This window comes from Toxorhynchites rutilus, chromosome 2, assembly GCF_029784135.1.
Source record: "Toxorhynchites rutilus septentrionalis strain SRP chromosome 2, ASM2978413v1, whole genome shotgun sequence".
NCBI lineage: Eukaryota > Metazoa > Arthropoda > Insecta > Diptera > Culicidae > Toxorhynchites > Toxorhynchites rutilus.
This window is the reverse complement of record NC_073745.1, coordinates 295,556,198-296,132,913: the sequence shown is the minus strand read 5'-3', so window position 1 is coordinate 296,132,913 and position 576,716 is coordinate 295,556,198. Positions and strand designations below refer to the sequence as shown.

Here is a 576,716-nt window from a genome sequence, read left to right as displayed (position 1 = left end):
TTGCCCACCCTTGTCTGGCGCTTCCAACTAATAAGGCAATGGGCGATGAAATTAATGATCAGCACTCACCATTGGCAGAGATTCTAAGCCGTTTCATTCAACCTTTCACGATTGCGTTTTGTTTTCACACCGAGGAGGCTTGGACGCCTGTTCTACACAAGCATAAAGTTTGGTTGTTATTTGTTTACGCTTGATTTTACGGGTCGTGTTTATAGATTGATTCCAATGCTTTTTGCTTCACTCTGATTATGTAATCGTTCTTAAATATTTGTGGGAATAATTCAGTCGCGTTTCTTATAATGCCAATCCGTCCTGGGAAAATACTTAAATGGTGAGGGTACCTTTGCATAATTTTTACATTGCTTAATTTCTGCGTTTGCTGGTAACAATCCAAATTTGAAATGGAAGATCTTAGCTTGATATCAAGGCTAAGTGCTACTCCTATTTAAATGTTTTACATTTTAAATGTTTTACATTTTAAATGTTTTACATTTTAAATGTTTTACATTTTAAATGTAAGGACTGTATCGTTAATTACGGATACGCCTCAGAGTTGATGGCTGTTTATTTTTTTCATGTTGTTGACACATCAAGTGTTCATACACCGTCGTTAAATGCTCGTATTTTCTGTAAGTACAACAATGACGTAAAACGTAAATCCACCAACAACCGAATCGAAACATAAATATCAATGAGAAAATTAGACAGATGGAATGAGTGTCCATGCGGCCCGGAAAGCTATCAAGCATCCAGGCCAATATTGAAAACAAAGATTTTCAGGCAAATGGTATTGTGCAAACAAATGTGGAGCTTCATTCGGTATAGTTCAAAGTGTTAGAGAACGTAACTCGCTGAAGACATATAGGAATTAAAAATGTCCCAAACGCGGTAAAATTCAGACAAAGTGCGATGTACAAATTATGTAACGCAAAAAAATTGAATTTTGGACTATCTCCCCCCTAACATAACGCTATTCATATATCTAACCCACAGTAAGTAACGGAACCACCCTCCCTCCCCCTTTTAGCGTTACGTAATTTGTGCACGACGCCCAAGCTTCGCAGACAATTATACTTTTTTAATAAACCATTGAATAATTGTGTAATGTCAATCATTATCTAAGCACGCTAAGTTCCACTTTGCGCTCTTCAAGCTGTACCGATCAAAACGAGCAACTAAAGTAGCAGCAGAGTAAAATATTAATATGAGGGGCTCAGAATGAAAGGGGTGTAAGTGATTTGATCGATTTCTCTTCATCACCTTTTTTCTTTAGGTAATAACTCAACTGCAAAAACGTTCCAATTCAAGTTTGCTATAGAACCAGATAGATGAGGTTCTAACCTATCTTTCACATTGTCAAATACAGCTGGGAATGTGTTTGCAGCTAAGTTATGACCAAAAGAGAGAATCGATCTAGAGAAATCGATGATGTCATTTACGCCCCTTTCATTTTGAGCCGCTCATATATCAATACCACTGCGAAAAAACATAGCAAACCATCGTGCATCATTCTATCCAAGAAAAAAGGGGAAAAGAACAATACATATCAGCCGTCAATTTCTATTATGTTACCGTTTTGACCGGAAGAGCATTTTCTTTTGCTTCAGAATGCACTCTCAGAATACACAGAAAAAAAGAAGAAGAGAAATATTAACTAGGCGAGAATAAAAGTCATTCCGTTTCCAGATCAATTCTAGTCTCGCTTTAGCCAGCGAGCAGCCAATATTGACCCTTAGAGGCTTTGTGCAATTTTGATTTTTTTTAAATTTCGTTTTCAGACCTGAGCGGGGGGCTCGATGAAAAGATACATCGCATTGGTTTTTCATTCCGTCAGGTGGAAAGTGTTTGTGTAGAATCACATTGTATCACACGTACGAAATTGTTATTTTTAGATAATGATGGTGGAACGAATATATAAAATTGCCTGTGGCCACAGTGTGTATCAATTTGGCCACGTAGAATATAACTCGAAAGCTGATGATTTCGATTCCGAAAATACTAGTGATGAAACGGATAGTAGTTTGGCCGGATACTGGATTTCCGGCGTCCTTCGAGGTCCAGTTGCTGGATTTCCGGCTCTTTGTTTGCGAATACTAAACTGGGAAAAATTGTATGCATAAAGCAAATAAGAGATTACGTTTTAGGAAGAAATGAACACATTCTTACGAGGTTTTTTACGTGAATTTTCCAATTAACGCGGTTTTTTATGCGGATTTTCCAATTAACGCGGCTTTTTTACGCGGATTTTTACGCTGTTCCCGCTAAAAAAAACTTAGCAATATTACATCTCTCCCTCGTATATGACGGAAATTAGTGATTATGATGGAACTCAGTGCTTATGATGGAAATTAGCGCCGCACCCTATCACGATTCTCACGCGGGTTTTTAGGTGACCTGTTTTTTCACGCGGATTTTCAAATGAACGTGGTTTTTTACGTGGATTTTTGAATTAAAATGGGTATTGCGCGGATTTTACAATCAACGCGGTTAATTACCCCAGGTCTTTAAAATGCATTGAAACATCCCAATCAAACTCCCGGAGTATCTGGCGAGTCACTTCATCTTTTGGCCAATTCTGGACGTTTCTGGTCAATAGCTAGCTTCAAACGATCCAGTTGTTGACAATAGAGATCTGAATTTGGTGTATTGCATTAAAAAAATTAAACGAATTTTAAAAAACAACTTAAAAATATATGTTTTTTAAAATAAAATAAAATAAATTGTACGTATTTAGCCGTTACATTATCGGCCCCATAAACACCATTCACAATTTCAGCGCTTGCATTTTCGGCTTTATAAAGGAAAAAGTGTAAAATGTACCGAGTGTTCCCTTTGTTGACTTCCATTGTTAACACAACTGTAACTCACAACTGAATGGAACAAACAAAAAAACAGCAAAAGATTTTTTAGGGTAACATGTCACCTTTACAACAAGCATAAACTTGGAATGCTACGATCGATATAACGCGAGATATTGATGGATTACTTTTCCCCAACCTAATGTATAGATTATCGAAAAAAAAAGATAGCATGCAAGTCATGCAAAATAATCTTTTAATTCGTATTACTTCCTCTTATTCAATGGAACAAACGTTCCTAGAGGAACTTCGCCTTCTGAATGAAATATGTCTTGCTTTATTGTTCCAGTACTTTGTTCAAATTTCAATGTTACATAGCACGTCTTGAATGTATTCTTAGTTGCCAGCTTTAGGATACGTAATCACAGTGCAAGTGGTGAAATTTGTTGATTCAAAATCCTTCAGTTTCCATTAAACCGAGTCCGAAACCCCCGAAAATCGATATTCACTCAACAACGGAATCCATATTTTTATCTCATGTGTTTTATTACTATTATTTGTTCACGACAAAAATCAAAAGAGAAATCTTGATGAAAGGTAAGTTATTTTATGTTCGTATCTTTTTTGTGCTGGTCACTGTAAGCAAATAATTTACCTGGTGTACTAAAACGAAGGAAATAAATAATCGGTTCATGTCCATGCTATGAGCGAAACAAGACGAACCCAATGTTGTCAGCAGAGATGCCAGATCTGATCTCGTGTAATTCTGTTCGAATTTTCGAATTATTCATTTTTCTTGCAATGAATCGAATAAAACGTCATACTTTGCGTTCCAATTTCAAACAATATGCTTCCATGTAAAATGGGTCTGTATACGAATATTAGTTTGAACATTTTTTTTATTTCATTTTACATTTTATTTCTCTGGTTGAATATATCGTATTAACCATCGTTGATTGAAAAGATCGTTTGAATTGACCTGCAGAATGATTTTGGAAACTCTAGGATTCTTCATCATCTTCAAGATTCAGGATATGTTCCGCTTCTAATGGGCTTGATATTGCCCTAGGTATTCGCATTGTTAAAATTAACTGAACTGTAGTCTGAACTATATATCAGACTAAGAATAAGCTGGAATTTGAACAAAATTTCAATGTAATTTATCTAATATCTTTTTTTTCCAAAATTGAATTCGGATAAAAATATAACTGTATACAATTTGAGGAAACTTCTATTAACTTTCTATTATTTTTCGTATCTTCCTTTAAACAGTTAACAATTGTCTTATTGGCAGTTCATCTTGGTGCTGGGTCCTGGTCCTCTAACAGTTGGACTTTTCAGGTTGGCGTCGAAAATTGTCCCAATGTTGCGACTTCACTTTCTCTTGCTGCACCAGTCGTGAAGCCACCCGGCTGATTGATGCGATTTTTCCTGCTTTATCGCGTGCGCTGGTCTCTATTCGGACAGTTGACTTTTTTACCAGAAGTTCATGAAAAATATATTGTATTGGCTTTTAAAACCTTATAATAGCAAGTGTAATTAACATGTGATCTGAACTAGATCTAACTGAACTACCTTGTCCCTTCAGGTTTTATAAGAGGTTATGTTTATTTTATATGGAATACCACATGATGTTGGCTGTATAAATATAGAGTTTTTCTTGAATTCAGTTAACTAAACTGCTCGTTAGTTTTTGGAAACGGGTTTTCAATTTGCACAGACTGCTTCCAGAAACAGGACATAACTCGTTCTGACAGTATCTCCGACGAAACAGAATGCAATGGTGTGAACCATGTCTTCGTTTCCGCTATCCCCTGTAATATCATCGAAAAATCGTAAGGCCTTCTACACATTAGGCAACCGCAGCCCGATGTATGTTGGCAATGTCAATCGTATCGCCAACTCAGCTCTGCACATTGATGCAACTCAAACTTGATGTAATCGTTAACTTTTCATCTGTGATCTTAAACTGCATAATCGCTGGCAGAGATGCCATTTTTAACTGCTATAGAAAATTTTATGAAGAACGAACTACAGGAAGTGTTTTGAAATGAAGTGAAAAAAAAACGTATTTTCAGTAAGATTTTTCTTAGCTCGAACAAAAAGAAAAAAAAAACAACACTAACAAATTTTGCAAATTTCATCAATTGAAAGTATGTGCGACTTTTGAAAACTCTGCAAGGAAATCAAAATGGGTAGATTTCAAATAAAATTTGCACAATCACAGAAAAATCTGCTCATCTGGCATTTCTGAATGCATTTTTTTTTCTAAATAAACACATTTTATTAGGTTTTTACACCAATTTTCCAACTATCGCGGTTTTTGATGCGAATTTTCCAATTAATGCGATTTTTTTTATGCGGATTTCCCGCTGTTCCCGCATAAAAAAACTTAGCAATATCACATCTCTCCCTCGCATATGACGGAAATTGGTGTTTATGATGGAACTTAGTGCTTATGATGGAAATTAGCGCCGCACCCTATCACGATTCTCACGTGGATTTTTTAGTTTTTAGTTAGCGGATTTTCTAATGAACGTGGTTTTTACGCTGATTTTTGAATTAAAATGAGTATTACGCGGATTTTCCAATCAACGCGGTACAGATGAGCAGATTTTTCTGTTAACGTGTTACAGCTCATATAAATCTGAATTTTACGGAATTATGTATTATGTACCAAATTGATCATGATGATTAGGTTTTATATAAATTTCATTAACTAGAATCGAACACAAATGGTTTTTCACGTACGTTTATTTAGTCTCAAGACCTCTGAGGCATACGTAAGAATCGCAATCCACGACGGAGATTTATTCAAAATCAACTCTGATCACAAACGCTGTATTACCTATCACATTAAAGTGACACACCAATAATTTTTTTTTTTTTAAATTCAATATTGATTTTTTCATAATTCGCTACTATTAAGCGTTTTGTTTCTTCGTGTAAATGTCCAGTACGTATTAATACCAGCCGCTACTACTAGCACATTCACATAATATGCTATTAAATAAAAATTCACATAATAAAAGAAGGGTCAGTGCTTCAATTATTTAGTCTCCTAGGATGAAGTTACCTGAAAAAAGTGGACAATGTGTGATCCATTAATATTTGCTAAACGAGCTAAATGTGACATATTTACCTAGCCTAGCTCAGAACAATAGACAGCAGTAATCTCAGCGAACTTCGGAAAAGCACTTCCAACGGAAACCGTGCTCGGCGTACAAGGTCTTGGGTTCAGCATTTTTTTACTTTTGTACACCCACTTCAGCAGTAGCAGTCTCCCCGTACGATATTCGGGAGGATTTGCCTTTGCGTTTGTGTTTCTGTGAACTGTACCGATTTTGTAAATACTGTTTTTTATTACCACTGACAAATATTGAAACTGAACGAACGCAGAAATCCAAACGTCAAATGCAATTGAACGAAAAAGTTACCGACAAATATCGCACGCGATTTGACATGCTAGGTTGAATCGAAAAAGTTGGTCCGACCTGAGTTGATAGTTGCCAAGTGTGTATGCTTCCATTGCATCATTGGTCCAGGAGGTGCATTTAAGTGGAAATTAGCATCTAGAGCTCCACAGATATTCTCTAGACAAAAACTGTCTTCGACAAAGTTGTTATATATGATAGAGCGCTTATTTTGATGTTGTCAAAAATAGGGTTACCAACATTTACGATGAAATAAAAATTCTAATTTTCTTATCTTTATTGATAGAGGTAAATATAGTTCTACAATGTTATAGCCCCAGTTATTTAAGAAAACTTTTTTGGGCAATTTTTTGTTCTATCTCTTGAAATAACCGATATAGCGCTTTGTTTCTAGGTTGCGTTAGGGTCACCATAAAAAAAACTGTTTTTTTGCTCTAGATTTTATATTGCTAATTTTACATGGAAACTGTCTCCAGAAGACTTTTACAGCTTACTTAGATAAACATTTTGCCATGCAGAACTTGTCAATATCACAACTCTACTCAAAGTTATTGATATTTCTTCCCGAAAAATACGCTCTATTCATTCGCTTGTCATTCTTTTTGGGACAAACATATAAAATGTTCGTTGACGGCATCTGGAAGAGCATACTTTACTCTACATAATGAGGGATTTCCAAAACCATATTATTTTTTTTATTTGAGTAAACTAAAATTGAAATCCTTAATTTTTGGAGCAGCATTAAGATATTGACAAGTTCTGTACCGCAAAATGTTGGTCATGATAACCTCTAACAGTAGTCTCAAGACCATTTTGAAATATGGAAGTTAGAGAAAAAAAAACTCGTTTTTTCATGCTGATCCTAACGCAGAAAGCGCTATAAACAACTTTATAAAAGATCTATATTCTCTAGACAAAAACTGTTTTTAACAAAGTTGTTACATATGATAGGACGCTCATTTTCGTGTTATCAAAAATAGGGTGACCAAAATTTTCGATGAAATAAAAAATCTAACTTTCTTACCTTTAAAGATAGAGGCAAATATAGTTCGACAATATTGTCGCCTCAATTATTTTAAGCAGATTTTTAGAACAAAGTTTTATTCTATCCTTTGAAATATCCGATATTGCGCTTTTTATTCTGGGTTTCATTAGGGTGACCAAGAAAAAATGGGTTTTTTGCTCCAACTTCTATATTTCAAATCCTACATCAAATTTGTCCTGGAACGACTTTCAGAGCTTATCAAGACAAATATTTTACGATGCAGAACTTGTCAATACCTTAATTCTACTCGAAGTTATTCATGGTTTTTCATCTACAAACTCATGATTTCAATTTTAGTTTACTCAAATACAGAAAAAAAACATAGTTTTGAAAATCCCACATTACTACACATCACATATTACATTGTAGAGTAAAGTATGCTTTTTCGAATGTCGTCAACGAAAATTTTATATGTTTGTCCCAAAAAGAATGACAAGCGAATGAAGAGAGCGTATTTTTAGGGTAGAAATATCAATAACTTTGAGTAGAGTTGCGATATTGACAAGTCTTGCATCGCAAAATGTTTGTCTTAGTAAGTTCTAAAAGTCTTCTGGAGACAGTTTGCATGTAAAATTTTCAATATAAAAGTTAGAGCCAAAAAAACGTTTTTTATTGGTGACCCTAACGTAACTTAAAAAAAGCGCTATATCGGTTATTTCAAGAGATACAGAAAAACTTTATTCTACAAATTTGCTTAAAATAACTGAGGCTAAAACATTGTAGTACTATGCTCAGCTCTATCTATAAAGATAAGAAAGATAGATTTTTTATTTCATCGATAATTTTGGTCACCCTATTTTTGACAACATCAAAATAAGCGCTCTATCATATGTAACAACTATGTCTAGCACAATTTTTGTCTAGAGAATAACTGTGGAGCTCTGAATGCTAATTTCCACTTAAATGCATTTCCTGGACCATTGTGCATTGGATTACACGTGCTCTCAACTTTTTTCGATATTCGTTAAGTTGGTTTCTAACCTAGGTTGCCTAGTGTGTAGATGGCTTAAATTGCGAAAATCAGAAACAGATGACACAGTCGATGAATAAGCGTTAGGTGTGTCTCAACAACTTATTTGCTTCCAACAAAATTAGATTATATTTCTGTTCTGAAGAAATCAAAACAACATGGACTAAATAGAAGAAATCGTATGAATTGTACAACATTCTCTCGATTTTCCTACGGCTCCGCACTTCCGTAAAAACCAAACCAAACAAATTACTAGATTTACGGATTTCTACTAGAATTGGCATCTCTGATTGTCAGGTCTCGTCTCAACAACAAAAAACAAATTCGGAAACGAGCCTCAATACCAACCGCCCATTCAATTTGTGTACTAAACTGTACTAAAAGCTCAAATCGCGTCACTTACCACAGTTTAATTGTTTATATTTTGACGCTGAAACTGCCACTGCTGTCAATTCTAATACATAATCTCTCACACAACACAAAAACGGCATAATGAATAAGAGTGCGAGAGCAAGAGCGAGAACAAGAGTGGCAAATTCTAATCTCTCTCTTGCTCATCAACAGCATCGCGGCCGCATCATCTCTTCTAGCAACAGCACACGGTCAATACAAATCGGGTCCTCAGTCGAGTCGTGAATAACACTGAATAACGGTGTCGTGTGCGTGTTTTCTCTTCGCGCAGAGCGTTCTTCTGTTCCATAATATTCCCACATATAAGAAACACATCCAATACACAGCCTAGTGAAGAAGGGTGAAGAAGAGTCCGTATCACCGCATCCGCACAGTTGTAGAGTGCTCGTTTTAAGTTTTTCGCAATTGTTTGGTGCGTTCTGGTAGGCAAATTGGGTGCCAAAGTGTAGTGCAATAGGGAAGCGATGAGTGGCATGTGAAGTTTCCAGCGGATAGTGAAGGATTGACTGTGAAAACGCGATTTGATTGTGCAGATGGATTCATTTTTCTCCCTCTGGAAAGGAAGGAAGGAAGATTTTTCGATTTGCTGGTGTATATATGGCAGAGTCTGATTGGCGGTGCCTGCTGCGTGTTCTATGCTCTTCGGCTCCTCGGATCTGCGACTGTGTTGGTGAGACGAGGGCAGAGTTGACAGACGACTGTGTATTCCTTGGCCAAAACGATAATGATTGAGCATTTTCCTAGTAAAGATGTTATTGTCTCGAATCGCTATGTGCAATCGATGCCAATGAATCATTGACTACATATTAATGAACGCGCTCCGCTGAATGGATTCCGTGGGGGAGTCAGAAAATCGCCAGACGGTCTATTCATCTGGGAGGGACGGAGGACATTTTCTTGGGGATAGTTTTCTATATTCCCTTTTCATTCACATCTACACCAAAGTAAAGCATGTCGTGATGGGGTGGAGGACATCGCTGAACGGGGCGGGATGAAGCACAACGGGGCTCTGTGTATTCCTGGCTGGGACCTATGCTGGTGTGAGTGGTGTGTGACTCAATTACGCCAACTAAAGCCAGCAGCATACACGGGGACAAGGATTACTATGGGCAGAGGAAGAAAGGAGAAAAGGTCTCTGTCTCGCAGGATGTGCAACGATGGGTATTACAGGAATCCTCCATGGTTCCGGATGTGAAGAGCATGTATCTCCCGGAGCATCGTAATAATGATTAAAACACATTGCTTCATCCCACAAACTTCTAAAGCGCTGCACTATTCAACGTGAGCATGCAAAACCGGCGATAGCCAACACCCTTAAAAACGAATGGAGTGCATATGCTGCTCTGCTGCTGGTGCTGGTGCTGGTCCGTCCGTCAGCACTGTTTTGGGAATGGAAAAAATCAAGGTTACGAATTTCTTTTTCCTTCGATCGAAAAATTGCATCGCGTTCACATTGTCTGGGACGGATTCTGTCGTGTCACATAACTAATAAAAGAAAAAAGTGCACTTGTGATCTACATTGATCAGAAGAAGAAAATATTCAATCACGGGAATTAACAGAGTCGAGAGTTTGAAAGGTTCACGAAACACAATATCCTCATTCAACATATCGATTACATTCGAAAATTACCCCAGCGTGATGGATTCCGCGACCAATTAACCAAAAAAAAACAGACCGATATAAATAACCAAAAATTAGGGTATTAGCAATGCCGCATAAACGACGGTCTGTTGCATATCAAACATGAATCGTTCGAATAATGAAATATAATAAAATTGGAAGGGGAATGGATGGTGAAGCCTCTCGCTTTTTTTTTTCGTGGCGAAATTTGGATCATGTATTTCCGCCTCTAGGGTTCTGCTGCTGCGGTTGAGCTTGACCTTGAGCTTAGACTTCGAAGCACTGTATAGTTCATAGTTATACGCTTGGGCTGATCTTAAAACCATGACCAAAGATGAATTTGCACAAAAAGCTATTGGGGAAAAGCTTGAGGGAAGCTATCCTTACTTATTGTAGGAGTTTTCATGATTTCAAATAGCCTTTTGTAGTTTCCTCCACTTTTCAATGCTTCCATACGTTATCGAAACAACCAATTTGTTTCTTAATATGGGAGCTACATAGAAAAAGATTATCATGCCGTATTGAACCCTTAAAACGTAAAAGGCTTTTCTCAGTATATTCTGTGCAACTTTCCCAGAACAACTAATTACCTCTTTTTCAACAAATCCAGAAAATTATTACATATTACAGATTGCAAAATTTTCGAAAAATATTAGATTTTTGGAAAAATTAAAGAAAACCACGTTTTTTTGAAAAAAATACTACGATCTATAGCTTTTTTTTGAAAGCTGCGAGCTCCTTTCCAAAAGTCGATAGCTTTAAAATACATACGAGATTTTTTTTAAATACTAAGAGCTTTTCGGAAAAATATTATGAGCTGTTTTTGGGGAACAACTAAGAGCTTTTGACGTAGAGCTACGTCTTTCATTAAGGGTGAAAAATCAGAAAACAGGTCACGTTTTTATGAAATAAAGTTACGTTAATAACTATTTTTGTCGTGAACGGATTCTGGCGATTTACATACCAAGCGAATCGGAAATTCCCTGAGATTTGTTTGATATGCTATACAATCCCATTTCCTCATACATTTGTTCTGTCCATTTGTGTGCTTTCCCGAACAGAGCTGTCAATAACGAACAACTTATCGATGAGCAACGAAGGGGAAATCGTAAGATGTAAAGTCTCCGTGAACAAAGGAAAAGAAGAAGAACAAAAGGGAATATTTGCCTATTAAACAATGGATCTTGCCGAGACAAACTTCATTCTTCGTGAGGACACCGACTGGACAACACCGTTGCTGGGCGAGCTGGACGGCGAGGGATCGAATGGTTTTCTCAAGGCAATGGCGGTGGAGGAATAATATGAGGAAAGAGTAGAGTTTTCCTAGGGTCTTTTTGAAGGCTAGAGACGAATGAACTGAAGAAGTCTCTTTAATTCAACAAGGAAAGGAAGGAAAGGCAAACCTTCAGTATCGTTCTAGATACGAAACAATGAACATGCTTGTTCTTGCTTGTTTTGCGCCATCACATGTCTTCGTTTCGGACTGAGCTGCGGACGCGACGAAATTACTCATTCGCTGATGTCTCTGGCATTGCAATCATTGCATAGAACTGACGCCATTGCATTGATGTTTTGAGTTACACATTTGTGTGGGGAATCATCAAGCTAAGCTATCGTCTGCTCACCAAGAAAATAAATGTTCTGGAATGTTGTCAGTGAGATTTGGATTTTTTTTTAGCAGACTTATCTCACTTCTTAACTAGGCGAACCTAGCCAGAATTTTCACCTGCCCCCGGGCTTCTGAATGCCAAAGGGGGACTAGGCTTTGCGGAATGCACGTATCTGCATGCTCGTGCTGTTTCAGTCCTGACCGAGAAATTGTCGGACAATCGCGCAGGTGCTAAGGATGACCGACTTTTGGATGCCGGCCAATTCCTTCTCCATGTTCAACACCTTTAGCGCTTCCAGAAGTGTCTTCGGGACAATTCCAGTTCCAGAGAGAACGACTGGAACAATTCTTGGGACCTCCCTTAGCCCCCACAGTTCCACGGCCAATGGTCGGTACTTGCAGATTTTGCGACCGTGGGTCTCCTCCAGATTCTGGTTCAGTGGAATAGCGACATCGATGATGGTGACTTTGCGGTCGCTCTTGTCGTAAACCATTATATCTGGGCGGTTGTGGTGGATCGAGAGGTCGGTCAGAACAGTGCGATCCCAGTACAGCTTGAAACGGTCATTTTCCAGGACAGGTGCAGGCAGGTACCGGTAGTTTGGTACGTTGTCTTCCAGTAGAGCACATTGGAGCGCCAGTTGTCGATGAACAATACGGGCCACGTTGTTGTGGCGCTCGGTGTAGGCTGCGTTGGCCAAAACGGGACAGCCTCCCATAATGTGCTCTATGTTTTCACCTGGTTGATGGCACATCCGGCAAATGTCATCAACGTCTTGATGCCAGACGTACCGCATGCAGTTTCTCGTCGGCATTATCCTGTCCTGGATGGCTATCATGTCGGCTTCTACTACTGAAGAGAGTTCGCCACGCGTTAGCCACAGATTAGATGCGGCCTTGTCGACGTGTGGCCGGTCCAGTTGATGGGGGTGGGCACCATGCACTGCCTTCTGCTTCCAAGCTGCAATCTTCTCCTCCACTGTCTGCAGATTGCAGTTGAGTTGGTACTCCGCTTGCGCCAAGTGCAGAGCGCTGTATCCTCTGTCGGCGGCGCAGACAGCCCAGTATAGCGCGTTTTGGTTGGCGCGTTCTGCGAAGTACTCACGCAGTTGTCGTACCTGGGCAACACACAATGCAGATATGTCGACTATTCCAAGTCCCCCTTCTTTGCGTGGCAGTGAAACTCTCCAGTGCCGATTGAGGATGGTGCATTCCGGCCTCTTTAAATGCTTTCCTCATCCTCCTCTCAAGGTCCTCTAGGTCAGTTTTGCTCCATTTGACTACACCAAAACTGAAGGTCAGCAGGGGAACCGCGAATGTGTTGATCGCGCGTACCTTGTTCCCCGCGTTGAGGAAAGTCCTCAGGACACAGTTCACTCGACTCAAGAACTTGTCTCGCAGCTCCGTCTTGATGTCGGAGTGGCGAATCCCGGTGAGCTGTCGGAATCCAAGATATTTATAGGATTCGCCACGAACCATGTCTCTTATAAACTCGCCGTCATAGACCTCGTAACCTCCGGATTCGGTAAGCTGCCCTTTCAGCAGATGGACACAGCGGCACTTGTCGAGGCCGAACTCCATGCAGATGTCCCTGCTTATGTCTTCGACAACCCGGATAGCTACACCTAGACGCTGACGTGAATCAGCGTAGACCTTGAGATCATCCATGTAAAAGGTATGGGTCACTTCTTCGTGGGCGCCGTCGCCATACCTTATTTTATAGCCATGACCGTTTCTATTGAGCGTCCTACTAAGGGGGTTCAATGCCAGACAAAACCAAAGCGGGCTGAAAGATTTTATTTTTTATCTTTATTTTATTTTTTATTTTATTTTGGAGTGAGGGAAAAGCCCATTTAAGTGTGGCTTATTCAAACATTTTTTCTTAAATGGGCATAAAACCTCCTCTCTTGAAGCATCAACAGATTATATAATCCTGATGACACAACTTACATCTAACATCAATATATCTTATTCTACTTAATGATAACCTAGACTAAACCAACGGGACACAATATACTAATTCGCATGACGGTAGGAAAACTCTCGCAAAACAGAGATAAGTGTGTGTATATTTAGTTGCTTCAAGCCATCGATGTATGAATATTTGTATGCGTACGTGCGTGCTTCATAACCCGTACGTAAAAATAGTGCATCTTCGCTACGCTGAAACCCCATTTGTAATGATAAATATGAACAAGGTGGGGAGATAGCGGGAGGGAATTATTTACGCTAGGATATTAGTAATGAATCTCTGCTGAGGCAAATATTCAGCCTTTTTTCAAACTGTTTTTTCTCTGTTTTCCGTCATAAAGGCGTTGGTGCCTCTGACATTGCATTGAACTGACGCTATGGTGAAGCAGGTGTTAAGGTTGTGCACCAAGAAATTATTTGGAGAATACCAAGTTATTCAATAAATTATAATAAGTCATTAATTTATTTGAGTTTGCACGCGATAGAGTTTATTTCGCTTATTCAGTCACCAAGAAAGTGAATGTCGTTCTGGAATTTTGTATGTGATTTGGTTTCGCTTGCCAGTAGCAAAACTTTCTCCACTAAGGATGACAGCTGCGCCTATCTCGAGCATGCATTGTTCTTCGAGCACAAAAATGAATCATCAAACAATTATCGTCAAATGATTCTACAACAAAAAAAAACATTTCAGGGCGACCAAACTGGTATTATGGTTGTTTCAAAATTTTCGTAGCATTATAAAACAAAGCCGCAGTTATAAAAAAGCGACTTGAATCAAACTACAGCGTAGTTCTACGTCAACAATGCGGTCGTATCTTGAACACAACCTCCTATAATTTTTTTGAATTTTGAAAAGTGCTACAAACCGGATAAGCCAGATATCCGTTTCATCTCTAGTATCAATGTTTGTTTTATAGTTTGTATGTTTGATTTACTTTATCTCCAAATGGAAATTCTTCTGAATTTTGTTCTTGAAACATGTTCAAAGTTATGCTAAAACTTCAAAAAATGCCATAATAATACCAAGTGGAAAGACCGCCCAAGAATATCAGGTTGAAGGCATGCGTATTTCATAAGGGAAATTGTCGTGGACTGTAATACAAAACAATCCGTACATTGATTTTCCACAAGCTACTTTTTATCAAAAAATTAAATTGGGATCCAAAATGAAAACTACCAATGCTACCCCATTTTACGGTACTTATTTGTTTGAAAACTTACTAGAAACATTTATTCGAAATAATTTATACTCCAAAACATACTTTTGTACTGTTTATTTTTACATCTTAAAAAGTTACGTTATATCGAGGTAAAAGTTACGTTATATCGAGGTTGCCTTATATCGAGGTATGACTGTATAACGTTTTATCTTAGGACTAACCGTTCTCGAGATATAACCATTTCTTTATAGTGAAAATAATGTTAGTGAAATTTCTATACGATGTCGGAATCTTAAAGCCTAGTTTATACGGTGCGATTAAACATACGAGTCGGCCTAGTCAGTTACTGCAGTATAGCTACTCACACCGTGTGAACACATCATGCCGGTAGTGATCCCCGATTTTTGAATCGTTCATCAACTAATCGATTCATCGTCGCACTGAGCGAAATAATAAGTTAGCCTAATATTTCTCATTTGCCAGAAATTGTTTCCCGTTTTAATTACTTGTAATTGAATATTCGAACCGATGTAACTACCTTTGTCATTGAAGTTGCTAGTGGTGCTGCGATAAATAGTAATAGGGCGTATAAAACATAAGCTAAGCATTGTGTAACAAACTTTAGTCTAAATAATGTTAACTCCTATTGAAACTTATGAATTAAAGTTAACTTTTCCATCAAAAATGCATTTTATACAATAGAATAACACGATCTTTTAGAGTTTGTGAAAAAAAATTCTATTTTACAATTATTTACAATACATACTATATACATTTACCGCACAGCTCCGCAAGAAGGTGCGAATACGGTGAAAAATGTTCGATTTTACGTTGAACTGTTTCGGTGTCTTTCTTTGTGCAGTAGATACTAAAACCATACAGCGTAAACCGCCATTTTTCAGTGTGTTAGAATGCTAATTTGATGCGAAGAAGTTAATTTTCATTCATGATTTTAATATTAAAAACTTAATATATCATAATTTATATAATCTACATAATATATCATAATATCAGAGCAGTGCTGGGTCTCTAAATTCCAAATAAACTAAAAATGCCCAAAGGCCTAAAAAATAGTAATATAAAGTAATATTTCTTTCAAAATTTCGAAATGCCTGAAAATATATATAATTTTTTTTTGTACCGCGAAAAACACTCTAAAAATTCTGAAAAAAAATCATATACCTAAAATAGACGTAGGAAGAAATTTGAATGCAAACTAGAGTAGTACTGAATCTCAGAATAAAAAAAAAAGAAATTTAATTTAAAATTAAAATGAAAATTAATTTATTTTTTTTTCAATATTTGATTTTTTGATAAACAAATAGTTTGAAGATATTTATCGATACATCTTAGTAAGATGTACTTTCAGTATGTTTTTCCATATTTTTGTCTCAAAGCTATTGAGAATGGCGTGAACAAAACGAGAAGGTGAATTTTTCACCATAGATCCTATAGTGTACCATATAAGGACTCAAATATATGGTACTACTGCCAAAATGTTTTATTTAGGACTCAATATTTTCCATACAGCTGGTGATTTGGTTTAAGGGCACATTTTACTCCCCCAGACCCCTTTGGAAATATAAAAAATATGTTTTTGTACCGCGCAACACTGGAAAAAAACTGAAAAAAATTACACATATCTAGAAAAGCCGTATGAACACATTTAAATATGAATTAGAGTAGTACTGAATCTCTAAATCCCAAAAAAAAATCAAATTTCTATATTGTTTTAGTAGTACAATTTTCGATAAAATTTTTTTTGATAATTTTTCTTGATACACCGTAGCAAGATGCACATTCAGCATTTTTTTTTAAATTTTTATCTTGAAGCTTTTGAGGATGGCGTGAAATAAACGAAAAAGTACGTTTTTCACTATAGATCTTACGTCAAACCACATAGGAGTTCGAATAAACCGCCAAATTTCTTATTTAATATCCTATACAATATTTGCCATACAGCTGGTGATTTGATTTGGGGGCACTTTTTATTCCCTTACCCGGCCAGGCCCTTTCCGGTGATTTTTCGGTTTTCAAAAAAACTTAAATTTTAACGTCTGCGGCACTAATAAATGAAGTTCGAATGAGGTAATGTTTTGCATAGAGCATATTATCGTGCGAATCAACATTTCGCAGCAGGTTCCGAATAAAAAATCGAGATAACTCTTTTTATTGGCACCCAAAACCATATGTTTCGTCTCGTAGTTCGAGAGTGTCGGTTTTTGACAAAAAAAATAATCGAGATGACACTAGATATCGACGTTTCATGTAATTTTAAGACATTTGGCATCAATTTTTTTTTTTCGAAAATCCCTATTTCCTTTACTCCCATCCCCTTTGGGTGATTTTTCGATTTTCGAGAGACTCAAACTTTGACCGCTTTGCGCCACTCTCCGATTGAGCTGATATGTTGCATAGGGTGTTTTTTTCGAGGTGGTGAATATTTTGTATAGGGTAACTTTTTGTAATTTTCATACCCGTGGTTCAGGTCAGACCATTTAGGTGTTCTCAAAACGTAAACAGACAGACAAAAAATCACTAAAATCATAATCATCTTACAAACAAATTTTGAGAAGAATCTTCTGAGAATAACATCAATTTCACATGAATTATAATAAGTTTCTAATTCGTATGTCATTTTTAGTACGCAATCAATTCAAATAACCCATTCGGAGTGTTTTCGGCCAAGCTACGCCATGTTGTAGTTTGTATCTCTTTCTACGCAGAGGATACGGCTCATTTTGGCTCTTCAAATCACTCATACTGCTTGTAATCTGCGTCTACTATTCGTACGATCACTCCTCATAAGTTCTTGACAGGGTTTTGATTTGGTAAGCAAGCTGACCAGTCTAGAATCTGAAGCCCCTATTGATTAAATAATGCCATAACTCTCCGGATTTTGTTAATTGATGCCAAATTACCCACTTATCACGGTGTATTTGATGCAAAAACAGAAGTAAATGATTCTGTTCGTTCAATATTGATTTACTCCCGAAGCTGAATGAAATTGTCTCTCTGATGAGCATTGTTTACATGTCGTTATATATTGATTCCACCGAACGATACAAATTATGCAATTAATTAAACACACATCGGGCGTTCAACTTTGTGATCGTTCCCAATCGAGCATTCGCCTGGCTTTGAGCTAAATTATTACATTATACAATTATTGAAAAATTGTCTCAATTGCGATGGCTCACCCAATATGCGAGAAATGCTGGCAATAAAACGAAAACATGGTTTTTAATGGCATTTTCAAAATGAAATTTGTTTATAACGCTAACTTTACTATCATGGTTTGCGAAGCGAAAATAGATTGCAACAACAGATCAGATGATCTTTGATTTGCGCTACATATAAAGGTCCAAAGACAACAACATTCCTCGCGAAGTTTGGCCTTGAAAAAACGCACTCAACAAACAAGTTTGGAACGTCGGACCGAGCGAAAAAAAACTCCCCTCGCTTCTCTGCACTATATGCTCCGATACCTAAAAACATACCACCCTCTCTAGAGTGTGTGTGTCCGGTAGATCAAAATTGAGCATTCTTAATGACACCCCGAAAAGCATACTCCAGTCCTGAAGAACGACGATTGTTAGCCCTCGGTAAACCCCGGTTTCGCTTTGTGTAATCAATAGCAGCAGCAGCAGCAGAACCGAGTGTAGTGGAGTGTGAGGCATGGACTAAACAACACCGCTATATGGTTCAGAAGTGTGCGACGATGCCCACACGAAGTGTACCCAAGCGGAGCGAAAGTCCCTTCCAAAAGCTGTGTTTATTATTTCGTTAGGAAAATTCACTTCCTTGCCACACTTCTCGACCATTAACAATAAGGGGGAGCGCACGCCAGTGAATATACCCTGGTTGTGTGTCGGTGGTGGGTTCTGGTGACCGCCGGTGACCGCACGACAAGCACAGGACTCGAAGGAGGAGAAAGGTGGTTGTGAATGTTTTCCGCTGTCGACGTGTCGCGCGCGTTTCGTTGTGACGTTTCAACAAAAGATGTTTGTAGCGACGCACACATACACACACACACGCGCACACACACGCACACAAAACGCTCTGACGGATGCCGGACGAGAAGTGAAACCGAAATCCAGTTTAAATTAATCAATCATCTTGTTTCGTTGCCTTCGCCGCTTTTGCTGATAACGTGTGCGATTCGATATGCTGACTCTGGCTGTTTACTCGTATTTTTTTTCGGACCCATATTACGAGATTGGCGGTTACGGCAAAACTTTCACACGGAATGAATCGAACAAAAATTCATCAAAACACTTTCAGCGATTGTAAGCGCACGATGATTGGTAGCGCGAAAGACGTTGTTTCTCTCGAAGTCTTTCCGACATCCACGAATCTGTGGATGATGAGAAAAAGACGCCCGACGAGCCCCAAGAGCAGGTAATTTTCTCTTCGAGAGGTAAACTCCTATTGCGCTGGGTTAATCTAATTCATATTTGCAGCGCTGTGAAAATTCCACCACCAAAGCACGAAACTATTAGTTGTTCTGCGATTGTGTGTTTCTGTTTCTCCTTCTACATTTGCAGAAAGCGTCGGATATCAACATGAGTAGAATCTCGGAAAAGAATAATTAATGAGGATGGCAATCAGTGATGCAACTAATTTGTGACGCAACGAAATTATGGGATTCTGAATAAGAGAGAGAGAGAGAAAGGCAAAGAGGAAACCTGAAACGTTTGCATGTTTACGATTTATGTTGCCACGTGGTGATGGAAATTGCTCGATTATAGTTATTTCCGGGCGCATAAATTAAATAATGGCTATAGAATGGCAATATACTAGTTGTAAAAATTTCTATGACTGTTCAACGGAGAATATAAACGATTGAAAACAACATTTTTATTAGAAAAAGTTGACACTTGTCATCGATTGGACTTCGCCAATAACGGCTACAGTGATACAAACTCGAAATCGTAAACCTCCATGCAGGTCTCTTTTCTCTTCTTTCGAAAGTCTAAAACAATCTTTCGGAACATTCTATTTAGATAAAGTCATAGTGTATGACACTATGACTTTATCTAAATTTCTTTATCTGCGTTTCACAACTATAGAACCACTCATTTCTTCTGAGTTTTCAGAGTTATGTGAGGAGTCGGTTGAATTGAAGTATATAGTGTAAGATATAACAACTATCTTCATTTAAAAGACTGGCTATTTGAACTTCATTGTTGTGTTCAGACACGATACATTCAAAAAACAAAAAATCCAGTGTTTCACAACTATAGAACCAGATCGAAAAACTCTCACTCCTTTACAAAATAAACGTCAATTTCACATGAATTACAATAAGAATAAAATTCTTAGGTCATCTTTAGTTCTCAATCAGTTCAAATAATCCATTCGGGGTGGTTTTGACCAAGCTGTGCCATGTTGTAGTGTGTATCTCGTTCTACGCAGAAGAACTGCTCGTTTAAGCACTTCAAATCACTCATACTGCTTGTAATCTTCAACTACAATTCGTACAACCACTCCTCATAAGATCTTGATAGGTTTTCGATCTGGTAAACAAGCTGACCAGTCCAGAATCTGAAGCCCTTATTCATCAAACCAAACCACTACAACATGGCACAGCTTGGTCAAAACCACCCCGAATGGATTATTTGAACTGATTGAGAACTAAAGATGACCTACGAACTTGATTCTTATTATAATTCATGTGAAATTGACGTTTATTTTGTAAAGGAGTGAGAGTTTCTCGATCTGGTTCTATAGTTATGAAACACTGGAATTTTTGTTTTTTTTAATGTATCGTACCTGAACACAACAATGAAGTTCAAATAGCCAGTCTTTTAAATGTAGATAGTTGTTATATCTTACACTATATACTTCAATTCAACCGACCTCTTACATATCTCTGGAAACTCAGAAGAAATGAGTAGTACTATAGTTGTGAAACGCAGTGTATGAGAGTGAAACAAGCTTGCTTTCTGTTTCCAGAATAACTCATACTAGGGTGACCATCTGTCCTGATTTAGTAGGACATGTCCTGATTTTAAGGTCTATTTGGGGCGTCCTGATTTATTTTTCACAATCTAGCCCTTGTCCTGATTCTTATAGGAAATTCAATTTTGTTGCAGAATCAGAATTTTTTTCAGTGTATTATGTTTTTAGTAAAACCTTTTTTATTGAAGACTAAAGTTTTGTGAGCATATACAAAGTAGCAGTTGGATCTTCTTCAAGAACCTTTAACTATTTTCATTTAGAGATTTTGTTTCGCTGGTCACGTTGATGTTTTTGTGTTTTGGCTCGATATTCCAAGTTATTGCGTCAGAAGTATCCCTTTTTCACAAAAGAACTTAAGGATTATGAGACCAACGTTGCATATGTGATTCATAAGTGTCGGTGGCTCATAGCGGTATCCAGATTTAGGCATTTTGTTGATACAGAATTTTTAAATTAAAAATTGTAAGGGTTTGCATCTAGGACACGACCGCATATTTTTTACGTAGAACTACGCAATTATATTATACAATTCACTTGTTTACCACTTCGAATACTATTTTAGAATGCATCGAAATTTTTGTAATAGATAATGTTTTTCGTTACAAATAAACTTGATGAACGTCCTTTTACGTTTGATATGATGCATAGGACTACCAAACTATGTGAACGGAAGAATTGTCAAACGATCATTGTGTTTTACATTTCTCTCTGAAATTATTGCACATCTCATGTTTACGTAGTTCTCGAACCGCGAAAGTTCATTCGCCTCTAGTATCTGAAATTACGATTTTCCTAGGCTTCTCAGTTTAAAGTACGTTTTAGGGAAACATATTCTGGTCTGCACAACGACAAGCGAGTACAAAAGTACTCAACACCAAAAATACCCTCGACTTGCATGTATTTGCGAAACAGATTCCCCCAGGCACATTGATTTTGAAGTCCGTGTTAGGGAAACACAGCTCGGTGGGAACAAAGATACCCCCGGCATATTTGCAGAGCGGATTTCCACAGGTACGTCGATTTGAAGTCTGTGTTGGGGGAACCGTAAATCGGGTCAATCAATACTGGGCAGTTAGGGCGTTTAAATAACGCTTGACATTTTACAGTTATTCAATTGTTCATCTCATGAAAAATAATATTTTATTAATTGTGATAGACGCGTAGAAATATTTCCTATCAATTGATGCTAACATTTTTCCGATCTGTTAAGAAATGTTCGAGTTATATGCATTCGAAATACGAGTAGGGTTAGCACACAAATCGGCAGAACAAATGTATGAGAAAAAAGGAAGTTCTTCCAGTTTACATGAACTTAAACCGTTTAGAGATTAGCGCATTGTAATGTATAGCATATCAAACAAATCTTAGAGAATTTCCGATTCGATTGTTATGCAAATCATGAGAATTTGTTCACAGTGAAAATAGTTATTAACGTTAACTTTATTTCATAAAAACGTGACCTGTTTTCTGATTTGGTACCCTTTCTGAAAGACGTAGTTCTACGTCAAAAATATGATGAGGAAAAGCATATCCCAACATCGAAACATTGCCGGAATACTCGATTGGCACCCACTTCCAAATCCATGTTGAACTATGTGGTGCAGAAATCCAGTCGCCCAGAAAATTTGGGTTGCAGAAGGAGCTCTTGCGTTTCATACCCGTGGCTTGTACTTTGGTACCGTCATCCGGGGGCAAATGGATCACTGGGGTGAAATTGATAATTTTTTGAAATTTATTTAATTTTGAAAGTATTAGTATTATTTGAAGAAATTTCAAACTTTTTTATATGACACGTTCAATAATCATCTGTGGGTGCTTTTCGTCAGTGGTTGTCATCAAATCGCTTCTACTTTGAAGGCTCATTTCGTTTCATTTGAGAACCCTTCAAAGTATTATCGGAATCGGTCCACGGGTTCCGGAGATACGGCGGAAACAAGTTCTAGGACCATACATTCCAGAACCCAAAACAACACATTGTGGGTATCAAATTTCAGGTTTTTTTTCAAAAATAGCATATTTGTAATTGTGATGAATTCAAGACTATATTACATCATTGACGTAACCCATATATGTTCCGGATCAGGTTTCCGTAGATGTGACCACTTTATGGCTAGAACCAAATCGCATCATGCGACATATCAAACTTCATGATTCGTCAAAAATAGCTAATTGGTGACATTTTTAGGGGTTTTGACAACATTAGAATACCGATCTCAAAGTGATCTTCAACTCAAACTTTGAATCGAGATATGAGAAAGGCACTACATCTTTAGGTGGATTAAATCAGATTTGGTTTCCTTAAACTCTTTAATTATAATTTATATTACCACTAGCTGTACCCTGTCACGCTTTGCTGTGGCACATTGAGGCATGATTGAGTTGAATTTTCCTTTTTTTTTTATTATTTTTCGAGTTTTTGACGCGTACACAACCGAACAGAACATTTTTGTATATATAGAGATAGATGAGGGAAATCGACAAATTTTAAATCATTCCGAAACATAATTTCAGTTCACGATTTTGTCAAATACTTGGAAAAAGATGTTTCCATCACATAGAACTCATATTTGATACGAAATGGTCGATTTTCATAAGAAGCTTTATTTCAGAAACGTACTATGGCCATATAAAAGATCATTTTTCTCCAATTTTTCAAATTTTTTATGCCTTAACAACATTCCTCGGAGTAAGATGTATATTGTGTTCAACTTTGAGCTCAATCGGTTCCGCACTTTTCGAGTTTTTGACGCGTACACAAACGAACACAATATTTTTATATACAGTGGAGCCCCGATTATTCGCGGTATAGTCGGGTTAGCTCACCGCGGATCACGAAAATCGCGGATAACACAACAAATGACTAAAAATGAGGTGCAAACACAAAAAAAAAACAGATATTTCAGTATGAAAACAATGTTTTATCAATATAGGAATCATTGAACTATCCATCTGTAAGGTCGTGTACACCAGTAGTCAAATAAGTGTGAAAGTCATGACCAAAACAGAAGAACAAAAACCTACTACTCATTGTCAAATTTAGGGTAGGTTCATAGAATTACTATCGAACTCGCTTTCGCGGATAAACCGCACCGCGGATCATCCGCTCGCGGATAATGGGGGTTCTACTGTATATAGAGATAGGTAAAGAAATCAGTGATTTTCCAAAATAACGTTCAAGGAAATTTGTCAACAAAACATAGCATGACGTTTTATAACCTTTTTAAAAATAATTGGGTATAGATTAAACAAAATATTTCGGAAAGATTTTATTTGTTCTAAAAATCACGATCAATCTCCCCCTCTTCGATTTATCGCCCAAGAAATATGTTGAATAAATAAATTTCACGTGTTTTTATTTATTTCTAACTCAAAGAATCATAATGGTTTGGTCATAATCGTAACTGTGACAGGTGTCCTGATTTTCAACTCCGACCAGATGATATCTCTAACTCATACTCATATTCGTACAGTGGTTGAAATTTCAACTCGATTTCGAAGGCGTTGATCTTTTTTAAAATTCCATCTTTAGTATGGTAACCCTTGTTCATTGCAACTGTCTTTAGCTGACATTCACTGGGATTCGCGGTTTTTTTTCTGTGTATTTGGATGGAGTATTCATCCATTGTTTCTTCAAGTGGTTTTCGAAATCGTTGTTTTTATAAATATGATGGTTCTCAAACTTTCCGACTCAGAATACTTCCATTGCTTTTGTTAGGATTGATGTCGGGAGATTGTAGGAAGTATCAGAAACTTTTGAGCATTCATAATGTAACCATGTGCAAACGTTATGTACCTTGTGCTTTGGGTCATTGCCTTGGTAAAATTTGAATCGTTGATTCAATCTGAATTTGTTGACGCTTTGCTTCATATTTTCCTTCGGGATGTTCAAGTGTTCATTCTGATTCATTACACCATTGAATAAAAAAAAGTTTGTAATGTACCGAACAGGAACAACTATGATGCCCGAGAACAGAGAAAAAAAAACGTTTGTCAGAAAAACAAATCAGTAACTTCAATTCAGATAGCAAACCTTTTCACTGTCATATGACACTATGACTTTATCTAAATAGAATGTTCCGAAGGTTTGTTTTCGACATTCAGAAGATGGGAAAAGAGATTACGATTTCGAGTTTATATCACTGTATGTGAGTTTTAACACGAATTCAATATTATCCCGAAAGCCCTTCTTCGTTCCAAAGACTATTTACCACCAGGTGATCATAAAGACTTTGTTTAGCTTCAGACAAAGTTAAATCTAACGGAGAAAAACTGAGAATCGTCGTCCCACGTTGCTGAGAGGTCTTATCAGTTAAGAAAAAAAATATGACAGTTGGCCTGGCAAAACTATTTTTTTGGCGAAGACTGGCAAAAAATATTATTGTCTCGCCAAAAAGTAGTTTGGTTTGGTTTGACCCCATTTATGCCAAGCGTTCGAAATATCGAACAACAACTTCGATCATTTTTCATGTCTTTGGAAAGCAAACATATGGTAAGCCAAAAATAGTCAATGTTTTGGCTACGGAGACCCCCGACTATGAAATTATTATTGGTGAAAACAAACATAAAATTTGGGAACGAAACTCATTAGTACAAATATTCGGATTCAGAGGCGCAAACGATTCGCAATGAATTAAAAGTCATTTGAGCAGATTGTCAAATTGATTGCTTGCTGTCTTGAGTGCAACTGAGATACTGAACTTATTAAACATCCAAGTAGTTTATCAGTATATCTTACCAAAATTACATCTCCAACACAATTTCCCAACGAAATAATCTAACAATTATGCTATGCAGCATCTTTCGCAGATCGGCAACAGAAAATCTGAATCGAATCGGTTGCGTGGTGACAATAAGCGATAGTGATAGCAACCGCAGCGGAATAAATTTCCACCTTCAGTTTTCAACCGAAGAACACAGCTCTCACCGCTGGAAAATACTTTCTTCATATTCAGCTTGAAATGTGCTGAATTTTGACGCCATTTTGAACGTGTATACAAAATTAGAATTCACGAAAATTAAATGATCGGTCGGAAAAAGGGGTCAATTAGCTCGACAACAATCCTAAATTCACACAAGCGAATCCCACACGTTTCATTATTTCGGATATTACTCCAGAATGCGTCCAACTTCTGACGCAGGACAACATCCGACCGCAAATATTAGATAGTGATGTACACAGTTCTGGTAGTTATTACTAGCGCATCTGGTATTTTGATCTTGGTTTTGAAATTTCTCGGTGACATTCAGTCAGCATACACAGGAATTTGCCTAAAATGTTTTTTTATGGAAAACAGGACGCAATAATGTGTTTTTCGATTTGCGATTCTGCACTGCTTTGATTCGGAAAACCATCTGCATCAATTATTTGAAGAATGGTGACTAAGCTACATTGCGCACAACGATGGCTTACGAAAATTCCGAACACGGCTCGAACATTAGCAGAAATTCGAAAGGTGCTAGGAGTTACTAGAGCAACTGTTTCCAACCACTTCCACGCCATGGGAAACATCCACGACTGTAAACGTTTTTTTTTGTATTTTCGAGCCAATTTTCGAAATTAGGAAACATGTGATAGTCGTTGTGGGCTACTTCTGGAAGGGCTTGGAGCACAGCCATATCCGAGTTAGCCTAGGAATGTTAGCCTATTCTCTTTTCTTTTCCGGCGTTCCCTTCCGGTCTATTGATTGACAATAATTTTATATTAGCGGAGAATTGAACCGACACAATACAGAGTCTACCATTTTGCCGTTTTCAATTTTCAGGATTGGTTCTGGATTGTAGGCAGTATGTACCTCGCGCCTTTCAAGTAGATTTTTTTCTGAGAAGGATTCCCTAACAAACTTCGGATCTGCTCCGCAGTTGCTGGGTGTCTTTTAGTATTAAGCTTAGACCTTTCTTGAGAAAGGCGTTTCCATTTGTGGAATGAAAGAAGGCAATCATTTAAAAGTGAGGTATCCGCCATCATAAAAAATGCAATCAATTACCAAAAACTTTGAAATGAATCCTAAACCAACACGAACTGTCCCCAAATGAGTATTCGTTTTGTTTTTCTATCAATTTCTGATTGAAATTACAGTATTATTTGGTATTGGTGGCTAATGTCATTCATTGCTCAAAGAGAAAGTTAGCTACTAAACATAAATCAACAACAGTAGTATGCTGCTTATTTGAAAAAACGCAGTCTCGATAAATGATAGTATCCTGAAAAGGTCAATTTGAAACATTCTTTCAATGTTCGTACTCTATGAGTGAATCTATTTTTCGCATAGCTGAATAATGTTTAAACCATGAATAAGTTATTTTGCCTTCAATTACTCAGAGGCGTTCTATATAACACCGTTGAAAACATTATCATTGATATTCTTTTCTCAACAGAGCACACACTGTCGAACGATATTTCCTAAGGAATTGCCACAACTGAAATATATGGCCATTAATTAACCCTCTCAGCGGCCTATACGACGCTCTATGACTCACGCCTACAAAAGCGCATTGAACGACTTACACGATAGAAATCGTTTTTCATTGAGAGGAGCTGGATATTTCCCGCAATTCCATCACTCAAAATAAATCATCCAAAAGTCAATCGGTTTGAAGGACCGCGCACATCGTGCACCACTTATCGCCCATGTTCCGAGGAAAGGTCCCGCAATAGTTTATCGATATAACACAGAATGAATGACGACTTGTTGCTTTCTTATCGCCTCAATACTCATTACTTTTTCCTATCGCCTCGAAAGGGAAGAGAAAGAGGATGCACTATGGGTGCGGTGTCTGCGTCCATGTGTGTGTGTATGTGGTGAAACCTGTTTGAGCTCATTCACTTAGCTCTCCGCTAATGTGAAATGATTGTCAATCAATAGACCGGAAGGGAACCCCGGAAAAGAAAAGAGAATAGGCCAACATACCACTCGGATGGATATGGCAGTGCTCCAAGTTCTTCTTCTAACACCGCCCAGCAGTAAACCGGGCCGACCGTGTTTGGCATTGCCAAATAGCGCGAACAGTAGTCTCTCTGCCATGTCCCGAGGGCACGTGCGATATGGCGATATGGTGAACATCCGTCATCGTGAGTCGCGAGCAGTGAACTCGTTCCCCCCATAATCCGCGCTGCCACGACGAATCAGGAGAACCATGATTATGTTTCGTTAATTCTTTTCTTTCCTGCTTGATTTCATTTCTTCACTCCGTTCAGAAAAAAAACCGCTACAATGGTGGGCTTATAATTAGCACAATAATCCGTTTTTGTATGACATGTATAAACATACGTGCGATACGATACCCATAGCAGTTTCATGTTATAAGTAATGCGTAGTCTAATTATGCCTTTGGGGAAATATTTTCTTGTCGGAAATTCAATTTCAATTTTGTTTAAGGGAAGTATTCTAGTGTAGAGGCACGAATTTTGGATGATTTTTCGAGCTCTGAACAAATAAAACAAATAATATATTTTGCAATGCATCGTTTTACTTTTTGTTTATTTTACATTTAAGAATACAAAAGAAATCAAAAGAAAAACAAAAATCAAAACTTAAAAATTTACAAACTTGTAAAACGGGATATTCAAAAAACCAATGCCCTGGCGAACATCGTCCTTATGGTAATCCGAAACCAAATTTCCAATTATATTATTTTTATATCCCATTTGTTTATTAATGTAACAGAGCCGGATTTAAATCTTGTACATATTACTTGTTTTATCGTATCTATAAATTGTACATTACACAGTAGCCAAGAGCATTCCTTCTATATCATATCGTAAGAGTATTCCCTTCTATACCATTGCATATGATACGTTGCACAGTAGCCATTTAGGCGTAAGAGTATTCCGTCTGTTCTTCCTTTGTTCTGTTGGACCGGACAGCGGAGACAGTTGATATGATCATTGTTGGGTTATAAATAGCACAACAGCCCGATGTTTCTGACAAAGCAGAACAGTTGAATGGATGAATCGATCTTCATTCGACCGTGGATCGATCTCCATCGCTGATGATTGTTACGTGGACGAAGTTATTTTATAATAACACAAAGGTGGTCAATTGAGGGCCCTGAGTTTTGAACTCACAATCGATCGGTTAGTAAGCGAACGCGCAACCAATGTGGCTACGAAGACCCCCAGTAAAATTTTGCAAGAATAATAGTTAATTTGTTATACGATAGAGAGATGTATAAAGATATATTCATATTAAATTTGAAATAAATCGAATCAGTAGAACTTGAGACGTAATGTACACCAGCTTGAAAAAAGTAATTTCGAGAAAAACGTTTTTAACTAAGGGGGGACCCCTGTCTGGAAGTATTTTGGTTATTGTTTAAAGTATATTTGAGGATGGATTTTCCATTGCTGGATACACGAATAACGATTATTACGCTGTTGACAGCTGCAAAAATAAAAAAATCGATTTATTTGGCCTTCTAGAACGGGGACCCCTTTAATCGCTGTTGCAAAAAATGCTGAATTATGTTTGGTCACACAATTACTGATGATGATAATTATGACGTTTCGAATTATAGTCGGCTCTCTGATGGTTCGGCTGCTCGTTCCAATTTCATAATCCCTCACTCTCCTATCGCGAATTTCAGCTGTAATGAATTAAATGTTTTTTGGTAGAGAAGGTTGTTCGCAGTTTCCAAACATACGGAATCGCGTTGTGAACAAATTTTCTCAAACGGCCGATGAGCTGACATAGTAAATACTGAGGGTTCTCCTCCGTTTTAGTTTTTTTTGGTTTACAGAGTACTTTTGCAATCGGCTAGACCAGCACATGACGATAATTGATCTCTGGTAATTTTAAAATCCAAAATAGTGACTATCGGTTTGCTAAAAAAATAAAGGATGTTGCATCCAAGACACGACACATTTATGACGTAGGACTACACTTCTATTTTATTCCAGTCGCTTCTTTATAACCTCGGATATTATTTTAGAATGCTGCGAATTTTTAGAAACAACTGTTCAATAGAATGGTTTGTTCGCCATGATTTTTTTTTGTAGAATCAGTTGACGATATTTGATTGATGATTCATTCTTGCCCACGCAGAGCAATACACAAGCTGATAATATGTCATTGAAAATTTATCTCGAACGCTATTCCGGTGCCTTTTTTCGCAGTTGAAATACACTCGGCTACAGGCGATTATATACTTGTTGCACCAGCACCATTATTCCACATCTCATTACTAAACCAATCTCTCTTTGGCACCACATTGAGATAACAGCAATTCCAATACTTGCAAATATCAAAAATCTAAATAAAAATGCTAAATGTTATTTAGTATTGCCTCGGTGGAATCACACCATTAGACATCGCTCGCACAACGTGAACCAAGCGACTAAATATATAAACACTTCCATCATTTTGCTCTATTCTCAAAAAAAAAAAAACGATTTCTGTTAATATTACTGGACTCGAAAAAAGTTGCACTACTTTCTGATACTCGAAATAAGCGCAGTTGTCCTTGGTGAAGAAAGTTCTGCTAAATCATATACAAAATTTCAGAACGACATTTGTTTGTTGGTGATTAAATAAACGAAATAAACTCTTTCTGTTAATCTTAATAACCTTGAAAAGAGTTGCATTGTTTCATTATGGTCAAAATTAGCGTTGATGTCATCCTCGTTGGAGGCAGTTTCGCGACTGGCACGCGAACCCAAATAAATCGTAGCATTCCAGCACGACATTCACGATGATCTAGCTTATGATTTCCTAAATAATTATGTGACGCACAACCTTAACGCCTGCTTCGCCATAGTGTCAGTTTGATGCATTGATGCAGTGTCAAAGGCACCAACGATGCCCTTATGATGAACGAAAACAAGTGATGTTCATTGCTTCAAATATAAGAAAAAACTATATATTAGCCTCAGAAGAGATCCATTATTCATATTCTAGCGCAAATATTTTCCTTCCGCTATCTCCCCTTGCTACTGGCATGCGAAATAAAATTACACACAATTGTGTAGCTCAGAACCTTATTTCAATGGCGTCAGTTCGATGCAATTGGTTCGACTATAGAACGAGACTGAAAGTTTGCCACAGCAGAGATCCGTTACTTATACTCTAGGCAAATACTTCTCTTCGTTGCTCTTCGATAAGTTGCTCGTTATTGTCGGCACGGGTAGCTAGGCTCACAAACGAGCAGAGCAAATTTATGGGAGAATGGGAGAAATCTAGTTCTAATCAATTTAAATTATTTACACAACAGGGAATTGTAATGTATAGCATGTCACACAAATCATAGAGAATTTCCGATTCGTTTCGTATGTAAATCGCTAAAATCCGTTCGTGGCAAAAAATAGTTATTAACGCTAACTTTATTTCATAAAAAACGTGACCTGTTTTCTGATTTGGCCCCCCTAATGAAAGACGTAGTCCTACGTCAAAAAAAAATCGGAAGTCAACGGGAAAAGGCCGAGAGACACCACAACTTATTTTGGAACCGGCTCGAACAGCGGATTGCGAGCAATGATCTTCTGAGATCATTTGCGAATCCGAAATGAGGACTTCCGGCTAGCCAAACTGAACGGGATTATTTTGGAATTCAAAATGTCGACGTCCGGTTGGCTAAACGACCCGTAAGTCAACTGGAAATGACCATGAAACTACACAAGGATAGTATTTTCGGAATCGGCACGAACTGCGATCTTTGAGGTCATTTTGTAATTCTAAATGGTTACTTCCGGTTAGAAAAAAAACGAACAGGATATTTTTCTAAAATTTCTGAGACTCCACATGTATGTTTTTTAAAATAGTTTCGACAAGCGGAAGTTAAGTACCGTTCTGATTCATATTTCGAGCAGCTTCATATTTCGGACAGCTCAATATTTCGGTCACTTTGTTATAACATCTTGAAATGCTTAATGCGCTGATGATATAACTATAAAATAATATCAAAATTGATTCTTTAGAGCAACCCCTTGGATTCACTATCATTTTATATAGGAATCATACTTGTATTATAGAATAATATTTACGCAAAAATCTAACAACACTACTCATTATAGTGTTTGTGTATGTGACGTTCGCTTAGCCTGATCATGTAGAATTTAACCGTTCATCAACATTTAAATTTCTCTCATGTTTCATGTATTCACGAATTAAGAAAGCGAAATTGGCACAAAAGGATCATGAAAAAAAGACGAAACTATGTAACAAAAATGAAGAATCAAGATTCAAGCTATGTGAATAACCTTGAGTTATTTCATTACTTTGAACAACAAATAATATATAATTTTCATACAAGCAATAGAATCCGTACGGTATTTTAAACCATGAAGCTACAACACAAAGAAACATCAATAAACGACAATCATTTTGGGGGAAATAGGGAAAGGCGTGAATGTTTGCAAATATTACAAAAGAGGTTGCTGAAAATTATTTAAAGTTAATTGGAAAAAAACAAGTGTTGACGGTTCTGTTACAAGTTTACAAGCCATCAATGTTTCTAGACAATTTTTCAATACATTTGTGTGTGCATGAAACGAACCGCGCAGAAAGAGGAGGGTTCATAGATGAACCCTGTTAGCACGTATGTTTGATGTCCGGCAAGGCCCCACATATGTTGTGAGCAGCGCTCTCAATTTCGAAAATGTAATAAACACAATTGTTATTGTAACCAGGAACAGCATTCCTCGGTTTTGCATTTGCTTGAATTGAGAAGATATGGTGATTGGTGGTATTTTCTTCCCTCCCTGTTTGTTTGTTTGTGTTACACGGGAACGGATGAAGATAATCTGCTGTGTTGCCCATATTTGTTTATTTGGTTGTTCTTCCCGCTACAACCGCCATTTCCACTGGAGGATGGAAATTATAAATCGTAGTTTGAGATGTCGAATCAGAACACACGAGAGAAAAGTTCACGGTAGAAAATAAACCACAAACAAAATATCTTGTTGTCAACTCCGATACTATTTCTGCATCTCATTTCCAGAATCTGTTTTCACTCTATTCTCATTGCGCTGTACCCCGCCACATCCCGGAACCCCGGGATTGTCTTCTCAGGCCACTCGAAAAATAAACTCCATTGACAGCAGCACACAGCAAAAGCCACATCATCTCCCATCATCCACTCGAAGCTTGAGCGTGAACAAATCGGTTCATTGTTTGAATTACTCCACATTTACATTTCCCTCGTCTCACCTCCACCACAAATCCTCGCCCGACTTTTGGTCCGGAGCATAAAATGCGCACCATCAGCAGCAGCAGCACACGAGAGTGGCTTTATGTATGCATCTTATAGTGCACTTCGAATGCATCTTGCATTCATTATCACTAAAACTTATTCGCCTTTCTTCAGTTGTCGGTTTCCCATTATCTTGCTCTCTCTCTCGAAAGCGCGCGCCATGAATGGAGCTGGCGCTTGCCACGGAAGCCATCTCCTCCGTCGGGATAACCCTTACCGAGTCGACAGTTTTCCTAGTCGTCCCTAGGCTCAAAACATTCCGAAACCACCACAGAACCACATACATATTTGATAATGAAGTTTCAGCTTCATGGGTAACAAAAACTAAATAAACACATGAAGTCATATAAGCGTGGAGTAATCCCGAGGTGCTGCTCCTTCCCGGCAAGGATGAAAACTGTTTTGATAGCATTATTATATCGGGAAGTGTTCAAGCGAATCAGAACACCAAAATGTTCTGGGAGTTGGAGCTGCTCTAGCATAACGAAATCCGAATGAGAATATGTAAACAAGCGCTATTATCGTTCGTAGCTTCTTCCTCTTCTGTGGGGGCTGGAGGCTGTTCTCTAATTATTCGTTGATGCGTTCCGAGTAAACAATAATGAGGAGATTTTACGGAGTGCTTGTATGTGTGTGTGAAGAGCTGGAAAATCATTCTTTTGGGGTAGAATATTTTGTTGGGCTAGTGAGAGCCATCATTGCCAATTTCGAGCCAGTCTATAACAAAGCTATTCGTTCAACTTCAAGAGCCCTTCTCACTTTGGAGGCCGTTGTAATTTGACTGAACGATATGGCAATATTCCGCGAAGGACGTACGACCATTTGTTTCTACAAAGCAGACATAACATTCCGAGGTTCTATCCAAAAGAGGCCCGTCTCGTTCGAATAATTGATTTGATTACCAAAGTACTTCGGGTAACTGATAAAACTTTAAATAACACCAAAGCGAAATAGTGCTGAATCGAGGAGCATGAAGGTGAAAAATAATTGTACCATCACAAAAACACCTCGTAGAGGTTGCTGTGTGAAATAGGTCTTATGGAGCACGCGTTCGACGTCGATGAGTACTTTTTCTGAAGAATCGTTCATCCGTCGCAACGTTTATACCGTATTCATTCCAATATCATGCACTATGATCTTGTTCTTGACCGGTAGTCGATTCTTCAGCAAGCGGACAGCTTAAGAAAAACCGGTTGAACAATGAGAACAACCATTGTAATATTGCATTTACAGATTACTAGGTCTGTCCGATAAGTACGATAAGTACAAAAAGTTTGGAAAAGTGGCAATTTTCTTCTCAACATAGTTTCCTTTTAGCTCGATACACTTCACCCAGCGATGCTCCAACTGCCCGACGAGTGACTTTTTCAAGTTTGGAAGCAAAAAAAAAGTCGCACGGGGCCAAATCTAGAGAATATGGTGGATGGGGCAGCAGTTCGTAGTGCAAATTTGGTCGTGCTGACGGCGAAATTTCCCTTTTTTCATTTTTCTAAAATCCGCGGACACGCTCGCTTCCACACACGGTCAAAAAAAAAAGTACAAGTCCGATTCGGCTGAAATTTTGACAGTAGCCGTTTACGAGAATGTACTAAACGGTATTTCTTGCGAAACTGACACCATTGGGCGATGAAACTAAGTTTTTATCGGACCGCCCTCGTACAATCCCCTTAGCTAGATTTGCACACAAGCATGCAATTGCTATTTGGATGCGAATTCTCTTCACCTAAAATTAGATATGGTGCAGGAACTTAAAGCACACGATCCACAGGGTTTTCACAGAATAGGTATTCAATCGGTTTTTCATTCTTCATGAATGAAATTTTTGTGTAGTCCATCTCTAGGTTTTCCATGTAATCCCAGGGAACAAGCTCATCTGAAGAGAACAACATTAAGTCAGGTTGTCGTCAACATACATTCGTTGTTGAGTTGAACGGAACTTACGAGATTGATTGACAATAATGAACGTGTTGAAATGTAGTAAGTTCTAACGGATTTCTAATCGATGGTATTAGTGTTAAGAACACTAATACTGATCGGACAATGTTTTAACTTTTTTCTCGTTCGAGCGCCAGTGTTGTTTTGGCTTTGTTTTCATTTCGTATATTTTTTTTTCATTTGAAGAGAAGAGCAGCAGAAAGCCGTTGAATGTTGTGCGGTGCCTATAGGGATCTGCTCCATCAATTTTGACCTATGGATACTGGTATGGTTTAGGCGGAGGAGATTCCAACATAACCGACAAACACTGTGAAGGAAGGCCTGCAATGGAATTGGAGGTGATATTGGAACAAGATCCGTGTCAGTCTCAAGAAACTTTGGGAATGACATTCAACAAGCTATATCGTGGCGTCCGAAGGCAATGGACTGTTAATTGCAGAATAAAATTCTTTGAAACTTTAAAACAAAGCGTAAGATGTATCACGTATACGTGATGAACTGCACATGATAATTGTCCAAAATTTCACATTCGCCTCTAGTCTTGAAAAGGCCATTTGGATGTCTCGCTGGCGCTGTCGCCCGGTAGCTAGCTGGTGACTGACGAACTGACTAACGAATCTCGTATTGGTACAGGATTTCCCAGTTCGTGTTAGGAAAAAATCTCACGGTCTACACTAATGTATGGGAAGCAGAAGCTCTCATTTCATCGCTATTTTAACATTTTTACTATTGAAAAATTTATGATATTCCATATTGTTATAGATTGTTATCGGGAGCAAAAATATTGTAAATTTATCGAGAAATGACTAAGTAATGAACGATCTGAATTGGTCATTTTTTTCAGAATTCCAATTTGTGTCCCCGATATGTTCCCGAAAGACGAGATGCAAAATGAAACCATTGGTTCGTCCGAATCGTCCGCAGCTGCATCTTCCAGATTGTTGAACCTTTCACTGACAGATCCTTCATGCAGGTGAAATAGAGAATTTATTCTGAACTGAATAAAATCCATCTTCTAGTGACCTAGGTCTAGGCCTTTCACCAGCAACCGGATGTATATCTTTCATACACTTCAAAAAGATCTCTAATTGTGAAAAAAGGCAACGAGCTTTATGGACATGAAATTATGACTTTTTCACTGGCATTGAAAATAATTCTGATGAAGTGAGGTAATTTTATTATTATGATCCCAATTGCCCCAGTATCCCCGTGCCCGAGTAGCTAGCGTCACATATTAGGAGGTTCGGGTTCGATACCCGTTCTGGCCGGTGAATTGTCCATCGAAGAAAATTCCCCCGATTTGCTAGGTGATCACGCCTATTCTAGAGCTTGTCACTCAGAAAACGCTCAAAGCATGTTATTTGGCATAAGAAATCTCAACAATATACTACTAATGAAAAAAAAATTACGCTAATAAAAGTCTGTAATCTAATGAACAACTACACAGGGGAAAGTTGAGAAAGACGGACACCGCTGTATAATTGATGAATTACATTTTTATTTTACATTTTTATTATGTACAAACTTGCAATACAGTGTATATTGACACTTACTGTGTACACCTTGCTGGCTTTCTGTTAAAATTGTAAATAAAAACAAAAAAGTTATTTACATAGAGTAGCTTGATGGGAATTTTCGTAAGGTTCTCATTGTTATCGAGCAATTTGTGGGGGTATTTTTCGTTACGTGAAAGTTATACCATCACTTCTCTTCAAGTTTATCGAATCAGCGGTGAAGTTTTCACATTTTTACTCCAGAAATATTGACGAAAATAAAATACTAATCAAGTCGGGAAAGACGGACACTCCACCGACAAAAGACAAACATTTTGTTTTGAAAACAATTTGATTATCTCCTCCTTCTTTTATTAACAGATGCCCACTAACAACGTTTGCAATTGCAACCAGATATCATGGACGAATCAGCAGAGCTGTTTTTAAAACGTAATCCAAATTTGTCATTCCGAATGCCGGAAGCTATTTTAGACATGAGAAAATGAGAAAAATTACAAGCCCTTCTACGTGATTTAAGTCCAGCCATTTTTTAGATAATTTTTAAGACATATTTGAAGACCTCCAAAACTTATCGAGTAAATAAACTTGAATTTTCAGTTAGTGTCCATCTTTCCCGCCAAGTGTCCGTCTTCGCCGACTCAATCTTATTTTTTCAAAGATGCCGGACACATTCATTTTTCAAAATTTCTGCCTCAAAAACAAATTTTATTATGGTAAGAGACCTAAACTATCAATTTATGGTGAGATAGCAATACATTTTTTTTTGTGAAATTGGCATGTATTTTTTCCGAATGGTTTGGATATGAGACGCATCAACAAATTTGATCTGAAAAACCGTCGTAATATTCATAAGTAAATAACCTTTGGAGCATCTCGAGGCTGTTCATACTAGGATTGGGCGATCTTTATAAAAAGATCGATCTTATCGAATCGATTCTCCCAAATGGCGTAGGGATCGATCCACTGATTAAATCGGTACCAAAGAATCGATCTTTGTTGAATCGATTTTTGAAAAATCCAAAGCTTTTTGTCGATTTATCTGCTTATTCTATATGAATGCTGTCGTTTCTTTGAACAGGGATAACAAATTTCATATTGCTATTGAAATATCAAAAGCATTTTGTTTTGTTTCTCAGCATGAAAGCCACAGCCACAGGGCATTCATCTTGTGCCGTCAGGAAGTCATTTTATTTGATAAATTAATTGAAAAAGTATTATTAGAAATTTAACAACCGCATCCGCTCACAGTTCATTCTCTCAGTAGCTGCTGCTAGTTCTGTCTCTGTCAGCATTTGTACAGAAGTAAATCTTAGAAGAAGTTATCCAAATGATGGCATTATGTTTAAAAAAATGTTAGGTGACCTTTGGTGAGATAAAAAAAATCGATGTATACTGAAAAACAAATCTACAAAAAGATCGAAAAGATCTAAAGTAAAAAAATCGATTTTCTCGATTTTCTCGAATACAAAAGATCGATTAAAAAAATCGGAAATCGGAATGGAAAAGATCGATCTTCTAAGAATCGATCCGAAATCGCCCAATCCTAGTTCATACCCTCAACTCTTGAAACGGAAATATTACGGCGGAGAAAAATAAACGTTGTATGTTGCGATTAATGTCTTGTAAAATCTTCGAATATCAATAGACAAATTATTGGAAAAAAAGTCATATACATCACTTGCTAATCTTCTTGTAATTTATGAATTCTTCGCTAAAGGATCTATCAATCTTGCGAGTCCAGCAATAAATTAGGCGATTTTTTAAAAGTTAAACAGTTTTTTAAAATGTAACGTCAGGGCTATTGGACGGGCGGAGCTAAATTTTCTAAATTTAATTTCCGCGTAAATGGTTACATATTTTGTTATTTTGTGCTTCAAACGAATCATCAAACTCTACTGTGAATAACACTTATTCGATCACACCAAATAAAGGGCAATGGATAGATTGCTATATACAATTGGATGCAATGGCTTCTTTCTATGGTTGTGATTTCTCTAGCAAGCTCTAGAATACGGGTAACAACAGTGCAAGTCGAAAGAAATTTCTTTGACGAAAAATTCCTCGGCCAGAACGGGAATCAAACCCAAACTCCTGGCCTGATAATGTGTGATGCTAACCACTCGGCAACGGGAGTACAAGCTCAAAGGTTCATTCGCCTCCAATGGTAATAATATGAAAACTCATACCATTCTCATTTATAAGGGACTTCGGGCCAAGGTCCTTCGTCCCTCAGAATGAAAATCGGAAATTGAAATACTTATATATTAAAATTAAAATACACTCCAGGTGCGAGGATGGAGCTTAAGTTAATATCTGTCTTCTGTGCGTCAGTGCAAGGTCAGTACTTAACGTACTTTCTGCATATTCTGAGAATGCATTCTGAAACAGATACTGACGATTTACCGCAACGAAGGCAGAATTTATTGTCTTGCTTTTTATTTGTCGTAGCTGATGCATGATTGTGCCTCGTCGTTACTTTTGGTGCTCGTTATTGGCGGCTCGGTTTATGGATTATATAGAACAAATGTATGGGAAATGAGAATTATTCAATTTTCATCAATTTAAGGGAGTATTCTATTATAGAGACACGAATTTTGGACGTTTTTCGAGCTCCGTAAAAATAAAATAGAGAATATTTTTACTACCCATTACATCATTATTTGTTCATCTATCTTTTAACATTTTAACGAAAATTGAACGGAGAAAAATATTCATAACTAGAATAGTGATGAGTTGATGAAGTGAGGGGATTGAAAAAAAAGTTTTGCCGGCCCTTCTGGTTATTTGAAACGAAAAAATCGAACAGATTCTGAACTAGTGAAGATGTCGCTATCGCATGAACCTCGGACAAGTCAAAAACATATTTTTTAACAGAATGGCGGCCGTTTGAAAAACAAAATACGGTTTGGAACGTTTTTTTCTCACGTTTCCTGATTTTTTAAAAATATATTTTTTTAGAGGTTCATACGATAGAGAGGTGTATGCAGATTGCATTTATCAATTCGACATAATTCGGTTCAGTAGAACTTAAGATATTATGTACGCCAATTTGAAAAAACTAGTTTCGAGAAAAACGCGCTTGAAGTTCATTGTTATGGCTGTGCCAGATTAGATACCGCATCACGAGTTTATTCGCGAGTGAATGCTCAATTTATTTACATCCACCACGTTCACAAATTAGATTTTTTGATCAGGCAGAATTGATTTGAATGCCAATTAAGAACCAATGGAATACAGTGCCTTACAACTTTGAGTAAATAATAAATGTTGGTGCGTAAATAATGTAAAATATCTGTTTCTATATGGTAACCTGTCATTCCCTATGCTCGCTAGCCAAATTTACAATCAACTACAACTACAGCTACATGTGCGTAAACCACGATGAACTAGATTTTGAGTTTATTTTGTTCACGAACCATCGATAGAGGTTCCGGTCAAATAAAACACTCGTGAACGTGGCGGATGTGAATAAATTAACTATTTACTCGTGAGTATATTCGTGAGTTCAAAGCCAATATAACCCTCATAATAGTAATTCCATGAAAAGTGGATCTATAAAAAATTCCTCAGATTTTTGCGTAAATCTCGTATATTTATTCCTATTCGATAAATTTTGAACCCGTATTTTTTTATATCACCTTAAAAATACACCATATAGGACTAGGGTGGTTTTAAAAACGGGCCTTGCTTTGCTTTCCTCCCCTCGCACTCATTTTTGAAAAAAATCGTAGCCATTGAACCGCTCGAGCTGTCAGTCCTGATCATTTTCCGATATATTGAAAGAATAAAATAAAAATACGAGTCTAAAACTTGAATTTTGAGCAAAATCTGTTTATTTTTAAGTAGATCCCTTTCTTATGAAGTTGATGATGAACCGGGCACATTTTATGTTTTTCTATATTTAATTTGACATTTTATGTTTTGTGATTTCAAAAGTTTGCTTTCAAAGCAGTGCTTTTGTGCTGTTAAAACGTTGACTTCACGTTACTTATTGTCATTGTATACCCAAACTAGCGTTGGCTGAAAACGTTTAATATTTGGCAGAAATGATGCCATTTCGTGTGCTGGAGGGTGCGCAAATAATGAGCTGTTTTGAAAGCTTAAAAAAGGGTTCATATGTATGCGAGCAGACATCTCTTTCTGTTTTCTTTTCTCATTTCATTTGGAATTGTGCCAAATAAAGTCTATACGACGTCAATGGAGATCGAACCAAGGTCGGCTGGAATGCAAAGCTATTTCATACGACCACGCTATCCTATATGGATAGCTGCCAGTGCTGTTATATAGAAGCGTGATAATATTACACCTCATCATAAAATGAAGTTAGAAAGTGTTTCCTAAGAGGATAAAGAAGAACATGAACGAGAATATATCTTTCTCTGTATGGGCCGTGTATTTGGCAAATTATACGAAAAGCTTTCATATGCTGTCATTTAAATGTGTCTCCTGTTTCGCTCGCTCATATTGGCTCTAGCATACATATTATACAAATGATATACATGTATTGGGGAGTAGAACATTTTCTGATATTTTTCAGCTCATTTAATGTAATGAATCGGGATGCCATAACATGTGCTAAAAATTAACTTTGGGTGTAGTCTCTGAAACATTTGTTAGACAAGCTAGATAAGCCCAGTTCTTTATTCAGAACGTATGATTTATCATTCGGTTGTCAGTATAACCGTAAACAATCGCTATGCAGGTCTGCATGAAGTCATGAATTTGTCGAGTTTATTTTCACCGTCTAGCGGTTGTGGGTTGGTTGCAAATTCTTGCGAAAATGTGACCGCTATCGGAATAGAAAGTTCGTATCGCAGATCGCAACGCTAGCATACGTCTCTCCGTCCGTCATCAGATTTTAAAAAATGCAACGGTGCTCCATTTGTTTTAAATCGTATGGGCACTGATATTAATAATTAGTATTCGTACCAGTCTTGTCAGATATCATACTCAGACTGTGTTCCGTGATTTCTTCAATCCACCCACACGAGGATTGCGTCCAACCTGTCACTTTCTACTGAGGGTTAAACGCAATAGTTTTGGCCAGTGCGCTTCTGCTAGTTGCGCACTTATTATCTTTTTACTCTTCTCGCCTAGCATTTCAATCTATTTTGCATGCATACTTCAATCCTCGTGAAGAAGACGAAGAAGAAGCGTGTAGCGGAACCCTTAGCGCGCTTATTAAGACGTGTTATGCGCGCAGGGAAGGTGAGGAGGTATGTTAAGCCGCCCTTCCTTCTAGCACCATCCTAGTGGAAAAATAGTCTGAAAACATATTTAAAATGATTCAAATGGTTAGGCTTAATTGAGTTTCTCACAACACCAAGTGTGTTTTGCAGAAAAATGCGGTGCATTTTTTTTTTGCAACGATTTGTGGAGGGGAGCTTGGCGTGCGGCCCGATATACACATCATTCCGAAAGACCCGCACTGAAACAATAATTTGTTTCAATTAAACGTGTGCGCGCATAGCTGCCGCTGCCAGTGATTGGGGGTCTGTGCATTATGATGAGCCTCACTGTGAGAATACGACCGCGAAAGTACACAACTCCGACGGGGGATAGGACACTTAGTAGTGAGCAAAGTCGACCGAATCGAGATCAATCATTGTCTTGTTTGGAACTCTCCCCGACGCAAGGCGTCCATTAGTTGATCGGATTTCATTTGATTAGTGATCATCTCGCGAGTGCTCTCATTCTTGGAAAGAAGGTTGTGATAATTCGTTTCGGGTAGAGATCCGTGAGGAAACAACAAACAATTCACATGCTACATACATCGACAAAGGAAACTGAGTGCATATGTTTGGATGTCCAGTGTGAATAATTATCATTTTTTTTTTTTATTTCCAATCGCCAGACGTGTAATCATAAGGAACACAAGAAGATTTCAACGTGCGATAGTGTGATAAATAAATATATATACATAGGAAAAGAGTGTGCTTATAGAGTGACTAACTCACTAGAAGATTATGAAAATATGAGTGCATCGACGCCAACACAACAGTCCGGTCCACCGGTCCCTCCGGTGAAGCCGATTCTCTCGTCGCCCGGTGCTTACCTGGCTAACTTCCAGTCGAATCCACTAAATTCCTCGGGTGCTGGGCCGGGAACGCCCGGATCAACGGGTGCTGTCAGTACGGCACCAATTACCGCAGGGATCCACAGTAGCAACAAAACGCACGAGAAGCCAACGATAGCGGCCCGCCCGATACCCCCTCCTACGCTGCCAAAATATTCATCCTCGTTCAACAAGATCGACCGTGATCGGAACGAGTTCACCAAGATCGACAAAGCGGAGCGGGAGAAGGTTAGCTAGTTGCTGCACACATATCCATCATTGTAACCATCTTGTCCTTACTCTGCAAAGTAGTTTTATTTTTTACTCATCCTATATTGTTTCGTATATTCATTCTCAAAATGATACACTTGATACTCCAAGTAGAATTAATTCAATACCAATTCATTTCAAAAGGATCATATACACTTTTGAAACCTCAATATATGGGAGGTTTGGGTAAAACGGACATGTTAAGAAGAACTTCAATTATATCTTTGGAAACTCATGTTTCCCAAAACTTTGATGCAGTTTCTTGCAATTCAATATACTGTTTTTCTACCTAATTGTGCAAATATTTTACAAAAAAGTGTTTTTCAATGTTTTTTACTAAAATTAAAACAGACCGAAAAGTAAGTAAAATTTTTGTAGGGGGGTAATATGGACAGGTTTGTAATATATGGAGCGTAGAGGCTTATCGATCGCGAGAGGAATAACTTTATTCAACCAAGGTTTGAAGTCATCACGAATGTCCGTTAAATGATGAAAAAATCGAATTAATCCACCTAGAAGTGATATCGTGCTTTTCAGCAGTATAAACGGACAGACCCTCAACTATTTTGCTTTTGGTTCCAGTCAGCTTCTAAACAGTCCACTTTTGGCGATGGAAATCAATTTATAGACGCAGGGCATTCCTTAGGAATAGATTAAACAGACTTTTCACAGTTCATCTCGCTCTCACTGGCATCTGTCCGTTTTATCCCACCAGTACAATTATTTCAATAACTTATTTTTTTCCACTCAAAAATGAATTTACTTTTCCGTACATACCTAATACCGCTTCTCACAAACTCACAAACCGAAATATAACCATCAGCGAATTGAATCTTGATATCAAACCACTCAAAATGCTTAATATCGAAGCCGCTAAAATTACATCCTAACGATTCCGCGATGTATGATTTTCAGTTTTTGTTTCCCTTTTCCACTTTTGATCAGTATTCATTGCCATAGGGTGGCTTAAATATTATAGAATAACATGTAGAAGATGTTCTCATTAACAGAAATCGTAAATTCAAAATGTAACTATAAAAAATCAACCACCTGTCCATATTACCTACGGTTCTCCTACTAATCTTTGCTGTCAACTTTTTATCAAGCAAAAGCATCAACATCGCCAATTTCAGATTTTAATAATTAGTTATCTTACTGTTTCACTTGATTACTTGAAATATTCGGTTGGGCATACTGGTTACCAAACCTGCAGAACAGATCCCTCGGTGATTTCCATTATAGTCTAGAGTCCATTCACTGTAGTAGGATGCATTGTAACAGTCTTTGATTCGTTGTAAGATTAAAAGAGGTTCGGAGGCCCCTTGCTTCGATAAGTTTTTAAGCGTTTAATAAGTGCATAAATCACAGATCAAATAGATTATGATCATTCAAACAGCATTTATCTGTTCCTAAAATTCATCAGTTTGAATTATTGTCAAAATTCATAAACCAAAAGCAAATTTTTACCATGTTTAAACACACCAGAATGGTCCAAAGCAACGTGCTTTGGTGCTTTTTGCAAATAAAAATTATAGAGACTTATGTCCAAGACATGGCCGCATTGTTGACGTAGGACTACGAAATTATGTTCAGTCGATTATAACTTCGGAAATTTTTATAGAATGCGTCGAATATCTAAAAATGAATCTTTAGTAGAATGTTCTGGAGATCCTAAAAAGGGCCGATGGTTTGCGTGGAGTTGACGATGGTTAATTGAAAAATCATCCTTGTCCTCGCGGGAACACTTCTTAATCTGACCATATGCCGCAAGGGCTCTGCATAGTCATAGTCAACTGAGGATAGTCAGCTGACTATCTGACTGACTATATCCGTATTCAATTAGTAATGATTTTTGGCTTCTCCACGCAGTTTCTCCTCCAAAACAACTAAACAGTTAGTCGGGCGTTTAGTCGCTATCTCCCTCTACCGACTCGACCATATCATTTCATTCATCCCAGTCAAATTACCCTCATTGCATTTTGAAGTGACTTCTCCCAAAACGAATTCGTTCCTCTCTTTCTCTTTCTCTCATGTACGTGTGCATTAGGGTGCCAATGAAGGTATAGGAAAAAAAGGACCCTAAAATTTCAAAAAGTTACCCCATACAAAATACTATATACTGTGAATCTCGACGAGTAATGCAATTTTAAGACATTTGCTATCAATTTTTTTTTGAAAACCTTGATTTTCTTGATTTGATTCTTGATTTTTAACGTTTGTGACACCAGTAAATGAAGTCCGAATAAGCTAATATTTTGCATATGGTATATTATCGTGCAAATCAACATTTCGTAGCAAATTCCGAATGAAAAATCGAGATAACTATTTTTATTGACACCCAAAACCATACTTTTCGTTTCGTACTCCGAGAAAAACTAAGCCCTAGAATACCAATTTTTGATAAAAAAAATTTTTTCGAGATGACAGTAGATCTCGACGTTTCATGCAATTTTAAGATATATGGCATCAAAATTTTTTTTTGAAAACCCTGATTTCCTTTACTCCCCTTGGATGATTTTTCGATTTTTAAAAAACTCAAACTTTAAACGCTATGCGCCACTCTCCCTTAAGTCCGATTGAGCTTATATTTTGATTATGGTGTTTTTCAAGGTGGTGAGCATTTTTTATGGGGTAACTTTTTGAAATTCGAGACGACCATTTTCATTGGCACCCTAGTGTGCATGCATCGATATTTGAGTTCAGGTATTATACCTTTAACAGCTTTCGCGGCGACCTTTCTCGCAGTTGACACAAACTCAGTCATAGGCGATTATATATTTATTCAATCAGCACCATTGCTTCACATCACTTGAATCTCATAAAGCCACCTTTGTCAACGCGTAACAACAATGACAAGGTGTGTGAATGATGCAAAACTGCAGAAACACTCTCCAACAAACGGCATGGAACCTGACGCGGTGCGATATTTTCCATTCACAACGCTATCGACACAACGAAGTGATTTTGTTCTTAGACTTTGTACCGAGCCAAACCGCTGTAACATCAGCATTGGAAAAAAAACTTGTCTGCTCGGTTGAAGCGAGAATGCGTGAATTAACGAGTCGTTCGAATGAAACGGTCAAATACGGTCGTGAACAAGAATAAGGCTGAATTACTTTCCAATCACCGCAATAATTGACATTCTAATCGGTTTATATAGTAATCAAAAGATGATGCAATTTCTGATTGTTGACGAAATTTCCCGATTTTCTCTATTTTTGCCTGACATTATTTTTATCCAGGTAGTCGACACCCTTTAATATCACCCTTGAAGAGTATGTCATTCCTCTAACCAAGACAGGCATTTGGAATAATGCCGAAGTGGTTGTCGTACAGATTCGATTCGTTCTTTAACACTAGATCACCGGCAGTTGTTATATACCTATTTCTACCAACCGGTCATTTTGATCGGTGCGATATTTGGTTGGCGAAATATAAAAATTGATTTTTTTAAGGAAAATGAATCATATTTCATTGTAATATTACAAGTACATAGTATGTACTTGTAATATTAGAATTTTTACAAATAGTCATTTTAGTCAATTACCACAAACAGGTTGTTTCCACCCAGCACATATATTTACAGTTTTTCGTTACAAACAAACTATCTGCAAAATTTTCGTGTATTGGAACTCTCGGTGCTCTTCATGAGGTCATTCAAGTCTCTCAGCTCCGATGAATCTGTATACCCTGCGGAAAGTTCTTCTGCTAATTCGAATAAAAAATCTTTTCTCGGTATATTTTCGCCAGTTATATCATTGTACAAAATCCTTGCATTTATTGCCGCTAAGTCGAGGATATTGAAAAACCTGAAGAGGCCATCGTCGAGATCCTGGCTTCACACTATATTTTCTGGCAATTTGATCCGTCATGTCTACCCCAAATTTGGTTTTATTGTATATGGTGGTAGTCTTTCCTTGTCTTTTTCAATGTTGACTGAATTATGTTTAGTACTTTTTTAGTTTGCTTACTTTTATATGCTATCAAAGTGCAATTTTCTGTTTTGAAAATTTCTGATGTAAATCAAGATAAATATTTTTTTTGTTTGACCGGTTGCGGCAATTCTCTTTTATTTGCCCAAATTATTCCAACCAAAGTTGTCCGTTTTTTCCATGATGCTAGTGATTTGCTGGTAAAAAAAATTATCAGTGATTACATTTCTTCCAGCACCGGTAAATGGTTCAATTGATTTCATTACGACAAACTCACTCAAAGGCATAGATCACTGTCATGGTTCATCCTTTCCCAAATACGGGAACCCATTCATAATGTGTTTACTTTGGAGATCAGATCCTAACATTAGATATCATTGCGAATTCATCCGTTTGTAATCGTACACTTCCTCTTTTTTTATCGAAGCGTATAAATCTTAAAATATCCCTAAACTCGTTTCTACTCATTGTTTTTTTGAGAAAAACGCTGGTTCTCACTTTTTAGACCATAAATAAGACAATTCCAAGTTTTTAGTTTTATAAGCACCACGTGTAATAATATCGCAAGAAAAGCGCATTTTTTTTTTCTGAAGATAGCTCAAAACTTCACCAAACACCCGGAAAACTTTCTGTTTTGTGCAATTCTCATGTGATTTACCATTCGTTGATTGATTATAAAGAAAGCACTGCAAGTGCCCTTCATTACGTTTCGTTTTGCGTATGCTGCCAAATACTGCTTTGAAAATACCGTTTATTGATTCCCTCCTTGAAGTTGATCCAGTTTTTATTTTTGTCCAGATAGTTCCATCAGTAGCAATTCCAATTCGTTGGCAGTGATTCTCATGCGAAGATTACAACAGTCTCAAGAATCTTTTTAGTCTACGTACATGAAGGATGTTTTCATCCTCATCAATACTGTTTGAGGAAACACACACCTCTTCTTCTGACTGATATTTTGAATTATATACCTTGGTCGATATTGGAAAAGTTTTCTCTAATATTTATTATGTCCTTTAAAATTCTCGGTATTTTCGGACATCTCGGCATTTTTGGGGTAAAGTTTTATAACTTAAAAAAATTTCTAAACATATTTTTCCTTATTATTATAAAAATACTTACTTGCATTGAAAACTACAATAACTGTGAATTGAAAGAAGTATATTCAATTATCCAGAAAATTGTAAGAACCATCATACCATGCTGAATCTTTATAATCAATTGGGAATCGGTTCGGGAAGAAGCATCCGAGCTACATCAACTTTTTTTTTGTTTTCACACGAACGAGTCGCCCTATATATACTATTAAACTTCAAATTTCATGGTATGGATGCGTTCGTCGTTCTTCGGTTTAGTATCGGTTTAACTCTAACAGTAGTGGCTGACACCGTCTAAGTAGGGCTAGTAGCACTTCAACTAGCAGCTAACCCATGCAGGCTGCAAAATAATTTAGGAAATTTCCATACTTTTATGATTCCAAAACGGTGGTTATACCGAGAATTTTGACTGACTGGCACCGTTATGGATATTTGATGATTGATAATTGAACAGTTTCTAAGTCCGGTCGGTATAAATAAATATATCACACAAATGAGGAGTAGGGAATCAAAACAGTGTATAATAATATCAAATACATGAATTTAGAAAAAATCATACCATAATTAGAAAATATGAAAAAAAAAATTAAGATAGAAACATGTGACGTATTGACGCGACCGGTTATTTTGACCGGTTGATAATTCTAGTGTTAAAAAAATCTGGTCGGCAATTCCATTAAAAATTTATGTCACCAATAAAAAAGTGCTCTGATTTTGCTCAAACCTTGTATATTTATTACTTTTCGAAAAAAAAGTGAGACACGTATTTTTATTTCGCTCTTAAGGTGCATCATGCTGAATTAGTGTTTTTGAAAATTTGTTACGTTTAATTCGCTGAATCAAATCTATACCCAGCAAATAAGAACCTTTATGAGTATTTTTACTTCTTCTATATGTCGAGCACATACCCTAACTATGTCATTTTTGTAATGCTATGACTTCTTTACTTACTACATCAATAATTCTGAAAAACGTTTTTCCCTACAAGAAATATATGTTTATTTTTCTAATTTTTTGCGGATTTCGACGAATACACTCATGTTTAAAAATATTGTATTTTATGAATTACTTATTTGAGTTTCGATCATTTTCTAGCAAATGAAAAACAATGCAATTTACTATCTAGAGAAGTCGAGTTGAGGTATGATTTGCATGTCATATGTCAATTTTTAGACAAAAACTATGGATGGGTTATACCTATTGAAACCTTTTTTTTTGATCAAAAAGCAATACGCATATAACGCATAGACATTTTATCTTTCGAATGAAGTGTTTATCATACCATTCCATTCAGTTGATTAGGACGTATTATCGCCCAAAATCTGGTTACTGTAGTATATGTCAAATCACGTTGAACTTAAACATCGATACATGCATACGTGGTTTAATTTCAAAATTCAATTCACCGAAACATAACCCGGTATGTGTGTTCACATGCAAGCGATCTTACGTTTAAAGCAAACAGTACCAAATTTAAATGATTGAAATAAGTATGTACACTAGTGGGATGCAACGAACAGCTGTCAGTAGAAGTAAGACTGACAGTGAATTGTTTTCGATACATCTGTTTATTTTATTCCTAAGGAATTCCTCGATTCTATAAGCAGAAATAAAAAAAAATCGCTTGACAAAATTCGGAGATATTGGATAAACTTGATCTATGGCATACCATGATATCATATCCGGTGGATCACTTCAGTTTTTCAACATTAAACTAAAATTCGAAATGATTTCATAACCTAGTTGAATTAAATTATCCTTCTCGCGAGTGATAAACTTCTATGATTCACCTGTTCGCAGAAATGCAATCTTTCCTTATTTTTCAGGATTTCCCAGACTTTTTGGTACGTTCTCAATTTTGCCTGATTTGACTCAAATGATCCTGATTTTCCCTGATTTTTGCTCTTTACTTCATCTGTAAAAAAAAAATCCTCAATAAATATACTGATGTTTTTGAATGTTCAAAACATTTAGTCCTGACCCTTGCTTAACCATTTGGCAATTCGTTTAATGATTTTTGTACAAAAACTCATCATTATAATATACAATCATTATCAGATATAGAGTTCCTCTATTACATAAAGTTTTATTTGAAAAACGAAAAATCCATTATGACATTCGCTTCACAATGATGGAACGTGAAGCTCAATACCGTCAACACGAATTAAATGAATAAACATTCTGGATAGTTTTGCGAGATCTTTTCTCCTCTCACCCCAAAATCTTACTTCCAGGATGACAACTTTGTAAACAATTTGTATTTCATGTGATTAATATGAAAGCACCATAAATATGATTCAAAAACCATATGAGAATATGTAATATGTAATCTAGGATAAACATCTAGAGTTATTCAATGTGATAGATGTTGTGGATAACAGAATAATGCCAAACTTTATGTCCAGTTAAACTATCCGGATATTGCACTTTCGGATTATCACAGGTTCAGGTTTCTGCAAGGTTCTCTCAAGGGGAAAAAAACTTCGACTTTATGGATACAATTCTTCTTAACATGTTCGTAATTACCCCTTTGAATTCACTTTCACTCTGAATGAAAAAAGCAACAACAATGATTTGTAGTTTTTTTTTTGCAATGACAACTATTTTGTAGGAAGCGCGCTGTGAACACGTAAATTGCTCCATCGAGATTGAATAGTCGTAAATGCAGCCATCTGTTCATGCAATGCCTTATCCATGCCCTTTCATGCCACTTCGTTAAAAAATATTTTGAAAAACAGCACGTTACTATAGGTCACCCTGATTTCACTCTCAAGCCACGGTTAGAATGATGGAAAATTCTAGCTGGTCATTAGTTAATTAACTGCTAGTTTCAGTTAATTAACACACATGTTTCAGGTCATGTCATGTACGAAAGAATATGTTACGAACAGACCGTCAGTTACATGAGTGCAAGATAGAATTGGACACTCTGTTATCTCTGATAATTATCATTATTTCACAAAGTGATTGTGGAAAGTGTAGATCAAATCAAAAAGAAGTAAAGTTGAATCATGTTGATGAACCATAATTGTAGTAAACGACCCGATATTTCAGATGTTCGGGAATGTGAGAAGTTTGACAAAAAATACTCGATTAGTGTCGAGAGTTACTTGCTTGAGATGTGTCCGAAAATGGACAATAAAAGTTATATACGTAGCGTATATTGATAATTAACCTTTTTTATTTGTTTTTTCTCAAATAATTAGAAAAAAAAATTGGTTTGTTGTCAACCAATGATTTTTTTTCTAATTATTTGAGTTTCGTCAATACTTTCATGATCCAAAAGTAATCGGAATTCATACAAAAGCGGAATGTACATGTTTAAATTCACAATTGTTTCTTTCAAACTAACAAAACAAAATTAAAGTATACTTCCTCCTATGCACTTGTTCCAGATTTTGATCCTGGACTGTCCATCAATGTTTTGTCTATGAGTTTAACCACACACGTTAAAAGAATAACTTGCATTTCCGTTCCAATTTTCGAAGAATTCCATTAGGATCTCCGTCCGAAATTACTCGTAATATTTGGAATGAATCACATCAATCCTTCATCTTCATCAGATAATGTGAATTAACGGTTTCAATTAGATAGTATTTCACTTTTCATAACCATACGAAAATGTCTGGTGTACATCGAGAACCTATTGCATAATTGAATAATGTACGATACACGTATATCCAAAAGCGGGCAAAATGTACCGTAAAACAACGATAACTCACTTTAGCCCAGGTCCGACCTTCCAGCAGACGACGGCGGCGGTGGCGATAGTTGGCGGTGTTTAGTGCGGAATTTCATCTATCTTGACGCCACGTTTCCGGCTTGACTCCCCTTGGTCAATATTCAAATGTATTTGAATTATTTTCAGTGCTGTACCTCCTTTTCCTGTCGGGGGGAGATTTATATCCTGTAATATTGATTTTACCCTTTGGCCACCGTGATGTCGTTTTTTCCATCGTGTTTGTCCGGTGCATTCTAGGGCATGCAGAAAATTGTCCACTCTTTCTGGTCAATCACGCCATACCGGGTGGCACTGACTTGTGTTGTGGAGGATGTGTGTACATTCGTGGGTCGGCTTTCCAACTCATCCCAATGAGCAGCATTTAATGTTTTCTCTTCAATTTTCGCTACCTGACCGGAAAAGCTAACTCAGGCCGTTTCCCTTCCATTCTCTGCTCATTTAGCGTACCTATTATTATCCAATAATTTTGCACAATTGGTTCAACCGGTCGTCTAATCCTCCCCCATTATTTTTTATGTATTTATTTACAGCTCCAATCAAAACGGGAAATGTTCTTCAAATCTGAAAGCAACAGTCCGTCGGGGCCGCCTCCCAATCCCCCGGTGTCGAGCAATCTCAATCTTACAAACAACAACGTAGTGGTGAGTTGACAATAAACAAACCCAATGGGAATGTGGGTCGTGGGCTGTGGAAACGAAAACGCAATGACCGACGTTAACCAAATGTCTCCATTGGATGAAACCATGCCCATGGAGTCGCGTGATTATCCACGAGTGTCAACATGAACTCGAGCCAAACGCCTGAATCATTCATCTTACTAGCCAACGACACACGCAGCATTAGGCTGAACCAACCCTCCCCCCACCAATAATAGAACAGCAAACGCAAAAATCATATTTTCTCATAATTATTCTGTTTTTCGTTCTGTTTTGTTTTGTGCCTCCGTAGAATAACAGCGCATCGCATCTAAACAATGCAAATTCCACCAGCGATAGGCATCCAATTAACTCGCATACTAACAACAGCACCATCGGAGTTTCGTCTAACGTCACTAACATGAACAACAACATCAACAATAATAACAATCACAACAGCAACAGCGCCACGAGCAACGGTACGAGCGTGAACGGGCTGGCCAACAGTTTAACCAATATTTCATTAAAAGAGAAACGTGACGCTATCCTGAATGCCAACAATCATCACGAATCGCTGCTGCAGAACAACGGACATCACGATTCGAACAAGATCCTGAATGAACGGCACGAGAAGGAGAAGCCTATGGTGAAATCGAAACCGAAGGAGCTCGATGGGTACGTCGGATTCGCCAACCTGCCCAATCAGGTCTACCGGAAGGCGGTGAAGAAGGGGTTCGAGTTTACACTGATGGTTGTTGGTAAGTGGTGTGGCTATGAATTCTAGATTGCAATCATTCGAATTAATAACGCCTTCAACAATTACAGGTGAATCGGGACTCGGTAAATCTACTCTGATCAATTCAATGTTCTTGTCGGATGTGTATCATCCCGAGCAACATCCGGGCCCTTCCAAGCGAGTTAAGAAAACAGTGGCAGTCGAGTGCACTAAAGTATTACTCAAGGAAAACGGTGTCAATCTAACGCTGACCGTAGTTGACACACCCGGATTCGGCGATGCCGTAGACAACAGTAACTGGTACGATCTTGAACCCTTTCATCTGACATAAGTAATCAAGTTCTAAAACATGCCGTGCTTTTTTTCGTTTCAGCTGGATTCCGGTCGTGGATTTCGTGGAGAGCAAGTACGAGGAATATCTGACGGCGGAATCGCGCGTCCACCGAACGGCCATTCCCGACACGCGTGTCCACGTTTGTCTGTACTTCATCGCTCCGTCCGGGCACGGATTGAAACCACTCGACATCGAGTTCATGCAGCGGCTGTGTGATAAGGTCAACATCATTCCTGTTATTGCCAAAGCTGACACGCTTACACCAGAGGAAATAACGCAGTTCAAGAAACAGGTGAGTGGTCGGGAAAACACGTTACGCGTTACGCGTTGTTGTGATAGTTTCAGTGGGATTTCAACCGAAATTTGTGCATTGGTGTTTCTAATTATCACAAAGAAACCCTAGGGTTGTTTGGAATGTATCTGCCGTTTCCCAGGGAAATCAAGAGTAATGTTTTGCTAGACCGCTTAAAGACTTTCCGTTCAGGTCGCGTGGGACGAATATGCCCATCGCATATGCCTTACAATGATGACAATAATGCAAGCATCATACTTATCAAAGATTTAAAATACATACATAACACAACAAACCAATAAAATCGGATTTCTAGGAACTGTTTCAACAAATAGCTGGCTGAATATTATATTTCCAAATTGCTTCATGACAGAGAACGTGTTAAAAACCGTCCTTCAGAAATCCATCCTACAAATCCGTCAGAATTGTATTTCAATGATAACCGATTGGGTTGTTTTGTTTTAATGAGGGAAGACATCAGGTTTATTAAAACGTGCACGGTGTACACGAAAAACAAACTCAACTTATGGCATTCAAAATGGGTGTAAATCAATGATGGACGTTAAAAACAATGACTCTCCAACATAAGCAACAGAAGACAACCACCTTAAAATGGATATACAGTAGAACCCCGATGATCCACGGTACGGGTTATTCGTGATAGCGAGTTCAATAGTGAATCTATAGGCCTTCCCGGAATTTGTCAGTGAGTGGTATGCTTTTGGTTATGGCTTTTACATTATTTGGGGTGAACACGACCTTATAGATGAATAGTTCAATGATTTATGTATTTATGAGAAAGTTTTCATACTGAAACATCTTTTTTTCGAGTTTGCACCTTATTTTTAGTCCTTTATTGCGTTATCCGCCGTGGGCTTGCCCGACTATTCCGCGGATAATCGGGGTTCTACTGTATGTGCATCTCCCGTATTGCTCAATGACAACCGTTGACTTGCCAAGGAACCAAGGTTCACAAACATGCCTTTTTGGATGATGGGTCTTCCCTGACTCTGCTGGAGGATGACTTGGCTAATGAGTTAAACCTCGAAGGAAGCCCTCATCCAATCTGCCGTGGTGGACGGGTGACGCATGTCGTTATGAAGATTCATCCCGTCGGGTTTCGATCATAGTATCCAGCATTCGTTGCGTTCGCTAACCACGCTTGAAGAAGCGTTACCGGACGGGCATGCTTTGAAAATATGACGACGTGAGAATGCCGAACAGCAAGGCTATGGTGATGAAACGACTCCTTTGCTTAAAGCGAAGGATGGCACGGGAGCCAGAGCTAGCAAAGGCGCTGAACGACTATTTGAAAAAAGGATATGCTCGAAAGTTGACACTTGATAAACTGAAGCTGCCACGCGATCGTATTTGGTATTTGCCGATCTTTCCGGTATGCAACCCGAACAAATCCGGCAAGTTGCGGATTGTTTGGGCGCGGCATCGGAGGTAAATGGTGTATCGCTAAGTGCGTTTCTCCGTAAAAGTTACGATCAGTTGACCGAACTCCCATCACTATTGCAGGGTGGCCACCGATTCGGGAAATGCAGGAAAAAGCCGGGAATCAAAATCCATCGGGAAAAATGCGGGAAAATTAGTTCACGAAGTCGATTAGAATTAGTTCACGAAGTCGGGAGCTCAGTGGTCTTTTTCTGCGCTCTAAAATGTTAAATGTTAAATGTAGTGGTAGTGGGGGTAATGTGGTCACGTGGGGTAAAGTGGTCACCTGCTTGTTTGGTAGTATAACTATTGATTATTGACACCGTATTGATAGTCATCTTATGTTTGAAGAATTTCATGACTTTTGAGTCACCCTGTACTACAGGGGAGCTGTCGCATGTCAAGAAATAAATAAAAACAAAAAACGCTCTCTGGGTAGCCATTCGGCCATATGCCACCCAAACCAAAACCAAGCCTCATTTTGAAAAACGTTATGTGTTTCCTACTACGTTTTTGTACGTATGAGAAAATTTCGATTACGATTCTAGGTGAATAGGCCTAGATCATTTCATACATGTACCTACTATTTCAATAATGATTTAAACAAATTTGGCCAAGAAAACACGCATAAATATATCTTTTCTAGAGTGATATGTGCGAGTGCCACTTAGCACCCCCCTCCCCCCCCAGATGACCACTTTACCTCCACACATTTTTTCTGATAATGAAAAATATACTATTTTCATTTTTTATAATAAAAACCGCTTACTATCTTGAACTACAATAAGTTGAGCTACAATATTCTTCGAAGAACGGGAATTTTAGTGGCATGTGGACACAGGAAATGGGCATGTTCCTGAGGGTGACCACATTCCCCCCAGTTCCTCTATGTGTTTTAGCGCGTTACGACGTTCTAAGCTGCGTGAATCAGTATTTTTCAAAAAATCCTTTGTTGAACGTTTCATGGATGGCCTAGCAGTAAACTGGAAAATGTTTAAGGATTTCACAAGCGCTTCAAGAACTTACATCAAACCCGTCGTATGAAATTCTCAACATTGGAAGCTCAATACGGTTCATAATTCTCCCAAGGAGGGGCTGAGAAAACCCGAATGGAATTTGGGTGACTTTTTGTGAGCATTGTAAAGTCTGTTTAAAAACATTACTCTGAGAAGGGCAGATTACAAGGCCGTAACGGGTTCAACTGTATTTCTGTTGAAGTTTTGTAATCTTCGCTGGTTGAAGATCGAACGTGTTGCGGGACGTGCAGTTCAAATGCTACCACACCTAGGAACAAGAGGAGAATAAGCTCGAAGGAAGCCATCCAAACTTTAAACGGAGTTTCGTATCAGTTTCCCGGTCAAAGTAAACGGCGTAGGGATCGCTCCACTGATTAAATCGGTACCAGAGAATCGATCTTTGAAAAATTAAATGTCTTTCTTACAATTTATTTATTGATCTTATATGAGAGCCGTCTTTTCTTTAAACAGGCAATACAAATTTCATATTTCTATTCAAACATCAAAGGCATTTCATTTTGGTTTTCAATATGAAGGCCACAGAAAAACTTTAAAACATATAAAAAATTCATTTTCCAGAGCATTCATCTTGTAGCGTTATGGAATTATTAAATTAAATAATTAATTGAATATTATTATTAGAAATTAAACAACTAGTATTTGTTCAGAACTCATACGTGCCATACGTCTAGGCTTTAGTCGATCCAGGATAGGGCTCTAAACAAGTCATTAAAATAAATCAATTAAGAAAGTGCTACTCACTTCGTGTCAGTGGCGTAGAGTGATGCTTTCGTACCCGGGACGGAAGGGTTGATTTGCAGCCCCCCAATGAACCTATAGTCAGTTATTCTAATAAATGGTCTCAGAAACAGTATTCCTGAAACATTCCCGTCCGTATCTCCTGACCCTACATCCAACCCAAAATCTAATGCTGAGAAACTCACCGTCCAATTATTTGTCACATGCGGGACTTGGAAACAATAAAGTAAAAATATTTTCGCTATTCGGGATTTTTAACTAATCACACAATATTATTTTCATTTATGAGAGTCGGGAATTTCCTGCAATCATGCAGGAAAATGTCGGCAAAATACGGGAATACAAAAATTGAGATTGAGTGGCCACCGTGCTATTGTACAAGTTTCTCGAGCACCTGGTGGCCTTTGGTAGGGACATGCAAGAGATGTTCCACCAGGTGCTAATGATTGAAAACGATCAACATTGCCTAGGTCTTTTTTGGCGCACCGAGGATGCGCAAGATGAACCCGATGTTTACGTTCAGGCTGTGATGTCTTTTGGAGCCACATGTTCGCCAAGTTGTGCTCAGTACGTGAAGAACGAGAACGCCGAGCGGCTTCGATCGAAATTTCCAGCAGCTATAGATGCTATTCAGAAAGCCCACTACGTGGATGACATGCTTACCAGTGTAGAGACAGAACACGACGCAATCGAACTAGCCCAACAAGTGAAACAAATTCACTCCCATGCGGACTTTGAAATGCGAAACTGGGTATCTAATTCCCGCAAAGTACTCAAAGTCATGGACGAAGAGCAAGTTTCGGAGAAATTCATGAAAGGCTAAGGAGAAGGTTTTGGGTATGTGATGGTCAACGAGCTCGGATACATTCACATACAAAATGTTCACACAACACAATGAGAAAATTCTTCTGGAAGGAGAGCGAACGAAGCGTGAATTGCTGCGCACCATGATGTCTATTTATGATCCACAACATCTTCCCTCATAATAAAGGTGAACGCAATTGTGAAGAGGTATATCTACTACCGGTTCCACTACAACAATGGACTCGAACTCGGTCGATGCTGACGTTGTCGATGTCGATATCGATGACGGGGAAAAGAACAAGAACCCGGGACGTGACGTAGACGTCGAGTCTACAATTGTTCTCTCAGAGCTGGTAACACGCTCTGATACGGATGAAGATTAATTTGATGACATTGCACAATGGTCCAGGAGGTGCATCTTAGTGACAGACGGTTATTCTCTAGACAAAAACTGTCTTCGGAAAAGTATTTACATATGATAGAGCGTTCATTGTTATGTTACCAAAAATAGGGTGATCAAAATTGTCAATGAAAAAAATATAACTTTTTTATCTTTATAGATAGAGTTAAACATAGTTCGACAATATTGTATGTGAGACAACAAAGAACAGTTTTTTTCTATCTCTTGAAATAACCGATATAACGCCATTTTTTGTAGGTTGCGTTAGGATCACCATGAAAAAAGTTTTTTCTCTAACTTTTTTATTTCAATTTTTACATGCAAACTGTTTTTCAAAGACTTTTAGATCTTACTAATACAAACATTTTTCTATATTATTCTTGTCAATATCTCAACTCTAGTTAAAGTTATTGATGTTTCCTCTCAAAAAATTCGCTCTCTTCATTTGTTTGTCATTCTTTCTGATGCAAACATAAAAAAATGTTCTTTAAAAAGCGCCAATAAACATTTTTTATGTTTTATTTCACTCTACATAATGTGATATTTTCAAAGCTGTGTTATTTTTTTGTATTTGAGTGAATTAAAATTGATGCTATTCCATGAATAATACTACCGCATCTTCGAAAATGAAAGGTAAGTAATGAAACAACCCTTTTATTGCCAGGAATTGAGCAATGTGGAGGGACAAAAGTGATGACATAATAACTTCTGCTGGGAGCTGTATACGAAACTGCTCACGAAATTCGATGGCATCGTTATGAACGACGAAGCGTACGTGAAAGCAGACTTCTAGCAGCCACCGAAACTCCATGAAACTCTTCAAGTTAACCAAAAATATACGTCTGCTGTATTTCCTCAACAAACACGACGAACCTGTTTTGTTATGACCGGATACGGTATCCTGAGATGAAGCGAAAAAGGTGATGGAATCATATGCCGAGAATAAGCGTTTTGTTTTTCGAATGGGAGAGTGGTTTGGATAGAGATGGGATATTCGGTATACTTCATGGAACATTTGTTCTTCATTCTCACTGTGAGTTGTGAACATGAGGTCTCCCGGGGGCCTAAAGATCACAACCCTCCAAACACGCCAGAACTACGCCTCATAGAGAATTATTTAAAAACTTTCGTACACAAGGAAATTGTCGAACGGTCCTTTCGGACCTTCCAGACAGTACAATGTTGTTTAAGGGGGTATTTTAGTGTAGAGGCCCGAATTTCGGACGATTTTTCGAGCTGCAAAAAAATAAAACAAAGAATATTTTTAGTATCCATTATATCATTATCTTTTAACAATAAAAAAATAGAACGATAGAAAAATATTCGTAATTAGACTAATTACAAGCAGATGAAGTGAGGGGGTTAGAAAAAAAGTTGTTCCATGGCGTACACAATTCCAGCCCTTCTGGTTATCTGAGTAAAAAAAACGAACAGATTTTGAATCAGGAAAGATGCCGCTATCACATGAACCTCGGGCAATTAAAAAACATGTTTTATGACAAAATGGCGGCCTTTTGAAGAAAAAAAATCCTGCTTTGAAAAAATTTTTTACGTCTCCCGATTTTTTAAAAACAGTAAAATTGAAAAATTATGATTTTTTATTGGTTCGCCTAAGAAGTCTAGCTAGTCTTTTTGCGATATCAGGATAATTTTTCAGGAGACAGAATCTAATCATATCAACTAATAGGTGTTGATCCCTAATCATATATTATGCGTTATTTTGTTGATTCAATCACTGAATGATGCAACGTGAATTTCGGAGTAGGAAATGGAAAATTGTGAACATTTTCCAGATAACGACTCATGAATGAAGTTGAAATGCGAGATACCATGAATTATATGTTCATCATCTTCTACATCTCCTTGCAGATCCTCAACGAAATCGCCCAGCACAAGATCAAGATCTACGATTTCCCCGAACCGTTGGACGAGGAGGAGGACGCTAAAACGCTGCGACAGTTGAGGAGTCGTGTTCCGTACGCGGTAGTTGGTGCTAATGCTATCATCGAAATCGATGGTCGCAAAGTACGCGGTCGTCGGTATCCATGGGGTGTGGCCGAAGGTTTGCAGCAGGCTTCCATTTTTTTTACTTTTTTTACTATTGAATGATGCATCTAAACCGCGTGCTATTTTTTTGTACTCTTTCAGTTGAAAACCTAGATCACTGTGATTTCATTGCACTGCGAAATATGGTTATCCGGACCCATCTGCAGGACCTGAAGGACGTGACCAACAATGTGCACTACGAGAACTATCGCTGTCGAAAGCTTGCCGGTTTGGGCAACGATGGAAAGGCCAAATTGAGCAACAAGTAAGTTAGCGTTAGACCGTTCGGTGTATGCTTGTACACGCGGTTTTCAGATTTGAACAAATAAAACAATACTAACCTATTTATGTGTGTATGGTGCATACAATAAGCTTCTTGTTTTGCTGTCAAGTGTTGAATGTTTGTTAATTCTACTGACTGAATGTTGTGAAATGCGAAAACGACGCAGTACAAACATGCACAAATCGCGCAAAACCGTGCGATTAGTTTTCATTTTTCTGGTCTCCCCAAAATAACCTGAAACACACACACTAAACGCATTTTAATTTACTACACATCTCACCCATTCAGCTTATGCAATATTGGAACGATTAACGCAAACTCATTCGGTACTAGTGGATGGTAAGTTTATCATTTTCATTTCGCGTTGAAGTTTTTTTTTACTTTTAACATCTTTCGTTTGTGAGTTTTCTTTTAAAACAATAACATCAAAATTTGCACGACGCTTCCCATCACATTAAACATGTTGTTCATTTATGTTGATTTCCTGTTTTTGGGGTAAAATGATGTATCCAACGCCAAATCATGTCTAATCGTTCCGTATCATCTGTGTTTCGCGTAGGAATCCATTGGCACAGATGGAGGAAGAGAAACGTGAGCACGAGTCCAAAATGAAAAAAATGGAAGCGGAGATGGAGCAGGTGTTCGAAATGAAAGTCAAAGAAAAGAAGCAAAAGCTGAAGGATTCAGAGGCCGAACTCACAAGAAGGCACGAAGAGAGGAAAAAGGTTGGTTTGAGGGTGTCCACTACTCCGTGAACGCGTTTGTTCATTGCATTTTCCATTGCACAGGCCCTGGAGCTTCAAATCCGCGAATTGGAAGACCGCCGGAAGGCGTTCGAGCACGAGAAGGCAGAATGGGAACAGCAGAACGGAGTCACACTGGAGGAACTCCGGCGCAAGAGCCTCGAAGCAAACAGTAAAGAGTGAGTCGAACTTTCGAAATATTCTATCTTTTTCTCTCTCTCCAGATTCAAGCGCTTTTTTTTCACTTGTGGAAGTATTTAGTTATTTTCGCAGCTCTCTCTGATTTCACGCGCGACTCTTTGACATAATTTTCCTTTTTCACCTTCATAATTCGATCACCATTTTCTCCCCCTTCCCCCATTTACACACACAAACACACGTCGAGGCAGTAAGCGAGCTGAGCTTCTGCTCGCGCTGATTGTTTCGGCAGCAACTTTTGAAGGCTTCCACCGGATCTGTGTTCGTCTGGATCCTCCGAAAACAGGGTTGATTGGGGGTGGGTTCACGAGGGCTGTCAAAGAAGTAAAAAAACTACTGGGATATAACATTCTTTGACGAAATGCTCAGAATTGTTTTTTTTCGCTGTTCTTAGTCTTTTCTGCTATTATGCATACTTTATTTTAATCAAGCATCAATGGGAAAATGTACAAAACAAGTGGTTTGTGTGTTTCACTCTGTGTGTTCTTTGGCATTGTTGTCACTTTTTACTGTTTTGGTTTTTTTCTCATCCGCTTCTATCTTATCTACGAAAACTCGCCGAAAATTCAAACATCTCACACACAAAACACCAATCAACAATATTTTCATTTTTTTTTGTTTTTCAACTCATTTATTCCATTTGATTTTTTTTTTGAACCACCTCATCCGAAAAAAAACACTCCTGCCTCTCCGTTTTAGTTAAAATAAATGAACCATATGAATACAGTAATACAACGTAAAAAAATAACCCTCAATCTGATCTGATCGAGTTGTTTTTAAAGTGACGTTTATTTCTTTCTTTTCTTTATATTTGTTTACTACACACACACACGTGTTTTGTGATTACGAAATATCAATGTGTTGTTTCAATGCTCATTGAAATATCCTCATGACCATTGACCTCAAAAAAACAGGAAAAGAAATTTTTGTGTGAGTAATCAACACTGCTCTCTGTCTCTTTTTCACCTCTACCTCTCTCTTACTACCGCTAATTAATTTTCTATTGCGATTTTTTTCTTTCTGGTACCTTTTGCGTTTGTTTTTTTTCTTTTCACATCGTATTTTCTGCGTAACTTACGAAATATACTACTCTCGAATACTGCAACCCACTGTGTTCACGCGTCTATATACGGGTACTACCTCCGTCATCATCTGTATCTGTTTCTCTAGCCTCTACTGTTTTCTTCATTCTCGGTAAAATCTTGTTCTCATCAAGGCCGTGTTTGTTTAGTTTGAGTTGAGTTGAATTGAGTTGGTTGCGTTTGTTTGGTTATGTTTTTATACCTTTTTTTTCACGATTTGAGTGTGGTATTCACGAATTCGAACTATCTTTTTTTTGTACATGATCAAATACAAGTGTTTTTGTTCGCTAGGTTTACAACAAGGGGATGGAGCAAATGTATTCCCTGGATTAGAAGATATGATTTTACTTGAGCCCAAACCAAAGTGTAGTCTCGGAACATTGCCTGTAAAAATGTTGGTGATATTTTGTAAATGCTTTTTTGGATATCAATTAATAATCGGTTTATAAAAAGATGTTATGAATAAAGTCACTTGTACTGTTCAGATTCACTTTTCATCTATAGCAGGATATAAGAGTGGGTACTAAAGGGTAGCGCAAAACCAATGTGACCGATGTGGCCTCAACAACATCGAATGATGGTTTTGTGTGTCAATAGTAATGTTCATTCGGTGATGTTCACCCAGTTTTATTCAAGTCGAAAGGATTAAAATGAGCTACAGAACCACAATTGATCAGCAGTTCAAGATCTATAACGTTGGGTCGCCCGCTTACAGCGCCATTTAGCACCATGAAAATTTCCTAATGATTGTAAACCTAAGGACGATACCTAGAATGTTGGATTAGACACATAACGTTTGCAAAAAATAAAAATCTTTTTTCGAATGGTGATAAAAAAAAACTAAGACAAATAACTGAATTTGATAAATTTCCCATGGAAGGTAATTATTTTAGCTTACTTGCAAAAATGTTCGCAAGGGCCTTCCGGCAGTTAACCGAAACATTAGCAATGGCGGACGAAAACATGCGTGTAGACACGTTTTTGAGTTCTTTCCTCGTTTTATTTATCAATTCCTTCCCAGTTTTCGCGACAAAATTGTTGGAGTAGATCTTACGCTTCAGGTTTGCCCGAAATTCTCGATGGGACGCAACTGAGGTACGTTGGGCGGATTCGCCGACTTGGGTACTTGGGTACTTGGCGACTTGGGTTCAACGATATTCAGCCGCTCCGTTTCCTCTAACGATCGCGTCGGGTAGTGGGCCGACGCCAGATCCGGCCAGATCACCGCCAGTCCGGAGCTAAAGAAGAGTGGCTTTGACATCTCCTTCTCGCAAATTGTCAGCCACAGCAGCACCTTCATGGGGAACTTTGTGTGTGAAATAAACTCCGCTTCGGAGCTCACTTCCTTCGTGAGGGAAGTAAAATACGAAGTGCCCTGCCAGTCGTTGCCATCCAAGGTGAGATAGGTCTGGTCGTCCATCACCACCGCCACGTCGTAATTCGCCGGGAAAATCGACTCGACCGTCTTATTTAGTTGCTGCCGCTGCGTCATTGCCTGCAGCTCCGAGTACAATTGACGGAACTTCCGCTTCCTGACATGTATGTCCATGTTCGCCAGGTACTTTTTCACTGTTTGGCCGGTTGCACCGAACTCCCGGCCAAGCGCACCCAGCGATGTAACCACTTTTCCCTCGATCTTCCTCTTCAGCATCCTTTGGTGCTTCTTGTCGCTCAGGGTCGTCGGCCGTCCGGAACCGGGCTTTCTTTCGATGCTCTGATTATTGTTCAATAGTGCCAAGATGTTGTAGATGCCGGAACGGGCGTATCCGGCATCCACAAAGTGCCGCACGATGTCCGAACGCGCACACACAGAGTTCGACTTATAGAGCTGTCATTTTTTTTCTGGGTTTTGGGGGATTTTTTTCTCATGGGTTACTATGATTGATGCTGCATGGGTAGTTTCGTCAATGCGTGTGAAGGTAAACCCATGAAAGATCGGCAATTTTTGTCCATTTTTTTAATGCAAAACGTTATAGGATAACCAATCAGGAACGATGTGCCAACACAACGCAAGATATAAGCAGTCGTTCGATTGGAAAAAAGCTCGATGCTCGATGCTCGATAACGCAAAAAAAACTTATGAACGGAAGTAAATAAATCGCAACATAACCGACGAAATGGATGATGACTGGTGATGAAGAGTGTTGGAGTTACTCAGCCTAAATTTCATCAGCGCGCGTTCATAACAAACCCGTGTTCTCTCTTGACCAAAGTGTACCGAACTCCTTAAACATGAGTGAGGGGGAATCGAACACAGCGCAAATCCAGGAGTGTCAAAGGCAGTGCGGTGAAAATTCGATTTCCATCGAAAGAAATCGACGAAAATCACAAATAATGCCATTCGAAGTCATCGAAGAAAATATTGCTCGATCGTTTGAAATTGGTTAACATCGTCAGTTGAGATCCGAAGGGGTTTATTGTCAAACGAAAGCTATTCCTTCTCAAGCTTTTGAATGTCATGAATGGATTGAGTTTAACGGGAAAAAATAATTCTTTTTTCACAACTCTAGAGGCGAATGAACTGAAAAGTTTGAGCTTCTTTAAAACAAAGGATGGAATGGAATTGTTTCCACTATCATATAGACAAAGCATGAACAGAGTAGACGATGGGAGAGCATTTTCTAATGCCCCCTTACTTATGTGTTAGTGTCGCACTCTCACGGTAATGCGAAAAGCGTAAGAATGAAAGAAATAAAAAAATCATTCTCGCCAATCCTGCTGTTACTCTCAAACCAGCAGTTTCTTTGTTTCTCTCCGAAAACAACCCAAAGCATCGTCGGGTGTCATGTGAATCTCGGTCACGACTTCAATTGATAGATACATAAGTAGATCTCAAATAACAGCATGACGAACGACTTGAATGAAAGTGCGGTTATTCAATCGAATGAAACATGGCCATTCATCAAAACAATTAATGAGCCTGCGATATTCATGTGAAGAGAAGTGTTGTCAAGCGCGACTGATAGTAATTGTCCGTTCGAATTCAGAAGAATGAATTGGTTATTTTCAGCACTGCTAACGACAACGTCAAGCGAGAGCAGTCGTGGTTAAACCAATTAAGATTGACGACCAAAAAGTTTTGCTTTTGTGGAATTGGCGTGGAACCTTCTACTCTGAATTGTTTTCCAATTCCCAATTCAGATCTGTACTGTGCTCAATTGGTCTGAAAGAAGCAATCGAATAAAAGAAGAGAAAATGTATTCCATCGCAACAACTACAGGCCAAATGCATCGAAAGTAACTCGATGTTTAGGATAGTTCTCCAATAAAACAGAACGATAAATCATTTGCACTGAAAAGAAAGTAGTTGGTTGTCTTCCAAAATTTTATTCCGAAACTCCTGGTCCTGATGGCATCGATTTGTTCTGATTTCCCTTCAGCTTCAAAGTAGTAATACGTTATCTGAAGATGGCGATTGCTTTCGATTGCTGGATATTTCAGGTATAGAACCTTTCTTCGAACCAATCGTTCAGACTCCTATACCTCCTACTCCTGATTGCAATGCAATGATGATTGTGCAATGATTGATTCAAATGAAGGTTCGTACGATCTGTGAATAGTTCCTTCAGGAACATATCTATACTTTGATCAATCGAAGCTGGAAATTGAAGCATCAATCGTATCATCACTGATGTTGATTGAACATTTTCTGAAATTCCGTTATACCAGCGCAATAATCCTTTTGTATACAATACAAACAATCGGAACAAACTTTATCGAATGCATGATTGAGTTGTAAAAATAAAAAATGCGATAACAGGGAAAAGATTTAAGTCATTTTATTCATAATTTTATTGCTTTGATCGTTGGCCAGGATAATTATTTTAATCTGTAACTGCAATGGTATCAACACCTCAAATTAACCACAATAGGTCGATCAACATGTTACGAGAACACCTCTCGATGTCGAAGGATTAACAACAGATCCTCATGAAATATTCCTTGCTATGCCTGGAACTGGATCACCCTTCACTGCTGTGATGATAGTGCTTGGCCTCTGGCTGCGGAAACTCATTTCAACCATCACGGATCGATGAACACATAAAAGATGCTTCGGCAAATGCTCCTCTTATTCTGGTTCATGTCTCACGGTTGCCGAGATGGAACATCAACGGTACCTTCCGGAACATGCCTCGAAATCGTGAAGCACTGATTTTTCCTCGCGCATATTAGGATAGATTCCTTCATTCACCGCACCTGAACGTAAACTATTCTCACAAACACGCAGTTCGAACTAGATTGACTGCATCGAACGGAATGGCGGTCTCATTTATACCTAGGACGATCGATCGATCGATTCCGTCGAGTTCACTCGAGCACACAGAAAGCTAGAACCGGTCACCGGTTCTACGCCGCGAACGCTGAGAACGCACTGAAGCGTTGGATTAGTTGTTGCCGCACACCTTCACATGTGGATTACATTGGAATCAGCGTGCGGCGACTTTCACCTGAAATAATGTCCGCAAACGTGTGCCAAACTGGATGATGGTTTTGTTCGTTTTCACACATCGATTTTTTTGTTCATTGTGTTGACCTAAAGGCAACTTTAGCAAGAAACTTCCAGAGCAACTAAGAATGTTTAGTTATTTTTGAAAGGCTGACACCGATATGAGGTCTTTTGTTTCATTTTATCATATTTTTGAGTATGACTTCTGAGCCTGTCACTTACCATATTGCCTCTTTTTTTTCAAATGCGAATGACCTCTCATTAGAAATAGACAAACCGTTCGTGAATGGTAGGACTAGTTCCTCTTTCGAAAAAAAATCTGCATTGGGCTTATAACAGTTTGGTTGAAAAGTTTATAAGGTAACACAGTAAAACTATTTTTTTTTGCAAAATTCAATTTTATTATTCAACATATTGACTTCGAGGGCAATACAGTGATTATAGCGGTCTTGCAACTTTTCGATACCATTTTTATAGTACTCTTTCGGTTTTTCCTCAAAATAGGTCTCAGTTTCGGTAATCACTTCATCATCGGTCATAAATTTCTTGCCAACGAGCATTCTCTTCAGGTCTGCGAACAGAAAATAGTCGCTGGAGGCCCGATCAGGAGAAAACGGTGGATGCGGAAGCAATTCGAGGCCCAATTCATTTGCCATCGTTTTCATTGAATTGTGATTTTCCATTTTTTTCACAATAACAAAAGTTGCTTCACTCTCAATGCTGTAACTCACAAACCAATCGATAAATTGCTGTCAAATTTTGACACGTGTCCATTGAAAGATAGTGTTATGTGATAGTCAAGTAGATTTTTTCCAAGAGGCGCCATCTAGACGTCAATCTTATGAACTTTTCAGCCGAACTGTTAAATTGTCTAACTATCATTCGTATGAAAACCATGTTTTCGTGTACAATTTGTGACTGAGAAAAGCACCTTTCCATTGCTCATTGAATTTTCACACAAATGCAGAAAATGTATCTATTTAAAGGAGCATTCTAGTGTAGAGGCACTAATTTCGGACGTTTTTTTCGAACTCAGAACAAATAAAACAAAAAATATTTTTACTATCCATTATGTCATTGTATGTTCCTTTATCTTTTAACAATACGATAAGAACTAAACATGATACACTCGGCTGTGATTCGTATGATAGCGAATGAAATGTGATATATCCGGGCTAGGTCAAATACTTATCATATACTACATGGGCTGAAAAGCTTCGGGATTTTTAATAAAAACAATCGTTTTTTGGCCAAACCTGTATTTATTCCTTAACATAGTTTCCTTCGAGGGCAATACACTTTCAACGTGGGACTACGTTTAGCATGAAGTTAAAGGGTGCAAAACTTAAATCCTAAAAATGAACATGCAATGAAAAAATGAAAAACTTTAAACGCTTATAAATCGATCATTTATTGATGAATCGCCGAGATGCTTGTATCAATCGATTGGAAATATTTTCAAGAACCTATTACAATAATTACACATTTTTTCAAATGGTATCGGTATGTGGTAACTTACATGATATTTGATTTTTTTGATGCCAAATGTCTTAAAATTGTATGAATTGTCGAGATCTAGTGTTATTTCGAAAAAAAAATTTTTGTCAAAAATCGACATTTTGGAACGTAATTTTTTTTTTGGATTACGAGACTAAACATATGGTTTTGGGTGTCAATAAAAATAGTTATTTCGATTTTTCATTCGAAAAATTGTTGCGAAATGTTGATTTGCATGATAATATATCCTATGCAAAACATTAGCTCATTCGAAATTCATTTATTAGTGTCGCAGACGTTAAAATTAAATTTTTTTTGAAAACCGAAATATCACCGGAAATCGAGGTTTACGAAAAAAAATTTCGATGCCAAATGTCTTGAAATTGTATGACACGTCGAGATTTACAGTCACCTCAAAAAAATTTTTTTGTCAAAAATCGACTTTTCTGACGAAAAAAACGACCAAGCGCCAAAAAAATTTTTTTTCGAGACAACAGTAAATCTCGACGAGTAATGCAATTTTAAGACATTTGACATCAACATTTTTTTTTTTTTGAAAATCCCGATTTTCGTTGATCTTTTGTTTCTCAAAAACTCAAATTTTAGCGTCTGCGACACTAATAAATGAATTTTCTATGAGCTAATATTTTGCATAGGGTATATTATCGTGCATATCAACATTTCGAGGCAAGTTCCGGATGAAAAATCGAGATAACTATTTTTATTGGCACCCAAACCCATATGTTTCGTTACGTATCCCGAAAAAAAATTTACGTTCCAGAGTGTCGATTTTTGACATTTTTTTTTTTTTTGAGATGACACTAGATCTCGACGTTTTATGCAATTTTAAGACATTTGGCATCAATTTTTTTTCTCGAAAACCCCTTGGGTGATTTTTCGATTTTCAAAAATCTCAAACTTTGACCGCTTTGCGCCACTTTCCCTTAAGTCCGATTGAGCTGATATATTGCTAAAGGTGTTTTTTCAAGGTGGTGAACGTTTTTATGGAGTAACTTTTTGAAATTCGAGATGACCATTTTCATTGCCACCCTAATGTGGGAGTTGAGAGGCCAGCATTTTGTTCGTGAATCGATCTCCATCAATGATGATTATTGCGTAAACGAAATATATAATTATACAAAAAGTGGTCGATCGAGGGCCCTAAGTTTTTCAATTATTGAATTTCATTTCATTTCCATGAACAAACGAATTGAAGAAAATAGTTTCATAATCCTACGTTAACAATGCCCTTCGACCCTTCTAACTTTTCATACGGGCGTATCCATAATTATCAACCTTTTTTCGGGAAATTGTAACTCGAAATCCGTCTGCCTGATCGCCAAATGTGTTCGACAAAGTCGTCAGACAGTCAATGAACTTCCTAGGACAAAAACATGTAAATACACTGTTAAAATTTTTGCCCAGATATTGAATTTATTATTAAAAGCTTTTATGTCTCAAATATGTGTTTTAGATATAATATTTTTCATAGACCGGATGTACAAGTATGAACTCGAAATTTTTGAAGAAACACACGCTTTAAACATTTAAGGCAGATTTCTAGTCTAGAAATTTGAAAAAAAATCAAAAAAAATTTCCTTCATATTTCTGTACTTTAGACATACAAGAATATAGTCTAAAAAGGACTTATCGAAAATCCTATTATTTGCCGAGTTAGATCCATTCTAATGAAGCGATATCTAACCTGGTACGGCCATAACAATGAACTTCAAACGCGTTTTCCTCGAAACTAGTTTTTTTTTCAAACTGGCGTACACGATATCTCAAGTTCTACAGATCCGATTCATGTCGAATTTATGTGAATATAATCTGCATGCGTCTCTCTATCGCAAAAACCTCTAAGGAATTTTTTTTCTTAAGTTTTACTATTTTTAAAAAATTGGGAAACGTAAGGAAAATCGTTTTAAACAGCATTTTCTTTTCAAAAGGCCGCCATTTTGTCAAAAAAAATTTTTTTGACTTGTCCGAGGTTCATGCGACAGCGGCATCTTTACAGATTCAGAATCTGTTCTATTTTGTTGTTTCAGATAACCAGAAAGGCTGGAATCGTGCACGCCATGGCACAATTTTTTTTAACTCCATCACTTCGTCGGCTTGTAACTATTCTAGTTTTGAATATTTTTTCTCCGTTCAATTTTTGTTTTATTGTTAAAAGAAAGATGAACATATAATGATATAATGTAATATAAAAATATCCTTTTTTTACGGAGCACGAAAAAACATCCGAAATTCGTGTCTCTACACTAGAATACCCCCTTAAATGAAAAAGTCTTAGATTCACGTAGATGCCACACCAAAAGAGATGTTTTTATTGAGACGCAAACCGTTCATCCAGCCATTTTCCCACATTTTCGTAAGAATTTAAGCACTGCTCAGCAAGCAACCCTTCTAATCCCATCAAACACAGAGCATGGTCTTCCGTCCATAGCGATCTGGCTTTGCAACCGATGCTGATGGTTACTCTGGACTTACCTAAGATTCCGATGACGAAATGAATTCCTCTGGTACTTGGCCAGCAGCATTTCACATGTGATTTTTAGATTTTCCTAGTGTTTTTCGTTCAGTTCATTTGGAACCCGTTTTTCGATCTTCTGGATCTTTCGCATGACCTTCGAACGTATGGATATAGTTTATTGAGTCGCATTTAGTTGATCCGCAAGTTGTTGTTTGCGTTTGAATGTCGTCCTCGAACTTTTTCAGAGTTTCTCCACGCTCTCAACTTTTTACGTCAAAATCACTTTTTTTTCTTTTTTTTAATCACTGCATAAGCTTCGCGTTCAATGCAATTCTGCGGCAGCTTCCGTTAAATTGTGGCAGAAAATCAATGACGACCGCAAATCGTACTTTCCATGCTTGTTTTGTTTTGAGCTGAAGTTTTTGCTAGATGTCAAAACACGACAATGCATTATAATGAAGATTACTATACAGTTAGAGCTAAAATTTGTGAGGAAATTTCCTAACGGTGCATTGAAATTTTGTTTCCTAGAAGGTTCATTGACTTTGCAACAACCTTTTCGAATAGTGAGTTCTAATCGAACAACTAGATTTATGACCTTTCTAGGCGATTGATTGGGCTGCCATCTTGTCCGTATGAATAAGGTAAATGATTTTGGTTTGTCCAGTCGAAAATATGATCATGGTTTGTCCACTTTTTTGAATGCTCTAATTCAGCACACCTTTGTCTCAAATCAGGTTTTCGAATGTTTCAAAACATATAAATTAAATTGTCTTTTTCATTATTTACAATAGTTTTATAGTATATTTTTACGGAATCACATGTTTTGAAGGATTATAAAATACACCTTCTATTGGTGTCAATGCGCCCCTCATTCGAGCTAACTTTTAATCGATCACCAGATGATTATTTGACACGTATTCAGACCTTTTTTGGATTATAACACTTACAAATATTGTAGACATCATGCTTGCAAACCATTTGTATCAGGTTTATATAGCTAAACCATTAAATTAACGCACTTTGATGAACTCAATTCTGATCATGAGTTGTCCAATTCAATAATATGGCAACCGCTTAGCGCGCTGCAGTTTATTTATGTTGTTCCTCGCGCATGGCAGATCTGTGTTGAGTGTGTTGAGGTGAACACTTTTAAAATGCCCAAGAAAAGGCAATATTCTGAAGAAAGCCTAAATTTGAATGGATTAATATGATGACGGTAAACTCAAACTATGATAAATGCAACATCTACTTGAGAATTCGAATGTTTTCATTCAAAAATGGTGATTTCTAAAACCGGACAAACCAAGATCATTTACCTTTATCAGTCGCAATTCAAATGGGACAATTGATAGTGATTTATGAGTAGCTGCTTCCTTGTGTACAAGGTCCATAGTAAATCGGAGAGTGTTGGATCAAATTTGGCTACTTTTCGATTGATTTGGCGTGGGATTACTCAACGAATGAATCAATGAAAAAACATAAATTGGTCACATAAGACATGACCACTAGCTGCCGATGTTAAGTGATCTAACCCACGTAATTTCATTCACGGTTTTGCGGAGATTTGAAACATCCAGGATATAATTTCCTGAAGACATTCGAGTTTCAAAACTTAATCACGCGTGATAAAATTATCTCATATTTTCACAACAGCTGTCTGTTTTTAAAGCCTTAAAACAAAAAAAAAATATTTTTTATTCTCTAAATTGTATAAATATTTATGTTCGAAATTTTTTAACCAATTCTTCAAGGCAAAATTTTCCGAGTCTACCTGGTCTTATTTTCTCAACCAACAAAAAAAATCTAGCTTGACACATTTGCCCCATCCCTCAACTCACAGCAGACGCTAGTGAATTGCAGTTTTCCGTAGATAATGATTTGTACATTTGTATATAGAAAAATGATTGAAGGTGTAAACTCAAAGTAAAAAATATATTAATAATATTTCGTACGTAAGAGTGTGCAAACCAAAATCTTAAAAAGTAGTAGCAATCATATCGAACCCATTACTGATGTACAAAACAACAATCGCCCTATCTCCACCATTCACTTTTTCTCTCTACTCCCCGCCCGATTTTCCACCGTCCACCTCTTCGACCATTTTGCAGGACCGCGTCACTTGCATCAAGAAGTTCAGATGAGTCCAAGGGCAGGCGCGTATTTGGATCACTGCTGCGTAGACACACTAGCTTCGGAGCGCCCGATTCCGTCCGTGGCGGGGCTTCGGGATCTACTTCTACTAATGCTACTATTATCACTACTACTACTGCTACTACTTCTGCTACCCCCGCTACTAGCAACACTAATAATAGCAACAATTGCACGGTGCTACCCAGTCCGCAAGAGAATAACGAGTCCTAAGTGAACATGAAATGAACGCCGCACCTTTTACCCCCGAGCTGCGTGCAGACCGAGCACTTTTTGCCATCGTTTATCCAAAAAAAATTAAATCCGAGGACAAGCTCATGAGAAAAAAAATCGATTAAAATATAAAAGTAAAAAAAAAAAAGCAAACGTTAAATTGTGCTAAAGACCACAACTGTTGAATGATGCAAAAAAAACACAAAAAAACTGTTTTAAGTAGGTTGCACCAATTTTTATCAATATTTACTAGAAAACTAGAAAAAAAACATAACATAAGCACACATCAGAACACGAAACACTCGCGTTTAACAGTGTAGCTTGCAACTTGAACATGCTGCAATGATTCACTATTTCACACTTACCAATTTCAAACATCCTGATGATGAAAGCTATTGCCATGTTTTTGTTTTAATTAACTAGCTTATTTGCATTATTATAACTTTGATAAAGATCCTTCACATTTCACACCAAATGCTCTCATTTTCATGAACTCGCGAAACAAAACACAATCAAACAGTGTCAATTTACCGTTTAATTTGTGTTAGAAACCACAATGTGTAATATCAGTTGAAATTACCTTTAATTAACAATCTCATCTCGTTTTTAAGAACTTGTGCGCGTTAAGCGTGTAGCGTTAGTAATTTGTTCGTTTTGTACACAATATCGAAATTTTCATCGATCCGATTATATATGTTTCTTTGGGACGAAATAAAAATTACAAATGTATTTATAAGCAAAAACATAAATCTGTATCGTTTGTCTCATCCATCTCCACATCCATCACACATCGTCAAATATGCGACAGAATCATTATCTTCATCTAAAAAACATCATCAACTGCCGGATACAAACTCAAACTCTATCTCTCACTCGCTGTGTATTGTTTCGTTTCAATTGCTGTTATTATCATTATTGTGTTTCCCCCGCCGTCGCCAATCCATATCACCATCTCCCGTGTCAACAACTCTCGCATATATGTAACCAATGTAACCAACCCACCACCCAAAGGTTCTGACTAGTAGATAGCGCGAATAACAATCCATCATTTATCAACTAATCATATTTGTTGTGTGCGTATTGTAGTTTTTTTTCTTCCTGGATCATCGTGTATTTATTAACATTTATCACTGTGGCTTGGTTTGTTTAATCCGTATACTCGTATTCATTTTAGGACTTTGCGGTTTGTTAGTTTCTTTTTGCATGTGTATTGCTTGTGTGTATGTTGTATGTTTTCCCAATTAGATGAAGCGTTGTTTTAACGAGAGTGGGAACATGGGGGAGTATTTTCCCACCAATTATTTGGCAGAGTAGCAGATAAATATTTCGTAGGATTTCATCCCCGAAGAACTGGGAACACATGTTTCCCGTCGATGCATCCAGTATTTCCCAGATTCCCATGAATTGTCTCCGTATGTTATTTTTTATTTTATAAAAACTTTGTAGAACTATGTGGGAAGTTTATTTGTGTCGATCTTTACCTAGTTATGGAACAACTTAATGTAATTGTTCTTTGTGAATGAGTTCAGAGACATCTTCTTCTTCTTGAATAGCGTTAACGTTCCGTGTGGAACTTTTGCCGTCTCAACGTATGCATTAACTAGCGTCATTCATTAATACTTAGTTGAGATTTCTTAAGCCAAATAACACGCCTTGAATGTAATCCGAGGGGCAGGCTCTAGAATACGCGTGACCACAGTGCACGTCGAAGAAAACTTCTCTGACGAAAAATATATTGCTAAAGGTGTTTTTTCAAGGTGGTGAACGTTTTTATGGAGTAACTTTTTGAAATTCGAGATGACCATTTTCATTGCCACCCTAATGTGGGAGTTGAGAGGCCAGCATTTTGTTCGTGAATCGATCTCCATCAATGATGATTATTGCGTAAACGAAATATATAATTATACAAAAAGTGGTCGATCGAGGGCCCTAAGTTTTTCAATTATTGAATTTCATTTCATTTCCATGAACAAACGAATTGAAGAAAATAGTTTCATAATCCTACGTTAACAATGCCCTTCGACCCTTCTAACTTTTCATACGGGCGTATCCATAATTATCAACCTTTTTTCGGGAAATTGTAACTCGAAATCCGTCTGCCTGATCGCCAAATGTGTTCGACAAAGTCGTCAGACAGTCAATGAACTTCCTAGGACAAAAACATGTAAATACACTGTTAAAATTTTTGCCCAGATATTGAATTTATTATTAAAAGCTTTTATGTCTCAAATATGTGTTTTAGATATAATATTTTTCATAGACCGGATGTACAAGTATGAACTCGAAATTTTTGAAGAAACACACGCTTTAAACATTTAAGGCAGATTTCTAGTCTAGAAATTTGAAAAAAAATCAAAAAAAATTTCCTTCATATTTCTGTACTTTAGACATACAAGAATATAGTCTAAAAAGGACTTATCGAAAATCCTATTATTTGCCGAGTTAGATCCATTCTAATGAAGCGATATCTAACCTGGTACGGCCATAACAATGAACTTCAAACGCGTTTTCCTCGAAACTAGTTTTTTTTTCAAACTGGCGTACACGATATCTCAAGTTCTACAGATCCGATTCATGTCGAATTTATGTGAATATAATCTGCATGCGTCTCTCTATCGCAAAAACCTCTAAGGAATTTTTTTTCTTAAGTTTTACTATTTTTAAAAAATTGGGAAACGTAAGGAAAATCGTTTTAAACAGCATTTTCTTTTCAAAAGGCCGCCATTTTGTCAAAAAAAATTTTTTTGACTTGTCCGAGGTTCATGCGACAGCGGCATCTTTACAGATTCAGAATCTGTTCTATTTTGTTGTTTCAGATAACCAGAAAGGCTGGAATCGTGCACGCCATGGCACAATTTTTTTTAACTCCATCACTTCGTCGGCTTGTAACTATTCTAGTTTTGAATATTTTTTCTCCGTTCAATTTTTGTTTTATTGTTAAAAGAAAGATGAACATATAATGATATAACGGCCCGAACGGGAATCGAACCCGAACACCCGGCATGATAATGTGAGACGCTAACCAGTCGGCCACGGGACATATAAAATTATTGATTTTTGATATGACCCGAAACATTGTCAATATCCATATCGTGTCGTCCTCAGCACATCAGCTATACCCAGGGTTGCAAAAAAATCAGGATAGCTTATTGGGTTGTTCGGAAAGTTCGCACCGATTTTTGGGAAAGCAAAAACATCATTATATATTCAATTTTATTCTACATTCTTATTATTTTACAATCTTCCACGCAGCTTAAAAATTCTATCCTCCCAGAACAGGTTTGTTTTTATTTTTTTTTATGTTTTTGTATTTTTTATGCTGACCGTAAAGTTGAAGTTTTTGTCATTGAGAGACTATTGCAGGGAACTTTTGATCGTTTATATAGTTTCCCCAAAAACCTATTGTATCACTACAGAGAAATTAATATTCAAAATTTCATTGAATTCATCGTCCAAATTCCAATTGGAATGAATCTTTACTCATTGAATGAGGGAAGCATATCAGCAGTGAATGAATTGTTGATTTTTTTTTGAATTTTTAATTTGTTTTCAGAGAGGTGAATCTCGCGACCAAGATTGTATATTATGAAACAATTCAAATTTGTTTTTATTAGTTTAACCCATTACTGCCCAAGTGTACAAGAACTTGATCCAAATGGCATGAAACTTTCTAGTCCATCTAGGTTTGTCCCGAAACGGGGGGAAACGCAATATTTTGGTTTGAAGTTCTTTGGAAGTTGAGATATCTGACGTATGAAATTTCATACGCTGAGCCGATACAGTATCGAAAATGGATATAATTTGAATATCGAACAAAACGGTTTTATTTCATAAAATTCAACTTCAACAACCATTTTCATGGTTTATTAGCACTTTCGTGTACTGCCGTTCTACGCATAATTGTCCCACAGTTCATAGGGATTGCATAGAACATATTACAGATAAGCGTAGAACGGCAGTATATCGGATTTAGTATCACTGAGTATGGTACCGGAAAAAGCACTCCGAAGCGAAAAGCACATCACACTTCAAGAAAATATACGTCGTACATCGGTTGCAATACGCACACCTTCGTTGGGTACCAGTTAGATTCGTATTGATGAAATGATTTATTCCGTCAAATCTAATTTCCGATGACATCGAATGTTTAGGCTTAATCTGCATGAACTTGATCCTTGCTGGATTTATGTCACTTAAAAGTCCTTCACAGATAGCTCTGACAACATTCATGAAAGGTCCATTTCCATGATTCTTTCTGTAGATTGACAACTCCATCGTCCAGCACAAATCGGAAAAGGGGTCAATACCACTTCTTATTACGGATGGTGCAGCGATATAGCCCTCGTTGAGCGTCGAAGAGATCAACTCCATCCATTGCTTTGTTGTACATTTTGCAAAGGTGGGATTGGAATATTGATCCTCCTTTTTTTCTCAGCCTTAATGTATTTCTTACACGTACCTCCACGTAGGACAATGTTGTCGTTTTTAACATTTGTAGCCATATTGACCAACATTATTGTCATTCCAACGAACAATGGTGATGTTTGTTTCAGTATCACGCACAATGTCATATGATCCACGAGCTTGCTTTTTCATAGATTCCAACGACGCCTTTTCAATGCGGTTGTTACGGATGGTTCCAAAGATATTTATGTCCCTCTTGCCAAAATCTTCAAGAAGGGCCAAACTGGTAAAAAAATTATCTATGTACACGTAACTTTCATCAGCAACAATATCTTTGCTCAAATTGGACACAACCTTCGATTACAATGGTTCTCCAGGGTCACGATCAGTTTTTCCTACAAAGTTTTGGCTTTCCTCGGATGAATTGCTTCATAGAGTTCCTGCCGTAGTAAGGCTCCATAGCTTCGTCGATAGAGAAATGTTTTCCCAAATGGAACAAAGAATTGGCTTTCCTCGGATGAATTGCTTCATAGAGTTCCTGCCGTAGTAAGGCTCCATAGCTTCGTCGATAGAGAAATGTTTTCCCAAATGGCTGTCCTTTTTTCAGAAACTTGTCATTCGCATGTTCAAAGGTCGAACCGTGAACAATTTGTCGGACCCATCATTAAGTAAATTGTCTTTGAAATGCAGATATTTCATGATTTACTCAAATTTATTCCCTGGCATAGCGTTGGCAATCAGAATATTGTGCGTATCTTCTTTTGCTTCCCAATAGAACCGTTTACTTGGTAGTTTTACGTATCCGGAAACGAGCACAATTCTTAGAAACTTGTACATTTCCGGTACGGTCACACGGAATCTTATATCTCCATTTAGCAGTGCGTACTTATTTGTCTCTGTGGTGATTAGTCCGACGAAATCTGCGTCAAATAGGTAATGGAACATTTGAACGGCAGACCATTAATGTTTCAAGCAGAGATCACTAAGATCAGGTGAATGTCCTTCAAGAACAACGGCTGCATCTGCATCCGAATTTAAGGTCATTTTTGCTGCTTCTTGCTGCTGCCCGAGGAGCATTCTTGAGATTGGCCTCGTTCAATGTTGCTCTCAACATTCACTTGTTTGTCGAAAACGGAAGGGCCGTCCGCCAAGTCACTATCTCCAGCATCCAAATCGCTGTCTCCATCGCTTGGGGGCACGATGACAAAGTCAATATCATTTGTTGACACTAGATTTTCGAAAGCGTCTTCGTCCAAATCAATCAGATAATTGTACAGCTCCTCCGGATTATCGGGAAGCTGACATATCCTATTGAGAAAAAAATATACCGAAGTTGCACAGCACATGAAATTTCATATGCTCAAAAGTAAAAAAGTAAAGTTTTTTGCGGTTTCATAATTTTCTTCGGATTTTTTGCTAGATATAATTGTTTACGCTCGTCTAGTAGTGTTGTGTCACAGATTTGAGCAATTTAGAATCCTTTAAGAGGTAAAACTTTGATAAATTTATGTTTACTTTTGCGACTCCATTAAACTCGAACTTTACAAGCTTCAATACACAACAAAACAACAAAAATGACAGATAAAATGACACTGAGACAAACAACACTCTTAAATTGTCATGAGGTATCATTAAAATGCGCTTAACACAGTTTCATCAAAAACGGGCATTTTTGCGTATTAAATTTCATACGCTGGGCACTAATGGGTTAAATGAACGTCGCCAGTCAGTGATTGACGGTATTTTTTAATGAGTAACTCCTCTATGAAAAAGCTCATGTAATAGAACCTTTCTTGTTGTTGGTTTGAGTAACGATTTACTTCATGAATGAAGAATGACGATTTGGATTTCATTATAAGCCTTTCGACATTTTTCGACAACACTCGAACCATGTCAGTATCAAATGGAGGAGTTCAGGTTTTGTTGATAAAACAATACAAAAACGCAGTATTAATGGGGTTTGTAGACAAGGATTAGGCGATCTTTGATCGATATTTAGAAGATCGATCTTTTCCTCTCCGACTCCCGACTCTTTGATTAATTCTTTGTACGCCAAAAAATCTCAAAAATCGGTCTTTTCTTTTCGATCTTTTTGATTGCAGAAAAAAAAATCAGTGAACATTGATATTAATCTCACCTAAAACCACCTGACAATTGTCATAAACATTGGATCCCTTTCAAGGTTGTCAAATTGGTAGTTGTACAGGGTTTTCCATTTCGGGCTTCCGGAAGTATACAGCCCTGCGCTGACAACCGTTTGACATAGCTGTCAACCAAAGCGTACATAGGAATTGCATAGAACATAGTACAGATAAGCGTAGAACGGCAGTATATCGGATTTAGTATCACTGAGTATGGTACCGGAAAAGTATCCGAAGCGAAAAGCACATCACACTTCAAGAAAATATACGTCGTACATCGGTTGCAATACGCACACCTTCGTTGGGTACCAGTTAGATTCGTATTAATGAAATGATTTATTCCGTCAAACCTAACTTCCGATGACATCAAATTGGTAGTTGTACAGGGTTTTCCATTTCGGGCTTCCGAAAGTATACAGCCCTGCGCTGACAACCGTTTGACATAGCTGTCAACCAAAGCGTCATATCGTTATGCGGGCGCTACACCAACGTTTCACTCGAATGTTGGACTCAAACATTTGACTCGATAAATCGACAAATGTTGTGACGAATGTGTTGCTACACGGCGATTCAATGCAATCGATCCAAACAATCGGCGAGTATGGGGATCGAATGTTTATTGTTTTTATTTACCATCAAAAACGTTAGGAAACTGGATGACGATGCGAGTATTGAAATTGCTGCCGTAGAAATTGTACTGATATCGGGCAGTAAATTAAAAATGCTTGAAATCAACATTATTAAACTGCAATATTTTGCCGAATATTTTGAATTTTATGAATCAATTTCATAGTTCCATCATTTCAAACTTGTAAACAAACCAATCTGTCAAAGATAGATTCGGGCGAATCGTGTAGTGGTGTATCGAATGTCATCGAGTGTCAAATCAACGAATGACTAAAATCCTTTGACTCGTGCCACTCGCGTTGGAAGGTAATCCACAACGAACAGATTACCTTCCAACGCTCGACATTCGACACTCGACATTGGAGGTTCGTAGCTCATCAGTCGACTACACGATGCGTTGAATCATTCGAGGGTGTTCGTAGCATCGTGTAGCGCTGGCTTTAGTTGAATGTCTGCCATTTTACAATATGGATCGTTTTAGCATCGCACAACGTTTTAATTTTGTTAAATTATACTATAAAAATGATGAAAAACCGGAAAATGTTTTTCGAGCATTACGGACGGATTTTGGTCGTCATGGACGGCATACAGAGCACACAATCGCTAATGTAGTGCGTAAATCGAACAAACTGGATCCGTAGCGGATATTGTGAAATCTGTGCATCATCTTAATGTGCGTTCGACCGAAAATATTGCTGCTGTTACTGGCAGTGTGCAGGATGACCCGAATGTTCCGATTCCACGGCGTGCTCAGCAATTGGGATTGTCAAACACATCATTGTGGCGAATTTTGCATTTGGACTTGCACCTACATCCATATAAAGTCCAACTGGTACAAAAATTAGAGCGTGGTGACCATGGAATGCGTCGGGCATACGTCTATTTGGTGAACGAACAACAGCAACAAAATGCTGAATTTTCGCATCAAATTTTCTTCAGCGATGAGGCACATTTCGAGCTCGGTGGCTTTGTGAACACCCAAAATTTCCGTATATGGGGCTCAGAAAATCCACACGTGATTGTTGAGAGGCCATTGCATCCGCCAAAAGTCACTGTTTGGTGCGCATTATGGTCTGGTGGAGTCATCGGGCCGTATTTCTTTGAAATTGAGGACGGCGAGACGGTAACTGTGAATGATGAGCGCTATGACCGCATGTTAACCGATTTTTTTGCCACAAATTGAAGATATGGATACGGATGACATGTGGTTTCAGCAGGACGACGCCACGTGCCACACAACACGACCGAACATGACCATATTGCGAACGAAATTTGAGGGACGCATAATTTCGCGTTTTGGTGATGCCAATTGGCGATTGGCAAATCATGCGATTTCAACCCGCTAGACTTTTTTTTGTGGGGTTATGCGAAAGACCATGTCTATGCCAACTCTCCGCAAACTCTTGAGCATTTGAAAGACAACATTCGTGAAGTTATGACCGAGATACCGCCCCTTATGTGCCGAAAGTCATCGAAAATTACCTGTTCCGGATCAAGGTGTGCGAAGAAGCCCTAGGTGGACATTTGAATGATGTTGTATTTCACACATAATGGCATAAACCAAACTTTAATTTGAAATAAAAGTTTCAACGAAATTCGAATTCTAAGTGTGTTTTATTTCAATTTACTTTCGGAATTTAAAGTTGGGAAACCCTGTACATTTAGGAGAAGCAGTTTTGTAAGTTTGATCATTACAAATCAAGTGCTCTATCACATTTACTAGACTGACAGTGAAAATTGTGACGAAATTGGATAGTGACATCAAAATAAAATGCCTTTAATGTTTGAACAGAAATGTGAAATGTTTTTTCCATGTTTAAATGCCTTTATCTATATAAATAAAAATGATGTGGTGTCCCTTCCTCACGATTTAACTCAAGAACGGAGCAACGGTTTTGAACAGTCAGTATCAGGGTTGAAGCGTCCCACGATTTAACTAAAGAACGGAGCAACAGTCAGTATTAGGATTGATCTGCCTTAGTCTGCGTCAGGTGTATGTATATGTCAAAAAAGAAATTATATACTGCAAATAAAGATCGCGAACAGAGAAATAATTTTCGGGAACGTAAGTGTTCGAAATTATATTAATCAGAAATGCAATTGCAGGCGGGACGAAGCTTACCGAGTCAGCTAGTATAGAATAAATAAATAGATTGGAAAAAAAAGAATTCGGTTTTTCCAAGATCGATTCAGCAAAAATTATTTCTCTGGTACCGATTTTATCAGTGAAACGATCCTTATGTCGTTTAGAAAATCGATCCTTCAAGATAGATAATTTTTTATTTGTTCTTCTGGTATGATGTATTAACAGTTCGGCTGAAAAGTTTATAAGGTAACACAGTAAAACTATTTTTTTTTGCAAAATTCAATTTTATTATTCAACATAATTGCCTTTGAGGGCGATACAGCGATTATAGCGATCTTGCAATTATTCGATACCATTTTTATAGTACTCTTTCGGGTTTTCCTCAAAATAGGCCTCAGTTTCGGTAATCACTTCATCATCGGTCTTAAATTTCTTACCAGCGAGCATTCTCTTCAGGCCTGCGAAAAGAAAAAAGTCGCTGGGGGCCAGATCTGGAGAATACGGTGGTTGCGGAAGCTCAACTCATGTAATTTCGCCATCGTTTTCATTGATTTGTGATTTATCCATTTTTTCCGCAATAACAAAAGTTGCTACGCTCTCAATGCTGTAACTCACAAACCAAAAAAATTTTAATGGAATGTATCTAGGACACGACCGCATATTTTCGACGTAGAACTACGCAATTATATTATGCAATCCACTTGTTTACCACTTCGAATATTATTTTAGAATGCATCGAAATTTTTGTAATAGATTATGTTCTTCGTTACAAATAAATTTGATGAACGTCCTTTTACGCTTGATATGATGCGTGAGACTACCAAAATATGTGAACGGAAGAATTGTCAAACGATCATTGTATTTTACATTCCCCTTTGAAATTATTGCACATCTCAAGTTTACGTAGTTCTCGAACCGCGAAAGTTGATTCATATCTAGTATCTGAAATGACGATTTTCCCAGGCTTCTCAGTTTAAAAGTACGTTTTAGGGAAACATATTCCGTTCTGCACAACGTCAAGCGAGTACAAAAGAATTCAACATCAACAAAAATCCCCGACTTACATGGATTTGCAAAGCGGATTCCCCCAGGTACATTAATTTTGAAGTCCGTGTTAGGGAAACACAGCTCAGTGGGAAAAAAATATTTTGCAGAGCGGATTTCCACAGGTACATCGATTTTGAAGTCTGTGTTGGGGAAACCGTAAATCGGACCAATCAAAACTTGGCAGTTACGGCGTTTAGATAACGCTTGATGTTTTACTGTTATTCAATTGTTCATCTCATGAAAAATAACATTTTATTGATTGTGATAGACGCGTAGAAATATTTCCTATCAATTATTTGCATTAGTCTTTCCGATCTGTTAAGAAATGTTCGAGTTATAAGCATTCGAGATACGGGTAGGGTTAGCACACAAATCAGCAGAACAAATGTATTAGATAAAAGGAAGTTCTTCCAGTTTTCATGAATTTAAACTGTTTAGAGACTAGCGAATTGTAATGTATACCATATCAAACAAATCTTAGAGAATTTCCGATTCAATTGGTACGCAAATCATGAGAATTCGTTCACAGTGAAAATAGTTATTAACGTTAACTTTATTTCATGAAAACGTGACCTGTTTTGTGATTTGGCACCCTTCCTGAAAGACGTAGTTCTACGTCAAAAGTTTGCTATAGCTTTTGTATCAGGAGAATTGGAGGTGGTCCAAAATCCGGATTTTTAGCGTTATGTAATTTGTGCACACCTTTCGAGCAAATTTACTACGCCAAACCATGAGAAACAGCCCCAAACCATAATATTTTTACCTCCGTGTTTCATTGTTGATTGCAGATGACTTTCCTAGAGTTCCTAATCGCACTTTCGCCAAACTCTTAGTCACCGATTCTTATAGAATAGATGACACGTTTCCTGAACTCCGGCGGCTTTTTAATATCATTCATGCGATAAGAAGACGTTTTTTTTCTTGCTGATCATCTGATTGTCCGTAGATCGGTTTGATCCTCTTCCCGGATGATCAGCCACACTTCCATGCTGTTGATGCCTTAGAATTATATTCCGAACTGCTTCACGGCTCACTCCATACTTCTCAGCTATTTTTCATTGAGATCCATTACATTTGAAGTCCTGCATTGATATTGATATCAATGTTCGGCTATTTTTTATTATATTCATTATGGAAAAGGAAATCAACGATGTTTTTATTATTTGAAATTAAAATCAAGATTAATTTAAAAACTTATAAGTTTTGTTCAATTTTTTATTTCTATTGAGGGTAGATTCTTCTTTGTGCCGATCACTGTTCTTATTTTACGATTAATTGTTTCGTTGTCCGTTTCCTTTCTCTTATTTGCCACTTTGATCAAAACTGTAAAAAATCAACAACAAAAATCAACACCTTGACACAAACAACAAACTGTGTTGAGTGTTGACATCACACACTGGCAAAACACGCTGATCCTTCATGATCTCATTTGCACAGTAAATTTGTTTTGAGAAATTTATGTTATACGCTCAATTTTGTAATGCTCGAAATAATGGTTTTTAATCATTTTTACGGATTTAATTCCTAGCAAAAAAAAAAAGTCTATATTCAACTTGTTTCCGTTGAACAAAGGTAGAGTCCACTTCGCGTACTTATCCAGCATTAATGTTGCACCACGATGTCGAATGAAAGATATATATTCGAAAAACTTATGATACTCGCTAAACAAGTTGATAAATTTATTTGGACTACGGTCTATTGCCCTGTCTGAAATATTGTTGTGAATTTGTGTCATGAACATTTTTATGATTCCTTGTCTTGCTAGAGGACAAACGTGAGCTTTTTTTGAAAACTTTCGTTTTGACAAGAATATTTCCGCTGTTGAAGATGGATACTTTATTTCCTTTTGTTTATGTTGAGAATTTTGTATTTTAACATTGTTTTACCATGACGTTTGAAGAGCCAAACCTGTCTAGTTTGTATCCGATTTGGAATCATTCCAACCCCACAGTATTTCGTATTCCTCAATAGAGCCATGATCGAGTTTCCCACGTGTCACATAATAATTTCCTGTATCGCATGCTCCCTTCCCTACGTCTTTTCACACCTATCATCACATTCACCACCACATAGCTCTATCATATTTTCTATTATCACTACCACTATCACCGCTAATTCAGTTGCTATTAATACCACACTTTATCAACAACTCAGTAGACTTTCTCTCCTCCCAAGTAACGGTAACAGAACGTCAATTTAATTTCTATTTTCTTTATAATTTATCCCACCCACTTTTCAGAACCGTGGACGGTAAAGATAAAGGTAAGAAGAAGAAGGGTCTCTTTTAAAGCTAGACAAAAAGAGAGAGAGGAAAGGTGTGTGTTATGTCCACAAACAAAAAATCGAAACGAAACAAACCAAATCTGCTTCCTCCTCTACCTACTACTACTACTACTACCGCTCGCCCCTCATGAATGAGTTCCGCTACGCGCGTTCGGAAGCAATAAAAAAGACGACCCGGACACTTCTTCCGAAGTACACACCCACAACACTCAACTACTATCCGCTGTTAGTTCTACTAGTACCACAGTTAATGCTATTACTACCACCACCATCACCACAACAAACTACTACTACTACTTCTAATGTATTCTACTACTGCAAGCACTCGCTTCGGTTTGTATACAAGAATATAAGTAAGCGGAAACAAAAAAAAACATCCCGTACGTCGAATTGTGTTAGGTTCAAGAGGTTTCGAAATACACAGCAACAAACACACACACATACAGCAGTACTCTATTACAACAATACGTGACCGAAAAAAAAGCACCGAAAAAAAAGCAAAAAACCCGCAGAAGAAAAATTAGTTATGTAATTCTAGTACATATTATACGGCGTATATAGATACGAAAAAGGCACACATCACCAGGCGCGTTCTGTTTCAGTCTCCCCGTGGGGGTGTGTTGTGTAGGCTAATAAAGATGTGAAAAATTATGGTATTTGTGAAAGCGAGGACAAGATGACGACGACGACGACGACGTCGATGAAGGATGCAGATATAGAGATAAGAAGACGCGGAAATTGATTTAATTTTTTTGTGGGCGCGCACTATTCAGCAACAAGGTATAACACATAAAAAAAAAACATACAAACAAACAAGAAGGCAAACAACAACAACAATGTTTAATCGTTACACGGATGATAATGCCATATATATAGATATTTAGAGTATGTATATTTATTAAATTATTTTACTTTTTAAAAAGGTTTATTTTTATAAAAGGAAAGTTTTTTGGAACTTTTTTATACACATACACACACCCTGAAAGCGCCCCCGAATAGAGTCAGAGTCACACAAACACAAGAATACAACAGTGCTCCAAGCAGGTGGATGAGTATGGGCGGGAGAATATAACAAATGATCGAAAAAGCTCAGTTGAGAGTCCAGTGAAGGATGGGTACGAGATTATTACCACTTTCACATTTGCTCAAAATATTGCCTTAACTTATCTATTAGACGAGAGCCTAGGTTACTCGTGCTGTATCAAGAAGTCGCCTTCATTCAACTCGGTTCTGGGCTGTTTGTCGCTAGAATTCCAGGCTTCTCAACACTCGCAAGTCACTTTCGTTCTGATCGAGCATTCGCGCGCGCTGATTTGTGCTCCACTGTTTCTGGTGCCGGAGGGGTTTGTTAAAAAGAAGCTTTTTAACCGGATTGTCGCTCGGCATCCATGCGACGTGTCTGGCCCACCGCAGTCTTCTTACTTTTGCCAGACATGCAATGAGGGTTTCTCCAAGCAGAGCATGTAACTAATGGTTCATGCGTCTACGCCTCTATCCGTGTTCGGTTTGTACTCCACCGTATATAGTTCGCAACACTTTTCACTCAAAGTCTGCAAGCGCATTGCTGCTTTTGTACAGCTTCAACTTCGTGCGGTGGCGCACCCGATTCGATATCAGGGTCTATCGAAGTGAAAAGGAACGTGAAACAATTTCCACCTTGGATGCGTCTACGAATTTCCTTCCTAGTATTGTTTTCGTCGATTACTAGCGATCGCAAATACACGAACTCGTCTACTACTTCAAGCTCGTCGCCATCCACGATTACCCGTGGTGGGAGGCTGACGTTATTTTCTATTATTCAACAGTCCGATACGTCGGGATTCTGCTTTTAATCTGATGTGAATGTCCTCCACCGTTGTAAAATTCTGTGCTATGACATCAAATTGTGCCACCGGTTTCGATGCCCGCTTTTCGATGTTGAATAGCAAGCATGATAGTCCATTCATGATAGTCCAAGTCTCTGTGCGACTCGAAGCGGTTATAGAGTACCCCCTAGACACGCACGTAGCACATTACACGGTTCAGAGTAGCCTTGATCAGTCGTGTTAGTTTATCGGGGAAAATGTCCCGATTCTTCTGCATTGTTTGCCATAGCTATTCTCGATATGGTAATCTGAAGTCAATGAGAATGCGGTGGATGGCCACGTTATATTCCCGACATTTTTCTAGAATCTGTTAGATTGAAAAGATTTGGTTCGTGGTTTGGCATCGCCATTGAGATGCTCGTCGAGCCTCCGTTCGTGATCAGATTTCCTTCCACATCCTTGCATCCTTGCGGTTTGCGGCACATAGTCTCTGCGGGATTGGTTTACCTTCTGCGTTGAATTCTTCCAGCTGCTCATGATCACGATCCTCCTGTTGGCGTTTCTTTCGTCTCAGAATCGTGATCATGTCGTTCCGTGCCCGTCTGTGTTTGGTCAAGTTCTACCTCGTCCGGGCCCTCGGGTAGTTCGTCCTAGTAAAATTTATCACCGCCACCACTGCCTCGCATTTGGTGCCTCCACTCTTCGTCACGGATTCCCTGATGGCTGTGCGAATTCTACACCAACCACCTTCAAAAGGTGTTGCGTCTTACTCCTCTGTCGTTAGAAGTTCCGCGTCGAGTTGTTGCTCGTAGTCTTCTGTAGCTTGGGGCTTCCGTAGCTGTTTGATGTTGAGCTGCTGGGATCGGCTCTGTCGCAACTGATAAACAGTCGACAGTTTTGAGCGCATGCAATAGTGGTTCGCTAGCGGATAGTGGTCCGAGTTGATGTCTGCACCTCGGTAGGCGCGTACGTTGGTGATGTCTGAGAAAAACCGTCCGTGATCAATTAGGTTCGTTGGTCGAGTGATCTCCATGTGGCTTTATGGATGTTTTTTTGCGGAGGAGGTAGATACTACGGACTACCAGTCCTCGGAAAGCTGCAAAGCTTACGCATCGTTGGCCGTTGTCGTTCGTCTCGGTGTGCAGACTGTCATGTCCGATAACCGATTTGTACATGTCTTCCCTTCCGATCTGAGCGTTGATATGCAGACATACTCCAACTGTGCGTGAAGGGCTCTCATCTCGACACCGGGGGCCTGATCACGAACGTCATTTCACGATGAAAAAAAATCCACGTTCATTCGTTTCATTCTTCACACGAAGCAAAGTGAAAATTCCAACCGTCATTTTGAAAGCGAATCGAAACATTCATTTTCAGCAGTTTATATACAAATGATAGTTTCGTTGTTGTATTCGAAAGGCTCTCACTGAAACTGACGAAAACGACGCGTCAAATATCAAAATATCAATTATCAATCAGTTGTCGATCCAGGCGGTGTGATGGTAAGCGTGACTGCTAGACCCTTCTAAACCTCTTTTAATACAATATTTTGGGAAGAAAGTTCGCGACAATCAATTTTGGTTGAACGAAACTTTCAATTGAATCGCATGCGGAATGGAACACGTCAATGAAAACACAAATCCTGGATTGACAGGATGAAACCAACGCGCCCTACACAGATAAATTGCTTGAGTTTATGTTTGGTGTGGGTCATATCTGCGGCAATAGTTTCCTACTCAGCCTTCAATACAACGAGATAGTGTAACAGGAGCAGACTGCAAATTATGTTGTTTCTCCACTGCGAGATAAACACAGGCAAACAAAGGGTAAACACAGCATACAGAACGAAATGTACAGCAGCTAAGAATAGTTCTTTTACTATAATAGCGGTCAAAAGATCTTTCAAAAAACGAAAATCAAGTACCGAATCGTAAGCGAACAAAAATTCCATCGTACGTTTAAGACGACGACTAGTTTGCGCCGGCAAGCGCAATTTTATCATCGGAGATTTCAACAGATAGTTTGCAGAAAAAATAACAACTTTGAAATAGTCAAAACTTTTAACGAAAGCCGATAGAGACCGAGCTAGCTAGCTAGCTTAAAATAGCAGGCGATCGTGCAACAACAGAAGCAATTTTTTTCCGAATCGTAGCAAGTAAAATAGGGATAATGATCGCTAGAGTATCTCGTTTTTAACTCGAAGCAGAAATTTGAGACGCTTCGTCGTGTGTGTGAATTGCTGAACTTTTTCTCTCTGCGCACGCGATTCACCGAACGCATACCCCGGACCAGAGAGGGAACCTTTCGTCGATTCACCACGAACAAAATACAACGAAAAATAGGGCTTTTCGGGGGGTGACATAAAATTAGCTTCGATCTAGTTTTCCATGACAACTTCGATGTCAAACTCATTTCGTGCAAGCTTACTGTGCTAAACAATTCTGTCTCAGCGCGCATTCAAATCCAACCGATCTTGGGATACTTTTAATCATTGATCCAATTCTGTTTACAATCTAGACAGCGTCAGAAAACTCTTTATTAAACCCTGTACAAATCATAATCTATAAAATGAACGATAAAATATCTCAAAAAAAAAACCTAAATACTAGTAACTTTAATGTATCTAATTGTAAGAGGGGAAAAATGACAGATTATATATATATATTTAATATCGACAGCGTGGGTAAACGCGAAAAATAAAACTCCGCTCCCTCATAAAATTGTAAAAGAAACACACAGACACACGGGCGCGCCACAAACATAAATACAAATATATTTAAAGGGCAAACGAAAATTGAACAAAACGGTTATCTTGAGACTGATACACTATATATTGCTCAAAAAAATCACAATTGCTCCTTTTTAGCCGGCTTTTATTTGCGACAAAACGAAAACTGAAGAACAACAATCGCAACAAGTCCAAACACAGTGATAAAGTGTGCGACCGAACTTAGGTTGGCGGCTAACGAATTTTAAATTAGAAAAGACACAGACACACCCGCACGCACACATACACACATGCACACACAGTAGCAGATCGAAATCATTCCTACGCGCGATGTTTTCGGCACTCGTGGTATTATTTTCATAGTGTGTTGTTTACGAGGGGCCACACAGAGGTGAAAGTGCAAAGGTTCGCCCCTTATTTTTCTATTGAAATGTAAGTTTTTTAAAGTGTTTTGCCGAAGAAAGCTTTCTTTTTCGCACAAACACGCCGAATTAGAGGTGAAAAACAAAACAACAACAACAAAAAACAGATGAAAAAGATATAACTAGTAAAAACAAAACAAACGAGTATAGGTATCAGTCTATAGCTTGTAAGACAGAAATTAACAGACAAAAAAAGAAGAAGAAGAAGTACACCCACAACACTCTATTCAATTTATCTCGACTGTTGCGATGACGACGACTCTGAACGGTCGATTTAACTTCAACATCAACAACAACAACAACAAAACAAAAATCATTCAAAAAAACAAAAAAAAAAGTTCAAATAAATTTGAAATGCTTGAATCTTCCGAGTTGCTGTGATTACTGTGTCCGAACTTCCATTGCCGCTAGGCGGCGACCCTATCACAGCGCTGAGTAAGTGAATATCACACCCATATCCAGAATTTGTATCCATCTTTTTTGTTTATCGCTAATCACTGATTGATATATCTTATCGGCAGTATCTCCTGGCTTTGGTCGAAATCGCAATCGAAACTTCCGTCCAGTGGTGGTGGTGGTGTTGTCTATTCTACATGCACGCTTGTGCTTCGAAAATCATTTTTCAGTACCTACGGAAACCGAGCGGGGTGTGACACAAGCCATGAGTATTTACGTTGTGATTCCGGTCATCATATTCATCCTAATCCTCGTTTGGATGTCGGTGGTAAGTGTGCTCTCAAACGTTTTTTTACCATCATAGAGTTTTGATGCTTCTCAGTCAGCTGGAGACATTCACCTACCCCTGGGTTTCTTGATTCGCCCCGCTACTTCTGTTTCGTTCATTTCTGATGTTTGGCCCTATTCTATATGACGAGACGAGCAATTCGTCACGTTTCGTCTCGGCTTCAGTCATTGTCGAGACGAGAAAAATATCCTATTCCAGTACACGAATTTCATTGAAATGTTTGAAACACTGGAAAGACTTCTGTCACTTTTTCTCGGTATCATCAGTGATGTAAGATGTGAGGACATGTTTTTATTTTGAAAAAACAACGAACATTTCTAAAATTGACAGAGAATCATAACAAAGAGGAAAAAGATTCATATTTCTTTTTGTTTTATTGATATTTTTCCATATATGGTTTCATCACTCAGACGTTTCGTTATTATAGAGTTATTGGAACCGGTGTTCATTCACCTAATAAACGATTTATAAAGAAAAGTTTTAAGCCTATATTAGTGATGAAACGGATAGTACTTTGGCCGAATATTTTTGCGAATACGAATCTGGGAGAAACTACATGTGTGCATGAAGCAAATAATTGATTACATTTTAGGAAGAAATAAAGGCATTTAAAAAAAAATTATAGGAGGTTGTGTTCAAGACACGACCGCATTGTTGACGTAGAACTACGCTGTGATTTAATTCAAGTCGCTTGTTTATAACTACGGATATTGTTTTATAATGCAACGAAAATTTTGAGATAACCATTCTACCAGTTTGGTCGCTCTGAAATGTTTTTTATTGTAGAATCATTTGATGATAATTGTTTGATGATTCATTCTTGTGCTCACAGAACAATACTTTGCTCGAGATTAGCGCAGCTGTCATCCTTAGTGGAGAAAGTATTGCTACTGGCAAGCGAAACCAAATCACATAAAAAATCCAGAACTACATTTACTTTCTTGGTGACTAAATAAACGAAATAAACTCTATCTGTTAATCTCAATAACCTTGAAAAGAGTAGCACTGCTTCATTATGATCAAGATTAGCGCAAATGCAATCCTAGTTGAAAGCAGTTTTGGCACGCGAGCCCAAATAAATTAATAATTTATTGAATAACTTGGTATTCCCCAAATAATTTTTTGATGCACAACCTTAACACCTGCTTCACCATAGCGTCAGTTCAATGCATTGATGACAGAAAACAAACAATGCTTGGAAAAAGGCTGAATATTTGCCTCAGTAGAGATTCATTACTAATACCCAAGCGTAAATATTTCCGTCCCGCTATCTCCCCTCCTTGTTCATATTTATCATTACGACTGCATAATTTGCAACACAAAACAATCGGCAAATATAGCATAAAAAATAGGCGATTGTTGCATCGTTACAGGGCCAATGCACACGGGAGCAGATACAAATGGGGTTTCAGCGTAGCGAAGATGCACTATTTTTACGGTACGGGTTATGAAGAACGCACGTACGCACACAAATATCCATATATTGATGGGTTCAAGCAACTAAATATATACACACTTATCTCCCTTCTGCGCTCTGCTCAACAGAAGCCCTTTCTGTTAATAATGCAAGTCTACATTAGCTTAGCTATCATCCTTTGTGGAGAGAGTTTTCCTACCGTCATGTGAAACCAAATCACTGACAAAATTCCAGAACATTAATTTTCTTAGTGAGCTGACGATAGCCTAGCTTGCTGATTCCCCACACAATTGTGTAGCTCAAAAGCTTAATGCAATGGCTTCAGTTTGATGCAATGATTGCAATGCTAGAGACATCAGCGAGTACGTAATTTGGTCGCATCCACAGCTCGATCCGAAACGAAGACATGTGATGAGGCGAAACAAGGAAGAACAAGCAATTGTCATTACTTTGAATACAGAACGATACTGAAAGTTTGTCTTCCTTCCTTGCTTGAGACTTTAAACTTCTTCAGTTCATTCGTGTCTAACCTTCAAAAAGGCCTTTGGAAAACTTTACTTTATCCATCATATTACTCCTCCACCCCCATTGCCTTGAGAAAGGCATTCGATCCCTCGCCGTCCAGCTCGCCCAGCAACGGTGTTGTTCTTTCGATTTCCTCACGAAGAATGAAAGTTTGCCTCAGCGAGATTCACTGTTTATACTCTAGGCAAATATTCCCCTTCGTTCTTCTTCTTTTCCTTTGTTACTTTACATAAGTCCCTTACTTACGAAGTCCCTTTCGTTGCTCGTCGATAAGTTGCTCGTTATTGACAGCTCTGTTCGGGAGAGCACACAAATGGACAGACCAAATGTATGAGGAAATGGGAATGCTTCCAATTTGCATCAATTTAAACCATATACAGACTATGGGATTGTAATGTATAGCATATACAACAAATCTTAGGGAATTTCCGATTCGTTTGGTATATAAATAGCCAGAAACCGTTCGCGGCAAAAATAGTTATTAATGTTAACTTTATTTCATAAAAACGTGATCTGTTTTCTGATTTGACACCCTTAATGAAAGACGTGCTCCCTTGGCCGAGTGGTTAGCGTCATAACTAACATGCCGGGTGTTCGGGGTCGATTCCCGTTCTGGTCGGGGGAATTTTTCGTCAAAGAAATTTCCTCCGACTTGCACTGTGATCACGCGTATTCTAGAGCTTGCCACTCAAAATGCATTCAAGGCGTGTTATTTGGCATAGAAATCTCAACTAAGTACTAATAAAAAATGACGCAAGTAATACTACGTTGAGACGGCGAAGTTCCTCTAGGAACGTTAGTGCCATTGAAGAAGAAGAAGAATGAAAGACGTAGTTCTACGTAAAAAAAAAAATTACCGATGTTTAAATTTTCCACATATAATTAATATTCTTTAATCTATATAAATAAAAATGTAAGGCAAAATCTGTTGGTAAGCGGAAAACCCGAAGAAGGGATGGTCCGATTTTAGCCTTCTTTATTTTGTTGTATTCGTCTCTTCCCGTAGTTCAATATAGTGGAGAAAGAAATCGGAAAACTTTCGGAAAACTCTGAAGGAAGGTCGGAAAATTAGGAAAATTGAATTCCCACATGTTCGAAAATTACATCATAATAAGCGTTGTTAGTCCATTCGATGTTTGCGCTATCGAAATTGATCTTTGTTCGTAAGTGGAAATGGATTTTCAGGCGAAATAACGCATTTCCATATCTTATATCTATATGAATACAAATGTAAGGCAAAATCTGTTGGTAAGCGGAAAACCCGAAGAATGGACGGTCCGATTTTAGCCTTCTTTATTTTGTTGTATTCGTCTCTTCCCGTAGATCAATATAGGGGAGAGAAAAATCTGAAAATTTTCGGAAAATTCTGAAGGAAGGTCGGAAAATTCGGAAAACTGAATTCCCACATGTTCGAAAATTACATCATAATACGCGTTGTTAGTCCATTCAATATTTGCGCTAACAAAATTGTTCCTTGTTCGTAAGTGGAAATGGATTTTCAAGCGAAATAACGCATTTCCGTTTTCTTTTCCGTAAAATTGAATTCCCATATGTTCTACAATTAGCTAAGCGTTGTTAGTCCATTTGATGTTGGCGCTAACGAAATTGATTTTTGTTCGAAAGTGGAAAAGGATTTTCAGACGGAATAATGCATTCCTATATCTTCCATCTATATAAACAAAAATGGAAGGCCAAATGAGTTGGTGTGCCCTAAACCCGAGAAAGGAATGGTCTGATTTGAGCTGTCTTCATTTTGTAATATTCTCTGTATCAAACATGTATTTCATGCAACGGAGAAACATGTTATTTCCAAATGCTTGAAGAATCTTGAACGAGAATTGTGTCTGAAAATAATTTTATATTATAAGGACGAATTTTTGTAGAAGTACTAGACAATTTATAGTAAAAGGAAATTGTAAAGGGTCACAGGGTAATCAATCAATGAAGAGTTCAGTGATTGCACTCACTAACGTTCACTTAGTAAGAAAACGTGGATGTTTCAAAGTATTCAAATCAAAAAATCTATTTTCGGCGGGACGAAGTTCATCGGGTCAGCTAGTAGAGAATAAAAGTTTTCTGCAATAAAAATTTGAATAAATTTTTTTATTCTGCAATGATTTTTTTTTTAATTTTAATACTGAACGAGTTATAGTAAGGACTATGAATTTAAATATGCAAAGAACATCAATCAGATATTTGCATTCAAGATAAAAAACTAAGAACTGTATTCAGGGATGACAATCTAAGAGAGGGTACACTTACTTTACTACAAATCTAAAAGAAATAAGAAAAATTTCGTTCTTTCCTGTATATTCGAGATAATTTCGCATATAAATTTAATTTTGAACAAACATTCTTTCATTTCAGTAAATACATCTTATTTTTAATTATGTATGTATGATGTTAATGAGCTATTTTGTTATGATCTATCTTCTGTTGATGAGAAATTATTGATTCTTTCTAATATCCGGTATCCGGCCGGATAGCAAATTTCAAATTCTGACCGAAAGGCCTGATACCGGATTGATACCGGATATTCGTTTCGGCCGAAAATTGAGTTTTGAATTATTATTTTTCGTTCAATATGATTTGTGAAGACATTTTTCGTTCCATCAAATATATTCAAAATAGCCACCTGGATTCACTGGGAATGAAGTTCAAATTTTACATTTGATTGTGTTGTTTGGAAAATGCCCATTCGACAATCTGTAAATTTTCCATCTACTGAATTGAATTTGATGGTTACAGCTGGAACCCATGGCCGAGTGGTCGGCGTCTCACATTATCATGCCGGGTGTTCGGGTTCGATTCCCCCTCTGGCCGGGGGATTTTTCTTCAAAGAAATTTCCTTCAACTTGCACTGTGCTCACGCGTATTCTAGAGCTTGCCCCTCGGAATACAGTGGTAGACATTCGTTTAGCTGCACTCTATTTTTCCTCTATATTTTTAAAAATAAGTCAATTCTTTGTACAGTTTTGTTAATAAAAGACTATTGTTTATTTTCATCGAATTCATTCTAAAAAAAAAGTATAAATTCACTTTTTGTTTTCTAAGTAATTCGAATATGTGGAATCAGGGTAGACATTCGTTTAGCCGCATCCTAAAATTTAAATTAAAGAAAATTTGTGCGGCAAATTTCTAGTCCAATCGGTAGCTAATATTTAGTATATCCAATGCATAACCCTGCTGAAAAAACGAAATCCTCGGTAGCGTTATTCTCAATATGGCCAATCAAATTGAAGATACTTTTCGGAGTTCATTCGGGTGAAAATGAAACATATGATAAGCTTGCTGTGATAGGAAACGGCTTGCCACACTGTCAAACTTCCGCCACCAAAGTTTCGCTTCGATCTCACAACATTCCGTCGACTTAGATTGTACCAATAGCAACTGTAACAGTCCGGGCCATCCAAATTGAACTTTTTTCGTCGGAAAATACAATATTTCTCCATTCTAGTTTCCATTCCATGTATTGCCGGGCGAAAATAAGATGGTTCTGCTTATGGGTGGCAGTCAGTTACGCCTTTCCTTGAAGTTTCTTCCACATGATGTTTGGTGACTCGTTCAGGAATATGCCTCTTCGTTACTGGAACAACCGATTCTGCCTTAATGTATGAGCAGGACATCGTTTCCAGGTTGCTTCGTGTCTTATTCGACCTTTAAGACGCAAAGTAACTTTGGTGTTCCCATTTGTTGGTCGCTATATCCCATATTTCTGGCACTATTTAAAGAAAAACCGTACCACATTCTCAGATCGACCAATTTTGGTTACGATCGAGCGATTAGAAAACTTTTTTTCACTGAATATCTTTATTATTTTCCGCCCCTCTTCCGTCAATAGAATACCTTTCGCCATTCCTTTAAATCACTAATCTGACCAACTTCTTACGTTGCACATCTAACATTTTTCTTGTAAATTGAACATTCCCAAGTATTTTTTTCAAAAAACACAGATAAAGGCTTGGTGATTATGCGAAAACTCGATTTTTATGCCCTGCGGCTAAACGTGTGTCTCGGGAAAAAAAGCGACGTTTGAATGTTTATATCCACCGATGCCGCCTTGTGTGTGTGATTGTGACGCACGTCCTTTCAATAAAATTGACTTAAATATACTACCACTACAGCAAATAAGTATCCCGATAAAAAGAACATTCCTAGTTGTTTTGTAAGTGTTTCAAGTTTTTTTTCAAGTGCGGGTAAACGAATGTTTATCACTGTACATTCAAGGCGTGTTATTTGGCTTAAAAAATCTCAACTAGGCATTAATAAATGACGCTAATTAATGCATACGTTGAGACGGCAAAGGTTCCACAGGGAACGTTAACGCCATTCAAGAAGGTTACAGCTGGAAACGTACATTGCTTATGCTATTCTAGTTTAGTCGTGAAACAATTTCTGAAGAAAAAAGCAGAACAAAGGAATACTGAGGGCCCATAGTAGTTACACTTACCAACACACCTACCGGTGGTCCTAAAATATAACCACCACCGCTATATTCGTCGAAAGTAATGTCCCATCTCGTCAACTAACCGCTAGACGTTCTCTTCGCTTTTATCACATATTTCAAGATAGTTGAAGCAAGTTTCTGTTTCATTTACAGTACACATTCGATAAAAGAATCCATCGAAGACGCGTTCTCCAAACCGCCGGTAAGTAACAATTGCTCTATCGTTTGAGTCAAAGTAAATAAATGTAAACTTCAAAATTCAGCCTTATCGAACAAGAACGAAAAAAAATCTAATGTGTAGTTAAGAATTATACAGAGAAATCTGTTTCTCGGATCCATTGTGCCAATTGTACCAAGATAAATGATGTTAGGGTGTCCGATTTTTTCATGGAAATCACATGTAATCAAGAGAACTTTGGGTTTGTTAAGGCGTTCAAATTATTTGAATGTTTATGTTATTAACGATTTTCTTCAAAGATAAATTATGATAATGGTCTGGCCGAAAAATGATCATGGTTTGTCCGGTTTCAAAAATCACCATTTTTGAACGAAGATACTCGCATTCTCAAGTAGATGTTGCATTTCTCATTGTTCTGAGTTTACCGTTATCATATTAATCCGCCGCCATATTAGCCATGTGGACAAACCAACATCAGTGCATCGGACAAACCATGATCAGAATTAGGGCCATCGAGATGCACTAATTACATGATTTAGGTATATAAATCCTATACAAATGGTGTGCAAGCACGCTGTTTTAAATACTTGTAAGTGGTATAATCCAGAAAAGGTCTGAATAGGTAATAAATTATCATATGGTGGTTGATTAAAAGTTATCTCAAATGAGGGGCGCATTGATAGTAATTGTTCCGTCCGAGAAACGTACGGAAGGGAAAACGCATCCAATCGCAAGTACCACCCCTTCTCATTCGGCACGAAGCGAAGGAGAGTCAAAGAAGCCATCCGAACGCGCGAAGATCAGTCTATTTTCAACCGTAATGCAAGCCACATCAGTAGCAGCAAGTGCAGCAGCATAGTATCAACATCGATAGCAGCAACACTACCAGAAGAATAGTGGCGCATTCGCATGCGCATCAATGTATACAACTGTAAAAGTGTAAATAAGAAATGTCAGTGAATTCGAATATTAAATTATGTACAAAGTGTAAATAGTAATAAACCACCATGTTTTCACTTCGCACTATTCAAACCCTTTCCTAAGTACATCCCAAAATGTTAGGCCTTTCACAGTACGGAGCGGAGCCACAGGGGCTCCCACCCGTCAAATAAAGCGTGAGGAACAGGAAGGTTCCTTCCACGCACCCGTTGCCTCCATGAGTGGAGCAACATATCAAAATACAGTCCACCCCACAGTTCCCAGCAGACGGAACAGTAATAGAAGTGGAGCATTCAAAAAATGGACTAACCGAGATCATATTTTTGACTGGACAAACCAACATAAATTACCTAATATTGAATGCCCGTATCCGTCCGTTTTCAACTTTTTTGTCACAAATAAGCCGTTCTCGATTTGAAATCCCAGTCTCGAGTGAGATAGCGAGCACATCACAACGAGCGGAAATTATTTATTCCTAATACTGATGTAACACACTTGCATACACAAAGATCTGTACCATTCTCCCAATGAAAAGAAATAAAAAATAACAGTGCGGTTTCATTCACATTCATTACAACAGCCTCGAAGCAGAGGAAGTCCTCTGTATCGAAAATTGCAACAATCAAAAAGGTGGCTGCAACGTACGAGAATTTTTTCGCGCCAGTGCAGATATGGAAGACTATCCAGAATTTTGGAATATGATCATTAGGGTGGCCGCGAAAATGTTTAATTTCAAAAACCGACAATGTACATTCTATTTATTGGTCCAAAAAAATGACCTGAGCAAAATCGCAGCTCAATAGGACAATCAAAACTCTGAACGCTTTGAGACATCCCTGAATCAAGTTCGATTGAGCTGAAATTTTGCACAGGTCATTTTTTTGGGCCAATAAACAAAATGTACATAGTCGGCTCTCTAAATTCGATGATAAAAAAATTTCCATACAATCATTGTTACTCAAGTCCCAGAAGGTCGATTTCCGGCCAAAAAAATGGATTTCGAAATGACACCAGATCTTGACGTTTTGTGCAATTTTAAGTCATTTGCATCGAACTTTTTTTCGATTTTCCTAATTTCATGTATTTCATGTGTAATTTTCTGAATCATTGTTTGCGGTTTTTATTTTCAATGTTACTACTAAGGGGTTGTCCACATACCACGTGGACAACTTTAAGTGGTTTAGGGGGTAAAAAAATGTCCACGTTTGTTCACGGAGAGGAGGGAGGGGGTATAGACTGAGTCCACGTGGACAGGAGAATTTTTTTAATTGAAAATTAAATTAAATTAAATTAAACAATGCATTTTTCAGATTTTCAAACTCTTCGTTTTTATCAATAAATGGATTGAGCCACCTGAGAGTGCTGCCCAGTCAATCATTCATATGTTCCTTCTCATTGATCAGTGAAATCTGTATTATGAAAATATCTCACGTAAATGATTTTTCATCAAATATAATTTTCAATACATTTTGTTATATCTCGAGAACAGTTAGTCCTAGAATAATAATGCTTGTATAGTTTTTCATATAGAATAGCGTGTAAAATCATTTTTACAAAGTATTTTCTTGGAATTGATATTCACATTTGCGTGAGATTGTCCATGCACCAGTGGTCGTCAAACTTAAACCACTAGAGCCAGTATTCTGATAAAAATATACATGGAATTAGGTAGCTGATTTGGAATATTTTGGAAGGTGATAGAGGATCATATTTGCTGCCATCTGAGACGAACCAGCCCAGGAGGCTGAAAGTCACAAAAATAAAGAATTAAAAAAAATAATATTTAATGAAAAACTCCTTCTGTGGAGGCGTAGTGGTAACATCCATACCTCTCACGCAAAGTTCACGAGTTCAATTCTCACTCCCGACATTCTTCAATGTATGGAATGTTTCCAAGTTTGCAGTGGGTTGCTGTGGCTCATTATTTCATGAAATATTCTTAATTCAAAATTAAAGGATTAATTTTCATTCGATAGAATTTAGCTGTGTAGTAAATAGTTCTACTGGAACTTTCTATGAATCAAATGGATAATCATCAGGTTGATTGGATTGTTATTGGGAATATATTTTAAAAACTATAGAAACTTTGAAGGCAAATCAAAAACACTTTATTTTTTATTGCAATGTGTTTTGTATACAACGCATGTATACGTCGAATTAAAAATATGTACGCGCGATATCCCTAAACTAGAAGTTTGTGGCTTAAATATGTATTTTATTATCTTCATGTCATCATTTATATCGAAGCTACATGCGTTCCGAAATCGCTTAAAAATTTCGACTCTTTGCACCTAATCCTTTATCAAGTGAAGATCTATATATTATATATATATATATATATATATATATATATATATATATATATATATATATATATATATATATATATATATATATACATATATATATATATATATATATATATATATATATATATATATACATATATATATATATATATATATATATATATATATATATATATATATATATATATATATATATATACATATATATATATATATATATATATATATATATATATATATATATATATATATATATATATATATTATATATATATATATATATATATATATATATATATATATATATATATATATATATATATATATATATATATATATATATATATATATATATATATATATATATATATATATATATTAGTACATGCTTGTAGGAAGCTTTTCTTTATCTTTTTTTTCTTGAAATTCTTTTGAATTGTTAAAATACAACTTGTGTACTTTGTACACAAGTACTAGTACTAGTATACTAGCTGGCCCGGCAAACTTCGTCCCGCCCAAAATTTGTTTTTTTTTGTTATCAATACCTGAATTTACCTTTTACTGTAAAATTCCTTGTATTTCTAACAAAACTCATCATTATAATATCAGATTATTTTCAGACACAATTCTCGATCAAGTGATTGTTCTCGTTATTGTACAACATATGGGAATTTAATTTTCCGAATTTTCCCTTTTTCCTTCAGAGTTTTCCGAAAATGTTTTTTTTTTAACACACTGATAGATATTTTTCATTATCTTCTCCTACACTTTAAGCATATTCGCTGAACTAAATGTTAGTTTTTTCGTATTTATTCTTTCTATTTTGGTCCACTGCTTCGTTTTTTCTTTTTTTTTTGTTTTTTTTTTTGGTATGGGATGTTTTATATAGCACATGAACACTGACATATTTTAGGTAATTTGATTTCTTCATAACTACATTGTGTCAACCAGACCACTGTCGGCCGAATCATGCCCAAACCTACCTGCGGGAGCTGATGAGGGAGGACCGATAAGCAACAGTCGGTCACTTGCTTCACGGCAGGAATCTTCCTAATTCCTCACTACTGGTGTCAAACCACCGTAAAAACTTTTTTTTGCACCCTAAAACCTCCACATGCCAAATTTGGTTCCTTTTTTTTTTGCAGACTTATCTCACTTCTTAACTAGGCGAACCTAGTCAGAATTTTCACCTGCCCCCGGGCTTCTGAATGCCAAAGGGGGACTAGGCTCTGCGGAATGCACGTATCTGCATGCTCGTGCTGTTTTAGTCCTGACCCAGAAATTGTCGGACAATCGCGCAGGTGCTAAGGATGACCGACTTTTGGATGCCGGCCAATTCCTTCTCCATGTTCAACACCTTTAGTGCTTCCAGAAGAGTCTTCGGGACAATTCCAGTTCCAGAGAGAACGACTGGAACAATTCTTGGGACCTCCCTTAGCCCCCACAGTTCCTTGAGCTCCACGGCCAATGGTCAGTACTTGCAGATTTTGCGACCGTGGGTGTCCTCCAGATTCTGGTTCAGTGGAATAGCGACATCGATGATGGTGACTTTGCGGTCGCTCTTGTCGTAAACCATTATATCTGGGCGGTTGTGGTGGATCGAGAGGTCGGTCAGAACAGTGCGATCCCAGTACAGCTTGAAACGGTCATTTTCCAGGACAGGTGCAGGCAGGTACCGGTAGTTTGGTACGTTGTCTTCCAGTAGAGCACATTGGAGCGCCAGTTGTCGATGAACAATACGGGCCACGTTGTTGTGGCGCTCGGTGTAGGCTGCGTTGGCCAAAACGGGACAGCCTCCCATAATGTGCTCTATGTTTTCAGCTGGTTGATGGCACATCCGGTAAATGTCATCAACGTCTTGATGCCAGACGTACCGCCTGCAGTTTCTCGTCGGCATTATCCTGTCCTGGATGGCTATCATGTCGGCTTCTACTACTGAAGAGAGTTCGCCACGCGTTAGCCACAGATTCGATGCGGCCTTGCCGACGTGTGGCCGGTCCAGTTGATGGGGGTGGGCACCATGCACTGTCTTCTGCTTCCAAGCTGCAATCTTCTCCTCCACTGTCTGCAGATTGCAGTTGAGTTGGTACTCCGCTTGCGCCAAGTGCAGAGCGCTATATCCTCTGTCAGCGGCGCAGACAGCCCGGTATAGCGCGTTTTGGTTGGCGCGTTCTGCGAAGTACTCGCGCAGTTGTCGTATCTGAGCAACACACAGTGCAGATATGTCGACTATTCCAAGTCCCCCTTCTTTGCGTGGTAGGGATACTCTCTCCAGTGCCGATTGAGGATGGTGCATTCCGGCCTCTTTGAATGCTTTCCTCATCCTCCTCTCAAGGTCCTCTAGGTCAGTTTTGCTCCATTTGACTACACCAAAACTGAAGGTCAGCAGGGGAACCGGCGAATGTGACTCGACTCAAGAACTTGTCTCGCAGGATTCGCCACGAAATTATTTTTTTTTTTTATACATTTTATACATTTTTATACATGAAAATTTGTGTTTCATTTGTATGGCACATCCTCCCCCCCCCCCCCCCTTAGTGAGAGGAAAGGAATTTCTATTCACCATGGAAACAATTCGTGTCCTCTAAAACATTCGCATGACAAATTTGGCTCCATTTGCTTCATTAGTTTTCGAATTATGCAGAAATTCGAGTTTCATTTGTATGTCTCCGTGATTTCAACGCCTATGTTCAATTTATGTCTAACCCCTGGTTTTCACATGAATTGGGTATCCCACTGACAGTTCTGCTTGAGATTTTGCTAACGATCCTAGCATCAATCATAGCACCCGGCTGCAGGGGTGCGAAGTAGCTCGCGAAGTAGCGCGAAGTAGCTCTTCTGGTCACGCTCCATCAAGCGTCGTCGAATTATGCGATTGGAGAGGTCCAGATCCAACCTTTCTTTAAACGCCCAAATGCTTGTTCGTGGGATTTTTTTTTACTTCCCGCATGATGCTTCCGAATGATCAACTGGACTGCAACACGGCTTACCTCTTACTTCTCATCAATGTTTCGTTGCGACTTCTTACGCTGAAAGTCATGCACAATCAAATTTCGGACCTGTGTTAAGATTGGTTTTTCACCCACTTTCCGAAAACTTCCCCAGCTTTTTTGACACGCACGAAAAAATGAGTAAACAGTCACGAAAACTATGTTTGTATCAGATGTAAACAGCCAGCTGTCAAAACAGAGGGGTACATCGATAAAGAAAACACGGTAAAACAAATTTACGCAAGTGGATTTTTTCTTGTGTCATACCGTAAAAGTACCAAACAAAAAAAATTGTTCCTAGTCTTTTTTTTTGTTTTTCTAAAAAAATAATCAACGATGCTGAAATGCCAAAATGGTCTACTTATTAATTTGTTTTACGTAGTATTGGCTGAAATATCGAAAAATGTGAAAAAACTTGAAATATTGGAATACATATTTTGATTTCAAATAGGGGTGGATTGGTTTTTGTATCGGTGTATCGCACCACAGCATTATCGTGCTGTGGTGCGATACACCGGTTCAGCTGCACCGAAGGATTGATACGCGTTGGAGATTATCCGCACTGGTGTGGTGTGCATTATAAGTATAAATAATTTTATTAGGTTAAGTTTATTAGGTTAAGAAAGAAAAAACAAACACAAAATTGAAAAATGAACTAAAAAGTGTACATCTGCCACTTTAAATGGCAGATGAAGAAGGAACCGTTGACATGGAGATTGAATCCACTGTCTACCCCTCCATATCTACGGGAGCTGGAAAGTCGCTTAAACGCGTCCCCCCCTCGGATGTCTCTTTAGAGGGAGAGTTAAGTCACCTAAACAAGTCCCCCTCAAGAAAATTTGCAAACCTTTCCTCTTCACCCCCTCAATCTCCTGCTCCCGCTTCCGATCAACTCCCGAACTTGCCTCCCAGCCCTACTGTTCCTGATCCCGCTCAACAATCCAACAATCGACCTCGTCCTCCCCCTCAGTTGTTTCCTCTCCTCATGACAAGGTCTATCCAGAAGATTCACCTGGATCTGGCCAATGGGTTGTTTTCTTCCGGCCCAAACCAAAAGGAAAATCTCTAAATGTCATTCAAATTTCTAAAGATCTGGCAAGATATTATTCCTCCGTGGTCGAAATTAGAAAGGTTAGACCGAACAAACTACGTGTTGTCGTGGCTAATCGGAAGCACGCTAACGATATTGTTATCGACAATCGTTTTGTAATAGAATATCGCGTATATGTGCCCTGCCATAACGTAGAAATTGCGGGGGTGATTACAGAAACGGGTCTGACGAGCGAAATAATAAAAGAGGGAGATGGCAGATTTAAACAGCTCCCTTTGAAGCAAATTAAAATTTTGGACTACCAGCAACTAGGAAATGTTTCCCAGAATGGGGAAGAAAAAAAATTCACGCCGTCCGACTCGTTTCGAGTAACTTTTGCTGGTTCCGCCCTCCCTGACTACGTTATGGTGGATAAATTAAGGCTACCAGTGCGACTCTTCGTGCCAAAGCCCATGACTTGCAACAAATGCAAGTCAGTTGGTCATACAGCAGACTATTGCGCCAACAAGGAGTGCTGTGCCACTTGCGGAGAGCAACATGAGGGGAAATCCTGCAGTGCGACTGAGCATAAATGTTCATATTGCGGGGGATCCCCACATGAGCTCTCAGCTTGTGAAACTTACAAGAGTCGCTGGGATAAACAGAAGCGCTCTTTGAAGAAACGCTCGAAGCGCACTTTTGCGGAAATTTTGAAGGGCGCTTCTCCACTGGCTCAAGAGCAACAACCAATCAACACACATAATGTTTTCGCTACGTTGCCAGTTGACGAAATAGAAGCGGACACAGCTAGCGGGGGCACAACGGTTATTTCCAAAGGGAATCCCCGGCGCAAAAATGTGACCACTCCCAAAGTTCAAGGACAAGTCCCTCCGGTGATACCCCCTGTTAGCTTGCCAAAAAATCGAGTGCAGCGGATAAGCAAAATCAGGTTCCTCCTGGTTTCCGTGGGAATAGTTCATTTTCGAACGACCCAGCACTCGAGGGGACATCAAAAACCCCAACTGTCCCTATTTTTCCGTCCAGCTCAACTTCCCAATCGGGATTTATAAAGTTGTCTGACCTTTTGGATCAAATCTTCAAGTGTTTTAATGTTTCCGACTCCATCAGAACCATTGTCATCTCAATGCTTCCAGTATTGAAGACAATTTTGCAACAATTGATGCAAACATGGCCCCTCCTTGCAATGATATCTCTCTTGATGTCTAATTTAAATAGAGAGGTCGGAGATATCACTGTTTTACAGTAGAATTGTCGTAGTCTTATCCCTAAATTGGATACATTCAAATTTCTAATTCATAAAGTCAATTGTGATGTTTTTGCACTGTCCGAAACCTGGCTCTCTTCTCAAAAAGATCTCTCTTTCCACGATTTTAATATAATACGCTTGGACCGCGATGACAGATACGGAGGGGTACTATGGGGGATCAATAAGTGTCACTCTTTTTTTAGAATTGACCTTCCACCTATTGGAGGGATCGAAGCTGTTGCTTGTCATGCAAACATCAGAGGCAAAGACCTTTGTATAGTCAGCTTGTATTGGCCTCCGAGATCTGCGGTTAGCCGCAAGCAACTTGTTGACATGTGCTCACTCCTTCCTGAGCCACGATTGATCTTGGGAGACTTCAACTCTCACGGAACTGCCTGGGGGGAACAGTACGACGACAATCGTTCATCGTTGATATATGACCTTTGTAACAACTTCAATATGACCGTTTTGAACACTGGGGAAACAACACGTGTACCTAAACCTCCTGCTAACCCAAGTGCTCTTGACCTCTCGCTTTGCTCGAATTCACTATCGTTAGATTGCAAGTGGAATGTAATCCAGAACCCCAACGGCAGTGACCACTTGCCAATCAAAATTTCCATCACCATTGGTTCGAATTCTTCTGAATCTATAAACATAGCATATGACCTCACAAGACACATTGACTGGAAAAAAGCGGACGCAATTGCTCTAGCCATCAATTCCAAAGATGGTTTACCTCCATTGGAGGAGTATAACTTCCTTTCTCGTTTGATCTATGACAGCGCGGTTCGCGCTCAAACGAAACCCATCCCAGGTTCCACTATTCGTCGAAGGCCTCCCAATCCATGGTGGGATAGCCAATGTTCCAAGCTTTATCAGGATAAATCGAATGCATTTAAAGCTTTTCGGAAAAGTGGAACCATTGAAAATTTTCAAACGTATTTATCCCTTGAAAATCCATTTAAAAACTTGATCAAAGGGAAAAAACGTGCTTATTGGCGAAATTTCGTGGGAGGTCTGTCACGAGAAACGTCAATGAAAAAATTATGGAAAGTGGCTCGAAACATGAGAAATCGCTCTTCAACGAATGAAAGCGAGGAATATTCACATCGATGGATTTTAAATTTTGCACGGAAGGTATGTCCCGATTCCGTTCCTTTACAAAAAATTGTTCGAGATATTTCACAAGATAGGTGCGATCTTGATTCCGAGTTTTCGATGGTAGAATTCTCTCTTGCTCTCCTTTCATGTAACAATTCTGCTCCGGGATCGGATAGAATTAAGTTCAACTTGCTGAAAAACCTCCCTGATGTGGCGAAACATCGCTTGTTGAATTTATTCAATCGGTTTATGGAGCATAATATTGTTCCAGATGATTGGAGACAAGTACGAGTTATAGCTATTCAAAAACCCGGAAAGCCCGCGTCCGACTTCAATTCGTACCGCCCAATAGCAATGCTGTCTTGTATACGGAAATTGTTGGAGAAAATCATCTTGTTTCGCCTTGATCGATGGGTTGAAACGAATGGCCTACTCTCAGATACACAATATGGGTTCCGCAGGGGCAAGGGGACGAATGATTGTCTTGCGTTGCTTTCTTCAGAAATTCAAATGGCTTACGCCGGAAAAAAACAAATGGCTTCAGTATTCTTGGACATAAAGGGGGCCTTTGATTCTGTTTCAATAGAGGTTTCGTCAGACAAATTACACTCTCGGGGTCTGCCGCCTCTATTGAATAATATGTTATATAACTTGCTTTGTGAGAAACATTTGAACAATTTTCTCACGGAGATTCGGCAGTAAGTCGGTTCTCTTACATGGGCCTCCCCCAGGGCTCATGTTTAAGCCCCCTTTTGTACAACTTCTATGTAAGCGACATCGAAAATTGCCTTACACAAAATTGCAGCCTAAGACAACTTGCAGATGATGGAGTGGTGTCTGTCGTAGGATCAAACGAATCCGACCTGCAAGGACCCTTACAAGATACTTTGAACAATTTTTCAACCTGGGCCATTGGGCTAGGGATCGAATTCTCCACGGAGAAAACAGAGATGGTGGTTTTTTCTAGGAAGCATAGACCAACAAAACCAAAGCTTCAACTTTTGGGTAAACCGATCACTCATGCTATGTCATTCAAGTATCTTGGGGTCTGGTTTGACTCCAAATGTACTTGGGGGGCTCATATTAGGTATCTGAGTAAAAAATGTCAACAAAGAATAAACTTTCTCCGTACAATTACCGGCACCTGGTGGGGAGCCCATCCCGAAGATCTTATAATGTTGTATCGAACAACTATTCTCTCAGTGATGGAGTATGGCAGTTTCTGTTTTCAATCAGCTGCCAAAACACACCTCATTAAACTCGAGCGAATTCAGTATCTTTGTCTCCGTATTGCGTTGGGATGTATGCCCTCAACGCATACCATGAGCCTCGAGGTTTTGGCAGGCGTACTCCCACTAAAAGATCGCTTCAATTTAATATCTCTTCGGTTCCTCATCCGGTGTAAGGTTATGAACCCATTGGTGATCGGAAATTTTGAGCAGCTGATCGGGCTAAATTTTCATTCTGGATTCATGACTTCATATCATGAATTCATCTCCATGCAGGTTGATCCTTCTTTGTATATTCCCAACCGTGTTTGTTTTCCTGACTACATCAATTCCTCTGTATTTTTCGATCTGTTCATGAAGGAGAAAATCCATGGAATTCCAGATTATCATCGATCGGGGATCGTTCCTACGATCTTCAATGCAAAGTATGGGCGTATCAATTGTGATAATATGTATTTCACTGATGGGTCCTCTATGAATGAGTCCACAGGATTTGGAGTGTTCAACGAATTTTTTAGCACCTCCCACAGTCTTCAGAATCCTTGCTCAGTGTATATTGCTGAATTGGCAGCAATACACTGGGCGCTGGACAGCGTCGCCTCACGACCTGTTGAACACTATTACATTGTAACGGATAGTCTTAGCTCTGTCGAAGCTATCCGTTCAGTGAGGCCGGAAAAGCACTCGCCGTACTTCCTTGAGAGAATACGAGAAATTTTGAGTGCTTTAACCAGACGCTGTTATGTCATTACCTTTGTCTGGGTCCCATCACATTGCTCAATTCCGGGTAATGAGAGGGCTGACTCATTAGTAAAGGTAGGTGCAATTGAAGGCGAAATTTATCAGTGTCAAATCGCCTTCAATGAATTTTATTCTTTAGTTCGTAAAAATACCATCGTTAACTGGCAACGCAAATGGAACGAAGATGAATTGGGCCGGTGGCTCCACTCAATTATCCCTAAGGTTAGCCTCAAACCATGGTTCAAAAATCTGGACATGAGTCGGGACTTTATTCGCACCTTCTCCCGACTCATGTCCAATCACTGTTCGTTAAACGCGCTACTCTTTCGTTTTGATCTTGCCGACAGCAATATCTGTGCCTGCGGCCAAGGTTACCACGACGTCGAACACGTTGTTTGGTCGTGCGAGGAGTATCTTGTTGCCAGATCGAATTTAGAAAACTCTCTTCGGGCTAGAGGAAGGCAGCCCAATGTGCCGGTGAGAGATGTGTTGGCTGGTTTAGACCTTGATTACATGTCCCAAATATATGTCTTCCTAAAAGTTATCGATCTTCGTGTCTGATTGTCCTTATATCCTTATATTCTCCTTTTCCTTTTCCTTCGCGAGAAATCAAATTCCTTCTTATTAACAATAGAATAAGGTGATATGTAAAAACATATTAGATATAAGATAGGCTTAAGAATTGAGTGTAATGAATGTGAGTGTGAATGTGAGAGTGAACATTGTCAACATATCCTTTTATCCCTTCCTTTTCCTGAAGAAAATATGTCACCCTTCTAAACTCGAGTAGACCGCGAGTAATCGGTTTTCTACACTATTAACATTAGAATTAAGGAAAAATGTTTATATATACTTGTAACAATACAGTCAGGAGTTTGGCTCCTTTAAACTTATGTAACTGAGCCTGTAAAAATAAACGATTTAATTAAAAAAAATAAAAATTTCGAAACAATGAAAATGAGTTATGTTGCGTGAGTTGTATGTGTAAATAACCCACTGAATTCAATTAGCAATGAATTGTTTTTGTATAACTTACTAAAAATTGTTCGAGATTGTTTTTATAATTGAGGGGCTCAGAAAGAAAGGGGTGTAAGTGATTTGATCGATTTCTCTTCATCAATTTTTTCTCTACCTAATTACTCAACTTTAAAAACGTTCCAATTTGAGTTTGCTATAGAATCCGATAGATGAGGTTCTGATCTATCTTCCACATTGTCAAATACAGCTGGGAATGTGTTTGCAACTAAAGGCTGATTTAGACGATGCCAGTCAGCGCTCTAGTTGAAGTATCCAGTGAACAGAGAACAGACACTCTGTTCAAGTTACTTGTACCAGTATCGAACAAGTAATTGGCCTCTAACTTGAACAGAGTGTCTGTTCTCTATTCACTGGATACTTCAACTAGAGCGCTGACTGGCATCGTCTAAATCAGCCTTAAGTTATGACCAAAAGAGAGAGTCGATGTAGAGAAATCGATGAAGACACTTACATTTTCATTTTGAGCCCCTCAATTGAAAAATAAATTTCACTTTACCCACGATACAATATCACTCAACAGCCTTTGTGACGTATCTCGTCATCGTGATTCCCACATACTGTTATCAATTTGACCAAGTAATTCCTAATTGGCTCTACGATTGCACCATCTGAGTAATGGAGAAGCACTCATTTCGTTTAGTTTGAATCGATACGTTAACACGTGTGAATCGTGCACCGGAAAAGATAGATTACTTCGACAAAAAATGACATTCGTTGTGGTTTGGTCAATACTTATAATCGTCTTTTTTGTGCTATCCATGGTATGCGCGTTTTCACCAAAATAAGATAGATCGAAATGGACATCACCAAGTGGTCAACGGAATTGGGACAGAAGTCTCCGTGTTCTTTTTTTAAATATGTTTGTCCGTATGGAGCTAACTATAAATGCGTAATACTCATTATAACTTATTTGTGCACACGGATTACAATTCCATTCAGCAATGAAAAAAAAAAACCAAAAGAAGTGAATATCGCGCGCGCCTCGTCATCATTGTGTGTGGTCATCTCTTATGTTTATCACGGTGACACTCCAACCGTAATCGTTATCGCGCTGAGAATGTCGATAGCTTAAACCACTCTAACTCTAAGTGATTCCGCAAGGACTATCGAGTCTAAGCTTGCTTCTCGAAACGGGCTGTCCGTGATCGGTTCTATTCGCGTACACAACTTTCCCGCTTTGTGAAAATATGGTCGAGCTGTTCGTAATTCCATTGATTTCGTTGATAATAGTACTGAGTGCAATTTCGGCGGTACGTGTGAATAGAATCACAGAGCTTTGATTTAGTTCGTTCCGTCCTCCGTCAATTATGGGGAGCTGGAAGAAATATTTTCAGCATTAGCGCTCTTGTGCTTCGATTTTTGTAGATGTAATAGGTAGATGCGAAAGTAATGACCGAAAATACATTCCTTCCACTATCAGTACGTTATCAATGTTGTTCGATATACTAGGGAATACGTCATCATTTTATCATAATTCGGCAGCAAATGTGGTAGGCCAAATTCGCGTGAAATCGATAAAAAGGTCCGAATACACTTCCTCAAAATCACAAGAACTGTTAGAACTGTTGAGAGAAACGACAAAAGTTTGCTGCAGATGGAATCGTTACCTTTAACCTTCCTATACTCGCGCATAGGTCTGACAGACTGAGAATGAATGAGGAGGCTGAATTCAATCACTATTAAAACTGAATGAAGTTGAAGAAAAAATATTTTCTGGAGTTTTTCCCATTCAATTATATATTTTTCTTTGAATAAATACCAATAACGCCTAAAAATACACAATAGCAATATTACAGAGACACGCACAGTCTGTGAGTACACGATTTACGATTTTTCGTGCAAGTACAGGAGTGTTAAGCATTTGTACGGAATCTAATAACAAAAATACAGAAACAATAGAGTCTGGGTGAGCTTGGGCAGATGTCTTCAAGTAGCAGCTCTAAAAATTATATAGAATGAGTATCATGTATATTGTAGTAAGATGCGGATAGTGATCATTCCAAAAAAAAACGCTCGATAGAAACTATCTTTATTCATCTTCCATTCGCAGTATTCTTTTGTACGACGGGTACAAAGAAAGCAAAATATGCTGTCTCGAGGTGAGTACTAACTTCCTAATATGAAACAAGCGAATATTATGATTAATTGAAGTTGAAAGTGAAATGTATGAGCAGCGATTTATTTTGAAAGTTTTTCTCTGAATTATGTGTTCCAACAAGGTAGAAGATGTAATAGGTAGATAACCGTTTCGGGTCACCCCTTCATTAATTCCCTGTTAGGCGTCGTGCACAAATTACGTAACGCGAGTAGGGGGAGGGGGGTGGCGGGTCGAGGTTTCGTTACTTAATGTGACATAGGGGGGAGGGGGGGTAGCCGTGATCGTTACGTAACAAAATTCCATTTTTATTCCTGAATAAATTCACGCGCCCCTAGCTTCGATTCTGAGACAAAAAGTGGTTTGTTTCCTGAGCCAAGATGATAAAGCACGTGTTGTAATGGGCAGTAAGCAGGCACCGCTTAATGCATCTCGAATATTGCGTTAATCTACCGAATCATGATTCTGTCACGGCTGGAAAACATAAGCTAATTCCGTCTGTTATCGCAGGATGCAAAATAAAGCTGGGGCACCTCGATCTTGCTGAAGTTGTTCTATGCAGTGTTCCAATATACGTTGCAGTTTGTTCAGGAAGGCACTGTTCTTCGAACGCATTTCCTCATGGGATCGATTATCAAAGTATGTGCGAGCTGCCTGAAATGGAGATTATTCGGTACCGAAGAATAATCAAGCCAGTAATCATAATGAATGTGGATGGAGCACCAAACGAGAACCCTCGTTTTAAAAAGGTCATAGATATTTTCGATCTATTATTTTAATCAATTGAATTTTGAGTGCATTCAATTGAGTTGGATTGTCTATTTTCCGGCAGGTTAAATACTTCCTCTTGATCATGAGGGATCTCACATGGATAAAAACTCGAAACAAGGGACCCGGAATTGGAAATAAAACATTTTTAGTATACAGGGGAATTGTTAGCTGATTTGTGGAATAACCTAGCGATCGAAGGATATCCCGTCAAAGCAGAATATAGGGGAAAGATGGTAAAGACGGATACCTTTAGCAAATGTCGATTTTTTCGTGAACTTCACAAAAAATATATAGCTATCTCACCACAAAGTCTAGGTCTTTTTTTATAATAAAATTTGTCTTTGAGGCAGAAATTTTGCAAAATGAATGTGTCCGACTTTTTAAAAAAATAAGATTGAGTCGGGAGAGACGGACACTTGGCGGGAAAGACGGACACCTGGGGTGGGAAATATGACCACTATCTGAAAATTCAAGTTTATGTTCTTGATAAGTTTTGGTGGTCTTCAAATAGGCCTTAAAAATGATCGAACAAACAGGCTAGACTAAAATCACCTAAATGGCTTGCAATTTGCAAATTTTTTCATGTCCAAAATAGCTTCCGGCATTCGGAATGACAAATTCGGATTAGGTTTCAAAAACCGCTCTGCTCTGATGATATCTGGTTGCACTTGCAAACGTAGTTAGTGGGCATCTGTTAAACAAAGAAGGAGGAGATAATCAATTTGTTTCAACAACGAAATGTTCGTCTTTAGTCGGTGGAGTGTCCGTCTTACCCGATTAGTATTTTGTTTTCATCAATATTTCTGGAGTAAAAATGATAAAACTTCACCGCTGATTTGATAAATTGGAAGAGAAGTGATGGTAAAACACTCATGTAGCGAAAAATACCTCAAAAAAATTACTCGATAACAATGAGAACCTTATCTTCTGCAGAGGAGAATTTACATCGAGCTGCTTTCTGTAGATTATTTTTTGTTTTTATCAATAAATTTAACAAAAAGCCAGCTAAGCGTACACAGTTAGGGTCAAGGGTATTGATACACTGTATGGCAAGTTTTTATATCGATGAAATTTAAAATAAAAATGTAATTTGTTAATAATACAGGGGTGTCCGTCTTTCCCGACTTTCCCCTATTAAGTCCACAAACTCCCAAATCGACGAAGCGGAATTAGTACAATATCAAATCGAGATGTTTGCTCGTCACGTAAAGACATCCTTAGACCTTTTGCAGGTAGTGAAATGTAACGACAGGAACTACCGCATTGAACGAACGAGTAGTTATTTTTGTGTAAATCAACATCAATTTCTACCAGTTCATGGTCTTCTCAGCTGAACGCAGGATGATTTGAATGCACCAATCCCAACAGATGTGAGCATTAATTTTCCATCTTTGTTTGATCGAAATTCTATGAACTTGTAGAAAGTTCTTCCGAAGTCACTACTCGCATATAAAGAATTTCCGTCTAAACATCTGATTCCGACCTGGGCAGATATCTGATTTTGACGTAGGACTACGTCTAACCGGAAGATATAGGGGGTGAAATGAAAATCTAGGCACTGAACAAGTAGGAAAAAATGCAAGATTTGGAACGCTTATAACTCGAGCATTCCTCAAAAGATCGCAAAGGTTTTTGCATCAATTGATAGGAAATATATCTACGTCTCTATCATAACGAATAACATTTCATTTTTCTTGAGATAAATAATTGAATAATTGTGAAATATCAAGCATTGTCCAAATGCACTATGTGCCCATTTTTGATTGGTCCATTTTGTGCTCCTCAAATCGTACCGACCAAAACGGGCAACCAGAGTAGCAGCGAAATACAATGAAGCACGATTGTAAAGAAAAAAGAAAAAATATGAACGAAACATTGGTCGCAGTCTCATACATGCGTAATTCTCTAGCCAGCCAGTCAGCTTAAAAATCCCCGCTCCGCTGCCGTAACGACCATTCTTTGTGTGGACACCGACTGGACAACATCGTTGCTGGACGAGCTGGACGGCGAGGGATCAGTGCCTTTCTCAAGGCAAGAGGGTGGAGGTGGTAGCGTTGAAGTAAAGTAGAGTAGATTTTTCAAAGGGTCTTTCTCAAGGCTAGAGACGAATGAACTGCAAAAGTTTAAAGTCTCTATAATACAATACCTTCCTTCCGTAACGATCATTCGCATTCAAACCGTACACCACATCGTTTCGCACCACACCACATCAAAAAACCAACACAAGCAGCCATGTCTGGACATGGAAAAGGAGGAAGAGTGAAGGGAAAGACAAAATCCCGCTCGAACCGTGCTGGTCTGGAGTTCCCCGCAAGGGTAGCTAGGCCGAGCGCGTTAGTACCAGTGCACCAGTCCACCTAGCCGGCGTTATAGAGTTTCGGCCGCCGGAGTGCTCGAGTTGGCTTGCAAAGCTGTTCACGACAATGAGACCATACCACATTCGGTTCGGTGGCAACAACTAGTTTCAGCGAGTGGCAAACGCAATCGCAAAACGGCAGCAGGTAGAAGGAGGAAAAAGTTTGTGTATACAGACTGCTTTGGTGGCAAAACCAGCCACCGTAAAACAAGGCGCTTTTCAGGGCCATTAAACCATTCAAAGAAGAGTTATTAAAAGATATTCACAATACCAATGCATTCTAAAGTGACATAATATGACATATAATATGAACTGAATTATTTTGTTTATGCTTGTTTTTGAACTTATTGGTTGCTGGGGTCTTTTAAATTGATCATTCAGTTTTCACAAACCCATACATGGTTTCCGAATTAAAAGTGGCTTCAAATTGTATGCAGGATGGCATTAACGAATTTTCTCGGTAGCAAGAACTGCTTTCTTTGGTTGATAACTGATGTTGAAAATTGACTGACGTTACATCCGCATTGTATAGAAAAATAACTAAGGAGCAACATGATGAGCTATGTATTTCCTGCTGCTCTGTTCTTATTTTAAAGGACTTTAATCCGAAGGTCATAAGTCCCTGTATTTACTGTTGGTTTTTCAGAACGCTTATAGCTCGTTTATTTCTCGACAGATCGTAGAGTTCGTCTCCAAAACCTCAGTTCTTTTTCATTTTTATTTACTTTGTTTGCGGAGATACAAATCTTACAATTCATTCGTCTCCGAAACCACAGTTTAGGGTACGGTAATGTGCTCAATAGTGAAATATATGATAGTGAATGAGCTGATGACCACCTATCCATTCCCTATCACAGCCATCATTTTGATTGTACGATATGTGCTTACGCCAAAAGATGCCCGTCGTTGAACATTTAATAAGTACAAAGTCTTCAGAAAAAAAATCAAGAAATCAACTATAAGACAGTGAGAAAAAAATGAGAAAGTTTGTGAAAAAATGCAAAAAACACAACACCAAAGGTTCTTTTCAGAACTCCTAACATGTTCATAAAGAGTAAACAGTAAACTAATCCATGTTTCAGGTAAATAGGTAGGTATCCACGTAGGAGAAGAAAATAAAACCATATATTTAAAATATATATTTAGAAAAAACTGTCCCCTTTGTATAGTCCTACGTCACTCCGGTTATGTCCCCGACATAACCCACCCGTCTTTTTTTACGTTAATATTCTCATTTCTTTAAAAAAAGCTAAACAAATTTCAAACGACTTTGACTTTGTGTACAGATTAGCGTTACGTAACATAAGGGGGAGGGGGGGTTCGTCTTGCGTTACTTTTTGTTTATTTGTTTATTTATTTGTTATCAACAGGCCTGAACAAGAGTGCCCTAATGACATACTTAAATCTAACTTAAATTCTACCTAATATCTAAGGGCATTAGAAAAAATCCTTTTCAGATGTGAACGGGTCAAATTAAAATCGTACGAAGTGTACAAGCGGTTGAAAACTCGGCACATACTTGAAACGGGTTCATTATACCCGTAATTAGTGCGTGAAGAGGGGACACAAATGAATGTATGAGAGCGCAAAGTTCGTGTCCTTATATTAAAATTAATTAATTGGAGAAGAGTAGAACAGTCGATGTTTGAGAGGATCAGGTCTGATACGAATATCGCTTTAGCGACGTCTCTACATAGACTTAGTGAGTCTAGTCCAATTAAATTAGAGCGATCTTCATAATTTGGAAGATTTGAAGGGTTGTTCCAAGGCCAATTTCGCAGCGGACCAACGAACGATATAGAGACTTTAAACAATGTATGTCCCTGAAATCTTTCGTAACGCGAAAGATGAATCCTAGGACTCTGGATGCTTTACTGGTGATATAAGCTACGTGTTCTTTAAATGTTAACTTAGAATCGAGAATGACGCCAAGATCTTTGATGGCCATAACCCGGTTCACAATGACATTCCAAAAACTTCATTTTTAGCGTTACGTAATTTGTGCACGACGCCTTACAGCTATGAACCTTTTATAGAGGGACTAATGATGTAGCTTCGCAGAAAGTTTATGTTGAATTTTATGTCTTAGATCAATTCAGATCTCACAATGGTTCGAACGCATTGTGGCTAGTCGAACCAAATATAAAACAGGAAGAAGTACTCGTGCTACTGTTTATCCGCTTCATCTTTACAGAAGAGAGAAGTTCAGATTCACACAAGCAAGTTTTTATTGGGTCTGGTAATCTTCAAATCCAAGAAACATCCCAGGCATCCCAACAATCGAAATCATTACCGTGCTACACAGTGTTAAAAGTTGCCAATGCGATCTGGTTTTGTTTCTAAATAGTTGTGCTAGATGGAAGTCGAGCTATGAAAATCGCGAAGTCGTTGGAACAGAATCATACTGCTATGCAAGATGTTTTCAAATGTTCCCGGGAACAGAGCACTATAGTTCCGTTGGATAGTTCTTAGATGTTTGGATATCCATCCGGATAGCTTATTTTGCGATCTTCGATTAAAATACTGCAGCAGGATCGCACGAAGCACTTTATTTTAAAATTTCAGCTTACGATTTTTATGCTCATGATTTTCTATGCTGGCTACAAAAAGGCGGCCATTTTAGCAACCCCTTGATTTCAACAGAGAAACGCATATATCAATTTGGTTCCACCGGTCATTCCAGCACCACTCTCTCCTATACATTACACAGCTGTTACAGACACTGACAAGCATAATCTCGACACAAAGCAAGACACCAGGTATTACTAGGTGTCAGTCAGTCTTCCGTGTTTCACATAAAACACAAACAAAATAAGCGTCAATCGACATCAGAGTTCTTCACAATTGATATCATTATTTAGTGCACGCATCAATTTATAACTTTATAACAAAATACCAAAAAATAGGTGTAAACTTTCCTGAAAACATGCATCTGAAACTAATTTCTCGAATTTTGCCAGCATTTGTGTGACGTCGCACCGCTGTGCACTCGGTTCTCTAGACTTCAATTGGCAAGGAGAAAAAAATTTTCATATATACTCATAGCCTGAGTTCATGTAATTTTCGCAATACGCGCTAAATTTTCAGTTAGTTTCTGTGAAAAAATATTCTACAAAGAAATGTTTGAGGAGGAATTATTTTTTTTCGTGGATGAAAAGAAACGAAGAGTAATGAATACTGTGACAACGGGTGGTATGTTTTGTACATGATGTGTTTGAATTCTAAACACCACGTTTGTTTGTGGTGTGAGAAACGCTTGTTTATGATGTTTGTGTTTGCGCATCATTGGGCGTGTTTGGGATCAACATTGAACACTAGCGAAAATCATGTTCGTGTGAAACAAAAACATGGAATTCGAACAATGTGTGAACATGTGTAAGTGTTTTTAGGAAGACTGGTGTCAGCACTACAAAGTATCGCGACGCACATAAATATTGAACGAAAGTCTGGCTTTGCCAGTTATTGATGCGGGCTGAATCGTAAGCGCGAACGAGAACAAAAGTCTGAGGTAGAAGTGCGAGTGCGAAAATTCTTACACTTGGACAAAGCAACATTGAGGTACATGACGACTTTTACGTCGCAGTATAGATTGGTGCTGCTGATCGTAAAAGCATTTACAATGCAATGATCGATCAATTTTATAAGGACGAAATTCCTTACAAAGATTGTCTGAAAGGATTCGCGTCGGACGGGGCGGTGTTTGTTTTGCCCCAGATCAACAGATGGAATCGTTTGTTCCGGACTGAAAAACCTGAATTCACGATGCTTCAAGAAGAGCTGACAGATTTTTTTTATCATTCTCACTAATATCTGCGAGAAATCTTACGTTGTTTCAATGTCCAATCTGGGTGTCGACTCAAAATCCTGATTTTTCAGTAATTTTTCAGAAAAATTTCAGATGTAGACTAGTAATTAAATTCTCTAAAAGTACTTTAGCTGTAGCTCCTAAAAAATTTAGTTATCTTAAACAATGAAATTTATGAACGTTTGTCGATATTTTACAATAAATGAATTGTTTGTGATTTTTAATGGAGTTTTACCGCGACTGATAAGGGTCCTAAAAGATTTAAAAAAAATGGATTTACTAATACAGTTCAAAGTTATCTTGAAGGAGTCTCAAATACTAGTACAGAATGAGTCAATTCCATTTTGATTTGGATCAATTTCATGAAACTGTTACGATTTTAACAAAATGTTTTATCTCGTATTCTTTTGGCTTCCTCCTGCACGATTTCCAAAATTTTCCCCGTTTTATCTCCAGAGATTCCACTTCTGTTGCCCGTAGCCGTTTTATTAACTTTGATTCATATGACGATAAGGAGAGCTCAACATCTTTATTGATATTGAACAACATATTTTCATAAAAACATTCGCTAATGGAAAATCCCTCTCAACGTTGGGGTTTCTAATGAGACACAGAAGATTGTTTTGAGTAAAACTTCTGTAAACCTGTCCTTTTCAAAAATGGTTCAGTCGATCATTTTTCGGATCATAGTGAGCAAACATGTTTATGTTGCTAGCAATATTGTTTCAATGATAAATCTGTTGGAGCTTCACTGATACGACCAAAGTCCGTCAAATATCAAAAAGTCAATAGTCAAAAGCTTCTCGAATCGTTTTCCCTCATTTTTTTTTTTATCGGAATCAATGATGGAAAGATCGAGGATACATAAACGCAGTGCTTCGCATCTCAGATGAAATTTCAAGATTTGTCAGTCGTAAAATTTTGGCGAGTTTTTTTTAATCCTTTGATGAACCGTGTAAAACATGCAATTCAAAGCTACCCAAATTCAAGAGCTTTTTTTCTCTTCATTTTGAAAAACCAGTTACAGCTCGCGTAATATGACCAATTGACGTTTATACCGTCCATCGACACAAAAGAAGATACTATAAAGTGATGATGAGACTGGAGTGCGTCGTTTGTGGAGCGTAAAAACAAGCTTCGTAATTGGAGTTTATCCCTCATCTTCATCGATGGAACTATCGATATCGTGAATTTGACCATCCACCGCTACGCTGTACGTGTTATACGAAGTGATCTTGTCGTTGATCGGTAGATTTTGAGATCGAAAGTTTTAGTCTGGACCATCCATTATATCGTCGGTTTATTGTAACACGTCTCAACGCTATAAAACGATTGTTTTCGCTCTCAACACCTATACACGGATAACTTGCACTCTGTCGTTTCTTATCGTAATGTCAAGTTTAGCGAGAACCCCCCCTAGGTCTGGGCTTATCAAAACAACTCAAACAACCGTATCCAAACGATCACGAGTGGATGATGAAGTGAGTGGAAGTGCTCTGTCGTTGGATTCTGCTGTGCAACTTCTTATGAATCAGTTCACCGAAATCAAAGGCATGTTTGATGTGCTGCGTAATGACTTGCATAACAAAATTGATTCCGTGAAGTGCGAGATGAACGGTAGGCTGGATGCTGTATCACAGGAAATACAGGCGATTCCGAAACTCCACTGGTCGCCATTAGGCGTATGAAATCTGGAACACTAAAGGATGGCGATGAAAGTTTGGTCGTGGTGCAGTTTGGCTTGAAGAATGTCCGAGATCGGTTCTACAGTGCCTACCTACGTGATCGGAATCTAATATTGAACCACATCGGAATAAATTCAACGCGCAGAGTTTATGTTAACGAAAATTTGACGTCTTCAGCGCGCAAAGTTAAAGCAGCAGCGCTGCGTAAGAAGAAAGAGGGCAAGTTGTCATCGGTATTTACCAAACTAGGAACTGTCTACGTGAAAACAACAACTGGAGGGCCGTTCGTTGCAGTCCACACGGAACATCTACTGAATGATCTCACATAGTTCCGTAAATATTAATATTTGTAAAACTCCATTTTTTGAAGATTGTTTGTCCTATGTTTAATTGTGATTGTAATTTTTATAAAAATAGTACACGCCGTGATTGAAATTATAATATAATGATAAGGATCAATAGTTGTCATCTCTCTCTGTCGAAACAGCTCTCCAAAAATTGCTTTCCTTTTTTTATTTGATGGCTTCCTTGGTCAGTAACACCTCGATGAACATCCCAGGTGCAGTTTTGAACGCAGCGCTGATTTCAGGGAAGTTGAATGTTTGTCACGGAAATGCTCAAAGTCTCTGTGCAAGGAGGTTCAGCAAGTTGGATGAAGTAAAGGTGGTCTTGAAAGATTCTAAAGTTAGTCTGGCGTGTTTGACTGAATCGTGGTTGACATCTAAAACTAGTAGTCGAGCTATTGCTATTCCTGGGTACACCGCGTTTCGCAATGATCGAGATCGAGAGATCGAGGAGGAGGAATAGTCACATATATCAAGGAAGGTTTGCATTGCTCAAAGGTGTTTAGTACCGAACTGTCATCAGCGTCCGATGCCTGGCTGTTGAACTTCGATTAGGTAGTGAACGAGTCTTGTTCATGTGTGTTTACAATCCTCCAGAAAATGATTGCTCAAACTTTTTGTACGAGAAGCTTACAAATTTCGCTGTTCGATACGAAAGCATATTTCTCATAGGAGACTTCAACACCGACTTATCTCGACCGAGCAGAAAACGATCCCAGTTTCAAACTATGCTTGATGGCTTGTCACTCACGTCTATTGGAGTGGAACCTACATTTTTCTATCGGGATGGTTGCTCTCAGCTGGACTTACTTGTTACTAGCGACCGTGAAAAAGTGTTATGCTTCAACCAAGTCAGTTTCCCTGGACTTTCTCAGCATGATTTGATTTTTGGCACATTGGATTTCGACGTTACATCTGAGGAGATACTTCACACATATCGGGACTACGTTAACTTCAACGCACAAGCTGTTGCTAGTGCAATCAACTCTATTCCTTGGCATCAGTTTTACACTTTTGGTCATCCCAATGAGCTTGCGGAGTTTTTCAATAATCATATGACAAATATCCACAACGAATATTTCCCACTTCGTACGGTGGAGAGGAGAAGAGCATCGAACGCATGGTTTAATTTCGACGTACGCAGGTCTATAATAGAAAGGGACATGGCCTATCGAGACTGGCGTAGAGCTCCTTCAGAACGCAAGAATCAGACATGGTAACAGTACAAGAGGCTAAGAAATCGAACTAACACGTTGATATCGAGTGCTAAAGAGGAGTATATGAGTCGTTTTCTGGACAGTCGTATTCCTCCCAAAGTCTTATGGAAACGTATCAAAAATTTAGGCGTTGGTAAAGAGAAGACGTCTGCTGGTTGTGGTTTTGATCCTGATGAAGTGAATCGAATGTTTGTGTCAAACTTTGCTCAAATGGATAATGTCTGGAGAACTGGACACACGCAGTTGTATTCATCGATCTGTTTCTCATTCCGACCTTTAGAGTATTGGGAAGTTGTAAATGCCATTTACGATGTAAAATCTAATGCAGTTGGGTTGGATGGTTTGACGATCAAATTTATTCAAACAGTTTTACCATTAGTTGCTGATGAAATCACATATATGTTCAATTTCTTGATAAGAAACAGTGTTTTTCCTCGATGCTGGAAACATGCAAAAATACTGCCAATTCGAAAACAGCCACATCTGAATGCGCTTACCAACCTGAGGCCGATTAGTGTCTCTGCTCATTATCAAAAGTTTTCGAAAAACTCATCGAGAAGCAAATGTCAAACTACATAACAGAAAACAACTTGCTATCGGAGTATCAAGCTGGTTTCCGGAAGGGCCATAGTATTAAAACAGCAGTCATACGTGTATATGACGACCTGGCGGTAGCATTTGATAGAAAAGGTGGATCTATTTTGCTGCTTCTTGATTTCTCAAAAGCGTTTGATACAATTCCACACCACAGATTGTGCAGTAAGCTGGAAACGCAGTTCAACTTCTCTTCTGGCGCAGCAAGACTTATTTGCTCGTACCTTGCTGAGAGGAAGCAAACTGTTTTCTGCGGTGACCGACGCTCCAGTAGTGCTGATGTAACTTCAGGTGTACCTCAAGGTTCCGTGCTAGGACCACTGTTATTTTGTTGCTACATCAACGACCTCCCGAACGTTCTCCAACACTGTTCCATACAACTATACGCAGATGATGTTCAGCTTTACATTAGCCGCTTAGGCCCGAGTACCCGTGAGATGATTAGAATGATAAATGAAGACCTTGGAAGAATATCGCAGTGGACCCAGCGTAATGGATTATATGTCAACCATGCTAAATGTAAGGTTCTGTTGATCAGGACAAGATCACGAAGCATATCACAGCTCAGTTTGTTGCCGAATATAATTATGGATGGACAAGTGATTCAGTGGACCGATAAAGCAAGCAACCTCGGCTTCGTATTCCAGAATGATCTTCAATGGGATGGACTCATACGCCAGCAATGCGGTAAAATTTATAGTAGTTTGCGAACGTTGTACAGCAGTGCATCATGTGCTCCCATCACAACGCGCCTGAAACTTTTTAAGAGCCTGATTCTTCCGCATTTTTTGTTTGGTGATGTGTTTCATGTAAATCCGAGTGTAGGATCATTGGATAGGCTGCGCGTTGCACTAAACTGTTGTGTACGATTCGTTTATGGTTTAAACCGTTACTCTAGAGTGAGTCATTTGCAACAAAACCTTGTGGGTTGCCCGTTTGAACGATTGTATGCATATCGCTCTTGCATGTTCATCAGGAAGATTTTGACAAACTGTACGCCAATTACTCTGCATCAGAGACTGATTCCGTTCCGAGGTCGTCGTGTGCAAAACATGGTTATCCCTGCAAACAATACATCTGTTTATGCTAACTCTTTGTTCATCAGAGGGGTTGTAAACTGGAATATGTTACCATCCGAGTTAAAGCGTTCAACATCGGAAGCAATTTTTAGGAGAGACTGTTTACGCTACTGGAATAGTTTATGAATGAATAGTTTAGTTAGATTAAATTTTATTGTATAAGTCTTGTTCATGTTTCATCACAGTATTGCCATCGGAAGTAGTGATTTAAAAAGGTATTCTTTATACTACTGGACAATAAATAAATAAATAAATAAAAAAAAAAAAAAAATTTTGTTCATCCTGACGGTATCCTGACAATTAGTGAAATGTTCAAATATATAATTCCCATGCATTCTTCAAAAGCTGCAAGTCCTGATGCTTGAAAATGTCCCAATAACATTGACGTCATGTAAAGATTTACCAAACCCTTCTCATTTTCATCCCAAAATCTGACATTCAGATCCATCTCTTATGGCGGGTTTACATTAGGGAGATCTATAGCTATAGATGGATTTATTCACGTGAAAATAGGTGTAAACGGGTGAGAATAAATATGATAAACTTATTCGAGGTATATATAACTTGAATAAATTCAGCATATGTAAACGCTTGTGAATTTCTCACTGGTGAGAAATCACTAAAGTTGGATGCAGTTCTACTTCAGGTGAATAAATTCATCTAAGATATGAATATATTCATTATAGAAGTTCACGCTAGTGTAAACGGATGATGCGATTTCTATAAATCTCATCATATTTCTTCACATGAATATATCACTAGTCTAAACCCACCCTTAGTCTTGTTCAATGACTCGCCGAAACCAAAGGCAATGTATAGATTACATAGTTTCATCAAACCAAAAATCGTCATAAATCTCATTTAATCACGCCCTAGTTCGACCTTCTCAGCTTCCTGGTTATCATGAAACATTCTTCTCAATACAATAATGTATCTTTCAGCAGTGTGGAGTGATTTGTGCTACATAACTGTTTCCAGGCACCACAGGAGCTCAGCTTTCATAGTATGATTTTCAAGCATTAATTTATCGATAGTATTCGAAGAAGAAAAGGAAGTAAATTGGTTGAAGCTGAACGGCGGTCGTGTCCTAGATACAAACCCTTACAATTTTTGCTTTTTATAGGTCTTTAGACCATGTCTCTGTTCAAACCACTAAATCATCCCAACACTGGTTTTGAACTTCTTGAACAAATCACGCTTTTTTTTTTATCTGTATTATAGTGATTTTCAACTCTTTTGGCTGGTTCGTCACTTTTTACTTCCATTTTTTGGAAGAATGTCGGGAGTGAGAATTGAACTCGTGACCTTTAGCGTGAGAGGCATGGATGTTACCACTACGCCAGATCGCCTCCACAAAGATGCAGACCTGTTCAACTTTTCGTTCCAATTCGGGATTAGTTGGTCCAGGTTTTCGTCCACTTCAGCTGAGATCCTCAAAAGAACACTCATTACTGAACTTTGCAACGATTCGTTTAACACTTTCTGGACAAAATTTGATTATTTTTTTTGCTATTTTGCGGTATATAACGCCCTTTTCAGTGCCCCAATTGGGCAGAGTTTTCTTTTTAGTTTCCAAATAAATCCGCGACATTTCGGAAACAACTTTGGGGCTGTCCACATACCACGTGGATAGAAAAATCACGATTCTAGACACCCCATCCTCCTCCGTGGACAAGCGTGGACATTCTTTATACTCCTCCCCCTGTTTTCCTCGTGGACATTTCTCCATTTTTTGAATACAAATCGGGAAAGTAATAGAATTGCGTGTAAATTCCATTTCTAGTTTGTTTCTATTTTCTATGCTATGTTTTTACATTGATAAAAAAGTTTATTAATAGTATATCAATAGTAGCGGTTTGTACTCATTTTTTTATTTGTTCCCCAACATTGCCCGTGAAGTTATTTGTATAACTTCTTAATTTCGTTCAAATTCTATTTACGTTGTTATTACGTTATATAACGTAATATTTACGTTATATCAAAGCATCACTTGTGAATCTTTTCTCGGACATCTTATCATAACTAAAGTAAACTGACTGAGCTGCTTAAGTTTTGGAGAGAATCAAATAATGAAATCAAGGGCTTCATTAGTGAAATTAGTCGTAATCATCGAAAAAAAGCTGAAGCGAAATAAGACATCGGTGGTATAAAAAAAATCGATATGGATATCATTACGCTGTTCAGGATATTAAAACATTGTGGGGTGTTATGTAGTTTTGTTTTGATCAACACTTAAATTGTTCAAACTAATAGATGTTAGTCAGTGCCTAATATCTGATGCAATCCTTCACGCAACTTTGAAATTCCATCATCGCAGAACTTATTTGTTTTTTGACGTAGGACTACGTCTAACCGGAAGATATAGGGGGTGAAATGGAAATCTAGGCACTAAACAAGTAGGAAAAAATGCAAGATTTGGAACGCTTATAACTCGAGCATTTCTCAATAGATCGCAAAGGTTTTTGCATCAATTGATAGGAAATATATCTACGCATCTATCATAACGAATAACATTTCATTTTTCTTGAGATAAATAATTGAATAATTGTGAAATATCAAGCATTGTCAAAATGCACTATGTGCCCATTTTTGATTGGTCCATTTTGTGCTCCTCAAATCGTACCGACCAAAACGGGCAACCAGAGCAGCAGCGAAATAGAATGAAGCACGATTGGAAAGGAAAAAGAAAACAATGAACGAAACATTGGTCGCAGTCTCACACATGCGTAATTCTCAAGCCAGCCAGTCAGCTTAAAAATCCCCGCTCCGCTGCCGTAACGATCATTCTCATTCAAACCGTACACCACATCGGTTCGCATCACAACACATCAACAAGCCAACCCAAGCAGCCATGGCTGGACATGGTAAAGGAGGAAAAGTGAAGGGAAAGGCAAAATCCCGCTCGAACCGTGTTGATCTGGAGTTCCCCGCAAGGGTAGCTAGGCCGAGCGCGTTAGTACCAGTGCACCAGTCCACCTAGCCGCCGTTATAGAGCTTCGGCTGCCGAAGTGATCGAGTTGGCTGGCAAAACTGCTCGCGCTTTGGTTCGGTGGACATCAACACAACAACAGGCAGACGCAAACGCAATCGCAAAACGGCAGCAGGTAGCAGAAGAAAAAAGTTTGTTCTTTATACAAACTGCTTCAATGGCAAATCCAGAACAAGGCGGCATCGAGGGCGTTCGAAATGGTTTTTTTCAAAACCACGAGTATTAAGTTTTCTAAATTGGAACCATTCCATAAAACAAGGCGCTTTTCAGGGCCATTAAACCATCCAAAAAAGAGAAGATGGAAATACAGTTCAATACTTTCTAAAACAATATCCAAAATAATAATAAAACACAAATTGATTTTTTCATAATTTGTTTGCCAGGATATGATGAGTATGTGAATTTGGCAGCTGTTCTGAGCTTATTGATTTTCACCAATTCTTAAATTGCTTCTAGATTGAAAGTACAGTAATTTACACTTATCTCGACATTTAGTTAATTGGACGGACCTGTAATTTTTAGTTGGACATTTTTGTAAACATAGAGTTCGGGGTCCAAATTATGACCCCACATTGAAAGTCGACACTGTACCACTGTCATCGCAAATGTTCAATTACAGGTTAAAATTACCTCCAATCCGATACTGAGTGGTGGTAATGCGACGTGCCATTGAATGTAATTTACTGTAAAATATGTCACAAGCTGGATGGGAAGAATTTTTCCAACTGTGAAAGCTGTGGCGAGTGGCAAATGCAATCGCTAAACAGAAAGTTTTAGCCGAACAAGATGGGGATATCGAGTGATAACAAAACAATAAACTCTTTAGATTGAAGATAATTTTGTGATCCTGAAAAGGACCCTTTTTAGCCTGCATGTGAATCCAACGAGCGAACAAATCGTAATGAATGTATTTTTTGCCATCGCTCCCTTTTAACGCTCATTCGTTCGTCTCGTTGGACTCGCCCCTCTGGCTGAGTCTGCCGATTTGTCTCTATCCTGTGAGTGTGTACCGCTAGAGTATAAAACACGCGGACCCCAAAAAAATATCTTATTTTCTTTCAAACCGTAAACCCGTGTGGTTGTACGGCATCGGCATCGTGGACGTAACAAAGGAGGATGAGTTAAGGGAAAGGCAAAGTCTCACTCGAACCGTGCAGGTCTCCAGTTTCCTGTTGGTCGCATTCACTGATTGCTCCGCAAGGGTAACTAAGTCGAACGGATTGGTGCCGGAGCACCAGTATACCTAACAGCGATTATAGAGTTTCGGCCGTCGGAGTGCTCGAGTTGGCTTGCAAAGCTGCTCACGACAATCAGAAAACCCGCATCAAGAACAGAGCAGCTTCGGTTCGGCGCTCATCAAGGCAACAATTAGTTTCAGTGAGTGGCAAAGTGTTTCTCCGGCACGTCGCATCAAATGTAATTTACTGAACAACATGTCACAAGCTGGATGGGAAGAAATTTTCCAACTGTGAAAGCTGTGGCGAGTGACAAACGCAATAGCTAAACAGGAAGGTTTAACCGAACAAGATGGGAATATCGAGTGATAACAGAAACACAGCACCAAAGGTTCTTTTCAGAACCATCAACATATTCATAAAGAGTAAACAATGAACTAATCCATTTTTCAGGTAGATAGGTAGGTATTCACGTAGGAGAAGAAAATAAAACAATATATTTAAAATATATATTTAACAAAAGCTGTCCCCTTTGTATAGTCCTACGTCACTCCGGTTATGTCCCTGACATTACCCACCCGTCTTTTTTGTCAAGACTGCGCAACGTGCTTTTCATGATATCTAATGAGTCGAAATTCTTGTCATTTAATTATTTTTCCCACCGGCCTGAACAAATGATAATCAAAAGATGCAATATCTGGGAAATACGGTGGGTGAACAAGCCCATCGCAGCCAAACTCCAAAAATTCTTCCGGGCTGTCAAAGAGACATGAGATTTGGCATTAAAGGGTGTGTCACATCAAATTGCATCACGGAAAAAAACGCTGTAGAAATTCGCCCAGTAGACCGATCCTTTTGAAAATTTTAGACAGTAAAATAAAAACTATTAAACAACTTTTGGCATTTTCTTTTTATTCATACTTCGAGCCCAAGCCCGTATGCTCGCACCTCCTCTTTACCCCGTCCATAAGGTTCTGTACAACGTCAGGTTGTAGTTTTTTTTGAACAGAAATCCATTTTCTCTTGAAGTCCGCCTCCGATTTGACAACTTTTGGGTTCTTCCGGAGGGCCTGCTTCATAATCGCCCAATATTTCTCTATTGGGCGAAGCTCCGTTGGGCGGGTTCATTTCCTTTGGCACGAAGGTGGCCCCGTTGGCTTCGTACCACTCCAACACGTCCTTTGAATAGTGGCACGAAGCGAGAGTCGGCCAGAAGATGGTCGGGCCCTCGTGCTGCTTCAATAGTGGTAGTAAGCGCTTCTGTAGGCACTCCTTAAGGTAAACCTGCCCGTTTACCGTGCCGGTCATCACGAAGGGGGCGCTCCGCTTTCCGCAAGAGCAGATCGCTTGCCACACCATGTACTTTTTGGCAAACTTGGATAGTTTCTGCTTGCGAATCTCCTCTGGTACGCTGAATTTGTCCTCTGCAGAGAAGAACAACAGGCCCGGCAGCTGACGAAAGTCCGCTTTGACGTAGGTTTCGTCGTCCAATACCAGGCAATGCGGCTTCGTCAGCATTTCGGTGTACAGCTTCCGGGGTCGCGTCTTGCCCACCATGTTTTGCCTTTCGTCGCGGTTAGGAGCCTTCTGAACTGTGTATGTACGCAGGCCCTCCCGCTGCTTGGTCCGCTGGACGAATGAACTTGACAAATTCAGCTTATTGGCGACATCCCGGACCGAACTTCTCGGATCACGTCTAAACTGCTTAACTACGCGCTTGTGATCTTTTTCACTGACGGAGCATCCATTTTTGCCGTTCTTCATCTTCCGGTCGATGGTTAGGTTCTCGAAGTATCTTTTTAGTACTCTGCTGACCGTGGATTGGACGATTCCCAGCATCTTACCGATGTCCCGATGTGACAACTCCGGATTCTCGAAATGAGTGCGCAGGATTAATTCACGACGCTCTTTTTCGTTCGACGACATTTTTCCAAATTTACGAAAAATTGACAGTGAAGCATGGCCAACGTGTTCTATACACTCTTATCTGATTATAAGCGAAAGCTGAAGATATAATTCCTAAAAATTAAATTTCTACAGCGTTTTTTCCGTGATGCAATTTGATGTGACACACCCTTTATTCTGGAAATCATACTACAGAATTGCTTGCCAGTCACTCAGACACAACGAATGACTCTCTCCTGGTGGAGGCAGGCTCTAAGGATACCTAACGGAGGTCATTTGACTGGCCCAAAGCAATTTGTTTTACTCAACATTGTTGTGAATGCTTAGATTTTGAATCACCAGTCACGATTTGCTTGAAAACTTTGAGTTTGGTGATACGAGCTGATGTTAATACGAACCATTGAATGTTTTTTGGTAAAATAGTGTAGAACCCATACATTTTAGCGTTTTGCGTAACCAAACTTCACCAGCTGTCATTAGCACAGATACTGTACAACCCCGATTTTTTTCAACAGTAAATGAAATTTATTCTGTATTTCCGAGATATTTATCGGTATTCATCAATAACAAGATTGAGCTGGCTGATAGTGCTTAGCGGACGGAAATCCATATTTATCATACCGTTGAACTTTTTTTCTAAAATGTGTATACTGATAGTAACGCACATCAACGGAGAATAATCGATTTAGTTTCATTGGTTTAAGAGGACAAGGATGGCAGGATGAAGACCCCTTCAAAGCATGTTAGAATGTTGTAATATTAGAAATACACGACATTGTTTTCCTACATTGGGTTCTTGGTTCAACATCCGCTCTTGATGTAAAAACCGTTTAGCTTTCATCTTTTGGAAACTCCCATCCGATTGATCCGATTTATCAGTGCGAGCTAGGCACTCTATTGTTTTTAATCAAAAAGACGGGTGGATAATGTCGGGGACATAACCGGAGTGACGTAGGACTATACAAAGGGGACAGCTTTTGTTAAATGTATATTTTAAATATATTGTTTTATTTTCTTCTCCTACATGAATACCTACCTATCTACCTGGAAAACGGATTAGTTTACTGTTTACTCTTTATGAATATGTTGATGGTTCTGGAAAGAACCATTGGTGTTGTGTTTTTGTTATCACTCGATATTCCCAACTTGTTCGGTTAAACCTTCCTGTTTAGCTATTGCGTTTGCCACTCGCCACAGCTTTCACAGTTGGAGAATTTCTTCCCATCCAGCTTGTGACATGTTGTACAGCAAATTACATTTAATGCGACGTGCCGGAGAAACATATTGCCACTCACTGAAACTAATTGTTGCCTTGATGAGCGCCGCACCAAAGCTGCTCTATTCTTGATGCGGGTTTTCTGATTGTCGTGAGCAGCTTTGCAAGCCAACTCGAGCACTCCGACGGCCGAAAATCTATAATCGCTGTTAGGTATACTGGTGCTCCGGCACCAATCCGTTCGGCCTAGTTACCCTTGCGGAGCAATCAGTGAATGCGACCAACAGGGAACTGGAGACCTGCACGGTTCGAGTGAGACTTTGCCTTTCACTTAACTTGTCTTCCTTTGTTACGTTCACGATGCCGATGCCGTACAACCACACGGATTTACGGTTTGAAAGAAAATAAGATATTTTTTGGGGTCCGCGTGTTTTATACTCTAGCGGTACACACTCACAGGATAGAGACAAATCAGCAGACTCAGCCAGAGGGGCGAGTCCAACGAGACGAACGAATGAACGTTAAAAGGGAGCGATGGCAAAAAAATACATTCATCATACTGATTTTTACCTCCGACCGAGAAGGTCGTCTTTTTCAGCTCGGCGTTTTGGCGTTTTGGACAGCAGACTGGGACGTCTCCCGTTGGCGATTTTGAAGCGGATTCATTTGGCGTGGTAGCAGAAGGCGAATAAGAAGGGGCACCAGCTCGTTTCCGACCGTGGAGAGTGTGCGCTTACCGGCCAGCCGGAAAAGCGCGCGCTTTTGTGGCGTCACCGACGCTGTTCTCTTTCGCGCTTGTTTCAGTGAATAAATAAATTTGTTACCATACAATTAGTGGAAATATATGCTCGCAAATACGCACGGTGAAGTGATTTAGCCCTTCAGGACCAAAAATTGTAAACAACATAAATTCCATAGTGTATTTCTCTTGTTTTTACTGCGCTTTATAGTGGTTTTTTTTGCGTTCTTCGGAGTGTTTATCTCCCGAACCAGTGTTGTTAAAAATATTTTTCGGGCACATATCCGAATAGTGCTTACCAATTCTTGTGCTTACTAGAACCATTCTGCCGGCTATACCCACGGTGTAGCCAGGCAACACCATGGCATCCAGTAGCTCTGGGCCTCCAGGAGGCCGAGCTACAAATTTATATCAAGGGAAACCGTCCCAACGCACCGCTCCAAAGTGGGCCGATCCTAATAACGGGAACCTGCAAATTTTGCTCCTACGTGCTACCGGAGAGAACGTGCTACCAACCAACCCGTTCATTGTTAGGAAAACAATCACCAATGCCGTTAAAGTTTTCGATAGCGCGAGGCCTTCACGAGATGACAAGAAGAGGATGCAATATGTCTTAACATCCAGAGATGAAGACACTATAGGTAAGCTACTTCTTATTACCCAATTAATTGATAAGACACCTGTCGAGGTAATCTATCACCCAACACTAAATCAACGCAAATGCGTTGTCACCTGCAGAGAAGTAATCAATTTAAAGGAAACCGAAATTCTTACCGAACTTGCCGACCAAAAAGTGATCGAAGTCAAGCGGATCACTAGGAAAGAGAACGACGTAATCATACCTACAGCCACACTGATTTTGACCATTCGTGGCACAGTAATCCCAGAAACAATTTCCTTCGGATATCTTCGCATTGGGACTAGGAATTTTTACCCGAACCCGATGCAGTGTTTTAAATGTTTCCGTTTTGGACACACATCAAAACGATGCCAGCGTGAAAACCCACTTTGTCGAAACTGCGGTAAAGAACACGAATCGGAAACAGAAATTAAGACGTGCAATGATATCGCATACTGTATTAACTGCCAAGGGAACCATTCCTCTTCTAGCAGGAAATGCCCTGTATCGCTCAAAGAAAACAACATTACAAAAATTAGAATAGATCAAGGCATCTCTTATAAAGAAGCCAAAGATCTATTCAATATTCAAAACAATGGACCAACTTATTCTAGTGTCCTGCAAAACAGGCTGAACACCCTTCAAACTGAAACACCCACTGCTAGCTGCAGTAAATGCAAATGTCAATGCACCTCCGCCATGACAAATTCCGACGCGAGTCGCGAAAGCACTCCATCTTCAATAGACACCACCATCACGGAAACCGATACCTCGACCACCGAATCAGAATATGATTCCGATGTTTCTATGGCAATCTCTGAGGCTCCAAGGAAAACCAAAAGGAAGATATCTTCCAAAGACACATCTTCAGAGGAGCTAAAAACCTCGGAAGATGAACTTCGACAAAATAAAGAGAAACAAAGAAAGAAGACACGAAACAATCAGGAATCAACGGAAACCACACCACAAAAAAACAACACACAAAACCAAAACACACAAAACACCAACACACAAAACAACAACACACACAATAACAATACACAAAACAACAACACACAAAACAACAACAAGAAAACGACAAAAACACTAACTTCCTCCACCCCAAACAAAAATGACAAGAAATCCGGAAAGAACAGCACCCCTTCAAAGGGGAAATAAGATCCACCTTACTCGTCAATACATTCACTCCAACGAGCAAACTAGCTATTCAATGGAACATTCGAAGTCTCCAAAGAAATTTTCCGGAATTACAAACATTAATTCATAAATATAATCCCACAATCATAGCTCTTCAGGAGACTATGACGCAAAGAAATTTTCACAAAGATTCTATCAAAGGATACACCACTTATTTCAAAGAAGGACCCAACCCTTCATTCAACGGGGTTGCAACTTCAATAAAAATCGGCATCCCCCACAATTTTCTCCCCGTTAACACCGCTCTACAAGCAGTGGCAATACGAATAAACCTTCCTTTTCCAATCACAGTAGCCAGCATATACATTTCTCCTACGTCCGACCCGGCTCTTCTACGGAATCAACTGGACCATCTTCTTAACCAACTTCCCTCCCCAGTTCTCCTTATGGGTGATTTCAATGCTCACTCATACGCCTGGGGATGTTCATACCTCAATCGAAGAGGTTCCATTTTAGAGGATTTTCTCTCCGATAATACCCTCACTCTTCTGAACAACGGCCAACACACCAGAATCAATTCTGCTTCTGGCTCTTCTTCGGCCATAGATCTCACCATCGTATCCCCTCAACTTTGTTCAAAGCTTTCATGGAACACCCACGATGATTGCTGCAACAGCGATCATCTCCCAATATGTATTTCCCTTGGCCAACCTTCTCCAGAAGTTTCAACAAGGCCTAGATGGAAATTTGAATATGCAAACTGGGCTGGCTATCAATGTGACATTGAAAGCTGCCTCTCAGCCAAACAAGATTGGACACCCGAGGACTTTTCCAAAGCCGTCCTTGAGGTTGCAATTCGGCACATTCCTAGAACCAGCGGAAATCCTGGTAGAAAATGCGTCCCATGGTGGACACCTGAAGTAAATAAAGCTATCAAAGACAGGAGAAAAGCCTTACGCAAGCTAAGAAAGGCCCATCCGGATAACCCATCTAAGCACACTCTGCTAGAGGAATTCCAAAGGGCTCGCAAAAATGCTAGAGCTATTATTAAAACAGCCAAGCATAACAGCTGGATTAAATTTGTCAACGATATTAATCCCAACACGTCGTCAAAGGAATTATGGAGCAAAATTGGCAGGCTTCATGGGAAAAAAAGGAACAATGAATACAACCTTCTAATCAACGGTCAGTACACAAATGATCGCAAAACGATAGCAGAGGCCTTCGGAGATTTCTTTGCCTCCACCTCAGCTACCCAAAGCTTCGATACTACCTTCCAAACTCGCAAGGCAGAATGCGAAAAAATCCCCATTGATTTTGACACCGATGCAGATTTTGACTTCAATAGAAATCTTTCATTCAAAGAACTAGAATGGGCTTTAAACAAAGCAACACGCGGCTCCACTGGACCAGATGACATCAGCTACCCAATGCTGAAAAACCTACCCTATCTTGGGAAAAAAGTTCTTTTAAAACTTTACAACAATGTATGGAACAGTGGAATTTTCCCAAATTGCTGGAAAGAGGGCCTAATGGTCTCTCTGCCTAAACCAGACAAGAATAATCACCTGCTGGACAACTTCCGTCCCATCACTCTTCTGAGTTGCGTCGGTAAAATCATGGAAAAAATTATCAACCGGCGCTTAACGACCTTTTTAGAGTCAAACAAGCTGCTCGACCCTAGACAATTTGCCTTCCGCGCGGGTAAAAGTACAGAAGACTGCCTCGTAGCTCTCGAAAAAGTCCTAGACGACGCCGCTGAAAGTAAACTGCACGCAGATGTTGTATCACTCGATCTTAGCAAGGCCTTCGATCGAGCATGGAGGTACCCAGTTCTGAAAAATCTTTTCAACTGGGGGGTTCGTGGTAGATTAGGCTTCTTCATCAAAGGGTTTCTGGAAAACAGAACCTTTAAAACAATCATCAACAATCACATGTCTTCATTGAAAATTTTTGAAAACGGGTTTCCCCAAGGTTCAGTCCTTTCTCCAACACTGTTCAATGTTGCCATGCAACCTATTTTTGAATTAATTCCCGACAGTATAAACATTTTTGTTTATGCTGATGATATCACTCTTGTTTCTGTCAGTGGCTTTGGGCTAGCACAGAGAAAGAGACTTCAAAGTACAATTGATTCCATACAAAACTGGGCCCAAAACATAGGATTCCAATTTTCGCCAGAAAAATCCCGATTCATTCACATTGGCAAAACACTCAAAAAGAAATCCGCCCTAAAGCTTAATCAAACCGAAATCCCTCAGAAGAGAACACTAAGAATACTGGGCGTAACCTTCGATACCAGGCTTAACTTTTTACATCATGTTCAATTAGTCAAAAAAACAGCGAACGGTAAAATGAATATCCTGAAGTCTATTACAGGAAGTTTATCCTCTGGACACAGAGAAACATTGCTGAAAATTATCAATGTCTGGTTGATCCCCCAAATTCTCTACGGAGTAGGCATCTTCAGCCGTGGTGGGGACAGAGTACTCAACGCCATTGAACCCATCTACACCAAAGCAATAAAGCTAGCAACAGGAGCCTTCATCACGAGTCCCACTTCTGCCGTCATGGCGGAAAGTGGCCATCTACCTTTCAAATACCTTGTGACAAGAATTATCACAGGTAAAGCCATCCGACAACTTTCACTTCCTGACAATGACCCCCATGTACCATTAGTAATTCGAGCTAAAAACTGGTTCAAAGACCTCACAAATCAGGACCTTCCCGATATATGCGCACTTTCAACTGCCACGGGAAGAAAATGGAACGTCATACCGCCGAACGTGAATCTTGATCTTCTCAAGACTGTCCGTGCAGGCGACCCTCCACCAAAAATTAAAGCCTGCCTCAACCATCTCACGGCTACTCACTTTCAAAACAAACACCAGGTCTACACAGACGGTTCTGTTAACTCCGATGGAGTTGGGTGTGGAATTTTCGAGAACAGATACACCGGTAGCTTTTCTCTTCCACCGCAATGCTCCATCTTCAGTGCGGAAGCTTTTGCTCTATTAATAGCTACACAAGAGTGTACCCATGATCACCTTCCTACGGTAATTTTCTCCGATTCAGCTAGCTGTCTTCAAGACCTGCTCAGTGGAAACAGTAAACACCCATGGATAATACAGACAGAAGAGGCTGCTTCAGAAAAAAACATCTCCTACTGTTGGGTTCCTGTCATTCCGGAATCCTCGGAAACACAGCCGCAGACAAACTGGCCGGTAAGGGTAGCAAAATGGAACCACCAGTTATACCCTGTCCTCGAACTGATATAGCTCGCTGGGTCAAACAGCAAATTCGCGAAAGCTGGAACATAGGCTGGTTAAATAGCCCTCCCACCCATCTCCATCAAATCAAAAATACCACACTTCCTTGGTTTGATCAAAACAACAGCAAAGAAAGACGGGTGCTAACCCGTCTTCGAATTGGACACACTTTTTTCACACACTCACACCTAATGAAGAAAACCGAAAGACCACTTTGCGCATGTAACTCAGCCCAAGTTTCAGTCAGGCATCTTCTACTAGAATGCCAACACACCAAAGATGCTCGTGTCCGACACAATATAGGTCAGAGTCTCCGAGACATTCTCAGTAGAGACGAGACACAGGAAACCAATTTGATTGCGTTTCTGAAAGAAACCGGCTTCTTTGGTAAAATCTAAAATACACTCTTATTTCAGTTAGTCACTTCACCGCCGCGTATGCATATACATGTAGATATAAGTAAATAAAATGTATATATATGTATGCATGTACATGCGCATGCATGCACAGGTTTATGTACAAAATTACAAATCTAACAAAAATGGCGTATGTATGTGTATGCATCTATAAACATATAACATACAAAAATATTAAAACAAATAAAAATATATAAACATAAGCATCTTCCATATATAACTCACAAATTAACTTTTTCCAGCATATGCAGCAGTACTATATAATCAAACAGCATACCTTTTAAACATATTATTATTTTATTTACTCAATTCTAACCACACTAATTCATACTTATCCAGCATTTTACTAACACCATTAAACTAACTACATTTATAAATCACCCAACATCACATCATTCCTTCCCACTCCATCCCACCCCTTCTCCTTACCTTTCCTTTCCTTTTCACCCACCACCCCCCACTCCCTCCCTTTCCCTTTGTTCTAGAGCTTGGTTCTACGATGCTTCGTCGCCGCTTTGGTACTAATTAATAACAATACAATTACGTTACAGCTTATATTAAACATCTTATATGGCATAGGATCCTTTCCTGCCTTCGCCCGGTTTTACATCTGAGCAGACAGGTCCGCTGAATATGGTTTTTTCTTCTTTTTCCACCAGCCTCCTCAAGACTGGTGCTCAATGGCTCTTCTCAGAGCTAGAGGCGAATGAACTGAAAAGTTTAAACCCTCTTAAAGCCAAAAAGAAGAAGAAGAAAATACATTCATTACGATTTGTTCGCTCGTTGGATTCACATACAGGCTAAAAAGGGTCCTTTTCAGGATCACAAAATTATCTTCAATCTAAAGAGTTTATTGTTTTGTTATCACTCGATATCCCCATCTTGTTCGGCTAAACCTTTCTGTTTAGCGATTGCATTTGCCACTCGCCACAGCTTTCACAGTTGGAAAATTTCTTCCCATCCAGCTTGTGACATATTTTACAGTAAATTACATTCAATGGCATGTCACATTACCACCACTCAGTATCGGATTGGAGGTAATTTTAACCTGTAATTGAACATTTGCGATGACAGTGGTACAGTGTCGACTTTCAATGTGGGGTCATAATTTGGACCCCGAACTCTATTTTTACAAAAATGTCCAACTAAATATGTCGCATTACAGGTCCGTCCAATTGGCTAAATGTCGAGATAAGTGTAAATTACTGTACTTTCAATCTAGAAGCAATTTAAGAATTGGTGAAAATCAATAAGCTCAGAACAACTGCCAAATTTACATACTCATCATATCCTGGCAAACAAATTATGAAAAAATCAATTTGTGTTTCATTATTATTTTGGATATTGTTTTAGAAAGCATTGAACTGTATGTCCTAAACTCTTTTTTGGAAGGTTTAATGGCCCTGAAAAGTGCCTTGTTTTATGGAATGGTTCCAATTTAGAAAACTTAGTAATCGTGGTTTTGAAAAAAACCATTTCGAACGCCCTCGATGCCGCCTTATTCTGGATTTGCCACCAAAGCAGTTTGTATAAAGAACAAACTTTTTTCTTCTGCTACCTGATGCCGTTTTGCGATTGCGTTTGCCACTCGCCACTCGCTGCAACTGCCTGTTGTCTTGATGTCCACCGAACCGAATGTGTTCTGTTCCGAATGCGGGTTTTCTTATCGTCGCGAGCAGCTTTGCCAGCTAACTCGATCACTTCGGCGGCCGAAACTATATAACGCCGGCTAGGTGGACTGGTGCACTGGTACTAACGCGCTCGGCCTAGCTACCCTTGCGGGGAACTTCAGATCAACACGGTTCGAGCGGGATTTTGCCTTTCCCTTCACTTTTCCTCCTTTACCATGTCCAGACATGGCTGCTTGGGTTGATTTGTTGATGTGTTGTGATGCGAACCGATGTGGTGTACGGTTTGAATGAGAATGATCGTTACGGCAGCGGAGCGGGGATTTTTAAGCTGACTGGCTGGCTCGAGAATTACGCATGTGTGAGACTGCGACCGATGTTTCGTTAATTTTTTTCTTATTCCTTTCCAATCGTGCTTCATTCTATTTCGCTGCTGCTCTGGTTGCCCGTTTTGGTCGGTACGATTTGAGGAGCACAAAATGGACCAATCAAAAATGGGCACATAGTGCATTTTGACAATGCTTGATATTTCACAATTATTCAATTATAATTTTTTTTAATTTCGTTTAATTTCGTATTTGTTTAGCTTTTATGCTAACATTTTGGATCTTGTCTTGTCTTGTTTAAGAAACAAAAGATAAACAAACAGCAATTTACCCGTCTGGTGGCATTTTTAGAACGAAATTCTGACGTATCCAGAGGACGTAAATTTGTTTATTTGAATTCGGTAAATGCGCTATGGAACGATCGAACGCAAATACGATCATGATTGCTTATGTATAATGTTGATTTGTTGATATTTTGTATATAAAATAATAACTGTAAAGTTTTTTCAACATTGCAGAGCTAGTTTTTTGTAATTCAAACATTAACAATTGACGGACCAGACCAGAATCAGGACGATAGTTATAATTTTTTACGTTATATATATTTTCAACGGTATTGTCTTGAAGACATACTTTGAATGAAAGAATTTAAAAAAAGTGATAATAAGTTTCAAACAAGGAAAAAATGAGTCTATCATTAGAAAGCATTCACAAGATACTGTTCTTAAATTCTTCTCTAGTTCTTTTTCCATAATTTTGATATCCGTCTAAAGAGAATCTGAATCACTTTCCGCTTTTGTCAAATTCCTTTAAACCCATCAGATGTTTTATATGAAGATTATGCTTCTGACCGACGCTGCTGACCAGTTTCTGTTTAAATAATTGAATCAAACCTCATGTCCCGTATTTCAAATTACACGAGAATGGGAAGGATAAAATGAATAAACTTCAGAATCCCACATGGAAGTAGCTCAGATTATACTAATCGTGAGGTGGATAAATTCGGGTTTGTTCTGAGATATAGAAGATATTATTATTCATCAGAATTGTAGAAACGGTTCATAAAAAATGATTCTGAATATTTCTCACTATTAAAACAAGTAAGACAAAGCTAAGTACCTGGGTATGCGAGATTTCGATTATTAAACATAAGGCAAGGCGCAAATTGGGACGCATATAGCGCGAGTAACTTGGCGCGATATAGCGCCTGTTTTTGTGGCTAATGAAAACAGATAGAACGGCGCAAATTGGCCAGATAACGCGAGATGGTGGAGCGCTCGTGAGACACGAATCGCGCGACGCTGAGGCTGAACCACAGTTTCTCGTGCTGGTCATGCCGGTTGTGGTAGTTGTGTTGGTGAACAATCATATAGCGCCGTGGGTTTGACACTGTATGGCTGTACTGGTCGGGTGATTGTGTTAGTAAATAAATATATCGCGCAACTCTGTGTTAATCAGTCATTGTATGCGAGTGGCGTGTTATTTACACCAAACTGCGACTCAATATGCGCTCCACCACGCTACGTTTGTGGCACGTATGAGTCGTGTTGGTAGTCTCGCGTTCTCTTACGAGCGCTATACGCTTCTCAATTTGCGCCTAGCCTAATAGTCATGTTTTATCTCTAGCGTAGAATTACATTCCCATATGTTCAACAACTACATTATTTCCGAGCAACCAAGTATTCCTCCTCATCTTTGAGCCAGCATTTGATTCAGCAAACTAATTATCGAGGTATAATCGCAAACTTGTCGTTCTAAAATATACGATTAATTAAATGGAATATTATCTCATACGCTGTATAAAATTTACCTGCTCTAGAGGCGAATGAACTGAAAAGTTTAAACCCTCTTAAAGCCAAAAAGAAGAAGAAGAAATTTACCTGCATAACGTTAAAACGTCCGAAATTATGCAACCAACATGTATCTTATAAACGGGAATGAATACTTTCACTTCACGGAGTTCATTTTCACACGCAGCTGTCCGTGACAATGATGATAGACACAAAAAGATTAAGTGAAGTGTAAGTGACGTGAAAGCGTACGTGGCAGTGATGTTCGTGATCAGGCCCATTATCTATACCCCCTCCCCCTCACCGTGGACATTTTCGTAACAAAAACACCGCCCCCCCCCCCCTTAAAGTTTTCCACGTGGTATGTGGACAGCCCCTCTATGACCGCGGCTAAATGACTTGTATTTCGATTTTTGACATGTAAACAAAGCGTGCTCTGATTTAACGACAAAAAAAAGTTTACCCGATTGTATGTATAACGTGTTAAAGTTTTAAAACCACTTTTCGATACACTCCTTATTGAAGAAGTTCTTTTCATGTTACATATTCAAAATATTGTACATTGAACAAGTGTTTTTTCAACAGGCCCTCCCGCTGCTAACACGGCTATAATATATACAATTCCGACTAACCCAACCAGTGGCACGGCGCACCAAACGAACACCGGAAGTGGAATGATGTACACAACAACCCCAGCACCCCCATTCAACACGCGACCTCATAGTAATGGTACAGTAGTGAACTTATGCGCAATCAAATTCAACCTTCTTAACTTTGTTCTTCAATATTGCAGATCTACCACCATCATATGAAGACGTAACCAAAACAACCACGAACGCTACTGCTTGACGAATGAGAAGAGGGCTGTGATAAATATACTGTATTTTAAAAAGTCCATCGGGACAGCAAACTCTTGTATATAACTAACAGTATTTTTAATAAATAAAGAACAATTTTTTTGTACAGAAAATCAAACAAAATCAGGCACTTACTTCTCTTTGGACGCTTCGCTCGGTTTACGCTCAAGCAAATCTTTCAGCTTGGGACCGTGACGACCGTACGGGTCGTCCGGTACAAAGAACGCATCCATTGCCCAGGTATAGCCAATCACTCGCGTTTCGATAATCTTTTTCCACGCTGTGAGTGAAGTAAAATAAATCAGATCCACCATGTGATGTAGCAAGCAGAATACTCACAATCACTCTCGGCCAACAGATCGCGAAAGTTATCGTTCGAGATGATCACCCCATCGAATTTCTCCGCCACGGAAAGTATGAGCCGATCATCGTACGACGATGACCATTGTCCGGGGAGATTTTTGCTAGGCGCCAGCAGGACATCGCCTCTTCGGTACAGCTCCTCGAGCAACTTCTGGTCGGAGGATTTTTCCTTCTTCAACCTGCGCGAACGAGAAAAGAATAATCAGTGTGTGAACAGCGGAAAATCGGAATCTAATACCGGAATTGAGGTACAACTGCTTTCACTTCGTGACCGAGCTTCTTGAAGTATTGTATGCAGATGCTCAATCCTTTGACTGAGAAATTTTTCCCTTGAAGGTGGCTGAAGGAAGAGATGATTATTGTTCATGTTCACTTGTGTATCAACAAAAAAAACTTACCCAAATGCCACGTTGTTGCCATCGATAACAACCATTCGTTTATCGCCATCTTCCTGTGTTTCCGCCGGTTCCGGTTGACTAGAAGATTCGCCCTCATCCAAGTTTCTCCCCGCTTTCTTAGGAACTCGTTTCTTGCCCTTCGGTTTGATGTAATCAAATCCAATCGGTATGAATTCCAAAGGCTTCTTAACGTTGTCTCGATCCAGGTCAATGATTTCCGAGCAGAATATGACCGACTGATCATCCACATCGGTTTGCGCTGGCGCGCTGGGCACATTGTCTTCACAATCCTCTTCCTCATCCAGTATACGGATTTCTTCATCGTTTAACGCCTTGTTCAGAAACGAAACTACAGTTCCGTCTTTAATTTCCCCTTCTTCCAGTGTGCTATCGAGAGTCATTACAGTGTCATTGAGACCACAGTGACTGCTCTCATAGAGAGGAACCTGTTTCTCGTTGAATCCCCCCGTTTTGTCCACATAGAATAAAGGGGTTTCAGGTAGGTTGGAATCGTCTTCGGAATCGATCACAATCGGATCATTCTGGAGAGGAGTCACAGAACGCATTACTTGCACCTTCCGCCGAGAAGCTGATCTCGATGAGGAGGACTCCGATGGGACAGGTGGCGGTATCGGTGGGTACAGCAATTGTGAATGAAGATTGTTGTTTAGTTTCTTCCGTTCCTGCAATAGATGGTCGCGGAGGCGCTTCTGTTGCTGTACCTGAATTTGAAGGTAATATTATGCATAGAATCATGACTAAATTTTGGTTCCGTACCTTCTTCTTAAATTGGCTGGATTTCCTTTTCTTTGTCGTTATTTCACTGATTTCAATCAGTCTTGGTTTAGTTATTTTCAGAGCTTGGTGAACCGATTTTCTAGGAGTTTTCCGCAAGCTGACACAACGTTTCGTTTTCTTATTTCGTGCCATCTCTCTACCTTAGCTGTGTAGAATAGGGAGAACAAAACATCAGCAACAATTGGTTAATCCGCTATCAAAACAGTGCATCATTTATGGTTCAACCAATGTCATCGCATCTGTGAGGGAGATGACAAACAGAAGCCCAATTCAACCCCTACGCGATAATCATACCAACACACGTTCTGCGCATGTTTCCTCGACGCCCTTCAGATTCCTGCTTTCCATAATAAGCATAAACTCTTCACATTCATTCATTGAAACAGAGAAAAGAAACACTTCTCACCCTAGCATTAGTCATTGTAGGAAAAAAGTTCCGTAGTTCTCGTTTGATAGCAGCATTTTCCGAAAAATAGAAACGATATGGATCCAATTTGGCAGAACATCGTGACCGCACTGGAGATACAATCGGATGTGGCCGACAAATGGTTCACGAAACTCAAAGCACAATACTCGCAACCAAGCAGACACTATCATAATGAGGAGCAAATGATGATCAAGAAGGCGGAACACCTGCTCAATGGAGCTAGCGTGTGTCTACAACTTGCCGCCCTCTTCCAATACTATCACTTCGATGCAGGGAAGGATTGCGTCAAGGAAAACTGTGATGCACTACGGGAATTTTTCGCGGATGCCAATCTAGACAATGTGAGTCTGTCAAATTTCATAATCGATTAGACAATAATTGATTCCTTTCAGAAAGCGTTACTGGACAATGTCCTACGACTGCTAGGCGACGTCGGAATTGAAAGCTCCGATCTTCCAGAAGAGGATGTGTTATACTTCCAAGATCTAGATCTTTTCATTTTAGGGTATGTAATTTTACACACTTGACTCCTGTACACAAATGTTATCTTTATTCCTTCCGAAAGATGTCCCCCGGAGGATTACAAAGTCTACAGAGAACTGCTGCGGAAAGAATACTCAACGGTCGAAACAGGTTCCTACAACAAAATGCGATTGAAGGTATGATCAGCGAAGCATTGCTGGGTCGGAAGCCCCACATAACAGTGTTCGCTTTTCAGGTACTGCAAGTCTTTAATCGAATACCGTTCATCTACTCCACGAAGGAATTTAACGATCGGTATGAGAATACGGCCAAAATCAACATTGAAAGCGAAATCAAGGATTTGGAATCTTAATCTTAGAAACAAATGTAATCATTGCAGCGATGTAAACACTCACCTTCAAATATAGAAAAGTTTGGAAAGAAACCCTTGTTTTTTTTCTGGAAATCAACTCGCATTAAATTAACAGAATATAATTTTGGGTATCTTGGGTGTTCCCTCGGAATTGGCGCCCCACATGCAGAGCTTTAATGCGTTTGATACTGGACAAGTGCAACTGGCAAAAAACAAACTGTCAGAATAATCTATTGTGTTTTGGTTTCTAATGGAGGGATTCGACATAAAGGTGAGAAAGCTTGTATCACTTGGTTGTGTTAGTAACAATGTAACAGGCTCTACTGTACTCAGAGATCAACAAAAATGCTAGGTGTTCATTTTCGTACATATGCGGGCAGAGATGCAAACCTAGGTAGTGCGGACTGAATCAAAACGGCTGTCTAAAAAGATCCAATTGAAATGTCAAAACAGATCCAACGATCAGGAGTGTTATTTTTCTTATGATAATCAACACTATAAAAAAGGTATTGTTATCAAAGGCAAAAATAATTAACATTATAAAATGAATGAACTACATTTTCCGTCAATTGTTTAATTGATCATTGCATCTCTGAAAGAACATCTCATATTGCAAGGTATCAAAACCTGACAGGATATCAACAACCTACGAATAACGCTTAGTTCACTTCAAGATTTCAATGTGAGAGCAAAATTCGACATTGGCGAATTTCGATACATAAATACATAGCAAAAGTGAAATATTTTTTTTATAACGTTTTTTCTAACAGCCTTGCTAGTGAAGCTGACCGAATGGAATTCGCGTAATTATGATCCGCTAGTGCTGATGATGAATATAACGGTAAAGCAATCTGCACTTTTTGTTGATGATGAACGTAATCCTCCGAGTCAAATGCCGGTTTAATTGTTGGGAAGGCATTACAGTTTCTCACGAGGTTTCCTTTCCAGTTGAAACGAAACGATGTATTTCTATCAAAACGATCCTGAAAATATGTATGAAAGGTTAGCTACACTTGGTTTTCAATAATTCAAACATCGTACTTACTCCACAGATACGGGAATCCTTATTCGGAACTAGTTTTTTTGTCTCCGCAAAAATCGACCCAGTGCGTCTGTAAAAACGTTTCCAAGGGTATACAATGAAAGCTAACGCAAACATTTTCACTCGTATTCGGGCAGCCTTTCACTGAGCTACGCATTTTCAATGTCTACTTTCACTAATATAATGTTTTTCCGAACGAAATAAAAACAAACGAAGTCACAGTCACGTAAATGTTTACTCCTGCGATTTGAAAATATTCGATAAAATGTGGAACGGAGAGTTGCCAGATGATTTTTATAAAAGGTCTGTAAAAATATGTGAAAGTCTGTTAAAATTGTGGAAATGTCTGTAAAAGTGTGCGGATCTGTAGAATTGTCTTTCAACGTTAATTTTCACAGATTTATTAATGCTTTATACATCGAGATGCACGTAAGATTGTCTTTTGTATATTACTATATATTTTGTGTATGTATATTTTGTATATATACAGCCGTTTCATGCCAAACCGATAAAGTGGTTCTCAGATTGCGATGAAAAGTGGTGGTTTTGTTCTTTATCGCAAAACATTAGACCCATATTTTTTATTTTTTCGTTGGGGTGACCATTTCCATTTTAGTGTGGTCCGAAATTCCCACTTTTTCCCAAAACTGACATTTTCAAAAATTCATAACTTTAGAACCATTGAATAAGTTTAGATTATCGACATATCTAATTGAAGCCAATGGGCTAGCCTTTTATTAAAAATATTGATCTAGCAAAAAAAAATTCATTTCCGTAATTTCGTTTAATTTTATTTCGTATCGATTGTAGTTGTTTTTTATTGTTTTCATTGGCGCTATACTTTTTTATATTTTTCTTGAAAGCTGAGGACGTTTTACATGACATATCTCGATTTCAGAGATGCTTTTTTATTTTTCTAAGATATGATTTTTCAAAGTTAACCGGTGATTCGAAAAATCATTTAGCCCCTTGAGAACCACTATATCGCATTCACATGGAATGGCTGTGTATATATTTCCAAATTTTCGTGAAACGTGGTAGATTTGTCCTTTATCGCAAAATATTTGACCAGTATTTTTCCATTTTTTCATATTTTAGGGTGGTCCGAAAAATTATTTTTTTCGGTTTTTTTCCAAAAATGACTTTTTCGAGAATTCATAACTTTCGAACTGCAGAACCGATTTGGATGATCGAAATATCAAATTAGATGGTATTTTTTAGAAAAACACTTGAAAAAAAAAGGATTTTGTTTTTATAATTATTGATTGTATTTGATTTTTGATGTTCTCATGGCTTCAGACTAGAGGGCGCTATATTATTTTATATATTTTTTTTGAAAACTGAGGTCTTTTACATAACATATCCAAAAATCAGAAATGTGATTTTTGTCATTCATGAGTTATGATTTTTCAAATTGAACCAATGGTACGATAAATCATTTTTTTGCCTTTTCTTCCAAAAATTACTTTTTCAAAAATTCATAACTTTTGAACTAATGTACCGATTTAGGTAATCGACATATTAAATTGAAGCCAATGGGCTAGTCTTATTTAAAAAATTATTGCACTTGTGATTCCAGCCGCATATATTTAGTCTAGCTGCATAGAAGTATTGAACGAATACTGAAAACAACTTCAATTTGAAAATTCATAACTCAAAATCTGAAAAGACACTTTGTTTCGAAATACATTACGTAAAAAACCCCAGCTTTCAAATAAAATATTTAAAAATATAGCGCCCTCTATCTTCAATCGAAAAAACTATGGAAAACTAACACAATCAATAATTACAAAAACGAGAATCCACATTTTTCGCAAGTATGTATATTTTTTCAAAGAAGATCTATCATTGGCTTCAATTTGATATGTCGATTATCTGAATCGGTTCAGTTGTTCAAAAGCATGAACAACATGTTGATTTTTTAGCATGAAATTTCGTAGTATAGTATATTAAATTTATAGTATGTATAGAAAATGAATGCAATTTTTCATTCATCGTGAATAATCATATCGTCTCTTTCGTCTGCAATGATGTCAGGGCAAACGTACTTATGAAATCATGAAACGTTGACGTGTACAATATATTGTTACAAAACAAAACACCAACAGAATGCAAAAGATACTGAAGTACTGTCGTCGGCCACTGAGCGATACTATGCTCAGACATCACTGCGGTCCAACCTATTTTGCGCACGTAACCACTGTGGTGACACTGGCAGTTAGGCGCTAGTTTGCACACGTAACCATTGCGGTTAAGCCGGACGGCAAAGTGTTAATGAATAACTCAAAAAATTGGTCTAACGTAATGTGTTTTGATATAAAATAAATATAAAAACTTTTTATGTATTAAAACTATGGAAAAATGTCATACGGTGAGTCAAATGTCTTTGATGTGATGAACGTCGCATTAAATGTAAATTACTGTATATTCAAAAAGTCTGCAACAAAAATGAAAAGTATTTTACAGGTATGTCTGTGAATTTACAAACATATCTTTAAATCTGGCATCTCTGGTGGTCTGAACATTTGTTGCAAGAAATCGCTTGAAAAGATGCATGAATTTGCTTGAAACTGAAGTGGATTGAGTCCGCACCACTTAGATGCAAACCTCCCTGATTTTTCAGGATTTTCCAGACTTTTTGGTTTGTATCCTGATATCCTCACAACCTGAGAGAAAGGAGCCAGCTCGCATTTGTTGTGATCACCCTTATGTCAGCGCGAACCAGTCACGGTGAACCAAGGGGAAGTATTGAAATATGTAGAAAATTTCAACATGACATTTTTTCGCAAGACATTTTATGTGAAAATAATTTTGACGTCGGACTACATCTTTCATTTCTATACTGGGACGTAAGTTCAAAGCTTCGAGAACGAGAGTGTTACATTGGAGAAACAGGATTTTGAGCAATAAAAATTGAAAGAAATGGTATGATAACCGCTTCATTCGAAAGATAAAATGTCTACGCTTTATATGTTTGTTACTTATTGATCCAAAAACTTGTTTCAATAGATCAAAAATTGTTTTGAAAGCAAGCTATTGAAATCACAAAAATCTGTATATAAGCAGGTGCCAGCTCGGAAATCCACTCAATTATAATTGTACAGAGGTTAGATCATTCTGGAACATTTACTGCTGCAAAAAAAAAACAAACTTGCTGCTGTAAAGAAGGCGACCAGCAAGAAGAAAGCTGCTGCTACTGCTGGTGTGGCTGCCCGAAAGCAAAAGTCAAATAAATCCTTAAAAATCGCTGCATGCAAGCCGAAAACGCCGAAGCCATAGAAATCAACAGCAACTTCGAAAAAAAACTACCATCGCCACACATAACGTACAACACGAGAGAAAACAAGGTAGTGTTTTCAGCAAATCAAATCCAGTTCTTTTCAGAAAGAGTTTATCAAATACTGTGGTCAAATACATTCTTTTTGTAATTTCTTCGATCAAGTGCGATCAACGTAAGATTACAATAAATCTCGAGAAAGACAATTCATTCCTGCGCGACACTCGCACAAACAATGTTCACTCATCAACGTCACAAACGGGAAGTGGGTTTTGTGAGGGAGGGCAGAGTGAGCACAACTGATTGGAAGCGACAGATATGTTGTCTATAGGAATTGGTATACAAATTATATCACACATAAAGGAGAGAAAGAATCTTGACCCTTTTAGTTTTGTGGACAAGTTTAATTGGTTCACCTTCACTATCGGTCAATTCGATTGGATCTTCAGTGATGCTACTGCCTTGATAAGCGACATTCATGTCAAATTTAAAATTTGTATATGAACATCAGTGATGGGCAGGAATATCTTGGCAAAGATGACGAGAGACTGGTAGAATAATTCTCATCTTCATCCGAATCGTGATCACTGCCTGTTAAAAATGTAGACACAGCATCCTTTTATGATTTCCATCGGACACAAACAAAATTCCCCCAAAATGCTCCTGAGAGAAATAAATGTTAACTCTTTTCATTGGAAGATTAGCACTTATTTTATATATTCCACATACGTTGCATATTCAAATTGCATCGGAGAATATACAATCATCGCCCACATTGCAAAAATCGATTCATTGTGCTTGCAGCAATAGGTCAACCTGGAGCCAGTGAAAGAAGGAATGAAAAAATGAAAGAATTCGCGAAAACTGGATGAAGCCGAAAACACCCATAAATTCACACAAGATCTCAGTTTGCTTCTTATTTCCGATATTGTTTTAGAAATCATCGAAATAATTCTTTAGGGCAACCATATCGAAATTATCAAAAGTAAAATAAAAACTTGTTTGAATGGGTCGATGCTGCTGGAAGCCATGATGTGGGCTGACCTGGTACATCTTTTATCAATTCCTACATGATCAGTGTTCAAATTTTTTACCCCCATATATTCCTTTTAGTTGCAGTCCTAAGTCAAAAATCAAATCGGGGATAAAAACGCACAAATGTACTCACTAACAAAGGTTCACGTCAAGTTTGAACCCTTCTCTCATAAATGAATGACAACAACTTGCTTCATTGAAATTGTCAGATTGGAATTTTCTTGATGAGAATGCGTAAAAAGAATAAGAAGAAAACAAACTATCTGTCATTCAGCTGGCTCCTCTCTCTCAGCTCACAATCAATCAATTTTGCCTGATTTTTCTGAAATGATCCTGATTTATCCCGATTTTTGACTTTTTTTTTACTTTATCACAATAAAAATTATCCGTAATAAATATGAAGTGATTCCTGTCAAAGTTTCCCTGGTTGGAAATGAGAACTGACAAATAGCCTACATAAAAAAAGCTCTCCGGTCACGACTTGTATAATGATTGGTCTTTCTTTCGTTTATTATTTGTTCTGAAGCAATTCACGTTATCGAAAGTACAGTGTCTATATTTATTAAACTTTGAAGTTGACGGGAAAGAAAGATTCTCTATCAGAGTGGCACGCTCGAATGCAGTTTCATATTTTTATATTTTGAAAGAAAATAATTACTTGGTGTTTTTTGAATGCTTAAAACACGTGGTGCATTCATCCCATCTTAAAATCCATTATGATTTTTGCTTCACTATGACAGAAAATGAAGGTCAATGCCGTCAACGCCAAATGAATGAAAGAATATTGAGGATAATTTTGCGAGATCTTCTTTTCTCTCACTCCAAAATTCAGTTCGTACCGCCACTGATCCACCGTTGATGACCATTTGGTGATGCTTGGCCATGTAAATCTTTACGATGTGTAAGTCCCACACAATTTGATTGCAATACCTTCAATAGTTTAGATTTCAATCGCGACTCGCTTCAAAAACACAAAGAAAAAGCCGTTTTGAAGAGTTTACAACAATTTTTTTCGGCAAAAAACAAGATGTAGCGAAATAAACAACTTTAAGCTAACCAAAAAGTCTGTGTCTGTGTCTCTGGGTCTGGTGCGATTCGAACAGAATTCTGTATAATAAGCATCTACCAAGTAACATGTCGGTAAATTCCCATAAGTACGGCTAGCAACTGGACAAATTAAAGATAGCGATCCAGGACAAACATCATGAATTAGTCTATGTTATAGGCAAAATCTTCCCATAAGGCCAACGCAAAGCTTCATGTCCCGATGAATTACACAAAAAAATATTTTGGAGTCTGGATGGGAGATCCTACCTCACCAGCCAAACTAACCAGTTATTACAACCTCAGATTATCACAGATTCAGGTCACTACAAAATTTATTTAGGGACAAGAAGTTCGATTCAATGAACAGTATAAAAAATACCTTGGACAGTTTTCGACGAGAAAGCAAACATGATCTGGTAGGATAGAATTTTTAAGATGTATATGACGAAAGATTGTGGACCAAAACTGCATGTAAAATTAAATAACTGTATGTCTGCCTATAAAAATTGTGCTTCTGTTCTCCAAAAAATCGACACAAACTTTCCGGATAACCCAATATGAACTATCCTGATTTCTTCCTGATTCTTATTTCCATTCTCCCTGATTTTTGAAAAATATGGTTGGCAACCCTGCCTGCGGGAGATAATCTAATGGCGCGTTTACATTAAGGAGATCTATAGCAATAGATAAATATTCACGCGAAAATAGATGTAAATGGGTGAGAATATATATGATACACTCATTCGAGGTATATATGACTACTATAAAAAAATAAATTCAGCATATGTAAACGCTGGTGAATTTCCCACTGGTGAGAAATCACTAAAAAAAAGCGTGGGACGGCTCATTCTCTCTTTCTTGCACTCGTAATCATACGCAATTAAATGTGTTTGCTATCAGCAGATGTTTTGAATAGGAGGGTTGAGCAGCCTGGGAGTGCTGTCCGGTTGAACATTCATCTTATTCTTATATTGTAGAATTTCTTCGCTGTAATGTACACTTTGAGAGTAACTCAAATAAAAGCCACTGATATCTCTGAGATCAAATGAGTTAAACACGCAAAAGTACGCATTACTCATTTCTCTTCATTGCTGATATATCTACGCACTTTCCTTGTGATACCCACAATCAAACGTTGTACAGCTGAATTATCAATCTCTTGTGATATTTTGTCCTGAAGTTTTATCATCTGTGCAATCTTCATAACTATTTTACCAATCTTTTTTATCTTCGCTCCATGATTACCTAATATTTTTCAATTGGGCGAAATTGAGGGCAATTGGGTGGATCTAGTTTCTTGTCAATTAAATTTGTCCCAATATCACGATCCACTGAACAATCTTCAGACCATAGTGGAATCTCGCCAAATCAAGTAAAAACTTCACAGGCCCTTTGTGTACTCTTATGAAAGGTAGTCCGTGTTTCCTGGGGCATTCTTCATTGTACAACGCAGAGTTCATCAAAAAACAAGACCATCACAAATATCTTGACTTTCGCTCCACCGAGGGAAACACCTTGCCAAATCACGAACTGCGAATTTAAATCTGCCAGGGATATCTACTAGGTAAGATTTTTTGACCAGGGAAACGTCGGAAATCCATCTTTAAGTACGTTTTCTAGTCAAGCAATGTGCGATTCACATAGAACGTTACAGAGAAGAACGTCTACGTTTCGTCAACGTCTCCACCAATTCACACATGCAGTCAATGCTTGCACCAGCACCGTCACGTAAAATATCAAACGATTGATTTATTTAATGTTATTCATGGTGTCGCCACCTACAACATTTTTAAATTGCAATGCCCTCTTTCGAATCAGCATACCTAGAATCAGTTCTAAATTGTTGTAAAATTCAATGAAAATCATTGAATTCAATCGCTTAAACCCCCCGTAGTCCCGACCCTTATTCAACAATAATAATATATAGACTATTTCTCTCAGCTAGTCGCGAATGAGTTTCACTCCAAAATTTGGAAGTAAGAGCCCCCGCACACTGCAGACTTTTGTCGGCCGATGAATAGATCGGACGACTTAATCAGTATGGAGCGATATGCATATGCGCACACTACACGGATTTAGTTTGGGCCGATAAAAAAGTTTGATGGGCTTCCCGATTGCATTGAAACTATTCTGTCGGCCAGCTATCGGCCGTCCGTTTAATCAGTACTGGCTAACATCGACCAACGCACATACGACGATTGTCTGTCGGCCGATAGTTCAATTCGCTCTCAATTTTGGCATCCGACATACGCGCCGTGCGAATCACTGAGAATGGGATGCACCCAATGCTCTCTGAATCTCTTTTGATTTTCCTTCGCCGTTCTCTTCTCCGTTGACAAACACAACTTAAATACTGTCTTTCGAGAATAGCAAACCACTGTAGAATTTCGCATCAAAATATCACTTATAGGTTTCAAACAGATTTTTTTTTTTATTTTTCACATGCTATCATTATATACAGGGTGGGCCATTTAAAGTGGAAGGATTTGTTTTTGCAATAGCAAAGTAAAGAAGTGAAATTTAATTTTTTTTTTAAATTCATTTATTTTGGTCCAAGGAGATTTGTTCTAACTACTTTTTGATTACGATATCTCGTAAATGACCGCCTCTGGCCTTGACCGCAAAATGTGCCCTTTTTTCGGCATTTTCCATCACTTTGCCCAATGTTTCGGCCGATATGGCAGCAATTTCTTGTCGGATATTGTCTTTCAGCGCAGCCAGGGTCCTTGGTTTACCAGTGTATACCTTGGATTTTAAATATCCCCATAAAAAAAGTCAGGAGGCGTCAAATCAGGTGATCTCGGTGGCCAGTCATAATCGCCGTTTTTCGATATTATTCTTCCGGGGAACATTTCGCGCAATAATTTGGTCGTGGCAGCCGCTGTATGGCATGTAGCGCCGTCCTGTTGGAACCAGTAATTGTCCAATTCATTTTCACGAACAAATGGCAATAAAAAATCGCCTAACTCTTGCGAACGATGGCGACCTGATGTCGATGGAGTCTCTGCAACACTGGCTCGAACGGCATCAATATTCTCGTCGAAACGTCTTGGTCGTTGTCTGGACAGATGACTGGCATTACCAACACTACCAGACGATATAAATTTGGCATATAATCGACGTATAGTGTTGTCTCCAGGCGATGTTTTAACTTTATTTTTATTTTTCCACGCACGTTTAGTTAACACAATTGAGAAGTTATTTTGAATGTACAGCTGAACAATTTCAGCGCGTTGTTTAGGTGTGTATTGTTCCATGGTTAAAATTGTACTGAAATGACGCTTCCAACGCGGTATGACATTTGTTAATCTGACATCTCTGTCAAAAGTTATGGGGTTGCCAGATGCTTCCAATTCAAATGGCCCACCCTGTATCTTATGACAAATTTTAATAGCAACATTCTTCCATTCTTAGAGAATGGAATTTGGAAGAAACCGAAGAGCGATACGAACTAATTGTTGGGTTAATGAGAAACTCAAAGTATAGAAAAAACACAACTTCTGATAAACCCATTTTGCTTTATTTTTTACAAAGCCAATCGTTTAAACTAAGATTACAATCAGAATAAAACGGAATTAACATCACAGCTTCGGTAATAAAAATAAGCTTTAAATATTGGCGGTACAATCATTTCCTTGATCCTAAAATGAAAAAGTGTCCACGTTGACAAGAGGAGAGGGGTATAGGAAAAACCCACGCTTGTCCCTGGAGGGAGAGGAGAGAGTCTAAAATCGTGCTTTTTCTGTCCACGTGGTATGCGGATAGCCTCACAGATACTTGCGAGACGATTTTTATTTATTGAAATTTTGCAAATGGTATACTTACATAACTCTCCTATAGTCGCTCGCAAAATCGTATACTCACCGACTGTGTATGTCTCTGTGATATTGTTTTTGTGTATTTTTGGCGTTATTGGTGTTTCTTTGAAGAAAAAGATATAATTGAATAAAAAAGCTCCAGAAAATATGTTTTCTTTAATTTTATTCAGTTTTAATAGTTATTTTATTCAGCCACCTCATTTACTCTTGGTCTGTCAGACCTATGCGCGAGTATAGGAAGGTTAAGTTTCGTTGGCAATTGAGTCTCTAAGTGAACATTAAAAGAGTAGAGATGAGTTGACGAAGATATAGTGTTGACGTCTGAAGATAACAGGTTAGAATACCCGAAGACTGTTTCAAAATGTGAAAAATTGAATTGAAATTTTTATATTTTGATTGTTTCACCTGGTATATATAGAGGCGCCTTGGTTGCAAGCAAGGCGCCTCTATATATCCCAGGTGAAACAATCATATGAAATGCACTTTCAGCCATATTGGAATTGCTGTCGGTATTGTTTACAAACAGCATCAGAACGCTGCCGGCGGCTCTCTACAAACTGCTGCGACGCTTATTCGAACGATGTCTACTTTGTTCGGCTTTCGCGAATTTATGTGAAAAAGACGGGATGATTTTGTAGAATTTCATTCTCATCCAGTTCATCCACTACTCTCGCATGTGAAAATGCAAAAATGGCGTATCCTATCAATAACAAAACAAACAACCCACGCTCCACAAACCGTAATCCCCTTCTCATTGAAGTGATGATGTTGCTTCACCTGTTATACATTTATACAAGCGCCTTGGTTTACTACCTTTACTACTTCAAAGGTTTCGCTGCTTTCTGCAACGCGCCGTCGGTTGTCAATATCGCGTCACACTCTTGATGATAATCTTCCCACTGTGCTACGCCTGAAGCTCTCCGCTGATTTGTTGTTTTTCATCTCGCCAGTTCTGTTCGATCTCTCGTGTGTTTTGGATGCCTGTTTCCGTCGTTTACTGGGTGAACAAAATCGATTGTTAGAAAAAATTGAATCGTATATTTATCCGTCGTGGCGCACTGACATGTGTTAGTCTGAAAACATACGACTAATTGCAAACCCGCGCGCTAGGAGACCGAAACCGTTGTTTCTCGTAATTATTATATAAGGTTGATCACATCGGATCTGGTTTTTTTGTGTCCCTCTTAGCTGGGTGGCTATTGTTTATCTGCGGAACTCGGCGTGTCCTTGGGCTAACGAAAGTAAAACCTCTTCTGTCCCAGCAAGCAACTCCAGAGACATGGCTGATAAGGTGCGTGTTTGCATTGTTGGCTCTGGAAATTGGTAAGTTGTCTTTGTGTTCTCTATTGAATGCCTTTTTTCTACGAACAATCGATACAAAGATGCATTGGCGCGGTCCGGTTTTTATTCGATGATTAAATAATAATGAATCTTAAGGATGTTGTTACGTAAAGGTATTGTGCAAGGGCAGCAAAAATAAAGGCTTAGAGCGGCGAGCATAGTAATTGTGGTGCGGGTGGTGCTATTCCTGTTGGTGGTGTCCAGGGAAGATAATAGCAAATGTTTTTATTTACATCACATTAGCGAAAAGCGTGGGTGGGAGACAAATGAAAACTGAGCGACGATCTCCGACTGTTGTTTTCTCAGCGATCCTCATTACGGAGCAGCTCTTTACTTTAATTTGCCCTTGAAAAGTGAATTTTCAAAACTTGCATTCAGCGAAGATGGAATAAAATTATCAATTTTTAACTTTTGGAGTATTTTAAAGGTCCAATAAGAGCCCTGGCCTGATTTCCTGCTTCCGTTACTCAGTGTGATAATGGCAATGATAAGGCTGAAGGAAGTGAAGCTAATGGAGCAATTAAAAATATCTAATTCCTTGAATTAGTTCAATTACATGGCACAAAACTAATTAGATCACGTACAATGTATCTGTATCCAATGTTATGTTGTCGACTCACATTCAACGTCGTGACACGACCGTTTCCAGTAGGATATTTAGTAGGATATTCACCTTCTCAATCGTCATTCGAGGAATATGTATTTTTAAAAAAGCGTGTGCGTTCCAAATGTTTGCTTCGCTTATTTCACCCATTGCGATTTAGAGGCGAATGAACTGAAAAGTTTAAAACCTCTAATTCATCACGTTCGTTCGTTCACCCATTGCTTCAATTGTGCATTCTGCAAGGCTCTTTACTGTTCATTTCTTTCCGCGCGATTCATTCAAATCATTTGGAATGGCAAGAAATAGATCAATTGCGTACAATTTTTCCACTATGAGAACAAAAAATACATTGATTGTGTATAAGTAAATATGCATAGACATAGTTGTCCTCCGGCAGCACCTAACGATCGCTTCCAAAAACCAGATAAGACAAAGTTCGTTCTCCGACTGTGGAATATTTCAATCAGATTAACTCCAATAGGAACATGCAGGTACGCCTTGTCTTGCTTTTCCCATTCACCCATTGGATTGTTGGAAAATTCCACATTTTCAAATTGCAACGCAAAGCTCTGGTGTGACCAGGAGTATTGAAGGGGTACGTTTCGGATTGTTGAAAAGATGTGTGACCGAAAAATCTTACATTTGAGTGGCCACTAAGAAGATTTACGGCAATCCATGTTTCACACTGTATTCCATAACCAAAGAAATGTTTTTTGTAAGTGAGTGAAGTTCTAGTACTCGCGTTGACGGCGGAATGGTGTCGACATCTGGATACGACATTAGTTTGTATGAGGCCAACTATTCTCTATCAGATTAATGCAGTTTTAAATTGCTAAAATTTGTATGAAATTTTTTTCTTGGTTTTATTTACCTACTAGAAGTACGTTGCTCTGACCCTAATATTAACTATTTTCTATGAATTTTCAAATATTCTCACTAAAACATACCATTATAATATAAAATTATCTTTAGACACAATTTTTGTATGATATTTTTCATAGAGTACTATTTTGATTTGCGTAAAATAATTTTCGTTCATAATTTTTATATTGAAAGTGTGTTCATTTCTTCTACAAACCCATATTGTCATGCCTACTCCCCCATTCCGTAATACGGAGCTCAATGCCGTCAATGCGGATACTGCCAATTGCTGCTTCCAGAGATAGCTCCTGTCAAGCACTGGGATGCAATCATTTGAGGGGCTTAAATTAAATATTGCCTTGCAGTCTTTCGACACATAGGGTCCTATTATATTAGTCGAATCGAGGATTCGATACAATCACTATACTATCACATCTAGCAAAATCTCGTATTTTGTAAATCGAGATAATCTTGTACCGAGTAGAGGCGAATGAACTGAAAAGTTTAGAACCTCTATAATTCATCACGTTCGTTCGTTCGTACCGAACTCGAATTTCATGTGTTACGATTGCCTATATTTAATGTTTTTCAAAATAAAATATCAGAGACGCAAACCATAACAAAATAATTCTCTGGAGGTATGCGACAAGCAAACCAAACAACTCGAAAAATTCTGAAAGCTGTACCGATCAAGATGGTGGAGTTAACAGGTGGCTCGTAATTTACACTATTTAGAAAAGACGTATGAGGAATGGCAAGACGAAAAGTTTGGATTTGTTTATGTTATTACTTACGTTGATATGGTTACATTTGATTTCGTCGAAGGTATTTGAAGCAGTATAATAAATAAACGGTTGTCGTTGAAAATTGTAACCTAGTAACCTTTATGCATATGCTTCCGCCAACTGGCTCGGCTAATGTGATTCAAGGAATGCTTTGATCGTGGTACCGCCACTGGCGTATAATTTGCAGCTTTGTTTTTTGTGCTGGTTCATAACGGCAATCAACCGTGCCGGCGAAACTGTAGTCAATGTTTAGTGTTGATTGGATACCATCTATGTAAATAAGTTCAAACTTACGGGATACGTCCGAACGGCAATTCTGACATTACGTTTTACCTTCCACTTCACTTATCTTGGTACCGATAGCTTTCACTCGCTCGATGCTATCGAATTTCTCTGTATCTATAATAGTAAAATAGGTCTAACGAGCAAAATTCTGATCGCCTCGGTTTCTATAATAGGGCCCATAGACAATCTCCTGTCACTGAGCAGAGTATGAATACCCGTTAGAGAACCAACGAAAATGGTCATCTCGAATTTATAAACGGGATTTTCTTAAAAATGTCGATTCACACAAAAAACTATCCTATGCAAAATTTCAGCTCCAATGAACTTCATTTACAACCAGGTTTTTCCAATTAAAGCGTTTTTTGTTTATCCTGGCGCGTTTAATGGTGCTAACAGCTGACTGCGATCTGATGTTGTATTCCGCGTAATTGATTTCGCATCCTCAATATTTTTACATAATCGTTCCATAGAACAACAGACCGCTCCCGTTTTCTCCTCAGAAAAGTCTTAATGAACTTGCGAAGCCATTTTCATTAAATATATTTAAAAATAATCTTAATCTCATTTTGAAACAATGCCAATGCTACCAACATAAAACTATAAAAAATACAGACGTTGACTTTTGAAAAAACGGTTTGGTATGCCAACCGAAGCGCAACAGAAAAAAGAAAGAAAACATGTAACATGTATGTTCGCCCAATCACGGGTATAAAAAGCAGCATCGTCCGCTAAGAAAGAGTCAAAGCCATTCTTTGTGTGGACACCAACTGAACAACATCGTTGCTGGACAAGCTGGACAACGAGGGATCGAGTGCCTTTCTCAAGGCAATGAGGGTGGTGGTGTAGTGCTGGAGAAAAGTAATGTTTGACAAGGGCCTTTTTCAGGGCTAGAGACGAATAAACTGATAAAAGTTTAAAGTCTCTATAATTCATTACCTGCCTGTCTAAGAAAGACTCAGTTTTATTCCAGCCATTGTACCGATAACATCAAGCAAATAAATATCAAACCTATCTGAACAGTATTAATCCTTCCAGACCAAGTTTGTAGATCCACATACGAATCCCACCCGAGGTTATTCTGTATGGACACCCGGGGCGAAAGTGTCGGGTTACCCCCCCTTGGATAATTTGGCATCATTTCATAACATCCGGAGAGTGAAGGCATGTTTTATTGAATAAGGGCTTCAGATTCTGCACTGGTCAGCTTGTTAACTAGATCAAAACTCTATCAAGAACTTATGAGGAGTGATCGTCCGAATAGTAGATGCAGCTTACAAGTAGTATGAGTCAATCGAAGTGCTTAAACGAGCAGTATCCTCTGCGTAGAACGAGATACACACTACAACATGGTGCAGCTTGGTCGAAACCAACCCGAATGGGGTATTTGAACTGATTGAGAACTAAAGATGACCTACGAATTAGAAACTTATTGTTATTCATGTGAAATTGACGTTCATTTTGTAAAGGAGTGAGAGTTTTTCCATCTGGTTCTATAAATATGAAACACTGGACTTTCTGTTTTTAGAATGTTTCGCGCCTGAACACAACAATAAAGTTCAAATGGCCAGTCTTTTAAATGAAGATAGTTGTTATATTCTACACTATATACTTCGATTCAACCTACTTCTTACATATCTCTGGAAACTCAAAAAGAATGAGTGGTTCTATAGTTGTGAAACGCAGTGTAGGCCTAGCCCCAAGTTATTAGCAATCAGCTCTTTTTTTTTTTTTTTTTTCTCTATTATAGTGATTTTCAGCACATTTCGGCTGGTTCGTCACTTTTACTTCCATTTTTGGAAGAATGTCGGGAGTGAGAATTGAACTCGTGATCTCTGCGTGAGAGGTATGGATGTGACCACTACGCCAGATCGCCTCCAACAATCAGCTCTTGGAAAGCTCCAGTTATCTTTTCATAAAGTTATCACCACACTACGATAATTGTTTCTTCTTCGTTGGAAAGAATGCTGCTGCATTTATGTTTATGAATGAGTAGCGTTCCTTAATCCGATTTTCCAATGTACTCTTTAGTATACCGAAGTGTTTTGCGGTCTCCCGGATCGGAAATCTTTGCTCCATATTTTATTGGGTTTGTGACATACTCTTATGAAACTTCTTCAATAAGAAATTTCATCGTTAACTTCAGAATGTCTTCTGAATGTATTTTTTATTCCAGACATGAGTTTGTGAAATACAAATATATGTTTTGATTTATTACATTTATTACGTCAACAGTTGGGTATTTTACTTGACACTATCCTAAATTGATACAATATTAACGAAAGATGTTATTATGTTTTGGCATTATATTAAATATATTGAATAACTTCCCAGATTCTGAAGCATTACGATATACAATTTTAGATTCAATTATATACATTTTGTTTTTGTTTTGTGTTTTAAGTATGGCCTATTATAAAAAGATATTTCTTTTACGATAATACAACGATATGTGAACTGAAAAAATCATGACTTTTGAAGATTCTAATTGATGGTTACCACGAATTGTTGAAAAAGAAATTGCAGCGAAATTAAAAAGATAGGAGAATTGTTATGAACAAATTGTAGAGCGACTAGAGAGATTTAATTAGTTTGAGAGAAACAATAAAATTTTCATGATTTTTTGGAATAAAATAAATAACAGCGAAAAATTAGTTTTTCGCTTTTATATACCTAATCATTTCGAGTGTTGATTTTTGCTACAAAAATTGAGAAAAAATCATGAAGCCACACTTTTGTCAATATTTTAAATTTTGAAGAGCCGGTTTGCTACGCTTTAGAGAAAGCCAAATTTTAGCTAATATGACTAGAGCTATATGGCCATCTAGTTCTCGATATAAATGTTCCGTCAGTTTCTATGGGGCACTTATGTGCATATACCAGCGTCTTGAGGGGTTATTCTAGTGTATTTCAGACCTTTTTTTGACTCCGAAAAAACAAAACAAAAAATATTTTTACTATCCGTTATATCATTATTTGTTTATCTATCTTTTAACAATAAAGCAAAAAATTAATGGAAAAAAATCATAATTAGAATAGTTGATGCTGATGAAGTGAGGGGGTTCAAAAAAAAGTTGTGCCATGGCGTACACGATTTCAGCTTTTCTGGTTATCTGAAACAAAACAATCGAACAGATCGGACAAGTCAAAAACATGTTTTTGACTAAACGTTTGAAGAAAAAAACGCGGTCAAAAGGTTTTTTTTACGTTTCCACATTTTTTTAAATAGTAAAATAAAAAATTAAAATATTTTTTTATTGGTTAATGCAATCGAGATTTGCATACAGACTCTATTCAAATAAATTCTATATAAATCGGTTCAGTAGAACTTGAGATATCGTATACGCCATTTTGAAAAAACTAGTTTCGAGTAGAACGCGTTTGAAGTTTTTCATGAAGGCCACACTAGATAAGAGCTGCATCACTAAAATGGCCACGACCATGGCAATTTTAGGATTTTTGAAAAGTCCTTTCTTAACACGTTCGTCGCCTAAACAGATCCGGCCGAGGAAAATTCGGAAAATTGAATTCCCATATGTTCTCCAACTACATCATGATAAGCGTTGTTAGTCCATTCGATGTTTGCGCTAACGGAATTGATTTTTGTTCGAAAATGTAAATGGATTTTCAGGCGAAATAACGCACTATTTTATCTTCTATCTATACGTACAACCATTCCATGTCAAACCGATATAGTGATTCCCAGACTTTCGTCAAAAGCGGTAATTTTGTTCTTTATCGAAAAACATTGGACCCGTATTTTTTGTTTTTGTTAGGGTGACCATATCTATTTTAGGGTGATCCAAAAAATATTTTTTTTCCTCTTTTTTCAAAAATTCATCACTTTTGAACCACTGAACCGATTTAGTTGATCGATATATCAAACTGAAGTCAATGAGCTAGCCTTTTATTAAAAAATATTGAACCTACAAAAAATAATAGGCCTTGTTTCTGTTATTACTGATTGTAGTCGTTTTTTATTGTTTTCATGGTTTTGGACTATAGGGCGGTATATATTTAAAAATTTTTTCTTGAAGGCTTGGGATATATTTACATAACATATCCCGATATCAGAGATGTTTCTTTCGTTTTTGAGATATGATTTTTCAAAGTTAACCGGTGGTCCGAAAAATCATTTTTCTCCTTTTATCTAAAAATGACTTTGCAAAAATTCATAACATTTGAACTGCTGAACCGATTTAGATGATCAACATATCAAATTGAAGTCAATAAGCTATGAAAAAATATCACACTGGTGAGAAGATTGGATTCTAGTCGCATAGGTCTAGTCTAGTCACATAGGAATATTGAACGAAGACTTAAAACATGTTAAACTTGCAAAATAATAACTAAAAACGAAAAACAACACCTCTCTGATTTTCGGATATATTATGTAAAAAAAACTCCCGCTTTCCCGAAAAAAATATGAAAAAATATAGCGCCTCTATCTTTAACTAACTCAATCAATAATTACAATCCAAATTTTTAGAGAAAGTTATATTTTTTCAAAGGAAACAAACTCATAAACTTCAATTCTGAATCTATATAAATAAAAATGGATTGCCAAATGTGTTGATAGGCTATATTTTGTTGTATTCGTCTCTGCCCCTAAATCAATGCACAATGGTCCAGGAGATGTATTTAAGTGGAAAGTGGAAAGAAGTTAGAGCTCGACAGATATTCTCTAGATAAAAACTGTCTTCCACAAAGTTGTTACATACGATAGAGCGCTCATTTTTATGTCATCAAAAATAGGGTGAACAAAATTGTGGATGAAATAAAAAATCTAACTTTCTTATCTTTATAGATAGAGGTAAACATGGTTCGACAATGTTGTAGTCCTAGTTATTTGAGACATCTTTGTAGAACGAAGTATTTTTCTATCTCTTGAAATAACCGATATTTCAACAATTTCGACAATTTTGGTCACCCTATTTTTGATAACATAAAAACCAGCGCTCTATCGTATGTAACAACTTTGTTGTGGACAGTTTTTGTCCAAAGAACAAATATCTCGTACAAAGTTGTTTTGGCGCTTTCTATCTAAGTTGTATTAGGGTAACCATGAAAAAGCGGTTTTTTTTTGCTTTCACTTTTATATTTCAAATTCTACATCAAAATTGTCTTGGTACGACTTCTAGATATTATCAATACCAACATTTTGCGATGCAGAACTTGTTAATATCTTAATCCTACTTAAAGTTATTGATGTGTTTTTACCCAAAAACTCATGATTTCAATTTTAATTTACTCAAACATAAAAAATAACATGGTTTTGAAAATCACATATGATATGGAGTGAAATTTTTTCTTTCAAATTCCGTCAACAAAAATTTTTTATGTTTGCCCCAGAAAGAATGCCAAACAAATGGAAAGAGCGTGTTTTTTGGGAAAAATTATCAATAACTTTGAGTGAAGTTGAGGTATTGACAAGTTCTGCATCGCAAATTGTTTGTATTAGTAAGTTCTAAGAGTCTTCCGAAGACAGTTTGTATGTAGAATTTGGCATAAAAAGTAAGAGCAAAATGGTGGCCCTAACGTAACATAGAATAAAGGCGCTATATCGGTTATTTCAAGAGATAGAAAAAAAAACTTTGTTCTACAAAGATGCCTCAAATAACTAGGACTACAATATTGTCGAACCATGTTTACCTCTATCTATACAGATTAGAAAGTTATATTTTGTATTTCATCGACAATTTTGGTCACCCTCTTTCTTATAACATGAATATGAGCGTTCTATCACATGTAACAACTTTGTCGAAGACAGTTTTTGTCTAGAGAATAACTGTGGAGCTCTAAATGCTAACTTTCACTTAAATGCATCTTCTGGACTATGTTACGGAGAGATAAATTGAAAAAAATTCGGAAAATGCGAAAAATCGGAAAATTGTATTCCCACATGTTTTGGTAAGCCTTGTTAGTCCATTCGATATTTGCGCTAACGAAATTGATCTTTGTTCGAAAGTGGGAATGGATTTTCATGGTAAATAATGAAATTCTATATCTACTATCTATGTAAATAAAAATGGATCGCCATACGTGTTGCTATGCGCAAGATCCGAGGAAGGAATCGACCGATTTGAGTCGCCTGTATTTTATTGTAGGGGAAGGGTGGTAAAGACGGACACCTTAAGTAAAAGTGGTTTTTTTTTGAATTTCACAAAAAATAAATAGCTCTCTCCCTACTAATCGATAGTCTAGGTCTGTTGTAAAAAATAAATCTTGTATATTCGAAAACATAAGAACGAGTCGGGAATAACGGACACTTGAAAGGAAACATGGACACCTGGGATGGGAAAGATGGACACTACCTGAAAAGTTATAATTTGAAATTCAAGTTGATGTACTCAGCAGGTTTTTGAGGGTTTCAAATAGACCTTGCAAATGATTGAACAAAAAAGCTTAACTAAAATCACCTAGAATGGCTTTGTATTTTTTCTCATTTTTTCATGACTTAAACAGCTTCCGACATCCGGAATGACAGATTCGGATAACATTTTAAAACCCGCTAAGCTAGAATTTTCCAGACATCTGAGTTGGTTTATCGAACGAATGCATCAGTCCGGCTTTTCCGTCAGTTCGAAAGCCAATTTTCTGACTTCCGTCACGGACTCCCCACAGAATCCCCTATCTAGGTCGAGGAGATGTCGATACTTACAACGATTCTGTCTCTTCCACTTGAATTTTCCTGTTCATGCTGCTGACTGAAAACTCTCGGAATTAGTCCTAGCTGTGATGCAAAATTGGAATTTTTGAGGTGCCGTATGAGTGTTGTTCCTGGAATGTTGGAATTCAACACAGCTGTGTTCAGAGGGAACCATCCCTTAACACTTCCTTCCATCCGTTGGTTCGGTTGCTCTTGCACACGTAGTTAGTGGGCAACTGTTTAAGAAGAAGGCGAGTATTCGAATTGTTTTCAAAATAACATGCTCGTCTTTCCTTTCGGTGGAGTGTCCGTCTTTCCCGACTTGATTAGTATTTTTTAACATCAATATTCCTGCAGTAAAAGCGAGAAAAATTACCGCTGATTCGATAAAAAGAAAGGAAAGTAATGGTAAAACACTCACGTAACGAAAAGTACTACATCGATAATTTTTATGGTTTTATTTACAATTTTGACAGAAGACCAGCAAGTTGCACACAGTAAATGTCAAGGGTATTGATATTCAAATTTAAATTGAAGATGTAATTTATCAATTATACATAAGTGTCCATCTTAAATGCCCCGTCCGTCTTTCCAGACTTTCCCCTATTCGTCTGTATCAAATTTGTAATCCATGTAATAAAGAAAGATTGTTTTTTTTTTGCAAATGATTATAGAATCTTAAATGAGAATTTTGTCTGAAAATAATTTAAATATTATGACGAGATTTTTAGGAAAAAAAAATGTAAAACGAACAATTCGGATAATTCGGACAAACGGACAAGATCAATTAACCTATTTTAGTTCAAGCGTTCAAAAAAATCGAACATGAACATTGATAATTTTTCTGGTTGTGGAAAGCAACCATATGGTAAGTTTTTGGCATCAAATGATAGCTTAGTTTCTTAGCTACCACTTACTATCAATTTTCTTCAATTTTTTGTACCATTTTTGGGCAGTAAATTCGGGTTAGAGCAACTATGCGCGGAAAGTACATAGCCTAACAAAAAACAAAACCTTATAAAGTGCGAAAATCTGTATACTTTTCCACAGTATCACTCTGATGAAAGAACACAGATTGTGATGTAGGAAAAAAACATTGGATTGAACCTCCAACAGTAACAATGTAGATTTTGGCCAATGTTTTTATTTGGAGATTTTTCGATTTTTTGTCATTTTTCGGAAAACGGGAGAACGGAAAAAATAATTCTTGAAGATAGGAGATAGTATCTGTAACGCCATTAATCAAAATTACTCTAATAGCTTTCGTTAAAAAAATATTTTTACAGCCTGGGTTAAAGAGTAGTTCTAGGATTGAACTCAAGATCGTGCTTAGTAAGAAAATGTGAATGTTCAAATGTGTTGATATCAAAAATCATTTTTAGGAACTTTTTGAAAGTTCGCCGGGTGAATTAGTTATTCATATATTTATATAACAAAAACACAATCTAACCATACTTTCCTTGCTTTTTTTTCTCACTCTAGGGGCTCGGCGATCGCCAAAATCGTCGGCGTCAATGCCAAGCGGCTGCCAAATTTCGAGGATCGCGTCACAATGTACGTGTACGAGGAGATGATCGACGGCAAGAAGCTCACAGAAATCATCAACACAACACACGAGAACGTCAAGTACCTGCCTGGACACAAACTGCCCGAGAACGTCGTAAGTATGGTTCGCATTCGGTTCTATTTCAGACAGAGTGCAGCATGTGGAGTGCAGCAGAGCATGCATTTGGGGCGGATCGGGAAGGGCACCGCATCATTCGTTGCTTATTTATAATTGCACCTTGTACTTGACGAGCGGCCAAGATCGAAATAACACGGTCAATCGGACCTTGAAGACACCGTCGTTATAATGTAAGAGCAACAAGATTGAATCGTTCGTTTAGAATTATCATTGATTGTTTCTAATGGATGGAAAACTTTGTTGGTTCTGTCTCAATAATGCTTTGATAAGTGAGTGAAGCGCACCCTTTATCAAGGGACATAATTGAGGGATGGACAAAATATCGCCCCTTCCGCCTAGACACAAAACGTAACGCACTCACTTTTATTGTTTCATACTCGGCTGCATTTTGTATGACTTCCCGACCGGTTGATTAAATTTTATCTTATCAGTTGTTGCTTTATGGACATTGTTACATCAAACACAGAGCTAATCTTATCGACTGCTAAAATGTTTGGGGATTAATTGAGAGCAAACTAAAGCACTGATCGTGTTCATCGGAACCCCGCCGCTTGTCACATTTTTGTTTTTGACCGGAATGGACAAGTGCATAGTTCAAACTCTAAATAACTGATAACAACGATGTTGACCTTTTACTGCTGGATGTTGTTGGATTCGTAATCCCGTCTGCGACGTAACTGTCGTCAATGGATGAAATGTGGGTTCGTCTACAGCAGGGGTTCTCAAAATGGTCGATATCGGCATTAGTAGGAATAGAAAGAAAGTCTCCAGGTTCACCTCATAACACTGATTTTTTCAATTTGTTTTATCATTAACGTGCGATTTTGACGTAGAACTACGTCTTTCAGGAAGGGTACCAAATCAGAAAACAGGTCATGTTTTCATGAAATAAAGTTAACGTTAATAACTATTTTCACTGTGAACAAATTCCCATGATTTGCATACCAATCGAATCGGAAATTCTCTAAGATTTGTACATTACAATTCGCTAATCTCTAAACGGTTTAAATTCATGAGAACCGGAAGAATTTCCTTTTTCCCATATATTTGTTCTGCCGATTTGTGTGCTAACCCTACCCGTATTTCGAATGCTTATAACTCGAACATTTCTTAATAGATCGGAAAGATGTTCGCATCAATTGATAGGAAATATTTCTACGCGTCTATCATAATTAATAAAATGTTATTTTTCATGAGATGAACAATAGAATAACTGTAAAATGTCAACCGTTATCTAAACTGCCAAGTTTTGATTGGCCCGATTTACGGTTTCCCCAACACAGACTTCAAAATCGATGTACCTGTGGAAATCCGCTTTGCAAATATACATGCAAGTCGGGGGTATTTTTGTTCCCACCGAGCTGTGTTTCCCTAATACGCACTTCAAAATCAATGTGCCTAGGGGAATCCGCTTTGCAAATACATGCAAGTTGGGGGTATTTTTTTCCACTCAGCAGTCCCTAACACGGCTTTCAAAATTAATGCGCCTGGGGAAATTTTTTGAAAATACATGCAAGTCGTAGGTATTTTATGGTGTTGAGTACTTCTGTACTCGCTTGTTGTTGTGCATACCGGAATATGTTTCCCTAAAACGTACTTTTAAACTGAGAAGCCTGGGAAAATCGTCATTTCAGATACTAGAGATGAATGAACTTTCGCGGTTCGAGAACTACGTAAATATGAGATGTGCAATAATTTTAGAGGGAAATGTAAAATACAATGATCGTTTGACAATTCTTCCGTTCACATATTTTGGTAGTCCTAGGCATCATGTTAAACGTAAAGGACGTTCATCAATTTCACTTGTAACGAAGAACATAATCTGTTACCAAAATTTCGATGCATTGTAAAATTCTAAGTGGCAAACAAGTGGATTGCATAATATAATTGCGTAGTTCTACGTCGAAAATAGGCGGTCGTGTCCTAGATACAACCCCTTACAATTTTTTTAATTCTTTTTCGAAAAACATAACTGCCTAATTCAGTATTTGTAATTTATTTGAAATACCATATTTACAAATAAATTAATATTTATATAATTTCACGTATATTATTTGATTGAATTTTAAAGAGAAAATGATTTCAAGTTTACCCACTTGACCCATGGTTGCCAGACTTCCAGATTTCTCAGGAATCTTCCAGACTCTAGTAAAGCGTCCAGATATCCAGACCATCCTTTGTCTAGTCTAGACTTTCCGTACTTTGCCCAGACTTTATCAAAGTTGAAAAAATTCTGCAATCACTTTTGAATTTATTGAGTTGGTTTGGAAAGCTAGTTTGTGCTAGTTTTATTGAAACAGTTATTCAAAATGGCATCAATGATATCACCGAAGGGATTGGGAGACCAGACTGAGCTGGCTTTCTCAGAGCACCGATAAGCATGCTGGTTTCTACAAAGTATGTAGTAAAGACATAAAGTGTCTTGGAGGATTGAAGGATTTCTTGAAGCACGCTGCGACTGAGAAGCACAAAAGCGAGTGCTCACGAATGTTCTCCAAGATGGTCAACATGAGGAGCCCATTAGTCATTTGCGAAGCAATTTTTTCACAGATGAGTTCATGCAAACGCTAAAACATCTAAAGCTGCGTTTGATCAACAAATTACGAGAGCTTGGAAAATGTGTGAGTTGGAACAACGTCTGAACTACTCATTAGAAAGTACATAAACGATGAAAAAATATCTGTTGATCGGCTCAACGAATTTGAGGCAACTTCAACGACTAGGTTATGATTAATCTGCTGAACCCGTCCAATGTCATCAGAAGAAAACATCAAACTATTCTACCGCTTACTGAAAATTTTCCTAATCCGGAGAAATGATTCAGGAATTCAGAGAGCTGCGCAATGTTGATTTTTCAGACTATTCTCCGGATGAACGAACCAATGTAGTTAAGTTTTGAGGTAAAGTTCTAGCCACAACTACTCGTGGTGGTGAAATTGCATTCCCGCAATTAAGAAAATTTATCCTAAAAAATTACTGAATACCGAAGAAAGTGGTTTGGTGCATATATCTGCAGTTTAAGTAAAATGCGTCGATATATGATAAGAAGAAATATCTGTTAAACCATGTTTTGCAAATCAGACGTAAAAATGTTTAACTTTAAACTTTTGCAGTTCTAGACCTGAGAAGGGCATGGCATGGCATGGACAAACTCAATCCAAAATCCTTCTTCACCTGCCTTGAGAAAGAGACTGCATTGTCATTGCTCGTCAGCAAACCATGTCCGCTTCCACAAACATCAAACGACGTTCTCGTGAAAATGTTCAATAAAATTCGCAATTAAATGTAAAAAATGTTGACAAAAATCCACACAAATCCAAACTTTAGATTTTTCAACATCCAGATTTCGGTTCAATTCACATGGCAACCCTGGCTTAACTCTTTATAAGGCCGTGTAAACATGGCAAGGAATCGATTCAAAACTCAGAGAACACAATCCTTACAATAATTTGAACAGATTTTTTTCTGCTAGCACTTTTGGTTAAGCAAAATTTGGAAATAATATTCCAAATGCGGCAAAAAAATTGTAAGGAGTTGTATCTAGGACACGACCGCATTTTTGACGTAGAACTACGCAATTATGTTATGTAATCCACTTGTTTACCACTTCGAGTATTAATTTAGAATGCATCGAAATTTAGGAAATAACTTTTTAGTTTTTTTATTTGTTACTACTTTAGTAGCAAAAATTTTCATTTGAAATTCGATCAACCACGAACTGGTAGGCCTGGCCTGGTAAACTGATAGAGAATGATATGGATATCGCTACCAGACTGTAGATTTACATATTATATATAATATATTCATATATTACATTTACGATTGAACCAGCTCCAGAATTTCTCATTCCCACTCAGTTATCGATCACAAACTACAAACACTTTTTCTCCTATATTCCGCTTGAGGTGGAATCGAACCCCACAACATGCAACAGTAACGTTTTCCTACGGGGATTTGAAAGCATGGTTCCATGAAATATACGTTGTATCTAAATAAATGCAGTTGTATCTAAATCAAATATCTATATTCCAAAATACTGGAAACATTCCCATATTCGCAAAACTTGCCCTATGCATCTTTTTTGTCGTAGCAAACTTTGATACAGAGGGCTTCCTCTTCTTATATCAAGCTGTGCATTAGGATTAGGCATGAAAGATATCCGCTCACTCGAAACTGTGGTTTCATTCCATCCTTTTTTATTTTTGCTTTACGCCTCTAGCCCTGGGGCCCTTGTAAAAATTGTAGAAAAATGGGTGGGTTATATCTATGATATAACGGCAGGGTTGACGAATAAATTATCGATTGAATGAAACAACTTTCGAATTCAATTGAATTCAACATATTTGATTTGTAAGTAAAAAATCTGCCTCTTTATTCAACTGACTTTAATCCACATTTCCATTTCCCCCTGATACTAATTTTGTACACGCGTACGCACGTCCATATAAAGAGTAACGAAAACTTGATTCCTGATGCAAAAAAGTAGTTACCCCATCAATGGACGGTTTTTTTTCTACCCATCGTGAACTCAAACCAACTAACTTAGACATTTATCAAGTATGCTATAAAGGTCCTCGCATTAATATTAGTAAGTATTAGGCGTGCAAAATAGCGCACACACACTGCACGCTATTTTATACGTGTGAGTAGTTTTCGTGTACGCTACAAAAAAATCTAGCTCACCTGTAGCGTTTGTCAAACCACGGTGAACTCAAACATCGATGCATGCAAACGTGCATGGGAGAGAGAGAGAGAGGAACGAATTCGTTTTGGGGGAAGTCACTTCAAAATGCAATGAGGACAATTTGACTGGGAAGAATGGAGTGATATAGTCGAGTCGGTAGAGGCAGATAGCGACTAAACGCCCGACTGACTGTTCAGTCGTTTTGGCGGAGAAACTGCGTGAAGAGCCAAAAGTCATTTACCGACTGACTATGGATATAGTCAGTCGGTTAGTCAGCCGACTATCCTCAGTTGACTATGAGTATGCCGCGCCCTGCCTAGGACTACCAAAATATGTGAACGGAAGAACTGTCAAACGATCATTGTATTTTACATTTCCCTCTGCACATCTCATGTTTACGTAGTTCTTGAACCGCGAAAGTTCATTCACCTCTAGTATCTGAAATGAAGATTTTCCCAGGCTTCTCAGTTAGAAAGTACGTTTTAGGGAAATAAAAAAAAATACTCCGAAATATTCTGTTCTGCACAACGACAACGACAAAAACACCCCGACTTGCATGTGTTTGCAAAGCGGATTCCCCCAGGCACATTAATTTTGAAGTCCGTGTTAGGGAAACATAGCACGGTGAGAGCCCCCGACTTCCATGTATATTTGCAAAGCGAATTTCCACAGGTACATCGATTTTGAAGTCTGTGTTGAGGAAACCGTAAATCGAGCCAATCAAAACTTGGCAGTAAGAGCGTTCAGATAGCGCTTGACATTTAACAGTTACTAGCTAACCCGGCGAACTTCGTCCCGCCCATTTACTTGATTAATTCTCGAGTAATGCAGAAATTTGTGTTTTATTTGTATGGCAGCCACCCCTAAGAGAGGGAGGAGGGGTATCTAACCACCATAGAAACATTCATTGCACCCTAAAGTTTCCATATGCCTAATTTGGTTTAATTTGCTTGATTAATTCTCGGGTAATGCAAAAATTTGTGTTTGATTTGTACGGCAGCCCCCTCTAAGAGAGGGGGAAGGAGTATCTTAACACCATAGAAACATTTATTGCATCCTAAAACCTCCACATGCCAAATTTGGTTTCATTTGCTTGATTAATTCTCGAGTAATGCAGAAATTTGTGTTTCATTTGTATGGCAGCCCCCTCTAAGAGAGGGGGAAGGAGTATCTTATCACCATAGAAACATTTATTGCACCCTAAAACTTTCACATGCCAACTTTGGTTTCGTTTGATTGATTAATTTCCGAGTAATGCAAAAAATTGTGTTTCATTTGTATGGCAGCCCCCTCTAAGAGAGGGGGAAGGAGTATCTTATCACCATAGAAACATTTATTGCATCCTAAAACCTCCACATGCCAAATTTGGTTTCATTTGCTTGATTAATTCTCGAGTAATGCACAAATTTGTGTTTCATTTGTATGGCAGCCCCCCCTTTGAGTGGGGGAAGGACTGTCAAACCATCATAGAAACATTTATTGCACCCTAAAACTTTCACATGCCAACTTTGGTTTCATTTGCTTGATTAATTCTCGAGTAATGCAGAAATTTGTGTTTAATTTGTATGGCAGCCCCCTCTAAGAGAGGGGAAAGGAGTATCTTATCACCATAGAAACATTTATTGCACCCTAAAACTTTCACATGCCAACTTTGGTTCCGTTTGATTGATTAATTTCCGAGTAATGCAAAAAATTGTGTTTCATTTGTATGGCAGCCCCCTCTAAGAGAGGGGGAAGGAGTATCTTATCACCATAGAAACATTTATTGCATCCTAAAACCTCCACATGCCAAATTTGGTTTCATTTGCTTGATTAATTCTCGAGTAATGCAGAAATTTGTGTTTCATTTGTATGGCAGCTCCCCCTTAGAGAGGGGGGAGGGGTCTCAAAATATCACGAAAACCTTCCCCGGCCCCAAAAACCCCTACATACCAATTTTCATGTCGATCGGTTCAGTAGTTTCCGAGTCTATAAGAATCAGACAGACAGACAGACATCACTCCATTTTTATATATATAGATTCAAATGTTCATCTCATGAAAAATAACATTTTATTAATTGTGATAGGCGTGTAGAAATATTTTCTATCAATTGATGCAAACACCTTTCCGATCTATTAAGAAATGTTCGAGATATAAGCATTCGAAATACGGGTAAGGTTAGCACACCAATGTGCAGAGCAAATGTATGGGAAAAAGGAAATTCTTCCAGTTTTCATGAATTTAAACCGTTTAGAGATTAGCGAATTGTAATGTATAGCATATCAAACAAATCTTCGAGAATTTGAGATTCGATTGGTATGCAAATCATGAGAATTCGTTCACAGTGAAAATAGTTATTAGCGTCTAGCGTTTTCTGATTTGGCACCTTTTCTGAAATACGTAGTTCTACGTCAAAAGAACATTTTCTGTAGGTGGCAATGTAGTTGTTACGGCCTTATAACAGGTTGACCAACCGCAAAGTCTCTAAATTAGTAAAAAGTTTGTATGAAAAAGACAAAAACTAGAAATAGATTTTTGTTTTAAAAATTTGGCTATAGGGATCTGAGGTATCACTTAATTCTGGAAAAGGGGTCTATTGCCCAAAATAGTTTGAGAACCCCTTGTCTACAGTGACACTGAGCGCTGTTAGCATTATCAGAAGACATTGACATTGGTCGTTGCCGGGAACAAACTTGTAATAGCTTCACCTCCAACGTTTGTAGTAAGTAGAACGGAAGAGAGGCAGAGTGATGGTTAATTACGCTTGCAAGTGTCATATCAGCGTGACTATCGACTTATTTAAGCTTGAGTTCTCATCCCTCCGCCGATGCATACCATTATAAAGGCGCCTCGCGAGACTGTTACGATTACCCTGAATTTTCATACACATTCAGTGCAGTTGTCCATCTAACGATATCACGTCACGCTAAATCACACAAGAACATTAGCGTGCGAGGTACAGTGGCTGTTTATCGCTGTTGAAGATTCAACAAGTCTCTAGACTTGATGATGGAAGATTTGTCACCATTTTAGGTGATATAACAGACATTCATCACCAAGACAGCTCGCAAGATGTAAAGCATTACATACAAACGGCATAAAAATAACTCAAACAGATTTTCGTTCTCTTTGCGCGCCTTGAGAGCGAAACCAATATTGGTTGCATAATCGATGGTTTGGTTTAGGGGGAACAAAAAGACAAAAATCAACTCATCAACACCTGATCGCTATTTTAGTGTAGAAGCCAGCGCCAAAAGGATACCACCACTCGGTTACCGATTAAAAATGTAAATCAATGTCTAGCTCAGTGACGCGACCAGCCTTGTCGATCTTCGACTTGAACTCGAGAGTGCAGCTCGGCGAACCAGTATCAGAACCGGTGTATGTGGTGGTAACGGCTCCCCTAGGGTACAGCCCCAACTTGTTGCGATATGATGCCCGGAGCTTTTAGCTTTTTGCAGTCGCCCCGAAAACGGTCCACCCTGTGGGCTACATATATCGAGCATGTAGCAGAATGAAAAGTATAAATTAGAATATACTTAAAACGAAGGAACAATGTCCGCCTAGAATAGCGGGCCACAAATGTCGATTTGCATTTTTCGCGACTATCGGCATGAGGAACTCAGGTGAATATTGCTTGCTGGCGTAGTTTATCTTCGATAATCAATGCAAGTTGAAATGAATAATTGCATAGCTCCCATGACTCATTGCTGTTTTCGATTGTCTGAGACGGCGTTTTCACGACCAATCAATAAGTATATCTCACGTAGAAACTTGAGCTGGTTGTTAATTCATCCCCCACCTGATAGGTTTGCACGTTTTATATTACACTGGGCGCTTCATTACGATAGTGGCGTAGCCATGCACTTGACCTAAGAGAATATGATACGCCCGCTAGGTAGTGGGAGAGGTTCAACCGAAGAAAGATGTAGTTGAATCTCAACGAGGGAAAGTACGCAAATACGCATTTGTTGAACTTGTGAAACTCGCCAGCTCATTAATGCGAAGTGTATGCTTTGCGCGTTGAATAAAATTTCGCTGCGTTTGAGCTAATCTTGTCGATACCAGAAGTTTTACATCAATCTAATCCACGGTCGTAGTAACAGAGACGAACCAGCCCAGAAGGTTGGAAGTAAATTTACATCGTTTGAAGTGAGTAAATAATTTTCCACTAGGTTCAGTTTCCATTCATCCAAATTGGGCTGAAAAATTTAGAAATGTGTTCCACTGGAATATTTCGCTAGAACTGTCATTTGCAGAATAGGGCGAGAAACAGCGCGCATGTATATTTTTATGAAACTGTTTGCAAAACCAAATGGTATAACATTATTTGCCCATTCTTTACCATGTTATACCTTCGTTTGTTCGAAAACATTTGAGAATTATTGGAAAAACATTTTGACGTAACAGCGATAATGACGATATAATGGGAGGCGATCTGGCGTAGTGGTAACATCCATACCTCTCACGCAGAGATCACGAGTTCAATTCTCACTCCCGACATTCTTCCAAAAATGGAAGTAAAAGTGACGAACCAGCCGAAATGTGTTGAAAGTCACTATAATAAAGAAAAAAAAAAAAATGACGATATAATGACGTCGCACCATCTTTATGCACCTGGTCGTGGTACCGAAAGTTTGTTTTCCTGAACTTACCCAAGGTCAGCGGCAAACCCGGCATTTGCCGGGGGCGCTGGCCCTTTAGGGCGCCAAAATCCAGGAATTTTGAATAGCAATTTTTCCTACAATTGTAATGGCAGCTTGTCAACTTCACTGGACCATTGTGTGATAGAATGATGGCAAAATCTGGCAAAATCCTGTTCTGAAGACACTCCTCCTTGTAATTGTTGTCTTCGCTGTAGTTGTGGAACCGTTGTCTTCGTTCCACAACTACAGATCCCTTGCCAAATCGTCAACCTACAGGCAAATTTATCTGCGTAAACAAATTTGAACCTTCCCTACACTTGACAAGGTAAAATTTGTTACCGACTATTTGTCTAAAAATCCATTTTTACGTACCCTATATATTTTTTAGATAAAACAAAATAGAGTTAAATTTCAGGCAAATTTATTTTATCTCTTTCAAAATACGATTCATCTGAAGCAACACACAATGTGTCAACGCTTGACCCAGTTCTCCATGCATCCCTGGTAGGCCAACGAAAGGATGGCTTTTAGTTCCCTCGTCGCATTCTCTTCGATCTCATCGATCGACTGAAAGCGCACCATCAGGTGAATACGGTGCTTACTCGGTGGTTTTTACTTGATGTTTGCCAAATAATTCTGGCTCGGTGCGATGGCGCGTTATCATCATGCAAAATCCAAGAATTGTCGGCCCACATTTCTGGTCGTTTGCAACGTACACAGATGCTGTAAAATGCTTCAAAACGAATAAATAATATTCTTTGTTGACTGTCTAGCCCGGTGGAAGGGGCTCATAGTGCACTATGCGTTGACAATTGAAGAAAACAGTCAGCATGACCTTCACTTTTGAAAGGATTTGATGTGGTTTTTCTCGTCTTCGAAGCGCCACTCGGACGATTCTTGCTTTGTTTATATTTCAAATTCATAGACCCATGTCTCGTCGCCCGTAATTATGCGTTTCACTGTGTTCTACTAGTCAAGCCCTTTCGTTTGATACCCATATTGATGGGGTTCTGAGAAAATGTGTAATCCGCCATTTTGTAGTGGCCACCATCTTATATTTGTATTTTTAATAAATAACTGTATTCTACTTGTCAAGCAATTTGATACCCATATTCATGGGGTTGTGAAAAAATATATTTGGCGCCATCTTGTGGTGGCGGCTATTTTGGATTTTCATTTTTCGTAAATAACTGCGTTCTACTACTCAAGCTCTTTCATGTGATACCCATATTTGCTATTCAATATGCAATTATTATACAAATTAGTCAAAATTTCCGAAAATCAAAAATAAAATGCACCGGATGATCGAGTCTAAAATTCTGGATTATCGAATCCCGGATAATCGAGTCCGACCTGTATTGAGTTTCGTTTTTCATTATTTTTTATTCACAACAGGTTGCCGTTCCGGACGTGGTGGAAGCCGCCAAGGATGCCGACATCCTGATCTTCGTCGTACCCCACCAGTTCATCCGAGGGCTCGGTGCCCAGCTGTTGGGTAAGATCAAAACCACCGCCGTCGGACTCTCGCTGATCAAGGGTTTCGACATTGCCGAGGGTGGCGGCATGGAACTGATCTCGCACGTCATCACAAAGCATCTGAAGATCCCCTGCTCGGTGCTGATGGGTGCCAACCTGGCCGGCGAGGTCGCCGAGGAGAAGTTCTGCGAGACTACGATCGGCTGTCGGGACATGAAGATTGCCCAGGTGTTCCGGGATTTGTTCCTGACGCCCAACTTCCGGGTGGTCGTTGTGGCTGACGTGGACGCGGTGGAGATTTGCGGTGCCTTGAAGAACATTGTGGCGTGCGGGGCTGGGTTTGTGGACGGTATGGGACTGGGCGACAACACCAAGGCGGCCGTCATTCGGTTAGGTTTGATGGAGATGATCAAGTTTGTGGATGTGTTCTATCCGGGAAGTCAGCTGTCGACATTCTTCGAGAGCTGCGGGGTGGCGGATTTGATTACTACGTGTTACGGTGAGTAGAACATTACGAAAGCGTGAAAAGAAATGTGTTATGAACTAACGGGAAAACGCAATGTAGGTGGCCGTAATCGCAAGGTGTCGGAGGCGTTCGTGAAAACCGGTAAAACAATCAAGCAGCTGGAAGATGAAATGCTGAACGGTCAGAAGCTTCAAGGTCCGATCACGGCCGAGGAGGTTAACTTTATGCTGAAAAGCAAAGGAATGGAAGATAAGTTAGTGCCAGATGATTTAGCTCATAGTGCTCTAGCGTTTATTTACTGTTTTTTTTTCGTTGAAGATTCCCCCTGTTCACGGCGATTCACAAAATTTGCACCGGCGGAATCAAACCGCAGGGCTTCCTGGACTGCTTGCGAAACCATCCAGAGCACATGTAAGTCGAAACAAAAGTATAGAAAACCGAATCTTCCAGTTTCCTTGTTTGGCCGTTACTTTTTCGTTCGATCGCATCACAAATCAGCAAATCAGAATGTATGTATGGATAAGTTTAGTTTAGAGATACAGTCAGCAACCAACAATAATAGCGTGATTGAAGTGTGACTAAAAGTGTACCGTGTAATATCAAGTTCCTCAATATATAAAATAATGTCAAACAACGACTCTCATCGATCAAGTCGAATCTTTCACAATCACACATAGGAACATATACACTTCACCGATCACACAAACACAAACCGCACACGTACATATTTAAAATTGTTAGTTTCTTTTGTTATCTACCGTGACTGTGGGTGGATCTGCGTTATCATCAAGATCATATCAAATTGGTCGTAGTTCGATTCGATTGAACTTTTATTTTCAGACGCGTTTTCAAGATATCGAAAAAACTAGAAGTGGGTTATATCTGTGATATAACCGCAAGAGGGACGCAGGATTTTCGTTGGTTCAGCAATCAATAAGTAATAACTCCAATAAGTAATTGGATATTTCATCTTGAGAATAGAGTGATTATCATACCATTTCACTGAGCTGGAGAAAAAATTATAAACGCTCAAAAAAGGAATCTATTCCTCCTCGGAAAAACCAAGCGCAAATCAAAATTTCAATAGCCTGTTTTCAAAGCAATTTTTGAGCCAAACGGGAACCAAACACCCTAAGATGGCTCAAATCCGGTTTGCGACCCCACCAAAGCTCATGCGGCGTCTTGGGTACCGACTTGGAGAGGAAACGATTCTGCAAATATGTCGCTATCAAAACAGCTTCATCCCAGAAGCGTTTGTCGAGTCCTGCGTCCAGCAACATACACGTAGTCATTTCTACACAGATTACTACACTACAACCAGCATCATCAAAATACTTACTTGCCTGACCTTACCTATCAGACGAGAGCCTTGGTGTTTCGTGCTGTATCAAAAAATCGTCTCCATTCAACTCGGTTTTGAGCTGTTTGTCGCCAGGATCCGCCAGACTTCTCAATGCTCGCAAGTCACTTTCGATCTGGTAGAGCCATCGTGTGCGCTGATTTGTGCTCCACATTTTCTGGTGCCGGAGGGGTATGTTGAGAAGAAGCTTTTTAACCGGATTGTCGTTCGGCATCCATGCGACGTTTCTGGCCCACCGCAGTCTTCTTACTTTTGCCAGATGTGCAATGAGGGTCTCTCCAAGCATGTAACTCATGGTTCATACGTCTACGCCGCTTTCCGTCTTCGGCTTGCACTCCACCGTGGTAAGTCTACAACACTTTTCGATCAAAGACCCCAAGTGTGTTTTCAAGGTAATTTGGATCACCTCATAGAAAACCACCGGTCTAATCAATGTTTTGTTCAGCTTCAACTTCGTACGGCGGCGCATCTGATTCAATTTCAGGGTTTTCCGGCGTGGAATGTGGGCACGATTTCCACCTCGAATGCGTCTACGGATGTCCTTGTTGGTATTGGTATCCCAAACACACGAATTCGCCTACTACCTCAAGTTCGTCGCTGTCCACGATTACTCGCGATGGGAGCCTACTGTTGTTCTCTTTGGAGCCTCTTGCTCTCATGTATCTAGTTTCAGACAAAATAATCAGCAGTTCGATACGCCTGGCTTCTGCATTTAATCTGGTGTAAGTGTCCTTTCCGACGTAATGGAGAGGACACTTGGTTCTGCGCAATGATATCAAAGCCGTCAGCGAAGCCTTGTAGTTAGACCCGCTATGTGAAAATTGTGCCACTCGTGTCGATGCCCGCCTTTTGGATGACACTCTCAAGAACTATGTTGAATAGCAAGCATGATAGTCCATCTCCTTGTTTCTAGCCTTTGCGCGACTCAAAGGACTCGAGAGTATACCCGAGACACACACGGTTCAGGGCAGTCTTGATCAGTCGCGGGCAAACGACTTCTTCTATCCACTCTCCCGGTAATTTTTCCTCTTCCCCGATCTTGTAAATAACTTGGAAATACAGTGGTCTAGCAAGCGTTTCCCTACCACTTTATGGAGCTCTTACGGTAGGCCGTCTTTACAGGTGGCTTTGTTGTTTTTAAGTCTTTTAATCTCACGCTGTATCTCATGGAGATTGGGGGCTAGCACCCTGTCATCTGCTGTTGGCCACAGATCATCTGCGGGATTCTCGTAGAACTGACACGGAACAATTCTTTCAGCTGCTCATGATCAAGATCCTCCTGTTGGCGCTTCATTCGACTCAGAATCGTGGTCATGTCGTGTATTCGTCCCAGTGTATCCGTCGCGGATTCCCTAATGGCTGTACGAATTCTGCACCAACCATCTTCAAGAGATGTTGCGCCTAACTCCTCCACCGTGGGAAGTGTCACGTCGAGTTGTTGCGCGTAGTCTTCCGCAGCTTGGAGGTTCCGTAATTGTTTGATGTTTGATGTCGTTACTGAACTCCGCTGGAAAGATCTGTTCCATTTAGAATAGCTGCTGACATGATTGCAGAACTGATCTATAGGCACGCCCTGAGGTTGAATGTTTCGATTAGGTCCAGTCCGAGCAGATTGAGTTGCTGCTCGACCACGAAGAATCAACCATGACGCTTCTTTCCCTTGGGTACAACAATACAAGAACACTCAACTTCCAGCTTCGGGGGAGTTCCCGAGGCTGTGGCAGCTTGAGTCGTTACAGGATTTGTTGTTATCCGATCTTCCTCTATGTCTGCTCGGAAATGATGCTGCTATCCGATGCAGTGTCGAATTGGAGACTGATCTGCCTCTCGTTAACTTTTGCTTCCACATACCTCCGTCGCTTTCGATTGCTGCCAAATGTATGAGTGCTGCCGGCCAGGCGATTTCACCTTTTTGGCACTAGCGCAACGTCCATCTTTGTTACCTATCTGACCACAAGCCTTGCACTGATTATTGAGAAAGGAGCAGTTCTTGATATAATGCATGGCACCACAGTTCCAATAAGGCGATGCTGGACGGGTACCTCACTGATTTCGGGATCTTGATTCTTTATTCGCGTGCCGTGCTTGAGGTTCAGAAGTCGTTGACATTCGTCTGAAATTTGCTTATGCCATTCCGCTCCTAGATTCTGCTCAGCAATCTGGTTCTGACATACGCGCTGCTTTCCGCTTTCAGTTAACATACAAACACGAGGCACTTGAAGTGATCCTCCGAAAGCTTTCCCAGTTCGAATTCAACAAAAAAAATTGTTCATCCGGCTCGTATCGAAATTCGAGGATGTTACTCGCCAGCGAATCGAGAATTCGCTCCGGATTCGTCGGCAATTGAACATTGATGGCTGACATCACCGCCCGAAACTGTTGCATCTGTTGCAAAAATTACAGCATCGTTTGGTCGATCGATGGGTCGAAATTTTGGTTGTTCTTGCTGAAATAACGGCGGTGGATTACTACCGGCGGGAGATTTTGTACTGCTGAATCCTGATGCAGTACATTTGCGAGTCATTCCTGGGCGTAAACATACGGTTGTCGGCAATTTCCCTCCTCTTCCGATAGTGAAACGTTTTTGTCTCAATTGCGCAAAAAGTTCTCAATAAACTTTTTCCCTCGTCACCACTTTTACGTACTCGATGTCGGGGTGGCCGTGTACATAGTGTACCAATAAAGTACATTATACATTATCAGATTATAATTATAATATATTTATACATTATCAAACATTATAATTAAAACTTTATAATTGGACAGATTAAGAACATACTGTACATAAAACTATGATAGAATTACATGTATTTGTTTTGTTCTTCCTGCTGTTGCGCGCATCTAGTGATCCCCGATAATCGTTCGATTAATCGATTAATCGAATACTTCCTATAGAAATCGATTATTAATCGAACGAATACTGCACAACCAATAATCGAAGCGAACGAATAATTTACGTTGATTAATCGATCCAAACGCAGAGAGAAAAAAACCTACGGCCGCTGCAGTTTTATCCTGAAAATCAATCATTATCTTTGGCGCTCCCTTAAGTTCGTAAACGAAGCTTTTACGTTTACGACTTTAGGGGAGCGTAGAAGATAATAATTGATTTTCAGGCGGAATGAACACTTTTTTGATTACATATGGCTTTCTAGCAAATGAGAAATATTAGTCAAACTAATTATTTCTCTCAGTGTTGCGATTAATCGATTAATCGATTATTTGGGGCGATTAATCGTATCGAATAACAAACTGCTGAAAACTACAGGGGTATGACTAAAACGTCAAATCCCTCATATTGCCAATGTACACAATATTGCTGCGGTTTACTGACATTTTGGTTCTGACAATTACTGTTGTTTACAACACGGTCCGGTTATATAGTTAAATAGTGGCTAACTTTAAACTCCATGTTGAATCTGAACACCTCCATGTGAAACCGAAATATGAAAATCGCTTATGCAGTTAGAAATAAAGCAGCGCAATTTCCGCGATTTCAACGATTTCAATCCTCGCAAATGGTATGTTGGTAAACAAATGACGCCATATTGATTTTGACTTTGGGTAGTCTATATTCAATTGATGTCTAACCCCTGGAAAACTATTCGATCAGCTGATGAACGATTAATTTAAAAAATCGGGGATCACTACGCGCATCTACGCATCTACGGATGAGAGCTTGGCTGCCACCAAGACGGGTCTATGGTACTAGGTGAGGCCGTTTCGTCACTAAGTTGGTTAGGGGAGCGGTATATGAAAACAGCACGGAAGAAAGTAGAAGGGGAATTATTTGCTTGTAGCGTGAAAGAGACAGACTGATCACGAGCGAGCTTCGGCAATAGCGTATTGTGTTTTGTTTACAAACAAAACACAGTAGACTTCCAAGATGGCTGAAGAGTGGTTTTAGCAAGTTGGCCCACCTTAGTATATACTTCTAGGCGCCTTGGCTGCCACCAGTGAGCACAGCAACACTGAGAGAAATAATTAGTAAATATAACGAATTTTTTGGTAAATACTACCAATCTATAGTCATTTTCGACCGTACTAATAAACAAATATGTCAAGCAGAACCACGATTCGGAAGCCCAATATCGGCTACATTTTCTCGCCGAAAATGCACGTATCAGAATTATATCCTTATTATACCTCCGTATTGCCTTATGGGAACAATGAAAATGGTTAATACGCGCTTTTCTCACCAATTTTCAGATATGACAATATCCAAGCTTACTAATGTTATCGAGTAAAATATACTAAACTCTGGTAGGGATGCGGGTTTGTTGACAATATGTACAAAAAATTTGTACATTCTACTAATTTTGCATTACCAAATGTATTTAGTAGTTTTCGACCGAGGATTTTTCTAAGGGAATGCTTGTGTTGGCAGGGTTGGCAGCGGTCGATTGATCACTAGGGATGTCCAGGTTTCCAACAATCGCGGATTGCAATTAAAGAAGAGTTCTCTCTATTACAATCACAGGATTCTCTGGAATGCCTGCTTCCATCGCGTGTTGGAATTTGAAAAAGATTATGGTACATTCTACGCACGATCAATTACGGAATCTATCGTCAGTTTAATTTATACGATTGTTTTCAAGTTCTCGATGATAAATTTCGCCGTCGTGTATTAAAATACATAGAGGATTGATACAAAGAAAAATTCTTACCCACAGAATCACCCACAGTGACGGTAAATTATTTTCGAATATTGAAAGACAGTGTTACACAGACAATTAGAAAACATCACTGCATAGTTGTATTTAATCTTTTGTTTTGTGATTTTTCATATCGTTTTGTTTTGTTATGTAGTTAAAAAAGTATAGTTGATAATGGTGGGCATTTGTAGTAATCGTTTTATTGAGTACAACTCGTTTACAAACGTCGAATTGTAACGTAGTTTGTTGAATAGTGGTATATATTAGAGTCTGCCGTGGCCATACATTAGAAGATATTCAAAGAGTTGTAACAATTCGAAGGAGTTCAATAAAATTCGAGTCGCGACGAAGTTGTGCTATCAGATGTCTTCAAACTAGCATAAGATTGAAAAAATATACCCTTCTGACCCAAACCTAAATTCTAATCACAACCCAAATTTTATTTTCCAGCTTCGAAGCCAAGCATTTGATGATTTGAAGATCACCTTATGTTTGCGTGTTGCATGATTGAGAAAGCTACCTGTATTTTTCGTTCGTGCTTGTCTTCCATCCCTCCACAAATTCTCCTGAAGTATCAACGCCATCATTCGTTGTTGTGTTCATTTAGATGTATCATCCAAACTCCATAGTAGGTTCAATTTTTATTTTTCGCTTCATCACCAAAACTTTTCAAACTTTTGCTATACATATTAAGCTAGCTTTCGATTATTCATCATTTATTTGTTTCACTTGTATTTTTTTTCTCCGTACATTTTTAGGAAGCAACGGGCGAAACTCTAATTCCCATCACTAATCTAGCGCGGCACACAAATCTCGCAATTCGCTACCACAATAACCTCCCTTCTTCATGATATAGACAAACACGAAAAAGCCATTCGCAGAGAAGATGCGCCATACTTTGTATCATGATCTCTGACTATAAGTCACAGGAGATACAAAACGTAGCAAAATATATTAACAAATAAATCATTCAGTAGCGTGTCATGTTGAACCATAGAGCTTTGCTGATAATTTAAGAGATTGCAATATAGGGATCCCCAACTAAGTGAGCAAATCACTCTAAGAACATTTGCATTTATCCGTGTTCTTTCCATTACTTTTTGTGTCACATCGTAAGACAGATATTTAACGTAAAAAAATCATAAATGGTGAATAAAATTTTCATCCTAGACAATATTGCATCCGAGCGAATTCCATTGGGTTTCATTATGTAGAGAAATGCACCGGTTTTACTTCATTTTCGTTGACTGTCACTTGTTTAGATGTCATATTCCATGTAGTGCCCGTCGTGTATTCTGACTCGATTACCGTTGAACCTGTGCCACATACATGTTTGTCAATCCGTTGTGCTCCCCTAATTTGTTCGGTTTCAATTTATGTTCACAAGACCATCCATGCACTACCGCCCAGTTTTAGTTTCCATGTGTTCTATACCATCTTATTCTGATTTGATTCCTCGGGTAAGTATGAGCATTTCAAAGTTGTATTTTCCCCCAACCACAATAGATGGTGCATCCCGGCTTCCAATGTATATTGACCTGTGCTTTTTCTGTATATTTTTTCAGGCAAAAATTCTCCTAAATCCACCCACACACCACCTATCGAAAACACTTATCACGTGTAACATATACTTATTAGACTTTGTCGATATCGCGCGAGTGAAGATCATTGTAACGGAATCAGAATCCAAATACCCAAGAGCTACTAGGTTACACAATGCCAATAATAGATCCAAAGAACTCAAATTCTAATCCCTTCCCACTGCTGTTTGCACTTCCCAGCGAAGCTGGCGATAGCGACGAGGATATGTAACTAGTCTCAGAGATGTATATTTTTGATCCCCCAAATATATCACGGATAAATAGGTGGAAACTAGGGCCAAGTTTTTGTACGATGTACGTACACGATTGGCGTTGGTCCTATTTGTATTATTGCAGGAGGAACTTTAGGTGTAAATATCGGTAATACGGTGTGTTCCACGGAAAGTGAGAATTGATTTCGATATTTTATTGTCTTGGAGAAAATAGGAAATTCAGAATAGAAAAAAAATTCAATGAAAAACGTGTTATTAATCCGTAGTATCCGAAAATCTTACCCAATTTAGAAATATGATAAATTAATCAGAGGCGACGCTTGTTCATTTCCTGTACATGTGAATAGCACACCTTCGATACTTTTAGTTGCCATTCGTATTTGCTCTCGTGCGCTTCGGCTCTGCTCTGATACAACAAGCTCCTAGCTTTGTTGACTGCTTAGACCGAGAGTCGAGAAACGATTTTTCATAAACGGTCATCCGATCTGGCTCAAACTAACTGAACTATGTACACATACGATTTCGACAACAGTGTATTCGATTGATACATTATTACACCAGCAGCTCACACATATGAACAAGATACAATTCATGAAAGTGGCCAAAAGTTATGAGGTAAAAAGAGTTTTGTGATGTTTTGATCTAATTTTCTCAGTTTTGGAGATGATGATTAACTTACCTAAAATAACAGAAAAGTTCGAAACTACACTGTCAAGGAAACCTCAATTCTATAGTAGATGATAATGCGTATTCGTTTTTGTGAAAAAGTTCAAGAGCTTTTTTTTAAAATTCGATTAGTTTAAAAAGTGCCTGTGGGGTAAAGGTGCGCAGTGGCTGTGGGGCAAAAGTTTGCACCAGAGTTTTGCTCTGAAAAAAAATTATAAAATGTTTCCAACCAAATTTTTAACGGGACCCACAAAAAGAAACTAATTTGAATAAATGCACTCCAGAAATGCTCAAATGGCCCGACAGAGGCTTCGGAAGGGCGTCTCGAAGCGTCGGATCGCAGCAGACCTCAATATTTCTGAATCAGCTCTGAGGAAGAGGCTCATATCAGTGAGTGATTTATAATTTGAATCTTCTTTTATTGACATTTCTACTTCTGCTGGGATGTGCCAGCGAGCACCTGGGGCGGTTCAGACAATTATTCATGAGTGAGCAGTCTGAGGTTCTGGCGGAAAACTGCAGAGCACTGGACAAAGCGAATTCAACCAAGTTGCAAAACTGGCAGGAAGAGATTGGGATTCCAGCCTCATGAGGAACCATCATCTGTCTCTTCGAACCCCTCAACAGCGCTCCAAAGCAAAGCGTCTGAATCCTCAGAACCGAATCCAAGATGAGGAAGAAAACTAAACAATTGCTTAAAAATAATTCAAAATGAATTTCAAATGAAAAATGTTTTCATTTTCACCATGCATTCAATTCAATAACGGTTATATTTCGTTTATGTTTATGTTTTCACAATGAACTTCGAATAAATATTGTTTTTTTTTCAACAATGAGTTGCAAATAAGTCAAGCGGAGGTAACTATGTATCTATAAACTTGATCTATATTAATAAAAATGATTTGGTATTCGTTCCTCACGATTTAACTCAAGAACGGAGCAACGGTTTAAACAGTCAGTATCCGGATTGATGCGTCTTAATCTGCATCAGGTTTGTATGTCAAAAAAGAAATTATATACCGCAAGCATAGATTATGTATTATTATGATAGAAATAATTTCTGTGAAAAATCGAGTGTTCGAAATGATTTATATCAAAATATCAATTGTGTGTGGGACAAAGTTCGCTGGGTCAGCTAGTTTGTTAATAAAAAGAATTTTGTTTCAAATGTTCGACATTTTCAGATATTTTATATTGTCAGTCTTCTCCCTCTCAAAAATTTCCACGTGGTATGTTCGACCATAACACCCACTCATATCCTCCCATAAAACATCATACAGCACCCCCCTCCTCCCCACTGGATGGTGCCTACACACTCTGGTAATGATGCTTCTTCCGCTGGTAATGATAAAGTATTTATTTTTGTTACAAGTTATCTCAGAAGTACAATTCAATAAGTGCGCACTTTTGCCCCGTACGATGCGCACCTTTGCCCCCTCTATGTGGCAAAAGTACCCATTTTGTATTGAAATAGGTTTTTGTCTCACTACAAACAAAACTCGAGAAATTCTTGTACTACGTTTCGAAGGTAACATACATAGGGCCCTATTATAGAAATCGAATCGAGGATTCGATACAATCACTATCACTATCACACCGAAATCTAGAATTATAGAAATCGAGGAAAACTGCTCGATTCGTTAGCAAGCTCGAATGTCAGCGGTTGTAATGAAATATTTTGAAACAAGCTTGAAATGTTTCACGAAGCACTATAGAAAGGATGCCAAATCTTTTTTTGAGGCATCTGCTATGAAAATGTATTTCCAAAAGTGTTAATATGGTTATGTTTTGGAGAAAACTGATATTCCCTCAACGAATGAAGCTTAATAGGCGTAATGCATGAATGGAGATGTAATAAAAACGATATCATGGAACAATTTGCTTTACAAAAATATAATTATTAGAAAATGAATCTTTTCATTAATTTTCACAACTGCAATCTATGGAATTCCGTAAGGAGTCACACATAAATTCCACTTTTTTAAGGAAAACATTTTTTTTATGTAATTCTCTTTTAGCGTCGATTTCTTGTTGTAGCGGCGCAAAATAGCATTATTGTATTGGGCCACCACCTTTGGCCCTGAATTCTCGCTTGTTGTGTGCTAGTGTTTATAGGGTGTGTCACATCAAATTGCATCACGGAAAAAACGCTGTAGAAATTCGCCCAGTAGACCGATCCTTTTGAAAATTTTAGACAGTAAAATAAAAACTATTAAACAACTTTTGGCATTTTCTTTTTATTCATACTTCGAGCCCAAGCCCGTATGCTCGCACCTCATTACCCCGTCCATAAGGTTCTGTACAACGTCAGGTTGTAGTTTTTTTTTGAACAGAAATCCATTTTCTCTTGAAGTCCGCCTCCGATTTGCCAACTTTTGGGTTCTTCCGGAGGGCCTGCTTCATAATCGCCCAATATTTCTCTATTGGGCGAAGCTCCGGCGCGTTGGGCGGGTTCATTTCCTTTGGCACGAAGGTGACCCCGTTGGCTTCGTACCACTCCAACACGTCCTTTGAATAGTGGCACGAAGCGAGATCCGGCCAGAAGATGGTCGGGCCCTCGTGCTGCTTCAATAGTTGTAGTAAGCGCTTCTATAGGCACTCCTTAAGGTAAACCTGCCCGTTTACCGTGCCGGTCATCACGAAGGGGGCGCTCCGCTTTCCGCAAGAGCAGATCACTTGCCACACCATGTACTTTTTGGCAATCTTGGATAGTTTATGCTTGCGAATCTCCTCCGGAACGCTGAATTTGTCCTCTGCGGAGAAGAACAACAGGCCCGGCAGCTGACGAAAGTCCGCTTTGACGTAGGTTTCGTCGTCCATTACCAGGCAATGCGGCTTCGTCAGCATTTCGGTGTACAGCTTCCGGGCTCGCGTCTTCCCCACCATGTTTTGTCTTTCGTCGCGGTTAGGAGCCTTCTGAACCTTGTATGTACGCAGGCCCTCCCGCTGCCGGACCGAACTTCTCGGATCACGTCTAAACTGCTTAACTACGCGCTTGTGATCTTTTTCACTGACGGAGCATCCATTTTTGCCGTTCTTCACCTTCCGGTCGATGGTTAGGTTCTCGAAGTATCGTTTTAGTACTCTGCTAACCGTGGATTGGACGATTCCCAGCATCTTACCGATGTCCCGATGTGACAACTCCGGATTCTCGAAATGAGTGCACAGGATCAATTCACGACGCTCTTTTTCATTCGACGACATTTTTCCAAATTTACGAAAAATTGACAGTGAAGCATGGCCAACGTGATCTATACACTCTTATCTGATTATAAGCGAACGCTGAAGATATAATTCCTAAAAATTAAATTTCTACAGCGTTTTTTCCGTGATGCAATTTGATGTGACACACCCTTTATTTACTTTTCACCTCATGTCAATCCAAATCTGTAATTTAAAAAAATCATTGTTTTGCAAGACATTTCAGCTTTAGCATATGGTATAGAAAGTTCGGTATAGTATAACAATAAAAATGAAAATTGCTGACAAAAGTAACACGTACTAACATACGCTAGCAGGAATAAGACATTTTTAGGTAAGAAATTCGTTTGATAGTAATTCAAATAATATGATAAAATTTACTTATGAAGTTGTATGTATCGTAGAAGAAACACTTACTTTCTGGTATTCTGAACCAAGACGCATTGATGGTCTCAGCGCATTAAGCTCCTCACTGAATTCCTCCCACGTTTCCTTAACCGGGATTTTATTTGAACTTCCTCCACAAATACCTCGAGAAATGTTTACATTCGCTTCCATTGGTTCAACGAGTCATTCAAACAGGTGGTGATTTGTCTGTCCACTCGTTTTCAACCACTGAAATATGTGCTGGAAGTAAGTTCTGCATTTTAAATTATAACATAATTAATATGAATAATGATGGATTGAACACTTACCTTGTATAGACTATTCTGGCAGCACCGTAAAACAAATACTGATCAAAACAAACGAACATGTGTTGAAAATTACATATATTCAAGCGTTTCTGAAATGTTTCCTAAAGGAAAATATCAGGGACGCAAACCAAAACAAAATAATTCTCTGGAGATATGCAACAAGTGAACCAAACAACTCGAAAAGTTCTGACACTTGCATCGATAGCTATCACTCGCTCGCTGCTATCGAATTGCTCGATTTCTATAATAGTGGAATAGGTCTAACGAGCCAAATTCTTATCGCCTCGATTTCTATAATAGGGCCCATAGTTACAATTTGGTAAGCAAACTGAATTTTATTTGCTTCTGTTTCAAGAGTTATTGGACGACAACAGTTAGGTGCGCACCTTTGCCCCGCACTACTCTAAAGGATCGTCAAACGTTTCAAGAATACTGGGATGGCTGTCACCAAGAAGTATCAAATGAAAAACGGAGTATCTGAGCTTCAGCGGTGATCAGGGTGATGAAGAAACGTTTCCGTCGAAATCCGACCCATTCGATAAGAAAAATGACGCATGAAATAGACAGACATGGGTCATACAAGTGAGATCCTATATGTTCATAGAGAAGTATTGAAGCTGCAAACTCCCGGAAAAGAGGAGTCATCCGATGTCCAACTCAGTTGAAAGCACTGTGTAGCGTCTTAAATGCAGTGGACTGTAAAACTGCTGCTTATCCCGCTGCGCGATTCCAAAGCTGCTTCAACGCAGCTTGCCCAGCGAGAGAACCAAATTCCCCCGTGATCGCGATGCTGTCTTCATTGCAGTGATGCAGCGGGGATTTTCCATTCACTTTTTGGCACTTCCTTAGCCGTGTGGCGGATTGAGGGATTTGTTATTTTGGAGACAAAACACTACACACACTTAAACTTAAACTATGTACATCGTATATTTTTTAACTATACTATACGGTCGGGGTTCTCCCAGAACGAACAAAGCGTCATTTTTTTCAAAATTGAGTTACTTACACCATTGGATGCAGAAAATAATAATCTATCAACTGTAAAATGACCATGTCATTCGGATAATTGACGACAGCTCCAAAACAAAAATCTGTGTAGCAGACCGTAAAAATAACTAAATTGCATTCAACCAAAGCGAACCATAAACCTGCATTTTTCAAAATTCCGTTCAACCACAGCGAAACAAGTGTAATGCATTCTTAAATCAATTTATTATCATTTATTAATATATTATTTTGTCACAAACAGCAAAAGTGAGTCGATATATATACCATTCATGAAATTAGTCAACAGCCGTTACAAAATACTAATGTGTTATGTAATGATATTCCCCTTGATTCCGCGCGGCGAGTGACATGACACGGTATTCCTGCAGGCGAATTGCGTGACTATAGATTGTCATTTAGGTGAGATTTGAAGTCGTGTCCTCATATGTTATCGACTCGGGTATAAAACAGGAGCTGAAAAGTAAGGTGTCTTCCAAAATAAAGAGAGAAAATTTGCTATCTCACGTCATTCGCCGCGCGGAATAAAGGGGATTATGTTAATAGCTAGCATGGACTTGGTTCGCTCTGGCTGCAAAGAAAACGATGTTTTGCGTGTCTAGCAGAAACATAATTTTGTTTTTTCATATTTCTAAAGGTTCTGAATCAGAAATTGATGAAGATGTGTGATTACAGCATGAAAGGGAGTATTATGTTTGACATCCTGTTTGTAAGACGTGAGCGATAAAATGATAGATTTGATCCGACACAGTCAATTAGTGGGAGCCCAAACTTCAAATTGAAAAATCTCAAAATAATGTTTTTGACGCTTGGTTCGTTTTGGCAGAACCCCGACCATACATGATATGATACAGTTTAAATCACTTGAATTGTTTTCTACGTTTTCCTTCAAATTCCGCTTCGATATGCTGCTGTTGCTTACGCTTTGATCTCTTGAATCGAACTGTCGTGCTGTCCTTCTGCAGCAAACTATCTTATCTTTCTTCGTTGTTGGAGCGTGTTTCATCCTGTTTGCAGGAGAACCAACGCATCGCATGCATTGGTTCTCTCTTCAGTGCGCTAGCGACTGAACATACTTGAGCATTTGTAGCAACGAATATCACATCCATGTTCAATTGATTAAAACGATAAATCGAAAATATCTATGAACTTTTTAAAACGAGTGTCTTCGTCTGGTCCTACATCTTCATCAAGGATGATTACTGGCTTGATTATTCCTTGGCACCGAATGATCTCGAGTTCAGGCAGCTCGCATCTTTTAAAATCGAGTCCACGAGAAAATACGTTCGAACGACAGTGCCTTCCAGAACAAACTGCAACTTACATTGGACCACTGTAACTGCTCCAGCATGACCGAGGTGCTCTAGCTTTATTTTGTATACTACGATAACAAACGGAACGAGCTTATGTTTAGCAGCCATTACAAAATGCTGATCCGGTAGATTAACGAGATATTCCAGATACATTGATCAGTGCCTGCTAACTGACTGCTGTAGGGGTTCTTCGTAGCTTCGATCGTGGGTTCAAAGCAAAGGGCCCCCAATTGACCATCTTTGTGTTGTTATAACTACGTCCACGCAACAATCATCATCGATGGATATCGATTCTGCGAGCTCTGCTTGCAACAAGAAAAACATCGGGCTGTTGTTGCTATAAATAACACAACAATAATCATATGATCATGGCTACTGTGTAATGTATCATATGCAATGGTATAGAAGGAATATTATTACGCCTAAAAAAATGGCTAGTGATACAATAAACCATGTAACACGTGTATACTATTGAAATCCGGTTCTGTTACAGCTAAAATGCTAATGAACCTAAATAACTAAACCAATGAAATAAAAATAAACTGGCTGCTGTTAAGCTCATTACAACCTATTACAACATGTTCTTTATCTTCTTGGCTAAGAAAACACACGTCATTTGGTCTCAGGATCGAAGCATACACAAGAATCAAGCGCGGAATTTATTTAGGAAGAAAAATGGAATTTTGTTACGTAACGATTACAGCTGACCACCTCCCCCCCCACTCTATGTCACATTAAGAAACGCAACCTCAAAAAGGAGGATCGATGGATGCTGTCTGAGTCACGAGGTCATAGGTTTGAATCTCGGCTATTTTATTGAACTTTTTTCAAACATGTTTTGTCTAGAAGCTGTACAAGACCCTAACATGTGTCTGTCAAGATGCTAAAAAACGAGTTCTATTTACAGAAATTAGATAAAAGAGAATAATGTAGTTAGAAAAAAGAAGATATTCTTTGATAACGCAGTCTGAGTAAAGCTAAACAAATATATATATGGTCGAATAAACATTTCCTCCACACCTCGGAGTTCGATAAACGTTTTCTAATTTAGTTTATACTGTATTTAACGAACAATATTGGCTATTGCTTAATAATTCCTCCTAATTTGCGGAAAAAAGATGTGTGTAGAAGTTTTGATAAAAAATAGTTCGGGCATTATTAAGTATAAAGTTGATAAAAATTTCCATAAACACGTCATACTGATTGGAGTGATTGCTATTTTTCAGACTTGGACAAACTCTATTATTCGGAAGAAATCAACGAACTAGAGCAGCATTTGATGGAGTGTATAGGCCTAAAAGGAGATTATGTTGAAAAATAAAAAAAAGGTTTACCACAAACAATTGAGTTTTATTTTTGCATGGACTGGAGGGAAGTTAAATTTAGGATGTAGGAAAATGGAAGCCGTTGTTGATTGTATAGACCGTACATGAAGACTTTAAGCAAGCAATCAAGACGAAGGATTGCAATGCACTTTGAAAATCCTGAAAATTTCGCCAACAATATGTCATAAAATAATCTTCAAAAATGTCATAACATTTAAAAACGTCTACATCTTGCACGACAGGGATGTCGCTGTTTTTCTCACAAGGTCGAATAAAACAAAAAGAAAAATACGAAGCCAGTTCTCTTATCCCGTCTCAGGTATATTCCAGTGCACAAAATTCCATAAAAGAAGTCTTAAAATAATTTATTTTGAACGTCATTCGTGACTGTGCTTAGTTCATCATCTTACGATACATGCTAATCTCAAGAAATAAAGAGTGAAAAATATTTAAAAACACATCATTCCAGTATACTTATTTCGTGGAGTTATTTTTTCCGTGTAGACGAGAACCGGTCTACCACTCAGAGTTGCCGTCACTTCGGCAAGGTCCATGAATCAAAGAACAGCTAACCAAATCCATTCACTAGCCACAGATTTGTAAACAAACAACGTCCTTCTCACTTGCACTCTCGCCATTCCCGTACAATTCACTGTTCCGCTCTCGCGCACCAACACTCTCACAGCAACTCCATTCATTGCACCTCGCCTTGCGTATATTGGTCCGCTGGAGAAAACTGTCATTCATGCGCGGTTTGACGTAGCCTTCGATCGGTTTTGTGTTAATTCTGCGCTCACGTCAGGAGGTGGTGCTGGTTCAGTCTTCAACGGAGTGTGCAACTACTATGAACGGAATGAAGCAAAAACGATCGAATCAGCAAAATTTTCTCTAGCCCCCCTCGTTATTCTCAACTCGGTTGTGTATCGGAATTTCGCGAAACTATTGGAAGTGAGCTGGAATTTTTCGTGGAACTACGGTGAACGTAAGCTAGTGACAAGAGCGCTGGAAAGTTCCTATCGCAAATCCTTGATCCTTACGGATCAAGCAAAGTTCAGTGGTACAAGGAGGAAAAAAATCAGCCCCAAAAATCAAGATGGCGAGCAGCCCTCGATAGAGAGAGAAGGAAAAAAAGATCCTCTTTTCGCCTCCCTTTCTGTGTGTGCGGCGGTGTGTAGTGTGTCAATCAGCAGCAGTCTGCTAAGCCATCGAAGCAGGCAGCAGCAAAATTCAGCTTGTTACAGTGAGTGAGAGGGTTTGAGGGTGTGAGTCAAAGGAAAAGAAAAGAAAAAAAAAACAAGTGCATAAAGAAGGTGTAACCCCCATTCAGTGTTTTTTTCCTCTCTGTTGTGAAGGTTTTGTGATTGAGAAAATTTGTCATATCCCATCATATGTGTGTATTTTAGTGATCATTGTTTTTATTTTATTTTAGTCATAAGAATTAGTTTCAAGTTTCTATTGAATTCTGTTCGTTTGTTGAGAAGGATTATACAGCAAACCAGCAAGAAAATGTCTGATAAAATAAGAGTAGCCGTGCGAGTTCGACCTTTCAACCGTCGAGGTGAGTTTCCTATTTCCAACAATAACAGCTTCGGTTTTGTCACTATCTCCTCGGAATCCCCGGAAGTAAGAAGAATCGTTAGTCACCCCAGAAGCCTGCTTTGTTATTGCGACTGAGGGTTTGTGTGCGTGTCACTGGATGGATGTACGCAAAAGAGAGATTTTTTTTCAAGCGAAAACTGTGTTTGACCTTCAGTTAACAAAACACAACTCTTTCTGTGTGACGCAAAAGATGATTGATGGATGGGTAACCGTGGAGCAGTGAACTGAAAATGGACTGGACTCGCAAATTGTGCTTTACTGTGATTTCAGTTTGCGCTGTGGTGAGAGCTCTGTACGCCGAGGTGCATTTATGACCTCATCAAAACAGATTATTAATTGACACACGCAGTTAGGATCTGAATTCGGGGGATGAAAATGCATATGGTCTCTGCATCCGTCTAGTATAGAGTCGAAGGTGTGAATCAACACTATAAACAGTATATGATGTTTTTATTTTCCAAGTATACCGTTCGGGAGCGCTGTATCAGTGTTATTTGGATTCAATATTTATGTTCCATTTCGATAGGCCTAATTTCGGGGTATTGCTAGGCTGGAATCAATCTGGAAAGTTTGACATGAGACTAGAGTTCGAAGTTTTATTGCTCGTTGCTTAATTCCATATTGATTTCAAGATTCGAGATATAAAATAAATAAAAAAATAATCCAACTTCTGCGCATATGTCCCAGCTTGGTCTGGTTTAATCGATTATCGATGGTACGTTGGAAATATATTCTAGCGGGAACCTATCAAATATAATGGTTACATCGGAACTGAACATACAATTTGCAATTCGCAATTTCTAATGATTTTGCAAATTCCAAATTACGTAGTTAAATTTAGAAGATTGGTACAAATAAGTATAAATAAGTATTCATGCCTAATTATAACTTTGATTTTATCCAAACTATTTTCCATCGTTAGCTCTTCATGTTAAACGCTACATTTTTTCATATCTCAATAAGAAGTAAAGTGTTGATCGGTCAGGCTACGAATTATCGACCGCAACAAGTGGTGTCTTAGGTCCGAACAGGCTTTGGAACGTACTAATACATATTGATATCCTAGAAATGCTCAGATTCCTGAATGAATGCAAGAAGTGTTTACTGGTAATTGTTGCAAAACTACTTACTAATTCGCCTTCAGTGTAATAGTTTGTCAGAAACTGCGATTGAACAGAATACTCACCATTTTCACTGAGAGAGAAACGATTAGTAGTTGCACTGCAGACCGAGTTGTTAGAGTATATTGCATAATTGTAGAACGACTTTCTATAATTGAAATTTGTCTTTAAGTTATTGTCTATAAGGATTCTGTTTTGTAGCAATCTGAAAGATGAGCTGGACACAGAAAGTCATCAATATACTAGGACTAATAAATGGGGGTCTCCGTAGCCACATTGGTTGCGCTTTCGCTTAGTAAGCGATCGATCGTGAGTTCAAAACTCAGGGCCCTCATTGACCATCTTTGTGTTGTTACAGAATAGCTACGTCCACGCAACAGTCATCAGCGATGGAGATCGATCCACGGTCGAATAAAGATCGATTCGTCCATACAACTGCTCTGCTCTGCAAGAAACATCGGGCTGCTGTTCTATAAATAACTCAACAGTGATCAACAACTGTCTCCGCTGTCCGGTCTAACTGGATAATGGAAGAACAGATAGAAAACTCTTACGCCTAAATGGCTACTGTGTAAATGTGTACCATATGCAATGGTATAGTAGGGAATAGTCTAACGCCGAAAAATGGCAACTGTGTAATGTGCTAATTATAGATATGAGATAAACATGTGACATGTACACGATTAAAATTCGGCTCTGTTACAGCTAAAAAAATGCTAATGAGCCTAAAATAAACAAAAGGTATAAAAAAACAGGAAGTGGGTTATATCTATGGTATAACCGCAAGGGTGACGTAGGACTATCGTTGATTTAGAGATCATTTGTTTGAAGTTGAATCAAAATCTATTCTGAATGAATGAATAAATGAATATTTGGGGGACTTCGAAAACGAGAGCGTTACGTTGGAGGCACAAGGTTTTATGCATCCAATATAGGATACAAAAAACCTTAATAAAACCTAATAAAAGAATAATCTCCAGAAGCTTTTCTGCTAACTGCACTTGATTGACAAATTACAAAACCAAATGTATTATATGGATATTTTATGGATAGAAAACATTAAAATAAACTCTTTCGCTTGAATGTAATTTTTAATTCCAAGGGGAACTGGCAGATTATTTTCCAGCAACGATTAGATATTTCCACATATTCCTCGATACTGGAAGCCCACCAGTGGTTAATACTAACCCGATAACCACCTGTTAATAGCACTTGATTGAAAAATATTTGGTCACAGTGTCACATGGATAGAAAACATTAAAATAAACTCTTTCACATGAATGTATTTTTAAATTCCCAGAGGAACTGGCAGATTATTTTCCAGCAATGATTAGATCTTTCCGAAACTTTCTCGATGCTGAATGTCATCCAAACGGAAAGAATTCTGCGCGTGTATGTGTCGATCCTTCACCGTCCACCTCGTCCAGCACGTTAGGCTGGTTGGCGATGTTGTCTTGTCGATGTCCTCACGAAAAATGAATGCGTATCACCACCAGGGTATCGCTTAAGCATGATTTTTGTGTATGATTCAATCGAGAGAAGGTATGGTTTACGATGGAAATTTGGAAGGCAAACTAGAGGCGAATGAACTCTTTGAGCTCGAAACTTTCGGCGACTGAGCAATAATCGATTGCGTGCGCATACAATATTGGATACGGAAATATCCTACTGATGGGGAAGAATAATCTTCAGAAGCTTTCCTGCTAATTACACTTGGTTGAAAAATGACAAAATCAAATGAATTTGATCGCTGTGTTACATGGTTAGAAAACATTAAAATAAACTCTTTCACATGAATGTATTTTTAAATTCTCAGAGGAACTGGCAGATTATTTTCCAGAAATGATCAGATCTTTCCGGAACTTTCTCGATGCTGAATGGCATCCAAACGGAAAGAATTCCGCGCGTGTATGTGTGTGTGTAGCGATGTCTTCCCGGGGAACCGTTTGTGGCATCACTCTCCTTCTGATGGATTCCCTTCTGGCCTAAGGTGCACAAACAGGCTCTTGGTGACACCGTTCATCCGCGCGCTTTCATGATAAACGAAGAGCTTCACCACAACAGCGACAACATGCTCCAATCGCTGTTCAATTAGAACTGAGTGGATTTCCGAGCGGCGCTCGCTTATATACCGATTGGTGATTTCAATAGCCTGTTTCGAGAACAATTTTAAGGCTATTGAAACAAGTTTTTGGATAAAAAAGTAGCAACTATATAACGCGTAGACATTTTATCTTTCGAATGAAGTGTTTATCATACCATTTCGTTCAGTTGTTCAGGAGCTATTAACGCTCAAAATCTCGGTCTCCGGCGTAACGCTTTCGGTTTCGAAACTTTGATTTTACACCCCGGTATAGAAATGAAAGACGTAGTCCTACGTCAAAAATAGAACTAGTAAAAGGCATTACTTGAACGTATTCCTTCCATGACATGTCAACAGCATCATCCGTCTAACGAGACAAAAAATCCCCTCTATAAGATTCCTGATAACGCTCTGATAATGCAATCCTCTCTCTCTTGGCTTCGACAACTCGCAAGCAGATCGGTCGAACCTATATTTGATCCGATACAGGTGTTTTTTTTACATCCGTTTCTAGTGTGTATTTTTTCATCTGGTGCGCTGCGAGCGAGTAAAGCTCATAAAAAGTGGTGCGCTATCGAGACAATCCGGCAGCAAGTCACATCATCACACACGCTACACAGCAGCGGGGCAAGTAGAAGTTTATTTTCCTCTTACCTCTTCCATCGTTCTGTATAGCTTCTGTGCTCGATTTATACCATTGTTTATCATTGTGTTTATCATATCGGCAAGCGTTGGCATTAGGGGTGTTCATTTCTTACATCACCGTTGAAATTTATTGGAACTTTTTTCATTTTCAAATTACACATAATAACAGAAATATGAAAATATAATTTCTTTTACTAATTTATATTTTCCAAATTATTATATTCTGTTCATATCGAACAGTTGTCTACTTCTTCGTTTTTATTAATATGGCAGAGGGCGGGGAGAATATATCAGATAATGAACCTCCTCCTGAAGAGCAGGAGGATGAAACAGAAGATGAGGAGGAAAATTCTGTATACGAAATAGAAAGCTCTGAAGATGAGTAAAAAGACGAGAAGCAGGATTTTCGTCTAAAAGAATACCCTGATGGCGCCAAAGGCCCATTTATCGTATACTTTAGACGAAAATCCAAACCTCTTAACGTCATTCGCATCTCAAAAGAGTTGACACAGAAATTTTCCGAAGTTACCGAGATTACTCGGATGGGGCCAGACAAATTACGAGTTGTCGTCTCCAGCAGAACCCAAGCGAATGAAATAACGCGCTGTGATCTCTTTGCGATCGAGTATCGCGTATACGTACCCTGTTGCAACGTTGAAATAGACGGTGTAATAAACGAAAAGGGTTTGACTCGAAAAGAGATGGTGTCGATGGTGTCGGTCGCTTCAAGAACTCTTCACTTAAAAGTGTGAAGATTCTTGCATGCGATCGACTGAAATCTGTGTCACTTAAAAATGACAAAAGAGTTCTCAATCGGACAAACTCTTTTCGTGTGACATTTGAGGGCTCCGCCCTTCCAAACTATGTTGCAATAGGTGCACTTCGTTTACCTGTTCGGTTGTTTGTACCCCGGGTAATGAAATGCAACAAATGTATGCAACTCGGTCACACGGCCGCCTATTGTTGCAACAAAAAACGTTGCGCAGATTGTGGAGAGAGCCATGATGAGAATCCTTGCCCGAAAGAGCGCAAGTGTCTCCATTGCGGCGGGACTCCTCATGATCTTACTCAATGCCCGGTGTACATACAACGAGGGGAAAAAATCAAGCGTTCCTTAAAAGAACGTTCCAAGCGGACTTATGCAGAAATGCTTAAGAGTCCCGTTCCAACGACTCAGGACAATCCCTACTCCATTCTGCAGAACGACGAGCTTGTTGCTGACGCTCCCAATGCAGGAAGTTCCGGTACATCGCAGGGTGCCATCAGGAAAAGAAAAATTACTTCTTTTCCATCACTCCCCAGAAAGAAAACCGAAACTTCCCAAGTTGGAATGAAAACTCGAATCGAACGTGCTGAGAATAGACCGAAGCAAGTACCTCCTGGTTTAAGCGGTTTTTCTACGCACCAGGGGTCCTCAGCACTTCCCGGAGCAGCACCCAACACGTCTGCTCCTTTTTCGCGGTCGAGGCAACAGCCACAATCTGGCTTGCTTGCGCTTTCTGACCTGGTGGACAATATTTTAAATGCTTTAAATATAAATGACCCTCTTAAAAGCATAGTATTATGTTTGCTTCCGATTGTGAGAACATTTTTGAAAGAAAAATGTGGTTTTTTGGCAGCGTTCATTTCCCTCGATGCCTGATTTAGGGCAAGAGGTCAAGGATTTGACCACTGTAATACAGTGGAATTGCAGAAGCATAATTTCTAAACTAGATCAGTTTAAATTTTTAGTTCACAGCTCTAACTGTGATGTATTTTCTCTCTGTGAAACATGGCTTTCTTCAGCCGATGAGCTGAATTTCCACGATTTCAACATTATTCGCCTCGATCGAAATTACTCGTTTGGTGGCGTACTATTGGGGATTAAAAATTGTCACTCCTTCTATAGAGTCACTCTCCCATCGATGACAGGCATTGAAGTTGTTGCTTGCCAGACACAAATCAATGGCAAAGACCTCTGCATTGCTTCGATATATATCCCTCCCAGAACTACGGTAGACCGCCATCAGTTCTTTGATATCATCGAGGCAATGCCGGAGCCATGGTTAATCTTAGGTGATTTCAACTCCCATGGAACAGCATGGGGATCACTCTACGATGACAACCGTGCCACTTTGATTTATGATCTGTGCGACAACTTCAAATTGACAGTTTTGAATACTGGGGAAGCAACCAGAATAGCCAACCCTCCTGCACGGGCAAACATTCTAGACATATCTCTATGCTCTTCTTCCTTATCCCTAGATTGCATGTGGAAGGTAATCCAAGATCCCCACGGTAGTGATCACCTACCAATAATTTTATCGATCGCTAATGAATCAAGCTTTCGTGAGTCAGTCAATATTTCGTATGACCTCACGAAGAATATTGACTGGAGAACATTTGCGGAAATAATATCTGAAGCAATTGTTTCAATGCATGAACTTCCTCCACTCGAAGAGTATAACTTTATATCGAGTTTGATTTACGAAAGCGCACTTCAAGCTCAAAAGAAACCTGTACCGGCTACCACTTTCCGACGTCGTCCTCCATCGCTTTGGTGGGACAAGGAATGTTCAAAGGAAAACTGGATTAGTGGAATGGTTTCTAAAGTACCAAGCTCTAGAAGCCAAACTAAAAGGTTTGATTAAAGCAAAAAAGCGTGGATATTGGCGGAAGTTCGTCAATGGTTTGTCAAGGGAGACCGCTATGAGCACTCTTTGGAATACGGCTAGGAAAATGCGTGGCTGGAACCATACAAACGAAAGTGAGGAATACTCTGACCGTTGGATTTTTAACTTTGCAAGGAAGGTTTGCCCCGACACCGCTCCTGTACAATACGTCGTACGCGACATTCCACTTCAAAGCGATTATCAGAATTTTTCGATGGTGGAATTCTCAATTGCCCTTCTCTCATGTAACAATTCAGCTCCGGGGTCGGACAAGATTAAATTCAACTTGTTGAAGAATTTTCCCGACTTGGCAAAACAGCGTTTGCTGAACTTGTTCAACAAGTTTCTGGAGCTGAATATTGTCCCGCATGCCTGGAGACAAGTGAGAGTGATAGCCATATGGAAACCCAACAAGCCGGCTTGCGATCACAACTCGTATAGGCCGATTGCAATGTTATCCTGTATTCGTAAATTGTTAGAGAAAATGATTCTACTTCGTTTGGACAAGTGGGTCGAAACGAACAATTTGCTGTCAAATACGCAGTTTGGCTTCCGCCGAGGTAAAGGGACAAATGATTGTCTCGCGCTGCTATCTTCTGAAATCCAAATCGCATTTGCTCGCAAAGAACAAATGGCTTCCGTTTTTCTCGATATCAAAGGGGCATTTGATTCAGTTTTCTTGGAAATTCTCTCAGAGAAGCTTCATAATCGTGGACTTTCACCAATTCTCAATAATTTCCTGTACAATTTACTGTCAGAAAAGCACATGATTTTCTCTCATGGCAGCTCGAAATCTTCTCGTTACAGTTTTATGGGCCTACCACAAGGCTCCTACCTACGCCCCCTGTACAGTTTTTACGTCAATGATATGGATGATTGTCTAACTAGAGACTGCACGTTGAGACAACTTGCAGACGATGGAGTTATTCCCATCACGGGTACTAATCCCGTCGTTCTGCAAAAGTCTTTGCAAGATACCCTGAACAATCTGTTCACGTGGGCCCTCAAGCTGGGTATCGAATTCTCTACGGAGAAAACTGAAATGGTCGTTTTTTCTAGGAAGCACGAACCCGCGAACCAGGATTCATATTCTCAAGCTGGAGAGGATACAATATCGTTGCTTGCGTATAGCCATGGGGTGTTTGCATTCGACACATACAATGAGTCTCGAAGTTTTGGCAGGAGTACCCCCACTTACTCTTCGGTTCACAGAATTATCCTCCAGATTTCTCATCCGTTGCAAGATCATGAATCCATTGGTGATTGATAACTTCGAAAATCTACTCCAACTGACTCCTCAGTCAAGTTTTATGTCTTTATACCATGAGTACCTTACCCACGACGTGCACCCTTCACCAGGCATCTCCAACCAAGTTTGCTTCCCATACTTATGCAATTCCTCTGTCATTTTTGATCTGTCCATGCGACAAAAAATCCATGGAATCCCAGATCACATACGCTCCGATTCTATTCCGCCGATATTTTCGGCAGAATATGGGAAAGTTAGATCTGATAAAATGTTCTTTACTGACGGTTCATTCATGAACGGGTCCACTGGCTTCGGCATCTTCAATGAAAATTCCAGTGCCTCTTTCACACTCAAAGATCCTTGTTCCGTGTATGTCGCTGAACTGGGTGCGATATATTACGCATTAGGGATCATTGAAACATTGCCCATCGACCACTATTTTATTTTTTCAGACAGTCTCAGCTCAATAGAGGCAATCCGCTCAATGAAAGTTGATAAATGCTCATCTTATTTCCTAACAAGAATAAGACAACTATTGAGTGTTTTAGTCGAAAAATTATTCAAGATTACCTTAGCATGGGTTCCCTCTCATTGCTCGATTCCGGGGAATGAGAAAGCGGACTCGCTAGCTAAGGTGGGCGCTTTAGAAGGCACATTTTTTGAAAGGCAAATTGCTTATAATGAATTTTTCCACATTCCTCGTCAGTATACGCTCGTAAGTTGGCAGCGCATGTGGAGTGAAGATGAGTTCGGTCGTTGGTTACACACGATTATCCCTAAGGTCTCGACGAGTGCATGGTTCAAGGGATTGAATGTAGGTCGTGATTTCATTCGCGTGATATCTCGGCTTATGTCCAATCACTACAACCTAAACGCGCATCTCTATCGCATTGGGCTCGCAGCAAACAATCTTTGTGATTGTGGCGATGGCTACCACGACATCGAGCATGTTGTCTGGTCGTGTATCCGGTTCCATGCTGCTCGCTCTCAGCTCTCTAGAGCACTGAGAGCACAAGGCAGACAATCGGATATCCCCGTCCGGGATATCTTAGGTAGCCGTGAGCCTGATCTTCTGCTTCATCTATACCTGTTCCTCAGAAACGCCGATGTCAACGTTTAATGATGTTTCCTTCGTTGTGTCCCCGTTTCATATCCCTCCTTTCCAAACGATAAACTTTTACTTAGTCGCGGCAATACATACACACACTCTTTACAGATACACGGGCCAAAGGTTGTGCAGTCCACTGATCATTCAACAAGAGCCAAAGGTTGTACCGCTTATGACAACTCTACACGAGCTGATGATTGCGCCGGCTAGTGACCATTCTATCCTGGATTCCTCGAGTGGAGAAAGACGCACCACGCTAGATATGGGGTACAGACTAGGGGGGCGTTGCTGATTAATGGTCAGCTGCATCCCAATAGGAGGTATCCCGTGTCGGGCACACGTACAGAGCATCGAAGACTGCAACATACCAATTATGAGAACACTTGTAATACTAACCTCGAGCCAACCGCGAGTAATCGGTTACATATTACTAACATAGTTGTAAGCAAACATTGTCGAAATATTGAACTCCCGGCCCCGTTAGGCTGACGCCATATGAGCCTTAATAAAAATATATATTTTGGATAAAAAAAAATGCAATCCTGTTCGAGTCCAAAGCCAATCCTGATTCCAGCAAATATTTCATGTGCTGCATAACCTAGAGTGAGCTTGAGCTTGAGCTTGGGTGTTTCTTGTGTTGCATAACCTAGAGTACGGAAATACCCACTGTTCCTCGCGATGAGATCTGCCATAACTCAGAGAAATCTCAAAAATATTTGTTGAAATACGAGTATATTCCCAGTAATCCCTATTTCCAGTAGCCCTTGGGATTCTGTTTTTCTCTTTCGGAAATCATGTTTTGCCTATAAAAAGTCAATATTTGTGAAGTCGAATTCGTGAAATTATGGTCTGGCGACAAAAACGCAGGATAAATTCGGAAACTTCCATATTAACATTGACTGAAAACCTCAAAAGATGCTCCCAAATTTTGGGAATAAATTGAACTACTTTAGCTTCACTGAGTAGTATGTTGTTATACAGTCGATAGTCGTCATTTAAAGTGAATCTTGTATCTGATAAGGATCAGAATTCATATCTACAATCCCCGATTGAAGTCTGAATCTCGAGAGGAGATTCCGAATCAATATACCGATTTTGGAATTCTGGTAGAGGAAAAAAAGAACGATTTTGAATTTGAACCTTGATATCGTAAATTTGTCGCTTTGAGAAATCCTTGAGAATCGTGGAGGCGATCTGGCGTAGTGGTAACATCCATGCCTCTCACGCTAAGGGTCACGAGTTCAATTCTCACTCCCGACATTCTTCCAAAAAAATGAAGTTAAAGTGACGAACCAGCCAAATGAGTTGAAAGTCACTAAATAACAGACAAAAAAAATCCTTGAGAAACCATGATTAGGAGTTTGAATCTGGAGACGAGATTCTGAATACAGAATACAATTTTGGAAATAAAACAAATATTCAAATACCAGAGTCCAAAATTGGTTTCCATCTGAATCTGGATTCTGAAAATACAATACAAATGCCATACAAATGAAACACAAATTTCTGCATAACCAGTCAACCAAGTGAAGCCAAATTTGGCATATGAAGGTTTTAGGGGTGTGCCTAACTCGAGAACTAATCAAGAAAAGTGAACCAAAATTTTCATATGGAGGATTTAGGGAGCAATAACTGTTTCTATAGTGGTTCGACACACTAACGAAATTGATCTTTATTTGAAAGTGGAAATGGATTGGAATGTGAAATACCCACTATCTTCTTCAATCTATATAAATAAAAATGGATCGCCGAAAAGCGAAGCTTGAGGAAGGAATTTTCCGATTTAGGGCTGTTTTCATTCTATCATATTTTTTGTATCAAACATTTATTCCATGTAACGGAGAAACATGTTATTTGCAAGTGGTTGAACAATCTTGAACGAGAATTATGTATTATAATTACGAGTTTTGGTATAAGTACTAGGAATTTTATAGTAAAAGGGTAGATTACAACGTGCGCTTAGTAAGAAAACGCAAATGTGATAACGGAGAATAAATTTTGAACAGGACGAAGTTTGCCGGGTCAGCTAGTGCTTAATAAAACACGCCCATTAGTACATATAGGGTAAGTGTATCAATGAATGAGAACGAATCAATTTGAAGACATGAAAAAGAATCGGGAATCTCTAGAGTTTGAAAGTGGATGTAGAACCTATGAAATTGCATTTAGCACTCATGCAAGAGAAGAGCACACCTTCCTTCCAAGCCAGGGCTGCAGTATAGGGGCTATCTCCACAGAGAAAGAATGAATTTTGAATTCAAAATCTCTTATATAATTCTGTCAACCGAATGTAAAACTAGAATTTGAAGCTGGAAACTCAGCGTATGTAGAATATAAAATTCAGAATCTCACATCTCAAATCATCATACGAGACACTGTGGTTAGATGTTTTATGATGAATCATAACCGCGATTTTCTGGTAATTAAATCACTCATTATAGATTCTGCAATCGGAAACTGGAATTGAGAATCTGAAGAATCTAGGCTCTCGAATTTAGGATCTATGACACAGAACACAAAATCAAAAATTTGAAATCTGAGATCTGGACTCTTTAATCCAGAATCTGAATATGAAATCTGATTCGAAAGATTGTATGATGATTCTGAATGAGATTCCAAATGAACTTTAATCATGGAATCTGAGTTTGAAAATACAGATGATTTTTGGAACTCAAATTTAAATTCGAAATCTAGAATCTGGATTCGAGTATGAAATTTTTGGTTAGGAAATAGCATCTGTGATCCGAAAGTTGCTATCTCACAGATTACCCTAGAAAATACAAATGATTGTTGTAATTCGAATTTAAATCCGAAATCGACAATCTAAATGACAATAAAAAAAATGCGGATTGAAATTAGAAGTTCAAATCCCATAGTCTTTTTTTCCTTCTTCTTCTTTTTCTTCTTTTCATAATTTTTTTTTCTTTGCTAATAGAGATTTTAAATCTTTCGTTTTATCTGTGTCCGGCTCTCCACAGTGTGTCCATTATATTCCTGAACTCAAACTATAGTCGTGGAACTCAACAAAACTATTTCGAATAGTAAAATCAATATCCAACATGAAATTATCTATTTTAAAATCCATTTCACTACTAGTCCCGAGACTTGATTGACACACTGTGTATGTAATCAGGGTCTAGCATGTGGAATAGAAAATATGCCAGAGGCAATGAAGTCATGACAAAAAATAATTATCGAATTTAAAGAACCGACCATGTACATTTTGTTTATTGGTCCAAAAAAATGACCTGTGCAAAATTTCAGCTCAATCGGACATGATTTAGGGGTGCCTCAAAGCTCTCGAAATTTTGATTTTTTGATTCTCGAAAATCTTCCAAGGGAGAGGCACCTCTAAATCTTGTCCGATTGAGCTGAAGTTTTGCACAGATCATTTTTTGGACCAATAAACAAAATGTACATGGTACATGGTTTTTGAAATTCGATGATGATTTTTTTCCCATTCATCCATTGCCACCCTAATGTTTACAGTATCAAGAGCAATATGAAATGTTTAAATTACTTGAATTGCATATAACCTTTATACTGCCATCTGTTACTTGGTTTCAATAATTATATGTTTTATTGTACTCGAAATCATACGCATTGTCTAAATATGAGTAGATCAACCCCAGCGATGATTTTTATATGAATCTGCCTTGAGTATAGAACCATATCAGCATGAATATGCCAGGGTCGTTTGAAAAGTAAAAAAAATGTAAGTAGAAAAAAGTGAAAAAATGAAAATTACTTAATTGATCGGGGTGAACCTCTCTTATTTTTCAACTGAATCTCTTTTTAGGCTGATACACTACGCCCATCCCTTCCGAAAAATAGGATTTGTCTTCGTCTCAAAAATAACCATTTGTTTTTGCAGTCACCTCTTTGTTCAAATGAAATCTTTTTTCCGAACTCGAAATTTGAATTAAGAATTCTGAATTTTGTCATTTAGAGATTGGAATTCGCAGCTTAGAGAACTTCACTATAGTGAATCTTTATTATTTGGAGTTTTAATCAGGATTTCACTACAATGGATCAACTTATGATCGAAGTGGATCTAGAAGGATCCGCTTTCAGATCTTAAACGAAATGCAAATTATGGAAACTAAATCTGAATTTTGGCGTTTGGATTAGGGTTAAGGTCAGAATTCGTGTCTAAAATTTAAATTTGTAGTCTTAATCTGGAAACGAGATTATGAATGAATATCTTCTTCTTCTTCTTCAATGGCACTAACGTTCCTAGAGGAACTTCGCCGTCTCAACGTAGTATTACTTGCGTCATTTTTTTATTAGTACTTAGTTGAGATTTCTATGCCAAATAACACGCCTTGAATGCATTCTGAGTGGCAAGCTCTAGAATACGCGGGATCACAGTGCAAGTCGGAGGAAATTTCTTTGACGAAAAATTCCCCCGACCAGAACGGGAATCGAACCCGAACACCCGGCATGTTAGTTATGACGCTAACCACTCGGCCACGGGAGCACTAAATGAATGAATGAATATATTTTTTTTAATTTACGTTAGAAAATATTTAGAATCCAGAATCTAAAATTAGTTTTCATGTGAAACCTAAAACATTATGTATCTCTATTTGAAGCTGGGATAAAGAATCGGGAATTTGAAATATTGAGAATCTTTAGCAGAGGTGAAAACCCAGAGGCGACGCTTGACCAAGTGAGCTTTGTCGGCTTTGTTCAGCAGAAAACTTTGAACCTCAAATGTCATTTTTGCGTGAGACGGCGCATTAGTAGTAGTGATAGCTTCAAACATAGCATACTGCGTTTGTCCTGTCACCCTTGAAGATGCAGAAAAGTGTTTGAATGACGGTGGGTTGTGTGGTGTAGTTAAATGTTCGAGATAATTCACATTTTATTTTTTATTTTATTTTATTTTTTATATATACATTCATCGGACTTAACATGGTCTACATGAAAGAAAAACATAATAATATGGAAATTACAAATAAATTACCTTCGATAATCCCTCATTCATGCTACAAATGTGGAATAATATACATTTTTTCCGAGATTGACTACCTGTCTTGTGAACGGTTTGAAAAGGCGGACGAGACGCCACCGTGAAATACGAGCCAAAAATCAAGCTGCAAAGTGTTGAACGTGTATCTGAATCTGCTGTTTGAATTATTAATAGACAAAGAAAACGCAAATCAATTGCAATTCTTCGCGAACTTTGTATAGTGTTCGGAAATAGGATGAGTAAAAACAGAGCAAGGAAGTAATATAATGATATTAAAAATGGGCGTATCAATGTTCACGACGACAGCCTAATCACCGAACGCACTTTTCTATTGGTGGGATTTTTTATTGCAGCATGATGCGTACTGAGCGTATTTTGACACCAAAATGGCAGCTCTAATCCCGCCCACTATCGCGTCAATTAAAAACGTCTTCTACTTCTACTTCTTCTATAGCTCTCGGTAAATGAGCATCTTAATCAGATCCTATATCTGGAATTAGGCATTCAAATTTGAGTTTAGGAATTATAATTTTAGATCTTGTACTCTGGAAATTAGAATCTAGGCTTTGGGCACAATCTGAATCCAAAATTTCGAAAATGTTTTTTTTCAGGATTCAACCCTTTGCGGTCGTAATAAATTTGGGCATGGGTGTCGTACTGGTCGGAATCATTTTGAGAAAGCAGTGATACATGCAAGATAATGAAAAAATAAACATTTTTTTGTGAACCATATATATGTATTAACTTAACAATGTATTTCAATGTAATGTTTTTGTTTTTATTTAAAAAATACATTTTATAGTTCGTCTTCGTGTGGAATCTTTCGAAACGGTCTCCAAGAGTAAATTATATGAAGTATAATCACTACATAATTATATTTTCATTATCCGTTGAATATGAGACACTTTTGCCATTAATGCAATAAATGTGTAATTAATGCCAGTAATTAGTGATCCCCGATTTTTTAAATTAATCGTTCATCAGCTAATCGAATACTTCGATTAATCGTTACACTGAGAGAAATAATTCGTTAGAATAATATTTCTCATTTACTAGAAAGCCATCTGGAATCAAAAAAGTGTTCATCCCGCCTGAAAATCAATTATTATCGTTCACGCTCCCTTAGACTCGTAAACGAAGCTCAATTCGCGTTGACGGCATTGAGCTTCGTTGACCAGTTAGGGGATCGTCAAAGATAATGATTGATTTTCGGGATAAAACTGCAGCGACCGTACGTTTTTTTTCTCTGGGTTTGGATCGATTAATCGACGTAAATTATTCGTTCGCTTCGATTATTGGTTGCGCAGTATTCGTTCGATTAATATTCGATTTCTGTAGGAAGTATTCGATTAATCGATTAATCGAACGATTATCGGGGATCACTACCAGTAATGTGTATCTGAAAAGATCAGCACTTTTCACTTTTAACAAAAATTTTTTTTACATGATATTATTCAAATAACATAAGACGCTTATGCAAAAAATAATTCTGTTCTTTAAAAACAACTACTTCAACATGATTTAAACCAGTACTTACTCAAATAATGGTTTCTGCGTATCCGAAATTATCAAAACCTTTCATATGAGATGAACAAAGATTTTGTCGCTTGAGACACTTTCACGATTATTCAAATAACATGAGAAATTTATGCAAACAGTAGTTCTGATACATATGAACAATCTTTTCCATCATACCAAAGTGTTAAAATGGCTAAATTCTGTTGTAATGATTTTTGTCACACATTTCAACGCATTCAACGCACTGTGCGTTGTCTTGTGTGGGTGACTACTTTGTATGATACTGAGTACCGTTATCTATTACTTATAGGAGCATCGTATTGATTCGTGAACAGGTTCAATAGACATCGAGGTTCCTTTAAGAAAAGCATAAACTGATACTTGGTTGAGTAAAATATAAGATTAGCATGGTTTCTTGCTGTGGTGGCTGAGAGCAGACAAGCGACCAGAACGGTAAAAAAGGTATGATAGCTGAGAGCAGACAAGCGACCACAAAAAGTTACGATAAAATTCTAAATGAAAAATCCTAATCTGGAATCCAGACTCTTCATGTCGAATCTGAAAAACCAATCTGAATCTTCAATCGAAATTTGGAAAATACTTATTTCTAATATGGAATAACTTGCAATACTAGTAAAACCTTGTAAAATACGAGTAATCTGAAGATGAAAATCCGGAAGCTGATTACAATATTTAGCAATCTGTAATCTGTAGTTTGGAAATAGGAATCTAGAATCTAAACAATCTAGGCTTTCGAATCTAGCATCTATAATCCAGAACATAGAATCCGAAATTCCAAATTTGAAATTTGAGATTTGGATTTAGATTGGGATTTCTATGTCAAATGTTTTCTAATTTTGGGAACGGCCCCAATAAATAGTGCCGTGAGTTCGATCCAATGTTCATCGACCCCATCCAACAAGGATGCATTGTAATCCCTGACCCAATCGATGAGCAAGCTTTTCAAAAGCTGCTTTTGAGAATATCTGCCGCTCGGAGAACACGTGCAGAATTGCATTGGTCATGAATGGACGAAACATTTATCATTATCTAGTATCTACTATAAGATGTCCTATGCTATGCCCATGGGATTATCAACCATTTGAGGTGTCGCCAAATGACTTGAGGGGAGAGACCGACTCCGTTTGGCGTCTGTGTGGTAGGCATTTTGTTGGAGCAATGAGGACGCGAAAGTGCTGTATTCGCGAAGCTTGTCATGCCACTTATAGCTCTGCACCAAATGTGGATACAACGCTTGTCTTTCTATGTTGGCTTCCAGCGACAAGTAGATCGCTTTGGCACTATGAACGGCGCTTGTAGTGGCATTGGATCATTGATGGATGTTTGAATTTCTCGGAGATTTTTGTAGTAGCACACCAACACTTGACTGCATCATTCGCATTGTTGATTCAAAATTAATTTTGTGATAGTGCAAAAATTAAGTTCCCCTGTAAAGCTGAGGTGAGATGTCGCTAAACAACTATAGTTACAGTTGAGTAAATGTTACATTCGGGAGTTTGTTAGATTCACATAAATGCCTCTCAGATAAGCGTGTTGCAGGTAAATGGTAAATGGTCCAGTGTACTCGAATAGATGCGAGAAAAATGCTATAGTTTTTCCAAATGAAATCGTCCAAAAAATGCAGATTTTGAAAACATGTATTTTTGATTCGAATGAAAGTTTGTATTCCGTTTGGGTTGGAGGGAATATGAGTTTTCCACAGCAATTGGAAATTTTGTGACTCAAGCGTAAGTTTTGAAAAGGGCGTATCGATTTTAGTAGTAGAAATCTTTGATAATTTATATCTAAAAAACTATGAGTCGTACCGAAATAGTGTCTTAGAAAGAGTTATAGCGTATTGATGTCTAAACATGAAAAAATATACACTGAGAAAAAAATTAGTACTCTTTTTTTATTTATAAAAAAAAACTTAAATTTGCAATATCCAAAGTACATATTTTTTAATTTTTTTTTATTTTTTCATATAAAATAGAAGTCATGTGGAAAATTTAAAAAATGGGTCAAAGATGGTAAAACTATTTTTGACGAACTTTGTGGAACATCGAATTTTTATGAACTTCCGAAACTTCCGAATTTTTGTATGTTAACAATCATTTTTAGCCACAAATTATAATTTATGATGTGATTTAAAACAAAAAAGCTAATTATAAATCTCCTTCTAAATGTAGCCATTCTCGAGATATTTAAAAAAATATTTTTAATTGATTGTCTTTTTTATAGTAAATATTCCCTTTAAATATGTTTGTCGTGTTATACTGTCATGTTCATGAAATTTTATGAATTTGCTTATAATTTCCAACAACTTTTCAAAATACATCATTATGGTAAAAATATATGTTTAGGAGTTACATTGAAAAACATTTGACGACATGTGGGTTAGCACAAAACGTAGCGATATTAAAAAATATTTTTTTTATTTTAATACAAACTTTTAACATATTATTCGTGTTACACAATCAAAACACGAACAGTAGAATTGAAATCCCAACAACAAATACACCTTGTTGATTCAACCGGACGTTATGGGTACAAATATAATTAACTTGTTTACGTTATGCCTAGAATAAACCTGAAGTCAGGTATCTCTAAGCTACCTCTGTATAGATATATAAAGTCAGGTATCTTTAAGCTACCTCTGTACAGGTATATAAAGTCAGGTACCTTTAAGGTACCTCTATAATGTATATAAAGTTACTCATATTCAAACATCGTTCATCAGTCGAACAATCTTCCTTATAGAGTGAATAACAGTATACCACAATGCACTACAAAAATTTGTTTTCGTGTTGTAGACCGTTTCCGAAAAACGGTAAGAAATGTTCATCTGAAAAACGTTTCTTAACCGTGTCAATGATTGAGAAACTTAAGTCTATGGGATGCAATATCCTTTTAGATACATCTTTAGAAATTTGCGGACCATGCCGTTTATCTGTATACTCTTCCAAACCAAAGCAGTGTAATACTGAGGAGCAGATCAGTACAGCAGTAGGAAATACTTTAGAAGAAGTACCATCAATAGTTTCAGTCGTTTCAGCATCTTCGCAAGATTCCCAATACACCAATATACCAGAGTATTCCCGAGCGTAAAACATTGAGCTATTCAACAAGGGAATCGCCGGTATTAACGTTAATGACGCAAAGACTTGGACAGACTAGTTACCCCGAACAAAAATTCAAAGAAATTTCTAAAGGTATTAAAAGAAATCTATTTTCTTTTTCACATGAAGAAGACGAAGAGTCGAACAAAAGGCAAAATAGTTCGATGAGATTATCAATCACCTCAAAGAGAAATTTGACCACACAGGGACAACAAGATCAGAAAAAGTTAGAATTTTAACAGTTTTGCCTCAGTCTTGGTCCGTGCAAAAAATGGAAGAAGAATTTGGCGTTAATAAATATATGGCAATTCAAGCCAAAAAACTGGCAAATGAAAAAGGTGTGTTGTCGACATCACATAGCAAATATGGACCAAGTTTAAGTGAAGATGTTAAAAATCATGTTTCGGAATTTTATGATGACAACGATATCAGTCGATCATTACCTGGAGAAAGAGACTATGTTTCTGTAGCCAAAGATGGGAAGCGTCAACACATCCAAAAAAAGGTTATTAATAACATCATTACGGGAAACTTTCAACAGACTTAAGGAATTTAATCCAAATTGCAAAATTGGATTTAGCTCTTTTGCATCAATGCGTCCGAAGCATTGCAAATTGCTGAGTAGTTCAGGAAATCATAACGTTTGTGTTTGTACATTCCATGAAAATGTAAATCTTATGCTTCATAGTCTCAAAAAATATAACATTGAATGCAAAGAATATATGGAAAAAATACTATGTAACATATCAAATAGATCAAAATACTGTTACCTTCGTGAATGTAAAAATGCCCAACAATGGACGAGTTTGGAAACTGGTTTCTAGATGAGCTTCAGGAACGCAATTTAATCGAAATCACTTATGCACAATGGATTTCTACTGATCGATGCGACATAGAAACTCTTGTGAAACCGGTGGAAGAATTTGTATCGTATTTTTGCGAAAAAATAGAATTAAAACACAACAGTCCACATTTCATAACAATATAAAAGCAAGAAAATGAGGTTGTTGTGATTTGCGATTTTTCCGAAAATTATTCATTTGTGCTTCAAGATGAAGTTCAAAGTCATCACTGGAACAATGATCAAGCAACAATCCATCCATTCGTTGTTTATTATAGAGATGAAAAAGGTTCTGAAGGTTACATATGAAGTTTTAAGTCATAACACAATAGTTGTTCAAGTATTTATTTCTAAATTGGTAACATTTTTGAAACAACAAATGCAGGTAAAGAATAAAAATCATTTCGGATGGTGCTGCATCCCAGTATAAAAATAGGAAAAATTTTGCGAGTTTATGTCAGTTTAAATCGAAATACGACATTGACGCTGAATGGCAAAGGACCTTGTGATGCAATTGGTGGTACATTAAAACGGATGGCAACAAGAGCTAGTTTGGCTAGGCAGCATGAACATCCTGCAAAAACGTTATTCGACTGGGCTAAATTTCATGAACATGATGGTATAACACGACAAACATATTGGGAGGGAATATTTACTATAAAAAAGACAATAAATTGGAAATATGTTTCAAAATATTTCGAGAATGGCTGCATTTAGAAGGAGATTTATAATGAGCTTTTTTGTTTTAAATCACATCAGGAATCATAATTTGTGGCTAAAAATGATTGTTAACATACAAAAATTCGAATTTTCGAAAATTCATAAAAATTCGATGTTCCACAAAGTTCGTCAAAAATAGTTTTACCATCTTGGACCCATTTTTTAAATTTTCTACATGACTTCTATTTTATATGGAAAAATTTAAAAAAAATTCAAAAATATGTATTTTGGATATTGCAAATTAAAGTTTTTTTGTAAATAAAAAAAGGGTACTAATTTTATTTCTCAGTGTATATTTTTTTCATGTTTACACATCAATACTCTATAACACTTTCTAAGACACTATTTCGGGACGACTCATAGTTTTTTAGATATAAATTATCAAAGATTTCTCCAACTAAAATCGATACGCTCTTTTCAAAAGTTACGCTTGAGTCAAAAAAATTCCAACTGCTGTGGAAAACTCATATTTCCTTCAACTCAAACGGAATACAAACATTCATTCGAATCAAAAATACTCATGTTTGTCATTTGTCGATTTCATTTGGAATTGCTCTATATCAGGGATGGCCAAACGGAAGTCCGCGGTCTACCGGTCTCCTGCGTAGGTGTTTTTAGACGCCCGCCAACTGGTCTAGGATAGTGCCACCTCCAAACGCAATGAAAAAAATATCACTCCACCTTTTATCGTGATCATTCTATAAGGTGTTTATATTAATCTCAATGAAACATATTAGTTGTAAGAGTAGATATTTCTTCATGAAAGTTCCCGTTTTCATATTTCATTCCAGATTGTTAGTTATTTTATATTAACACATCCAGTTGTTCGACCATAACTTGTAATATTTTTATGGGAAATTGTCACTTTTTTCAAATTGTCACTAGGAACAATTTCAACAATATTTTCTCCAGGCATGTCATTTATCAAATGACCAATTGAAAACACTTGAAACATCCGGCCGGTTGAGAACCAACGAAAACTAAATTTTTGGAGGACACTTCGCTGCGAATGCGAGTTTTAATGAAGTATTGCTATTTTAATTCTAAAACTATGATGAGTAATGTCAATTAATAGTGTAGATTTCTTTCAAGAAATATAGTCATGAATAGAACAACAGTGAGTAATCTAATTGAACAGAATTTTCATCGTTAGCTCTATTTTGCTGTTATAGATACAGTCGTGTGAAAGCTGTCGGCATAATTTTTCGAGCTGTTTGGTTCGCTTGTTGCATTCCTGATATTTTGCTTTGGGAATCATTTCGGCAATATTTCAAAATATGCCATTCGCAACACATGACATTCGAGAAAGAACTGGATTCAATAAGATTCTATCGGTTTACAAAATGCGAAAATTTGCTCGGTATGATAGTTGTAGGGATCGAATTTACCGTTCGATTCAATTTACGTAATGACGACCATTATTCCCGATGAATAGTTCGTATTAGTAATGAAACGGATAATAGTTTGGCCGAATACCGGATACTGGATATTTGGCAAGCTTCGTGGCCGGATGGCCGGACATTCGGCTCTTTATTTGCATATTCGAAACTTGGAGAAACTACATGTGTGCATGATGCATATAAAGGTTTACATTTTAGGGAGTAAAAAAAGATTTTTTACATCAAAATAATGAACTATGTTTAAATTTTCCGTATAAAATAAATTTTCCTCAAAAAAGTATCAAGTTTTCTGCAAGGAATATTGAACAGATTTTTTTTTTCTGTTTTTGTGGATGTATTGAAATAATTTTAATACTAGTCGATTAAGAGTAAGTACTACGAATCCAAATAAGCAAAGAACATCAATCAATTATTTTCATTCAAGATTTCAATACATGGAACTGTCTTCAGGGTGATGATGAGACGAAACTGAATTGAACCTTACACGCGAAGCTCATGACACCTTTTGGGACAGTTTCAACGAAGTGGCAAAAGAAAATGATAGTCAATTTCCATTAAAAAAATACATTATTACCGAAATCGACTACTATGCGAAACCATTTCGAATCGATCGCAATCACGTTGCTTACGTTTAGAAGCAAGGCGTAATTGGCTGGTTAAAAGATTCATAATAAAAGTAATAGTGTTAATGAATTAATGTTATAAGTTAATATTAACTTAATTTTGAAGAAATATGATTTATTATGTGGTAATGAGAAATTATTGATTTTTTTGTAATATTCGGTATCCGACCGGATAGCAAATATTCTATAATTATTTTTACCGATTATTTTTTTTATTTTATAGAATAATTTATCACTGAATATTTATTAGTATGACCTATAATTTTCCTTCAATTAACCCTCCTATATTCGAGGACACGGTTTCACAGACCGAGAATCAATATTTTTTGAGGTTTTGACTATTGAAACTGAATGAAGTTGAAGGAAAAATATTTTCTGGAGAATGACTTTTTGATACAGTCAACGTTGGTAGACCGCAGCCTAACATTTGAACAATTAGTCGCCCGTGATGCTCAAAAGTTTGGCCACCCCTGCTCTATATGAACTAAACTCTACCACTTGTAATTTACACCGCGTTCGATGGTAACTGCCCCAAGGTCCGGATTGAGGAGTCGAGGAGAGATAGTGGGACGATCCGTGGACGCGCACACAAGAGTGTAAGCTCACTCCTAAGCTCATTTCCTTTCCAGAGTGAGCTGCGTTATTAATCAGTTGCGAATAAAGGGTGTGTCACATCAAATTGCATCACGGAAAAAACGCTGTAGAAATTCGCCCAGTAGACCGATCCTTTTGAAAATTTTAGACAGTAAAATAAAAACTATTAAACAACTTTTGGCATTTTCTTTTTGTTCATACTTCGATCCCAAGCCCGTATGCTCGCACCTTCCTCTTTACCCCGTCCATAAGGTTCTGTACAACGTCAGGTTGTAGTTTTTTTTTTAACAGAAATCCATTTTCTCTTGAAGTCCGCCTCCGATTTGACAACTTTTGGGTTCTTTCGGAGGGCCTGCTTCATAATCGCCCAATATTTCTCTATTGGGCGAAGCTCCAGCGCGTTGGGCGGGTTCATTTCCTTTGGCACGAAGGTGACCCCGTTGGCTTCATACCACTCCAACACGTCCTTTGAATAGTGGCACGAAGCGAGATCCGGCCAGAAGATGGTCGGGCCCTCGTGCTGCTTCAATAGTGGTAGTAAGCGCTTCTGTAGGCACTCCTTAAGGTAAACCTGCCCGTTTACCGTGCCGGTCATCACGAAGAGGGCGCTCCGCTTTCCGCAAGAGCAGATCGCTTGCCACACCATGTACTTTTTGGCAAACTTGGATAGTTTCTGCTTGCGAATCTCCTCCGGAACGCTGAATTTGTCCTCTGCGGAGAAGAACAACAGGCCCGGCAGCTGACGAAAGTCCGCTTTGACGTAGGTTTCGTCGTCCATTACCAGGCAATGCGGCTTCGTCAGCATTTCGGTGTACAGCTTCCGGGCTCGCGTCTTCCCCACCATGTTTTGCCTTTCGTCGCGGTTAGGAGCCTTCTGAACCTTGTATGTACGCAGGCCCTCCCGCTGCTTGGTCCGCTGGACGAATGAACTTGACAAATTCAGCTTATTGGCGACATCCCGGACCGAACTTCTCGGATCACGTCTAAACTTAACTTAACTACGCGCTTGTGATCTTTTTCACTGACGGAGCATCCATTTTTGCCGTTCTTCACCTTCCGGTCGATGGTTAGGTTCTCGAAGTATCGTTTTAGTACTCTGCTGACCGTGGATTGGACGATTCCCAGCATCTTGCCGATGTCCCGTGACAACTCCGGATTCTCGAAATGAGTGCACAGGATTAATTCACGACGCTCTTTTTCATTCGACGACATTTTTCCAAATTTACGAAAAATTGACAGTGAAGCATGGCCAACGTGATCTATACACTCTTATCTGATTATAAGCGAAAGCTGAAGATATAATTCCTAAAAATTAAATTTCTACAGCGTTTTTTGCGTGATGCAATTTGATGTGACACACCCTTTATGATTCTACACCAACACGCCTTCATTTCATTTTCATTTTCTCTTTTTTGTGTATCTTTCCAGAACTCGAGCTCGCCACCGAGAATGTGATAGAAATGAACGATTCACAGACGATTCTGAAGTATCCTGCCACATTAGATAAGATGGAAAGGTAAGCGTGAACATCACCATGTTGAGTCAAACCTCCCCCCGGGATGGACATGTAGAGGAGCATGCATGCGGGAAGTGTAAAGTGCTTTTCACGAGTACTCTGTGTGTTCTGTCCCTCAACACTAAACAAAAAAAAATGAAACGAAGATATATCTTGGGAATGAGAAGAGCGAAATTGTTGCCCCAAATATTCTGCCCACCAGCTCTTTTCTCGAGAGCCTCCGCACGTTTCATGCACTATTCTCTCACCTCAGTACTTATTCAACGAGGTGATGCGGGTGGATTTGAGTTAGTGAGGCAAACGGTGAAGGATGTTTCCATTTCCATTCTTGTATAGCTTTTTTTTATATTTGTGCTCCTCACCGGAGTACACAGTTGAACACAGTGGAATTGTGCTTCGCTGGAGGATAGGCACCAAGCAGGCACAAGTCTTTCTGAAATATTGTTTCTCCGCTTCTGGGGGGAAAATTTATTCCTACGGATTCAGCGCGCCTCGAACTGATATTTGTCGATTTGATTGTTTGATCGTGTGGGAGCCCATGCCTAGTAATGGCAGCTCTCTCCTGCACATGTATTTATTTATTTATTATATGATACGAAAATTTATGTTCAAGGAAGCAGCCATTCCTTATTAGCAGTTTTGTTTTCGATCAGCCAGCGTTGAGTCAACTTCCCATTCTGCGATAGACAAACGATTTCGCCTTATATAACCAACCCGCGTTGAATTCAATCAATAGCGAACGTCGTCTAGTTATTGTGTTATGAAATAATCTGCTTGATTGAAACGACGCGCACTCTGCCCAGTGACGTGTGTGCCTAGGATATCTGTTCGTATGAATGTGGATCCACTCGCAATCAAATATTTATGATTTCCGAAAACAAACTTGTCGTCGAGCAGCCACTGATGTCGAAAATCCTCCACCGAATCGATGATGATTGGTCTCGAAAAACTCTCGGGTCGTGAACTCGTTGCTCATATTTCCACCAGTTACCGGCTAATTTTCACGTCTAATTCTCTATATTTCTCAACTTGTTCGGCTGATCGATAGATTAAGCAGAAACGGTAGCAAATTTTTGCGCTAATTCGACGTTTATTATTACGATGTCGTTGCGGCTATACACATATCCACGTCAGGGTCGAGTTCTACTGCCGTTCACTTTTGAGCAATTGTCTCAGCGGAGTCAGGTGTGTTTGTTTGTACATATTGAAATTGTTAATTGCACACAATTTTCGATGGAAAATTACCAGTAAAATTGTCGAACGGTAGCTTTTTTATAACGAGAAAAATATTATGAGTAAATGAGAAGACCAAAAGCGAGTTGTTTTTGTATATCTCATTCCACCATATCATATGTTTAGTTAATTTGAGCCATCATCCTCTTACATTTGGTATCTGAAATTCAGAAAACTGGAGTCCGAAAAGCAGTGCAGTTGAGCATCTATTATCCGCGGAATGGGGGACAAGGTCATCCCGATATTTAGAATTTTGGTGAATGTCATTTTCGAGTCTACAATTTGGATTTAAAATCTTCAAGGCTCGAATCTGAAACTTGAGTAAGAAGCTAGGGATCCGAATTTGAAATCCTCTCTTGGAATTTAGAATGCATGATCTGAATATTGTAGAACCTGAATTCAGAATCTGGAATCTGATATCTTGCTATTAAATTTGACAATTTGGCAAAAATTTAGAAATAGAACAAATCAGAAATTTGAATCCAAACTCGGATTAGAAACCCGAATTTCGAAATTTGAATGTTCAAACTAAGTCTAGAATTATTGTTTCTGATTGTTGATTTTAAATCTAAAATCTGAATCCGAAAATCAGTCTAACATCTGAATTCGTCTCAATATGTGTGGACATTATGGAAGTTGAATTCAGAAATCAGGAATCAGGAATTGGACCTCTAGGATTTATAACGGGAACGTGAATATCAATAAGAACCCTAAATTCGGGATTTGGAATCATAACCTGGAATGCGCATGTAAGATGCGGAATTCAGCCACTTTTTTTCATTTTCGTTGAAACTTTACTGGATATTTTGATATAAATTTATTTCAGATTAAAACATTCAATATTCGTTTTTAGTCAAAGTTATATTTTCAATTTAGCATATATTTATAGTCTTTTTTTTACAATAACATGAAATATACAGAAAAAAATATTTTTTTGTTGTTTCTTTCACTTCAGCCAGAGTCATTTTTTATTACTTCATTTTAGTCTGTTTAACGTAGGTGAAATCGGTGCATTCATTACGCGTAGAGAACATCGATTCCTCTATTTCGTTTATTGCTGGTGTCGTTACGATTTGATTTATTTGAAATGCAGGAAACTTTCATTAGCGATTGAAGTTGTAAGAATGTGATCTATTAATTTCCATCGTCAAAATGCTTCATTTAAAAAAATGAATTGTCCCGGACTATCTTCTGGAAAAGTAGTATTAAAAGAGGTACATGAGGATATAGCAGTCACGCTTACCACTACGCAACCGGCGCCGGCAAGTGGCCTGGCCTACACAACCCTTCACCTTACCGTTTTCATTTGTTTCATTGATTACAACAACAGAACTTATTTTTCTTCTTAAATGGCACTAACTTAAATGGCACTATGCCACTAATAATAAAATATATATATATATATAAATGAATTTCTGTTTGTCTGTCTGTCTGTCTGTCTGCCTGTCTGATTCTTATGGTATGGTATGTAGGGGTTTTTGGGGTCGGGGAAGGTTCTTATGATACTCCGAGACCCCTCCCCCTCTCTAAGGGGGGTGGGGGCCTGCCATACAAATGAAACACAAATTTCTCTATTACTCGAGAATTAATCATGCAAACGAAACCAAATTCGGCATGTGGAGCTTTAAGGGTGCAATAAATGATTCTGTAGTGGTTAGATACTGCTCCCCCCTCTCTTAGGGTGGGGCTGCCATACAAATGAAACACAAATTTCTGCATTGCTCTGGAGTTAATCAAGCAAATGAAACCAAATTAGGCATATGGAGGTTTTAGAGTGCAATAAATGTTTATATGATGGTTAGACACTCCACCCCCCTCTATAAGGGGGGCTGCCATACAAATAAAAGACACATTTCTGCATTACTCGAGAAATAATCAAGCAAATGATAACAAATTTAATCAAAAATGAATCAAGCAAATGAAAACAAATGAAAACAAAAAACTCGAGAATTAATCAAGCAAATGAAACCAAATTAGGCATATGGAGGTTTTAGAGTGCAATAAATGTTTGTATGGTGGTTAGACACTCCACCCTCTCTCTAAGGAGGAGCTGCCATATAAATGAAAGACAAATGTCTGTATTACTCAAATATTAATCAAGCAAATGAAATGAAATTTGGCATGTGAAGGTTTTAGGGTGCAGTAAATGATTCTATGGTGGTTAGATACTCCTCCCCCTCTCTCAAGGCGGTGCGGGGGCGGTAGGGTGTATGCTGTCATACAAATGCAACACAAATTTCTTCATTACTTGAGAATCAATCAAGAAAATCAAACAAATTTGGCATAACCCCCACATTAGGGGGCAAGAAACATTTCTAAGGTGGTTCAACACTCCTCCCACCTTTTTAAGGGGGGGCTGCCATAGAAATGAAACACAAATTTTTGCATAACTCGAGAACTAGTCAAGCAAATGGAACCAAATTTGGCATATGAAGGTTTTAGGGATCGATAAACGTTTCTATGGTAGTTCGACACTCCTCTCCCTCTCTAAAGGGGGGTTCCCATACATATACATTTTGGGCAGGACGAAGTTTACCGGGTCAGCTAGTGTTAGCATAAAACAAGAAGAGCGCTATCGTGTTCCCCGAATTTTCGGCATACAACAAGAGGAACACTATCGTGCTCCCCCGGAATCAACCGGTTAAGACGAGTTGGCATGTAATTCGTCATCTAGCACTTGATTTACAGGTGCTAGATGACGAATTGACACTCAATTCTGGGATTTCAATCTGTTTATTTAATCTGAATTTGGTATCTGTGCATCTGAAATCAGTTTTCAAATATGAAATACATATCAAGAATCTGAAATTTGAATCACGATTCAAAATTCGAATATGAATACTGAAATTTAGCCCGGAGTTGAATTGAAAAACCGCTAACTCACTGCTGATGACAACACTTAGTGCAATCTGAGGAGAAGAAGCTGATTATTTCAAGTACTTTTAGTGTACACATTTGAGCTTTTCTGATTATTTAAAACAAAAAAAAATCCAATGGACTCTTAATTAATGAAGATGTCACTATAGTATAAACCTAGAATAAGCTACAAAAATGGTTTTAGAAAAAATGGCGGCCGTTTGTAAAAAAAACAAATTTACATACAATTTTTATGACGATTCAATTTTTTTTGTGCAGTGAAATTGAAAAAAAAGAGTCAGGCGATAGAAAGTAGTATTCACAAAGAATTTGAAATAAATGTTCATAAAAGTAGTTCCGAGAAAAACTTTTTTGAAGTTTTGATTCAAAATCATACCAGATTAGATGCTTCATCACAAAAAAAACTATAACTCGGTAATTAATGGGAATTTAAAAAAAATCCAGTCTAGACAGAATACAGTCTATCGAAACTCTTTGAGGAAATTTCTCTAATTGACAATTCTGATAACGATAAAGATCTTATTTCGTTCACTCCAACTGCAAATCAGTCGCCAGAACGAATATTTTGGATAAATTTTGAATTAATGTGTTGCTTCAATTTATCTTCGACATCGGAATCAAAAAAGAGAATCAGTTCTGACACATATTTCGTCAACCATCGCAATGAGAATTTGTCTAAAATTCTGGATAGAGAATGCATGTATGCTTTATGTTTTGCTTCTATTATACAGTCAACTCTCCCTAACTCTATATCCAAAGGGACCATCGAATTAAGGAGGTATCGAGATACAGAATATTTTTTCATAATTTTTTTATGTCATAAAATGTCATATATTAATATAAGTGTCCCAATTATGGTATGAATTTGAATTTTTGATTCGTTCCCTTAAAATGAAAAAACACCTTTCTCATATAAAAAAAATATTTTTTCCAGAATCTCTCAGGAGGTGATAGACGGTTCTATTTCACGAAAAAAAATCCTTCTACGCATATGTTAGAATTTCAACAATGACAGAGTTTATAGAACTTTTTTTTTGTTACGGACTCTGTTGGCTCAAACTGACTCTACATTGTAGAGTACGCTACGTAATACTATCCTGTTGCTTTCATTTGAAAGATGAGAAAATTTAGTACAGGATATAGTAGTGGAGCATCTAAATTAGTGGATTTGAATAACATTTTGGAAGTGTAAAATTTAAAAGTTTTTTTTAATTTGTAATTATTAATTTTATCCCAAAAATTCATACTAAACTTGATTGTTTCTATCAATTAAATTAAAACTCTCTAACTTCTCTACAATTTGTTCCTTGACGCCCAACTTCTATCCCTCTTAATTTCGCTGCAATATCGATATAAACAATTCCTGATGAAAATTCAATCAAAATCTTCAAAAATCGATTTATAACCCACTGTACTTATAAAAGCCACTTAAATTTCACTTTAATGTTGAAAGGTTAATTTTTTTCTTGAAATTATTCGTATTTGAATGATAAAAAAAACTTTTTTTTTCAAACTGTATACAATCGAGTCCTAAATTTTACATAATCAAATCATATATAATCGAGTCCGACCAGCATGAGGAACTAGGTTAACAAAAAAAATGGTTAAGTATGTTATTCAAACTAAATTGTAACGATCACGCAGGAACTGTTCAATCACAAAGAAATGTTCGAATAGTTTCACAGGAACATTTTCAGTTGATTTCAATATTCCATACATATTCTTCAGGTTTGATTTAACGTTCGAAGATGTAATTTCGACACAATCATCGGAATATTCTCCATCTCAATAGAACTACTATCTTCAGCGTTTTTCTCAGCTTTTTCAACACTTTCCAGTATATCGGTATCTGGCATCAGATCACAGCAAATCACGTTTTGGTTCTTTTTGCACTAATTATTAAAAGACATTGAGGCATCGATCAATCGAACGGTATTGTACTGTCGACATCAGCAAGCTCACGACGCATTAATTATGCCAGCGGAATATCACCATCATCATTGAAGGAAAATTCGGCTTCCTGAAGCAATCTTAAATAGTCTCAGATTTAACCTTATTGATTTTAGAGGGTGCATTAAAATACAGTAAGAATGGTGAATAACATGAAGGTTGAAACGGACAAATATCCTCCATTTCTTGCAATATTCGTTTAACTAATCGATCTAATTAATCGAAGATGGCGAAAGTACTGATTCCGGTTCTTGATTATGTAGAAGTCCAGCTGCTGAGCTACGGAAGTAAAGATTTGTGGAAAAATTGTAAACTTATCGATTTGAGCTTTGGTCGGAGAGATTTTGGGTGCGCTGTATAGTTATCAACGAACATGACCACCTTTGAGAAAAAATAGATATAAGTATGATACATTACATAATTCCAGAAATAATACCTTTCTGTTTCCATTGGAATTTTTTTTGTCAAATTGCACAATCCATTCCTCAAAAAGCTTTAAGGTCATCCAGACCTTGGTGTTGCTCTCGTATATCACTGGTAATGAATTTTTCTTATTGAAACATCGTGGGTATTACTCTTTCCATTGATCAGCAACGGTACTTTATCGCTCCCGTCAATGTTAGTTGTGCGTGTGTGTTGTGTTGGTTGTGGGAATTCCCAGTTTCTGGACAAATTTGCAAGCCATATCCCGAAGAATAGAACCTGAGAGAGGTAAATTATTCTCTTTGGCTTGATAAGACAAAAAACCATTGACCGCTCCAGCTTTTGGATTCCGACCAACCTTATATGCTTTTTTTTATAATTTTTTTTATTAAATCGTTTTTTTTTACAGGCTCAGTTACATAAGTTTAAAGGAGCCAAACTCCTATTTGTATAGTTACAAGTATATATAAACATTTTTCATTAATTCTAGTGTTAATGAAGTAGAGAACCGATTACTCGCGGTTTGCTCGAGTTTAGAAGGGTGACATTTTTTTCAGGAAAAGGAAGGGATATAAGGATATGTTGACAATGTTCACACTCACATTCGCACTCACATTCATCATACTCAATTCTTAAGCCTATCTTATATCTAATATGTATTTACATTTCACCTTATTCTATTGTTAGTAAGAAGGGATTTAATTTCTCGCGAAGGAAAAGGAAAAGGAGAATATAAGGATATAAGGACAATCACACACGAAGATCGATAACTTTTAGGAAGACATATATTTGGGACATGTAATCAAGGTCTAACCGAGCCAACACATCTCTCACCGGCACATTGGGCTGTCTTCCTATGGCCCGACGAGAGTTTTCTAAATTCGATCTGGCAACAAGATACGCCTCGCACGACCAAACAACGTGTTCGATGTCGTGGTAACCTTGGCCACAAGCACAGATATTGCTATCGGCAAGATTAAAACGAAAGAGTAGCGCATCTAACGAACAGTGATTGGATATGAGTCGAGAGAAGGTGCGAATAAAGTCCCGACTCAAGTCCAGACTTTTGAACCATGGTTTGAGGCTAACCTTAGGGATAATCAAATGAAGCCACCGACCCAATTCATCTTCGTTCCACTTACGTTGCCAGTTAGCGATGGTATTTTTACGGACTAAAGAATAAAATTCATGGAAGGCGATTTGACGCTGATAAATATCGCCTTCAATTGCACCTACCTTTGCCAATGAGTCAGCCCTCTCATTACCCGGAATTGAGCAATGTGAAGGGACCCAGACAAAGGTAATGACATAACAGCGTCCGGTTAAAGCACTCAAAATTTCTCGTATTCTCTCAAGGAAGTACGGCGAGTGATTTTCCGGCCTCACTGAACGGATAGCTTCGAAAGAGCTAAGACTATCCGTTACAATGTAATAGTGTTCAACAGGTCGTGAGGCGACGCTGTCCAGCGCCCAGTGTATTGCTGCCGATCCAGCAATATACACTGAGCAAGGATTCTGAAGGCTGTGGGAGGTGCTAAAAAATTCGTTGAACACTCCAAATCCTGTGGACTCATTCATAGAGGACCCATCAGTAAAGTACATATTATCACAATTGATACGCCCATATTTTGCATTGAAGTTCGTAGGAACGATCCCCGATCGATGATAATCTGGAATTCCAGGGATTTTCTCTTTCATGAACAGATCAAAATGTACAGAGGAATTGATGTAGTCAGGAAAACAAACACTGTTGGGAATATACGAAGAAGGATCAACCTGCATGGAGATGAATTCATGATATGAAGTCATGAATCCAGAATGAAAATTTAGCCCGATCAGCTGCTCAAAATTTCCGATCACCAATGGGTTCATGACCTTACACCGGATGAAGAACCGAAGAGATAATAAATTGAAGCGATCTTTTAGTGGGAGTACGCCTGCCAAAACCTCGAGACTCATGGTATGCGTTGAGGGCATACATCCCAACGCGATACGGAGGCAAAGATACTGAATTCGCTCGAGTTTAATGAGGTGTGTTTTGGCAGCTGATTGAAAACAAAAACTGCCATACTCCATCACTGAGAGAATAGTTGTTCGATACAACATTATAAGATCTTCGGGATGGGCTCCCCACCAGGTGCCAGTAATTGTACGGAGAAAGTTTATTCTTTGTTGGCATTTTTTACTCAGATACCTAATATGGGCCCCCCAAGTACATTTGAAGTCGAACCATACCCCAAGATACTTGAATGACATAGCATGAGTGATCGGTTTACCCATATGTTGAAGCTTTGGTTTTGCTGGTCTATGCTTCCTAGAAAAAACCACCATCTCTGTTTTCTCCGTGGAGAATTCGATCCCTAGCCCAATGGCCCAGGTTGAAAAATTGTTCAAAGTATCTTGTAAGGGTTCTTGCAGGTCGGATTCTTTTGATCCTACGACAGACACTACTCCATCATCTGCAAGTTGTCTTAAGCTGCAATTTTGTGTAAGGCAATTGTCAATGTCGCTTACATAGAAGTTGTACAAAAGGGGGCTTAAACATGAGCCCTGAGGGAGGCCCATGTAAGAGACCCGACTTACTGCCGAATCTCCGTGAGAAAAATTCAAATGTTTCTCACAAAGCAAGTTATATAACATATTATTCAATAGAGGCGGTAGACCCCGAGAGTGTAATTTGTCTGACAAAACCTCTATTGAAACAGAATCAAAGGCCCCCTTTATGTCCAAGAATACTGAAGCCATTTGTTTTTTTTCGGCGTAAGCCATTTGAATTTCTGAAGAAAGCAACGCAAGACAATCATTCGTCCCCTTGCCCCTGCGGAACCCATATTGTGTATCTGAGAGTAAGATATTCGTTTCAACCCAACGATCAAGGCGAAACAAGATCATTTTCTCCAACAATTTCCGTATACAAGACAGCATTGCTATTGGGCGGTACGAATTGAAGTCGGACGCGGGTTTTCCGGGTTTTTGAATAGCTATAATTCGCACTTATCTCCAATCATCTGGAACAATATTATGCTCCAGAAACCGATTGAATAAATTCAACAAGCGATGTTTCGCCACATCAGGGAGGTGTTTCAACAAGTTGAACTTAATTCTATCTGTTCCTGGAGCCGAATTGTTACAAGAAAGGAGATCAAGAGAGAATTCTACCATCGAAAACTCGGAATCAAGATCGCACCTATCTTGTGGTATATCTCGAACAATTTTTTGCACAGGAACGGAATCGGGACAAACTTTCCGTGCAAATTTAAAAATCCATCGATGTGAATATTCTTCGCTTTCATTCGATGAAGAGCGATTTCTCATGTTTCGAGCCACTTTCCATAATTTTTTCATTGACGTTTCTCGTGACATACCTCCCACGAAAGTTCGCCAATAAGCACGTTTTTTCCCTTTAATCAAGTTTTTAAATTGATTTTCAAGGTCCAAATACGTTTGAAAATTCTCAATGGTTCCACGTTTTCGAAAAGCTTTGAATGCGTTCGATTTATCCTGATAAAGCTTGGAACATTGGCTATCCCACCATGGATTGGGAGGCCTTCGACGAATAGTGGAGCCTTTCGTGGAGGTGGAGGTTCCGTTTGAGCGCGAACCGCGCTGTCATAGATCAAACGAGAAATGAAGTTATACTCCTCCAATGGAGGCAAACCATCTCTGGAATTGATGGCTAGAGCAATCGCGTCCGCATATTTTTTCCAGTCAATGTGTCTTGTGAGGTCATATGCCATGTTTATAGATTCAGAAGAATTCGACCCAATGGTGATGGACATTTTGATTGGGAAGTGATCACTACCGTTGGGGTCCTGGATTACATTCCACTTGCAATCTAACGATAGTGAATTCGAGCAAAGCGAGAGGTCAAGAGCACTTGGGTTAGCAGGAGGTTTAGGTACACGTGTTGTTTCCCCAGTATTCAAAACGGTCATATTGAAGCTGTTACAAAGGTCATATATCAAAGATGAACGATTGTCGTCGTACTGTTCCCCCCAGGCAGTTCCGTGAGAGTTGAAGTCTCCCAAGATCAATCGTGGCTCAGGAAGGAGTGAGCACATGTCATCAAGTTGTTTGCGGCTAACCGCAGCTCTCGGAGGCCAATACAAGCTGACAATACAGAGGTCTTTGCCTCTTTATATGCTTTTGGTCTAGATTCAATTTTCCATTCCGATTCCATTTTTACTTTAGTTTGAATAGTGTTGATACCGTACTTTGTGCAATACTGAAATTATTTGCAGCTTCAGACCCCTTCCGTCCATACTTTTCGACCTGCTCGATGATGCTCAAACGTTGCGCAATGGTTAAAGTTTTGATTGTTCGCTTGAAAGGTTTCTCGTGGTTTTCCATACTTGAAAAGAAATTGTTTGATGACACGAACACTTCGTCTTCACTTTCAAGAGCAATTGAAATCAAAGATAATAACACACAAAAACATGTACGCGAAAATAAATCGAGTTAGGGAGGGGAAAATCCATGGAAAAATGAATCAAAACACATCGAGTAAGGGAGGCATCGAGTTATGGAGAGAAGAATGCTTGTAATATCGAAGGTGCCATGAAATCCATCGAGTTAGGGAAAATATCGAGATACAGAACATCGAGTTAGGGAGAGTTGACTGTATTTTGGGAACAATACAACATCATATGTTGTATTGGTTATACTGTTTATGAATCACCAACACCAACACTCCAATTAACTGATTTTTTGTTTTTTTTATATTATATTTTAATATAATCTAATCATAAAATAAATTATTCTTTTTCTACATTCGACAATGAACAAATATCCCTAAACCTAATACATTATTACAATCAATCCTATAGGCTATAAATTATTCCCTTTGACATTTTCTATTTCATTGATCCGTAGTTCATATTCCATTTTCGAGCATCATTTTTCTGTGTGTAGCTAGGAGGGCCTTCAATGTGAGAACAACGTGTCCTTACAAATTAGTGTTTTCACACCATTCTCGGGTAGAGGAAAAAAAACTGCCCGAAGTGAAGCAGATAAACTGTCGTCAGCTATAATTCCTGTACAAATGTTCACCTTCAGCTCCAGCTCTGGTAGGCACGAATTGTTTCGTATAAGACAGGGTGTCAGAATGTCAAAAAGTAAAACCGAAAGAGTGCGGCGGGGGACTCGGTGTATGTGTCGCAAGCGTCGCCAGCAGTTTCGGGGGATGGGAACACGTTATCCGTTCCTTTCTGTTCGCCAGCTTGGTGGCCTGGATAATAGAGACGGTGAAAACAAAAATGAATGGAAAACTCTCCGGGTATTGTGCTTCGGATGGTTGTATAAAAGTCGAAACCTCTTCACGCTATCATTCATCACGAAATTTGTGTGGCTCCTGTGCTGCACGGCCTCGACCAAAATAAAAATTATTTATTAGAACCGATGAGTCAATCGTGCCCACATATATTGGAAAAGAAAACATGGAATGTTGTTCTGTGCAACTATTATTTCACCTTATCGCTGTCTTTCCGCGGGCTCGATAAGAGCAGACCGCGCGAGTACTTACGTGACTCGTCGTCGAAAGGCGTTATAAGCATCGAAAACAAGACAATTGTTGGGTAATCCATCGATGACTCGATCATCCAAGCGAGGCGACAGAACCGAGCCGAACGACCGAGGTGACAGGGCGGAAACGAGGTTCCATTTCCGATTCCATCATGTCTGGCACACACCAAAAGACGTCGTGGCTTGTGTGACTTCGGTTGATTAAATCCACTTGGCACTCGGTTTGCTGCGCGGATAGGAGAGCCTTCCGTGTGTTTATTGCTGCTGTTTCGAGGCTGTATCGATTGGCGTTTTTCTTCGCCCGTCGCTCACTTTAGTCACAATATCATAAACACAATTTTCCTCTCCTTTGCTTTGCCACCAAGGTGGGGTTGTTCGATTGGATAACCCAAGGCTTTGCGATATGGGAACGACTCCACTCTCTCGGTGTGTATGATGGGGTGATAGAACAACCCAACACACGTTAGCCCAACACTTGCCCTGAAAACCTGTATGTGTGTATGTGTGCTTGTCTTCTCAAACAGTGATAGCGGCAGGCAGGTCCACCCGTTGTTGGCCTGCATTTCACCAGAATGGAAACACCAGGCTACGACACCGAGGTGTTGCGGAATAACACCGCAATTACTTGTGGATGGTGGAAGAGAGAGCGGAGGGTAGCAGCGAACGGATGTGAAGCAGGAATTTAACCCACGTTCATAAATATGACCAACCATCAGCTGGTTTGTTGGAGAACTGCAGCAGAGTTTCAGAGGAAATCGCTGAGCGCGAAACATTGGGTGTGCTGCTGTTATCAGACGGGCAATAAACCCGTGTGTACAGAGGCTTTTACCCATGCCACGGTGAATATTTTTGTGTTTGTCTTTCTCCGACATAAAAATACGACTAGGTAATAGCTGGTGGCGAGCGAGGTGCTAAAATGTATGGAACGGGTAGCGAATGGAGAAAACAAATCCAAACGCGATATACTGCGATTTTCATCAAATATTTGCCACCCACATATAGGGTGGAGATCTGTTATTAGTTGCGGGTTTCGGATTAAATGAGAATGAATCACCTAATCATTTGAGTTACATTCAAAATCCTCTGCTGTCCCAAAAAAGTGGGACGATAAACTGCAGTGCAGTCATTTGTAAATTTCATAGGTTAAACGTTGGCATATCTTTTGCAATCGTTTTTCATGATTAGGGACGCCGTACCAGACAATATCATTTCGTCGTCTCCCATCACAGGTGTCACACTGCTGATAATCATGACGAACACAACCTGTAGTTCATGTTGTGCTGATGGAACACAATTTTTTCTCTATTGGAATTTGCTTCCTTCAAAGGATTCAATTATTGATAGTACAGATTCGAATCAGGAGCTTGGGCCTAGAGTTGCATCCGATAGAAGATGATCCCCTACAAAACGTATCGAACACCTTTTGCGAGGACTTGTCACGTTTCGACCACGACAATGATTTCGCATGACGTCATTATACGTGACCCACTTCTCATCACCAATCAAGTTTTTGGAATGTTTTAATTTAGTTGTGATTTACCAGCGATTCGCAGATGGAAGTACGATCCATGATACATGAAAATTCTTTTTATATCCAGCCTTATTCAAGTAGTTCCCGTAAGTTTTTGCAGGATTTAGCTCTCATGGACATTCGTGCTTACAAGACACGCAAAGACTGGACGATTTCCATAATTTTACCTACATTTTCGGCATTTACCCGTCAGACCGAGAGACACCTTTGACATAAAAATTATCCGAATCAGAATCGACCAAACCAAAATTGTACGTGATTGATCATAATAGTATCTTCTTTTCTTTTTTGTGATTGATGCGTGCAGGCAAAAAAAAATCGCGTAATTTCGAGCAAATCGCGTAAAAAAAGTCGAGTAATTTCGAGAAAACCGCGTTAAAAAAGGTTGGTTTTTCATAGGCACGCGCTCGTCACAGTCAACTCGCAGAATTTATCTTCCCATCGTGGCGACGATAGACAGATCGCGTAGTTTCGAGAGAATAGCATAACAAAATTCGCGTAAAAAATCTCGAGCAAAAATTGTGTAAAAAAGAATTCAGTGTACTTAGATTACTTATTGAAAAGGGCCACTTTTATTTTTAATTTTCACAAAAATCAAGGAATCAAAGGAATGAAATGTAGGAAATTGTTTAAATTTTCATTCAAAAATATCAAAAACAAAATTTTAAAAATTGGCACTGAGCAAACAGAGATTATAAATTCCAATTCATTATTCTCAAAAACGTTATTTGTAATTCTTAAAAAAAAAATGAATAATCCGTACAATAACCAACAAGTTTATATATCGTACAATAACCATATAACGGCCCATTCTTCCGTTACATCTAATACAGGGAAAAAGTTTTCTGACAACTTTTTCATGTTTTCTTTGGAAAAAATAAATAACTAATCCTAATCATGTTTAAAGTCAAGATAACGATGTTTTACTCGTAAGATTTTTGTGTGTAAATTCCCGGGAATGACGTGTTTCTAAACAGAAAAAATAGTTTGCAGAATATGTCAATCGTGAGATTCTAAACATAGAAATGTTGCGAGTTAAACATTAGTAGTTAATTTTTAAAGAATGAAAAGGTTGTTGTTCGAAAAACTTTTTCCCTGTAGAAGTGCTCATCTTTCGATGAATAAATTACTTGTTGCTTCAGATTGCTTCACGGATGTGGCGAATGTCATATTGTTGGTATGGTATTATGCGATGTTGGCAACACAGATGTTTGAAAGGAAGCTTAAGAACATAGAAAAGTTCATATGATTGGTATATTTTTTATCGCTTTAAAAATGTCGAATTTTTTATCGCAAAAACGTCCGAAAAAGGGTTTGAACAATTCAGAAGCACCGCATCTATCGTCCCCAGTGCGGTATCGATTACAATTGATATGTTTGAACAGATGGGACAGACGGATCGTAAACACAATAAGGGAATTTTACAACATGACAACGCTAGACCACATGTTCATGGATCTGACTGAAATGCCTTGAAAGTGCATATAACGTTGAGATCTGGTGTTATCTATCACTCGACATCGTAAGGTATTTTTTAAAGCTACTGGTGACATGTTTGTCTGTACACCCATACCTCGCTATACGATCGCTTTTTATGCAACATTTCGCTACAATGCTACGCTACGTGCCTTTTCGATTGACGGTCTAGAATATTTCCTTAAAAAGGCAAAAAAAAATTTTTTTCGGTGTCGATGTTTATATTAGAGTGCCAATGAAGATGGCCATCTCGAATATTCAAACGGAACTATCTTAAAAATGTTGATTCCCACGAAAAACTACCCTATGCAAAATATCAGTTCAATCGGACTTCTTTTACTTGTGTCTCACAGTCGTCAAAGTTTGAGTTTTTTGTAAATCGAAATTTTTTTTTTTTTCAACTGATTCATTCTTTATACGGCTTTTCGCTTTGCGGCCGAAATTCGTAGAACGTATCTAGGCCGTAAAGCGAGGTATGGGTGTACTCCCATAAAATTTAGATGGGAAGCCTTCCTGACCCACTTTTTGTGCTTCGTGTTGTTCGGACCAATTGGACAACGCAAAGCTCAAAAAGGGAGTTAGCAACACTTCCCATCTAAATTTTATGATAGTACAGGCAAACCTGTTTCTGTGCGAGGGATAGGGACCGCACAAAAAAAATCGCATAAAATATCGTACTAAACTTGACCAGTAGTTTTAAAAAATAGCCGACTGTTCCGATCAAATTAACGCACAAAAGCAAACCGCGTTGCAATCAAGGTCACATCGTCTTGTCAACATTCCAATAGAAAAACAAGAATTTGTAGCAGTAAGTAAAAGTGAAGAGGATCCTACGGAAAAAACACCGCCAAAACGCAACCACACCACAACTCCAGAAAGAGCCATTCAAAGGATTAGTCATCAAATGCGATTCAATAGATCTTGAAACCACAAGGTTTCCAAAAAACCTCCAAAGTCTTCTAATGCAGAAAGTCTTTCTGTGTCCCCCAATGTCCGGTATCTATTAGATTCCATGTAAATCCTGCCTGGCGCTCTACATTGACCAAACCTGTCGAAAGTTACGTTCTTTTGAGGAAGCACAAGTACTTGACGAGTCACTTGTATCAGGGTACTTTGCATATAGGGTACGATAAATTGTCCAGATCATCTTGCAATGATATTCGTGAAGCGACGGGGCTAAGTCCTAAAACTAAGAAAGACCGAATTAAATAATTTAAGCATCTGCAAGCTGTCTCTGTGTGCCAACGGATGATAGATAATCATTAGAGTGCCAATGAAAATGGCCATCTCGAATTTTCAAAGCGAACTTGATTAAAAATGTTGATTCTCACGAAAACTACCCTATGCAAAATATCAGCTTAATCGGACTTCATTTACTAGTGTCGCACAGCGGTCAAAGTTTGAGCTTTTTTAAAACCGAAAAATCACCCAAAGGGGGAGTAAAGGAAATCGGGGTATTTGAAAAAAAAAAGTTGATGCCAAATGTCTTCAAATTGCATGAAACGTCGAGATCTACTGTCATCTCGAAAAAAATTTTTGTCAAAAATCCACACTCTGGGACTTTTTTCGGAATACGAGGCAAAACGTATGGTTTAGGGTGCCAATGAAAATCGTCATATCGATTTTTCATACGGGACTCCCTGCGAAATGTTGATTTGCACGATAAAATACCCTCTGCAAAATATTGGATCATTCGGACTTCAATTACTAGTGTCGCACAGTGGTCAAAGTTAGAGTTTTTGAAAATCGAAGAATCACCCAACGGGGGAGTACAGGAAATCGAGGGTTTCAAAAAAAGTTGTTTGATGCCAAATGTCTTAAAATCGCATGAAACGTCGAGATTTACTGTTATCTTGAAAAAAAATTCGTCAAAAATCAACTTTCAGACAAAAATGACCAAGTGCCGAAAAGTCATTTTTTGACAAAACATTTTTTTTTCGAGATAACAGTAAATCTCGACGTTTCATGCAATTCTAAGACATTTGGCTTCAAAAAACTTTTTTTGAAACCCCCGATTTCCTCTACTCCCTTGGGTGTTTTTTCGATTTTCAGAAAACTAAAATTTTAAGATCTGCAACAATAGTAAATTAAGTCCCTGTGAGCTAATAGTTTGCAGAGGGTATATCATCGTGCAAATCAACATTTCGTAAGGAGTCCCGTGTGAAAAATCGATATGGCGATTTTCATTGGCATCCTAAACCATACGTTTTGCCTCGTATTCCGAAAATACCACTAAATCCTTGATTGTCGATTTTTGACAAAACTTTTTTTTGAGATTACAGTAGATCTCGACGTTTCATGCAATTTGAAGACATTTGGTATCCATTTTTTTTTCGAAAACCCCGATTCCCTTTACTCCCCCCTTGGATGATTTTTCGGTTTTCAAAAAACTCAAACTTGGACCGCTGTGCGACACTAGTAAATGAAGTCCGATTAAGCTGATATTTTGATAGGGTAGTTTTTCGTGGAAATTAACATTTTTAATTAAGTTCGCTTTAAAAATTCGAGGGTCACTTTTTTCCCATACATCCATTGGCACTCTGATAATCATCCATACCGTTAGCGTAGAATTGTAGGAGAAGGAATCCCGACGGGAGTCTTGCGAGACGCTCATATTACTCATATATACAGCCATTCCATGCCAATGAAAATCATGTATTTAATGTAATTTGTACAGGTAATTATTAAACATTTGTGAAAATTCACGATTATTAAGCTTCTCTGAGGGAACTTCCAACTGAATCAAATACTCTTTTTTTTCCCTTTATTTATTTAATTAGGCTCAAGTGGATAAAGAGCCATCATCAAGCAGTACATTTTTAAACTGTTTGAATATATTATAACTACATAATCATTAACTTAAGTTTAATTAGCTGAAACTACAGAAAAATACTTTTTTGACATCGAGAAAAATAGAACCCATTTATTCTTTTCGAGCAAATCCAATTTTAATAATGCGAAAGATAAATTATTGATTCCCACAAGCTTCATTTGTTGTTGCTGCATTATGTGATCTATCAATGGCCTTTGATGAGTCAGATCTGAATGTGTAAATATGTTCACTTTTTATCCATTGGCCGTTCTAATAATATCAATAACTAATGGCTGAACAATCGAAACATGACTGATTAATGCGTTGGTCTCCGGAATAAGGCCAATAATGTTAAAACTATAAGGGAAAAAATAAATATTATTGTGGTTTTCCATTTCAACTGCTGACTGATTCATGATTGTTGTTTTCGTTTGAAAACAAAAAGAAACACATTTACGTAATATCCGTGTGCGGCGAAGTTCGACAAGCGTGTATCACCGGCTAACAAATAGCTTTATTTTATGTACTCTGGTACATTTTAAGAATCATTCTACCGATGTCGTCCTCCAAAGTAAACTAAATACCTTGCCATCATAATAATGAGCACCTATATCCGCCAGCCTAAGCCGCCACCGGTCGTCTATTGGGCCTTATCGCACGGCCGGCTCGACTGGCCATCGTTATTATATTTTTTTCTCATTTGTGCTTCCCATCATCGGGAAAAATCGCACGAATGCCATAAATTATGAAGTAATCACGGATCAAAAGTTATTCATCTACAGCCGGCAGCAGTCCATATGATGGTTGTAAGCTAGGTCGGGGGGATAGCCTTAACGAAGAAGGCCAGCTCTATATAACACCATCACCGCTTCACTTAGCTGGCCATCGCTCATCGATGCACAAAACGTTTCAGCAATTGATCCACGTACCGTAACAAGCGCAGCAATGTTTGAGTGTTGCTCAACTTTTCCTTCCACCTTCAGTGTGGTTCACCTTTTGTGGTCCGCTAAATTCACCCAGTTTGGCGTTTTCAATATTACACTGTGTGTATTTACAGTTTAATAACATTTCTTTTCTTTTCTGTTTTCTCCGTGTGTTTTTTCGCAGACTTCCAAAAACTCCAAAGCTGTTCGCGTTCGACCACTGCTTCTACTCGACCGACCCGAGCGCGGACAACTTTGCCTCCCAGCAGCTAGTGTTCGACCAGATCGGGCGGGACATTCTGGACAATGCGTTCCAGGGCTACAATGCGTGCATTTTCGCCTACGGCCAGACCGGCTCCGGCAAGTCCTACACAATGATGGGCAACCAGGAGAACAAGGGCATCATCCCGAGACTGTGCGACGAACTGTTCGCCTCCATCGCAGCCAAACAGACCGACGAGCTGAACTACAAGGTCGAGGTGTCCTACATGGAGATCTACAACGAGAAGGTGCACGACCTGCTCGATCCGAAAACGAGCAAACAGTCACTGAAGGTGCGAGAACACAACGTCCTGGGACCGTACGTCGATGGACTGTCGCAGCTGGCCGTCACATCGTTTCTGGTAGGTTTTTTTCGCAACAAGAGTTATTTTCAAGATGTTTGATAAAAATCATTCTAACCTGAATCATCAGAAAACACCCGAAAACTTATTCAATGATCTTTGATTGGGATGAAACTTTACTCTCACTCTCTGTATAAACTATACAAACGTGGAAACAATATTCAGACTAATGAACAATTTTTAAAGAAGTGAATATGTATTTCAAAACAAACTTCAATTGAAAAAATGTACCTCGGAATCATTTGGTTGCATGGAATGGGAACTATCTATAGGAAAATTATAGAGCTTCCTTAATATTCATTATACTACAGACTCAGACTCAGACTCGATTATCCGGAGTAATTAAGTTTTGATTTTTTTCATTTGAGTATTTTGAGTAATTTGTTAACATACTTTATAAATATGATTATTTCAACAAAATCGAATATGAATTGGTAGAGGAGAGGGTTGGAATAGGGGTTGTTCCATACAATCCGCATTTTCGATTATCCGCATTAGATTTAAATACGTTGTAAATTCCAAATTTAAATGAATACACTGATTTAATATTTAAACATACCTTATTTGATCATTTAATGAAACATAGATGAGCAGGTTCCATTTGGTATGTTCAAATCCGGTTATCCACAGTGTATCATATAAAATATGATCATTCGAATAATCATGTAAGGAAAAGGAAAAAGTTGGGGTAGGAGTGTTGAGATTGTTGCAAATAATACAAAATAAATGATAAACCTTTGAGTCCGATTGTATAGTTGATTTATTGGATTCTAAAAAGACGTCCAATCAGCATCTTCATATGTTACGATATTATCACAGAATAGATTTAATAGAACTTGTTTGGCAAATTATTATTTATTTCGGTTTAAAAACTAATTCATGAATAACGATGTGCATAAGAATGCCAATGAAAATGGTCATCTCCAATTTACGAATGGGACTTCCTGAAAAATGTTGGTTCCCTAAAAAAAACACTACAGCTCAATCGGGCTTTTACTACTGTCGCAAAGACGCCAAAGTTTGAGTCTCCCGAAAACCATAAAATCACCCAAGGGGAGAGTGCATGAAATCGGAGATTTGAAAAAAAAAAATGTGATGTCAAATGTCTTGAAATTTCATGAAACGTCGAGATCTACTGTCATCTCGATTTTTTTTGTCATCTAAATCCCAAAATTCGATTTTTGATAATATCCCTAGGGTATTTAAAGGTTTAAAAAAAACTGAAACTTTGACGACTGTGCGACACAAGTAAATAAAGTCCGATTGAGCTGAAATTTTGCATATGATATTTTTTCGCGGAAATCAACATTTTGCAGGAAGTCCCTTTCAAAAATTGGCACTCTAATGTGAATAATATACAACAAAGCATATTATTACGTAATTCTCGCAGCAGGAATTGTCTTTCCAATAGCAATCCGTTTTCCTTAGTCTAAGTAATAACTTTTTCGATTCCACATAAGGCGATTTCATTTGAAACCACATTTTCGGACTCTTCATCTTCATCAACCTGATGTAGTTCCTAAACTGATGAAGCATTCCCTCCCTCAGACGTTGAAATTGAATTTTCATTATCGTAGAAATATGTGTTTGGATGTAAACCAATGTTGACTATGTCATCGTCGTTCAGAGCCTCAAACTCTACGTCCTCATCGTGCACGGTATTGTCTTGGTCAATCAATCTCTGCAGAATCGAAAGTACGCGTTCTTTTACAACCGACAACGGGATATCAGCATTTTCCATGACTTGATAATGAAATCAGCCGGTACCTCGTCCCAAGCCTCGATTACTCGAAACATAACATTCCTAATGTTGATTCGCTTAAGGGGGGTATTCTAGAGTGAAGACACGAATTCCGGACGTTTTTTCGAGCTCCCTAAAAATGAAACAACGAATATTTTTACTATCTATTATATCATTATTGGTTCATCTATATTTTAACAATAAAACAAAAATTGAACGGAGAAAAATATTCATAACTAAAATAGTTAAGAGCTGATGAAGTGAGAGGGATAAAAAAGTAGTGTCACGGCGTACACGTGCCATACAAATGAAGCACAAATTTCTACGTTACTCGCGAATTAATCACGCAAATGCAACCAAATTAGGCGTCTGGAGGATTTAGAGTGCAATAAATGATTCTGTGGTGGATAGATACTCCTCCCCTCTCTCTTAGGGGGGGCTGCCATACAAATGAAACACAAATTTTTACATTACTCGAGAATTAATCAAACAAATGAAACGAAATTGACATGTGGAGGTTTTAGGGTGCAATAAATGTTTCTATGGTGGTTAGACACTCCACCCCCTCTCTAAGGGGGAGCTGCCATACAAATGAAACACAAATTTCCGCGTTACTCGGGAATTAATCTAGCAAACGAAACCAAATTTGGCATGTGGAGGTTTTATGGTGCAATAAATGTTTTTACGGTGGTTAGGTACTACTCCCCCCTCTCTCAGGGGGTGGGAGGCTGCCATACAAATGCAACACAAATTTCTACATTACTCGAGAACTCGAAGGGGGGGAGGGGGGTTGGTTTGATGGAAACCAAATTTGGCATGAGGAGGTTTTAGGGTGCAATAAATGTTTCTATGGTGGTAGATAATTCTCCTCCCTCTCTTAGGGGGGGGTGGGGGGTAGTATGTCTGCCATTTCTGCATTACTTGAGAATTAATCAAGCTAACGAAACCAAACTAGGTATATGGAGGGTTTAGGGCGCAATAAATATTTTCACGGTGGTTAGCCACTCCACCCCCCTCTCTAAGGGGGAGCTGCCATACGAATGAAAAACAAATTTCTGCATGATTCGAAAACTAATCAAGAAAACACCAAATTTGGCATGCGAAGGTTTTAGACACAAAACGTTTCTATGGCGAATAGACACTCCTTCCGTCTTTTTGAGGGGGAGGGGGCTGCCATACAAATGAAGCATACATTTCCGCATAATTCAAGAACTAATCAAGCAAACGAAACTAAATTTGGCATGTGGAGGTTTTATAGGGAAGAAACATTTCTAAGGTGGTTCGGCACTCTTCCCCCTCTATAAGGGGGTCTCCCATACAAATGAAACACAAATTTCTGCATAACTCGAGAACTAATCAAGAAAACGATCGATTAGAAGATCATTCAATGGACAGTTCTGCGATTGGACTCATGAATTTGTGCTTAGTAAGAAAACGTGAATGTTTGAAGGTATTGATAACAAAAAACAAATTTTGTGCGGGACGAAGTTTGCCGGGTCAGCTAGTATACAAATAAATCAGTGCAAATCATAGTTATTTCACGTTTACCGATAGATTTTCTTTTAAACTTTCAATGATTCGACTATCCGGAAAATTCGATCATCCGGAGTGGCAATAAAATCAACATTACGGATAATCGAGTCCGACCTGTATTATTATTATGAATATTTTTTAATGTGAAAAATCGGAAATTAAATTTCACCCGCCTCATTCAGTTCCGGTGCTGCATAAGACCTTGAAGCAATTGAAACTCATTAGAATTTGATTTTGACCGTGCGAAAAGGATGTGAAATAAGCAGTGGTAAATAAATCCCTTTGTAATACGAGAACCACACGTGTCGAACAGATGACAGATTCTCGTCGTCATAGTGCAAGCCAAACCCCTGGTTACAGTGTGTCCCTAAGATTTGTTTGCCACCTTCACAAATTTGCTGAATCATACATTTGCTTGTAAGGTACATGGTGTGAAGTCGAGCTAACTTGTTAATTTCCTCACCTCGTCGTCGCCATCGACATCTGCAAACAGCCGAACATGTGGTTTACGAGAGAGCGCATTCATAACAACAACGTTATGGATGAAAAGCACTGGAAAAATGTGGCAGTGGTTTTGATGGATGCGTGGGCCTATTCACTCCTCCATTAAAGTAATGAGCGCGATGCATCTATTTCTTCCACAACAGCTCACGATAATAACGCCCGGCCCCGGTGCAGGTGAAAGCTTCTCGGCCCAAATTTGGTGAACCACGCTGAGTAACAAGTCGACCCACAGTCGGAGGTCTTCTCTTGCATGCGCATCCACAAGTATCTGGAGAGTATCATATTCTCCGACGGAAGATGTTTCATAAAAGGTTAACACCACTAGCTATTTATCTCGAAGCCCGGAATCCTGGAGTGTGATGAGATCCAACTTGTGGCGCGCAAGGGGTGAAGGTGTAAATCGATGAAACCTTGAATCTCCCTTTTTTCTCCGCCGCCGACGCGCTGCTTCTCGTTACCTACAGGAAAATTATATCAGGAAGGGCATAATTTTACATAATAGAATGCGTCTGCACGGTAAGCCGCGATCTCCGGGGAGGGAGAGCGAGAACTGAATCATAATGCATAAATTATTTATGAAATTGCCTCTACCGGTGGAAATGCGCCTGCCTGGATAACCATTTCTGTGGAGAAGAGTTTTGTTACTTTGTTTACACTTTCAGCGCGTTTGCATGTTCGCGCAAGTAGGGCATGTTGTTCAATTTCGGTACGGTAGAAAAGGTACATTACAGTCACCGGGTTGGCTTTCTCTGGACGGAATGAAGATCATTAAAAATAGCTTCGAAACTGTACTGTGTATGTTCCGACATGAAATCACGCTGTGTAAACTATTTGCACGATACAGGTGTAAGATGCTATGAGTTCCAAAAACCGACTAAATCCAATGACATGGCTGCAAACTTGAATTAGGCTCAAATTTCGGCTGTGCGAGCCCTGCTGCACTGAGTTTCACCATTCGACCTCAACGGTGGATAACCCGTTTTTTCGATTCAATGATCGCAATCCGTAAAGGTTAATTATGAGGAGAATCTGCCACTCTCTGCTAGTTTGCAAAATTCGGAAATGTCTGGGGCAAGGAAAAAATAAGTTGGGTGCCTTGTATATGAGGCGATTTGAGAGCTGCTGCAAAAACTACGATGGGAAACTGTAATCGTGAAAGGGCATCAGCAAACTCAATGTAAAATTGTTTCGTCCAAAACACACAACAATCAAGCTGATCGAACACGGACAAAAATAGTGTGTTCTTCTTGGTACACTATCAGGACTAAAGATCTCAGATCTTATATGATTGTAATTTACTATAGTCACCAGAAAATTAATACCCACCACTCGCTCTACTGTTGAAGTGATCAAATTATCCCGAGTACTGAGTTCAATTCAGCTTAGCAACATAACCGTTTCGCTTCAACTAATCTATCATCGAAATTCCACCATATTTTCCAACGGTTTTCTATGAATAATAATTATCGATTTCGAACATCAACAATTTTATCTGTTTTCACCATTTATGATCTAACCTTTCTTGGCCCTTTGTTTCATTTATACAAAAGACTGCCCTTTCGTCGTTTTATTGAAGGGGAAGAGAAAGCAATCGATGTCAAGGTGTCTTCGTTATTATTTCTATCGTTCGCCAATTTAGCTTTCTCAGGTCATCAATCGAAACTTCGTCTATTCCTACTGAGACGACCTTCCAAATTACGAGCATTTTTAATATCCGCGTCATCGGCTATATCCATTAACTGACCTAGCTTTGGGTACGTGTCCACCTGTGATTTCTCATCTCATATATATTAATGAATAATTTCTCGTTGGTGTTTTGTGGAAATTATGCTTCATTTTGAAATATCGTAAAACATGTCAATTGAAGTATTGTACGTTGCTAGATCACTGACACTACTGATACTTACCAAATTTACTACCACTTTTTCAATCGGTCTTGTTGCAACATTTGCATTCCATTTGGTATAAAATAGCCTCCATTCTGCTTGTGATTCTTTGTAATTATTAATTTTTTGTGAAATGTTAAAATCAGTCCCTGTATGTTGTTTCCAGCAGACATCCAGTGGCTTAGACGCCTGGCATACACTCAATTTAGTACTTGACGTATTTCATGCTCGACTGGCTATTGGCAGCACCATCTCAGATTGCAGTAAACGTTTTGGGTGTAACGACATTGGTCATTTAAGCAACATTGCATACTTGAAATCTAAAAAAAATTAATTATTTTTCGAAAAGGACCAAAGTTTTTTTTGTAAAATTTTTACAAAACGAAAATTAACTCAAAAATTATTGAACCTACAAAGTTTTGGTCAAAGAAGGAAATGTAGGCAATTATTTTGAAAATGAGCAGTAACTTTTCAAAGAAAACATAAAAAAGTTATTGTTTGGAAAACTATTTTCCTGTAGAAGTGCCCTTCTTACGATGTATAAATGACTATCCATATATTTTTTTGAGAACTTAAAAAAATATGGTTTTAAGAAAAATGAATGTTAACTTCCAAAATATTTTGTAATTCATTTTGTGATTCAGAATTTTTTCATTATCTTTTTTTTTTACTTTAACGTCTTTTTCAGGACTTTTGGTTTTTGAGTTAGATTTTTTTCTGAAATAGTTAAAGAAAAAATTCAAAATTACAAAATACCTAACTCAAAAACTATAAGACCTATACATTTTTTTTTTGAAGGTCTTATAGTTGTTAAGTTACATTTTTTTGACGTAGGATTACGTCTTTCGGGAACATATTGGGGTACAAATTGAAAATCGAAAATCGAGTACATCGTGAAAATTGTCCAATTTCAAACGCTTATTGCTCAGTCATTTAATGATGGATTGATGAAATTTTTGCGTCAATCGATTTCGGCATTCCATAACAATTTTTTATATTGAAGAAAATAATATATGTCATGAAACTAACCAATTGAAAAACAATTGAAAAATCTCAACCCCTATCTTAACGGAAATACCCTCTTTTGATTGGTCGAAATTAACGACACATGCGGCGGGTCTCTAACAGAGACATCAAAAATCAAGCTGCCTGGGGAAAATCGGCATTGCAAATACATGAGAGTAGGGGGAACTTTTGTTCCTACCGAAATGTGTTACCTAACAGAGACATCAAAACCAAGCTGCCTGGGGGAAATCAGCGTTGCAAATATATGCAAATCGGGGGCATTTTTATATTGCAAGTAAGGTGAGTTATACGATTAATTCTACCAAAAAAAAATAATTTGGAACTTTAATGTTTGTGAAATTTTATATCAATGACCGATCATGTATTGTGAAAAATTTAGTACAAGTGTAATTGTAAAATTGTATATGGTAGCAGTTGTGTTAAATATGACTTGATATATGAAACGATTTATTTCAATTTTCATAAATAAAAACTAAGGTGTGTTCCCGCTCGGGAACGGGTCGTTTGGTTTAAGCTGTCTGTTTTGTTGTGTTCATTTTCAGCCAAGGAAAGTTTATACGGCGAGAAAAATTGGAAAAATGAAGAAATATTAGGAAAAGTTATTTCCCATATGCTCTACATATAGTAATAGGTGTTGTTAGTCCATTTAAAATTCGCATTGGGTTGAATAAACACTCAGAAAGCAAAAATTATAAAAGAAAATTACCTTTTCCATTTCAAATATGTTTTCTCTATATTAAAGAAACCTGCTTTTACTGATGAGAAAAAATGATAATTGTGTTCGGTATTGGTAATTATCTTATATTACATTGGTGAGTTTTTTTTCTTTATTTCGTCCATACATATCATAGGAGGTATCTCGTCTAGGATCGAAGAGGGCGATTTTCATCATATCTCGTTCCACTTCAGTATCTTTTATCTGATACGCACCAGCAAACGACTGTTTACCATCCTTCTGTCATCATCACTCGGTAAACACTGGTGGAGTGAACAAACAACCAAACAAAACGGCCCTTTTCAGGGCCACCAAATCATTATCAAAGAATTTAACGATGTAATTCTTCAAACATATCCAAAATCAACAGATAGCCTAACGGAATCCTACGTCAACTATGCGGTCGTGTCTCGGACACAACCCTCCAGTGACTTTTTGTAATAAATTAAGAAAAAAATGTCGGTCCATTTCAGAAAGTAGTCTACCGTTCTGAATCATATTTCGGACAGCATCATATTTCGGACACTTTGATCTAATATCTTGAAATACTTAATGCACTGATGATATAACTATAAAAATAATATCACAATTGCTTCTTTAGAGTAATCCCTTGGTTTCTCTATCATTTCACATGAGAACTACGTTTGAATTATAACATAATCGGCAAAAATCTATCAACACTACTCATTATCGTTTGTGTTTGACGTTTGTTCAGCGTGAGCACGTAGAATTTACCCGTTCATCAATATTTAAATTTCTCCCGTGTTTCATCAGTTCTCATCATTTATTGTATCAGTTTATTGTATAATAAAAATATCAACCAAATAATACCTATGCATAAAGTTTAGACCTGTTTTCTGCATCATATGCCTTAAGCGTCCGAAATATGATTCAGAACGGTATTTTTTTAGAGATTGATTGAGGTGAACATATGAATTTTTAAAAATTTATGAAATTTGAACGCTCTGCGGAATCGAAGCCATCGATGAAAGGTAATATAAAAATAGAATCCACATGCCATTCTACATGGAAAAAAAATGTGAGTCGTTTGAAAAGTCCACGCAAATTCAAAGATAACTGGCGCGTATCGAGCTTATGCATCGAGTATCTCTTGGAAGAACACACACCTAATTTCAGCCAAATTGGTGTGTTTCTTTGTGTTTGGAATTCGTTTTGAGTCGAGGAAGTCGACTGATTTTTTTCCATAACGATGGTCGCAAAATCAATGGAAATAGGATTCCAACTCATTTCACATTCCCCCATATTCTCAAAACTGGGCTCCCTCGGACTACTATTTTTTACCCCAATTTGAAAAATGTCTGACGGAAAAAACGTTTCATTCAAACGAGGAGCAGAAACGAATGTCTATTTTTCAGATTTGGACAAATCCCATTATTCGGAAGAGATCAACGAACTAGAATCAACGGAAGGGATCAACAAACTAGAGCAGCATTGGGCGAAGTATATAAGCCTAGAAGGAGACTATGTTGAAAAATAAAATAAGGTTACAATGAAGTAATTTTTATTTTTACATTTTCAAACGACCCTTAGAGTTGATGTTCATTAGCAGTTTGCATTCTCTATTATTTCATGAACCTGATTTAAATCATACAAAGTTTGTTGTCCTTAGTTCTAAGACAAATATTTATGTATGGTTTTTCATATAGAATCCCATGCAGATTTCATTTTTCATATTACTTTTATTAGGAAGGTATTCTAGCATAGAGACACGAATTTCGGACATTTTTTCGAGCTCTGAACAAATAGAACCAACATATTTTTACTATCCATTATTTCATGTATCTTTCAACAATAAAACTAAAACTAAAAGGCAGAAAAATATTCAAAATTAGAATGGCTACAAACTGACGAACTGAGTGAAGTTGTGCCATGGCGTACACGATTCCACCCCTTCCGGTTATCTGAAACAAAATCAAAATTGAACAGATTCTGAATCAGTAAAGATGCCGCTATGGTATGATCCTCGATCAATCGATCATCGTTTGAAAAAAGCTATTGTTATTTTGCGCGTTCTTTTTTTTTAAATTGTAAGTTCTAGTCGCAACCTCAACCTTTACCGATTTCTCAAAAGTTTTATTCACATCAAATTTGGAATAAACCGGTTCAGTAGAACTTGAGATATCATGTACGCCAACTATAAAAAACACTACAAAAAAACTAGAAAAGCGCGTTTGAAGTTTTGACTCAAGACGAGATACCGCATTACTAAAATGGTGATACGAGTCAGCCGCCGAGAAGACGCCGGAAGCGATGATCTATCGCAAGAAAACCTGTGTTCCACTGATTACCCGATTAGTTTGAAACATGGTAGACGAGCCTCTAGTAATATCTGACCGAGCATTAGTAGGTGTTCGTTTCCTTTGTGATTTATGTGATTTGATTTTTTTGTGAAATGCGTATGGCAGCTTAAACAGTACCTTCCGAAGAATGGACATGTTTCTAAAACTTCAGACAAGAAACATTGTTCATCGTATCAATCAGGGCTCGGCAAATTCGTATTCAACTAAGAATAGTCCGGGGACAATGACGAAATTCGCCCTCGAATTCTATTGGAAATGAATCTTTGCATCGTCCAGCAGTTTCTATGTTAACATGACTCAACAGTCATTCAGACGTTTAGTTGCTATCTCCCTCTACGACAAAACTATCTAATTTCATTCTTCCTCGTCAAATGGACTTCATTGCATATCGAAGTGACTCAGACCAGTGTTGTCACATTTTAATCTGTACTAGAGGGGTGAAATATCTTTCTCATCTGTACTTTTTCTTCAAAAAATCTGTACCATGTACCATATTCGTTGAAGAAAAAATATATTTTATTAGAATGAAAAAAAAAACTCATTTATTTACTACAAATACTACATTTACATTTGCAAGTCATTCGAATGTTTGATGATGCTTATACAAAGCCACTATGTTAAATCAAATATTTTATTCTCAAAACAGTGATCATCGTATCGTTGCTGAGCCGATTTCGAAGCTTTTTTTTGTTCTGATTATATTCATTAAAAAAAACCAAGGAGTGAGGCGTAGTGAGAACGATACAATAAAGGTATCGAAGCGCCGAAAATGCGTGTGAACCGTCAATTCTTTTTAGGCATCAAATTATTGGCCATCAATCCAGCACATACTCGAATTTGAAACTGTTATTTTCTTACGGAGTTATTTCACCTTTAGGGTATGAAATTCATTCTCCAGATCTTGTATATTCCCATCGTAGAAACCTGGAAACGAATTTCGCCCTTATGAAAGAAATCATTTAGTGCATTATAAATCCATTATTATCAGCATCACCAAGCGATACTGCGGCAAAAAATGTAAAATGTAAAAAATTTCACACACGGAAAAAATCTGTACCAATTTGTACTCTTTGAAAAAAATCTGTACTCTGTACCGTGCAGTCTGTACCAAAAATACGAAAAAATATGTACCTTTCCAGATAAATCTGTACGTGTGGCAACACTGCTCCAGACTGAATTCGTTTCCCTCTCTCATGTATCACGTATGTATGTATCGATGTTTGAATTCACGGTGGGTAAACAACGGAGCAATCCATTAATGGTGTAACTACTTTTTTGCATCAGAAATCAAGTTTTAGTTTCACTTCTTATAAGATTGTGTACGCGGGCAACCAGGTTCATGTGAGGGTGGAGCAATAGTAGTGGATTGAAGTCAGGTTGAATAAAAAGGCAGGTCTGTTTTCATTCGTCACGTCGATTTAAATAACCATTTGCTAGAACAATTCATCAGTCATCCTCGCTCTTAACGCTCACCAATTCATTTCTAGTCAATTCAAGTCATGTTGACGGCGATTGCCGAAGTAGTTATAGTCGAAGCGAAGCGACTGAGAGGACTGTCGATTTTCATTTTTCATTTTTGATCTTCGAAAATGTTGGGCCCTGATATAAATACCGAAAATTCCGTTTGTTAACGAACCCACTTAGATGAAAGCACGCTCAAACAAATTTTAGAACAATTCTACCATTAGAGGTTAATAAACTGAAAAGTTTAAACCCTCCTAAAGCCAAAAAGAAGAAGAAGAAGAAGCACAATTCTACAATTCTATACGCGCAAACACATCCCTCTCTGCTAGCAGCCCAATTTTTTTCTTACTTTCTGTAGAAATTGAGGCCGTGTTTCATTGATTACATTAAGCTACTTTGTTTGGGTACGTCAATAAGCAAAATTGCCGCGTTTGAAGTGAAGAAAACTCTCATGCCTTTTAACAACGGGGACAACAATTTTTTTTACCATGCTTGCTGAAGGAATAACTGTTCGGTGCGCTTCATGGGATGGTAGAATCATTGATCCGTTTTTTTTTTTCAAAACTGATGCAGGTCAGAGCGGGATACTTAATGATGATCGCTAATTTATTTATGGGAAAGTACACCCAAAGTTAATTTTCAGCACGTTTTCTGGCATCCCGAATTATTACATTTAATAAGCTGAAAGATAACATAAAATGTTGTACTCCCCAATACATGTATATCATTTGTATAATATATATGCTAGAGCCAACATGAGGGAGCGAAACAGGAGACACATTTAAATGAAAGCTTTTCGTATAGTTTGCCAAATACACGGCCCAGACAGAGAAACATATATTCTCGTTCATGTTCTTCTTTATCGGCTTAGAAAACACCTTCCAACTTCATTTTATCACGCTCCTTTATAATAGCGCTGGCAGCTATATGGATAGCGTGGTCGTGTAAAGTAACTTCGTATTCCAGCCGCCCTTGGATCGATCCCCATTGACGTCGTATGAACTTTTTTTTGCACAATCCCAAATGAAAAGAGAAAAGAAAACAGAAAGAGATGTCTGCTCGCATACATACAAACCATTTTAAGCTTCAAAATAGCTCATTATTTGCGCATTTGACTCTCATAACCAGGAAATGGCATCTTTTCTGCCAAAGATGGCATGTTTTCTGCCAACGCTAGTTTGGGTGTATGTTCGAAGTAATGGTTCCTGAATTTGTCTTTGGTCTACGACTATAAGCCGCCGACTACTGACGTCTTGCGAAACAACATTCACATGTAATTAACACCATTTTCTGTGTCTGTGTTTATTCAAAGTGCACCCGTGGCCGAGTGGTTAGCGTCTCACATCATTATGCCGGGTGTTCGGGTTCGATTCCCGTTCTGGCCGGGGGAATTGCAACGTGGTCACGCGTATTCTAGAGCCTGTCCCTTGGAATACATTCAAGGCGTGTTATTTGGCTTAAGAAATCTCAACTGAAGTATTGATAAATGACTCTAGTTAATGCATACGTTGAGGCAAAAGTTCCACAGGGAACGTTAACGCCATTCAAGAAGATCTGTGTTTTTTTTATTCTAGTTTTAAATTGCATGTCTTCATAAAAATATCGCGTTTTTGAAAATACGATGCAACAGAGGTTCACTTTCTGAGCGATCGTAAAAAATTACCTGTATAAGTTAGAAAATAATTTCATTTATTTCAATAACAGTCCATAATAGGACGCGGCAGCTTTGAATTATCCACCACTTCCAAGCAGTCAATAATTCCTAGCGACAGAATGTTAATTTTTCCTCAGAGATCCAAAGAACCCCTCAATGGGCCATCCTCTAGCAATAGTTATCTACCAATCGTATTTATCATCGGATTACCTAAACTTTTTTGCGAGGAGAGTTGTTGCTCTGTGGAAAGTGAAAATCACAAATTAATGCAGTAGCAGCAGCGTGCGCGTCTATCATCGTACCGGCAATCGCTCCCGGTCATCGGCCTTCATTCCTTTATATTTTTTGCTACGATATTTTCTCCGATTTGTGAATTGTTCACATTTTTGGAAACGACCCCTGAAGCACACGTCACTCCCGCACCCCAGTACTTACGGAAAATTGAATGTGGTGGCACAACACACCTAGGAGAAGTAGAGTGAAAAGCTTACGGTGTCTGTTCATTGACATCGCCGTGGTCAATTAATGGAAGGAAGATATTGATTTTCCAACAAGTGGATGAATAGCGCGTTACACTCCCCTGAATTGCGGTAATACACATCACGTTTGAGAACATTTTCTCTGGTCGGGAGAATCCCGAATCAACTGATGTTATTTGTGGTCTCCCCGCCAAGGGAATATGATCCAGAGGAGATAATCAATCCATCAATTTCTTCATTTCCCCAATGTGGTTTCTAATTCAACCGTAAGCAATCCGATAAAGCCCCCCATATCCATCAGAATACGCTACACTGTGCAATGAAGCTGTTGCCCTGCGACGGGCCATGGGTGTGTGTGTACTGATCTAAATTTCATTCTTGTAAACAAAGCCCCAACCTGCTGCTGGCACAAACAACCGCCGTATGTTATACTGCGGTGGCTGCGGTGTGGGGCGAATAAAAATAAAACAAATGTCTCCCAGAGGGATGCTCCTGCTTCATTTATTATCCTAGGTTTGTCGCATAGCTGACAAACGCGCTGGCATTACAGCAGAACCGTTCCGGATTTTGCAGTGGAAGTTTGCATTGCGTACGGATCGCGTGTTTTCGGGGAGGATTCAGGGTGATAATCAAAGTAAATTCGTGGAAATAAATTAGGATTGATTTGTTTGTTAAAGCGGTTGTTTCTGTGGGGATTGAACAGATTTTAGATTTTATCGTCAACTCTAATGGATTTTCTTCTTTTTTGTGCCTTTCAGGACATCGACAACCTCATGGCGGAGGGCAACAAGTCCCGGACGGTAGCCGCGACCAACATGAACTCGGAATCATCTCGCTCCCATGCGGTGTTCACGGTGGTCCTCACGCAGACCCTCATCGACACGCTGTCCGGTGTCACAGGGGAAAAGGTATCCCGAGTCTCGCTGGTTGATCTGGCCGGTAGTGAGCGAGCCGTGAAAACGGGTGCCGTGGGCGAGCGACTCAAGGAGGGATCGAACATCAACAAAAGTTTAACCACCCTTGGCCTGGTAATATCGAAACTGGCCGATCAGACTGGTGGCGGCCGGAACAAGGACAAGTTTGTACCGTACCGAGACTCGGTGCTGACCTGGTTACTCAAGGACAACCTCGGTGGCAATTCGAAGACGGTCATGTTGGCTACCCTTTCGCCGGCGGCAGATAATTACGAGGAGACACTGTCCACCCTGAGGTACGCCGATCGAGCCAAGAGAATTGTGAACCATGCCGTGGTTAATGAGGACCCTAACGCTAGAATCATTCGCGAACTGAGGAAAGAGGTTGAGTCGTTGCGGGAAATGCTGAAGCAAGCGACCGGTGGAAGTGTCGGCGATATGAAAAGGGTTGACATCCACGATAAGCTGGCGGAAAGTGAAAATCTAATGAAACAGATCTCGCAAACCTGGGAAGAGAAGTTGGAGAAGACGGAACAGATACAAAGTGAGCGACAACAGGCCCTAGAAAAGATGGGTATCAGTGTACAGGACAGTGGCATCAAGGTGGAAAAGAACAAGTACTATCTTGTCAATTTGAACGCCGATCCCTCGTTGAATGAGTTGCTTGTGTACTACCTGAAGGAGCATACGCTGGTTGGTGGAAGGCTCAACGAAAACAATAAACAACCCGACATCCAACTGCTCGGGTTGGGTATCCAGCCGGAACATTGTCTCATCACCATAGAGGATGGAGAGCTGTACATGGCCCCGATCGAGAATGCACGCTGCTGCGTAAACGGCTCCGTGGTTACGGTAAAAACCTCACTAAATCATGGCGATCGAATCCTGTGGGGGAACCATCACTTCTTCCGCGTAAACTGTCCAAAGTCCAACAACAACAATAACAATTTGTCCTCAGAACCTCAAACACCCGCTCAACACTTGGACTACTATCATGCTCAAGAGGAACTGATGCAGAACGAGTTCAGCAATAATCCTATCCAGGCGGCCATTTCCCGGCTGGAAAAACAGCACGAAGAAGACAAGCAAGTCGCGCTGGAAAAACAACGTCAAGAGTACGAGAAGCAATTTCAGCAGCTGCGGAACATTTTGTCCCCGACGACCCCCTACGCGCCGTACGCCCCGTTCGATCCGTTCCGTCTGGGAAAACTCCCGCCAAACACGCCAAACGCTCAACTGCGGGTGGAGAAATGGGCTCAGGAAAGAGACGAGATGTTCAAAAGATCGTTGGGTCAACTGAAGACCGACATCGTGCGAGCGAATGCCCTGGTGCAGGAGGCAAACGTGCTCGCGGAGGAGATGAATAAACAGACCAAATTCAGCGTGACGCTGCAGATTCCTCCGGCCAATCTCAGTCCCAACCGGAAGCGGGGTGCTTTCGTAAGCGAGCCTGCCATCTTGGTACGCCGCATGAACTCCGGAAGTCAAATTTGGAGCATGGAAAAGTTGGAGAACAAGTTGATCGATATGCGCGATATGTACCAGGAGTACAAGGACAACAACTACACCGTGATGGACGAGAACAAGAATAAATCCGATCCGTTCTATGAGTCCCAGGAGAATCACAATCTGATTGGTGTGGCCAACATTTTCCTGGAGGTATTGTTCCACGATGTTAAGCTGGATTATCACACCCCAATTATCAGCCAACAGGGGGAAGTGGCGGGTAGGTTGCAGGTTGAAATTAGCCGTGTGGCCGGTCAGTTCCCGCAGGACCGCATCAATGAGTCCGCCTCGGAAAGTTCCCACGATAGCCACGAGGATGACGATGATACGCCCAGCAATCAGGTGACCTGCCGGATTAGCATCAAGCAAGCATCCGGTTTGCCCCTGTATCTGTCGAATTTCGTATTTTGTCAATATTCGTTCTGGAATCATGAGGTAGCGGTGGTTCCGGCCACCAACCAAGAAGTGGCTGCACACAATCAGAACATTACATTCCGATTCGATCACGATGCGGATTACATTTTGACTGTGAACGAGGAATTTCTGGAACACTGTACCGATGGGGCGCTCTCGATAGAGGTGTGGGGACATCGGTCGGTAGGATTTTCGCGCGCTAAAGATTGGGAAGTGGAACAGCAGCAAGCGAAGGCTCGTTCGTTGGCGGACAGGTGGGCCGAGCTGTCCCGCAAGATTGAGCTGTGGGTTGAAATCCACGAACTCAACGATAACGGCGATTGGGCGCCGGTTGATGTGCAGTGCTCGAAGGATATGTTGACCGGGGGCGTGTATCAACTCCGGCAGGGTTTTCAGCGACGAATTTTGGTTCGTGTCAAGCCTGTCCAGAACTCCGGAACGCTTCCAATCATTTGTCAATCAATCATCAATGTGTCGGTGGGATGCGTGACGGTGCGTTCGAAGCTGCAGAAGCCAATGGATTCATATCAGGAAGAAGATCTTACAGTTTTACGCGATAAGTGGAGCGAAGCGCTCGGACGACGCCGTCAGTATTTGGATCAGCAGATTCAGAAGCTAATCAACAAGGACGATAAGACAGAGCAGGAGAAGGAGCGGGAACAAAGTCTCGTGAACCAGTGGGTTTCACTGACGGAGGAACGAAACGCCGTTCTCGTACCTGCTCCTGGATCTGGAATTCCAGGAGCTCCCGCTTCATGGGATCCACCCTTCGGAATGGAACCGCATGTACCTGTCCTGTTTTTGGATCTGAACGCCGATGATTTGACGACACAGAGTGTGAACGACGAAGTCCCAATAGCGGGCATTAATTCGATCTTGCCAAAGGAACACGGAAACAAGTTCTACAACCTTCAGATGATTCAACACCTCGAGAAAGACATTTGCGCTGTTTGCAGTTGGGACTCGTCCATTCACGACAGCCCTGCGCTGAATCGAATGACTGAACCCAACGAGAGGGTGTATTTGATCATGAAAACGACTGTGCGATTGTCCCACCCGGCGCCAATGGATCTGGTGCTGAGGAAACGTCTTGCTCTGAACATCTACAAACGCCAAAGCTTCACCGACCGTCTCAAGAAGCTACGACTTGGTCGGACTGAATCAAGTTCGCTTCAATCGGGCGTTACCTACGAAGTGGTTTCGAACATTCCTAAAGCGTCGGAGGAGTTGGAAGATCGGGAGTCGTTGGCGCAAATTGCAGCCACCGGTGAGGATGTTTCTGCTAGCGATGGCGAAACCTACATTGGTATGTATGAAAGACCTAGGGGAAATCATGGTAAATCGTCACACAGTGGTACGAAACGGAGAAAAGTAGGAAAAAGTCTTTTTCTAAATGTAGTGTTACTATTCAGCTATCAATATCAACTTATTTTATAGTACCTTATCATCATAAAAATACATCATGAAGTTATAATTACGAATATTTTCATACTAAATTCGTTATTCTTCTTCTTTCTTTGTTTTTAAGAGGCTTTAAACTTTGCAGTTCATTCGCCTCTAATTCGTTATTCAAAAGTTAGTTTGAATAATTGAAAAAAGTTGAATTATTAACAACGTTTTTCACGATGTTATTATACCCATTCAAATGCGATAAACAATGCGAACAACGTGTCAAATTATTCAAATGGATGTACTTTACCAATCTTATATGTAGCTTGATTGCACATTTAAGAATGAATACATTGAGATAGGGAGATGTAAAAGGCATCATGTTAAATTAGCTGACATTTTATTTTTTATAGAAGATTAAAATATTATCCCCGCTGATACCCGTGCTCTAACAACGTTCAAGATGTTCTATAGTATTTATATTTAGAGGGTATGGAAAAAAATTCTGGGCAATTTCGACCTAAACGATGATACAATCAAAAAGAATAAAAAATGGTATGACGCGAAACCGCACCGGTATTTTCTTTACATCTTGCTGCACAGTTCAAGTCAAATTTATTATTGCTTCGTTCTTTAGTACAAAATCGGATTATTTATTTAGTGACCACATCAGGTAATTATGATTAATAAACGTATTGAAAAGAAATATCTAGTTAAGATTGATGTTATTGTTTGTTTATAACAGAATGAACCTTTTTCGGTTACTGGGAGGCAACTTTTTGTGCTCCTTCGGGAGAAAGTGAATCCCACCAAGCCTGCGCAGAAAAAGCAATTGATTGAGCATATGCTGGATAAGCTTCTCGAAGTCAGTCCCGCAAAATATGATTTGGGAACTTCAGTCGTTCGAAGTGAAACATCGCGTTTTTGCTCCAAATTTTATGAACAATGGGAAAAATGTGGCAAAACTTTTTCCTTTCCTATTATGATGACTGGATGGTAAAATTTTGTTTGAGATACCAGAAAATGCAAAATGAACCCTAAAGAAGGTGTGTCTTTAATTTTTAAAGCGGATCTTAGCAAAGCTCTCTATTTTTTGGTGAGATCGACTGCTAAAAATCATCATGCTGACGTCTTTCCGTCCTTTCCTGAATCAGTATAGAAGCTTCTGAAGTAATCTTTTGTTGATTTTTATATAAATTTTATTAGTTAAAAAAATTACAAATAAAATTTTCTTCCAGTTTATTTTCTTTTTTAAACACAGTTTAAATGCAAAGAAATTGACCTAAATTAAGGATTTCACTGTATTTTTGTTTCTAAAAAAAATCCGAACCGTGGCCGGGTAAGGGAGTAAAAAGTGCTCCCAAACCAAATCACCAGCTGTATGGCAAACATTGTATAGGATATTAAATAAGAAATTTTGGTGTTTTAATGAAAAAATAATATATTTTCATTAAACCGTAAAACGTACTTTTTCGTTTATTTCACGCCATCCTCAAAGGCTTCGAGATAAAAATTTGAATAAAATACTGAATGTGCATCTTACTACGATGTATCAAAAAAAATTATCGAAAAAAATTTCATCAAAAATTTAAGTACTAAAAAAAATATTAAATTTTTTTTCGTGATTTAGAGATTCAGTACTACTCTAGTTCATATTTAAATGTGTTCCTACGGCTTTTCTAGATATGTGTGATTTTTTTCAGTATTGCGCGGAACCAAGAAACCTTTTTTTTATATTTCTAAAATGTCTGGCTGGGTAAGGGAGTAAAAAGTCCCCGCAAACCAGATCACCAGCTGTATGGAAAACATTGTATAGGGTACTAAATGAAACATTTTGGCAGTAGCACCATATATGTTAGTCCTTATATGGTACACCATAGGAATTCATTTAAATATGAATAAGAGTAGTACTGAATCTCTAAATTTCAAAATTTTAATATTTTTTAGTAGTTAAATTTTTGATGAAATTTTTTTTTCGATGATTTTTCTTGATACACCGTAGTAAGATGCACATTTAGTTTTTTTTTTCAAATTTTTATCTCGAAGCTTTTGAGGATGGGGAGAAATAAACGAAAAAGTGCGTTTACACTATAGATCCTATGTTAAACCACATAGGGGTTCTAATAAACCGTCAAAATTTCTTATTTAATATTCTATACAATATTTGCCATACAGCTGGTGATTTGGTTTGGGGGCGCTTTTTAATCCCTTACCCGGCCAGGCTCTTTCGCTTTATTTTTTTCTTAAGTTATTCAAAAAAACATACAGTGTCGGACAAAACATTAAGACCACTGCTCAAGCAAAAAAAAAAATATTGGGAGTACAAATAGGTTTCCACCGTTTTTTAGATAAGTTCAACGTTTTATTATAAAAAGAAGAGAAGCTACAGATTATTCAAAGTACTGTCCATCGCTAGCTACAACCTTGTCCCATCTTTCTGGTAGCATACGGATTCCACGCTGAAAGAAGGACTGGTCTTTTGAGGCAATCCAGTCATCGACACATTTTTTGGTATCATCATAGGAGGAAACATCGACCGGAACAAATGCTTATCTGAAGGAGCGATGTCTGGTGAATACGGCGAGTGGGGTAAGATTTCCCATTTGATGTTCTCCAGGTTGTTTTTGACACCAATTGCAACATGGGGCCGAGCGTTGTCAAATTGCAGAATCACCTTGTCGTGTCTATCGGCGTATTTCGATATTTTGTCCTTCAGGGCTCGGCTCAAACGCATCAATTGTTGTCGGTAACGCTCTCCTGTGATAGTTTCATTTGGTTTGAGTAGCTCATAATAAATGACTCCGAGCTAATCCCACCAGATACACAGCATAAGCTTGGAACCATACATATTCGGTTTTGCGGATGATGTTGATGGCTGGCCGGGCTTAACCCAAGTTTTTTTACGCTTAGGATTGTCGTATCGTATCCACTTTTCGTCACCAGTCACGATTCGATGCGGGACACCTTTTCTTTTCTGTCGCTGAAGCATTTGTTCGCAGGTGAGAATTCAATGACAACTCATTGTTATTGTCCTTTCCTACTTTTGGCACTCACTCGATCAGATCAACCCGTTTGCCCAACAAACTAGGGATTTCGGATTTAGGGAATAACGACGTTACTCTTGTAAGGTTTGAACTGAACTGTATTATCTCTTACCAACTATCTTACGAGCTAGCCTAAAGCGGTTAGAGTTGCTAGAGAAGAAAGCGGAAAAGTCTTAGACACGGATGTTAATGTGGTATGCGGAAAAGTGGTTATGCTTGTTTGGGATTTTAAGAATGCGGAATTGGGTCGCGATGATTTTAGCGAGGAATTCGGTCGCGATGATTTTAGCGAGGAATTGCATTGAAGTTAGCCTGTATGCTACACCTCCCCTCTTTAGGAGAATGGTGTAACCATTCGAATATAAGTTTCATGCCTTTATTAGCCTATTTTTGTGTACTATCGGTTGTTTGCCTGTTACAGGGTGCTTAATAGTGCAATTAGTATTTTCTATATTTATTATGCTATATGATCCTATATAAAAAGGCTATAAACCTATCATGTTTGTGCTGGATCCTATTCCTTATTTTCGTTTAGCAATAATATATTGTTACCTATATTAATTTCTGGTAGAAACATTATGATTAAAAATTTCTCTACAATTTTGCATTTTAACTGATTGTGGTGCACTTCGCAATCTAGTTCAAGCATTTTGTTCGTAAAAATTCAATAAAATAATTATTAACAATTGATACAACATGTGGTATACTCTTGAAAATTTAAAAAGTGAAAGTTTAAAAAGATATATAGTTTTCAACTGGGTATTTGTTTTAAGGTTAGTTTGAAATTAGAATTTTTAATTGACTCAACACGTATGAACTTCTTCGTAACTCGTCTCATCTCTGTCTAGAAGAGTTGACATGTGAGTACGGAATAAAGTTTCTGAACTAATCGGTACAATGCGCTAGAGCAATTGCCTTTCGTTCTTTTAATATGCCCATTTTATATTCCTTCGCTAGTCAGCTCTTGTGCTGCTGCATTATTTTCATGACCTTTTATTTAGGCTCATTTTTCTCTTTTAACTTTTATATCTTCATATGGGACCCATTTGCCTTGTTTTTTAATCATTCCGTCTTGCTTTATACGATGTGAAATGGTCAGTTGTGTTACTCCCAACATTTCTGTAAGTTCTTGTGTCCGGCATGGATCTTCATCAAGTAACTTCTCCAATTCCTCATCTTGATTTTTTTTGGTGCACCGGGGCGCTCCTCATCTTCGAGGTCAAATTTACCACTTTTGAATCGGTGAAACCAAGCTCTGCATGTTGGTTCCGGCAGAGCATGCTTTCCGTAAATTTCCACAAGAACCCGATGTGTCTCAGCTGCTGTCTTCTTTTGTTTGCAGTAATGCAAAAGAGTTCCTCGCAAAAACAGCTTTGTAGGAATGAAATTTTCCATTCGTTCTCTATAGCAGAGATGGCCAAACGGTAGTCCACGGTCTACCGGTCGCCCGCGTAGGTGTTCTTAGGCACCCGCCAGCTGGTCCAGGATAGTGTCACCTACAAAAACAATGGATTAAATATACCTCCACCTTTTACCGTGATCATGTTATAAGGTATTTTATATTAGTTGTAAGAGTAAACATTTCTTCATTTAAGTTTCCGTTTATTTTTTTTTCTGATTGTTAGTTATTTGATATTTGCAAATGCAGCCGTTCGACTATAAATTGTAATAAAGCAAAAAACAAATGGTCCCTAGGAATAATTTGAACAATGTTTTTTTCAGGCATATTATTTGTTAAATGACCAATTGAAAATGTTGGAAACATCCGACAAAAGGTTTCGAAAATCAATAAAAACTAATTTTTTGAAGGAGCTTCGCCTTTGAAGACTGCGAATGCGAGTGTTAATGAAGTATTGTTTTTTTTGAAATGCTGAGTAATGTGAATTAATTGTGCAATACAGGGTAACTTCGATATAACGTACATTTTGCTTTCAAAATTGTACGTTATATCGAAATGTACGTTATATCGAAGCATAATAAAGAACTCTGAAACGTAGCTTATATTACTTCATTGTGTTGCTGTTTGAGTAAGGTTGATGAATAAAATCAATAAGAAGACGAAGCCAACTTTTCTCATGATGTTTCCCTTTGTTCAGTTGATTGAAGTTTGATTCATTTAGAATCCGGAATCACAAAACAGTAGTATTTCGGGATTGATTAATGTTACAACACAAGCTTTAGTATCAAAATACAAATAATTTATTGTTCTTTCAGAAAAAAAATTAAAAAAAAAATTTTTTTTTGGACTTCGATCATGTGTACGTTATATCGAGGGTACGTTATAACGAGGGTACGTTATATCGAAGTTTACCTGTATATATATATATATATATATATATATATATATATATATATATATATATATATATATATATATAAATATATTTTTTGGAATTTTTTCATTTAATGATATCTTTTTTACTTTAAATAAATACAAATACAGTCAACTCTCCCTAACTCGATATTCAAGGGGACCATCGAGTTAGGGAGGTATCGAGATGCAGAACATTTTTTCGATTCATTCCCTTAAAGTGAGAAAACGCCTTTCTCACATAATTTTTTTTCCAGAATCTTTCAGGAGGTGATAGACGATTATATTTCATGTTCTACGCATATGTTCGAATTTCAACGATAACAGAGTTATACAACATTTTTTATTTCGGACTCTGTTGCTTAAAACTGGCTCTACATTGCAAAGTACGCTACGTAAATCGATTCTGTTGCTAATCTAAATGAGTGAATTAGTGGATGTTATTTTACATTTTGGAAGTGGAAAATTTAAAAGGTAGTATTTTTTTAATATGTTATTATTAATTTTATCCTAAAAAATCATACTAAACTTGATTGTTCTATCAATCAAATCAAAGCCTTCTAACTCTACAATTGGTTCTTTGATGCCCAACTTCTATCTCTCTTAATTTCGCTGCAATATAATCCTTTCACCACGGCGTGTGCTCCGTCGGAGTGCTACCGCTGACGGAGCATTGTGCCGAAAGGTATGCACATCGCGCCGGTATGATCGATGTGAAGTATCACCCTGATGTCGTCTAAAGACGATGCTCGTAGCGAAAGGGTTAAGGCCATCCAGGCCTTGATGTTGTTCTCGTATATCACTGGTAATGGCTTCTTCTTTTTGAAGACTGGAACCTGAGAGAACCTGGGCTCCAGCTTTTTGACCAACCTTATATGCTTTTGATCTAGATTCAATTATCCATTCCGATTCCATTTTTCCTTTAGCTTGAATTGTGTTGATACCGTACTTTGTGCAATACTGAACTCATTTGCAGCTTCAGACCCCTTCCATCCATACTTTTTGACCTGCTCGATGGTGCTCAACGTTGCTCGGGGTTTTCCATTCTTGAAAAGGAATTTCTTGATGACACGAACACTTCGTATTCACTTTCAAGAGCAATTGAAATCAGAGTTAATAACGCACAAAAACATGTACGCGAAAATCAATCGAGTTTGGGAGGTGAAAATCTATGGAAAAATGAAGGCATCGAGTTCGGGAGGTATCGAGTTATGGAAAGAAGAATGCTTTTAAAATCAAAGGTGCCATGAAATTCATCGAGTTAGAGAAAATATCGAGTTACAGAACATCGAATAAAGGAGAGTTGACTGTAATACCTAAATATACACAATAGCAAAATCACAGAAACACGTACAGTCTGTGACCCCGTGCGCGAGTATAAAAATTATGATTCTGCGCACGAGTACAGAAGAGTTAACATTTTGTTTTATCGTTTAGTATTTGTTCGCGACAAAACTTAGGTACACCAACATTGAGTGAAATATTTTGCAGAGCGCTGAACGTATGTCTGTTCTTTCTAAAAATATAACTTTTGTTAATAATGAAAGCGCTTAGTGTAAAATGACGTCGAAAGAAGAGCAGATGCGAAAAGCAATTGCGTGCGGTCGCAATGAAAATCCGGATCTATCGATAAGAAAACATACCAAAAAGCTTGGATTACTTCCAAACATTGTTCACAGTATATTAAAATCGTTCGATACTCGGTTGAAAGCCGCTAGGAAAAAAGGAGGTGGAACAAAAAGGGATCTGTGGAATCACCACAAGGATGCGAAGTAAAACGAATATTACGGGAGAGACCAGATCCTTCAATACAGTCAATACAGTCAACGTTGGTAGACCGCAGCCTAACATATGAACATTTAGTCGCCATAAGGCCCAAAAGATTGACCATCCTTGCGACTGCGTTGGCACCATGACGTCGACTTTGTTATCCTAGAACCACTTTTTGACGGTCTTGGCGGTGTGCTTCGGATCGTTATCCTGCATGAATTGCCATTTCAGGGGCATCTCCCACTCGGCGTGTGGCAGCTTAACATTCCTTTTGGATTCGGGCGTACAAGTACTGATCCATGAACTCCCAGTACAGGGAGCCAACCCCGTATAAGGAGTAGCACCCCCAAACCTAATGTCCCCTACTCCTTGCTTAAATGTCTTCGTGGTATACTGCGGCATGTATGCACAGCCTATTGGGCGATAGACCCAGGTTTTTCCGTCAGAGCCGATGAGGTTTACGTTCGTCTCATCCGATCACACCATATTTCGCCTCTGCTTTTTCTTCTCCGGACCGACCAAATCAAAGACGCGAACTTCAGATGCTTCGGCGTCAGCATCGGGACCTTCCGGGGGCTTTTCTCCCACCCTAGACCCTGTTCTACCAGCCGCCGCTGAACTGTCCGAGAACTCACAGATAAGCTCAGTTCGTCCCGGATCATTTTCGAGGCCTTGAAGGGATCTTTCTTAGAGGCTCGTTTTATGGCAGAGTCATCCTTCGCGGTCGTTTTCCTTGGTCGTCCAGTCGTTCCGGATTTTTTACGGTCGTGGAAGGCATTAAACACGAAAGTTTTGGATCGTCCCAAGTACTCTGCGATTTCGCGTTGGCTGCTGCCTGCCTTGGACATTTTGCGGATGACCGTCCGCTGTGTTTTTCCGTGCAATTTTACGTGCGACCCATTTTTCGTTGACTGCAACTAAAATTCTAGGATAAAAACCTTACATACCTCTTGTTTACAGACCACCGAGAAACAATAAATTTTCTTCAAAACCCGAAACAGCCGAAACGAGGAAATGGTTCTGAATTTTGTTGCGTCATTTTAGTTGTTAAGTATGCTTAAAACGCATTTTCTAATGAATGGCTATTGTTTTAACCAAAGATGTCATATGTTTCTTCGAACAATGGAAATAAATTATTATAAATGGATTGGATTATTTTTTTCTCAAAGTTTTGTCACTTTCTTTTTTTGGTTGAGCAGTGGTCTTTATGTTTTCTCCGACACTATACCTTCTCACGCTTAAATTCCACTACCGAAATTTTTCACAGACTGTTCCCTATTTGCTAATCAGTTTTGTTTTGACAGCAATGCGTACTGCTTGACACGCGGAAATCAATTTTGTTTACGACATACAAATTCGAGTAAAATTAATTCTTTCTGGTAATTTCTAGAAAGCAGCGAAAAGACACTAATGAAGTTCGTTGTTTTTGTTTGCATTTATTCCACTAAAACATATTTTTGGCACCAGCGAGATATAATTGATTCTGCTCTGAACAGCATACATTGGTGAGGGGAGACATGTCAAAAATTAAGTTGAGTAGGAAAACGCAAGGGATAGCAGTGTTAGAATTAAAATATAATCTGACTACACTTCTAGCTAGCCGATTCGTAGCATGTAACAACAAACTAATGACACTGGGGGAAATAACTTCTGCAAGATAAAATTTAAACAAAAGAAAGTGAGTTATTCAGTGAAAGGGTCAATCACTGTCAGCAGTTATAGGGAGCTCGAAACAAAAATGGCAATAAATGGTACAGGGGGCATCGAAAAATTTGCAGCTTTTAATTGGAAAAATTAGAGGTTGGCGGTTTCACCCTGATTTCTCCTACTTTTCATCAATTTATCTAATTCGAATCAATCGATTTTTTTTCACAGAAAAATATACCAAAGGAGTGTCAGCTGTGGAGAGTATTCTTACACTCGACCGTTTACGCCAAAGTGTGGCCGTTAAGGAATTAGAGCAGGTCCGAGGACCGGCGTTGTCAATGCGGAAGACGGCTAGCGTGCCAAACTTCTCCCAGGTACAGTATCATTTCCCACACCCATTCATGTCCGTCATCTCCTGTCTTCCACTCGCGTATAACCGCGTCATCGTAGCCGCCGTCGGTCGAGACTACCCGCTTTTGAAAGCCAAGCAAAAACCTTCATCGGTGACAGTTCTTTTTTATTCTCCTTTTTTATATCAATCCTCACTGTTCCTGTGCGCTCACTCGGAACTTATAGATAATCCCTTCTTTCGCCGCTCACTGTATATTTCGTGCTATTGAACGGATTCCTTTTTTTTCTTCTTTAAATAATTGTTGTCATGTTATTTCCCCGTCTGTCGCCAACCATTCACCCTGTGTGACAATGCTTTTCCTCTTCCTCTGAGAACGGCACAGTTTTCCATTAGGATCTCTTGCGTTTGCATCTACGTTTTATCCCCTCCCCGCCAAACAAAATCAATAACCCTCATCTCCGTTCGTCCTCGATCAGATATTGACATCGCTCTATTTCTTCGTTGTTATGTGCATATGCTTTAACACTTTGAAAATTTATCTCTCTATTTATACATTATCTGCACGCTGCTAAAAACAATCCAAAAAACAAATTGACAAACAAAAATCAAATTCAAAAATCACCATCCTCCCAAAAAAATACTATTAAAACCAATCACGCTCAAAACCAAAGGTCGTTAGAGATACCCGGGAGCATACCGGCCTCACCACGTCGATGACCGTAAGTATAGTAGATGTTGCTTACCAAGAACTCACACTTTCTCTTCAATTCACATCACTTCGATTGCGTTCTGCGATTTTTGGTTATTTCACTTCTGTGGACTCTCATTTGTACGCTTTGCTTCTGTTTGCGCTAATCGTTTCTCTTACGGATGGATGAAAACATGTGTCGTGGTCGAAATACCTGATTTTTTACTTAGCTTTGAGAGAGGATCAATTAGTTCGATAAGTTCATTCAAACATTCAATTAGACGAATCAAACGACAGTACGATGTGTGTTGTTCATTTATCGTTTTATCGCAATATTTTGCAGATGAGATTCTTCGATGCTTCGCTAGAATCCCTGCTAAACATTGGCCGATCGGAGTCATTCGCTGATTTGAAAATGGGATTGAATGCAGGTAAATGTTTGTCACTCTTATTTTCCTCAAATCGAGTTTCACTCACTTTCGTGATTGCTTCCAGCACAAGGCACCCGAGAAACGACAACGAATCGGCAAAAGTCGAAGACTGGTGGCAGCTCTAATGGCGATGATTCCAGTAACTCTTCCTACGGCGTAGGTAAGTCCCGGTTTAGCTGAGACACTTCGTAGAGACAACTAGTTCGTCCCTGTGTCTAGGTGCTTATGAGAAACAACTAGTCTAACACCAAATGTGAATCCAGTAAAACGATCAGTATGACAAATCATATCCAATGATATATACGTGCACATATTTACAGCCTACACACATTTAACTAATCATGAAAGAGACAGGAAATATACAATGAATATTGATGTTCCAAGACTCGATCCTTATGAATAATGATACGCCCATCATCTTGTATTCTTTCTTTCTCTTTTCTCTCTATTCCACTCACACTTTCACGGAATGCAGCTCGACCCACATTCCTAAATCTTAACATAAACTTGAACTCCCTGCGATTACAGCCAACTAAGCGTACGTAGAGAGCGTGTCCATCATTGTTGTATCGTAGATTGATGTTGTACTTTTTTTTCGTTTGTAATTGTTTTCTGTTACATTTCTACCGCCACTCAGACTCAGACACCAATTTTTGGCTAATCATTTTGTTTCCCATGTTTCCAACAGCATCACCTGCGGCGAGTAAACTCGCCCAGCGAATGACCACCCTGCACGAGGAACCCCTCATCAAGCAGATATGCTACGAAGAGGAGGGTGAGGATCGATTCAGTGAACCCGAGTACGCAGACTACGACTTCTACGAACCATCGAAGAAGCCCAATCTGTCCAAGATGAAGTCTTCGTACACGGTGGAATCGTTCATAGACATCGACAAGCGGCCGCACCAGGATTTGGGTGGCAAATATGGGTCTGCAGCAGCGGGGGCTGGGAAGAACAAATTCCCCACCGGAGGGGGAAACACCGGTGGAATGTTGAGAAGCCAAAATATTGCCGCCGGAACGCCCAGCATGAGCTCGTCCACCTCGAGTGGATACGGGTCCCAGGCCGTTTCCTGTAGTAATCTGACGAATGATGATACCTATTCCATCCGGTCGCTCAGCGTCGGGGAGACTCCCGGTTAGTATTTATGTAATTAATTATTTTCACAGTAACAATATCGGCCATTGAGTAACTTTGCATACTTGAAAAAAAAACTAAAAACTAAAAAAACTAGACGACTTTTTGAAAAGGACCTAAATTTTATCTTTGATTTTTTACAAAAAATTCTAACTCAAAAACTATAAGACCTACAACATTTTGATCAAACAGTAAAATTTAGGGAATTGTTAAATTTTTAGTAAACGTATCAAACAAATTTAAAACAAAAAATGCACCGGAAAAAATATTTCGAAAATTAGAGTCAATTATCTCAATTTTTTTTTTAATTTGGAAAAAAATATAAATATCGCGTACAATAATGAACAAGACATCCATACATTGGAAGATGGGAATTTTTGCAGAGGAAGAGTCCAACAACAACTTTTTCATGTTTTCTTTTGAAAAAATACAATTGTGTCGTCTAGTTCCAAAACCGGCCAACTCCTCAAATTTTAGAAATTCATTTTTTCGGTTTTTTATACCTTACATACATTGTTCCACTTATTGACAATGAGAAGTTGATCAATTCCCTATGAAACACGCGTTTGAAAATCGAGATTTGTTGTAAAGCCGGCCAAATCCGTTCGCCAGTGAGTTTCAAAACTCCCCACACAATGGTTCCTCAGAAATTCTAGGTGGCATCAAATAGAAAAATGAATGAAGATGTCTGGAAATTTGGTGTACGGGGGTTTTCGAAGGTGCGGAATCTATTTTTGAGTCATTTTGTTTATGAACTCTAAAGCAAGGGCTGGGCGAGAGGGTAAAATTTGAAATTTTCGGAAAAAAATACGTGTGGGGTGTCTAAATATATGTTTTCAAACTTCCTGAAAACGTTTTCAATATTCTTTTTTTTCAAAACCCAAAAGGGGGTGCAGGCGGAGGGGATATAATTTAGAAAAATTCGAAAAACACGTGTGGGGTATCAACATATTTATGGCATTTTTCCGCAAAGAGGTCAGAAGTGGCCAGAAGTCATAAAGGGAAAGTGTAGAGGGGACCTTAAGGAAGACATTTTGTTATAACAAACTTTGGAGGTATTTGGAGAGTTTTTTGTAGGTCTACTTTTGTATAAATTCATTGTAAAAAATGAACTTAGCTTCGAACACTCATTTCACAGCTTCAAAAATTTTTAAACTAAAAACGGAATACAAAATCGAAATCAGCATAAAATTTTCTATCCAGGACACCATCACATTATTTTTTAACGTATATGTAGCACTTATGCAAAATTTGAAAAACATGCGTGTTTATCGCTACACTGGTTCGCTGCATCAAACACTACGTTGCCACGTCGGTATCGCAACGGAAATCGTCACGGACACTGTTGCCATATGTGATACTAGTTGCATTGAAGGTTATAGAGCAAAACTAGACCATTCATTCGATCATTGTTGTTCATATTTCTATTTAATGCCACCTAGAATTTCTGAGGGACCACTGTGCGCCATCTCCATATCCGCTAGGGGGTGCTGCAATTCCAGATCAAAAAGTCATTGTCAGACGACTACCGAAGTAACCCGATTGGTTCAGAATAAATTTCAACGCAAGCTTCAACGTTGGGTTCGGGTCACCGAGATCTGACGGCAGAACTGCTCCAAATGTCTGGAACTGAAGGAGAGAGTAAAAACAGCTAAGACTGAAAAAGAAAAGATCCACATCATGACTGAAAGCAGGCTACACAAGAAACGAGCTTCAGAATTGTTTTCTCTTGTGAAGGAGAAGAGGGCGGATTTAATCACTTTGAGCAAAGTACGTAGAATAGAAGGTAGTCTCCTCCCTGCTTTGTTCAAGTAGTGGTAGGCAAAGAAAAAAAGCAAAAAATTGTAATAAACCATCGATTGAACTCATATAAATTCGAACATTTTTGAATTTTTTTAAATTGTAACAAAAGAACTGTCTCAAAATATGTTTCCAGGGGATGAAACAACAGTTTACTTAATCATTTTAAAATTAAAAACAGTGAAATTATCGCACCTGTATTATAAAAAAACGCAAAAAACGATGAACAAATGTGTGGAGAGGTTATATCGAAGCAGTGTCGTTCCCGCAATTTGATAATATGATGAAAGATGAACACTGCTGATTTTTTTGTCTTTCATTGAAGCATCCATCATGAATCATCGCGACGCTTTCATTGGTCTCAGTTTGGAGTGTTCAGCCGTAGTGGGGCCACTTAAGGGACCAAATTGGCGTTTCTGGAAAACGAGAAAAACATTTCCTCCATCCCGGATCATCTTCTGAAGTGATTGCAAATAAATATTTTGCACTTTCGCAAGAAGTGAATGTATAAATTTGGAATTTCGTGTGAAACCATTGAAACGGAACGTTTTGGAAGATCCAAGAAGCGAATGCATGGAACAGCTGAAAACATCTCCGATTAGTTTATCTCATCACAATTTATATAAAACACACTTACCTCCAGTACGAAGACGTCTTCTTTGCTGATTATAGGTTAAAACAGTATCCCCAAAAGAATCCGGCGAAAAATGAAGCGAACAAACAAATATGTTTCGCGTATCGAACGAGCTTTTGTATTCGAAAAAGTTTAACCATTTTCGTCTCAACAATTTGTTGGTCGGAAAATGGTGGAAAGTTATCCGACTTTCTTCAAAATTTTTCTGCTCCGGCATCGCGGGACGTTGCACTTCGACATATTGCTGGAGTAAACAAACACTGTTCAGTATGAAATCGATAAAAAATCACATCAAACCTTACCTGCAGCAGTGAAAATGCGGTACACTATCGTGATTATCGTCGGCTCGACCTACGATTTGGTCACTTTTTACGATTTTTTAAACTTTTCAAAACAAGAAATATTGCAAAAACTTCCGAACATTGAACAAATTGAGGATTGTTTATTACTATCTTCTGTGTGTGCGCGCTCCGTGTGTATACACAGGTAATATCACTTACCTTCTATTCTACGTACTTTGCACTTTGAGCATTGACTTGTTCTTCTTCTTTTTTGGGTTTAAGAGGCTTTAAACATTGCAGTTCATTCGCCAATAGTTGAGCTTTGAATGTCAAAAGAATGCTCTGCCGAAGATTCCGGATGAAACTGTATACCACAGTAGGCAGCTGTACCTATATAATTTTACGATTGTTCAGGGGTCTAGCAAGGACGCATTGGCAAAAAATAATGTGTTTATTTACACCTGGGCAGAGCACTTCAGCATTATTCCATAGACTACAAAATACCGATTTCACCAAAATTACTGTCCTCTGATGTGTGGCTGACAGCTGTAGAGGGTAAAATAAAAATACTACAATGATGTTTATTAGTGATGAAACGGATAGTGGTTTGGCGGGATATGAGTAAATCCAAAAGAAATCGACAAATGACAAAACATGAGTATTTTTGATTCGAATGAAAGTGTGTATTCCGTTTGGGTTAGAGGAAATATGAGTTTTCCACAGCAATTGGGAATTTTTTGACTCAAGCGTAACTTTTGAAAAGGGCGTATCGATTTGAGAAAGAGAATCTTTGATAATTTATATCTCAAAAACTATTAGTTGTACCGAAATAGTGTCTTAGAAAGAGTTATAGAGTATTGATGGTTGAATATGAAAAAATGTACACTGAGAAAACAAATAGTACTCTTTTTTTATTTACAAAATAAAAATTCAATTTGCAATATCCAAAATACATATTTTTATTTTTTTTTATTTTTTCATACAAAATAGAAGTCATGTACGACTCATATTTTTTGAGATATAAATTATCAAAGATTTCTCTTACTCAAATCGATACTCCCTTTTCAAAAGTTACGCTTGAATCAAAAAATGAACCATGATGATATATTTGGAAAAGATGTTGGAAATTATAAGCGAATTCATAAAATCTCATGAACATGATGGTATAACACGACAAACATATTTAAAGGGCCTATTTACTATTAAAAAGACAATAAATTAGAAATATTTTTTTAAATATCTCGAGAATGGCTACATTTAGAAGGAGATTGATAATAACCTTTTTTGTTTTAAATAACATCAGGATTCATAATTCGTGATTAAAAATGACTGCTCACATACAAAAACTCGAAGTTTCGAAAATTCCTAAAAATTCGATGTTCCACAAAGTTCGTCAAAAATAGTTTTACCATCTTGGACCCTGTTGGTGTTGTGCCAACGGAATAACTTTCGCTTTGGTAAAAAGTCTCTAAGGGAATTGTGCTCATTTGGAAATTAAACTACTAAAAAATGAGCACTACTAGTTTTAAGGTTTTATTCGCTTTGTAAATTTCACTTGGGATATGTATCACTCATGGCATCTAAAACTTGAATGAGGAAAAATACTGCATCGCAAACTATGCGCTCGTATTTCAATTGCGCAGTATTTGCGCCCACCAATCAGCATCGCTCCTGTAGTTGTGTTGGTTGTCTCTCGCTAGTTCCGTTGTTCTCATTCTGCCCACGCGAGGTTGTTGGATGTTACATGTTAGAACATGTTCTTCAAGCGTGCTCCTTATTTGCATCGGAAAATTACTGGAATGTTTTACTCTCACATTTGCTAATTTATTACTATATCCGTTCGCTATCGCGAACAGGCCCATTTTTTAAATTTTCTACATGACTTCTATTTTATATGAAAAAATTGAAAAAAAATATAAAAAAATACATATTTTCTGATATCGCAAATTAAAATTTTATTTTGTAAATAAAAAAAGAGCACTAATTTTTCTTCTCAGTGTATATTTTTTTTCAAATTAAGTCAACAATACTCTATAACTCTTCCTAAGACACTATTTCGGTACGATTCATATTTTTTGAGATATAAATTATCAAAGATTTCTCTTACTCAAATCGTTACGCCCTTTTCAAAAGTTACGCTTGAATCAAAAAAGGAACCATGATGATGTATTTGGAAAAGTTATTAGAAATTATAAGCAAATTAAAATAAAAGGGACTATTTACTATAAAAAAATAAATTAGAAATATTTTTTTTAAATATTTCGAGAATGGGTCACATCGAGAATAAATCACATCAGGATTCATAATTTGTGGCTAAAAATGATTGCTAACATACAAAAATTCGTAGTTTCGAAAATTCCTAAAAATTCGATGTTCTTCAAAGTTCGTCAAAAATAGTTTTACCATCTTGGGCCCATTTTTTTAATATTCTGCATGACTTCTATTTTGTATGAAAAAATTTAAAAAAAATAAAAAATATGAATTTTTATTTTGTAAATAAAAAAAAAGAGTACTAATTTTTTTCCTCAGTGTGCATTTTTTCATATTCAACCATCAATACTCTATAACTATTTCTAAGACACTATTTCGGTACGACTCATAGTTTTTGGGATATAAATTATCAAAGATTTCTCTTACTAAAATCCTTACTAAAATTGCTGAGAAAAACTCATTTCCTCCAACCCAAACGAAATACACACATTCATTGGAATCAAAAATACAAATTTTTAAAATCTGCATTTTTAGAACGATTTCATTTGGAATTGCTGATATCGGATAACGGATATCCGGCCAGCTTCGAGGCTTCGGTGGCCGGATATTCGGTTCCTTATAAGCTAATACAAAATTAAAAGAAACGAAAGACGTACATAAGGCAAATAAAGCGTTAAATTTTAGAGAGAAATAAACACATTTTTAAATGAGAAGTATGAACTAATATTGTTTTTTTTTTATTCAGAATAAATATCCAATTTAAAATAGTATATCAAGTTTTCCACAAGGAATCTGGAACAGGTTTTTTTTCTGATAATGGTTTTTTTCCATAGTATCGAGATTTTGGTAAGTGTATTGGAATGATTCTAATACTCGGTATAAGAATAAGAATTACGTGTTCTAAGAACAGCAATCAATTATTTTTATTGGGATAAAAAAGACTTAGAACTGTTTTCAGGGATGGTAATCTTACTTCACTACAGATCGAAATTTTTATGAACGTCAACACATTGTTTGACTAATATGACGACCTAACAACTGTTATGCTTGATGGAGTAGTGTGTTGGGCTTTTATATATTCGAGGTAATCTTGCTATGCGTATCCAAGAGCTGCCGCATCAAAAAAGTATCTGGACGAAGACGATACCGCACAAAGAGCGAACTCACTTCGGTGTTCTGCTGGAAATTCATCATTCATTCATCATAATTTACCACTGGTTAATTTTGAATACTGTTATAAAGTTAATTCTGTTATGAGTTGGTAATAATTAATATTCAATATATAATAAAATTATAACACATTAATAACATAATAACATTTCTGACATGACAGTAATCACAACTTCTTTACGTGTGAATGATGTTTATATGCTTGTTGTGTTATGATTAATCTTAAGGTAATATTTTTTTTTCTAATATTCGGTATCCGGTATCCGATCGAATAGCAAATATTGGCCGGATACCGGATATTCGTTTCATCTCTAATGTTTATGCTACAATACTGAATGACGTGGTGCGCACCTAATCAAACGAAAACGGTGGATTTCTTACAAAAAACCTCTTGACATTAACTCCTGAGAGAGAAGGAATCAGGGGAAAAAAGAGGGACGAAGAAGGACATCAGGGAAAAATGTGTGAGCCCACACGAATTAACGGCGAATTCATGACGAATTACATTCTAGCTTGATGCTACAGAGTCGTCTTTCCTGTATAATTTTAATTTTTGGAGATGGCCCGTTTTTCAAATAGGCGACACAATTAATCCTTATTTTTATATAGCGGTATAATTACGCGATCTGCCTCATCTCGTTGAGAAGAGAAATTTTGCGAGTGCGCGCCGATGAAGGGGTAATCTTTTCTTACGCGGTTCTCTCAAAATTATGCGACTTTTACGCGGCTCTCTAGAAGTTATACGATTTTTTTGCGCGCACGCATCAATCGCGTAAAAAAGGAATTCAGTGTATTCGGAGAAGTCTGAGATAATATTGAAACATGAACTTTTGTTAAAGACGTCGATTTTCTATCTCTTATAGCTTTTGAAATATATGGCATTTTTGCATTGAGACTCCTGAAAAATTAATTTTTTACTAATTTACTAAACTAATTTACATATCAAGCTATTCGAATCACCCTCTTATGCATTAAACTGTCAAATGTTAAAAATAATAAACAAAAACAGATATTGCTCTCTCGGTAGTCATTCGGATGATATTTCGTGCGCATCGTATTATATTTTCCGTGAATTTTAATTTTTTTGACCCGATATCTTTGACAAATCATCAGTTTGATTCTCCCTCTCCTACCTTCGATTTCGCCTCCCAATTCTGGTGTTCAAACTCATTGTCTCCGTTGTCTCCGCTCCCCGTATCAAGGTCTATTCAGAAGATGCACCTTGAACTGGCCTAATCGTTGTTTTCCACAGTAAAAGCCAAATGACAAAGGGCTCTTTGTTATTCTGAACTGAAATGCGAGCTGTTGTAGCTGATCGGAAGCACGCAGGCCAGATTTTCATCGACAAGCACTATACGTTAGAGTGTCGTGTTTACATACTTTCCAATGACATAAAAAATTCGGGGACGATATCCGAAGCGGGTCTGACTTGCGAAACTATAGCTAGTGAAGGAATTGATAAAGGCTGATTTAGACGATGCCAGTCAGCGCTCTAGTTGAAATATCCAGTGAACAGAGCACAGACACTCTGTTCAAGTTACTTGTACCAGTATCGAACAAGTAATTGGCCTCTAACTTGAACAGAGTGTCTGTTCTCTATTCACTGGATACTTCAACTAGAGCGCTGACTTGCATCGTCTAAATCAGTCTTAAGTTCATACGACTTCTCTCGAGGATTGTTAAAATCCTGGACTATCGCTAACCTGGTTAAGTCTCCCACGATATTAAAAAAGAAATTTACGCTGTCCGAGTCATTTTCGCTGGTTTCGCTCGCGTCATGGTGGACAAACTGAGGCTATCCAGTGGGATGGTCAGTGTTCCAAATCTTTCTTTAACGAAAGAAAGCGAGAAATATTCACATAAATGGATTTTTAATTTTGCATGGAAAGTTTGTCCCGACTCCGTTCCCGTGAGCAAAATTTTTCGAGATATACCACAAGATAGATACGATCTTGATTTCGAGTTTTCGATGGTAGAATTCTCTCTTGTTCACCTTTCGTGAAACAATTCTGCTTCAGGATTGGATAGAATTAAGTTTTTTATTAGTACCTAAGTTGAGATTTCTATGCCAAATAACACACCTTGAATGTACTCTAAGTGGCAAGCTCGAAAATACGCGTGACCACAGTGCAGGTCGGAAGAAATTTCATTCACGAAAAATCCCCGGACAGGGCGAGAATCGACCCCGAATTCCCGGCATGCTAATGTGTGACGCTTATAACTCGGACACGGGAACACTACTGTTGCACGGAGCATCGCTTGTTGATTTTTTTTCAAGCAGTACTAGTCGTAGCTATTCAAAAACCCGGAAAATCCGCGTCTGATTCCAATTTGTTTCGCCCAATAGCGATACTGTCTTGCACACGGAAATTGTTAGAGAAAATGACTTTGTATCGTCCTGGTAGATGGGTTGAAACAAATGACCTACTCTCAGATACACAATATGTATTCCGTCTGCCATCTCTATAGAACAATATGTTATATAACCTGCTATGTGAGTTGAATTTTTTCATGGAGATTCTGCAGTAATTCAGGTTTTCAGCATGGGACTTTCCCAGATCTCATGTTTCCCCTTTTGTACATCTTGCAACATGATGGAGTTATGACTGTTGTATGTCCAAAATAATCCGACCAGCAAGAATACTTACGAATTGCACAGTTTTTTAACCTGGCCTGAACTTTGGCCTGAGGATTGAGTTCTCTACGGAGAAATCAAAGATGGTCGTTTTTTCTAGGAAGCATAGACTGATCATAGGACTTCAATCCGAGTTTCAACTAAACCGATAACTCATCCCATGTCATTTAAGTATCTTGGGGTTTACTTCGACTCCAAACATACTTGGAGGGTCCATATTGAGTGTCTGAGTAAAAAATATCAACAAAGAATAAACATTCCCCGTACTATTACCGGTACCAGGTGAATAGCCCATCCAGAAGCTCTTATAATGTTGTACTGAAAAACTATTCTCTTAGTGATGGAATATGGTAGTTTCTGTTAAAATATGTCACCCTACTAACCTTGAGACGTTCCCGAATAATTGGTTTCCCATCCTATTAACCAAGAATATAATAAAATTTAAATATAAATAAAATAAAATATAATATAATAAATATAATATAATATAATATAATATAATATAATAATATAATAATATAATAATAAGTGAAAATATAAATGCAGAATGCACATGAAAATAAAATTAATAATTTGGCTGCTTCAAATATATGTAACTGAACCTGTAAAAATAAACGATTCATATAAAAAAGGCAAATCGGAAGAAGAGCACTCCTATAAGAAAAGAGTTTTTCTAACTACAACTGGTATTGGTATATAGGCTATTCATATAATTTCTTTCAGAATTTTAAAAAATGCGGTTTTAAAAAAAAATATTTCTAATTTTAAATAAATTGTTCAGTGTTTCAGCGTTGCTCTATAATTCGTAATTGATTCGATATTTTTCAATGAAAATTCAAACAATTTCATCGATCTTTCTTTGACCAAGATTTTGTACGTCTTACATTTTGTAATAATTTGAGAAAAAAGCACTTTTCAAAAAGTCGTCTAGTTTGCAAATAGATATGCCAAATTGCAAAGTTGAGCATTCATTATCAAACACTTATTTCAATACAATATAAGTTCCAACTGCCGTTTTCATGTGTTCTCTATTGTTACGCCTCACATTTTTACCAAATCTGATGCGAACGAAGGCATCGGTTGAATTGATTGAAATGAAAGATAAATTTATTCACAGATTTTACGATATCTTTAGTAATATTGATTATAATTTAAAAATCTATATCGGCCCCTTCCGTTCCAGAAACAATGTCACCGTCCAACCAGAGAAACGACCACATCCTTGCCAATGCGGACAGCTTCAATGCAAGCGTCATCAGTACCGAATTCCCGAAACGAGTCAATCCCTTCCTCAAGGACATCTCCAATTTCGATGAGCTCAACGGAAACCAGGAGAGCGACGAGGATCAGATTTACAATAATAACAACAACGATAGCAACGACACGGAACATAACGAACCAGCGGTAATGTCCGAATCCACGGAACTCATCGATCATGAAATGGATGAAGGTATCGACGAAGAGGAGCAACCGGTGGTGGAGCAGCATAATGCTGAAGATATTTCGCGAACGAGCAATGTGGCGGTAGTGCATCATCATGATGACTCTGTTGATCAAGAAAACAACAGCTCCAAGTTGCTGCATGATTCGGACGGTGGGCAGAGCTTGCGTAGAGTAGCGCGCGGATGCGATCTAATTCACGATGTTCGATTTTCGTTTCAGTCATGGAGAGTAGCTTCTCTACGCCGAGCAAGCACGAGAACATTCCAGAGTGGGCCGTGGTTGGCGAATCTGTGCAGATCCGACCGTACAACACGAGTGGTGTAATAGCGTTCATTGGTGGTACGCATTTTCAGGTAGGTTTTGTGTTTCAAGAAGCTTGAGGGCAGTTTGAGCTAATTGCGTTTGTGTATTGGTCAGGGTGGAACCTGGATTGGAGTGGAACTTGACACACCGACCGGCAAGAACGACGGCACCGTGCAAGGAATACAGTACTTCAACTGTAAACCCAAACACGGAATCTTTGTGCGGGCGGATAAACTTATTCTGGACAAACGCGGACGAGCGATGCGCGAACTGAAGAGGGCAGAAAAGCTGAAGGGTAAGTGGGATGATTCTCTCAATGCACAAAAGTCTGCCAATTCAGATACAGGAAAGTAACCGCATATGAAAAACGACCAAAGGTTATCGAAATATCGAGTCATATGTTTTATTAGAACGATTGATCAATCACATTTACTGCCCAAATGTGCATGGTTGACGGAACCACTAACACCACTCAGTGATGGAAACGCTTTTTTATATTTATATATTATTGTTTTTGACTGTAATATTAACAATCAAAAGTTTGCCGGAAGGGTTTCATGATTTTTGTTATCACAATCCTTTCACATATAACGTCGAACCACAATCGTGGCGAATAGACTGTACCAGAACGTACAACATCGAACATCACTCGTGATGTATCGATGAGAAATGATTATATGTAATGTAAAATACACATGCTCAGCAGAATAGCGTGTGTATTTTACATTATATATAATGCTTGTGTTTGGGCCATGCTGTTGGAAATTAAATTGTACGGTAAGGGGTTAATACAATTGAAAAACACAGTTGACATTTACGTCAATCATCTACATTTTGGCAGTTTATGAAGGGAAAGTAATATCGATTAGACGCTCACCACGACCTTCACATAGCCTTTCACACTTCTTCTTCAATTTTTTTAATTGCGAAGAATAAACATCAGAGTCGTTTGTACGGGGAATGTATTAGCTGACCAAGATTGAGATCCTAGAAATCACTTACTGAACTATCTGTGTCGTCCCTAGATTTCACCCAGTCAGCTCCGTTTTTCGAACTGCTATGGTTCCTGATCGACGGTACCGATATTTATTAATGGTGACAATAATACTGCCGTACTACGCATAGTAGTCCCATGTTACTTTTTGACAATTTTAACTTTTCCTCATAAAACGATGTTTTTATCCCTAGTCTTCCAGAAAACCACAAAAAGACTTATTGTTTGTTCCCAGCTTTTCGATAAACAACATCAAGCTCAATTGTCACATGCTGATATTCTATACATAACTGTCCCTTCATGTATTTTTTATAGATCCATAATAAATAAATCGGTTCAAGTGCAAGAATTTTATGTCCTCCTTTCAGCAGGGCTAATGCAGTCTTTTTTGGTTTCAAAGAACGAATTTATTCTCAAACAAATGAAGAAAAAAGTTTAACAGAACACTTGTTCATCTTGTTTGCGAATGACTAATAACAATGAGGTTTATATTCTGCAAACGTGTTGCGGATCACCCCTCCTTTTGAAAACAATGTTTTATGCATAATGTGTATTGCCAAACTGCAATGCTTAAAACTTCCGGTAGACAAATATGCTAGAAAACATTGGTTGCATTTTTCTCAGTTGCCGATTTTGAACATGTGACAACTATGCGTAGAACGGCAGAATAGGTAAATGGTAAATGCTTACTGCATCAGAAGTGGATGGGGGAGACCAGGTCAATCACAGGGGTTTTCTCTCCATTGTTTGCCATTTGAGATGGTGGAGCCAAGATTATTGACTAGCTCAATCGCCACCAATACTCCACAGTTTGATTCGCTCAATACTCAAAGGGGATCATGCACGTTCATGTCTCCATTTGAAATAAATAGAAGGATGTTTAGGAACATCTGTTCGATCTCTTGCATCTTCTAAACCGCATGATTGTGAAATCTAGGAGGAATGTTCAAGCTAAAGGCGGTACCATTTAAAGGAAACATGATTTTAACACTTAAAATTCGGAAACTCGAGGTTATCGAGTACCCTTTAAAATGTTGTTCGTATTTTATAGATTAAACTACAGTCATTTTTTCAAAATTTCAAAAAGTACTTTTTGACACATTAAATCGAATGCAGCACTAGCTCTATTGAAAGAACGTAAACATACATTTAACGGGCTGTTGAACTCATAAAAGATTCTATGATGTCCGACATACAGCAAATAACGCTCACGAAGAAGACGACAAGGTACATACAACTGAATATTACAGTAACGACGGGCAATCGAGATTTCCTTGCCCTTTGATTGTGTACACATCGTTAAGACTGCCGGTACCACACCGAACAAATCCCAGGACTGCGAACAATTCAGTGGTGACAGCATTTATATGTTCGTTGAATCTAAATCGCTCATTGTCGATGATCGCTCCGATGTCGCCGAATGATTTGACGCGTTCCATAGTTTCTGTTTCCAGGGTTTCTGACGATTGAAGTAGTCTTCCAAAGCTTCGAGAAAGTACTTTTGCGAAACGATTTGTTGGAAATCGTTGACAACGGCTATTTCAAAGATTTGGTGCATTCATTCAGGAACGACGGAGGAATATTATCAATCCCGATTGTCAACTTTTCCCAAGGTAGACGAAACTGAATGCCGTGTGATGACAAGCAGCGTAACATTCGAATCAAAATCAGAGCAGTTCCGGGCGCTGTTGGGCAAAAATTTTGGCGAATTAGTACTAATGTATTTAAAAAAAAAAACAAGTTGGTTTACGTCCAAACCAGTCAACGTACTCAAATCTGCCTTATTCAAGCCGAGCGGGCTGCGAGTCATTCTATTACAAGCTGTAATGAATAATTAGGATTATCTAGGTATTGATAGTGCCCTCTAATTGGCTTCAATCATCGATATATCCCAGATTTTGAGACTTGATTTCAGGCATGATGTAGATAACCTACATGACTCAAGCCTGACGAATTCAGTTCAAGGTCTAAATCTTATTAAGAGATTGGCCTTTTCATTACCTTCTATACCGCAGTGACTAGGTACCCAGTATAGTTTAACATCCTTAGTAGCAGCTAGTTGCTTTGAAAATACGTTCCCAAACTAGCTTTGACTGACATGTGTATGCTTTTAATGCATTAAGAGCTAGGGCTTTGGAGGATGCATTGGGCATTGCTCCAGTTGTAGATAAGCATGCCAGACGTTGTAGTTTATCGAGCTTTTTTTGAGCTGATATTTGCGTAGTTTACCGAGTATATCCAGTGAATCATTCTCGGTCAAATCCCCACTTTTCCCCAAATATACTGATACAATATCGACTCTCCTCTCAGTCACTTCGCTTCAACTAGCACTATTTTGGCATTCGCCGTCAACATGATTTGACTTGACTAGACAATGAATTTACGAGCGTTGAGAGCGAGAATGGCTGATGAATTATTCTAGTCAATGATTATTCGAATTGACGTGACTAATGAATACAAATATACGTCAAAAAAAAAAATAAGTAAAACGAAAACTTGATTTCTGATGCAAAAAAGTAGTTACACCATTAATGGACGGTTTACTGTCTACCCACCGTGAACTCAAACCAACGAACTTAGACAGTTATCAGGTATGCTGTAAAGGTCCTTGCGTTAGTATTAGTAAACAGCGTGCAGTTTGGGAGAAATTCTAAACAAAATTTTAGTTCACTTTGTCTCCGAGTTCATTTTTGTGAAAAAAACATACAGAAAAACGGGTATATAACAACAAAATTCACCAATTTGTCAGTGTTTTTGAACACAACAGTGCAGGCTTTTTTATATTTGTGAGTAATTTTCGTGTAAGATACAAAAAATCTAGCTCACCTGTAGTATATGTCAAACCAAGTTGAACTCAAACATCGATACATGTATGCGTGATCGCAAATTGCAAACTCCAGTTGATCGTTCCAATTGAGTTTTTGGTCAAGCATATATAAATATTTGGTTCGTTTTGAAGGCTTCAATTATGCACCTCCCAATCTTAGATATGAAGTCTTATACTTTATTCTTCTAGTAAATGAAATCAAGACTGTTTTTAAAGGACTAACACTAAGTTCTTACAAGTTGCACCGTTTGAGTGTGTAGTTAAAAGTTGTTTGCATTCTATTAGAAATAGTATACACTGGATATTTTACGCGATTTTTTTCACCGAATTTTTTACGTGATTAACAAAGGTTGGGTCGTTTCCTTGGTTTACAAATGTCAGTATCGTTAGACATAAAATATTCCAGCAAACATTCACTTCTAACATTGATGTCGCTACTACCCCAGACCGAATGGTGGGTATTGGCGTTACATCCTATGAGGAACTGTTTGTTATTTCATTTACAGTGTTGGATCAGTCCAGCAACTTCAAATGGAGGAACTTCAACGTTGTCTTCCTGGGAAATAAGGTGAAACGAGGATGATAACGATTTTTTCTCGGGTCGTTATGACCTCCAATTGTATTGCCACGATGTCTCTTTTAATGAATTCTATGATGGGTGAATACCTGATGTTGTCCCGTATATGAATTGCTGCTCTAGGTGCCGTTTGTGTGCTATCATAAAGAAGATTATATGTTTGTGTAGTAATTCGTCGAATCCTGAAATTATTGAACTCTCGAATAAGACACATCCAGAGATTCGTGAGTGAACCTTCTGCATAGAGCACAGCTTGCTTCCTTGGCGTGATGAAGGTTCACCTGAGTAAACTCTAATTTGTCCAGCATTTTGTTCGTCTCCGTTCTTCAGGGAGAACCCTGAACTCTGCCGGAACCCGACAAGCTTGTTAGGATTGTTCATATAAGTCTCACGAGTCGCACGGTAAAGAAGGTCAGCTATATCAGTCAGCTTAATTCAGCAAGGGCTGAAAGTACTGTGGAGGGCGCACTGGTACACAGGCTTCGTTATCGACAGACTATTTAATTAAATCCCCCGACCATACATACCTCGACATGGGTCGTGTAACACCTTGGCTTATGGGTTTATCCCAGTGTCTTAGAATATCAACAAATATTCACGAGAAACGAATATGATTTTGTTCCAGTGTAAATGACTTTTTTTCAGCTTGAAACACACTGCCCTCATTATTTTGATGACAATAACAAACGAGTTCATTTTGTTCATATCGCTGTTGCATGAGCAAATTTGCTATAATGAATGAATGCGACATTGAGTGGGGTTCATAACTTCGCTGTTATTTATACTTTGGATATCAAAAGCAACAAATTGATATTCATCACATCCGAAACGATATTCGTTCTGGCAGTGAATTTAAGTAAATAAATTTTATTTGGCGAGACGGTAGCAACGGCATATGCAGAATGGATACAACGAGTGGTTTTAGCTACCGTCAAGTCATTTGCGACATCGGGAATTTCATAAGGTATTTCCGATTACGGCATCCGGCAACTGCAAAACCCAACCGCACACAGCAGCCTCAGGTTAGAAGTTAACAACAGCTGATATTCATTTGGCTGAAATGAAATTCAGTTCTGACGTTTCCGATAATCAAAATGAAAATGACACTGGGTGGAAAAAATAAACATCAAAACATATTGAAGGACAAAAGTTCATTTGCTCATATTCAATGGTTGCCTGGATCTGTCAATTTAATTTTCGTTTGGAATATATAGGTTTTCGATGCAACCTAGCCCGAAAATCTATGCATTTGATCTTAGCGAAGATGATTTTTTCCAACACTGGTTTATCCATTACTTTTATTGCGTAATAGAGTTTTGGACCCACTGCTCTGGTTCTCAATAGATTCAGGTTCTTTTTCGGACATGCTACTTCAGAGACCCATCATTCCCAGTCGGAGATTTTCAACCTGAGTGACCTGTTTCTGTTTTCACTGTTTGTACTGTTTACTGTCAACGTAAACATTGCGATTTGGGGCACTCCATTTAATAAATAAAGAGATATAGAGCCTCTTTTCGCATGGGAAATGAAGCCCTTTGACGATGAAATTCAAGCTCTGTTCATTGATTCGATCTATGTCAGACAGTTTTAATTGTCAACGAAAACTTGTATTTCCAAAATTGGAAGGACACAACAGCAGAAATGAACGATACAGAAGAATCTATGCTTCAGTATGCGTATAGAATATACCGTTTTCATTTCAACATCAAATGACAAGTTAATTTTTTTTTTATTTCATTGTTTTCAAAACGCCAAGCCATGCTGCCAAGAATGGATAAAAGATCGATGTGGGGAATAGATCAAAGGTAGAATTTACCAGAAGTCTCGGCAACAAGGTAACAAGGGGTCTCCGGGAGTTATTGGAAGAATTCCTTCAGCTGTTATGCGCACGAAGGGTACCTCGGAGGCGAGACTATCAACAAGTGGTAGTGAAAATATAAAAGGAGTAGCCCGAATTAGGACCAATACTAGGGCCAGAGGAGATTCTATGATCAGTATTTAGTGTATGTAGCAGATTCCGATAAGATACAATAAACGCGCTCTGCCCTTAACAGAGACGAAATGGTACAGAAAGTTTGAAACATTTAGATTGGAAAAATATTGGCAGAGAATAAAGGCAGTGCGGTTGTGAATATGACGAATATTTTTCTACATCTGAATTGGCGAACTCTGTATACATCGATCAGTTCAATTAATTGTCCCATTTTCCATCACACAGCGGAATTCGCTAGCTCCAAGGGCAAAGCGACCACCGGTGCGCGCAAATGATACGGGTTTAATCGTGGTCTCAGCACTGCAATGACGGCGAGCGGTTCCTGTTCGGCTGCCGCAATGATGAGACCGGCATCAAGGAAAAGATTCGTACCGAAGTCCGCCTCGGTGGCGGCTTTCGGTCGGAGCAAGTGAACAACTGCGACAGCACAGCATGCATAGAAGAAAAAAGAGCTAAGTATGGTAGTTAATCACTTCTCACTCAGTCGGAGCCGGAGGCTACTGCCGAAAAAAACAGATTCATCGTTCCATCGTCCTAAATATGATCCTCGATATATATAGTACCTTGTTTTTTTTTTGGTAAATAAGTTCACTAGTGATATACACATACTTTGGATAGAGAAAAGAGAAGAAAAAAAACTCAATGCGAAAAAACAAGCAAACATATATTTCTGAGCAATGGAAAGGATAATAATTCTGTATCAAGTTATGTCTGTTATTTATAAGTTTACAACATTGTGTGAAAAGTATGCTTTTTCTTAAAAAAAACAAAATTAGAAAAACTTAGGGATATATTTTTTAAGTAAGGGGTTTGCAAGTGCATTCTAGATAGAAAAAAAAACGAAAAGCGCTAAATGCATAACGTCAGGAAAGCAAATTTTACGATCCAAGAGATGAAAAATCAAACTAGTTCTGTCCAAATTTCACAACTAACACACACAAATAACAACAACACATATAATTATGATCATCCTAGTGTATAAATGACCCCCAGAGATAAATCGTGGAATTACGCGGGGGAATCCAAGAACAAATTATAAACAGCCACGTTGTAGCCAAAATCAGACGAAGATGGAGAACTGCAAGTCAAGGTCCCGCGACGGTTGAGATAAGCATTGCAAATATTTATATTTATACACACATACACCCATATTTAAAGCCAATAGCATGTTATATATATATATATATGATAAATTTCTTCTAAAACCATTTGCTACCATTCCCACTTTTGATCTCCTTTTCCTGTATATCTGCGAGAATAGAAGGTCCGTCAGCAATTTAAGAAAAAAAAAACAAACAGAATGTAGAGTAGCGAGAGAGATATCATCCAAACACAAGTAGGCAAGCTTAAACTAGCGAGGGTTATAGTTAACCCTTAGAAAGGCAACAGAAATCGATTATTCCTAGAAAAGAAGCTATTCATCGTAATGAGATGTGAATTGTCGTCCACGCAGCGAGTGATACAGAGACTATCGGCGAGCTAAACGAAAGAAAGAAACGTTCATTGAGTCCATCCCTTTTACTTTTTTGATTCTGGCTTTACGCCGTAAATTTAGATGATGAGAAGAAGGAGCAAACAAAAAGCATATGTCAGCACTAAGATGGCGATTAAACAAAAACAAGCAAAAATATATGAGGAACTAAAATCTGACCTAAATGTTAAGACACGCAAAAACACACACATACACATACACATGAGCAAAATATATCATTAGTTTGTAGGGGTTGTAAATTATTTCATCTGTAATTCGGTAGGAAAATGTTCTGAAATTTTCGAGGTGTTTGTTTTTATTCTACTGCAAAAAAAAATATCTGTATGAGAAGGGAAATTGAGTAGGGTAAATGATACAGACAGAAGATGTAATTGCATGAAACAAAGAACGTCCATTGTTTCATTGAACAGTCCAACCAAAAATTATGAGGAACCAGTAAAAAGTAGTCTTCATTTTTCCAATATTTTAAAGGCAATATACATAACCTAGTGATATCATGGAATGGTTGAAAAACGCGCAACACATTGAATATTAACTGTTGAGCATCGAATTAAAGGTATTTTCTGGTAGTGATAGATATATCCAATAGATTCCGAGAGCATCAAACTAAAGCGACGGCGCAACATACGCACGAATTCTGTGCACGCGAACTGGGCTTCATTATTGGTTCAGTATTCAAGATCAAAGGCGAAAAATGAGCCGCCTGGTATTTTGGAATTTGTAGCGACAGTGAACTAAAAGGCACAAACGCGAGCTCATCCTAATGGGACAGAATAGGTCATGTGTTATACCTTCTAATATTTTATATCAAAGTATGCTTCGACGGCTACGCTGGCTTGCTTAGTCGTTGTTAGCGCGAATCCGAAACCGAAAGTAAGATATTCGCGCACGACCATCTCGAGTAGCCTACTTGGATGCGCTTCGCTAGTAACGCGTTGCCGTAAGTAGAGTGCGCCACATGATGCTTTAGAGCCCTTTGTTTTGGGAGGGGAATGGTCTCGCCTTTGTGCTGCGGGCGTTCACGGTGTTCACCACAAGCAAGCTTCGAATAGACTAAAATCGCAGAGATAATTCCAAGAAATAGCATTTTTTCGCTAACCCCCAGTATTGATCTTTCATTACTTGTGTCTAACACCTAGGAGTAGCGCAGCGTTGGCGAGTTGATTGTTGCAGACCCATTAGGACAGGAGGCTATAGCAGTAGGTAGAGTCAACGAACGAACGTGATGAATTATAGAGGTTTTAAACATTTCAAATCATTCGCCTCTAATAGAGTCAACGCAGGAAGATAGTGACAGGATACGGACAGGATAGAGTGCGTGATAGGATAGATCAATGTGTAACACTTTTTGCTGTGTCTGTCTCTTCGTGTCAATTGTAAATTATGCCTCGCTAGAGGTCGTTTAAATATTTTTCCGCGTTCCACACTGTCACGAATTGCTGTAGAAATCCAAACTAGAATAGTATACACAAAGAGACGCCCACACACAAACCCATTCTCACAGTCACACAGTATTCGTGTAAGGGTAAACGTGCAATACAGCGCTGCAATGTTTGTTTTATTTTTGTTTTGCAAGTGTTTCATTCTTTTGCACCGACCGAATCTTCCCTTTTTTGAGTACTTCATATCAATCTGTTTCTAAGAAAGGATAGCGTGATACACAGTAAGCTTTGTAAATAGGAAAAAAAATACTTTAGGTTTTCAAACAGATTTCGACTAAGAAAAATGCATATTATATGTAACATAATTTGTGATAGCCCTATCCTAGCCCATATATTCCATCGACTTGAGTTTAGGGAAAGAAACCAGATTTCTGAACGAGCTTCTAAATGTTTATTGCTTTCCATCATATCAGTTGGTGCTTACTTCGTTACAAACTTGTTTATTCCAATTATACATTTGTTAGCAATTGGTGTTTGTAAAATAAGACAAAATAACTGTTCACACTCACACCCATACACACATCCGCAACATTCATATGCGCTCACCTCAATTGCAGATCACAACATTGTGTAAATTAACAGCTCTTTATAAATGTAAAAAAAAACAAGCATCTTTATATAAGTTAAGCGATATTTTAGTTTGATTCAAGAGTAAACCAAGCCTAGCCTAGCCCAAGGATGCACAGAAAGAAAGAGGTCAAGCAAAAAGCAAAAGATAAATTCTAGTCAATGAGAAACAAAAACGAAGGAGGACAGAGAAGCGAAGAACTGCGAAGGGGATACAACGCAAAGTGAAGAAGGCAAACTGTGAACAGACTTACAAATTCATAATGGAACATATAACAAACTCTATGAATCAATAACTTTACACACAACAGAACAAAAAAAAAGATTTAAGAATCGAGAAAACGATATAAATATATTAATACTGCTTATTCTGTAATTAAAGCCAAATACGCCCCACCCCCGGGGAGCAATTAATGGTAAGACTAAAACTAATCCCGAAAGCCTTTTTGGTTTATCACTTCTCTTCATTTATTTGAACTTCAGCGTTAGCTTTCTGTTTCAGCATCTTATTTTTCGACAGTGGTTTGCTGGAGAGGGCTTTCATCGCGTTCGTCATTCTGTACAGCAGCACCGAGGAACCAGGATCACAAATCGCCAGTATGATGCTTCGCTGGGCATTTTCGTCTTCGGTGCCAAGGACCAGCTCTTGCTGACAGCGTGAAATGGTTGCCAGCGGAAGATCCTCGGACGACAGCACAGGGATGTAGATTTCCTCAGGGGAGTCCTTGCGTTTGCGGGCCTTGAGGTAAATTTTCTTAAGCGCCTCCGAGAAGCGGTACTGGACGTCCCAAAGATGTCGTTCTGTGAAAGAATAGTAGATGTTTCTTCGCTTTAGTTTTTGTTAGCTTTCCCATTAGCATTATAAATCGTAGAGACGAAGTCGATAAGACGATAAGGGTGACGAAATGCAAAGGTGTAGTGAGTTCTGAGAAAAAAGTCCTTGTAAAGTAGGAAGCAAGGAATGAATAAATCTTTGTTAGCTTTCCCATTAGTGTGCTACACGTAAAACGTTTACATTAGTGACCAGTCTTGCAAGTGGTCGTATGACTATTTATGGAGCAGTGGCTAACGTATGTGCTGTGTCATTATTGAACATCATGAAATGAACAGTCAAACGACCGTCGAACTAAAAATGTCATATCACATTTCGACTTTTTTCGTCTTATTCATTAGATATTCATCGTCCTGATATTAACCGTTTGAGGAGATGGATGTATATGTGCAGCTACGCTTGAAAGCAGAATGAAGAGAGAAAATGAATGCATCAAATTGGCCGGAATGTTATGACCACGTTGACGGGTTATGACCACGAATGCTAGAATGAAAATAGCATATTTTCAACGTTTTTCTGTGTACGTTCGACAGAAAGAGTGAACATATGGTCGTGTTTGCAGCTGTGTATTTATTTCTGTCTAGCTGACCCGGCAAACTTCGTCTCACCCAAAATTTATTTTTTGTTATCAATACCTCTAAACATTCACATTTTGTTACTTACGATCATGAGCCCAATCGTAGAACTTCTTCTTCTTGAATGGCGTTAACGTTCCCTGTGGAACTTTTGCCGTCTCAACGTATTCATTAACTAGCGTCGTTCATTAATACTTGGTTGAGATTTCTATGCCGAATAACACGCCTTGAATGTACTCTAAAGTGGCAAGCTCTAGAATACGCGTGACCACAGTGCAAGCCGGAAGAATTTTCTTTGACGAAAAATCCCCCAACCAGAACGGGAATCGAACCCGAACACCCGGCATGATAGTGTGGGACGCTAACCACTCGGCCACGGGTGCACAATCGTAGAACTGGTCATTAATTCTTCTTCTAATTGACCCTTTACAATTTACTTTTAATATAAATTTCCTAGGACTTCTATTAAAACTCGTCATTATAATATCAGATTATTTTCAGACACAATTCTCGATCAAGATTTTTCAATCACTTGCAAATAAAATGTTTCTCCGTTACATCGAATAAATGTTTGATACAGAAAATATGATAGAATGAAGGTAGCCCTAAATCGGATAATTCTTTCTTCGAGTTTTGCTCTTATCAACACATTCGGCGATCCATTTTTATTTATATAGATAGAAGAAGATGTAAGAGTGCGTTTTATCACATTAAAATCCATTTCAACTTTCGAACAGAAATCAATTTCGTTCGCGCAACCATCAAACGGACTAACAACGCTTGTCTCTATGTAAAGGGTGTGTCACATCAAATTGCATCACGGAAAAAACGCTGTAGAAATTTAATTTTTAGGAATTATATCTTCAGCTTTCGCTTATAATCAGATAAGAGTGTATAGATCACGTTGGCCATGCTTCACTGTCAATTTTTCGTAAATTTGGAAAAATGTCGTCGAACGAAAAAGAGCGTCGTGAATTAATCCTGCGCACTCATTTCGAGAATCCGGAGTTGTCACATCGGGACATCGATAAGATGCTGGGAATCGTCCAATCCACGGTCAGCAGAGTACTAAAACGATACTTCGAGAACCTAACCATCGACCGGAAGGTGAAGAACGGCAAAAATGGATGCTCCGTTTGTGAAAAAGATCACAAGCGCGTAGTTAAGCAGTTTAGACGTGATCCGAGAAGTTCGGTCCGGGATGTCGCCAATAAGCTGAATTTGTTAAGTTCATTCGTCCAGCGGAACAAGCAGCGGGAGGGCCTGCGTACATACAAGGTTCAGAAGGCTCCTAACCGCGACGAAAGGCAAAACATGGTAGGGAAGACGCGAGCCCGGAAGCTGTACACCGAAATGCTGACGAAGCCGCATTGCCTGGTAATGGACGACGAAACCTACGTCAAAGCGGACTTTCGTCAGCTGCCGGGCCTGTTGCTCTTCTCCGCAGAGGACAAATTCAGCGTTCCGGAGGAGATTCGCAAGCAGAAACTATCCAAGTTTGCCAAAAAGTACATGGTGTGGCAAGCGATCTGCTCTTGCGGAAAGCGGAGCGCCCCCTTCGTGATGACCGGCACGGTAAACGGGCAGGTTTACCTTAAGGAGTGCCTATACTACCGCTTACTACCACTATTGAAGCAGCACGAGGGCCCGACCATTTTCTGGCCGGATCTCGCTTCGTGCCACTATTCAAAGGACGTGTTGGAGTGGTACGAAGCCAACGGGGTCACCTTCGTGCCAAAGGAAATGAACCCGCCCAACGAACCCGCCACCGGAGCTTCGCCCAATAGAGAAATATTGGGCGATTATGAAGCAGGCCCTCCGGAAGAACCCAAAAGTTGTCAAATCGGAGGCGGACTTCAAGAGAAAATGGATTTCTGTCCAAAAAAAAACTACAACCTGACGTTGTACAGAACCTTATGGACGGGGTAAAGGGGAAGCTGCGAGCATCGGGCTTGGGCTCGAAGTATGAATAAAAAGAAATTGCCAAAAGTTGTTTAATAGTTTTCATTTTACTGTCTACAATTTTCAAAAGGATCGGTCTACTGGACGAATTTCTACAGCGTTTTTTCCGTGATGCAATTTGATGTGACACACCCTTTAATTATAGAACATATGGGAATTGAATTTTCCGAATTTTCCCATTTTCCTTCAGAGTTTTCCTAAAACTATCAATTTTCGTGTTTGGTTGAAATATTTGTAATATTTTTATGGGACCCCCTCTCCATTCCAGAGGGGGGATGGGTGTCATAGCATCATAAAAACATTTCTCGTACCCAAAAATCCTCACATCCCGAATTTGTCTCTATGTCTCTAGTTGTGTAGAAATTTGTGTTTCATTTGTATGGCAGCCCTCCCCGTTAGAGAGGTGGGAGGAGTGTCTATCCACCATAGAAGAATTTATTGTACCCTAAAACCTCCACATGCCAAATGTGGGTTCGTTTGCTTGATTAATTCGCGAGTCATGCTGAAATTTGTGCTTAATTTGTACACAGTCACTAATAGTGACTGCTGAGATTTGAGTAAATTTTAGGTAGCATTATCGAGCTTACGTCGGGGGTTAGCATCGACTCATTCTAATTGCTTGATAGTGTAATTAACACTTCCAAAATACACCCATTAAATCTTTAAAAAGTACATTTTGTAGCAATAGTATCACACTCTACTTTTACATACATACGAGTCAAATTTTCATACTATCATTTTCTTCTTCTGTTTCAGGCGTGAAATATTTTTTCTCAACTATGCCAGACATCCGCGAGGAAAACAATCGACGTAGGTAAGTAACATAAGTATGAAGAAATTACCATGTCAGTCATCAACACATTACATACAATCCCAGCCTTTGAACAAAAACTAATGTGCTTATAAAAGGGCAAAAACAACTATTTGTTGTCCCTAAAATCACGCTATTCGAATACCTTCTGATTCCGCATACAATTCTACTAAACATTGCTTCCTTGGCTCTCTTGAACCAGTGTCAAACACAACGAGTCAAGTGCTTTTTTACGATTCCGGTCTATATCAACTAGTAATGAGCTCCTTCTATTTTTTAAAGCTTAATCATTTAGAAATGGGCACGCTATCACTTGGCGATAGAAACTGCTCGAATGGGCTATATGCCAGTTTCATTTCATGTGAAGAGACGATCGCTGCTCTCAATTGAAAGTTCCATGCGGTTTCATTTTTCCAAACTGGATTGTTCCGAGCCATCTTCCGAAAAAGGGGAATAGGAATATGGAATATGAGAATATGAGGAATATGAGGACATATTAGTCACACAACCAGCGCGGGTTGCTGATCACGTCTGATGGCATACTGCACATTCTTTCTCATCGCCATTAGTGAGTGAGTAAGTTTCGAATTCAAGCGAAATTTTCATTCATTCATTCATAATTTCATTGGATATAAGACATTTCATTTTCATGTGACGACGCTTCAGTGTAAAGAATGAAGCAAATGAACGTGAGACGGAACAGAGAAAATATATTGGGTCATTTCACGGTGAAAACGAAATGAATTGTACGCAAGGTGATATGCACTGGCAGTTGGCTAGATCAGACCAAAATGTAACTGGATTATTGGACTTAATTAGAAAATCATTGTTGAAGCACTCTCTATTGTATGCTCCCGAATTCATGGCGTTATTCGTCACAAAACGCTGGTTTTCTTGCCACAGGAACAGATCCCTTTCCAATTCATGTTTTTTCATGTTCGTTTCCTTTAAATTTGTATGCAGACGCTTCGACTTGACGTTTGAAACGGCTCATGTTAAAGGGCGATCACTGCTTTCGATAGAAAGTTTCATTCGATTTAATTTTTCCAAGCTGGATTTTCCGGACCGTCTTTCAAAAAATTAAATTGCGTTTTGTAAAGCAGCATATATCACTAGCACCATGATATGTCGGTTGAAAAGCAAATTCGTCCATCAAGTAGATTTTTTGCATAATGTCAGGCGTTTTTATTGTTTTGGTATGTGAAGCACAGCAAAATATGTTGCCAGTTGCTTATTGCTACGGCGTGCGAACCACCTCAGACACTTTCGTTCAATGTAAGACACTTTCATTTGCATTTGATGAATTGATAACTTTGCTTAGAGGCAAAGTTATGTTTTAGAGGCGAATGAACTGCAAATTTTAAAGCTTCTTAAAAACAAATAAATGAAAGTGAAGAATGAAACAAATGAACGTGAAACTGATCGAGACTGTTCAGAGGTGAAGGGATATTTTCTTTATAGAGCATCAAGAGAGTACCTTGATGTACCTGATACGTAAGACGTAATACCCTGCCCTTAAACCACGCTTCTCGTGTTATTCGCAAATTATGCATTCGAATGCACTGAAACGTTTCCCACGGTGGAAAAGTTTCGAGCATCATTGCGAATCAAGGACTTCGTGTGCGAAACCAGTTTACATCAGCTAACAATAAGTTATTTATAATTATTATTCCTCACTTCCTCATTCCTCACCTCACTTTACGTTTTCAGATGAATTTCGCCTTCTCAACCTAGTGTTACTTGGGTTATTTTCATTAGTACTTAGTTTGATAATTCTATGCTAAATAACACGCCTTGATTGTATTCAGAGGGGCAAGCCAACGCGTCATGTTATGTACGACGGAACGGAAAAATGGAAAAAGATTCGTGGCGGGATAAAAATAAACCGGGCTAAGGGATGAACGACCGAAAGTTGGCTTTCAAATAATGACAGCAGCCATTTAAGTTTCCGATTATTCGCATAACGTTTCATAAAGCTTCACGTATGAGACTTTCTTGAAGGACTGAAAAAACGTTCACAAAATTCCGGTATATTGCCTGAATTTGGCTATGAAATTTCCTTCTTTTTCATCAATTGACTTTTGTCTGAAAGCAATTATGTGATTAGCTATATTAATTAAAGGATATAAATTTCTTGTTCACACTACACTACCAACATAATCGATTCGATTTGGAAATCCACGTGTTTACAATTTACGTCGATGAATCTCAACCGTCATATTCGTCAGCTTGCCTTCTTCTCACGAATCTCATAGATTGACTCTTAATATTTCTGGCAATATTTACCTTCGCACAGATGGATATAAACTCTGTAGGCTAAGGAGTATTCCAATTCACTGCATCTGCCAAGCCGGCGAATATCCTGCAACTTATGAAAAGGAAGCATTAATCTACGATCGGTGTTGTGCGTTCGTTGTACTTCCGGTTGTAAGAACTGCAATCTGAGGGATAATACTTACAATCTTGAAAATATCTGGAGTGGCTTCCATATTGGGTCAATAGATTTCCAGTTGCAACTGAAGTGAACTACGAAACATGGATACTGCAAAAAGGTTTCCTATTTTAATTAATAACAGATAGAAATCATATAGTAATCACCTGTGATCACCGCGCGAATAGTATTGCAGGACGTAGGGGAAGACGTCCACTTGTGATTTTTAGAACGATATTTCGATTAATTTACGAGGGGAATGGATATGCAAAAGCAAGAGTATATTTGTCTTGTGTATTTGAAATATGCATATCTACAATGAAAAAACGCATACATACTTCGGATACATACAGCAGATATATTCTCATCAGTTTACATCTATTTACTCGGAAATAAATTGAAATATTGCTCTAAAAATCTGAGGTGGACACGTAACCTAAGTTGTATGCAACTTAACGCTATATTTACGAATGTCATACAACTTTGTTATTTATGTTTTCATCGGCGAATGATTGAATCAAACGTCAGCTGCAGCTTAACTTTTATTTTCAGGTCAATTTAGACCAGGGATGCCAGCTGATTTTTTTCAAATATCCTCATATGGTACGAAAAAAAGTCTTCAAATGTCTTCACAATCATTTCGGAGATAACTAAAATTTATAATTTACTTTTGAACAAAGTTCGATAACTTATTTAATGTTTATTCTAATTGGTATCAGGGTACGTTTATGACAAGGTAGTCTGGACAGACTAGTGCATCAATAGTAGTGAGGCTGTGACGTGTTAGCTTTGCAAGTATCAGGGGACGGTATTATAAAATTGCCTAAATTAATTTATTTCTATGGTATTTAAAATTAATATATATATTTATTCATTGCAGCGTAAAGATAATCCAATTATGTTATCTTTCTAATCGTAACCTGGTTACCTGGTCATTGTGGTTCGGTAATACGGATTTTAGCTTTCTGAAGATTTCTGTAGCTCTCCGATACATCTTGCCTTCTCTCTTGTTCTTCTTGAATGGCGTTAACGTTCCCTGTGGAACTTTTTCCGTCTCAAAGTATGATTTAATTAGCGTCATTTATTAATACTTAGTTGAGATTTCTTAAGCCAAATACCACGCCTTGAATGTATTCCGAGGGGCAAGCTCTAGAATACGCGTGACCACAGTACAAGTCGAAGGAAATTTCTCTGACGAAAAATCCCCCGGCTAGAACGGGCCGCAGTGCTTGAATTAAGCTATCAGAACCGACCAATCAGATGATGGTGCTGCTCCCGATTTCCTTTGACGGAATATCCCTCTCGAGATAGTCATGTTTCCTCCCATTAGAAAACTGGACCGATTCTGGGGATGTTACGAATGTTTTTAATGGATTCAACTCCTACTTCGTGCCAATCAAGACATTTTTTTGATTTCCCGAGGCATGAGAATCTGTTGGACTCGGGCGGAGGCATCGATGACCGGGTGCCACACATCGAGCCATAGAGTTGTCTGAAAATGGAAATATTGGTTCCAAAAAGCAGCACAGATACAACACATCCTGAGTACTAGTTCCATAATTTTACCTTTGATGGTTTACTAACTCCTCTATCTCACGTATTATTGACGTATTTTCAAAAAAAAAAAAATAAACGTAGCAAAACACGTAATATTCGCAACAACAAAAAAAACACTTGTCATGAATTGCTTTGCGATCGCTGCTCTCCGTCAAAGCTAAGATGTCATAGTTGAGAGTGTATAAGTGAATCGTGTCATTACACACTTCGAGTCCAGGTTACCTTGTCATAAACGTACCCTGAATTGGTATTGTCATATAGCGCATTTCATTAAACTTTGCTTGAGGATTTGAATTTTGTTTCAATAAATGTGAACAAATAATATATTGCGCAACTGCGAACTAAATTTTATGAGTTTAGAAATGATAATTGGCTTGATAGCCCCAGTCTTCCACGAAAATGGAACTGTGATAACTCAATAAGTTTATTTCAGCATTGATGTTTTGGTTGTAACGCAAACCATATCCATAAAACTATTTATTGAAACGATATGTAACAGGAAAATCTTCGATTTGTGATGTGGTCGTTTGGAAGATCTACATTAATCTATTATTTATTTATTTATTTATTTACCATCTTTGATCACAGACCACACAGACTATTTAGACATTCTTAATTCTATCTTTAAAAACTAGTCTACTTATGTTGAAATCAAAAATATCGTGCACATCGTTAAAAAGCCTACAGCATCTATCTAGCGGATTGTTATATCCGTATGTAGTACGGTGTCCTTGAACTCTGAGAATGGAAGTGCTTCGGAGTTGGAGGTTCGGAACGTGAATATTAATATTTTGCAGTATGCTGCCGCAGTCGATGTTGTTGATTAGTACGTCGTAGATGAACAGCCTTTGCAGAAAACTACGCCGGCTCGACAGAGTTTGGAGTCCGATGAGCGCGCATCGATGTTTGTAAGGCGGTAGATTGTCGGGATTTGTCCATGAGAGCCGCCGTAATGCACTTCTTATAAAACGTTTCTGGATTTTTTCGATACGTGTTACGTGCACACTGTGATACGGGGCCCAGATCTGCACTCCATACTCTAATACGCTGCAAACCAGAGAACAGTACAGTGACTTCATGGCATGTACGTCGTCAAATTGCGCTGTATTTCTTCTCAGGAAGCCAAGCATGGAGTTTGCTTTAGTGACTGTCATCGATATGTGCTCGTTGAATCCCAATTTCCTGTCTCAAAGTAGCCCAAGGTCCTTGATAGAGCATACTCTCACAAGCGGTGACTCATTCATCGAATATTCGAACGTGACCGGTGTTCGACTTCGGCTGAAGGTGATGATTTTACATTTGGCTGGTTTGCCAACATTCCGTTCATCTTACACCACGATGACAAGCGTTCAATATCAGCTTGCAGAGCCAGGCAATCAACCGTCGTCTTGATAATGCGGTAGAGTTTTAGGTCATCTGCATACAAGAGCTTGCAGCAGCTTAGGTGGTCGCATACATCGTTTAAAAAAAGTATAAAGATGAGAGGACCAAGGTGACTACCCTGAGGAACCCCGGACGGTAGTTGAAACGCATTCGATGTGGCATCGTGAACCTTCACGAAAGCTTTCCTGGACGAAAGGTACAATTCTATCCAGCGAACAATCCACGAAGGAAGACCGAGGCGGCTCAGTTTCGTGATAGCGAGACCATGCGGAACTTTGTCGAACGCCTTGGAGAAATCGATATACACGGCATCAACTTGACGACGCTTCTCGATGGCACCAACCAGAGTGTTAGTGAAGGACATCAGATTGGTAATGGTGGAGCGTTTCTTCATAAACTCGTGCTGAAATTCCGATATTAACGATCGGACTGCCGTGTACAGCTTATTATATAGTATAGGCCAAAAATAATAAAAATACAATGTCACAATCATTCGAATTCTCCAGCGCAAATGAACTAATGTCTTCTAGAGAAAAGAAGTATTGAGTCCGCTTGAAGTTTTCCAGAATATGAAGTAAAAGTCACTTTTTTCATGGAAATAATGGGCCCTATTCCAGAAAACGAGACGAGCAATTCGTCTCGTCTCGTCTCGGCTTCAGTCACTGTCGAGACGAGCAAAATATCGTATTCCAGTACACGAGTTTCATTGAAATGTTTTATTTGGTAGACTAGAGAGACTTCAGTCACTTTTTCTCGGTATAATCAGTGATGTCAGATGAGAAAAACAACAAACATTTTTAAAATTGATCAATCGATACTCTTTTCTCAGCGCCAAAATATTAAAAACATAACAAAAAAGACGGGTGGGTAATGTCGGCCACATAACCGGAGTGACGTAGGACTATACAAAGGGGACAGCTTTTGCTAAATATATATTTTAAATATATTGTTTTATTTTCTTCTCCTACGTGAATACCTACCTATCTACCTGAAAAATGGATTAGTTTACTGTTTACTCTTTGTGAACATGTTGGGGGTTTTGAAAAGAACCTTTGGTGTGTTTTGACGTTTTTTTACAAACTTTCTCAATTTTTTCTCACTATCTTATAGTTGATTCTTGATTTTTTTCTGAAGGCTTTGTACTTATTAAATGTTCAATGCCGGGCATCTTTCGGCATATGCACATATCGTACAATCAAAATGATGGCTGTGATAGAGAATGCATAGGTGGTCATCAGCTCATTCACTATCATATATTTCACTATTGAGCACGTTACCTTACCTTAAACTGTGGTTTCGGAGACGAATGAACTGTAAGATTTGTAGTCTCCGCAAACAAAGTAAATAAAAATGAAAATAGAACTGAGGTTTTGGAGACGAACTCTACGATCTGTCGAGAAATAAACGAGCTATAAGCGTTCTGAAAAACCAACAGTAAATACAGGGACGGATGACCTTCGGATTAAAGTCCTTTAAAATAAGAACAGAGCAGCAGGAAATACATAGTTCATCATGTTGCTCCTTAGTTATTTTTCTATACAATGCAGATGTAACGTCAGTCAATTTTAAACATCAGTTATCAACCAAAGAAAGTAGTTCTTGCTACCGAGAAAATTCGTTAATGCCATCCTGCATACAATGTGTAATTTGAAGCCACTTTTAATTCGGAAACCATGCATGGGTTTGTGAAAACTGAATGATCATTTTAAAAGACCCCAAGCACCAATAAGTTCAAGAACAAGCATAAACAAAATAAATCAGTCTATTTTTTTTTTTTTTTTTTTATTAAATCGTTTATTTTTACAGGCTCAGTTACATAAGTTTAAAGGAGCCAAACTCCTATCTGTATAGTTACAAGTATACATAAACATTTTTTATTAATTCTAATGTTAATGAGGTAGAGAACCGATTACTCGCGGCTTGCTCGAGTTTAGAAGGGTGACATTTTGTTTCAGGAAAAGGATGGGATATAAGGATATGTTGACAATGTTCACACTCACATTCGCACTCACATTCATCATACTCAATTCTTAAGCCTATCTTATATCTAACATGTATTTACATTTCACCTTATTCTATTGTTAGTAAGAAGGGATTTGATTTCTCGCGAAGGAAAAGGAAAAGGAGAATATAAGGATATAAGGACAATCACACACGAAGATCGATAGCTTTTAGGAAGACAGATATTTGGGACATGTAATCAAGGTCTAACCGAGCCAACACATCTCTCACCGGCACATTGGGCTGCCTTCCTCTAGCCCGAAGAGAGTTTTCTAAATTCGATCTGGCAACAAGATACTCCTCGCACGACCAAACAACGTGTTCGATGTCGTGGTAACCTTGGCCACAAGCACAGATATTGCCATCGGCAAGATTAAAACGAAAGAGTAGCGCGTCTAACGAACAGTGATTGGACATGAGTCGAGAGAAGGTGCGAATAAAGTCCCGACTTAAGTCCAGACTTTTGAACCATGGTTTGAGGCTAACCTTAGGGATAATCGAGTGAAGCCACCGACCCAATTCATCTTCGTTCCACTTACGTTGCCAGTTAGCGATGGTATTTTTACGGACTGAAGAATAAAATTCATTGAAAGCGATTTGACGCTGATAAATATCGCCTTCAATTGCACCTACCTTTGCCAATGAGTCAGCCCTCTCATTACCCGGAATTGAGCAATGTGAAGGGACCCAGACAAAGGTAATGACATAACAGCGTCTGGTTAAAGCACTCAAAATTTCTCGTATTCTCTCAAGGAAGTACGGCGAGTGCTTTTCCGGCCTCACTGAACGGATAGCTTCGACAGAGCTAAGACTATCCGTTACAATGTAATAGTGTTCAACAGGTCGTGAGGCGACGCTGTCCAGCGCCCAGTGTATTGCTGCCAATTCAGCAATATACACTGAGCAAGGATTCTGAAGACTGTGGGAGGTGCTAAAAAACTCGTTGAACACTACAAATCCTGTGGACTCATTCATAGAGGACCCATCAGTAAAGTACATATTATCACAATTGATACGCCCATACTTTGCATTGAAGATCGTAGGAACGATCCCCGATCGATGATAATCTGGAATTCCATGGATTTTCTCTTTCATGAACAGATCAAAATGTACAGAGGAATTGATGTAGTCAGGAAAACAAACACTGTTGGGAATATACAAAGAAGGATCAACCTGCATGGAGATGAATTCATGATATGAAGTCATGAATCCAGAATGAAAATTTAGCCCGATCAGCTGCTCAAAATTTCCGATCACCAATGGGTTCATAACCTTACACCGGATGAGGAACCGAAGAGATATTAAATTGAAGCGATCTTTTAGTGGGAGTACGCCTGCCAAAACCTCGAGGCTCATGGTATGCGTTGAGGGCATACATCCCAACGCAATACGGAGACAAAGATACTGAATTCGCTCGAGTTTAATGAGGTGTGTTTTGGCAGCTGATTGAAAACAGAAACTGCCATACTCCATCACTGAGAGAATAGTTGTTCGATACAACATTATAAGATCTTCGGGATGGGCTCCCCACCAGGTGCCGGTAATTGTACGGAGAAAGTTTATTCTTTGTTGACATTTTTTACTCAGATACCTAATATGGGCCCCCCAAGTACATTTGGAGTCGAACCAGACCCCAAGATACTTGAATGACATAGCATGAGTGATCGGTTTACCCAAAAGTTGAAGCTTTGGTTTTGCTGGTCTATGCTTCCTAGAAAAAACCACCATCTCTGTTTTCTCCGTGGAGAATTCGATCCCTAGCCCAATGGCCCAGGTTGAAAAATTGTTCAAAGTATCATGTAAGGGTCCTTGCAGGTCGGATTCGTTTGATCCTACGACAGACACCACTCCGTCATCTGCAAGTTGTCTTAGGCTGCAATTTTGTGTAAGACCATTGTCGATGTCGCTTACATAGAAGCTGTACAAAAGGGGGCTTAAACATGAGCCCTGGGGGAGGCCCATGTAAGAGACCCGACTTACTGCCGAATCTCCGTGAGAAAAGTTCAAATGTTTCTCACAAAGCAAGTTATATAACATATTATTCAATAGAGGCGGCAGACCCCGAGAGTGTAATTTGTCTGACAAAACCTCTATTGAAACAGAATCAAAGGCCCCCTTTATGTCCAAGAATACTGAAGCCATTTGTTTTTTTTCGGCGTAAGCCATTTGAATTTCTGAAGAAAGCAACGCAAGACAATCATTCGTCCCCTTGCCCCTGTGGAACCCATATTGTGTATCTGAGAGTAGGCCATTCGTTTCAACCCATCGATCAAGGCGAAACAAGATCATTTTCTCCAACAATTTCCGTATACAAGACAGCATTGCTATTGGGCGGTACGAATTGAAGTCGGACGCGGGCTTTCCGGGTTTTTGAATAGCTATAACTCGTACTTGTCTCCAATCATCTGGAACAATATTATGCTCCATAAACCGATTGAATAAATTCAACAAGCGATGTTTCGCCACATCAGGGAGGTTTTTCAGCAAGTTGAACTTAATTCTATCCGATCCCGGAGCAGAATTGTTACATGAAAGGAGAGCAAGAGAGAATTCTACCATCGAAAACTCGGAATCAAGATCGCACCTATCTTGTGGTATATCTCGAACAATTTTTTGCACAGGAACGGAATCGGGACAAACCTTCCGTGCAAAATAAAAAATCCATCGATGTGAATATTCTTCGCTTTCATTAGATGAAGAGCGATTTCTCATGTTTCGAGCCACTTTCCATAATTTTTTCATTGACGTTTCTCGTGACAAACCTCCCACGAAATTTCGCCAATAAGCACGTTTTTTCCCTTTGATCAAGTTTTTAAATTGATTTTCAAGGGATAAATACGTTTGAAAATTCTCAATGGTTCCACGTTTCCGAAAAGCTTTAAATGCGTTCGATTTATCCTGATAAAGCTTGGAACATTGGCTATCCCACCATGGATTGGGAGGCCTTTGACGAAAAGTGGAGCCTGGGATGGGTTTCGTTTGAGCGCGAACCGCGCTGTCATATATCAAACGAGAAAGGAAGTTATACTCCTCCACCGGAGGCAAACCATCTCTGGAATTGATGGCTAGAGCAATTGCGTCCGCATATTTTTTCCAGTCAATGTGTCTTGTGAGGTCATATGCCATGTTTATAGATTCAGAAGAATTCGAACCAATGGTGATGGAAATTTTGATTGGCAAGTGATCACTACCGTTGGGGTCCTGGATTACATTCCACTTGCAATCTAACGATAGTGAATTCGAGCAAAGCGAGAGGTCAAGAGCACTTGGGTTAGCAGGAGGTTTAGGTACACGTGTTGTTTCCCCAGTATTCAAAACGGTCATATTGAAGCTGTTACAAAGGTCATATATCAACGATGAACGATTGTCGTCGTACTGTTTCCCCCAGGCAGTTCCGTGAGAGTTGAAGTCTCCCAAGATCAATCGTGGCTCAGGAAGGAGTGAGCACATGTCAACAAGTTGCTTGTGGCTAACCGCAGATCTCGGAGGCCAATACAAGCTGACTATACAAAGGTCTTTGCCTCTGATGTTTGCATGACAGGCAACAGCTTCGATCCCTCCAATAGGTGGAAGGTCAATTCTAAAAAATGAGTGGCACTTATTGATCCCCAATAGCACCCCTCCGTATCTGTCAACACGGTCCAAGCGTATAATATTAAAATCGTGGAAAGAGATATCATCTCGCGAAGAAAGCCAAGTTTCGGACAGAGCAAAAACGTCACAATTGAAGTTATGAATTAAAAATTTGAATGTATCCAATTTAGGGATAAGACTACGACAATTCCACTGTAAAACAGTGATATCTCCGACCTCTCTATTTGAATTAGACATCAAGAGAGATAATCATTGCAAGGAGGGGCCATGTTTGCATCAATTGTTGCAAAATTGTCTTTAATACTGGAAGCATTGAAATGACAATAGTTCTGATGGAGTCGGAAACATTAAAACACTTGAAGATTTGGTCCAAAAGGTCAGACAACTTTATAAATCCCGATTGGGGAGTTGAGCTGGACGGAAAAATAGGGACATTTGGGGTTTTTGATGTCCCCTCGAGTGCTGGGTCGTTCGAAGGTGAACTATTCCCACGGAAGCCAGGAGGAACCTGATTTTGCTTGTCCGCTGCACTCGATTTTTTAGGCATGCTAACAGGAGGTATAACCGGAGGGGCTTGTCCTTGAACTTTGGGAGTGGTCACATTTTTGCGCCGGGGATTCCCTTGGAAAATGAACGGTGTGCCCCCGTTAGCTGTGTCCGCTTCCATTTCGTCAACGGGCAACGTGGCGAAGACATTTTGTGTGATGATTGGTTGTTGTTGTTGGGCCAGTGGAGAAGCGCCCTTTAAAATATCCGCAAAAGTGCGTTTCGAGCGTTCCTTCAAAGAGCGCTTCTGTTTCTCCCAGCGACTCTTGTAAGTTTCACAAACTGAGAGCTCGTGTGGGGATCCCCCGCAATATGGACATTTATGCTCAGTCGCACTGCAGGATTTCCCCTCATGTTGCTCTCCGCAAGTGGCACAGCGCTCCTTGTTGGCACAATAATCTGAAGTGTGACCAACTGACTTGCATTTTTGGCAAGTCATGGGCTTTGGCACGAAGAGTCGCACAGGCAGTCTTAATTTGCCCACCATGACGTAGTCAGGGAGAGCGGAACCAGCAAAAGTTACTCGAAACGAGTCTGACGGCGTGAATTTAAGTTTTCCCTTTTCTTGGGATACTTTCCCTAGTTGGCGGCTGTCCAAAATTTTAACGCCCACCAACGGGAGTCTTTTAAATTTACCAACTCCTTCCTTTATCATTTCACACGTCAGACCCGTTTCAGTTATCACCCCCGAGATTTCTACGTCATGGGACGGCACGTAGACACGATACTCTAGGGAGAATCTCTCGTCGATCACAACTGCATTTGCGTGTTTGCGATCACTCACGACAACACGCAGTTTGTTCGGTCTAACCTTAGAGATTTCGACCACGGAGGAATAATATCTTGCCAGATCTTTCGAAACCTGAATGACATTGATGGATTTTCCGTTCGGTTTGGGCCGGAAAAAAACAACCCATGGGCCAGCTCCAGGTGAATCTTCTGGATAGACCTTGACACGAGGAGAGGAAGCAACTGAGGGGGAGGTCGAGGTCGATTGTTGAGCGGGAGCGGGATCAGTAGGGCTGGGAGGCAAGTTCGGGAGTTGAGCGGAAACGGGAGCGGGAGAATGAGGGGGTGAAGAGGAAAGGTTTGCAAATTTTCTTGAGGGAGGCTTGTTGAGGTGAGTTAACTCTTCCTGTGAAGAGACATCTTCTGAGGGGGGAACGCGTTTAAGCGACTTCCCAGCACCCGTAGCTGGGGAGGGGGAGACAGTGGATTCAATATCCATGTCAACGCTTTCTTCCCCTTCTGCCATTTAAAATGGCAGATGTACACTTTCTTATAATTTTTGCAATTTTTTTTTATAATTAACCTTAACCTAATAACCTTAACTTATTAATTTCAGTATACTTATTATGCACACCAGTGCGGATTATTTATAACGGTGCTGCGTGTTGATCGTTCGGTACAGCTGAACCCGTGTATCGCACCACGCGGTGATGATGTCGAAGACGGTGCTACGGCGATAACACACCTGCACACAGCGCTCGCGTGCAGTGTTTCTTCCTCTCGCTTGTTGTGTCTGCTTCAATTAATTCACAGGGAATCCCGTTAGTGTCCAACACTCACTTCACCAGCCACGAAAATAACGGTATCACTTCAACGATGGACGATAACGATATAAAACCGTCCGGCGGCTTCGAGCTTAGGAAGACGAATGAAAATCAGTTTATATTATATGTCATATTATGTCACTTTAGAATGCATTGGTATTGTGAAAAACTTTTAATAACTCTTCTTTGAAAGGTTTAATGGCCCTGAAAAGCGGTCTGTATAAACAAACTCTTCCTTCTTCTACCTGCTGCCGTTTTGCGATTGCGTTTGCCACTCGCTGAAACTATTTGTTGCCACCGAACCGAAGGCGGGTTTTCTTATTGTCGTGAGCAGCTTTGCAAGCCAACTCGAGCACTCCGGCGGCCGAAATTCTATAACCGCTATTAGGTATACTGGTGCTCCGGCACCAATCCGTTGATGCGATGTGATGTGAAATGATGCCGTACAACCACACTGATTTACGGTTTGAAAGAGAATGATATATTTTACAGCGGGTCCGCGCGTTTTGTAGTTTAGCGGTACACGCTCACAGGATAGAGACAAATCGGCAAACCTGCGAGTCCAACGAGACGAACGAATGAGCGTTAAAAGGCAGCGATGGCAATAAAAATACATTCATTACGATTTGTTCGCTCGTTGGATTCACATGCAGTTGTTTCTAACAAACACGAAGGCACCGAAGACTAGTGGATTTCTCTTCCCAACGGAGCGCCGATTAGGTAGTGCCCTCCAATATGACGCGCACTCCGTCACAGCTACTCTCGTGGGGTATGCACCAGTTTGTCGATGGCTTCCTCCATGATGCTCGCTACTTCGAAATGTTCGCAGTGTTCCTCCATCCAGGCGCTGAGCATAAACAAATGTTTTTGTATTTTTCAAGTTGTAACCGTTCGGTTTCATAATATTCCAAATAAACACTATAGACACACTACAGAGACCACACACCATACTGTAAATAAATAGAAACTCATCAGCATGTCAGACCCCTGCTCATTGGCTACGAAAAGCTCAACTGGTTTGAGCTATTGTTTCTTCTAGCTTTCGTGTGTTCACTCACAATGCTTTATGAGCAGAGTTCCCAACCATCAGCATGTGTCAAAACCCGATTGTCGGAGTTGGGGTTTTCCTGCGGATTCTAATAAAGAGACGAACTCGGCAGATTGCGATATCCGGTTTTTCCGCCTAGAGCTAGAATCGGGAGTAGTAGTGCGCGTCGTGTCTAGTGTAAATTGTGTAATAGCTGTGGAAATTATGTTTTGTGTATTGCTGAAAAGAAAAAACTTACCTTAGACGTGACCATATTAGTTCCAGATACCTGAAAACAGAAAAAAAAGAAAAACCTAATTATACTTACCAATGTAACCGACCGAAGTACAAACCTGAAAGTTAAAGAAAAATAGATAGGAAGAGAAAAAGGTCTGCAAAGTGGACCTTTTTTTCTTATTACGCTTAATCTAGCACATGGCGGACGAATAGACAAAATTTAGAGAACATCACCACCAAACACCGCACAAACGTGGATGGAGGCTAACCCAGAAACCAACAAGGGAAATCCGCCGAACCCGAACCACATTGCTCAAAATTGCGCAAGTATTACATAAAAATGTGACGTCACAAGTAGGATAGAATAGTAAAGAGGAAGTAGGAAAATAAGTAGTAAATACACATACCAAACACTTATAATAAAACATATATTCTTCTTGGAATGGTTCTTCTTCTATACAATATTTTTCTTACATCGTAATCGAACTCGAAAGGGGTTACCAAGCCTCGCCCCATATAGTTTGTTGGAAAAAGGGACTATCTCAGCCTTTGAGGTGAAGTTAGAACGTGGTTGAGGACCCTAACCATTGTGTGGACGTGTGTAGAACGCAAGAGAGAATTCCCCTCAGCTCCCAACTGACGTCAAGTAGTTGACAGTGAGCGTTGGGGTTATTTTGATCAATAAATCTGAAAAATGCCGAAAGGAAAAGTGTTCACGGAGAGAGAAGAAAGACAAACCCATGCATTTCACCAAGAAAATGCTGGTATCAGAGACATTTCTCGTCGGATTGGACGATCCCATCAAGTAGTGCTCAATTATTTGACGAATCCCCAAGGATACGGTAGGAAGGAGAGAGCTCCACGTAAATCGAAGTTCTCTGACCGGGAAATAGCTGGAACAGGTTCGAATACCTCAAAATCGCTTATGCAAATAAAGCAATATTTCAATTTAAATGTTATTCGGGTGACAATTCGTCAAGTTTTGGTAAAAAATCCTTTCATAAATAGGGCTTAAAAGGTTGAATCTCCTCATCTTACACCATCTCCAATCGGAAGACGTCTCAGTTTTGCCAAAGCTCACATGAACGTAAATTCATTTTCTTGTATGAAACATGTAGGGCCTGATCACGAACGTCACTTCATGGTGAAAACGAAATGAATTGTATGCAATTTGTATTTTATGTGATATCAACAGTTTTTTTTGCAAATGTTAAAAAACGGGTGCTAAAATTGTATTTAAAGATGATGAAAATGTCCACGCTTGTCCACGAAGGGGGAGGGGGGAGTCTAAAATCATGCTTTTTCTGTCCACGTGGTATGTGGACAGCCCCTTAGGATACAATTTATTGCCCATCCTTCGCTGCGCGCGCAAACATCTACCAATGGTGCATTAACAAACGGGGGTGAAATAAAACAATGCATGTTTATTTGAGTTTACACAGTTTATTGCTTAGGCGGAGGATGAAAAGGACCAACTCGCAAATAAGATAAGGTCCATGGTGACGACCACGTGGTCGTCACGATTAGACACATAGGAAGATTGCCCACGTGGGTGATCTAAAAATGAAACTAATGTGTTATCGGTTTCAAGAAAGAGACAGGAGATATTCCTCATATTGTACATATTAAAAATAAGTGAGTCTTAAAGCTCGAACTCGCGCGAAAGCGTTGAATTCCTTATTTTCTACGGAAAGAAATTTTCACTTCGGAACATCAAACTTGTGCTGGACGGTGAAGAACAGTAGCCCCGGAAGCTACCATAATGAGACAATGTGGCTTCGTCAGCATCTGAGTTTACAGTTTCCGGGCCCGTGATTTCCCATCGTATTTTGCCGTTGTCACGATTTCAAGCCTTCTGCACTTACTACGTATGCAGTCCCTCCCGGTCCCTGGCTCTCTGAACGAAAGATAACTTCCACTTTTTTTCCACATCCCTGAACGAAGCATTGGGATTCCGCTTGAACGCTTTCAGGACACGCTTTTGATCCTGTTGTCTAATAGAACATCCAATCTGACCACATTTCTCCTTCCGTTTGGTGCTCAGAGTTTCGTGGTAACGGTCACGACTAACCGTTGACTTCACGATTCCGAGTTGTTTTCCGATGTCCCGATGAGAGAGTTGAGGGTTCTCCAGGTGCTTGCGCAGAATCAATTCGCGACTTTGCTTTTCGGGTGTCGCCTTTTTTTTTCTAATTATCGAAAAACTGAGAGCGATAAACATACTCTAAATTACTTCTAGCCAAATTTTCAAGAGAAAATACCCAATGGGTAATTTTCTACAGCGTTTTTTCCGTGATGCAATTCGATGTAGGACACCCTTTAGAATTTGTTCAAAAGCATTTAAATTATAATATCACTTACGTTTAGTCCATTTTCCGTACTCCAAATCGACCTGTGTCGTATGTGTTACCAATTCAGTAATAAATATTAGGCTGTCAAAAAAGTCCTGCGGTATTTCCGCGAGGTGTCGTTGTAAGTGCGTAGTTCTAGTTGTATTCATTGTATCGAGTCATACTATAGGTTGTTGGAAAGGTATTTTTGCGCGCTATAATATAGTCCTTGACAGTGTTTTGTTTGGTTAAGTCGTTTGTGAGTTATAGTGTCGCAAATATGGAGCAAAATAAAGAGAAAATCCGACATATTTTACAGTACTACTATGACAAAGGCAAAAATGCATCTCAAGCTGCCAATAAAATTTGGGCAGTTTAAAAAACTGTTGGTGTTGTTTTAATGCCGGAGGAGTGTTGGGTCGTATTTCTTGGTCGATGAGAGCGATCGTCATGTGGAGAGCGCTATTGCGACATGTTGGAAAACTGTTTTCGACCAGAATTAGAAGATCGTAATATTAATGATATTGGGTTGCAAAATATATGGCAACACTTAAACATATCTTGTGTTGCACTTATCGCATCGGGGCATACTATACGGCTATTTAAAGTCGATAATCTGTGCTACAAGTGTCGTTTTGACAGTGTTGTGATTGTCCTTTTCAGTATCAAGTTATAGCGCGTCAAAGATGGAGTCCACCAAGCAAGAAATTCGCCATATTTTACGTTTTTACTACCTGCGAGGTAAAACTGCAACGAAGGCGGCCGAAAAAATTCGTGTAGTTTATGGACCCGATACTGTAACAATTCGCACAGCACAGCGTTGATTTGATAGATTTCGTTCGGGTGTAGTGGGTGTCGAAGATACACCCCGTACTGGTAGGCCAATCGTCGTGGAAACCGATAAAATCGTTGAAATCATCCAAGTAGACCCATTTGTTTTGAAGCCATTTGTTGCGATTTGGATTGCATTTGCTCGCAAAGAACAAATGGCTTCCGTTTTTCTCGATATCAAAGGGGCATTTGATTCAGTTTCCATGGAAATTCTCTCAGAGAAGCTTCATAATCGTGGACTTTCACCAATTCTTAACAATTTCCTGTACAATTTACTGTCAGAAAAGCACATGATTTTCTCTCATGGCAGCTCGAAATCTTCTCGTTACAGTTTTATGGGCCTACCACAAGGCTCCTGCCTAAGCCCCCTCTTGTACAGTTTTTACGTCAATGATATGGATGATTGTCTAACTAGAGACTGCACGCCGAGACAACTTGCAGACAATGGAGTTATTTCCATCACGGGTACTAATCCCGTCGTTCTGCAAAAGTCGTTGCAAGATACCCTGAACAATCCGTTCACGCGGGCCCTCAAGCTGGGTCTCGAATTCTCTACGGAGAAAACTGAAATGGTCGTTTTTTCTAGGAAGCACGAACCCGCCCAATTCCAGCTTCACCTATCCGGCAAAACGATCCAACACTCTATGTTTTTCAAATACCTGGGTGTATATTTTGATTCTAAGTGTATCTGGGGGAGACACATTGCGTATTTGAAACAGAAATGCCAGCAAAGAATCAATTTTCTCCAAACAATAACCGGAACATGGTGGGGTGCCCATCCAGGAGACCTCATTCAGTTGTACAAAACAACGATATTATCAGTGTTAGAATATGGCAGTTTTTGCTTCCGATCAGCTGCCAGGATTCATATTCTCAAGCTGGAGAGAATACAATATCGTTGCTTGCGTATAGCCATGGGGTGTTTGCATTCGACACATACGATGAGTCTCGAAGTTTTGGCAGGAGTACCCCCGCTTACTCTTCGGTTCACAGAATTATCCTACAGATTTCTCATCCGTTGCAAGATCATGAATCCATTGGTGATTGATAACTTCGAAAATCTACTACAACTGACTCCTCAGTCAAGTTTTATGTCTTTATACCATGAGTACCTTACCCACGACGTGCACCCTTCACCAGGCATCTCCAACCAAGTTTGCTTCCCATACTTCTGCAATTCCTCTGTCATTTTTGATCTGTCCATGCGACAAAAAATCCATGGAATCCCAGATCACATACGCTCCGATTCTATTCCGCCGATATTTTCGGCAGAATATGGGAAAGTTAGATCTGATAAAATGTTCTTTACTGACGGTTCATTCATGAACGGGTCCACTGGCTTCGGCATCTTCAATGAAAATTCCAGTGCCTCTTTCACACTCAAAGATCCTTGTTCCGTGTATGTCGCTGAACTGGGTGCGATATACTACGCTTTAGGGATCATTGAAACATTGCCCATCGACCACTATTTTATTTTTTCAGACAGTCTCAGCTCAATAGAGGCAATCCGCTCAATGAAGGTTGATAAACGCTCATCTTATTTCCTAACTAGAATAAGACAACTATTGAGTGTTTTGGTCGAAAAATTATTCAAGATTACCTTAGCATGGGTTCCCTCTCATTGCTCGATTCCGGGGAATGAGAAAGCGGACTCGCTAGCTAAGGTGGGCGCTTTAGAAGGCACACTTTTTGAAAGGCAAATTGCTTATAATGAATTTTTCCACATTCCTCGTCAGTACACGCTCGCACGGCTCGCAGCAAACAATCTTTGTGATTGTGGCGATGGCTACCACGACATCGAGCATGTTGTCTGGTCGTGTATCCGGTTCCATGCTGCTCGCTCTCAGCTCTCTAGAGCACTGAGAGCACAAGGTAGACAATCGGATATCCCCGTCCGGGATATCTTAGGTAGCCGGGATCCTGATCTTCTGCTTCATCTATACCTGTTCCTCAGAAACGCCGATGTCAACGTTTAATGATGTTTCCTTCGTTGTGTCCCTGTTTCATATCCCTTCTATCCGATCGATAAACTTTTACTTAGTCGCGGCAATACATACACACACTCTTTACAGATGCACGGGCCGAAGGTTGTGCAGTCCACTGATCATTCAACAAGAGCCAAAGGTTGTACCGCTCATGACAACTCTACACGAGCTGATGATTGCGCCGGCTAGTGACCATTCTATCCTGGATTCCTCGAGTCGAGAAAGACGCACCACGCTAGATATGGGGTACAGAATAGGGGGGCGTTGCTGATTAATGGTCAGCTGCATCCCAATAGGAGGTATCCCGTGTCGGGCACACGTACAGAGCATAGAAGACTGCAACATACCAATTATGAGAACACTTGTAATACTAACCTCGGGCCAACCGCGAGTAATCGGTTACATATTACTAACATAGTTGTAAGACAAAAATTGTCAAAATATTGGACTCCCGGCCCCGTCAGGCTAACGCCACATGTGCCTTAATAAAATATATATTTTGGGGAAAAAAATCCAAGTAGACCGGCATGTGATCACTCGATCGATTGGCCAGGAACTGGGTATAGACCATAAAACCGTTTGGAACCATTTGCAGAAGATTGAATTCCAAAAAAAGCTGAATGTATGGGTGCCACACGAGTTGACGCAAAAAAATCTTTTAGACCGAATCAACGCCTAAGATTACCTTCTAAATGGCAACAAGTTTGCGAACAAAACGGCGCATATTTGATCTAAATTGGATAATTTTAAATATGTTAAATAAAGCGTCAAATTTCGATCAAAAATACGACATTTCTTTTTCCCCAACCCTATATGTGGTTTAAACAAGACGGTGGCACACAGCGCACGTTACAAGGGATATATTCAAAAGTGAGTTTGGTGAATGTGTTATTTCGAGAAATGACCTGTCGATTGGCCACCTCGTTCATGCGATTTGACGCCATTGTATTTTATGGATCTACGTTAAGTCACTGGTCTATGCCAACAAGCCAGCGATATTGGAAGAGCTCAGAGACAGCATCCAACGTGAAAACCGCAACATTCCGGTTGAAATGTGTGGTCGAGTAGTGGAAAATTGTGTTCAACGGATCGATCGCTGTAAATGAGCCCGTGGTGGTCATATGACTGAAATAGAATTCCATTCATATAATGTAAGAGTTGAACTACAGCCAGAATAAATTTGAATTTTCTCACTATCTTCCCTCATGAAACTATCTATCGGAAATATTGGCCCCTATTATGTAAATTTAATCGAAATCGGTCGATTCGATCCCTTTAACTATCACACCGAACAAATTTTCGTATTTTGTAAATCGATAGAATCTTCTCGAATCGAGTTATTTCTCGAACGTCAGCGAATTGCATATTTTGAAACATTGCTGAAATGTTTCCCAAAGCGAAACATCAGGGAACGCAACGAGCAAACCAAACAGCTCGGAAAATTATTCCGGCTGCTTTCACCCGATTGTACCTATAACAGCAAAATAGAGCTAACGACCAAAATTCTGTTTAACTTGGATTACACAATAGAGTCCAATATTTAATTTTAGAAATTTCTAATTTCTCATTCAGTAGTTGCTCTATTTATGAATATATTTCTTGAAAGAAATCTGCGCAATTAATTCACATTACTTATCACAGTTTTAATATAAAAGTAACAATACTTCATTAAAACTCACATTCGTAGTCTTCAAAGGCGAAGTTTTGTCCAAAAATTTAGCTCATATTAATTATAAGGTTTCGAATATCAATAAAAACAGAATTCAGTTTTTTCCGAATGTTTCCAGCATTTTCAATTGGTCATTTAACAAATGATATGCCTGGAGAAAACATTGTTGCAATTGTTCCTAGTGACAATTTTTTGCTTAATCACAAGTTATGGTCGAACAACTGGATGTGTTATTATTAAACAACTAACAATCTGAATGAAAATATCAAAACGGAAACTTTAACGAAAAAATATCTACTCTTCCAACTAATATAGTTTATTGAGGTTAGCATAAACACCTTATGAAATGATCACGGCAAAAAGTGGAAGGATATTTAATCCATTGCGTTTGGAGGTGACACTATCGAGCACCTAGAAATACCTACGCGGGCGACCGGTAGACCGCGGACTACCGTTTGACCATCCATGCTCTATAGAAAGCCTGAAGTTGTCTTTATTTACGTGAATATTCGAGATCGGTCCAAACGCTGTGTTGTGATGTTGGACCGTATTCATTTTCGTTCATTTATCATTGAATTGTTTCAGATTATCTGAAACAAGAAATAGTTATCAATCTACAGAAGTATGACAGCTCATCATTAGCTGCGTTGAAGTTATGTTCGCTTAGGGATTTCCCATCCATTATTGCTATATTTTACGAATATGGAAAACTCGGAAGTCGTGATGAGAAATAATAAAGTATGATGACCTGGTCCAACCGCTCCTGAATTTGCGCACGCCAAGGAAGTTTCTCAGAACATATTTATATCATATCGTCTTTTTTATCATCGTGTCTGTTGTGTATTTGTTAACCTCAAAAATGCATAAATTGGGTTTTTCATAAACATAAAACATACTATTAGTACAGTTGATTTTTTGTCCTACTTTACAATCATCTCTTCACTCTCGTTCATATCGACTACATTCATTTTTTTAATCATTTTTTTCTAGAAGTATTTTCATTCAATAAAAATTATAATCACGTGTTGGGGGGTGTGGGTGTGTTGTGTATGCGCGTATGTGGTGCATGTGTATGTAAATGTTGCAACTTAAAAAAAACAACTTCAATCAGTAGCGATTGACCACCACTCCCTCTCCTTAAGTTTGATCGATCATAATCATAAAATTATAATTTACGCATATATCTTCGGCTTACTACTTCTCTGTATGCTTCGAGCTTAGCTTAGCATACATACAATGCACTTTCTTTTTCAATGCAGTAAGTGTGTGTGGGTGTTTTTTCCTGTGTATAAATGGGTTTTATCTATCAAATCGGTTGGAAATAAATCCTTGCAACTTATCCTACGATAGGGGAGGTTCAATTAAAAAATAAAAACAACAAATTCGGGGAAAACACAGCGAAGGTAAGTTTCATAAATAAAAAGAAATAAAAAAGAAACCGTGTGGTAAACCAAATTCTACACAATATTTTTTTCATGCTTCCTCAAGCTGTCTGAGTGGTTGTCTCTACATTCAATTATTTGCAATGCAACCGCCTAAACTTTAACAGAAAATGAATGTTATAATTCCACTATAATACACAGCAACAAAAATCCGGGCGCGCAATTTTAACACATCGTTGATTTTTTTCAAACAACGCGACTTTAACAATAAAGGCACCTTTTCTTTACGTTTTTTTTTTAATTCTCTCGCGGATGCATGTGTGTTTTTTTCCTCTTTTCGCTGCAAATATACAATACAATAGCTGCATTTGCCAAGTAATAACGGTTAAGCTTAAATTCGTATAAAAGGAAAAGTTCAATATGATTCTAAAGCCAATTATATTCCTGATAAATTTCTGTCTTTCACACACGAGTTTTTTTTTGTTTTCTTCCCTCGTGTTGTGTGTAACTTGGTGTGTTTGTGTTTGCTTTCTGGAAGACCGCTTTTCGCTTTCGCCAAATGCTTTTGTATATGTTTTGCTTTAGTTTGTATTTAGAACACAAAACAGCCATCAATCCATCTCTCACGGAATTGTTTATTCCCGCCTGATCGGTTTTTAGCACAATATATTAACAGTTTGATAATAACGATTAGCGATTGATATTTTCCCCTCGAGGGGGAGAAGAGACGAGAAAGACTTAGTTGTTTTGGAAGAAAGGAAGATAGGAGGATGGAGAGATATGGACCACGGTCGTGGGAGCATTAGAGCACAGCCCTATTCATTAGTTGGGGCTGGCGATAAATAGTGTAGATTTTGTTTTTTAGTCCTAATAGTAGTAGCTATTTCTAAACACTAAGTTCAACATTTATGATGTGGTTGTTGTTGTTCCACTCACTCACTCACTGTCAACACCAATCGGCCATGTAGGTAAAGTCCTTGAAGTAAGTCTGTTCACTCTCGGTCAGGATGCGTGGTTCTTTCGGTGGCGTCAGCTGAGGCTTCTCGGATGTGAACTCTTCGTCGAAGTTGGATACGTCCTCCGGGGAGCGCTGAAAGCAGAGAGACAAATAAGTAAGAACCTAAGATATCCGGGGATCTTCGTAGATTAAAGTCGCACAGTTTTCATATACCTCGAAAGGGTAATGGGCTCTCCTGTTTTAACACCTTTTTAATGGGTTTCAACATATGGAACGCAATGTTCAACTATTCCGCTTAGCTTAGCTCGCTGCAAAGATGTAAGGTTGCATTCGCCAACGAAGAGGACAAAATCGCATGAATGCATGCGACGGTAGCAGACTTGTATATTCGACTGAAACTCGTAACAGGACTGATTGTGCTTAGGAACAATGCATCTAAGACTAAATACATGCTAGCGGAAGCAATAGGCAACGTTGTAATCAATGGTGACGACCTCGAGGTAGTCGACTATGTTGTCTACCGCCTCGACAACCGACCAATGCCGTGAAATTTTGAGGACCATAATCAACGGATGTCGTACCTTCTATGAGCTCATTCTGAAGGAAATAAACGCTACCGAACGCTTTCATTAATTCCATTTCTTGATAGGTCGCAAAAATGTTTGCATCAATTGGTTGGAAATATTTACACCTATCTATCATAATAAATGAAACATATATTCCTTCGAGATATATACTTGAATAAATGTGAAATGTCGAGCATTACCGCCAAATATCAAGTTTTTATTAGTTCAATTCGTGCTCCTCAAATTGTACCGACCAAAAAGGGCAACTAACGGCGGCAGTCTCCCATGTTTCACGAAAAACACTGCGTCCGGGATAAACATGTCCACGCTGCTGTTCGCAGTTTTGTGTTTTGTTGAATTATATTTAGTTTCATATAGAAGCCAATTGTCGCGCAGCATTTCAACGAGCGGTCATTGACTCAGCTCAACTGCCTCACTTAGTTTTTTGTGCTCGCAACGAACACAGTTGTGTTTCATTTCACTCTATATAAATTCAAAAGGTTATGGGCCCAGATCACAGTAACAAAAGTTCGTTTTGGGCGCGTGAAACGTTTATTAAATTCGTACGGTACTAAACTCTCAGAAAGTTTTTTGTACGAATCGGTTATAACATTCCAGAACCTGGTAACGGGTGTTAAATAAATAATAAATCGGGTGTTAAATTAATAATAAAAAAAATGACTTGTTGCTGGAGTAGTAATTATCATTTCCTGGAATATGCGTTTTGGACAGCGGAAAATAGCTTTCGTCGTCCAGAACGAAAGACGTTCCGCGGTATTTTTTGGTCATCCACCAACACTGTGATTTAACCGTCTCAATCTGCTCCTCCGTGTACTCCGGCGACCTCGTCTTCTTCCTGCAGACGATTCCTTTCATCTTGAGGGTCCGATGGATCGATACGTGGGAGCAGACATATTTCACGCAGGCTGGTTGCGCCCTTGTTGTCAAACAGCTTCTTTAACGATGTCTACCTCTGCTTCGTCATTATCGTCACCGGACGACCACTTCCGACCTTCCGCTCTACGTTCAGGGAACCCAGGATACGATATACCGTACTGACAGGTACATTTTCTTCCTTAAAATGTGCCACCGTGAACTTTTTTCCTTGCTGGAAATGCGTTTCGTAGAACCGTACAATGCATTCGCGGAGCACGTGCTGTTTCGACGCCATCTTTGCTTTGACTAAATTCAAACTAGCAAAACCAAACACGCCTACTGTTTCTAGGGAGCCCAAAGAGCAATTTTCTTGGAGTAATAAAATTTTACGCTCTTTATTTGAGTTACTGAAAAGTGTTGAAAAAATTCTCATTTTTTATTTAACACCCGTTAGTGTATACGGAGATACGGTCGGTCGAGAATTTTATAATTGAACTGAAAGACAGTATAGTTACACTAGAAAATGGAGAGTGATAAGGCGAGCATTGAAAAACTGGAAGGTGGCAGTAATTGTGGTGGCAAATGTGTTATTTTTACAACAAAAATATTACAGTTTCAAAATGGAACCAGGAGATGAAATCGCTATTTTTCTTTCGAAATTGCTTGAAATTGTCCAACAATTAAGGGTCCAAAAGGAAATCATATCAGATTCTATGGTCATGACAAAGATTTTCTAATCTTCTAGTGGTGTTAACAGAGGAACGAGTAAAGCAGCAAAAATGAAAGGAAAATGTTTTAAATGTGGCAAAAGTGATCACTGGAAAAGAGATTGTCCACTACTAAAGGACGGTGCGGACAAAAGGCGGGAAAGTTCATCGATCGACGCTTTTGTGTGTGCTGCATTGAATGGAGACAAAGACATTTGGATCCTGGATTCTGGTGCGAGTGTTCATATGAGTCACCGACGAGAGTGGTTTGACAATTTCACAGAAGTATCAGTGGAGGTAACGATTGGAAATGGCGATAAGATCGTGGCTCGAGGAAAAGGCAATATAAACATTCTTGCTTTTAATGGGAATGATTGGATTCCTAAACGCGTGATGGATGTTCTATATGTACCGGAGATTCATGTGAATTTATTTTCGTCGGGAAAAGTCATGGATCGAGGCTATCAATTGAAGTCAGACAACAATTCAAGAATTCAAGAATTCCTGAAAGATGGAAATATCGTTGCAGTTGGAGCTCGTCGAGAAAAATTGTTTCAAATGTTATTTAAAATAAATGAAGCTTCGCAGATAAAGATTTCTGTGGCAAATGTGGCTACAAAGAAACTCTCAATTCGTTCATGGCACGAGAGGCTTGGACATCAGAACACCGTACATGTGAAGAAGTTTTTACTGAACAAAAATATAAATTTCGTAGACGAGGATTTTGCGTGTGAAGCGTGCGTATATGGAAAACATCATAGAGGAAGTTTTAAAAGTCGTGAAGAGAAGTCTAAAAAGTGTGGTGGAATAATCTTTGCGGATGTTTGCGGACCAATGCAAGGAGAGTCGATTGGCGGTTCGAGATACTTTTTGCTGTTGAAGGACGATTATTCACATTTTCGGTTTGTTTATTTTATGAAGCACAAATCGGAAGTTGCAAGCAATGTCAAAAGGTGCATTAAGATTATGCAAAAGGAGCATGGACACAATGTTCGTTATTTCAGATCTGATAATAGTACTGAATTTATGAACGCAGAATTGAAGGATTTTCGTTTCATCGTTTCATCGAGTGGTCGATAGTTCGCGTTTACATAAAGGGTGTGTCACATCAAATTGCATCACGGAAAAAACGCTGTACAAATTTAATTTTTAGGAATTATATCTTCAGCTTTCGCTTATAATCAGATAAGAGTGTATAGATCACGTTGGCCATGCTTCACTGTCAATTTTTCGTAAATTTGGAAAAATGTCGTCGAACGAAAAAGAGCGTCGTGAATTAATCCTGTGCACTCATTTCGAGAATCCGGAGTTGTCACATCGGGACATCGGTAAGATGCTGGGAATCGTCCAATCCACGGTCAGCAGAGTACTAAAACGATACTTCGAGAACCTAACCATCCATTCTTTGTGTGGACACCGACTGGACAACATCGTTGCTGAACGGGCTGGACGGCGAGGGATCGAGTGCCTTTCTCAAGGCAAGAGGGCGGAGGTGGTAGCGCTAGAGTAGAGTTTTCAAAGGGCCTTTCTCAAGGCTAGAGACGAATGAACTGCAAAAGTTTAAAGTCTCTATAATACAATACCTTCCTTCCTAACCATCGACCGGAAGGTGAAGAACGGCAAAAATGGATGCTCCGTCAGTGAAAAAGATCACAAGCGCGTAATTAAGCAGTTTAGACGTGATCCGAGAAGTTCGGTCCGGGATGTCGCCAATAAGCTGAATTTGTCAAGTTCATTTGTCCAGCAGACCAAGCAGCGGGAGGGCCTGCGTACATACAAGGTTCAGAAGGCTCCTAACCGCGACGAAAGGCAAAACATGGTGGGGAAGACGCGAGCCCGGAAGCTGTACACCGAAATGCTGACGAAGCCGCATTGCCTGGTAATGGACGACGAAACCTACGTCAAAGCGGACTTTCGTCAGCTGCCGGGCCTGTTGTTCTTCTCCGCAGAGGACAAATTCAGCGTTCCGGAGGAGATTCGCAAGCAGAAACTATCCAAGTTTGCCAAAAAGTACATGGTGTGGCAAGCGATCTGCTCTTGCGGAAAGCGGAGCGCCCCCTTCGTGATGACCGGCACGGTAAACGGGCAGGTTTACCTTAAGGAGTGCCTATAGAAGCGCTTACTACCACTATTGAAGCAGCACGAGGGCCCGACCATCTTCTGGCCGGATCTCGCTTCGTGCCACTATTCAAAGGACGTGTTGGAGTGGTACGAAGCCAACGGGGTCACCTTCGTGCCAAAGGAAATGAACCCGCCCAACGCGCCGGAGCTTCGCCCAATAGAGAAATATTGGGCGATTATGAAGCAGGCCCTCCGGAAGAACCCAAAAGTTGTCAAATCGGAGGCAGACTTCAAGAGAAAATGGATTTCTGTTCAAAAAAAACTACAACCTGACGTTGTACAGAACCTTATGGACGGGGTGAAGAGGAAGGTGCGAGCATACGGGCTTGGGCTCGAAGTATGAATAAAAAGAAAATGCCAAAAGTTGTTTAATAGTTTTTATTTTACTGTCTAAAATTTTCAAAACGATCGGTCTACTGGGCGAATTTCTACAGCGTTTTTTCCGTGATGCAATTTGATGTGACACACCCTTTAATCACATCACTTACCACAGTGAATCCTGATTTTTACCTCTCCCTACTAACAACTATCCCTTCCTTGATAAACGCTAGGGAACCACGCTATATAGCTATATAGACCCTTCCGGCCTTTGGGCGGCGAATATCATACTAACACTCCTTCCCTTCCCCCTGGTGACTGTAAGGACGTGGCCGGCGTCGTTATTGACCATTTAAAGCTCGAATCACCGAAAATTGCACAACGAGAATGATTTGCTAGTCCAAAGCGTCATTCTGTGTGTTCTTTGTGCAATTTGGTTGGTTCAGGTCAATCACGGAGAGTAACTACGAAGTGTACAGTCTACCCAAGCTCAAGCTCAAGCTCAAGCAGGATACAAATATGATTTTTTCGTACCTATGTTTGAAAATGTGACATGTTTGTATTCGTAGTATGTTTGGACATACGATGTTTAATCCTAATGTTTCACACGTTAACTGCAACGGGTGAAATAGTCAAATTGTCGCGAATAGTCACTTTTATTTGACCATCCATTCTCGAAATGGTTATATAAAAATCTGTTAAAACTCTGATTACATACATGCTAGAAAATTTGCAGAATATGCTTTCTATAGAATAATTAACGATGGAATACTTACGATGGTTGGCACGAACGGAGGTTTCACTTTCCTGAGTAGCAGATCATCCCAGACAATGTTCCGGAAGAAAGCTTGTCGTTTGACGTCTTCGGCGTCTCGTTCCGATGAACCAAGTCGTCGCTCTGGATTCTTCCGTAAGAGCTGTAGGAAAAAAAATATATGCATATGTGCTTCTATGACATAATGAGCAAATCTCACCCTTCTCATAATAGCAATCGCTTCCAGTGAGAGGAACCTCGGATATCGCACCTCATCATTAACAATCGAATCAAATACCTCCTCTTCATCGTCACCCGGGAATGGCGACTGAAAGTAGAAAAAGCACACGATGAAAACTTCATCACAACATTGGAATCATTTTGCCCACTTACCTCTCCCACCAACATTTCGAAGATCAGTACTCCAAGACCCCACCAGTCTACGGCTCGCGTGTACGACGTCTCGGTGAGCACTTCCGGCGCGAGGAACTCGGGCGTACCGCAGAATGTACCCGTCCGATCGCCGAAGCCCATACCCTCCTTGCACAGACCAAAATCAGCGATTTTCACGTAACCTAAAGACGGAAGCACAATTCCAGAACAAAGCAAGAATAACCAATCATTGAACTAACCTTCCGTATCCAGCAGTAAATTGTCGAGCTTCAGATCGCGATAGATAATCTTACTCTCGTGTAAATACTGTAGACCCAGCACTACGCAGGCCGCGTAGAAAACGGCCCGCGGTTCAGAAAACACATCCGTATGGATGTGCATCATCAGATCACCTCCCGCAGCGTACTCCATCACAAAGCAGACGTGTTGCTACGGAAGGCATAATGTTTTGTTATCAGAGGACACAGCTAACAAAACCGAATCAAACCCACCTCAGTCTGGAAGCATGCGAACAGATTCACCAGGAACGGATGCCGCATCGTGTTCGCCACCTCGAAAATGCGCTTCTCGCTGAGCAACGATTCCACCTCATCCCGGGCGATGATGTCCCCTTTCTTGAGCGCCTTAATGGCGAAGTACTCGCCGGTGTTTTTGTACTGCGTCAGAATGACCTTACCGAAGTGGCCCCGTCCGAGTACGCTCAGCAGCCGGAAGCAGTCGATGTGCATTCCGGTGGCACCTGCCTGTGACTGGCGCCGACTCTCGTACGCGCTATCTCGGTACTGGAGGGCACGCGCTGGTCCTTGCCGACGGCTAGGTGCCGCTGGTCCCGCGATAGCCAGATCGAGCTGCTGCTGTTGCTGTTGCTGCTGTTGTTGTTGCTGTTGTTGCTGAAGAGCTTGCTGCTGCAGCTGCTGTTGGATTAGCAGTTGCTGTTGGTAGTATTGTTGCTGTTGGAGAGCCGCTGCGGCAGCAGCTGCAGCCGGCGTCTGCGGTTGGTGGTGATGTGCTGGTTGCAGTGGTACCACGTTGCCCGAAACTCCCAGCTGTTCGAAGGGCTGAATGATCTGCAATGTGTTTGGTTATGTTTGAGTTTTTTTTTTGTGGTCATGGTCAATAGAGGAAAATACGGCAGTTAGGGTGGTTTCAACAGGCACATGTATTCCGGCGAGGAAGCCAAATGCAAAACATAAGAATGTGATCAGCTTCGATTAAACGACGGGTATGGTAGCCGTCAGACGAATGAATCTATGGTGATGTGAATAATTTCATAATGAATGTTCTTAGAATCATGCCTTTTTTACATGCATTTTAAAATAACAACTATTACTTTCTTCCAAACTATTCTGATTGTGTATTTGTTTGAAATGAAGACAAATACGAATAAGATTGCGTGTCATACTTCGACGATAGTCTCAGAATTCACCCCAGTAAATATTTAAGGAAAATCGTTATACAGTAACGTCTCGATTATATCACCGGGCGTTTTTATTACGTCTCGTTTATATCGCTCTCGATTTTATCACTGAATATGTTTCGTTTATATCACGTTTTTCGTAACGTAAGAAATAATATGCAAATTTCAATTCATCGTTGAATTAATGAACAAAAAATGAGGATTAAACAGAAAAAATGATTTTTAAGTATTCGTACCGCCTCCAGTGATCATCCGTATTCACGTAGATTACGAAAAGTTTTTTACTGTGGGATTTGTAGCAAATATTGCGTATTTCTTTCGAAAGCCCCTCGTACCACAGTCAACTCTTCCTAACTCGATGGATTTCATGGCACCTTCGGTTTTACAAGCATTCTTCTCTCCGTAACTCGATACCTCACTAACTCGATGCCTCCCTTACTCGATGTGTTTTGATTCATTTTCCCATGGATTCTCACCTCCCTAACTCGATTGATTTTCGCGTACATGTTTTTGGGCGTTATTACCCCTGATTTCAATTGCTTTTGAAAGTGAAGACGGAGTGTTCGTGTCATCTAACAATTTCTTTTCAAGTATGGAAAACCACGATAAACCTTTCAAGCGAACAATGAAAACGCTAACCATTGCGCAACGTTTGAACATCATCGAGCAGGTCGAAAAATATGGACGGAAGGGGTCTGAAGCTGCAAATAATTTCAGTATTGCACAAAGTACGGTATCAACACTATTCAAACTGAAGTAAAAATGGAATCGGAATGGAAAATTGAATCTAGACCAAAAGCAGGTTGGTCGGAATTGAAAAGCTGGAGCGATCAATGGATTTTCGTCTTATCAAGCCAGAGAGAATAATTTACCTCTCTCGGAATCTATTCATCGGGATATGACTTGCGAATTTGTCCAGAAACTGGGAATTACCAACTTTAAAGCACAACCAACATGGACGGGAGCGATAAACTATCGTTGCTGATCAATGGGAAGAATGCTGAATGGCCTTAATGCTTTTTGAGGAATAGATTATACAATTTGACGAAAAATTTTGCAGTAGAAATAGAAAGGTATTATCATATCTATTTCTTCTCAAAGGTGGTCATGTTCGTTGATAACTATACAGCGTACCCAAAATCTCTCCGACCAAAGCTCAAATCGATAAGTTTACAATTTTTCTACAAATCTTTACTTCCGTAGCTCAGCAGCTGGACTTCGACATAATCAAGAACCTGAATCAGTACTTTCGCCGTCTTCGATTAATTAGTTCGATTAGCATTCTTACTGTATTTTAATGTACTCTAGGACCCTTCAGATATACCGGTATTGGATGCAATTGAAATACCCTCACCCTCTAAAATCAATAAGGTTAAATCTGAGACTATTTTAAAATTGTTTCAGGAAGCCGAATTTTCCTCCAATGATGATGGTGATATTCCGCTGGCATGATTAATGCGTCGTGAGCTTGCTGATGTCAACAGTACAATACCGTTCGATTGCTCAATGTCTTTTAATGATTAGTGCAAAAAGGACCAAAACGTGATTTGCTGTGATCTGATGCCAGATACCGATATACTGGAAAGTGTTGAAAAAGCTGAGAAAAACGCTGAAGATAGTAGTTCTATTGAGGTGGAGAATATTCAGAAAGGTTCAGATAATTGTGTCGAAATTACATCTTCGAACGTTAAATCAAACCTGAAGAATATGTCCGGAATTAGAGATGAACCAGCCTTTGGCTGAAAATCTCTTTAATAAAGAAAGAAAGAAAAAAAAAATATGTCCGGAATATTGAAATCAACTGAAAATGTTCCTGTGAAACTATTCGAACATTTCTTTGTGATTGAACAGTTCCTGCGTGATCGTTACAATTTAGTTTGAATAACAATCAATATTTTCTTTGTTAACCTAGTTCCTCATGCAGGTCGGACTCAATTATATACAAACTCGATTATATATGATTCGATTATATAAAATTTAAAACTCGATTGTATACAGTTTAAAAAAAAAGTTTTTTTTATAATTCAAATATGAATAATTTCAAGAAAAAACATTAACCTTTCAACATTAAAGTGAAATTTAAGTGGCTTTTATAAGTACAGTGGGTTAAAAATCGGGATTTTTGAAGATTTTGATTGAATTTTCATCAGGAATTGTTTATATCGATATTGCAGCGAATATAAGAGAGAGAGAGAGAAGTTGGGCGTCAAAGAACAAATTGTAGAGGGGTTAGAGAGCTTTAATTGATAGAAACAATCATGTTTAGTATGAATATGGATAAAATAAATAATTACAAATTAAAAAAAAAACCTTTAAATTTTCCACTTTCAAAATGTTATTTTAATCTACTAATTTAGATGTTCCACTACTATATCCTGTACTAAATTTTCTCATCTTTCAAATGAAAGCAACAGAATCGGATTACGTAGCGTACTTTTCAATGTAAAGTCAGTTTGAGCCAACAGAGTCCGAAACAAAGAAAAAGTTTTATAACTCTGTCATCGTTGAAATTCTAACATATGCGTAGAAGGACTTTTTTGGTGAAATATAACCGTCTATCACCTCCTGAGAAATTCTGGAAATTTTTTTTTACATGAGGAAGGTGTTTTTTCACTTTAAGGGAATGAATCAAAAATTCAAATTCATACATCAATTGGGACACTTACCTTAATATATGACAATTTATGACATAAAAAGATATGAAAAAATGCTCTGTATCTCGATACCTTCCTAACTCGATGGTCCCTTTGGATATCGAGTTAGGGAGAGTTGAATGTGCTTTCATAAGCACAAAATCATCAACTATGAATGATTCTGAAGCAATTTTATCTTTGACTAGCTGACCCGGCAAACTTCGTCCCGCCCAAAATTTGTTTTTTGTTATCAATACCTTCAAACATTCACGTTTTTTTACTAAGCGCAAATTCATGAATCAAATCGCAGAACTGTTTATTGATTGATCTTCTAATCGACCCCGTTGAATTTACCTTTCACTATAAAATTCCTAGTACCTGTACCAAAACTCATCATTATAATATCAGATTATTTTCTGACACAATTCTCGTTCAAGATTTTTCAACCACTTGCAAATAACATGTTTCTCCGTTACATGGAATAAATGTTTGGTACCGAAAATAAGATAGAATAAAGACAGCCCTAAATCGGACAATTCCTTTCTAGAGTTTTGCTCTTATCAACATTTTCGGCAATCCATTTTTATTGGTGTAGACAGAAGAAGATAAAGATAATTCGTTAGCGTAAACATCGAATGGACTAACAACGCTTGTCATTATGTAATTGTAGAACATAAGGGAATTTAATTTTCCGAATTTTCCCTTTTTCCTTCAGGCTTTTCCGAAAATTTTCAATTGTCATGTTTTATTGGAAGATTTTAGATTGAAATATGTGTAACATTTTTATGGGACCCCCTCTCCATTCCAGAAGAATGAGGGGTGTCATACCATCGTAGAAACATTTCTAATACCGAAAAACCCTCACATCCCAAATTGTGCTTGATTAGTTCTCGAGTTATGCAGAAATTTGTATTTCATTAGTATGGCAGCCCCCCTTAGAGAGGGGGGAGGAGTGTATTCATCATAGAAGCGTTTCGTGCCCCCTAAAACCTTCACATGCCAAATTTGGCTCCATTTTCTTGATTTATTCTCGAGTTATGCAGAAATTTGTGTTTCATTTGTATGGCAGTCCCCCCTCAGAGAGGGGGTAGGGGTCTCAAACTATCACGAAAACCATACCGATTTTCATGTCGATCGGTTCAGTAGTTTTCGAGTCCATAAGAATGAGACAGGCAGACAGACAGACAGACAGAAATCCATTTATATATATATATATATATATATATATATATATATATATATATATATATATATATATATATATATATATATATATACATATATATATAGATATACATATATATATATATACATATATATATATATATATATATATATATATATATATATATATATATATATATATATATATATATATATATATATATATATATATATATATATATATATATATATATATATATATATATATATATATATATATATATATATATATATATGTATATATATATATATATATATATATATATATATATATATATATATATATATATATATATATATATATATATATATATATATATATATATATATATATATATATATATATATATATATATATATATATATATATATATATATATATATATATATATATATATATATATATATATATATATAGATAGAAGATTGTGCCGTTTCTCCGTGATCAGTGATCGTGAGATTCATCCGTGAAAGAATCAGTAATACAGTATTTTATTTCGTCTATTGTTGATATTCCATTAGAATGAAATCGATGATACATTTTGACGTAGGACTACGTCCAACCGGAGTATATGGGGGGTAAAATGAAAACCTAAACAAGGAACATGCAAGAAAAAATGAAAGATTCCGAATGCTTAGAACTTGAGCATTTCTTACTGGAACGGAAAGATGTTTGCATCAATTGATAGGGAATATTTCTACGCTTCTATCGCAATTAATAAAATGTTATTTCTCATTAGATAAACAATTGAATACCTGTAAAATGTTAATCGTTATCTAAACGCCCTAACTGCCTCGTTTTGATTGGCCCGATTAACGGTTTCCCCAATACAGCCATCAAAACTAAGCAGCCTTGGGAAAATCGGCATTGCAAATACATGGAAGTACGGGGACTTTTGCTCTCACCGAAATGTGTTCCCTAACACAGATTTCAAAACCAAACAGCGTTGGAGAAATCTGCATTGCAAATACACGAAAGTTGGGGGTATTTTTGTTCCGACTGGAATGTGTTTCCCAAACACAGACTTCAAATCCATGGAGCGTGGGGAAATTGGCGTTGCAAATTCATGCAAGTCGGGGGCATTTTTGTTCCGACAGAAATGTGTTTCCCTAACACAGACTTGGTGTCCCAGACCAAGGAGTCTTGGGAAATTGGCATTGCAAACCCACGCAGGTCGGGGGTGTTTTTGTTCCGACTGAATTGTGTTTACCTAACACAGACTCCAAAACCAAGATGTCATCATACCAAACGTAAAAGGAATGTCATTAAATTTACTTGTAACGAAGAACACAATCTTGGAAAGCATGGGTAAGTTTATAACAAGTGCGAATCTCATGAAGAGGAAGGTTCCCCGCTTCCATCGTGCCTATCTTATCGGACAGAAATGATTGCTGCTGACAGGTGAGGCGGAAAATTTCCGATGTCTGTGTACAGGTCAGAGTATGTTAAGGCATATGCTAACCATATTTTGTTTATTTTTAGGTATCAATTCTCGATACGTAAATTATGGCACCCTACAGAGCACAAATAAATAGCTTTACTCTCTTTTTTTCTCCCATCGATGATTGCTTTCAGATCGTACCGAAGTCCCAGACTGCTGCACGAATTGTAATGTATATTACCCCAGGCTCGGGTTGAAAGAAAAGCTCTTCTGTTGATGAGTGCTATGTGATGCATATGCGGCATATTTCTGCCAAAGGAGAAGCAGCACAGACTTCAAAACCAAGATGTCATCATACTAAACGTACTGTCATTAAATTTACTTGTAACGAAGAACATAATCTATCACAATGCATTAATTGACCTTACATGGCATTATACAACCTTTTTACTCACAAAGTAAATATATTGGATTCAATCCAATTTAGAAATTAGTTTATTCTATCGAAAAATTAATCAATACAAACAAATGATTGCTAAGTTAAGGTAGTCCTACGTCAACCTTGCAGTTATATCGTAGAAATAACCCACCCATTTTTTTATGACAGCTTTTGCGAGTTCAGGTTGTGTACTTTGACTAGTTAACGGTATCCAACTTGTACGCTATAGGAAGTGACCAATTACGTGCCAAGACTTACGGGACCAGAGAAAAAATTTGGACATTGTTTGGATGTGGCTCGAGCTAGCTTTGCAGTGCTTTTTATCAATTTCGTCTGTTTTTATTCATGGTTTGGTTCCATTCGGTCCTGCTGTATGCGGATTAAACTTGTATACAGGCATCGAAAGTGATGTGCGATTTTAGGTACAGCTCGGATATGCAATCAACAGACTTTGCTCCTCGCTTCGTATATTCATTTGGTGCAACAAAAGTGAATACTGCCATTCGGTCAAGTATTTGAATAGAATATTTACTAACCACGAGTAATCGGTTACATATTACTAACATAAATTTTAAAGGTTTTACCTAAAATAAGGCATTTGAGTTGCATTTTAGTGTTTTTTTTCGACATGTATGAATTACTTTGGTTTCATCACTATAACAAATAAAAAAAACTAACCACAGATAGAAGAACATGCAGAAAAAATGGTTAGTCATGCAAAAAAATGATGTAGATAGCGTAATATAAATATTAGTATACAGGTACAATACAGATCAACAAGTAAACTTCGAGGCAAAACATCGGGTTAGTCTAATCGTCACCGTGTTATAAGATAACCCAAAGCCAACTATGCTCCAGAAACCCGAACCACTACGCAACACACCGTTCCACAATGTAACTCAGTTAAAACGGAACGAAATATAAACATAAAACTTCCAACAACATTATATATGATACATTGAGAAAAAAAGAACACGTTGCGATTTGCGATTGAGAGCTATGAGAGAGTCGTTAGGGGCGTTAGGTGCGAAAGGCTCTGACCTCGATAATCTCGTCGTACGACTCGCCCGGACATTCAACGACCGAGTAAGCGTCGTAACCCTCGAAGGGATCCTCCACCAGCGGGGCTGGCGACGGAGGCTCCTCGATAATCGGTGTGCCGTCCGTGTACGATATGAAGCTGTCCCGGTTGGTTCCGACATGGGTACCGCCACCACCACCCATGAGTATAACTGGGGGCATCGAAAGGACGGGTCGCAGCAGATCTCCGGAGAGACTTTTCTGCAGCGCTGATGATGGGGATTCCGGGCATGGCGGTGGAGGTGGTGTTGACGACGATGGGCCATCGAAGTCGTCGTCATCGTTCTGGTCCTCTTTATCCTGAGCAGTGGTACCGTAGCAGCTAAACTGGGACGCCATCTCGTGATGCAGCGTCAATGTGCCACCATCGCTAATACTATCGTGCTGTTGGAGGAAATCAAACTCCCTCAGGACATTCTGTAACTACACCGTGGGGGGTTGGATACATTGGTGTAAGTGTGCATGTTTGTGTGAGTGTATCAGAGTGTAAAATAGGGAACATAGCAAGAGTTTTTTGTTTTGAAAAAAATCCGTGGTATGTGATCATGATTTTTTGATGTACAAAGATTAAAACCATAAAACCAAGTGTGCAAACTATACAAAAACATTTACATTGGGCAATTCCACGCCAAATCAGCCAAAAAACAGCAAATGTTGACCCGACCTCCGATTTTTGTTTTCAAACTTGGTACTTATGATAGAAGCTTCCCAAAAACACAATTTTCGTTATCATATGATCAATTTAAATTACGACTGATTTTTGAAAAGAGCCTAATCGAAATCATTGGTCTTTCTTTCAAAAACCGTAACTCGAAATCCAGGTATGTCTGATTTAAATAGGATGTTCGACAAAGTTGTGGGAAAATCAATGAACTATTTAGGAAAAATAACACTTCAAATACACTTTCAAAAAATTTTACTCAAAAACTGAATTTAATATTAAATACTTTTATGTCTCAAAACACCCCCCTTCGATATTGTTTTGTATATTTTTATTAGAAAGCCCTTTCAATTTAACAAAGTTTGATGTACAGTGGGGCCGTGGTAAACTCTCCTAAATTGAGATACGAATTTTTGAAAATTTATGAAATTCCAGTACTTTGTGAAATTTTAGCTTTACCAGAAAAGTAACGCAATAACCGATCCTACACGCCATTTTGCATGATAAACTATATGAGGAGCCTAGAATGCAAGGAGTGTAAGTGATTTGATCGATTCCTCTTCATCAACTTTTTCTTTAGTTAATGACTCAATTGCAAAAACGTTCCAATTTAAGTTTGCTATAGAATCCGATAGATGAGGTTCTGACCTATCTTCCACATTGTCAAATACAGCTGGGAATGTATTTACAGCTATGTTATGCCCAAAAGAGAGAGAGAGTCGATGTAGAGAAATCGATCAAATCACTTATACCCCTTTCATTCTAAGCCCCTCATATAAAGTTTATTGTCCTAAGACTGACCATTTACCATATACACTCGACAAAAAAAAATAGAGGAACAGAGTGCGAAGTCGGAAATTTTAAGTGATTTTTGACATGCTGTTACTTCGTGAAAAATTAACGCATATTGATGAGATGTATATTATTCTGAAACTAAAACTTCTAGGTATTAGAATATTTTACGTACGTTTTTTTTTGTTTTGGTGTGTGAAGGTGTAGTGGGCAACGATTTCGGGAATAAATGAAAAATCGATTATTTCTTGTTTTTTTCAAAGATTTTCTGAACTAACACAATTTTTGCTAACCCAATTAACAGCAACTCCAATTAACCTTATTAACCAGCATTCATTTGGTTTGTTTGGTCGCAACGCAAATCGAAAGGCAGTTTTGAAAACTCCAATAAATTCTGCACAAGGATATAGTATTTGTGTGAATTGTAATGATGTATCATCATTTGATCAAAAAACTTTCAAATTCAATTGAATAAAAATTTTTTATAGAGGTGGCTTTTGAGTTTCAACTGATAGATGTAAAATTGAATAGAATAAAATGTCTTCAGAAGAATTTCGCTCATGTTTTGTGAAGAAAATTGATAAATTGATACATCATGATTTTTAATAAAAGTAGAAGTTGAATGGCATTTTTTTTTGCAACTTCACATGACAAAGGTCCATGTGATGCAATAGGAGGAACTTTTAAACGAATGGCAAGAAGAGCTAGTTTCGCTAGGCAGCATGAGCATCGGCTTAAACATTCAGAAGAACTTTAAGACTGGGCCAATGTTCCTATGTTTCTAAAGATGATTATAGATTAGCTGAAAGGAGTTTGCACAGATTTATTTGAAAACGGAATCAATTTCTGGTACTCATATATATCTATCACTTATACAGTTATACCTCGATATTTACTTTTTTTTTTCTCGTTACATTATACAGGGTAACTTCGATATAACGTACATTTTACTCACAAAATTGTACGTTGTATCGAATTGTACGTTATATCGAAGCATAATGAAGAACCCAGAAACGTAGCTTATATTACTTTATTGTGTTGCTGTTTGAGTGAGGTTATTGAATAAATTCAACTAGCAGACGAAGCCAATCTTTCTCATGATGTTTCTCCTCGTATTGCTAATTAAAGTTTGATTCATTTAGAATCCGGAATCACAAAAAAGATGTATTTCGAGATTGGTTAAGGGTACAAAACAAGCTTTAGTATCAAAATACAGAAAATTTATTGTTCTTTCAGAAAAAAAAATATTCAAAAAAAATATTCCTTTAGACTTTGAGAATGTGTACGTTATATCGAGGTAAAATGTACGTTTTATCGAAGTTTCCCTGTATTGCTTTTTTCTTCACAAACATAAATGGTATGTGAAAGAATTTTCGACGAAAATAACAATAAATAAAATAACAACAAATAAATGTTCCAACATCGTATAGAAATTTCACTTACATCGTTTTCACTATAAAAAGTGGTTATATCTCGAGAATGGTTGGTCCCAGAACAAAACGTTATATGTAGGTTTTCATGTTGGATCGTACGCAGATTTCATTTTTTATATGACTTTTCTTAAATTGTTACGATTTTACAAAGTACTTAAATTTCATATATTTTTAAAAATTCATATCTCCATTTTGGTGAATTTACCACAGCACCACTGTACGTCAAACTTTGTCAAATTGAAAATATACAAAAAAAATATCGAAGGGGGCGGGGGGGGTGGTGCGTGTTTTGAGATATAAAAGTTTTTTCATATTGAATTCAATTTTTGAGTAAGACTTTTTAACAGTGCATTTGATATGTTATTATATGGCGTTAATGTTCTCTATGAAACTTTTGCCGTCTCAACGTATGCATTAACTAGCGTCATTTATTGATACATAGTTGAAATTTCTTAAGCCAAATAACACGCCTTGAATGTATTCCGAGGGACAAGCTAGAGCTAGAGAATACGCGTGACTACAGTGCAAGTCGGAGGAAATTTATTTGACTAAAAATCCCCCGGCCAGAACGGGAATCGAACCTGAACACCCGGCATGATAATGTGAGACGCTAACTACTCGACCACGGGTGCATTTGAAATGTTATTTTTCCTAAATAGTTCATTGATTTTCCAACAACTTTGTCGAACATCATATTTTAATCAGACATGTGCATTCTGAGTTACAATTTTTTGAAAGAAAGATCGATGATTTCGATTACGCCCTTTTCAAAAATAAGTCGTAATTTAAATTGGTCATATGATAATAAAAATTGTGTTTTTGGGAAGTTTCCATCATAAGTACCAAATTTAGAAAAAATCGAAGAACGTCGGTTCAGCGGCCGGCTGATTTGGCGTGGAATTGCTCCATTTACTTTTTGTTTCAAATGCTTGTTAAGGCAGACGACATTTGGTTGAAGGGGAATGCCGTCCACATTGGTTTCACCTCCACCGGTTAGTTAGAACAATCCAATTATTCAAAACAAAATTGCAAAATGAAGGTTAATTTGGTTTTCATAATAAGCAAAGTCGATAACGCAACGAAAAAATGAACTCGCGCAAAAGTTTGAGCCTGTGTCTTCTCAGTTCCACGCTAAGAAGCGAGCGATGATGATACGATGATTGGCGGTGGAGTCATAGAAAAGAAGTATATGGTACCGAAATTTTGGACACCATATCAACGGCTTCATACGTTAAAAGGGGTTATCTGGGTCCGAAACGGAATCAGAAAACCAACACGATGTAGATACGTACCTCCTGGTCTGACTTGTTGGATGGTAGTGGAGGCGAAACGATCGACGGTTGCGATGGTGGCGATGGCATTGGAGGTTTCTTCTGGCGGAAGCTCGGTGGCGTACTGATCGAATGGGGTTGCTGCTGCATGGATCGCATTCCCGGTGGGGTCCCCGGCGAGGTCATCTGATTCTGTAGTGAGTGTGAGGAGGGACTTTCCGGTAGAACTGTGATACCGTGTATGCCTAAAACCGAGAAACATAATAATCAGCGTTTTGGTGGAAAATGGTAATCAATATTCAATACCAAGTGGTCTTCCGCCGCCCAATCCCACCGTGTTCAAATCCGCCGACTCACCCAACGTCTCCACGGGATCGTTCTCGGTAATGGTATCGAACGGGAGTACCGGAGCGGTACTGGGTGTTGATGGGGTAGTGATAATTGGCTGTGTTCCGGCGGATCCTGCCGCGGGAGTGTTGTTGTTCCGTTTGAGCAGACGACCCCAGGTCGCCACGTTGATGTTCATCTGTTTCGCCCGGGGGATGTTCTTGACCTGCTGTTTGTTGAAGATCATTCGCTGACGCTGCAGTTTGGGCTTGCGCGATATCATTGGATTGAGGAATTTGATTTCGGCAAACAGCAGACCCTGCGGTTCCAGCTGCAGTGCCATCCCGTGCCGAATGTCGTCTATGAATTCCTCTAGGCGAAGAAACTTAACAGCGCACAGCGATCGCCAGTCCCGCCAGTAGATCCCAATTTCGAGCTCCCGCGACCGGTCTAGGTCTATCGAGAAGCGCTGGTCCCAGGCCTGCTGCGAGCAAGGTCTCCACGAGGTTTGACCCACAGTGATGTTGTCTAACTTAATAACAGCCATAATCTCCGACGAGGTCTCATCCTTAACGCTATAGCTCTTCGAAGAACTTCTGCTCGTGACGCCCTTCACGAAGCTCTTCAAATCCCCCGGGCTCGAGTTCGAATCCTTATCCCGACGGGACCGCCCAGGGACGTCCTCCAGCAGATCCTGGCAGCCCATCAATCGAACCTCGAGCTTACCCGTAACGGCAGCGCATCGACTGAACGACAGACTGTGGGTCGGTTTACCCTGGGATGACCCACGGAACGGATGAAGGGAAGTATACTGCACTGGGACCGGGCTAGAGGCTTGCACATTCTGCAGCTCCGCCTTGAGCTGTATTGCCGCCTGGGAATCCTGAGGTAGCTCTAACCGTCGCAGTTCCAGCGCTTTTCGTAGCAGGTCCAGCTTCCGGGATGATTCTGAAAGACGCGTCTGAGCCTGTTAAGGGGAAAAGAGAAAAATTAGCCAGTGTTTCTGATACGATTCGGAAGGTGGGCGATCATAATTACAAATTGTGGAACATTCAATCATTTCTTAATTGTTTACTTACCCGCTTACTTGGACCTACAATGGACGGTGATATTCCACAGTGTAGTGTTTAGTGACGACTGAAACAGAAACTAACAGCGTCCGAAAAGCATAATGTTTGTTTTATGCGTTACAAAAATATAAAATAAATATAGAATACAATAAATAAACTGGAAGCAGCGTTAAATAAACCACCGCGTTAAGGTGAAGATGGAAGCTAGCCATTGTAGTAGCATAGGTAAACCCACGTGTAAAAATGGGGTAATAGTGTTTGTGAGAGAAGAGCAAAGCACACGTAAATAGATCAATTCACTTATCAGACTGTGTGGCGCTTCATTGACACGAATCTTCGAATACATTTGAAAAAAAAACAATCAATACTCAATACTAAAGTAAAATGTATGAACGATATGTTCCGATGAACAATTGCAAATATAAATATATATAGAAGGTGCATTTGTATATGAAGTAAAATTCTGATTATACGCGAGCGTAACATGAGAAAATTTATAACACATGCAAATTGGGGCTCTTTTGGTATAAACAAGTTCTTCCGCATAGTAACTCGATGTTGATAATTCCTTAATAATTTCATTCGTTGATCGTATTGTTCTCACATATTCAAGTTGAAGAACCTTAACCCTTCTCTTCATTGGCCGAGGCATTTTGATTGAATGGAATACTTTTCCGTTCAATGTTTTTGAAAGCATAGGCAGCCGTAGCAGTGTTTCGAGCTCTGGAATACAAGTTGCTAAAACTTACATTATAGACCCATTAAACGCGAAAATAATAATTGTGTTGATATCAACACAAATTTATTCTATTGATTTTCATGACATGAAACGATATGACTCAGGAATAATATTTTATTGAGTGGTTTTTATAGCTGTTTCGATGATGTTGTCGGGCATCAGTGTCGAAAAAATAACGGTGCTTTCACCAATACAAACAAAACCATTGCCGAAAATTGAAAAATTAAAATTTTACTTTCAGAGCACTAGCTCGAGTTTTCCAACGTTTTTCACTATACAGTGCGACAGCAGATGAAAAGTTAATATCTTGTGAGTAATCGATTAGAGTTTGGTTGATATTACTTGATGGGAAGTGTGCGAAAACGATCATTTTCTTCACACTGTTTCGCAAAATTATTGATTTTCAGTCTAGGGGTGAGGGAGGGAAATGAAAGAAATGAGCGCCATTGTGGCAGCCATTTGTGGCTAGCTTCCACCTTCACCTTTAATTCCTTTAAAACAAGAACTGAACACTCTCTCTTCGACATTCGATACTCAAATCATCAAGACGTATTTATTCAATTCCTCCGTGCATCCTTTACGTGATATATAAACGTTCCTTTTAGTATAAAAAGGGCTTGAAAAAAAAGTGTTAAAAAAAGTGGCGGTGGAGAAAAGCCTTTGAGTGAAAGAAGTGAGTAATAGTAATAGTGAGACGAAAGCGTTGAAGAAAAATGGAGAATATATTATAATGGAGAATAATATCTTGAAAATCAATCATTATTTTGACGCTTCCCTAAACATCTAAACGGAGCTCAATGCCGTCAACGCGAAAAAAGCGGAATCCCAATGCCCAATGGTTGTGGCCAAAAAGATGAATCTGTACAAGTTTATCGTTCGGAGAACCGTGAGTAACTGCAAACATACAAAGCACAGAAGGCTCCAAATCGTGACAAACGGAAAAATACGGTGAGAAAGTTACAGGTCCGGAATCTGTACACCCAGATGCTTGTCTCATCATGGATGATGAGACTTACGACAAGGCGGACTTTTGGCAGCTTCCGGGGCTTCTGTTCTTCACCGCCCAGCACAAGCCAGATGTTCCGGAGGAAGTACGGAAGCAAAAGCTTTCAATGTTTGCCAAGAAATACATGATTTGGTAAGCGATCTGCTCATGTGACAAACGAAGTGCGCCGTTCGTGACTACCGTGACTGTAAACGGGCAAATCTACCTCAAGGGGTGTCTACAGAAGCGTCTGCTTCCTCTATTGAAGCAACACCAGGACGCTACGATCTTCTGGCCGGATCTAGCTTCGTGCCACTATTCAAAGATTGTCCTGGAGTGGTACGAAGCCAACGAGCTCACTTTCGTACCCATGGACATGAATCCCTCCAACGCACCGGAACTAAGGCCCATCGAAAAATACTGGACTATTATGAAGCAGGCACTACGAAAGCATCCCAATGAGGTCAAATCTGAGGAAGACATGGAGAAAAAGTGGGTTTCCGTACAGAAGAAGCGAGTGGAGTTAAGCGTAAGGTGCGAGCATACGGTTATGGTATCGAAGTTGAATGAAATAAATATGCCAAAAGCTTACTAATGAGTTATATTTCATTGTCTGAAAGTTTGAATAAAATAAGTGAACCATGTTTGGAGGAGACAACCAGAAATGCCAACCGTCCTGATTTTTCGGGATTTCCCAGACTTTTTAGCACGCTCCCTGATATCCTGACGAACACTCAATTTATCCTGATTTTTCTGAAATGATCCTGATTTTTCCTGATTTTTGTACTCTCTACATTATTCGTAATAAATATGCTGGTTTCAATGACAATGTTTTCTGTCATGATAGTTCTCCGGTTCGCACTCCGGTACATTGAGCCCGAAGGAAGATATACTCTGTTTCTGGTGAGATTTGAAATGGATTCTGTATTATGAGCTTATGAGGAAGCAACCTGTTTCTCACATGTAGGTGACCCGCGGGTAATACGGACAGTGGGGGTAATATGGACAGGTTGTTTGTTTTTTATAGTTACATTTTGAATTTCAAATTTCTGTTAATGAGAACACCTTCTACATGTTATTCTACAATATTTAGGCCACCCTATGGAAATGAATACTGATCAAAAGTGGAACAGGGAAACAAAAACCGAAAATCATACATGATTCCGCGTGTGGATGTAATTTTAGCTGCTTCGATATTAAGCATTTTGAGTTTTATAATATCAAAATTCAATTCGCTGATAGTTATATTTCGGTTTGTGAGTTAACAGAGAAGCGATATTAGGTATCTACGGAAAAGTAAATTAATTTTTGAGTGGAAATTTTAACTATTGAAATAATTGTACTTGTGGAGTAAAACGGACAGTTGTCACTGCAAGGGAGATGGACAGTGAAAAGTCTGTTTAATCTATCCCTAAGGAATGGCCTGCGTCTATAAATGGAAATCAAATCGCCAAATGGGGTCTGATTAGAAGCTGACTGGAACCAGAAGCAAATAGTTGAGAGTCTGTCCGTTTATACTACTAAAAAGCACGATATCACTTTGAATTGGGTTGATTCGATTTTTTCATCATTTAACGAACATTTGTGATGAGTTCAGACCTTGTTTGAATAAAATTATTCCTCGCGCGGTCAATAAACCTCTACGCTTCATACACTACAAGCCAGTCCATATTATACCCACTATATGTCCATAATAATCGCATCGAAAAAAATGTTGTATTTTAGGGTTTGTTTTAATTTCAGTAAAAAAAACATTGAAAAACTCTTTTTTGTAAAATATTTGGCCAATTAGGTAGAAAACAGTATATGGAATTGCAAGAAACTGCATCAAAGTTTTGGGAAACATATGTTTCCAAAGATATAATTAAGTTCATGTCCGTTTTACCCCCCCCCCCCCCCCCCTCGCAGCTCGCAGCAGTTTTCGACAAGGAAGCAAACATGTACTGGGAGGATAGAATATTTAAGCTATGTGAAAGATAGCGAAAGATTGTGGAACAGAACTATGGATATTAAATTAAATTATAATGCTTTGATTGAAAATGATGTATTTGTTTTCCCAAAAATCGACATTAACTTTTCGGACAACCCAATATGAGCTATCCTGGTTTATCCTGATTTATATTTTCATTCTTCCCGATTTTTTAAAAATTATATTTGGCAACTCTGGAGACAACAATTCAGGGTTGCCCATAAAAATGGAGGTAGATTACGGATCATCATTTTCTCTAATGAATTAAAATCAATATTTTTCAACATTCATTGAAACATATTCTTCATTTAGTTCAACATTCAGTGAAAACGGAGAAGTGTCTGTTAACATTCTCGCAAATGAGCATGAATTGGGAATTGGAGACGAGTGCTTGTTGTATCAGGACAGAGTTATAATACCGCAGCAAATGCAAAGCAGGATTTTTAAACTATCGCATGGCAACCATATAGGAATGGTAAACATTAAACAAATGGCTAGACCAACAGAGTATTGGTTCGGGATTTATATAGAAAAGTTTATATCAGGTTGTGATATTTGCAACATTATGGCAGTAGTTTCCAGAAAAAAGGTATTGTCTGAGTGGACGCCTACCACAAGAACATTTAGTAGAATTTATGTTGATTTTTCCTACACAGTCTTACTTCTGGTTGATAGTTACTCCAAATGGAGGAAGAATTCTGACGAAGGAAAAGTCATCAATAAACTGGTATCGATTTTTGTTAGGTTTAGTTTACCAGATGTTTTAGTATCTGGCGGTGGTTCTCCATTCAATTCTTTTGCGAGAGGCAATGAGTAAAACTACTAACGAGTCCTTCTCGTAATCCTTCAAACAATGGTCAAGGTGGACGATTTGTTAGAACAGAGAAAGATGGCTTAAAAAAGTTTCTATTGAATCCTGAAATGGTATAACTAGAGATGAAGGATCAGATTAATTTATTGTTATTTATCTATAGAAATAGTTGTTTGGCGAGTGATGGTGAATTCTCATATGAGAGATTATTCTCATTGAAAACTACAACTCTTTTGGATTTATTCAATCCAAAGAAACATAAAATATTTCTAAAACTTCCTACGCCTAGTGATGTGACAGCACAAACAAAATGTGAAGACATGATTTATTTGATAACCTAATGACGGGAGATACTGCATGATATCTCAAGAATAAAAAACATAATAATTTCCGCTGATTAAAAACTAGATTTATTAAGAGAATATCCATAATATTTTCCAGCTGGAAACTGGAAACTGGAAACATCGCTGCTCATAGGTCGCAATCGAGGGTGTCGAAGGTCACATGTTCGAGTAATGAACGTAATGTAGCGGTAACTACGGAAAGGCGAGAAATGGTCGGAGGTTTCCTGCAGAAGCCGATCAAAAGAAGAAAAATGAAATGGCAAAGGCCAGAAAATCTAAGGCATTCGAAAAGTAAGGAAGATGAAATTTGTGTGTATAATAGTAATAAAATACTTGAAATGTTAACGAAGAAATATTGTAAACTAAAATATGTGAATATTAGGAGAAACTTGGAAGATAAATGAGGGGCTTAGAATGAAAGGGGTGTAAGTGATTTGATCGATTTCTCTACATCGACTCTCTCTTTTGGTCATAACTTAGCTGCAAACTCATTTCCAGCTGTATTAGACAATGTGGAAGATAGGTCAGAACCTCATCTATCGGATTCTATAGAAAACTCACATTGGAACGTTTTTGCAGTTGAGTTATTGACTAAAGAAAAAGTTGATGAAGAGAAATCGATCAAGTCACTTACACCCCTTGCATTCTAAGACCTTCAAATGTCTTCAATTTATATGCTTCCATTCAATTTAAGGGGAAAGAGTTGAAGTGTATTGTAACGCCTGTAAAATGACAGGAACTAACAGCGTCTGAAAAGAAAAACGCTTGTAACAAATAAAGAAAATATAAAATTAATAAACTGGGGGCAGATCTTTCTCTTTGGCATTCGACACTCAAATCATCAAAACTAGTTTATTCAATTTTTCCGTATGTTCGAAGTATCTTTTCCGTGATACACAAAACACAGGACTACTAAACAAACTCGTATAATCTACGAAATTCGCTCTGACATTTACTACAAGTTACAATAATAATTTACTTACACGTCTAAATTATAAATGGTTTGAAAAGAAAAGAAAAATGCAACCCTAAAAGCAACTTTTAACGGCCCAAAGATGATAGCTCATGGAAGTGCCGCTTGGTTCCGGAAATGCAACGCCTTCCTCATATCAACGATGTTGCACGCGATATCATCCACCGAGAGTGCCCTCTCCCGAAATCCACCGCCGTCCCTCTCCACAACCCAGCGGCGGCAGTGCTCGCACTGACATTCCGGATTTCGCACCGGTCCTATGTGAACACCCGGTTTCCGTCTTCCGGAGATCAAACTGCCGAAACGTCTCGCAAGGGCTAAATATTCGCTACTGTAGCCTTCGATCGGCGAACGGATCCGTGGCGGGAAGGTGCCCGACTGGTTGGCGTTTAGAAGGGCCTGCTGCAGGATACGCTTCTTCGAGCTGTCAGCATTCGATGACGAGGCACGATTCGAACAACTCTTCACCGTCGATGGACTGGAATCGCTGTACTCATTGAGCGAATGGTTGGACTCGTGCGGACGGGTCGGGCTATCGTACACGAAGCTATGGTCCGATTCGGAGCAATTGTTATCGGAGTCACTGTTGCGGCGATGCTTTGGGTTATGTAGCTCCAGAAGCCTTCGCTCGACCGAAGGTGACTTCCACGTTTGCAAGCTCCATACACGCTCCATCTGATTGATTCGGTAGCGATCTTCGCTATTTTCGTACTCAAAGCTATCAGAATGAGTGACGTTGGCTTCACTGGGGACCTTCAACAAGGATCCTCCTGCCGCTTCGTCGAGTTCTCCGCTAGTGTACGCTAGCGCGCTCGATAAACTACTCCCGGTGACATCCCTCTGGGGGGAACGGCTCGAGAAGGGATAACCCGAGCTAACCGTGTCACCGCTAGGATCCCGTCGTACACAGTCCATTTCGGAGAAACTTTTGGATCCTTTTTGATCGCCAAAAATCTTGCTGAACAAGATCTTCTTCGATTCGTTGATCTCTTCCTTCGTGCTACATCTTTTCAGGAGCCTCCGAGGGTGGGATGGAACACCCTTCCGCAAGCTACCAATCGTAGATAGTGTGCTCTGATCTGTAACGACTCCCCACAAATTGTAGGGTTTCAAAATCTCTTGATTATTTTATTAAACTAACCAACATTCTGCTGCTGTTGTTGCTGGAGCCGCCGTGGAATCTCGTGCCTGGCAGCGCGCTTGTGACGCAACTTCATCTCCTCCGATTCGTAGATCGTGGGATGGGTAACGTTGGATGTGGACTTCATCTCAAGCAGATGACTCGTATCGAACCGACTTCCGGACGAGGAGGATGAGCTCGTGGACCGGAGCGAAGAGGACTCATCCGAACAGGACGATTCCGCATCGGACCCGGTACAGTAAACGTCGATGTGAACCGTCCGGGGTTTCTTTTTGTCGTCCTTCACGCTCGAACGGTGCGACGATGACTGTAGGGTGTTGCTGGGGGAGACGATCTTCGCTGGCGAAGGGGAGATTTTGCGGGTTGACTGCAAGGGGTAAGGGTGAATATTTTAGGGAATTGAGTGAAGTTGCTGATACTAACAGAACTATGTTTTTCCTCTCGGCGACTCGTGATGGGCGAGAGCAGAGCTTCTGGGGGTTTCTTCCGCACCGTGCGTAGATCATCTCCGTAGGTTTGAACGGTTTTGTCCACGTTCAGCTCGATGTCGCTTGTTTGACAACTGACGTGTTTTGCCTCGTATGGTTTGAACTGAAACGGAGCAAAGCTTTGAGAAGTGCGGTAGGACAGACCTTGCGTTACAACGAACCTCCGGAAAAATGGTGCACTTGTCGGCTGTATTGAACACATTGCTGGTGGAGGCACACTTGTGGACATTGATGATGGGATCGCCACCACCAGGACTCGGTACGAGGTCCGCGGTTAACACTATGCTACAGGTACTGGTACATTTGGGGAACAGCTGAGGTGGTGCTAAGAAATTGGGACCTTCACGACCAGTGGATGCGGGCTGAGTGATGTCTCCGTTGGAAGACTACATGGACGGGTGAGTTCAGGGTTTAGGTATCATTCGATATCTGCGAGAATGAGCGTAGGTGGTGCCAATTATTTGAGCAGCATAGATTTTCGACCTTCGAATCAAGAATAATTACTCGAATGCCGTTCAGTTCATTTGGCACCACCTACGCGCGAAATTTCACCGCTCGCTCCAAGCTCGAACGCGTAGAAATAAGTATCGTTTGAAATTCTCCTACCTGAGCAGACGCTACTGATGCTGCGGCCGCTGGGTCAGAGGTGGTAGTGGAGGTAACATTTTTGAATGTCACACCACCCGCCGTTGGAACGCCGCTACTACCATTAGAAGCGTTATTATTGGTTCCTGCGAAGCCGTGGGATGAATCGGCGGTGCTAAATTTATAAACCACCTTCACCGGGGGCCTCTGGCAGCTGGACGATGTGGATGATTCACTTCTTTTCTCAGTACCCGCGATTACATCGACCGGAATGGTCGAATCCGCTTCACTGGATACAATGCCCCCGCCCCCACAACCATCGGCGGCAACTGGTTTATCACAGGTGGTGCTGCTGCCTTGGTGTGAAAGTTTTAGCTGCGCATGCACTGTCCACTCGGCGGTAATCTCCGGTGCAATAGATTTCGTGTCACTGGCGTTGAACGAAGCCATCATTCACATACACTTACTTAAGCACTCCATTTTTAATTTTCTTCCTCACAAAAGGCTTCCTACGTTTTGTATTATCCTTTTCACTACAAGCGATACAAACGGCGACGATGATCCTCATGTCACACCGGTTCCGGCGGCCGTAAGCAATTGAAAAATATTTCCCCCCGACGTGGGTTGTCTGCTGTTGAGGATGTCTCTCGATGCAAGATTGTGTGTACTCTTCGCTCGTCAGATGATGCACACTATCCCTCAAGGTCCCTCCTCCCCGCAATAAATGGGTCAACCGTGTCGTGTATGTTACATCCGTTGGACGCACTCACGGTGAACGAAACGTCACATTTTAACTCTCGTCGAAAGTAGCTAATGTAGAAAGGATGACACCGGATTCACACACAGAGTCGACGAGTGAACTCACTTCACTTTCTTTAATTAAAGAACAACAACAACAACAGCAGTAGCACTTTGTCACACACATCACGAGTTTTCTTCCCAACTTCCCGACAGCAGCACCATTCTCTCTTTCACGCGCGCTTCGAACTTTCGGATAAATCTGATTGCGACCTTTCCTTTCGCATTCGTTTAACCGCTTTAAAATAGATGCAGCATCATTAAGGATTGGCTATTAATAGGAGGCCGGTCGTCGAACAATCAATAAGAAGCCGCGGGTTCGTGGGAAACATATGCTGGTGGTGACAATTAATTCGAGCTTCAATTTGCGTCAGTTCTTTCGCACTGGTTCCGCGTTTGGCGTTTTTTTTTTGTAAGAAAAAGTTCTATAATACCGAATAGAAATCGATGAAGAAGCTGTGATCGCGGGTCGTAAGCAGAGTGCTTCGAGGTTTTGACTATCCTTTACTCTGAGATTTTTTGGATACATTGTCTTAAATTTTAAGACTAATTTCAAAGTTTGATCATTTGAAAGTATCAATGGATTGCCTTTCTTCCGTTTAATTGGTGATGTCTGATTTTTCAAATCGATTGCTCATCAACTAATCGAATATTTTTCAACAGTTAGTTAATCAAAACGAATAATTGGCTTAATGTAATCGATTAATCGATCAATCGCCGGTTTATTAATCAATAAAAAAATAAATTTTGTACAATGACCAGATTAATAACATTTTGAGCCCCACACCGACAGTGGACTTATCGTTTGAAGAGTGTCGGCACTGGAAAAGATAGTAACAAAGTCAGAAAATGATATTTGGAAAAAGTCCACCATCGTTCAAAAGAAACCGACGGGGTCCAGGCGGAAAGTTCATTATTGGCCCCCAACTCAGTCGGAGCTTAATAATTAATACTTCGGAGCTTAATAGTAATACTTCAATCTAATGTTTAAAAAATCAGACAGCGCGCATCACGCAGTTTATTGTATTGCAAATGTACGAAAAGTACCGTTTTACGTTGAATCATTTTGGTGTCCTCTACAGCGCAGAAGATACTGACATAATCCAATACGAAAGGACGCTTTTCCATCGATCCCACACTTCAGATTGTAGTGGTTCAGATTGCCAATGTTTTTATTTTTCACCAAATTTTTTCAAGATAAATTTTACATATACATACATAGCATGTATGTCTTATTTTCAATTTAGTTAAGTTACCCCCAATATGGAAAGTCCTACGTCAATAAATAAGGATACAAAATGGTTACAAGCCGAATTGACTGAAATCAAATTGTAATTATTGTATAGCTACTGAAGCCCAACGTTCAAAAAGGCAGATGTACTGTTACTACGCCTATTATTCGTCCGAATCTGAATGTTTGCAGTTTTCGATACGCCATGCTTTTGTAATTATCAATTTATAATTAATTGTAATTACCAAAAACTTAATGAAAATTATACATTTTTTTCATGTACGATTTATTCATATACGCATAAAACAGGAAAACCTCAAAAAACGTATTCAACAGCCTTTTAATGCATCTGATGAAAATAATACATTAATTCTGTGTTCTACCTTTAGGGGAACCGCGGGTAATACATACAGTGGGGGTAATATAGGAAATAATAATAATAATTTCAGATTTCTGTTAATGAGAACACCTTCTACATGTTATTCTATAATATTTAAGCCATCCTATGGCAATGAATACTGATCAAAAGTGGAAAAGTAAATTCATTTTTGAGTGGAAAATTTAAATTGTTGAAATAATTGTACTGGTGGGGTAAAACGGACAGTTGCCAGTGGGAATAAGATGGTCTGTGAAAAGTCTGTTTAACCTATTCCTAAGGAATGCCCTGCGTGTATAAAAAGAAATCAAATCGCCAAATGTGGGCTGTTTAGAAGCTGACTGGAACCAAAAGTAAAATAGTTGAGGGTCTGTTCGTTTATACTGCTGAAAAGCACGATTTCACTTGTAGGTGGAATTATTCGATTTTTCATCATTTAACGGATATTCGTGATGAGTTCAGACCTTGGTTGAATAAAATTATTCCTCTCGCGATCGATAAACCTCTACGCTTCATATATTTCAAACCTGTCCATACTCCCCCCACTATATGTCCATATTACTCGCATCGAAAAAAAAATTTGTACTTTTCGGTCTGTTTTAATTTCAGTAAGAAACATTGAAAAAAAACTTTTTGTGTAAAATTTTCGGGCAATTAGGTAGAAAAACAGTATATTGAATTGCAAGAAACGGCATCAAAGTTTTGGGAAACATGAATTTCCAAAGATATAATTGAAGTTCTTCTTAACATGTCCCTTCTACCCCCACCTCCCCTACATGTATTTGTTTTTCAATGACACTAACGTACTTTAGTACAGTAGAACCCCGATTATTAAAAAAAATCTAAACTCTAGTCTGACATATCGAAAATAAAATAACCAATAAATTTGAAAGTTTGCCGAAAATTTTGATACCACAATCTTTTATTTGCATCAAGAAATCGTAAATCGATTGAGTGAGTTCAGATGAAAATTTTCCATTTCCATTGAAAACAAAACACGCGTCTCCATTGATTCAATATATCGGGACTGCTATTATGGAGACGCACGCAATCCTGCTCTACAATAAATCTTTCGTATCCAAGAAAATTACTAAAAAAGCATAGATGTTCTTTCTAAAACGTAGATAGATATCGTTCTGAATCAAATTTCAGGCACTCTGTAAAAATAACTCGAAATTCTTAATGCCCTGATGATTATAACTAAAGTGTTACTCCAAAGAATCACTTGTCATATTAAGCATTTCAAGTTATTTTTAGAAAGTGTCAGAAATATGATTCTGCTCGTTTTACGTTCATTCAGCCGAAAATAAGCCGACTTCGAAATTGTACGTATAGTGGTAGCTACCTAAAATCACAATTTTCATTATCAGATCCAATTTTAATTACGACTGGTTTTTTATAAGGGCGTATCCAGTATCATGCCACGTCAGTCATCGGTGATTGACGCCGACCTTTCCGTTTAGGCCGCCTCAGTCACCGGTTGCCTTACAAATGAAATACAAGTTTTTCTGATGGCTTGACACCCTTCCCTCCTCTGGAAGGGAGATACATATTTCAACCTACCATATTCCAACCAAACATAACAATTGAAAATTTTCGGATAACTCTGAGGGAAAATGGGAACATTCGTAAAATTTAGTTTTACAATTACATCGCGACAAGCGTTTTTAGTCCATTTGATGTTTGCGCTAACGAAATTGATCTTCGTTCGAAAGTGGAAATGGATTTCAGGTGATAGAACGCATTCCTATATCTTATAACTATATGAATAAAAATGGATCGCCAAATGTGTTGGTAAGCGCAAAACATGAGGAAGGAATCGACCGATTTGAGATGTCTTCATTTTGTTATATTTTCTGTATCAAACATGTATTCCATGTGACGAAGAAACATGATATTTGCAAGTGATAGAAAAATCTTGAACGAGAATTGTGTCTGAAAATAATTTTATATTATAATGACGAGTTTTGGTCGAAGTACTAGGAAATTTATAGTAAAAGGAAATTGTAAAAGGTCAATTAGAAGATCAACAGTTCTGCGATTGGACCCATAAACGTTCGCTTAGAAAACATAAATGTTTGAAGATATTAATAACAAAAAATCAGTTTTAGGTGGGATGAAATTTGCCGGGTCAGCTAGTAATGTATAATTTTCTTTATTGTGATAGATGCGTATATTTCCAATCAATTGATGTAAACATCTTTGGGATATATTAGGAAATGGTCGAGTTATAGGCGATAGAAATCTATCATTATTTTCTATATATTCAGTGTTCAAATTTGATGATGAAAAGACATAGTCCTACGTTAAAATAAAAATATAAAACGTTTAAAAGCGTCAAAGCTAGCATTAGAGAAAAACCAATTGATTGAATCCAAACTGGATGTAACATCATTTGTGACGTTTCTACCCATTGGCAGATTTGCCCGCATCGATTGTTAGGCAATCAAATATTTTTGAAATTATGCTCCGAAATCTTCCAATTTAAGTGATTAGGATCCCGGTATATCATTTTCTTTCCGAGTCAACATGATATGCTGAATATTGACGAACATATTGGGTTGGGGAAAAAGAATTGTAGTTTGTGAACAAAAAAATGAAATGTCATGAAACTTCACACATAAGCTAGGGACATATAAGCCTCTCGAAATGAATATTGTTCATTTTTAGTGGCACCAATCCCGGGACTTTTCAGCCCATGTAGTACTACTAATGTAAAATACGCAAGTAATACATACGTTGAGAAGGCAAAAGTTCCACTGGGAATGTAAGTGCCATTCAAGATGAAGTATTGGCAAAACGAATCAAATTGCGACACATAGTCAGCTTGTGTATTACTGACGCGAGGACCAAAATGAGTCATGAATCAACCATCTTTATTAACATAAAATACGTATTCCCAATTGGAACTAAAAAAAATAGTCCGATCATGGTGCAAATCTGTGTATAGAGGTTTTTGAATAACATGATTGGACTATAATTTCGACTCCATTTCCCATTTGCATCCATTTGCATTAGTTTTTTGCAAATATGAGTTTTTATCTATGTACTTATCGTTTCCAGAAACTTCAAGTATTACTAGTTTAATGCTACACGAAGAGTCAAAATCCGTTGAAGACCAATCGGGATATAGCCATTCACATAAAATCAGATTTAAAAAGCTGTGAATACTATTTATCGATTAATTCGTGTCAATACTTGTTTGATAGCCATATTCTCCTTTGTATGGAAATGAAAACGATTCTATATCGGTTGTTTCTCAACGGATCATGACTCTCTCGATAGCATTAAAAACGTAATTAATTTTAGACTCTGCAAAAAAATAATCATTTTGGACAACACTCCGCCAATAATATTCTAAATATTTCCACTAGAAAAATTCGATTCTTCTTAATCTATCACTGATTTTCTAACGAAACTTCTCAAGAAGATCGCACAGACATTAAAGACCGTTGATTGAGACGATCCACCGCCGGAGATAATTAGGAGAGTTTCGCCTTTCAATACAGTCGATTAACTGCTTTCTGCCCAAGCTCAAGCTCAAACTCAATACAGACGACTGACACAGAGATGCGCATCAAGTACAGTTTTTTCATTTGAAAATATCCAGTCACATTTGTCAAACTCATCATTTTCAAACTAATGAAGAATTGATTCGGTACCAGGAGAATTGAAACGTAATGACTTCAACTCAAAAACGAAGCACGTGAACTGCATAAGAGCGCAACCTATCAGAAAATCGCAGTTTCCCCCCTTATTGATCACCAGCCATACGAGAAATAAACACCGATATCAAATGTTTGCTTTTGTTTACATTTCCGTTCCAAGGGCTGCAAAATGAACTACCACACTTCTCCACAAAATGGTTTTATTCAATGGAAACGCATGGTGTTGGTCCATTCAAATTGACGCTTCGACTATTTCTTCACTTCTTCAACTGTCCACAGATTCCACACATCTGCTGAACACATGTTTATCCCACGAACTCAATATCGGCAAGCAACGATCGAACTCAAGTGGTATTTTCATCCGCAGCTATTTTCCACGCACTCGATTCACGATTATTTCTTCTTCGACTTCGATTTTCGGTTCGCTGCAAATCATCACCCTATTTGCGACGTTTTATTGTTGAAGCTCAAGCGCAGCATCATTTGTCACTACTGCACTCGAATTTTGCACCGTCAGTGCGCACTGCGGCGATCTCACAAATCGTTGATGAATGATTTATCTCTCCCTCGCGACAGTTCCTGCCACACGAATCGATTAAATGGGGATGGAGGATTCACGCACCAATTCTCCCCACGGAAAAAGATAATATTATTATCCAAGCGAAGTCACGACCGTTCGCAATTGTTCAATTTATGTACTTTTGGATGCGCCAGCCCCGAACGAAACAATTCAACTGATCGCAATCCGAGCTGTGCCGAGTTCGCGCGTTGATCGTTCGATGATCTCCTTGAAGGCACAACATTCGTATCCCGTGTCAAATGTATGTGAATGTATAGGTGCACGAGAGAAAAAAATCACGATCACGCCCGCGAACGAATTCTAACAGGTTCTCGCAATTTGTGAAAAAAAACATATTCCACGAAAAAAATATTTATTTCGTTCGTTTTGTGTTTATAATCCAAACAAAACTATGGAACCAATAAATCCAGAGCCGACGAAAGTGACCAATCTTCCCGAATGGCAATTTTACTGCCATCCATTGAGATTTGGTCAACAGGAAAGTAAATCACTAATTGGCCTGTTGCTTCGTCGTTCGCATCGTGCTCGAAGTTCAGCGTATTCCGTTGCTCTTTTTGGTAAGAGAACTAGCTCACAAGCATAAGCCGCAGACGTCATCGGGGAGGGATTACAACATACAAAGTGGAGAGCAAAAAAAAAAATCGTTGACGTCGAATGGCTTGAGACGATGAAAGCTGCTGGCTGCCAAGCGGTGGTTTTGGTTTATTATTTTTTTCCGTTAGGGTTTGGGAGGATCTTTTGAATGGATTTTGGCACCTATGAAAGCGAAGGGTTGATTGCCGGTCTTTTTTTGTCCATATGCTTGAAACGGATATGGGTTAATTAAAGACGTGCGAATGCTATCTGTGGTGGCATTTGCACAATATCAATCGATTGCTTTGCACATTTGCGAAGCAATCGATTGATGTTGAAATCTTGTCAGCTCCGACACTCGACACACTTTTTAAATTGTTTTTTTAGAGTATTTCTACATGGGATAGTGATCATTCGAGAAATGATTTCATATGTCCGTTTTCAGTGTTTTTAATGTTATTCACTAACAAACTTTTCTCTAGAAAATTGGAATTTTGAATATAGTTTTTTAACCCGATTTATGCCAAGCGTTCGAAAAATCGAACAGCAACTTCGATAATTTTTCATGGCTTTGGAAAGCAACGATATGGTAAAGTTTTGGAGTCAAATGATAGATTAGTCTATTAGCTACGACTTACCATAAATTTGATTCAGTTTTGTATAACTTTATTAAGCATAAATTTCGTTTAAAACAAGTGTGTGCGGAAAGTACATAACCTAACAAAAAACAAAACTTTACAAAATTTAAAAATACGTTAACTTTTTTACAATATTACTTTGATAAAAGATCACACATTGTGATGTAGGAAAAAAAACATTGGATTGAACTTCCTACAAGAACAAAAATGTAGGTTTTGGCCAATGTTTTTGTTTAGCGTTTTCTTTAATTTTTTGTCTTTTTCCGGAAACGGAAAAACGGAAAAATGGAGACTAGAGGTTCCTGTAAAGCCAATAATCCGAATTACATCAATGACTATTGTTAAGAAAAAATAATTTTTACAGCTTTGTCGGTTATGGGTTAAATAAAAAAATAAAAAAAAAAACATTTTGGAATTAATTTAGAAATTATAGTTATAAATATTTAGATAGAAATTCAGAAATTTAAAAATTGTATATCAATTTATCAATTTATCAATTTATCAATTTATCAGTTTATCAATTTATCAATTTATCAATTTATCAATTTATCAATTTATCAATTTATCAATTTATCAATTTATCAATTTATCAATTTATCAATTTATCAATTTATCAATTTATCAATTTATCAATTTATCAATTTAACGGAGAGAAAAACTCATAGTCTCATAGATTTCCAGGGAAATTGATTAAATTGTACACAAAATGTGAAACTAAAAAAAGGAAGATTGTTGGAGAAAAAGAGAAAAAACCTCAAAGAAAAGAGTCACAATCGGAAAGGTGGAACTTGTTTGGGAGCAAAGAGAAGAGTTTGGTTCGAAGAGGAATGAAATGAGAAATGGAAAGACTTGTTACTTGAACTTGTTAAAAAGTGGAAACTGTATACATATTTAGGAAAACTTATCGTGAACAGAGAAACATAAACTGAGTAAAAAAATAGAAACAAGGAAAAAATATAAAATAAGAAATTATCAGAAGGAGAGAGGAAGACATTCTGATGAAAAGGAAAAAAGCATTCTCAGCAAGAAAGGAGTAAATTTATGGAAATTATTGTTGAAGAATAGAAAAGTAAAAACTGAATTGAAGAAAATATGGAAACGAGGAGAAGAAAAAAAAATTATGAGAGAGTATTAAAGAAAGTTAGTAGGCCTTTTCATGGCCGTTTTCGTAGAGAAAGACAGATAAAATAAAATCTGAAGACGGTAAATGATATGAATAAAACGGGTAGGAAAGAGAGATTTTCAGGGAAAAACAGACATTGATGTTCAAATTTTCGGTTTCCACATTCAATTTACTCCTGTTCGTGCTGGTATTCAATTTATTGTATCTCGAGAACGGCTTTTCTTATGATGATTATTTTAGAAATTGTAGAAAAAATTTGAACTCTCAACAGATGAAAATATATTTTCACAGTGTAAAGGGCCTCAAATTCAACAAAGAATGCAGATACTAAAAATAGAAATATCATTGACAAAAATTTTTTTTTGGGAATAAAATCTTTGATGGAAACAGCAATCAGAGAAGTAGATTTGGAAAGTTGAGAGGATGAAATATGAAAAGGGAGTTGGATTGAAGAGGAAAAAGAAATAAAAGAAATACTTCTAGCAGAAGTGTTGTAGTTTGGAAAAAAGAAAGCTCAGAAAATGCCAGAAAAAAAACGAGAGTGAAAAGTAATAATTAAACTTTAAAAAAAGAATGACTAAGGAAGAAATAGATAAGAAATTGAAAAACATTTGGTTTGGGTCTACACTTTCGCATTTTCGTAGAAGATAGTAAAGATAGAGGAGATAGAGATTCGAAATAAAAAAAGTTGAAAAAAGTAATAGAAACGCTTGTAAGGCGAGAAAACAAACTGAGCACAGAGGAATGGAACGGGAATAGGAACCTAAAAAAACAGAAAAAATAGAAGTAAGCAAGCCAAAGTCGGAAAATCGGGAGAAGATAAAAAAGAGTGTTTGGAGGAAAAAAGGGAAAAAGACAAACAGACAAATGGTTAAAAGAAAAGATGATAATAAAAAATGAGATAGGATGGAAAAAGAGTAAATAGGATGTACTTTAGGTCATTGAAGTTCAATTTTTCAGTTTTCAAACATTCAATTTGCCTCGGTTGGTGGAAGTATAACATTTCTTATATCTCGAAAACGGTCATTCTTAGGATAATTACAAAAAAGAGAAAGATGGTTTGGGAAAAAAGTCCGGAAATTGAATAACAAAATTGAGAGTTGTAATGAAAAAAATGTATTTCCATGAAAATGTCTCAAATTAAATACAGAATGCATAAACTAGCAAATAAATAAAATAATTGAAAAAAATAAGGGTCAAATCAAGAGGACGGCGGAGAAAAAATAAACTTCAGAAAAAAAGAGCTACGATCAGATGAACATAATTGAAGCTTTGAAAGGAAAAAAAAATATGAAAAGAGGATTGGGATTCGAGAGAAAAAAAATTGAAGCAAATATTTCCAGAGAAAGGTTTGAAATTTCGAAGACTAAAGTAAACTGATTAAGTATAGAGAAGAACATTAAATAAAAAATAGAACGAGAAAGGAACAAAATAAGAAAGAGCGAAGAAAAATATATAATAAGGAAGAAGCATCAAGGTAAGAGAAAGACATTTGGATTGAAAGGAGGAAATTTTCAACAAAATAGACAAACACAGTTGTTGACGAGAGAGACATAAACGCTCTCAAGATGAGAAAAATATTTAGAGAAGATTAAAAGAAGGATTTTAAGAAAACAAAAAAAACAATGGAAGAACGAAACATGAGATATGGTGGAAAAAGAATAAAGAAGATAGATTTTTAGGAGAAAAACTGTCACTGAGGTTCAAATTCTCAGTTTTCAATCCACATTTTCGATTTGGTTTGGGTGTAACCATAACTTATGAAATTATGCCGATGATTTTTAGATTCAAATTTAACTGTGATTTAATTGAAAAAAAATCTACATTATCGATGGCCACATTTCGATCGGACTAGTTTTGAAGAAACGTTTTAAAGAAAACACGCTCATGAATTTTGATGCGCCTTTTAAGAAAATTAGTCTAAATAAAAGCTGGCTATATGTTACTGCAAAAACAGAATTTCGTGTAGTCACCGCCATGTGTAAATTCCAAGGCTTCTTTTCAAAAATAAAATGATTTCGAAGCGAAGTAACATTGCTCTGAAATAGTATGCCAGTGAACATTGTAACCCAGAATTCCGATTCCATTTCAATCACAATTCTGTTCATGAAATCTCATCAGTCTCGAAACTCCCCGGAACTCAACTAATGTGGAAATTGTGCAACGAGCGCTGAAATTCCACACATTTTCGGTTCTTCTTGTGTACGTATACTCATAAATCGTTGTCAAAATACGACCCGTATCCCCTTCAAGGTTGCGTTTGAACAAACAAAAAACAACGGAATAGTTTTCAGAACTTCTGTAGAAGAGACGATGGACGAAAAATGGCATACAAACATACGTTATAGGTTTGATTGGTGGAAAATGGTGGAAGCACTACCACTGAAAAGAGCTACCCAACAAAAAACAAAGTGGAAACTGAAAAATTTCTCGCATTTACCGTTTGTAAAGCGAGAGGCGAAACAGCATCCGCTATAAAATGGGTCCGGAAAATTGCAACATAATCAATTAGCTGATTTTCTAATATCCTGACCAGGAAGTGGGGGTACGCAACACACTCGCTTTCTTTTTCACTTCGAGTTACAATAATACATAAAAATACCATCACCCACACCACATGTTTGTGGCATCCCAATCACCAACAATGGAAGCAAGAATGAGATAGGGAAAGTGTTTTTCTCTAACTGATCAGCTCTCGCGATTTCATTCGGTGAGCCGGTGGTGGTTATTTTTGATTTTTGTTTTTTGAGTGAAATCCCAAGTTTTTTTTTATTCTTCTTCAACGGCACTACGTTCGATAAAGGAACTTTGCCTTCTCAATCTAGTGCTCACTTGTCTTTTTAATATAAATACTTGATTGGAGTTTAAAAGTCAAATAACACGCCTTGGCTGAATATTTGAGTGGCAAGTTCAAGGATATGCTCGTCTTGATTTACGTCAGAAGACACTTGGTCACGACTGCCTCCACAATGTTACACACCATAACAATAATCGTCCATCGTAAAACTCAGATCACTAACCTTCTCATTTTGCGACAGCGGCGGTTGCTCTTTCGAGGACCTCCTCTTGGATTTGCGGTGAACTATATTCATGATAGCGCACACACCTGCGCAGGTTAGTTATTAAATCACGAATGGCACAGAATGACACAGAGCAACGGCAGACAGATTTTGGAGGAAACGCGTCGAAACGTAAGTTAGCTACAGCAACAGTTCACGAGACTCGTTCGAGCAAAAATCGAGCACAGAGCGCACACATTTGACAAGAATCAGCCGAGATTTGCGTGTGCAATTTGGCGCGGATAGGTGAAAAAACGGAGGCCCAAAATATAAAAAAAAAACAATCTTGGTAAACAATTTTTTATCACTCCTCACAGAGTAAAGAAAATCACCGCCTATTCGCATTTGTTTCGGAACGGTGTTTAACCAAAGCGATTGGTACAAGTTAATCGGTTTCGTCTGAGGTCTGAGATAAAGCTAAAACAACTGAAACGAGCTTAGTATTTATCGTTTGTTAGTTTAGAAAGAATAAGCATATTTTCGTCATAAGTAGCACCCCATGAGGGTAGGTTGGATTTATTGTTTGATTCTACTCACGATGAGTCATCGGGAAAGTCTAATTTTTTGAGGAGTACATATCGTAGGAACACCATGGCAAGTTACACAAAAGGTGGAAAACCAGATCCCCGTCAGGCTAACGCCGTATGAGCCTTGATAAAAATATATATATTGTGAAAAAAAACAAAAACATTGAAAAAAAATCAATTTTCATTCCAAAACGAAATACATTTTTTTCTGTAAAGGACCATTTTTTTTGCAAACCCTCGAATAATTAAAATTTTAAGGTCCGTTTTTCAGTTATCCAGACGAAAAAACCGGAAGTGGGTTATATCTGTGGTATAACCGCAGTTAACGCAGTTGACGTAGGACTATCTTTGGTTTAGTGATCATTAGTTTGAAGTTGCATCTGAATCTATTCTGAATAAATGAATGAACGAATCTTTCATTGTATGCATCCCATATTATATACGAAAATATTATACTGAAGGGGAAGAATAATCATCAGAAGCTTTCCTGTTAATTGCACTTGACTGAAAAATCACAAAACGAAATGTATTTGTTCGCAGTATTATATGGATAAAAAACAAATAATCGCTGGAAAATTATATGATTTTCGCGATACGAAACATTTTCCGTTTCTCATTTTATACATCCAATATTAAAATCGCAAATATTTTACTGAAGTGGAAGAATAGTCTTCAGAAGCTTTTCTGTTAATTGCACTTGATTGAAAAATCATAAATACAAAATGTATTTGTTCGCAGTATTATATGGATAGAAAACAATAAACTCTTTCGTTCGAATGTTATTTACAATTCTCAGGAGAACTGGAACTGGCAGATTATTTTTTAGCAATGATGACATCTTTTCGGTTTCTTCTCGTCACTCGATTCCCGCCAGTGGTTAATGCTAACTCAATAACCACCAAACGAAAAAAGTTGCGCGCGTGTATGTATGTTTGTGGTGGCTGCTCCGATGCCTCAAGCGGAAACAATTTTCGATGCTTGTACTTTCTTGGTCATCTGAAATCTGAAAGTTAGATACCACTCTCCTTTCGATGGATTCCCTTTTGGACTAAGGTGCACAAACAGGCTCATGGTGACACCGTTCATAAGCGCTTTCATGATGAACGAAGTTAGCTTCGCCACATCATCGACAACATGCTCCAATCGCTGTTCAATAACAACTGAATGGATTTCGCTTATATACCGATAGCCTGTTTTGAAAGCAATTTTAAGGCTATTAAAATAAGTTTTTGGATCAAAAAGTAACAAGTATATAACGCGTAGACATTTTATCTTTCGAATGAAGTGTTTATCATACCATTTCGTTCAGTTGTTTAGGAGCTATTAACGCTCAAAATCTCGTTCTCCGGCGTAACGATTTCGTTTTCGAAACCTTGAACTCACATCCCAGTATAGAAATTGAAGACGTAGTCCTACGTCAAAATCACCACAATAAAACATCCATACTTTTTTGTTCCGAACAAGAAATGCGAGCTGTATCTTCCACGCCATTGTGGAACTAAAGTGACGAACCAACCAAAAGTGTTGAGAGTCACTATAGTACTGAAAAAAAAGTGGAACTCTAGTGATGCAGCGTTCTACAAATTACTATACCAATTAAATGTTATGAAATATTTGAACTTATTGTTGTAACTGCGAATATGTGTAACTGCCATACAAATGAATTTCTGCATAATTCAAGAACTAATCAAGCAAACTGAACCAAATTTGGCATGTGGAGATTTTAGGGGGCAAGAAACATTTCTAAGGTGGTTCTACACACCCCTCCATTCCCTCTCTAAGGAGAGGCTGCCATACAAATGAAACACAAATTTCTGCATAACTCGAGAACTAATCAAGTAAATGGAACCAAGTTTGGCATGTGGAGGTTTTAGGGTACAATAAATGTTTTTATGGTGGTTTGACACCAGTAGTGAGGAATTAGGGAGATTCCTGCCGTGAAGCACGTGACTGACTGTTGCAGCTCCCGCAGGTGAGTGTGGACATGATTTGGCTGACGGTGGTCTGGCTGACACAATGCAGCTATGAAGAAATCGAATTACCTAAAATCTGTCAGTGTCCATGTGCTATATGAAACGTCCCATACCAGAAAAACAAAAAGAAGAAAAAACGAAGCAGTGGACCAAAATAGAAAGAATAAATATGGAAAAAAACTAACATTTAGTTCAGCGAATATGCTTAAAGTGTCGGAGAAGATAATGAAAAATATCTATCAGTGTGTTAAAAAAAACATGACAATTGAAAATTTTCGGAAAACTCTGAAGGAAAAAGAGAAACTTCGGAAAATTAAATTCCCATATGTTCTACAATTACATAGTGACAAGTGCTGTTAGTCCATTTGATGTTGATCTTTGTTCGAAACTGGAAATGGAGTTTAATGTGATGAAACGCACTCATATACCTTCTTCTATCTATACCAATAAAAAAGTATCGCCGAATGTGTTGATAAGAGCAGAACTCGAGGAAGGAATTGTCCAATTTGGGGCCGTCTTTAGTCTATCATATTTTCTGTATAAAACATTTATTCCATGCAACAGAGAAACATGTTATTTGCAAGTGGTTGAAAAATCTTGAACGAGAATTGTGTCTGAAAATAATCTGATACTATAATGATGAGATTTTTTTAGAAATACTAGGAATTTTACAGTAAAAAGTAAATTCAACGGGGTCGATTAGAAGATCAATCAATGAACTGTTTTGCGATTGAACCTATGAACTTGCTCATAGTAAGAAAACGTGAATGTTTGAAGGTATTGATAACAAAAAAAAACAAATTTTGGGCGGGACGAAGTTTGCCGGGTCAGCTAGTGATATATTAAAGACGGCAGTGCGTAAGAGACAAAGTTGAAAACTAGACAGAACAAAAGATCACGCATGGGTCAACAGAATGATGATCAATCATAAAAACAAGATCAAAACAGAATGCTCAAAAATATGATTTCAGACACAGCTGTTTTGCTCGATAGAAAGGACGAATGGAAGACAGGTATCCACGTAGTGATGCATACTCGGTGGAGGCACTGCGTCGATTTTCATACCGTCTGGTGGAGAGTCTTTATTTTTGCACCACATCATTCTTGCATCTGTACTGGAGTGCTAGTTGAATATTTCGAAAACAAGAGGGTAATATAGGGGGAGCAAGGATTCGAACGTTAATACCTCTTTGCCGGCTGAGAGAAGTGGTACGGTAATCATTCGATAACTGAACCTGATTTTACTGGACTGCTCTTTAACTGGGCTGTGGCTCAGTTAAAAAGCAGAATTTCGTAAACAATTAACGCCATATTCATGTAATTTAAGATGTTATAAAAATTCGCCTGACAGCAACATTGATTGAATTACAGAAAAATAAATCCCTCAAATTATATATCATACCTGTTGTCGCACTCAATGCAAATTTCCAGTGGAAATATTTTGTTTATCCATTTTTACGGTCAACGCGAATCAAACAAACTATTGAAGTTCCCCTCGATTTTACTTGACGTTTTACATTCCGGTCCAGTTAGAAAGCGAATGTCGATAACTGGGCTTCTTTTCTGGTTCAATTATCGAATGATTGCTGTATTACAAATTCTTTCGAAATAATAGGTTTATAAGTGATGTTTGTTATTTATTGACTCAATTTTCCACACCTCAAAAACTGCTTTGAAAACAAACAATTGAAATCATAAAAATCTATATGTTTTGATGGAATCCCAAGAAACACAGTCAGCGGTTGACGGCGTCGGATGGCTGTTAAAGCAGTATAAATATCGTGCTCACCCTGGTCGATCTCAGTTTCTATTTTGCTACCGTGTTGAACGAACGTGCTGAATTTCTCGCCTCAGAATATGCGCAAAGTGAGCATGGTGCAGAGCTTGCAGAGAGCACAAATGAAGCATAAGAGAAATATCAAAAATATAACCAATCTCCACATAACGGTATGAAAACCAACGTCGCACACCGTTTCATACCAACATGTGAAGATTGTTGTATATAATTGACTCACACGTACAACTTGTTGATTTTATGCTGGAAGAGAGCTTCTGTGGCGTGTTCGGATTTATTGGTGTTAAGATGATGATGTTTTGAATTATAGAGGCTTTTTCAGACTCTCAGACTTTCTCAGTTATTACGCCTCTAGCCTGAAAAATGCCAATTTGGAAAACTAAAGAAAACACTCGGCCTTGACATAGACCAATTGGAATGCAACTTATTTGAAGCCGGATGCCGGAAGGTATTTTCAGCAGAGGTGCGTTCTTCTGTGGAAAACTAAAGGTGAAAATTTGTTCCGCAGCGGTTGCTGTCACACAAACGCTTCGGTTTTCAGTTGCCATTCTGAATGTTGGAAATATAATTTTGCTAGGAAACACTTAAATAAATTAATTCAATTAATTGGCTATCCAGTAAGTTCAGTTTTCCAGTGTCGTTCTAGACAGCGAGCAATCAACAGTACATTGTAATTCTGAGCTAATTCGAAAATCTGCTCAAATTGATGATGAAACCTCTCCCACAATTTAAAGCATACACGGCCCTTGTCAGTGCTACCAAATATTTGTGCTAAAATGTTTTAAGTGCGCTACACATACAACGTCCCGTCACCGTTCCGTCAACTTTTCTCTTGGACTCATTTTGCCGACGTCGAAGTTACCGTTGTTGGTATATGTGAATTCGACCGTACGTTTTCCATGGGAGAACATTCGACATTTCATTCGTTTACGTTGACGGGACGTTGTACACATATGCACTTTATTCTTGAATTACTAGAATGTTTGCTTTTCGCCGTTCATAATTCCTACGCTAACAATTCGGACGTGTCTTGGACACCAGCGTTATTTTTTGCGAGCCGCGACACCATGACTACCATGTGTTTGTGGCCCATCTGAAAAAAAAGGTTGAATACCGCTGATCTAGAGGATAGGAAAACCAACAATGAAATCAGCAACATAATTGCTGATTTCTTTCAGGATGTTTACACAGCTCTTGATGACAAGAACCCTGATTATGAGTATTTTGCATACCTTAGTCCTCTTAGAGAAGTTACAGTGGATAACATAGCCCTAAACGAAATGTACATCTGGATATATTAACACATTAAGCTCCGGATTGTTCTTGCTGTACTTTCCATTCAGTCCGCAACAAGATCATTTGCACAATATCAGTGTCGGTCCTCGCTCGCAAAGATATGTATTGTATAGAAAGAAAATAGTCACAAATTCGACTAGAAAGTAGTCACATATCATGGGACCTCCGAAAACAAACCATAGTCTTTTTTTTCCTTACTAACAGACCCGACAAACTTCGTCTCGCCCAAAATTTATTTTTCTTTATCACATTCACGTTTTCTTACTACGTTCATGGGTCCAATCGATGAACTGTTCATTGATTGATCTTCTAATCTACCCTTTAAAATTACCTTTCCCTATAAAATTCCTAGCACTTCTACCAAAACTCGACATTATAATATCAGATTATTTTCAGACACAATTCTCGTTCAAGATTTTTCAACCACTTGCAATAACATGTTTCTCCGTTACATGGAATAAATGTTTGATACAGAATACAGTATATGATAGAATAAAGACAACCCCAAATCGGACAATTCCATTCTCGAGTTTTGCTCTCATCAACACATTAGGCGATCCATTTTTATTTATATACATAGAAGATGCTATAGGAGTCATTTTTATCACATTAAAATCCATTTCCATTTTCGAACAAAGATCAATTTCGTTAGCGCAAAGATCAAATGGACTAACAACGCTTGTCACTATGAAATTGTAGAACATATGGGAATTGAATTTTCGCAAATTTCCCATTTTCTTCAGAGTTTTCCGAAAATTTGCAATTGTCATGTTTGGTTGGAATAAAGTCTTGTCCAGTTAGAATCCGTACGGAAGAAATCATTTATATCTCGGAGATAGAATGACATACAAAAAAGAGTGATCAACCAAAAGAAAGATATATTCTTGCACTTTTACAAAAAAATGTCCTTAAAATTATTTTTCTTCATTTCTGATGAAACTTCTCACTTTTCTGGTGATTCCTCCCATCAAACGTTGCACAGCGGCAGTGTCGACCTCTGTGGCCAGTTTTTTCCAGAATCTGGTCATCCCTGCAGCGTCCCGAGCCATTTTTCCGGTCTTCTTTAGCTTCCGCTTCATAATCGCCCAATATTTTTCAATTGGGCGGAATTGGGGGCAGTTTGGTGGGTTGAACTCCTTCTCGATAAAATCCACCCCGTTGTCGCGGTACCACTGGAGAACCTCCCGGCTATAGTGGCAACTCGCTAAGTCAGGCCAAAACTTAACGGGACCATTGTGTGCCTTTATGAAAGGCAACACACGCTCCTTCAGGCACTCTTCCTTGTACAATTTCGAATCCATGGTCTTTGTAGTGATGAAAACCGGCGTCTTCGCACCACAGGTGCATATACCCTGCCAGATCATCATCTTCTTGGCAAATTTGTCCATGAACATGAACTTGAATTTGGCGGGGACATCGCCTCGTGCCGTGGAAAGATAAAATTTTTGTCCCGGAAGTTGGCCGAAGTCCATTTTTACATAAGTTTCGTCATCCTGGAGCAGGCATCCATGGTACTTCGTTAGTACCTGATAATACAACTTACGAGCGCGAGTTTTCGTCACTAGACTCTGCTTCATCGTCCTATTTGGTTGCTTGATTGCTTTGTAGGAATGAAGTCCAGCTCGGTGAATGATTCGTCGAACGGTACTACGAGCGGCACCGTATTTCTGAGCGATATCATGTTCGGACAGTCCAGGGTTTGCTCTGACGGTTCTCAACACCTTCCAATTCAGCTGACGATCGTAGGTTCCGCTTCGACGCTTCTTTTGAACCGCCCGGTCCACGCTGTTCCGCTCGCGGAATCGTCTGAGCACATCACATACGGTAGTTTTAGCGATATCCAACTGTTTCGCGATCTTCGCACCCGACCACGTTGGATTGTCAACGTGGGTGTGCAAGATTAATTTTCTTCTTCTGTCTTCCATGTGGAATAACTCCGGACTTACGGCACGAAAAAATTTGAAACTTTTACCACCAGAAGAGGAAACATTTGTAAACAAACCGCTGTAAAAACTTTCTTGCAGCGGCCACTGACTGTGCCGCTGTAAAATGTGCAACGCGTACGGATTCTAACTGGACAAGACTTTATGTTTGATTGAAATATGTGTATTATTTTTATGGGATCCCCCTCCATTCCAGAGGCATAAGGTTTTTTTTTGTCAAAAAACCTAAATAATAGTGATTGATGGCTCACTGTCATCGGAAGATTTCGCACATTGGATAGCCTTGAATAAGACTAGTTGGCTATTTTAAACGCGGAATCGAATCTTCGAAACAACTTTATCGGTACGTTGACAAATTTGGAATGCGTTTGGTTTGCAATAATTCTCACTGTGTCATTGTGTTGGTTATTCCTCTTTCGTTGGTTGATACTCGCTCTGTCATTGTCATGTTTTGCAAAATTGTGATAACAAGTTATGTTCTCTAGATCGCGAATGAAAATGATGTTATTTCGTGGTCTTTGATAATTAGTCCAATATCTGGGTTGCGTGTTGTACTTATAAACCCCATCTCGTCTCCAACAATGACACTTCGATGAATCGTGGATCGTGGATCGGATTATGGCTTGGAACATGGCATCAATATCTGACCCTACAGTACCATATTTGAAGCAACGCGACGGTCCGATGGGCAACATTGAATTGGAATCAAATTTTATACTTGAAAAAAAAAATTAGAGGAACAACATGGTGATTTTTGAGTAATTTTTTAAGGACTGTAGTTTCGTGAAAAATCAAATAGATGGAATGTATATCATTTTGAAGATACAAGATTTTAGAATATTTAACGCTCATACTTTTTTGTTGCATTGTGTAGGTTTAGTAGTCTGACTATTTTCTGTTTACAGCAATTCCAAATGAAATCGTCCTAAAAATGCAGATTTTAAAAACTTGTATTTTTGATTCCAATGAAAGTGTGTATTCCGTTTGGGTTGGAGAAAATATGAGTTTTCCACAGCAATTGGGAATTTTTTGACTCAAGCGTAACTTTTGAAAAGGGTGTATCGATTTGAGTAAGAGAAATCTTTGATAATTTATATCTCAAAAACTATGAGTCGTACCGAAATACTCTTTTTTTTATTTACAAAATAAACATTCAATTTGCAATATCCAAAATACATATTTTTTAATTTTTTTTTTAATTTTTTCATACAAAATAGAAGTCATGTAGAAAATTCTGAAAATGGGCCCAAGATGGTAAAACTATTTTTGACGAACTTTGTGGAACATCGAATTTTTAAGAATTTTCGACACTTCGAGATTTTGTATGTTAGCAGTCATTTTTAATCACAAATTATGAATCCTGATGTTATTTAAAACAAAAAAAGTTATTGTCAATCTCCTTCTGAATGCAACCATTCTCGAGATATTTAAAAAAAAAATCTAATTTATTGCTTTTTTTTATAGTAAATAATCCCTTTTAATATGTTTGTTGTTGGGGGTCTCCGTAGCCACATTGGTTGCGCGTTCGCTTAGTAAGCGATCGATCGTGAGTTCAAAACTCGGGGCCCTCATTGACCATCTTTGTGTTGTTACAGAATAGCTACGTCCACGCAACAATCATCAGCGATGGAGATCGATCCACGGTCGAAATAAGATCGATTCATCCATACAACTGCTCTGCTCTGCAAGACACATCGGGCTGCTGTTCTATAAATAACTCAACAATGATCATATCAACTGTCTCCGCTGTTCGGTGGTCCAACTGGATAATGGAAGAACAGAAAGAATACTCTTACGCCTAAATGGCTACTGTGTGAATGTACCATATGTAATGGTATAGAAGGAATGGCAACTGTGTAATATGCTAATTATAGATATGATAACCACGTGACATGTACACGATTAAAATTCGGCTCTGTTACAGCTAAAATGCTAATGAGCCTTAAATAAATAAATGGGATAAAAAAAAATGTTTGTCGTGTTATACCGTCATGTTCATGGAATTTTATGAATTTGCTTATAATTTCCAACAACTTTTCCGAATACATCATTATGGTTCATTTTTTGGCTCAAGTGTAACGATTTGAGCAAGAGAAATCTTTGATGATTCATATCTCGAAAAATATGAGTCTTACCGAAATAGTGTGTTAGAAAGAGTTATAAAGTATTGTTGGCTTAATTTGAAAAAATATACACTGAGAAGAAAAATTATTTTTTTTTTATTCACAAAATAAAATTTTAATCAGCGATATCAAAAAATATGTATTTCTTCATATTTTTTAAAAAATTTTCATATAAAATAGAAGTCATGTAGAAAATTTAAAAAATGGGCCCAAGATGGTAAAACTATTTTTGACGAACTTTGTGGAACATCGAATTTTTAGGAATTTTCGAAACTTCGAATTTTTGTATGTTAACAATCATTTTTAGCCACAGATTATGAATCCTGATGTGATTTAAAAGAAAAAAGGTTATTATCAATCTCCTTCTAAATGTAGCCATTCTCGAAATATTTAAAAAAATATTTCTAATTTATTGTCTTTTTTATAGTAATATATATTTTATATATTTTTTATAGTATAGTAAGGGATTATTTACTATAAAAAAGACAATAAATTAGAAATACTTTTTTAAATATTACGAGAATGGCTACATTTAGAAGGAGATTGATAATAACTTTTTTTTCGTTTAAATCACATCAGGATTCATAATCTGTGGCTAAAAATGATTGTTAACATACAAAAATTCGAGGGGGTCTTCGTAGCTACTTGGTTACGCGTTCGCTTACCAAGCGATCGATCGTGAGTTCAAACTCAGGGAACTCAGCGATGGAAATCGATCCACGGTGGAACAAAGTTTGATTTATCCATACAACTGCTCTGCTCTGCAAGAAACATCGGGCTGCTGTTCTATAAATAACCCAACAATGATCAATATCAACTGTCTCCGCTGTCCGGTCTGCTGAACAAAGGAAGAACAGAAAAAAAACTCTTGCGCCTAAATGGCTACTACTGTGTAATTTACCATAATATAATAGAACAGAAAACTTAACGCCTAAATGGCTACTACAAACTACTGTGTAATTTACAATTTATAGAAACATAGACATATGTACATATACACGATTAAAAACCCCGGCTCTGTTACAGCTAAAATGCTAATGAGCCTAATAAATAAATAAATGGGATAAAAAAAAAATACAAAAATTCGAAGTTTCTAAAATTCATAAAAATTCGATGTTCCACAAAGTTTGTCAAAAATAGTTTTACCATCTTGGGTCAATTTTTTTAATTTTCTGCATGACTTCTATTTTGTATGAAAAAATAAAAAAATATGTATTTTAAATATTGCAAATTAAATTTTTATTTTGTAAATAAAAAAAAGAGTACTATTTTTTTCTCAGTGTACATTTTTTTCATATTCAACCATCAATACTATATAACTCTTTCTAAGACACTATTTCGGTACGACTCATAGTTTTTTAGATATAAATTATCAAAGATTTCTCCTTCTAAAATCGATACGCCCTTTTCAAAAGTTACGCTTGAGTCAAAAAACTCCCAATTGCTCTGGAAAACTCATATTTCCTCTAACCCAAACGGAATACACACTTTCATTCGAATCAAAAATAGTCATGTTTTGTCATTTGTCGATTTCATATGGAATTGCTGTTTATGCAATACGTATCTTTGGGAACTGGAATTGATACTGTTATTGTGCAAACGCTCATGAAGCGGCCTAAATGGAATGCGCAGCAAGAAAAAATCGGGGCTCAATTTGTTAAAGTTTAAAAGGTCGGTATGATATTTGAGAGCCTGCTTTGGAGAACCTAATTCTCAATTTCATTCTATTTCTTCCGTTAGTATAAGAATGACGACCGATTATATCAGGGGGAATTATGGTCTTTCGAAAACAACTTTGTTGAATCGTCAAATTTATTCAAAGTAAAATCATCCTCCGAAGTAAAAAGACATAAATGCGCGAAATGTTCTTAACGTATTTCTGATTTCTACTTAATAAGGGGGATCCCGGTTTGGAGGGTCGAAAAAATCAATTTTTTTTCTTTTTGCTTCAGAAGAAATGTTGTCGCTATTTGATTTCGTTGTAAAGTTACAGCCAAATGTTTGTTAATGTTAATGTAATAACTGCCACAAAAGCGCTTTTAATTCTTATTGAAACCGACAGCGTTTGCTCTTCATGATAGGATTGATTGAGATGGAAACAAATCGTTATTAAGCGAGAACTTTGAACATATAAGGCAGGTAGGTCCTCAGGCGAGACAGAGATCAACCTATACATAAACGAAACGAAATTCTATTTCGTTGAAATAATGTCAAAGGTACACCTGATTAAATTCTCAACAGTTAATGTTTGTTGTAGTTAGCACTCCTGGTTGCTAAAATGTGGTTTGAGTTCCGGAGCCTAATTGGCACACTGTCTATATTTATATTTGCAGTCAAACTGTTAGTTCAGATCAATGTTCCCAGTACCATGACAGCTCCATTCCGTTAGTTTGCTGTTTTTTACGCGCTTCCGTCGTTAACCTGCTGAGTCACGCCGAGAACCGGTTATAATGACCATCCCTACCTACTATTTGTCACGGCTCAACCGCGAGAGAGAAACACACAGTGGACGACGACAGAGGAAAGCAACAAGTTAATTTCGCTGTGTAGGTGATGATGTCGAACGTCTGTGATGCGGATCGTAGTTCCGCGTGTGATGTTGTGGTTCGTGTGATACAAAAGAAGACCTAAAGCAACATCACACATCGAATGGAATGCTGGGTGGTAGAATGGTGGTGGTTGTGGTTAGTGGTGATGTTGGTGATTTCCCTAGGTTAAGCACACCGAATGGATCATTGCTTCTCATCTTGACAGAACGCAATCGGAGTCCGATGGTGGTGAAATTGGTGGCAGTGCTAGCTCGCGGCACGCGCGCTTATTTTGGAACAGCGTTTCAATTAAATCGAACTTAATTTTCAAATAATTTATTAGTAGCAAAGGCAGTGAAGGTTTTGAGGAAGATACGGTAGCGGTTCGGAACTAAAACAAGTGGTCTGGAGTGATCAAATCAATGTTCGTATTGCGTGACGTAAGGTAAGAAACTTGTGAGTGCTGATTAGGATGACATTGTGGATAACGTTCTTTCGCTAATGGTATCGAATTAATTGTGCTCTCTAGATATGTTTAATTTCTCGATTAACACTGTTGGTTAGCGTGTGTGTAATGAATTCTTTCCTTTTCGACGTTGTGTTCTGCCGTATAAATTATGTGAATCATTGCAGTTATGTCAGTATTGTTGGATATGTTCCAGTTGCTACATTTATTTGCAGCATGCTAACGCAAATCGTGAACAAATGTGAAATTATTGGGAATCTCCTACTCCTACATAAAAAATCCGTGTTAAAACGACTTCTGAAAAGTGTACATGCGTATATTTATTGGATATATAAAACCAAAACACTCCGGACATGACTTCATGCACCTTTGAAGTCACTTCAACATGTTTGGTTTGTTGGTTTGAATTCAGGCCTCTCTCACTGTTAGGAGCGTACGCATAAGATTGTTCCGTTTCTGAGATTCAAAATCGCAGAGAAGATTTTCGAAGTGTTGACATATATGCATTCCAATTGTGAATTAAACTCTGCCCAACTTGACATGACCACACCCAAAACCAATTTTTATCACACGTTTTGGCATCCCGATTTATTACATTAAATGAAATAACAGAAAATGTGCTACTCTACTAAACTGGTACATTTGTACAATATCTAGTAGTATGACTGGGCAAACTTCGTCCCGCCCAAAATTTATTTTTCGTTATCACATTCACGTTTTCTTACTAAGCGCACGTTCATGGGTTTTACAGAAACGAACCAGCCAACGGATTAAATAAAGACAAAAAAAACGTTCATGGGTCCAATCGCAGAACTGTTCATTGGTAGACCTTCTAATCTACCCTTAAAAATTACCTTTTACTATTTAAATTCCTACTACTTCTACCAAAACACGTCATTATTATATCAGTTTTTTTTCAGACACAATTCTCGTTCAAGATTTTTTAAACCATATTTGCATGTGTTTCTCCGTTACAACGAATAAATGTTTGATACAGAAAATATGATAGAAAAAAAAATCCCTAAATCGGACAAATTCTTCCTCGAGTTTTGCTCTTATCAACACATTCGGCGATCTATTTTTATTTATATAGATAGAAGAAGATATAGGAGTGCATTTTATCACTTTATCAAATCCATTTCCATGTTCGAACCAAGACCAATTTCGTTAGCGCAACCATCAAATGGACTAACAACGCTTATCACTATGTAATTGTAGAACATATGCGAATTTCATTTTCCGAATTTTCCCATTTTCCTTCAGAGTTTTCCGAAAATTTTCAATTGTCATGTATATTTGGAATTTGTTTGGTTGAAATATGTGTATTATTTTTATGAGATCCTCTCTCCATTCCAGAGGAGGGAGGGGTGCCATATCATCATAGAAACATTTCTCGTGCCCAAAAACCCTCACATCCCAATTTTGGTTCCATTTGCTTGATTAGTTCTTGAGTTATGCAGAAATTTATGCTTCAATATTTTTTGGAACTTTCATCACGAAAATTTAAGATTTTTTCAATCGAACAATTAAAATTTTTTTGAAATTTTTGGTGGTACTGATGCGTGATTTTATTGTAACTGTCTCGAAGCCAATTTACAAAATTAAAAATTATTTCTCATCTTAATCAAAGGCTGAAAGGCTGAAAGGTAGGAGGGTCTTCGTAGCCACTTGGTTACGCGTTCGCTTACCAAGCGATCGATCGTGAGTTCAAACTCAGGGCCCTCAATTGACCATCTTTGTGTTGTTATAGAATAGCTACGTCCACGCAACCATCATCAGCGATGGAAATCGATCCACGGTGGAACAAAGATCGATTCATCCATACAACTGCCCTGCTCTGCAAGAAACATCGGGCTGCTGTTCTATAAATAGCCCAACAATGATCAATATCAACTGTCTCCGCTGTCCGGTCTGCTGAACAATGGATGAACAGAAAGAATAACCTTACGCCTAAATGGCTACTACTGTGTAATTTATCATAACGTAATGGAACAGAAAACTTAACGCCTACATGGTTACTACTAATTACTGTGTAATTCACAATTTATAGAAACATTAACATATGTACATGTACACGATTAAACCCGGCTCTGTTACAGCTAAAATGCTAATGAGCCTAATAAATAAATGGGATAAAAAAAAGGTTGAAATTTGAAATTTAAAAAAATTAAAATTGAAAATTGCCAAGAATTTCCTAAAGGAAGGAAAATCCCTCATTTTGATTGGTCCACTAAAAAAAAATACGATTGGTCCACTAGACAAGTTACGATAAAATCACGCATCAGGGCCACCAAAAATTTCTACTATTGAGTTATTTCTTCAATTTCGTCAATTCGTCGAGCACGTGTATAAAAAGCATACATCGCATATATTATTCTTTTGACGTAGTATTACATCTTTTAGTATTAAATCTTTTAGTCCAAATAAAAAACGGGAGACTCTCGTCAGATGGTGCACTATTTGACTGAGAGAAACGTTCCTCGTGAAAACTCCTTCAGAGAGTTGTTCTGAAAAGAACTGATTTACCACTTAATGAAACGTTAGAAAAAACACGCCGCAACAGGAACGAAACATATATGCAATGTATTTTATTTCACGTCGTCACAAAAAAATGAAATACTCTTTCGTTGCTGTTGATGGTGTTGCTGAAGTTGTTGATATTGCTGATGTTGCTACTGTTTTGCTCCTGCTTCTGTTCTACTAATTGAGTGTTAATTGACTGCAGTTTCCGCTTCATTTCATGGACATGGGGTGATAAAAATTACACAAGTGCTCTCCACCAGACGATATGACATCATTTCATCGGGTTCTACCTCGGATTTGAAGATGCAAGCAAAATCGTACCGTGGTTCGATACTGACTGCTCGCTGGAAGCAGTAAGACTGTGGGTCCTATTATGTAATTCAAGTCGAAAATAATTTTACTCGTTAGCTTTATTTTGCTATTATAGAAACCGAGCAAAGTCAGTCATATCGACCGAGTGAAAGTTATGCAGTTGTTATAATTTTTCGAGCTGTTTGGTTCGCCCTTTTGCATCCCAGTTTAGTTAGGTTTGCATCCCTGATATTTTGCTTTGGAAAAAATCTCAGAAACGCTTCAAAAAATCAATTTGCAACACATGATGTTCAGGCAAGTAATCGGATTGATAAGGGACATAAAATTGGAATATTTTCTCCCTACAGTGTCCGTTCATCGCGTGTGAATTTCAAGCGACTGACTCGCCGTGATGATCGCAGTTGCTCCTCATTGACGGTACGGGTAGGTAATCACAGAAATGAGCAGAACAATGTATTCGAAAAGTGTACTGGAAATGCAGGCCACAGTCGCAAGGTGTAGTATAGCCTCCGAAACAGTTCTTGTCTGTACTTTTCATTCATCTGGTTTGGTGTATCATTGTCGTTTTCCGGGTACAACCCTTCAACTTTTTATCATAAATCGAACAAAAATATGCCGTAACTAGAAGTGTGCTTAAAAATTTATGACCTCAAGAATCATTTTTGTAATCCATGATCCATGAAACCAAAAGCATTGAATCAATAGTTTTTGAAGGAAGATGACATTATTTTTTCGGCACAAGACCGATGCCTGAATTGCGTATCATACTCCAAAACCCACGTCTTATCTCCAGTGATGGTGTCTTAGACGAAAGGTGGGATTGAGTGTTGGAAATCATGTCTTTGGCCCTTTTACATTTCCAGTCTTCCAATCTGTACTTGAAACCCCGTAGTATTCGAAGTCCGAGTGAGGAGTAGAACAGTGTAGAGCACACTTTCAGTTTAGCGAGGTATATCTTTTATTTATAAACAATAAACTCAAAAAATCTTCGATCGGGAGAATTCTACTCACGATAAGCCCAAGTATATCACGTTCTTGTTTTTGTAAGCTTCAGAGATTCAAAACGTTCTATCACAAGGAATTTTTGTCATGCTTTGACATTTATGTCATTAGCGACTCACTGTTCACGATAAGCCACAAAACTTCTTCGAAAAAAAATATTACAGAGAATTGGACATTTTATGCATGTACCTCAGACAAAATGTAAAAAACATGTTATTTACACCACCGATGTCACCACCGAGTTACAGTAGCATTAGAGGTTACAATATCTCGCTATCGGTCACTTGAGAACACAATGATAACACATTGGGGAGCATTACGCAGTGACACAGCGCATTTGATACTAGATTTAATTTTTGTTTCCGATTTGGGATTTGGCAGGACAGACTGTTCAGTTTGCAACACAATCTTATCCGAGCAAGGTCAGAAAATATTGGCTCGGAATTTAAGAGGTATTTATTATTGTGTAATTTTGTGCTGAAAAAATGAAAGTGTGAACTTCAAAACACCACCTCTAAATAATTTTTCACTTCTATATTTCAGATTACTCACTGGTTTGCCAAAATTCAACAATTTCGAGTTGACGGATAACACTCAATGAAACGTTCGAGTTGTATCGATATATGATTTAAACTACAAAACAACCCAAATCTCCGTAAACTTGTCACAGCTAAAATGGTCAGCACTAGCGCACGACTGTTGTGCTTTTTCATCGCGGCGGCCATTCACTTCGACGGGGCTCAGTCAGCGAAAATTCTTTGCTTCTTCCCAACGGCCAGTAGATCGCATGTTCTGGGTACCCAAGCCCTGATGAAGAATCTGGCCAGTCGAGGACATGAAGTATGAACTCACTTCTGGTGATTTCAAAGATTAAGTGATTGAATGAATTAATCCGAATCTTTTTTTTGAAGGTCACAATGGTCAGTGCATTCCCGCTGTCGAAACCGGTCAAAAACTACCACGATATCTACGTGCCGATCGAGGATGCCTTCGGGGAGGTGATGGCCAGCTTCATGCAGGGAGGCAGTCGGAACATGATCAAGTTTATGCCAACAATTTTGCGGGCCTCGCTTGATTACAACAATTTTACGTTGAATTCACCGCAGTTTCGGCGGCTGGTAGAGGAGAAGCAGCATTTCGATGTGGCCGTGGTTGGCTGGTTTATGAACGACTTCGTCCTGGGAATCGGATCGCTTTTCAACTGCCCCACGATTCTGTATTTCTCTGCTGGACCTGGGGGTCTGAACAATCTGGTCGGGAATCCGACGGAAGTCGCATCTGTGCCACACTTGTTCTTGGGCAATAAAAATCCCATGAAGTTCTTGGATCGAGTAAAGAATACTTTGATCACCACTGTTGACTCGGTGCTGGTGGAGTATTTCAAGTACCGGATGAAGGTGTATTATGAGTACGTATACAAGTTCTTAAATCTGAATAACAGAGGTCAATAAGTATTTTTTCTTCAGCCACAACTTCCCGGCCGAAAAACAATTTCCCTCGTACAACGAGGCGAGGCTTAATGTATCGCTCGTGATGCTCAACTCGTATTTCACCCAAACCATCCCACGGCCTTATGTACCGAACATGGTGGAAGTCGGTGGACTGCAAATAAAAGCCAAGCCCGATCCGCTTCCGTCCGACCTGCAGGAGTGGTTGGATGGTGCCGAACATGGAGCCATATTCCTCAGCTTTGGATCGAACCTGAAGAGTTCCAATTTGAGACAGGACAAATTCGATGCAATCATTGGAAGCATTTCCAAGCTGAAGCAACGGATCATCTGGAAGTGGGACACCGATGTGATGCCGGGGAAGCCAGCGAACGTTTTCATCGGTAAGTGGCTGCCACAGGACGCCATCCTGGCCCACCCGAATCTAAAGCTGTTCGTCACCCATGGAGGGCTTGGAAGCATCACCGAATCGATGTACCACGGAGTTCCCGTCGTTGGTATTCCCATGTTTGCCGATCAGGATACAAACGTAGCTCAGGTGGTACGGGATGGCTGGGGTGTTGCGGTTCCATTTGATGAGTTGACGGAACCACTTCTGACCAGTGCTATTCGGGAAGTATTGGAGAACGCCCAATACGCCGAGAGAATAGAACGTTTCGCCACGCTGTACAAGGATCGACCCCAGACGGCGATGGATTTGGCCACGTTTTGGGTGGAGTACGTGGTTCGGCACAAAGGGGCACCCCATCTGCACTATCAAGGGGCGGATTTGAATTTCCTGCAGCGAAACCTCATCGATGTGTTTGCGTTCCTTGGAGTGATGGTGTGTTTAGTGTTCAAAACCAGCGCGTTTTTGTTAAGACACTTGAAGAGGAAGATTTGTGACGGAAGACGAGGCAATGCAGCTGACAAACAGAAGACAAGTTAAATTTGAAAAATAACGAGTGAGACGAAAGATAGTAAATCATCAATATTATAACGTAAGTGTTGGCAAATCCAGTTTCAAATCTAGAAATCTAATTTCTTCATGACATTCTTAGCTTAGTTATAATGATTTGCAATTGCTGCAATTTTAGCTGAATCATTCCATTATACTGAATTAAGGTCTAATAAAGAGGAAACTTTAGTAATTGAGTGATGATTTGCAATCGATGTAACATTTCAAAATTCGATGTACAATTACTACTGATCAAGCCTCCAAAGTGTATTATGTTTAGTTATTTCACTCAGTTTTTTTTTGTAAACGTCTACAACGCATGATTAAAGCGAAGCTTATAAATTATATCTGATCTAAAGGGTGTTTCACATCAAATTGCATCAAGGAAAAAACGCTGTAGAAATTTTATTTTTAGGAATTATATCTTCAGCTGTCGGTTATAATCAGATAAGAGTGTATAGATCACGTTGGCCATGCTTCACTGTCAATTTTTCATAAATTTGGAAAAATGTCGTCGAACGAAAAAGAACGTCGTGAATTAATCCTGCGCACTCATTTCGAGAATTCGGAGTTGTCACATCGGGACATCGGTAAGATGCTGGGAATCGTCCAATCCACGGTCAGAAGAGTACTAAAACGATACTTCGAGAACCCAACCATCGACCGGAAGGTGAAGAACGGCAAAAATGGATGCTCCGTCAGTGAAAAAGATCACAAGCGCGTAATTAAGCAGTTTAGACGTGATCCGAGAAGTTCGGTCCGGGATGTCGCCAATAAGCTAAATTTGTCAAGTTTATTCGTCCAGCGGACCAAACAGCGGGAGGGCCTGCGTACATACAAGGTTCAGAAGGCTCCTAACCGCGACGAAAGGCAAAACATGGTGGGGAAGACGCGAGCCCGGAAGCTGTACACCGAAATGCTGACGAAGCCGCATTGCCTGGTAATGGACGACGAAACCTACGTCAAAGCGGACTTTCGTCAGCTGCCGGGCCTGTTGTTCTTCTCCGCAGAGGACAAATTCAGCGTTCCGGAGGAGATTCGCAAGCAGAAACTATCCAAGTTTGCCAAAAAGTACATGGTGTGGCAAGCGATCTGCTCTTGCGGAAAGTGGAGCGCCCCCTTCGTGATGACCGGCACGGTAAACGGGCAGGTTTACCTTAAGGAGTGCCTACAGAAGCGCTTACTACCACTATTGAAGCAGCACGAGGGCCCGACCATCTTCTGGCCGGATCTCGCTTCGTGCCACTATTCAAAGGACGTGTTGGAGTGGTACGAAGCCAACGGGATCACCTTCGTGCCAAAGGAAATGAACCCGACCAACGCGCCGGAGCTTAACCCAATAGAGAAATATTGGGCGATTATGAAGCAGGCCCTCCGGAAGAACCCAAAAGTTGTCAAATCGGAGGCGGACTTCAAGAGAAAATGGATTTCTGTTCAAAAAAAACTACAACCTGACGTTGTACAGAACCTTATGGACGGGGTAAAGAGGAAGGTGCGAGCATACGGGCTTGGGTTCGAAGTATGAATAAAAAGAAAATGCCAAAAGTTGTTTAATAGTTTTTATTTTACTGTCTAAAATTTTCAAAAGGATCGGTCTACTGGGCGAATTTCTACAGCGTTTTTTCCGTGATGCAATTTGATGTGACACACCCTTTAATATATATTATATCTGACATCCGAAACGAAAAAAAACATGACTATAACTAATTTAAAGTTATACAAAAATTGCGAACACACCTTTAAGATAGGAAACAGATAAGATTTGAGTGTTTTGCTGTCTAACGATTAACAACCTAAAAAAGATATGAAAAACAAACCGACACCAGAAATGTCATATCATTTTTCTTGTATTAAATTATTTCACGACACATTTTATCGAAAATGTGCCGGTGATCACTTAACGAGTCCACGTTTAGGTCAAGTCAAACACGTCAAGAAGAACGATTAAAAAGATGATGGAATCGCTGAACAATCGGTAAGTTACCGTTTTTATCAAATTTTATGTGTGAAATGCGTTTTTATTTGAAATTTTATTTTTCAAATTCGTATAATCGACAGCTTGTGAAGTTTTGTATTAATCGTGTTTAATTTTTTAACAAATCTGTTCAATGATCTTACTTTTCATGTAAACCTATTTGTTTGAAAAAAAAATTTATGAAAAAGCGCAGTGAAGCCTACAGTTTTTAATCGAAGAAAACAGCTATCACTGCCGGGGAATTCTTTCTTCCCATCGGGATTGCAATGTGTTATTCTTTGACGCCCCTTTTAATCTGGAATCAATGCTCATTCGTGAAAATTGAATGATCGGTCCTCTTGTCATACACCAACAATAAGCCCAAAGACACACACGGTTCCAGTTCTCCTCCGGATGCCAGCAAAATAGAAACATGTTTCCTGCCGCTTCTCCATGTGTGCACAGTTGTTCTCAGTTAGGAAATGAATAATCGGTTCAGAACGGTAAAGTGAAATTTATCCGAATTGGCTGGCTGTAGAATCACACAGGGGTAGAGCTTACGACGCAATGTTTCTTTTTTTTCAGGCTTCCATTGTGTTGAGCAAAACCGTTATATGTGTCAGCAACATTAGGAAAAAAAGGATAGCACACAACAGATCAGTAATTGTGCGTGTGTTGACTTCGATGTCTTAATCTTTCACATTCCCCTTGAATAGAATGCTATACACGGTGGATAGCCGCGTTTTTTTGTAGTAGTATTGACGTATTCAAGTTGTTTTTCGTTGTTACTCTAGTTGTTCTTTTTGGGTGGTACCATTTAAGGAGTCCAAATTGGGCCAATCAAAACGTTGGATTTTACGCGTTTAGATGGTGCTTGACACTTCACAATTAATCAATTGTTTATCACAAAAAATATTCAAGCTCAGCATTGAACTTGCTTTGTGCATAGTCTGAGAATGCAAACAACTTGGCCTGTTCGTTCAGCATGATAGAAAAACAGAAGCAGACGGTTGCTCGCAGCCAAGGCAGTATTTGTTGTGGTACTCCTTTTGCTTTCATCCATGGATAAAATGATGCACGACAGTTAGCTACGATTGTTTTTGCAATGGTATGATTATATTCGAATTAGTTCTCATTACTACGTTAGTCGCTCATTTTAGTTGGCATAGTTTGATGAGCACGGATTAGACGAATCTCAACGTGGGATTTTCATCTGCATAATGCTTGACATTTTCCAATTGTTCAATAGTTAGTTTCAAAGAAAAAAAAATATTTTCTTTATCGTGATAGGTGCGTAGAAATATTTCCAAACGATAGTTCATGTCATGTGGAGTTTCACAATGGAAGGAAGATCTACAAAAAGTTGATGGGTCTGAGCCTAGGGATACGAACGGGATCTTGACACAGGACCGTGATTGTGTGTAGTAATCGCATTTAAACTGAGTGTTTTATTGTTCGAAATCTGTAATTTTTTCTCTTTGGATACATCAAATTAGTGCCCTTAAAAAACGTTTCCTGTATGTACTTGTATCCTTCAAACGGGTTAGCTCACATAACGTGGTAGAATCCGGTATCACATTCTGTTCAAAAATGTACACAAAATACCATTGAAGCCATTACTACACTTTTCTTCTGTTTATTCAATCAAGCAAAAGAATACAAAGAGTCATTATGTACCATTTTTAAACAAAAGTCTAAATAGTTAAGACCTACATATATATAAGCCTGAGTCAAATCAATCTATGACTACGTTGTCCGGAACATTGTAATAATTTTATAGCCCGGTAAGATCGCGGCTACTCAAGGTTCCATAATCTGATATACGTGAGTATACCCTTTCGATCTTCTAAATCAGCAGCCAGTAAAATTCATTAATTGCATTTTTACATAACCTGGACCACAATTACATAAATTGTTAGTAGCAAGATCTACACGATAAGAATGTGAATTGAGCACGAATTGATTGGGCAACATACGATACAATAACCGATAAATGCCTATTATCGGTAAATGGAGAATAACTTATTATACGCATCAACTCACGTTGTGAGCTATCGCCCGAATCTAGACAAACATAAAGGGTGTGTCACATCAAATTGCATCACGGAAAAAACGCTGTAGAAATTTAATTTTTAGGAATTATATCTTCAGCTTTCGCTTATAATCAGATAAGAGTGTATAGATCACGTTGGCCATGCTTCACTGTCAATTTTTCGTAAATTTGGAAAAATGTCGTCGAACGAAAAAGAGCGTCGTGAATTAATCCTGTGCACTCATTTCGAGAATCCGGAGTTGTAACATAGGGACATCGGTAAGATGCTGGGAATCGTCCAATCCACGGTCAGCAGAGTACTAAAACGATACTTCGAGAACCTAACCATCGTCCGGAAGGTGCAGAACGGCAAAAATGGATGCTCCGTCAGTGAAAAAGATCACAAGCGTGTAGTTAAGCAGTTTAGACGTGATCCGAGAAGTTCGGTCCGGGATGTCGCCAATAAGCTGAATTTGTCAAGTTCATTCGTCCAGCGGACCAAGCAGCGGGAGGATCTGCGTACATACAAGGTTCAGAAGGCTCCTAACCGCGACGAAAGGCAAAACATGGTGGGGAAGACGCGAGCCCGGAAGCTGTACACCGAAATGCTGACGAAGCCGCATTGCCTGGTAATGGACGACGAAACCTACGTCAAAGCGGACTTTCGTCAGCTGCCGGGCCTGTTGTTCTTCTCCGCAGAGGACAAATTCAGCGTTCCGGAGGAGATTCGCAAGCAGAAACTATCCAAGTTTGCCAAAAAGTACATGGTGTGGCCATCGATCTGCTCTTGCGGAAAGCGGAGCGCCCCCTTCGTGATGACCGGCACGGTAAACGGGTAGGTTTACCTTAAGGAGTGCCTACAGAAGCGCTTACTACCACTATTGAAGCAGCACGAGGGCCCGACCATCTTCTGGCCGGATCTCGCTTCGTGCCACTATTCAAAGGACGTGTTGGAGTGGTACGAAGCCAACGGGGTCACCTTCGTGCTAAAGGAAATGAACCCGCCCAACGCGCCGGAGCTTCGCCCAATAGAGAAATATTAGGCGATTATGAAGCAGGCCCTCCGGAAGAACCCAAAAGTTGTCAAATCGGAGGCGGACTTCAAGAGAAAATGGATTTCTGTTCAAAAAAAACTACAACCTGACGTTGTACATAACCTTATGGACGGGGTAAAGAGGAAGGTGCGAGCATACGGGCTTGGGCTCGAAGTATGAATAAAAAGAAAATGCCAAAAGTTGTTTAATAGTTTTTATTTTACTGTCTAAAATTTTCAAAAGGATCGGTCTACTGGGCGAATTTCTACAGCGTTTTTTCCGTGATGCAATTTGATGTGACACACCCTTTATTGCTGGTTGCGTCGGGGAGGAAAGCGAGTGGTTAGTGCAATCGAAATATAACATACCCAATTAAATCGTCAAATTGTTGAGTTTTTTGACTATATTCACTGTTCGTGTTTTGAGCAAAAAAAAAACAAAAAATAAATTTTCTGTCTAATGATATATAACACGACATATTTCGCAATAACCATTTTGAGTAATATGCGTTTGAAAACTCTTAATACATCGTTACATTTTTCGTAGAGTAACCCCCTTATATAGAAATCAAAGACATAGTCCTATGTCAAAAATTGGCTATGATTTTGCTCAAATCTAGTACATTTTTGTTCCTTTCTATAACATTTTAGATACGTTATTTTTTTACCTCATCCTTAGGGTGTATTAGTCCGAATTAGGGTGGTGAGATGAATCGAGTGCCCCACCACCTCGTGTAACTTTTAAGCGCTCAACTGACTTACGTTTTCGAATGATTTTTTTTCGCATATGAATGGTTTTTTGCCTGATTTTGGGCGCATTAGAAGACCTTTCAATATTTTTTGAAAAAATCATAGAATACAGTAAAACCTGTTTTTGTGCCCTTTTTATGTGCGATTTTTTGTGTCATTTTTTGTGCAATTTTCTTTAGAAAATAAATACGAAGTGGCAGCATATCTTAACGTACAGAAGGAAAACAAAAGGAAATCGAACTTTGATGATGGATGGAATCATTAGGATTTGGGTTATTGACTTAAGGAAACTTCTTTTATGCGGTAGTGAAAACTATTTTTTAAAGCTACTTTAGATGTTTAATACGATTTTTTGTGCGGTCCCTATCCCTCGCACAAAAACAGGTTTGCCTGTCTCCGCTGTCCGGTCTAACTGGATAATGGAAGAACAGAAGGAAAACTCTTACACCAAAATGGCTACTGTGTAAATGTGTACCATATGCAATGGTATAGAAGGGAATACTCTAACGCCGAAAAACGGCAACTGTGTAATGTGCTAATTATAGATATGATGAACATGTAACATGTACACGATTAAAATTCGGCTCTGTTACTGCTAAAATGCTAATGAGCCTTAAAATAAACAAAAGGGATAAAAAAAAACTTTGCATAACATAGTTACAGTAACTTTTATATTCAATTTCTACATCAAAACAGTCTCGGACGATTTTTAGAGTTTATCAAACATTTTGCAATGCAAAACTTGTTGATATAGTAATCTATTTCAAAGTTATTGATGTTTTCACGCAAAAATTCATGATTTCAAGTTTACTCAAATACAAAAAAATAACACAGTTTTGAAAATTTCACATTATGTAAAATAAAATATGCCCTTTTTCAAATGCTGCCAATAAACGCTTTTTATGTTTGCCCCATAAAAAAGCACAAACTAATGTAAAGGGCGTATTTTTGAGGAAAAAAAACTATCGATAACTTTGAGGAAGATTCAAGTTTCACAAGTTCTGCATCGCCATTTTTTTTCTTGGCAAGCTCTAAAAGTCTTTTGAAGACAATCTGCATGTAGATTTTTAAATAGCTAGAGTAAAAAACCGTTTTTTTCATAGTGACCCTAATGTAACTTAGAGCAAATGTGCTAAATCAGTTGTATTGAAAGCTAGAAAAATACTTTGTTGTACAAAGTTGCTTAAAATAACTGGGGCCACAACATCGTCGAACTATGCTTACCTCGATCTATAAAGATAGGAGAGTTATATTTATTATTAGAGTTATATTCATTTATTGCATTTCTAATTTTGGTCACCCAATTTTTGACAACATAAAAATGGGCACTCCATAATATGTAAAAACTTTGTTGATGACATTTTGTGTCTAAAGAATAACTGACGAGCTTTAGATGCAAATTTCCACCTAAATTCGTTCCCTGGACCACTGTGCAATGGGTTAATACCAACGTTGTGATGAACAGTAAAAAATCCGAAACGTTCCAAGTGCCCGTAGAACAATTTTTTTTCGTCGTCGGTGCCACCTAGATGAGAGTTCTGTCTGTTGATGATCCTGTCGTTGAAGACATTCTTCCGTTGAATGGTTGGCACCAATCAATCATCTGGTTCCGCATCTTCTTAGAAACTCCCACGAAAAAGCAACAGCTCGTTACCAGACTAATTATCGGGAGGATCGAATCAGTCATACATGCCATACAGATTGTGGGAAATGATTTATAACGAGTAGACAAATCTTTGATTGCAATATCGAACACAGTTGGGAAATATAAACGGCGAGTAATTTTTCCAATTTGTGCAATGTAATGGCGATGGAAAACAATGACCATTGCAAAAAGGTGATATCAAATGTTATCTGGTGACAAGTACGTGATTACTTTATCAGCGTAATAATTGTTCTGTACCATATTAGTACCCCAATGCGTGCAAACTCAAAAAAAAAAACATTTTTTGGTGAAAATAATCATCACTCTCAAGCCAATGGATTGCGCGAGATTGAAATTGTGATCAGAGGAAATTGCTCCCGTGTACATAAAATAAACAAATTCTGACGAAACATTTGCATCTGGTGATTAAAGCGTCGTTAGCGCCACTCACGCGCTGCGCCTCCGCTTAATCATTCCACTTGAACATTATATTTGTTGTTGTTGTTGTTTTTGCTGTTTCTGTCATCGTTGTTATCAAGAGTATTCCAATCAGCGCACTGACCACGCAGATATCAGCACTAACACACATCCAGAGCAAAATCGGTTACTTTTTGCGCACCACGCGCAACTGTGTACGTTTCTGAGGCGGCGGCAAGCGATGAACAAATGTTGGGATGAAATGTGAAAAAAAATGATTGCTTGTATATAAAATTGGGAACAACTCTGGTCAACTTTTTAAGACCAATCCATTTTATAGTTGCTCTCATTTTTTAGTGTTTTTGCGAACATTAATCCAAATTCAGTATATTCAATCAAATTTTTTTCGCTTCTGGAACACTTTAAATTGATTCTATGTTACATGTTTTCATGTCTTATCCTGACAGATGAAACTATCGTTGTTTTTTTCGTATACAAATCTCACTGTAATTTTATTTAAAATGACAACAAATAGTACTTGAGTACCTAGATACTTAAGTTGCTTAAAGCAAATCGTCAATATCCATCATCAACGTAACGGGGACTTATGGGAGAGTGGCGCAAAGCGGTCAAAGTTTAAGTTTTTTGAAAATCGAAAAATCACCCAAGGAGGGAGTAAAGGAAATGGGGGTTTTCGAAAAAAATGGTGATGCCAAATGTCTTAAAATTGCAAATTTTTTTTATCAAAAATCAACATTCTGGGATTTTTTTTCGGAGTACGAGACGAAACATATGGTTTTAAGTGCCAATAAAAATAATTATCTCGATTTTTTATTCGGAACTTGTTGTGAAATGTTGATTTGCACGATAATATACCCTATGCAAAATATTAGCTCATTCGAACTTCATTTATTAGTGTTGCAGACGTTAAAATTTGAGAAAATCCAATGGTTCGAAAATTATGCATTTTGTTTTTTATAGTATTTCGAAAATTTGTGACTTATGAGCCACTCGACCAATTTTCAACATTTTCACAGAAAATTAAAGATATTCTAATGAACATTCTAACACAATGCAGCTTATAGAGAAAAACTATTGCGATACATAGTTAGTGCAGTGCGCACTATGGCGACATATGGTTAGCTTGTATATTGTTCACGCAAGGACAAAATGAATCATGAATCAATCGTATTCAACTGGTATTACAAAACCACACAAGTGATATGGTTTTTCAGGGCCATTGAAACTTTCTGCTAAAGAATTACTTCTAATGCTACCCCTTTTAAAATATTGAAGTTTCGATACATTCTAAGATTATATTTGAAGGTGATAAAAGCGAATTGATTATCATAACTCCGTAGTTCTACGTCAACAATGTGGTCGTGTCCTGGACACCACTTTCTATGTATATTTTTTTCAAAAAATTGTAACTCGACATCCAGCGGTCTGAATGAAGTATGGTGTTCGACAAAGTTGTTGTATTAACACACTGTAAAAAAACTCAAATATTGAATTTAATATAAAACAAAATATACCAAAGCAGCTTCCCCGCGATGTTTCTTCATATATTTCGGTACTGTTTGGAACTGATAAGGGGTACAAACGAAGTGCTTCGAAATTTCGAAAATAATGAAAGTATGGCGCCAACGCATTTGTATTTTTACTGTGTTTCAATACAAATTCTTACCAGTGCCGATACACGAATATGATGTCCGTGTTTGGGAGGTGCTGCGATATTCATCTTGTTTACCACATGCACATTTTCGTAGATTTCGGATTTCTTAAGTTCATTCAGCTGCACATGCTGTAAGTTAAACAGGCCCGTTCAGATTGTTTTGAAACATTTGATAATTTCCCAAAGTTTGCGTTAGCTTCACTACTATGATACACAAATTTAAAAAAAAGTTCTGGAAGTTTGACATTTTTGCTCATACGTTGCGAATTCGGCCATTAAATGAATTTTCTAATTTCATACGTCAGTTTGACGGCGATTTCATTTTTTTTAGTTGTCAGTTTTACGTTTTTAGTAACATTCCAAAATCTAGAGAAAAAAATCAAGAAAGGATTTTAATAAGGAGCTTTCATTATCATGAACATCTTTGAAACATTTTTTGTATTTATTTTTTTGGTTTTTTATTTTTTTTTTCAAGGAATTGCTGTATTCTAAAGTTAAAAAAATCGATCTTTAAAAAAACGTTTTAAAGAATCTTTCTCTAAGTTATATTCATTAATGAATGATAAAGTTCATTGATTTCGAGGATTGTGAAAAATACGCAATGATTAGCACTACAATTAGAGAAAAAAACTAGCTTCCGACACACCGTCTTGCGACCATATAAAATAATCATAGCTACTCTCGCACTCAATCATTCTGTTCGTAGTCGATAGTTTACTACAGTCGAGATCAGACCGGAATAACATCATATCATGGAGCCGACGACTTCACCCCATGCTAATCGGGGGACAGCACCGATACCCTGGGCGTTGTGCACTTTTTGTGTGTTTGTCTCGTTTTTGGGCACGGCTGATTCGGCGAAAATCCTGTGTATCTTCCCGACCCCCAGTCGATCACATGTGATCATTGGACAAAATTTGCTCAAAGGATTAGCCGAGCGTGGTCATCAGGTAGGTGCGTGAATTGATTGTTTTCGTGAGTTGAAAATGGTTTTTGTTTCAGGTCACAATGGTCAGTGCCTTCAAGCTGCCGAAGCCGGTGAAAAACTATCGCGAAGTAACCATTCCGGGAGAGGATTACGCTAGTGAATTGACGAAGAAATTTCTTCTGGGAGTAAACAATCCACTCAAAACACTCCCAGTGATGATGCAGAAGACGATGGAATCGGCCAACAACACCATAAACCATCCCCAGTTTCTGGAACTTAAGAAAGAGAAATTCGATCTAGTCATCGTTGGGATCTTCGTCGTGGATTACGTTCTTGGTTTAGGTCCCCATTTCGATGCCCCCACGGTGGCGATTTGGAGCTCTGGGCTCTCCAAAATTACAGCCGATCTGGTCGGCAACCCAAGGTCGATATCCACGGTACCAAGTGCGATGCTCGGTCGGCAGGATTCAATGAGTTTCATGCCTCGGTTGAAAAATTTCCTGGTCAGCATGGCGGAGAATGTGTTCGTACTTTTTTCGACCTACAAGCAACGAGTTTACTACAATTGGAACTTCCCATCCGATCGCTATCCAAGTTACGACGACGTTCGGAAGAATGTGTCACTACTGCTGCTCAACACGCACTATTCGCAGGCCGGTCCAAGACCATATCTGCCGAACGTCGTCGAGGTGGGTGGTCTACAAATTAAAGCCAAGCCTGATCTACTGCCGCGCGACATTCAGGAGTGGTTGGACGGAGCAGAGCATGGTGCCGTATATTTCTGTCTGGGGTCAAACCTCAAATCGACAGATCTTCCAGCAGAGAAGTTGGAAGTGTTCGTGAAAAGTCTGGGGAAGTTGAAACAACGAGTTCTTTGGAAGTGGGAATCAGGCAGCATCCCGAATCAACCTTCGAACGTTATGACCCAGAAGTGGCTTCCACAGGATGATATTCTAGCTCACAAAAACGTAGTCCTGTTCATATCACACGGGGGTCTAGGAGGAATGGCCGAAGCACGGTACCACGGAGTGCCGGTGCTCGGAATTCCAATCTTCGCCGAGCAGTCCGGCAATGTAATTGGAATGGTGCGAGAAGGTCTAGGACTTGGGGTGGACTATGCGACACTTGCTGAGAAGTCCTTCACCGAGTCGCTCAATGAGGTGTTGACTAATTCGAGGTTCCGCCAGAAGGCTAAGGAAACTTCCGTTATCTATCGGGATCGACCCCAAACGGCACTGGACTTAGCATGCTACTGGGTTGAGTACGTGATCCGGCACAAGGGAGCACCCCATCTACATTATCAGGGAGCGGAGTTGAACTTTATTCAAAAACAAATGTTGGACGTTATTGTGGTCCTACTTTTGGGTGCGTATGTTGTGTTCAAAATACTTAAATTTTTAGTCGTAGGTATAAGAAAACTGATTCGCCGCATACAGAGGAAGCAAAAATTGAATTGAGAATTTAAGAAATATAGAAAAATGTTCCACAATTTGATTTGATACAGAGAGAAACAAAAAAGCCCTGTACTTACCTCCTGTAGAGCCTTCTTGTCGATCGTCTTTGTACTCTGCAACGTCCGGATAACGTTTTTCGCCCCGTCGACGACCGCTGCCTCGATCCGCAACCGATGCCGCAGCTCGTCGATGCGGTCCTCCAGCGAACCTTCCAGCTCGCGCGGTTTGATTTCACCGTTTTCCTCGGACACCTTGTTGTTGAGCTTGTTCTGGCGAACCTTCAGTATCCGCAACCGGAGGAATTCGATCTTTGCTTTGGAATCGGCCAGCATCTGGTGTGCCTCGGCCAGTAGCTTCTTGTCGCGACCGTGATGGCCGCTGGAGATCGACTGAATCATATTCTCGGCCCCGTTCTTCACCTTGGTCTCTATGCTGAGCTGCTTTTCCAACGAGGTGAGCAATTTATCGTTTGGGGTCAACTCCGGTCCACTCGGGGTCACTGGCGATGGGATCATGTCTGTGGGTAGAAAGTGAAAGGATAGGGAAAAGAGTTAGAATTAAGGAATTAGCTCTTAAGTACAAATATCGTAATATCGAATATTTCAACGGAAGTTTAGATTTCTTATTTGGGCTGGTAATTTAATCTGGAGTCCAAATATGACATAAGCGTATTTTTGGATAGAAATTCGGGACAGTGTCTCATTATTTAGGAGCTGGATCCGATTTTTATTTTCGATAGCTTTTTTAACAAGGCGGTATGAATTCTTTGAACCTGAAGTTGAATTTGGAATGAGAATCAATATCTGAAAAATGGAACGACATTTTGAATCTGGAATTTTGTGTTGTGAATATGAGAATCTAAATTCAGGATCTCGACCTCTAATCCATGAAATTAGAAATCGAAAATCAGAAATCAAAGATCCGAAATTAGAAATCAGAAATCAGAAATCGAAAATCAAAAATCGGAAATCAGAAATCAGAAATTAGAAATCTGATGTTTGAAACTTAAAATCTGAGTGAAAAATCTAGAATATCCCGGATTGTAACTTGTATTGTAAATACACCTACAATTTAATTTTCACAATTTTTAGAAATCCGAAAACCCCACATTTTGTAAGTATGTGCGTGTAGAATAGTTCTTTCATTTTGACTTTAACGTTTGCTCTTCAGTCTATGTTCAGTTCAGCTCAGACTATGAAACTATCCAAATTTCCCACGAAACACCTAATTTAGCAGACACTCCACACCTGCGGTTGGAAAGCGTCATTTTCATCGTCCCCGGACCACCAACCAGGATATATTCGTCAAGGAATACCTGGAGGAACGTCTGCTGCCGTTCCCTCCATAAACTCGACAAACCCGTTCTGTTTTGGCCAAAGGAAGACAATGGAATGGTTTGCCGAAGAGAACGTGATGATGGTGTCCAATGACGCATTATAGGCAGGTTTGGGCTCAGGCACAAATCGCACTCAAATAAGCCTGACGTAAACATCACCGAAGCAAGCATTATTAATCTCCCATCACATTCACTCTCGAAAGATTCATACGTCAGGCACGATTCGGCTATCAAAGTCCTCGATTTTTACTTCATGTGATGGGAAGTAGACGCGATACTCCGATACCTTTCGGCAGCAATGGTTACAACGCACAATTTGGTCGGTATCTCACTTGAGAAATTTCACATATGGGAGTATATCTTGTCAGATTCTCTATTATCTGAATGATGTTAAGATGACTTTTTCCCTGGTTTGGTGTGGAAAACTAACCCACAGAGCAGTTACAGTCTGGGTAGCTCTCGACACTGTGAATTGAGACAATGGGCGGGGCTGTTGAGTGCTATATTCCGGGACGGGAGGTTTAAGGGGGTATTCTAGTCTAAAAACATAAACAAATCTATTTTTCCTTCATAAGAAGGAAGTTTAAACATGTAAGAAAATGCTCATGGAAGGATTTTTCGAAATTCTCATTATTTATCGAGTTATAACCTTTTAGTGACGCTGTTTCTACTTTAGTACGAAACTCAATCAAAACTTTTCTTTTATGGAAACACATCCTTTCATCGCATAAACCAACTTTTTTTTAATTTCACTATTTAAAATTAAAGTTTTTCTTCGTAAAAACGTGCATTTTCGATGATTTCTGTTACACAGTCTTAATCCAGCCAGCGAACAGTTAACAGTCTTTCTTATTGTTGGTGTGCGATGCGATTTTGTTCGCGACATCAATTCCGAGGTGGAAGTCTGATAGGATGATGCACCGCGTCAGTTTATATGCTGTCCGGTGAAGAGTGCTTAGTTATTTTTGCATCATACGCACATATTGTTACTGTTTTTGTGTTTTGTCAGAGATGGGTTGAACTGGATACTGTAATTTTGTGTTTTGTTCATGAGAAATGTGGAATAATGTTGGTGGTGAAACGAATAAATAATCGCCTGTGAACCAGTGCATTAGCTGCGAAAAAACCGCTGAGTTAGCTGATTGGTTGGATTAAAAAGCCTCTATAATACAATGGAGAATAACATTTTCGATGCATAATCATCGCGGTGCGTGCATCGACAGTGAGACAATGACTTGCGTATGATTCGCGCGAGGACAAGAATAAAATGAATGAATAATCATCGACTGCTTCTACAAGCCCACGTAAGTCATTCGCCTTTTTAAGGCCATCGATAAATTCTACTAAAGAACTCATACTTAAATTATGTGTTGTTAGAATAACTCAATTATGTTTGAAAGAATAAACAATCGATTTTATTAATAGATCTAGCCGACCCAGCGCACTTCGTCCCGCTCTAAATTTATCATTTGATTTGAGTAATTTCGAACATTCCCGTTTGAAATTGCTTTTGTACGATGTGCGATTCGCGATCGATAACAATCAGTTATTGAATGAAAAACTTTTCGAATTTAAATTGAAAGAATTTGAGCGAATCACATGTTCGCAGGGTTGCAACATATACAGATTATTCTGTATTTTACAGATTTTTCGCCAAATTTCAGATACAGAATTAAAAATTTTCAGCAAAGATACAGAATTTACAGATTTTTTTCAAATATAATTTTAAAAATTATTTTTTTTACAGTACATACATAGACACCAAAATTTATAAAAACGTTGAACGCAACGCAACGAGATGACTTTCGTTGGAGCAGCTGTTAGTCGGAATCTTAAGCGATTTGAAGAGCTTAGCTATTCTTTTCGTTCCAAGTTAAGTATGACAGGATGTAAGCTACGTTCACTCACGCGGTGGTTTTCATCTTCGAAAGTGGCTTTCTAACTCCAAAGACGTCCTAAAACGGGTCGGGGAAAGAAATCCTGGTTCAGAAAAATGCCTTCTGCTGGATAAGGCTAGCTCAACCGAGCGCGTGCTTGGGATGTACTGGCGTCCTGAGCAAGACGTCTTCACATACACCTACTCAGTGGGACAAGAGGAAGCACATCCTACGAAACGACAGATTTTGCGGGCCGTTATGAGCCTTTTCGACCCACTCGGACTACTCTCTCATTTCCTCGTTTTCGGAAAAATCATAATCCAGCAGATTTGGCGCGCGAAAACAGGGTGGGATGATCCGATACCGAAAGAGCTTTGTGAACGGTGGACTCAATGGACAGCAGAATTCAAGTATTTAGACCAGATTAGCATCCCACGTTGCTACTTCCCGCAAAGATCCGTGAAAGATATTTCGTCGTTGCAGCTGCATATCTTCGTAGATGCTGGGGAAGATGCGTATGCTTGCGTAGCATATTTACGGGCAGAGTTCTCCGAGAAAATTCAATGTGCAATCATTGGAGGGAAAACCAAGGTTGCTCCCCTCAAAACGCTTTCTATCCCGCGGCTGGAGCTCATGGCGGCAGTCATTGGAGTGAGATTGCGAAAGACCATTATGAATTTCCACTCACTCCCGATCGACAGATGTATATTCTGGAGCGACTCAAGGACAGTTCTGGCCTGGATCAATGCCAACCACTGCAGCTATCGGCAATTCGTTGCATGTCGTATTGGCGAAATCTTATCGAAGTCGAAGGTGGAAGAATGGCGTTGGGTTCCATCTAGAGAAAATGTAGCAGACGAAGCATCGAAGTGGGGCCGAGGACCCTGCCTATCAACAAGTGGCCGCTGGTTTACTGGGCCAGAATATCTTCTATTGCCGGAGGAACAATGGCCAGCGGACGTTAAGCCATTCTTAGAAACGACGACTGAGGAGATGAAATCGTGTTTAGTCCACCAGACAATAAATGGGGAGGTCGTCATTGATTGGTCACGGTTTTCCAAATGGCAACGTCTTTGGAGGACAATTGGGTACGTGCAACGATACGTGGAGAATTTTATGCTGAAAGCGAAAGGAAGGGAGCTGCAAGTTGGGCCATTAACGCAAGAAGAGCTTTACAATGCGGAAAAATGTCTGTGGCGGCAAATTCAACGGGAAAGCTATCCAGAGGAGATGAAAACGCTTAAAGCAGCTCAGAGCAAGCACCCGGATAAGCAGGCAAAGCTGCACGGTACGAGTAAACTCCGGAAGCTATCGCCATTTCTCGATACTGACGGAGTAATTCGTTTGGACACCAGAATTGTAGCGGCCACATGTGTATCCTACGATACCCGGTGTCCGATAGTGCTGCCAAAAGAGCACCCAGCAACTCAACTTCTAATTGAGTGGTACCATCGCAAATACCTACATGCAAACGCCGAAACCGTCGTCAATGAGGTGCGACAGCGATTTCATATCTCTAATCTCCGCACCATTGTACGACAGATCAAGAAGATTTGTTCACTCTGCAGAATCAGGAAAGCTGTTCCTGAAATACCACGAATGGCACCACTTCCAGCGGCCCGGCTGAGTGCGTACGAGCGTCCTTTCTCGTACGTCGGCCTCGATTATTTCGGCCCAACTCTCATACGTGTGAACCGAAGCGAGACAAAAAGGTGGATAGCACTATTTACGTGCCTCACCATCCGAGCAGTGCACCTCGAAGTTGTCCATTCTCTTTCCACAGAGTCATGTAAAATGGCCCTGAGGCGTTTTATAAACCGTCGTGGAGCACCGATTGAAATCCATAGCGATAGAGGCACCAATTTCGTGGGGACCAACAACGAGCTGCGCAGAGAGATGTCGAAGATTGATGACCAATTGGCAGAAGTTTTCAGTAACGCTCATACCAAGTGGGTATTCAATCCGCCCGGAACTCCACACATGGGCGGATCGTGGGAGAGACTAGTGAGATCAGTGAAAATAGCACTGGCTGCCATGTACACTACTAGAACTCCGAACGAAGAAACACTCATTACGCTGGTAGTTGAGGCCGAATGCGTGGTGAATTCACGACCATTGACATTCATTCCGTTGGAGGTAGAACAGCAGGAAGCTCTAACTCCCAATCACTTTTTGCTCCTGAGCTCTAGCGGCGTGGTTCAACGACCACAAGCATTGGCGGAGTCTGAATCTGCCTGTAGAAGTAATTGGAATCTGGGACGGGTGATGTTGGACCAATTTTGGCGTAGATGGGTCCGGGAATACCTTCCCACTCTTACGCGCCGATCCAAGTGGTTCGATGACGTGAAGCCCATTTGCATTGGTGATCTGGTGATCGTGGTCGAAGATGGCATCCGGAATGGTTGGACACGAGGACGGGTACTGGAGGTCATCGCTGGCCAAGACGGCCGAATTCGACAAGCCATGGTGCAGACAGCCTCGGGTCTAGTACGGCGACCAGTAGCTAAGCTGGCGCGATTGGATTTAAAGCAGAGTAAAACTGGTCTTGAGGTCTCTGACCAGTCTTACGGGTCGGGGAAATGTAACCGAGATTTACACTAACTACGGTTCGAGAATTGTAAGCCCCTTGGTCGTAGCGGAACGCGATTACGATGCGTTTTATCTGTCAACGCATGACGGAGCGCAATATGAGAAAACAAAGAAAGTCTCATTCTATAGCACGAGGTAGTGAACTGAGTACGCAAAAATATTAAAATTATACATTGGCTAAAATATTAGTGTACATTTATCACGATTTTCCAAGTGAGTCATTATATCGCAAGTTAAATTATTGAATTTAAATTGAAACATATCTATATAATGAATTACAGAATATTTATATTTATATTAATTCATATTGATTTGTGGATATAACCTAAAAGGGAGGATAGTATTAATGTAAGTGGATATAAAATAAGTATAATCCTTGAACTACAATAAATATTATAGCTTTTAGCACTATTATCACCAAGAACGCACGGTCTTTGATTGCTTAAAAGGATATTTACTCCCGTTCCAACAATAATCAATCCGCCAATCGTATATTGACTCATTTAAACAATCCTATGGCTAAACCGATTATGCTGTTCCTAAACTTTGTTCTACCGCTCATGAATAATGTTACTTTTCAATCAGGATGTTCTGAATTTTGCGAACTTTCTAATTAGACAAGAATGTAATTGTTGATCATGTTGGGTAACATATGTGTGGGAAGCTACGTGCAACGATTCAGCATAAGCGAACCTTGTTGTGTACGATTTAGAAGACTGTCTGAAGAAGTCCGAGGATGTTTACGTCGATGCAGGAGAAGCTGAAGATTGCATGCAGCTAGAAAGCTGACCTTCAAATCATCTTGTCTTGATTTTTATATTGAACTCGTGAAACAGATTTCAAAGCGATTTAATTTCAGCGATCCAGTTATCAAAACTGCGGTCTTAATAAACCCTCCAAATTTCGTCAAGCTACCAAACCAAAAATTGGTCATAATTCTCAATCCTAGTGCAAGACAGCGGTACTCAACCTTTTTTTCATATGGGCCACAAACACGTGTTAGTTATGGTGTCGCGGGCCACAAACAAATAAAGAAGAGTTCCTCTAGGAACGTGAGTGCCATTGAAGATCAAGAAGAAGAAGAAGAAGAATTAATGAATGCTTCCTCCGTGTGAGCAGCGCGAACGTTTTGAAGCAATTTGAGTAGATTGTCAAATTAATTCTAAACATTAACATGTACTGTGGATTGCTCGCTGTCCAGAGCACTACATGCAAATCGACGCACAAAGTTACATCATACTGTGCGATATCTATCTTTCATTCTTGATTAAAATCGAGCAAAAACGCTGTGTGTATCAACATTAGGAAAACTGCTGCCTGATAGCTGGAGCGAGACGAGACGAGACGAGCGAAATGACCAATTTGGAAAACTAAACTAAACACTCGACCTTGAGAAAGGTTCTGAAAGCCCCGCTGTCGTCTGGTCGCTAGTTGACTGATGAATTGCGGAAACTGTTATTTGATATCGCGAATGACTTGATTATACTCAATGAATAGACGGAGCTTAGATTGCAATATTTTCTCTATTAACATTGTCCGATTTAGGCTCGTCTGATTATGTATAATGAATCGATTTTTTTTTGTTGAGAATTTACGAATCGATCGAAATGCAAACCATCAGAATCCATTCAGAGCTAAAATAATGATTAACGTTAAAACTATTTTAAAAAAAACTTTGGATTGATTTCATATTTATATTTTCATACCCATATTTTCATTTTTATTCTCTAACGTCGACAGGATTGGGACAACTAGCTAATGCGTAAATGTGTGAATAATAATAATGTGTAGTGCCTCAAACTCCATTATTCGCATCTCATGTTAATGATTTCTTAAGTTTTCGTGATTGTTACACATACAAAATGGTAACGAGCCGCAGATAATGAGTGAAATAAAACAAAAAATCTAAAACAAAAAAAAATTTCCAGTTAACAGTAATGGAGAGGCGAACAGTATACGTCTTGCTACTTCATGCTATCGACGAGGCATGTTTTCTCCCTATTAAACAGGCTCTTTACTGTCAAGTTCATTTGCTTTAAGTCTTGAAAAAGACCGTTTAGAAGTTTGTCAAGGGAAGGTTCTTGGATTGAACCTACGATCGTTAGTTTAGTAAGCGAACGCGCAACCAATCGGCTTCGAAAACACTCTTTGAAAACTTAGTGTAGCATTTGTTAGATCGCATTTAGAATCTCTGAAGAGTGATCCTGCAATTTGGAAACTCAATTTGGGCTCTAGGATGTGGAGTCTGAATAAGAATTAGAATAAGGTTTTCAGAACATGGCATCGGAACCTAACTGTTAGAATCAAAAACTAGAAGTGGGATATATCTGTGATATAACCGCAAGGTGGACGTAGGACTACCGCTGGCTTGGCAATCGTTTGTTAGAAATTGCATCTGAATTAATTCTCAATGAATGAATATTTAGAAAGTGTGAGTGAATAAGTACAGTAGAACCCCGATTATCCGCGGAATAGTCTGGCAAAGTCAGCGCGGATAACGCAATAAAGTACCAAAAATGAGGTATCAATACAGAAATCATTAAAGTATCCATCTACAAGATCGTGTATATCCGTAGTCAGATATTGTGAAAGCTATGACCAAAACAAAATAGCAAAGAGTCTACCCCTCACTGACGAATTTCGAGAAGACCACGATAATTACTATGAAACTCGCTTTCGAGGATAAACTGCACCGCGGTTCTCTAACTATCTATCTTTCCAATGAGGTCGTTATCAACCATTTTGTTCAGTTGGTTAGGAGGTATTAACGCTCAAAATCTTGTTGATCCGGCGTAACGATCTCGTTTTCGAAACTTTGAACTAGCACCACAGTATAGAAATGAAAGACATAGTCGTACGTCCGTATTTCTTTTTGGTAACCTTTTCGAACCTTTCAATTATACAGATCTTCTTATTAAACTCGAAAGGTTTCCAACAAAGAAATCTATACGTCAAGTATTAACCCTGTGTGGTCGTTTGTCCGCCCTCAGCCACCACAGCAAGAAACCATGCTAATCTTATATTTTGCTCAACCAAGTATAAGCTTATGCTTCTCCAAAACGAAGCTTGATGTCTAGTGAACCTGTTCACAAATCAATACGGTGCTCCTATGAGTAATAGATAACGGAACTCAGTATCAAACAGAGTAGTCACCCACACAAGACAACGCACAGTGCGTTGAATGCATAGGAATGTAGGACAAAAATCATAACAGCAGAATTTAGCCATGTAATACTTTGGTGTGATGGAAAAGAGTGTTCATAAGTATCAGAACTACTGTTTGCATAAATGTCTCATGTTATTTGAATAATCGCATGAGTGTCTCAAGCGGTAAAATCTTTGTTCATCTATAATAAAAAGTTTTGATCATTTCGGATCAAAGAAATTATTATTTGATTAACTACTGGTTTAAATCATGTTGAAGTAGTTGTTTTGAAAGAGTAGAATAATTTTTTGCATCAGTGTCTTATGTCATCTGAATAATCTCATGTAGAAAAATCTCTGTTGAAGTGAAAAGTGCTGATTTTTTCGAATACACATTGCTGGCATTAAGTACACATTTATTGTATCAATGATAAAAGTGTTTAATATTCAACGAATAAAAATAAAAATATGTGTTGATTATACTTCATATGATTGACTCTTGGAGACTGTTTCGAAAGATTTTGACACGGAGAACAATTATAAAATATAAGTCCCAAAAGGTCGATTTTCGGCCAAAAATTTTTTTTCGAGATGACGTCAGATCTCGACGTTTCATGCATTTTCAAGTCATTTGACTTAAAAAAAAAACGATTTTCCAAACATCCTTGGAAGATTTTCGAGGATCAGAAAATCAAAACATTGAGCGCTTTGAGGCACCCCTAAATCATGTCCGATCGAGCTGAAACTTTGCACAGATCATTTTTATGGCCAATAAATATAATGAACATGGTCGGTTTTTGAAATTCGATGATGAAATTTTTCCCATGCATCCATTACCACCCTAATATACAGGGTTTTCCAACTTTCGTGTATAGATCACGTTGGCCATGCTTCACTGTCAATTTTTCGTAAATTTGGAAAAATGTCGTCGAACGAAAAAGAGCGTCGTGAATTAATCCTGTGCACTCATTTCGAGAATCCGGAGTTGTCACATCGGGACATCGGTAAGATGCTGGGAATCGTCCAATCCACGGTCAGCAGAGTACTAAAACGATACTTCGAGAACCTAACCATCGACCGGAAGGTGAAGAACGGCAAAAATGGATGCTCCGTCAGTGAAAAAGATCACAAGCGCGTAGTTAAGCAGTTTAGACGTGATCCGAGAAGTTCGGTCCGGGATGTCGCCGATAAGCTGAATTTGTCAAGTTCATTCGTCCAGCGGACCAAGCAGCGGGAGGGCCTGCGTACATACAAGGTTCAGAAGGCTCCTAACCGCGACGAAAGGCAAAACATGGTGGGGAAGACGCGAGCCCGGAAGCTGTACACCGAAATGCTGACGAAGCCGCATTGCCTGGTAATGGACGACGAAACCTACGTCAAAGCGGACTTTCGTCAGCTGCCGGGCCTGTTGTTCTTCTCCGCAGAGGACAAATTCAGCGTTCCGGAGGAGATTCGCAAGCAGAAACTATCCAAGTTTGCCAAAAAGTACATGGTGTGGCAAGCGATCTGCTCTTGCGGAAAGCAGAGCGCCCCCTTCGTGATAAACGGCATGGTAAACGGGCAGGTTTACTTTAAGGAGTGCCTACAGAAGCGCTTACTACCACTATTGAAGCAGCACGAGGGCCCGACCATCTTCTGGCCGGATCTCGCTTCGTGCCACTATTCAAAGGACGTGTTGGAGTGGTACGAAGCCAACGGGGTCACCTTCGTGCCAAAGGAAATGAACCCGCCCAACGCGCCGGAGCTTCGCCCAATAGAGAAATATTGGGCGATTATGAAGCAGGCCCTCCGGAAGAACCCAAAAGTTGTCAAATCGGAGGCGAACTTCAAGAGAAAATGGATTTCTGTTAAAAAAAACTACAACCTGACGTTGTACAGAACCTTATGGACGGGGTAAAGAGGAAGGTGCGAGCATACGGGCTTGGGCTCGAAGTATGAATAAAAAGAAAATGCCAAAAGTTGTTTAATAGTTTTTATTTTACTGTCTAAAATTTTCAAAAGGATCGGTCTACTGGGCGAATTTCTACAGCGTTTTTTCCGTGATGCAATTTGATGTGACACACCCTTTAGACACGATCTTTCGCATAACCCCACAAAAAAAATTCTAGCGGGTTCAAATCGCATGATCTGGACGGCCAATTGGCTGCACCAAAACGCGAAATTATGCGTCCCTCAAATTTCGTTCGCAATATGGCCATGTTCGGTCGTGTTGTGTGGCACGTGGCGCCGTCCTGCTGAAACCACATGTCATCCGTATCCATATCTTCAATTTGTGGCAAAAGAAAAATCGTTTAACATGCGGCCATAGCGCTCACCATTCACAGTTACTCCACCAGACCATAATGCGCACCAAACAGTGACTTTTGGCGGATGCAATGGCCTCTCAACAATCACGTGTGGATTTTCTAAGCCCCCTATACGGAAATTTTGGGTGTTCACATAGCCACCGAGCTCGAAATGTGCCTCATTGCTGGAGAAAATTTGACGCATTTTGCAGAAAATTCAGCATTTTGCTGCTGTTGTTCGTTCACCCAATCGACGTATGCCCGACGCATTCCATGGTCACCACGCTCTAATTTTTGTACCAGTTGGACTTTACATGGATGTAGGTGCAAGTCCAAATGCAAAATTTACCAATTGCTGAGCACACAGTGGAATCGAAACATTCGGGTCATCCTCCACACTGGCAGCAACAGCAGCAATATTTTCGGCCGAACGCACATTACGATGATGCACAGGTCTCACAATATCCGCTACGGATCCAGTTTGTTCGAATTTACGCACTACATTAGCGATTGTGTGCTCTGTAGGCCGTCCATGACGACCAAAATCCGTCCGTAACGCTCGAAAAACATTTGCCGCTTTTTCATCATTTTTATAGTATAATTTAACAAAATTAACACGTTGTGCGATGCTTAAACGATCCATATTGTAAAATGGCAGACATTCAACTAACGATATGACGTTTTGGTTGACAGCTATGGGCTGCGCAGGGCTGTATACTTTTGGAAGCCCGCAATGGAAAACCCTGTACAGTCAACTCTCCCTAACTCTATATCCAAGGGACCATCGAGTTAGGGAGGTATCGAGTTAGGGAAAATATCGAAATACAGATCATCGAATTGGGGAGAGTTGACTGTATATAGTTCACAAAAAAAATAAAAAAATGTAAGGGCTTGTATCTAAGACACCACCGCATATTTTCAACGTAGAACTACGCAATTATATTGTGCAATCCACTTGTTTACCACTTCGAATATTATTTTAGAATGCATCGAAATTTTTGTAATAGATTATGTTCTTCATTACAAATAAATTTGATGAACGTCCTTTTACGTTTGATATGTTGCCTAGGACTACCAAAATATGTGAAGGGAAGAATTGTCAAACTATCATTGTATTTTACATTTCCCTCTAAAATTATTGCACATCTCATGTTTACGTAGTTCTCGAAACGCAAAAGTTCATTCATCTCTAGTATCTGAAATTACGATTTTCCCAGGCTTCTCAGTTTATAAGTACGTTTTAGGAAAACATATTCCGGTCTGCACAACGACAAGCGAGTACAAAAGTACTCAACACCAGAAAATACCCCCGACTTGCATGTTTTGACGAAGCGATTTCCCCCAGGCACATTGATTTTGAAGTCCGTGTTAGGGAATCACAGCTCGGTGGAAACAACAATAACCTCGACTTGCATGTATATTTGCAAAGCGGATTTCCACAGGTACATCGATTTTGAAGTTGGTGTTGGGAAAACCGTAATTCGGGCCAGTCAAAACTTGGCAGTTAGGGCGTTTAGATAACGCTTGACATTTTACAGTTATTCAATTTTTCATCTCATGAAAAATAACATTTTATTAATCGTGATAGACACGTAGAAATATTTCCTATAAATTGATGCAAACATCTTTCCGATCTATTAGGAAATGTTCGAGTTATAAGCATTCGAAATACGGGTAGGGTTAGCACACAAATCGGCAGAACAAATGTATGGGAAAGTTCTTCCAGTTTTCATGAATTTAAACCGTTTAGAGATTAGCGAATTGTAATGTATAGCATATCAAACAAATCTTAGATAATTTCCGATCTGATTGGTATGCAAATCATGACAATTCGTTCACAGTGAAAATATTTATTAACGTTAACTTTAATTCATAAAAACGTGACCTGTTTTCTGATTTTCCACCCTTTCTGAAAGACGTAGTTCTACGTCAAAAAATTTTTTTTCATAATCTTGCATGTATCACTGCTTTTCAAGGAAAAAATATTCCGACCAGCACGACACCCATGCCGAAATTTAATACGACCGCAAAGGGTTAAATCAAAGAAGCACGTCTCACTGTTTGGCTTGCTAGATTTACGTCAGTAATGTTTGACTCTTGTGAACAATGTCTTATTCGAACTGAAAAAGCCCCAATTATTATCCAACTACCACGTGAAACGAAAAAAAAAGTCTGACAAAAAAGTCAGGAAACGTTTGCCTCACATCACACACACACACCTGTGCCACGGATTTCAATTTCCTTATCATCCACATTACAACATAATCTCCCATTTCAATTACGCCACCAATTATCCATGGTCGATTGCCGGCGCCAATGGTGCACATTTTCCCACCAAATTCCTCTCCAGAGTGTATGTGTGTGTATTTGAATGCTTCTATGCTTGTACCAGAAACAATGGAAAGCTGAGTTGCATAACATACCACCGCCCGTTTTGCTTTTTGAGACAACTAGGTTTTGTTCGCGCAACACTGGGTCCAGAGCATAGAACCAAGAGTGTGAATGAAGAGAGAAAAGCACAATAGCAGCATTCCGGTGAACAGCTTCCATTCAGGTGTGCAACTGTTCCCCGAACTGTTCCCATGCCGTTCCGATGGCTCAATTATATCACTCAATTGATGGTCGAGAAATATGTTCCCGTATTTTTGTTTTTCTCGCAGAGACTTCTTCGAATTTCCGTTTGGAATTTGTGACGGTTTTGTTAACGAGGTCACTTAAATTGGGCTAGTTTACAAAACTACATTTTGAGGTGAACATTGGCATTGTTGGGTTAATAATAGACTGCGTAATTTGAGGGGGTGGTGGACCTGCTCGTGGGAAAATCTCACGTTAAACTTGCGAGATTTTACGAATTGTGAGGCAGCCTTCGACGGGTTCGCATCTCGCACGGAATATTGAAATCCATCACGCGCTCCACATTACTCAAATATGGTGGCGTCAGAATGTGGGATACCAATTCTATACTGAGTGGCTGATGTGAACATAAAATTCAACAAGAAATGGTCGGTAATTTAAACTGTTTACAGTGTGCGAATGAGCTCAGTTTCACGGCGTATTAATCTTTAGGTCACGGTGTCGCTTGCTGCTGTCTGAAGGTATTTTATCAAGACTGCTCGATTTAACAATTCGTGAAACAAGCTTATTAATAATTGCTTGCGTCTTTCATTTTCTGCTCCCATCTCGCCAATTGCTTCCCCCCTTTGAGATGACAAATGACAATAAGAGGAATCAATCATAATGTGTCAGTTCGTCGACCTTGCCGCGGCTGCCTTCGATATGGGTGGTTTTGCACCGTTAACACTCCCACTCCCACTCATTCGCCATTCACAGCTCTGAATTTAAATTGACTGAATCGCGCCCAACAACAAATACACCGCCGCTGGATCGCGACCGCCTCGTAAAGGAAATACGATCAATTGCAAAAGAGCGGAACGCGCGTGAAAACCGAACAATGCGATTTTTCAATTTCTACTTTATACAAACGTTCTTCGCTGGGATTCATATTGGTGTTCGACAGAGATGCCAGATCTACAGAGTTAACCGTGTATCAACGTGATTTGTTCAATATGTACGGTAACGCACATGATCCGTACCGAAAATTTACGGAATTTGGTACAATCTCAAGGGATTTATAAGGGCTTTTGTTTCCGGTGTATGATATTTCGCTCCCTTCAGAAATAACTGCTGATCAAGTGCTAGCACCAGTCATCAGCCTTAGAAATGGGTCAATATTGTTGCAAATCAGCAGCGATTTACAGATGAACATTCGGTCCTTAACTCGAGGTAATGGAACAGTGCAAGCAAGCCGGTCAGCTTCGATCATTACTGCGATTTTATCGAAATTTTCGACAACGGGCCTGTCTTTGCGATGCATTGTAATACTTGAATTGAATCGACGAAACCAAAATTGAACATGACTGTTTCAGTATCGAAACCATAAACACTATTCACAATTTTAGCAATTTTTTTTATTCACAATTTATTTCGCTTGTATCGAAGAACAATAGCCGAACTTTCTTTCATTTTGACACCCTATAGATCACAAACGAACAAAAAAAAAAACAAAAATTCATTATTGATTATTTCTAATACAAAAATTTCAACCTATAATTTTTTTACTGGAAATGTTGCATTTCAACGAACGAAATGTTATTTTCGCAAAAAAATACATATTTAACAAAGTATAATTTGTATGGGTTGCTGCAAACGCTGTCAATCCTCATTGCGTGCTGGAGCATTTACTGCAAATTAAAAACATTGATACAATTTCAAGTCAATTCAGTGAGTTTGATTATTTACGTACAATATAACTTTTTATTTCGCAGGGAATGAAAAATCACAGAAACTCTTAAAATAGAAAGTCTTCGAAGTCACACGGAAAAAAAACTGGCATCTCTGGTGTGTGTTTATTGTTGCTGTTGTTGTTTTATATATACACGAAGATCCCGTTCCCGCTGCTCGCTCGCCATGCGTTCAATTCCAGAGAAAAAATAATATTCAATAAAAATAAAATCGGTGGCTCACAGAGAATTTTTGCTCCACGCGCGGGGAGGAATATCGCTTATAGTTTCCATTGGCCGATTTTATGCCATTACCGGCTGACGACCGCACGTTGGTTTCTCTTGATGAACATGCAATGAAAGGATGGAGCTTACATTTTTGACCATACACGATTACAACGCTCAATCTCTAATTCGGAATAAATTAAAAATTTCATATTTAGATTCAAGATTCAGACGCCTTGCGGTCTGCAGAAATGTTATGAAAAATTAGAAGCTCTCAGTTCAACACTATTTAATGGGGGTCTCCGTAGCCACATTGGTTGCGCGTTCGCTTAGTAAGCGATCGATCGTGAGTTCAAAACTCAGGGCCCTCATTGACCATCTTTGTGTGGTTACAGAATAGCTACGTCCACGCAACAGTCATCAGCGATGGAGATCGATCCACGATCGAATAAAGATCGATTCGTCCATACAACTGCTCTGCTCTGCAAGAAACATCGGGCTGCTGTTCTATAAATAACTCAACAATGATCAACAACTGTATCCGCTGCCCGGTCTAACTGGATAATGAAAGAACAGATAGAAAACTCATACGCCTAAATGGCTACTGTGTAAATGTGTACCATATGCAATGGTATAGTAGGGAATAGTCTAACGCCGAAAAATGGCAACTGTGTAATGTGCTAATTATAGATACGATAAACATGTGACATGTACACGATTAAAATTCGGCTCTGTTACAGCTAAAATGCTAATGAGTCTAAAATAAACAAAAGGGATAAAAAAAACACTATTTAAATGAATGAATAATTTATAATTTTCATTATTGCAATAGACTGTCAGAGAATGTCCAAATTGGTTGGTGCCAAAACTCTTTGATTCCTCTTGTGACTCTTGTGATTCTTGTGACTCTAGTGACTCAAGTGACTCTAGTGACTCTAGTCACTCTAGTGACTCTTGATTCTTGATTCTTTTTTTTTTTATCCCATTTATTTATTTATTAGGCTCATTAGCATTTTAGCTGTAACAGAATCGGTTTTTTTTTTAATTGTGTACATGTACATATGTTTATGTTTCTATAAACTGTAAATTACACAGTAGTTAGTAGTAGCCATTTAGGCGTTAAGTTTTCTGTTCCATTACATTATGGTAAATTACACAGTAGTAGCCATTTCGGCGTAAGGGTATTCTTTTGTTCTTCCATTGTTCAGCAGACCGGACAGCGGAGACAGTTGATATTGATCATTGTTGGGTTATTTATAGAACAGCAGCCCGATGTTTCTTGCAGAGCAGAGCAGTTGTATGGATGAATCGATCTAATTTCGACCGTGGATCGATCTCCATCGCTGATGATGTTTGCGTGGACGTAGTTTTTCTATAACAATACAAAGATGGTCAATTGAGGGTCCTGAGTTTGAACTCACGACCGATCGCTTAGTAAGCGAACGCGTAGCCAAGTGGCTACGAAGACCCCCATATTCTTGATTCTTGATTGTTCTGATCTTGGTTTTAAAAAAATTTGATTCCTCGATTCTTCGATTTTTTTTATTTTTTTTCATTTCTCAACGTTGGAAAGTATTTTTTATTTTCATATTTTGTTTTTGTTTTTATTTTTCAATTTAATTTTTTTTAAATTACCAATTTTTCATTTCTTTAATTTTTGAAGTTTCCAAATTTTCCAAACTTTTCATTGCTTCAATTTTGCGTATTATCATTTTCCAATTTTTCAATTATTCAATTATTTGATTTTGCAATTTATTAATTCATCAATTCTTCAGTTCCTTAAAAGTTCCAAATTTTTCAATTGTTAGATCTCAATTTTTTTTTATTATCGAGTCTTTCTATTTTTAAATGTTTTTAATTATCAATTTTCAACATTGTTACAATTGTTTATACGAGGGTCACTATTTATATTTCGGGAATAGGAACAAAAACAAATAGTTAAGCTGCGAATATATTTTTATTGTTTTTCAAAGTACAAAGTACAAAGTACCACGATGATCGATACACTTTTGCATGCGCTTAAACCAATTTTCAAAGCATTTATTCCAATCGACACGAGCTTTTTTTTTGAGCGATTGTCAAATAATGTGGTATCCAACGTGAACATAATTTTCGCACAACTAAGTGTTCATGTAAAATCGCATATATGCTGGTGGAACTAATGCTTAGGGATGCCTCAATCTCACAATAGGTTACATGACGATCTTGCTTAATCATTTCGTGCACAGCATCGATGTTTTCTGGCACTACAGTCGATTTTGGACGACCTTTACGAAACTCGTCGGACAGCGAACTACGACCACGATTGAATTCACTATACCAGCGATACACAGTGGTTTTTGATGGAGCTTCATCGCCAAAAGTCAAATTAAGTTGATTGACGCACTCTTGTTGTGATAATCCGTTGAAAGTCGTAAAAAATCATCGCACGAAAATGTTCACGATTCAGTTCCATTTTTTTGCCGATACCAAACTTTCAACTAAATATAAAATAAACAAATAGCGTCCGTATGACAAAATGTTCTGAGTACGTATATCGTCAAAAATGTCAAACTTTACGATGGAACCGTCAGAGGGACTCACATGACATCAGTGTTGCCAATTACCGAAATATAAATAGTGACCCTCGTATATACAGGTAAACTTCGATATAACGTACATTTCACTTTCAAAATTGTACGTTGTATCGAATTGTACATTATATCGAAGCATAATAAAGTACTCATAATACATTCTTGTGTTGCTGTTTTAGTAAAGTTAATGAATAAATTCAATCAAAAGACAAAACCAACCTTTCTCATGATGTTTTCCTTCGTACTGTTGATTAAAGCTTGATTTATTTAGAATCCGGAATCACAAAACCAGCTGTATTTCTGGATTGATTTAAGGTACAAAACTTGTTTTAGCATCACAATACAGATAATTCATTTTTCTATCAGAAAAAAAATATTGAAAAAAAATTTCCTTTACACTTTGGAAATGTATACGTTATATCGAGGGTACGTTATATCGAAGTTTCCCTGTAGTAATAAAAATATAGATCGACTCCTTAAAATTTATTAAATTTTAAACTAAACCTGTAAAAATAAACGAATAATAAAATATATATCAATTTTTCAGTTTGCCAATTTTCCGATTTTTTAATTATTCATTCTTCAATTTTTCTATTCCTCAATTCTCAATTTAAATTTTTTTAATTTCTTAAAATTTTCAAATTTTTATGCTATCAAAAATTGTGTTTTTTTAAAACAATTTTATTAGTTAACTTCTCAATTTTACAATTTTCTAGCTCTTCAATTCATCATTTTATCACTTTTACAATTATTCAATATTTTTATTCTTTAACCATCCAATTCTTAGTTTCTTCGTTTTTTCTATTCTTCAATTCTTCTATAGTTGGATTCTTGGAGTTTGGAGTTCTTGCCGTAATTTTGCGTTTAATTTCATAATTTTCAAATTCAAATTTTAAAGTTTTGAAATTTTTTAATTCAATTCTTTAATTCTGATATTATCCAACGATTCTTCCGTTCTTCAATTTTCTAATTTTTCAATTCATCATTCTTAAATTTTTAAATTTTAATGATTCTTCAATTCAATTCTTGGATTTTTAGATTCATGCCGTGTTCATAAATATTGCCGTAATTTTGATTTTAAAAATTTTTAAATTAGAAATTTTTAAGTTTTATTTTATCAAATTAAATTCTTTATTTCTGCGATTTCCAATACCCCAATTCTTCAGTTTTGTAAAATAATATAGCTTGCCAATTTTACGATTCTTCAATTCCCTAAACCATCATTTTTTAAATTTATTATTCTTCAATTTTTAAATTTTTAATTCTTCAGTTCAATATTTTTCAATTTTAAATTTCTTAAATATTTTAATTATTATATTATCAGAATTTTTATTTTTTCTATCACGTTGAGCCCCGCGTCGGTCCCTAGGTCTATTTTTACAATAAGTATCTTTGGGAGCTGAGACCGACACTGATATTGTGCAAACGCTCTTGAAGCGGGCTGAATGAAAAGCGCAGCAAGAAAAAATCGGGGCTTAACGTGTTAAATTGCCAATTGCAAAATCTTTAATTCTTCAATTAATCTAATTTTTTTTTAAAGTTAAATTTTGAAAGTTTCTAAGTTTTTGAATTCATTTTTTTAAATTCTGCGATTATCCAATACCCCAATACTTTAGTTATTTGAATAATATAACTTGTCAATTTTGCAATTCTTCATTTCTACAATTCAAAATTTTGAAATGTTTGAATTTTTAAATTTTAAAATTTTTTAATTTTTCAATTTATCAATTCATCAATTCTTCAGCTCTTTAGAATTTCTATTTTTTTTTTATTGTAATTGACTTTTTTTACTGTCAATTTTTCACATATTAAATTTTTTTTAAACACCAATTTTTAACATTGTTACAATATCCTTATATCCCATCCTTTTCCTGGAGAAAATATGTCACTCTTCTAAACCCGAATCGAAAGCGAGTAATCAGGTTTTTACCTTACTAGCCATAGAATTAAGGAAAAAATTATATATGGTAATAAAAATATAGTTAAGAATTCGGCTCCTTTAAATTTATATAACTGAACCTGTAAAAATAAACGAATTATAAAAAAAATAATTTTTCAGTTTGCTTTTTTTATTTTTCAATGTTTTAATTCATCATTCTTCGATTTTTCAATTCTTCAATTCTAAACTTTTAAATTTTTAATTTCTTAAAATTTTCGAACTTTCAAGTTTTCAAATTTTTATATTATTAAAATTTCGAATTATTCGAATTGCCAATTTCTTAGTCCCTCAATTCTTCAATTCGTAAATTCATCAATTTATAAATTCTACAATTCTTTAATTCGTAAATTCATCAATTTATAAATTCTACAATTCTTTGATTATTCTATTCTTCAATTGTTCAATTTTTCAGTTCTTCAATTCTTAGTTTCATCGTTTCAATTCATCATTCTTCAAATTTTCAATTCCTTTTTTTCAAATTCTTATGTTTTTTTAATTTTTATTTTACCAAGATTTTCAATTTTTTAAATTTCCATTTGCCCAATTCTCGGTTCAGATTCTTGTTAAAGTCTCTTTAGAGCAGATTCAGTTAAAATATTCAGATTTAAATACCAGATTCAAATCTCAAATCTAGATTCAGACTATAGGTTTTGGATACAGATTTCAGATTCAGATCTTGGATTAGCTTTTCAGATTTGGATTCTACGTTTATTTTGTTTTGGAGTTTCAGCTTAGATTCGAATTGTAGTACCATATTCAGATCTAAAATTTTAATTCTTCACTTTGAAATTCATTTCCCTAGATTCAAATGCTAGCTTTTCCAGATATCGATTTTAGAGATATTCTTATTCCATAATACGGATTTTGATTACATATTTCAAATTGCAAGTTGAAAATCTCGATTCCAGTTTTAGATTCAAAATGATTTTGTTAGCTTGTCGTGTCACGCCCAATGATTCTGCTAGTTTCTGTTTCGTTTGACTAGAATCATCATAAAGTACCTCCAATTCTGCAGCGTTTCAACAATTCCGGGATACATGTTGTCTTCGCATTGAATGCTAATCGAAGCAAAAACGTTTAAGAACAGTAACTCGAAAGGCCATCTTAAGATCCAGAAAACGAAAAAAAAACATTTCATACAACATACATTTCGCGGTAAAAATAAAGTGAACGGCACGTCATTGGACTTGTTTTACGAGTCAGTGGAGCGTCAAAGATAATAATGGGTTTCCAGACAAAATGAACACTTTTCAAATAGAAATTATGAATGAAAATTCACTTCTCCGTATCAAATTAGTGTTCAATGTGAATGGAAAACTTTCTTCTCTTCATGTGGTAAAATAATCTCTTACAAAAAATGTATCTATCTACCGCACAAAAAAAGTTTTTTTTTAAATGTGTACCGAACACGGTTTTTTAAAGCTACTGGTAAAGTTTTGCACGATTTGTTTATGCGGTCCCTATCCCCCGCACAAAAAAAGGTTTTCCTGTACTTAGATGGTGTCTGGAACCCATCGAGCATAAAATTTAATCTCCAATCTGCCATATAAGAGTAGAAAACAACCCATTTGCAGTACTGCATACGCGGTCCCAACTCAAGGTAAACGAGTAAAATATCGATAAAAATATTTATAAAACAATTTATTTTTAAGAAATTACATTTTTTATAGCATTATTTCAAACTCGTAAAATTTCTTCTATTATTAATTGATTTAATAGAAGAAATTTTACGAGTTTGAAATAATGTTATAAAAAATGTAATTTCTTAAAAATAAATTGTTTTATAAATATTTTTATAAGCAAATAAACAAATCACCCATGGGAGAAGTAAAGGAAATCGGGGTTTTCGAAAAAAATTTCTGATGCCAAATGTCTTCAAATTGCATAAAACGTCAAGATCTAGTGTCATCTCGAAATTTTTTTTTTGTCAAAAATCGACACTGGGATTTTTTCGGAATACGAGGTAAAACGTATGATTTAGGGTGCCAATGATAATCGTCATATCAATTTTTCATACGGGACTCCCTGCGAAATGTTGATTTGCACGATAAAATGCCCTATGCAAAATATTAGCTCATTCGGACTTCATTTACTATTGTCGCAGATGTCAAAATTTAAGTTTTCTGATAATCTAAAAATCACCCGGTAACCAGGTAAATTGGAGTTTTAAAAAAAAAAGTTTTTCGTGCCAACTGTCTTAGAATTACATGAAACGTCGAGATTTACTGTTATCTCGAGAAAAAAATTTTCGTCGAAAATCGATTTTTCTCACACGGGAAAACGACTATGTGCCAAAAAGTCAATTTTTGCCAATTTTTTTTTCGGGATAACCCACGGTGTCAATTTTTGAAAAAAAATATTTCGAGATGACACTAAATCTTGACGTTTCATGCAATTTGAAGACATTTGCAATTTTTTTTTCGAAAACCCCGAATTTCCTTCATTCACTCATTGGGTGATTTTTCGGTTTTCAAAAAACTCAAACTTTGAGGGCTGTGCGACACTAGTCAATGAAATCCGATTGAGCTGATATTTTGCATAGGGTAGTTTTTCGTGGGAATCAACATTTTTAATCAAGTTCGCTTTAAAAATTCGAAGGTCATTTTTTTCCCATACATCCATTGGCACTCTAATATAGATAGATACTCTAACTTTCCGAATGGTTTTCATAATTTGTTTTAGCATTCAAACCAGACGCAGACTAAGACACATCAATCGTTCTCGAGTTAAATCGTGAGGAACGGACCCCAAATCATGTTTATTTATATAGAAAAAAACATCGGTATTTACCTTCCGGGCAATCCAATATAATGAGTTACTAAAACCCGGCGAAACCGTTCGTTCAGAACGCTACCGACATCGAATGGTCAATTCCAGCTTTCTATGTAAAACGACCATATTATCTAAGAAAGGCAACATAGAGTAACATTGCTTCATGATAATGCTATATTACAAAGTGCAAAACCAGTCGAGGAAACATGGAACTAGACTTAATCCAATTACTACTCACAGTAGAACCCCGATTATCCGAGGTCTGGCAAGGTCACCTCGGATAACGCAATAAAGGACTAAAAATTAAGTGCAAACGGGAAAAAAATTATTTCAGTATGATTTATCAATACAGAAATCATTCAACTATCCATCTGTAAGGCATGCCCAAAACAAAAGATCAAGAGCCTACCATTCACTGATATATTTCGGAAAGTTCTATAGAATATTCGGATAATCGAGTTTGTATTGTATTTGCAACGATGGGACATGCATTTGCTGAATAAAACTTTTAATTGCCGTTGATATGGATGGCACGAATGAAATGGAGAATCGAGTACTCTTTTCTGACATTTATTGGTGTTGGTAATGAACACAGGTGCGCGTATAACCGTGCATCACATGAACAGTCGCCACTAATCGGTTGAGTTCCTGTTATTATTGAATCAGTGTCATATTACAGCACTGGCATAAAATCGCTTCGGAATTAACGATAATTGGATTGCATTGTGTCTTATGCTACCCGCTTTCTTTCTCCCCAAACTTATGCGAATGCAAGCATCGGACAACGCGCAGGCAATGCAGTAATCAAAGTTCGTTAACATTATCGCGCCAACGTTGAACACATGATGCAACAAAATCCAATAATTGAAGATTGGCGTGTCATGTTCTTTTTTCGGATGGGATTTTTCGGAAGGCGCCTCATGGAATGGCGATTGCGTGCGACTTACCTTGCCCATTGCTGCTAACACTGTTGCCCTGTGTCAGTATGATCTGGCTTTCCAGCTCGTGCAGTTCCGATTTGAGTTCCGCCAGTTTGTTGTTGCTCTTCTTCACTATCGAGGCCACATCCGACAGCGAGCGTCTGTCGGTGGCCACTTCACGGAGCTTTTCGGCTCCCTCTTTGATTTTGAGCTCCTTCCGGATCTCTCGCCGGATGGCTTCTTTGATCTCCTCCAGTCGGTTAGGCAGCAGACTCTCGGGCAGATTGTCGGCGAGTCCATATTTGTGGCTGAGCTCGTACAGGACCGGATGTTTGATGTAATCCCCCTGAGAAAAGAGACGAAAAGAGAAACGCTATGAGAAACGTTGGTGCACACACGAGTGATAAATCCACTTGAACTTGAACTTCTGCGATATGCATGTTTCGGAACGAAAGGTTTTCAAGGTGCGCGCTCGCGCGAAATTTAGCGGTGACATACGTGCGATGAATAACGACTGCCTCCAAATCGGTCACATGTTTCAGCACGCAAGAAACTGTTCTCCTAAATCAGGTAAACTGCAACATTGAGGGAGCTTGTTTCGCTAGGTCATAGCGCAGAAAGGTGTCAGGTTTCTAGGTTATACGCCGTTCCCAAAGGGGTTTAATCCAATTAAGCTGCTGTTAATAGCACAAATTGACTTACAAATCAGACGCAAAGAGAACACGAACAAAAACGTGTGGGTCACCGAGAGGCACAACACCGATAAGAAAGGGTAAGTGAGTTGGCGCCTTCATATTGGAGGGCAAAAGTAGCGGCAAGATAACCGTTACTTACACCAGATGTTTTACTTTTTTTCCCATTTTTTCGCCTTTCCCAGACAGCAAACAACATTGAAATTCAAATCACGTGTCTCACTGCTCCCCAATCACCGATCGTCGCGCGGGAAAGGTGGCAGTGTCTATGTCTCGAAGGCTCCTTCTGGTGCCACAACGGACGGAAGATGGGTCCAAATTGCTTTGCATACGGCCAAGGAGGCGAGAGGAAGCTCTCACGAAGTCCACACGAGAAAACACAATTTGCATGGAATTATCATACATTTTAGGTGTTTTTATTCTCTTTTTTTTATCATTCCTCAGCCGGTGTTCACCGGCTGGCCCGGAATAGCTTGCACACAAACACACACACAACACGCGCGCGCTTGGTTTAGTTTTCATCCAAATCATCATCAAAAAAGGCCTCTGCAGGGGGTTTGTGGAGTTCTCCCTGGATGAATGCGAAAAGTTTATCCGTATTCTCGCGAGGTCTGAGGTTCCATTCTGTATGAGGAATTTTTAAACAGGCGGATGAATAATCGCGTCTGCAGAACGCGTGGCATGTTCGTAATCAAATTTAGAACAAAAAAAAAACTTTTTCCTAGCTTGGTAGATCTGGCCCTGTCAGCATACAAAGCTTTATTTGTGGAACTCCATTCGTATTTCCACGAAAGTTTGGCGTTTGCGGTTGATAGCGGATAGATATGAGATTGGTATACTGAATGATTAAATATAATAAATCAAACCAACTTTGTATTACCAAAGCGAGGATTTTTTTTTCTTTTTTCAATTTTTTTAATCTTTTTTCCTCTATACATTCAATTCCATGTAAAAATTTTAGAAGGAGGTGTCCAGGACACGACCGTATTGTTGACAAAGGATTATGTAGTTTTTTATTCAATTCGATTGTTTATCATTTTGGATATATTTTTAAATGCATCGAAATTTCATCTTCATTGACACTTCAGTAGAAAATTGAAAAAGGCCGATGGTTTGCGTGGTTTCGTAGAAGCAGATGGAGATGATTGATTCATTATTCATTCTTGTTTTCGCGATAACAATAAACAAGTTGATCACATCTCGAAATTAGTATTCTTATTGAAGAATTTTCTACCAACTCGACTGACCATCTCAGATTGCAGTGAGAATTTGTAGGTGTGAATACATTAACAATTTTCACCTATTTGAAATCTCTAAAAAAAATCTAGGTGATTTTTTTGAAAGGACCTGACTTTTTCTTTCATTTTCAATTTCTGGCTTGAAACTATAATATCTATAAAATTGTGGTCAAAGAATGAAATATAGGAGATTGTGTAAATTTTCATTAAAACAAATTTAAAGCTGGAAATTTAAAAAAAATCAAGAGGATAAATAATTTGCGTCCTTGAAAAAAGCCCATATTTTAATGTTTTCCAAAATTTTCCCAATACAGTATTATATCGCTATCTTTACTTGAAACAAAATTGGATAGAAAGTTGCCGTCTTTGACAAAAGTCCTTATTTTAATATTCTCTCAAACTTCGCCCAATACACTTTATCACTATCTTGACTTCAAACAAAATTAAGATTGTAATTTTTCCAAAGAAAACATGAAAACCATTTCTTGCCAAACCACTATTGGTGGTTCTCAGATTTTCGTGAAAAGTGATTACTGATTGCATTTGTTTTTTATAGTTTACATGGTGCACCCGTGGCCGAGTGGTTAGCGTCTCACATTACCATGCCGGGTGTTCAGGTTCGATTCCCATTCTGGCCGGGGGATTTTTCGTCAGAGAAATTTCCTTCGACTTGCACTGTGGTCACGCGTATTCTAGAGCTTGCCCCTCGGAATACATCCAAGGCGTGTTATTTGGCATTAAGTATGAATAAATGACGCTAGTTAATGCATACGTTGAGACGCCAAAATTTCCACAGGGAACGTTATCGCCATTCAAGAAGAAGAAGTTTACCTGGCCTAGCAACCAAGGGCGCTATATTTTTTTATATTTTTTTTAAAAGCTGAGGGTTTTCTACATAACATATCCAAAAACCAGAGAGGTGTTGTTTTCGTTTTTGAGTAATTATTTTTTTGTGATGCATGTTCTCAGTCTTCATTCAATATTCCTACGCAACGAGACTAGATCTATGGCGACTAGAATCCAATGTTCTCACTAGTGTATTTTTTTTTCAAAAAAGACTTGGCTTCAATTTCATATGTCAATCATATAAATTGGTCTAGTAGTTCAAAAGATATGAATTTTTGAATGAAGTCATTTTCGTGAAAAAAATTTTTTTGGACCGTCGACCATAACTTTAAAAATTATAACTCAAAGACAAAAAACGCCTCTCTGATTTTGGATATGTTATGTAAAAAACCCAGCTTTAAAAAAATATAAAAAATAATATATTCATATAGACTGCATAGTTTTACTAGCAACACCGCTCTTTTTTCCCATTCGTTGCTCTCCGCAAATGGTGACCGAATGATGACGTAATTTATCTTGTATCATTTATTGCTTTGCACTTGTCTGTGCAGTGGGTTTCGCTATAGTGGAGCGGTTCATATGCGGTATATATGCGATTCAAACTTGTATGCAGGCTTCGAAAATGGTTTGCGATGTTAGATACAGCTCGAATATGCAAAGAACAGTCTTCGTTCCTCTCTTGGTTTAATCATTTAGTGTAACACAAGTGATTACTGTCACTCATACAAGTATCTGAATGATCCTCTCATATTTGGTTATATGTTCGTGAGAGGTTACTTGCATGACACATTGTGTATTATACGATTTTGATCGAAATCCAAACACTGGCGCTCTATGAAGCTTCACAAATGCTCCGCGTACTTGAGTAGCTTCTATACGTGTATGTTGGCTACTCGCAGGCTAAAGCAAGTATAGAGGTCAATTAATAGAAGTAGTGTTAAAGCATAGAGGCTTAAAACAACTTCAGTTCATTCGCCATTATCCTTGAAAAACGCCAATTAGGAAAACTGCAGCTCTATATCATGACCTTGAGAAAAGGCATTTGGAATGTTTAGTCCGGTGACTTATGAATGCTGATTTGTTGACATTGGAAATAAGATTTATTATATACTCGCCTAGCTCATATTTCTCTCCTGCTTTGCTCCTTTGCGATGGTGCAAGCTCTGAATTATGTTTGCTTTGTGCATATTCTGAGGCGGAAAATTTTGCACGTCTGTTCAGTACTGTAGCAAAATAGGAATTATGGTTGGACAGAACGAGCATATTTATAGAGCTTTTGTTGCCAGCCGACGCCATGTATCAACCGCAGACCAATCATGACATATGTATATTTATTTGTTACTAGCTGACCCGGCAAACTTCGTTCCGCCCAAAATTTGTTTTTTGTTGTCAATACCTTCAAACATACACGTTTTCTTACTATGAGCAAGTTCATGGGTCCAATCGCAGACACTTTATCACTGTTCATTGATTGATTTTCTGTTCGACACCGTTGAATTTACCTTTTACTATAAAATTCCTAGCATTTCTAACAAAATTCATCATTATAATATCAGATTATTCTCAGACACAATTCTCGTTCAAGATTTTTCAACCACTTGCAAATAACATGTTTCTCCGTTACATGGAAAAAATATTTTATACAGAAAATATGATAGCATAAAGACAGCCCTAAATCGGACAATTCCTCCCTCGAGTTCTACTCTTATCAACACATCCGGCGATCATTTTTTGGTATAGATAGAAGAAGATATAGGAGTGCGTTTCATCACATTAAATTCCATTTCCAGTTTCGAACAAAGATCAATTTCGCTAGCGCAAACATCAAATGGACTAACAGCACTTGTCACTATTTAATTGTAGAACATATAGGACTTTAATTTTCCGAATTTTCCTTTTTTCCTCCAAAATTTTCCGAAAATTTGCAATTGTCATGTTTGGTTGGAATATTTTTGGTTGAAATATGTGTAATATTTTTATGGGACCCCCTCTTCATTCACGAGAAGGGAGGGGTGTCATACCATTATAGAAACATTTCTCATACCCAGAAACCTCGAGTTATGCAGAAGTTTGTGTTTCGTTTGTCTGGCAGCCCCCCTTAGAGACGGGGGGAGGGGAATGTATTCACCATAGAAACGTTTCGTGCCCCGTAAAACCTTCACATGCCAAATTTGGCTCCATTTGCTTGATTAGTTTCCGAGTTATGCAGAAATTTGTGTTTCATTTGTATGACAGCCCACACACAGAGAAAAACAAAAATCTCACATTTTCACACTACACATTTTTTCTTTCGAATTAGATGATTATTGCACTCCTTCGTTTAGTCGAGAAGTAGTAATAACACTCAAAACCGTACACCCAAACATAAGGCTCCTGTTTGAAAAATTAAAAACTTACACCCCAGTATAGAAATTGAAGACCACGTCAAAAATAGTCCAATGAAACTTCTAGTGCATAATCCGCACCAAAATTCCTTGGATTCTCGAAGTTCCAGATACGGTAATTTTGCTCATTGACGTAGTCACTAATTTGCAAATTGTCGCAAAAACGTCAACAATCCTAGAATGTACGGTGCTGTTGATGGTCTGGTGCATTTGACTCTTGTGTTATTTGGTCCCTGGGGGAATGGATTCCTAAATCCTTTGTCAAAATTCGGTACGGTGTGGCTTCCTTCAACAACTGTGATATTTTTTACGGATCGTCCGGAGCGAATATATTTCGGCCTCTTCAAATCGAATATTGAGTCAATCTACTGCTTATTCATTGGCTATGTTGAACTCATAGTACTGTTGGCACGAATTTTGCGCACCGTGTTCGCAATTAAATGTGAATCAGGGTTTGAATTTTCACCAGAGACAACGTTTTTATAATTCCTCTATAGAGCAGTCACCCTAAGAAATTGAGAATAAGATATATATTATAACAAATTATTTTTTTCTTTTATTTCGCTTATAAATCACAAACAGTGAAGATAATAAAACAAGTGAACAATTTAACGAACAAAGAAGCATATTTCACGATTGTGTGCGAATGTAAATTCTGTATTATGCGAACTTTCTTTCAGCAGTTCCCGTGAATGTTGTGTATAATACGAAGTTTTGTGCAACAATTCATTTTATCAAACTTATTCTAGTCAGAGTGATAGAAATAAGGGAGATGTAGATGGTGGAGTGGGTTCATGAAATCGCTGCTATTCCACAGCTACTTTCTTTTACATAAACAATTATGTTTACACTTAGTTGGCTACTGCTTCTATGTGAATACGCTATTTTTAGTGAGCTTTTTCATGTGGTAGGGGAAGTGAGTAGTGTGCAGTAACAATGAATACTTATGGAATCATGCCGGGTTAAAACGAATAAATAAAAGCGATTACATTTTCCCACCTATAATGTTCCGGACAAGTATAATATCGACGAGGCAGTGAAGAAAGACCTTCTATGTTAATAAAATTCTATATTTCTGTGACTGCACTATTAATTAATGGTTCGGGATACTTTCTACCAGTTTAATACTAACAACCCGTTTGATATCCAGTCCATACAACAAACGGTTCTTTTCAAGGCTACCATTTGGAGTTTTAAAGGAGAACTCAATTCACAAGCATTATTCCAAACAATCAAAGTCCTACGTCAACTCCCGTTCGTACCTCTAAGCACCAACCGAACACTTTTTTGCACTGAGTAAAGTTCAATGATGAATTTCTCAAGTCTATAAATGACTTTTTTTCTCTCTATTATAGTGACCTTCAACACATTTTAGCTGGTTCGTCACTATAATAGAGAGAAAAAAAGTTATCTATAAACTTGAGAAATTCATCCTGGAACTTTACTCAGTGCAAAAAAGTATAGGGGTTGGAGATTAGAGGCACGAACGGGAGCTTAACGTAGGACTTTGATTGTTTGGAATAATGCTTTTGAATTGAGTTCTCTTTCAATACTTCAATACAGCACCATATCAGATAGCAGTGAAAGGTTGTGGGTGTAAACAAATGGGTCTTTTGAGCAACTTTGCATAACTGAAATATTCAAAAAAAGAATTAGGCTACTTTTTGAAAAGGGCCAACAAAAAATTGTTGATTTTTTTACAAAAAATTGTAACATAAAAACTATAATATCTATAAAATTCTGGTCAAAGGATGAAATACAGGAATTCAGAAAATAAAAAAATACCAACAAAAAATTTAAAAAGAAAACGCTGAGGAAAAGTAATTAAAAAATTAAAACTAATTTTTCTCAAAAATGTATTTTTTTGAGCGTCTCAAAAAAAAATGAATAGCCCTTGAAATTTCCGGCAAGTCGTATATACATCGGAAATACGCATAATTACAGGGAAAAAAGGTTTTCTAACGACAACCTTTCCATATTTCTTTTCGAAAAAATGTTTTCAAAAAATTCAAAATTTCAAAAAAAAATCTCACACAAAATCTATCAGACCTACAAAATTTCAGTCAAAGAATGAAATGTAGGAAATTATTTATGTTCTCATTGAAAAATATCGAGCGAATTTTTGAAAATAAAGAATCGTTTGAAAAAAAAAATGTTTTCAAAATTGAAATACATTTTTCTCGAAAACATGTTTTTTTTATTTCTGAAAAAAATAGATATGAATAACCCATACAATTTCCAAACAAGTCACCCATGCATCGGAAGATGGGCACTCTTACATGGAAAAAGTTATTCAAACAATAGCTTTTTCATGTTTTTGAAAAAAAATGTTTGAAAAATTACTAGGGGTAGTGGGGGCATAGTGGTTTTATCGCGATTTACATGCTCTGCTACCTATTTTTACTATTTAGAAACATATCAAGAACGTGTCAAACGCGAGAATTTACACACAAAGAATTTACAAGTAAAACATAATTATTTCAATTAAAAAAATGCCTTATATTCCAAAAACTATAAAAGGTAGAAAGTTGACATCTTTGACAAAAGTTCATATTTCAAAAAGATCTATAATTTTGACAAAAATTCGATATCTTGACTTTAAACAAAATTAGGATGAGATGTAATTTTTTCAAAGAAAACATGAAAAGTGGTTGTTAGAAAAACTTATTCCCTGTGAAAGCGCCTATATTCCGATGTATGAACGACTTATTGGAAATTTCAAGGGCTATTCATTAAATTTTTTGAGAATTTAAAAAAACACGTTCATAAGAAAAATTAATTTAAATTTTTAAAAATAATTTTTTTAGCGAATTTTTTCCAAAAAAAAAATTTGATATTTTTTTATAAAAAATTAAACAATTTCCTACATTTTATCCTCTGATCAGAATTTTGTAGGTATTATAGTTTTAAAGTTATTTTTTTTGTAAAAAATCAAGAAAATACGTTTGCCCCTTTTCAAAAAGTAGTCGAATTTTTTTTTTAATATTTCATGTATGCAAAGTTGCTTAAAAGACCCATTTGTTTACACCCACGTTTCATTGCTATCTGAGATGGTGCTGCCAACGGACAGTCGAGTTGGCATGAAATTCGTCAAAAACCATTTTGGAGAAAAAGGAGGAAAATAACATGGGTCGTTTATTCAATTATTCCTAAAGTTTCGACACACATAAGATTCAAGGTAGTGAATGTAGATTAGGACTTCATTCGCTTCAGGACCATGCCATTTTTGAGCATGTCCTAGAGCAATACTTCTGATTTGACCTAAGTGTTCAATATTTTTGATTCTTTATGTCATTTACAATTTAAGGGGTCGGTTTTGGACGACTTATCTCCTAAGTATGATAGAAATTTGTTGTTGACATTTGTATCTCCACCATTTCATGAACCTGAATTATAAATCAGATGTATTTCTCGGAAAGCTCAATACCAATTGAATCTACAGGCGTGGCACCTATTCGTTTTTGAAAATTTAATTTCAAGAAAGACTAAAGATAAAATGAAAGTAAATACGAGTCTGCATTATCTACAAACGAATACCTTATCCCCAGCGCTAACACAGGTGCTAAACACTCGACTTCGCCGTCGCCTCTTGCGATACTCGGCAATCTGAAGATCCATACAGATAATTATCTCCACGTGTCTGGCTTTATCACCCTCTTCTTTTCTGCCAGGATTTTCGCGGCGTCCAAAATCAGAAGCCAGAAGACGGCTTCGTAAACACGATATCGTCTCGAAGGGATTGCGTTACGAGCGGCTATTTGGCTTGCCCGTTCACACCGGGCGGCGTCATCATCACATCATAGCACTCTGAAGCATCCGAAGGACTGGTCGCTTCACTCCACCACACTTCTCCACTTCTCCACACACGTTCGTTCTTCACGCGAATTCGCGCCTCTTTCCTTCCTCGTATTCCGCGCGGAATCTCACGTAACTACCGCACGCATCGCAGGGTTTATTTTTCGCTGAGTCAGGTGACTGTTGTCCGTGGAAGGCAATTTATCGATTTCAGATAGTTGTCGTTTCACTTTCGGATCACGGAACACTACGCGACGTCGTCGCGTATCGTCGCCTGCGCGAAACCTTGGAACCGGATGAGGACGACGCGCCGACACTACGCGAGAGCGGAAACGAGCCGCGATTCAATAAAATTAAGTGTCATTATGTATTTTCCCCAGTCGCTAATAATTTGATGATGCCTTCGCGAGCTTTGGATTGAGCTTGGACTGCGCATTAGGTGAATATTGAAGTGATCTTCCACAAGGATGTGGCCTTTCGGGAATCAATTTCTTTTTTATGTCATAATAATCTTTGCAAAAAAGCAATTTCTTTCCATAAAATGTTATCTGTTGATTGCTTTCTCACGACGATCGATGTTAGGATAGTAAAACCGTAAATTAAATCCCTTCCACGGGCCTGACTGACCGGCTAGCTGTTCGTCAGTGAAAAATCTGATTATGGCTAGGTAATGACGAACACGGCATAACTTCAACGGAATGAAGTGAAAGTTTAGTGCATGTTGTTGCTGTTTCTGTTTCTCTGCTCACCTTCCGTAGCCCATTAAGTGCATACCGTGGCAATGATCGCGGCTTAAGCTTCTAGTGGCCTCGTCACTAAATCGATTTAGATTTTCACTTGTTTTTTTTCCTCCCTTGCCGTGGTGGCACGTGAGGAAGAGGACGAAAGAATTCGCGATGCTGAAGCGAGGCAAAATTTTCGCGAAAGCGCTCAATATTTTTCCGCTTTCCGTAGATCGACGTCACCTGAGAAAATATATAAACTGCCAAGTTGTCGTTGATACACAAGAAGCACTGCGAGCAGAAAGTTGGTTTAGGCATCCATAGAACCCACACACAGATTGAATGTTTATCCCGGAACGCGCGAACCCTCAACGTAAACTCGCGTCAGAACACTACTTATGATGATACATTCCCGTGTCGAAACTCCGGCACATTTGCCATATTGGGCGATTTTGGTTTATCGCAAGTGCAACTGCTTCTGCTGGCACTACCAACACTAGCATAAATCTCTGATAAGCTTTCTTGCGATAATGCACGATCCCTTATGAATCATAGCATACACATTCACCACATTCTAGCTATCATCATTTACCAATAGGGGCATTGATTCATACCTAGCGATAAGATGTTCTTTGGAGAAGTCAGTGCAACCAGATATTTTGTAATTCATTTTTTTCAAAAGATGCGCCTATTAGAGCAAAAAAATGGGTAATCCGAAGCACTTATTGATAACTCACATCTTGGAAACTAGCTACCCTACAATGTATATTTTTGTCTTACAAATTGAGCCTCGGTTTCAAGTGAGTTATGAAATGTATCGCCGGTTCGAATAGTTATAAACGAGTACCTTCGGTTGTCTTTTGGGATGTACCGGGGATGACCATATGTTTCCGAATCTCATGTGAATAGAATCATAGAACGTAGATAAATGATGTAGCATTGATAGAATGCAATGGCTATTGATGACATTGAATCAAGCTTCCCAAAATATTACAAACACCAAGTCTTTACTCTCACTATCATTGACAAAACATCACTCAATAATGAACCAACTGAATTTCGTCTTGCACCTTATTCACGCTGGCTCAATATATTGCTGCTCTTTTTTCGCGCACGTTCCATTACACGTTCATTCGTTTCATTCCTCACACCGAAGAGAAGTTTTCACTCATCATTATCAGGACGCATTGAAACATTCATTGTTTCGAGCAATTTATATTCACATTGAAAGTTTCGTTGCTCAAAACGCACTCATTGAAACAAATGAAAACGCAGTAGACCAACATGAGTTCCCGATGTCGGTGGTGTAGTGGTAAGCGTGACTGCTATGCCTCTTTTAATAATACTTTAACACCATATGCAAAATATCAGCTCAATCGGACTTAAGGGAGATTGGCGAAAAGCCCCCAAGGGGGGAGTAAAGGGAATCGGGGGAGATTTACTGTTATCTCGATTTTTTTTTGTGAAAAAACAAGAAGTGGGTTATATCTGTGATATAACCGCAAGGTAGACGTAGGACTACCGTTGGCTCGGTAATCATTTGTTTGAAATTGCATCTGAATCAATTCTTAATACATGAATGAATGAATATTTTGAGAGATTGCTGAAAGTTTTTCTTGTTAGTGTATGGGTGGATGAGTATAAGTATAGAATTGTTATTAACATAAAATTCAACTCTTTCGAACTTGTTGGTTGTAGCCGTTTAGTATAAATTAAACACAAGAATACACAACACTTACATGCATTGAATTAAAACTTAAATCTAGAATTAAATAAGTAAAAATTATAACTGTTCTACATACAACGGTACACAAAATTGAGTATCTCTTGTCACTACACTACCACAAATAATAGTTATAACATAGATAACACAAACGAAAAGGAAACACTTAGAAAGGCATGCAGGAACAGACTGAAATGAAATATTGTTACTAATATACACCAATAAAATTGCCGGCCAAGCTAGTAGCCAACCGATCTTGGACAAATATAGAAGTGTTCAAACTTTGTACCACAGTCGTAAAATAAATTAAAGGCAATATTTTTTATACGAGAAAGGAAGTTTTTTCGGTAATTTACGGAATCTGGATTTTGTGATTCCGTACGTGAAATTAAGTGCAAAAGTTCTACGTATCAGATTTGGAGTTAGAAAGAAAACGGAGGGTTGTGAACGCGATAATTGGAGCGTGTAATTGCTGGATTGTGGATTCCTGCTTTCTCCCAGCCAACGAATCAAGGAGAAGGTAAACATTTTGTGGTGCCGTGACCAGGATCAGCGACTGGAGAAGGTCATTGAAATCGGTGGGACATTGTTCGGAGGAATAATAGAGGCTGTAGGCCAACGGAGCAACGGATTTGCTGTTGTAAGGCTCATCGACTGAGGACTTCACTCTCTCCTGCAACAACGGAAAGCTTATACCATCATCATACGCTATTCGCCCTTCTGTCACACGGGAATAGTCGCGCAACAACGGATAGTAATCGTGATAGCAGTTGGAAAAAATAATACAAGGCCTATATTTCTCAGGCCACAGGTGAGTGGCTTTCCAATTTGTTCGCGCAAACTTTCTGGTGCTTTTGAGTTTTTTTTGTTGCATATAAACTTGAAACGATTGCCGCTTGTGACGTCACACGACTCCATATTGCAACACTCGATAAGTCGTTCACTTGGAGAGGTTCATGAAACAAAATCGACTGGTGGTATACATACATCGCATTAAAAGCTGTATTCTACAAATCGCTGGAAGGACTGCATATTTCGAAGCCGATATTTGGAGTTACATAAAGATTTCGTTCCTGGATATTCAAGGCTAATTGTGGACTGGCCTCAGGTGAGTGCCTGTACAATCAATCACAAACTTTGAGTGGTGCTATATGGTATCTTCATTGAACATTTTTTCGGTACATCGTTGGCTACTATCGGAGGATCTTCGCATCCAGAACTAATTCGGTCAGCAGAAATTCCTGCTGACACTACGTGGCGGTACGATTCGGACTGGGAGGACAATTGCATCTACTGCATTTACTGGAAACAACTTGGAGTTGGATTTGATCAACGGCGGGAAAAGCGTGACGACATTCATCTCGCGCTCTACAACAACGGAAGGATACGTAAATTTTTACATTGGAGGACACTGTGCTGCAACACAGTCTGCACTGCTGGTTGCACTTTTCGGCATTTATTCGGAAACAATATATTTTCTTGGATTGCGACAACTATTTCACGTTTAACTACTGCACACTACTGCTGCATTTATTTCAATACAAGGCCTTGTAGAGACAGGGCTCAGGTGAGTACCTGTCCAACGATTTACGTGGTAACTTGCAGTGCTTCTTGGTTGGTTTTCTTTCTATTTTTCGATCGTCATCGTTCATATTTCGGTTTGCTGTTCTGGTAGTGGTTGTGGTAATGACTGAGAAAAAAATAAAAGAAAGGGTCAAAAAGCGGGAGCGGATTATCGCTTCTTTAAAACGACATGCTCAATTTCTAGAGGATTTTGATCCAAATACGCATACGGGGGAAGTCCAATCGAGGTTGGACAAAATCGAGGCAAAATTCGAAGAATTCGAGGAGGTGCAAGAGGATATCGCTGAGCTAGATGAAAGGGGTGCTTATGAGGAGGATTGCAATAAAGCTTATTCCGAATTCGAGAAGCTGTACTACGGGCTACGGGCTGCCTTGCAGGAAAAATTACCGAGGGAAACAGAGGTTCCAGATTTAAACAGTACTATCGGGAGGAATGGTCACACTGTAGGAGCACATACTGGAGTACGACTGCCGCAGATATCATCGCCGGAATTCAACGGCGACTACAAAGGGTGGTTGTCGTTCAAATCGACATACGTGTCGCTGATCCATGAGTCAGGGGAGCTCAGTGACGTTCAAAAGTTCCATTATCTCAAGTCAGCGTTGAAAGGAGAAGCAGCTAAACTCATCGAGTCACTCGCACTTACCAACGATAACTATCCCATCACATGGGATACGATTACGAAGCGGTACTCTAATGAGTATCTGCTGAAGAAAAGGCATCTTCAAGCGCTAATGGAGTACCCAAAGGTAGAGAGGGGATCGTCATCGGCAATTCATACATTGGTCGATGAATTCGAACAGCGGCTAAAGATCCTGAAACAACTAGGAGAGAAGACGGAACATTGGGGTGCAATGATAGTGCACTGGATGTGTTCCAAATTGGACATGAAGACGCTCCAGTTATGGGAGGATCACGCGGCTTCAACAAAGGATCCGTCATTCACGATTCTGGTGAATTTCCTAGAGAAGCGAACAAGGGTATTGGAAGCGGTTTCATCGAACGTCGAATTGAAAGGTCATTCGCTGCAGAGGGTGGAAGTTAGACGTCAGAGAGTAATAGCTCATTCCGCTACCGACAATGAGAAGAATGGTTCAGTCTGCTGTTGTTGTGGGGACTCGCACTACTTGGGTCGATGTGGCAAGTTCAGTAGAATGACACTGAAAGAAAAATTGCAGTTCGTGAACGGCAAACGGTTGTGTAGCAACTGCTTAAAGTCTGGGCATTGGGTGCGTGATTGCAGTTCAAAATTCAGTTGTCGAGACTGTGGAAAGAAACACAACTCACTGATCCATCCAGGATTTCCTACGAGCAGTGGTAGTATCGGTAACAATGTTAACCCGCTTGGCAAATCGGAGAATAAACGAAACGACAATACGATAGCAACAAATTTAGCGACCAACGAGGATGAGTCTGAGAATGAGGAAGAGGGAATTGACGATCAAGGTACGGTTGGAGCATACAACGTAGGGACCAAAGGTGGTAATATCTCTAGCGTATTTTTGTCTACCGTTGTTCTGGTCATACGGGATCAACACGGAGGGAAACATTTAGCCCGAGCATTGCTTGACAGCGGCTCGCAAGCAAACATTTTGAGTGAAAGACTCTGTCAAACACTCGGCCTGAAACGACGCACGATAAACGTACCAATTAGTGGAATTGGTCATTCCGAAACACGAGCAAGATTCTTGGTGACCACAACTATCAGTTCTAGGGTACAGGATTTCTCAATGGGCATGGAATTTATGGTTCTTCTGAAGGTTACGTCAGAACTGCCATCGGCACACATACCAGTGGCACATTGGAGGATTCCAAATGGAATACAATTGGCTGATCCGAACTTCAATGTCAGTAATCGGATCGATATTTTGATTGGAGCGGAGCACTTCTATCGGTTCCTTTTCGAGAGTGGGATGAAACAGATTACATTAGGGCCAGGTTTGCCGATGCTTATAAACTCCGTATTCGGTTGGATTATAACGGGAAAGGTTTCAGAAGCGCAGAGTAAGGTGGTTAATTGCTGTTTAGCGACAGCATCGGATAATTTGGAGATCCAGCTACAGAAGTTTTGGGAAATCGAGAGCATTGAAGATCGAGTGGCTTGGTCAAAAGAGGAGCAAGACAGCGAAGATCATTTTTCAAAAACATTCAGTCGCACAAGGAACGGTCGGTACGTCGTACGTTTACCGAAGCAGGTCAATTTTGATCAACTTTTGGGTAACTCTCGCACTATGGCACTATCACGATTCAACAGGTTAGAAAAGCAATTGGAACGGAATCCGGAAATGCGTTTGCAGTACAATGCATTTATGCAAGATTATTTGGATCTCGGACACATGAGAGAGATAACTGAAGAGGAGATCCATGAGGAGACAGCGGCAACGAATGCTAAAAGGGTATATTACCTACCGCACCATGCGGTATTTAAAGATTCCAGCACTACGACAAAGGTGCGCGTCGTATTTGATGGTTCGGCCAGCACGGATAGTGGTTATTCCCTGAACGACGCCCTTCTAAAGGGTCCTATAATTCAGGATGTGCTCCTCAGCCTGCTCCTTCGGTTTCGTAAATATGAAGCAGCACTTGTTGGTGACACGGAAAAAATGTACCGGCAAGTGCGTGTACACAATGATGACACCGGATTACAGCGCATCTTCTTCCGGTTCTCACCGGATGAACCTATACGAGTTTTTGAGTTGACAACGGTAACTTATGGGTTGACGCCCTCGTCATTTTTAGCGATTCGCGCTCTTCATCAACTTGCGGCGGATGAAGGAGCAAGATACCCAGAAGCTGCTAAAGCTATAATAAGAGATTTTTACGTGGATGATTATATTGGTGGAGCATCCAGCGTAGATGAAGCCATTCAGCTTCAAAATGACCTTGATACACTGATGAAAAAAGGCGGATTCACCTTACGCAAATGGTGTTCCAATAAGCCAGAAGTTCTAGCTGGCATTTCGGTCGAACATCTTGGGACTAATTTATCAGTTTCATTCGATATAAGTCCCAAGGAAAAGGTGAAAGCTCTGGGAATCACCTGGGAACCTGGGACGGACCAATTACGGTTCTACTATTGCATCACAGCAAGCGAGCAGGCATGGACGAGAAGGAACATTCTATCGTCCATAGCCAAGCTTTTTGACCCGTTGGGACTTATCTCACCGGTGATTATTGTGGCAAAAATGCTGATGCAAGAGCTCGCTCTGCTCAACTCAGGATGGGACTTGCCTGTTCCTGTCGACATTGAAAGAAAGTGGAAGACGTTCCACTCCCAATTGGACAAAATTTCGGAGTTAAGGATTAATCGTTTCGCATTCGTATCCAAATGGGTTGATATTCAGTTTCATAGTTTTGCTGATGCTTCTACCCTAGCCTACGGTACGTGTTTATACGTACGGACGACAGATGAAGCCGGGAACGTTAGAATTGAATTGTTATCGTCCAAATCACGTGTCGCTCCGCTGAAACGACTGACGTTACCTCGTCTTGAACTTTGCGCCGCCGAAGAGGCTGCTCTGTTGCATTCGAAGGTAACTAAGGCTCTCTCATTGGAAAACGTACGCACGGTATTCTGGTCCGACAGTACAATTGTGCTACATTGGCTGAGAACTCCACCAAACTCATTACAAACGTTTGTGGCTAACAGAGTATCAATGATTCAAACCTACACCTACTCCCATTCTTGGCGACATGTAGCAGGAAAAGAAAACCCGGCTGACTTGGTATCGCGTGGAATGACTATCGACGATTTTCTGCAAAGCCAGTTGTGGAAGAATGGACCCCCATGGTTGCGAAATAACACAGACGTGTGGCCTAACTCATCCGAAGATCACAACATTTCTGATGAACAGTTGGAACTTCGTAAGGTTGTTCACAAGGTCACAGTGGAAGAACCACCTGATGAGCTGTTCAGATTACGATCTTCATTACCTCCTCTACTACGAATTGTTGCTTATTGTCTTCGTTTTGCTCATCATTGTCGAAACCCGAACGATAGAAAGGATTCAATTATTCTGTTTCCTGATGAACTACAATTAGCGAAGATGGCGCTAACCCGCATCGCACAAGCCGAACGATTTCCAGACGAGATCAAATCTCTGCAACTACAACAACGAGTTGACCGGAAATCAAACCTCAAGAGATTATTTCCATTTCTCGACAATTACGGAATCCTCAGAGTTGGTGGACGTCTTCGTTTCTCTAATGAAAGTTATACGGCCAAGCATCCCGCTGTTTTACCGGATCATCATCCTTTCACGGATATGGTTATACAGTTCTTCCATTACCAAAACTTTCATAGCGGTCCACAGCTAACATTATCTGAAATACGTCAATAGTTTTGGCCCGTACATGGTAAGCGTGTCGTCAACGTCGTCCTTCGAAAATGCATTCGCTGTTTCCGAACTAATCCAACGCCCATCCAGCAACCCATGGGACAGCTACCCGCTGGTCGCGTACGCCCAGGACGACCTTTCTTGATAACTGGCGTTGATTACTGTGGACCATTTTATTTGAAGCCAGCACGTCGAAACGCAGCTCCAACAAAAGTATATATTGCGGTGTTCGTCTGCTTCACAACCAAGGCAATGCACCTTGAGATTGCTAGTGACTTGTCTACCAAAAGTTTCATTTCGATCTTGCGCCGATTCATCGGCTACCGTGGAATGCCAGCCGAGATACATTCTGACAACGCCAAGAATTTCTCTGGAGCCCGTAATGAACTTAAAGAGCTACACGAAATGCTGAATAACCAGACTAGCTGTAATGCCATCTGCAACGAACTTTCTCAGAAAGGAATTGAGTGGAAGTTTATCCCACCTCGCGCTCCCAACTTCGGAGGATTATGGGAAGCTGCCGTTCGCTCCGTGAAAACTGCGTTGAAGAAAGAGATCGGTCTTCAACAGCTCAGTTACGATCATTTTACCACCCTCTTAGTTCAGATAACCGCTACTTTAAACTCACGGCCTTTGTCGCCCCTATCAGATGACCCCACGGAATTTGAAGCGCTAACCCCCGCACATTTCCTGATTGGCTCAGCCATGAAAGCTTTGCCCGAACCTAATTTCATTTCAAAACCCACAAACCGACTTGACCACTACCAGAAAACTCAGCAAATATTCCAGCGTTATTGGCAACGATGGAGCAAGCAATACCTCACGCAGCTGCAAGTGGCAACGAAGAACCTGCCAATGAACACCATCCAAATCGGAAGTATTGCCGTGCTACGAGAGGACAACCTGCCACCGCTTTGTTGGCCTCTAGCGAGGATCATTGGATTACATCCAGGTTTGGACGGAGTCGTTCGAGTGGTGACGGTGAAAACGGCGACCGGAGTATACAAACGTGCAGTCAATCGCATCTGTCCACTGCCTTTCGATGAGTATCAACGAACAAAGACGTCTACGGAACTGCCAACTATTTGAATTTGTAGATATTAGCAACTGATGAACAGTGCAAATGAAATGTAATTATTGAAGCTAGTTCAAGGGGGCCGGTAATGTAGCCGTTTAGTATAAATTAAACACAAGAATACACAACACTTACATGCATTGAATTAAAACTTAAATCTAGGATTAAATAAGTAAAAATTATAACTGTTCTACATACAACGGTACACAAAATTGAGTATCTCTTGTCACTACACTACCACAAATAATAGTTATAACATAGATAACACAAACGAAAAGGAAACACTTAGAAAGGCATGCAGGAACAGACTGAAATGAAATATTGTTACTAATATACACCAATAAAATTGCCGGCCAAGCTAGTAGCCAACCAATCTTGGACAAATATAGAAGTGTTCAAACTTTGTACCACAGTCGTAAAATAAATTAAAGGCAATATTTTTTATACGAGAAAGGAAGTTTTTTCGGTAATTTACGGAATCTGGATTTTGTGATTCCGTACGTGAAATTAAGTGCAAAAGTTCTACGTATCAGATTTGGAGTTAGAAAGAAAACGGAGGGTTGTGAACGCGATAATTGGAGCGTGTAATTGCTGGATTGTGGATTCCTGCTTTCTCCCAGCCAACGAATCAAGGAGAAGGTAAACAGTTATAACATAGATAGTTCCCGAAACGAACCGATGAAATTTGAGTGGCCTTGTAAAAGCAACTGAAGATGTTTGATACATTTTTGTTTTCGTGAGAATAACACGAGATTATTCATGATCACTCCATGCGCAGAATAGACACTGAGGATGCCATTTCACAGTGAAAACGAAATGAAGTCTGTATAACCTTGCATAAAATTCATTTCGTTTTTATCGAGTTGTGGAAATTTTCATGACTGTTCCATGCGAAAGCAGAAAAAAAACATATGCTGTTGGATTGCATCACGGGAACACCAAGTCGAATGCGTAAATGGGTGCGAATATTCCTTCGTTCGGATGCATTCACACGCAAACAATTTTTGACAACTGTTCCATGCGAAAGCAGAACAGAAATTGATGCGAATAAAAGTACTCACGCTTTGCGTGTGTCCGCTATGGATTCCCAAACACTTATTCAAGCGAGCAAAAGAAATCACAGCTTGCATGTATTCGCTATGGCGGTTTCTCTAGTTGCCTAGATTTTGCGTCCGTGTTCGAGAACACATTGCGATCACCAATCATCATCAATGAGCTAGATTTTATGATTTCAATAGCTTGTTTTCAAAGCAATTTTTAAGCTATTGAAACGATTTTTTGGACCAATAAGTGACAATCATATAAGTCGTTGACATTTTATCTTTCGGGTGAAGTGATTATAATACCACTCCATTCAGCCGGTAAAGAGTTATTAACGTTCAAAACCTTGCAGTCCAGCGTCACTCTCTCGAAATTTTGAACTTACACCCCGGTACAGAAATGAAAGACGTAATCCTACGTCAAAAATGTTTTTTGGCACTTGGTCGCTTTCCGTAGATTTTTGACAAAACAAAAATTCAAGATAACCGAAAATTTCGAAGTGTCATGCAATTTTAAGATATTCTGTATTTTTTTTTTTTTAAACCCCGATTTCCGGTGATTTTTCGGTTTTTAAAAAACTCAAATTTTAACGTTTGCGACACTAGTGAATGAAGTCCGAATGAGCTAATATTTTGCATAGGGTATATTATCGTGCAAATCAACATTTCGCAGCATGTTCTGAATGAAAAATCGAGATAACTATTTTCAAACCATACTTTTCGTCTCGTATTCCGAAAAAAACGCAGAGTGTCGATTTTTGACAAAAAAAATCGAAATGACAGCAGATCTCGACGTTTTCCTGCAATTTTAACACATTTGGCATCAATTTTTTTTTCGAACACCCCAATTTCCTTAATGATGATGATGATGAATTAGATTGATTTGGGTGATTTTTCGATTTTTAAAAAACTCAAACTTTGACCGCTTTGCGCCACTCTCTCTTAAGTCCGATTGAGCTGAAATTTGGCATTGGGTGTTTTTTCGAGGTGGTGAATATTTTGTACAGGGTAACTTTTTGAAATTTTAGGGTCGATTTTTTCCCATACATTCATTAGAACCCAAATATAGCCCTAAAGGAAAGTTTCAATGGTCTATGATACTTTCTGTTTTCCAAATTGAGTGGAAACTACAACAGAAATGAACGAAACAGAACATTCGATTTATCAGTATGCGCAGAGCCCCGACATACAACGCTGGCTCAAGTGAAAAGAACGAGTTAAAAAAATTATTTTCATTTCTCAGTTTCTAGAATAACAAGTTTGGACAATAACACCCGGTCTGTTTAGGTTATCATTATTGCAATCATTATAGCATTTTCCAATTGTCTTTCCCATCCGTTTACTCCAATATGCCTTCTCTTTTCCCAATTGCAACCATGTTCCAATTTTTTCTGCGAAACGCCCTTTCCTATTTTTTGATGTTTTGCCTTTCTCTTCCGAATCTTTAACTTGATTTTTGATCCTTTTTCTCAAATTATTTGTGTTCTATTCAATGTGTTTTCTAAAATTTTGAACCCGTTGACTTCAATGAAAGATTTTTCTTTGAAAAAAAATCTTACCAACTCCAACTCATGATTTTCATTTTCCTTTATTTTTTTCTCTTATTATTCATTTCCCCACTTTATTTACTAAATAATTTTACCTTTTCTCTAGCTCCAATTGTGTTATATAAAATCTTTTCTTACACTATGTTTGTTTATTTCTCTGTTTTTCCTCTTATCAGTTTCCCTTCATTCAACCCTTTGTGGTTGTATTAAATTTTACCAGTGTCGTACTGGTGAGAGCTAATTTCCCTTGAAAAAACAGTAATACTTAACATGTAGGATTATGAAAGATGAATAAGATATTTTTTTTTGTGAACTTAAGATATGTATTTGCGGAAAAGCGAACATTATGATTATATATAAAAATTATGTTTTATGATTCTCCTCCGTGTGATATTCATCACGAGAATCACCTACAAGTCATTCCGCCAAATTTTGGTACAAATTTCCGTACTCCTCCCATATTTATATTATAATTTATAATAAAATTTAATTTGGAATATCCAAGACTCGACCGCGTTGTCAACGTAAACGATTTTAAAGTGAAATTGAGAAAATTTCCTACAAGAATTCGCTTGTTGCCAGCCCAATACTTTTGTGACGTGACAACACCTGTCTTTTTGTGGGTTCCGACTTTTGAACATTAATGTTGTATTTTCAGTTCCGTTTCAAAACATACAAATAAACTTTGTTCTATGATTTGTCAATGAAAGATGAATGTAGATTCCTGTACACTCAGTTTTTCAAAAAACTCGCAAGAACATGCATTTTGACGGCATGCATTTTGTGACGTGATAACGCGCTCTGTGCGAATAAACAGTCTCCACGAAGCGTTGTCACGTCACACAGTCAATAAGTTGTATTAAATAAAAATTTCACTGTGTTGTAGCAAGGAATACTATTTTGTATGTTTTTTATTACTCTGAATACTTCTCACTTTCCTCTGAGATCTCCCCTTCCCCTTCCATAAGTCCATCCTATAGGGGATCCTAAGGCAACCGGTGGTCCTTAACCTACCCTCCTTTGTATCTCAGGAACGGTGCTTCTTACTGAATTTTTGATAGTGTCAAATGAATGGTGTCATAACGCTTTTAATATTTTAATAATATGGTGACTTTTTTCTGGCTCTTTTCATTCTAGCGTTTCTGCGCCATTATACGTTTTCATTCCTTCAAAAACAGAGAAGAAATATATTCGACCTGTGTGCAAAATGAGTTCTATTTTCTTTTAAATTGTGAAACATTGCGAAACAAGGCAATTTTAATTGTTTATGGTATGTTCATCAAAATAAGCTATATAAATTGAATCTATCTGTTACCTGTAATACACGGTATGTCTTTATTTGGGAAAATTTTATATCGTGATTGTTAAACACGTTCACTCTGGCGCTTGCCATCAATGGCTAGCACAATCCTGGTTCATCGAGTGGCGCTCACTACAGGGGGAACGCATTTGATTTTGCTATCAGAACATTGTTTGATTTGACGTTGACTTTGATCGTTGATTGTTAATCGTTGATGTTTACGTGTGCATTTGTTCGTGCACTTTCATTGTATAACTTTACACACGTCGCTCTAAGGCTAAGTTCTTTCCACTCAAACATTATCCCCCTTTCACTTAAATCCTATCTCTCATTATTCTCAACATTATTCATTTTTAAATTCCTCTTCGCGCACCCATGGATATATGCCAAAATTACCATTCACTATCGTATTGTGGGATTTCATGCCATTCCCGGTCTTTTATATCCGTTTTTAACGAGCCGGAAGTCACCATCCTCGATTTCAAAATAGCATCGGAATACGATATTCGACTTCCGCTGGTAAGCCCGTATCGTATGGGGTTTCCATTTTTTTTTTGCATTCAATACTACCATCAGCAAAACGGAAGTTGAAATCAGATTATATCTTATATTATGGAATCTACGCTCATATATTGTTGATAAAACGTAGGAGAAAGATCATTCGTATGTTTTAAACGGAACTGTAATTAATTAAATTAATCAATCATATTCAACAGTCCGAAATGGGGGTCTCCGTAGCCACATTGGTTGCGCGTTCGCTTAGTAAGCGATCGATCGTGAGTTCAAAACTCAGGACCCTCATTGACCATCTTTGTGTTGTTACAGAATAGCTACGTCCACGCAACAATCATCAGCGATGGAGATCGATCCACGGTCGAAATTAGATCGATTCATCCATACAACTGCTCTGCTCTGCAAGAAACATCGGGCTGCTGTTCTATAAATAGCTCAACAATGATCAATCAACTTTCTCCGCTGTCCGGTGGTCTAACTGGATAATGGAAGAAAAATATAATACAGAATACTCTTACGCCTAAATGGCTACTGTGTAAATGTACCATATGCAATGGTATAGAAGGAATACTGGCGAATGGCAACTGTGTAATGTAATGTGCTATAATTATAGATATGATAACCATGTGACATGTACACGATTAAAATTCGGCTCTGTTACAGCTAAAATGCTAATGAGCCTAAAATAAATAAATGGGAAAAAAATAAAAAAATAAAAAATAAAAAACAGTCCGAAACAGCAAAAAGTCAGGTGTTGCCACATCACAAAAGTATTTGACTGACAACAAGCCAATCTAACTATAAAATATTTTCCAACTGATGATTCTTGTTGAAAATTTTCTTAATTTCACTATAACATCGTTTAAGGTAGTGTGCTTTGCTCATGAAAACGCAAAAAAGTGTTTGTAGTGAGTCAAAATGTTGTTACGTAACACTGGAATGGATCATATACTTGTAGTGACGTGACAACAACTACTGGAGACAGTTGATACTCCTCTATTTGTGGACCGATCTCAACCAAAGTTTGTGGGTTGTTGACCTTCATTGTTTGCTCAAAGAAACCCAAGTATAAAATGTTTGAACCTATGTTCATCTGATTAACTAAAAAAATGCTCTATTTCTGTGATGTGACAACGCTGTTTTTTCAAATGCTTATTTCTCATAAATTACAAAATGAAACGTGAAACAAATGAGTGAAAAAAAAAATGAAACAAATTAAACGCATTTAATCACCCATTCAATGGTATATAGACATTGAAGTTTGGTTAAGCATGTGCAGAGATATCTCAAGAAACATAAAAATAGTGAAAACCTAAAATATTTTAAATACAATTATGTAGTTTTTTAAACTCGCATCTCTCAAAGGTTGGTGCACAAAAACTTAATTCGCTACAAAAAATTTATGATATAACTAGTGCTTACACAAATAACGTTTTGAATTTTCTCCTAAAACTAGATTTGAAATTTGGTTCTCTAGTGCATAACCTCATGGAATGGGTCATTAGCGCAAGCTCTACACTATGCTTGCTCTGTGCATATTATAAGAATGCATTCTGAGGCGAAACAAATTGCACATTCATTCAACACGGTAACAATTGAGGTTGGCTGGGACGAGCACAATATTTATTTTGCTTGTGCCGCCAGCCGACGACATGCACCAATCGCTAACCAATTATGACTGAGATGGATTTTTAAGCAGTTGCTTATATTTAAATATGTTTGTGATTTAAATAGATTGCTTCAAAGTAGTTTTTGAATTCGGGTCAATAAGTAACAAACATTTTATCTCTTGAATGAAGTGCTTCCGTTTCAGAAATTTCGAATTTACACTCCAACGCAGAAATGAAAGAAATAGTCCTAGGTCAAAAAGTCAGTTCGCTGTTTTTTTCAGATGCACTACCCACAAAAATACGAGATTTTGACGAGACAAACGTGATCGTTTAAATATCTTTATTAGAAATAAATACCATCTAAGGAAAGTAATTTGGTTAAAAGTAACAATCCAGTAATAATTAAATTCGAGAGAATGTCTTTCGGGTAAGTGTTAAAGAATTGAATTTCATAAGTTACCACTAAGAATACAGTTAGGATATGCTTATTTGGCAACGCAGAGCGAAAGCAAAATTTCGCAGGAACTTGAAGGTCATTAAGAAAGAAAATGTAATTTCCCTCTCGTTTCCGAGTTTATGCGATTGCAATATTCGCGGCAATATGAGGCACATTATTTTTACGCGTTTCTGCCTGTATTTGTCGCTACGTTTTCATTAGCCGTTTTCTCCAGTTGCACACAGGGCGTACAAAGTTCGCCAATGAGTAGAGACGCTCCTCCAGATAGCAAGAAGTATCGCAAACGTTTGCAGTGGTTTCGTTATCTGAAGATAAGATAAAATTCTTTTCTGATAAAACCCTGCGTGTTTTCATGTGCATTTTTTTTCGCCCGCGTAGCGCGCACCTTTACCGTTGGAGCCGAGACACCTGTTTTCGCGAGAGACGCTTGCAAAATACCCTGACCTCAAAAACTGGTTGACCAAAAATGTCAACCAACCGATCGGCCGCATTTTAATGTAATGAGACGAGGGACCAGCAATTAAGCAACTCTTATTAATTGCATTCCTCTGTGCGAGGCAATATTACTACTCCCACGCGCAAAAGTGCGTCCGAGTTTCGCTAGATATGGATCGCTGTGCTAATCGCAGACGCGGCCGCGCGTTGTGTCGTTGTCCAAACTGGAATTTGATTGCCGATTGCTGCCATACAGCAGCCAGCCAACGCGTGTAGGTTATACACCAAATCGGGAGTCACACGAGTTATGCCAGGAGCAACAGCAGAGAGGACGGACAACGATTGTCAACAAAAGTGTGGTGTGTGGTAATCATGCGAAATCGGATGGTTCGTTTGTTTTTCCCCCCTGCTGGGAGCTGGTTTTAGAATAAGTGTATGTTATGTAAGCCGCCGCCGCCGCCGCCGCCTCCGCCACCGGAACCCAGTGGAGCTTATTTGTCGTGGCACCAAGGAGCAGGGGTGGGTTGTTCTCACGACTGTTGATGCTTTTATCGCCCATGCGAGGGTTACACTTGAGTGAGCGCTAGAGTTCCTCCTCACGCTCGCTTGCGCGTCACGTTGCGATATAATTCACCAGAGGTTCATGCTGAGATAGAGTAGTAGAGCTCGATGTTGGTACAGAATTCCCACCAGAAACGAAGCGTCTATTGAATGTTATCTCGATATACCCCTGCTGCTGCTTCCAAAAAGAGAGGTGTTTCTATGTTTATGAAAATGATTTCTTCACGAATGTCATACTGGGGAGGGACGGTAATTAAAAAAGTTGATGATTTCCCGGTGAAATAATTTATATTCATTCATTCAGACCGAAGAAAACCATTTTCCGTTTCGTTTCCGTTGCCGACTAGAAATTGACATTCATCCATTTATTATTCAACATGAACCCAACTCTAATCGATATAAGGAGAAACCCCTCCTCAATGCCGACGGTGTTGCGGTGGCCCACAACAACAACAACAACATCAAACTCAACGGAGCCGCAGGATGTGTGAACTTGAAATGCCACTTTCGATTTCAAAGTTGCATCTGATCTGTTCTCAATTTGGTCGCTAAAGCTTGTCTACTTTGGTTGCAACGCCCAAGGCTATCGGTAGAGAGTTAATGTTCACTTCAAAGCATTTGCGCACAAAATTAGCGTTTGCTGTAGAAAATTTCAACCCGTATTCAGGTGCGACCTACAGAAATCTTCCATCGTTCAATCTCATCTTGCTGTTGATTACATCGTCTCTTCACAGACATACGGGGGTAATATGCCTCTTCCGGCACCATTGCACAAATTGATTAGCGCACATGCAGGCAGCCCCGCTATTGCATCATTTTGCGCGCATTATTCACATCATAATGGAATGATTAATTTCAGAAAAAGTGTGAATGAAAAGCGAATTTGTTACATATACCGCACAGTCGAGCACTTGTATTGACGCAAGCTGCACCTGACATGTGATATACCGTGCTTCCGTAAGCCGCCGGTTGCCGAATCCGAGACACTTCTCGAGCCTCCCGAGGCGCGTTCATACATAGTATAACTTTAAGGTTCTTTTAATGGCATTCCTAGAGAAGCTTCGTCGTCTCAAAGTAATATTACATGCGTCATTTTTATTAATACTCAATTGAGATTTCTCTAGAAAGCACGTCTCGAATGTATTTTGAATGGCAAGCTGGCCTGAACCCGAACAGAACATTGAGGTTGGGTGTGTGAAAAAAGTATAGTCACGTCGGCAACAAACATGCAATCTAATTATTCCTATATATTTTGTAGATTGTAAACATAAAGACGAAGGAAAGTGAATAGAGTCAAAAAAACACATGCGTACGATAGGCTCGCCCTTTGTAATTGAACCGTCAACGTTTTTGCAAGACAAACAAATTCTACACGTGATTCTGCATATTTTTTGACGTAGGACTACGTCTAACCAGAAGATATGGAGGGGTTAAATGAAAATCTAGGCCCTGAACATGTAGGAAAAAATGAAAGATTTCGAACGCTTATAACTCGAGCATTTGTTAATAGTTGGCATCAAGTATGGAAAAGTTCATTCGCTCATTTCTCCACACCTAATTATAAATCACTCTTGTATCCAGGTTTGCCAACTATAATTTTAAAAAATCAGGAAGAATGGAAATAAAAATCAGGATAAATCAGGATAGCTCATATTGGTTTGTCTGAAAAGTTAATGTCGATTTTTGGGAAAACAAAACCATCATTTTCAATCAAAGCATTATAATTTAATTTTATATTCATAGTTCTGTTTCAAAATCTTTCGCCATCTTTTACACACCCTCAATATTCTATCCTCCCAGAACATGTTTGCTTCCTCGTCGAAAACTGCTGCGTACCATACATGTGGAAAACAGGTTGCTTGGTAGTAGCTCATAATACAGAATCCATTCCAAATCCCACCAGAAACAGAGTATATATTTAATCGGGCGAAAATCGGATATGTAAAAGAATTCATAAGCATGGTATAAAACCTCGCATAAGCGGAAATGCTAGTTTCTCACCTAACCTTTTGATCGTTTATATTTTTTCCGAAAAACCTACAGCATCACTACAGTCAATTGCAGAGAAATCAATATTCAACTTTTCACTGAATCCATCGTTCATGCTTTGTAATGAATCTTTACTCGACAAATGAGGAAAACACATCAGCAGTGGAAGACTTGTTGAATTTCTCCTAATTCTTATGATACATTTACCATAGTCCCATCATTGAAGGTGATTCTACTTTGAGTCAGACGGGACAAATCATTATATATAAAAAAGAGTTTTTCCCACGTACGTATAACTCATCATCACGGAACAACGGCTGATCAGATCTACGTCGTCCATATATTTTGTGAGTTTATCTTCACCCAAATTAGAATGATAGAGTACTTTGGAAAATATTTGAGATGATTAGAAAAAATCGAAAAAATTGACTATGCATATTCGAAAATTCGAAAATAAGAGGTACGCATATGTATGTTTCGCTGTGAGAATCATAGTTTAGATCAATTTTACAGATCTGAACGATAACATACAAACTCTCTTGAAATATATTCGTTATTTTTACCAACCAAAATATTCTCTAGAAATACATTATATGGCAGAACAACGTTTGCCGGGTCAGCTAGTTACATATAAAATCTTTTTATATTGACTGTGGAATCAAAAATTTTTCTCTTGAGTAATTTTACACTCTGAAACGTATTCCTACATTAATAACTCTGGGGATACATCTACATTAGGGTGGCAGCAAAAATGGTCATGTAAAATTTCGAAAACCAGTAAAATTTTGAGCGCTTTGAGGCACCCCTAAATCATGTCCGATTGAGCTAAAACTTTGCACAGATCATTTTTTGGGCCAATGAACAAAATGTACATGGTCGGTTTTTGAAATTCGATGATGAATTTTTTCCATACATCCATTGCCACCTTAATCTACATACACATTATCCTCGATAAAGCAATGTTGTTCCTCAAACTCGTTGTAATTTCATAAATTCGTCACACAATCTGGTTTCATGAAATTTTCTAGCACTGTTTTGAAAAGCCACAAAACAATTGAGGGTGGAGATAAAAAAAGTTAAGTACAGCTAGAGAATTTAACTTATTATTTAGAAATCAACGTTAGATATATACAAGTGCGAAGCAGAGAACCCTCATGACAGAAAATTTTGGCATGGAAACCAGTATATTCATTACGAATAATGTAAAGAGTACAAAAATCAGGAAAAATCAGGATCATTTCAGAAAAATCAGGATAAATTGAGTGTTCGTCAGGATATCAGGGAGCGTGTTGAAAAGTCTGGGAAATCCTGAAAAATCAGGAAGGTTGGCATCTTTGCTTGTATCTGTTTGGAATAATAATAGCGAAAAGAATGCAGCAAGCAATCGTGAGATTGCACGATGAATCATTTTTCATTCTCCGACCATCTTCATTCGAGACTGAGAGTGATCATAACAAAACAAAGAGTGGAAAACAACATTCAATGAATGAATGCTTCTTTGGAAGGATCGCACGAAACAAAATAACGAGTGAATCAAAATAGACTGAATCTGCGTGTATGTATGATTTTATTTTCCCTTGTACTCTTTTCCTTGTCAGCATTCAAGTGCACATGAGTCTACCATCCCACTCACCAATAACTTGCGTTAATGTGGTCTTTTGCGTTGGCTTAGATGAACGCAAAATACCACATTAAGGCATACTAGGAACCAAAAAAATGCCATTGCAATAGTGCACAGGAAACAACTCGATTTCAACTATCTACCTATATTTTACTGCCGCGATCGAGACTCAATGATTGCTATTTGAGCGAAAAACGAATGATTTTACAGAGACACTCACTGGCTCAAGCAAAAGTTTCCAATTTGATTCCATCACCATCTAACGTCATTCCGAGAGGCAAATGAGGGAATGCAAAATTCTCTGAGAATAGATGAGCGGAATCGAGACAGTATTTTTCCGTTAAACTCGAGAATGAACATTGCGAAGAGGATAGGTGAATGTTTTCTGTCTCAAATAAAGTGAGGCATAAACGGAGAATAGAAGGGTAAGTTTTATCTGTGAATGAGTGTTGTTGAACGAATTTCGATGCGATTTAGCCCATATCTGGTTGGCAGAGATGTTTACATCAATTGATAGGGAATATTTCTACGCATTTATCACAATGAACAACATTTTATTTTTCTTGAGATAAACAATTGAGCAATTGTGAAATGTCAAGCATTTTCCAAACGCACTGTGATCTAAAAAATCTAAATTCCCTAGATTGGCAGTCTTTATTGACTCGTGCTTCTCTTCAATGGGTTAGACCCCTATTACAGGAAATCCCGATTAGGGTAGACGCAAAACATCGTGATCCGACGGCTCCAGAATGGTCCGTCCGAGCGAAACTTGTGAACAACTTTTCGGTTTTGGGATTTCTCGCTTTATTTTACCTTACTTCCGTGCATGCCACCTGGTTGCCAACGCTGATCAAAGATTTCGAGAACGTAGTTGAATTGTGTAACCAATTTGAACTTATAGATAGGATTGTATTGATTGATTGGAGGGAATTAACTTTACTTTTTCGGTTGGTTGAACAAATTGAATTCTGACTCGTTTGAATAACTGAATTGAACTTAACTCACTGCGCAAAAATTCTAAAATTCTTGTCCATGCCTAAATCTATAAAGAAAAGGAAATATCTCTCTTTCCTACTCAGATAACCGAAACCGCATCGGTTATCTACCTGCCTATTTCCCTGCGTGGGATTTTTTCCATCCGTGTTTTTTCTCTATTCTTATACCCGCGTAGGGTCCCAAAAAAACATTTGCATTATTTGCCTTATTCTATTTCTTTGCATAGCGCGCTATGCTCCACCATGTGCACTTGCGCTGCACTATGGTTTACCGTTTTGTCTCAAATTCCGAACACTTCATTTTTAAATGTAAATTTATTGAACTTTAGTATTTTCAAAAATTGAATAATAAATACCCTGACATTCTTTGTGATGTAGGCTTCATTTTAACATCATTCACAAGTATCGATACTGTATATAACTTAAAATACTAAGCATTTGCAAAAAAAAAGTAGCTGTCAAAACCAGCGATTAAATGTTTGCGTTGTCAAATTCGAAATTTGAATCAAGTTTCGAAGCACAATATCCAAATTTTTGGGAGTGTTATATTTTTCCAAAGAGGAATAGCTAATTCTTTGATTTGATATATCGATCATGTGAATCGGTCTAGTAGCTCAAAAGTTATGATTTTTTTTTCAATTGCATTTTGGGTATTGGGAATTTGAGACAAATGTAATCAAACATATTTTAAGTTTTTCACCATGAATATGAATTTTTAAATTAATTTTATGGTAGCCAAATGAAAGAAAAGGCTCTATTGTATCCAATAACCACATTAATTTCGCGAAATTTTTCCTTTCGCACTGTTTGATGACCAAAACAGCTTAAGTGTTCAGAATTTGAGACGAAACGGTATTGATCCTAAATTTGCGCATCATCAATTATGCGCCGCTTATCGCTCAAACAAATGCGTTTAGCTTCCTATTTTATTTGCTCAATTCTCGCTTGGGTCTTGTTTATGACTCGGCAAATTCTGGTGCGCTTATCTCGGAAGCTACGAAAAAGGAACCAAAAACGAAACGTACGAAAAGTACGGAACCAATTGAGCTCAAAGTTGTACACAATATTCAATCCATTTCAAGGAGTGTTGTTACGGCATAAAAAATTGGAAAATTGGAAGAAAAAAGATTTTATATATGACCAGAGTGCAGTTTTGAAATTAAGCTTCTAATGAAAATCGACTATTCAGCAATGAATATGTGTTCTATGTGAAGGAAACATCTTTTTTCCACGTGTTTGACAAAATCATGAACTGAAATTGTGTTTTAAATTTTTTTTAAATTTATCCCTCATCTATCTCTATATATATGAAAAATTTCTGTTCGTTTGTGTGCGCGTTAAAAACTCGAAAAGTACGGAACCGATTGAGCTCAAACTATGATACAATATACAAAACAACCAAACACATCTAGGATTGTTGTTACAACATAAAAAAATGAAAGATTCAACTCAACCATGCAACCACAATGTTCCACAGCAAAGCGTGGCAGGGTACAGCTAGTCCATTTATAATAATTCATTTGCATTGTTCGAAGAAATTTATAACATCTGTAGTTAAAACATAAGTCATTCATTAAAAAAAAGCGCTTTAAGCGCTTTACAATTTAACAACATACTTAACGAGGACCAGTTCCTCGTTTCGGCTGTTTAGACCGATTCTAGAAAAACAAATTGTTTTTAACTGTTTCTCGGTGGTATTGTGTGTTTTTCGTATCCTGGTAAGTATTTTTCATTTAAACAAGGAGTATGTAAGGTTTTAATTCTCGAATTCTAGTTACAGTCAACGAAAAATTGGTGCGCGCATAATTGCACGGAAACACAACGAATAGTCATTCGCAAAATGTCCAAGGCAGGCAGCAGCCAACGCGAAATCGCAGAGTACTTGGGACGATCCAAAACCATCGTGTTTAATGCCCTCCACGACCGCAAAAAAAAATCGAAACAACTGTACCTCAAGGAAACGGCCGCGAAGGATCGTTTTGACAAACGTCTCGTTCAGACGAACAGGGGCAAGCTCTAGAATACGCGTGACCACAGTGCAAGTCGAAGGAAATTTCTTTGACGAAAAATCCCCCGGCCAGAACAGGAATGGAAACCGAACACCCGGCATGATAATGTGAGACGCTAACCACTCGGCTGCGGATGCACCACTCGCCCATCTCTAGGGTGGCCTTATGCAGAAAAAAAAATTTTTTTTCTCAGTTTGGCTTCATACTATACATATAATCTCAAGTTTTACCCCCGATCCCCTACTTTTAATCGCAATTTTAGTATGTTTGCATGAACAATATTCAAATAATTTAACCGTTATTCGTTTTTTAAACGAACTGGTGCAACTTTCATCCACACATGTAAAAGTAACCTCAATTCGTCTAAAACCAGAAGCATCTTCGGCGAGCTGAAACCATGAATTATCACAATGAATTATTCAATTTTTTCAATTCACACTCGCTCGGATTACAAAATGACAAGCTCGCTTTTGCCATCAATGAAGAAGAGCCAGATGAAGAGCACGTGTGTAGATTCAATGCGCAAGCGTTGTTAGAATCGTGGTGGGCGATTGTACAGTGACGCGAGAAATTGTGATTCGAAGGCCGTTCAATCGTTAGAACGGTGTGTGTCAACGAAGAATTCCTGATTATTGTTTTTTCTCGCCATGCTCTTCTTCAATGGCACTAACGTTTTCAACATAATACTACTTGCGTCATTTTTATTGGTACTTAGTTGAGATTTCTAAAGGGTGTGTCACATCAAATTGCATCACGGAAAAAACGCTGTAGAAATTTAATTTTTAGGAATTATATCTTCAGCTTTCGCTTATAATCAGATAAGAGTGTATAGATTACGTTGGCCATGCTTCACTGTCAATTTTTCGTAAATTTGGAAAAATGTCGTCGATCGAAAAAGAGCGTCGTGAATTAATCCTGCGCACTCATTTCGAGAATCCGCTGGGAATCGTCCAATCCACGGTCAGCAGAGTACTAAAACGATACTTCGAGAACCTAACCATCGACCGGAAGGTGAAGAACGGCAAAAATGGATGCTCCGTCAGTGAAAAAGATCACAAGCGCGTAGTTAAGCAGTTTAGACGTGATCCGAGAAGTTCGGTCTGGGATGTCGCCAATAAGCTGAATTTGTCAAGTTCATTCGTCCAGCGGACCAAGCAGCGGGAGAGCCTGCGTACATACAAGGTTCAGAAGGCTTCTAACCGCGACGAAAGGCAAAACATGGTGGGGAGGACGAGAGCCCGGAAGCTGTACACCGAAATGCTGACGATGCCGCATTACCTGGTAATGGACGACGAAACCTATGTCAAAGCGGACTTTCGTCAGCTGCCGGGCCTGTTATTCTTCTCCGCAGAAGACAAATTCAGCGTTCCGGAGTAGATTCGCAAGCAGAAACTATCCAAGTTTGCCAAAAAGTACATGGTGTGGCAAGCGATCTGCTCTTGCGGAAAGCGGAGCGCCCCCTTCGTGATAAACGGCATGGTAAACGGGCAGGTTTACTTTAAGGAGTGCCTACAGAAGCGCTTACTACCACTATTGAAGCAGCACGAGGGCCCGACCATCTTCTGGCCGGATCTCGCTTCGTGCCACTATTCAAAGGACGTGTTGGAGTGGTACGAAGCCAACGGGGTCACCTTCGTGCCAAAGGAAATGAACCCGCCCTACGCGCCGGAGCTTCGCCCAATAGAGAAATATTGGGCGATTATGAAGCAGGCCCTCTGGAAGAACCCAAAAGTTGTCAAATCGGAGGCGGACTTCAAGAGAAAATGGATTTCTGTTCAAAAAAAACTACAACCTGACGTTGTACAGAACCTTATGGACGGGGTAAAGAGGAAGGTGCGAGCATACGGGCTTGGGTTCGAAGTAAGAATAAAAAGAAAATGCCAAAAGTTGTTTAATAGTTTTTATTTTACTGTCTAAAATTTTCAAAAGGATCGGTCTACTGGGCGAATTTCTACAATTTCTACCCTTTATGACGAGCCTATACGCCTTGAATATGTTCAGAGTGAAAAGCTCTAGAATATGTGTAACTAGAGTCCAAGTCAGAAGGGTTTTTTGGCAAAAAATTCTAAGTAATTCTGAAGGGACATGACGGATATTGCATATACATTAACACTCCTATACTCGCGCATTGGTCTGTCAGACCGAGAAATCAATATTTCGTTAATTTCTCAGAAAATATCAACACTACGACTTTGCGATTCTATGTAGCTTTGTTATTAGTCGTTCGTCATCGTTTAGCGTATCGCATGTGTTGGTACAAAGGGAACGTGTGCCACTTTTTAACACTTTAGGTCTGACACACCGACGCGAGTATAGGAGTAGCTTTTTTGGACAAGTGCCTTTTTTCATATTCTAGAATATTGTTGAATGAAATGTAAAAAATAATGTTAGTGGCGTGTAATATTTATTGAATATAATGCATAAGGTCATTATCGGACTATTCTTATTTGATTTCAGTCCCTTTAGTCCCTTTAGTAACAGGATTGAACGGATTTTACTATTCGTCGTTAGATTCATATGTTCAAAAGCAAAACATAAATGTTTGACTTTCGTATAGTTATTCGCTAAATATAATGGTCATACATATACACACTTGTGAAAGAATTCCACTTGTGGAATAATTGTAAACAGTAAACTATAAACTAATCGATGGCTTATATTAATTTTTAACAGTTACAGTTTCGGGGATTTTGTTTTTATAATGAACAATATCGACAAGAAAACAAGAAAAAGAAAAGGAAGTTCCTAGAAATCCTTTTATATCATCTTTTTATGCTCCATCTAAAAAAAAGCATTAGTTCTTAATTTACCAAGAATACAGCATATAAGAATATTAGAAATATGCAAACTTTATATTCCAAAATCTTTATCATCTGATAATTATCTAAAAGGTCGTTATACATTCTTCTCTTCGATAAAAAAACCCGAAAAACACGCAACAACTGCATGAAATGTAAAAAATATGTTTGTTTCGAGCATTCAGTTATGCAATGTTCTGATTCTTAGTCCAATGAAACCACAATCTATTAATACGCTTTTATGTTATTTTATAGCTCCTTATACTTCCATGAATTATATTCAGTTGCTTACTTTTTATTAATAAAAGTGAAAAATTCGAATTTCGTTATTTGTGTTGGAGTGTCAAAAATAACTCTGTCTTGAGGAGGCCGATTTAGATGACTATTAAAACTTAATAAAGACGACAAAAACATATTTTTTGGAGTTTTTCATTCAATCATACCCTCTTCTTCAAATAAATGCCAACGAAGCCTGAAAAATACACAATTGCAACATTACAGAGAAATTCAATTTTCGGTCTGTGACACCGTGCGCGAGTACACGTGTTATGATTTTGCACGCGAGTACAGGAGGGTTAAACGAACGAGACCCCGCCACAGATACTTCATTAATTATGAACATCAATGTGGCAACCTTGCCACGCAATTCGTCATTGACGACATTAAGCTCCGTGTTCCATTTCTATGAAGCGAAAATAGTAATGAATCTTAGCGACTCGTTTTTGGAAAATAAGCTCTACACTTACAAACTTACATTTTTTTTCCCTGTTGGGTGTGAACAACTGCGCCATTATTCTGAACTATTGTGGTATGCCCCACTTTTTCTACTACGCTTCAAGCTTATCTACTACACATTTACGATACATCAAAAATAATTTATATGGTAGAGCAACGTTTGCCGGATCAGCTAGTTATAATAAAAAAAATTCTTCAGAAGCCATTCTCGTATGAGATTTTTCCCCACCTGCAACAAAATGTGGTTCACGGGTACATAAAATACATATTCGATAGAGAAAAATATTTTTTCATTCATATTTTCAGTTTTGAAGTGTGTTCATTCCACCTAAAATCCATTATAGTAATTGTCGCTTCCCGAAATCGTGATACGAAGCTGAATGTCTCAATGCGAACTTTCATTCTCGCTCGAAAAAAAAAATTCTCCGCTCCGTCTATGCTACCGGTCCCTCATGAGAAGCCGCTATGTCGGATAAGGTAAACACTAGGGTGCCAATGAAAATGGTTATCTCCAATTTCAAAAAGTTACCCCATAAAAAATGTTCACCACTTCGAAAACACACCCTGTGCCAAATATCAGCTCAATCGGACTTTAGGGAGAATGGGGCAAAGCGGTCAAAGTTTAAGTTTTTCAAAAATCGAAAAGGAAATCGGAGTCTTCGAAAAAAAAAATTGATGCCAAATGTCTTAAAATTGCATGAAACATAGAGATCTAGTGTCATCTCGAAAAAAAAATTGTCAAAAATCGACACTCTGGGACTTAGTTTTTTCCGGAATGCGGGACGAAACGTATGGTTTTAGGTGCCAATAAAAATAGTTATCTTGATTTTCCATTCGGAACTTGTTGCGAAATGTTGATTTGCACGATAATATACCCTGTGCAAAATATTAGCTCATTCGAATTTCATTTATTAGTGTCACAGACGTTAAAATTTGATTTTTTTTTTTAAACGAAAGATCAACGAAAATCGTTTTGGCAACAAAAATTTTGTTTTCGAAAACCCCGATTTCCTTTACTCCCCCGTTGGGCGATTTTCCGATTTTCAGCAAACTCAAACTTTGACCGCTTTGCGCCACTCTCCCTTAAGTTTGAGCTGATATTTGGCATGTGGTGTTTTCGAGATGGTGAACATTTTGTATAGGATAACTTTTTGAAATTTAAGGGTCGATTTTTTCCCATACATTCAATGGCACCCTAATAAATACATCATATATTTATCAGCCCGTGCCAGTACGTGCTGGATGATATAAAACCACCTTAAGTGAGCGTGAACGTGAAGTTGCAATATTTCCCTGTCTTTTCGGTATTTTCTGATGAAGAGCTCCGAAAATCCAAGAGAGATACAGGAGAGGCATTATCTACGAGTCACGAGAAGTGATGTTTGTGCGTTTGAACTGATTTTGGAAATGATACATGATAAACCATATTTTGTGGTCGGGATTCGAGAATGTGAATACGAACAATCTTTATTTCTGACAGGATGGCACTACGAGTGGCGAAACGAGTTATTTTGCACGAAAAATTTTGGTCGCATAATATAACATTTCGAATACATTAATTGACTACCCAGATTCTGCGATTGAAAAACCATTAGATTTATTTCTTTAGAGCTATGTTAGGAGTAAAGTTCACACCAAAATTCAATTTTGAAAAAAAAAAACATTGGAACCGCCAACGCCGATATTGAGCTACGCTTTGTGTCAAAAAGTGAATGAGAATTTGGGAAAAAGGATGAAAATCTAGAAAACGAATCGAGACGGTCATTTCGAAGATAGTGTATTTTTCTCATGTCTCTACGTTATGGAGCAATAACAAATCCTACATCTCTTGTTGAAACAGCTTATATAGGATTCCCTCCACAAAAGAACACCAAAACAATGCCATTCGTTTCGCAAGTTCAGCACTATCCATTGCAGTGTGAAAGCTTCTTTTCGTTGACGCGAAATTCCTCAAAAAATGGAGGCCAAGTATGTTTCGATTCTCTTCGTCCAAATTCGCCCCACCTACAATACTCAAGTCAAGTATAGAAATAACTGTAATTTGTCCGCCCCCAGCTCTTGAATCTGTCGTCGTCTTCTTCAATGGCTTCGGTCGTCGGTGTTTTGGCAACTGCTTGGCTGCGATCACCGCATTCCGGCCCCGCTGCTAACCCGGTTATTGTCCAGCGAAAACTAGTTCACAGTCGTTGCTGAGAGATATTGAACGGACAGACAGACAGACAGACAGGTACAACAACAAGGCAGCGCGCGCGTTGCAATTACTCGCCGAAAGTGTTGTCGAAGAACGGAGTTCTTGTTTGCTGTACCGTACGTAACGCGCGGCGACACCACCAGGGGCCGATAATCGATAAAACATTATTGAGATTGCTTACATCGGCTGGTGGTGAATGTTTGATGGCCTGGAAAGAGCCGGTGTTGTTTTCTGGGTCAAAAATAAACCCTTGCCATGGATGCGAAACAGAAAACGGAGAGGCACACACACACATACACATCACAGTGTCGAGGTCGTCGTTCCGATGGTATCTGACGAGCAGTTACGGCGATAATAATAAAAGGCTCTCCTCAAAAAAGGTAATCGATTACGGAGTCTAAACGGTTTTATTCACATCGTTAAAGCGGCACAATGTGGTCATAACGCGGTACAACAAAAAGCGCTGATTGGCCTCAAGAGATGGAGCAGCCGCCATACGTGTTGAGGAATGAGATGCGAAATTGTTTGCTGGGTACACAATAATATATCCACGTAATCCAGGGTGCCATTACCAGAACTCCCACCGGTTGGCGATAAGCCAAAACATGAAATTATGTCAGTCACGTCAGAGTGCCGGTTTGCTTTTGGCAAGTGACAGAACAAGTGGAAACAAAGAGAAAGATGGCAATACGAAGAACCAACGAAAAACGGCAACAAATGTTTATACCGGTTGGACACGGACCGAAGCCGGAGCCTTTTATGTAAGAATAAGTGTATCGTGCTGATAGTAGCGGCAGATCTCTGGAATACGTCGAGCAAGCAAATGTATTTCTACGAACAATCGAATCCGAAGTACGCGTCATATTTCTGCACTTTTTATGGCCGTCGTAAATTCCAGCGATATATCCAGCCGGGGAAAAGTAATGTCGAAAATAGACAGATATAAATAATCTGTCGTTCGTTCTTTTATCGAGACTTCACAGGAATAAATTGAAGCACTAACTCACTGCTCGATTTATGAGCGTTTATTTCCGAGCTGCTCTTACTTTCATTGCAATCGTGAAACCGGCCAACGCCTTCTTACCTTCTTTCCTCTCCCTCCCCTTTTTGGGGGACTTCACACAACAAACAATTCAACTGTAGTCAAATCCCACGGCTTTTCCTCCGAACATTGCTCGCTGGAGCACAATCGATAGTTGATGGCCCGAGTGCATAATAAGGAAAATAAGCACCGATATGAAATCACTTTCAAATTATCGGGGCAAATTTGTTGGAAAGTAGTTCAGCAATTTTTTTTGTTTGGTTAAAGACAAAAATCTTTTTGTCGAAACATATTCATCGAAAAAAGAACAAATGTATACATATAGTTTTTCTCGCTATGAATTTATTGTCGGCTGGCGACGTGTATAATTTGTATTGTTCAACCATTAGTAAACGAGAAAAAAATAATAGAGAATAATAGGATGAGTATTTTTCCAAAAAAGAAAAAAAAGTAGCAAAATCAGAAAACAGGCCACTTTTTTTAGGCAGTTTACTAGTTAATAACTAATAATAGCGAACGGATTTTAATGATTTACATACGAATGAAATCGGAAACTCTATGTATTACAATTCCTTAATCCGTAAACGGTATAAATTAACGAATATATGAAGTATTTCTAGTTTTCCATACATTTGTTCTTGTATGTATGCTTATCTAACGACAAGATTTTATCTAAAACCTAAAACAATGCAACTGCAACCTTTATTCTAGGGACATTGCAGGAAATATAACAATCGCTCGGCTCTTACTGGGTTTAGGTAAGCCATTCCATTCCTAATGCTGATATCAGGTTTTGCCCGACAAAAAGGAAGAATAGAAACATTCGCAAACACTCACACATTGTTGTTGTTTTGACGTGGGACTACGTCTAACCGGAATATATTAGGGATAAAATGAAAACCTGAACACAGTACATGCAGGAAAAAATGAAAGATTTCGAATGCTTATAACTCGAACATTTCTTAATAGATCGGAAAGATGTTTGCATCAACTGATAGGATTTTCGTATACATTTCGTTTTCAAAATTGTACGTTGTATCGAATTGTACGTTATATCAAAGCATAATAACGTACTCACAACGTTATATCGAGGGTACGTTATAATGAGGGTACGTTATATCGAAGTTTCCCTGTATTTCTACGCATCTATGAAATAAAATTAATAAAATATTATTTTTCCTGAGCTATTGAATAACTGTAAAATGTCAATCGCTGTCAAGACGCCCTAACTGCCCCGTTTTGATTGGCCTGATTTACGGTTTCCCCAACACAATCTTCAAAACCAAGGTATCTGAGGAAATTTGCATTGCAAGGTACATGCAAGTTGGGGGAATTTTTGCTCCCACCGACATGTGTTCCCTAACACAGCCATCAAAACCAAGGTACCTCACATTACATGGCGTTTATTCAAATTCTTTACTTACACAGCAAATATGTAGAATTCAATTGAAATCGGAAATTGTTTCACTCAACGCAAACAAATGATTAGTAAGCCGACGATAGATCCACGTCAACCTTGCCGTTACAACATAGATATAACCCCAGAGGCGTCTCGTACGCCTGTTAAAACTGTTCAAAGGACAGGTAGACAATCCCAGAATAAAATGTATATTATTTCACAATTGTAACATGGATGAGGAATTATCGAAATTTTTTTTTTGTGATTTCCATATTATCCCGAATATCCTTATTTTATTTTCTATTTTGGTGGAACTCAAACCCACCCCAATCCACGCGCAATACAGCCTTAAATCAATTTTTTTTTTAAATCATTCATCTGAACCCGCCGTCATCCAAACACAGGGCAAATGCAGTCAACTACGCATGAAACGATCACTATTACTAATGCGCCGCCTTGCGTAAAACTGACGATGGAAACTACACACCACCACTCTTCAGTGTTTGTTCGTGGTTGTCATCGTTTCCCTTTCTGTTTCTATTCCGACGTCATTAAAATTTGAGAGAGGGCGCGAGACTGCGAGAGTATACAGCACCAAACACCCCGAGCGAGCATGGTGCAAATATAAAAAACGAACAAATTCATTCATGATTTCTGTGGTTGTGCTGGTATTCTTTCGTTGAGGTGTGGTTTTAATTCGAGTGTTCTTATCGATTTTGTCAAGAGACGAATGAACTCCCAGAGTTTAAAGTCTCTTTAATCCATCATCATCATCATCATTATCATCATCGATTTTGTTCATTAGACAACTTGAACCCGGTACATATAGTACACGTTTGTCAGCTTACGTTTCAAAACCTCCGCTGCATTGGTCGGTCATGTGAATGAAATAGCTGCGTACTTTGGTCTTAATGCTGACAAAATTGTGGCCAAGAGCTATGATGGCGCTACTGTAATGTCCGGAGATAAATCTGGGTTGCAAACATTGGTGAAACTACGGTTAGTCATTGGATATATTCACTGTCGCGCACACATATTGAGATTCTTGCTAATACGAATGCGAATATTTTTGCACATACGGATGTTCTTTATCAAATTTAGTAAAAAAAGGAATTAGATGTAGTAAAATTTGTGCGTAACGTGCCTTGTTTCTTTAGAGGAGCTCAAAGCAGATCATAATTTCGATAGTACGTAAGTAAATGCAATTGATGTATCTGGCGCAACTATGAATGACAGTAACGTCATCAATTGTCGTCGTTTATATGAATCGATTATAGACAGAATTATTGACGAAATGAAGAAACGGTTTAAGGAACTAGATGAATACAATTACGTCACTTAGTTGAATCACGAAAATTTTGCCGACTTCGATGTCGCATTACCTGCTGGGAATTTGAAAATGCTTATTTCATACCACTCGAAATTCGATTAAGCGAAGCTTAATTGGTTCTTTTCAAATTATAGTAATCATTCCGATTATCATTGTACAAAACCTGCATCAAACCTTCTCCGAAACGGCTGGGCAGAATGATACTGACATTGCCTAATACAACGGCATCCGTTGAAAGAACGGTTTTGTTGTTCGACGGATCAAGAATTATTTGCGGTCGAGATCTGACCAGAAAAGGTTATTCGGAATTATGATGATGACTGTGGAAAAAGATTTCTTTATGAGATAATGCAGAGTCCTTTATTTTATGAGGAAATCATTGATAAGTTTGCGCTCATAGTTGACCGTAGGATTCTTTTGTTATACAGGCAAACCTGTTTTTGTGCGGGTGACAGGGACCGCACAAGAAAATCGTGTTCGCTAAACAATTTGAAAAAAAACTTTTGGTTATGTGGTGGATAGGGACCGCATAGAAAAAGTTTTCTTAAGAAAATAACCCAAATCCTAATGATTCCATTCGATAACAACATTTGATTTCGACCTACCCACTTGCGCAGATCATAAAATCAACTTTTTGCTCCTGTCAATAAGCTCCTACTGACACCTTAAAACAAACAAAACAAAACATGAGAATGGGAATTAGCTGACACAGTCCCTATGTAGAGCAATAGAATACATATCAAAGAAAAAATAACCGATGACTTCATTTTTTTTTCAAATACCACACGAAAAAGTCGCACCACAAAAATCGCACAACAAAATCACATAAAAACCGCACAAAAACTGGTTTTACTGTATAGATAAATGTTGAGAAATAAAAATGTTAAAATCTGCCATCGCAATACTGTTGTTTTAATGTTGCCAATAAAATTGAACAGGTAGCTCAGTTGGTCACACGTTGCCTCTGTATAACCCGTCCAGTTTTTATACGTTTCCAAAGGTAGATTAAAGTGATTAAGAAATGTGGCCTAATGGTGTGTGTCAGCTGCGAAAAAGACCGTCATGATTGTGTTCGCAATGCTTCTACAAAACCACGCAAACCGTTCATACCGTTAGTTGGAGAATGTTTATGTATGATTGAATCACACGTAAGCATTGCTAATTGTATGCGTTGTCAAAAGTGTTGTTGGTGGGGCAGTTATATAAAATCGCTCATGGCTGCCACCTTGTGTATTGTTTTTGCGAGAACAATAATGAATCATCAACCATGTTCAGCTTCTTTCATAAAACCTCGCAGATCATCGGTCGAGTTTGGGCTTTCTACTGAAGAGTTATTTCAAAAATTTCAATGCATTCTAAAGTTATATCCGAAGTAATGAAATGCGAGTTGATTTTTATAATCTTTTATCGGGGAAGAGCCTTTGTGAATTCAGGATAGTTTAATGGCTTAGAGATAACTTTTTCCGATCGCTTATCCAAATTTCGTGGATTCGTACATTGTTTCCGGGTTGAGAGTGGCGTCAAAGTGCAGCGCATTGCAATCCGGATGCGAAAAGATATTTTTCAGCGGTGGAAACTGTACTCTTCGGTGGAAGACTGAAGGTGACAATTTGTTCCGCAGCAGTTACTGTCCTTGAAGGTAACCCTCAACGGGTTACCCTCTCAACCAAGCAGATAGAAAGATGCTTTAAGCGTTTGGGCATCACGCGCGAAACAACAGTGGCCTCGACAGATTTGAGTTGTGTAGAAAATGTGGCACTGTTCGAGGCATTGGCCACTACTTCTTGAATGGGGTACCTATTTAAGAAGTAGTGACCAATTCATATGCAGAATTAGCGATCGCAAAAATCAATGGAATCTTCAAGTGCAGTTTATATGCATCATCAAGGTGGCCAATAGAGCAGTTCCACCAAATGATGGAACAAGACATACAACTAGACCTACCGTGTGAAAGGAAAATAAACAGAAAGAGAAAAAAAAGAGCAAAAAAGAAAACGAGAGGAAAAGAAAAAGAGAAAGAGAGAAATAGAGAAAGAGAGAAAAAGAGAAATAGAGAAAAAGAGAGAAAGAGAAAAAGAGCAGGAGAGAGAGAAAGAAAGCGTAAAAAGAGAAAGAAAAAGAGAAATAGAGTGAAAGACAGAGGGAAAAAAGGATAAAAGATAAGAGAAAAGAGAAAAAAATAAAGAAAGAGAGACCGACGGGCAGAGAGTGAAAAAGCGAAAAATGCGCAGAGAGAAAAAGAGAGACAGACAAACAAAGAGAGAGACAGATGAACATAGAGAGAGAGAGAGACAGAGAGATAGAGACGGACATAGAGAGATGGAGATAAAGAAAGCAAGACGACTAGAGAGATAGAGATAGCTAGAGAGACGGTTATAGAGATTTTTTATTTTAATTTTAATATGATCTATTTGATCATACAATGAAAAATTACATAATTGTATGAGTAAATTTCCAAAATACTAACCCCGTACACTGTGGGGTCTTCGTAGCCACTTGGTTACGCGTTCGCTTACTAAGCGATCGATCGTGAGTTCAAACTCAGGGCCCTCAATTGACCATCTTTGTGTTGTTATAGAATAACTACGTCCACGCAACCATCATCAGCGATGGAGATCGATCCACGGTGGAACAAAGATCGATTCATCCATACAACTGCTCTGCTCAGCAAGAAACATCGGACTGCTGTTCTATAAATAACCCAACAATGATCAATATCAACTGTCTCCGCTGTCCGGTCTGCTGAACAATGGAATAACAGATAGAATACCGTTACGCCTAAATGGCTACTGCAGTGTAATTTGCCATAATGTAATGGAACAGAAAAACCTAACGCATAAATGGCTACTACTACTACTGTGTAATTTACAATTTATAGAAACACAAACATATGTACATGTACACGATAAAAATCCGGCTCTGTTACAGATAAAATGCTAATGAGCCTAATAAATAAATAAATGGGATAAAAAAAAAACCCGTACACTCTCTTTTTAATGCGCATATGATTTATTTATATACACTACGTGGCGGAACATTAGAACCACTCGATTTTTTGAGTTTCCAAAGATTTGTTAGGAAAATGTATATACGAGGGCGGTCCGATGAGTACTTAGCCTCATCGCCCGATGGTGTCAGTATCGCAAGAGAGATTACTTATCGTGTAGTACATTCTCGTAAACGGCTACTGTCAAAATTCCAGCCGAATCGGACTCGTTGTTTTGTTTTGACCGTGTGTGGAAGCGGGCGTGTTCGTGGAATTTAGAAATATGAAAAAAAATGGAAATTCTGCCGTCGCCACGGCCAAATTGGTCGAATTGCATTACGAACTGCTGCCCCACCCACCGTATTCTCTAGATTTGGCCCCGTGCGACTTTTTTTTTTGTTTCCAAACTTGAAAAACTCACTCGTAGGGCAGAAATTTGAGTCGAATGAGAAGGTCATCGCCGCCACGGAGGCCTACTTTGCAGACCTCCGGAAAACGTATTTTTCAGATGGGTTAGAGAAGTTGGACCATCGCTGGGTCAAGTGTATCGAGCTAAAAGGAGACTATGTTGAGAAATAAATCGCCACATTTCCAAAATTTTTGTATTTTTTTGTAGACTAAGTACTTATCGGACTCCCCTCATAATATTGAATATAATAACTATCTTCAACTCCCTGTTAGCTGCATCTATTCTTCGTACGATTATGCCCCATAAGTTCTCGATTAGCTTTTATGAACTGATGCGTTATCATGTTGGAATACCCAGTAATCACGGCGGTTCGAGTGAAAAAGCAGCAGTAAATGTTTCAGGAGTCAGGGGGCAGGAGTCAGTTTTGAACTCCTGATTAGTCATTTGTGTTGATGGAAATTCCATCTGGATCCATCAAATTCACATCAAAAACAAAGAAACATATCTTTATATATTTATAATATGTTGTGTAAAATCCACAAAACCCAAAAAAAAAACTAAAATGTTCAAAGGTTTTGCCTTAAAGGCAGCCTGAAAAGTCCGGGGATTTTTCAACAGATGGTGCCACTAAAAAATGAACAAGATTCATTTAGAGAGGTTCATCTGTCACACTAGCTTATGTGTGAAGTTTCATGACATTTCGTTTATTTGTTCACAAACTACAGTTGTTTAAGTGTCACCATCTGAGCATTCGTATAGAAAATGGAAAAAGAGGAATATCGCATTTTGATCAAACATTGTTTTTTTATGGGAAAAACTCCTGAACGATTAATGAATTTGTTGACAAAATGTTAATCCACTTCTGCTTCTTTGAGAACAACAGTTCATCGATGGCTTAGTGAATTTAAAATGGGCCGCAGTCACCGCAGATGCACCTCGCTCTGGAAGACCAAAAAAGGGCTACGAATCCAGAAATCGTAAAACAAGTGCATCGACTCGTTTTGAACGATCGTAAAGTTAACTGAGGTCGTAGGCATTTCAAAAGAACGAGTGGGATACATTTTGCACGACATTTTAGACATGAAAAAGCTAATCGCGCGATGGGTGCCGCGTTTGCTGAATGTCGACCAAAAACAGCGACGCGTTGATGATTCAATCGCCGGTTTGGCGTTGGTGAATCGTAATCGAGTGGACTTCTTTCGACGGTTTGTGATAATGGATGAAATGTTGATCCATTACCACACTCCTGAGTCCAATAGGCGGTCTGCAGAGTGGCACTGAGGCATATTTCGAAAACCTAGACGTTTCATACTACAGAATGGAAATCGTAATGTTGGAGACTCGCTATACCGAGTGTGTTGCCCTCGAAGGAAACAATGTTGAGGAATAAATACAGCTTTGCCTAAAGTACGACTGTTTTCATTAAAAAGCCCGGGACTTTTCAGCCCATGTAGTATTTTCCTTAGCAAATTCACTTGAATGTCCTTCAAATCGAAAATTTCAATGAAACAAAGAATGAAAATTGATAAATATTAACTGATTTTAGGGACATATACATTTCTAGTACAAAAAAAAAGTTCACTTCAAAATTATTCAATATTAAATATAAAAAGTAACATTCTCTTAGCCGTTTATGATAACCAAAGAATAAGAAATACCTACAGCAAACAGATATCCTTTCAGCTTAGCGGTCAAATCTTTTAACAGAACCATTTTGCTCGATTTGAAATTGTACTCGTTCGGATCGTTGATGCTCATGGTTGCTGCGGAATCCGAAATGAACTATCACTTCCAACAGAGCAATATCTGCAGCACACAGGTGCAAGTCACCGTTCTATCTCCACCTGGACCTTCTGCGAATTCAAAACAACATCCGATTCGTCGTTGACGGCAACCGCTAGGAAAACATTTTCTCACTCTCTTCTTCCGCTCAGTACTCCTATGCCGATTTCCAAAAATCGGCGTATGTTTTCCCTCATCAAAACACTTCTTTCAATTTTACTCATCAATGAGACACCATCCTCCTTCAACAAGCGATCACTATTGGGGGGTTTTCCCCCTGCTAAACTCCACACAAACACAGCACCCTGGATGTCGTCGTTTCACACCTTTCCGACCGGCGCACGCACTACTGTTGTGCCCAATCTCAATGTGCCCTCTTCGACCGAAAACGAAATCTGTTTTCATTGTAGCTCCATCAAAACAGCTTCATTTTCAACCGCACGCACCGCACGTATGCACGTATGCATAAACCCCACGACTGACGCGTTTGAGACGCGGAAATTCTACACTTTGCGGGTCCGCGCACTGGTCTCCCCCGCCAGCATCAGTACCACATAAACCTTTTTTCGTCGTTGTTGTTGTTTGTTACGGAATGGGAAAGGCAAAAATGTTTATAATTACAACCTGACCCAGCAGCAGAGGGAGAGAGATACGCAACACAAGGAAAGAGTGTAACAACATAGCGAAGTAATGATAGGTAATTACGGTTTGATATTATTATTCGGCAGGTATCACAAGTGTGTATTGAATGCGCATACGCGCGATCAGTGGCAGCAGCAGCAGGATTAAGTATTGAGGAAGAGATTTGAGCCAGCAGCAACTATCCCCTATGCACAGATCTGTGGTGGAATCGCGCCTTTGATATCAACATTCAGAAAGAGGTAATAGGAAATTGCAAAAAGCACACGTGCGCGCGAGAGGAGCAACGCCGTCTTTTGACGCTGCCGGATGCATATTTCAGAGCAACGGCGTGTGGAATTCCAACGCTGGCTCGCAGGCTAGTGGCGCCATCCACAGTACCACATTCAATTGCACTGGAAATCTTCTTGAACTTTTGCATACAGGAAGGAGCGCTACCCACAGAGAGACCAGAGGGTACTGCAAATCAATAATATTACATTCATAACCAGCTCCCGAGTGTCGTCGCATTAAGATTTGATGCGATAAAGTGGGCTCACTTCGTTCGCAGAAATCTGATATTGCTTTAGTTGGAGCTCAACGCTGGTTACTGGGTGTTGATTCAGCCAGGTTACCAAAAAGTTGTTACGTTTGAAGGAAATTGAGTGCATTTCCGGGATCGGGAAATAACCTGAAACTTATTCTTGATTGGAGAATTTACGGGATCAATATTTGTTTGCGTTTTATATTGGACTAGCTGACCCGGCAAACTTTGTCTCGCCCAAAATTTATTTTTCGTTGTCACATCCGCGTTTTCTTATTAAGCGCACGTTAATGGGTTCAATCGCAAAAATATTAATTGATTGATCGTTTAAACTACCCTTTAAAATTACCTTTTACTATAAAATTCCCAGTACTTCTACCAAAACTCGTCATTATAAAATCAGATTATTTTCAGACACAATTCTCGTTCAAGATTTTTCAACCACTTGCAAATAACATGTTTCTCCGTTACAAGGAATAAATGTTTAATACAGAAAATATGATAGAATAAAGGCAGCCCTAAATCGGACAATTCCTTTCTAGAGTTTTGCTCTTATCAACACATTCGATGATCCATTTTAATTTATATATATATAGATGAAAGACGATACAGGAGTGTGATTTATCACATGTTTAAAAACCCATTTCCACTTTCGAACGAAGGTCAATTTCGTTAGCGCAAACATCAAATGGACTAATAACGCTTGTCAATATGTAATTGTAGAACATATGCGAATTGAATTTTTCGAACTTTTCCATTTTTTTTCAGAGTTTTCCGAAAATTTTGAATTGTCATGTTTGGTTGGAATATATGTTTGGTTGAAATATGTGTATTATTTTTATGGGACCTGCTCTACATTCCAGAGGAAGGAGGGGTTTCATACCATCATAGAAACATTTCTCGTACCCAAAAACCCTCACATTCCAAATTTGGCTCAATTTGCTTGATTATTTCTCGAGTTATACAGAAGTTTGTGTTTTATTTGTATGGCAGCTACACCTTAGCTAGAGGGGAGGAGTGTCTATTCACCATAGAAACATTTCGTGCCCCATAAAACCTTCACATGCCACATTTGGCTCCATTTGCTTGATTAGTTATACGGAAATTTGTGTTTCATTTTTATGGCAGCCCCCCTTAGAGAGGGAGGAGGAGAGTCTATCCACCATAGAAATATTTATTGCACCCTAAAACCTTCACATGCTAACTTTGGTTCTGTTTGCTTGACTAGTTCTTGACCTATGCAGATATTTATGCTTCATTAGTTTGGAAGTTAAACACCTGGTTTCGCTTGTTTGATTAATTCCCGAGTAATGCAGAAATTGGTGTTTCATTTGTATGGCAGCCCCCCCCCCCTTAGAGAGGGGGAGGAGTGTCCAACTACTATAGAAACATTTATTGCACCCTAAAACCTTCACATGCCAACTTTGGTTTCATTTGCTTGACTAATTTCCGAGTAATGCAGAAATTTGTGTATCATTTGTATAGCAGCCCCACCCCCTTAGAGAGGGGGAGGAGTGTCTTACTATTATAGATATATTTATTGCACCCCAAAACCTTCACATGCCATCTTTGGTTTTGTTTGCTTGACTAATTCCCGAGTAGTGCAGAAATTTGTGTTTCTTTTGTATGGCAACCCCCCCTTAGAGAGGGGGGAGGAGTGTTTAACTACTATAGAAACATTTATTGCCCCTTAAAACCTCCACATGCTAAATCTGGTTTCGTTTGTTTGACTATTCCCGAGTAATGCAGAAATTTGTGTTTCATTTGTATGGCAGCCTACCCTTAGAGAAAGGGGGGAGGGGGTGTCTAACTACTATAGAAACATTTATTGCACCCTAAAACCTTCACATGCCAACTTTGGTTTCGTTTGCTTGACTAATTTCCGAGTAATGCAGAAATTTGTGTTTCATTTGTATGGCAGCCCCCCCTTAGAGAGGGGGGAGGAGTGTTTAACTACTACAGAAACATTTATTGCCCCTTAAAACCTCCACATGCCAAATCTGGTTTCGTTTGTTTGACTATTCCCGAGTAATGCAGAAATTTGTGTTTCATTTGTATGGCAGACCCCCCTTGGAGAAGGGGGAGGAGTGTCTTACTACCATAGAAACATTTATTGCACCCTAAAACCTTCACATGCCAATGAAGCCACATGGTCTCGTTTGCTTGACTACTTTCTGAGTAATGCAGAAATTTGTGTTTCATTTGTATGGCAGCCCCCCCCCCCCTTAGAGAGGGGGAGGGGTCTCAAACTATCACGAAAACCTTCCCCGGCTCCAAAAACCCCTACATACCAATTTTCATGTTGATCGGTTCAGTAGTTTCCGAGCCCATAAGAATCAGACAGACAGACAAATAGACAGACAGAAATCTATTTTTATATATATAGATAGATAGATAGAAGATAATCGAAATGCAACGTTGATATTCGACACACTTTTTTATTTCATTTTTGAATATTCAGCTCGATTCTCTCAATTTAGATCGCACTGTTGAATCTACTAGAACATTTCCAGCCTAATGACGGATCGTCAAACGATGAAACGTTGAACTTTTTCCTTCACTCAAATTTCGCGGTCTTATCAGCATTTGTGCGGTTACCTAGCACCGATGAAGTTAAGTCTGTACGAGAAGCGCGTGGCATCTGTCACGTTATTGAAGTGCGGGATGACGGCGAAATAGATTTACGAGCTGCTCAAACCGCTTTCTTCCAATGAACGTTCCATGTTTCGTACACTACAACGGTACAAAAAAACTGATATGGTAGATAGACCCAGAGAGGCGCGTCCGAGGTCGGTATGGCTGCACAATGTCATTCATGCCGTTCGTGAATGCGTTCGGCGCAAACCTCTTCGCAAACAAAAGCGTTTATCAGTAGAAATGAGCGTTTTAAAGCACAGCATAAGCTGTATTTTGCGTGAAGATCTACAGCTTGTTGCGTACAGGCGAGGTATGAGCAATTTATTGACGCACGATAATACACCCTATGCTAAATATTAGCTCATTCGGACTCCATTTACTGGTGTCACAAACGTTAAAATTTGAGTTTTTTTTTTTTGAAAAACGAAAAATCACCGAAAATCGAGGTTTTCAGAAAAAAAATGTTGATGCCAAATGTCTTAAAATTGCATTACTCGTCGAGATTTAGTTATCTTGAATTTTTTTTTTGTGTTTTTGTGTTTTTTTTTTTTGTTCAAAAAGGTGACTGACAGCAAACCGACGAGACTTTATCCCCGGAAATCTTCGCTTAATCAGCGCACCCTGGTAGCCACATTTGGGGGCTCCAGAGAAGAAAAGCCAGTCAGGCTAAACTAGGAGCAACATTTGGTGGCTCCAGAGAGAACCAGCACATTTGGAAGTCACAAGCTTGGAAGGAAGGTCTGAAACGGTTGAAGACAATGAATTGCAATGAATTGTTATTGGACCAATATCCGTGCCAGCCTCAAGAGGAATTTGCCAAATGTTTGGGAATAACTCAGAAAAGCCATATCATTGTGTATGGAAGCAACGGTGTGCTGCTCAGTTATCTGACTTAACACGTTCGTCGCCCAATGCGACTGAGTTTCTTGCGGGCCCAACTTGCGGATAAATTAATTAATGAATATCGAATTTCGTTCGTAGACAACTTTTACATGTTCTAGCAATTTTTTAAAATTTAAAGACGAATTGACAACAATAACACATGCCAAAGTCATATTATATGAATTTCGCAAACAACCGTAGTACAAACCTTCCGTACTAAAAACTAATAAAAAGTGTAGTATAAACCATGTAATAATATGGTTATGATTTTATGATTTTTCTACATATCGAGTTCCCCACTGACATTTTTCTATTGTTTTGCCCTGAATCGGGTTCCCCAGTGACAGTTATTCCATACCACCCGGCTGGTTAAACCCTATGAATAATAAAAATTTTCGCATAAAAAGGTGGTGAGTCAGTTTTTCTGGTTTTTGTCGAACTAATAAAAAATTTACTTTAATTTACCGGATTTTACTCAAACCGCCAATATTTATTCTTATCCTAGTTTTAAACCCATATTATTTATTACACACATAAAATCCATCATTCCGAGCTAGGGTGATGCATCAATTTGTAACTTTTGAACCGTATAACCGATCTACGATTTCTTAAGCGCAAATGGAAGGTATTTTAGTAAAAAAAAATTTCGCTTTTTTAACACTTATTTTTTCGATTTTGAGACAAAATATTATACGGCATTTCAAATGCCTACTTTTTGGAAAATTGTTTTAAGATATTCGTTTTCCTGTGGTTTTCGAGGTGTTTGGACCCAAGAGACCATAGTTATTTCATATCATTTCCAGAAATCTAAGACTTTTTCTGCAGAAAATGTAAAAATCTCAGGAACACTAATTTCTTCGTTTTTAGTTTTTTTTTCTAAATCTCATTCTGTTTTCGGACAATATAATCATTTAAAAAAATACAACTTTCCTATAAATTTTCAATTTCTTTTTACATCAAATGAACAATATTTGAAAAAAATATTTTTTAAGGAAAAATTGTAAACTGCACTACAAATGTCAAATAAAAGTTTTGAAAAGTATTGTTTTCTATGATTTTTGGGGGAGGGGGAGGAGTGTTTAACTACTAGCGTTACTACAGTTAGCGTTCAACTTTCGTGACGAGCAGACGCTCTTTGTTATCGCTGTCGCGAAAGCCGATCTCAAACTACATCAAAAGCTATTGCAAACGTTTTGATTTTCGCTGCAACGGTGAACCGTTCTGTCATCGTGCGCAGCGACTCCGCGATGAATCGTCGCGAAAACACGTTCCGCATAGGATATGCGGGTCTACCAAAAAAACCCGACTATTCTGAAATCCACGTGTTTTGTGGAACTGTTCTCGGTCTAAAACAAGGAGAAGTGACGCGAATTCAGTGTAGCAGAACACTTGGATGCGCGTTTGTTAAAGTTTCTACCCCCGAGCTCGCGAGAAAGGTGTGTGAAGAGCACGACAACAAACACGAGGTGAACCACGATGGGAAAATATACCGTCTGCGGATCACGATGGAGGATGGAGCAGTCGAAGTGAAATTATTCGATCTATCCGAACACGTTACTGACCAAAAAATCGTTGATAAGCGCTTACGGAGACGTTATCTCCGTACAGGAGCAAATTCGTGGCTCTGACCTATTCTTCCCAGGTATCTCTACCGGTACTCGTGTTGCGAAAATGGTGGTAAAGAGGAACATCGAATCGTGGGTGACGATTGATGGAGAGCTCACTCTCTTATCCTACTTCGGACAACAGCAAACATGTCGTCATTGTCGGGATTATATCCATAATGGAATCACTTGTGCCCAAAACAAAAAAAAATGCTGGTGCAGAAGTCGTATGCCGATGCTGCGAAACAGCCTGCCCCAGCAACACGAGCGGCGAAGAAACCGAAGCTGCCGACGAAACCGTCAGAGCCATCAAGATCCATGCCACCACCAAGAGCCTCAAAACAGCATGGGTCGATGCCAGATTTATCAGCATCACAAGCATCGACCAGTGCGAATAAGCCGTGGGATAGCGGGTCAATGACTGATACCCAAAGTCAACGACCCTCCACTAGCAGCGGAGTGATTAGTAAAACTGCTAGGAGCAACGAAATCTTTTCTCCGATGAAGTCAGCCACCAACAGAAACCCTTGTGTTGTGACAAATGTAACAGCGCTTCTCGCACCTCCAAGTGCGGCTCAGCCATCGGACAGCGGGTCACTGATCGATACACAAGGTCAGCGCCCCCCTGCTAGCAGTGGAGTGGTTCGCAAAACTGCTAGTGGTAAATCCGATGGCACCGAAACAGATTCGTCGTCAGTCTCGACCGCTACCCGAACACTTCGCCGGGTAAGAAACGGCGAGAGGATAGCGATGATGAGCGTGGAGAACAAACACTCTAATGGATCGTTTCGCCAGCTATAACATCGCTACTATCAACATTAACACCATCACAAATCCGACCAAGCTAAATGCCCTCAGGACTTTTATACGTACGATGGAGCTCGACATCGTCTTCTTACAGGAGGTGGAGAATGAGCCCCTTACTATCTCCGGATATAACGTCTTGTGTAATGTGGACCACGCGAGGAGAGGAACGGCAATAGCGCTGAAAGAACACATCCAGTACTCGCATGTCGAGAAGAGCCTGGATGGTCGCCTGATCGCATTGAGAGTGCAAAACACGACACTCTGTAACGTCTATGCTCCTTCAGGAGCAGCGCTGCGTGCCGAAAGAGAGCGTTTTTTCAATGGCACTATCGCCTACTACCTTCGACACAACACCGAACATGCGATACTCGCCGGAGATTTCAACTGTGTGCATCTACCGAGCGATGCTACACACTACAACATGAGTCCCGCTTTAAATGCGACGGTTCGGCAACTACAACTACATGATCTATGGGTTAAGCTGTACCCATCAACCCCCGCACCAACGTATATCACCCATAATGCGACATCCAGGCTCGATCGCATATACGTCAGCAATGGACTTTGTGCGCATTTGAGGAGTGCCGCTACACATGCGTGTTCTTTCTTAGATCACAAAGCACCAACAACACGAATTTGCCTTCCTCACCTCGGTCGCGCCCTAGGGCAAGGATTTTGGTGCTTACGATCACATATCTTGACACCAGAAAATATTTATGAACTTCGGATCCGCTGGCAATTTTGGACGCGTCAGCGAAGGAATTACAGTAACTGGATGGCATGGTGGCTTTTTTTCGCAAAACCTAAAATTTCTTCATTCTTCCGCTGGAAATCTCGAGAAGAATACAGCGATTTTCACAATGAACAACAACGATTATATGGCCAACTCAAAATGGCATACGACAATTATTACCAGAATCCTGTTATGCTAACGACCATCAATCGATTAAAAGCGCAAATGCTCGAACATCAACGACGTTTCGCGCAAAAATTCATGCGCATCAATGCCACGATAGTGGCCGGCGAAAACATTTCCACATTTCAGTTGGGAGAAAGGAGACGGAAAAAAACAACTGTTACGAATATACGAACTGAGAATGGAGAGCTCTTGCGAGATCCTGCAGAAATCGAAAATCACATGTTCGAATATTTCAGGGGACTCTACTCAGCGACGGAGCGAAGCGATGAAATTGTGAACACGTTTGAGTGTGATCAAGTAATACCGGCAGACGATGAAACAAACGCCTCTCTGATGAGAGAGATAACAACGGAAGAAATATGTACATCGATCAAAACAGCAACAGCGAGAAAATCGCCAGGGTCCGGTGGTCTCCCAAAAGAGTTTTACCTGACAGTCTTTTACGTCATACATAGGGAACTCAATCTGGTAATAAACGAAGCAAAAACGACACATTTCTATCCCGAATTCGCAAGGGGCACTATAGTACTAGTGAAGAAGAAAATCAACGACGACACCGCTCGAGCTTTTCGGCCGATTACGCTCCTTAATATGGACTTTAAAATCCTCAGCAGAATTAAGAGAGCCCGTTTGGAACACGTGCTACGAAACAACCGACTACCGAGCGAAGCGCAAAAGTGCTGCAATCCCGGCCGTAACATTTTCCAAGCCACTCTCGGACTGAAGGATAGAATAGCAGAACTAATCGCCAGAAAGGGGAACGGAAAGCTCATCTCCTTCGATCTCGAACACGCGTTCGATCGGGTATCGCACTCATTCCTTCACCGTACGATGCTATCGCTCGGTGTAAACCCGTGCTTCGTCGGGCTTCTGCAGCGTATTGCTGAGAGATCTACCACTCGGCTACTGATGAACGGGCATCTATCGCGTGTCTTCCCCATCGAGAGATCGGTGAGACAAGGCGATCCGCTCTCAATGATGCTATTTGCGTTATACCTTCATCCACTTCTTACACGACTCGAGCGCATTTGCGGCAGTGACCTGTGCGTGGCATACGCGGACGATGTCAGTGCGGTGGTCACATCCACCCAGAAAATTGATCTTATTGATGATTTGTTCCTCCAATTCGAAAACGTCGCAGGGGCGAAACTGAATCGACAGATAACGATTTCAATCGATGTGGGAGTGGTGGATGAAAATCGATTAATAGTACCACGGATACAAACAAGGGAAACGGTTAAAATCCTTGGCATTGTTTTTGCAAACTCCATACGGGAGATGGTTAAGCTTAATTGGGATGCGCTCGTCTCTCGAGTAGCGCAGAAAATCTGGCTTCATTCACTCAGGAGCCTTAATTTGGTGCAGAAGGTAACACTATTAAATATATGGATGTGGTATGTGGCATCGGTCATTCCACCGTATACTGTTCACACAGCTAAAATAACATCGATAATGGGGTCGTTTCTGTGGAAACGATTACCAGCACGGGTACCAATTCAGCAACTTGCGAGAAGTGAAAAACAGGGCGGACTGAAACTACAGCTTCCAGCATTAAAATGCAAGGCGTTACTCATAAATCGACATCTGAAAGAAACCGCTTACATTGCGTTTTATAGTTCTTTCTTCGTACAAACAACTCCTTCACCGGCAGATTTCCCGTGTCTGAGACAAATACGGGAACAATTACCGCTATTAACACTTCAAATACAACGAAACCCATCCAGCGTGCTGATTCATAATTTCTTCATTGAGCAGACAGAGCAGCCTAGGACAGAGCGCAAGCACCCAGCGTCAGACTGGCGACGAATATGGCGTAATATCGCATGCAGACAAATTTTATCAAGCCAGCGCAGTGGTCTGTACCTCATCGTGAATGGAAAAACACAACATCGGAAACTTATGCATACTATACAGCGGGCAGATGGAGCAAACTGCCTCCATTGTAATATAGCTGTGGAAACAATAACGCACAAATTCAGCGAGTGTCCTCGAGTAGCGGCATCTTGGAGACTAATACAGCAAAAACTTGCAGTTATGTTAGGAGGATGGCAACGTCCCTCTTTCGGAGAATTATTACGGCCGTCATTAAATAACATCACAAAAAGCCAACGAATTCAAGTACTGAAAACCTTCACGAATTATGTGGAATTCATAAATGAAACAGAAGGGCTGATAGATACTGCAGCCTTAGAATTTTATTTAGATGTAAACATATAATGACAACTTTTATACAATGAATAAACTTGACATTGAAAAAAAAATTAAATTTTGGAAAAATAAGACTGTCTTACATACCATAACATAAATTCAGGAAAGTATATGTTTCCGTTAATAAGATATATTGTTGAACTCATACGTTTAAGTACATAATTTTTTAATGTATGTTATGTACATATCATCTTTCTTAAAATCATATAAAAAGGAAGGGCCTCTTTGACCCTTAGAAAACAACATTGTAGATTGGTTATGCAAAACATATTTCTAAAATGAATTTTTTAAGCCTGCCTAGTTTTGAATGATGGACCTTAGGGTGAAATAGAAAAAAATATTAATCTAAAATTTTCCGTTTTTTCATGGAATTGCTGTATAAACAAAAATTAATTGCCCCAATCTTTGTCGGCGCATCATTCAAGAACGGGTCATCCGATTTGGGCTGTTTTCATATTGTTGTGTTCAATTTTTAAAACAATTGGAATCATTCCAGTTAAAAAAGGTCGACGTTTAGTCAGAGAGGACCAAGTTGCAAAATTAAAAATTTGGAGTTATTGATTGCATTAGGTTAAGCAGGGTGCACCCGTGGCCGAGTGGCTAGCGTCTCACATTATCATGCCGGGTGTGCGGGTTCGATTCCCGTTCTGGCCGGAGGATTTTTCGTCAAAGAAATTTCCTCAGACTTGCACTGTGGTCACGCGTATTCTAGAGCTTGCCCCTCGGAATACATTCAAGGCGTGTTATTTGGCTTAAGAAATCTCAACTAAGTATTAATGAATGACGCTAGTTAATGCATATGTTGAGACGGCAGAAGTTCCACAGGGAACGTTAACGCCATACAAGAAGAAGAAGGTTAAGCATTTCATAAGCTACATACCACATAAAACAGATTTGAAAAAGCATGCGTGCAGCAGGAATAACGCTTCGAAATTATTTTGAATGCTTTACTAAAACCCCTTATAGCACCAAACTTCAAGTTCGTTTTCCTCGAAATCATAAAAATTCCACTTGGTCCGGTCAAACTTAACCCTTTGGGGCCCGGTTGTATTAGAAATGTCCCACCTTTTTGGTGCTTAATAACGCATGATGCAAAACTACGTGCTCATGAATTTTCTTTTTGGAACCTTCTTATTTAATATAGTTGGCAACACCATTATCATATGTCAGAAAAATACTTGATTGCGTTGGCGAGGTTTATCATCATATGACAACACACAATTTTTTTCAATTTCGGATGATATAAAATTTATGTGCAACATGGGTATTCTTATTTTTTTTAAATTATGTGCCTCGAAGCGTTAACACCGACCAATTATTCTATTGAAAACTATACAAATAATCTCAGAAAAGCGATTTTTTTAAAGCGAACTTTCATAGGGTCTGCTGGAAAATTATCATAACCTTCACTTTTAAAAGCGTGGATCAAACTTCACTTCACGCTAGATGGCAGCTTTTTACATACATCGAGAGCGTATTTACATATTTTTTACGTCACATCTTCAAAATTTGAACTTTTGGAATACATTCTCTTCTAGCATTCTCTAACGCATACACAATTGGAAATGCTTTTCACTTCTCACTTTTTTGCTTCTATTTATTTGTAATTATTTATAATAACTTCCAAAGATTATACGTCATGCATGGACAATGTTCTTCCTTTACTTTAGTTGAGATTTCTGCCCCATGTATCACGCGTTGATTGCATTCAGAGTGGCAAGTAGTTTTGCCACAGTTACGGGTGATTACAAACTTTACAAATGACCACATCACAGAAACTCGTACACTGACTCATTGAAATCGGTCAAAAAACGCAAAAAGTACCTTCCCTTTTCAATTTTTGGTCATCAAGCATGAATCATTTGAGAAGCTCTCAGGATTAGTTTTCATTATACTTCGTGTAATCAAATCACTGAAATCCAAATTGGCTCATCACCCGAAAACAACATCATTACTGCTATAAGCTTTAACAAACACTTCAGGAAGTATCATCTCAGTTTATCTCTAGTCGACATACTGAGACATTGTTCCTACTTTTCCAATTTGCATTAACATAAATCTGTGTGTGACTATCGCAAACCCACTGGAAAGTCCTCAATTCAGTCCAATTTACATCTATTAGTCTATCTTCGTAATGGCGTCATTGATGCTACTCGTACCGCCTCCCAAAATCCACCAAGTGTTAGGGGGCATACGAGCACTTCCTTCCTCTCACTTGTTGCGGTGGGACCCCCGACACTTGTTTGTTTATCGTTCCATTCATCAGACACAGTTCCACTATTGTTTGAGTAACTTTCCGCACTATAAAGCTGTCCAACGGTCTACATATCTTCGTTTCTCCCTCAGGCGCATCTTTCAAGCCCTGACATTCAGTAGACCTACGAAACAAGCGCGCACTGGTATCGAAACAGGTAGAAGGGAACTCTGACAAAAATTCAATATCAAGGTACACACGCACCCGCCCAATATCCTTGACAAGTGCGCACATTTCCCAAGGCTCTTCCTCACCGCCACCACTACCACCGATCGCTTCGACCATATTATTGCTGATCTGCCGCAGGTACCACACTCATATAAAAGCGACTGTTCTCCAGTTACATTATAATTTCACTGCTTCTTCATTTTTCTTCTTTTCGCTCACTTGCATTCAATTCAGCGATAATCAATGAAAGTGAAGGTTGAATGAATGTATTTATATTACGTCGTCGTCGTCGTCGTCGTCGTCTCGGGTTGCAAATGTTTTTCCTCGGATGACTTTTTTTTTCCAGCCGCCACTATCGATCGCTCACTCGACTAGGGCAACCGGACTGACATAATACAGCGCTTTCAGCGCTGGTATTCCCCCCAAAAAAAAAAGCCGACCGATCGTATAATTACGCTTTACTTCGAACAGACTCGCGGGTGCTGCCCGAAACTAAACGCCGCGGGGATAAAACACAACACATGAAGTAACCATGTGGCTTCCAGCGATGATCGATCGATCGATCAAGCCAAGCGCGTGGAATGGTTAGAAAAAAAAATTGGTGAAACACTTATGTAAAGTCGTTGTGCGCTCCCCTCGAAGTGGGTCATTCCGCCGGAGCAAAAAAAACGGCTTGTTGCAGTTTCCTCAATCACGAAGCACTCAAATCTCTTAGATCACTGCTGCTGCTGCGGCGATGGGTCATCTCAAACAAAACAAAAAGCCTAATTTCCGACGGCGGCGATGACGACTTGCGTATTCACCTATTCAATTCTCGTCAAATTGAAGCGTAACAACGTGAACCCATAAAATAACACGAAAATCCCCACACAATGACGAGAGTACAACACGCGCACACACGCCATCGATGAAACAACCACCGCGAAAGTCAATTTGCTACTAACGTATTTTTTCTGGGCTGTTATTGTTTGCCGGGGTCTGCCCGCTTGGCTCCCCGAGGCCCAACACACTATTTGAGGTTCCCACTCTCACCCCCCTTTGGACGAAGACTTCGCCTCGTCTTCGCCAACGCGTCGTGCTTCCTTCGTCTTCGTCCGACACGCCACTAGCATAAAGTCAGCAACAGCAGCAGCAGCGAAGTTTGACGTTTGTTGTGGGTTGTTATTTGTTTCGGTTGAATCGGCACTCGGGATTCGGAATTGTCGCTGCGGCCACAGAACGAATCCAACCGTTCGCCACCGTTGAGAGCATGATCGTGCCTCATTTTTCGGAAAAGGGAGAAAACGTAAAATAAAATAGAGCAATAGTCGATGATCATTGGGCGCATTATCATCTGTGCAAACACACACATACAAACCCAAACACAATCGAACGCTTTTCCCAGCAGCGGCGGCGGCGGTTTGTTTTTGTTTGTTGTCTTAGAACGGACCCATTATTATCAGCATCGTGTAATGAAAATTAATCAGCTGGTTTTTGTACCTTCGGCTGTAAGCGGAAAGTTGGCATTTCAAGCATAATTTCATTACATACCTTCGCTATGGTTTTTGTTGTTGTTTTGTTTTGCTGCACTTTCCCCTCGTTTACTTCAAGGGCTGCATAATCCTGCCATCAGCCATCACACGACAGGTTTCACATGATGTGAGGGAGAAAGGTATAATATGCCCCCCTGACAATAGCTTAGCATGACTGGATGACCTCCGTGGCGGTTGCCTTAGGTGTCACTTCTCCAAACAAACGTTGTTATCAGATCTTTGTTTCGTTTTTTAATGAAAAAACAAATATATCTAATCCAGAAATTTTTGTATCATAATATTAGATGAAACGAACAAGGAATCACAAAATCTTCACGCTTCTCCAAATAAAAGCAGCAAATTTTCTGAGCCCAAAACCAATAGACATGAATACAATCACTTTCAATTGACTTCAAAGTCAATCCAAAGTTGCGCCTCACGTTGGTCCATGGGGACTGCAACTGAATTATCCGTCTGGTTCGCGCCGATATCATCGATCCGACAACTAGATTTTTTGTAGAAAAGTTCTCTATCGTTGCAAACGGACCTATTTATTGGATCTTTGTGAGCCAGACAAAAAGTTCATTGTTAGACCTCTAACTCGATCGGAGCATAACGTGTTAAGCATGCCTAGCCCATCGTTTTTTTTTTTTTTATTAATCCGTTTATTTTTACAGGCTCAGTTACATAAGTTTAATGGAGCCAAACTCTTAACTATATTTCAACTAGCATATATCAACATGTTGTTTCCTTAATTCTATGGTTAATTAAATAGGAAACCGATTACTCGCGGTCGACTCGAGTTTAGAAGGGTGACACATTTTCATTAGGAAAAGGATGGGATGTAAGGAGATGTGTGTTTACACTCGCACTCACATTCACATTCACGTTCTCATTCACACTGACACTTCACACTCAATTCTTAAAACTATCCTTACATCTAATATGTATTTACAATTTAACTTATTCTAATGTTAGTAGGAAGGGAACCGATAGCTCGCGAAGGACGAAAAGGAGGGGAAAAGGATGTATAAACAATCACACTCGAAGATCGATAGCTTTAAGGAAAACATATATTTGGGACATGTAATCAAGGTCTAACCGAGCCAACACATCTCTCACCGGCACATTGGACTGCTTTCCTCCAGCCCGAAGGGAGTTTTCTAAATTCGATCTGGCGACAAGATACAACTCGCACGACCAAACAACGTGTTCGATATCGTGGTAACCATGGCCACAACCGCAGAGATTGCTGTCGGCAAGATTAAAACGAAAAAGCAGCGCGTCTAACGAACAGTGATTGGACATGAGTCGGGAGAAGGTGCGAATAAAGTCCCGACTCAATTCCAGACTTTTGAACCACGGATTGAGGCTAACCTTAGGGATAATTGAGTGGAGCCACCGGCCCAATTCATCTTCGTTCCATTTGCGTTGCCAGTTAACGATGGTATTTTTACGAACTAAAGAATAAAATTCATTGAAGGCGATTTGATGCTGATAAATTTCGCCTTCAATTGCACCTACCTTTGCTAATGAGTCAGCCCTCTCATTACCCGGAATTGAGCAATGTGAAGGGACCCAGACAAAGGTAATGACATAACAGCGTCTGGATAAAGCACTCAAAATTTCTCGTATTCTTTCAAGGAAGTACGGCGAGTGCTTTTCCGGCCTCACTGAACGGATAGCTTCGACAGAGCTAAGACTATCCGTTACAATGTGATAGTGTTCAACAGGTCGTGAGGCGACGCTGTCCAGCGCCCAGTGTATTGCTGCCAATTCAGCAATATACACTGAGCAAGGATACTGAAGACTGTGTGAGGTGCTAAAAAATTTGTTGAACACTCCAAATCCTGTGGACTCATTCATAGAGGACCCATCAGTAAAGTACATATTATCACAATTGACACGCCCATACTTTGCTTCGAAAATCGTAGGAACGATCCCCGATCGATGATAATCTGGAATTCCATGGATATCCTGCATCATGGACAGATCAAAATGCACAGAGGAATTGATGTAGTCAGGAAAACAAACACGGTTGGAAATATACGAAGAAGGATCAACCTGCATGGAGACGAATTCATGATATGAGCTCATGAATCCAGAATGAAAATTTAGCTCGATCAGCTGCTCAAAATTTCCGATCACCAATGGGTTCATAACCTTACACCGAATGAAGAACCGAAGAGATAATAAATTGAAGCGATCTTTTAGTGGGAGTACGCCTGCCAAAACCTCGAGACTCATGGTATGCGTTGAGGGCATACATCCCAACGCAATACGGAGACAAAGATACTGAATTCGCTCGAGTTTAATGAGGTGTGTTTTGGCAGCTGATTGAAAACAGAAACTGCCATACTCCATCACTGAGAGAATAGTTGTTCGATACAACATTAGAAGATCTTCGGGATGGGCTCCCCACCAGGTGCCGGTAATTGTACGGAGAAAGTTTATTCTTTGTTGGCATTTTTTACTCAGATACCTAATATGGACCCCCCAAGTACATTTGGAGTCGAACCAGACCCCAAGATACTTGAATGACATAGCATGAGTGATCGGTTTACCCAAAAGTTGAAGCTTTGGTTTTGCTGGTCTATGCTTCCTAGAAAAAACCACCATCTCTGTTTTCTCCGTGGAGAATTCGATCCCTAGCCCAATGGCCCAGGTTGAAAAATTGTTCAAAGTATCTTGTAAGGGTCCTTGCAGTTCGGATTCGTTTGATCCTACGACAGACACCACTCCATCATCTGCAAGTTGTCTTAGGTTGCAATTTTGTGTAAGGCAATTGTCGATGTCGCTTACATAGAAGTTGTACAAAAGGGGGCTTAAACATGAGCCCTGGGGGAGTCCCATGTAGGAGACCCGACTTACTGTCGAATCCCCGTGAGAAAAATTCAAATGTTTCTCACAAAGCAAATTATATAACATATTATTCAATAGAGGCGGCAGACCCCGAGAGTGTAATTTGTCTGACAGGACCTCTATTGAAACATAATCAAAGGCCCCCTTTATGTCCAAGAATACTGAAGCCATTTGTTTTTTTTCGGCGTAAGCCAATTGAATTTCTGAAGAAAGCAACGCAAGACAATCATTCGTCCCCTTGCCCCTGCGGAACCCATATTGTGTATCTGAGAGTAAGCCATTCGTTTCAACCCAATGATCAAGGCGAAACAAGATCATTTTCTCCAACGATTTCCGTATACAAGACAGCATTGCTATTGGGCGGTACGAATTGAAGTCGGACGCGGGTTTTCCGGGTTTTTGAATAGCTATAACTCGTACTTGTCTCCAATCATCTGGAACAATATTATGCTCCAGAAACCGATTGAATAAGTTCAACAAGCGATGTTTCGCCACATCAGGGAGATTTTTCAGCAAGTTGAACTTAATTCTATCCGATCCCGGAGCAGAATTGTTACATGAAAGGAGAGCAAGAGAGAATTCTACCATCGAAAACTCGGAATCAAGATCGCACCTATCTTTTGGTATATCTCGAACAAATTTTTGCACAGGAGCTGAATCAGGACAAACCTTTCGTGCAAAATTAAAGATCCATCGATGTGAATATTCCTCGCTTTCATTGGATGAAGAGCGATTTCTCATGTTTCGAGCCACTTTCCATAATTTTTTCATTGACGTTTCTCGTGACAAACCTCCCACGAAATTTCGCCAATAAGCACGTTTTTTCCCTTTGATCAAATTTTTAAACTGATTCTCAAGGGCTAAATACGTTTGAAAATTTTCAGGAGTACCACGTTTCCGAAAAGCTTTAAATGCATTCGATTTTTCTACATAAAGCTTGGAACATTGGCTATCCCACCATAGATTGGGAGGCCTTCGGAAAATGGTGGAACCTGGATTGGGTTTCGTTTGAGCGCGAACTGCGCTGTCATAGATCAAACGAGAAAGGAAGTTATACTCCTCCAATGGAGGTAAACCATCTCTGGAATTGATGGCTAGAGTAATCGCGTCCGCATATTTTTTCCAGTCAATGTGTCTTGTGAGGTCATATGCCATGTTTATAGATTCAGAAGAATTCGACCCAATGGTGATGGAAATTTTGATTGGCAAGTGATCACTACCGTTGGGGTCCTGGATTACATCCCACTTGCAATCTAACGATAGTGAATTCGAGCAAAGCGAGAGGTCAAGAGCACTTGGGTTAGCAGGAGGTTTAGGTACACGTGTTGTTTCCCCAGTGTTCAAAACGGTCATATTGAAGCTGTTACAAAGGTCATATATCAACAATGAACGATTGTCGTCGTACTGTTCCCCCCAGGCAGTTCCGTGAGAGTTGAAGTCTCCCAAGATCAATCGTGGCTCAGGAAGGAGTGAGCACATGTCAACAAGTTGCTTGCGGCTAACCGCAGCTCTCGGAGGCCAATACAAGCTGACAATACAGAGGTCTTTGCCTCTGATGTTTGCATGACAAGCAACAGCTTCAATCCCTCCAATAGGTGGAAGGTCAATTCGAAAAAATGAGTGGCACTTATTGATCCCCAATAGCACCCCTCCGTATCTGTCATCACGGTCCAAGCGTACAATGTTGAAATCATGGAAAGAGAGATCATCTCGCGAAGAAAGCCAAGTTTCGGACAGAGCAAAAACATCACAATTGAACTTATGAATTAAAAATTTGAATGTATCCAATTTAGGGATAAGACTACGACAATTCCACTGTAAAACAGTGATATCTCCGACCTCTCTATTTGAATTAGACATCAAGAGAGATAATCATTGCAAGGAGGGGCCATGTTTGCATCAATTGTTGCAAAATTGTCTTTAATACTGGAAGCATTGAAATGACAATGGTTCTGATGGAGTCGGAAACGTTAAAACACTTGAAGATTTGATCCAAAAGGTCAGACAACTTTATAAATCCCGATTGGGAAGTTGAGCTGGACGGAAAAATAGGGACAGTTGGGGTTTTTGATGTCCCCTCGAGTGCTGGGTCGTTCGAAGGTGAACTATTCCCACGGAAGCCAGGAGGAACCTGATTTTGATTGTCCGCTGCACTCGTTTTTTTAGGCAAGCTAACAGGGGATATCACCGGAGGGACTTGTGATTGAATTTTGGGAGTGGTCACATTTTTGCGCCGGGGATTCCCTTGGGAAATAAACGGTGTACCCCCGTGAGCTGTGTCCGCTTCCATTTCGTCAACTGGCAACGTGGAAAAGATATTGTGTGAGGAGATTGGATGTTGTTGTTGTTGGGCCTGTGGAGAAGCGCCCTTTAAAATTTCCGCAAAAGTGCGTTTCGAGCGTTCCTTTAAAGAGCGCTTCTGTTTCTCCCAGCGACTCTTGTAATTTTCACAAGCTGAGAGCTCATGTGGGGTCCCCCCGCAATATGGACACTTATGCTCAGTCGCACTGCAGGATTTGCCCACATGTTGCTCTCCGCAAGTGGCACAGCGCTCCTTGTTGGCGCAGTAGTCTGCTGTGTGACCAACTGACTTGCATTTGTTGCAAGTCATGGGCTTTGGCACGAAGAGACGCAGCGGAAGCCTCAATTTGTCCACCATAACGTAGTCAGGGAGGGCGGAACCAGCAAAAGTTACTCGAAACGAGTCGGACGGCGTGAATTTTGTTTTTCCCTCTTCCTGGGACACTTTTCCTAATTGATGGCAGTCCAAAATTTTAACTTTCGTCAAAGGGAGCTTTTTAAATCTGCCATCTCCCTCTTTTATTAATGCGCTCGTCAGACCCATTTCTGTGATCACCCCCGAAATTTCTACGTTATGGCAGGGCACATAGACGCGATATTCTAGTACGAACCTATTGTCGACAACAATCTCGTTAGCTTGCTTCCGATCAGCCACGACAACACGCAGTTTGTTCGGTCGAACCTTTCTAATTTCGACCACGGAGGAATAATTTTTTGTCAGATCTTTCATGATCTGAATGACGTTGAGCGATTTCCCGTTGGGTTTTGGCCGGAAGAAAACAACCCATGGGCCAGATCCAGATGCATCTTCTGGATAGACCTTGACACGCGGAGAGGGGACAACTGCGGGGGAGGACGAGGTCGATTGTTCAGCGGGAGCGGGAACAGTTGGGCTGGGAGGCAAGTTCGGGAGATAATCGGAAGCGGGAGCGGGAGATTGAGGGGGCGAAGTGGAAAAGTTTGCCAATTTTCTTGAAGGGGGCTTGTTGAGGTTGATTAACTCTTCCTCTGAAAAGACATCGTCTGAGGGGGGAACGCGTTTAAGCGACTTCCCAGTAGTTAGTGAGGAGGAAACATCAGATTCAATGTCCATATCAAGAGGATCGCACTCTGCCATTATGGCAGATATACAATTATACTTTTTCTTTTTTTTTTTTTAAATCCTTAACCTAATATATATATATAAACTAAAATACTTGAAGCGCACGGTGCGGATGATTTGTAACGGTGCTCCAATCGAACCACGTGATGATCGCTTGGCACAACAGCAATGGTGTATCGCACCACAATACGATGACGAGGAACGGCACACGCTCACAGCGCCCGCAGTGGAGGACTTCTCCCTCCCGCTGGTTGTGATTACTTATCACTTCACTCTCGCAATAAAGAAAACACCGTTAGAGCGACACAATCACTTCAGCGAAACCGATAACGGTATTGTTCCAACACAATAACGGACACGAACAACTTTGCGTCCGGCGGCTTCGGACTGCGCGAGCTGACTGTAGCCCATCGTTGATTGCAGAGTTTTTTTTTATTAATTTCAACCTTGAAGAGCGTCTTTGTCAGGGGATGCCACCATAACGCGTACGGTTAGTAGCAGCTTCAAACTAACTTTGAGGTTTGAAAGCGTTTCTTGCAAGTCCCACGCATACGCACGAATATGTGTATACGAATCAATTCGAATTCATTCCACATCCAACTTATGTATGTAAAGTATCGCGAAAATGAACCATCCGTTAATTAGTTAGTATTTCTAAGTATAATTTTAATTTTACGAAGTGTTTTATTTATGCAGTGCAAGCTGTATCCACACGGTCTTTCTCAAGACCAAAGTACCAGATTCATCAAACTATCGCTATCAAACTGGGCTATCACCCCATTGAGGTCTCCTTCAGCCTTTTGGTAACAAGAAAAAAGCAGGTCCGAAAGGAGTGAAAGGAGTGTTCCTCATCCACGATAATGCGTGGCCCCATTCTGCTCGCGTAACTCGAGAGCAATTGAAAAAATTCAAATGGACTGTGTTCGAGCATCCTCCTTACTCCCCAGACCTCGCCCCTAGTGACTATCACTTATTCCCGGTGATGAAACAGGCGTTCGGCGGTCAACGATTCGATATATGTGATTCGATAAAATACAATTATGGACTCGATTATATACCGTTTGAAAAAAAAATTTTTTTTTACGTTTAAAATATGTAACCTTTGTTAAAGTGGAATTTAAGTGGCTATCATATGTACAGTGGAGTAAAATAGTGATTTTTGAAGATTTTGCTCGAATTTTCACCTGGAATTGTTCATACCGATATTTCAGCGAAATTAAGAAAGAAGGTGTCGAAGAACAAATTGTAGAGTGGTTTGAGAACTTTAATCTGATTGATAGAAACAATCAAGTTCCATATGAATGTTTGGGATAAAATTAATAATCACATATTTAAAATTATTAACTTTGAAATTTTCACTACCAAAACAGTCATTTAAATCCACTAACTTAGATGTCCCACAACTATATTCTGTACTAAATTTACTCATCTTTCAAATGAAGGCAACATAATTGGCTTACGCAGCGTACTTTTTAGTGTAGAGCCAGTTTGAGGCGACAGAGTGCGCAACAAAAAAAAGTTCTATATCTCTGTCATTGTTGAAATTCGAACATTGGGAAGAAGGATTTTTTTCATCAAATATGATATGAGTGATTCTGGAAAAAAAAACATTTTCGTGTGAGAAAGGTGTTTTCTGACTGAATGAATCAAAAATTAAATTCTTCTTTTATTTTCAATAAACGAAACATATATGCATAAAAAACGAATAAAAAAACATTTTTTTTTGACTCGATTATATACAGGATTCGATTATACACAGTGAAAAGAAACCGGAGACTGTATATAATCGAGTCCGCACTGTAGTAACTTTCTTCATTGTCAACCTAATTTCACCCCCATCGACGGTTCATCATTTTAAAGCTCAATCTCAAGTTTTGGAATATTTTACGAACATTTTTTCCTTTGGTGTGTGTGGATATAGTGGACAGAAATATCGGGAAAATTAAAAAAAAACAAATTTTCTGTTTTTCAAAGATTTTGTGGACTAACGCAATTTTCTGCCAATCAATTCAATAGCAAATCCAATTGGTATTGTCAAACAGCTTTCATTTGATTCCTATAACGTTCTTTCAATACAGAGATATTTTTGTTTGAATGAAAAATTTCCCCTTCCTCTTTGATGATTTTTTTTGTCAATGTAATAAATTATCATTTACAGAATTTATAGGAGTTTTCAATACTGCCTTTCGATTTGCGATGCGATCATTATGTATGGATAAATTAATCATCAAAGACCAATTTTTCATTCAAACACCAATATCTCTGTATTAAAATGTCCTACATGAACGTTATAGGGATTTTTATTCTTAAATTTAAACATGAAATGAAACTTCGCGTTGGTTTTCATACCTATGGGTAAAGAGTGTTTGTATACTATTGACGTATACGTGTACATTTTTAATAATATGCGTTGTCAATTGTGGTGGTGATGCAAATATAGAGTCGCCTGGGACTACAATGCATGTGTACAGAAGAAAAGATGCATTACATAAATTGGCCATAACGACACAAATTTTGACATGTGGTCAGCTTGTATATTGTTCTCGCGGGAACAAGAATGAACCAAGAATCAAACATATTTTGTTGCAGTCAACAAAACGCAAACTATCGGTTCTTTACAGGGCCATCCACTTTCAATGCATTCTTGAATAATATTTGAAATAACAAAAAAGAATGTCGATTTCCATACTTTGGGCTTATAAGTGACTTTTTTCGATCGATCATTTAAATTTCGCGAATTCGTGCATTGTTTCCGGGTTAAAAGTGGCATCGATGTGCAGCGCATTTCAAACCCGATGTGAAAAAGGTACTTTTCATCAGTGAGAGCTGTTTTTCGTCGTTTCGGTGTTTTCGGAAACGTTGGAGATGTATTTTTACTAAGATTTACTCCTTTCCTGGGTAGATCACTTCACGCACAAATCACATTATCATTTGTAAAATTCAAATAAATTAAAATAAAACAATATATTGAAATAGAAAGCCCTTTTTGTATTCCTAAGTCTCTCCGGTTATCCTGACATATTACCCACCCGTATTTTTTGTTTCACACTTAGGCACGTTTTTGTCGATTTCGCCGAATATACCAATTTTTGAAAATTCGTTACTTCTGAACCGCTGAACCAATTTCTGAATTTCTTTCCAGGAAATGAAAAATATGAATACGGAGCTAAACTGAACTGAACTTCCTTTGAAAAATGCCGCACTGCACCTGGAATGTCAATTGAAAAAATAATTCTTGATAGTTTTCAAAAAATATAGAGGACTAAAGAAACCGCCATTATCTGTATAACATTTTGGAGACTGCCGACCAATGCCGTGGGAGCAATGATGCTGCATAACCACGAGAGCAAGACTTGGTTCATGAACCCTCTGTTATTCAAGGAAAGAAAAGTTGTTCTCCACACCCAAAGTTAATTTTTAGCACATGTTCTGGCATCCCGATTTATTACATTAAATGAGCTGAAAGATAACATAAAATGTTCTACTCCCCAATACATGTATATCATTTGTATAATATATATGCTAGAGCCAATAAGGGAGCGAAACATGAGACACATTTAAATGAAAGCATATGAAAGCTTTTCGTATAGTTTGCCAAATACACGGCCCAGACAGAGAAAGATATATTCTCGTTCATGTTCTTCGTTATCGTCTTATAAAACACCTTCCAACTTGATTTTATGATGAGGTGTAATATTATCACGCTTCTTTACAATAGCGCTGGCAGCTATATGGATAGCGTGGTCGTGTAAAGTAACTTTGCATTCCAGCCGGCCTTGGTTCGATCCCCATTGACGTCGTATGGACATTTTTTTTGCACAACCCCAAAATGAAAAGAGAAAGAAAACAGAAAGAGATGTCTGCTCGCATACATATAAACCATTTTTAAGCTTTTAAAATAGCTCATTATTTGCACATTTGACTCTCATGCACAGGAAATGGCATCTTTTCTGCCAAAGATGATATGTTTTCTGCCAATGCTAGTTTGGGTGCAGGATCATCTTATGTACCGCTGCACATTTCACGAGTTTGTGTAATCGCCCAACGAAAAAATGTGGTAAATTATGAAGATATGGGTACGAGAGGATAACAAATATTTTTGAAAAGATTCATAAACTCGTTGAATCCGACACTGCGTAAACCCAACGGAAGAGTAAGGTTTCTTACGAGAGCCTATTTTTCCCGAAAACATCGCAATGTGGAAAAAGCTCGTAAAGATGAACCATGGAGGGCCAACAGAGAAAATGAGAAAAAAAAATGGAACAATGTCAAGAGCGGATAAATAACTGATATAATATACACACTTTACCCCGAAAAAATTGGTCGCTACAGATGACCAGCCAACCCAGTGACCGTAAAGTCAAGTTTAACGCCGGGGAATCTTCAACAAAAACAACAATGGGAAGGGTAATAAAAGTACGGAAGATATGTGCCGTGTCGTTTCGCATGGACAAACGACGGATGGAAAGTTTGGAGCTTGTGCGTTCTCCGCCGTTGAACTGGACGAGTGACGAAGATTTGGGTTCATTTTACGACCGCCACGAAACGCTATTTCAAGAAGGAACCACTGGAAACTCACCGTTAAACGATTGATCATTATCCAATAATATTACCCCGATCTACGAGGTGTTGAAATGCTCAGAACTGATCCCACTTAAGAGATCCGCATCTGTTTTCTCCGGGCTATCGATTAGAACAAGACGCGCAACCATTCTCTAATACGAACCTGAAATCGAAAAGAAGAGGTAAAACGAATTGTTAAATACGTTATAATAAAAGCACTTGCGGCAAAGCGAAAAAAAAATCGAAAGAGAAGAAGAAACAAGCAAAGTGGTGCGAGAGTCGAGTAATGGAGAATCGGGTTAATCACATTCGACGCTCTCCAGCAGCACTAGGCCGGCCATTGACCGACGGCGGCGTTGTTGATAATCAGCGACGCTACTAAAGATGGCCCCTCGCGCCTATATTGCCTGTATTCCGTACTCTAAATTAGTAAATTGGTCCGATGTGTGTCATTGGATGCGATAGTTTCGTTCGCATTACGTGCGTTCGCGAAAGATGAAAGAACGCGTAAGAGCGGGCCATCGCCACATTTATTAGATGTCAACAGTGAAGCTCTCAGCATCAACGCAATGTCGTCCATCAATGGTGAGAAATTTGCTGAAGTTTTCTTATATCCAAATCTACAAATGATGACTCCCATGACCTACATATCGCATTAATTTGTTCCGTGCAATAAATTCTCCATGGAATTTTTTAAATTTGGCGACTATTAAAAACCGACACTTGCACAGACGGATACTGTGTATTAGCAGCAAAAAAAAAATTGTTTTGCCAACCATTGCAGATCGCGCGCATAGCAAAACAAGACGCGATGAATATGGTGTCATTTTGCGACGAGGTGTGTTATTTTTCCTTCTAACTCTGGCGGCCTGCGGCGGCACAGCCAATCGAGTCACACTCACTGGTGCACTAGTATAAAACGTAATTCGACACGCAATAAGCCGAAAATAAGATCCAAATCTCAAACTTTTTGAGAAAGACGTGCGATGGATGGATAGAGAGACAGAGAGGCTGAAAATATACTCGAAATGAGCCGGAAAAGGGAGACGAGATAGTACAAAATTTGAGCATCCAACCGAATTTGGCCAATGGGGACAACCATTGGCGTTTTTTCAGAAACTCAATCAACGGACGTCGTGGATTGGAGTATTTTGAGTTTTTTTTTATTTAGAACACACTAAAAAAAACGATCATAATGTAATATCGTAGTTCATCAAGATTTTCTATTCTATTCAGACCAATTTCATTTCATAATCATCTCTAATTGTAGATTCAGGTTTCAATTTTAGAATCACATTTATAGTTTTGAATACAGTTTTCAAATTGAAAACTTCAGAGTTCCATATTTTATCTTCAGATTTCCTATATCAACCACACATTCCTGATCCCAGATCCCTAATGCCAAATTTATCTTCAAAGTTATGGATTCCGTATTGAGATTCTCCAGTTCCCAAATTATCTACAAATTCTATATCCGCAAATCAAGAAAAGTGTCTAATATTAAGATTGCAGTTCGAATTTTAATTTCTAAATTCATATTCCTGAACTTTCCTAGATATGTGTCCATGTTGCAGAATTCATATTTAACTCGCTGGTTGAAGATCCCAGGTTCGAGATTATTGATTTTAAATTTAAAAAATCCCTTAGTTATCAGATGAGAAGTGCAGAACCAGATTTCCAAAAGCAAGTCACAAACTCAATTTTTCTAAATTGAGACAACAAAGCCATAAATTTCAAGATTCAAATCTCTTATTCCAAACTGGAAAAAAAAACATCGGGAAAAAGGTTCTTGATCTCAGAATCGAATTCTAATTTCCAAATTCCCTGAATCCACTCGCCAAAATGCCAGACCCTTTCATTCCAGATCCAGATTCAAGCTATAGACGCAGAAATAGACTGATTAAAGTTGACTAAAACTTTGGATCACATCCTGTGAATCGTATTCCAGATTTCAGATCTGAAGTCCATATCGAATCTAAACTATACACTCCGATTCTCGATTCCAAATCCAAAGATTTAATATTCCAACTTCAATCTTTTATCAGAAACTTCAGAATCAAATTTCAATTCTTGGTTCTGACTCTATATCCATAGCCCAGATCCAAGAAATTATATTATGCAATCCACTTGTTTACCACTTCGAATATTATTTTAGAATGCATCGAAATTTTTGTAATAGATTATTTTCTTCGTTACAAATAAATTTGATGAACGTTCTTTTACGTCTGACATGATGCCTAGGACTACCAAAATAAGAGAACGGAAGAAGTGTCAAACGATCATTGTATTTTAAATTTGTCTCTGCTATTATTGTACATCTCATGTTTACGCAGTTCTCGAACCGCGAAAGTTCATTCACTTCTAGTATTTGAAATGATGATTTTCCCAGGCTTCTCAGTTTAAAAGTACAGGCAAACCTTTTTTTGTGCGGTAGATAGGGACCGCATAAAAAAAGTTTCCCCCAAGAAAATAACTCAAATCCACGCCGTTCACCGTTCAAATTCCTTTTGTTTCTCTGCTTTGCGACGGGACAGTTTGCCTTTTCGGTAGATCGTGGCTGTTTTGTGCTTTTAATTGCATGTCGAAACGAGTTGCTGTTAGAAATCATGTCATGCAAACACTTAGAACAATTCAGAGCATTTGATGGGAGGAAGAGAATGATGTCAGAAGTGGATAATTGAGACGCAAATATGTTTTTTCCGCATTGAAATGCATATAAACCATCGAAAAAAACTAAATGGACGATAACTTCGTGAAATATGCTTCTTTTTATATACCGCACAAAAAAATCGCACAAGAACAGAAAATCGCACAAAAAAATTCTCAGAGAAAAAAAAAATGCGCACAAAAAAACCTCACAAAAACAGGTTTTACTGTACGTTTTAGGGAAACATATTCCGGTGTGCACAAAGATAAACGAGTACAAAAGTACTCAACACCAAAAATATCTCCGACTTGCATGTATTTGCAAAGCGGATTCTCAAAAAAAAAACAAGCGGTGGGAACAAAAAAAACCTCCGATTTGCATGTATATTTGCAGAGCGGATTTCCACAGGTACATCGATTCTGAAGTCTGTTTGTGGAAACTGTAAATCAGGCCAATCAAAACTTGGAAGTTAGGGCGTTCAATAACGTTCAAATAATAGTTATTCAATTGTTCATCTCATGAAAAATAATATTTTATTAATTGTGATAGACGCGTAGAAATATTTCCTATCAATGGATGCAAACATCTTTCCGAACTGTAAAGAAATATTCGAGTTATAAGCATTCGAAATACGGGTAAGGTTAGCACACAAATCGGCAGAACAAATGAATGGGAAAAAAGGAAGTTCTTCCAGTTTCCATGAATTTAAACCATTTAGAGATTAGCGAATTGCGAAAATAGTTATTAGCGTTAATTTTATTTCATAAAAACGTGACCTGTTTTCCGATTTGGCACCCTTCCTAAAAGACGTAGTTCTACGTTAAAAAAAATCCCATGATCATAATATAGAATTGGATAGAATGAATTCGAGCTCCGGATCCACATTACAAAATGTTGATTAAAAATGTTAGAATCCATGGATCCTAATGTTCTCGATTCCAAATACAGTTCACTGTTACCAATTTGTGGAATTCTCATTACAGGTTTTCCAGATTGAGAATCCGATTCTTGGTCTAAATTGCATATTCCTGATTTAACACCCAGACTGTTACGTAAAAGTCACTATTCAAATTATTGGTACATGTATGTGTTCCTAATTGGGATTTCGAAGCACATTACTAAAGGGTTGGCCAACTTAAATTTGACGTACACTTATTTCCTTATTTACACGGTACCTGTTTCACACGATTTCGTTTTTACACGATTTATAAATTAACAAATTTTGAAAAACTTATAAAAATGTATATATGATTATCATATTGTGGCTTCCATTCATTTGGCAACACCTATGGCGATAACGGGGGACTTCCTGTATTATTGTATAGTGATTTGCCTCTAATTGGACATCTAACTCAATGGACAGACCTGTAGTGCGACAGGACTAATCGGACATTTGATCCTTTAATTGGACATTTTTGTTAACACCCTTTGTGCAAGTTTCTACAAAACGATAATTTTAGGAGTGTTTCCAACCATTTTCCAGCCCTTTTACTAGATTATGTATTTATCACACTTTTCTAATAGTTATTTGTTAGGTTTTCAATTATTTCCCTGTTCTAACATGTTTTTCACATTGTGTTGTCCAATTACAGGTCACAATTATAATCTCTGTAATTATATTTATGGAACACAAAATAATGCATTTGAAGGCAAGAAAAAACAGCTCATATTTTAGGATACGAGTGCGAGTTTGTGTATTAAAACTGGTAAGTTATCAATTTGATAGCTTTTTTTGAGTCTTTATGAGTGATTTGGGTAAAAAATGACACTATGCCAAAAACATCGACAAAAATAGAAAAGAAAAAAAATTATATCATTGGAAACAAAAATTGAAATAATGGATCATTTACGTAATAGTGAAATAGGAACGGATGTTGCTAAAAAATTTTCCATGAATGAAACCACAATAAGGACAATACGAAGAAAAAAAGAAGATTCCGTTAGAAAAAGTGTAGCAGCTGGGATCAGCAGCAGTACGAGCACAACTTCATGCGTAAGAGATGTTACATTTGAAAAATACGGAATACATTTCGAAACATTTACACCGTTCGAAACATTTAAACTGAGAAATTCTTTGAATGAAAGGCGAACATGAATCTGCCGAATTTGCAACACAACAATAACCCGCACAATCTTCCGATCAGGTTTTCAGGTCTGCCGATCTGAAAAGAATGTCCGAAAGAACACATTTAGCAAAGGCTCACAAATCAGTCAGTGAATTTATAGTAGCAAAAAGTCGCACATTATTTTCTGTTGCAATACTTCAGGCGACTATATGATGAAACCATTCATCATATAGTCGCCATCAACAAATCTAGAAATCGGCGTTCATTTATAGGAGTAGACATCAAAAACCTTCCTAGTAATAAAGCATGGATCACAATCGTGGCCTTCAATGAATGGTTTAGGGTTATGTCTCAGATGTCAAAAGATCTAAGTAGAAAAGGACTGCCTTTCAACGCACTTCTATTAATTGATAATGCACCAGGTCATCCTCCAGATTTACAACACGAAAATGTGAAAGTTGTTTTTTGACGTAGAACTACGTCTTTCAGGAAGGGTGCCAAATCAGAAAACAGGTCAAGTTTTTATGAAATAAAGTTAACGTTAATAACTATTTTCATTGTGAACGAATTCTCATGATTTACATGCCAATCGAATTGGAAATTCTCTAATATTTGTTTGACATGCTATACATTACAATTCGCTAATCTCTAAACGGTTTAAATTCATGAAAACTGCAAGAACCTCCTTGTTCCCATACATTTGTTCTACCGATTTGTGTGCAGACCCTACCTGTATTTCGAATGCTTATAACACGAACATCTCTTAACAGATCGGAAAGATGTTTGCATCAATTGATAGGAAATATTTCTACGCAATGTTATTTTTCATTGAATAACAGTAAAATGTCAAGCGTTATCTAAGCGCCTTAATTGCCAAATTGGCCCGATTAACGGTTTCCCCAATACAGACTTCAAAATTGATGTACCTGTGGAAATCCGCTTTGCAACTATATATTCATGTCGGGAGTATTTTTGTTCCCACCGAGCTGTATTTCCCTAACACGGACTTCTAAATCAATGTGCCTGGGGGAATCCGCTTTGTCAAAGCATGCAAGTCGGGGATATTTTTTCCCACTGAGCTGTGTTTCCCTAACACGGACTTCACAATTAATGTGCCTGGGGGAATCCGCTTTGCAAATACCTGCAGGTCGGAGGTATTTTTTGGTGTTGAGTACTTTTGTACTCGCTTGTCGTTGTGCAGAACGGAATATGTTTCCCTAAACCGTACTTTTAAACTGAGAAGCCTGGGAAAATCGTCATTTCAGATACTAGAGGTGAATGAACTTTCCCGGTTCGAGAACTACGTAAACATGAGATGTGCAATAATTGCAGAGGAAAATGTAAAATACGATTATCGTTTGACAATTCTTCCGCTCACATATTTTGGTATTCCAAGGCATCATATCAAACGTAAAAGGACGTTCATCATATTTAGTTGTAACGAAGAACATAATCTATTATAAAAATTTCGATGCATTCTAAAATAATATTCGAAGTGGTAAACAAGTGGATTGCATAATGTAATTGCGTAGTTCTACGTCGAAAATATGCGGTCGTGTCCTAGATACAACCCCTTACAATTTTTTACGAAAGAATAATTTATTTTTATCGTTAGACCAAGGGATAATTTCGGAATTTGAAAGGGAACTCCTTTTCGTGATTTTTTTTCGGATGTTAGGAATGAAGTGAAGCATTCGGGTATTTTGGTTATTGTTTGAGGTATATTTGAAGATGTGTTTTCCATTTTTGCAGTGCACGAATAATGATTATTACGCTGTTGACAGCTGGATGCGAAGATGCTGTCTGAAGATCTGTACCTTGCTGGTGGAGTCGGGTCTGAAGCCACGGGGTGTCGCAGAGCGAATCCCTATGAATATTTTGAAACTTTAGGACAATACCTAAAGCGTTACATAGGGGTTTTGGAAAAATGAGTTATTTTTCATCAAAAATCGCTGTTTAGAAACTCATAAAAAATCGAAGAAATAAAATATCAAAAAACGGCTATGTAACGCTTTGGATAATTCATTTTTACATGCTGATGAAACATTTCAGTCAAATCAGTCGAAAGGATCCTGAGATATCGATACCACCAGTTGAAAAAACATGGTTTCGAGAAAAATGCGCTTGAAAATTCGTGCAGCAATACTATATCCAATGAGGGATATCATATTTTTCCCTCATACTTTTGGCTGTTACTTTCCAACGAAATCAAATATCGAAAAATCCTTTTAGGACAACATTTTTGAGGGCATAAGCTTCCCAAAAATGCAAAAAAAAAATGATGAAAGTGACATCATACCAATCAAAAATAAAAGACCTTGAAGTGATGACAGCGAATAAACCTATAACATATTTAGTATCTTAAACAATGAATTCAATAGGTAAATTTTGTAAGATGTTTTAATTTTGTTTTATTTAACTAAATGGCAAAATTGAGTACATATAGGGAATTTATTTCGTCTTACGCGATTTATAGAAAAATCGTAGATTTTATTCTACACAGTTATGTCGAGAACCTATCTTTAGTGCAAGTCGAGGGATAGATTTTTTTTTAAATATGCATTTAGAAAACCTGAACATTCCTCATTTTGTACGTGTACGAGGTCTGTCAAGAAAGTTTCGCGGCTTTTGGATTCCCGCGGGTTACATATATTCGATTTTTGATTTATTTTTGTTGACGTTGTGTTATTATACATATCGCTCACTTACTCTGACGAGTTAGGCTTTTTTGAATGTTTAGTTAATTTTTGACAGCTGCTTTGCTTGCACGTGTTTATGCTCATCACGATGTTTGCCAATTCCAAGTCAGTTGCTTCCATCGCACAATGATTCAGCAAATTTGCTTCTAGAGCTCGATAGCTATTCTCTAGACGAAAACTGCCTTCGACACATGAAGCGCTCATTTTTATGTTGTCAAAAATAGGGTGACTTAAATTTTCGGTTAAATACAAAACCTAACTTTCTTATCTTTATAGAAAGAAGTAAACATAATTCGACAAAGTTGTTGCACTTGTTATTTTAAGCAACTTGTTTTTTTTCTATTTCTTAAAATAATCAATAAGCCGCTTTTTTTAAGTTTCGTTAGGGTCACCATGAGAAAAACGGGGCTCTAACTTTTATATTTCATATCTCATGTAGATATGAAATATAAAAGTTAGAGCCCCGTTTTTCAATCTTCAGAAGACTTTTAGAGCTTACGCAGACAAACATTTTGCGTTGTAAAACGTGTCAATTCCTCAACAATACTCAAGGGAATTGATATATGCTCATCACTCTATCAATACTCTCTCTTCATTCGTTTGTTTTCCCTTTTTATCCAAAAATTAAATTGATCATCTCGACTCTGCCAATGCCAATCTGCTATCTGCCAGTGAAAATGATCATCTCGATTTTTGAATATGGAACTTCGTGCGAAATGTTGATTTACAAGATAAAATACCCAATGCAAAATATTAGCTTAATCGTACTTCATTTACTAGTGAAGCTGCAGGATGACTTCAACTTGATTGAAACAATATCAAGAATATCGGCCTTCCTGACAAAATTTTAAAAATAAAATTTAAGCAGAAAAAAATATTCATAGTTTTCGCATTTGCCAAAATTATCACAAAAGCTTCATGATTATGTTATATTATAATATGTTACTCACTTGGACGCATTGCACAAGGATTTTACTAAGATGCTTTAGGATCTTTGAAAGTTTCAAATTCCTCAATAGATAATAAATCCGCACTATGTCACAGTCATGGAATGGGCCAAGGTGATGATGCAAGAAAAGTTGATTATCATCAGCACAGATGAGGAGCTCAACTAGGAGTACAACCAAGGTTGTCATAAGTTCTGGTTACAACGCAATATTGAAACACAGTATCCTGTGCTGTGGGACATTGCTGAGAAATATCTTCTCGTTTCTTCATCATCTTACTTGCTCGAAAAAGGCTTCTGTGTGGTTACAAACAACCTGAACCATTTGAAAATTAACGAACGCGGAGATTTAAGACTAATATAACTGATATTGAATCGTATTTTGATATCTTGGTAGTTGTGGGTAGATTGGTTTGCGATTTGAATGTGTTTATAGTTTTTGCGTAATTTGTACTGGATATTTACAAAATTTTATGTTTATTTTGTTGAATATGGTGAGAACATATTTTTTTCTATATTATAGTGCACTTTTGGCTGGTTTGCCACATTTTGTAGAAGAATGTCTGGAGTAAGAATTGAACTCGTGACCTTTTGCTTGAGCGGTGCGGATGTTACCACTAATCCAGATCGCCTCTATGAGAAAATAATGTCAAGTTTATTCATTTGACTAATTGCAATGTTTAATTTAAATTGATAATTATTCAGTAAAAAAACTAAAGATAGGCTTCTCAAAGAAATTTGGCTATAGGGGTCTGAGGTATTACTTCATTCTGGAAAAGGGGTCTCTTACCCAAAATAGTTTGAGAACCCCTGCTCTAAACCATACGTTTTGCTTCGTATTCCGAAAAAAACAAAGTCCCAGAGTGTCGATTTTTGATAAAAAAAATTCATTCAACGTTCCATGCAATTTTAAGACATTTGGCATCAATTTTTTTTTTGGAAAACCCGATGTTCTTTCCTCCCACTTTGCGTCACTATCCCTTAAGTCCGATTGAGCAGATATTTAGCATAGGGTGTTTTTTCGAGGAGGTGATCATTTGTTTATGGGGTAACCTTTTTGAAATCCGAGATGACCATTTCCATTGTCACTTTAGGGAGTGCCTAACAATGTTTTAGTATGATAGAAATATATACATTTTTTTATGAAACAAACTCTCGAACAATTGAAACTATCCGACTAAACGAAAATCTCGTGTTCTGATTGGCAAATAGACAAGCAATCTGTGCTCTCCCAGCTGCTCATTGAGTACATTTGCACTCTATAGAAATAAGGCCTCGTGCACAAATTACGCAACACTAAAAATCCGGATTTTGGACAATATCCCCGCTCCCCTTCCCCCTAAGTAACGCAATTTCCTATCTCTAATACACAGTATGTAACACAACCTGGATCCCACTCCGCCCCCCTTTCGCGCGTTACTTGACACGACGCCTAAGAAGCAGTGGCGTATTGAAAATATGCGTTTGGTGCGGGATTTTTCGCTGCGCTAAATCCCACGTTTTGATTGGTCAAATTTCCGGTCCCCCAGTTTTGCCGTCTGTAAGGAGCAAGCAAAATGACAGGGAACACTTACTGCACATAATCGGAAACCACGTTCCGCGATTACAGTGTGTTAGTTTTACTCTAGATAGCGAGCAGTATATGTAGCTGAAAGTTAATTTAACAACATTGCTTACGAGTGGTCGGTTGCCATGGGAACAAATATTACTTGAAATTATTAAGACGACAAGGATGAAATAATTTAGGACGCGAGCAACATCTCGAATATCGATTGATATCTGATTTTTTTTTACGTAGGATTACGTCTTTCGGGAACATATTGGGGTACAAATTGAAAATCGGAAATCGAGCACATCGTGAAAATTGTCCAATTTAAAACGGTTATTGCTCAGTCATTTCATGATGGATTGATACGATTTTTGCGTCAATCGATTTCGGCACTCCATAACAATTTTTTACATTGAATAAGATAATATATGTTAGGAAACTAACTATCGAACAATTGAAAAATCTTAACCCCTATCCTAACGGAAATGCCCACTTCTGATTGGTCGAAATTGACGACACAAACGGCGGCTCATGTACATACAATTATTGCTCAGTTATTTCCTGATGGATTTACGAGATTTTTGCATCAATTGATCTGATCACTCCAAAACAATTCATCACAATGAATAAAATAATATATTATAGGAAACTAACTATCAAACAATCTCCAAACGGAAATACCTCGTTCTGATTGGTCGAAATTAAAGATACGGAGAAATCGACATTGCAAATACGTCAAAGTAGAGGGAACTTTTGTTCCCACCGATATGTGTTCCCTAACAGAGAGATCAAAACCAAGGTGCCTGGGGGAAATCAGCATTGCAAAAACATGAACATAGGGGGAACTTTTGCTCCTACCGAAATATGTTCCCTAACATAGGCTTCCAAACAAGGTGCCTTGGGAAATCGACATTTCAAATATAATCAAGTCGGGGGCACTTTTATAGTGCAAGAAGGGTGAGTGGTACGATTAATTCTGGCGAATAAAATTTAAATTTGGAACGTTAATTATGATTGCTTGATGAAATTTTATATCAATGATCGATCGTGTATTGTGAAACATTTAGCACAAGTGTAAGTATAAATTGTATATGATAGTAGCTGTTTTTAAAAAAAATAATATTAAACGATTTATTTCAATTTTCACAAATTAAATTATTAATTCAAAAATAACAAATGTTCCTAAAAATTTGATGTATTATGTGAAAAGTTCTGAACTTTCCAAAAATAACAAATCTCGAAAGCCACAAAACTTTGGTTATGAGATGGTGCTGCCAACCCCTAAGGCGAGTTGGCATGAAATTCTTGAATTATGTCATGTAGTCTTCACTCTAAGAATAATCGTACGGAAAGGCCTATGTCTTTTCGCAATACATTCCCCTGAGAGAATGCAATATTTCACGAATTTTCCTACTCTGAACAAGCTGCCGCAGAGTGACAATGTGTGAGAAATACGTGATGTGTTCTGCGAATGTACACAATTTATCCACCAATCGGTGGTGGAACGCGGCAGAGGGCTCCCATTCCCGTTACTCGTCAGTGTCACGTCCAGCAAAGATGGTGGCAAATAAACATTTATTAGCTCTCGTTTAGCTGATACGAAGCTACTCGTCAGCTCGTTTTTCCTTCTTCGCTGCTGCTGCTGCTGCTGCTACTGCCGAGGGGTATTTAGAACGTTGCGCAATGCAGATAATACCTCTCAGAGCCTCGAGGAGAGGAATACTTTTCGGGGGGGTAGCCTCCGATCGATTCGCCTCGGGGTGTTGTTGGGTGCGGTGATTCTCCTGTAATAACTAGCTTCCGTTATCACTCGAACTGCTGTCGTGTTGTGGCGTCAATAGCTGTCATGTTCGAATTGGACCCACTTTGGCCGGTATGTTTTCCTATCGCGTAATGATAGCTGTTGTTGTTATTGTGGATGTGGAAAAATAAAACAATTGCCATGTTGACAGTTCTCGCGGCGAGAGCTGGCTGAAATTATTGGACTAACGTAGGCAAGGGTCGGGCAAAACCCTCATCTCTTACGAGAACACGTGTCAGCGCTTAGCGCAGAATCAACTTGTTGCAAACAAACGGATGGACGGTGTAAATGTTGTTTCAACTATACACCATCTGAGATAATGATTAACTGCTGAAGCTTGACATGTTTACAAAGTTTTTTTTTTTGTCTTTATTAGAGAGATTTTCAGCCTTAGTAGAAACAAAGTTGTAAATATGTGTGCTCCCCCATCCATGGTCTTTCCCAGATCTATGATGTTTAATTGAATCCGTTGTGTTTCCAAGATGCACACGAAGCACTTGAATAATATATCAAACTTTGTGTTTGCGTTTTTCCGCTTTATTTATCTATCATCCGGAGTTTGGCTGCTGCTGGCTGACAAAACCAACAAAAAACCACCGACGGAATGAGCACGTGAGACCCTTTCTACTATTGCGTGTTGTAACGACAAACGCGCAAACTAAGGGTTGCTCATTGTGCTCTCACCAGAGTCTAGAGAAGGGCGGAAGGGGAGTCTTCATCTCGTGAGCGGTGCAGTAGCTGCTGCTGCTTTTGCGCCTGTTGTCATGATCAAACATATCGCCTAAAGAGTTTGCGTTGACACGATGACGATTAAAACATCAACAAGCGCTGCTGATGATTCTGGGATGAATGACGAAATAATTTAGGTTACGATGTTTCTTGGACCAATGGCATAACAACGCCGTTGATTATCTTAGAGACCTGTTCATATTTTTTAGATGTGACATTCGTTCATTTGGACACTGTTCCAACCGCGATGGAGGGATTGAGCTCATTGTCCAATTGGTTGAATACTAGCATTGTAGTTTCAACGTAGGACTACGTTCAACAAGAATGTGTAAAATGAACACGATAGAGAAAATTATTTTTTTTAGATAAAAAATTGAATAATTGTAAAATGTCAAACATTATCCAAACACACCAAATCCCACGTTTTGATTGATCAAATTTGTGCTCATCAAATTATACCTACCAACGACTAAACGTGACATATCAGTCTAAGGGAAAATAAATAAAAATAAGGAATAAGGAATTTAGTCCAGTTTTTATGGGTGCTTCAGTTTTACCCGTTTTAGGTAAAATAATTTAAGTGTGGTTAAAAGGGTACTGTTTTTCAGTCGTGTCGTGAACTTTTGCGACAGGCGAGAGGAGTTTTAATTTGGTTCTTTCTATATCGTTCAATTGCTGGAAACTTAACGAACTACTTCAACGAAGATGGTCAAAAGAAACAATACAGAAAAGCCAAAAATTCGCGTTAGAAGTAAGAGGACAGAGCATTGAGGTTAGTTTCGACGCAGTGATCTATCACCCCGTGTCCCCGTGTATAGTCGATGTGGGTGAGATTGGGTCAAAAACGGAGAAAGTTATTATTAGTAATATCTTGACAAATATTGCGAATATTTTTGAAAGCTGTGAGCCATTTGATGAGAGACATATCTACTACTATAATTACTATAACTACTATACTTTATATATTGGGTAGAATGATTCTTTTAAATCTTGCCAGATAAGTCATTGCTGAGCATGAACAATTAGAACATCAAAAAAGTTTTTCAATTGAAAGGGCCTGGCTGGGTAAGGGAGTAAAAAGTACCCCCAAACCAAATCAACAGCTGTATGGAAAATATTGTATAGGGTACTAAATAAGACATTTTGGCAGTATATTTCCTTATATGGTACACTATAGGATCTATGGTGAAAAATGCACCTTCTCGTTTTTTTTCGCGACATTCTCAATAGCTTTGAGACAAAAATATGGAAAAAAAACTGAAAGTACATCTAAGGTGTATCGATAAATATCTTCAAACCATTTTTTCATCAAAAAATGTAATAATAAAGAAAAATTTAAATATGCGGTACAAAAAAAAATTAATATTTTTTCAGGCATTTCGAAATTTTGAAAAAAAAATAACATTGAGACCCGCTTCTGTTCTAATTTTTATTTAAATGCGTTCGTATGTTTCCTTTTTTCTACATGTAGTGCAATTTTTTCCTGATTTTTCAGGAGCATTGCGAGACACAAACATAACTTTCTTCATCGTCTGCATTATTATTTTTATTTTCTTGAAATCGACTATTTTATTGTATTCGTGGTTTCCAATTGTAAGATTAAAATAAAAGAAAATTATAGTAATTTGGATATTTTAAAGTGTTCTTCTCATTAATCCGAATGATCTTTCCACAAGGACTTGATTTTTTCTCACAGAGCTCTATCGTACTGCTGACTTCTATGAAATTGGTAAACCATTTAAATCCGATGTAAAGATAATCTCATATATTTCAAGATATGAGAAAAAAAAATCTTTGTACAGCGCAATGCTCTAAATATACCGACAAAATTTGAATAAATATCAGAGCAGTACTGGGTCTCTAAATTCAAAATAAACTAAAAATGCCCAAAGGCCAAAAAATACTTTTTTTCGCGCAATCCTTTTGAAACTTCAAGAAAAAATTACGCTACATGTGGAAAAAAACAACACATACATTTCAATAAAAATTAGAGCAAAACTGGGTCTCGAAGTAATTTTTTTTTCAAAATTTCGAAATGCCTGAAAATTTATGTATATTTTTTGTACCGCGAAAAACACTCTAAAAATTTTGAAAAAATCACATACACCTAAAATAGACGTAGGAAGAATTTTGAATACAAACTAGAGTAGTACTGAATAGAATTGGGCGATCTTTATAAAAACATCGATCTTGTAGAATCGATTTTCCAAACGGTGTAGGGATCGATCCACTGACTAAATCGGTACCAAAGAATCGATCTTTGCGAATCGAAAAGTAAAGTCGTAGGAACATCTAGAAAAGCCGTATTTTTTTAGTACTTAACTCATTGTGGTCGTTTGTCTGCTCTCAGCCACCACAGCAAGAAACCATGCTAATTTTACTTAACCAAGTATCAGTTTATGCTTATGGGATTCAGTTTCAAACAAAATAGTCACCCACACAAGACAACGCACAGTGCATTAAATTCATAAGAATATGGGACAAAAATCATAACAGCAGAATTTAGCCATTGTAAAACTTTGGTGTGATGGAAAGGATTGTTCATAAGTATCAGAACTACTGTTTGCATAAATGTATCATGTTATTTGAATAATCGCATAAGTGTCTCAAGCGATAAAATCTTTGTTCATCTAAAGTGAAAAGTTCTGATCATTTCGGATACGCAGAAATCATTATTTGAGTAACTACTGGTTGAAATTATGTTGAAGTAGTATTTTTAAAGAGCAGAATAATTGTTTGCATAAGTGTCTTATGTCATCTGAGTAATCTCATGTAAAACAATCTTTGTTAAAAGTGAAAAATGTTGATCGTTTCGGATACACATTGCTGGCATTAATTACACATTTATTGTATTAATGGCAAAAGTGTTTCATATCCAATGGATAATAAAAATATAATTATGTATTGATACTTCATATGATTTACTCTTGGAGACTGTTTCGGAAGATTTCACACGAAGACGTCCTAGAAGGTCGATTTACTGCCATTTTTTTTACACCAGATCTAGACGTTTTATGCATTTTTAAGTTATTTGGGATCGATTTTTTTTCGATTTTTCAAATTTCATTTAGATTTTCGAGGATTAAAAAATCAAAACTTTGAAGCACCCCTAAATCATGTCCGATTGAGCTGAAACTTTGCACAGGTCATTTTTTGGTCTAATAAACAAATTGTTCGGTTTTTGAAATTCGATGATGATTTTTTTCCACACATCCATTGCCACCCTATAATACATAAAGGGTTTTCCAACTTTAAATTCCGAAAGTGAATTGAAATGAAACACACTTAGAATTCGAATTTCGATGAAACTTTTATTTCAAATTAAAGTTTTGTTTATGCCATTATGTGTGAAATACAACATGACTCAAATGTCCACCTAGGGCTTCCTCGCACACCTTGATCCGGAACAGGTAATTTTCGATGACTTTTCGGCACATATGGGGCGGTATCTCGGTCATAACTTCACGAATGTTGTCTTTCAAATGTTCAAGAGTTTGCGGAGAGTTGGCATAGACACGGTCTTTCGCATAACCCTACAAGAAAAAGTCTAACGGGTTCAAATCGCATGATCTGGACGGCCAATTGGCATCACAAAAACGCTCAAATTTCATTCGCAATATGGCCATGTTCGGTCGTGTTGTGTGGCACGATGCGCCGTCCTGCTGGAACCATGGCATGTGGTTCCATATCCATATCTTCAATTTGTGGCAAAAAAGTCACATGAGGGTTGTGTCCGAGACACGACCGCATAGTTGACGTAAGATTCCGTTAGGTTTTCTGTTGATTTTGGATATGTTTGAAAAATAACATCGTTAAACACTTTGATAATGATTTTGTGGCCCTGAAAAGGGCCGTTTTGTTTGGTTGTTGGGTATTGTTTGTTCACTTCACCAGTGTATACCAGATGATGTTGACACAAGGATGATAAACAGTCGTTGGATGGTGCGTATCAGATAGAAGATGTCGAAGTGACATGAGAAATGATGAAAACCGCCTTCTGTGATCCTAGGCTAAATACCTCCTGTGTTCTGTATGAATGAAATAAAAAAAAGCTGTTACCTCTCTCTCAATAGATCCGCCAGAAGGGCTAATCCCAAATGCCCTCGATCCCTGGTCTAAGCCGCGGGGACCATTGAGGGTGGGCTCTCAAGACCTTTTTTCGATGGCTAGCTTGAAATGCGGAGGCTCAAGATCGGCTTATTTCACATCCGTGCACAAATCAAGGGATCAGTTGGCAATTGAATACACACTTTTTTTTCCTTTTTCTTCAATTTTTATTAACTTACAGTGTTCGTGTTCGTGTGGATTGTGTGGAGGCCGGCCGCCAAGAGTCGAGCGAAGGACACTTGTGACGTTGTTGGCGACCGTCGTCGCAAGCTGGGTACCAGAGCTGTGAGTTTCTAACGAGTCTAGTTCTTCTATTATCAAATGCTCTTTACCTAATTTTTCGGTCCGCTCTGTATGAACTGCACTTTCCAAGTGCTTTCAATTTAATTTGAATTAGAAAAGTATGGACACTTTTCTATTACCATTGTGCCTTGGATAAAGAGCTTTTATTATAGACCCAGTAGTGCTTTCCTTTTCCCCAAGTTTTTATGTGGTATGTCTCTTCTCGAAACTTATACATGTGTATTTCAGCTATTGTGGTTTGTGTATTTGGTGTGTATATGTATGTGCGTGTGATTATAGCTAACTTATGTCCGAGAGTAATTCTAATATTTTACATTCTAACTTAAACCTACATATATTTATTTATTTATATAATATAACTAATTTATTTATGTTCTTAAAACTACTATATTTCTAAACGGTAACAAAGCTCACCAATGTAATATAAGATAATTATCAATACCGAACACAATTATCAATAAAAACATGTTACTTTAATATAGAGAAAACATATTTGAAATGGAAAAGGTAACTTTCTTTTATAATTTTTATGAACTTATGGTATGAACTTTCTTTAGGTGAAAATGAACACAACATAACAGACAGAAGCAACCAACATTAATCGTATCACTCACCTTACTTGCAATATAAAAATACCCCCGACTTGCAATATTGGGCACTTTGGTTTTGATGTCTCTGTTAGGGAACACATTTCGGTGGGAACAAATGCTCCCCCTACTTTCATGTATTTGCAATGTCAATTCCCACCAGGAAGCTTGGTTCTGATGACTCTGTTAGGGAACACATTTCGGTGGGAACAAAATCTCCCACTACTTTCATGCATTTGCAATGCCGATTTTCTCCAGGCAGCTTGGTTTTGAAGTCTCTGTTAGGGAACCGTCGCATGTGTCGTCAATTTCGACCAATCAGAAATGGATATTTCCGATAGGATAGAGGATGAGATTTTTCAATTGTTCGATAGTTTCATGAATTATATTATTTTATTCAATATGAAAAATTGTTATGGAGTGCCGAAATCGATTGACGCAAAAATTTCATCAATCCGTCATGAAATAATTGAGCAATGAGTGTTTGAAATTGGACAATTTTCACGATGTGTTCGATTTTCGATTTTCAGTTTGTACCCCAATATGTTCCCGAAAGACATAATCCTACGTCAAAAAAATCGGTTAACATGCGGCCATAGCGCTCACCATTCACAGTTACCGTCTCGCCGTCCTCATTTTCAAAGAAATACGGCCCGATGACTCCACCAGACCATAATGCGCACCAAACAGTGACTTTTGGCGGATGCAATGGGCTCTCAACAATCACGTGTGGATTTTCTGAGCCCCATATACGGAAATTTTGGGTGTTCACATAGCCACCGAGCTCGAAATGTGCCTCATCGCTGAAGAAAATTAGATGCATTTTGCAGAAAATTCAGCATTTTGCTGCTGTTGTTCGTTCACCCAATCGACGTATGCCCGACGCATTCCATGGTCACTACGCTCTAATTTTTGTACCAGTTGGACTTTATATGGATGTAGGTGCAAGTCCAAATGCAAAATTCGCCACAATGATGTGTTTGACAAGCCCAATTGCTGAGCACGCCGTGGGATCGAAACATTCGGGTCGTCCTCCACACTGGCAGCAACAGCAGCAATATTTTCGGCCGAACGCACATTACGATGATGCACAGGTTTCACAATATCCGCTACGGATCCAGTTTGTTCGAATTTACGCACTACATTAGCGATTGTGTGCTCTGTAGGCCGTCCGTGACGACCAAAATCTGTCCGTAATGCTCGAAAAACATTTGCCGGTTTTTCATAATTTTTATAGTATAATTTAACAAAATTAACACGTTTTGCGATGCTAAAACTATCCATATTGTAAAATGGCAGACATTCAACTAACGATATGACGCTTTGGTTGACAGCTATGTCAAACGGTTGTCAGCGCAGGGCTGTATACTTTCGGAAGCCCGAAATGGAAAACCCTGTATATTTATAGATCACTAAGAAATGGTTATTTTTCATAATCTTGCATGCTTTTCCAAGGAAAAATGTCGGAATTATTTTTTTCAGTACGACACCCATGCCCAAATTTTATACGACCGCAAAGGGTTAAAATGTTGAGTCAGCTCGCGCAGTCCGAAGCCGCCGGACGCAAAGTTGTTCGTGTCCGTCATTGTGTTGGAACAATACCGTTATCGGTTTCGCTGAAGTGATTGTTTCGCCCTAACGGGGTTTCCTTTATTGCGAGAGTGAAAGGATTAAAATTTTGATGAATTGTTTTTCATATCTTTTCTTGATACACCGTAGTGAGATGCACATTCATTTTTTTTTTTCAAATTTTGATCTCAAAGTTTTTTAAGGATGGCGTCAAATAAACAAAAAGTACGTTTTTCACTATAGATCCTATGTTAAACCACATAGGGGTTAAAAAAACGCCCAAATTTCTTATTTAACATCCTATACAATATTTGCCATACAGCTGGTGATTTCGTTTGGGGGTATTTTTTACTCCCTCACCTGGCCAGGCCCTCTTTCTACAATGTTTGTTCTCGCCGACAAAAGTTACGAAATCCTACGTTAACAATGTGTTCGTGTCTTGAACGACCCATTTCTTAATATTTTCTTCATAATTACAAAAAACACAACTTCCTCAATCCTGGGAAAAAAATGTGTTTCAGATTACTGTTTGGAATACAGGGCAACTTCGACACATACACATTTCGAATGAAAATCATTGTGTATAGTTTTATTGATTTGAGTTTGAGATTAATATGAAATGTATCCTATGAAAATGGTTTCAATAGTTCATTAGGACTGGGTAGAAAACGGAAGCGATCTATTGTTCTTTGACCCGATTCTGTAAAAAAATATTGAGGATGCGAATCAAGGAGGGTTTATTAAGTCAATTATGCAGAAGTACAACATCATGTAGTTCAACAGTCAGAATCATTAAACGCGCCTGGAAAGACAAGTTTTTATTCGACAATTGTTTCGCAGCAAATCGACATACTGTTATAACATACTGTTATAAGTCAAGGGAAATAAGTAAAATCAAAATAGAAACCCGTTTTGCGAACATTATTTCAGTTCAAAATGAGGTGTGAACAGTTTACCAATGCGACACTAATTCAGACATCCATTTTTGAGATGAAAAGTAAAAAAAAAATTACTTGGGAACTTTTCTAAATTACTTCAATGCCCAAGGAAATATATTTTTCTCAAATTCGTAATTCGATTTACTCCTACTCTTCCCAGTGAACCAGTAATTTATTCTCGGCAGCGGAAGTCAACACAGTCTGTCGTCTCTGTATTATATCACGCGTTCATATTGAATTTAGCTTTTCCGGCGTGGGGATAAACACACAAGATCTGCTTCCCGAACATGATAATGAATTCTAATCGAACCGGAATGGAATCGATGACTTCATCGAAATGTGTTCGCTACGAACACACCACCGCCGCTTCATTTTCATCAATGAGTTCAACCGGTGCATTACTTTCAGCTCTTCTGGGGATGTGTTTCACTCACTCTATTTGGTGGATGGTTGGAATTTGGACAACGTCGCCGTTACCGTTCGAGACCACCAGAGGCGGCGGCCGGAGAGGGTTCGTTCGTTCGCGCTCCCGTTGCAGTTGCAGTTGTTCCAGTGGCGGCGGCAGCGGTGGCATGTGCTGCGGTGTTCAAGTGACCAACATTAGTGAAAACAATAACATGGCGGAAACGTGTTGATTTTAAGCAGCAGTATGTCAAACGTCGTCGAGCATCGCAATCGGAGGGATGACCACGCGACAGTATCGCATCGTGCAGACTGGTACTGGAAGCGGAAAACAAATTTTATCGCTCGTTATTCGGATGACTTCCATGTTTCCCTGAAAACTACAATTGAGTCTCCAGTCTCCGTTCACCATGGACGAAGCCAACATGCTTTCCATTATAACGGGTGATTTTTTGCTGTTTGGTTTTTCAGCGCACTGTTTTTGGCAGATCACGCGTGATCCGTGCCGTGTGTCAAAAATGAAGTTGTATAGTTTTCAGGGCCCTTTCATTACGAAAATACTAACAAAACATTGAATTTTATCATAAATATTTTTATGTTTTCAAAAGATTAATAAATAAATAATAGAATAATGGATAGTAAAAATATTATTTGTTATATTTGTTCAAAACTCGGAAAAACGTCAGAAATTCGTGCCTCTACATTAGAATACCCCTTAAAAGACCACTGAACCATTCACTAAAGAGTAATTTATATACAATTCAATGCATTCCAAAGTTATATAAGAAACTAGCTGACCCGACAAACTTCGTCCCGCCCAAACTTTATTTTTCGTTATCGCATTCACGTTTTCTTACTAAGCACACGTTCATGGAACCAATCGTAGAAATTTTCATTAATTGATCTTCTAATCTACCCTTTAAAATTACATTTTACTATAAAATTCCTAGTACTTCCAACAAAACTCGTCGTTATAATATTATTATTAGGGGATTATTTTCAGACACAATTCTCCTTCAAGATTTTCCAACCACTTGCAAATAACATGTATCTCCGTTACATGATACAGAAAATATGATAGAATGAAGACAGCCCTAAATCGGACAATTCCTTCCTCGAGTTTAGTTCTTATCAACACATTCGGCGATCCATTTCTATTTATATAGATAGAAGAAGCTATAGATCGATCTTAGCACAAATATAAAATGGACTAACAACACTTGTCACTATTAAATTGTAGAACACATAGAAATTGAATTTTCGCAAATTTTCCCATTTTCTTCAGAGTTTTACGAAAATTTTCAATTGTCATGTTTAGTTGGAATATGTTTGATTGAAATATGTGTTTGAGTTTTTTGGAACCCCCCCCCCCTCCATTCCAGGGGAGGAGAGGTTTGTCATACCATCGTAGAAACATTTCTCGTACCCAAAAACCCACACATCCCAAATTTGGAAAGAACGTGTATTGCCCCCTACAACCTCCATATACCGAAATTGGTTCCATTTGCTTGATTAGTTCTTGAGTTATGCAGAAACTTATGCTTCATCTGTATGGTACAGACATAAACAGTGAATGTAGTAAAAAAAAGTTAAAAGTTTGACGATTTAATTGGGTATGTTTTCTTTCGATTGCACAATCCACTCGCTTCCTCCCTGACGCAACGAGCAATCTCTTTGCCTAAATTCGGGCGTTAGCTCATAATGTGAGTTTATGCGTAAAATGAATTATTCTCCATTTACCGATAATAGGCAATAATTTTATATTATATTGTATGTTGTCCAATCAATTTGTGCTCAATTCATGTTTTTAACGTGTAGGTTTCACTACTAACAATTTGTGTAATTGTGGTCCAGGATGTCATAATATCGAGTATGTTGTTTGGTTATTTAAAAATGCAATAAATGAATTTAACCCCTTGCCGTACGATTTAATATCCAACAATAGGGTCCAAACACGAGCACAGTGAGTCGTTTCGATACTCTGCTGAGTGTGTGTATCTTACTTGCGATCGTACCAGTCCCGCATCATCACACGTATCCATTTCACATCGATAGACGACGAGTGAGGTTTGATGTTGTACGTTCTGGCACAGTCTTATACGTTATACGTGAAGGGGTTAAATGGCTGCTGGTTTAGAAGATCGAAAGGGTATACCCACGTAAATCAGATTATGATAGCTTGAGTAGTCGCGATCTTACAGTGCTATAAAGTTATTACAAACAATGTTCCGGACAACGTGGTAACGAAGGAGATAATGCTATTTTTATCTATAATATATTTTTGTAGTCATAGATTGATTTGACTCAGTCTTATATTTATGTAGGTCTTAACTATTTAGATTTCTGTTTAAAATGATACATGATAACTCTTTGTATTCTTATTAACAATAGAATAAGGTGAAATGTAAATACATATTAGATATAAGATAGGCTTAAGAATTGAGTGTAATGAATTTGAGTGTGAATGTGAGAGTGAACATTGTCAACATATCCTTTTATCCCTTCCTTTTCCTGAAGAAAATATGTCACCCTTCTAAACTCGAGTAGACCGCGAGTAATCGGTTTTCTACACCATTAACATTAGAATTAAGGAAAAATGTTTATATATACTTGTAACAATACAGTCAGGAGTTTGGCTCCTTTAAACTTATGTAACTGAGCCTGTAAAAATAAACGATTTAATAAAAAAAAACTCTTTGTATTCTTCTGCATGATTGAAGAAGAAAAGGGTAGTAATGCATTTAATGGCATTTTCATGTACATTTTAGAACAGAATGCCGTACCGAATTCTACCACGTTATGTCAAATGGTTTTAGTATCAAAAGAGAAAAAATACACATTTTGAACAATGAAAAACTCAATTTAAATGCAATTACTACACACAATCACAGTCTTACGCTTTGAAATGTTTGTATGTATGGAAGCAGACATATATTTCTTTTATTTTAATTTTTTTTTGGGACTGCACTAAAAAAAAGTCCAAACGACGTCAACGGGGATCGAACCAAGACCGGCTGAAATGCAAGGCAGTTTTACTAATGATACTGTTGAGTAAAAGCGTGATAATATTGCACCTGATTATAAAATTAGAAAGTAAGTTTAAAAGTGAGCTATATTTATCTCGGTCTGGGCCGTGTATGTTGCAAAGTATGCGGAAAGCTTATTTGTCTCTTGTTTCGCTCGCTCGTATTAATCTAATATTGCTGTACCATATATATTAAACAACAGCTTACCAGTATTTGAGAGTCATGACATTTTCTGTTATTTTTAGACTCATTTCATGTAATAAAACGGGATGACAAAACATAAGCTAAAAAACTATTTTGGGTGTTCCTACCAATTTTCTGTTGCTGTTCTGCAAAAGGTGCTGTATGATATAATTTATAGATTATTTCTTTGGAAATTATGATTTAGGGAGCGTTGGAGACGTAAAGATACAGAAAAACTACTTGGATATTCGATAAGTTATTCAAATTGACAGCCCTTGGTATAGCCCTACGTGTCCCCAGTTATGTACCAGGCATTACTCCCCTCCCCCATCTTTTGACGTAGGACTACGTCTTTCATTTCTATACCGGGGTGTAAAATCAAAGTTTCGAAAACGAAAGCGTTACGCCGGAGACCGAGATTTTGAGCGTTAATAGCTCCTAAACAACTGAACGAAATGGTATGATAAACACTTCATTCGAAAGATAAAATGTCTACGCGCTCTATACTTGTTACTTTTTGATCCAAAAACTTGTTTCAATAGCCTCAAAATTGCTATCAAAACAGGCTATTGAAACCACACCAATCGGTATAAAAGCGAGTGTCGCTCGGAAATCCACTCAGTTATGATTGCGCAATGATCGAGATACCATCGGTGGAATGAATGGATGTTTCCCTAACACGGACTTCAAAACCATGGAGCCAGGGGAAATCGGCATTGCAAAATAGATACAAGCACCGGGTACTTTTGTACTCGTTTGCATTTCTGCAAATCGGAATGTTTCCATATCACAGACTTCAAAACCATGGAGCCTGGGGAAACTGGCATTGCAAATGAGATGCAATCAACGGGTACTTTTGTACTCGTTTGCGCTTTTGCAAATCGGAATGTTTCCCTTACACAGACTTCAAAACCATGGCGCCTGGGGAAATCGGCCTTGCAAAATAGATACAAGCAGCGGGTAGTAGTTTTAGTGCTTCCGTGGCCGAGTGGTTAGCGTCATAACTAACATGCCGGGTGTTCGGGTTCGATTTCCGTTCTGGTCGGGGGAATTTTTCGTCAAAGAAATTTCCTCCGACTTGCACTGTGATCACGCGTATTCTATAGAGCTTGCCACTCAGAATGCATTGCAAGGCGTGATATTTGGCATAGAAATCTCAACTAAGTACTAATAAAAATGACGCAAGTAATACTACGTTGAGACGGCGAAGTTCCTCTAGGAACGTTAGTGCCATTGAAGAAGAAGAAGAAGCGGGTAGTTTTGTACTCGTTTGCATTTCTGCAAATCGGAATTTTTCCCTACACAGACTTCGAAAACATGGAGCCTGGGGAAACTGGCATTGCAAATGAGATGCAATCAACGGGTAATGTTGGACTCGTTTGCGCTTTTGCAAATCGGAATGTTTCCCTTACACAGACTTCAAAACCATGGCGCCTGGGGAAATCGGCCTTGCAAAATAGATACCAGCAGCGGGTAGTAGTTTTAGTGCTCCCGTGGCCGAGTGGTTAGCGTCATAACTAACATGCCGGGTGTTCGGGTTCGATTCCCGTTCTGGTCGGGGGAATTTTTCGTCAAAGAAATTTCCTCCGACTTGCACTGTGATCACGCGTATTCTATAGAGCTTGCCACTCAGAATGCATTGCAAGGCGTGATATTTGGCATAGAAATCTCAACTAAGTACTAATAAAAATGACGCAAGTAATACTACGTTGAGACGGCGAAGTTCCTCTAGGAACGTTAGTGCCATTGAAGAAGAAGAAGAAGCGGGTAGTTTTGTACTCGTTTGCATTTCTGCAAATCGGAATTTTTCCCTACACAGACTTCGAAACCATGGAGCCTGGGGAAACTGGCATTGCAAATGAGATGCAATCAACGGGTAATATTGGACTCGTTTGCGTTTCTTCAAATCGGAATGTATCCCTAACACGGATTTCAAAACCATGAAGCGTGGGTAAATTGGCATTGCAAATGAGATGCAAGCTGCGAGTACTTTTGTACTCTACTATACTTTGTTTGCAAACCGGAATGTGTTTTCCCAACACAGATTCCGAAACCAATAAGTTGGGAAAATCGGCATTGCAGATCTTGGCAGTACTTTTATACTCCCATGTATTTTTACACTTCGGAAATGGTTTTGCTAACACGGTCTACAAAAGCGGGTACAAATGCAACGCTTTGGCTCGGTTATTCAAGACTGCATATCCCTTAATGTCACTGGCTCACTGAACCTTCGAGCATACCGTTTGATGATTAGGCAAAATGTTGATAACTATTTGCTGCGATAACCAGTACCATTATGCATGAATTGACCTAAATTAGAATTTGTTTGCAATTAAATTCGTAAATTGTTTCATTCATTCACTAGTTTAATCAATACATGCGAAAGATAGCTCTGCGCAGCGGCGATATCGTACCCAATGAGGAACATCCGAGGTGCGATTATTGCTAATTGAAAAAACACAAATGATTACTAAGCCAACGGCAGTCCTACGTCAACCTTGCGGTTATATCATAGGTATAACCCATCCATAGTTTTTTATGGAAATCCTGCCGCAAATCGTAGTTAATCTGTGTATAACGGAGATTGAGCACCTTAATAAAATGTTATTTCTATTCTACTGCTTTTCTATATATTACTAGCTGACCCGGCAAACTTCGTCCCGCCCAAAATTTCTTTTTTGTTATCAATACCTTCAAACATTCACGTTTTCTTACTATGAGCAAGTTTATGGGTCCATTCGCAGAACTGTACATTGATTGATCTGCTATTCGACCCCGTTGAGTTTACCTTTTACTATAAAATTCCTAGTATTTCTAACAAAACTCATCATTATTTTTTTTTTTATAAATTCGTTTATTTTTACAGGCTCAGTTACATAAGTTAAAAGGAGCCGAAATCTTAAATATATTTTTAAAACTATATATATGAACAATTTTCTTAAATCTATGGTTAGTAATGTGGGAAACCGATCACTCGCGGTGGACTCGAGATTAAAAGGGTGACATGTTTTTCTTCTCAGGAAAAGGATGGGGTATAAGGAAATTATTACAATGTTGATAATCACACACACTCAATTCTTAAATCTATTCGTACATCTGTTGTGAATTTACATTCAATTCTCCTGTTTATAGCAAGCGGACCAATTACTCACAAAGGAAGAAATGGAGGGTATAAGGATATAAGGATAATCACACACGAACATCGATAGATTTAAGGAAAACATATATTTGGGACATGTAATCAAGGTCTAACCGAGCCAACACATCTCTCACCGGCACATTGGGCTGCCTTCCTCTAGCCCGAAGGGAGTTCTCTAAATTCGATCTGGCAACAAGATACACCTCACACGACCAAACAACGTGTTCGATGTCGTGGTAACCTCGGCCACAAACGCAGATATTGCTGCCGGCCAAATTGAAACGAAAGAGTAGCGCGTCTAACGAACAGTGATTGGACATGAGTCGGGAGAAGGTGCGAATAAAGTCCCGACTCAAGTCCAGACTTTTGAACCATGGTTTGAGGCTAACCTTAGGGATAATCGAGTGAAGCCACCGGCCCAATTCATCTTCGTTCCATTTGCGTTGCCAGTTAGCGATGGTATTTTTACGGACTAAACAGGGTGTCGACTACCTTGAAAATCCTTGAAAATCAGGGAATATCAGGGAATTAAAATAATGTCAGTGAAGATCAGAGAATATCTGGGAATTTCTACATCAATCTGGAAAAACTTAAATTCCGTCATTTAGAATTTTTGTTATTGCAGTAATTAGAAAATTTTGATAACACCAAGAGCTATGAAGGTATAGCTAGGCTTTGATAAAATGAATTTCATGATGATGTTAGACTGTGCCACGAATTCTAAAGCTGAGAATTCTGAGCTCGATGAAACTTCGCAAGCTATATTTTGTCGTTGGTTTCGACGAGTCTTTGAACAAGACTACAAAGAGGCTGCAGTTGCATCTGAATATCAGATTTTGGAATGAAGATTAAATGGAGGTGATAAATCGTTACATGACGTCAATGTTCTCGGAACGTTCTCAAGCATCAGAGATTAACTTGCAGCTTTTAAAGAAGGTCTGGGAATTATATATTTGAACAAACCTACCAACGTGAATTGGACATATTTCGCGAGCTGCAACTGAACTTTTACAAAGGAGAAGAAAAACTCTTGAATCTGGGTAGCTCCGGATTCATCAATAGATTGATGGATTAAAAAACTCGCCAAAATTTACGACAGACAAATCTCTAAATTTCGTCTCGGATGCGGAGCTCTGGTTTTAAAGCTTTCGAAGCATTAATACATCCTTGATCTTGCCGTCATTGATTTCGATCAAAAAAATAGCTGAAAAAACGATTCGTAAAACTTGTGACTGTTGATTCTTGTGACCTTTTTAATATTTGACGGATTTTGGACGTATCAGTGGAGCTCCAGCAGACTTAACACTAAAACAATATTGATAGCAAAACCAGCAACAAGTTTGCTCACTATAATCCGGAAAATAAACGACTGGAGCATTTTTGGAAATGATAGGTTTACGGAACCTTTTAACCAAAATGGTCTTCTGTCTCTCGTGTGGAAACTCCAACGTTGAGAGAGCTTTTCCATTGATACCGAATGTTTTGAGAAAACATTTGTGAGGAAACGTTTATGCGACAAGTTTGCAATGGTATGCTTCACTCTGGAAGGATGGCCTCAATAAAAATGTTGAGCTAGTTAATTCAACGAGTTCAAAATTCTCATTCTCTTTATCTAGAAGACAAGGAAAGTTGAAAGAAATAAGAAAATGTTGGAAAATGCACAGAAGTCCGAAAGATTGCAATAAAAAGTGGTTCGTTCAAATCGTAACAGTTTCGTGAAATTGATCCGAATCAACATGAAAATGACTCATTCTGTACTAGTGTTTAAGGCTCCTTCATAAGAACTTTGAACTGTATTAATAAAAATATTTTTTTATCTTTTACGACACTTCTCTGTCGTCGTTTGACTTATTTAAAAATCACAAACAATTTTTTCATTGGATGATACCGACAGACGTTCTTAAATTTCATTGTTTAAATATCTTAGAAACTATAGCTAAAGTATTAGTAGTGAATTTGATTACTGGTCTTCATCTGGATTTTATCAGGGAATTTTTGTTCGAGTTTTGAGTCGACACCCTGCTAAAGAGTAAAATTCATTGAAGGCGATTTGACGCTGATAAATATCGCCTTCAATCGCACCTACCTTTGCTAATGAGTCAGCCCTCTCATTACCCGGAATTGAGCAATGAGAAGGGACCCACACAAAGGTAATGACATAACAGCGTCTGGATAAAGCACTCAAAATTTTTCGTATTCTCTCAAGGAAGTACGGCGAGTGCTTTTCCGGCCTCACTGAACGGATAGCTTCGACAGAGCTAAGACTATCCGTTACAATGTAATAGTGTTCAACAGGTCGTGAGGCGACGCTGTCCAGCGCCCAATGAATTGCTGCCAATTCAGCAATATACACTGAGCAAGGATTCTGAAGACTGTGTGAGGTGCTAAAAAATTCGTTGAACACTCCAAATCCTGTGGACTCATTTATAGTGGACCCATCAGTAAAGTACATATTATCACAATTGATACCCCTATATTTTTCATCGAAGATCGTTGGAGCGATCCTCGATCGTTGGTAATCTGAATATCCATGGATATCTTGCTTCATGGACAGATCAAAATGCACAGAGGAATTGATGTAGTCAGGGAAACAAACACGGTTGGGAATATACGAAGAAGGATCAACCTGCATGGAGATGAATTCATGATATGAACTCATGAATCCGGAGTGAAAATTTAGCTCGATCAGCCGCTCAAAATTTCCGATCACCAATAGGTTCATGACCTTACACCGGATGAAGAACCGAAGAGATAATAAATTGAAGCGATCTTTTAGTGGGAGTAGGCCTGCCAAAACCTCGAGACTCATGGTATGCGTTGAGGGCATACATCCAAACGCAATACGGAGACAAAGATACTGAATTCGCTCGAGTTTAATTAAGTATGTTTTGGCAGCTGATTGAAAACAGAAACTGCCATACTCCATCACTGAGAGAATAGTTGTTCTATACAACATTATAAGATCTTCGGGATGGGCTCCCCACCAGGTGCCGGTAATTGTACGGAGAAAATTTATTCTTTGTTGGCATTTTTTACTCAGATACCTAATATGGGCCCAACAAGTACATTTGGAGTCGAACCAGACCCCAAGATACTTGAATGACATAGCATGAGTGATCGGTTTACCCAAAAGTTGAAGCTTTGGTTTTGCTGGTCTATGCTTCCTAGAAAAAACGACCATCTCTGTTTTCTCCGTGGAGAATTCGATCCCTAGCCCAATGGCCCAGGTTGAAAAATTGTTCAAAGTATCTTGTAAGGGTTCTTGTAGGTCGGATTCTGTTGATCCTACGACAGAAACCACTCCATCATCTGCAAATTGTCTTAGGCTGCAATTTTGTGTAAGGCAATTGTCGATGTCGCTTACATAGAAGTTGTACAAAAGGGGGCTTAAACATGAGCCCTGGGGGAGGCCCATGTAAGAGACCCGACTTACTGCCGAATCTCCGTGAGAAAAATTCAAATGCTTCTCACAAAGCAAGTTATATAACATATTATTCAATAGAGGCGGCAGACCCCGAGAATGTAATTTGTCTGTCAAAACCTCTATTGAAACAGAATCAAAGGCCCCCTTTATGTCCAAGAATACTGAAGCCATTTGTTTTTTTCCGGCGTAAGCCATTTGAATTTCTGAAGAAAGCAACGCAAGACAATCATTCGTCCCCTTGCCCCTGCGGAACCCATATTGTGTATCTGAGAGTAGGCCATTCGTTTCAACCCATCGATCAAGGCGAAACAAGATCATTTTCTCCAACAATTTCCGTATACAAGACAGCATTGCTATTGGGCGGTACGAATTGAAGTCGGACGCGGGTTTTCCGGGTTTTTGAATAGCTATAACTCGTACTTGTCTCCAATCATCTGGAACAATATTATGCTCCAGAAACCGATTGAATAAGTTCAACAAGCGATGTTTTGCCACATCAGGGAGATTTTTCAGCAAGTTGAACTTAATTCTATCCGATCCCGGAGCAGAATTGTTACATGAAAGGAGAGCAAGAGAGAATTCTACCATCGAAAACTCGGAATCAAGATCGCACCTATCTTGTGGTATATCTCGAACAATTTTTTGCACAGGAGCGGAATCAGGACAAACCTTCCGTGCAAAATTAAAAATCCATCGATGTGAATATTCCTCGCTTTCATTTGTTGAAGAGCGATTTCTCATGTTTCGAGCCACTTTCCATAATTTTTTCATTGACGTTTCTCGTGACAAACCTCCCACGAAATTTCGCCAATAAGCACGTTTTTTCCCTTTGATCAAGTTTTTAAATTGATTTTCAAGGTCCAAATACGATTGAAAATTTTCAATGGTTCCACGGTTCCGAAAAGCTTTGAATGCGTTCGATTTATCCTGATAAAGCTTGGAACATTGGCTATCCCACCATGGATTGGGAGGCCTTCGACGAATAGTGGAGCCTGGGATGGGTTTCGTTTGAGCGCGAACCGCGCTGTCATAGATCAAACGAGAAAGGAAGTTATACTCCTCCAATGGAGGTAAACCATCTCTGGAATTGATGGCTAGAGCAATCGCGTCCGCATATTTTTTCCAGTCAATGTGTCTTGTGAGGTCATATGCCATGTTTATAGATTCAGAAGAATTCGACCCAATGGTGATGGAAATTTTGATTGGCAAGTGATCACTACCGTTGGGGTCCTGGATTACATTCCACTTGCAATCTAACGATAGTGAATTCGAGCAAAGCGAGAGGTCAAGAGCACTTGGGTTAGCAGGAGGTTTAGGTACACGTGTTGTTTCCCCAGTGTTCAAAAGTGTCATATTGAAGCTGTTACAAAGATCATATATCAACAGTGAACGATTGTCGTCGTATTGTTCCCCCCAGGCAGTTCCGTGAGAGTTGAAGTCTCCCAAGATCAATCGTGGCTCAGGAAGGAGTGAGCACATGTCAACAAGTAGCTTGCGGCTAACCGCAGCTCTCGGAGGCCAATACAAGCTGACAATACAGAGGTCTTTGCCTCTGATGTTTGCATGACAAGCAACAGCTTCAATCCCTCCAATAGGTGGAAGGTCAATTCGAAAAAATGAGTGGCACTTATTGATCCCCAATAGCACCCCTCCGTATCTGTCATCACGGTCCAAGCGTATAATATTAAAATCGTGGAAAGAGAGATCATCTCGCGAAGAAAGCCAAGTTTCGGACAGAGCAAAAACATCACAATTGAGCTTATGAATTAAAAATTTGAATGTATCCAATCTAGGGATAAGACTACGACAATTCCACTGTAAAACAGTGATATCTCCGACCTCTCTATTTGAATTAGACATCAAGAGAGATAATCATTGCAAGGAGGGGCCATGTTTGCATCAATTGTTGCAAAATTGTCTTTAATACTGGAAGCATTGATATGACAAGGGTTCTGATGGAGTCGGAAACATTAAAGCATGTGAAGATTTGAGCCACAAGGTCAGTCAACTTTATAAATCCCGATTGGGAAGTTGAACTTGACGGTAAAATAGGGACAGTTGGGGTTTTTGATGTCCCTTCGAGTGCTGGGTCGTTCGAAGGTGAATTATTCCCACGGAAGCCAGGAGGAACCTGATTTTGCTTGTCCGCTGCACTCGATTTTTTAGGCATGCTAACATAGGGTATAACCGGAGGGGCTTGTCCTTGAACTTTGGGAGTGGTCACATTTTTGCGCCGGGGATTCCCTTGGAAGATGTACGGTGTGCCCTCGTTAGCTGTATCCGCTTCCATTTCGTCAACTGGCAGCGAAGCGAAGACATTGTTTGCGGTTAAAGGTTGTTGCTGTTGGGCCAATGGAGAAGCGCCCTTCAAAATTTCTGCAAAAGTGCGCTTCGAGCGTTCCTTTAAAGAGCGCTTCTGCTTCTCCCAGCGACTCTTGTAAGTTTCACAAGCCGAGAGCACGTGCGGAGTTCCTCCGCAATATGGACACTTTTGCTCAATCGCACTGCAGGATTTGTCCACATATTGCTCTCCGCAAGTGGCACAGCGCTCCTTGTTGGCGCAGTAAGCTGCTGTGTGACCAACTGACTTGCATTTCAGGCAAGTCATGGGCTTTGGCACGAAGAGTCGCAGCGGTAGCCTCAATTTGTCCACCATAACGTAGTCAGGGAGGGCGGAGCCAGCAAAAGTGACTCTAAACGAGTCGGACGGCGTAAATTTCGATTCTTTCCCTTCCTGGGAGACTTTGCCGAGTTGTCGGCATTCTAAGATTTTAACCTTAATCAAAGGCAGCTTTTTAAATCTGCCATCTCCTTCCATAATTGATTTGCACGTCAGACCCGTTTCGGTTATCACCCCCGAGATTTCTACGTCATGGGAAGGCACGTAGACACGATATTCCAGGGTAAACCTCTGGTCGACGACAATACCGTTTGCGTCTTTCCGATCAGCCACGACAACACGCAGTTTGGTCGGTCTAACCTTCGTAATTTCTGTCACGGAGGAGTATCTTGCCAGATCTTTCATGATCTGAATAACATTAAGTGCTTTTCCGTTTGGCTTAGGCCTGAAGAAAACAACCCACGGACCAGTTCCAGGTGCATCTTCAGGATAAACCTTGACACGTGAAGAGAAGACAACAGGAGGAGAAGGAGATGACGAGGATTGAAGGGGATCGGGGACAACAGGATGGGGAGGCGAAGTCTGAGCTGAGGTAGGAGCGAGGGGGGTTGGAGAGGAGATATTTGCAGGTTTTTTAGAGGGGGGCTTGCTAGAGTTAGCAGACTCGTCCCCGGACGAAACATCCTCTGATGTAGGAACGCGTTTAAGTGTCTTCGCTGTTCCTTTATTAATTTTATCAACCAGAGGGGAGTCATCATCAGAGATCTCCATATCTGGAGATCCTCCCCCTCCTTCTGCCATTCTGTAATTGGTACTTATAATCTAATATTTTGTTTTAATAATAATAATAATTAAAAAAAAATAAAAATAAAAAAAAATCTTATATCTTATTTATTTCTATTCACCACAATGCACCCCAGTGCTGATGAACTGGCAACCGCTGCTTGCTTCTCAATCGGAGCGCTCGGCACTATCACACACCACTAAGAAGTGATGCTCTCCTTCACACTGCTGTAAGTGAGCAGCGAATCGCGCTGGTATTGTGTGCGTGCAACTGAGCACCGATGTCCGACTTCGATTGCGATGGCGACAAATCGGCGAAAACTGAAAGCCGGCTGGCCTTGCCAGGCTTTGATGATTCTGCTTTTCTCACTAATTCCGAGTTCACACTGCGTTTTACGATATCTCGAACAGTTCGAAAACGCGCGAAAAAAGCACACCCGGGCGATAAAAAAAAATAACAGCCAACGGTAACCGAAAACAATGCTTTAACGGAGACGCTCACAGCACATGACCGGTTACTCGAAGCTTATGCCGAAGAATGAACTCATCATTATAATATCAGATTATTTTCAGACATAATTCTCGTTCAAGATTTTTCAACCACTTGCAAATAACATGTTTCTCCGTTAAATGGAATAAATGTTTTACACAGAAAATATGATAGAATAAAGACAGCCCTAAATCGGATAATTCTTTCCTCGAGTTCTGCTCTTATCAACACATCCGACGATCCTTTTTTTTTGGTATAGATAGAAGAAGATATAGAAGTGCGTTTCATCACATTAAATTCCATTTCCAGTTTCGAACAAAGATCAATTTCGCTAGCGCAAACATCAAATGGACTAACAGCACTTGTATGTAATTGTAGAACATATGGGAATTAAATTTTCCGAATTTTCCTTCAAAGTTTTCCGAAAATTTTCAATTGTCATTTTTGGTTGGAATATTTTTGGTTGAAATATGTGTAATATTTTTATGGGACCCCCTCTTCATTCCAAAGGAGGGAGGGGTGTCATACCATTATAGAAACATTTCTCATACCCAAAAACCTCGAGTTATGCAGAAGTTGGTGTTTCGTTTGTCTGGCAGCCCCCCTTGGAGGAGTGTATTCACCATAGAAACGTTTCGTGCCCCGTAAAACCTTCACATGCCAAGTTTGGCTCCATTTGCTTGATTAGTTTCCGAGTTATGCAGAAATTTGTGTTTCATTTATATGACAGCCCATCCTTATAGCGCGGAAAGAGTGTCTAACCACCATAGAAATACTTCTTACATCCTAAATTTGGTTTCGTTTGCTTGATTAATTCTCGAGTAATGCAGAAATTTGTGTTTCATTTGTATGACAGCCCACCCTTAGAGAGCGGAAGGAGTGTTCAATACCGCAAGGCCATTCTAGGCACAATCCTGTCTAGAATAATCAGACGATATGATATTTTACAAGCATAAATAGCTCTTCCTTCGTTTCAGGATATTTTTATCAATGTGGACCAAAATTTAACCTGTTCTGTACAAATGGCCTCGATAGAATCAATCTAGATAAGCGGATCATCAACTGCCGCTCTTTCATTTCATTGTCGATTGCGCGGAAACGGCTGCATTTTTTCAAACGTTGAGCCCCTCATCGGTCCTTAGAGGTCGACACTGAGCAATTCGTTAGATTAAGTGGGACTGACAGTTACAAAGTAGGCAAATAAAAAGTATATGGATTTGTTTTGTTATTCGTAAATTCGTTACAAAACGCGACCACTTTCTGGCTATTTTCTTGGTATACAATAAATATCTTTGGGAGCTGGGACATACACTGATTTCATGCAAGCGCTCTTGATGAGGGCTGAATAGAAAGCGCTGCAAACCATTTTTCGACATACTGTTTAAAAAAAGGCAAGTTCGAATTATATTTTTGAAGTCATTGCTCGGCCATTTTTTATTGGAAGCAAAAATGCGAACTAAATGTGCTTCTCAGAAATCGGATGGATTCGTCAAGCTCCATTACTGATTAAGCTGACATCCGTTACTTATAAGTAGACCACCAAAGTTAGGGTCTCTCCATCCCAAGTTACAAATGATACTATCTTATCAACGGATTCAATTTTGCTTGGACATTATCTTCCCTCTCCCATGGAGGAAAGTTTCACCGGAAGCGCTCGAGACGGTCGCATATGTTTGTAAAATAAACCGTTTTCCCACTTGCTGCGACCACCGTCTGTCGGTCGCGATAGCATGCCGCGAATATATTATCCGCGGCATCTTTTTTTACTAGCCCCAACAGTGCGCTGGACTATATCTATTTTCAATTAGTAACGGGGCAAGGAGAGAAGGGTATTGAAAATGACCTTCCATATACACGCAATCTTCGCCCCCCAGAATCTTTCCAATCAAAGACTGATTGTTAAAAAAAGATATCGACGCAAAACCCATCTTCAGTTTGACGTCTCGCGGGAAATTAGAAATATCCGCTCTGTCCCTCCCATGGCAGTCAAGTGAATGAAGGGCTAGCAGCCAAGCACCAAAACATGCGTTGATGTGTCCCCGCGGCGGCCACAAGTGAAGAGGGGAAGCCGATGATAATGCTGGAAATTGCCTCACCTGGATGGCGAAGATTACTATCAAAATCACGATCCCATTTTGTGTGATCCGAGAATTACACGATGCGACAGTGAAAATTGCACTGACAAAATGTAGTATAAAATTTGTTTTATTTAGAGTTTGACCGCGCAAAATTTACAATTTCTTCATGAGGAAATGAAGCAAAAAAATCAGTAAAATTATAATACATTATGTTTGTAGGTTTTTTATTAAAGTTTAGAGAGAAAAATAGTATGAACTTTCGAATTTTTAGTTGAATACCTCGCATCATTTTCTGCACAGTGACATTGTCAAAATTATCAAAAAAATAATCCTAATTATCTTCTGAAGACTTCTCCTTGTAAAGATGTCCATTTATTGTTGCTCCAGTGATGAAAACCTTTGTTTTCTTTCCACATATGTATGTGAAGATAAATTTGGATTAACCCGGAGAATCACACCCTTACGTTTAGCAAGGTAATATTTTTGTCCCGGGGTTTGTCCAAAGACTATTTTACATATGTTTCATCGTCCATCGAAATACATCCAATTGGTCATAATTTGATCTTAGTAATACATACAATTGGTCAGAATTTGATCTTACAGTTCTCTTGCACGATTTTTGGTAACCGAACTTCACTATGCGCCGTAGTGAAGCTTTTCGTCAAATCAAGTTCATAGATCCCAGAATTATGTCGGACTACCCTTATGCACGTAGTTTCCGGTCATATGTTCCACATTCAGTTTTCTTTTCACGATTCAACGCAAATATTTCCTAATAACGTTTGAGCACGGTATTACAGTCGATTTTGGGAATTCGAAAGCCTTCGCGTCCATTCCTGATGACCAGGTTGGATTTTCAACGTGAATGTGCAGAATTTTTTCACATCTATCACATCAACATAGTCTTGGATAACTTTTCAACGTGTGTATCAATTCTGGTGAGAATTCCACCACTAAATAACAATTCTTCCAGGTCAAAGCACTGTCATTAGTTTTTTGACATGTCAACTAGAGACGCTGCAGTAACTAGAAAGAAGCGGCCAAATATTAACTGGAACAGACTTCAGATGGTTGGTGTACTTGCTATAATAAATAACCGTGATTTATTTGTAATTTCCATAGTACCTCGAATATCTTCATTTTCTTTTCTGTTTGGGTGAAGCTTCTCCACCGCGAAAAATGAAATCTGATGGTTACACTTGACTACACCACACAACCCGCACGCAACACAACTCAACACTACGGAATAAGCAGTAATGACTACTGGGTTTAAACCTTCCGTCTGCCGTCATTGAAACACTTTTCTGCATCATCAAGTGCGACAAGGCAAACGCAGTCAGCTATGTATGAAGCAATCACTACTACTAATGCACTGCCTTGTGTAAAACTGATATTTGAGGTTCATAGTTTCCTGCTGACACAGCCGATGGAAACGATAGAAAACACACACACACATTATTGTTGATTGAACAGGTAGCTCACTTAATCCCATGTGGCATCTGTTTAGCCTTTCGGTGTGAAGCGAATTCGGTTTATACTCTAAGCCAGCGGTACTCAACCTTTTTTCAGAGGGGCCACAAACACGTGTCAGTCATGGTGTTGCGGGCCGCAAAAAAATTAAGAAGGGTGATGTTCAGGATACGACCGCACTGTTAACATAGAACTACGAAATTTTTACCGGCAACCATTAAAGAAATTTGATAATAAAACTCTTTACAAATATTGGATAACAATGGCAAGGGATGACAAATGAATGTTATCTAAGTAGTTTTTCAGTATCTCTTAGCCAAATTACATCTCCAACGCAGAAAGAAACATCTCAGAACACGCAGAACGACAACAGAAAATACGAATTGAATCTATTATTTGGTAGTGACGGAGACGAAAGCAATAGCATCGAAAAAAAAATTCCACCCAAGTGTTCTCCCAACGCTGCAAAATACTTTACATCAATTTTAACCCGGAACACTGATTGAAATCACCGAAATTGAATAATCGATTGAAAAGAAACACAAATCAGTCATTCACGATTTATCAGTCATCCAGCCACTTGCAGCCACGACAGCAAGGTTTTCCAATTGGTATTTCTCAAGGCCGGGTTGTTTGGTTTGGTCTTTTTCAAGGCTAGAAAATGAGCTGAGAAAGCTTAAAGCTTCTATAATTCAAAACAACATAATTATACCAATAAATCCAAACAAACCCTAGAATCAACAGAAGCTCTCTTCAACCGGTAATAAATACAAAATAGATTTTTAGAATGCATCGGAATTTCTAAAATAATGCTTTAGTTGAAATTTTAAGTGGCCCTGAAAAGGACCGATGGGTTTTTCGTAGTTTTGTAGACGCAGCTCAAGCTGATTGATTCATTCGTGTTCTCGCGAATGTAGACGCACTCAGTATGCATTGCGACATTTTTCTCGTACTACACACAGCGCAGCTCCAGTCGATTATATATTAGGTTGAGGAAAAAGTAATCCATTATTTTTGAGTTAAATTCAAAACTATTTTCAATATGCTTCGGATTGTCCGATTTGGATCAATTATGCACCGTTTTGTTGTAAAATTTGTTGCCTTTCTAAAGGTAGCTTCAGTCTCTATCACAGAAGTCTTAGTCCTTATTGGCGAAAAACTCTGCCAATAAATTTTTACAATTTTCTCTTGATCCCAATTATTATCACTATGGAAATTTTCCAAAGCGAGAAAAAGGTGGTAACCGCTTGGTTCCAGGTCAGGACTATATGGTAGTTGCTTTAAATCATCCCCATTAATTTCTCGGAATTGTGTGACCTTGTGTTGTCCTGATGGAATACAACGCCTCTTCTTTTGGCCAATCCTGGACGTTTCTGGTTAATCGCTAGCTTCCAACGGCCCATTTGTTGACAGTAGAGATTTGAATTTAGTCTGTTGCACTAAAAAAAATATAAAAAGAATTTGAAAAAAAAAAAATTTTTGAATAGTTTTTTAAATAAAATGAATTGCACGTATTTTACTGTTGCAGTATCGGCACCATGAACACCATTCACAATTTCAGCGGCCTGGCTTGCATTTTCGCCTTTATAAAAGGAAAAGTGTAAAATGTATCGAATTTTCTCTTTGTTGACCTCCATTCTTAACACCATGTAACTCACAACTGAATGAATCAAACAGAAAACAGCAAAAGAATTTTTTGAAGTGTGATATGTCACCTTTACAACGAGCCTAAACGAAACGAGCCTTGAAATTGTATGATCGATATTACGCGAGATATTGAACACTAAAGCCAGCTACCGTCAAAATAATGGATATTTTTTTCCGCGTCGGACTCACGAAAACGAAGATGTGTTTTTCATATATTGATAGTCGCAAATGTTGCAAACAAAACCGCATGCTGGTTTCTGACTTTATTAACTTCCGTGTTTATTTACAGGATAATTTTTAAATTCCTAAAATAATTTCATCACTGTTTTTCATGAATATAAATATACGATATCATCCTTACACTTAGTATTCAAAGTTAAGTTCTTCTGCAAACAGTTTAACATACAGACTGTTCTGTTACTCAATAGCCTACAAAATAGTGCAATGTTAATTCAAGGCTTTACAATTTTATAAAAATAGAAGTAATTCCAATTCTTACTCCGAGAAATGAGATGATGATAAAATAATTTAAATTGGTTGAAACTACGAATCCGCGTATTTAGTTCACTTGCTCACAATGATTCTCAATATATGATGAATTCAACAATTGTTCGAATCTCTTGTATTGTTTATCGTTGCCAAGGGGTTCTGATGAAAGGTGCGACAAATTGCAATGCATTTCGGTAACATGATTAAATCTCAATACTTTACAAAATCGAAGAAAAGGAATGAAAAATCGAATTTACTTGGAATTTTACATGAATAAATATAGGGTTGGGGAAAAAGAAATGTCGTATTTCTGATCGAAATTTGACGCTTTATTTAACATACTTAAAATTATCCAATTTAAGTCAAATATGTGGCGTTTTGTTCGCAAACTCTTTGCCATTTAGAAGGCAACTTCATTATCAACTAACCGATCTCAATTTTTGAAATCAAAGTTCATCAAATCAAATTAAAATATTTTTTATAGTTTATAAAATATTTTTTATAGTTTATATGGTCTCGAGACCACAGGCGCATCTTTTTTTTTGTATTTTTTCTTGAAAGCTGAGGTTTTCTTTACATAATATATTCGAAAATCTAAGATGTGTTTCCTTTCGTTTTCGAGTTACTGAATACTTGAGAATACTTCAGTTTTACGGTGACAATCCGTTAAAAAAAATTTAGACATTTTTCTGGTTTGTGACTACGGATCATTTTGAACAGATTTTTTTAAATTAAAACACTTCATGGAGATTATAAAGCATGGTTTGTTGGTAGAATGTAATGATACATATATACCCTGCTTCATTCATCTATGTGTTGACCAGAAAGCCAATGAATATTTAATCCAAGAGAAAACCAGTGAACCTGCAGAGTGCATTAAATCAGAAATACACACACTAGGAAGAACGCCGTGTGAAGAATATGTAACTTTCCTGGCTCTCCTTTGCATCTTTTGTTTCTTCTTTCACATCGCTCATCCGTGTTAATCTCGAGATGAAGGTTCCACGGGTTTCGCAATCAAGCAGAAACGCGAATCACGAATTACGAAATTGATGTTACATCCATCGCCCATCTCCAATCTTCCCCTATGCACTTGAGCTGCAAGAACGGATCAATGAAAGCTCCGAGATCACATAAAAAGAAATGAAAGTGCGCCCTTCCTGATTATATCTTCCATCTGGGGCGGAATAATATCAAAGCAAAAGACTGAAGGGGCTGCTGAAGTCAAACAGATGCTGATACTTTCAATGTTTCCTAATCAACCTTCCCATCTTTCGATCTCACCTGCACATATGGGAGGGCAGGCTCTCTTTACATAAATTGAAACATGACGTCGTGCGTCACTTGAAACGATTTTTTTCCTGTGTATAATGAGTGTATTACACTTTGTAGAACTGCATTCTGATCTGCGGAATCATTCCAGGAAATCCTGTTTTTTCTCTCTTCCCGTCGAATTACATTATGTAACATCAAGATTAAGATTAATAGCGTCTCCCCGGCTCTAGCGGCTGTGGCTGTGGCGTGGAGGACAACTCAATAAACTAATCTACTGCGCGTCACACATTACAACCTCCGGCGAAACGAGCGCGCTCATCCACCAAGAAGCCAATTTACTCAATTTGCTCCGATCACCATAAATCATAATTCTCCCACAGTGTCGTCTTTCGCTTTCGTCTGCGACTCCGGCCGGCCTTCGGAGTAGGAAACAGATGCGCGCGGGGCGGCAGCACTTTATGGTTGCTTCACACCTACCCGAAAAATGGCAACAGTCGTCGTTATTCTCGTTGTGTTCTACATTCTCCCACCGTAAATACACCCCCAACGAGCTACGCGAGCTAGCGGGCTAAAGTGAATTTTCGTTGACAGTTTCCAGCTGAGTTGCAGCGAGCACCGGCTTGATGATGATGTCTGCAGCTGTATTGCACGACGGACGACGTAATTAAAATCAATTAAATTTTTGCATTCACAATTTGTGGATTGAGTGTACGCAGCAAAAATGAGACACTAATCTCAGGAGAAACTGTCCGTGTGATTTGGTAAGACGTCGTTGATTGCATGTTTTTCGTTGTTGTTTATTTCAAAATCAAACGCGAGAGAATAACGGGTGTTAAATAAAAAATGAGAATTTTTTCAATCACATATAAAAAAAATATTTTTTTTCATCGATTTCAGTATTTTTTATTAATAACATAATGTATTTTCTTCAAAAAAATGTCAGTGAATGTTTGAGTAAGAGCCGTGGTCTGCTGTTCGACGCAACTTTGTCGCGATGCACTTACGTCCATTTTCCGGATACAATTCCGGATTCTTGTAGTCAGTTGCTTCGTGTCCTTGGCCCTCCAATTGTTTTTATACACTAGGGCACTGAGTGAGCCAAAAAAATCCTCTATTGGGCGGCACTGGGGCAAGTTTGTTGCGTTACGATCTTTCGGCACGAACGGTATCTTTTTCTCCTCAAGATACGCCAGCGTCTTCTTGGCGTTATGGGAAGACGCCTTGTCCGGTCAGAAGACGTACTTCCCATCCACGTGATGCTCGTTCAGGAACCGCAGCAGGATTTTATCGAGGCACTCTTCTCGATAGATTTGTTGGTAGATTGCCAGACCGCTCGGCTTAAACCAAGGCTTTGAAATGCCCCGGTCGGAAATGGCGATGTACAACATAACCTTTTTTCCAAACTTGTGCTTGAACTTGTATTTGGATGACTTGTCGCTGGAGTAGTTATTATCATTTCCTGGAATATGCGTTTTGGACAGCGGAAAATAGCTTTCGTCGTCCAGAACGAAAGACGTCCTGCGGTATTTTTGGTCATCCACCGACACTGTGATTTAACCGTCTCAATCTGCTCCTCCGTGTACTCCGGTGACCTCGTATGCTTCCTGCAGACGATTCCTTCCATCTTGAGGGTCCGATGGATCAATACGTGGGAGCAGCCATATTTCCGACCGGCGTCACGCAGGCTGGTTGCGTCTTTGTTGTCAAACAGCTTCTTTAACGATGTCTTCCTCTGCTTCGTCATTACCGTCACCGGACGACCACTTCCGACCTTCCGCTCTACGTTCAGGGAACCCAGGATACGATATACCGTACTGACAGGTACATTTTCTTCCTTAAAATGTGCCACCGTGAACTTTTTTCCTTGCTGGAAATGCGTTTCGTAGAACCGTACAATGCGTTCGCGGAGCACGTGCTGTTTCGACGCCATCTTTGCTTTGACTAAATTCAAACTAGCAAAACCAAACACACCTACTGTTTCTAGGGATCCCAAAGAGCAATTTTCTTGGAGAAAGAAAATTTTACGCTCTTTATTTGAGTTACTGAAAGGTATTGAAAAAATTCTCATTTTTTATTTAACACCCGTTAATTAAGATTTGAAGGGAAATGGAATTTTATGCGTTCGAGGTCTGCTCAAAAAATAGCGCGAATTTTGAATTTGCACAAATTAAGTATCTTCGATTCTAGATTTTTCATGTGACGTTATTTTGTTACTCATGTCTCTCACTTATGGCGACAAGTTCGGCCAAGCATTCAACAGAGTCTAACGCGAATCCCGACGCGAATAGAGTCTAACAGCTCCTTGAAATTTTAATGCAATTCGGGTTTTGGTCGAAATTGAGCCCAGTCAAACATTCATATATATTTTCTCATATCATTGATCTTCTTCAGTGAAATCTGTATTATAAAAATTTCTCACGTAAACTGTGAATGACCAAGCTATTTCCTATGATCGAACTTTTAAAGTTATGGAGTATGCATAGACCCTCATAGTTGGCATCTATAAAAATTGAACGATTCCATAATGGTTAAGATTTCATGATATGCGTAAATGATTTTTCACCAAATATAATTTTCTATACATTTTGTTATAGCTCAAGAACAGTTAGTTTTTAATTTCTTAATTTCATCAATTTCCACTAGTCGTCAAAAAATTGAGCCAGTATTTTGATAAAAATGTACGTGGATTTAGGTAGCTGGTTCGTAATATTTCAGGAGTTGATAGAGGATCATAATTGATGAACAAATTCTACGCATATGGTCAATTCTCAACTAGAGGTGTTGAACTTTTCTTGAGTCGAATTTTATGTCTTGAACTGACTCTCAATTTCCATATTTGAATTCCCGCACGATTTCACGAAATTCCCGATTCTCAAAAATAAAAATTTAATAATATTGAATCATAATATAATATTAGTATCATTGATTTATTAAAGCCGAATTGCGAAAATATTTCACATGGCCGCATGTGACAAAAAAAATGAACGGTGCGTTATTCAGCAACAGATTTAAGGTTAGATGTAGGGTTCAGGAGATACAGACGAGATTGTTTCTGGAATATATGCATCTAAGACCTGACGCGCTTTGAACTGAATTGAATTGAGTGAATATGAACCGTGAGTTTCGATATCAATCCCTCCTCTTGAAACTAAGAAAATTAAATCGTCTGCCAAAGCAGTGCTGACTGAAAATAAATTGTCGTTCAAGGGGTTAAAGAAATAATCGGAACTCAATTATTTCTTGTTAAAATAACGCTGGACAAAAATGCTTAGCAGGAATAGGGGCATATGAGACAAGATGAAGTAAATAACACTAAGTAAGTAGCACTTTTTCAATGATCCCGAATCTGACTCGTTTTTCTCTGAAATGTGTCCCATTTTTACTCCAGAACCTTGATTTATTTTAAGAACTTGTTTCGGCCCGTATGTTGAATCTACAGTTCGACTATCAACCATTATTTTTTCAAAGATGCGAATGTTTCTATTGGATACCATAAGAAAACCATAGTAAAAGAATGTGAATTAATACACTATGATCAGAAAGTACCTTTTTTTATTTAAACGTACCGTGCATGCGGGAACCAGTTTATTTGTTTTTCTTATGTTGGTACGATCTTAAGACGCACATCTGTTAGGTTTTAGTGCTATCCGATCATTAGTGTCTGCCGACAATTCAGAGATTTTGCATAATGATAACGCGCCATCACACCGAGCCCGAATTGTACTGAATTATTCGACCAAACATCAAGTAAATACCATCGAACAAGCACCGTATTCACCTGATATGGCCCCGTGTAACTTTTTTTTTGTTCTCCAAGTTGAAGTTGCCACTTCGTGGAAAGAGATTTCAGTCGATCAAGATGATTAAAGAGAATGCGACGAGGGAACTAAAGGCCATCCCTTCGTCAGCCTACCAGGAATGGATAGAGGACTGGGTCAAGCGTTGGCACATGTATGTTGCTTCAGATGGATCATGTTTGAGGAGCTCAAAAGAAAACGGGTGTAAGTGACTTGATTGATTTCTCTTATCCAACTTTCTCTTTAGTCAATATCTCAACTGCAAAAACGTTCCAATTTGAGTTTGCTATAGAATCCGACAGATTAGGTTCTGGCCTATCTTCCAGATAATCAAATACAGCTGGGAATGTGTTTGCAGCTATGTCGATGAAGAGAAATGGATGATGTCACTTACACCCTTTTCATTTTGAGCCTCTCATTTTGAAGGAGATAAAATAAAGGGCCTGGCCGGGTAAGGGAGTAAAAAGTGCCCCCAAACCAAATCACTAGCTGTATGGCAAATATTGTAAAGGATACTAAATAAGAAATTTTGGCGGTTTATTTGAACCCCTATGTGGTTTGTCGTAGGATCTATAGTGAAAAACGTACTTTTTCGTTTATTTCACGCCATCCTCAATAGATCCGAGATAAAAATTTGAAAAAAATACTGAATGTACATCTTACCACGGTGTATCAAGAAAAATTATCAAAAAAAATTTCATCAAAAATATTAGTACAAAAAAAATATTTAAATTCCGAAAAAAAATTTTTTTGGGCTTTAGAGATTCAGTACTACTCTAATTCATATTTAAATGTGCTCTTGCGGCTTTTCTAGATTGATAAATATCTTCAAACTGTTTTTTTTTCAATTATCTAATAATAAAAATAAAATAAAAAAATACACAGTACAAAAAAATGTTATAGATTTTCTGGCATTTCGAAATTTTGAAAAAAAAGACGGGTGGGTAATGTCGGGGACATAACCGGAGTGACGTAGGACTATACAAAGGGGACAGCTTTTGTTAAATATATATTTTAAATATATTGCTTCATTTTCTTCTCCTACGTGAATATCTACCTGAAAAATTGATTAGTTTACTGTTTACTCTTTATGAATATGTTGATGGTTCTGAAAAGAACCTTTGGTGTTGTGTTTTTGTTATCACTCGATATTCCCATCTTGTTCGGTTAAACCTTCCTGTTTAGCTATTGCGTTTGCCACTCGCCACAGCTTTCACAGTTGGAAAATTTCTTCCCATCCAGCTTGTGACATGTTGTTCAGTAAATTACATTTAATGCGACGTGCCGGAGAAACACTTTGCCACTCACTGAAACTAATTGTTGCCTTGATGAGCGCCGAACCGAAGCTGCTCTGTTCTTGATGCGGGTTTTCTGATTGTCGTGAGCAGCTTTGCAAGCCAACTCGAGCACTCCGACGGCCGAAACTCTATAATCGCTGTTAGGTATACTGGTGCTCCGGCACCAATCCGTTCGGCCTAGTTAACCTTGCGGAGCAATCAGTGAATGCGGCCAACAGGGAACTGGAGACCTGCACGGTTCGAGTGAGACTTTGCCTTTCCCTTAACTTGTCCTCCTTTGTTACGTCCACGATGCCGATGCCGTACAGCCACACGGGTTTACGGTTTGAAAGAAAATAAAATATTTTTTTGGGGTCCGCGTGTTTTATACTCTAGCGGTACACACTCATAGGATAGAGACAAATCGGCAGACTCAGCCAGAGGGGCGAGTCCAACGAGACGAACGAATGAGCGTTAAAAGGGAGCGATGGCAAAAAAATACATTCATTACGATTTGTTCGCTCGTTGGATTCACATGCAGGCTAAAAAGGGTCCTTTTCAGGATCACAAAATTATCTTCAATCTAAAGAGTTTATTGTTTTGTTATCACTCGATATCCCCATCTTGTTCGGCTAAACCTTTCTGTTTAGCGATTGCATTTGCCACTCGCCACAGCTTTCACAGTTGGAAAATTTCTTCCCATCCAGCTTGTGACATATTTTACAGTAAATTACATTCAATGCAACGTACCGAAGCGCCACTCAGTGTCGCATTGGAGGCGATTTTAACCTGTAATTGAACATTTGCGATGACAATGGTACAGTGTCGACTTTCAATGTGCGGTCATAATTTGGATCTCTATGTTTACAAAAATGTCCAACTAAATAAGTCGCATTACATGTCCGTCCAATTAGCTAAATGTCGAACTAATTGTAAATTACTGTACTTTCAATCTGGAAACAATTTAAGAGTTGGTGAAAATTGAATAATCTTGAAAGTCCCCAACTATCAATAAGCTCAGAACTACTGCCAAATTCACATACTCATCAGATCCTGGCAAACAAATTATGAAAACATCAATTTGTGTTTTATTATTATTTTGGATAATGTTTTAGAACGCATTGAACTTTATTTCCTAAACTCTTTTTTGGAAGGTTTAATGGCCCTGAAAAGCGCCTTGTTTTATGGAATGGTTCCAATTTAGAAAACTTAGTACTCGTGGTTTTGAAAAAAAAAACCATTTCGAACACCCTCGATGCCGCCTTGTTCTGGATTTGCCACCAAAGCAGTTTGTATAAAGAACAAACTTTTTTCTTCTGCTACCTGCTGCCGTTTTGCGATTGCGTTTGCCACTCGCCACTCGCTGCAACTGCCTGTTGTTGTCTTGATGTGTTCTGTTCTGAATGCGGTTTTTCTTATCGTCGCGAGCAGCTTAACCAGCCAACTCGATCACTTCGGCGGCCGAAACTATATAACGGCGGCTAGGTGGACTGGTGCCCTGGTATCAACGCGCTCGGCCTAGCTACCCTTGCGAGGAACTCCAGATCAACACGGTTCGAGCGGGATTTTGCCTTTCTCTTCACTTTTCCTCCTTTACCATGTCCAGCCATGGCTGCTTGGGTTGGTTTGTTGATGTGTTGTGATGCGAACCGATGTGGTGTACGGTTTGAATGAGAATGATCGTTACGGCAGCGGAGCGGGGATTTTTAAGCTGACTGGCTGGCTCGAGAATTACGCATGTGTGAGACTGCGACCAATGTTTCGTTCATTTTTTTCTTTTTCCTTTCCAATCGTGCTTCATTCTATTTCACTGCTGCTCTGGTTGCCCGTTTTGGTCGGTACGATTTGAGGAGCACAAAATGGACCAATCAAAAATAGGCACATAGTGCATTTTGACAATATTTCACAATTATTTAATTATTTATCTCAAGAAAAATTAAATGTTATTCGTTATGATAGATGCGTAGATATATTTCCTATCAATTGATGCAAAAACCTTTGCGATCTATTGAGAAATGCTCGAGTTATAAGCGTTCCAAATCTTGCATTTTTTCCTACTTGTTCAGTGCCTAGATTTCCATTTCACCCCCTATATCTTCCTGTTAGACGTAGTCCTACGTCAAAATATAACTTTGAGACCCACTCCTGCTCAAATTTTTATTTAAATGCGTTCGTATGTGTCTTTTTTCTACATGTGGCGTAATTTTTCCTGAATTTTTAAGAGCATTGTGTGACACAAAACTAATTTTCTTCATCGTCTGCATTATTATTTTTATTTTTTTGTAAATGATTATTTTATTGTATTCGTGGTTTTCAATTGAAAGATTAAAATAAAAAAAAACAAATCGGATTTGTGGTCTCAAAGTTATATTTTTTTTCATAATTTCGAAATGCCAGAAAATCTATAACATTCTTTTGTACTGTGTATTATTTTTTTAAATTATTTTATTTTTATTATTAGATATTTGAAAAAAAACCAGCTTGAAGATATTTATCAATCTAGAAAATCCGTAAGAGCACATTTAAATATGATTTAAAGTAGTGCTGAATCTCTAAATCCCAAAAAAAACATTCTAAAATTTAAATATTTTTTTAGTACTAAAATTTTTGATGAAATATTTTTTTGATAATTTTTCTTGATACACCGTGGTAAGATGCACATTCAGTAATTTTTATCTCGGATCTATTGAGGATGGCGTGAAATAATCGAAAAAGTACGTTTTTCACTATAGATCCTACGTCAAACCACATAGGGGTTCAAATAAAAATTTCTTATTTAATATCCTTTACAATATTTGCCATACAGCTAGTGATTTGGTTTGGGGGCACTTTTTATTCCCTTACCCGGCCAGGCCCTTTGCCTCATATTTAACTCTATTTTGTTTTATTTAAAAATCCCGGTACTTTCTGATCATAGGGTAGTATTGTGTTTTAGGCGTTATTACAAATCCAATTCAACTTTCAACACTTTCTAATTATCGGATTTTCAAGGCTGCTGGGCGTTAGCTAAAATCTTCATTTTTTTACGTTGCTTCGCTTCAAATTTCGAAACAAATTTTGTTGAAAACAAGAGTTCTTCATCTTGGTACATCGAAGAGAGAGAATTGTTGTATCTCGTGCGACGTTTTCATACGCTAACATACAGTATCATTTTAGATCGCAGAAAAAAACACTGAGCAAAAAAATCCCGACTTCATGAAGCGTTTCCCGACTTTATCCCGGGTGGCCACCCTGAATTTAGAAAGTACGTTACTTAGAACAATTATGTTACTCATTTGAAAGATAACAAAATTTTACGTAGAATACAGTGGTAAAACATTAAAATTAATGGAACCAAGTAAATTTTAGAGGTAAAAATGAAACCACAATTTTTGTGTTTTTATGAGTTTTTAGAAATTTCCAAAAATGCATGATAAACTGAATTGTTTTTATCAACCAAATTGAAGATCTCCAACCATTCTATAATTCTTTCTTTTCCACCACACTGTTATCCTTCTTGTTATCTTGCACTAATTAAAATGATTCACAACATAATTTTATGCAAAATCTCTCTCAAATGGAAGAATTGAATCGTGCAAAGCAGCGTATTTTTGGAATTAAAGTCAGTTTAAGGCAAAAAAAAACGGTCTGTCGTAGATAAGATTTGACCATAAGCGTGGGAGATTTTTTTCATCAAATATGATCACCTGAAATATTCCGAATCAGCTATCTAACAATTTGTATATAACATCGAGAATTTTGAGTGATTTTTTGAAACGCTTGAAACGCCTTGTATAGGATATTTACAAGTTTGCAGTGGGCAGATCTGACCATCGATTTGCAGTGCGTTCAATATTTCATGAAATATTCTTGATTCAAAATTCGATAGAGAATACTGTAGTAGATCTGTAGTAAATAGTTCTACTGAAACTTTCTAGGAATCAAATGGAAGCGAAATAACCAGATTGATTGGATTGTTATTGGGAATGTATTTTTAAAATTTATAGAAACTTTGAAAGCAAACCAAAAACGTTTTATCTTTTCTTCCAATGTCTTTTGTCTACAATTCATATACACATTAAACTAAAATATATACGTACGAAATCCGTGAACCAGAAATTTGTAGTTTGAAAATGCTGTATTTTTTGTCTTCATGTCATCATTTATATCGCAACTACAGGCGTTTCGAAATCGCTTAAAAATATCGACCCTTCACTCCTCAATTCTTCGTCAAATGAAGATCTAAAGATATTAGTGCATGCTTTCTACTCCATCTTTTCTTTGCTTGAAATTCTTTTTAATTGATAAAAAAAAATGTATGCACACAAAATTGTTCTGTTTGTTTTTGTGCGCTTCATAAACTCGAAAAGTTCGCCATTGATGGAGCTCATATTATGACATTAAATCCACTTCAAGGATTGTTGTTGCTAACCCCTCAAGAAGTTTTTAGATTTTCAGATGAAATAAGCACACTTCTGAAGTAAAGCTTGGAACGTAAATCAACTTTCTAGTACTGAATACTTATTCTATGTGGTAGCAACACGTTTCTTTGCATGTGTTGAAAAACAAAAAATAAACAAAGTATTACAAGTATTTCAAAATTAAACTCATATGAAACATATGCTTTGTTTTGCTACTCATTTCGCTGCCATAAAACCTCAATGTGCCACAGCAAAGCGTGGCAGGGTACAGCTAGTAAAATTTGAAATAAACTTGAATGGAATTCAAATTTAATGTTTGCGCAATTCAGTTATTTCCTCAATTATTCTAAGAAAATAAGGCAAAATGTCCACGTGGAAAACAGGGGGAGGAATATGAAAATGTACACGCTTGTCCACGGAAGGGGAGGGGGGAGTATAAAATCGTGTTTCTCTATCCACTTGGTATGTGGACAGCCCCTAAGAATATTCATATCTTATCGATACACAATTTAATGTTATAATATTATTTAAAATATGATATTTAAAGTAGAACGAATACTTAGAAATATCAGTTAGTCGGGAGGGATTTATCTCATTTATATTTTTTTATCATGATGAACTGCTCCTCAAATGAAGTACAAACATTGAAGCGTACGCACCTGTGGAAATTCTAATGGATCTATTTGTGTTTAAGGGAAGAAAGATGAACCAACCCGCACCCCTGCCGAAAGGTGTGACCTTATCGTGATTCTCCTGTCACTAATCCTGCCCTATCATGTCGTGCGATAAGAAAACCTCGAGCTTCACAAGTATGGTCAACGGTTGAGATTACCTTCTTTCTCCACCCCCCCTCCACCCAGTATGCCTAATTTGGTTTCATTTGCTGGATTAATTCTCGAATAATGCAGAAAGTTGTGTTTCATTTTATTTGTTTGATAGATAGCATAAGATTTTGCATCTTTTAAATTGCTACATAGCATACGGCTTGTTACTACTAACATAACACAAAAAATATAACAACAATACGATTAAATTATTAATAAAACATAAAAAGTTAAACTAAAACGATTATTAAAATTAATTCAGGTTTTTTTTTGCATTGCTTCTTGAATGTTGTGAATGATTTTTGATTTCTCATATAATTGGGAAGAGAATTCCAAAGACAAACTCTTCTTACAAATCATGTTTTCCCATATAATGCAGTGGTGTGTGTCGGTGAAACATATTTATTTAGTCTGTCACTTCTGAAAGGCGTCAATTTCTCATACAAATATGTAGGGCATTTTGTAGTGATTATTTTAAAAATCAAAATACAAGAACGAGCTTTGATAAAGTTGTGGAATGAGTAACCCAAAAGTTCGCTTTGTAAATTAGAAACGCTGTCCAGGCGGCTGAGATTGAAACCGAAACGAACACAAGTATTAAGTGCTACCCTTAGCCTGTCCAAAGTTTGCATATTAACCGAAAGCAAAAGAAAGTCACACGATATGAAGTATGGTAAAATGAAACTTTTAAAAACTCTAGGCTTAGTCTCTTTATTCAAGCAATAACCCTTTAATTTGAAACATCGCAAAGTAGCGTAAATCTTGTCACATTGGGACAAAACAAATTTATCCCATTGGAATTCGTCCTGAATTGTGAATCCTAGACTAGTGGCATTATCGACTAAACGTATTGTGTCGATAACAATTTTCAAATTTTCTATCTCTTGAAATAATCGATATAGCGCCTTTTTTCAAAGTTACGTTAGGGTCACCATGAAAAAAAACTGTTTTCTTGCTCTAACTTTCATATTTCCAATTCTACATACAAACTGTCTTGGAAATACTTTCATAACTTACTAATACAAACATTTTGCAATGCAGAACTTGTCAATATCTCAACTTCACTCAAAGTTATTGATATTTCCTCCCAAAAACACACTCTTTCCATTTGTTTGTCATTCTTTTTGGGGCAAACATAAAAAATGTTTGTTGACGAGATTTGAAAGAACGAATTTCAATCTATATAATATGTGATTTTCAAACCTATGTTATTTCCCGTGTTTGAGTAAATAAAAATTGAAATCATGAGTTTTTGGATGAAAACCCATCAATAACTTTGAGCAGGATTAAGATATTGACAAATTCTGCACCGCAAAATGTTTGTATTGGTAAGCTCTAAAAGTCGTACGAAGACAGTTTTGATGTAGAATTTTAAATATAAAAGTTAGAGTGAAAAAAACCCGTTTTTTCATGGTTACCCTAATCTAACTTAGATAGAAAGCGCTAAAAACAACTTTGTGGGAGATATTTATTCTTTAGATAAAAACTGTCTTCGAAAAAGTTGTTATATATGATAGAGCGCTCATTTTCATGTTATCAAAAATAGGGTGACCAAAACTGTCGTTGAAATAAAAAATCTAACTTTCTTATCTTTATAGATAGAGATAAACATAGTTTGACAATGTTGTAGCACCAGTTAATTTAAACAGCTTTGTAGAACAAAACTTTTTTCTATCTTTTAATATAATCGAATTAGCGCTTTTTTCTAAGTTGCATTAGGGTGACCATGAAAAAAACAGATTTTTTGCTTTAACTTTTATATTTCAAATTCTACATCAAAATTGTCTTGGTACGACTTTTAGAGCTTATCAATACCAACATTTTGCGACGCAGAACTTGTCAATATCTTAATCCTCCTCAAAGTTATTGATGTTTTTCTACCCAAAAATTCATGTTTTCAATTTTATTTTCCTTAAACACGAAAAATAACATAGTTTTCGAAATCACACATCATGTAGAATGAAATATGCTCTTTCAAATGCCGCCTATAAAATTTGTTTATGTTTGCTCCAGAAAAAATGACAAACAAATGAAGAGAGCGTATTTTTTGGGAAGAAATATCAATAACTTTGAGTGAAGTTGAGATATTGATACGTTCTGCATCGCAAAATATTTGTATTAGTAAGCTCTGAAAGTCTTTCGAAGACAGTTTGCATGTAGAATTTGAATTATAAAAGTTAGAACAAGAAAACAGTTCTTTTCATGGTGACCCTAACGTAACTTAGAAAATAGGCGCTATATCGATTATTTCCAGAGATAGAAAAAAACTTTGTTCTACAAAGATGTCTCAAATAACTGGGTTTACAACATTGTCGAACTATATTTAGTTCTATCTATAAAGATAAGAAAGTTATATTTTGTATTTCATCGATAAGTTTGGTCACCCTATATTTGATAACATAAAAATGAGCGCTCTATCATATGTAACAACTTTGTCTAAGACAGTCTTTGTCTAGAGAATAACTGTCGAGCTCTAAATGCTAATTTCCACTTAAATGCATCTCCTGGACCATTGTGCAATCCAAACGAAACCATTGCGGAAAATTGAAAAATGAAAATTTAACTTTAAGAGCACTAGCTCGAGTTTTCCGACGTTTTTCACTATACAGTGCGACGGCAGATGAAAATTTAATATCTTGTGAGTCATCGATTAGAGATTGGTTGATATTACTTGATGGGAAGTGTGCGAAAACGATCATTTTATTCACACCGTTTCGCAAAATTTTTGATTTTCTGGCGAGGGGTGAGGAAGGGAGATGAATCAAATGAGCGCCATTGTGGCAGCCACTCGTGGCTTCCTTCCCCCTTCATCTTAAGATATTGGAAATGTATAGACGGTTTAATAAGAGTCAGGAATACGTGTTTTAAGTAAATAAATAACGGAATCTAAATATTTTTGACTACGGATCCATATTTCCGTAGCGATCATACAAATCCATAGATCTGGCATCTCTGCCCATGAAGGGGCGATCAATCTCACGTCAACAGCAGCAAAGTGAATAACAGTTTTTCGTCTTAAACAGCCAACAGGCCTTCAACCTTGTGAGAGTTTTGCTGGCCGTGCGAAATATTTTGAAGATCAATGATCGAACCCATTGCTACCCTGCTTCCCTCCGGGGCCCGATCCACCTGTTTGACAGCAAATTGAAACGAACCCCCTTTTTGATTGTTATCCACAAATACACACGAGCAATCAAATCAGCTAATTTTGCGTAATGGCTGGGGCTAAACAAAACGGGATGCCCAAAATAAGGCACAGGCTTAGGTTGGATTTCGCGTATTTTTCTCCATCTCTCGCTGTCGCCGCCTGCCGTAAACATATATACACAAACCGTGATCATACCTGATAATATGAGTCGGCCATTTTGAGATTGTAGTTCCGCTTCGTTCCTCGCTAGCTCTGTGGAGGAGCTGCAGTCGTCCGGGCTAACAAAAATTCCTTCGGTTCTCAGGCCCTCGCTATCGTTACAAACTGCACACACAAACACCAAATTCCTTCACACTTTCCGGGGCTTTGAGCAATTACTCTCCGTACGGGACAGGAGGGATCCTCACTACGGGGAGCGACAAAATCGAAACACCTGAACACTTTTCCTCCACACACAACAGTTGTCACTTCAGCTTCTGGTATTCACACAATCGCAGCAAACACACCAACAATAAATCAACCTCAAAATTGTTTGGACATGATCGCGTACACTCGGAACGGCAGCTTAATCGCTGCAAAACACCATATATATTCGCCAACAAATCGAACGTGAATCACTTAATCCAGTTGTGGCCGCTGGCTCTATTTCGCGAAGATGGTGCTACACAGATCGCGGACATGAAACGGAATTTCTTGAACTACCTCTCCACACACCCGTTGTCACACCTCTCACGCAATCGTTCACTCAAAGACGGCGACTACGACCACCAAAGCACGAAACACAACATCCAGAGGGCAGCAGACAGACAGACAGGCAAACAGGAAACCCGATCGCGTTGTGTGAACTTGTCCACACTTTGCACAACCTGTATCGGTACCGAAACCAAACCACACCACAGCCCCGTCCGGCTGTACGGAACCGGATCAGAATTCGAACGGGGAGTTTAATAGTAGCGCACAAAATTTCGCGTTTACTCTGCGGGATTATTTTGTGGGGCGAGAAAAGTTTAACTAACAAAACAAGCGAGCGAGTAGCCAGTAGTCGTATTCGCGTTCACTTCCACACCACTGACGATGAGCACTGAAAAAGTGATTCTCTCGGGTTGTTTGAGTCATAATAATATTCCGTGTGTTTGTTTCCCGTTCGTCGTCATTGTCGTCGCACTGAAAGGTGTTTGGAGCGCGCGGCCGTTGGTGTGCGTGTGCATACTGATGGAACGTACACAATTGCGATGCCTTGTGCTGGTCCAAAGTGTTTGACGTTTATCGCAGGTGTGCTAGGTTTTTCTTATCGTACACAAAATTGATCACGCATTGAGACAAACTGAGACACGTTTTGACGTAGGCCTACATCTTTCATTTCTGTACTGGGGTGTAAGTTCAAAGTTTCAAAAACAAAAGTGTGAAGCTTAGAGTGGAGGCTTTGAACGTTAATACCTCTTTGCCGGCTGAACGGAGTGGTATGATAAGCATTTCATTCGAAAGACAAAATGTTATCCAGTATGTTTGTTACTTATTGCTAATATAGCTTTAAAATTGCTCTGGAAACAATTGAAATTATTGAAATCATATATAAACTGATGCCCGTTCTGGAAATCCATCTAGTTGATGCGGCGATGTGAGATGAGGACGGTCACACTCAGACTCCTATTAATTATTCTCTTCTGTTCGAATTCCATTTCTCTTCTGCAGTAGGACCGAACGGAGCATTTAGCGAAAACCATTCGTCGATGGGTAGATGGGTGCCATTGACTATGGATTTGGAGTGAAGAATACGAAATGTATGACATGATGTAGTTGATATTACACCATATCAAAGAAATCACATTGAAAAACATTTTTTTACGATTTCCGCAATCGATTGTCGTTTCCAATTGTTGGAAAGGGGGAAATATCTTTGCTAAGTAATTCCGAGTAAGAATCCATTTCTTCTTCAAGTGTTAATAATTCCGCTCCGGATCATCATGGTATGATAATCATATTAAACAAATGATAAAATGTCCAAAGATGAGATGAGATGGAGATGGGTATCATTGACTATGGATTTGATAGTGAAGAATACGACTTTTTTTTCCAAAATATATATTTTTATTAAGGCTCATATGGTGTCAGCCTGACAGGGCCGGGAGTTGAATATTTCGACAATGTTTGCCTTACAACTATGTTAGTAATATGTAACCGATTACTCGCGGTTGGCTCGAGATTAGTATTACAAGTGTTCTCATAGTTGGGATGTTGCAGTCTGCAATGCTCTCTACGTGCGCCCGACACTTCCTATTGGGATGCAGCTGACCATTAATCAGCAACGACCCCCTAGTCTGTACCTCATATCTAGCGTGGTGCGGCTTTTCGACTCGAGGAATCCAAGAAAAGTGGTCACTAGCCGGCGCAATCATCAGTTCGTGTAGAGTTGTCATAAGCGGTACAACCTTTGGCTCTTGTTGGATGATCAGTGGACTGCACAACCTTCGGCCCGTGTATCTGTAAAGAATGTGTGTATGTATTACCGCGACTAACTAAAAGTTTATAGATCGGATAGGAGGGATATGAAACAGGGACACAATGAAGGAAACATCATTAAACGTTGACATCTGCGTTTCTGAGGAACAGGAATAGATGGAGCAGGAGATCAGGACCACGGCTACCTAAGATATCCCGGACGGGGATATCCGATTGTCTGCCTTGTGCCCTCAATGCTCTGGAGAGTTGAGAGCGGGCAGCATTAAACCGGATACACGACCAGACAACATGCTCGATGTCGTAGTTGCCATCGCAATCACAAAGATTGTTTGCTACGAGCCCAATGCGATAGAGATGCGCGTTTAGGTTGTAGTGATTGGACATAAGTCGAGATATCACGCGAATGAAATCACGACCTACATTCAATCCCTTGAACCATTCACTCGTTGAGACCAAGTGAAGTGGAAGGTAAAACGTAATGTCAGAATTGCCGTTCGGACGTATCCCGTAAGTTTGAACTTATTTACATAGATGGTATCCAAACAACACTAAACATTGACTACAGTTTCGCCGGCACGGTTGATTGTTGTTATGAACCAGCACAAAAAACAAAGCTGCAAATTATGCGCTAGTGGCGGTACCACGATCAAAGCACTCCCTGAATCTCATTAGCCGAGCCAGCTGGCGGAATCATATGTATAAAGGTTACTAGGTTACTATTTTCAACGACAACTGTTTATTTGTTTGTTGCGTCAATTATTCTTCCATGGAATTCCTATTGAAGCATTTATATACACCAGCAACGGCAAGTCGAAGTTCCCGTTGCCGGTGTATGTGAATGTTTGCATAAGAACTGCTTGGAAGAATAATTGACGCAACGTGACGGGACGGAACGTGAACGTGACGTGGATGTTGTATGTGAATCGCACTTAAGGCGGCTCAAACGTGATGAGATCGTTAAGTTTTCATCCGTCATCATAAACTGCATAATCGCAAGCAGTGATGCCGTTTCTTTAACTACTGAAAGAAATCATATGAGTATAAATTTATGAAAAATGTTTTTGAAAAAAATATAACTTTACATTAACGAAATTAGGAACCAAAAGTATTTAACCGCGCAACCTTTGAAAGCTCTACAATGGAATTAAAACGAATCCTTTGAAATACACGGATCCTTCTGTTGCACTAACAGAAAAATTTGTTCGTATGCCATTCCTGGATATACTTTTTCCGAAAGTGGCCGAAAAAAAAGTCTTAGTGTTATCCGTTCATTTTTCATCAGTGTCACTTGTTTACTTTTGTCCATAGTAATCAATGGACATTTTTATATCGGTGTCATATACTCGCTTGTTTTTCACGACCACTTCACAATCGAAGGTTTTACGGTTATATAACGGTTTACAATAAGCCAAACTTCAAAGCTGTAATAAACAAATTTTGTTATTTATAAAAAAATTATAAATGAGAGTTATCTATTCTATTTTTTGGCATTTAAATCTTCGTATAGCCCACTTTCATAGAACATTCATCACAGTTCCGTTTTTGAGGAAGAATTCGGGCGAAACGGTTTATCAAGCCAATAACCATTTCTAAGCTCATAAAATTTAGTTCGTGGTTGCGCAATATATATTTGTTCACATTTATTGAAATAAACTTGAAAGTCTCAAGGTAAGTTTAATTAATGCTCTATATATAATAATTATTATAAATTTTGAATAATCTATCAAGCATTGTTCAAAATTAAGTAATCAATTTTAGTTTCCTTCAATATGAATATGAAGACATTTTTTCGTACCATTTGAAAACATCTGAAAAAAACACATGGTATCCATGATTGAAACTCAACGAACGCTGAAATCGAAATGTCAACATGCTAGGTTGAATCGAAAAAAGTTGGTCCGTTGCCTAGTGTGTATGCTCCCATTTGATTATTTGATTACCATTTGATAAGTTTCCAGAGATATGTAAGAAGCAAGACGGGTCTATGGTACTAGGTGAGACCGTTTCGTCACTAAGTTGGTTAGGGGAGCGGTATATGAAAACAGTACGGAAGAAAGCAGAATTGGAATTATTTGCTTGTAGCGTGAAAGAGACAGACTGATCACGAGCGAGCTTCGGCACTAGTGTATTGTGTTTTGTTTACAAACAAAGCACAGTAGAGTTCCAAGATGGCTGAAGAGTGGTTTTAGCAAGTTGGCCCACCTTAGGATATACTTCTACGCGCCTTGGTAAGAAGTGGGTTGAATTGAAGTATATAGTGTAGGACAAGACGGGTCTATGGGACTAGGTGAGGCCGTTTCGTCACTAAGTTGGTTAGGGGAGCGGTATATGAAAACAGAACGGAAGAAAGCAGAATTGGAATTATTTGCTTGTAGCGTGAAAGAGACAGACTGATCACGAGCGAGCTTCGGCACTAGTGTATTGTGTTTTGTTTACAAACAAAGCACAGTAGACTTCCAAGATGGCTGAAGAGTGGTTTTAGCAAGTTGGCCCACCTTAGGATATACTTCTACGCGCCTTGGTAAGAAGTGGGTTGAATTGAAGTATATAGTGTAGGACAAGACGGGTCTATGGGACTAGGTGAGGCCGTTTCGTCACTAAGTTGGTTAGGGGAGCGGTATATGAAAACAGTACGGAAGAAAGCAGAAGGGGAATTATTTCCTTGAAGCGTGAAAGAGACAGACTGATCAGGAGCGAGCTTCGGCACTAGCGTATTGTGTTTTGTTTACAAACAAAACACAGTAGACTTCCAAGATGGCTGAAGAGTGGTTTTAGCAAGTTGGCCCACCTTAGGATATACTTCTACGCGCCTTGGTGTAGGATATAGTAACTCAGAAAAATGGAGTGGTTCTATAGTTATCAAACGCAGTGTATATGATTGAATTAAAGTCAGAAATACGTGTTTCATGTAATTAACCCTTTCACGTACAACGTCGAGTCTCACTCGATGTTAAATGACTGTGCCAAAACGTACAACGTCGAGTCTCTCTCTCGTGGTGCGCTTGCATATCACAAGTCGCTAAAATTCTCAGCAGAGTAGTAAAATTACTCGATGTGTGACCCATCGAAGTGTTTACACTTGGTTCGGCTGTTTTGAATATCAAATCGTACGCTAGGAGGTTAAATAACATGATGTGAAAATTTTCATTCAAATTTTTAAATTTTAAAACCGGTTTCATGTCTTCTAATCTAATAGAGATTACACTAACGAGTTTCGGACCCAAATTATTGGGTATAGTTTGAGAACCCCTGATCTAAATACTTGTATTCGACCTTCAAAAGTAGTGAAAATAAATCTACATGGTGGTATACGAATTTGAGCTTGAGACACTGCAGGGAGTTTCAATAACGGTTTAGATTATGATCCGTGCAAACTATTGTTTTGAATCTATATACAGTGATACAAACTCGTAGTCGTACTCCAACATACAGATCTCTTTTCCCTTCTTTGGAAGTCGAAAACAAGGTTTCGGAACATTCTATTTACATGAAGTCATAGTGTCATATGAGAGTTAAAAGGTTTGCTATTTGTTTTCAGAATAATGGTTTTTATTTCTCTAAGAATTGCGAAAGTAAGTGCGAATGTATGAAAATTGACTCAAATACATTTAGTATCTTTGACTCCGATGGTTGTCGCTTCGTATCGAGGAAGTCAAACGATGAATTGAGCGTAAAAATCAGAAAGCAACGTATAAACATGGTGGTGGTAGAAGGGTGGTATGATGGTGCATGTAGAGGGTAGTTTGGTTTTCATCGATGGTGTATTGGGTCAGAATGTTTACTCGAACATCCTAAAGAAAAACATGTAGCAAAGTGTGAACAAAATGAGATTCAATCGAGGATTCAATTTTTACCAAGACAATGACCCTAAGCACAAGTCACATATAGTTCCCATATGGTTACATTATAATTGCTCAAAAGTTATTGATACACAAAAAAAACTCGTAGATAACGGCTAAAGACAGCTAAAGGTAGTTGCAATGAACAAGGGATACCATACTACACTTACTTTCGCAATTCTTAGAGAAATAAAAACCATTATTCTGAAAACAGATAGCAAACCTTTTAACTCTCATATGACACTATGACTTCATGTAAATAGAATGTTCCGAAACCTTGTTTTCGACTTCCAAAGGAAGGGAAAAGTTATCTGCATGGTGAAGTACGGCTACGAGTTCGTATCACTGTATATATTTGGGGTTAAAAGCATCGTCCGTTGCATTTTGCTTGCTCAGTTTACAATTTTTGTTTACTAATAAAAAACGTCCAAGCACAGAAGACGCATCAGTAAACAAAAAGGCTAAAAAAAGTCTTTACCACAATAGTTCAAAATAATGGACGCAGTGGTTCACACCCAACAGGGGAAAAAAACAAAAAGTCTAACCGACTATTTCCATCAACTGGCAACCCTAACACTTTTGTTTTGCTCAAGACGGGTCTATGGTACTAGGTGAGGCCGTTTCGTCACTAAATTGGTTAGGGGAGCGGTATATGAAAACAGTACGGAAGAAAGCAGAAGGGGAATTATTTCCTTGAAGCGTGAAAGAGACAGACTGATCAGGAGCGATCTTCGGCACTAGCGTATTGTATTTTGTTTACAAACAAAACACAGTAGACTTCCAAGATGGCTGAAGAGTGGTTTTAGCAAGTTGGCCCACCTTAGGATATACTTCTACGCGCCTTGGTTTTGCTCGTAGCAGAATCCAGCTACAAGGCAAAAATGTTGTCAATGATGTGTTTATCTTTTTTGGATTGATAACATTTAATTTTTTCAGACGACACGGAAGCAAATCCCCCTTTATCAAATTTATGAGAATTAAACCGCTTGCAAGAACGAACAAGTATGACCGAGGAAGCGCCAAAAGAGGACTACATCCAAAAACGGCTCGATAAGATAGTGGAAAGTCGTATAGATTCGGACCGAGAGACGTTGGATGCATTAACAGATTTGTCCGAATTTTACACGGAAAACACACTCCAGTCGAGACGGAATTTACGAAGCCAAATCGAGCGGAGGAGTCTGGCTATCAATCAGGTGAATGAGAGCCAGATGCGTTTTTTTTATGAGAGATTTGTTCATCTGGACAAAATAGACTTAAATGTTTCTACGCTCAATTTTGCAGAATTTTCTTGCAGCGTTCCGTGAAGTCAAACAGGCTTTGGATGGCATTTGTGATGACATTGGCGCCATCAGCGAATCTGTCGGTAGTATGAAAACCCAGCTAAGTAACACGGAAGCCCAGCAGCAAGAGCTAATCAAACAGGCCAACACTTTGCAGGAGGAAAATAATAAGCTGCTATTGCAGCAAAAGATTGCCTCCGGGTTCTTGTCACGGTTCCAACTGTCGGTGACCGAGCATCAGACCCTTTATGGTACAACGCGGGATGAGCCCATAACGGCTGAGTTCTTTAACGTGCTGGATCACGTACAGGCTATCCATGCGGATTGCAAAACGCTGCTCCAAAGTGGCTACCAAACGTCGGCGTTGGATATCATGGAGGAGATGACACTGCACCAGGAGGCGGCTTTGGAGCGAATATACAGATGGACTCAGAGCCACTGTCGGAATGTGGACAACAACGAAATAGGGTTGCTGTTGATCCAAGCGATGGCTCGTCTTCAGGAGCGGCCGGTGCTGTTTAAGTATGTAATCGATGAGTACTCAACCGCGAGGCGATCGGTTGTCGTGAGAAGCTTCATAGACGCCCTAACAGTTGGGGGACCGAACACAAAACCAATCGAAATGTTAGCTCACGATCCAAAACGATACATCGGGGACATGTTGGCCTACATTCATCAAATTCTGCCGGCTGAAAAGGAAAACTTGTTGATGCTGGTGAAAATGTGCGACAAGGATATAACAGAACAGATTCAGCTTGCGATGACGGGTATCTCTGATGGTGTTTGTCATCCGCTGAGAGTTCGGGTAGAAATGGTGCTTAACACCGAGAAGGACACAATCGTGCTGTATTCCATATCGAATCTTATTCGTTTCTATCAAAATATCATAAATAATGTGCGTTTGTAAACTATTCGCTAATACCGAATATATAACATTCATAACTCTTATATTCTTACAGGTTGTCAAAGGTGGCCAGCTCGAACAGTGCATCATCGATTTGCAGTCACATTCCGAGGCATCCTATCTCAGCTCGCTCACCTATCAGGTCAAGCAGCTTCTCCAAGGCCCAAACGAACACAAGCTGGGCCTCGAACCTCCCCAAACCAATTTGGTTCCCTCGTCCAGTGTGGGCAGATTGCTGAATCTTCTCAAGGAGATTCTCTCGGTTGCCAGTATGGTCGAGGGAAGTCAATCCGACATCCTGAAGATAGTGTCCTGCGTGATTGATCCTCTGCTCCAATCGATCCAAGAGTCAGCATCACATCTTCCCACCACGGATATGGCGGTTTACCTGCTCAACTCGCTCTATCAAATCGAGAGCGTGTTGACGATCTACGAATACATGGAGGACCGATTGGAGCGACTCCAGGCGCAGTCCGATGCGCAGCTTGATACGCTAACCTCTGAACAGGCCTCATCACTGGTCGCCAATCTCAATCTGGGACCCATTTATACCGTGTTACAGAGTAGTGCTGCAAAAATTGAGCAACGTCATTTGCAACTGTTTATGGTAATTCGATGCTTTCGAATGGTATCTTCGCTTGACAACAACAACCCATTTTTTTTGTAATCTCAGTCAAAACTAGATAGCTTTCTCGAGATGCCGGAGATTTTGCTGCTACCGCAAGTGAACCTTCTGCAGAGCGGAAACCACAGGACGACAGTGCAGAAGCGTTCCTTCAATGTGATCGTCGCAATCTACAAGCAGATATACGAGCGTATTCACGATCCGGCCAGCGGGTACGAGCGACCGGAGGCTGTGTTTTCTAAAACACCAGAGCAGGTGGCCGAACTGTTGTGTGGTTGAGAAAGTGATAATTAATTTCAGAATTATGCAGTTACAGACAAATAAAGAAATTATTATAAACACTAGTTACTACTTTGCGGTTCCATTCGAATATCCTCTCCTTCTGAAGCGATATACGTTGCATGTTGAATTTAAATATTTTTAGGTCGTTTTAGGCCAAGCGTTCGAAAAATCAAACAGAAACTTTGATAATTTTTTATGGCTTTGGAAACATTCATATTGTAAGGCATCAAATGATAGCTTAGTCTATTAGCTACCATTTGCTATAAGTTTCATTCAATTTTGTATAACTTTATTGGGCAATGAATTTAGCTCAAAGCAACTGACATAACCTAACAAAAAACAAAACCTTATAAAAATCATCTGCTTTCAAAAAATTCAGGAAAACTGGATTAGTGGAATGGTTTCGAAAGTACCAAGATCTAGAAAACAAAATAAAAGATTTGATTAAAGCAAAAAAGCGTGGATATTGGCGGAAATGGTTTGTCAAGGTAGACCGCTATGAGTACTCTTTGGAATACGGCTAGGAAAATGGGTGGCTGGAACTAGGATTGGGCGATTTCGGATCGATTTTCAGAAGATCGATCTTTTCCATTCCGATTTCCGATTTATTTGATCGATCTTTTTTACTCGATAAAATCGAGAAAATCGATCTTTTTGCTTTTGATTTTTTCGATCTTAGATTTCGATCTTTTTGTAGATTTTTTTTTCAGTATACATTGATTTCAATCTCACCAAAGACCACCTAACATTCTTTCCAAACATAATGTCAACATTTGGAACGCATCTTCTACGAGTTACTTCCGTACAAATGCTGACAGAGGAAGAACTAGCGGCAGTTACCGAGGGTATGTACTGTAACCAGTGGTTTATAGGATCACCGAACTAGATGTTGATATCAATTCCAGGCGAAATGTTGTTTTTTAGAACTGGCGCCAAAACCAAGAATCGGCTTCGACCAGCCTGAGGGCATCCGTATACTAGCACATAGGATTTGACAGCGTCAAACATGTCCGGGTCGCAAATGCAATTTGCGACCACTGTCACTCGCGAGAACTGCCAAACTCTCAAGCTGGTGTAAAACAAGGCACTTAACATACTACCAGGTGGGTCAAAACGTGAAGTGGTTTTCTGCAGCCATTTAAAAAATACACAAAAGTAAATTAAGACGATTGAGCACAATTTGTGGAATATACTGATACTTTATGAAATACTCATTGCTATATTCATTATATTCATTACGTTTTACGCTGCAAGCGTTTCATTTATTGTCTTTGCGTTGAAGGCACCATAATGATTTGCGCCATTTGGAAAACGAAATTTTTTCCGCACGCAAAACGCAAATTTTCGAATAAAGCATGAGCAGCAGCTAAATACAACTGAAATTATTGAAATAATGCAGAATTCATTCAAACCCTTTTATTTCACTTAAATTCTTTCAATTTCTTAAGTTGGTTTACATTATAATATAATACTACATTTCAAGTGATCAACCTAGGGTTCTACGTTTTATATTATCATTCAGACCCTTGTGATCATCATGATCATTACATTTCACATAAATTTTTTTTTCAAAAAACAATTCTTTTTTTAGTTAGCGAATGGGCGCACCTTGTTCCATAGATTTGCCTTGAGTTCGCCGAGTAATTTGATAGGTTTGGCAATGACAGCTAAATTTGTAGCACATCTTGACTCGCGGATCATATCCCCTTGCCCGGGGCTTGGCTTCGACTAAATGACAGACGTATGGCACGATTAGCTTTTATGACATCGTTGTCAGCTGAGTTCTGGGCAAATACTATTTATTGAATTTCTATTAAAGCTTTTGAAATAGTGTTCTCCTTAATGACTCCTTGACGGCACAAGATGAATGTTCTGGTTTTTTTTTCTGTACTTCAAAAATTGTTGTGGCCTGTGCTGAGGAACAAAACAAAATGCTTTTGATGTTTCATTATAAATATGAAATTTGTATTCCCTGTTTAAAGAAAAGACGACATCTATGGAATAAGCAGATAAATTGGAAAAAAAGTTTTCAATTTTTCAAAGATCGATTCGGCAAAGATCGATTTTTTGGTACCGATTTAATCAGTGGATCGATCCCTACGCCGTTTGGAAAATCGATTCGACAAGATCGATCTTTTTATAAAGATCGCCCAATCCTAGCTGGAACCATACAAATGAAAGTGAGGAATATTCTGACCGTTGGATTTACAAATTTGCAAGGAAGGTTTGTCCCGATTCCGTTCCTGCACAAAGCGTCGTACGCGACATTCCGCTCCAATGCGGTTATGTTAATTTTTCAATGGTAGAATTCTCAATTGCCCTCCTCTCCGGGGTCGAACAAGATTAAATTCAACTTGTTGAAGAATCTTCCCGATTTGGCAAAACAGCGTTTGCTGAACTTGTTCAACAAGTTTCTGGAGCTGAATATTGTCTCGCATAACTGGAGACAACTGAGAGTGATAGTCATACGAAAACCCAACCAGCCGGCTTGCGATCACAATTCATATGGGCCGATTGCAATGTTATCCTTTATCCGTAAATTGTTAGGGAAAATGATTCTACTTCGTTTGGACAAGTGGGTTAAAATGAACAATTTGCTGTCAAATACGCAATCCTAACCTCGAACAATCCGTTACATATTACTTACATAGATAATAAGAAAAACTGTCAAAAAATTGAACTCCCGGCCCCGTCAGGCTAACGCTTTATAAAATTCAAAAATATGTGAACTTTTCTACAGTATTACTTTGATAAAAGATCACACATTGTGATGTAGGAAAAAAAACATTGGATTGAACCTTCTACAGAAACAAAAATGATGGTATTGGCCAATGTTTTTGTTAGGAGAAGAAGCTGAGAAGGCTTCTTAGAAGAATTTAAATTAGAAGCCCTTATTTCGATTCAATTTCAACATCAACCCTATTCTGTATTTCGTTCGATTCGAAATGTTACGAACGATCTGATAAAATACCATTCTGTATTCCGTTCGAGTTGGTTTTGCATTTCGGTCGATCTGTTTCTTGTCGAACATTAAATGGGCAAAGCATTCGAATTAGAGTTCGACTGAAATTATAAGTCGAACGAAACGCAAATCCGGCGGAATGCAGAATAGGGATTGTTAAAGCATCGTCAACTCCAGATAGCAAACCCCTCGTACCATAATTTTATGGAATGATGGAATGAGCATAGAACCGAAATTTGGAATCTAACTAATTTGAAATCGTAGCAAAGAAGGATTTTGTATCAAATTGTTAGATCATTCTAGAGGAAACAAAATATCGAAGATTGAGGTAAGAACTGAAGAGCCAAAAACTTTCATATATCATGTGAGAAAAATAATGGAATAAGTTAAAGTTATCGAATTGAAATTGAGTAATGATTTGTATTCACTTGATTTAGTTTGATAATTTAGGAAAAAAAAGGCAATTAGGATTTTTTTTTAATCGGATGAGAAATACTCATTTATGTAAGTAATTAACTGAGATCGATGTAAGTTTTTACTAAAAGATTAAACTTAGCTTAAAGCTCTTCACTGGTAAAAACTGCCTTGGGATCAGTAACTCATCATCTGAATAGGAACTTTCACGCTAGTATTCGAGATGTCTTATAAAGAAGTAGGGTAACACGGGGTGAGTTGGACATACGGGGAGATTTGGACCACCCCATTATCTCAACAAGTACGGTTCAACTTGGATTTTTTTATAACGTCATCTTCTTTTATTAATGGACCGTATGTAACTAACGTAAAAAACTTTGGTAAAATTCGACAGGTGGAAGGAAACGATAGCATGAACACAGCAAGCACTTTGATTGTTAAAAATTGTGAATTTTCTGATCGTGGACCAAATCACCCCTCATCAAATTTTAATGTCCAAAATCATCTCTTTAATTTTATGATATATTTGTTAGTTTAAAGCTTGATATAATGATTAAACATTATTGATTGAGAGAAAACAAGTGTAGATTTGCTTAGGTGGTCCAAATTCCCCCCTTTTACCCTACTAATGATTTTATTTAGCCAGCTACACTTCCCCAAATCTACTTATTCAACCCCATGAATAAGCAGCACCCGTTGGGATCAGTTCGCTACAGAATCCACACAAATTTCTCAAGGGTCATAAGATATAGATCTGCATCACCTGGCGATATAATTATAACCAGCCACCACAGGCAATGTTTCAGACAAGTATAATGTCGCCGAGGCAAGCTGGCTATTTAAGAATGGACTGTAAGATGAAGGCTTCCTATCGTATTCAGCCAAATTAAATAAACGAAAGAAAAAGGCGACCGTTCGATTGATATTTCTGTTGGAACGATTTCAACGATGAAGATTTTTATGTACTTTTGTGAGAATCGATACAAGAAGATCAGAGTGTCGAGTTTTTCGAGTTAATGTTGGAATATTCACCTGATTTCTCTTACAATTCGTTTGAAGCTCCGTTCAGTTCATATAAAAAAAAAATATTTTTCCAAGGCCACTATTCGGAGTTGTGAATGAGTTAAATTTACGGAATTTACTCGAAGTCCTACGTCAAGTTTCCATCCGTGCCTCTAGGCCTCAGACCTTTCTACTTTTTGGGAAAGAAAAGGTAAATAAACAGCAATTTTCTCGCCTGGTGGCATTTTTAGAATGAAATCCTGACATATTCGCGATGACGGCGAAACGTTGTCGACATCTGGATACGACATTAGTTTGTATGAGGCAAACTAACCTAAACTAAACTCTATCAGATTAGTCGGCCCGAAGGCAGTTTTAAATTGTTATAAAAAAATTCTTGGCGTTATTTTATTACTTGAAGTACGTTATCCTGACCATAGTTTGAACTATTTTCTATAAATTTTCAGATATTCTCACCAAAACTTACCATTACAATATAAAATTCTCTTTATACATAATTTTTATATAACGTTTTTTCTGCACTTGCAGATTAAAGTGATTTTCATTCACATACAGTACTAATAAGAGTACCGGTAAGTTTCTTCGTTTTTTTTCAAAAATTAATGCTTTATTCTGCAAAAATGGTTACAAATTTAACATTTTAAGTATTGCCCATCGCTAGTCACAACTTTTTTCCATATTTCTGGCAATTCACGGATCCCTTTGCGGGAATAATCGGCCGGTTTTCGGTTAACCACGAATCGATCCCATTTTTGAAGTGCTGGTCATCCAGGCCATGTTGCATCGATCGAAAAAGGTAGTAATCGGACGAAGCAATATCTGGAGAATACGGCGGGTGGGATAGGACCTCCCTTTTCAGCGTTTTCAAGTATGTTTTGACCGGTTTCGTAACATGCGGCCGAGCATTGTCGTGCTGCAAAATAACTTTATCGTGTCTTTGCTCGTATTGTGGCCGTTTTTCCTTCAGTGCACGGATCAAACGCATTAATTGTCGTCGGTATAGATCTCCCGTAATGACACCACACCCAGCTGGTCCCACCAAATAGACAGCATAACCTTCTGGGCGTGAATATTCCGCGCGGCCGTCGATTTTGATGCATGACCGGGGTATCCATACTTTGTCCGACGTTTAGGATTGTCGTAATAGATCCACTTTTCATCGTCAGTAACGATTCGATGCAAAAAACCCTTTCTTTTATGCCATTGGAGCAGTTGGTCGCACGTGAAAAAACGGCATTCGACGTCTTGTGGCTTCAAATCATACGAAACCCAATGTCCTATCTTTCGGATCATTCCCATTGCTTTCAAACGATCGGATATGGTTTGCTGAGCTATTCCAAGTGTATCTACAAATTCTTGTTGCGTTTGTGATGGATCTTGATCGATTAAAGCCTCCAATTCTTCAACTTCAAACTTTTTTGGCGGTCCGGAACGTTCTTCGTGTTCCAAGTCAAAATTACCACTGTTGAACTGTGCAAACCACGTCTAACACGTTCGCTTAGTTGGAGCATGGTCACCACCACCAAAATGCGATGACTTTCCGTAGCTTTTTTCCTCATATTGAAGTAATGAAGTAACACTCCCCGCAAAAACACACTCGTTGGTACGAAATTAGACATATTCGAAGTGGCAAAAAAAATGTTGTTTACGCTTCAACTTTATGACATATACTGAAAAAGACGCGCAATGACAGTAGCTTTCCAACGAATGTCTGGAAATTTGATTCACTGGAATAACAATCAAGTTACTTGTAAAACCGAAGAAACTTACCGGTACACCTAATAATTTGATTTGAGAAAAAGAATTTTCATTCATAGTTTCATAGTATTTTAAAAGTGTGTTCATTCCTTCTGAAAACCCATATTGTCATGCAAACTCCCCCAACTTGATAGATATAGAGGACGTAAATTTGTTTATGTGGATTCGGAAACTATGCTATGGGGTGTAATTTAGGACTGAAAATGTTGCTCCCGCACGCAATTGAAACATGTCAGAAGTTAAGTAACTCTACTTTTGAATGTCCTAAATAAATAGTAATTTTGTATTTTTTGGATTAGCTAACAGAAAGTTCCAACACCATAACATGGAAATTGAGGCCACTGGCTCAAATACGCTGTAATAATGTGAGAGAAACAATGATTCGTCATCCCTCATTAGAAAGAACGATCATAATGATTATTTATGTATAAAATTGATTTGTTGATATTATGAGTTTAAAATAATAACTGTGAAGTTTTCCCAACTTTGTGAAGCTGGTCTTTGTAATTCAAATATTCGCAATTGGTGGCCAAAACCGAATTAGGACTATAGTTTTAGCGAATAAGGCCATTGTTTCTTTTTTTTACATAACAGATATTTTCAACGATATTGTTTGAAAACATACTTTGAATGAAAGAATACAAAAAAGTGATAATAAGTTTCAAACAAAGAGAAAAATGAGTATATCATTGCAAAGCATTCACAAGACAATGTTTTTATATTTTTTTCTAATAATTTCGATATCCGTCAAAAAATCAGCATCACTTTTTGCTTTTGGCAAATTCTGGAATTGAAATCCATCAGATGTTTTATATGATGACTAGCTGACCCGGCAAACTTCATCCCGCCCAAAATTAATTTTTCGTTATTGGCGATCTAACGCAAAACGTAAACGATCGGTGAGACATCGGGATTTTGTTTTTGAACTAAGAAAATGATGCTAATGTAACTTAAAACTCAAAAATAAATCACGTATATTTTACTTCCGGGCTTACCAAGGTAGTTCTCACATGCAGGAACCATGCATTTTTCAACTTCTTTTTGATTGTGCTCTCGAATTTCCTTTTTTGATTCAACCACTGTCAATATTTATACAGTTTTCTCAAATGAAAAAGGTTAGCAAATAACATGTTATATATGAAATTGCGCAGAATTAAATTTCTTCCAAACTCATCGCAATCGAATAATATTTTATGACTATAACATTGTGATTTATGGAAATAACTTCAAGCCTCCCATAAACTCACATTGCGAAATTTAAAACCATTATCACTTTCACCGCAGCGCCGCCTAGGTGTAGACATATACGTTAGACCGCCAATCACATTCACGTTTTCTTACTAAGCGCTGTTCACGGGTCCAATCGCAGAATTGTTCTTTGATTGATCTTCTAATCCACCTTTTAAAATTACCTTTTACTATAAAATTTCTAGTACTTCACCAAAACTCGTCATTATAGTATCAGATTATTTTCAGACACAATTCTCGTTCAAGATTTTTCAACCACTTGCAAATAACATGTTTCTCCGTTACATGGAATAAATGTTTGATACAGAAAATATGATTGAATGAAGACAGCCCGAAATCGGATAATTCCTTCGAGTTTTGGTCTTATCAACACATTCGGCGATCCATTTTTTACTTATATAGATAGAAGAAGATATAGGAGTGCGTTTTATCACATTGAAATCCATTTCCACTTTCGAACGAAGATAAATTTCGTTAGCACAAACATTAAATAAACTAACAACGCTTGTCACTATGTAATTGTAGAACATATGTGAATTGAATTTTTCGAATTCTCCCATTTTTCTTCAGAGTTCTCTGAAAATTTTCAATTGTCATGTTTGGTAGGAATATGTTTGGTTGAAATATGTGTATTATTTTTATGGGACCCCCTCTCCATTCCGTAGGAGGCAGGGGTGTAATACCATCATAGAAACATTTCTCGTACATAAAAAACCTCACATCCCAAATTTAGCTCCATTTGCTTGATCAGTTCTAATCAGTTCAAAGGTAAGGTGTGTCGAATCACCATAGAAACATTTATTGTTTTCTAAAATCTCCATATGCAAATTTTGGTTCAACTTGCCAGATTAGTTCTCGAGTTATGCAAACAAACCATCCCCCCCCCACCCCCACTGCATCTGAAACCTCCACATGCACAATTTTGGTTCCGTTTGCTTGATTGATTCTCGAGTAATGCAGAAATTTCATTTCTATGGCAGCCCCCCTTATGGCGGGTTTACATTAGAGAGACCTGTAGCTATAAATGGATTTATTCACGCGAAAGTAGATGGAAACGGGTGAGAATATATACGATACATTTCTTCGAGGTACGTATAACCACTATGCCAAACACATTTATTTTATTTATTTTGGCTTAACGTCTTTACAACATGGCCTGATTCACAATTTTTCTTGTGTATTGTTCGTTGCTTGGTGTTTTAGTGGTGCGGCTTGCAAGGCCTGCGACCAACCCCACTATCTCGCAGGAGGACCATCGTGATACTGCTGCTTTACGTCCCGAGTACCACCAGGACTGGGCAAGACGCTTATAGTGGCGTCAATTCGTTCAGAGGACCTGTTTCCGGGTTTTTGTGGCTTTTCTTGGGGACTGGCAATGCCCAATGCTCATCCCACCACACCCTAGAAAGTTCCCATTTACCAGTGCAAGTCAGAAAAACGACACATGCCAAATTTGGTTACATTTGCTTGATTAATTCTTGAATTATGTAGAAAAGTATGCTCCATTTGTATGGCAGTCCCCCCAACCTCTCAGAGAGTGGGGAGGAGTGTCTATTCACCATAGAAACGTTTCGGGAGGGGTGAAGTGTCTAACCACCGTAAAAACATACCTCCTAAAACCTCCACATGCCAAATTTGGTTTCATTTGCTTGATTAATTCTCGAGTAATGCAACAATTTGTGTTTTCTTTTGTATCGCAGCCCCCCTCAGAGAGGGTGGAAGTGTGTCTAACCACCATAGAAACATTTATTGCACCCTAAAACCTCTATATGCCTAACTTGGTTTCATTTGCTTGATTAATTCTCGAGTAATGCAGAAATTTGTGTTTCATTTGTATGTCATTGATTTTTCCTTAGAAAAATCGTAACTCAAAATCCAGATGTCTGATTCAAATATGATGTTTCACAAAGTTGTTGAAAAATAAATAAACTATTTAGGAAAAATAGCATTTTAAGTGCACTATTAAAAATATTACCTAGAAATTGTATTTAATATTAAAAACTTCCACTATATGGAGTAAAAAAATTGAATATTTCCAGATACCTTAAAAAGTCTCTGGTTAAGCAAAATATTGAAATCATATTCGACCTACATTTAATCCCTTGAACCATGCATTCGTCGAGACCTTAAGGTAGGTTTAGAGTTCCCGTGAACGTGAACGCGGACAAACACTTTTTTGTTAATAATTCATCAGTCCATATATAAAACGCGAGGAAAACATGAAAACATGGAAATCTTGAAACGATAGGAAGAAACATTTTCTAGTTGAAAACATGTTTAAACAAAATTCATATTGATAAAAGTGGATTAATTCAATATTTCACAGCGCTTCTGAATTTCCACCGTTGAATCGAGATGTTGGTGAACTCACCATAGTTCACCGACTTCGGTGAACGTGAACGTGAAAACAGTGGTGAATATAGGCGTCGAAATATTTCCCCGTTCATGTTCACGTTTGAATGTCCCAAGGCATACTGAAAATTATTTCACCGTGAACTGTAAAAAGATATGTTTAGCAATTCTCAAGTTTTCAATGATAATTTTGATATGGATACAATTTCATTCAATCGGATCTCTGCGCGGGTTGAAAAACTTCGTATCTTCGGGTTGATTCGTGAGCAACCGTATATACTATCCGAATTACTTTATTGAAGATCGATGTTTATTTACTTCACGTTTGCTGCCGAACTTTTAATATGAACGTGAACGTGAACAAAATCATTCTATTCACCACGATTTTCTGAGTTGTTTGTTCGCAATGTAGTTCACCGTGAAATGATCGTACTATTCCACCACCTGTTGAAGTTCACGTTCACGGGAACTCTAAACCAGGCTTTAGGGATAATCGTGTGTAACCATTAATATAGAGTTAATTTTGAGATTTCACTTCAACTTGAAATAACATCCGATGTGATAAACAGTCGAAATGAATAAATATAGATTCGTTGTCCTGCATCAACAATGCGGTGGAGTTTGCTGTTGCTGAAACGTTTGCTTCTATCAATATGGATCTGTAACATCAATTTTAACATATTTTAGGCTGAAACGGTTCTGTATCTTTACATTTGAATTTTATTTCACTTCTATGGAAATACAGTTGATTATAGGGATGGTCATCAACAAAAAGTGTGTAACGTCAGAATTATCGTAATGTGTTTTCCTATTTTTTCTAAACGCAAGCATCAACCGGAATCAGAATTTTCAAACATATCACTGGATTTGAGTGTTTTCTGTTTCTTTTTCCAAATACCTTTCTTTTTGCTTGGTCTTACTTCCGCGTCAGGCTGTTTCAGAGGTTTACTTCCCAACCCACTGGTTCCTACATTGGACAGCAATCGAACAGGTTCCTTCAACCCATCCTCATTTTTTCCCAACGTTTGCCCTTCGTTCCAGCCCAACTTCGTCAGCAGCTGGAATCCTTTGTTTTCGGTACTGATGTGTTGCTGCAGTGAGGCTGTTTGTGTCACGTTCTTCTCCGTCACAACATCCGCACAAGCCTTATAACGTTCCTGAGTCATCATCCAGATCATCTTCTTCCTATCGTCAACGTTGTGAGCGGTCGGTTGGGCCAAACCCTGACTACCTAAACCACTGGTGCCCACATTCGTAGCAAGCGGAATCGGTTCCGTAATTCCTCCCTCATTTTTACCCAAAGCTTGACCTTCGCTCCAACCCAACTTCGATAGCATCTTAAAGCCCTTATTTTCGCTACCAATATGTTCGTTCAACGAAGCGACCTTCGTTTTCTCATGTCCATTAGTGCTTCCCTTAATTTTCCGCCGATGGGCAGCCCGATCATTGTAATCCATCGGGGTCGATCCAGGGGCCGGTTCGACGTATTCTGCAAGTACACGGGTGTCTATATCTAGTCAAAGTTAACGAACCGTAATCATACTCTCATCCTCCAATCCATATCGCTTCTGCAGCAGTTTCAGACCCTCCTTGTGTGTCACCGGTTTAGTGATTCGTTCATCTTCACCAGCTATGTCGTTAGTAGCAATCCCTTTCACCAGTAAACCGGGCTCACAATTACCACAGGTTGAATTTCCATGGTGAATGTGACACAAAAGCTTGGTTTGGTTGAGTTGGATCACACTTCCGTGAATAACGTTGAACGGATCGCTTTCCTGCATAGTCGGTGACATTCGAACCCCGTTCAGCATGGTCCCATTGCGAGAGCCAAGGTCTACCACCTGGTAGAGTCCACTTCGCTCATGGTAGGCAAATTTGAGGTGGTACTGTGGGAGATATGTCGCTTTATTTTTTTGTATAATTACAGACGAAGAAACAGTCAAATCGCAGTGGAACATAGTTTCTTTGAACGGATTCACGAAAAAATGCAAAACAAAATTTAACAATGATAATGTTTAACAAAAACTAAAACATAGGAGAAAAAAAGTAGAGCTACATGGTTGGATGATATATTCGCTTACATTCCTGTTTATATATTGTTTAAGCTTACTTTTCAAAATACTGCTGTTAGTCATGGCCTTCGAGTCGCTAGGAAGTGTACGAAACTTTGATGGACCGTAGTTAATAATACGTGTAAGACCCAAGTTCGTGCATGCTCTGCTTCTCATTAACTTATTGGCATTTCTGGTATTGTGATGGTTAACTCGAGTCGAAAAATTTATGTTGTGGTGAAATTTGCTATTGTGTAAGGTACTATGTACAAACATGATTGTTTGTGAATCACACAAGCCTAAAATAGGAATGATTCTGTGTTGTATACTGATATAGAGCGCATCTGTCGGATCTAAGAAATGTAGATTAAAGATTATTTTTACACATCTATTCTGAAATGTTTGGATTTTTTAAAGTTTCCATTGAGCAGCATGACCCCAGACAATTATTCGATATTGATGAATGAAATGAATGCATGCGTAATAAAATCGCAACAACGCTTCTTTGGGCACGAAACATCGTACTCCTTTCATGAGACCACATAAAGTTGAAACTTTACTCGATACGTGGTTTATGTGGGTGTCCCAAGAGAGACGTGAGTCTAGATGTAGCCGTAAGTATTTAAATGATGTGACTTTTTCAATTGTTACAGACAGACTGATCAGGATGTTGGAAGATTTTTTTGCGTGGCGAATGGAAAACCATATACTTTGTTTTGGTAAGATTGATAGTAAGATAATTACCGTTGATTATTTCAATTAGTGACGCTAAATCTGCTTCCATGTCTGCTACTATGGATTTCACTTATCAATTCATCAACAAGCTCAGTGATAGCGTTCATTGTACCACAGCCTTCCCGGAAACCGTACTGATATTTGTGCAAAGCATTGTTGGCAGACAAAAAGTTCACAAGCCAACTTGTTAAAAGTTTTTCCGAAATTTTATTGAGGACCGATAATGTAGAAATAGGTCGATAATTCGAATGATCACAGGGATCCCCGGATTTGAACACTGGCGAAACTTTGGCGATTTTTAAAACATTTGGATAATTTCCAGTAATGATTATTTTATTCAAAATTTCAGAGATAATTTCAGAAAACCGACTTATGTTAGCTTTGATTGGATCTGTTGAAAAATTATCGTAACCTTTACTATTCTTAGAGTCCAACCGACTTATCAAGATTTTTACTTCGTTAACGCTAGCGGGCCTCAGAAAGATAGAGCTACTCATACGTTTGATAGATTTTAAATAATCTTACGTTTTAATAGGTAATTTACTTGCCAATTTACTACCAATGCTAGTAAAATGACAAATGAACTCTTCGGCAACATCAATGTTTGAATCTAAAATTTTTCCATCAATTCTCAATTTAATTTGCTCCCTAGGTTTAGAGCGACCAAAGATTTCATTCAACTTTTTCCACACATTCGAATTACTAGAGCTATTGAGTATATTTTCATTACGTTTCCTACATCATTGAGTTTGAGTTTCGCTTTTTTGAGATAGTTTTTTTTTAATCTGTATCAACTTCCAAAGATTGTAAGTCATCCATGGACAGTGCTCATTTTTCAGATTGACAGTTTTAGTGAATGTTCTGGTATACTCAGTTAACATGTTATTATAACTGGAGATGAGTCTCTAAAGTAACATCAACGTCATCAGTTACTTCAAAATCGTTCAAAAAAGTGGAAAACAGATTTTAGAGTTTGGAGCGATCGACGATATTCATCCTCAATTCCTGTTGACTCTTCACATTATCTAAGAGAAGAGACGAAATAATAGGAAGATGGTCACTGAAATCACTATAAATAGTATGATTCTGTAGGTTCGTAGCAAGATTGATCGGACTGATAAAATGTTACTTATATTATTGTTACTTGTTGATATACAGGGTGGCCACCCAATTTCAATTTTTGATTCCAGCATTTTTCCCGCATGATTTCACGAAATTCCCGACTTACAGAAATGAAATTTAATAATATTGTGTCGTTTCGTTAGTTAAAAATTGATTTTTGAAACCCAAATTGCAAATGTTTTTTTTTACTTTGTTTCCAAGTTCGTCATGTGTGAAAAAATTGGACGGTGTGTATCTCAGCAACAGATTTTTGCCTGGATATTGGATTCAGGAGATACGGACGGAATTGTTTCTGGAATATATGTATCTGGGACCTGAATCGCTTTCAAACGTATCAGATCCACCCCCACCTCTACTTACTCCGAATTCAAAAAGTTTAATCTATTAGAGTAACTGACCAGAACTTCATTGGTCACATCCAAACATATTCCGAGCATTTCCCAGATACCTTCTATGATCAGTTCCTGAGTTGACCCTAAAATCCATAATAAAATTACACAAAAAATCTATCTTGTTGAAAAAAAGCTGAATAAAAATGTTTAGCAGGAATAGGAGCATATTAAACGAGATGAAACAAATAACACGAAGTAAGTAGCATTTTTAATGACCCAGAATCTGACTCCTTTTTCTTTAAAATGCGTCCCATTTTTACCCTACAGCCTTGATTTATTTTAAGGACATGTTTCGACCCATATGCTAGATCTACATTTGAACTATCAACTACTATTTTTTCAATGATACAAATGAACCATAAGAAAACCATGAGAGAAAAGAAGTTGAATCAAACGTATTATGTTTATTGAGCGTTATTACAAATCCAGTTCAACTTTCAACACTTTTTGAGCATTTAATTTTCTCTATCATCAAGTCTACATCTCTCTGGGTGTCAACCAACATCTTCGAGTTTCTAGCCTTGTTCGTGCTATTCGAAGAAAATTCTCTCTCTTCAATGATGCATTGCCATGCGATAGGTTCAGAACTTTTTTCACAAACAACGTCAAAATTGGAAGCTCCTTCTGCGACTGAGATATAATTTCTATCCAAGAGTTATGCAATCTTTGATCTTTTATTTGATGTGCAGATAATACAATTTCAGCAGAGGACGTTGGACACAATTGTCCATACTCATTTTTTATTTTATCTGCACAAACACCGGGTAAATGTTGTTTATCGACGAATACTTTCAAGCATAACTCCGTTCGTTTCTTCGCTATATCCGGAAAGTTGAAAATCACATCCGGTTTAATACACGTTAGGTAACGAGTGCGATATGTCAAAGGTATGAACAAATTCTTTAAAAATCCACAGTAGAACTCACGATAGCTGGTACGAAATATTAGGACACCTTCATCGGAAATTTTGCGAAATTCCTTGCTTGTTGATTGCGGATTTCGTTGCAAATCCAATTTCAATACTTCCAGGTAGCAGTAGAATGGTTTCTGTGAGGTGATTTAGATTTCACTTTCAGTCGTTCGGATTTCATAATTTTCTCCATAACACTTCACAAGTCCCGTTAGGTCATCGAAAAGGAAAGGAACCATCGGTGCCTCTGTCTGACATTCACGCAAAACTATTCAACTGTCGATGCTGCCGTAACACAAACAATCAATTTTAGTTCCAGCAGCCTATATTCCATAGCATGTGCAACAATCTCGTACATCTTTGACTGGAAAACTAATACAAAACTCCGTTTAAAGTTTCCCGACTTCGTGGAACAATTCGAGAGATTTTCCCGCATTTTTCTCGATGTATTTTGATTCCCGACTTTTTCCCGCATTTCCCGAATGGGTGGCCACCCTGGATATATTATTGATATTATTGTTACTTGCTAGACGAGTTGGGAACGTATTTTTGCAACCATAGCCATAAGATTTCCCAATAAATTTGAACATCTGATCACGACATTATTATTTTGCAGATTTATTGGAACATTAAAGTCACCAGTGATGAGTAGTGCCTTCGTTTCAGTAGCAATTGATAACCAACCTTCTAAAATGTTGTGAAGTTCAATGTAATCAAATGACGGTGGACGATAAACACCAATAACTTCATAAGGGTGACCTTGACATTTTATATCTAAATGGATGTAGTGCAAGCCATCGGCTGTTTGTAAATTGCCAAACCGCCTGAAGAATTGTCTCAACAAGAAAAAATGCACGATAGCCTGGAATGTTATAAATGCAGGTATTTTCCTTCCTCATCCAAGTTTCGCCAATAACAATGACATCAATATCAGTTATAATATTGGTGCAGCTAATTTCTACAAAAACCCTATAATAAGTCGTGTTACTTCTCTGCCGTTTCGGGGAAGGAGAATGTCCATGAACCAATGCAGCATCAGAAATAATAGGCGTCTCCCAGAACTGACTTATGACACGACTAAGATCTTCTCTGTTTTTAATCATTTCCCGTCTACTATTTTCTTTTTTTTTTAATCAAAATAAACCCACCTCTTCCCGCCCAAACGTACTTTTTATTCAGCAACAACAACAACAAACTCCGTCGACCTCATGCTCCAATTATTCGAGACCCTAAAAACGGAATTAACGGCCTCAGTTATTAGGCACTGATTTACATCTATTAGTTTGATCGACAATTTTGGAGTTGAACTCGCCAAAACTACATAGCGCAACACAACATGTTTATATCCTTATACATGTTATGATTTTCAATCATTGTAAGGAAAACTAATGGAATTAATATGTAACAACGAATGAAATGTTTATATAAATATTTACAGATTTGAAGCAACAAATAAAGCTGATCAAATACAGTGTTCGCCTTTTGACGTAGGACTACGTCTTTCATTTCTATACCGGGGTGTAAAATCAAAGTTTCGAAAACGAAAGCGTTACGCCGGAGACCGAGATTTTGAGCGTTAATAGCTCCCAAACAACTGAACGAAATGGTATGATAAACACTTCCTTCGAAAGATAAAATGTCTACGCGTTCTATACTTGTTACTTTTTGATCCAAAAACTTGTTTCAATAGTCTTAAAATTGCTTTCAGAACAGGCTATTGAAATCCCCAATCGGTTTATAAGCGAGCGCCGCTCGGAAATCCACTCAGTTCTAATTGAACAGCGATTGGAGCATGTTGTCGCTGTTGTGATGAAGCTCTTCGTTTATCATGAAAGCGCGGATGAACGGTGTCACCAAGAGCCTGTTTGTGCGCCCTAGGCCAGAAGGGAATCCATCAGGAGGAGAGTGATGCCACAAACGGTTCCCCGGGAAGACATCGCTACACACACATACACGCGCGGAATTCTTTCCGTTTGGATGCCATTCAGCATTGAGAAAGTTCCGGAAAGATCTAATCATTGCTGGAAAATAATCTGCCAGTTCCTCTGGGAATTTAAAAATACATTCATGTGAAAGAGTTTATTTGAATGTTTTCTATCCATGTAACACTGTGACCAAATACATTTGGTTTTGTGATTTTTCAATCAATCGCAATTAACAGGATAGCTCCTGAAGATTATTCTTCCCCATCAGTAGGATATTTCCGTATCCAATATTGTATGCGCCCGCAATCGATTATTGCTCAGTCGCCGAAAGTTCCGAGCTCAGAGAGTTCATTCCCCTCTAGTTTGCCTTCCAAATTGCCATCGTAAACCACACCTTCTCTCGATTCAATCACACACAAAAAGCATACTTAAGCGATATTCTGATGGTGAGAAACATTCAGTTTTCGTGAGGACATCGACAAGAGAACATCGTTGCCTAACGTGCCGGAGGAGGTGGACGGCGAAGGATCGACACATACACGCGCAGAATTCTTTCCGTTTGGATGCCATTCAGCATCGAGAATGTTTCGGAAAAATCTAATCATTGCTGGAAAATAATCTGCCAGTTCCTCTGGGAATTTAAAAATAAATTCATGTGAAAGAGTTTATTTGAATGTTTTCTATCCATGTAACACTGTGACCAAATATTTTTCAATCAAGTACTATTAACAGGTGGTTATCGAGTTAGTATTAACCACTGGTGGGCTTCCAGTATCGAGGAAAATGTGGAAATATCTAATCGTTACTGAAAATAATCTGCCAGTTCCTCTGGGAATTTAAAAATACATTCATGTGAAAGAGTTTATTTTAATGTTTTCTATCCATGTAACACTGTGACCAAATATTTTTCAATCAAATGCTATTAACAGTTGGTTATCGAGTTAGTATTAACCACTGGTGGGCTTCCAGTATCGAGGAAAATGTGGAAATATCTAATCGTTGCTGGAAAATAATCTGCCAGTTCCCCTTGGAATTGAAAATTACATTCAAGCGAAAGAGTTCATTTTAATGTTTTCTATCCATAAAATATCCATATAATACATTTGGGTTTGTGATTTGTCAATCAAGTACAGTTAGCAGGTTAGCTTCTGATGATTATTCTTCAGAACAAGGTTTTTCGTATTCTATATTGGATGCATAAAACCTTGTGCCTCCAACGTAACGCTCTCGTTTTCGAAGTCCCCCAAATATTCATTTATTCATTCATTCAGAATGGATTTAGATTCAACTTCAAACAAATGATCTCTCAATCAACGATAGTCTTACGTCACCCTTGCGGTTATACCATAGATATAACCCACTTCCTGTTTTTTAAAATTCGAGGTTATCCGCAACAAAACCTTCAAATAATTCAGGAACAGTGCCTGTACCGGCCGACTGTGTAGTATGTTGCACGAATGAAGATGCTGACGAAAATTATGTGTAGTGCGACGGATGCGATAAATGATGACACTTTTCATGCGCTGGTGTTACCCTAAGACAAGACGTGACAACTGGCTTCTTACTCTTCATTCTGCATTTTCGTCGACCAAGTGCTAGATAACAGGAAAGCGAGATGTGAAGGTTGCCAAATGTTATAAAATTTTGGAAGATTATTTTCCAATGAAAAACATGTGTTCTTCGTATCATGTACTTTCTGAGCTGCACCATTTTTGTGTGTTAATTCTTCAACCGAATGTCACATATTTCAAACAATAAGTACTTTCCTGTTATTTTGGTATGCAACAAAATTAAATGTGAAGAGATGAAGAAAACTAGAAAACGTATATTTGATAGTAGGAGTATATGTTGAAATACATGAATTAAATTCATAGTTCATTTTATTTATCAAGAGATTATGGGCCTTACCGTTTACACTTCACGATGAAATCGAAATGAACGACGCGCCATTAAATTTAGTTTCACGAGTTAAAGAAAATTATGGGTTTTCAGGTAGAATGAACCCTTTTCAAATAGAAATTATGAATAAAAATTAAATTTCCCGTATCAAATTAGTGTGAATGTGAATGGAAAACTTTGCTTTCTTCATTTGGTGGAATAATCTCGTACAAAAAATGTATTTGAAGATAATTTTATATTATAATGATAAGTTTTAATGAGAATATCGGAAAGTGTATAGAAAATAGGTCAAGTTAAGGAAAGAAAGACGTGCTTCAAGTAAATAAATAACGCCAAGTAAAAATTTTTATTCAGATTTTAGCAATTTAAAAGTGCCTTCGGACTGAGTAGTAAGGCTTGTTAAAAACTAATTTCGTATCCAAATGTCGGCACCGTATCGTTGTTATTTGTTATTTGATTCTAATTTTATTGCTAACTGTTTTACTGTTGGAAAATAATTGAATGTTCTTCTCTGCTAGGCCGCTGCTATTATGCTATGCTAGATGGCAAGAGAATCACAAAAAGATGCAGGGTGGAAATTCCGATGCAATGTTTCCCTCTCTTCAGGAACTGAGCACCGGACGTAACAGAAACGAAAATATACAAAGAATCCATAATAGAAAATTTCGCTAAAATGAAATGTGAATGCAACTATTATTCAATTTTGAATATATTTGGCAACACTGTGAAAATGTTGGAAATCCCATTTTTGCATATTTATCTTTGTCAATTGTTTTCCTCATCCACCAATCAGAAGCCGAGTTGCAAGTGGTCCGAGTTTGACAGAAGAAGTGGTCCGGAATCGGCCCCCTATTGTCATGTCTCGTCTCAGGTGTTACCGAATCCATTTATCGCATCCGTCGCACTGCACATAATTTTCGTCAACATCTTCATTCGTGCAACATACTACACAGCCGGCCGGTACAGGCACTGTTCCCTCCATCGGATTAATCATCGGCTCGATGAATTAGGCTAAGGTTACTTTGGATAGGAGTACGCACGAAAATTTGATTGTACGAATAGAAACAAACAATTTTGTTCGATAGAAACAGACGAATTCGAACGAAGCAAGGGGGAAGTAATGTAACCATACCAATACAACTCAATGTGGTTGTTTACTTTCACTATTGCATACAATTCGTACGATCACTTCTCTGCATCCAGTGTCACCGCCGCCTTATTTGAAGATTTTGTCGCGGATAACCTAATTTTAAAAAATTATAGGAGTTTGTGTCCAAGATACGACCGCATTGTTGACGTAGAACTACGCTGTTATTCTATATAAGTCGCTTATTCATACCTTCGGATATTATTCTATAATGCTGTGAAATTTTAAAAACAACTGGTTAGTACAATAATCTCTGAAATGGTTTTTTCATTGTAGAATTTGTTGACGATAATTGATTGATGATTAATTCTTGCTCTCGCAAAACAATACACTAGCTGATCGTAAGCCGCAATTTATTTCATGTCAATGCAATGAAAATTTACCTCGAACGCTTTTCTTTTTTTTTTGCCTTTTTCGCAATTAACATGGACTCGGCTAGACTCGATTATATACATGTTGCACCAGCACCATTATTCCACATCTCATAACTACATCAATATATCTTTGGCACCGCATGGAAACAACAACAATGACAACACTTGCAAGTATCAAATATCATGCTACATGATATCTAGTATTGCCTTAAAGGAATCGCACCTATAGACATCGTTCGTACAATGTAAACCAAGCGCCAAACAAGCGTTCGCCATAGCATGCATACAGAGCCATACATTGGTGGCTTGAAACTACTAGGAATATAAAACACTTCTCATCATTTTGCGCTATTCTCAAAAGAAACGCTTCTGTTAATATTACTGGCCTCGAAAAAAGTTGTATTTCTTTCTCATGCTCGAGAGAAGCGCAGCTATCACCCTTAGTAGAGGAAGTTTTGCTACTGGCAAGCGAAACCACATACAAAATTCCAGAACGACATTTACTTTCTCGGTGACTGAACAAGCGAAATAAACTCTTTTTGTTAATAACAACCTCGAAAACAGTAGCAATAATGCAATCCTAGCTGAAGGCACTTTTGCAACTGGCACGCGAACCCAAATAACTTATAACATTCCAGTAAGACATTCAAGATGCTTGGTATTCCCCAAATATTTTTAGACGCACAACCTTATGATGACGGAAAACAAACAATGTTAACTGCTTGGAAAAAGACTGAATTATGCCACACAGCTTGTACTCTGCTGTAACGCCCATCGATGCGAATTCGCTGATGAGTTTGTCAAGAACGTCCGCCTTCACCACCAGCGGGGGGAGCTTGATTTTGGTTGCTGCCTGGGTAACGGCGTTTACATTTTCGACCGACGCGCCGAAATCGCCTACTTCGCTGTTGTGAGATGCGGTGTCACACTCGCGAAAGCTCGGTTCAGTGCGAGCGCTTTTCACTGCACCAACATCACGTGCATCATTGGATGACGCTTGCCTCGAAATATTATTGCCCCTGGCAATGCGATCGTTTTTTGCAGGGCTCGAGCCTGCCTTCCTCTTCTTCTTGCCCATCATACACTACGCGAAGCGTCCAATTTATGACGCGGAAAGAAAAACACACGATACGAATAACGCGAAAAACGAACAGAAAAACCAAACGACGATATCCAAGTTGGATTACCACTGGTGGGGTCCAATCTTAGATCGAAGCGCAGCGAAAGCAAAGTGAACTGGATTGCTCAACAGTCCGATGCCGAATGAAAGTTTGCCTCAGCGAGATCCACTGTTTATACTCTAGGCAAGTATTCCCCTTCATTCTTCTACTTTTGCTTTGTTCATGGGGACTTTGAATCCTACGATTTCCCCTCCGTTGGTCGTCGATAAGTTGCTCGTTATTGACAGGTCTGTTCGGTCTGTTGGACAGAACAAATGTATGGGAAAATGGAAACGCCTCAAGTTTTCATGAATTTTAACCATTTACAAACCAGGGGATTCTAATGTATAACATATTAAACAAATCTTACGGAATTTCCGATTCGTTTAGTATGTGAATCGCCAAAATCCGTTCGCGGCAAAAATAGTTATTAACGTTAACTTTATTTCATAAAAACGTGACCTGTTTTCTGATTTGGCACCCTTAATGAAAGACGTAGTTCTACGTCAAAAAGGCGAACACTGTATTTGATCAGCTTTATTTGTTGCTTCAAATCTGTAAATATTTATATAAACATTTCATTCATTGCTACATATTAATTTCATTAGTTTTCCTTACAATTCAGTGATCCTTTAAATGTAACGAATTCAATAAATGCACGTTTTTTTAATTTTATAATTGATTCAAACCGCGATCACTTTGCTTAGAAGATTCGTTTTTGTTTTGTTTCTGTCGCTGTCAGTTGTAATTCGAATCAGCCATGTAGGGTCTAGCGGGATACGGTTTGCGTGAGCTGGCAAGGTTGCCACTTCATTTGATTGATGCATCTGCTGTAACAATCACTGTATTACAATTACGAAGCACTTGAATTCATTGTCTGATTCTCTTGAAAACTCACAGTTCAGCCAGCTTACGTCGGTTTATAATAGAAAATGTCCGAGATTAGATTCACATGTGATGTTTTGTTATAACGTAAATATTATGTTTTATAACGTAATCACATGGTAAATGAAATTTGAAAGAAAACAAACAGCAATACAAATAGTTTCACGAGTTGTTTTTCCCCAAAGCTGTTCAAAGAATTGAGAAGAAATCGCCTCCATTAATTATGTTCACATGTTTATAATGTACAAACATAGAATAAACAATAGAAAGAAACATAAACTTAAATTTAGGCGCTATTCAACTATTTTTACGGAAAAATGTCCACATGGATAACAGGGGGAGGGATATAGAAAATGTCCATGCTTGTCCACGGAGGGGAAGGGGGGAGTGTCTGAAATCGTACTTTTTTTGTCCACGTGGTAAGTAGACAGCCCCTTAGAAGCTCTTCACACTGACTTCAGTAAAGTATTTGACCGCATCGACATTCTATTACTACTCTTCAAATTGCAGATCACTGTTGATAATATATTGCCAAATTGTTCCTTTTCGTTTAGTAGCAACTCTTTTAATTCCCTATCATTAAAGGTTATTCTATAGGAACCAGAGCGTTAGTGATATTCCTTTTGAAAAAAATCCGCTCTGTGGAGGCCACAAGTTTAGAATTTTTGCTCAGTCCTGAACAAGTGAGCACTTTCTCAATAATCTGGGGCACATTTTCATTCTGAACTGTTGGGATACCAAAGACTACAATGTTATTACCTTCGGCAGCTCTATCGGACTTGTCGACATTTGCTTCCAATTTGTGCACCATATTGCAAAGTTGGTCTTGAGACTTTTTCAAACATTCCACATTTGACGTAGAATTACGTCTTTCAGGAAGGGTGCCAAATCAGAAAACAGGTCACGTTTTTATGAAATAGAGTTAACGTTAAAAACTATTTTCACTGTGAACGAATTCTCATGATTCGCATACCAATCGTATTAGAAATTCTCTAAGATTTGTTTGATATGCTATACATTACAATTCTCTAATTTCTAAACGGTTTAAATTCATGAAAACTGGAAGAACTTTCTTTTTCCCATACATTTGTTCTGCCGATTTGTGTGCTAACCCTACCCGTATTTCGAATGCTTATAACTCGAACATTTCTCAACAGATCGGAAAGATCTTTACATTAATTGATAGGAAATATTTCTACGCGTCTATCACAATTATTAAAATGTTATTTTTTATGAGATGAACAACTGAATAACTGTAAAATGTCGAGCGTTATCTAAACGCCTTAACTGCCAAGTTTTGATTGGTCCGATTGACGGTTTCCCCAACACAAACTTCAAAATTGATGTACCTGTGGAAATCCGTTTTGCAAATAAACATGCAAGTCGGGGGTAATTTTGTTCCCACCAAGCTGTGTTTCCCTAACGCGGACTTCAAAATCAATGTGCCTGGGGGAATCCGCCTCGTCAAAACATGCATGTCGGGGGTATTTTTTGTTGTTGAGAACTTTTGTACTAGCTTGTCGTTGTGCGGACCGGAACATGTTTCCCTAAAACTTTTAAACTGAGAAGCCTGGGAAAATGGTCATTTCAGATACTAGAGGTGAATGAACTTTCGCGGTTCGAGAACTACGTAAACATGAGATGTGCAATAATTTCAGAGAGAAATGTAAAATACCATGATCGTTTTCCGTTCAAATATTTTGGTAGTCCTAGGCATCATATCAAACGTAAAAGGACATTTATTAAATTTATTTGTAACGAAGAACATAATCTATTAAAAAAATTTTGATGCATTCTAAAATAATATTCGAAGTGGTAAACAAGTGGATTGCATGATATAATAGTTCTACGTCGAAAATATGCGGTCGTGTCCTAGATACAACCCCCTACAATTTTTTTTCAATTTTTCATTTTCCTGCTCAAGATCTTTAAAGCCAGTGACAATCTCATCGAACTTAGCAGATAGAAACTCTTGTGATTTTTCGATCGTTGTGGTGATTTGCTTCACTTCTGTCGAGACCGCTTGCATATCTTTAGCAATGGAGGCTGAAATGGTTGTTTTCATCTCATCAGCGAAAGAAGACAACAAGGATCTGTGATTATCCTGATTATCGGAACAATTCGCTGGAAGATCACAGTACAATCGGGTGAGCAAAAAAAAATCTTTTTTCTTCACACGACGTATTGCGTTTCCTAAAATGTTCTATACACGTTAAAAATTTTGAACCACCGAACTCTTTTTTTCACAGACAGTACAAACAAATTCATCGTCTTTTCCATTATAGCCAAGTAGAAAAAGTAAGCTGAAACAGAAATTCAAATAAGAAATAGAATGAATTCAATCGTAACAGGAAGGTAAACAAACAGATGAATGATAAGCAACACACTAAGACAAAATTATATAAGGCACAGAATGAAAATATACTATGACTTAAATATGCCGAGCCGATACAATATTAGGAATATGCGCATGTGTATATAAATCGAAGCTAGTATCACTGCAAAAGAAATCCAGACTCACGGTTGCTCAACACTTGAGAATTTCGCAAAATAGATTCCTGGGGAACTAACCTTTGACACATTGATGTCTGGAATAATTACATCGTGGTTTCCCTCCCGACCCAGCGATCCTCCTTTACAGGTAACGATAAACAAAGATCCTTGCTTCAAGGCTTCCAAGTTGGTTCCTTGCACGATTATCCGCAGAGATGGCGGATATTTGTGTGATATATCTGAAAAGGGAACAAAATTGATAATAACAAAAACTTCCAATAAAATTCTGTCTTATCTTCTTGGTATAAGTTCAAACCCTAATACTAATATACCTGTATATTTGTTCAGATCGACGACCACCGACTCATCCCTCTCCGAATCGCTGGACACGATCACAACCGGCGATTTTCGCTCGCTTTCATTGCTGCTTCCGCTACTGCTATCCAACTCTCCTTCTTCTTTGTGTTCCGACCCATCCGAATGCTTTCTATCTCTTCTCTTGCCATCGATTGCTTGAGGCTTCTTCCTGGGATATTGCCTTTCCTCGGAATCGGAACGACTAGAAATGGAATAACAGGAATTCGACCGGCTCCTGTGCCGTTCCGGGTAGCGTTTTCTGTGGCTATCACCCCGTGATTTACTTCTACTTCTTCTCGCGGGAGGAGGACGACGACGGCGCCGATCACGCTCGGTGTGACGATTGTATCTGTCCTTTTCTCCTTCGTCGGCAGAATCCGGTTCAACATCGGCACGCTTACTTTTCTGTAAAGCAGAGAAGAAAAGAAGATAGCGGAAGGACCGCTCTTAACATCGCCGGTCCCAAGAGAAACCTACCTAGAGCGTTCGAACGCATTCGTCCGATCTCCAGGTCGGAGAACGCGGATACTAAGGAATTTATTGTATGTTTTGAAGTGGTAGGTGATGAAACCTGGCAAATAATTATTTGTAAATATTTTTCTTCGGTATAAAAAGATTTGTTCTCCAATCAAGCACCTTTTGACGCGCCTTCGGTTGCTGTTCTTCAAGAGTTTTTTCCGGTATAACCTGGGAATAGAAGTCATACTCCTGAGTTGCCTCGTTGTACTTCAAATAGCATCCACGGTTGCCGTCGTAATGCAGACCATAGATCTGAAAAAGTAAACAAGTGAAAAAACTTCTCATTTCCCTGATAATCATCGAACCCACCGCGTTGTAATAGTATCCTGTATCCTGGTCGTAATACAAGCCAGATGTTGGTTCGTAAACGTATCTATTCTGGAAATCAAAATCATGGGCAGTTTTTTTGATATCATCCACGAATGCCTTCACATCCAGTGGCTCTTCTCCTCTTTCCGCTGCTTGTTTCTGTTGCATTTCCGCTTTTTCCAGCGCTTTCATCACATCGTCACTGCTTTTGTCGGGATTCTCGCCGTCATCGACCGGTAGAGATTCCGTTTCCTTCGGTTGAGACCGTTTCAATTTTTTCTGGAACGAGCAGTTGCTTAAAAACACCAAACAACTGTCAAACACGATTCCTCACCAAATTTGCCAGCTTTCGACGCAGTTTTAAAATTTTCATATTCTGCTTGCGAATGTGGCGATGTAAATTTCGCACGTAGGCATAAACTTGCTCCACGGTGATGTCGTACAGGTTTGTGATACGAATCATTTTAAAACCCAAGTGGGACGTTTTGTTCTTCATGTTGAAATATTTGATTGAATGAACAAAAAAGGTGTTAAATTTTTTGAATACAATAGATAGCCTCTCGCACAAAAATTTTGCGCGAATGTTTACTATTTTCTGAAGTTGTGACTTGATCAATGTGTAGAAGATTCAGGTGTGGTTCATAATGGAAAACATGCCTGACCGGCCAAAATTTTAGCTTATTGTTTTCAAATATTTAGGGGGGGTATTTTAGTCTAGAACTTGGAAAAAAATATGTTTTACATTTGAAGGGCTCATAATGAAAGCGGTGTAAGGTCATCTACACACTAGACAACCTAGGTTGGAAACCAACTTAACTAATATCGCAAAAAGGTTGAGAGCATGTGTAATCAAATGGGAGCATACACACTAGGCAACGGGCAACTTAGGTCGGACCAACTTTTTCGATTCAACCTAGCATGTCGAGTCGCGCGCGATGTATGTTGGCAACCTTTTCGTTTAATTTCTTTTGACATTTTTTATTTCTGTGTTCATTCAGTTTCACTATTTGTCAGTGATGATAAAAAAAAAGTGTTTACAGTTTATTGGAACAGAAACACGAACGAAATGTAAGTATTTTGCATTTGTGTTTTGTATTTTTTATATTTGATATATATTCATTCGACATCAGTATGTAAATTCTCCTGAACCTTCACACGGGGGATTGCTGGACTGGTCAAGAAGGTGTACACAAATAAAGATTGCTGGATCCCAGGACCTAGTGCAGCAAACACGATTTACGCTGGAAGTATCTTTTCAAAGATTATTATTGCTGTTTATAGTTATCAGCGAGCCTAGGTAAATATTCCGCTTTTAGCTCGTTTAGCAAATATTGATAGTTCACACATTGTCCACCTTTCAGATATCATCATCCTAGGAGACTAATTGAATGAAGCGCAGATCTTAACATACATTCCCAGCTGTATTTGACAATGCGGAAGACAGGTCAGAGACTCATCTATCGGATTCTATAGCAAACTCAAATTGGAACGTTTTTGCAGTTTAGTTATAAACGAAAGAGAAAGTTGATGAAGAGATATCGATCAAATCACTTAGGCCTTCTACACATTAGGCAACCGCAACCCGATCTATGTTGGTGAATCTCCCACTCAGCTATGCCCATTGAGGCAACTCAAACGCGATGAAATCGTTAAGTTTTCAGCTCTCATTACAAATTACATAATCACTGGCAGAGATGCCATTTCTTTAACTGCATAAGAAAATCGTATAGAGCGAATTCACAAAAAAATTCTTGAGATTTTTCTTGACACTAGCAAAAAAAAAACAAAAAAAATTTGTTTGCTCTTGCTTAAGACTCTAGTCGAAGTGGGCAACTTAAAAACAAAATTCTGTTTATAGCAGAAAAATCTGCTCTTCTGGCAATCCGGTACACGATCGGGTTTGAAATTAGCAAAATGATGCATTTTATAACCCGTTCGACTTCTAATAAGCACTTTTATCAATCCGTTCGACTTCGAATTATTTCGAAATTAGTTTTGCATCAATGCAAGGATGCCAAATTCGCAAACTTGTTCGCAATTTTACTGATATTTAATTTTTGTCGCAAACTTTATTCTGTTGCAGACTTATATTTTCAGTTGCAGACTGCAGGGATATGGTATTTCTCTTCTTCATGGTTTGGTTCAGTTTTCTGCGCTAACAATCTCTTTTTTTAGACATCACTTTGCGATTCTAATGGTTCAAAAGGTAGCTGGCGGATATTTATACACATCAACATTTTCGTAGCAGACTTAAAAAAATCATCTGGCATCTCTGGAGGCGATGACGTTTACTCTGGCTGTTACGGACAGCTGAGGCTTATCGCGGATCGAGTTACAGATCCATAAGATAAGCAATATTTGAGATTATATTTAGAAAAGACCTCCAAGCGAGGTATAGAAACGTTTAGAAAGGACCAATGTAAGGCAATTAAAAGATGTAAGAGCTCAAGTGTTTTGTTAGGCTAGAAAACGCTTGTAGTTCGAAATTATTGCCGGTCATAAATTCAGAATGGACGAATATTTAAATAGCGTCCGGTAAACAATTTAATGCATGCATCATTTAGGATGCATTTTTATTACCCTTTTCCATCCCTAGCTGCGCTCAGCCAGATACACCAGCAGGGTGTAATAAAATAAAAGGATGTTATTTAGAGCGAAGGATGGAAAGGGGAAATCCAAGAATAAGATAGGCGCACCGACGAGGTGCTATAAACTTAAGGTATTTTCTTAGGGTAGTGCAGCCGTCTCAGACTGCACGTTACCATACGCTAGAAGAAGGGACAAGGAAGGTAGATGATCTAAACGAAACCGATATGTTATCGGTTTTCAAGAGAGAGAGAGGAGATGTTCCTCGTCAATCTTAGTTTAAGGAACCATGTATATATTGTGAAACTTTTGAATAAATTTTTTAGTATTGTAACAGAACTCACGCGAAAGCGTTAAAATTTTTCTTTCAATAGAGAAATTTTTCATGGTGGCTCCAGAGAGGAGCAGTGAAGATTTCCAAAGTGGAAAAAAGTGAAACTCGCGAACTCTTCTCGACAGTGGATGCGAGAAGTGATAATTCGCGAAAATTTATCGGCAGTGGATGCCAACAGTGTTAATCGC

At 38.6% G+C, this 576,716-nt stretch overlaps 13 protein-coding genes and 1 pseudogene across 43 annotated transcripts; 9 read left to right on the top strand and 5 right to left on the bottom strand.

Annotated features, from left to right (window-relative positions):
• The first annotated feature begins 8,861 nt into the window (after positions 1 to 8,861).
• LOC129770557 (septin-7) lies at positions 8,862 to 142,896 on the top strand. 8 transcript variants are annotated; one of them, XM_055773469.1, is made up of 14 exons: positions 8,863 to 9,080; positions 42,470 to 42,919; positions 52,239 to 52,349; positions 52,657 to 53,101; positions 53,169 to 53,379; positions 53,453 to 53,705; positions 59,994 to 60,186; positions 60,273 to 60,435; positions 60,742 to 60,792; positions 61,013 to 61,178; positions 61,242 to 61,375; positions 98,090 to 98,138; positions 142,502 to 142,645; positions 142,710 to 142,896. In XM_055773469.1, the coding sequence occupies exons 2-13, from the start codon at positions 42,590 to 42,592 to the stop codon at positions 142,526 to 142,528; spliced, it is 2,133 nt and encodes a 710-aa protein (XP_055629444.1). In that variant the 5' UTR covers positions 8,863 to 9,080; positions 42,470 to 42,589; the 3' UTR covers positions 142,529 to 142,645; positions 142,710 to 142,896. The 8 variants fall into 8 exon arrangements, with proteins under 8 accessions (XP_055629441.1, XP_055629440.1, XP_055629444.1 ...); XM_055773468.1 differs by lacking the exons at positions 142,502 to 142,645; positions 142,710 to 142,896 and adding an exon at positions 98,200 to 98,256; XM_055773471.1 differs by lacking the exons at positions 98,090 to 98,138; positions 142,502 to 142,645; positions 142,710 to 142,896 and adding exons at positions 62,309 to 62,324; positions 73,007 to 73,181.
• Positions 62,806 to 145,804, bottom strand: LOC129770559 (uncharacterized). Of its 2 annotated transcripts, none has more exons than XM_055773473.1 (7): positions 145,638 to 145,804; positions 144,312 to 144,477; positions 143,535 to 144,256; positions 143,375 to 143,476; positions 143,113 to 143,315; positions 142,909 to 143,053; positions 62,806 to 62,860 (listed from the first exon to the last, which is right to left on the bottom strand). In XM_055773473.1, the coding sequence occupies exons 2-7, from the start codon at positions 144,462 to 144,464 to the stop codon at positions 62,821 to 62,823; spliced, it is 1,365 nt and encodes a 454-aa protein (XP_055629448.1). In that variant the 5' UTR covers positions 144,465 to 144,477; positions 145,638 to 145,804; the 3' UTR covers positions 62,806 to 62,820. The 2 variants fall into 2 exon arrangements, with proteins under 2 accessions (XP_055629448.1, XP_055629449.1); XM_055773474.1 differs by lacking the exon at positions 62,806 to 62,860 and adding an exon at positions 111,659 to 112,076.
• On the top strand, positions 144,664 to 145,666 carry LOC129770560 (uncharacterized). The gene is made up of 4 exons (XM_055773476.1): positions 144,664 to 145,100; positions 145,152 to 145,264; positions 145,325 to 145,418; positions 145,478 to 145,666. The coding sequence occupies exons 1-4, from the start codon at positions 144,816 to 144,818 to the stop codon at positions 145,592 to 145,594; spliced, it is 609 nt and encodes a 202-aa protein (XP_055629451.1). The 5' UTR covers positions 144,664 to 144,815; the 3' UTR covers positions 145,595 to 145,666.
• A 10,940-nt stretch (positions 145,805 to 156,744) lies between the features above and the next one.
• LOC129766808 (glycerol-3-phosphate dehydrogenase [NAD(+)], cytoplasmic) lies at positions 156,745 to 186,978 on the top strand. Of its 3 annotated transcripts, XR_008741478.1 has the most exons (7): positions 156,745 to 157,136; positions 167,818 to 167,995; positions 178,726 to 179,305; positions 179,372 to 179,525; positions 179,591 to 179,683; positions 185,738 to 185,915; positions 186,046 to 186,478. XR_008741478.1 is itself a non-coding variant. In XM_055767403.1 (6 exons), the coding sequence occupies exons 1-6, from the start codon at positions 157,093 to 157,095 to the stop codon at positions 186,065 to 186,067; spliced, it is 1,071 nt and encodes a 356-aa protein (XP_055623378.1). In that variant the 5' UTR covers positions 156,745 to 157,092; the 3' UTR covers positions 186,068 to 186,478. The 3 variants fall into 3 exon arrangements, 2 of the variants coding, with proteins under 2 accessions (XP_055623378.1, XP_055623379.1); XM_055767403.1 differs by lacking the exon at positions 185,738 to 185,915; XM_055767404.1 differs by lacking the exons at positions 185,738 to 185,915; positions 186,046 to 186,478 and adding an exon at positions 186,853 to 186,978 and having other exon boundaries at positions 156,746 to 157,136.
• Positions 186,979 to 196,079: 9,101 nt separating this feature from the next.
• LOC129764492 (kinesin-like protein KIF13A) lies at positions 196,080 to 290,121 on the top strand. 5 transcript variants are annotated; one of them, XM_055763611.1, is made up of 15 exons: positions 196,080 to 196,287; positions 196,735 to 196,863; positions 220,980 to 221,067; positions 239,997 to 240,435; positions 254,517 to 257,898; positions 266,982 to 267,127; positions 267,777 to 267,824; positions 268,137 to 268,224; positions 268,289 to 268,384; positions 268,700 to 268,762; positions 268,913 to 269,362; positions 279,277 to 279,687; positions 279,756 to 279,889; positions 279,954 to 280,134; positions 286,456 to 290,121. In XM_055763611.1, the coding sequence occupies exons 2-15, from the start codon at positions 196,812 to 196,814 to the stop codon at positions 286,503 to 286,505; spliced, it is 5,628 nt and encodes a 1,875-aa protein (XP_055619586.1). In that variant the 5' UTR covers positions 196,080 to 196,287; positions 196,735 to 196,811; the 3' UTR covers positions 286,506 to 290,121. The 5 variants fall into 5 exon arrangements, with proteins under 5 accessions (XP_055619586.1, XP_055619585.1, XP_055619582.1 ...); XM_055763610.1 differs by having other exon boundaries at positions 196,080 to 196,545; XM_055763607.1 differs by having other exon boundaries at positions 196,080 to 196,615.
• LOC129764493 (uncharacterized) lies at positions 290,057 to 296,799 on the bottom strand. 3 transcript variants are annotated; one of them, XM_055763616.1, is made up of 4 exons: positions 296,510 to 296,799; positions 296,371 to 296,453; positions 296,198 to 296,301; positions 290,057 to 290,532 (listed from the first exon to the last, which is right to left on the bottom strand). In XM_055763616.1, the coding sequence occupies exons 3-4, from the start codon at positions 296,295 to 296,297 to the stop codon at positions 290,186 to 290,188; spliced, it is 447 nt and encodes a 148-aa protein (XP_055619591.1). In that variant the 5' UTR covers positions 296,298 to 296,301; positions 296,371 to 296,453; positions 296,510 to 296,799; the 3' UTR covers positions 290,057 to 290,185. The 3 variants fall into 3 exon arrangements, with proteins under 3 accessions (XP_055619591.1, XP_055619589.1, XP_055619590.1); XM_055763614.1 differs by having other exon boundaries at positions 296,198 to 296,279; XM_055763615.1 differs by having other exon boundaries at positions 296,198 to 296,273.
• Positions 296,800 to 316,811: 20,012 nt separating this feature from the next.
• On the bottom strand, positions 316,812 to 539,277 carry LOC129770691 (serine/threonine-protein kinase N). 6 transcript variants are annotated; one of them, XM_055773665.1, is made up of 13 exons: positions 472,232 to 472,363; positions 458,668 to 459,411; positions 411,669 to 411,987; positions 387,779 to 388,218; positions 335,769 to 336,756; positions 335,484 to 335,707; positions 331,267 to 331,728; positions 323,622 to 324,197; positions 323,370 to 323,559; positions 323,131 to 323,312; positions 322,958 to 323,065; positions 322,760 to 322,900; positions 316,812 to 317,527 (listed from the first exon to the last, which is right to left on the bottom strand). In XM_055773665.1, the coding sequence occupies exons 2-13, from the start codon at positions 458,761 to 458,763 to the stop codon at positions 317,384 to 317,386; spliced, it is 3,870 nt and encodes a 1,289-aa protein (XP_055629640.1). In that variant the 5' UTR covers positions 458,764 to 459,411; positions 472,232 to 472,363; the 3' UTR covers positions 316,812 to 317,383. The 6 variants fall into 6 exon arrangements, with proteins under 6 accessions (XP_055629640.1, XP_055629643.1, XP_055629641.1 ...); XM_055773668.1 differs by having other exon boundaries at positions 331,267 to 331,689; XM_055773666.1 differs by having other exon boundaries at positions 458,668 to 459,347; positions 472,232 to 472,341.
• Positions 342,348 to 351,949, bottom strand: LOC129770694 (serine-rich adhesin for platelets). Of its 9 annotated transcripts, none has more exons than XM_055773674.1 (6): positions 351,350 to 351,949; positions 344,916 to 345,963; positions 344,471 to 344,695; positions 344,245 to 344,412; positions 343,822 to 344,188; positions 342,348 to 343,759 (listed from the first exon to the last, which is right to left on the bottom strand). In XM_055773674.1, the coding sequence occupies exons 2-6, from the start codon at positions 345,345 to 345,347 to the stop codon at positions 342,771 to 342,773; spliced, it is 2,181 nt and encodes a 726-aa protein (XP_055629649.1). In that variant the 5' UTR covers positions 345,348 to 345,963; positions 351,350 to 351,949; the 3' UTR covers positions 342,348 to 342,770. The 9 variants fall into 9 exon arrangements, with proteins under 9 accessions (XP_055629649.1, XP_055629648.1, XP_055629651.1 ...); XM_055773673.1 differs by having other exon boundaries at positions 344,916 to 345,930; XM_055773676.1 differs by having other exon boundaries at positions 351,407 to 351,949.
• On the top strand, positions 369,323 to 376,006 carry LOC129770696 (UDP-glucosyltransferase 2-like). Of its 2 annotated transcripts, none has more exons than XM_055773684.1 (4): positions 369,323 to 369,570; positions 373,972 to 374,268; positions 374,340 to 374,836; positions 374,895 to 376,006. In XM_055773684.1, the coding sequence occupies exons 2-4, from the start codon at positions 374,104 to 374,106 to the stop codon at positions 375,802 to 375,804; spliced, it is 1,572 nt and encodes a 523-aa protein (XP_055629659.1). In that variant the 5' UTR covers positions 369,323 to 369,570; positions 373,972 to 374,103; the 3' UTR covers positions 375,805 to 376,006. The 2 variants fall into 2 exon arrangements, with proteins under 2 accessions (XP_055629659.1, XP_055629660.1); XM_055773685.1 differs by lacking the exon at positions 369,323 to 369,570 and adding an exon at positions 373,778 to 373,880.
• LOC129770695 (UDP-glucosyltransferase 2-like) lies at positions 386,022 to 387,736 on the top strand. The gene is made up of 2 exons (XM_055773683.1): positions 386,022 to 386,269; positions 386,322 to 387,736. Exons 1-2 carry the CDS (start codon positions 386,072 to 386,074, stop codon positions 387,702 to 387,704), a joined length of 1,581 nt encoding a protein of 526 aa, XP_055629658.1. The 5' UTR covers positions 386,022 to 386,071; the 3' UTR covers positions 387,705 to 387,736.
• On the top strand, positions 391,000 to 393,930 carry LOC129770693 (uncharacterized). The gene is made up of 2 exons (XM_055773672.1): positions 391,000 to 393,851; positions 393,903 to 393,930. The coding sequence occupies exon 1, from the start codon at positions 391,077 to 391,079 to the stop codon at positions 393,513 to 393,515; it is 2,439 nt and encodes an 812-aa protein (XP_055629647.1). The 5' UTR covers positions 391,000 to 391,076; the 3' UTR covers positions 393,516 to 393,851; positions 393,903 to 393,930.
• LOC129772200 (U4 spliceosomal RNA) lies at positions 509,708 to 509,784 on the top strand (annotated as a pseudogene).
• Positions 539,278 to 545,370: 6,093 nt separating the features above from the next.
• LOC129767722 (conserved oligomeric Golgi complex subunit 6) lies at positions 545,371 to 547,635 on the top strand. The gene is made up of 4 exons (XM_055768879.1): positions 545,371 to 545,675; positions 545,764 to 546,657; positions 546,722 to 547,273; positions 547,340 to 547,635. The coding sequence occupies exons 1-4, from the start codon at positions 545,484 to 545,486 to the stop codon at positions 547,568 to 547,570; spliced, it is 1,869 nt and encodes a 622-aa protein (XP_055624854.1). The 5' UTR covers positions 545,371 to 545,483; the 3' UTR covers positions 547,571 to 547,635.
• A 10,437-nt stretch (positions 547,636 to 558,072) lies between these two features.
• Positions 558,073 to 574,207, bottom strand: LOC129769851 (angiogenic factor with G patch and FHA domains 1). Its single transcript, XM_055772348.1, has 7 exons — positions 573,943 to 574,207; positions 573,609 to 573,887; positions 573,417 to 573,551; positions 572,756 to 573,185; positions 572,502 to 572,662; positions 558,874 to 559,216; positions 558,073 to 558,819 (listed from the first exon to the last, which is right to left on the bottom strand). The coding sequence occupies exons 1-7, from the start codon at positions 574,102 to 574,104 to the stop codon at positions 558,161 to 558,163; spliced, it is 2,169 nt and encodes a 722-aa protein (XP_055628323.1). The 5' UTR covers positions 574,105 to 574,207; the 3' UTR covers positions 558,073 to 558,160.
• Positions 574,208 to 576,716: the final 2,509 nt, after the last annotated feature.

Coding starts and splice junctions, on each gene's coding strand:
- LOC129770693 (XM_055773672.1), top strand. CDS start 391,077: ATGTACTGGCGTCCTGAGCAAGACGTCTTCACATACACCTACTCAGTG.
- LOC129767722 (XM_055768879.1), top strand. CDS start 545,484: ATGACCGAGGAAGCGCCAAAAGAGGACTACATCCAAAAACGGCTCGAT. Junction 545,676..545,763: donor GGAGTCTGGCTATCAATCAG/GTGAATGAGAGC, acceptor TCAATTTTGCAG/AATTTTCTTGCAGCGTTCCG. Junction 547,274..547,339: donor GTCATTTGCAACTGTTTATG/GTAATTCGATGC, acceptor TTGTAATCTCAG/TCAAAACTAGATAGCTTTCT.
- LOC129764493 (XM_055763614.1), bottom strand. CDS start 296,400: ATGGAAGCCACTCCAGATATTTTCAAGATT. Junction 296,280..296,370: donor CTCCAGATATTTTCAAGATT/GTAAGTATTATC, acceptor CCTTTTCATAAG/TTGCAGGATATTCGCCGGCT. Junction 290,533..296,197: donor TTATATCCATCTGTGCGAAG/GTAAATATTGCC, acceptor ATTCTTTCACAG/AACGACATCTTTGGGACGTC.
- LOC129770691 (XM_055773665.1), bottom strand. CDS start 458,763: ATGAGCATCAACGATCCGAACGAGTACAATTTCAAATCGAGCAAAATG. Junction 411,988..458,667: donor TGAAAGGATATCTGTTTGCT/GTAGGTATTTCT, acceptor CTCTTTTCTCAG/GGGGATTACATCAAACATCC. Junction 322,901..322,957: donor CGATTGCTATTATGAGAAGG/GTGAGATTTGCT, acceptor TTTTTCCTACAG/CTCTTACGGAAGAATCCAGA.
- LOC129770694 (XM_055773674.1), bottom strand. CDS start 345,347: ATGATGGCTTCGTTCAACGCCAGTGACACGAAATCTATTGCACCGGAG. Junction 344,696..344,915: donor CATCAGTAGCGTCTGCTCAG/GTAGGAGAATTT, acceptor CCGTCCATGTAG/TCTTCCAACGGAGACATCAC. Junction 344,189..344,244: donor GAGAGGAAAAACATAGTTCT/GTTAGTATCAGC, acceptor TACCCCTTGCAG/TCAACCCGCAAAATCTCCCC.
- LOC129770557 (XM_055773466.1), top strand. CDS start 42,590: ATGAGTGCATCGACGCCAACACAACAGTCCGGTCCACCGGTCCCTCCG. Junction 53,380..53,452: donor GCCGTAGACAACAGTAACTG/GTACGATCTTGA, acceptor TTTTCGTTTCAG/CTGGATTCCGGTCGTGGATT. Junction 60,436..60,741: donor AAGGCCAAATTGAGCAACAA/GTAAGTTAGCGT, acceptor TCACCCATTCAG/CTTATGCAATATTGGAACGA.
- LOC129770696 (XM_055773684.1), top strand. CDS start 374,104: ATGGTCAGCACTAGCGCACGACTGTTGTGCTTTTTCATCGCGGCGGCC. Junction 374,269..374,339: donor TGGCCAGTCGAGGACATGAA/GTATGAACTCAC, acceptor TTTTTTTTGAAG/GTCACAATGGTCAGTGCATT. Junction 374,837..374,894: donor CGGATGAAGGTGTATTATGA/GTACGTATACAA, acceptor TTTTTTCTTCAG/CCACAACTTCCCGGCCGAAA.
- LOC129764492 (XM_055763611.1), top strand. CDS start 196,812: ATGTCTGATAAAATAAGAGTAGCCGTGCGAGTTCGACCTTTCAACCGT. Junction 257,899..266,981: donor CGATGGCGAAACCTACATTG/GTATGTATGAAA, acceptor TTTTTTTCACAG/AAAAATATACCAAAGGAGTG. Junction 268,225..268,288: donor GAAAATGGGATTGAATGCAG/GTAAATGTTTGT, acceptor GATTGCTTCCAG/CACAAGGCACCCGAGAAACG.
- LOC129766808 (XM_055767403.1), top strand. CDS start 157,093: ATGGCTGATAAGGTGCGTGTTTGCATTGTTGGCTCTGGAAATTG. Junction 157,137..167,817: donor ATTGTTGGCTCTGGAAATTG/GTAAGTTGTCTT, acceptor TTCTCACTCTAG/GGGCTCGGCGATCGCCAAAA. Junction 179,306..179,371: donor TTTGATTACTACGTGTTACG/GTGAGTAGAACA, acceptor AACGCAATGTAG/GTGGCCGTAATCGCAAGGTG.
- LOC129769851 (XM_055772348.1), bottom strand. CDS start 574,104: ATGAAGAACAAAACGTCCCACTTGGGTTTTAAAATGATTCGTATCACA. Junction 573,552..573,608: donor CAGGATACTATTACAACGCG/GTGGGTTCGATG, acceptor TTACTTTTTCAG/ATCTATGGTCTGCATTACGA. Junction 573,186..573,416: donor AACCGAAGGCGCGTCAAAAG/GTGCTTGATTGG, acceptor TCTGCTTTACAG/AAAAGTAAGCGTGCCGATGT.
- LOC129770695 (XM_055773683.1), top strand. CDS start 386,072: ATGGAGCCGACGACTTCACCCCATGCTAATCGGGGGACAGCACCGATA. Junction 386,270..386,321: donor TAGCCGAGCGTGGTCATCAG/GTAGGTGCGTGA, acceptor TTTTTGTTTCAG/GTCACAATGGTCAGTGCCTT.
- LOC129770559 (XM_055773473.1), bottom strand. CDS start 144,464: ATGGCACGAAATAAGAAAACGAAACGTTGTGTCAGCTTGCGGAAAACT. Junction 143,477..143,534: donor GGCAACAACGTGGCATTTGG/GTAAGTTTTTTT, acceptor CTCTTCCTTCAG/CCACCTTCAAGGGAAAAATT. Junction 143,054..143,112: donor TCTGTTGGCCGAGAGTGATT/GTGAGTATTCTG, acceptor CTTCACTCACAG/CGTGGAAAAAGATTATCGAA.
- LOC129770560 (XM_055773476.1), top strand. CDS start 144,816: ATGGATCCAATTTGGCAGAACATCGTGACCGCACTGGAGATACAATCG. Junction 145,265..145,324: donor CTAGATCTTTTCATTTTAGG/GTATGTAATTTT, acceptor TCCTTCCGAAAG/ATGTCCCCCGGAGGATTACA. Junction 145,419..145,477: donor ACAACAAAATGCGATTGAAG/GTATGATCAGCG, acceptor TTCGCTTTTCAG/GTACTGCAAGTCTTTAATCG.